General features: G+C 33.4%; 2 protein-coding genes across 3 annotated transcripts in view; one reads left to right on the forward strand and one right to left on the reverse strand.

Annotated features, from left to right (window-relative positions):
- LOC118202109 (uncharacterized) overlaps positions 1-6,594 on the forward strand; it is a 9,619-nt gene extending 3,025 nt beyond the window's left edge. Inside the window, exons 2-4 of the mRNA XM_035374263.2 lie at positions 2,171-2,945; positions 3,842-3,971; positions 5,405-6,594. Of these exons, the coding sequence (XP_035230154.1) occupies positions 2,199-2,945; positions 3,842-3,971; positions 5,405-5,589 (1,062 nt within the window). The 5' untranslated portion in view covers positions 2,171-2,198 and the 3' untranslated portion in view covers positions 5,590-6,594. The remainder of the gene's footprint in view (positions 1-2,170; positions 2,946-3,841; positions 3,972-5,404) is intronic.
- Positions 6,595-27,291: 20,697 nt separating this feature from the next.
- Positions 27,292-437,406, reverse strand: LOC118202108 (glutamate-gated chloride channel-like). Of its 2 annotated transcripts, XM_085827213.1 has the most exons (10): positions 437,302-437,406; positions 304,448-304,554; positions 120,913-120,980; positions 74,391-74,614; positions 68,407-68,489; positions 66,085-66,219; positions 58,345-58,574; positions 51,252-51,440; positions 46,731-46,817; positions 27,292-44,379 (listed from the first exon to the last, which is right to left on the reverse strand). In XM_085827213.1, exons 1-10 carry the CDS (start codon positions 437,373-437,375, stop codon positions 44,128-44,130), a joined length of 1,449 nt encoding a protein of 482 aa, XP_085683339.1. In that variant the 5' UTR covers positions 437,376-437,406; the 3' UTR covers positions 27,292-44,127. The 2 variants fall into 2 exon arrangements, with proteins under 2 accessions (XP_085683339.1, XP_085683338.1); XM_085827212.1 differs by lacking the exon at positions 46,731-46,817.
- Between the last annotated feature and the right edge of the window lie 139,310 nt (positions 437,407-576,716).

Here is a 576,716-nt window from a genome sequence, read left to right on the forward strand (position 1 = left end):
TTTATAGTTTTTCCATGTTTAACATTTCTCATGTTCCCCGTGATAAATGAACCTGTCGTCTCCAGAGGTTACCTTTAAACTATTTCTGCATCGTATATTATGGGGTATCATTGTGTTTTTAATTCATCTGAAGGTTTAATCCTAGTATCCGGTGCACACGGGATTTGGCTACTTTTGGCGACTATTGATGAGCAGTAAAAACGGGACATCTACGATGAGTAGTTAACGGGTCATTTAAAGAAAATATGTAGTTAAACTTAGTATATAGTATATATACTATGTGTATACACATTATGTATATGTATATACACACTAGTATATAGTATATATACTATGTGTGTATAGTATATATATAGACGTTCTTTGGATCATTTTTGGTGTTCACGATAATTTTTCAAAGTCGCGCCAAGGCTGCACCGTATACTAGGATTTTACCAACATGAAGTACCCTATGGTCATTGTAACAATTTGCTGTTGGTTATTCCTACTTGAAGGAATCATAAAGTCTCATGCTGACTCTTCTGTACTTACCTATTTTGGTACTGTTCTATTATCGGGTCCAGGTTCCAAAATTTATGTAGATTTACGTTATTTGATAACAATGATACATTAGAAGTTTGTGCTGAACATGCTGTGTAATAGAAGGTACAGATTGGCGGTGTAACGATATTGGCTTCAGTAACATCCATTTACAGGTATGTACATGATTGTGAAGTGGTTACGTGATTAAGACAGAATTAAGACAGAATACCTTTTAAACTACTACTACAGCTTTAAGGTTATTTTGTTAGCATTAGAATATTCGGTGCCTTCTAACTGTCTGCATCCATAGTCAATGATTGCCAGATTTTGTGAATTCGCAAAAAAAATTAATTATCTTTCTGGTTCTAGTATTCTTTGTCAATAAGTAAACAAGCTAAAAAAAATTGGTTGTCAAAATTTTTACTAATGATGGAATATTGTTCAATAGTGGTTAAATATAAACGTGGTAAATCCAAATGTATGTTATGCACATGTATGGCTTGGCTGTTGTGTGTTTCATTAATAATATGTCAAAAAACGGCAGTTCTGAGAATTATTAATTTGAGATGTGTAAAATCAAGTACTAAAAGTTAGTTTGTGTGTATTGAAGCCTTAATATTAGTATAGAAATTTTGTGATTTAGTCTGAAAAAGGTACTGGTTATTTTAGAAGGTAAGTGTTGATGTCTTTTCCTTATATTGATTTCTACTGTAAATGTTTTGGTTTACTTAAATTTTGAATGATATATAAATCTACAAAACTTGAATAGGGATATTTATAATTTTTTCATCATATTCCATAATTTTTCAATAACAAGTGTTTTTTTCTTTCTCAAGAAAAACACTTCTTTTCTTTGAATCCTCTGAGCTTTTTCCTCCTGTTCCTGCTTAGCTGTATTTATGGCCCGTCTTGATTAGTTTTATGTATAATTTTTTATTTTTGTGTAAGGTTTAGCTGATCTGGAAAGCATCTAGATATCCTGTAATTAAGATAACATTTCAGATAGGTATATATAAGATAAAAATACAAATCTAACATTTTAGATAAATGCATTTACAGATGAAGGTCATTAAAAAAGTAATTCAAAACCATCACTTAGTAATGCTGTAGTCTGTAGTTACTAAATTAGTTCCTCCTCAGTAGTTTTTTCGAAGTTCCTGTGCTTATAACACAAATTGGTCGTGTTATATTTATGCATTTACCAGAGAGAATGGCAAAAATTCTTAATTGCATTATGCTATTGCTTTTATTTCAACAACATAATAAGTTTTATTATTTGTAGTAATTACATTTTACTATTTTTTATACAACAAATATGTTTTATTTGGAATTTAAAGGTTTAAAGTAGGAACTGTTCTGTTATCAGGACTGGATTCGTAAGTGTATATATGCATGCATGTGTTTATGTATGCTTTTGTGTATGTAAACATGAATGTATGGGTGTATACAGAGACACAATGCATTTCTGAATCTGGTCCCGATAACAGAACATTACCTTAAAGTGTGGCATTTTAGCTAAACATGTAAATAATTTTAACTTCATAGAGAATTGTAATTTTTTTGAAAGCTTACTTAGTATTAGCATTGTGTCAGTCACTTTAAGGTGATTTTTCTTGTTAGCTTCCTGCTAATAATTTTTTATTTTTAGGTTTTCTAGTCTTACCTCATGTGCTACAATGTCACAGCAGTTCTGTCTAAAATGGAACAGTCATACCACAAACTTACTCTCAGTATTCAAGGGCTTCCAGTCATCCGAGACTTTGGTTGATGTTACATTGTCTTGTGAAGGCCGCAACATGAAGGCCCATAAACTTGTGCTGTCAGCATGCAGCCCATATTTTCAGAATTTATTTTCTGAAAATCCATGTAAACATCCAATTGTGATAATAAACGGTATGCGATTTACAGACATTAAAGCTATTCTCGATTTTATGTACAAAGGTGAAGTAAATGTTTCTCATGATGAACTATCAGCATTCTTAAAAGCAGCTGAAGCACTCAAAGTTAAAGGACTCACCGAAGTGTGTGGGGAAAATCAAGCATCAAAAGTGGCTCAGGTTGCTCCACAAGTAGCTGAAACAGTAGTGCCGCCACCTCCTCAAGCCCCTCCACGAGCGGACTCTCCGAACAAAAGGCGTAAAATACGCAAACGATCATTAAGTGACTCTAATAGAAGTGACGAAGGTGTGTCACGAAAAAGAGAACCATCTCCAGAAGTCCATGAACTTTCTGGTGATGGTTATACGGGTGATGCCAAACACGATGGACCAACAATAAACTCTTTACCCAGGGTGCCTCCAAATGCATTTTCTCGATCTCATCATTCATCTGCTGCTAGTATAGGGAGTGAGGCTGCCTCGGAAGATGATGACTATGAAATTGAGCCTTCCAAACTTTTAGAGCAAACTTTAACCACAGATAATGTAAGTAAATTTCTGTGATGAATACTTAGAATGGATAATTGTGAATTTTGTATGTTTTTTTGATTGGTACGACTTTCATAAAACTTGTTATTTGTGTGACAGATCTAGATAAAAAAAATTCAGAATTGTAGAAACTCAGGTGAATCATATTGCAAGTAGTTTTATGCAAAAATTAAAATATGCATTTATAGTTTTGTCTAATTTTTTATTGAAAATTAAAAAGTTTTAACTTTTAATTGAAAGCTGAAATAAGCGTTATTTGTATTTAAATAGATATATGTTCATTAACCAAATATTACATTGTGAATTTTTCGTTTTTAATTGATGAATATTTGAAGGAACATTGTGAACTTTTGAATATAATGGAAAATGGTATAATATTTTTGTCAATATTGAGCCCGATATTTGCTCCTTTGAATGCTCTGTTGTTTAAAGTTTTTAGTGCTTTGTTTCATATGCATTTAAAGAATGAAAAATTTACTGTCCACTTACCTGTATCTGCATTGCTAACTTAACATAGGATGAAGTTGATCACCTTGTTTTGTGTGTTCTTATATTTTTATGGCATTGTTTTTTGTTCTTATATTTTTTTATTGCATTTTGTGTATCATTTGTTTTAGAAACTTTTTGCAGCAGTATATTGATACCAGTATAAATCATGCATTATTTTTTATAGTCAAGATCTAAATCCTTAAGCTACAGTTGTTAACTGCTTGCTCTTGAGTAATTGTTAAAATGTAAAATTTATAGATTTCCTATTATGTGTATAAGAAGCTTATTTAGAGAATCCTTTTTTCTCTCAAATATTAAGGTAAAATTTTAGGAAAAGTATTCTTTTGCTGTGTTTTTAAAGTGAAATGTGAATTTAACTAAGCAATAAGACAACTTGCTTTCAGGTTCCTTCCAATAATCAATTAAGTAGTGCATTAGTTCCAGTTTCATCTGAAAGTGTTAGAGGTTTACAACAGAAAACAAGTACGCCTAATTTAGAGTCTTCTGATATGCAGGGACCTGATAGTCCGCCAGGTAAGAATTTTCAATGAAGCTAAATTAAAAATTTGATTCAAATTTTTTTTTAATTTGTAGGTTTTCTGCATTTTTATAATAAAAAAATATAATTTAACTTTAGAAAAATCAAATTAGTTATGTAATTTTCAATATTTTTTGAAGTTAATGTGTTTGCAAGCAGTAATGTCAGTTGCAGTTGAGTATATTTATTTTAAAGGTACTTATTCAGGAAAAATTTAATTAAATTGGCGAGGTGTGAGTGTTAATGCCAGTTTGTGTGTTTAAAATGCTTGTTACTTGGCTAATTTTTTTAATGTATTTTATCGTGAAATTAAGTTGGAGTAAATAGATTTCTTGAGCGAGTCAGAAAAAATATGGGAAAAGTAAAATACTGCCCCAACATTGCGTCTTTGATTATGAAAGTAATGCAAGATGAGCTCTTAAAAAGGGAATGTTTGCATTATCCAGTAGTGGTTAAAAAATGACGCTTGCAAAAGCATGCAGTTTTTAAAATATTTTTTAATGTTTTCAGGGAATTCTACAATAGAAAAAAAATCATTTAGTTACTACTACTTGTAATACATATAGCTACTACTACATAATTTTAAGTATATAACAGACATTCTTTTTGATGTTGAAACAGGCAGGCATCTGACTTCTTAAGACTGGCTTGGTGGATATAAAGTGGGAACAGTGAGATCATCTCACACACTTGAGTTATTTCAAGCTCTGACAGTTAAATATTTTCCTGCCTAACTAGTACATCATTTTCCTTCCTTTGTCTGAAAGAGTTCTTATATATTTTTGTTATGTCTAAATTTAGGAGTTAAACCTCTCAAATTCCTGTTGTTTTACTTATTATCTATAATTTTTCCTGCTGTTTAGGATCTTTTGTTGTGAGCATTTGTTTAGTTTTGATTGATTGGTGGACTACCTGTGAAACATAAGGGCTATTCCTGTTAGCTATGATGTCATTGGGTTCTAAATCTATTGGAAATGCTAAAAGAACCATTATTGATCTCTCATAATTGAATGTTTTCAAATTATAAGGTGTCATGTAGACAGAATCAAAATCAAGTGAATTTACCACAGATAAGAAATTGCATCATTGTTGAAAACCGTCATTTTTTAGTAGTCTAAAAAAAGAAGTCTTAAAAAATGCTAACCTTATAAATTATTTGAGTCATTTATTTAAGAGTAATTAGATTATTTAACCATCAGTTCTACCGATCTCCTGACATGCCTGAAAATGAATTCGTAACTGTCTGTGGGGCTTAGCTAGTGGTATATGCTATTTCCAGGAAATTCCTGAAGGAAAGAAAAAATAAGGTCTTTATTGTTACAAGACTAAAATATTATTAGAATTGTTACAGTAGTAAGGAGTGTCATATATTTAAAGGGTCATTCTTGAATAAATAAATATATAATATTAGCTTTATGCAATTTTTCAGACATAAAACCTATGATACAGTTTGACGACTCAGCATTATCATCTGGGGCAGGCCCTTCAGACGGAGCTTTGGTATATAGTGACCAATCACTTTCCCAGCCTGGACCAAGCAATTATCAGGATGGTGCATTAATGTTACATGATAACTCACAATCTCAGGGTATAATGTCTTTCCATTATATTTAGAAGTTCATTGTTTGTGAGTGAGTATGTGGCAAGTGATGAACTTTGAGAAGCAAATTTTATTAGTGAAATTTTTTATCTGTCGATATTTCTATTTAAAATTCCTGTGTGGTTTCTCAGAGTTCTGAAGCTTTGATTTGCAAAACTTCATGTAATGATTGAAGAAAAATTTCATGGAAGATATGTATCTGTGTTTAAAAATAATGTATTTACTGTTAAAATGCAGGCAGAAAGCAAGCTACCATTTTCTTTAAACTTTACAAGGAGTTTTGCTTGAATGTTTTACTTTATATGTAAGTTAAGTAGTAATTTAGGTTAAGTAGTTTTTAGATTTAATTAATAGTATCTTAGGTTTATTTAGCTGTAGGCTTAGGATAAGTTAGATTAATTATTTCCTAGTTTAATGTCTTATAAGTTAAAATTAGTATTAGGAGTTTGCATGACATGTTTTGTTTTGTTAATGTGCTAAAAATGTGTAAAATGAAACTTGAATGCAACCTGCTGGGAAGTTTTAACATCCATCACACCTGCTTCTGCAAGTTGCTGTGGAAGGAAGAATTGCTGATCCAGCTGGAGAGTGTGAGTCTTCTTTATGTGGTATTTCATCCTAAAAATTAGATTAATTATGGTAAGTATACTTTTATGTATATTACAGTGGATGTATCTGTGTTGTATATCTATATAAATAAGGTAGTATTCTGGTAAGCTTTTCATTAAGTTTTGTGGAAAAATGTGTGAAGTGTTCTTTTTCAGTTTGCAAGAAATATGTTCTTCAAGAAGATTCTATTTAGTAGAAGAGCCTGTCAGCAGAAAAAGGCGACTTGAAATGTTTTATCAGATTTTTTTTTTTCCAGGATCTGTAATGTAAACCATACGTTTGTATGGTAGGAGAAATGGATTGTAAAAATTTTTGTTAATGCAAAACTGTCAATTGTTAACCTGTTACTTGGAAGAAATAGATGTGAAAATATGTAAAGGAAATGTGATTAAAATTTTATCTGAAAGAAATTATTAACTATGTTTCTCTTTCAAAACTTTGTTCTTTTTTCATTCATTTACAATTCAATTTTTATTCATTACATTGAATCATTGAGATTTTGCTTTTGATAAAATATCATTTTCTGATAGTACAGAAGAGTTTAAAAAGATATTTAAATATTCTTGTGTAATTTGATAGCTTTCCATACGTCTAACCAGTTTACTGTGAAAGAACCTTAAGCTTCCCCATAATTATTTTTTTTTTTTTTTTTTTTTTTGGATAAGGCTGAGTGTAAGTGATGAAGATGACCATGAAAGATTATTTTACTTGGAATGTTAATGATACTAAAATTAAATTTTACTTTTTGCATGAAATTTGTCTTACCTTTTGCACTAATATGAATGAAGGGGACTTAATGAAGTATTAAAAAATGCCATCTTTTCCCAAAAATAAAAGCTTATTACATTATTTATATAAGTCATTTTTTAATGGATAGATAATATATGTATACAGTGTTACAATTAGTAATCGTAGTTGACCTGTAATAGGCACCAGGGTGTGGCTTCATCAATATTGCTCCTGTTCATAAATTTTTTAATCACGAAAGATTTAGTTTTTATAAGCAGCAACTTTCTATTCATTGGTAAAGAAAATAATGGCATGCTTGTATTTTTAGGGAAAATTTTATAGGATTGGTTACCATAAACCATCTGATTATGTAAGGTATATACAAGTTCTAATGATTTTTAATAGATACAACAAACTGCTCATGTAAAAAAAGGGTGTTTGAGAAAATCAAAAGTCTTTGAGAGGTATGTTTACGACATCAGTTTTAATAAGCTTCATTCAGATATATACTGATTTTTTTTATCCATTAGAAGTTTGTAGGTATTTCCGAGATTCGTTTGTAGGTAGGTATTTATTCCATGTGTATTTGGACATCGCTTGTGAATGTGCAGAAACTACTTGCCAAAGCCATGAGAAATATCTCAAGTGTAACCATACTAATTTTTAGATGCCATTGTTAGAAAAATAAACCATTGTCCTTAATATTATGCTTCAAAGGAATGAATGAAATAGTTTTTTTATGTGTGCATGAATTTAATTATTTTATTAGCTGATATTTGGTATTTAACACATTTACTGCCAAGCATATTGTAGACAAATTTATTCATGCTCCTATGGGATTCCAGGAAAAAAATTAATGTTAAAATATCCGGGCAAATGGGCTGGCTGCATGTGCATTTTTGTGGATTTTCCTATGTTAGCAATTCTCAGCTGGTGGTACGTACGAAAAAAATATGTGGTATGCAAAGAAAATATTTTTAATTATTAAATTCAAAAGTTAAGAACCCAACGTCCTATTAATTTTTTTCACCATCATTCTTAAATTTGAGTGATTTGAACTTTGTTCAAGGTCAATAGCTATTAATAGACTAAGCAAAATAATCGGTTTTTATTTTCACATATATAAGCGATATATGTAACAAAATTTATCATAAATGATGTTTTAAATAATTAAATATCATATTTTGTGAATGTCTTAACAGAACAACTGGAAATAAAATTTTCAAAGTAATTCACAATTTTATGTCTGAGAATGATTATCTTTGCAATAAATGCATTGTCATGCGGTGACTGGGTTCTGGTTTTAACCTGGAAACATTCTGGTGTTATTTTTCTCTAAAGTCTCGCCTTGAAACTACTGCTCCATTCATTTTGAAGCTTTTAGTAGTCAAAACAGTTCACAAAAATCTGAAAATTGTTTTGAATTAAGCTGTGAAAATTGAATTTATTAAAAGCTGAGCTTTAAATTGAAGACTACGTTTGATTTTATGCTAAGAAATGGGCAGTGAGCATGAAACACTTTTGTTTGTATTCTGAAGTAAAAATGTTTATCTAGAGGCAAAGTTTTAGTCTTTGAAGTTTGATCAGAAATTCAAATTTTGCTCTGTGAATCAAACTTTGAATTGCAAAAATGTTTATTTAATGAATTATAGTTGGCATATTTAGCTGATATTTTTGGAAAGTCGAATTAAATTTGGCATCACAAGGACATTAATTTGTTTACCATTGAATAATCAAAGAATTGTATTATATTTAAGCTTTTGCAACTTTAAGAAAGTTTTCTGACCAAAAATTATTTGAAAATCAAAGAACTAGCATCCAGCATTAAAAATCAAATGTTTTTAATTGATAAATAATTTCAACATCAATTTTCCGGAGGATTATGAAAAAGAAAATTGGATTAAAAGTCCATTTTGTTCAAATGTACTTGAAATTTATCTTGTGAAAAAAATTAACAGTTGATGAAAATTTCCTGTGAATGAACTCTAAATGAACTAAAGATTTCAAAAATAGCACGCTTGTTAACTTTTGGCTGACATCCCCCCCCCCAAAAAAAATCAAAGGCTTTGCCTTTTTGCACAACCTATCTGTGTGGAAAAGGTTCACACAAATATTAAATTTTCCATGGTATATTTGAAAAATAAATACAGAACAACATTAAAAGTGGATCTTAATTTACAGAACATTAAAAGTAGATCTTAATTTATGGTTAAAACAAATAAGACAAATTGGTCTCTTAAACAGACCCAAATTTCACACTAAAAAATGTAACTTAAATAATTAAATGCTAACCAATTTTCAACCCAATATTTTTTGTGTACAAATAGTCAGTAGGTTGCAAATGACAAAGTATATATATTTTTTAATATTTGTATTGGGAAACTAAAAACTTATTGAAAATGAAGTGATGGTACTGAAGATTTTCATTTTTGGATTAGGTGGTAGGTGTTGGTCAAAAGATTGAGAACTGCTGTTCTATGCTTGAAAGATGAGAACTGCTAACATCTATACAAGCTTGTCCTCAGAAAGCCCTCCACAAGGCATTTCTTTTCCTTAGGCAGATAGCCCTAATGTGCTTTTCACTAAACTAACTTATGTAGGGCAGCATGAAATGTTGCAAAGTTATGCAGATAATCTAATGTATGTTGGGTAAAAATTTGCATAACCAGACACAAAGTATATATTCTGTTGCTATATCAGTCTTGACTATTGCGTGCTATGCTTAAGCAGTCACTACTGTATATCATGTTTATATTCTGTTTACTGAACTTTTTACTTGGAGGTACTTAAGATAAGAGTCGAAAGTCTTGCAAATAGGTATGGAAACCCTTGGACTCATCTGGGATTTCTTCAGAATGGGAGAACTGAGCAAAGTTGAACTGTTACCTATAAGGGTGCCTGTGCCAATGGCAGCTCTGTACTACTTGAAAGGATAAAATTAATGGAGTGTTTTGATATAACTGTCATAGGAGATGTCATATCAAGTCTATCTGTAAATTACTATTAAAGTATTTGTTCAGTAAATGCAAGTATAGCAGTGCTAATGTAATTTATAATTAAGCTTTCATTTTAACTTATGTCGAGAACTGTAACAGATACTGATGGCTGACATGGTAGTGAATGTGTTAAAAACCATTAACTTAAGTTATTTTGCGAAGTTGTATGGCTGTACGAGTGTTTTTGAAATAAATATAAATTTCTTAATAGACCTATTTGAAACCAAGTTCAGAAAACAATGAATGGGTAGGTTTGATGTGGAAAGTTAGCTTTTCGTTTCCTGAATGAGAAGATGCTTTTAATCATTGAAATTCTTTTTTGTTCATATATCAGATCTTGTGACTTGGTTAATTTTTCATTTCAATTCTTTTCTTTTATCAGATCTTGTGACTTGGTTAATTTTTCTGAAATTACTTTTCATATAATTTGAAAGGGAACAAATATTAGTTTGCTTTTTCTTTATTGAACAGAGAAAGAAGATACTGTGATAGGAAGACGAATTGAATTAATGACATCAAGCAAAGGAAAGCCAATATCTCTCGTTGGTGGATATAAGTATCGAGTGCATCACTCTTTAACAAATGGAAGTATTCGTTGGGTTTGTCTAAGAGACAGGGTAAAATGCCCTGGTAGAATGCTGACCAAAGATAATATTGTGATAGCAGTTTCTAAACATGTATGTAAACGTAATGATGAGGCAGAAATAGAAATTTCCAGATGTATAGCCAATTTGAAAAAAAGAGCTGCAGAAGAAACAACCTCTATTTTCGCTATTTATAAACAAGAAATGCAGTCTCTTTTTGATAAAGGTTATGAGGTCCTAGCAGCAGTTCCATCATTTGCGAGTGTAAAATCAACTATGTACAGAATTAGAAAAAATAAAATTGGGAAGAAAGTAACAGATAGCGTAGGTGAATCTGTTACAGATGAATCTCCACTTGGCTTGCCAGGAAGAGTAATTGAAATAAAGACAGAATGAACTGAATCTTCCTGTGTCTTTTTAGAAAATCTTGTGAGGGAGGCACTAACATCAGAATCTTAATTTAATCACAACAGGGAAAAGTAATAAGATGCAACGAAAACACTTATTTGATGTAATAAATTATATTCAAAGACAGATTAGTGAAATCATTGTTTAACATGAGTGAAGAATTACATTAGTTACGGAATTTAATGAGTAGCTGACTTTAAACTGTTATTTTTGTACGTGTTAAAAGTTAAAGCATAATAAACATTTAAGAGCTGTGCCTTTGGATTTTTTTTTTTTTTTTTTTTTTTTTTTTTTTTGTATATTGAATAGATGAGTGAACTATTTTGTCAAAGTATTACCAGTGCCATAATATTTCTCAATATTAACATCTTAAGGGGACATGTTATGTATGTGTAGAAGAAATTATGCCCTCGGTGATGAATAGAATGAATACACTCGTAAAGGAAGGTGCTAAATGATGAATGCTTGGAAAAACTAGTTTGTTTTGGTGAAAATTTTAATTTCCTGAATGCACCTTTTGTGAATTTAAGATGAAGGTAGAGAAATGTAATGAAATTTTGACATGAAATGTATCATCCTGTAATCAAAATGAATACTTGCTGGAATGAATAATAAATGTATTTACTTTAGCCTGTATTTCTTGTTAATTATTAAAAATTGACATGACATTACTGCAGTGCAGTCTGAACTGCATTATGTATTAGCAAATGATTTCTTGCAACTGATCTCAGCAGATTTATCCAAGTAAATGCATCTAAAATTTTGATGTCATGAAGTCCTTTTCTAACACATTTAAACATTCTTATACGACTTAACATAATGTAGCAAATACTGAATCATAAATATACATTGCTTTATTATGAGAATTTTCATGGAAAATTATTTTGTTGCCTTTAAAATGTTTTTGTGGGAAGAGTATTTTGATGTTGCTTTTCAAAGAAAAAAATTTTACAATACAAGTTTCAAGTCAGTTTCCCAGATGGAATAAAATGTAAATGCTGGTGTCCTCAAATCATGTTTCTTAGAATTTTTTAACTCTCACTATGCATAAACATTGTAAATTTGCATTATTTGGAAGTATTGAGAAACTCGTTAGAAAACAAAATTCTTTTGGGTTAAGGGTACTGACTTTCAGGTGCATACAGTTTGATCTGCTAAGTGGAATTTGGATATAATTACATAAAGAGAATAATGAAGAAAAGTAATTTTTCTCAAGGAATTCAGTGTTTTGATTAAGAGAACCACAGCAAAGTTTGACTTTTAAGTTATTGAAAAAGTTTCTCTATCTGAAGTGGGAATACCATCAAGCCTGGTTGAAGTTTTCTCTCCTGCTGAGGGTTTTCAAAATATAAAAAGAAGCTTGGAAGTGTGGTTGCAGAGAATATTATGGAATTTGCAAGATTTTATAAAACCAAGATTTCTTTTTGGGTACTAGTGATTTAAAGAGTAAGAAGTAAAAAATGAAGGCAAAGCAGCAGGAATGTAAAATGTGTGGCTAAGCTTTAGAGTGAATTGGTCAAAAACAGAGTTTGAAATAGTATGTGGGATTTTTGGTTATCGAGGGTAATTTTTCAGTGTTGTGATTGTAAATATAATGCTTGTATACAGGTGTCTGAGACTGCATCAAAATAATAAATTTTGTGAAAGCCTTGAAATTTATATTTTCGTAAAAATTAAACTTTGTATGTAGTAAGTTGAACTTGCTCATGTAAGCCTTTTTGACAAACCTCAAGATGGAAGTATTCTACAGAGATCCCTTGAATATCAAATATGCAAATATTTTTAGAAGTTATCAAAAAAGTTGATGTATTTCAATACATCAACTTTTTTGAAATGCATCAACTTTTTTGATAATAAACTTCTTTTAATTGTTAAGAATGATATAAGCGATAAACTTTTTTAGTTTTTAAAGTTAGAGAATGTATTTTAATATCAAATCGCATGAAGTGAAATAGTTTCTTTATAGCTACAAGAAATTATGCCTGAGCTATTTACTTGAGCTTATAATCCTCTTTGTTGTGTGGAATTTTTAAGAAACTGAAAGTAAATTATATGCAAGCAAAGTTGAATTTTTTAGCAAAAAAAAATATTTTCTGAAAATCTATGCGTTTGATGCCTGTAGCACATTGGTACAGAAAAGCTTATAATTTAATGTCCCAATCCTTCAGAAATGTGAAAGCTTGAAAGATGATTTTTCACCATGTTTTATAAATGAAAAGTAGAAAATGTTGATAAATACCAAAATGAATAAAAGTACCTTTTTATGTTCATAAAAACTATACCATTTAGGCTGACCAATCTGGCTTTGCTTGAGAACCTGATAAATATTGTATGGCTCAGTAAAACATTAATGCATTTCTTATTCATTGCATATTCTTTCCTCATATTAAAAAAGATTGCCAAAGCAAAGGCTTTTATTGCTGTCTTTAATTTTTAGAAAATTGACTAAGTTTTTTTGTGCTGCGTAACTGCGGAAAATATTTCTAGCATAATGCACTGATGATTTATACTTCAGACTAGACACATTTTCTCGTAATACTGACAAAAAGAGGGCACGAATATTGAGATTTTTTTGGGGGGAAGGAATCACTTTAAACACGTCTGGGGGCCTTCCATGTGTGCAGATTCAAACCTGTCACATGTTTCGATTTTATTAAGTGACTAATATGATATTTATGCTTGTCTGTGTATGTGCTTGCCTTGACAGGTTGTACCCACATACCAATTAATAAGAAATACGATTCAGCCCTCTGAAGGGCACAGGTATATTAAATATACCATAAATCTGTCAATTTTTAATCCTCTAAAAATGCTGATTATATAGATATTTTTGGCATTTGCTGCTATTTATTTACGTATCTTGTACAAGATTTCAAGTTTTATAAATTATACATGTAAGGAGGCTAATTCTAAAACTGCAGTTATGATGTGCCCAGGCCAAACCTAATACATTTACTGCATTTTATTAGGATTAAGAGTAGATTTTAACATTTTTTGACTGGTGCTTATGGTACTAGTGGTGTGTGAGGCATGCCATTTTTGCTACCAAGCTTATCCTTCCTCTTCCACTCTGAGGTGAGACTATAACAGTTGTTTATGAAAGGACCCTGATAGTGGAGGTGTAAAAATTTATTCTTTCTGAACAAAATTGTTGAAACAGCCAGCAGATCTTCCAGAAAATTTATATATCTAGATAGTATATTTAGGTTTATCGTGGGAGTAGCAGCTTTTGCACTTCTTTCATCTAGTATCTTTTCACATTTTTCTTGTTGCGGGTTGAGCACATATTCTGAATCCCATAGATCAAATACAGGAGCACCAAGGTCATGTGACTGTTTAAATAATTATCACTGATGAATGAAAATCAGTGATATATTTTTATTATAACATTTCAGATAAAGTGGCATTTTGTCATTTATAAAATATGCACAAATATTTTGATAGGCCACCTTAAAGGTTTTCCTTTCACATGAATAACGGGCAAACATTTGATTTTGCTTAGTAATGGTTGCTAATATATTCTTTGTATTGAATTACAGGAAGTGGTTTTAATATCATTTACTTTTCTTTGTAGTTTATTCAATATCTTTTATGTTCATTAGAATGATCACTGATATCTCATTCACTTAAGCAATCATTACCTCATTAGCGTATCTTGTTGCCTTTGTCCTTGTTTTTTCCAACTTGTTTTGGAAATGTCACCTTGTTCTTTCTGATTGTTCCAATACAATGACTTATAAAATAGCTATTAATAGTTGTTCATAAATATGGTATGTCCATCAATTCGAAATATAATCAGCTTCGTTGGAAGGAAAGAATATTAAGTAATAGGTAAAATCACTTGGGTAATCATCCGATAGCTCAGCCAACAAATTTGCAATTTCATCAGTCGCTAGAGGCTCATTTGCTCGTTTCATCATGTCTACCTTGCAGAACTATTGTTTGTACAACTTCTTACGAGATTATTTGTTATTACTGCAACCACCTTGTTGCAAATAGGTGGTTTTTTGAAGAAAAAGAACATTAGAACATTGCAGAATTAAAACGGCAGCAGTAATAAATTCCATATTATCCACTCATACTACCAGTTAAGTGATGATCTTGCAGATACCTATTCTTTGGGTATTTCTTGTTAGTCCTAGCAATAAAAATATGGAAAAATGGTTTCACGAGTAGTGTTTTATACCTAAAATTGGCATGGTTATAAATAAAGCAAATTTGGTTCCCTTTGAGGTGAAATAGCCTCTATGCATTATTGCAGGGGTTCTCAACCGGTGGTACGCAAAGAAGCAAAGTATTTTTAACTATTAAATTCAAAAATTAAATCCCCAGCATCCTGACTGAGTTTTTTCCCTTAACATTCGTAAATTTATGCGATCTGAACTTTGTTCAAGAGTGGTGGTACTAAATGTTTTCAGTTTTTGTTTAGGTGGTACGCGTAAGTCAAAAGGTTGAGATTATTGGCTTATTATATTAATTGCATTATTGGCTTGGAATAAGGCAAAATAAGTAACTGCTCTGAATTGTGCTATGACGGGTTCCATCGGGTACACGAATAATATACTATAGTGTGGGCAATGCGTGAAACTGTTGTAAACTAATAACCAACAGTTGAGTATTTTTATTCTATACTTCGTAAATGCTGGAAAGATAGTTGACGTGAAAAGTGTTTAACCACTTGCGCTACAATATAACAAGCGGTAAAGTGTCATTTACACCGCTCCGCGTCAGCGAGTGTAATCAGGAGCTGTAACTCGAGAAATAAACAATCGTTAGGTGACGTATGCACCACGTTATTTTCATTTTTGCGATAAGTGCCTATCGACGTGGTGTTCACGTTGCTCGCGGTTTGAGACAAAAGCATCTCAACGTGCGTGGCACGTCTTTTTAGCGCAAGTGGTTAATCAAAATTATGCAATTAACAACAAAACTCTATGCACGGATACGGACTTATTTAATTCAATTGTAAATTCCGATAGTGGTGTATATAGACCCGTAGCTGGTCTGGTCCATGTTATCGAATACAAATTCAGGATGCATGAGATGTTAATAGGGACTCAGAAGACTGGATCTTATTTAAGCAGGTTATCAAAAAAATTTAGGGTAAAGTGCTTAACACAGATTTTACCTGCTTACTTGCATAAACAATGGGCGTGTAAACTAACTAATTATGCATTAAGTATATTACATAAACTTCACTAAGTAGTGGTCGCAATACTTCCAAAAACTGACATTTCATACCAGTAGCAGGCACTGGGCGCATACCGTTTGTGCTTTCACGGACTTGTTTAATTAATTATAAGTACTAGTGTCAGAGCCAACCACAGCATTCGTTTTCTGAAGTTTGAGAGGGGAAAAAGTAAAATATTTTCAGAATGTAAGTTGGTGATAAGTTACATAGAAGTTAAAATCGTTTTTCTTTGAACTTCAAGAAAAGTAGTTTTAATATAATATGTGAGATAAAATTTATCAGCGAATGGAAACGTAATTGGAGCAAATTGACAATAAGTTACTAATTTTTAATTAAAGTACAACTCCTTTAAAGTATCTGCGTTTTACTTGTAGTATCCGTATTTCTGTTAGCTTTTACCCAATCGCTATTTTAACCTTGCAAGTTCTTAAAAGAACCGCAACTAACTATGCGTCCTCAGTCGTCACTTCACCTTCTTGCTGGCAGCCTGTCGCTGAGCTTCTGCTAGCTATTCTATTTGAGATATAATTACATACGTAAAACTGTGTGTATGGGGGGCGTTTAGCACTCCTACTGTTCTATAAATTGGAAAGGTCATCGAAAAATAAATGATGATAACTACAAACCTGGTTGTACTTCCGAAATCCCATCAAGTTATGTGTAACGAACTACATTATCATCACACATACATATATTTTTGTGGTCCTATTGCGTTATAATATTAATAACCCCACATAATTCCTAAAATTTAAAGCGGGAACATTTAAAATTGACAAAAAAAAAGTAGTCCTACGAATGGCTTGAATTGTTGGAGAGAACAGAAATGCTTTTAATCACTGAAAGGAAAATTTCAGAAGACATCCACGAAGTGTATATTCGCTTCGATGCCAAAAAGAGACGATGAGGGTTGTCAAGAGTCTTACAGTATTTCAGTACTTGGAAAAATTAGAACACAGCTAATTTTGCCAGCCATTTTAAAGATTTTAAAAGCTGATCTGCGCATAGGACTTAAAGAATTACTTAGAGCAACAGTACAGTTCAATGATGCATTGAAATGTGTGAATGATGTTGAAGTTTTTCTGCAGACGACCCATTTCCGTACGATTGGACCATTCAGCTTTACCTGATTACAAATGAGAGGAATACGACCCGATCCACCTGGTCTAAAAATAGACCTTATGATCTTATTTGGGTGCCTCTAAGGGCTTTTACCTGGTAATGACGCACTGTTATTAGCTTATGTTCATTGTGTTGTGGAAAAAGAAATCCACGAAGAACAAACACTAGAGGCGAATCAATATTTAGTGTTTTACTATATTATTTCATGGAAATATCAAATATAATGCGAGCTGGAGTTGATGGAGTACTTGCCATATTTGAGCACTATTTAAAACCAAAATTAAGTACTGCGGTGTTTGCATATCACTGCACCATCCATTGTCAACATTTACTTGCTAAAAATCTTAAGTCGCAGATTGCTTCAATTTGTTCAGTTCGTCTTAAACGCTGTAAACAGAATTCATAGTGACGCGTTGAATTCTAGCTTATTTGCGAAGCTGTGTGAAGAAAAGACAGACAGACAAAGTAGACAGATGTCTTGTTTTGCACCCGCTAAGTCTTTCTGCACCGATGGGCGAAAAATCAAGCATAGGTGCGAAGGAAAGGTATATAGAAAGAGGGGCAATTTCGTATTTGAGGAGAGTAAAAAGGAACTTCGTACATCTTGTACGAGTTCAAAAGGCCAGGAAGAAAAGATGGGACAAAATAAAATTTAAAATAAATGGCCCAAAAATAATAGAGGAAAAAAAAAAAAAAAAAAAAAAAGGGCCTATAGAAAGAAAAGGAAAAGAAGTAGAAAATATCCTAAAATACGATTGTGTCCATGAGTGTAGTTAAAAGGAGAAGAAACTGTCTTCATTTACAATAAATAGTGTCTCACAGGTGTGTTTGTGTAGTGAGTGTGTTACTGGGGAAAAAACAAATATTGACGGTGTTAAAATGCTTCGTATCAAGGTATTTAGCATGGAATGTAAAGTAATATGTACGCTTGCATCCTGAGATATCAACAAAGGTCATCAAACAAAAGTATATATTAATTTAACCAAAGTAACTTATGCTACTTTCATTCTCAACATTTTCATACATTTTTCAAAAAGCAGCAGCAGACTAACAACATAGAACCATATACAATACAAGACCACAACCGCATACACCCAAAAAAATAAGAAAATAATATATATATATATATATATATATATATATATATATATATATATATATATATTTATGTGTGTAAATTACTGAGTATATGTATTAAAAACACAAATTAAACAGTATTTATTAATTTGACTATCATAATTTATTACAAGATTAATTATTTTACTATCATAATTTATTACTAGTTAAATAATGTTAATATAACACAATGAGGCACACTGTTATTTATATAAGCTCATGGTTCTAAAAATTCATTTAAGGCGGTGAAGAATAAACCATCCCTTACATATGGACATTTAACAGATAGCAAAGAACAGTATGAGAAAAAATCGGTGAGGTATAATATTATTTAAAGGCGAAACTATATTCAAGCGATCTAGAAAGAAAAGAGAATCCAGGAGATCCGAGAGGGAAATAGCGCGTTGCCCAAATTATCCCTCTCATCCCCAAATTTTCACTCTCTCGAGATTCCTTAAGGGCTTTGTAAGTGTTGACAGACGTGAACTGATAACGCTGGCGTCTGTTTCGAGTTGATACACAAAGGAAGCCACAAGCAATGGCAATTCAAGTATTTTTTAATGCTTTAAACTGATGAAAAATTAAGATTTATTGATTTAAAGGCACTTATTTAAAGAAATTTGATTTAGTTTAGATGAAAGAAAAGTACTTATCTTAAAATTCCAGGCTTTTGGAGTATATCCTTACATTGTCCGCTGTTTTATTCTCGTCAACATCGGAGCCCAAATTCATTGGAATGATATAGGTTTTGTAGGGGAAAAATAAACATTTTTCAAAGAAATTTAATTGATAAACACCAAGAGGGAAGGAAAAATTTTCACTTTTTTACGGAGCGCAGCGATCGTGCTGCCGCTTGCCTCCATTAAATAAGTTCCACCCGTGGTGAACGAAAAAACACATCGCGAGAAAAAGCACTTTTAAACTGTAAACAGTGAAAATCCTGTGTGAAGAGAATGACAAGAACTTAAGAAGGTTGTCTTGCAGTTATGAGTTGACAGTCCAAATGTAGTAACAACAGAATCCATCATTATAGCTTTTCTTCCTAGAATTAATCTAATGAAACAAAACTTTCGACAACGGGAATTCTCCCAATTTCCCGAATTAGTCATAAATAAATTGCCAAGATGATGCTGTTTCGACCTATACTCAACATTTAAGTGTTCTTTACGTAAAAACCAGGTTTAAGGATGCTTTGACATTGGAAATAGCTCAGTGGATTATCAATTCATATAGTGAAATTGAGAAGTCGGATTTCGTTTTAAAATAACCGATTGGGATAAGCACTGAAGAATAGTAGTAAGCTTAGACTATTAGCAACAATGTGGCCGAAATTCAGAACATGCTAACTCTTCTAGTAAAGTGAAGCTTAAATACTTGATTTTACCTCATTTACATAAAACGCAATCGTGAAAACTAAAGTCTTGTTCAAAAATAAAAATAACTATTAGAAAATTAAAATAAACCCCTACAAAACATTTTACAGATTTGAACAATAAAACATGTTTCACATCATTTTCAGCTACAGTTTGAAATTGCAAAATGGCATGTTCCTCAGTTGACTGATGCTGGCTTTAAAATGAAGTAAAGTTTGTTAGATTGTGACGACTGATCAGATGGTTCAGATGTCCCCAAAGCCAGCATGAATTGATGTCTGGCAATAGATTGTGACGACTGATCAGATGGTTCAGATGTCCCCAAAGCCAGCATGAATTGAGGTCTGGCGATCGAGGAGGCTCCACATTACGAAAATGCAAGCTGATGATACGTTCTTTTGTAAGATGATGTTTAAGAACATTCCTAACATGCAATGTGTGTAAGAACTCCATCTTGCATAAAAATTATGCATAAAAGGCAGTGACGTGTTTGCAGAGCTGAGACGATTTCATTCATAATATCTGTCCAGAGATGCATGTTACTGGACCAGATATCGGGCAGTTTTGAGTATTTAGTGCACCGGCCAAATGAAAATGCACTTAACCTGTCCAGAGGATATTCCAAGGCCATTCAGAATAGACCTCAAAGAGAGCAAGAAATTGAAGTGAGAACCGGTGTCGAGCCTCAGAGTCATGTGGAAACAAACCGCTGCACTAGTGTGATATACGCTGGACAGTGGTGCTTGCCTGAAAGCTTGCAGCTATGTACTCTACCACCTGAAACGCAACCTCCTATACTGCTTCTGCAGAATTGGGTATTTTTCCGTTTCGAGAGCAAACAAAAAAAAAAAAAAAAAAAAAATCCTATTTCTTCAAATTTCATTATCATTTTCGGAAGGCTTTTAACATTCAGTGAACGTCTTGGAATCCCCTCCAAAGTCCGAAATTTCCGTGGAGCAGCTATTGCGGAATTACTGTTTTGGTAAAACAATTCTACCAACAAAGCGCGATCTCGTGAATTTAATCGTCATTGTGAGTAGCAAGCTCATTGGAAACAAAAATATCCACGAATATTTCTAGGTTTTTAAAACTGCTGTTTCGTAATGACGACAAAGATCCTCACTACAGGTTTTCAAAGTAAAACTCCTCTTGTGACGCTTTTCGAAAATTTATTTCTTTCCTTAAAAGACATTCCTACTCCTTCAATAAGTCCGTCACAAAATTTAACTCTTTATTTCTGGATACCCTGTATTTTCAATATAAAAATAGTTTGTTCAAATAACCTTTTTGATTTCTTTTCCCAATGTTAACAAAACAGGTACAAATTTCTGCAGGCGCTTAGTTATATTTTATACAGGTGTCTGGAGAGTTGTATGACTGATGAGTACTTGTAAAATGTGAGAATTAAAGAAAATAATTAGTTATTTAACGTTCTATGTGTCTAATGGCATGTATGTAGAACTTCGATTGCTTCGATTATTGCTTGGCATGTATATAGAGCTTCGAAGTCGTTTCATACACATCAGCTGTTGCAATACCGAATTTCTGTGAAAAATAGTTTCATTTAACTCGTACTTCACTTCGGAGAATAGAACGTGGTCTGCTAGGTGCCCAGTGATACTTATTTTAAATAAGTTGGTTTGAAACATTTGCATTATAACTAGAAGAAACTGGCTTGCTTTTCTTTCTGTTCAGTTATTAAATCAGTAACGGCAGTTAGCCGCTACATAAAATCAAATAAATTATGCATTCTACTTTTTTTCCGTAAAAGGACGATATTTTAATGGAAGCAGGCTAAGATATGTTATCAGTTATTGCTTTGCGGTTTCACTGAAAGTTTGTCAAAACAATTCAGGCCTAAAATTTTTAGACACACTGTGCATTTTCAAACGGAGAGTTTGATAAATCTTCCATAAGGCCAGCGCCGCCAATACGTGCAAGGTTGTGTGGCGCACGACGGCGCCATGTGAAAAAGGCGCCGGGCAATCATTAAAACAAGCAGTTCGTCCGAACAGAAAAGTTGTTTTATTTGAACGCCTCTCCGGGGGTCGACTCAGGTAAAACCTGGGAAGCTACTGATTAGGATTTGCACCTAGGCAATCTCGGTCACGGGTGTTTAAAATCAGTCTCCACAGGACTTGAGTCATCGCTAGCGATAGCTGTTTCAGTCTCGGCAAGGATCATATGGCGTTCTCGTCCGTTCTGCTGTTTGTGGTTGAGCTATATAGTCAGATATTCATGGTTGTTCGGGGCGAACACCCCCGTCGGTGGAGTAGGCGAATTCAGCGAGCCTTTAAACTGCTTGAGGTTTCCATTGGGGATCTGGAGCCTCAAAACTGCATATTCATATCCTTCCTTAGTCTCGCCCTGGGGGCGTCTAAAGCCGACATCTGTATACCATCTCGTAGTGAAAGCAGTCCGGATTGGTGACCCAGTCTGTCTGTCAGTGTTTAAGTGACTTCGTTCTGCTGTCCGGGGTTGTGGCACCTGTTGATGGTAGATGTTTTTACCATCCCTTTAGAATAGGGACGTGAAATGTGAGTTGCTGAGTATTTCTGTCGACTCAGTCTTAGCTCGTCGGCTCGACCGATAGGTTAGCGGCTCCTTGGATCGCCTGTAGGGGTTGAAGCGTTTAACTCTGTTAAGGGCAGCCTCGAGATTGCTAGTTCTGTGTGCCATTTCCTGCTAGCACATTGTCTTATTTGACCGAAAGTTATAAACAGGGCAGGAGTTCATCTCTGGTGTTCTCATCTGTCTTATTTGAATGTGAAAATACGTGATGCCGATGCACATGTAAACGCATTCAACAAATTGGTTAATCCTTATTTTGTGTCTACTGTTGCAACAGTAATTTGTGCAACATTTATAATTTTTGTGATTGCTTGTTATTGTTTTTTACATAAAAAAAAAGAAAAAAAAGTAAGTGCCGTTACATATTATGTTAAACTTAAGTTAACTTTTTAATTCAGAAAAGCAACGATTTGAGCATAATTAGTCGAAAATTGTTTACCGCTCATGTTAGAACCATTGTCGTATTCGTGGCCGCCTAAATTACTAGTATCTAAACCATTTTCCTCTGAATTCTTTAATAAGATTGTTCATCCTTCATCGGCCGCATTGTTGTAACACCCAAAATACTAAAACCTTTCTTCAATACTCTTGTCTGTATTTTCTAAATTAAGATGCCTCATACAAATTGATATCTGCTCTTGATGGCTGGCATCAGGGGTACAATCAAGTAAAATAGAAAAATGTTTAACATTACTTAAAATAATTTGCTTTATATTATCCCCTAGTAAGCTAATTGTTTTATTCTGAATTTTTTATACAAGGTAATGAAGCAGATTTTTTTTAGTTTAAATTTTATTAATATTTAAAAACATGATAGGGTCAATATCGAATAATTTGTTACTGGAACTACGGGAAGGCTAAGTTTTGTTGGCTAAAGACTGAATGGCATAGATAATTCTTTCAATAACATCGAGCCAATGCTTAGTCTCTTTTTTCTTTTTTAATAAATTTTGAAATTCTGAATCAACAGGTTTATTCTTTCGTAATCGTTCTAAGAAATCGGACCAAAGATGTAGATTGCGGAAATGCATTTTATTTTTTCCATGAAGTTTTAAGTGGTTCCATTCATTCAATTCAGAACTACTCGGTTTTGCGTTGCTGAAACTGTTAAAAATTTTGCAACAAAAACAATAAACAGAATTTTTTCCAGCAGAATTTAGCAACTAATCCCTTTTAACTCTTTCGCTGTTTGGCAAGATTCAGCAAAAGTATAACTAAAAAAAATTACGTCCATTTTTGTCATTTGGGAAACCGAAACTCGAAACCAGGTGATGCAGGACCATTTTCTTACAAGGATTGGACTTGGGCATAATCCGGAATCATCAGGCACAGGAAAATGAGTATCTACTGCAGAAAGGGTAGATTTCGCTAGTATTTCTTCTGTTTTTTCAACCGGCTGCACTGAAGTTAAAGGTAATTCCCGGATGAAAGCACTTACTTTCTAACTCTTTCTGATTATTAGGTTCTTTTGGCAGCTGAGACGTAGATGGACAACTAGTGCTGGTAGCGTCAACGTGGGTACTCTTTGAGTTTTGGAAAAACTGAGTAATTTTAAAGTTCTGGTTTATTAAGTCTTCCTCTCACTTTCATTTTCTTCATTAAATTCTGATACCCAGACAGTTTTTTCTGTTTTTCTTCCGACATCTGCGGGAAAATGAAAACAAAAAAATTTGGAAGTAAAAATAAAAGTAAAAAATAATTATTATAAGAACTCTTGTGTAAAACACTCGGAAAGTCACTGTTTGAAATATTTTACCTTACTTCTGAAAAACTGAGTAGGTCTTAAGCCGTCGCTTGGAAAATATATGAATTATTAGATCAGTACCAAATAATTCAAGGAGGTGGTAGTAATCTTTTGTTTATTAAAGTAAATAAATCAAATTTAAAGCACGTATTTAAGAGATAATGAAATAACGAAACAGTTTCCTTCGGTTTTCCAGATAGCTAAAAATCGGAAAATGGCCGATTTTTGATTTCAGAATACCTTGTATATTTTTACTTTTTCAAATCTCAAATACGTATATTTCAAATGCAGTGGTACTACGTAAATATGTCAATTCTTTCTTCTCGAAGGATAATAATTTTTAGTTTAATAAACAAGTGGCTCATCGAAAGAAATGTTTTTGAATGTATGCTCAAATCGTCTCTTTTTCTGAATTAAAAAGCTAACCTAAGTTTAGCATAATATGTAACTGCATTTACTTTTTTTATGTAGAATAACAATAAGAGATCACCAAAAAAAAAAAAAAAAAAAAAAAAAAAAAAAAAAAAAAAAAAATGTTGCACAAATTACTACGAATGCAACAGTACACACAAAATAAAGACTAAGCAATTTGTGGATCGTGTCTACGGCTCCTGCGGTCTATCCTCACATACGCATCGGCATCGCGTATTTTCGTTCACATATATATTTACAAGATCGGCTCAACTTATGTCAAAAACTGCAAAAGGTATTAACTGATAAAAATCAGCGATATAAATAGTATAGATCTTACGCATGAACTGTAGTTTTTGCAAACTTTTGGAGGAAATGTAGCATCGCCGATTGAAACTCTAAGCTACGTCTTTGTCAACAACGTAGCGGTGTGCAAAAAAAGAATTTTGGATATATCCCTAGGTATCAGCAGCCCTAAGGCATTTTTTCTGCCGTGTTGTAATCACAGTTTGAACCTTGTCGTGAACGACGCTGCGAACGGCAGTTTATTCAGTGCAAACTTATCAGATATCTGGATTAATTTGTTTTAAATTTTAAGATAATAAATAGTATTCAGCAATATATTTGGTAATCCAATGCGTTTAGTATACTATTTCGCTTCGCTTGCAGTATTACGTTTTTATAACATGTTGTTGTTGACTAATGTTCACTTGTCTGATCTATAGTCAGCCCAAGCCGACAAAATTCCTCGTGGCAAGGAGCGCAAGGTACGGCTGTCGTTGGCAACAGCCTTTAGCACCTTACAGGTGACAGTGCAATTCAGCTCAGTTTCGCCAAAGAAAGTCTATGTAAAGAAGGAATGTCTCCGTAGACGTAATGTAAACCAGTTTGTCGTCTACGCCGCTAGAAAGAAGAGGGACAATTCGCCAAGGGATTTGGCGACGGAATCTGTTGGCGAGAATTTCCCCCTTTGTGATGTACCTGGCCGAGATTTACCACCTTCGCCGCGTGTACAGGAAATTGAGGAACACGGGTTAAGGTGAATCGTTCTTTGACTTTTCGCGATAATTTAAACTCGAATTTTCATGCTTTTTTGCTTTACTAGTTGAACTTGTATTATCCATATCGCAGTTTGATGTCTGATTTTATATCTGTCAATATGTAGGGAAAAAAAAATGGAGTCACACAGCTTTAAACTCTTGATAAACGGGACCGTCGAACCTGTTCGAACTTCGACATCAGCTTCGACCTTTGGCGCTTTTTGGCGACAGATATTTCACGCATGCGTAGTTGTGTCCCTTTTCGTTCGGAGGGAGCCACTCTTGCTGCTGCGAAGCTTTCCTTCTTAACAATACATATTCTTTGGTTTCGCCCCCAATTTCGAGCATCCTGGGGGGGGGAAGGGGTTTTAGCGTCTCCAACCCCTCTTCCCCTACCTTTCGAGAGGACTTTTGCCTCGCATATTTAGAGTGCCCCCATGCCGCACGGACACAATACTTTTACAACCATCTATGCCTTTTCCGAGATTCGAACCCGGGCTTTTCGCCACGGCAGTCAGCAACGCTAGCCACTATACTGGTTGGGCAGCATTTTATAACATAAATGTATGTATAACTCTTCAATAAATATGTTTGAGTGTGGGTCTTAACAAAGCACAAAATGTTTGCATATTTAGACAAATTAAAAGAAAAAATGTAATTTTTTGTTTTGGTTTTTCATATTATCCTAATAATTCTTCATTTTAAATGTTAACAATAAGCAATGTCCCTTTAATATCGCCACTGCATAAAGGTGCTCGCACGACGGCGTCGATTAAGCTTGGCGCGGGATGGAAGATCTTTGCTTTTATTATAATCGTTTTAAGAAAATTAATTTCTTTTTGTTAAACTGACTTAAAATTCAGTTAATGAACTGTAGTTGTATTGCTCATTATTAACCCAAAGGGGCGTTAGGCCGGAGGAAATATTAGTCTCGAAACTGTATTTTGCGTCGTTCACTAAATGTCCATTTCACTTTTAAAATTGTTGCCACCAAATCTTATCGTTCTGTGTTATATTTAAAGAAAGTAAATAACGAAGAATCTGCATAAGTGTATGTTTCTCGTACACTGAAAAATCAACGGTATCAAGAGCCATCAAATTATGAATAACGTAGTCCTCCACCCGATTATGGGCGTTTTTAAGCCCGACTTTGGAATTTGTTTTGTTGTCTATTTCATATTTTGTAAAACTTTAACGAATTCTTGTTAAAAAAAAAAAAAAACTCGACGATTTCAAAGCGAGCATTGACAACACTGTACGGAAAAAATAATTTTTATCTCTATCGCGCAAGACTGTCTCTCGGAAATTCTAAAGATATGCTCTTTTAAATATTTTTAGCCCAAAGAGACAGCCCAAATTCTATCGAAACGCGTATGTGCGTGCAAATGTAAAAAAACACCACCTGACTTCCTTGTACGCAATATTTAATTACATGCATTTTTGCTTGCATTTCATTTAAACTTGTTGGATTGAATTAAATCTACTTGTATTTGCTAAATTGACTAACAATGATACTAAAACTGATACGTTTTTTATCTGAATGATTCTTACCCACAAAGCCCGTAAAATATTTGTTAATAAACTGTTTGTATTATCAGTAAATGCTTCTGCAGAAGGTTAGTAGTTTGTGTTTCGAAAGTCAAATGTTGAAGTGGATACTGGACAACACAAGACGTTGGGGTACGTCATCGCCACATTGTTTAAAATTAATTGTATTTTCATTTAAAAAAAGTCGTTATCATACGTTGCAGTATGTTACCATTTAATTTCTGCGTACTATATTTCTACAATTCGTATTCTGTAAATGAGGAAGACAGACTCAGTATCTGCTATAATCACTTTATTTTTATATAAGTAACATTGGATTTTTTTTTTTTTTTCCCGTACAATTCTTCTTCCAGCCAGGCGTGCAGGAAGTAGTTACAGTACAGTAATACAGAAGCTATATTATTTCCTCATTTCTTGACGCATATCATACCGTTGTCAAACCTTCAATAAGTATTTCCATAACTGCATGCCTAGCACGAAAAAACAGAATAGTGTACAAAGTGATCAATAACTGATGAAAAACATATTTCTGTAAGGGCTATTACACAACTGCCATTAGACGGAATTCCTGTAAAAGATGAGTAGAATGAAATCATTTAAACCAGCTTTTAGAAAAATTATGTGTTAAAAAGTATTTGGGTAATATTTTAACGAAAACATTTTTTTAATCATTAAAGTGATAAAGTGACCATAAAGTGATTCTATGATCCAAAGCAAAAAGCAAAAATGTAAAATAAGAATCTATCGTGCCAAGGTATCATTAATATGTAACAAAACTATTTGCATGTAACAGAGCTATTTTATCGAACGCCATCTAGTGGCGACGAGTGCAACTTAAGCAGTTGACCTCCACCTGCGAAGAATATATGATCTCGAATGTATTGTTACCGTGACTCGAACGTTAATTGTAAACGTTAGGTGTTTCGTTTTGGTGTATGTTCTGTTTTTGTTAGTATTTTCTCTGTAACTGTTTCTGTGCTCTGTTAATAAATACTTCTAGAGCTTTATAGAATAACGGTTACAAATATGGAGGGAAACTGATAAATGCTTACTTCCCTCCAGAAAGCCAATAAGCATAGCAATAACAACAGTATCATCTGTAAAGAAATTACTGAAATGAAAAAGACCAAACACAAGATACCACAAGCTCTTTATAGCGATCTGATTAGAGAGGAGTGTAACAAAATTCATTCATGACTGGGACTGAGAAGGCGAGTTTCGTTAAAATTTCGTTAGCATGTATAAAAGTCTCATGTTTACATGCTGTTTAAATGTCAAAACATATGAAGGCCAATCTATCTGCCGAATTAAAAAAGAATATTAAGACGGTTCGCGAAGAAAGAAATAAAATGGTGTTCCGTTTATGAAAAGCAGAAAAATGGCTGAAAATTACACGAGGAGAAACCATCGAAAAACTGGTAAAGAAATTTGGTGATTCAAACATTAGTCGTTCATAAAATATAAGGGAAAATATTATGACAGTTTTAAAAATAGATGGGAAACATTTTTGGAGTCCTGTAAAGTTCTGTGGAGGAAGGTTATCGTAGATGAAGAAATTCGCAGCTTGAATAATTAAATAAATTTTGTGTTTTACGGAAATGGTGGATTTTACATTATAAATATCAACTCCTAAAACAGCGTGTATTTTAAATATTCATCAGGAAGAAATTTCTCCGTTAGGTTGTTGCTCTCAATACGAGATGGTTGAAGATATAATTTCTTAGTTTCCTTTCATAAAAGTGAAGAAAGAAACGGTGAATGCCAGTTTTTTCTCAGTGGATGTTCCCCAAGACTTTCGGCACATTTCGCCATAAAGAAGGTTCGCAGACGAAGAAAAATTATGAGTTACTTTTATGTTTTCCCCCACCAACAAAAGAAACGGCATTTTACATTAGAGATAACATTTCCAAAAAGTACTCATCGGGAAATCATGTTCTCCTATTGTTGTTGTTACTTGCAACATGAGATGGGCAAAGCCACCATTTTTCAACTTCGTTTCCTAAAAGTCAAGGAAGAAACAACGAGTTCCAACGTTTTTCTCGGTGAATGTTATCCAAGCCTATTGGCAAATTTCGCCAATTTGGGTAATTAAATGTGTGTGTGTGTGTGTGTGCGTGATAAGGGCAAAGCCTCGAGGGCTATCTGCCTAAGAGGAGGGATGCCTTCGGTAATTAAATAAATTTTATGTTTTCCACCATCAGTAATGGAAACAGAGGATTTTACATTAGAAATATGAACTGCAAAAAAATACTTTATCAGGAAGACCTGCTCTTCTATATGTTGTTGTTACTCGACAAATGAAATGGTCAAAGTTACCATTCCTCAGCTTCTCTTCTTGAAAGTCAAGGAAGAAACAATGAGTTCCAATCTTCTCGATGAATGTTGTCCAAAACTGTTGGAAAATTTGCCAGAAAAAGATTTTCGCAGAGATAGAAAATTACCTTTTCGAATCATTAAATAAACTTTAAGTTGATGGAAAATCAATAACAATAGAAATAATAGATTTTATTGTAGAGATATAAATTTCAAATACTGTTTATTTTAAACTCTCTTCAGACGGAGCGAATTGGATGGTCTAACCAGCGCGGGCATCTTGAGGACCTTTGCAGAACTGGCATCTTTTAAAGTCGCGCGTTTTCGCGAAGGCGCAAAGGTGCCAGCACCATTATGAAGTTCAGTATTATAAGGAAAGTAACTTTTGTCAAAGCTGCCCGGACGCCCACGTGAAAATCTTGGCGAACAATCGCCAACTTGCACGCAAATACTGGCATCTTTTTAAATTAACCATCGCTCGCCAAAACAGAAGTGCTTCCCGGCATAAAGGCGCAAGTGCGCCAGCAATATAAGGAAAGCAGTTCTCATCAAGGCTGCCGAACACCCATGTGAAGGTCTTAATCTCGGGGAACAAATGGCTGTTGCATAAAGTTGCCGTCATCTTTATAGTATTTTGTGAAATCGTCCGGGTAACGGGACGGACATGAAAATTCTTCTCTTCTTTGCAATGGAGTAAAGAATTAGAACTAACAGTTCCGAATTTTCGAGAAGTAACGACAACGAGGGTAGAATGTTAAGTTTAATACGGTTACCGTTAGTTATATTCAGGTATTTTTACACTGCTATTAAATATTTTTCTTCTTGTTAATTTGTCGTTTTTGATCGCATGAATTATAGATCTTTGATTATTGTTTCATTTTTTTTAAACAATCGATATCAGGTCACAAAGGAACGTAACAGGCACCAGTGCCTCGGGAAATTTCCCAAATTCTTGATAGCTCTATCGGTGGTTGATTGGTTGCTGAACACTATACTTCAGCCTGGTTTGAGTTCCATCCCAGCCGAACGAGCTGGCTACATGGTTGGTTTTCGTATTTTTCCCCCATAAGATGAGTACGAGCCAGTTTCCACCAGAAGATCCTCCACGATGGCATTCTCTCTCTTAGACAGGTAACCGCCATGGCTTTGCCGAATTCAAATAACCTAAGTCTTTAGGAATAAATTTCCTCTTTTTGTTATTGTTGTTATTCGAACACCATTGTGAAATATCCTAAGCTAGCATTTCTCAGTCTCTCATCATAAAAGTGAAGAAAAACAGTAAACTTAGTGTTATTGAAGAAGGCAATAATGACAATCAAGCCGTCTTTTGATTTGATCTGGATCCAAGTCCTTATGCAAGAAAAGGCGACAGATTGGTTGAAGAAGGATAAACATGACGTCGTTCGCTGAGCAGTAAAACCCATCAAATATTCGGGAGGAAACAACAACAACAAAACCGAGATACGAAAATAAAGAATTCCATCTCAAAATAATCAAGTTTCGAGTGGTAAAGGAAGTCACTTGTCATCGTTCAAACGATGATGCGATTATTTAAGGAAAAAAACAAGTAACAACAAATTTAGAATTGTGGATCCAGACATGAAATTTTGCTGTGTGCAAATAATGTTAAGAAGTGGAAATGATATGAACATGTAAAATGCGAATTGATTTCTGTGTGCATTTCTTAGTGAATGAAAATTATTTTGTGTTATTTGTTTCATTTCAGACATTAGTTTAACAAGAAAAAAAACTTAAGTTAGTAACAAGAATAGTAGTATTTATCAGTAAAAGTCTCTTCTCCTATTCCATGTACATGCTTTGAAAAATTTCGAAAGAAATAAGAGGGCTTATAAATTAACTACTCATCTTTTACAGGCATTTTACAGCTAATGTTTCATCTGAAGCTAAATGTCGTAGTGTCTGGTACAGCCTACAGTATAAAATACAAGCTCGGATGTAGGTTTGGTAGTGTTTATGTACATAAGCGAATTTTGTTCACTTTTATTATACGAAAAGCACTTTAACGCAACCACTTCTTCACACAGAAAAAAAGCTCCGGAATCATTACTTTGAGGCTTTGAATACCAGGGCGAAGGCTGCTCAAGACTGTAAATATGAAATTGAAGTAAATTTTTTATATAAAGCTTGATAATGAAAAAAAACGCCGAACAGTTTTTTCTTGCAGGTGCAAGAAAGAAAGGCTATACATTAAAAACGTAATGGCCAAATAAAATTACTACCTTCAGTACTAAATGCTCACGAGTGAAAAAAATTCTGACTTAAAATGCATTGGAAAATTAGGTAAATTAGTTTTAGGCTTAAAGTGCATAAGTAAATTAGGTTTAGGTTTATTGTAAACCTTGATAATGAAAAAGTACTCAGCGGTTATTTCTTGCAAGAATAAAAGGGTATACACTAAAAACACATAATAGTCAAATAAAATCGCTACTTTCTGTACTTAATGCTCAGAGAAAAAATTCTAATCTAAAGTGCATAGGTAAATTAGATTTAAGTTTAAAGTGCATAGGTAAATTAGGTTTAGGTTTATATAAAGTTAATAATGAAAAAAACACAGAGCAGTTTTTTTTCTTGCAAATGCCAGAAAGAAAGGATATACATTAAAAACACATAATAGCGAAATAAAATTGCTACTTTCAGTACTAAATGCTCATAAGGGAAAAAAAAATTCTGATTTAGAGTATATAGGTTAAAAAAAAAAAAAAAAAAAAAAAATTAAAATTCAACATAAAATTTATCTTTTCATCAAAAATGCAGAAACATATTTTCAGATTTAAAAGCTGAAAATATAACTAGTGGTTTTAGTTGTAGTTGCTCATAAAATATTTTGTGAAAAGCTCAAAAATTGATTAAGAATGCGTAGAAAAATAAATAAAAGTTTAGCCACTTCTATAGGCTGTACAGCTAGTTTTTATAGTTTAAAAAAATCAAGGTAATTAAATTTTCTTGTATATTTATCCTCTAAATGAGTTAATAAACGTATAAATGAGGCAATAATTCTTAAAGAGCTTGCTAACAAAGCCTCAGTATTTACTCCAGTACTACCGTCTGATATTTAATACTTTATTCTTCTTTCTGGAATGGCAAACGGAAGATATAGTAATAAAATAGAGTTTAGTTTTAAGAGCGATATGATATGAAAAACATTGTTGTCAAGCAGATGAACACCTAATGATGAAAAACACTGAGACTATGTTGTCTCTTCATCTGCAGATTGACGAAGATTTTGACAGAGGAATCGATTCAAATATGTGCACAAAGATTACGTCTAGTACACATTTTACCATACATTCATACACAATCCATTGACTAAGTTCTGCTTGATATAAACATCATTTCAGTTCTTGCTCATGATCTAAGACAATTAAAAACATTCAGTTTGACCAAAGAATGCTCATAAAGAGTTTCCCAAACAATATCAAGAAAGAAGTTTGTTTTTACTCATTTATCGTAAAATAAACTATTTTGTACTTGATAAGTAATACATCTTTTATTAATTAAAATAATAAGAGGCATTATTAATTGCGCCGTATTTTAGCATTTGTTTGAAAAATCTATGTTTTCCTGAATATGATAATTGCTATTTGAGCACTATCGAATATCTTTCTTAAAATTCTATATTATTTTCATTTCAAACTAAATTTGGTTAAAATGAAACGCTTTATGAGGCTCAAAATCGTGGTCAAATCTTTATCAAGCTTGAAAAAATGCATGCACATGACGCGTAACATTAGCGAAGGACATTTATATAAATACGGAACATATGCTTATACAAAAACCTCACTTCTCACAAGACAAATATATATATAAGTATATATATGTGTATGTATATATAAATATATCGTTATTTACAACAGCAACGGTCTGAAAAGTAATTCAATTGTCGTATTTCTTCCTTTAATCCATGGGCAAATTCGATTGTTTTCCAGTGGTTAATTCGCAACTACACAGTGCTGCCATCTGTTGAAATATTTTCAAAATACACGATAAAATGATGTCGGTATACAAGTCTCTCACTCTCCAGTCTTGACCGGGGACTTGATACTTGCATTTTTCTGCAATGACTATGATATCAGTTCTTGATGAATAAAAGAACGTAAGGAGATAAGGAAAGCTTGCTGTCTGTTCGTTTTTGTACAATGTAATTGGTATAATATCAACTAGACATTTCTCACTGTTTCTTTAATCATTATTAAAAAATAAGCCTGTAAGTGATGTGCAGAAAGTAATTTAGCGTATTATACGGATTCTTAGATTTTTCATAAATCTGAAACCTAAAATTATAATACTTGTATAGAAAAATGAAAAAATTTGCATAAAGTGAATATGGATTTAAATTTTCAGCTACTTTTAAATAAATAACTTTTGAAAGGTGTTTTTTTGTTGTTGTTTTAGTGAAGATTTAAGACTCTGTTTGTCAGTTTTACAACCTAAACATATAGCTTGGGTTAGCGTGCTTCTTTCTTCTCCTTTCGCAATACCACAGCAATACTTATCCGTATGTGACATTCTCTACAGTTTCAAATAAAACTTAGTAATTTTACTTAGTAATTTAGTTTGAGGAAGTTTTTCTTCACGAGGGAAAACAAATCTTGTAGAGTATCTAAAATGATATGATAATTCAGTATTATATTAGGTAAAAATTATTTAATAATTGACTGCATTCAATTTTATCTGGCGTTAAATTCAAATGACATTCAAATGACACTGAGTGCATTTTAAAAATCAAACGACACACATTGATTTATCGGACACTATTCTGCATAGCAAATACTTCATAGAGCTAAGAGACCACGATAATGGTATTTCGAAATGCTTGAGTCATTTCATTAGGACATAAATCAAAATAAAGGTAGGCAGTACTACGTATTGAAGTCTGTATGTAGATTCATCTAAATGCAGACCACTACATGAGCTTTATTTAAAAGTATGTGTACACGGTTTCATGTAAAAGTAAGTGTATTTTCTTTTGATGTATTTAACAACTAAAATGTTGATAATTATTTATATTCATTCTAGAAGTTCACTTTCAGTGTCTTTTTAAGTTTCTTGGAAAATAGTGCAGAGAAAAAAAATTTTCTCTTATAACAAAAAATCAGAATTTTGGATTCTTAAAATCTCTTGCTTGATTGATTGCTGTTTGTTTCTTGATTGATTGATTGAGTTTAGACAAAATAAAGCATTTCTTATTTTTGTATGTAAAGTCATACACATTGTAATAAGTTTGATAAATGGATTACAATTTCAGCTGCATACAACATAAAAAAGTCTGAAACAAGATATCCGATTGTGATGTTAGATCTAGATTGTTCATTACTGTTTAATGAATAGTTTAATTCAGAAATATTAATATGAAATTTAGGAGTAAGTGAATAAAATCAAAACGTTTCTCTACAACGTTTGGTAGTTATATACATTTAAATTATTTATTTTATATAGACGTTTTGATGTACTGCTTAGAGCAGTAACTAGCTAAACTAAGTCTGAGAACTATTTATCGACAATAATGAGAGCCTTAAAAGCTGAGTTTTTCTTTGTGTGGATTTTATTTTGCAATATAAATCCGCGATGGACATTCATATTTGTGTATTTTTTAAAAATTTCTACGTCACATTTATTTAATAAAAAAAAAAGTAACGTAAAAGCTGCTACTCTTCAAGATTAAGTGTGGAAAATGCACAAAATTAACTTTTTATCCGGTTTAAAACTGAAACTGAATTTTTTAAAAGGAGAACATCTAGTTAATCTTGCTTTACACCATTCTTTAGAGTTAATACCATAAATTTTTTCCATAAATTTTTAAAACTCAAAAGGCAAACATAGTAAACTTCTGTTAAAATAACCGGCTTAAGACAGATTGAAGCTTAATTTGCTTTCCAGATACAGAGAAGAATACTTTTAAAGCCTGTCTGAGTTTATGCAACCTCTGCCAATTATTATGGAATTCAGTGTTTTGTGGAATATTGAGCGATTAGAGTGGACAAGGGGGTGGGGAACCAACACATTTTCATCATACTGTAAGAAAGGGTTTTGACAGTAGAACTTGCATAAGATTTATTAAAGGAGGGAGCATTTAAAAATTATTTTTTTTACAAGCAATTAGGAAAGTAAAGTTTTTATATTGTTACGAATTTGGTATTTAAAAACCTAATGTTACTTCAATTATAAATTAAATGGTTTTATTTCTCGCGCAGTGCAGCGCGTGACGAATATTAAAAGAAAGCTAAGCCGGAAAATTGAAAATACAAGAGCGCGTGCATTAAATAAATAAATATCTCTTTTTGATTTCTAGAAAGTACTGGAAAATTCTAGCGCGTGATTTTAAAATCTTATAAAAGGAGGAAAACATCTCAGTTTGTAGTAGATGCTTAGTTTGTTGTTGTTTAGAAAACTGCTCTTGTTGATTGTAGCGAATTCGCGGATTAGCGTTCTTTAGCTGTTTTGAATTACGTTCTATTGGACATTTGAGTAGTTAAAAGATAACTACTGTGAGATATTGTAATACTGCATGATAATTTGAGAAAATTTAAGCATTTTTGTTGTGATAATAATAAATTTTTGTTCATTTTTCATCGGACTTGTGCATTCATTTCATAACGAACCCGTACGCACGCAACAATTTTTGGTGTCAGAAGTGGGATTTGAATGCCAATAACAAGAGCGATGGAAGAGCAATTAAGGCAGTTAATATCAGCCTTTGCCTCATTTAAAGAAGAAATGAAATTGGGCCAGGAATCCGTTAAGGACGAAATGAAAGCCGTTCAAGCTGGTCAAGAAAAGATTGAAGCATGTCAAGAAGAAATGAAAAGAGATATTACCTGCATAATAGAAAATAAATTTGAAGCTATGGAAGGCAGAATTGACACAGTTGAAAATAAAGTTGGACAAATTGAAGAAAAAGTTTCATTCGTAAAAGATCAAATTGAAGAAAGAGTTTCTTCGGTGAAAGAAGAAATAGAAAGAAAAGTTTCTTCTGTAAAAGAACATATAGAAGGGAGAGTTTCGGCTGTGAAGGAACGAATTGAAGGAAGAGTTTGTGCCGTCCAACACCAAATCGAACAACAAATTGATGAGAGAGTTTCTGCAGTTGCCAAAGAAATGGAAACTCTAAAGAAATTCGTAGCGACGGCAGGGAGCAAGAGTGATGATTTTAAATTCTTACCGATGCCTGCTCGTCCATTTCTGAAGCTATCCACATATGATGGGAAGACATCCTGGCAAGTGTACAAGACCCAGTTTTCTATCGTTGCGGATGCAAATGGATGGGATTCCCAAGCTAAAGCCTGTCATCTCGCCGCTTCTTTAAGAGCCGACGCAGCGGATATTCTTCAGACTCTTCCCGAAAACAAAAGGTTAGATTTCGAAGCTCTGTCCGGCGCCTTGGAGCTGCGCTTTGGCGAGAAATGTTTAAAAGACTACAGCAGGCTTCAATTAAAATCCCGTCAACAGAAGCCCACCGAATCACTTCAGGAGCTCGCCACGGATGTTGAAAGGCTGTCACATCACGCCTTTTCCGAGTGCCCGACAGAAACAAGGGAAATCCTGTCCCTGCAATATTTCATCGATGGGATCCGGGATCCCGAAATACAGAAGGCCCTACGAATGGCAGATGTAAAGGATGTAAAAAGCGCTCTGTTGTACGCCGTGAAATTGGAGGCAGCCCAGCAGGCAACTCTTAGAGATCGCTACCCAGTCAGAGCTGTGCGAGTCCACGACCCAGGGGACCAATTGATGGCTCGTTTAGATGATTTATCCAGACAAGTCGATGCTTTGATACGGAGTAGCAGTGAGAATAAAGTGGCTGTAAGATGTTGGAGATGTGGTTCTGAAGGTCACCTACGACGGCATTGCAGAACACCCTAGGGCACGGATAATAAAACGGATGAGTTGACAAGACCAGTGAATGCTTTAAGACGGAATAGTGGTGAAACGAAACCGACTCTAAAGTGCTGGAATTGCGGTGTTGAAGGCCACCTACGAAGGAACTGCAGAACTCCCCAGAGCACGGAAAATAAGGCATACGATTTAAGCAGACAATTAAATGCCACGGGAAGGAAAAGGACTGACAAGAAACCAAAGTGCTGGAACTGTGGAGCTGAAGGCCACGTACGAAAGAATTGCAGAACACCCCAGGGTACGAAAATTGAGACAATTTCTGGGCAACGACGCAGGAAACAAATTAATGACCATATCAAGGAACGGAGGTTGCCAGATAATGAAAAACCCTGTTTTAAAGCGCTTAAGATCTCTATAGTGAGTGGCAACAATAACGGACTGTCCATCAATGGGAATATCGATGGAGTTCCTTGCAATATGATCATTGACACAGGAGCTAATGTTACCATCATTAGGAAAGATTTAGCTGAGCATTTTAAAGATAAACTTATTTGGACGCCATCCTGTGTTACCCTTCAGACTGCGTCTGGTGACAAGATCGACATAACTGGGAAGTTAAACGTAAACATCACGTTTGGAAGTGTCGCCTACCATCACACGGCATATGTGGCGGATATTACAGATCCATGCATACTCGGATTGGACTTTTTAAGGAAATACAATTTTTCCTTAGATTTCCAAAACAATAAGCTGCTTTCAGCATCTGATGGCATGACTATCCATCCTCAAAAGGGATCCTCGCCTGGAAATGTCGACGCCTTGTCCGAAAGATCGAGCTCGGGAAGCTGCCGAAATCATACCAGGGTCGAAAAGAAACGCAAGACTACCAGCTATTCTCCATCTCAGAAGCTCTTCGGTCAAGATCTTCGTCTGCCTTGTGACCGCCTGTTTAGTCGCCCTGCGGATGCGCCTTCATCGCCTGAGGAACACATCCAAGATGCCCAGCCCCGGTTTGAGAGGATGCATCGTTCTGCACGAAAGCGAGTCAACTTGGCGACGGAGAAAATGAAGACCAGATGCGACACAAGAGCTACTAGACATAGATCCAACAAAGGAGACAAGGTGTGGTTGTGGAACCCGATTCAACGAAAAGGACTGAGTCCTAAATTACAGTCACCTTCGGATGGTCCATATACAGTGCTGAACACGAATGACGTCGTGGTTCGGATCCGTGAGTCTTCGAACTCTTACGACAGGTTAGCTTATTATTATAGCCATAGTACGTAATGTAAATAATTGTAAATAGTGTAAGACCATGGTCCTTTTTGCTTCTAAATGTGTATTTAGTAATTCATTTCTATTTTGCATTTGATTTGTATTTTGTATTTGATTTGTTTTATTTATTGCATTTATTCTTCATGTTGTTTATTATTGTAATGTAATGCTTATTATTGCATTCATGCTTTAGTTGTAAGTTTAGCTTCCTGTCCAGGGACTGTACTGCCCGGGACGTGCAGTCCTTGGGAAGGGGGCAGTGTTACGAATTTGGTATTTAAAAACCTAATGTTACTTCAATTATAAATTAAATGGTTTTATTTCTCGCGCAGTGCAGCGCGTGACGAATATTAAAAGAAAGCTAAGCCGGAAAATTGAAAATACAAGAGCGCGTTCATTAAATAAATAAATATCTCTTTTTGATTTCTAGAAAGTACTGGAAAATTCTAGCGCGTGATTTTAAAATCTTATAAAAGGAGGAAAACATCTCAGTTTGTAGTAGATGCTTAGTTTGTTGTTGTTTAGAAAACTGCTCTTGTTGATTGTAGCGAATTCGCGGATTAGCGTTCTTTAGCTGTTTTGAATTACGTTCTATTGGACATTTGAGTAGTTAAAAGATAACTACTGTGAGATATTGTAATACTGCATGATAATTTGAGAAAATTTAAGCATTTTTGTTGTGATAATAATAAATTTTTGTTCATTTTTCATCGGACTTGTGCATTCATTTCATAACGAACCCGCACGCACGCAACAATATAATAAATTATACACTGAAAAACATCTAAAACATCTATAACTATTTTTTAATTCAGTTTTTGGTTACGTAATTTATTTTGTAAAGGTTCATCAGTATTATTTAACAATCCACACACATGATCTGACAATTACGTAATGAGACTGTTTTTATTAAACAGCATAAGATTGGCATTGGTGAAACAATAAATTCTATCCAAATGATTGAAATTCTTCTATAATATGGCAACAACCCAATGTCATTTACTAAAGTATGATGAGAAATACAGAGTCATTTTAGTCGGAGAGAGAGATACAATATTGGTATTTTTCCAATAGGCGATATGCCTTGTTTAACTTTGTAGTTACTTTACGGATCGTTAGGTGGCGACACTAAAATTATTGTTTTTACAAATTTTTTATCTTCAGCCGTTTTATGCAAATTTGTATGATCAGATTTATTATTATTTAATATTAATAATTTTTTACCTTTTGCAAGCTATTTATTTCTTTTGCTGTGTTTTATGCTGCGTATAAGGAAACTTTCAGTGGGCGAATAAAAGGGTGAAGTATTCTTTTTAAAATTAGATTAGCTGGTTTAAATATTTCAATGAATTACTCGATGTTAAAGTGAAGCTAAAAACTAAAAGTGAACCCCTAAATGTTATGGATATAGATTATATCAAGAATGTCGTGCAAATAGTGAATGAAACAGATAAGAGGTAGTACATCCGATTTTGTACTGCTATATTTAGATGTTTCAAAACTTATTTACAAACGATTTGTTGTAAGCAGAGTATTCAAAAAAGAGAGAGAATGATTTTAAGGGAGATAAATTAAACACTGTTTCCGCATAACAGTTGTTTCATTTTCTTCTTATTTCAACTATTTGTAATGTAAACGTGAAATTTATTTGAGAGTAAATTGATAACAAAGATTCAAAGAAAGCATTTTAAAAACTCTTCGCAAATTCAACGGTAAAACTGCATGTGAAAGAAACGATAAGCAGAAACATTGCTTTTAGAAACGAAATAGTATGAAAAAGAGGTGGCTCCATCTATTATAAAGCTGATTAACTAACTAACGAAATTCGGTAGATCGCCAGTTGGGACAATACCACCAACACTGTCAAGTAAGTAGCATAGAATGAAGAATAACTAGTAAGTTTGACTTTAAAAAAAAATGCAGGTGAAACAGCTGAAAATCTGAAAAATGTACAGAGGAAATTGTTTTAACCAATGTACATACCTTCAGGTAGTATATCGACATGTAGTATATATATAGACGATTTCAAATTATTGTAAATATAATTTTAGATGATATTAGATCTGGACTTTCGAGTTTTAATTATAATGAAGAAATTATTATGAAAATCAGCGAATGGTTACAGTAAGATTCGTTGTTTGATGGCTAAAATCATGCCATATGGATTGGTTAATCGGAAGATAATTTGTCAGATTTTAGTGGAAAAATCGCTATGCAGTTCATGCTTTATGTGGTGATCAAAAATATGCTTGTATTCAGTATACAAAAAACATTCCTTCAGATTTGTGAGACAAATAAAAATTCCTTAAAATGGATTATTGCAGAGGACGAAAGATGGTATTTTAGCTATAATTCGAAAACTAATCGCCAAATTCTGACTTCAAGTCAAAATCATCATAAAAAAAGAGGAAAGACATATCTCTGCAGAAATGAAAATAATATTTAAGTGTTACTATAATATCGAGAATTATTTATCATGACTTTATCTCCCAGGGACAAATTGTCAATGTAGTCAATTTAAGCATTTTGGGACAATTTTGTAAGAGGATTCTCCAAGATCGACTCTGATATTCATCAGTAGGCAGCTTGTGTCTCTTTTACGGTGATGCATTGGTTCATTGAGCAATAATAGTTCAGAAGGTTTTTGCCAAAAACTAATGTGTATACTAAATAATCTTACCGACTCTCCAGATTTGTCTTTAGAAACTATGTTTTGTCCTTAAATTGAAATTACCATTTAAAGGATAATTTTGACTTCATGTGTATCTCACTAAAAGCTATAACATCGTGTCTGTATCACAAAAAGACTTGCACAGGCCGTTCAAGACTTTACAGGTTGTTGATATAGAAAAAGGATATATTTTAAGTAAAAGATAAATATTTTTTTTTCTATAAATGTAGTCTCATTATTTAATTGTAAAATTGTATGTATGTTTTAATTACTGTTTTCAATTATTAGATGAATTTAGTCTACTTTTATTGAGTTGTGGAAGCATTCTTCCGATGAAGGCTGGATTAATTTATTTCTTAAAAACTTTACCAAATGAGATACTGTATTGTCATTTGAATTAAACAATTAAAGGCGGACGTAAATGGAATAATAAATAAGGCATTAAATGAAGTAAACGACATCCGCGTTAAACTGTATTCGGGGTGGGGTGGGGGAGGAACGATAAGCCAATTTCGAAGACGTTACTAAGATTTTGTTTAATTATTTTATTTATACGAAGTTATGCAGAAGAAATTCTAATTGTTCAAATATCATTTCTCTTAATAACAAATAAAAGGATATATTATTTAATTAACAGTATTTTTTAACTTTTATTTTAACTTTTATTTAATAAACAGTTAAGTTATTAAAATAAACATTTAAGTTATAGTTTAAAATTTGTGTTTTGTTAGTTAAATTTGTTATTGTATTGTTTGTTATTGTTGTTAAGTTTGCTAAAGTTATTGCCTGCTTGTTATTTTTAAGTTTATTAAAGTTGTTGTTTTGTTTGTTATTGTTGTTAAATTTGTTATTGTTATTTGTGTTAAGTTTGTTAAAAGTTATTGTTTTGTGTGCATTAAAATAAACAGTTAAGTTATCGTTTTGTGCTTCTTGCCAGTGAAAAAAGTGACAATATAAAAATATAATTTTGGTCCATTAGCGGCCCAGCATTGCTGAGCACTGGTAGTTCAATCCAGGGTCTAATTTCCGATACATGATGTAGCTGCATGGCAGCTTTTACAGTTTTCCTCGTGATACCAGTTGGTGTTTCTTGAAAACCCACCACGATTGCATCCTTTCCCTTGGCCGATGCCAATGCGTGCGTTGCCATAATTCGAATAATAATAAAAAATTCAATTTTAAAGTGATTGACTAGATATAACATAGCTGCTATTATAAGTTTGTGTGCTAGAAAAATGCGATAAAATTTGAATTTCAGCTTCAAAAGTTTTGAATAACCTCAGCCGCTGTCTTTAATTTTAAACTGAAAAGGCTGAATGCATTTTTGAAAAACAAAGAGCGTTTTCACTTAAAACTTACTCCTCATAAATGGGGAATTTCGTCAGTTATTGATAAAATATTACTCTCATTTGTGATGATTATAACGGAAAAGAAGATCTTAGCATTGTAAAGAATCGTTAGTTTTAAACTAACCAGTTTTTGTCCAATTACTTATCTTTTCAGTCTTCCCTAATTTCCATTTCCTGCCAGATTGATATTTCCGTTTCGCGTATTATGGAAAGTAGTGCAGAAAGATATTACAAAGATCATGTCTGAGCTAGTTTACACAGAGCGTGTTCTGCCTTTCGGCCACGTTGTTTCGCTGATTTAAGCTTGCTGTTTTACGGCCGTGCCTATTAATTGCCGGTTTGCGTACGTCGGTGATAGGGCTAAGAGCCAACTCACATTATTTATCTCTGTGCAACTCCGGCTGATTATATAAATTAGTTTTAATTTTACATTTCTGTTTTGAGTTGCAGCCCAAAGTATTGTTAAGTTTGTAAGCAACAGAAGTGCCGTCTGTAAATTCCTTTTTGAGTTGAATAAAAGAGTCTTTTCACCTTTCTTACGTTTTGCCACTGGTACAGTTTGAACTTGGCGAATAATCGCTTTACGGTTCAAGTAAAGATCCGACAGCAAAGTAAAATTAATACCTAAACCTAAAAATCTAAAGTAAAGTTAATTTAGGTAGAACCTAAACCTAAAAACCTAATGTAAAGTTAATTTAGGTAGAACCTTAACCTAAAAACCTAAAGTAAAGTTAATTTAGGTAGAACATAAACCTAAAAACCTAATGTAAAGTTAATTTAGGTAGAACCTAAAAACCTAAAGTCAAGTTAATTTAGGTAGAACCTAAAAACCTAAAGTAAAGTTAATTTAGGTAGAACCTAAACCTAAAAACCTAAAGTAAAGTTAATTTAGGTAGAACCTAAACCTAAAGTAAAGTTAATTTAGGTTTTTAGAACACAACTGAAAATGGAAATGTAGATTGTATCAGTTTTTTTTAATGGTGTTATGTACTTCCTGTGTCACTGATAATAATTTTGCATTAATATTTGATAATATTTTTAATTCCTGCGGTGTCTCTTTTATTTAGTAATACCGTGTTAATTCAATAAATGCTGTAATCGTTCTTACTTATCAGGTTCTTAATTTTGCTTCGAAGAGAAGATTTAAGATATTTATAACTCAATAGCTTTTAATTTAAAATAGAATACTTAATAAAAAATGGGAATTTTTTTGATTAAAAAACTTGTTAATAAAAGTTTTATCTTCAGTTACATAACAAAAGAAGAATTTACTTAACTACTTTGGTTTATGTAAATTAAAAAAGGAGTACCCATAGCTACAATATCTTAACATCTCCCGTTAAGCTTGGAAAGATAAACTTTGCAAAAAGTTTAATGCCAGGTATTAAATATCTAATACTAATCTTTGTAAAATATTGCTTTTGATACCAACAGTAACGTCACTGCTGTTTTAGTTTCAGCAAATAATATTAAATTTTACCTCTCTTTTAGTGTACTTTTAATTTTTAAAATATCACGAACAGACACCCAAGCAGATTGTCAAAGTGAGGTACTGCAAAGGAGTTTTGAACTTTCCTTATAACCTTTTTTTTAAAGAAAAGTTTGTTTGGGCAAATGCTGTCGATGACACCAACTTGTTGATTGCGAACCTTTAGTATTCGTCTTTGTCCTCTCGGAGAAGGTAGGTGGTCCAGTACACGAGGTTAAAGAGGGCGAAGGCGAGTGGGAAGAATATTCTGGAAATGACGTCGATCCTCTTTGAACGAGTCGGGAATCTTTGGAACCACCAAGTACCACACAGGAAGAGACCATGTCGCTTGCCACCATTGTCTGGCATATGCACCTCACAATCACGGAATTTGGTTGTCATTGAGTTTAAGTCTCCTGGCTGCACCAATGGCTTCTGAAACAAAAGAGAATAAATCAAACTAAGGGAAAGTAATATGCATTTAGAACATTTTATCGATGGCTAATTGGAAGCTTTAATTACTGAAATTAATTAAGCAGTATAATGAGTGATCAAAATCTTTAAACTCCTGTAACACGGAAAGATAAAATTTGGGGCAACTATTACTTTGGTGCTCCCTTTTGTCGTATGGGGCGAACAATTAACCACTGCGGTTTACTGCAAGATTACCATATATAGGAAAACTAATTTTAAGTTATGCAGCGGTACCTTTGGCATCATTGTTAACACTGTTGGCATCATTTAATGTTAGTGGATGATCTGCATAAGAGTGCTTGCATCATTTATGCAGCGATTTAACGTTACTGGATGATCTATATAAGAGTACTGGCATCATTTATGCAGAGATTTAATGTTACTGGATGATCTGTATAAGACTGCTGGAGCATTTATGCAGATCAGCCAATGACATGGTAACAATAGAAACTGTTGATTATAAAAACCTATTTTTAATTTCTTAGTTAAGTTCTCATCTTATGTAATTTGGTGGAGGAATTATCTACTGGCATTTAGCGGATATATTTGGTATTAAATCATATTATTGATAATTCAATCACAATTTTTTTCTGTAAGTAACACATTTGCACGGATTCTATACACAGTTTATTTTGTTAAATTTAACAATTTATTTTTCTCCCTCTTGTATGTTTTATACTTTTGGGTTTAAAAGTATTATTACAAATACGAATTTATATCATATCTTTAAGATATAGTTTCTTACAGGTACAACAGATGTCTCGTGGATTCTGCATAAAAACCACAAACATTTGCTCGAAATAACAAATTGCTTATCGATATTAATCTAAGACTTCAATTTTCTTTTGCTTACGTTATTCGGAAAACATATTCAGTTGATGAAATGCACTGCTTTGAAGCATCCCTTCTGAAAAACCTACGTCTGTTCATGCCAAAGGAATTAAAAGCAATTAATCAGTCTTTAGAGCCCAGGTGATTGCTTATTTAAAATTTCAGAGTAGTAACTGGGATGCAAGTTCATATAATAAAAAAATTATTAAACCTAATACAGGAAAAATATAAACACAACATTAAACAGATAAAACGAATGAAAATTTCTTTTTAGTTTGCTTATATGGCAAAGAGTTGTGAACAAAGTGTAATGTAGTAGGGACAGCAAACGAAAGAGATTATGTTGTTTGGAAAACTATCTTTCGAGCTATCGTGCTTGACAGGATGGCAACTGTACCATATCCAATATAAATCTATTCTAGGCATATATTTGCACGACTTGTATGTAGCAATATTTGTATGTAAGCACATCTCACCGATTTTGACTGATATAAGCTTCCGTTTCGTCCCCAGAAGATAGCGGTACCTGTTCTTTCTTTTCTCCTCATTTTCTGTGAATTCGACATACAGTTTTCAGGATGTTAATTTTTTTTTCATGTTTGCTATTGCTGAATATAGAAGTGTTTTCAGTTATGTCAGGCATAATTTAACTTCCACGTTTTGTTGTTTCATCCACCACACTTTCCTATATTGTATCGGCTGTGTCCTTAAGATATTTTGACTTCTGCTTCAACCTAGGCTGACCTTTTATTCTTGTCACTTATAAAGAATTATTGCCATTTATAAGATTATTCTTGTCACTTATAAAGAATTTTGGTCATTTATAAAGAATAATTGTCAATTTAAAGTGTTTCTGTTGTGATAGCATTATTTCTTTGCATTTAAATCTGACGGTGCTTTGATAATCCTTTAGTTTCATAAGATTTTAAGCTAAGGAATGCGTTTTATATTTTAAATAATCTCGTCTGAATTCTGATTCTGTTCTTGAAAGGCAACGAAATTAGTTCCTATAATTAGCAAATGTTGTTCAATAGATACCGTAGAACATTTTTTACTTGCTCTTTTGGGGTATTTGTTGAGCACACTTGTTGAAGACTAAAATGCTCGACAAAATTCAGGTCTAATTTTCTGTGCAGTAGTTATGAGTGACTTCTCTCTGTGTTTTATATATGTTTAATATTTATTTACAAAAGCTATAAAAATTTAAAAATTACGCTGCAAACGAGGAAACCTTCCCTTAACTATATGATCCATTATAAAAGAAAAAATATAAGTTGTCATAAAGACTTCAGCAAAAGTAATTCTTTTGATATATCTGATGTCAATATGTATATATATGTATATATACCAAGACGGAAAATTTATTTAACTGTACTTGTATTTCTCGTTTACAACTGTTACAATGTGTTATATGTTGTGCACATAAAAATTGCAAACACTGTTTCAAAATGTGAATATTTGATATGTGGAAATATTTCTACCTCATTGTCCATGGACTGACGATTTGAACCTGCTCTGTACTGGTACTTGGTCTTGTATACAGCCTTCACTTGAGAAGAGCTTTGACCCTTGAGAGAATTATATCCGATATAATTAAAACTTTAACAGCTGAATTTTACTTTCATGCAGTAGAATATTTTAATTAATTGCTTTTCTCTAATAGTCTATAAGTCATATATTTCAATTTTTTTCCGTTAACGTTAATCAAAAAAACTTCTTTACTTTGTAAAACATATTGACTTGAAGCATTTCTTCTTCATTTTTCTATTATTTACAAGGATCACTTTTAAAATATGAGGTTAACAGGAGTGGCATCATTTTCAAAAATTGTATGAATTTATATAGATTGTGGACTCTTTTAAATCCGGTGCTTTATGGTCTGGCAGTTCCAATGTCTGTCACATTTCGAACCTGCCGGCGTTAATCTGTGGATGTATCGCCATAACATTGCTCTTAATAACACTCAAAATTTAAAAAAAAAAAAAAAAAAAAAAAAAAAAAAAAATGCTTGTACTGAAACCGATTGTCTTGGTTTTCTTTCTATTTATATTCATCTATATTATAACCAGGGGGTAGACTGGGGGCAAACCTTGGCATAGATAGACTGGGATGCTGGAGTAAATAGACTGTCTTCACAAGCCTAGAGCCGCTGTTAGTTTGTGGAGCTGCAACTAAAACACTGCTGTTAATAGCCCTCAAAATTTAAAAAAAAAAAAAAAATGGTTGTAAGTTGTCTTGAGGATTATAGTGCACTACAGACTCATACTCAGTCTTCACTACTACTGCCTTATTCCTGAGTGCCTCGTTGTATGGTAGTGCTCTTGCACGTGTGCTATTTAGTGTGTGTATGATGGAGCCACGTACAATGAACACTGTAAAGTAACTAACTTATCCAAAGATATTTTATATGTAAAATGCACCAGGGTAACTTATGTGTGTTTATTTATTTATGTATATATGTATGTATCATTGTAGAACTGGCCTGTAACCAAGAGTAAAATGTTTAATTATTAGTGTGGAATGTTTATGTACGTACAATAACGTACGCATGTGCAAAGCAAATATTATTGTAACAATTTATTCCTAGTGTTTAAACCTAGGTGCACATAAAATACACCACGTTAATGTTTAATTATTAATGTATAATATTTATGCAACAGCTGCAGTGTGTGCATCATTATACAATTATTGTAAAATGTTTAAAATGCCCAAAATTCAATATACAGCACCAACAAAAGTTCTTATTAAGCTCCTAACTCCGGGCTTCTGGGGCGCCAAAGAATTATCGCGTTATACAGTTGCGGATTCCAGACGATACCCGAATAGTCCTAGTAAGCCACCCGTGTGTCCGGATCCGCTGTCACCTGTCTTAAGGAACCTTGTCTTAACCGATTGTCTTAAGTTCCTTTTACTTTCTTATAATATTCATCTGTATTATTACTATTTCTTCTTGGGGTCGACTGGGGGCAATCCTCAACGTTCTGGCTAAGATCTGTATATAGACAGACTGGGCTCTGGGAGTAAATAGATCGTCTTCACAGGACTAGAGCCACCGACTGTTGGTTCACCGGTGGTCTGTTCAGGCTCGGATGGGGATGGTACGGGTGCTGGCAAGTTTGTACCGGGCTGCGTGATCGCTACATATTTCATATTCACGTGATCTTTGAGGGTTTTGCCCCATTCATTTAAATCGAACGGAACTGGCATCGCGGTCGATGACCTGTTGGCGTGCTAGACGTATAAATTTCAGGGTCGACTGCGGGGACGACGCCTGCATGGTTGCTTTAGGTTAAACGTTGAATTCACGTGAGAGCTCACTTATGGGTCATGGTGTTTCGTCTACATGTGTTCTGCATTATAATCCTTAAGTATGCCAAATGAAAGAAGGAAGAATAGCAATAGATGATATATTACTAAAATGACTCAATAATTAAATCATTAGTCTTGAGAAAGTAGATTTGCTGAAAAAAAGTTTGTAGAAACTGCTCGCGACCTTACACATGCAGTTTTTTTTCTATGGTGTTATGTTAAGTCGAATATTTATGAGGATAGTCCTCAAATAGTTCCCGAATTAAAGAGAAAAATTCAATAGGCCTTCGGTCAAATCAACAAAGACGTCTCTGAAAGAGTCGCTAGGAGCTTCGGCGACAGAATAGCTGTCTGAGGAAAACATGGAAGTGGCCATAGGCCAGATATCGTTGCTCAGTATAAAATTGTAGTGTATATAGAAAGGAATAAAAGAAATGTGTTTAATTTTTATGTAACTTACGTAAAACATTCTTAAATCCTGCGCAATTTATGAAATACTCTACCTGTATATAGATACAAGTATACCCTACCTCAGGGCTTAATTTCTAAAATTAGAAGTGCCGGAATTATTAAATTAGAGTCCTATGGAAGACCGTCAGGAAAGACGAACACGAGTAAATAAATAAATAAAATGACTATTAAATCATTAATAATTAAAAATTTAATAGTTAATGAATACCAAATTAATAATTAATTCATATTAATAATTATTTAATTTATAATTATTATTTCATTAATTCATAAATACTTATTGTTATTTATTGCAATAATTAATGATTAAAGTAATTAAATAATTGAAATTCAATAAATTGTAAAGAGATTTAAATTGAATAAAATTTAATAAGCGACTTTTTATATAATTTATTGGTAAAATAAAATTTTCTAGATCAAATTTCTGCTGAAATAATTGTTCCGTTACGTAAAAAAAGTGCTGGAGCCTTCTTATTTAGGGCTCCGGTGCGCTCCAGCTAGAACTAGAATATAAACCTAAGAAGTCTAAGAAGAAACCTAAGAAGTATCGGAGCCGGGCTCCTGTGGGCTCCGGCGCAATTTAAGCTCTGCCCTACCTGGATACAGATACAAGTACATATTGTGTTAATTTTTAAAGGTTATTTTTTAAGAGCTAAAGAAAATTAAACGTAGCATAAAATTTTAAAGATTAATATCAGTTTCATTATATAACCACAACTGTCTAAGACTGAGCACTAGGAGGTAAACTGATCCGTCAAAATTTAAAATCAATTTTGCTAAATTAGACTGCAGTTTTTGATAAGTTTTACTTGTAAACTGGAAAAAAAAAGGGGAGGGCAGTTCTATATCTCCCGTTCTACTGGGCCGATTGACAAAATTCAAATTGCTGTTTTCATGTCTCGAAAGCGCGACTAAGGATATATATTAGGATTATATATAGCATTGTTCTAACGTAGGTATTTTGACACGAAATCAGACTTTTTCTGAAATAACATGCCAATTTTTTTCCATATTTCGATTCTACGACTCAAATTATGCGTAGATATTAAATTTCGTAAAATTTGGTGCGAAATTTACGTAGAAATTCAAAAATTTTTCTTGGCGAAATTTTTTTAGTTTGGCCGAGAATCATTCACATGGCGAACTTCTTAATAATATATTGCAACCAATTTTTCTTTCCCTGCCATTATGCTGAAGCGGAAAAAAAGGCACATCGTTCTTACCTTTTTACATTGCGTATGAGCGGAAAAAAAATCTATCGTTTCTACTTCCAAATAATTTTAGCAAAGTGTGTAAACCACATATGATGTTTTATGGCTTTCAACAAATATGCCAAATTTCAAAACGTGCCAATATATAAATTCACGTATATCTTCGGAAATTTTGAATAAAAAATTGTAATTTTTTGCAGGTATGCTTAGAAATACGTCTACTTTAAGATGATGGTAAAAGGTTTATAGATTATAATCCAAAAGTTTTTTGAAAAATTTATAAAAATTATTTAAAAATACAAATTAAAAAAAATAAATCGTAAAAAAATGGGTGAATTTTATTTGGAATGATTCTGAATTTCGAAATGTGAAAGGAAGAATCAAGTAAGTTTAATTAAAAAAAGAGAGATTAATAAATATATACCAAACTCTATTAACATTGAGGAGCTAAAATTTTGAGAGCTATTTTTTTAAAAACTACTCGTACGATTTTTACAATACTTCGTAGTTTGTCGTAATTTGAGTCGTAGAATTGGTATGTTATTTCTGAAAAAGTTCAATTTTGTGTCAAAATACCTATGTTAGAACATTGCTATATATAAATCTAATACATATCCTAAGTCACGCTTTCGAGACAGGAAAAACGCAAGTTGAATTCGGTCAATCGGCCCAGTAGAATAGGAGATATTGAACTGCCCCCCTTTTTTTTTTGAACAGTGTTCAATTAAACTTAATAGAATTTGAACACTTTGAAATTAGCAAAGCTTCTTTTCCTAAAAATGCCCATAGATTAAGAAATATATTGTATAAAGAACCATGCTTTCATAGACCATTCATGAAAACGAAAATCCAGTTGACATCATGACATTTAATTATAATTATGGTGTTAAAACGATTTATCTTGGCTAACTTCCTTCATATTCTTTCGTAATTTAATGCAATTTTTTAAAAAAATTATTGCATTCAAGGAAAAGTTATGAGTGTGTGTGGTTTCAAATTCAGACTACTCACCATTCCGAAAGGTGTGGTACCGTCGTCCAATCGTTCCGCTTCTAACGCTGCTGCCCGTTCCAAGTCCCACTTGCGTTGTTTTGCTTGCTTTTTGTGATCTTCATTCCTGGACGCGTAGTTAACCAACGCAAACTCTAGTAACGCTCCGAAAACAAATGTGAGACAAACGCCGGTCCACACGTCGATAGCCTAGATTAAAAATAAAAAATCTGATGTGTACACCACATAACTTTCTTGTATGAAATATTAAATTATGCGCATTTTCTCTTGCATTTCATTTAAAGCTATTGGATTAAATTAAATCTATTTCGCCGACAGCGCATAAACCACAATAGAATAAATGCATTCTTTAAAATTCACTCTATTTGTTTACCACACAGACACTCTGGCGCTAGGTTCACTTAACAGTATTATATTTCATTCATAACTCAGAATGCACAATATTATTTAAAGAAATATCTAATCTTTGCCACATGTTCTATTCAAATACTATAATAAAGCTACAACGATGTATAAAAGAAATTAAGCAAACAAAACAAAAAAGAAACAATTTTCACAGACGATTGAGTATTTTTCATTCAATTAATTCAGTTCTCACTTCGCGACAAGGCAAAAATACATAAAAACTCAGAATATCCGTATTAAAAATTGCGAAGTAAATCTTAAAAACTTATTTCCTCGAAAAAATTCCAGAAAGGATTAAGCATGATTTAATTCGCAATAATAAATGAAGGCGTTATCTTTGTTGTTGCGAAGCTAAGTTTCTCTAGATTGGCAACGAATCCACTAGTCTGATGCTGTTTCAAATGTAAACAATCAATGGCCGCCATAAAAAAGAGGCTTAGCGGCACTTACACAACTTTATAATTGTTGATAATTCTAAAAATATTGCATAGAGATTTACATAAAACCTCAACCGCAAGGCATAAAAACCTCAACCGGAAGATAAGAACAACATAATTAAATCACTTTTAAAGCAAAAAAATGTACAATTTACAAACATATAAAAGTAAAGAAACTGAGATCACTGAGCCGAGTAACAGAGTGCGTATATATATAAATATATTTATATATGTTTGGTGCGGTCGATTGCAACCAAAACACGAGGTGCACATCTACATGTTATAGCAGTCCTATATACAAAATTTGAACGTTCTGAAGCTACTCGTTTTTGAGTTATGCGAGATACGTACATACGTTCGTACAGACGCCACGAAAAATTCTCTTCAGAATTAATTTTAAAGCAGTTTTATATTTTTTTTTAAGAAAAAGAGTCTTTTATTCTATCTTTACGTACAGATGTCACGCGAAAACATCGTTAAATTGCATTTGATAGCGGTCAAAATAGATATTTTCGTTGAAATATGCTGCCTGAATCTTTTCGCGATTACAATACTTCCTTTTTATTTCGTACAAGAAAGTTAAAAAAAAAAAAAAAAAAAAAAAAAAAAAAAAAAATTAACATTAAAATTGGGAAATATTCCAGACCCAAGTGTCTTGATTTAGCTCAAAGGGGCAATTTGCACAGAAGGGCTATTAATTTTGTTTTGCCATTTTACGTTGGTTCACTTTTCAAATTGTTGCCGCCAATTATTAGAGCCCTGCATTATATTTAAAGAAATTAAATAATGAAGTATCTGCACGAATATATGTATGTTCCTCGCATTGTGAAAAAACAACGGTAGCTAGAGAGATCAAATTTTGAATAACGTAGTCCTCCATTCGAATATGGCCATCTGGAAGCCCAAATTTGGAATTTGGAAATTTTTTTATTATCTATTTCGTATTTTGTCAAACATTAAAGAATTTTTGATTAACAAACTCAAATATTTCAAAGGGAGCAATGACAGTACTGTACCCTCGGGGGGGGGGAGGAATGCATTACACGAGACTGTGTATCGGAAATTCTAAAGATATGCTCTTTTTAAAAATTTTTTTGATATTGCTGTTGAATTGAATTTTATGCTTTAGGTGCGAATAACACGATATTTAATTATTACAAAACGTTAAAAAACCCTTAATATTGTTGCGTGCATACGGGTTCGTTTGGAATTGAATGCACAAGTCCGATGAAAAATGAATAAGATTTATTATTATCACAAATAAATGAAACACAATACTTCAATTTTTTCAGATATTCGTACAGTATTACAATATATCAGAGTAGTTATCTTTTAACTTCACAAACGTTCAACAGAACTTAATACAAAACAGCTATCGAAAGCTAATCCGCGAATTCGCTACAGTCAACAAGAGCAGTTTTCTAAACAAACTCTTAAAACAACAACAAACTAACTAAAAATAACAACTACTAGAATTGAGAGGTTTTCCTCCTTTTATAAGATTTTAAATCGCGCTCGAATTTTCTGGAACTTTCTCGAAATCAAAAAGAGATATTTATTTATTAAATGTTAAATGCACTTGCTCTTGCATTTTTAATTTTCCGGCTTAGCTTTCCTTTAATATTCATCGCTCGCTACACTGCACGGGAAATAAAACATTTTAATTTATGATTCAAATAACATTAGCTATTTAAATAACAAATCCGTAACAATATAAAATTTAAAATACATATCTGAAATTAATATATATCTGAAATCTTCCTTTAATATAAAATATGAAAGCTTTCAGATTTTTTTTTTAACATCTGGACTGATCTGTACATCATCGAGGATTTACTGGAATCATGTGCATCGAATGTGATTCACAGGTTTTGTGTTGTTTGAATCCGTTTCAGTCATCGGGGCTTCACAAAATGCACAGATTTTACACGATTAAAATTATTTCTATGGCCTCAGAAAGTTGTTTCGTATTTTTGGTGTCCGTTTTCTGGAAGCTTTATTCCATAAATTATTGCGCCCACCAGCGGCCGAGCGGTAAAGTCGCTGAACACTGGTAGTTCGGTCCGAGGTTCGAATCCCACGAGCGGGCTGGCTGCATGGGTGTTTTCGTGGTGTACCCCATGTGTAACGTGTATACGAGCCAGTTTCCCTTAGAAAGTCCTCCACGAAGGCATCCCTCCCCCCTTAGGCAGATAGCCCTAGTGTGCTTTGCCATAATTAAATACACCACACCACACCATAAATTATTATGTAATTTTAAAAAACATAAAACACATGACATAAATGCTGAAGATCATATGAATTATATGATGAATAATAATCGGAATCAATATGAAAGTGGAAACAAAATTAACGACTGTAGCAAGAGAAGAGGGAAAATAATTTAAGAATTAGTTCAGATATGACATAAACAAAAGCGCGACATATTGCCAGGGAATAATAGAAAATGATTTCACAAGAAGTTATGAGAGATTGTATAATTTTATGACTGAGTAATTAAACCGCAGTTACTACCTTCGGTTATAAAGACAACGCTTGGTACTCCCATAAAAGTTTTACGAACAAATTATAGGCTATGCGATAACATCCAAAATAGAAAAGTTCCAGTGTGCAGTGTAAATTTGAGTTTTCTACGGAATATGACGTATTATATGCGTATATGACGTTGTTTTCAATTGTAATTTTCTTTCATCTCGTTGCGCCTCGGCAAATGCTACACACAAGAGTTTAAAGTAATGCAAAAAATTTATTATAATGTTTCAAATTTAGCCAAAATTTTGCGACTGAGTAGATGTACGAGATGATGTTAATAATGTTCATCAGGACCTCATTTACTTTTGTGTTTCATTGAAAGTTTTGTTATTCCTTTTGATGCTTGGATTTAAGAAGAAATAACTGGAAGTATCTTTCAATCATATCATTCGTTGATACTTAAAACTGTTATTTTAACTTATAATTTTAAGAATCCAAACTTAATTTTTGGCAACAGTCTGAAATTGAAAAATAGATTATTACTAGCCCAGAAGAAGTATTTGTCTCGAAACGGCATTTTGCGTCGAATCACTATAAACATCGAATCACTTTTCAAATTGTTGCTACCAAATATTATCGTCCTATAGTTATAGAAATTAAATAATGGAGAATCTGTATGAATGTATGTTTCTCACACTGTGAAGAAACAATAATACCTAGAGCCATCAAATTTTGAATAACGTAGTTCTCCACCCGAATATGGACACCTGGAAGCTCGAATCTTGAATTTCGAATACACTTTATTATCTGTTTCATATTTTTTAAACTTTTACTAAACCTTTATTCAGAAACTCAACGATTTCAAAGCGAGTAGTGGTAATACACTGGAGGGAGTAAAATGTTTTTATTTCCAGGGCACGAGACTGCCTACCAGAAATTCTAAAGATATGCTTTTTTTAAATATTTTTAGCCCAAAGTGATCATAGCCCAAATGCTCTTGAAACGTGTATGCATGTGTAAATGGGGAGAAAAAAAAAAAAAAAAAAAAACCTTACCGCCCCCCTCGGAGTAATATAAAATCTGAAAGCTTTCAGATTTTTTGTTCTCTGTTTTAATATAAAAGCAACTCAAATGCGTAATACAACCTAAATTTTAATATTTAAATTTGTCAATTAATTTGATCAAATACTGCATAGATTAAGGCTGCATAAATTACTTAGCTAAAAATTAACAGGAGGTATTTTTCTGTCTACGAAAGAAAGAAAATCTAATAAAGTGATAGGACCAGAAATTGATGAATTTTTGCTAGCAGTGTTGTGTTTTCAACATATCTCTCAAAACTCCATAAATAAATTATTCATCAGTTTTTTTTATAATTGGAACGCAGGGAAGCTTCTTTATTTTTTACCCTTCAGTGGTGATAAAATATCAGACAAAACCTATAGCGTTCGAAAAACATTTTATTATTATTTGAAATATCGGTTATAAGTGTTACAGTTATTCTTCCAACATATTTGCATAGTGTGTGTTTGCGAAGGAAATGAAATCTTAACTGGTGATTTGGATGATAGCAATGTTGCTGTAAGTTAGCTAATGAGCGAGCGAAGCCTTCTTAGTCTTAAAATCAGAAAGAAATATTTATTCTTACTCTCTGCAAAGAATTTAGGGATTATTGATATTAATTTAATTTTAAAAGGATAATAAATAAACGAATAATAAATCTTGTAAACTTAACTGATTCCTTTTTAAAAAATTCTCCTGTATTAATCTAAAAAAATGTTTGCTCATATACATACTGAAGGATCATCGGTAGTAAGAGTTAGGCTGGAATAGTTTTATTCTTTTTGGACCAAAAATAATACATTGCAAAATTTTCAGTTAAAGCCATACGTGGAACTGAATTTTTAATATTTGGAATACCTAATAGAAATTTAAGAAATGTAATTAATTTTTATTGTAGATATTTCGTTGACTATTAAGCCAAGGTCAGTAGACAGACAAGGCTATGCTCTTCCCATTGACTGAGTTCGTTGACGTCACTTGACTTATAGAAGTGGAAGACCCGAAATGAGTAGAGAGTAGTATCTTTGGGGACAGACAATGATGTCACACGCTCAAAGATTTCTCGTTGGGAAGAGTAAACTGTCTAGTATAACAACTTTGCGTTTTAAGCTATAAGGAATGCTTCCCATGCGTGATGTCATGATGTAACAGAGAACTCGGCGTCGCATAACTGACTTTTTACGCCCCCTACTCCGAAAAACTAATAATTATATTTCTAGTTTGTATATTTTAAGAAAAAATAAATACAGTAAATTTCCCTTAAAATATTAAAATTTTGTTAAATGTAGAATTTTGCTACGAGTAAAAATGAGTAATTAAAAGAAAATCGTAATAAATTTTCCTTCACAAATTTATTTCCCCCCCCCCAAAAAAAACGATGAGAGGAAATGAAGTGGTTCCGAAATATTGTTCAAATCTTAAGGTACCATAGTCTTTTTTTTTTTTTTTAATTAAAGAAACACAATAAATTTCCCATATAGTACCACATAGTATCATCACATGGGGCTTACAGAAGTAAGTATGAAACACAATACAAAATAAACAGAAGAAAAAACTGAAATAAAATTAAGGATGATTACAAAGTTTCACAATAAATTGACAAAAAGTGTTAAAAGCACTTCTCTCGGAAATAAATTGGTAAAATTCTCCGGTTTCAAAACATTTCTTTCGTTCTTATATTTAGGACATTGAAGAAGCACATGTTCAACATTCTCCTCTCCACCGGGACTACAATCACAGACAGACTTGGAGCTCAACTTAAATCTATTCAAATAACTTTTGAAAATTAAGACATGCGACATGCGACGGGGGACGTGGGCACCACCCCTTTACCGTCGGTTAATTGGTGTAGCGCCACGTCCACCAATATCTAGAGTTGAACCTTGAGTCTTTCAAAAGAGCAATTACATGGCCATACAAGGGCTGTTAATATTTAGTATTACATTCTTGTTCGCTGGTTAACATATTCTATGGATAACGTGATTTACAGAGTTACATACTGACTTTGTCTCTCATTTCCGGTATACAATGCATATGCATTACCTGAATTACATTAATCTTACATTGCGTTGGATTACTTTTGTGTACAGTTACAGTTTTGAAAATTAAGACACAATAACACGCCGAATAAATACTAATTCAGAAGTCAAACAACAAAAATCAGCGTTATATTTACAAAAACTTTTGAAATTTCCATGGCCAGTAAGAAATTGGGTTAATTTATAGTCTGTGAAGGAGTGATGACATGACAATCTCATCTTGATAGAAGGGAAAAATCTCTTTGTTAAGCTCCCTTTATTTGAATTAATGAATTCGTGGTTCCACGACTCCACAATACTTTCATACATGACCTTCTTATAAAAGGAATTAGGGATATTGACAAAAGTGTCAATTTCCCGCTTAGTCGCAGCCTTAGCAAGGAAATCGGCTCGTTCGTTCCCAACAACACCTGTATGACCACGAACAAATGAAAATGCAACCGAAATATTTTTATCTTTTAGGTTTTTCAGTTCTTTCTGAATCTCGATAATGATATTATTAGAAGAAGAAATAGATTTTAAGATCTCCAAGGATGAAAGGGAATCAGTACAAATGAGATAGTCTGAAACAGCACTATTTTGTTCAGAGACCCATTTGATGGCGAAGTTTAAGCACAAAAGTTCAGCTATAAAAACGGTACAGTCTGAAACACAATTTTTATATCAAAAGAAACTTACTTTTGTGTACGATACTGGTGGTAAGGAAGCATTGATTCCAGATATTTGAGTTGCCATAGTGAGGAGGGTCGTGACTCCAAGGGAAACCCTGGCGGGAATTGCATTTGGGTCCAACCAGAAAGACACCCAGCTCACAATTACTAACATACAGCAGGGAATATAAATCTGGATCAGATAGTAGCTGAACTCACGCTTGAAAAGCAGATCGACCTTCAGGCAACTGTATTCACCTACAAAAAAAGAAAGAGAGATGAGCTACTGTTCACCTATAGAAGAACAGACTGAAAGAAGAAGATTTAGTATGAAGAGAAATAAAGATAAAAAGAAATAAAGGGAATAACAGTGGTTAGTTTTAAACAATAGAAGAAGCATGGTGGCCTATCCAGACTTTGTTTTATGTCATTTTAAAGGAAATGGTTTCACTTATTAATTGCAGAATTATTGAGATGTAATAAATGTGCATTCAGTTGATGCTCGTTATGTTCATTAGGAATTTTCATTTATCGCATATGAATCAGACATTTTTTTAGCATCCATAAATCAAATGGTGTTGCTTTCTTGTTAATAAGTTAGGTTTCGTGCATTATTTCTGTAAGCACCTTTTCGTAGTAACCAAAATTTACTTTCCAATTTTCAAAAAAAAAAAAAAAAAAAAAAAAAAAAAAAAAATCTTAAATTTAGTTTTCTGAATATTTTTAAATTAAAGGGCTAAAATAAAATTTTCAGAAAAAAAAAATTTCTATTTTAAACATGTTCGTACATTATATAGTTTTTATGTGTACTTTACTATATTATTAACGTCAAAACTAATTCGAAACATTTAGCCCTAAGTGGCATATTTCTTATAAATAAAAATTAAAAAAATATTTCTGAAATAAAAGTATTTTCTAAGCATTAAATTTAGGGGAAAATATTGTTGTAGCGACTTTTAAACAGCTTTAGATAAAAATAAACCGTGTAAAATGCGAATTGATTCCCCCCAAACCTATTCAATTAAAATCGTATTAAAATTACTTGCGAAAAAACAGAAATGGATGTATATAATTAAATTTATTTCACTTAACCCTTCACATAAGTAATTTCAGTGGATATTGTATCGTAATTAAAATTTATGCTATCACATAGTTTACGTAGTACACAGTACCTATGGACGCATCGGAATCTAGAATCTAGAAGATCCGAATCTAGAGATGTCGACATTTTCCGGTGAATGTCAACATTCACGTAGTTGTTTGGTGTTTGTCCGTATTATTTGCAAAATATCCTTATTTCTCACTTACACCTGCAAATGTCGACATTCACCATGTTCTGATGGTGAATGTTAAATTAAAACATTTTTGTTACACTTTTTAAATCATACTTTCTTCATGAAAATATATTATGATATATTTAATTGATGTTATACAATCTTATTTATTGCAACAACTTAAAATGTTATGACACTTTGAACTGCACAAAAGCTAAGAACACTTCTCAGTCTGTCTTCTCGACTTCTCATTTCTAACTCCACCAGAGCATACCTGTGCTTGTCGACATTCACCGGTGATAATCCAAATGTATAAGAATATAACCAAGTATTCGGTATTTTACGGATCTGTTTGGCATGTGTTTACATTCACCAGAGAATGCCGATTTTCTCTAATTTCGGTATTTCACAGTAACATATATATTATAAAAGTATAAATATTTTAGTTAATACTTCAAGCAATAATAATATTGATGATGTTATTATTGCTTATTTTCCCTGGTCTTCAGAAACTAAACCTGGTCCAAAAGTTCCCAAGAGTTCGAGCAATCAGTCACAAGTAAAGAGTCTCTGTAGAGGTGAAATCAGTTAAGGACCTGGTTAAGAAAAGATGATGAACCGAGGCTGGGCTGGTGGAACACATGCGGTAAACGGAACTTTTGCTGATCTGATCCTAATCTGATTCATCAACATTTTTGCGTCCATCAAGACATTTTGGCGACAAGACTGCAGCTATCAAACCAGAAACTGACAAGGAAGTTCCGCTTTACGCAGAAGTTGCAAAAAGGCTCCTCAAGACAACATTCCAAGAGACATGGTCATCACGATGGCAGGAAGAAGAGACAGGAAGATTTACTTACAACATCTTCCCAATACCTACTCTCAAGAGGCTCAAATGCAACTAACTCTTCCTCCAGGCCTGTACCAACCATGAGAAATTCCCAGCGATTCCCAAGACGGGACGTCAACTGTTCTTGTGGTTTTTGCGGGGAAGACGCGGACTCACTTCATTACCTGCGCTCCTGCCCTCTGACAAAGCACCTTCGACAGCAGTTCTTTCCTTCCGACTTTATCACATATCCTGTGAACAGACTGTTCACGGACTATTACTGCAACAAGGGCATCTTAGAGATAATGAAGCAAGTGAATGAAAATAATTATATCCAAGAAACTAAAGATTAATGTAAAATGTAGAAAGGCGGCCTAGCCGTAAGATTGCTAGCAATGACTAGGATGACCTGTAGTGCCATTAATTTAGTTTGGCGGAACAGGTTAAGTAAAGTGACTATATCACGACACCTTTGCGTCCATCAAAACATTCGATTATGTTGATGCTGTTAATGCTTCTCATATCCTTCGCATGAAATTTCAAAGTAGCTCCTCTTGGTATAAGACTTTAAACACACTAGAGGATATTTCATTGTAACTAAATTAAGTGATTTACATAGTTTGTCTATATAGTTTTAGGACTAAGTTCATACAAACTTGATGGTTGAAGGAGACAATGATCTTCTTTCCCTTTCATATACAATTTTTATAAATCAATACAACACTTGTTCACACAATAGTTTGATTGCTTTGTGGAACTCCTCTTTGAGAATACTGTTTCAGTGTCTGATTACGGTTTTTCTGAACTTTTCAGTGCTATTAAAATTCACCGTGAGGAGAGACTTAACTTTAGGGAGGAGAAAATAGTCTGAATGTGTCAAGAGTAGTGAATAAGGGGGTGATTGAGTATTGTGACACTTTTCTATACTAGAACTTGCTTGACGAGAATGGAATTGTGTGACGGCATATTGCTGCATAACAGAAACCAGTTATTCAGCTAAACATTTTCAGGCTTAACGCGCTGAATTGTCTAGAGAAATCTGCTGTTTACACCTATGATGGAGATCACCATCTTTACCTCAGAAACAAATTCCTTTTCCAATCAGAGAAAATCACCAACATGATCTGTAGTAGAGATTTCTGAAACTGAAATTCCTGTGGCCATGGTGAACCTTCTACAAACTTTAGCAGATAATTGCCATTTTGTCTGAAGAGCATACGCAAAGCACCAAATTTCATCTCTAGTCACAATTTGCTTCACAAAAGATCAGAACTAATGCTTATCATTTGGATCAAATTATGCCATGCAGAAGTTAGATCTTCTTTCTGCTCTACAGCTTATGCGTAAAGGACAGCATGAGAATGAAGTTCTTTTCTAGAGATCTTCCACGACAGTTTTGCAAGCATTGGCTTACTGATGTTGAGATCATCAGCTATCCTTCAGGGACACACATGATGATTTTTCAGCCAAAAGGTGTCAAGCTATCTCGATGTTGTCATCCTTCGACACTGCGAACGATAGCCATTTCTAAGTGAATCATCAACATCTTTGCGTCCATCAAAACATTCGATTGTGTTGAGGCTGCTAATGCTTAATTCTCGACTGCTTCCCATGATATTTCAAATGTCTCCATTCCTCTTTTTATTTTCTGCTTTATAGCAAAACTTTATTGCTGTTCTTTGCTCAGCTTTCAACTCTTACAGCAGGTGTTCTGCAGATCAGAGCCAATGCATAGAAAGTATAATTGCGGAGAGAATTTTTGTCTGTAATCAGATGAGATTTTAGGATAAGAAAGTTGAGATGCCAATGCTTTGTTTATCATTTGGCAGGTTTCAGGCATTTAATAAAAAGTAAAAGCAGATCTAGGACCTGAGTATTTGTTATTACTTTTTTTCTTTCATTTTATTCTGTTTTTCCATTTTTTTATAGATATTTTACTATATTTGTAGATATATTTTTATTTTGGGTTTCTAGCACCGAAGTTGTATGTCTGTTGAAAAAGAGTATTTATTATTTAGTAATGTTAAAATGTACTCTGATAATAATTTCTTAGTAATATTATTTTACTATTTTAAATAGTTGAACATAATATTCTTACAATATTCAAAATTTAATTTTACTTTATGTAATTATTTTTTAACTAGTAAGTAAAGAACTGAATAAATTGAGGACATGTTGACAGTTGTAATAAGAAACTTGCTAATTAATATAAACATCTTCATTTCTAGCCGTAATTAACTGAACGAGAAACAATTGGCAACTACTTAAGTTACGATGAAAATAATTAATGAGAAAGACAGCTAATTATTTAGTAAATTAATTAAAAAAATTAATGATTTAGAATGAAAACCACTAATTAAGGAAAGAAATTTTGTTTTCCTTTAAAGCTTTCTAAAAGTACAAACGCTGAGGGAAAGCGAATAGATTGAACGGGAAATAAATCTTTCTGTGTTTTATTGGACCTTATTAATGTAAGGACCGATTTCGCAATTTGTTTTTAGCAGTTAATTATATTTCTTATCTTTATTTTATATCCTTAAATGGATTTAAATTTGCGAAGAGAAAAACAATTTGCATTACTGAAAAATGACAGCCTATTTTTTTTTGTAAGAAATAAATAAAAACGAAATCCCTGCAACATAACATTTGATAAGGAATAATACATAAATAACATTTATTATTTTAAAGATTTTTAAAATAATATTGTTCATTTCTAATATGTTTTCGGTTTCTAAAATGCCACCTAGATAAATTTCAATACAAATGGTTTGTTAATCAAATTATCAGTAATAAATAATAAAAGATAATTAATAAATTATCGTTGATTATGAAAGATATATTTAACTGAAATTTATCGAAGTGTTGAAATTTATTCCACGAGGAGTGATATAACGAATTTAATTGAATCTTCTTACGTCACGGAGCTTTGATTATGGTGATTCTGAATTTAACTGAAACTTTTTGGGCTGAGGAGAAATGTAAAGTACAAACAGATGAGAGAATGAATAAAATAATAAAATAATCATACAAGAATGAATTATGAACATGAATAAAACAATAAAATAATTATACAAGAATGAATCCTGAACATGAACAACATAATAAAATAGTCATACAAGAATGAATCCTGAACATAAACAAAATAAAGCTTTTTGGGCTAAGGAGAAATGTAAAGTACAAACAGATGAGAGAATGAATAAAATAATAAAATAATCATACAAGAATGAATTATGAACATGAATAAAATAATAAAATAATTATACAAGAATGAATCTTGAACAACATAATAAAATAATAATACAAGAATGAATCCTGAACATGAATAAAATAATCACAAGAATGAATCTTGAAAAGGAATAAAATAGTAAAATAATCATACAAGAATGAATTATGAACATGAATGAAATAATAAAATAATCAAACAAGAATGAATTATGAACATGAATAAAATTATAAAATAATCAAACAAGAATGAATCCTGAACATGAATAAAATAATAAAATATCACAAGAATGAATCCTGAATATGAATAAAATAGTAAAATCCCAGAATCATGAATATGAATAAAACAATAAAATAATCATAGAAGGTAAACATGAATAAAATAGTTTTTACCCATTTTCAGAGAATTAGGGTTATATTTTATTCATTAAGAAGATTAAATTAATGAAAAAAGTTCTTTCTAAATTAAAAACATACTTAATTTCAGAATCATTGATTATTTCATAAGAAGATTTAGAAATGCAGAGGCAATTCGCACATTTTTAGACGATATTCATTGTATTTTTACAGAAATATTTTACCTAAAATGTTCGTGTTTTAAATGTTCAATTTGATAATCTTTTTTCTTCACTGTATTTCTACACCGCAATAGCCTTTTATAGTATGGGAAGAAGTAATTTATGCCATTCGTCTTGAACATCTTTCCAAAGTCAGATGAGAGTTGCAGGTCGACATTTGGACAATCCGCTTCTTTAATGTCCAAAAGCGCAAAAATCCACTAGGAGATATAGTAGGGATATGAATGAAGGGTATGGCTTCTATACCCGTTTCTTGTTCCATTCTTTTTTTCCTGGAAATTAACAGTGGAATTTGAGGTGTGGCTGCTTATTTTGCCTTGATTCAGTTGTACTAACTGATGGCACTGTTTGTAAAGAGAAGGTATCTCATATTTGATAACTGGTTATAAAATATATTCCCGATAATAGATGGAGTTGTTCTTAATATTTTTATCCACTCTCTTTATTTTTAATTTGCCGTTTTATGAAAAGCCAATAACAACCATAAATTCCTCTGAAAATCTTTCTTCAGATTCTTTGAACCATGTTTTAAGATTTTTATCTCCTCATTCATGATAATAAATGGATCTCTTTTTTTATTTCAGTCATTTAAATACATCGAAGTTTCATCTACTGTTAGCACATTTTTTTCCATTTTTGTCTGGATAAATGTTTCTCATAAAGAATTCTGCACAGCGTTCTGCGTTGCCCGATATGTCGTGGAGAAAGATGATGTACAATTTTTTCCGCCTTTTTAAGATTCTAATCAGCATTAATCACTTTCTTTGCAGTTGACACTGAGCATTTTAATGATTATGGCATCTGTCCTTTGAATTGGCGGATTTGCTTTTAACAAGGGGTATCAGATATCCCTATACTGACAAGGTTAAATTAACCACTTTTCATGTACCTTTTCTCAAAATCTGCTGTAGATACATGTTTGAAATTTTGTGTGTAATTAAAGTATACCTATCTGATTATACTGAAATGAGCTTTTGAAACATTTTGAATTTTAGAGTAATTTACAGAATATTTTGTAAGGCATAGTACAATTTAGCACTTTTCTCACACTTAAAAAAATTTGTTTTCTTTATTTATCACAAAAAGCTCATTTCAGTAAATATTAGGAAACCTAATAAATAAGCCATAAAAATTGTAGATACCTGTGAGCAGTAGTTCCTGAGAAAAGGAGTATAAAAAAAATCACGTTTGGAGAAAAACGCGTTTTTACGTAAAAATCCTCATTGATCAAAGCATTCGATGACAAATTAAAACTAGATTTTTTACAGTTCTAATTTTCATAGGGATTAAAGAATGGTATTTTTAGAAAGATAAAAGTGTAGAGAATTTCAAAATGCAAAAATCCGAAACCACCATTGTTTGAAGATTTTTGGGTTCCAATATCCCTTAAAGGGTACATTTTGCAACATTCGAAAGATTCCTTTTTTTTCCTTGGATGTGTATTTGGGTAATTTTTCCTTTTGAAGCTAAACTTTGACCTTTTTTACCCCCTTTATTGTTGTCAATATTATATATCGTAGCTTTAGATATTGAAAAAACCATGGCTTTCACAGCGTTTTTTAATAATTAGATATAAAATGTTTTTTTCGGAAAGACCGCAAACATAGCTTTTCATCTGTTGCTTCTTTAAAAGCGCCATTTTGTAAAACTGTCAAGTAGCAGACGATAATTTATATTTTCAAAAATATAGTTGTGGGTAAATAAATTTTACCAAGAAGAACGATTTTTTTTTAATAGCCGAGCAAAATCATTTAAAAATTTGGGAACAGCCTCTGTGTTTATAACAATCTTTATTAAATCTGAATATCTTTTTTCAACAGTTTTAATCAACTTCAATAATATTAGGAACAAAAGAGTAAAATTACCCGTGTTGGTCCGACTTGTGCAATAGTCTGTTAGAAAGGCTTCTAACGTGAATCTCGGTAAGTGCAAGGTTTTAACTAGCTGGACAGGCTCTTCTTTTTTCCAAAGGAAAACGAGATCTTCTGTCGTGTAACCATCTGAAATATTTTAATAAAGTTCAATATTTTTACATTTAAAAAGCTATAACATTTAATTCCAGCATTGCCATTCTAAAATTACTAAAATGTTTAAGACATACATACATAATGATCATACAAGAATGAATTATGAACATGAATAAAACAATAAAATAATTATGCAAGAATGAATCCTGAACATGAACAACATAATAAAATAGTCCTACAAGAATGAATCCTGAACATAAACAAAATAAAGCTTTTTGGGCTAAGGAGAAATGTAAAGTACATGATAACATGAATAAAATAATAAAATAATCATACAAGAATGAATTATGAACATGAATAAAATAAGAAAATAATTATACAAGAATGAATCTTGAACAACATAATAAAATAATAATACAAGAATGAATCCTGAACATGAATAAATAAATTCTTTGAGGATATTCACAACTAAACTTTGTTCGTAACTCGTATTACACTGCATTAAGAACAAACATAACTGAAGTGTAAGGAAAGCACAGGATTATGCATCCAAATATATTTTAGCAGAAATTTTCAGTACTTAGCATTAAATTCTTTAGTAAATCTTAAATTAATCATAAATTTTACATTTGCCTAATTTCAAAATAATTAGAAGTTGGGTTTTTAGTGCAGTTTGCCCTTTTAGAACAGTTTTAATCGGCCGATAACTGAATATGGTAACTGAATATGATAACATATTCAGATTATTATAAGATCTTATTATGAATGAAAAAACTTATTTTTAGGAACGTCCTTTCCGTAGGCATGTATGTAAGAAAATGTATTATATAGCTTTAAGATTCTGTATTGTAATACATTAGGCTTCCTCTTAACTGGCATGTGCCGAATAAGTGCCGAATTAAGAAGTAAGAAAATTAATTACCAAAAATTGAAAATTCTGTAATTATTCCGTTATAGGTCATTCAAATGTCTTAGTGAATAGCAAGATGTTGTTTCTGAAGACATGGAATGGTGGCTGACCGTTGACAAGAATTTTGAGGAAAAATCTTTATCAGATAATGACATCATCGGAGTTGTCGCTGATGTGGCTTACGATGACTCTGACATCATTGACAATGAGACCTTGTCAGATGACGACATCATCGAAGTTGTTGTCGATATGGTTTACGATGACTCTAACATCATTGATAATGCGACCTTGTAAGATGACGACATCATCGGTGTTGTCGCCGTCATGGTTTACGGTGACTCTGACATCATTGACAATGCAACCTTGTAAGATGACGACATCATCGGAGTTGTTGCCGATATGGTTTACGATGACTCTGACGTTATTGACAATGCGACTTTTGTCAGATGATAGCATCATCGCAGTTGTCGCCGATATGGTTTACGATGACTCTGACATCATTGACAATGCGACCTCCGTTATATCACATGCAGATGGAGCAAAAGCATTGGAAATGGCTTTACGCTGTGCGGAACAACATGCATCGATTTCTTCTACATGCTTTTAAAATATTCTAGATGCTTTTAAAAAAAAAATGGCGAAATTATGCAGCGAGTCACCGTATATAAAGGAGCCTTTAGCAGGGGAAAAATTGACGGATTCTTTTAGACATTCATACTAATGGTATGTATGTAATAAATTGACAGATTTAATAAATGCTTACTTGAATTATAAAAAACTGCATTTCCATCAATTAAATAATTTTTTTTTTCACTGTCCGCTTTAATCAGAATTTCGTTTAACCAGCTTAACCCCTGTCGCATCTAAGTCGGTTAGCTGTACCTATCTAAGGGAAGAGAAGGGCTTTTTAATAGAAACGTGCTTGTATTAATGTTACACACTAGAAAAACCACGAAAACAGTCACGCAGCCAGCCTGCTACTCAGGATTTGAACCCAAGGGGATCTAATAATGTAGCGAAGTCTTGTCCATTTGATAACTGGTGGATCAGATTAGGGTCGAAGTCTATAAACTAGACAGAGATGGTAGTTTTAACAACGTTACTTATGCATGAAGATTTTGCCATGTTCTGTATTTGCGAAGAATTATAGGAATGAATGCTTTTCAAATATCATTCAGTAGAAAACTGTTAATCAATAAATAAACTAGTACATATTAACTTACACTGAATCTAAGCCATACTTATGTCAATGAAAATCTCTTAAAACTCTTTGCAAGAATTTATATTGCAACATAAAAATGGAAACTTACAGCTAACCATGGTAATGGAACACGTTTGCTTATCCAAGGGATAATATTTCAGATCCATGGGGCAGGAAAGTACAAGAGATATCCTGAAAAACGAAAAACAGGAAATCACATTGAAACAATATTGTTATTTGTAAAATGGGCATTTTTCAAAGTGGAAGATAAACACACTAGTATAAAATTTTAAATTAGACCAAAAGGCAACCTTATCAAGGCGTAGATTAAAGTTATCAGTTTTGAGAGCAATCAGACGCAGATCCCTCTTCTTCAGGAGATAAACATGTTTTGCAAGAATGGGGGAACTTACAGCATGATGGTGCACATGGTGTTAAACAGAAACATTTTAACCCAGGTTTTGAAAATAGCTCTCTGAGGCAATGACGTTGAATATTACGGTTTATGCACGAAGTGCAGCACCTAATAATTTTGAAAAAAATCATAAGGCATGTGAAAATTTCAAATTGTGTTGTCGATGCCATTTGTGTAATTACTCCGTATCAGCATAACTCAAAATCAGTTCTGTAGGTCTGAAACATGCTGACAGGAGATTTTTTTTTGTTTCCTTGAAAAAGGAAGTGATGCCCTTTATAAAGGAGCAGGTGAAATGATTTTGCAGGCAATATTGTATTGGAGCATTTGTTGTGGATGTTTTTCTTCACAGTTTCCCTATAGACTCGGTAGATCTAGCGAAAAGGATTATGTCATTCTTACATTTGTCAATGTTGGCAAACTCTCCTCTATTGCAGAGTAGGTTTTCTTCTTCTGGGGCTCAGGAACTTGTGTCGCAATTTTAGGACAGCCCTCTGAGCTACAGACATGAGAGCCTTAACAGAATATGTATGTGGGTTTTTCCTCGTTTTTCAGTGGGCAGACTTCGATTCTGTGGTTTCCTGCATGTATGACTTACCTAGGTATCTTGAAACATAGATGCTTGGTATGGCCACATATTTGGAATTTAAAATACTTGCTTTGCTTTTTCCCCATATTGAACTCGTTTCTACGAGCATTCATATTCAGTATATTATTCGCATGATTTCTCTGCATCAAGTTTGTGAATGTCTTAGGAGGTACATATTCAAGAATGCAGGAGCAACAACCATTTATTATGAGAAGCAATGCGCAGAGCAAAGCCAAAATAAATGTAGCGCCCTCTGTGTAGGGAAATAATAATGAAACATGAAAACCTAATCTATTAGACTATGAAAGAATAAGGAAGAACTAGATATGATTTAATGTCATTAACTAAGGATAAATTTTAGCGAATATGAAAAATATTCAAATGGAATACAGTTTTTCAATTAAAGCTGTATGGATGATTTTCGCAGAACTAAAACCAGAATTGAGATTAAGTACCGAATTATGATAAGCTACAGCACAGCGGTTCTCAACCTTTTGACTAACGCGTACCATCTAAACAAAAATTGAAAAACCTTTAGGACCACCACTACAAAGTACTACTACCACCACCACCACTCGTGAACAAAGCTCATATCGCATAAATTTACGAGTGTTAGAGAAAAAATCAATCGGAATGTTGGGGTTTTAATTTTTGAATTTTAATAGTTAAAAATATTTTGATCCTTTGCGTACCACCTATTCTTCTTTTGCGTACCACAGGTTGAGAATACCTGCTATAGCAAATTCGTTTATTTCTCCTTTCCGAAGAGAAAATTCTTTTTCCTCGACGATAAAATTTAACGCTGTTTCAGTTTAGGTATCCGATATATATGAAAGTGCATTGAGCATCATTTGCTATGAATTCACGAAGAATTAAAATCGGAGGTGGTATTTTTAAGGAATTAACAATGAGTATCGTTGATAGGTAAGAAGTGTTGTTGAAACTACAAAGTTGAACGAAAATGAAAGTCGGAATAATTTTTTATCTGGTAGAAAGGAAAAAGGTTATATGAAAGAGTCTCAATTATTTGACCTCAGGAAGTCAATTATTTCACCACTTCATTAACAGAAGATTTCCTTCTAGGGCCGTTGATAAAGACTAAAAAAATTTTCTTTTGGCATAAAAAAAGACATTTAGCTATAAGAAGTAACTATTATAAATTATTATAAATTATCATCATATTATTTCATTCTTCTACCAATTACAAAATTGCTAGGATTCTCCAGTAGTTAACTTCATATACAAATCATACAGAAGTATAAATCATCAGTAGTCTGAAGTAGAACATTTCAAATAAAGCAACAAATGAATTATAAAGCAGTAATATTTCAAAAGGGATGTTTTTAAAATCGTTTATTTTATTGCTTATTTTCAGAGATAGATTTAATAATACTGACAATTATTTTAAGAAGATTTTTTTGGTCAAGATACAACCATTAGAATCGCTATTTTATTAGAACTGAAGCAAAAAAAAAAAAAAAAAAAAAAAAAAAAAAAAAGATTTTATTGTACTGGAATGGCTAAAGTAATTGTCAATTTAAATTGCTGCAGCTGACTTAAAATTATTGAAAATATTGCTTTCTCAAATTAAATACAAACTTTAAAAAATTTTTCTTATCATTGAAAAGAAAAATTTTGTATAAGGTCTGTCATTTCATATGATATTGCTTAATAAACAACGGAATAATGCTAATTTGTTTGCCAATATAAGAAAATCAAGAGTTTTTCTGTATTATTGAATCCGTCAGTAGAAATGAAAGGCCCAAATTAGGTATTATGTTCCTCGATAGATGGCGCCACAAGGCTTAGCAACTTTGAATTCGATCATGGGCTTGAAAACTGAGCACTGCGCTTTTTGTATTTACTTACAGATTTGTTAATTTTTCATTTTCGCATGCTGTACCTTAAACTCAAAGTAAGATGACTAAATAGCCGTTAAAACTTACACGTTAAAAATTGACATCAGACCTAAATTACGAATTCTGCAAAACTGCAGCTTCGAGAAAAATGTGTTTTTAAATTCTTCCCAAGCGATTCGTCCCAAGAAAAATTTGAGTTTTACTTCTGCTTGCGTATATAGTTCTTGTATATTTCTTTGAAGAGTTATATACTTTTGTTTTAACTAAAATCCTTCTGTTTTAAGTAAAGCAACAGTAAAAAAAAAAAAAAAAAAAAAAAAAAAAACTGAAATGTTTCAGATTTTAAATTACGTCCAAAGGGGCGTTTTTTTAACATTTTGTGTGTTACCTTCCTTTATTAAATATCATGTTCCTCGCACTTAAACCATAAGATCCAGTGCAACAGCAATATCGCAAAATAGTTTTAAAACGAGCATATCTTTAGAATTTCCGATACAGGTGTGGTGTGGTGTATTTAATTATGGCAAAGCACACTAGGGCTATCTGCCTAAGAGGAGGGATGCCTTTCGTGGAGGACTTTCTAAGGGAAACTGGCTCGTATACACGTTACACATGGGGAAAACCATGAAAACACCCATGCAGCCAGCCCGTTCGCGGGATTCGAACCTCGGACCGAACTACCATCCGATACAGAGACTCACGCGCTGGAGATAAAAATGTTTTTTCTGCACAACGTTGCCATTGCTCGCTTTGAAATCCTTGAGTTTGTTAATCAAAAATTCGTCAAAGTTTAAAAAAATAGGAAATCGATCATAAAACAAATTTCAAATTTCAAATTTGGTCTTCCACATGCTCATATTCGTTGGAGGATTACGTTATTCAAAATTCGATGACTCTATGTACCGTTATTTTATGACAATGTGAGAAATATACATACATTTACGCAGATTTTCATTATTTAATTTCTTCAAATATAATGCAGGACTCTAACATTTTATGGCAACAGTTTGAAAAGTGAACCGACATTTATCCGTCCGACGCAAAATGCCAAAACGAAACTAGTAGTCCTTCGGGATTCAAATCCCTTTGGACTAAAAATGCATTATATAACTGAAAACGGGGGGGGGGATGCAGATTTGCGTTTTTGGCTTGGTGTTCATGAAATTATATTCATGCAAAATAGTTCAAGCAGATATAATGTTTGAAGAATTTTTTGCGCAGTTTTACTTAATTTTAAAATTTCACGAAGTTTTACTGAGAAAATTGTTAAAATCCACTAAGAAAAAAATATTTTTTGAATGAATTTTTATATAAATTTTTTATACATCGTTGCTAAATATGTATTAAAAAAAATCTTTTTTGAGCGAGGGTTTTTTGCACCGATATATTAGATTTCGGCAATAGATGATAAATTGTAGAACATGAAGAATTTGAATTTATATTAAACTAGAACCGTAAAGATTTCGACTGATCCTTATCAGCTGTTTTCTAAGCAGAAGACCTGAATAATGTAGTGTATATGAAAACTTCAGTAAATTTTTATGCATATTTTTACTTAGAGGTATAATAAACTAAAATAAAAGTAACATTAAAAATTAATGTTACTTTTATTTTTCTCTAACAGAAAAGTAAAGCATTTTCTCATTATAAAGCTGCTCCATACATCTTTAAAGGGGATTACATGAAGTAATATGATCCTAACATAATCAATTTGGCACAGGGAAAAAATGTCAAATCATTGTCAAAATGTTTTTAAATGTAACTTAATTGAGCGGGACGTAAAATAAGAATTTTCCCCGATAAGCCCTTGGAAGAGATTGTGGATATTTTGAAACAATTGTTTGCTGAGAATGTGAATTCTATTAAAGCAATGCAACCAGTTATGATCAAATTTAAATTTTACAGAAAAATTTAATTACTAGATGACAGCCGAAAATTTAAGAAGTTTTTTTTTTAAAAAAAATTAAATAATTTAATAAAACGGGGGGGGGGAGAAAAGAAAAAAAAGCTGTAAGCCCAAAAGGGCATTTTTAAAACTTTTTATGTGTTACCTTTATTTATTAAATATCATGTTCTTCGCACTTAAACCGCATAAAATTCAATTCAACAGCAATATCGCAAATCATTTAAAAAACAGCAAAACAACATATCTTTAGAATTTCTGATACACAGTTTCCCGCGCTGGAGATAAATTTTTTTTGTTTTTTGTTTTCGTAAGTGCTGCCATTGCTCGCTTTCAAATTGTTGAGTTTGTTTATAAAATATTCGTTAAAGCTTTACGATATATGAAATAGATAATAAAACAGATTGGAAATTCAAAATTCGGTCTTCCAAGTGCCCCTGTTCGGTTGGAGGAATACGTTATTCAGAATTCGATGGCTCTAGGTACCGTTGTTTTTTCACAGTGAGAGGAACATTCATACATTCATGCAGATTCTTTATTGCTTAGTTTCTTTAAATATAATACATGGCTATAAAATTTGGTGGCAACAGTTTGAAAAGTTAATCACCACAGAAAGCGAAACGACGCAAAATGCCCTTTGGAGACAAATAGCCCTTTTAGGTCTAACACCCCTTTGGGCTAATTATATATATATATATATATATATATATATAATTAGCCCAAAGGGTAATCAAAGACTAAATCAAATTCGCATCATATATATATATATATATATATATATATATGATGCGAATTTGATTTAGTCCTCGTACATAAAACCTATTCGTTCGTATTTGCATTCTGAGTACGGTCTATTTTACTGTGTATATCTAACACATATAGAGAATTTTTTCATATAGGATATTTACACAGAGCAAATTAGCATAGTAACACAAGAACTGATTGCATACGAGAAATGCAAGAGTTGACACAATAACACCTCTTCACCATTTTTCAAATAATGGAAACCAAGTGAGAGACTATTTGTTTAAAACATTTGTTGAAACGTGATGAGCTACCGCACAGTGTGATGGCGCTATAGTCTGCTTTGTTAAAACGCCGTTATTATTCTTCCCTATTTGCGATCGTAAAGCTTACCGTGTTCACCTCGTGCACCTTGCATGAGACTATAGTTCAAATCAAACTTGATTCATGCGCTTTTCATGAAGCGAAGCACGTTGAAAGGAAATGGAATGGAGGAGGGAAGAAATTTTGAAAGGTTTCAGATTTTTAACGGTCGCCCAAAACGGTTTGTTAAGGTGTCTGTATAACATATATTATCACTTACCTTATGCTATACAGGACATCACCGTTCGGATAAATTCTAAGTAAGACGTTGGGCATGATGATGTTATGGAAATGACCTTCTTTTTCATTGGAGAAGAACAAGTCCGGCTTCCAAATCTTATCCGGATCGGTTAGGGTGAGATACCGAACCTGACCTCCAATGTCGTCGAATTGCATTCTTTCGTCTCTCCACTGTTCTCTCAAAGTCATTTGCACGCTGTATTCCTAAAAGAAAGAAGCAGGAATTTGATTAAACTTAATGATTTAAAAAATCTTATTTTTCCAACAATTCTTAGTTCAGTCTAAGGATAAAATATTCGTTAAATTACAGTAATAATTCATCATTCATCTGTAACGAAAAAGTAACAGGAATTTCCAGTGCGTAGTTTGCTACTGGCTGTCAGGATGGTAATTCTGGATCCTTCTAGGAAATGCATACATTTATTGCAAGTAGTATTACTGATTTCATTTACATTTAATGAATGATCGTCATTGAACTGGTTAGCCATTCTGTTCATCTCAATTTATTGAATGCCATTGCCCGTCTGTGATCTAGACATCATCACACTATAAGGTAGTTCTCCCGCCTTCGTGGTGCAGTGATCTGCACACTGGGCGCGTATTCCAGAGGTCCGTGGTTCGATTCCTGGCGAGGGCGTTGCTCATTTTTCATCTTGCCTGCTTCCAAAAAATCCTAATGTCTCTACAACACTTCTAATTAAAGTCTCGCCTTAAGAACTAGGGAATCAGTCTAAATTTTACTGCATTAGTAAACACGGATCCTTTGGGCTTTGTTCCTTTTTACCAGGGACACCAGTTTCTGAGCGGTAAAGTCGCTGAACGCTGGTAGTTCGGTACGAGGTTCGAATCCTCCCCCACGAACAGGCTGGCTGCACGAGCGTTTTCGTGATTTTCCCCATGTGCAACATGTATATTAGCCAGTTTCCTTAAAAAGGCCTCCTTCTTCTTAGGCAGATAGCCCTCGAGTGCTTTGCCATTATAAGGTGTGTTCTCCCTCCTTCCAGTATGCCTTCGTGGTGCAGTTGGAGGTCCAGTGTTAGAAACCCGTCGAGTGCACTGCACATTTTTCACGTTTCCTGCTTTAATCCTAATGGTTCTACAGTGGCGACCGAACTGAAAAGGTGGTATACAATATTTCGTCACCACCAGGATCTGGCGACTGGATCCCATAATCCCCAGTTGCCTTTTAAAAAGGGGCTGTATATAAGGTCTTTCTCACTTCTTCCAGCATGCCTTCGTGGCGTAACTATAGCACACTCAGCACTTATTCGAGAGGCTCAGGTTCGACCACAAAACCAAAGCAAACCTTCCCACTAGAAGAAATTTCCTCTTGGATTTTCTTATATTTGTGGTTAAGATAGGCTTGAAGTTCATGGCAAAATAGTAGAGGAATATGTATATTTACCCAATCCCTGCATGTTATCTTTGTGATGTAAAAACCATTTTTGTATTTACACTGCGATAAAATGGGAAGGAACGGAAATTTACAAAATGTGGAAAACAATTGGAACGTTCTGGCAACACGTCAACAATTCTGAAAATCTTTGTTAGTGTAGGAATGCTTTCTGGAGACTAAAGGGAGGGATGCTTTCTTGGACGACTTGGAGAAGGGAAAATGGCTAGTATTTACGTTACATATGGGACAAAACACGAAACCTTTCATGTAGCCAGCCCGTTCGGTCAGGATTTGCATTATGGTCGAACTATCAGCGTTTAGCGATATTACCACTCGGTCGCTGATGCGCATAAAGCACTTAAAGTTTTTAAGATGCTGCACTTTTCTGCATTTAAAGTTTTTAAGGGCAAACACGTAAAAACTTTAATTCTATGACATTATACCCCAGTTTTATTATTAGAAAGCGTCGTACACCACCGCTATGTCCACTTCTATTGACTCCTCACAGTGACAACCCAAAAGTATGGACAACATTTTCTCTGTATTATAATGTATTCCTTGCAATGATTTTCCATTATGGTACAGAGATCACAGACACATTGACTTATATCGAGTAAGTATAGGTGTTCCAGTTCCACTCATTATCAGTTGTGTATGTTATAGCATGATGTATTAACTAGATGTTATAGCAGTCTCATATATAAAATTTCAGCGTTCTATGGCTAATTGTTTTTCAGTTATAAGGTATTTCTCTCGCCTTGTTAGCGTGCCTTCACGGTGTGGTGGTCTGCACGCTCGGCGCGTATTCCAGAGGTCCATGATTTGACTCTCGGCGAAGGCTTTGCTCATTTTTCATCACTCCTACTTCCAAATATCCTAATGTCTCTACACAGTTATGCGTGATACATACACGCATACGTATTTGCGTACAAAAATCACGAAAAAAATCCGTTTTGAACCCACTTTAAATCCATTTCGGGAAAAAAAATATATATTTAAAAAAAAAAAAAAAAAAAAAAAAAAAAAAAAACAAAAAAAAAAAAAAAACAAAACAGTCCTTTATTCTGTCAGTACGTACAGACCTGAATGAAAGAAATCGTCCAAATGGATTCGGGAAGGGTCAAATTGGATATGTCTGTTGAAATATGGTGCCCGGAAATTTTCGCAATGTTTTCGTACGAGGAAGTAAAAATTACTGCGAAGGACCCATTACAACAGAACAAAAGAGGTTATCTTTTCCACATAGCACAAAAACGTCTTTGGAATATCATGAGGATGTTGCTCGTGGGATACATCCTCAGGACATCCCGGAATATCCCCCGAACCTCCTAAACATATCCTCCCGAGTGCTTTAATGTCACATCTTAGTATATTCTCGGGACATCCTAACTAAATCCCATGTTAGGATGTATGGGATGTTATTAGGATCTGAACTCCTACTTACCGCATCTTCGGGATATCCCACTGGCCTCCTAAACACATCCCATTATATCCTCAGAACATCCTATCTAAGTCCCATAGACAGCGTATGGGATGTATTAGGATTTAATTAGTTTAGGGTATCTGTGGGGCATCACAAGAAGTGGACACGCCTTCCCGTAATTTTACAGAATGTGGTAGATACGGCTGGAGACTGTAGTAATTAATGAATTGTAATGTTCGTATCTATGGTAATAAAATTTTTTCAGAACTATCGACTTGTTGTCATTACTTTTTACCGTACCCTTGCATCTTTGCTTTTGTGAATGATGCATTTCAGTGCGATGCGTAATACTGGACCAAATTTGAGGTGTAAAACATTTTCCGAGCCCTTGTTATACAGGGTTTGGACAAAAATATGGAAACACCTTTAAAAAAACATGTTTCTTTGCTTAATATGGTGTAGGAAACCCGTTGGCATCCAAAACAGCTTGCAGTCTTCTCGGAATGAATAAATACAGTTCCTGTATGTTTGCCAAGGGAATATTATACCATTCTTCCTGCAAAACGGTGGAAGTTCAGATAACGATGTTGGCGGTGGATAACGAGAACGCACTTTCCGTTCCAATGTAGACCACAAAGGTTCGATAATATTGAGGTCTGGTGACTGTGGTGGCCAGGGGAGATGGGACAACTCATCCTCGTGCTCAGAAAACCAGTCCTGGACAATGTGAGCTGTGTGTCCAGAAGTGGGAAACAATGTGAAAGAAGACTCGTCAGACCATATTACTCGCTTTCACTGCTCTATAGTCCAGGCTTTATGACTTAAACACCACCTTTTCCTGTTACGGGCATTAGCATCACTGATGAGTGGCTTCTCAATTGCAGCACGGCCAGCAATTCCCTGTTTATGAAGATCCTTCTAATTGTTTTGGTACTCACAGGGTTCGGTAACACAACATTCATTTCAGCAGTAACTTTTGCAGCTGTGGTCTTCTTATTTTTCGTCACAATTACCCTTAATGATCGTCTGTCACGATCACTCAGGACACACTTTCGTCCGCGCTGTGATTTAGCAGATGATGTTTTTCCGCTTTTCAAATATGCGGAATAAATCTTCGATGCAGTACCTCTTGAAACACTAAACACATCGGCTACCTTGCTTACGGAAGCACCTACCATACGTGCTCCAACAATTTACCCACGTTCGAAGTCTGTTAACTCTGACATAATGCAATGACAACCTCACATAACAGTACTCCGACAACAACTGAACTGTTTAGCACATTTACGAACTTGTATAGGTGGCGTCAGTAGTCAAAAACGCCAGCGCCACTTACATATTTTATTAAAATCAATCTTTCTTTTCAAACATGCATTTAACAAGGTGTTTCCATATTTTTGTCCATCCACTGTAGGTGTCGTTCGTTATGCGAAGCAATACATGTCCGTATGAATGACGTGATATCGGAATCACGCACCTCAACGGTACAGCAAATCAAATCATGTTATAAGGAAGGCTGATATTTGTTTTCTGAAAATATCAGAGAAACTATTTTTGGATTTTTGTGCTCGGAAGTAAATCGCGCTTTTCAGAATACTTGTCTTTCAAAGTCGTTTTCCACTCGAACAAACCAATTTTCTATACAATTATGCCATTTAGAACGAAACAAGAACATGTACAGCAGGAACATGTAATTTGAAAGCTTCAGCTGCTTCTTCTGAGCTTTTAAATCGGTGAAAACACGAAAGTTTTGTCTGATTGTTGGCAACAAGCAAAAATGTTTGCTTCTGAATTAGGCGAAAAAGAATAGTAACTTATTTTTTTTTCGGTAGTTTGAACTGAAGTGCGTGAGCTTATGTTATAATAATGTGACGTTTCTCCATGTATTTTCAGATCAAAAATAGCTTCTCGCTTACACACCAATCAGTATTAACTATTCTAAGAGCCTTCAAAGCAGCGGATTCAATACGGCAGGATTTAACACGACCATTATTCTTAGTTTTCTTGGCAGTAATTTGACTCTGTATATTTTTTTCTTTGGTATGTAATTTCAGAATCCCTTTCTTTTTTTTATACTACAGTGCATATTACGGCATATAATGCGCACTTTAATATAGAAAATACTTTTAATATAGAAAAAATCTGATGTGGACCTTCCTTGCATGGCTTATTAAATTATTCACATTTTTTCCTGCATTTCACTTACACTTATTTCTTCTAAATTCATTAGAGATACATTTCTCGTGGCCAATTGCAACCAAAAAGGGAGATGCACAACTACATGTTACAGCAGATTCGTACACAAAATTGTAACATTCTGAAGCTACTTGGTTTTGGGTTATGCGAGATACATACATGCATCACGAAATAACGTTATCGTTTTCTGAGGTTAATTCTTGATTGCTTATATTTTAAATATTTTGGTTTAGTTGAAAATCTCGTAAACATCAATGGACATCGTTTGTTAATTGTAAATTTTAGATGTAATAATATGCATAATTGCACTTTTAGGTAGTAGTAGTGATAATAGGCATTGAATTTTAGCGTTATATATTAGCATATATTTAATTAGTTTGTGACGGACATTTTTCACCTGAACTTGAAAAGCTTGGTTTGCGTTAAGAAAAAGGTATGTTAAAACTTTATGCAAAAAATAAATTAAAACGAATTTGATATAAATTTAAGCTATACCATCTGTTTCATTTTAAACTCGAATGCAATTTATTAACCATTTTAAACTTTACATGAGATAAAAAAATGTTTCCGAGAAATTTATGTTAAACATACAGCTAAGGGTCGAATAGGGTAAAATGCAATTTAAAATGTTCAGATTACACAGACGTGCACATTTTTGTTGAAAACCCGAAACATCCTTAAAATGGAGTGAAAATAAGCTTAGTAATATAAGAATTAATTTCCCTGAAATTAAAAATTATATCCCGTAAACTATATTTAAAATGAGTTCCTCAAAATGGCAAAACCAAGTAAATGTAATTACTATGGTGGTGTTTTATCGTAAATTGACGCAGCATGAAAACTTGTGCATTTATGTTCTTGCTTTCTACGGTTTCGTGGATTTGGAGTAATTGCTGATAACATTTGTTGAAGAATCAGAACACAATTTATCCGCCAGTATTACACAGCACAGTTCCTAAGACACGTTTGTATTCGTCGATAAACTACAAAAACACGCTGAAACAATCAACAACACAGACTTCAGGGTATAACGGTGAAGACACTAAACTCAAAGCCCTAAAGTACAGCTCCTGACTCGGTCGATCGCTCTCAAGCTAATCTTTGAAATCAAAACTCCACAACACTACACTAATCAATTCAAAATACTGCTACTCTCTACTCGTACAGGCAGCGTATGTATAGCTTCCTTCGAGAATATGCTCGGGAAAACAGCTAAAAATGCGTTCTCGCTCCGTCTACGGCATATCGCCAATTTTGTCGCCAAATGGGCGATTTCGTGCCAAATTTGGCAACCCTGCCACTTTCTGGTAACCCTATCCCCGCTTTGCGCGGAAGCTATCTTACCGCAGCTGGACATTTAACATATAATAAAGGAAAAACTTAATACTTAAACAACAGTATATATAATAAAGGAAAAACTAAGTTGATCTGCTTATTTCTCTGGATCGTTTGCGTACGAGATTTGTGAGAAATATTTCTCTTAGGCGGCAAATATTTCCATTTTGACACGGCATGAAATGTACTGAAATGTACGAAGTGTAAAGCAATTAACAGTTTCCTTCGAGGTATATAAAAAACTCATGTTTCTAATAAGGATTCCAATGTCCAAATGTTTCTGCGATCAACAAAAAATTAAAAAGCAGTGCTTTATTTTTGCACTATAGCTTTTTTGCAATTTTCGATTTATTTATGTATTTGAATATTTTTGAATATACATTCCTTATGCTTTCAGTATTTGCATTTTGGAGTTTTCAAGAGATATACTGTATCATAACATCCTCACTCTTCGTTCCAATTAAAACCCAAGGAAGAACGTATTTAGATTAAATTATTGTACAGGGAATAAAAAAATACTTAAGTACAGTAATATTTTGAATAAAGAGTAATTTAAAACTGTATTCCACCAAGATTCATTGACACCGTTAATTTAGTTAATTAATCATTACTATAAGAGAACTATTGATTAGAAATTAGCGTATTTAACATTAATATATTATTTAAGATATTACTAAATATAAAACAGTGGAAATATAATCAAAGAAATTCTACTTTATGACTTATTCAAAGGAAATCCATAACGGACGTTGATTGGCTTTCTAATAACAGCCTAAGGGAATTCAGATGACACATAATTAATTATTGATTAAAGCTAGTTGCAAGGAAATTTAGCTTAATTATGATTAATTAGCTTAATTAGCATAGCTTAATTAGCTTAATTAAATTAGCTTAATTAGCTTAGCAATGAAATATTGTGTCATTAAACATAATTTAATGACACAATATTTCATTGCTTTGGATGAATGTGTGTTCATGTTAACGTGAAGAAAGACTCTATGTACTGAACATCGTTCTTCGTCATTCATAACAGGTAATTTGAAATTTTAAATGTGTATTTTAATTTGTATAAATTTTCAGCTATTTTTCAGAGATTTATAAATATAGTTTTCCGAAATTTACTAAACAGATAATTGTCCTACACAAATGACATCATTATACCATCTTTTGATGAAACTAAAAATACCAAAAGACATATTAAATATATAGAACAAATTATCGAACCTGCAAATCATTATGGATTAAAAATTAGGTTTAACAAATTAAAGTATTGTTACGGATTTTGTATATATATAAATAACTTTAGCGAAATTGTATGTGAAATTGTAGTATTTTTTTGGATTGTGTGATTTTTTGAATTTTTGGGAAATCGTAGTATTTTTTTTAATTGTGCCGAAAAAATAATACAACGGGGACAAGACTATTTAATACTGAGTAAATGGCTCTAGCGCTCAGTTGGCGAGATATTGCCAAGCTAGCGATGGCTTTGGCAACAAATATGGCGAGAAATCACCAAAAGTCGCCAAACTTTGCGACCATTTGGCGACATTTTGGTCCGGTCCCTTTACACATTTTGGTCCTCCTTGACTATAACTGGTATTGTGATCGAATAAATATGCTTGATGCCTATAGGTAACTATAACCGTATCCTGCCCCCATATGCCTTCCAGAAATTTCGAAAAAGTACTAAAGACTTCTCGGCGGCTGGGAGAGAAATATGTAAGACCGGCAAGGGCATCATTTTCAGCGTGAGTTCGAAGTATTGAGATATCTCCGTGATGCTCTCTGCAGTGGGTTATGTCTAACGTTCTTAGTATTTTGAAGTGTAACTACTGCCTGTACTCTGTGATACTGAGAACAGCTGTACGAGTATTTTTGTGGAATGTTCCAGACATGTAAAATGTTCCTTTTTGAAAAATAAATTTTATCAAGCTACAATGTTTCTGTGTGCATTCAGTATACTACGAAACAGTATTTTAAGAAAAACAGGCTGGATTTTTATAATTGAAACTTTTGTGATTAAGAATGGTTATTTGTGATTTAAAAATTAAAATGGCTCTTAAATACCCTCAACCAATAGTCGTAAACCTTGCTCAGAATACTTTTTTTTGATAAATAATATATTTTATATATATACCGGGTGGTCATAATTAAACTGACAGTGCTCACAGTGTTCCGTAGCGCGATCTATTTGCGAGAATGACGCCACATTTTGTAGGAAGATTAAACAAGACGGGGGACGAAGGAATCAGCGAAAAAAACAAATTAGTTCCAAAAGTCACCGCTAGGGGAATATTTGACGCTGTGTTATAGAAAATAGAGTGTTAACAAATGCAAATAAATACGGAAATTACCTTTTATTTTGCATTCAAATGAGGTTCAATGTGGCTACCGTTGTTGTGGACCATATATTGCATTCTGTGCACAGTATGCACAACAGCAGAAAGTAACATGTCTGCAGGAATCTCCCGTACAGTCCGTGATATGTTATCCTTCAACGTAGCCAAGTCCTGGACCACTCCTTGATAGACCTTGGACTTAAGGTAACCCCATAGCCAGAAGTCGCATGGGGTAAGATCGGGCGATTGAGGTGGCCATGCAGTTGGAAAGTAGCGGCTAATGACTCTTTCTGTTGTGAATTTCTGTCGTAGCATCTGTTGCACCCGTACAGCAACGTGTGGAGGGGCTCCATCTTACATGAAAATGATTTCCCCCAGGCATTGTCTTTGCTGAAGTGCCGGAATGACAAAGCTGTTCAACATGTGGCGATATTTCTCTCCGGTAACAGAACAGGTTTCCGGTCCTGTCGGGGTAATGTTCTCATAGAAGAATGAACCTACGATAAATTCCGCTGTGAACCCACACCAAACAGTTACCTTTGGTGAATGTATGGGAATTGCTGTGACTGCATGTGGTGGTTTGTCATCCCAAATTTGGCAGTTCTGGGTATTCACAGTTCCATTCAGGTAAAAGTGGGCCTCGTCTCCCCATAAGATTTTCCACAGCCAATCATCATGCACCTCCATTCTGGCAAGAAAGGTGAGAGCAAAAGTCAATCACTTATCATGGTCGGGGTACAGTAACTCCTGTACACGGCTGATCTTGTACGGATAGAAGTTGATAATCTTTTGTAAGATTTTCCATACCGTACTGTAAGGCATCTCCATATTCCGAGCTACTCCACGAGCGCTAGAGGTGGCAACAATATTGTTTGGTCCTCTGTCGACAATCGCCGTGGCAACTGCTTCGATTGTATCCTGTGGTACAGGTTTTCGTCCTCTGCCTGACTGAACCTTCAGAGAACCTGTTTTCTCAAACGTCGCAACCATTGCTTTTAGCCCATTAACTGACACAAGACCGTTACCTTTACGCATTTTTTTGTGCGTTCTAAAAGCAAGAAGAGCGGTTGACGCGTTTCACTGGTTGAGGTAAAAGAATTTGACAAGTAACGCACGCTGGACTAAAGAAAGAGACATTGCACATAAACTTTCAATCCGATTGATTCGAAACGTAACACATTGCCTTTTAAAACCCAAGCAGCGGGCACTGTGCGAATGGATGTAACGTGAAATTTGAATAAAGAACTTCTTCTGCTCAGCGTACGTGATATTGCAGATCACGAGACTTTATTGGTGTTTATGTAGATTTTACGCTTTTTTAAAAGTGTTGCCATATTGCACTTGAACTAAATCAGAAAATGTGCATAATAAAAGGTAATTTTATTCCGTATTAATTTGCATTTGTTAACACTCTATTTCCTATTACACAGCGCCGAATATTCCCCTAGCGGTGACTTTTGGAACTAATTTGTTTTTTCGCGGAATCCTTCGTCCCCCGTCTTGTTTAATCTTCCTACAAAATGTGGCGTCATTCTCGCAAATAGATCGCGCTACAGAATGCTGTGAGCACTGTCAGTTTAATTATGACCACCCGGTGTATATATATATATATATATATATATATAAAGAATTCTTACCTAGAAATAAAATCACTGAATGCTTTTAGAAAGATAACGGCAAATAAAGATTTGATGAAGAAGACTCATGAGCTTTGAACAATCGCAAGGTGTATCGAAGAAATCTCTATTAATTTATGCTGTGGTAAATTTGCTTAAATATTTGTATTTATTTGATTGTATTTCGGTTTTTATGTATTTTTGTGCCGTTTGTATTTATTTGTTTGTATTAATTATTTGCTTGTATTTATTTATTTATTTGCGTATTTTATGTATATTCTTGCTTAATCGAATTGATAGTTGTTCATGGTTTTTATAAGGCATTGTATCGTTGCAGATCTTTTAAGTCTGAATAAATCGAGTTTCGAATCCTGAATATAGCTTGTAGAATCATTAGGAATTATGGACGCAGGCGTCGTGAAAAATGAGCAGTGCCTTCTCCGAGACCTTTCGACGCGCCGAGTGTGCTGGCCATTACACCACGTAGGCATGTCAAGAAGGCGGGAGAAATACCTTATATACTCCCCCTTTTAAAGGGCGACTGGGGATTACGGGACCCATTCTCCAAATCCTGGTGGTGAAGAATTATCATACACAGCCTTTTTTACTTCGGGCGCCACTGTAGAGTCATTAGGATATTTCGAAGGAGGAGTCGTGAAAAATGAGCGATGCCCTCGCCGGGACTCGAACCTAGGCTCTCTGTAATACGCGCCGAGTGTGCTGGCCGTTACACCACGAAAGCATGCTAAGAAGGCAGGAGAACTATAACTATCTTGTAAGCTTAATCAGAACCTGAGATACGAGCAGAAACTCTCCTGACGAGCAGCTATGAGCCGAAAGACTCCTGACGCTATAGCGATATTTGGCGATTTTTCACCAACTTTAGCGATATTTTGGAAGTTTTCGGTAATCGCATTTTCGGAGCTCCAGGAGCGATTTTCCCTGAAGTTTCTAGACGTGTTCGGCAACCCTATAAATACAATAGTCGTATGACTATTAGCTTCTGCTTATTAATACTAGTTGTTACGGTGTGTAATACAGAGTGTTTTATGAGTAAAAATTAAGAAACGAGAGGAAAAAAAGGAGTTCGCTGCGAGCATGCAGTTCTAGCAATTATTGAAGCATTAAATTTTTCGAATTTTTTAACTTGTTTTTCTTTCGAGCTCAAATTGGTGTAAACTACGCTGCATTTGAGGAAAAACTGAAAAGTGCGATAAGAATAGCTTATATTTTCAGACAGATTCTGCCGTTAGAAAAATTTGATTAAATCAACAAGCATAGTCCTGAACTCTAGTTACTGAAGTTGTTGTCTTAAATAGTTGCTGCGAATTAGAGCTACTTGTTTATAAATCGATAACATTTTGCAAACAGTTAATGCCGCAATGAATGAGGACAAAGAAATGCAAGCAATCAGAAGCGCTATAGAAAACAGGAATCGAATTCAGCTGCCGTAATTGCATGGAGCATGGTGCGCATTGTTACACAAATGCACAAATTTACTTACGATATGATACAGAAGTTCCAGTATCATTAGAATATATGCAATTAATTAGGAATTAGGATAATTAGGAATTTTCTTGATGTATGGAATATATAGGAGCTAAATGGAACGTTGAATGGTCTAGACATTATTCGCGTTCCTAAAATATCAGGTAGGGGGAGGCACTGAAATAAATATCGTGTATTGTGTGAATTCTATTTTGATAACCCACTGAAGAGAGGAATATGGAAGGTTTTTCATAGTCTTTACGCAAATAAGATCTACTATCCCGTATTTAATATATGGACCATGAGACTAATGACAAAATTATAAGAATAATGTGGTGATTATGTAGAAATTTATAACATTCTTTTGATTCTGCTCCAATAAAATCACAGGTACAATGGAATAATCGTTAAGCAAATAAAACTTTATATTTATTAACTCTTTTGAAATAAATTTCGAACCAAAGAACAACACTAATTGAGGAAGCAAGAGAATTCTCTATATAAATTTACTTTAAAAATATTGTTACAAAATGTACAGGAGCGGCAAGATGCCTTCTCCGCAAAGCAGGTTTAGGGTTGCCATAAATAGCAAGAAAGGCAAAGTTGCCACATTTGGCGAGAAATCGCCCATCTGGCGATATTTGGCGACAAAATTGGCAATATGCCATGGACGGATGGAGAACCTTCTGGAACGAATTCTTACCGGTTTAGAACCCAAAATGTTCTCGAACACAAGCCGAAAGCTATATAAACTCCTCTGGTCCGCAGTCAGTGAGTGTGCCTCGTCTAGACTGCGAGATAGTCAGGATCGAGTGTGTGTGCCTCAACTAGCGAGCTGATAAAGAGTGCCTCGTCGAGAGGGCGAGTGAGAGTGTGCCTCGTCGAGAGGGCGAGTGAGAGTGTGCCTCGTCGAGTGCGAGATAGTTAGTATCGTGTTGGTGTCTCGTCTAGCAAGTCAATCTCTGCGGAGTCGATCGAGTTAACAGCCGGGCATCGAGTGCCGAGTGGGTCGTCGAGTTCACCGAAGGAGTCTCTTAGTGTATCGCGGTTAGTGCATCGTCGAGAGAGCGTGTTGAGTTCCGGGAACGACTGAACCGAAGAGCTGTGCTCTATGTGTCGTCGAGTGCATCGCGAGTTGTAGCGTGGAGAGTCTCGAGAGTACGTGGAGTTCCGAGGGCGACCGAGAAGAGTCGGGAGCTGTACTCTGGTGCTTTGCAGTGAAGCTGTCTCCACCGTGATAGCTTGATAACCTGAAAGCTGTGTCGCTGATTGTGTCAGCATGTTTATAGTAGTTCTTCGACGACTGTAACGAGATTTTGGAGCTATCCTGAGAATATTGGTAAATAAAGTGTGTTTCAATGCAAGTTGTGTTGTCATTATTCACTCCAAATCCATACGAACCCCTTACGAACGTAACAATATATTTGGAGTTTTTAGACAATGCTTACAAAGATATGTCTATGTAAGTAACTGTCTGGGTATTTAGTTTGCACTGTGACGAAGAAGAATTCGCTGTATTTATGACAGACCTTGTCGTAAGGTTATTATTTAACCACTTATTATGATTTCGATCTTTACTATAACTTCTTCTTTCCGTATTCCTCAGCAGAAAGCAAATGATAGCCATTATTTAAATTGGGGTTTCTGGATTTTAAGACAAAGCGTGTTTCTGGCTTCAAGGACATTCTGAGTGTTAGTTTCTTGCCACCTCTGATAGTTGTAACTATTTCTCTCTGCAGTCTATCGCTGCCGACATTTTGATTTTGATGCTTCGCTAGAGTTACTTAACCAACTTCTACTAATACGTAGGAGAGTACAGTGATGAAAGTTAAATAAAAGTAAATAATGAAAATGAAAGTAAATATTTTTTATTACTTACATTTGAAAAGCACATTATTCAGCTATTTTCTACATAATCTCCATATAAATTAAGACACTTATCATAACGGTACATGAGCTTGTTAATTCCATCGTCACAGAATGTTGCCAGTAGAGAGTACAACCATGACGGACGTCTGCATGCATTTCCTAATCATTGTCGAAGCGTTGTGTTGCAAGACAGGTCTTCATGTGTGGGAACAAGTGGAAATCACTAGAAGCAAGGTTCTGACTGTGCGGTGGATGACCAAATAACTCTCATCCGAAACCATCTAAGAGTCGTCCAGTTTGAATGGCTGTGTGGTGGCGTGCGTTGTCATGAAAAAAAAAAAAAAAACAAAAAAAAAAAAACTTGGAACTCAACTTTCCTCGGCGCTTACTGTGTATCGCTTTTCTTTATTTCTTTAATATTTCACAATATTTCTCATTATTTATTGTTCACCACATTCGAGGTAATCCACCAGAAGCACACCTTCCCTGTTCCAGAAACAGTTGCAGTGATCTTTCTGATGAAGAATGTTTGCAAACATTTTCTTGGTTTTCTGGGAAAACTTGCGTGACCCTATTCCATAGACAATTGTTTTGTCTCAAAAGTCATGAAATTTGCCCAAGTCTCGTCTTCTGTTGCGACACGGTCGAGAAGTGATTCACCATGTATTCACCACCATTCATGTAATATTTCCCTAAATGCATGAGTGGCTTGTCGGGACAAGTATTGCAATAATATGTCGTTTGATGCCTTTTTCTGGATTCATTTCTCTGAGAACAGACTTTGTGATAGATAAGAAAAGATAAGATTTCAGATAAGAAAATCTTATGTTCATTTAAATGGATATCGTTTTACCCTTCATAAGATTATACAGAAGAGCGTATGAAGCCCCTTCGAAGACACTAAACGTAAACAGTTATTGCTCCGCATCGAGTTTCCGCATCAAACCAAGTGGTGAGCGAAAGTCGCCTCTCGAGTTTCCGCATCAAATCACGCGGTGAGTGAGAGTCACCTCTCGAGTTGCAGCATCAAATTACGCGGTGAGTGAAAAGTCATACCTCTCGAGTTGCGGTAGCAAATCACGCGTTGAGCGAGAGTCACCTCTCGAGTTGCGGCATCAAATCACACAGTGAGTGAGAGTCACGTCTCGAGTTGCGGCATCAAATCACGCGGTGAGTGAGAGTCACCTCTTGAGTTGCGGCATCAAATTACGCGGTGGGTGAGAGTCACCTCTGGAGTTGCGGCATCAAATCACATAGTGAGTGAGAGTCACCTCTCGAGTTGCGGCATCAAATCACATGGTGAGTGAGAGTCACCTCTCGAGTTGCGGCATCAAATCACATGGTGAGTGAGAGTCACCTCTCGAGTTGCGGCATCAAATCACGTGGTGAGTGACAGTCACATCTCGAGTACAAAGGGTTAAATTTATTTGTTCTGTTTAGTTGTCTTCCCACGAGCTGTGGCTGATATTGTAGCAGAAGAGAGTACGTGTTTATGTTCTAAATTTTATTTAAGTAAAAATGTTGTTTAAGCCTTTCTGACGACTTTTAGTTACTTCAGGCATTTTAGTTGCTTCAGACCTAGCGATAATCAGCATTACGTCTGTTCGGCTTTTTGGACTAGTTACCATTACCAGATCAACTACCACTGTACAATGTCATAAATGTAATGAATTCTTTATGTTCTATGATTATCTTTTATGGTTCAACTGCTATAAAATGATAAGCATAGACTATAACAATTAGGAAGCCTCACTGGATACACGTCCTGTATACAGAGATGACATTAGGGCAATTAATAATCAGTTCGCAGTAAAACACTGAAGATCTTTAGAAAGATAACAGGAAATAAAGATTTAATGAAGAACCCTCACGAGTTTTGAACGATCTTAAAGTGCATCGAAGAAATCTCTGTTATCATCTTTGTAGTAAAATTACAGAAATATTTGTATTTATTTGACTGTATTTCGTTTTAAAATATTTTCCTAGTGTTTTTTTATTGTTTTCATGTATTTATTTGTTCGTTCGTTCTTTCCTAAATCGTTCGATTATTTAATTAGATGTGATCTGGATCACGAAATAGTTAGCTTATTTAAACTCAATGCAAGCTACTTTGTGATACTATCATAGATTTTAATCTCTTTCGCTAAGATTCGCGGTACAGCGTAAATATAGCATGCCGCTGATACATTTTTCGGTTCCGCTTTCGCGATAGCAGGTACTTGTTCCATAAATGTGTCACGAAAGTTAAGGCACAAGTAGAACTGAATTAAAGATATAAGAAAGAGGCTATGTGTGTAAAGGGGCTATCGATGCTTGTGTGATATGCAAAGTCAATTTTACAGGGAAAAACAAAACAAAACAAAAAAACTATCCTCTTCCTCACAAGAATGTCAGGAGTCAACAGCAAAAAATTATGAGATCGATGTAACTAAAATCCACGTAATTCAGCATTTTTAAAACGTTTTCTGACATTCTTTTTTAAGAGGCTCGCCAGCGGCCGAGCGGTAACGTCACCGAACACTGGTAGTTCGGTCCGGGATTCGAATCCAAGCAAACGGGCTTGCCGCACGGACGTTTTCGTCGTTTTCTTCATGTGCAACGTATATACGAGCCGGCTTTCCTTAGAAAGTCCTCCACGAAAGTATCTCTCCTCTTAGGCGAGGTAGCCCTCGCATGCTTTGCCGTAATCAAATAAATCAAACCACTCTTTTGAGAAACAGGCTAAGTTTTTATTGCTTCTGAAAAATTTGACTTTTGTCACATAGGCCCTTCTTACAGCTTCGGATTCTATTATCTAGATATATTTTGTTTGCTTTTTACTGCGGTAACTGCCACACACCCCAGTCATGAAATCATTACACTATAAAATGTTTTATCTCCTCTTTCTTTATTTTTCGTGATGTAATTAGAAGCATAGTTGATGAATATTCGAAAAATCCAGGGTTCGAGTCCTAACGAGTGCACTGTTCTTTTTCCCTGTCTCCTGCTGAAAAATAACGTAATGACTCTACAATGGCGCCCGAACTAAAAAGGTGGCGGACGATACTCCGTCATTATCAGGATTTGGCGATTAGGTGCTCTCATCCCCAGTCGTCCTTTAAAAGGGGAAGAATATAAAACATTTTCTGCCTCCTTTTCGCATGCCTTCATAGTGTAACTGGGAGCACACTAGACGCGTATTCGGAGTGTCTGGTGTTCGAATCTCGGCAAGGGCACTGCACATTTTTCACGTCTCCAGTATGAAAAGCCCTAATGCCTCTATAATAGGCTTAATGTAGTTTGAAAAGTTAAAATTCTAATTATAATAACGTATAGCAAGGCAAAAATACCTGTTTTGAATTTGAATTGTGTTTTAAAAAGTAAAATATGCTTTAAGACAAAATAACACGCCGAGCAAATACTAATTCAGAAGTCAAACAACAAAAATCAGCGTTATATTTTCAAATTTTCACAGGACTAGTTTCGATGGCTTTACCGAACCACCATCCTCAGCTGCAAAAGAGCAAATGAACAAGATAGGATATAATGATTAGATAAGATAAGAAAGCCTGGACAGAAAATAAGCTAATGGCGCCATCTCTTGATGAAACCAGAACTAAAACATAATTTCTTTAAAGGCCGAAGGCGAAGATGGATTGGAATTAGGATCGTAAACTAGAACAGAAAGATTTTTTTGAACGTGAAATGCCTCTTTAAAATCCAGTTCTCCAATTTGGATTCAAATTATTCGAAAAACATCTTCTATTGGAGAACTGGATGGCGCCACTATCTTATTTTCTGTCCAGGCTTTCTTATCTTATCTAATCATTATATCCTATCTTGTTCATTTGCTCTTTTGCAGCTGAGGATGGTGGTTCGGTAAAACCATCGAAACTAGTCCTGTGAAAATTTGAAAATATAACGCTGATTTTTGTTGTTTGACTTTTGAATAAAATATGCTTTGTTACTATGTGAGCCGAGGTTTGGCTATGCTGTTTTGTACATTGAGGTATATGCTATTTCATACATTCAGGTAATCTGAAATTTCTTGAATGTATAAAACAGCATAGTAAGCAGCATAGGTTTGAAGGAAGTTATGCTACAACATAGCATCACTTCTTTCAAAAAGCAAACAACTGTATCCCATTTTCTCGAAATGTGTTAATAACATTTTTAGCTTATCCTTTTTAAAATACATAAGTGTCCCAAAGTTGAAAACATTTGAAAAATTATGACTTAAAAAAATTGGCATATCAGAGTGGTATTTATGGCTAAAAGCTTATGATAGCGACAGTTTTTTTTTACTCAAAAATAAATTTTGTTAATATCTCCATCGATCAATGATGCCATAGCTCCATATTATAAACAAAACGAATACATTTAAGTTTGTAAACAACTTATTTTTCTGCATCTGAGATCATATTAGAATAATGTTAATAATATGGTAATTCATCTTGAGCTTTCAGTTACTTAGCATCTTTTAAACGATTTTAATTTATAGATTTTTACCCAGAATCATACAGTGCCATCTATCGTTAAAAATTTAAGCTAAAATATATTTTCACCCCCCCCCCCAAACATCCTCTAAATCACATTCTAATAAGAATTTGTTGGCTTAATACGACTTAAAAACAGTTTATTGACTTAATATGTGTTATTTATTTATTTAATGATTTAACAATTTATTGATTTAATATTTACTATTTATTTATTGATTTAACAATTTATTAATTTAATGTTTATGCTTTATTTATTGATTAAATATTAATTATTTTTGTATTAATTTAATATTTATTCTTTATTTATTATTTAACAATTTATATTAACATTTAACATTTAATATGTTAATCACATTAACATATAATGTGATTTAAAAATGGGCCCAAATTTAAGGGGCACCCTGTATTAAGAGTTATTGATGTAATTAAAAAATAATTAGAAAAATAAAATTTATTAAATTATTTTTCAAATTAAATTAGTAATTTTGAATGCATTTGTCTCTTAAATTAAAATTTTTCATTGCGAAAAATAATTTAAATCTTTTGAGATGGCAACATTAAATTTGCATTATAGATTACCACAAATAAATTTTTTCTCTATTTTTATTAATAATCGAAGAACAAATGAAGAAATCATGAAATATTTTTATTATATTTTAATCACATTTTATTGTAAATCACGTAGGAATCACAAATCTGTAATATTAACTGCACTTATGGCTTGAGTTACTCATTTTAATGTAAGAAATAATAGAAAACCATTTGCTTCTTTCTAATACAAACTATTAAGACTCAAATATCCGTGCTGAAAATGATATTAATCTTTAAAGTATTCCGTCTGTAAGCGCAATATTCTGATCCTCATAATAGGAAAACATTAATTAAGGTTCTCCACTGAGTAAATTACAGTCAAAAGAGTCTCTTAAAAATAATAAATTCGGATAAAAGTTGCGGAAACGTTAATCACAAGCATCTATTCTATTACGTACATTAAATTGCAAAGTGCTATGTTATGACACTTGGATACACTTATCCATTGCATCCGCCATTTTTGATCACAGTGGAATTTAAAATGATTAATAAGCACTGTTAATTTATAAATATATTATAAATATATTAAAAGCTGGTAAGACGGAAAATATTTTAGATAAAGAATAAAAGTACTTATTTAAATTTATCATAGTTACTGTAATAATTGTGTCCTGGGAAAAGGCCCACTAGCGGCTGAGCGGTAAAGTCGCTGAATACTGGTAGTTCAGTCCGAGGTTCGAATCACGCACATGGGCTGGCTGCATGACGTGAATATGAGCCAGTTTCCCTTAAAAAGTTCTCCACGAAGGAATCTTTCCCCTCAGGCAGATAGCCTCGTGTGCTTTGTCATAATCAGATAAACCAAACCAAAACTAAGCTACCTGTCTAAGGGAAGGGATGCTTTCATGGATGACTTACTAAGAAAAACTGGTTACGTTACACGTTTAAAACCAAACGTGTCCTTCCGACCAACCCGTTCAGTGGGATTTGAAGCAGTTGAATTACAGGTGTTCACTTGTCTTATTCACTAGGTTATTGATAGTCATGCTTTTAAAAGATTCTGATGAGTGATATATAATTAATAAATGTTGTATTAGTTATTTCTTAAATTAGCATTTACCTACATTTAATATAAAAGAGTCTGTTTTGGGAGGCGTTATTTTAGTCCCTACAAGAGATCGAGATTTTCATGTAAATAGAAGACTTTTGTAATATCATGACACATGCGCATTTGTTTTGCTTTGATGCAATGCCAATTGCATTCAGCAGTTTTAAAATTTAAAATGGAGTTGTTCAGCATCGATATTTTTTTATAAATAATGACCTATTGACCGATCATTTGTAGTTGTTGTTACTAATCTCACTTCTCTTATATCAGAACAAGCGATTGCACCTGTCGTTGGCAAGAGTCTTAGGCACTGTAAAGGTAACAATATGACTTTGCATACCTTCGCCCCGACTTTTGAAGGAGAGCATCCCGAGAGAGGATCTCAGGCTCGCCGCATATTTTGAGTGCCCCCATGCCGCACAGACACTGTACATTTGCAAACATCCATACCTACTCTGGGATTGGAATCCGGGGCCTTCGGTACGACAGTTCAGAGTCACTGAACACTATTCCGGCTGGGCGGCAACGATGATTTAATGCACATTTCGGGAAAGAAAAGGGGGTGACAGCTCTATATATCTCCCGTTCCAATTGACGAAATTCAACTTGCGTGTTTCATGTCTCGAAAGCGCGACGTAGGATATATATAATATTTATATATAGTATTGTTCTAATACAGGTATTTTGACACAAAAGTAAGACATTTTCTGAAATGACATGCCAATTTTTTTCCATATTTCGATTCTACGACTCAAATTACGCCAAACTACCCAGTTTTGTTAAAATAGCACGAGCAGTTTTTAAAAAAATTAGCTGTCAAAGTTTTAGCTCCTGAATGTGAATTGAATTTGATGTGTTTACTAGTCGAAAGGGACTTTGTCCCTGAAGGACTATTGTTTTCGCTTTACGATTTTGCGTTGAATCACTATAAATGTCCGTTTCACTTTTCAAACTGATGCCACCCAATGTTAGAGTCCTGCATTATGTTTGAAGAAATTAAATAATGAAAAATCTGCATAAATTTATGTGTATATTTCTCGCATTGTGATAAAACAACGATACATAGAGCCATCCAATTTTGAATGACTTGTCAATTTATTTTTAGTCCAAAGGGGCTTTGTCCCTGAAGGACTATTGTTTTCGTTTTGCGATTTTGCGTCGGACTCATAAACGTCGGTTCACTTTTCAAACTGTTGCCACAAAATGTTAGAGTCCTGCATTACATTTGAAGAAATTAAATAATGAAAAATCTGCATAAATGATTGTCTATTTCTCGCATTGTGATAAAACAATGGTACATAGAGCCATCGAATTTTGAATGACGAAATCCTACTGCGAATATGGGCATCTGAAATCCCAAATTTGGAATTTGTTTTATTATAGATTTTATATTTTGTAAAACTTTAACGAATTTTTGATTTACAAACTCAATGCTTTAAAAGCGAGAAATGGCAACGTTATATAGAAAAAAAAATACTTTTATCTCCAGCTCGCGAGACTGTGTATATCGGAAATTCTAAAGATATGCTTAATTTAACATTATTTTGCGATATTGCTCTTGAACTGAATTTTATGGTTTAAGTGCAAAGAACATGATATTTAATAAATAAAGGTAACACTCAAAACGTTAAAAAAACGCCCCTTTGGACGTAATTTAAAATCTGAAACATTTCAGATTTTTTTTTTTTTTCTTAATTCATCATGAGTTCGAAGGGAAAAAAGTGCAAACACAATGATGACTATATTAGGTACGGTTTTGCTGTCATACAAAAAAATGATGTCGACCAACTACAATGTATTATCTTTATGAAGTACTGAGCAGTGATGTGAGGAGACCTCGTCTCGAGCGACTTTTTTTCATATTGTATATTACTGTAAATGCACTTCATTCTGTATTACGTATTATATTTATGTTTCTTCATTTCATATTCCCGCTTCCCGAAGTAGTTAGCAAGCTTCATACCCTTCCCCCACACATTGCCTGACTCGCCATTGATGTCACATTGCCAGCTCTTGGGCTTTCTAGACGTCTATGGTTTTCGCTCGAGAAGTAAAGGGCTTCATTTCTCTTTCCCTAAAATTTCTACCTCGAATGGAGAATATCTCTTTGCGTATTTTCATATTCCAGTGCCCGACCGAGATTCTCTGAGGAATTGGCAAGAGCATGATTTACCTAACCTGCTGAAGGGCAGTATTACAGACAAAATATCAAAGTATCGAAGGGCGTTAAAAGACGAGCTGAAGGTACTTTTTCTTGCTACAAAATATACAAGTTTGAAATAACCTGGAAGTGGATAATACTGAATTCTTTACTTAATCATCTGAAAAAGCGCTCGAAGCTACGTAAGAGTTGTCGCAATTCATCGTAAAGGTCAAGAAAAGTCATATTATTAAAGAAATACTGTCCAAAACCCCGTCTATTGCAGCTAGTATTGCTTTTGGAGTAAAATGTAAACAAAAACTTTCACAAAATACCACATTGTGACAGCACTGTGAAATGTCGTATTGTAGATATAGCCGAAGACATAAAAAATATCAGTTAATACAGGCCGCGAAAGAATCAAATGTTTTCGTAATATAGTTGGACGAGAGCATAGAGTTTGAAAAATATTGTCAATCGTTAGCTTTCGTTCGGTACATACAAAATGAAACAATTAAAAAAAGATGCTATTTTCTACAGGATTAAAGAATATTTCAAAACTATAATGACATAATATATAATACAGAATATATTATAATGACATATATAATGACAGAAATCTCTGAATTCTCTTGCAAAATATGAACTATCATGGCAAAACCTAACACAGACAAAGCTCCGTCAATGCGTGGATCTCGCTTAGTTCGTGACGTTGCTCCAGTAATTTCATACGTGTTGCTTTAGGAGCGTGAGGCCTTAGTCGTGGTTGAACACTATTCTTTTGCTATTTCTAGCCCTTTTTGTTTGACTGCTTCACTGAGTTTCATAATTGTTGGTAGTAAACATCTGAGTTGATCATTCGGTTGTTTGGAAGCACCTCAAAATGCACAAAAACCTTTGTAATCCCAAACCAAATTTATTGCGTGATCGTTTTCTGATGAAATTTAGGTTTCGGCATGATTTGTGCTGATTCATCATGCTTGGACCATCATCTTTTCGATTAATGTTATTGTAGGCGGTACTTTTTTCATAACCAGTGATCATACGCTAAAAAAAATGTCAATTACATTGCGTTTGAAATGCGTATAGCAAATATTGATTCGTGGCGCTAAGGGAATTACTTTAAGTTCATGCGAAAAACAAAGTACCAAGCATCTTAACGAGACGAAAACATCTTATGTGATATTCAATTACTGTATGTGATGCATTTAACCGTTTTGCCATCTCTAGCACAATTACAGAAGAATCGTTACAATTAGGGCTTTAATTTAGTCATTATCAACTTCAGAAGATCGGCTTGAACGTTGGTCATCTTCAAGTGAAAAATCTTCAGAACGAAATTTTTTAAAACAATTCTGACCTATGCGTTCTGTTTAGCAATCAACACCATAACTTCAGATATCTGTTTCTGAGCCACAAACACTTCTCTTTATGAAACTAAAAAAATAAAATATGTGGAAGATTTTTGTGAACTCCATGTTAAAACTGACCGTAAATTAAGAGTTGTAGACAAAAATACACGGAATTTGCTTCTATAGCAACCTAAAAGCATCAGCTACCAAATCTTAAATAAATAAATAAAAAAATGAAAGCTTTCAGATTTTATATTACGCCCAAAGGAGCATTTTTTAAAAACATTTTGTGTGTTACCTTTGTTTGTTAAATACCAGATTCTTCACACTTAAATCATAAAATTCAATTCAACAGCAATATCACAAAATATTTAAAAAGAGCATATCTTTAGAATTTCCGATACATAATCTCACGTGCTGGAGATAAAAATGTTTTTATTTTTCCCTACAGTGTTGCCATTGCTCTCTTTGAAATCGTTGAATTCGTTGACCAAAAGGTCGTTAAAGTTTTTTAAAATATGAAATAGATAATAAAACAAATTCCAAATTTGGGATTCTAGATGCCCATATTCGAGTGAATGACTACGTTATTCAAAATTTGATGCCTCTAGTACTGTTGTTTTTTCGCAAAGCGAGAAACATACGCACATTCATGAATATTTCTCATTATTTAATTTCTTTAAATATAATGCAGGAGCCCATCTGGGCAAATTTCCCCCTTGGGCTAATTATAAGATTGATAGAAGAATTAACAAAACGAACATAAATCTATATATTTGTGCAAACCGAAATTACTTTCTTGCCAACTCAGTAATAAGCAAAGCATGTAGCAAAAACATTTTGCTATCAGGTTTTGTAAATACACGTCAAATGTGGTTGTTGTAACCAGTTTCACTTACTGACAAATGTCAGCACAAGCCCATGACATTCATCGCGACAACTAGTGAAATGCGATTGTCGTTGGCAAGACCCTTGAGCACCCTTGAGTTGGCAAGACCCTTGAGGAATAGACGTGATATCCCGACTTAAGCTCAGTTCCATACCCCCCCCCCATTTGGAGAGAGAGCACCGCGGAGAGACGAGTTCGAGGGTCTCCCACCTCCTTTTCCCTACCACTAACCTCTCGAGAGGACATTCAGCTCGCCGCTCATTTAGAGTGCCACCATTCAAAACCCTTACATTTACAAATATCCCTGCCTTCTCCGAGATTCGAACCCGGGCCCTTCGATAAGGCGGTAGCCAATATCAGCAATCAATAAATGCCCTCGCCGGGAATCGAACCTGGATCTCTCGAATGCCTGCTGTGTGTGCTCCCTTTACACCACGAAGGCATACAGAAACGAGACAGAAAATACTTTATTTATTCCCTGTCTGGTCTCCAGGCCTTAAAAAATTACGAATGTAAAAACTCATTAATTGTTGATATTAAATGTCTCTATGAAGAAATCACTAAAATTCATGTTGTGAAATTTAAGTGGGTTGAGTCCCATGTTGGCATTTGGGGTAACGAAAGGGCCGATGTGTTGGCCAAGGAGGCAGTTTTGGGCGAATCCGGGAAGTGTTCCATTGTCCAACCATCCAGAAGAATTCTTGTAAATAAAATAAAACAATTTTATATTGATATGTGGAAAAAGGATTGTGCCGTCAAGGTCCATTAGGTTATATCCTAATGGTCGTATTTTATTATGTGGTTTTTAACTTGGCGCCCCCTGGAAAAGTCATAAAATCAAATTGATTAGGTGGATGGGGAGCAGCGTCTCTTTCTGTACCTTATTTATTCCCCCTTTTAAAAAGCGTCTGGAGATTAAGAAACCAAGTCGCCGAATCCTGGTGGTGAAGAATCATCATCCACCCTCTTTTTAGTTCGGGTGCCACTTTAAAGACTGATTTTTGAAGTAGAAAACACGAAAAATGAGCAATATTCTCGCCGAGACACGAACATGGACCTTTCGAGTATGCGCCGAGTGTTTTACCGTTACACCACGAAGGCACGCAAAAAGGAAATATAAAATACCTTATATATCATATGAAAACAACAGTCAAATCAGTTCCTTTCATTTGCTTACTTGAAAGACATATTTGCTTATTTGAATGTCATATCATTGTTTGAACTTCATCATGTAAAGGGGTGGCCTAAAATGGCTGATGTTGTCGCTCATGCTTTCGAATCACCGTATGCTACGGCAGTCTGGTACGTGCATTTGATTTTATTTGCAGGACTAAACTGACATTTCATTAAGTGGAATCTATCGCAAACCCCTTTCGTTCTTTTTCCACGGTCTTTTTCGTCGACAGCTATTTATTAATACTTCAACCGAGAGCAATGACGACGCAACAAAGAAAGGTAATTAATTACTTCGAAAAGCGCTGGGATTTTATTTTTAAAGCAGTGGATTAAAAAATTCTGGTTACTTGGGGTTGTGAAATTACTAAGCAGAATTTTATTAGACTGGCAGAAAAGTAATTTAGGTTTTTCGAATGACGAGAGAAGAATTTTTATTTTATTTTTAGGAGTTCTTTTTAAGTACTTGAGTATATAATCCTTATTTTTACTTTAAGGAATTATCCAATCTCTCTGTGTGTTTACTGGGGCCATACTTGTTAAAAGCGAGACGCCCGAGTTGTGAAATAGTAGCCATTGTAAGAACTTTCTAACAGTTTCGAATGATTTTGTTTTTGTAAATAGTTATAGCATAAAATGGAATTTCTGTGCAGGTGAGGAAGTATCTATCTCAGAGATGGGCAAACATTTTCGGTCGCGGGCCAAAAAGAGAAAAACAAAACTTTGGCGGGCCAAGGTAAATTTTCTAAAATTAAATATATATATATACAAGTATTACAATTTAAATATGTTAATGAGATGAATGAAATTGCGATTTCATTTTTGAAAATTCCTTATATTGAGGTTCGCAGTATGAGATATACTGATTCTAAAGAACGAGGCTAAATATCCATCTATCAGTCTACTGAAATAATTCTTTCTAAGGTTCATAGTTGAAAGCATATTTTCACATATATAAGATGAAGCAAACATAGCACTGATTATCTGTGCGTGAGATATTAAATTTGGTAAACTTACTTTCGATAATGATTCGTAAAACTCTAACTGTGGCATATTTAGAAACAACTGCTTGAGATGACTGTTAGATTGCAACTCAATTAACTCAAGCTGCAAATCTGACCTCACTGCTTCACAATTTACTTTGAAAGACATGGTAAAAAAGTATCCAATTCTGTTTGAATGGCACTGAAATCTTGAAATCTGCTTTCGAACTCAAAATTCAGTTTTTTCAAGTCATCTTCATAATTCTTAAGCTTCTCTTCATTTTTACTAAGGGTATTGAATTTAACTTAAGGAAATAAGACAAGTCATTCTTAGCTACCTTCCCAGCAAACGGGTTAAGTTTCAATTTAAAAGATTTGAGATGGGCCCAGTATCGTCGATAAGTTGATTTTTCCCTTGCATTTTGACATTCAAGTTGCTCACATGACAATGAAGATCTGTGAAAAATGCAAAATCTGAAAGCCATTCTGGGTTGATCTTTACAATATGGTAACTGGTAGTTTGGCGACATTTTGGAGGCGATAAAGGTTACTACCTGGGACTTTGGTAATAATGTGAGCAGTACTCAGTTCCGATTACGCATTATTTTGTGCGAGGGAAACGAGAGATCATGGGATATGTCATGTGATATTAATGGACGAATTACGGTTCTTTAATCGGAAAAGGGGGGAAATCGGGAAAAAATCTGGAAATTTTGTATTTGGCTTTATTCTGTGTTGTGTGAAACAGTGTTCGTGAATTTTTGGATCCCATGGCCGTAACTAAAGTGAATTCGAAATGGGTATTTAGTGGTATTGAAAAGGGTAGTAATAAATGTTTGTTTAAGGTTGTGCGAGATAGAAATAAAGATGTTTTATTAAGTTATTTATTTTACCTGGTACCTTGCTGTGAAATATAAGTATGATTTTAAAGATCCTGAAACAGAAAGAAGAAAAGTTTATCGGACACGTAATCAAGATTCTGAAGAAGATTAGGTAAGTTAGTATTTTTAATTATTTGAGGATATTATTTTTATGCATTGTTCTAAATGTAAGGTGGAAGTAAAGGAATTTGGTATTATTGGGAAAATTGTTATTAGCAATGATTTAGTTTAAAGTAATTAGGATTGTAAGGTAATTTTTATTAATTTAATGTATGTGCTCATTTATATTTTAAGTAGTGTTTTTGAATTTAATTATATTTTAATTAAATGATAGTTATTTTGTGAATTTTATGTTTGTAGGAATTTGGTATACCTTTTAGTTGAAGTAAACGTGCATGGAAATAATTTAAATATCTGACACTAAGTATTTGTAATGGTTGCGGTATGAATTCGTTGGTGACGTTTATAATATAATAGACGATTTAGACGTAAAAGGTTTTGGATATTTTGTTTATTTTATATGTGGAAATGTTCATATTTGGAAAGGGTAAATACTTTTTCGCGATCAGGTAATTTCATATATGTTCTTTTTACCGGGTTTAAAGATTGAGAAAATTGTCATGTATTTTCGTGAAATTTTTCTAATTTATGAGAAAAAAGCAGTGTACATGGATATAGTGAAGAGTGTGCGCAATGCCATTTTTGTGCAATTCTGGGATTTTTTTTTAAGAAAAATAAGTCGACGTGTACATGGTTTAGTGATATTTTAATTAAATGATAGTTATTTTGTGAATTTTATGTTTGTAGGAATTTGGTACACGTTTAAGTAGAAGTAAACGTGCATGGAAATAATTTAAATTTTTGATAGTAAGTATTTGTAATGCTTGCGGTATGAATTCGTTGGTGACGTGTATAATGTAATAGATGATTTAGAGGTAAAAGTTTTTGGATATTTTATTTATTTTATATGTGGAAATGTTCATATTTGGAAAGGGTAAATACTTTTTCGCGATCAGGTAATTTCATATATGTTCTTTTTACCGGGTTTAAAGATTGAGAAAATTGTCATGTATTTTCGTGAAATTTTTCTAATTTATGAGAAAAAAGCAGTGTACATGGATATAGTGAAGAGTGTGCGCAATGCCATTTTTGTGTAATTCTGGGATGTTTTTTTAAGTAAAAATAAGTCGACGTGTACATGGTTTATGTGTATGTGTTATTTTGAAAAACGCGTAAGGAGTATGGTATTGTGCACTTTTTCCCAATTTTGCAGTGAATATTTGTCATTATTAAGCAGTTTTGTTAGATAAAATTTCTAGCATAAGTGTAATTCGGCTAGTAGATTGTTGGAAGAAGTGTTCAGTAGATAAAAAGAAAAGAAACATGTCTTAATGGCGGCGGGGAAAAAAAAAATAGAGGGTTGCTCTAGGAGAGTTGGTCGCCAAATTTTCGCCAAAAAAACGCCAAGTTACCATAATGTAAAGATCAACCCCATTCTGTATCTTCAAACATTTCGCACTCCACAGAACACTTTCTCATGGAATAACGACACAATGTCGTCTTTCACCTGCTAAACTCGCTCGAAAATACATCCTGCACTGAGCCACCTTACTTTTGTGTTATACAGTACATCAGAGTATTCAGATTGCAGGGACTGAAGAAAATTTCTAAATTGCCTGTGAGTAAGTCCACGAGATTGAATAGTATTTACAAGCTTGACGACTGCATCAAGCACGGGTTTCATATTCATTTGCAGATTTACACACAGCATCTTGATTATAACACAATCTAGAAAAACAACATTGTTCCCAAGATAGTTTTGATTAAAGAGCCCAGGAAATCCAGATTTTTTTCCTGTCATATTTGGTGCTCCATCGGTCGCAATATTACATATATTTGTTATAGGCACTTTCAAAGTTAAAAGCCAGAGTTCAGAGTAAGCAAAAAGATCATTAGTCCTTTGTAAAAAAAAGGAAGAAAAAATAATATTTAAACAAAGTAGAAAAGGAGATGGATATATAATATATAAATATATATTTCTTTTAATTTGTTTCGGAACCAAATTAAAATTCTATCCGCGGGCCGGATAGAACGTACCGGCGGGCCGGATTTGGCCCGTGGGCCATAGTTTGCCTCTTAAACCATAAAATTCAGTTCAAGACCAATATCGCAAAAGAATTTTAAATTGACCATATATTTTGAATTTCCGATACACAATCTCACTCGTTGGAGATAAAAAAGTTTTTTCTGTGCAAAGCTGCCATTGGTCCCTTTGAAATCTTTGAGTTTTTAATCAAAAATTCGTTAAAGTGTTACAAAATATGAAATCGATAATAAAAGGAATCACAAATTTCAAATTTGGGCTTCCCCATGCCCATATTCGCGGTAGGATTGCGTCCTTTAAACATTGATGGCTCTAGGTACCGTTGTTTTATCACAATGCGAGAAACATACATACAGTTATGCAGATTCTTCATTATTTAATTTCTTCAAATATAATACAGGGTGATAATATTTGTTGGCAACAATCTGAAAAGTTAAACGACATTCAGAGTGATTCGACGTAAAACAAGAACAATAGTCCTTCAGGGACAAAGCCCCTTTGGACTAAAAATAAATAAATATTATATAAATATACAAATAAATAAACACATTTAAATGTATAAATTCCTTAACTTGTATTAAAATAAATATAATTTAGGAAGGAAAAAATAAATTAACTTTCTGGATTTTTCAAATATCCGTATGGGTTGTGGTTCTGGACAATCCATCTATTAGGAGTTGGTATAATTTTAAGCAGTTTTTGCTTCGTGAAGATATCGCGCATGAAAATATAAAGTAGTGGTTGACTGGAGCACTTAAAATTTTCTTGAGTAGTAATAGTTAATAAAAAACCCAGCTCCAAGTTATTCTGAAAAAACTTTAACTGAAAACTCAAATCTTAAAAATTAATTTTTTAGATTATTTGCTATTATTTAACACATAATATTATATCAATAAAACGAAATAAAAAACTCATGGAAGTAATTTAATATGAAATTTGTAAAGTAATATACAGTTCCCCTAAAGAAAGAAGAAGAGATTAGTATTAAAAGAGAGAGAAAAAGCATATTAAAAATAAAGGATTTTCCAGAACATCTTTCGTGTTTTTGTTGAATTTTTTATAAACTTTTACGCTAGTATGGAACTAATCTCACTATTTGACGCGGAAGATCCTTTAGATCCCAATCATTTTAAAATGCAGTGTAGTTCTTAAGCTGTATCAAAATAAGCGACAAATTTGAAAACTGAACAATTTTTTTTCAGAACTCACGGTTACAAGGATTTCTTGCGCTTAAAGAAATCGAAGCCAAATATTAGTATCAAAAGGCGAAGGTGGAAAGGTCAAGTGATGAAATGATAAAAAAATCCTCAGATTAAAATGACGCGAAAAGGCAGTACTTGAAGGAAAGCGAAAGCAACTACAAGTAAGAGGGAACTTCGTGAAAACCATACGTAAAGTAAAATGTTCAACATCTGAAAAACTTGAAAAACGAAATGGAAAATTGTTAAGCTTCACCGTTTTCATAAAAGTAAAGGCACAAGTAAATAAACTAAATCTATACATTTGAATATAACTGTTTGCAAACTTTGAATAGAGTAAATACAGAGAAACAGAAAATAAAAATGCCTTTAAACAAGGAGCTTAAATTGTCAAAAAAGAATTTTTCGGAGACATTGTCTAATGATTCTACTAAAAATCAATATACTGCCTGCATATTTCTGTTAATATATTTGAAATAGCCGTCGATCCTGGTTAGTGGTAAGCGACGCTAACTGCCGTACTAACTACTAACTGCCGTAACTACTAACTGCCGTACCACTAACTGCGCGCGTTGGAATCCCGGAGAAGGTATGGATATTTGTAAATGCATAATGTCTATGCGGCACGGGGGCTAGCCGAAAGTCCTCTCGAGAGGATGATGGTAAGGAAGAAGGAGTTGGGAGACCCTCGAACACACCCCCGGGAGTGCTTTCCATCGAAATTTGGGGCGGAACTGAGGAAAGTCGTATTGCCACCAGTATGGTGCTCAAGACTGTTGCCAACGACAGGCTCAATCTTACTCTTCTTGCCACCACGAATTTCGTGGAATTCTTCTGATGTTTCTGTCAGACAAGTAAGATAAGTCAAAACAACAACAACATGTATTTGAAATATGTTTTGTAGTAAAGATTGTTTGTAGTAAAGACCTATGTGATTTAATTATTTAATTATTTTGAATACGTATTGTAGTAAAGACCTATGTGATTTAATTATTTAATTATTTTGAATATGTTTTGTAGTAAAGACCTATGTGATTTAATTATTTAATTATTTTGAATACGTTTTGTAGTAAAGACCTATGTGATTTAATTATTTAATTATTTTGAATACGTTTTGTAGTAAAGACCTATGTGATTTAATTAGTTAATTATTTTGAATATGTTTTGTAGTAAAGACCTATGTGATTTAATTATTTAATTATTTTGAATACGTTTTGTAGTAAAGACCTATGTGATTTAATTATTTAATTATTTTGAATATGTTTTGTAGTAAAGACCTATGTGATTTAATTATTTAATTATTTTGAATACGTTTTGTAGTAAAGACCTATGTGATTTAATTATTTAATTATTTTGAATACGTTTTGTAGTAAAGACCTATGTGATTTAATTAGTTAATTATTTTGAATATGTTTTGTAGTAAAGACCTATGTGATTTAATTATTTAATTATTTTGAATACGTTTTGTAGTAAAGACCTATGTGATTTAATTATTTAATTAATTTTATTTAAGAAATGGAATGTTTTAATTAGAAATGAAGCTACTATTTTGAATATGTTTTGCAGTAAAGACCTATGTGATTTAATTATTTAATTATTTTGAATATGTTTTGTAATAAAGACCTATGTGATTTAATTATTTAATTATTTTGAATATGTTTTGCAGTAAAGACCTATGTGATTTAATTTTTTAATTATTTTGAATATGTTTTGTAGTAAAGACCTATGTGATATAATTATTTAATTATTTTGAATACGTTTTGTTGTAATGACCTATGTGATTTAATTATTTAATTAATTTTATTTAAGAAATGGAATGTTTTAAATAGAAATGAAGCTGCTGAATTTACGATTTATAGGTAAAGTACTGCTGTAGTAACAGTAGTACAGCAGTCAAAAATTCACCTATGCCATGTAGAGTAATTATTTATTTTTATTAACCAGATATTTTATGTTAATGATCTATACCGTGCTTCTTGCTTTCCGTTTTCCTGTCAGAATGTTAATTTCTAGTTCACGCACATTCGAATGAAAGAGAAAGATATAGTGTTTAAATAAAGGTTTGAGGTTATTAATTATATTATAAATAAAGGGTTTTTGAGTAAGAAACCCTACCTTTCGCCAGGATTTGAACTACGGATCAGTGAGTGCTAGCCGAACGTGCTGCTAGTTACATTGTAGAGACATTAGGTTTTTTTGGAAGCATGAAAAATGAGCAACGTTTTCTACGGGAATTGAATTATGTGCCTCAGGAATATGCGTCAAGCGTGCAGACCACCACACTACGAAGTCATGCTGAGAAGGCGGGAGAAATAGCTTATGTACTCCCCCCCTTTTAAAGGGCAACTGGGGTTTTTAGGGGACCCAGTCGCCAAATCCTGGGTGTGGAGTATCATCATCCACCATCCTTTTAGTTCGGGTGCCATTGTAGAGACATTAGTTTTTTTTTGGAAGAAGGAGACTTGAAAAATGAGCAGCGCCTTCGCTGGGAATCGAACCACGGACCTCTGGAATATGAGCCCAGCGTGCAGACTACCACACTTCGAAGACATGCTAAGAAGGCGGGAGAACTACCTTATAACATGAGGAAGATATGCAATGGACAAAGTCACGGATCTCTGGAATACGCGCCCAGCGTGCAGACCACCACACTTTGAAGACATGCTAAGAAGGCGGAAGAACTACCTTATACCACTAGGAAGATATGCAATAGGCAAAGTCACGGACCTCTGGAATACGCGCCCAGCGTGCAGACCACCACACTTCGAAGACATGCTAAGAAGGCGGAAGAACTACCTTATACCATTAGGAAGATATGCAATAAGTCACGGACCTCTAGAATACGCGCCCAGCGTGCAGACCACCACACTACGAAGGCATGCTAAGAAGGCGGGAGAACTACCTTATAACATTAGGAAGATATGCAATGGACAAAGCCAAAACTCCTAATGCAGCTAAGTTTATTTGTTACTTTTTAAAAAGAAACTTAACGTTTTTCTTCTTAAATTCAAAAAACATGCAGCATTTTTTATTAATTATTTCTGATCGGCATAATAGCACAGCTTAACATCTTTTGTAAAACAGTAACAAGTTTCCTGAAAAAGTGGTAAAAAAGGAATATACAATTAAAATGATTAAGCCGAACATTTGTTGAAATGAAATAGAAATTTTAATTGAAAACATCATCAAGGAATAATGCTTTTTTTAAAAATTTAGATTCAGCCGCATAATCTGAAATACACGAAAATAATTTTATAATAATTCCAAAGGGGAAAACTTTTGGATAACAATTAAATTTACAAAAATAGTGCTTCTTAATTAGAACGGATTTAAAGCAGACCCAAAAGAGATAATTTTCAAAAAGTAGCATTCTTATTCGAAACAATATATGGCTTTATCAAAAAACTATCATTAACACTGACTCAAAGGAATAACAGAAATAATTTTCAGCGTTTTCTAAAAGCAAAACAGTTAAAACCACTAAATGCTTTTTGTTCATGCAATTAACAAGCATCTAAATTCGACTTGAGAATTGAAATTATTGCGTTAATTAGTAAGAACGTTAACAAATAATCCGTCGTTAAAACCTCTCAACTTTCGCTGAATTATTTTCTCATTTCGTATTTCTCTTTTGTTACTCTCTAATTGCGCTTTTCCTTTTATTCATTCAGTGAATTGTGAACTGAAATTCATGCATTTTATGTCTTCTAGAACAAAAGTTACTACCATCATAACTTGTCTCATGTGTTAATAAAATACTTGAAACAAAATGTGATGATCTAGAACTTCAGCTTTGTAATTTAGTTTTATTTTTATGTTTTGGAAATTGAATTCTCCCAAGACATAAAACATTTTGATAAATGAATGTTGCCAAATATAATTATGAAATCTTTATACACGATACTTAGATTTCTGTAATTGGAGATTTAGTTAAAGAGAGTTATTTAAACGTTCAAGCATCGAATGATAGCATATTCTGACGAGATAACGTATATTCTGTTCTATTCAAAGGAATTAAGATCAAAGTAATTTTCGAATGCTTTTCCGCATTGTTTGTGCCAGTGTTTTTGCTTAGCTATAGATGTTAGTTTCATAATTTAGAAAGAATTTGATAATCTATATGTATAAAAAAGAATGTCTGTGTGTTTGTTATTGATTAACTTAGTCACTACTGTAGCTATCGTTACCAAACTTTCTACAACTCTCTTCTGGGTACAGGGAAAGGTCCACGTCCACTTTTTTGCAAAAAACAAAATAGCTAAAATCAAAGATATTAATTTAAATCTCTGAAAACGCTGATTTTCGCCTCATTTTTTCCGAATGGCAACAGTCTCGCACGCTGGAGATAAAAATATGCTTTATTTCGAGAAGTGTTGCCACTACTCGCCTTCAAATCGCAGAGTTTGCTAATAAAAAATTTCTGAGTTTTACAATGAAATAAAAATAGCATTGCCAAATATTAAATACATTATTCCCGATTCCAAAAATTCTTCGGAAGCCATTTCGACTGTTGCCATCTTCGTATGACTTAAATCAGCCGAGATATTAATTAAGAATTCTGAAAACACTAATTTTTCGCACTCATTCTTCCGAGTGGCAACAGTCTGGCGCGTTGGAGATAAAAATGCTTTATTTCGAAAACTGCTCACTTCCAATTCCTAGAGTATGCTAGTCAAAAATTTGTAATTTTGACAAAATCTCTCTCTATATATAATATACTAGAAAGCCTGGCGGTCATACGAATGACCACTGTTCTAGATATTATAAATTGCAATTAAAATGATTTGTGCAAAGATGATTAAAATGATTTGTGCAAAGGTGATTAAAATGATTTGTGCTTTCTGTCTCATAGGGGTCGGAATATGGAACGAGATAAAAGATTCTCAATACATTAATTAGCTTTCTACACTTACATTAGAAATCATTCAGGTATACAAAAACATTTCTAAATTTCAATTCTTATATAAAAATAATTATTATTTCTTATTATTTTCCCACTTTTCCGAGTTTAAAATCCTACTGCGGCTTGGATTCAAAATAATACAGTTGCTTCTTTTCTTTTTCTCTTTATTTTTATATGAAGAATTCTAGAGAACTTTTTCGAAAGTTCGAAAACTTTTTAGAATTCAAATTCCTGAGAATTTAGAATTCTTCCCAGCTTTAATTTAAATATATCTCAGTACACTATTATTTTTGTCTATGAAAAGTCTTGATGCTGCAACTGTTCAGTCCCAGGGCATGTGTACAACTTTAATATATAAATCAGGTTAACAGTAGTTTTCTTATTTACGGATTTTATAAATAGCATCTTGCTATTGCGGAATCAGACATATCTAGTACAGGTCAGACAATCCTAAGTAGAAGATAACTTTAGAGTAGACTTTTCTGAGAATAAACTTCTTGCCTTAGAAAACTATTCAAACTTCGAGCGAAACAAACACATGCTGCTTAAAATTTATCACAGAAGTTAAACTCTGTCTACTATGGGATTTAAGGACTCTGGAATAAATTACTATAAATGGAAGTTGTGCCCGGATAAGTAAATATTTCAGAATGAGTTTAGGAAGTTATTTATTTGTTTAGGCAGTTAGAGTTACGTATATTATTCACAATTTTATGGAATTTGTTAGTGCAAAGGGATTTGAGTCCCGAAGGATTGTTACTTTCGTTTTCGCATTTTGCGTTGGACTTTTATAAATGTCGGTTCACTTTTCAAACTGTTGCCACAAAATATTAGAGTCCTGCATTATATTTGAGGAAATTAAATAATGAAAAATATGCATAAATGTATGTATATTTCTCGCATTGTGATAAAACAACGGTAAATAGAGCCATCGAATTTTGAATGACGTAATCCTACTGCGAATATGGGCATCTGAAATCCCAAATTTGAAATTTGGAATTTGTTTTATTATCGATTTCATATTTTGTAAAACTTTAACGAATTTTTGATTAACAAACTCAAGGATTTCAAAGCGAGCCATGGCAACGTTGTGCAGAAAAACATTTTTATCTCCAGCGGCGTGAGTCTCTGTATCGGAAATCCTAAAGATATGCTTATTTTAAAACTATTTTGCGATATTGCTGTTGAACTGAATTTTATGGTTTAAGTGCGGAGAACGTGATATTTAATAAATAAATGTAACACACAAAATGTTAAAAAAACGCCGCTTTGGACGTAATTTAAAATCTGAAACATTTCAGATTTTCTTTTCTTTTTTTTTTAAATGGTATTTTGCTTCTTATTGCTTGAAGCTCTGTCTTTATTTTTGTTTAACAAATACTGCGTTATGCGTGCAAATAATGTGTTAAAAGTGGGTATTTAATTTCTTGTATAAAAATAGTTAGCCGATTGTAACTATCATCGTATCTATTATTTTTTACACCTATTTATTACATCATATGATATTATAATATTGGTTCGTTTTACGGGTTCGTGAATGTGGAGTGATTGATGACGACATTTGATGAATAAACAGAACTCGATTTATTAGCCAGTATTACTCAGGACAGTTTCAAAACACGTTTACAATCGTCAAAAGCTATGCCAAACACGCTGAAACCATCAGCAGCACAGCCTTCAGGCTTTCAGGGTATAACAGTGAAGAAAGCTTCATGCCAAAGCACTAAAGTACAGCTCCCGACTCGGTCGATCGCTCTCGGAGCTCGGCACACTCAAGATAAAACTCGACGATGGACTATGATATACTGCTACTCCGCGTACAGGCAGGGTTTATACAGCTTTTGTCCTGTCTTCGAGAACATTCTGATCCAAACCGGTAGGAATTCGTTTTAGAATGTTCTCCATCCATGTCTACGGCATGTCGCCAGTTTTTCGCCAAATGGACGATTTTGTGCCAATCTCCCAATCCTGCCTTTGCTATTTTCTAGTAACCCTTAACCCGCCTTTCGGGGAAGCTATCTTACCGTGACTGGGCATTTCGTAACAATATCATATATTATTACACATATTGCATCATATCTATTATTATTACTGTTTTTCTTCACTATATAGGCATCTAAACCTTCGGAAGATGGGTGTTTTCCATTACCGGGACCGGATTAGGAATGTATTATGTATGTATGTATTGTTGCGTACGTACGGGTTCGTTATGAAATGAATGCACAAGTCCAATGAAAAATGAACAAAAGTTTATTATTATCACAACAAAAATGCTTAAATTTTCTCAAATTATCATGCAGTATTAGAATACCTCACAGTAGTTATCTTTTAACTACTCAAATGTCCAATAGAACGTAATTCAAAACAGTTAAAGAACGCTAATCCGCGAATTCGCTACAATCAACAAGAGCAGTTTTCTAAACAACAACAAACTAAGCAACTACTTCAAACTGAGATGTTTTCCTCCTTTTATAAGATTTTAAAATCACGCGCTAGAATTTTCCAGTACTTTCTCGAAATCAAAAAGAGATATTTATTTATTTAATGCACGCGCTCTTGTATTTTCAATTTTCCGGCTTAGCTTTCTTTTAATATTCGTCACGCGCTGCACTGCGCGAGAAATAAAACCATTTAATTTATAATTGAACTAACATTAGCTTTTTAAATACCAAAATCGTAACACTATGTATCCATGTTTATATATATACATGCATTTTCTATTGTTATCGCTATCTGTATGTGTTTTGTTCTAATTATGTCTATGTGATTCTAGTATTTATTCAAAACTGGCACTTGCACCTTTGTAATCTTATGCTTTGTCAAAACTTCAAATGTACCCTTTATTTATCTATTTATTTTATTTTTTTAGCCCTTGTCTGGCCATGTATTTGTTGAACTTTGACTCAATAAATACTAGGCCCGGGCGGTTGGTGTGAACATGCTTCTGGGGGCTTCTTTGGTCTTTTGGACTGCCACCTGGATGGCCTGGTCGCTGGGTTTGTGTATGGTGCGAGGCGCCTGTGTGGCCCATCTGGCTCAAGATAGAGGTGGACGTGTTGCATATGCCAATTAACCATTACGGTAAAGAGATGGTGCACACGTCCCCCGTCAACTATCAACTATATACATGCATTTATGAATGTATGTATGCATGCATTTCTGATATCTGTCTGTAGGAATGCCTGTCGAATTGTCTGTACCAATGTATGTATGCATGTATGTCCATGTATACATTTGTGCATACATGCCTGATATACTGTTCTGTGCCTACGGGTTCGTAATTGATTAAATGCGGAGAGAACCGATGGCAGCTTAATAAAACTTAGTTTACCAAATGAAACACTTCACAGTGCTGGAACTTTTCACAAAAGAACTCGTACATCTCTGCGCAGTATCGCAGAATGCAATCGGTTGTTACACTTGAAACTACTCAGAACGTCAAACACAACGCTATGCAAAGCGCATCTAACGAGCGAAACTGACATGGAGATATCTCGGTGTTTCGAATTCACTCTGAACTAAACAACAACTGAGAAATTGATGTTCTGCCCTGTCTTACATAGTTTTCTCCCGGTTGCCGACAAATTTCTAGTACCTTCCACTTGTCAAAATTACTAGAAGGCGTATAAGGGCCGGATACAGTTACAGTTACATATAGGATCTTTTGCAATTATTCAGTTGCAATATCCATTACAAGGGATAGGACTAAAATATCACTAAATGGCCGCAGAGTTTGCGGACTTTTTGCGATTTCAAATTTGGCGACAAAAATTAGTCGCCAAACCCATAGCCAGTTTGGTGAAATCTCGCCAGTTTAGCGGGATTGCCATTTACTCAATGTTAAATAGAATTGCCCTCGTAATCTTATTCTTCCGGCAAAGCTTCGCGTCTTCAGATTTTCATGTTACACTAAACAAAAGATACTGCAATTTTACATATAATTTCAGTAAAATTATTTACCTATATACAAAATTCGCAACAATGCATTTCTCAATCCGGTTCCCGCAACAGAAAAGTACCGAAAATGGTAACATTAGAAAAGTAATTTTAGTGGTTACTGACTAAAATAAATAATTTTGCATGAAAACAATTTATCATTTAATATTTTACGTATTCAAAATAAAATAGCTTTTTTATATTTTATACATAACCCTCCTTATATTTTAGGATAAATCTGAGGAAATAAGAATGTAAGTGAATATATGATAAGGCCATGGCTCTGACTCGGATTCATTAGTTTCTGGTCAGAATGAAAGGTCAGTTACGCCTTTGAATACAGAGGATGTTATCGAATACAGAGGAATATTTAGAACTGCATTGGTGCCATTTAATCAACACTGAAAATGTAAATCAATATTCGCGTTTTTAATGTTCAATTTGACAGGCTAAAAAAAGTATTGTAATAGCGAAAAATTTCGTGTATCATATTTCAACGAAAACATCCATTTTGACCTCTCTCGAATTCATTCGACCGAAGTTTTTGAGTGACATCTGTAGGTACGGACAGAATGAAGGACTCTTTTTACTTCCTTGTACGAAGTAAAAAGGAAGTATTGTAATCGCGAAAAGTTTCAGGCAGCATATTTCAACGAAAATATCCATTTTCATCGCTATCTATGCAATTTAACGATGTTTTTGCGTGACATCTGTACGTAAGGACAGGATAAAGGACTCTTTTCTCTCCCAAAAATTGTAAAACTAATTTAAAATGAATTATGAAGAGAATTTTTCGTGGCGTCTGTGCATGCGTATATACACTGAAGTGACAAAAGTCATGGGATACTTCCTAATATTTTGTCGGTCCTCCTTTTGCCCGGCGAAGTGCAGCAACTCGAAGTGGCATGGACTCAACAAGTCGTTGGAAGTCCCCTGCAGGAATATTGAGCCATGCTGCCTCTATAGACGTCCATAATTGTGAAAGTGTTGACGGTGCAGGGTTTTGGGCACGAACTGACCTCTCGATGATGTCCCATAAATGTTCGATGGGATTCATGTCGGGCGATCTAGGTGGCCAGATCATTCGCTGGAATTGTCCAGAATGTTCTTTTAACCAATCGCGAAAATCGTGGCCCGGTGACATGGCGCATTGTCATCCATAAAAATCCCATCGTTGTTTGAGTACGTGAAGTCCATGAATGGCTGTAAGTGATCTCCAAGTAGCTGAAGGTATCCATTTCCAGTCAATGATCGGTTAAGTTGCACCAGAGGACCGAGTCCATGCCATGTAAAAACAGCTCAGACCATTTTGGAACCACTACCAGCTTGAACAGTGCCTTGTTGACAACTTGGGTCCATGGCTTCGTGGGGTCTGCGCCACACTCGAACCCTATCATCAGCTCTTACCAACTGAAATCGTGACTCATTTGACCAAGCCACGGTTTTCCATTCGTTTAGGGACCAACCGATATGCTCACGAACCCACGAGAGTCGCTGCAGGCGATGTCGTACTGTCAGTAAAGGCACTCGAGTCGGTCTTCTGCTGGCATAGCCCAAGAAAGACAAATTTCGCCGCACTGTCCTATCGGACACGTCCCTCATACCTTCCACATTGATTTCTGCGGTTATTTGACGCGGTGTTGCTTGTCTGTGAACCAATGACAACTATACGCAGACGTCGCTGGTCTCGGTCGTTAAGTGCAGGTGGTCTGTCCATGGTGGGATGTTATGCCTGAAATTAGATACTCTCGGCACACTCTTGACACTGTGGATCTCGGAATGTTGAATTCCCTAACGATATCCGAAATGGAATGACCCATGCGTCTAGCTCCAACTACCATTCCGCGTTCAAAGTCTGTTAATTCACGTCGTGCGGCCATAATCACGTCAAAACCTCTTCACATGAATAACTTGAACACAAATGAAAGCCCTGCCAAAGCACTTCGCATTTATACATTTTCTACGCGATACTACTGCCATCTGTATATTTGCATATGCTATCCCATGACTTTTGTCACTTCAGTGTATCTCGCATTATTTGAAAACGAGTAGCCTCAGAACGTTAAAATTTTGCATATAGGACTGCTATAACATGTAGATGTGAACCTCGTAGTTTGGTTGTAATCGGCCTCACCAAATATATATATATATATATATATATATATATATATATATATATATTTATATATATATATACACTCTGTTACTCGGCTCAGTGATCTCAGTTTCTTTATTCTTATATGTTTGCAAATTGTGCATTTTTTGCTTTAAAAATGATTGAATTCAGTTGTTCTTATCTCCTGGTTAAGGTTTTTATGCTTTTAATAAATCTGTATGAAAAAGGTTTAGAATTATCAACAATTTAAAAGTTGTTTAAGTGCCGCTAAGCCTAATAAATTTTTCCATGGCGTCCATTGCTTGTTTACATTTGAAACAGCAGACTAGTGGATTTGTTGCCGATCTAGAGAAAGTAAGGTTCGAAATAACAAAGAAAACGCCTTCTTTTATTATTGCGAATTAAATCATGCTTAATCCATTTTGGAATTTTTCGAGGAAATAAATGTTTAAGATTTACTTCATAATTTTCAATACAGACATCTTGAGTTTTAATGTATTTTTACTTTGTCGCGAAGTGAGAATGAAATAATTGAATGAGAAATACTTCAATCTTTTTTGTTTTGTTTGCTTAATTTCTTTTGTACATCGTTTTAGATTTATTATAGTATTTGAATAGAACATGTGACAACGATTAGATAATTCTTCAAATGATATGAATTTTGTGCATTCTGAGTTATAATATGGACGAAATATAACGCTGTTAAGTTAACCTAGCGCCAGAGTGTCGCTTTGGTAAACAAATATAGTAAATTTTAAAGAGTGCATTTATTCTATTGTGGTTTATACGCTATCGACGAAGTAGATTTAATCATATCCAATAAGTTTAAATGAAATGGAAGAAAAAATGAGTATAATTTAATACTCTGCACAAGGAAGTCATGTGGTGCACACATCAGATTTTTTCCAAAACGGATTGTAAAATGGATTTAAAATGGATTAAGAAGAGAATTTTTTTTGTGACATCTGAACGTACATACCTATGTATATATGTGGCATAAGTTAAAAACGAGTAGCTTTAATGCGTTGAAATTTGGTAATGCTATAATATGCAATTCTGCACATTCCTTTTTCGTTGCAATATATATCTGCTCGGTGAGCTCAGATTTTATTCTTATATGTTGGTAAATTGTGAATTTTTTGCTTTAAAAGTGATTGAATTATATTGTTCTTATCTTTCGGTTATGGGTTTTATGCCTTAGTTAATCTGCATGAAATAGTTGTAGAATTATCAACAGTTTAAAAGTTGAAGTGGTGCTAAGCCTAATGAGGCAGCTATTTCTTTACAGTTGAAATTCTTAGTAAAATAGTGAAATAAGTCAGTTGGCGCACCAAATGGGCTATAAATGTTTAAACACAGCATATCGTTATAATTTCCTTGCCTAATATATATACCTTGCGCGCTGGAGATAAAAATGTTTTTTCCGTACAGTGTTGCCATTGCTCGCTTTGAAATCGTAGAATTTGCTAATAAAAAATTCGTTAAAGTTGTATAGAATATGAAGCAGACAATAAAACAAATCCGAAATTCAAAATTCAGGCTTCCAGGTGCTTATATTCGTGTGGAGAAATACGTATTCAAAACTGGATGGCTCTAGGTAGCGCTCTTTTTTCACATTGCCAGAAACATACATTCATGTAGTTTCTTCATTATTTAATTTCTTTAAATATAATACAGGGCGATAATAGTATTTGGTGGCAACAATTTGAAAAGTGATACAACTCAAAATGCCATTTCGAGACTAATAGCTATTCTGAGCTAATGCTCTTTTGGGCTAAAAATCGACTTTGAATATATATATGTGATGTACCAGCTTTAGTCGTAGCTTAAATTATCAGACGATAAGTTTAAAAAAACAGGATCAATTTATTATTATTCAGGAGAAATAGCACTTACAAAATCAGATATCCTGAGTAAATAAAAAGAATTACTAATAACTTTCTGTATGAAGTTTACTGCATCGTGACATTTAAGAAAAAGCCCCGATATTCTTTTGCGAGTCCTTTTATAGCCTCTGGAAAGGCGGAGCTTCCAAGAATGACGTCAGCCTCGTCAGCTATTTCAGTTCGCTTTAAATATTTCCAGAAGATTCTATAACTGTACGTGTAGAAAAGGCGGGAAAAACAACTTGACTACGGGGCTGTGGATTTAATTCCACGTACTTTCAAATAAGAGAACGTCGCCATTAAAAATGAAAAGAACATACAGTTAGAATTTTTAGTGCTTTCTTGACTATGGAATTTTATTATTGCATATAAATTATAGTTTAAACTATAAACATTAATTCTTCCTCTCTATTCTAAAATCGTAATAACTTTTCTGCATTGCGTCATTTCTAGATCACACTATGGCCCGCGCAGCTCTGATGACGTAATAATTGGGAACTGAAACTGACTTTGTAAACCAAAACTTTTCTCTTCGCCATGCTTCCATCCTTGATAACTACGCACTTCAGCTTTTGCTCTCTACTGTGCTAAGATGTAATTTCGCTGGCTTGCTTTCTATCTCAACCATATCAAAAATGTAAATATTCTGTGGAAAGGCACGACTAGAGTGCCAAGTGATTGTGGCCACAAATATCAGTTGCAAATAAAAATGGAATTAAAACTGCCTCGACTGCCAAGTTCTTTAGATATTACCAAGTTATCATTACTAGCATACTACGCAATCAAAATCGTCTTCAATATGGATCTAATTACGCCTCGACAGTGTTCTGTCCTTTCCTTGTGCTTTTATTATGACATATATATATATATATATATATATATAAAGTGGTATATCTTAATTATATGATACCTATATTATTTTCAAGTTAATATATATTTTCTTCGGGCTGTGGAAAAACGGTGTTTTCTACTGAAAAACATTTTTTTATTACTGCAGCCGATAATTATCCTTCAATAGACAATTAATTATTTATGCTTTTGTTAATTTGGGTTGCGTGCTTTATCAAAATCATTTAAAAATTTGAGAACAATCTCAGTGATTGTAAATACCTCATTATACTGCTCATTAAATTTACATTATGAAGTATTATGTCTCTTGTTTCGCTAATTTTCAAAGATTATACTTGGAATGGGAGACTGCAAAATAACTTTCATAAATTGCAGTCTTTTTCAAGTTACAAAAATCTCCTCGTAATTGCGTAATTCCACCTTGATTCAGCTTCTTTCAATTTAGTGAACTATTATTATACTTTCCTTAGTAAAGGTTGAATGTGATCTCCCATTTTGGAATTTATTATTTATTCGAGGAATGAAATTTCCAAGGAAAAGTAATTGCTCATGAAAGAGCTCAGTTGATATCCATTAAAAAGATTGTTCATCGTCAAAAGAGATCAGGATATTTTTGAAACGTCCTAATAACAGTCTTACATTTGTAATTGATCATTACGCTTCCTTGTCCTCATTTCATGTTTAAATATAGTAATAAAAATCCTATAAAATATTTTTGATTAAGAATAGTATCTGAGATTCACTTCTTCAGAATGAATTCGGGAAGTTATACCCGATACAGTTGCTTTTATTACAAATATTCTTTTTCTTTTGTTTTTGGCAATAAAAGAAAGTACCTTTTCCCCCTACCCCGGAAAAAAAAGAAGCTTAGTTTCTTCAGGATTAATGACAGAAGTCGACTTATAGCTTTAAAGCGCTCATTACTGGCCAAATTCTGTGATCATGAATTTTCGAGCCTATCTGGAATTCTAACCTAGATAAATTAACATATCTTTTTTGTGTTACTGTACATTAGATATCTGCACATCAGCTCAACAGTTTCCATTTGATACTTTACGTAGATCAGAATTAAATATTGTTGCGTACGTACGGGTTCGTAATAATAGATTAAATGCCCACAGGTCTGATTAAAATGTCACAAAATGAAAATAAAATAAAATAAAATAAAATAAATAAATAATTTAATAAAATTTATTTTATCAAAAGATAATTATTTTTTATATAATTATTTTTTTTATCTTTTGATAAAAATAATTATCTTTTGATAACAAATAACAATAATTAGCTTTTGATAAGTATTGTTATGTGTAAAAGATAATTATTTGTAATCTTTTGATAACAAATAAAAATAATTATCTTTTGATAACAATAATTACCTTTTGATAACAAATAACAATAATTATCTTTTGTTAATAAATAATTATCTTTTGATAATCTTTTTAAATAATTATCTTTTATATTTTCTTTTTTATGTTTTAAAATAAAATAAATAATTTAATAAAATTTATCTTATCGAAAAAATCACTGAAATTTTCCACAGAAATACTCGTACAGGTGTTCACAGTATCACAGAGCACAATCAGTCGTTACGCTTCAAACTCAAAAGAACGTTAAACACAACTCAACGTAAAGTGTACTTAAAGGGAACGATAATCCGGAGATATCTCAGTTCACGCTAAACTAGCAACTTGCAACAACACTAATTTAACCTCAACTACTGAGAGCAGATGTTCTGTCTCCAGCCATTTATAGTTTTCACCCAGCCGCTGAGATATTTTTAGTACTTTCTGCTTCTCGAAATTACTGGAAGGCAAAATGAGCGTCGAATAACCATTGCATCTAATATACTGATCAGTTAGATCTGTTCAATTACAATTTTATATTGTGATACAGGAACCGAACCAAAATGGAGCCAATAGTCGCCAAGATTGGCGACGTTTGGAGATACTTCGCCAAATTATGGAAATACCCATTTACTCAATGTTAAATGGACTTGCGACCGTATTCTTAATTTTCCGGCACAGCTCGCTTCTCTGGATTTTTTATGTTACGTTACACAACAAAATACAGCAGTTTCGCAAACGATTGCAGTAAAATCATCTATCTATGTACGAAAATTGGTAACAATACATTTCATTTAATGTATTTCCCTCGAGCAGATTTATGAGCAAAAATATCTCACACTTAAAATTCTTGTATTAATATTTTTCTATGAACATTTTATGGTTTATTGATGTATTAATTAAATAGTGTTTACATACACTCATCTCACTTACATTAAAAAATTAAAATGGGATAAGGAGCGCACTAACCATTTTAACGTCATCGATTTTACTGATACTTCTGATGAACATATTGACTCGGACTACTGCTGGGCCATCTGCAAAAGAAAAAGATCAGTTTTAATAAATGATTATAGAAATTATCCAAGTTGATTTAAAGCAAAATTCGTTATGGCGATCCGATTGGTATTATATAGGTACATTCACTATTTGCGTTCTGGGATTGGAATAATTGCTAAAACTGATTATCTTGAATCTTAAACTTATCATTATATATATATATATAATGCAATTATAAATATACTCGTATATATATAAAATGAAATTATATATATACATGAATATGTATATTACGATTTATTAGTATACAATATGGTATTTATTTTATATAATATTTATTATATCGAATTATTAATATATAATCTACAAGATTAATGTACAATTGTACATATATATATATATGAATATGTATATGTTACGGTGAAACACCGAAATCTGGAGAATTACCGGCTTTCACCGACTTTCACCGGTGAATGTCAACATTCACATAGTCTCTTGGTGTATGTCCGAAATATTTTCCAAATACTCTTATTTCTGTCTTACACCGGTCAATGTCGACATTCACCATGTACTAATGGTGAACGTATAACAATATTATATTTTCTTCTCCGGAATTCAGTCGCGAATCAACGCACTTGAGACTTAAAATAAGAACATGAGAACCTAAAACACACAATACATTCAAAATGAGAAAGGAAAACAATAGAAGTTAAAAACTTAATTATATAGTACGTTCTAAATTAGAAAATAAAATAACTGTGATAAAAAACTTACTAAATTATGTGATTCAAATCTTATTTATTGCAACAACTTAAATTATTATGGCAATTTATAACCTCTCTTTTCGACTTTCACCAGAGCATATCTGTGATTCTCGACATACACCGGTGAGGGTCCGAATATACAAGAATGTAGTGAAATATTCGGTCTTTTACCGGCGTATTTGGTGAATGTTGATATTCTCCGGTGAAAGTCGACATTCTCCAATTTCGGTCTTTCACGGTGACATATATATAAATATATCAAATGTTGTATGATCTTAAATTCACTTAGTTCTTCCTACATATGGGTTCACTCTTTTTAGATACTTCTACCAAATTTATATCAGGAGATAATATAATTAATATTTCTTTAGTAAATTATATATAAATATATATGTATATATATGAGAATATGTATATATATATATATATGAATATGTATATATTTATATATATATATATGTAATTTTTGGCAGTCGGGCACATAAGTGACGAAGCTGGTCATCAGAATCAGGACATTGTTGTGGCCGAGTACAATCCAATAACGACACAGAAGAATTTAACTTTTTTGCTCCATATTTTTATTCATTGTAATCTTGACTGATCTATATGTAATCTTATTACATATCTTATTGAACGACAGAGCGTCAGCAAAAAGATGTTACTGCGGTAGGCGGAGAAAAGCAGTCTGACTTAAAATGGCGCGAACTCTTCATTTATAGCAGCGGTTACGTAACATGCCCGAATGTTCTCGAAAGTACTGGTCTAGGGGGAAGATCCTGAAATTGAGGAAAGTTAATTAGAGGTTCGCGTAGAGAAAAGCCATCGTATTTTGTATATTTTACACACATATATATACGAGTACTATATATACAAACATATATATATGAATATACATATGTATATAATGACATGAATATATATAGACAAAAAGCACGAAATTTAGAACCAAATCCACAAGATCCCCCCAAAAATGAAATTCAAGACGAGTAAAATTTCAAAATTCCTGAAAATATTAAAAAATCACTCAAAATTCAGAAGAATAAAAGAAATGTGAACCAAAAAAATGTATAAACATAGGAAGAGAAACGCAATACAATCTTATTGAACGTTTTCAAGAAGAGGTAGATCATATTCAACTGAATCCTCTTCCCAATGGAAAGCCACTGCGTTTCTATTCATCCAAAATTAGCTGATGAACTATTCTAAATTATTTAATTATAACACAGTTGAAAATTTGGAAATCCTCATCGATGCAGGGGCTGTCTATATAAGATTGCGATAATTTTGTTTTAAAATAAAAATTTGTTATACTGTAATACATATATGTTTATATACATGTATATTATGGTTTGTTATTTTAGAATCTGGGAAAGAAATTAAACTTTCGAAAATTAGTTCCTCTTTTTGTATATCGACATCAGTTACCTTAGAATTAGTCTGAACAATTTGTCTTAATTCTTCTGTAATGAAATTCAAAATTGTAAATCTCCCTTTTTTACTTCTTTGTACGAAGTAAAAAGGAAGTATTGTAATCGCGAAAAGTTTCAGCCAGCATATTTCAAAGAAAATATCCGTTTTGACCGCTATCGTATGCAATTTAACGATGTTTTTGCTTGATATCTGTACGTAAGAACAGAATAAAAGACTCTTTTCCTCCAAAAAATTTTAAAACTGCTTTAAAATGAATTCTGACGAGAATTTTTCGTGGCGTCTGTACGAACGTATGTACGTACGTATCTCGCATAACTCAAAAACGAGTAGCCTCAGAACGTTCAAATTTTGTATATAGGACTGCTATAACATGTAGATGTGCACCTCGTGTTTTGGTTGCAATCGGCCACATAAAACGTATATAAATATATTTATATATATATCCACTCTGATACCCGGTTCAGTGATTTCAGTTTCTTTACTCTTATATGTTTGGAAATTGTACATATTTTGCTTTAAAAATGATTATATTGCTCTTATCTTCCGGTTAAGGGTTTTATGCTTTTAGTAAATCTGTATGCAATATTTTTAGATTTATCAACAATTTTAAGGCTGTTTAAGTGCCGCTAAGCCTAATAACGTTTTTGATGGCTGCCATTGCTTGTTTACATTTGAAACACCAGAATAGTGCATTTGTTGGCAATCTAGAGAAACTTAGCTTCGCAACAACAAAGATAACGCTTGCGAATTAAATCATGCTTAATCCTTTCTGGAATTTTTTCGAGGAAATAAGTGTTTAAGATTTATTTTGTAATTTTTAATACAGATATTTGGAGTTTTTATGTATTTTTGCCTTATCAGGAAGTGAGAATTAAATTAATTGAATGAGAAATACCCAATCGTCTGTAAAAAACTGTTTCTTTTTTGTTTTGTTTGCTTAATTTCTTTTATACATCATTCTAGCTTTATTATAGTATTTGAATAGAACATGTGGAAACGATTAGATAATTCTTTAAATGATATAAATTTTGTGCATTCTGAGATATAATATGAACGAAATATAATAGTGTTAAGTGAACCTAGCGCCAGAGTGTCGCTATGGTAAAAAATCTGATGTGTACACCACATGACTTCCTTATATTGGAATATTAAATTATACGCATTTTTTCTTGCATTTCATTAAAACTTATTGGATTGAATTAAATCTACTTCGCCGACAGCGCATAAACCACAGTAGAATAAATGCATTCTTTAAAATTCAGCCTAGTAGTTGTTTACCATAGCGACACTCTGGTGCTAGATTCACTTAACAATATTAATAATTATATAACAGTTAACTTATATAATAATTATATAACGGAAACTAAGTTAACTGTTATATAATCCAATAATTATATAACAGTTAACTTATATATTTCTTTAATATTATAACTCATAATGCACAAAATGTATATCATTTAAAGAATAGAATTATCTATAGAATTGCCACATGTTCTATTCAAATACTATAATAAAGTTAGAATGATGTATAAACGAAATTAAGCAAAACAAAACAAAAAAGAAACAGTTTTTCACAGACGATTGAGTATTTCTCATTTAATCAATTCAGTTCTCACTTCGCGAGAAGGCAAAAATACATAAAAACTCAAAATATCTATATTAAAAATTACGAAGTAAATCTTGAACACTTATTTCCTAGAAAAAATTCTAGAAAGAATTAAGCATGATTTAATTGGCAATAATAAGTGAATGTGTTATCTTTGTTGTTGCGAAGCTAAGTTTGTCTAGATTGGAAACAAATCCAGTAGTCTCCTGTTTTAAATGTAAACATTAATGGCCGCCATTAAAAAAAGGCTTAGCGGCACTTACACAACTTTAAAATTCTTGATAATTCTAAAAATATTGCATACAGATTTACTGAAGGCATAAAAACCTTAACCAGAAGATAAAAACAACATAATACAATCATTTTTAAAGCAAAAAATGTACAATTTACAAACATATAAGTGTAAAGAACCTGAGATCACTGAGCCGGGTAACAGAGTGAATATATATATAGTAAATATATTTATATACGTTTGGTGCGGCCGATTGCAACCAAAATACGAGGTGCACATCTACATGTTATGCATCTACATGTTATCTACATGTTATATATATACAAAATTTCAACGTTCTGAGGCTACACGGTTTTGAGTTATGCCAGATATGTACGTACGTACGCTCGTACGTACATACGTTCGTACAGACGCCACGAAAAATTCTCTTCAGAATTAATTTTAAAGCAGTTTTATAACTTTTTTGAAGGAAAAGAGTATTTTATTCTGTCCTTACGTACAGATATTACGCAAAAACATCGTTAAAATGCGTTGGATAGCGGTCAAAATGGATATTTTCGTTGAAATATGCTGCCTGAATCTTTTCGCGATTACAATACTTCCTTTTTACTTCGTAGAAGGAAGTAAAAAAAGAGAGTGAATTTTAAAGAATGCAATTTTATTGTGGTTTATGCGCTGTCGGCGAAGTAGATTTAATTCAATCCAATAAGTTTAAATGAAATGCAAGAAAAAATGCGTATAATTTAATATTGCGTACAAAGAAGTCATGTGGTGTACACATCAGATTTTTATTCCTTGGATATTAAACATTATATTTAATTGTTTTACATAAATAATACAACAACTCAGAAAGAAAGTCATGTGTCTTGCGATATCTCTTTGCATTTTGGTGTGGACAGATGATTAAACTATGAGGCTTAATTGCTTAATTCGTTCAGCAATAATTGTAACTATTCCAGTTGTAATAATAAATGAAACTAGCTTTACAGGTGCGGCGAATGAAATGTAATTGCGATAGAAAAAATACTTGAACCATACATGTCGTTCAATGAAAGAATTTACTGTGCAAAATAGTAAAAGGCAAATTTTACGCGAAAGAAATGCTAACAATGTAGTATGATAATATAGTTTTGTTTAATTTCCCGATGCTATTCCAAAGGAATTTAGTGTTTTTAGATCTCCGCTACTCAGGGTCAGTTTGTGGATGGGTTTGGATTATGTGGGTTATGGCAAAGCATACGAGGATGTCTGATGAAGGAAAGGTTGCTTTCATGGCAAACGTTCGAAGGGGAACTTGCTCGTATCCAAGTTAAGGTAAAGCCGCAGTATCGCTATTATGTAATGTGTACTTGGCAGGATTTTTAGCCTTTTTGCTTTTTCTTATTTGTTATTTTTGTTCAAAATTTACACTCTCATTTAATCATCTAATTAACGCACTTTAGTATTTATAATTCTATTATTGAAATTTATTGCCTAATCGACGATCGGATACGGAAAACTTCAATTCAAAAAGACCCGTTGGAGATCATAAAGATATTCGTTATCTCCAATTCATTTAAAATACTTAAATTTTTTTGTAAAAACTCGAGAGGTTAATTGTATTTCTTAATTACTAACGAGGAAAATTTTACTGACTTATGCCTAAAAATAATAAAAAAAAAGAGTATTATTTTTTTCACTACATGATTTTTCCACCTTAAAAATAGAAAAATGATGTCTATGAAAAAGTTTTTTTTTCTGTGTGCCAAGCGAGCTAGTGAAAAGAAAAACGCACGATTATATCATGAATAATTTAAAAGAAATTGTTACAGTCTTTGAGCACAAACGATTCAGTAGAAAAATACATTAGCATAATTGAAAAAAACAAACAAAACATACAAAAAACAAACAAAAAAATATCTCTTGTCCTTCTTTCTAATGGAGTAATATCATAGAAAAGAATTTTTTCTATTAATTGGCTTAGCTGTTTTCAACAGTTCATTATAAATGTACCATTTTTATTTAGGATTTCTGGGAATTATAGTAGTTCATAAACTAATATGTCTATCACAACTATTTAGCTTAAGACTGCGTAAAGATTTGCTTGGTTTGATTGATTAAGACAAAGAACGAGAGGATTACCTGCCTACGGTAAAAAATGCCTTCGTGAAGGATTTTTTAAGGGAACTGGCTTGTATTTACATCATGCGTGGGAAAATTATGAAATCTCCAAAGCAGCCAACTCACCGCCAGGATTCGTATCCGAAATGAATTACCAGTGTTCAGCGAGTTTACCGCTCCATCGCTGGTGAGTATCAGAAATTCAGAGCACAAAAAACAGGGTGTAATACTACATTATTCATAAATGTTAACGCCAAACGCTTTATTAATGTACTAGGCTAAAAGCTTACATTCTAAAGGGTACCTGTGTGTGAGTCGGAGGAGGATAGCTTTGAATGATGAAATTTTTGGAAAATGATGAATGTTGAAATTTTTGGAAAATGATAAATGATGAAATTTTTGGAAAATGATGAATGATGAAATTTTTGGAAAATAATGAATGATGAAATTTTTGGAAAATGATGAATGATGAAATTTTTGGAAAATAATGAATGATGAAATTTTTGGAAAATAATGAATGATGAAATTTTTGGAAAATAATGAATGATGAAATTTTTGGAAAATGATGAATGATGAAATTTTTGGAAAATGATGAATGATGAAATTTTTGGAAACGGTCAGCACACTCGGCGCGTATCATGAGGTCCGTGGTTCGAGCCCTGGCTAGGGCAGTGCTCATTTTTTTACATCTCCAGCATCAAAATAATTTTTCTTTTAATTAGCTTGTCGTTACATAAATCGTTTAACTGGCTCATGTTTACTTGTACCGAAAAAAAAAAAAAAAAAAAAAAAAAACGGAAAAACATCCTGTCAGCAGTTGGCTAATCTTGTGAGCACAAGAAGTTCGTTTATGTTCTAAATTCTGTAAAATATAAAGGTTTGTTTTAAGCCTTTGCAAAACGTTTTAGCAGTTCAATTCAGACAGCGATAATTTTCTTAAAGTTTGTTTATGTTACCAAGGCAAGTCAAACAATATAGTCTAAAGTTAAGAATCATAATTTCTTCTTTAAAATGAATTGAGGAAATTTAATCTTAATTGCTTCCCTAAGTCGAATTTCTCATTTGCCTCATCCGTATTCCGGCTGTGAGACTAAGTTTCTAGACCTTTCTAGAAATACATTCTTGTTGCAAAATGTTGAACATAAAAAACAAATCGAAAGAAAATTTCAAGCTTATGATTTTCTACCAACGTTTTGGTAGAACCAGGATTTGGCGATTGGGCCCCCTAATGTTCAAAGCCTTCGGTCCAGAAACTTGGTGGCTACGAGTCCAAAAACAGATCAACCTCATTTCGGACGTCCTGTGCGGAGTGGAAGATAGCACCAGCAAGATGTAACTGCAAGTGTTAGAAAAGGTAGAAGCTGGAAGGAGCGATGTCGGGGCTATATGGTGGGTGTGGCAAAAGATCCCATTCGAGTCCGTACGGAGTCTAGCCGGTGAATGCAGATACATGTGGTCTTATATTATCTTGATGGAGTATTTACCTTTTTTGCGCCGAAACTCAATTCGACGTTTTTCTTTATAGCAGCGTCAACACGGACTAGCATCCCTCTGTACATCTTACTGTCGAGGGTTTTACTTTTTTCCACATACTCTGCGGGGATAACTAGTGTTTGGGACATTAACCGGCTCTGCCACATCAAGATAAGGCACTACTGGTCTTGAAATCATTCTGGTCGCTGCGTTAGTAATCTAGGCAGTTAGACCGCCTATTACTGCTATGTGTGGACTTGTCCTTTATTATAATTAACATTTACAACACAATACAATACACCTTACATACATCTAGATGAGTTAGTATTAAAACTTGTCAACTCTGTCCGTTGTTGACGAATTAGTTTACATTAATAGATTGAATATTTACATAAGCTTGAGTAGGTCATGTCCTACTGTTTGGCCTTGGCCAGGTTCATCGACCTGTTCCGTCATGCTTCGGCCATGACGTCTGTAATTGTATTGACATCGGTGATAATCCTGATGACTCCCTTAACCAGATAGAAGTCTGGTTCCATAGTCCATAGGTTCCATAGTCTGGTTCCATAGTGATAGAAGTCTGGATAAAGATCCAGTCAGATAGAAGTCTGCGGGGATAAGCCGGGAAGAGCACTATTAACTGCCGAGCAGAGCACTATTAACTGCCGAGCAGAGCTGGGCAGAGCACTATGCTTTTGAATGACATAGTTCTTCGTTTGGACCACGGCAGTCCCATCAGATACAAAGCATCATAATTTTGTTAGTCAAATTATGCTTTGCGAGGCTGCCGACGGGCTCACCGGGCACAGACCAACCCCCTTTTCGGCCTGTGTTATTGAAATAAATCCACTTTTCATCAGAAGTGAAAATCCGTTGCAGAATTTTGTTCTTCGTTTGATACTGGAGCAGATTAGTGCAGGCCCGAACACGTCTGCCTTTATCTGGTTGAGACAGCTCATGCGGGACCAGCGATTAAGCTTGTACATCAAGTTTATGCAATGCATAGCCCGACTAATGCACATGGTAATAGCGTGTAACTCTTTAGCAAGTTTCACACTGATCTTCTTCCACAAATTCTCATAGCGGGCCTCATCCACATCAGTAGACGGCCCAGACCGCTGTGCTTCTTGAATTTCATAGGTCTTGTTTTGGAACTTTAAATACCAAACCTTCACACTATCATAGGATACAGCATTAATACCTAAAGCTGTACACATGATTTAGTGACATTCTGTAGCTGACGTTTTGCAACAGAACTGGAAGTAAATGATGCTTCTGGTAGCGTGATAGTTCCATTTCAGACACCTTGTATTTAATGATAACGATATTTTTTATAAATTTCTTAGCATGCCTTCGTGGTATAAGGTATTTCGGTGAATATTCGGATTATGGTAACTTGGCGATTTTTTGGCGACCAACCCTGCTACAGCAACCTGCTAGTTTTTTTTGGAGGCCATTTTGCTTTCACGAAGTAAAGGCTTTTTTTTTTTTTTTACTCAACATTTTTTTCCAACAATCTGCTAGCCGAATTACGCTTATGTTAGAACTTTTATGGAACAAAAGCACTTAATCACGACGAAGATTAGGTGCGAAATTGGGAGAAAGTGTAGAATCGCCCACTGCTTGCCGCGTTTTTAAGAATTGCACATACACGGTATCCATGTACACGTCGACCTACTTTCACTTAAAAAAACATTCCAGAATTGCACAAAAATGGCATTGCGCACTTTCTTGACTTTATCCATGTACACATCGACCTATTTTCACTTAGAAAGTCAAAGAAAATTGACAAAAATCCAATTCTTCTTACTCTTGTAAAAAGCGCCAAAAAATAAGTGGGCGATTCTGCACTTTAGCAGCGAAATTGTTTATAAGTGCTTATTAGCTAAAATCCCGATTGGAATTTTCCGCAAAATGCACATGACATGTCTCACGATCTCTCATTTCTCTGAGACAAAATAATCTGTGATTCGAACTGTGTACTTCTCAGATTATTGCTAAAGTCCTAGCTAGTAACCTTTATCGCCTTACAAAAATGTCGCCAAACTACCTGTTACCATATTCCAAAGATTAGCCGGTATTTCTTCCGCCTTCTTAACATGCCTTCGTGGCGTAGCGGTCAGTACACTCGGCGCGTATCATGAGGTCCGTGGTTCGAGTCCTGGCGAGGGCAATGCTCATTTTTCACATATCCAGCATCAAAATAATTTAACGTCTCTACAAGTGGCGCCCGACTAAAAAAGGTGGTGGATGATGATTCTCCCCCTCTAGGATGTGGCGATTGGGCCCCCTAATTACCCATTCGCCCTTTAAAAGGGGGAGTATATAAGGTACTTCTTCCGCCTTCTTAGCATGCCTTCGTGGTGTAGTGGTCAGCACGCTCCACGCGTATTCGAGAGGTCCGTGGTTCGATTCTGTGTGAGGGCATTGCTCATTTTTCACATCTTTTGCTTCAAAAATTACCCAATGTCTGTACAAGTGTTCTAAAGAATGTCTCTTTCTTTCATGTGCCAAAAGCCGTTTCACAAAATATGACTAAACACGCGAACTGTTTGCGCAGACGATATCTTGATTAAAGAAACCTCTATATAAAATAAATTCTGTAAGTATAACTTATGATAACTTGGCATAATTGAAAGTTGTAGTTAAATAACTCAACAACTGTAAATACTGTTTCGAGTAAACATTTAGTGTTGTATGTATCTAATTTTTTACTTCTTTGTAAATAGTAAAAAGGAAGTATTGTAATCGCGAAAAGCTTCAGGCAACATATTTCAACGAAAATATCCATTTTGAGAGCTATTGAATGCAATTTAACGATGTTTTTGCGTGATATCTGTACGTTAGGACAGAATAAAAGAATCTTTTCCTCCAAAAAAATTATAAAACTGCTTTAAAATTAATTCTGAAGAGAATTTTTCGTGGCGTCTGTACGTACGTAACTCATAAACCAGTAGCCTCAGAACGTTGAAATTTTGTATATAGGACTGCTATAACATGTAGATGTGCACCTCGTATTTTAGTTGCAATCGGCCGCACCAAACGTATATAAATATACTTATATGTATATCCACTCTGTTACCCGGCTCAGTGATTTCAATTCCTTTACTCCTACATGTTTGTAAATTGTATATTTTTTGCTTTAAAAATGATTGAATTATATTGTTCTTATCTTCCGGTTAAGGTGCTTATGCCTTTAGTAAATCTGTATGCAATATTTTTAGAATTATCAACAATTTTAAAGTTGTTTAAGTGCCGCTAAGCCTAATAATTTTTTTGATGGCGGCCATTGCTTGTTTACATTTGAAACAGCAAAATAGTGGATTTGTTGCCAATCTAAAGAAACTTAGCTTCGCAACAACAAAGATAACGCCTTCATTTATTATTGCGAATTAAATCAGGCTTAATCCTTTCAGAAATTTTTTCGAGGAAATAAGTGTTTAAGATTTACTTCGTAATTTTTAATGCAGATATTTTGAGTTCATGTATTTTTGCCTTGTCGCGAAGTGAGAACTGAATTAATTGAATGAGAAATACTCAATCGTCTGTGAAAAACTGTTTCTTTTCTCTTTTGTTTGCTTAATTTCTTTCATACATCGTTTTAGCTTTATTATAGTATTTGAATAGAACATGTGACAACGATAATTCTTCAAATGATATAAATTTTGTGCATTCAGAGTGTCGTTATAGTAAACAAATATAGTGAATTTTAAAGAGTGCATTTATTCTATTGTGGTTTACGCGCTGTCGACGAAGTAGATTTAATTCAATCCAATCAATTTAAATGAAATTCAATAAAAAAATGCGTATAATTTAATATTCCGTATAAGGAAGTCATGTGGTGTACAGATCAGATTTTTTTCCTAGGTTAAGCTATTAACTCTAATATGAGGTATCAGTGTAATTTGCAGTCAACAGCTTTTGAATTTTAGAATACATTATAATTATCATCTCATTATCGGCTGGCTAGCTAATCAAATTATCAGGTATTTTTTCCCTCTTTACTGCATACCTTCGTACTGTAACGGTTAGCACACTCGGCGCGTATTCGAGAGGTCCAGGTTCGAATCTCGGCGAGTGCATTGCTCATTTTTCATGTCTCCTGCATTAAAAAAAATCGAATAGCTCTAAAGTGGCGCCCGAACTAAAAGGTGATGGATGACGATTCTTCACCATAAGGATTTTGCGACTGGATCCCTTAATCCTCAATCGCCCTTTAAAAGGATATAAGGTACAAATGAGAGGATATGACCAGATCCACCTGGTCTAAAAATATAGACCTTATGATCGTGGTTGGAGTCTATAAAGTATTTTCTCCCTCCTTTCTGCATGCCTTCGTGGTGTAATGGTTAGCACACTCGGTGCGTATTCGAGAGGTCCAGGTTCGAGTCCAGGCTCATTTTTCATGCATCCTGCTTCAAAAATACCTAATGTCTGTACAAAATATACGTTGTAAGACTGTATGGTCTTACAACGTATATTTTGTAAGACTGTATGGTCTTACAACGTATATTTCTGTCGACTGGGACATCCAGTTACTGACTACCAGCTCTATGTCTTCTGCAAAATCTTCTTTCTTAAAATATCGATCTTTTGCTTGAATTTAAGTTTCTGCAAAATCTTCTTTCTTAAAGTCTTCTGCAAAATCTTCTTTCTTAAAGTCTTCTGCAAAATCTTCTTTCTTAAAATATCGATCTTTTGCTTGAATTTAAGTTTCTGCAAAATCTTCTTTCTCAAAGTCTTCTGCAAAATCTTCATTCTTAAAGTCTTCTGCAAAATCTTCTTTCTTAAAGTCTTCTGCAAAATCTTCTTTCTTAAAATATCGATCTTTTGCTTGAATTTAAGTTTCTGCAAAATCTTCTTTCTCAAAGTCTTCTGCAAAATCTTCTTTCTTAAAGTCTTCTGCAAAATCTTCTTTCTTAAAATATCGATCTTTTGCTTGAATTTAAGTTTCTGCAAAATCTTCTTTCTTAAAGTCTTCTGCAAAATCTTCTTTCTTAAAATATCGATCTTTTGCTTGAATTTAAGTTTCTGCAAAATCTTCTTTCTTAAAGTCTTCTGCAAAATCTTCTTTCTTTAAATATCGATCTTTTGCTTGAATATAAGTTTGGTGAAGAATAAAGGCGGACGACGTTTCGAAATCGTACCGCAATTATTCGATGATTGTAAGACATCTGGAATTTGTAACACATTCATTGCTTTCAAAAGTGTCTATCCTTAAAGGCCATCTGTGGGCAAGTAAACGTTTGCCAACAAACACCGTTAGTTTGTCCCTGGCTTGGCTGCCAGTGAGAAGGATTTCTAAACATGGAGCTGTCTTATCTGTAACTAGCCAGGTTACATTAGAAATTCCTCCACGAAGACAATCAGTCTGATAAACATTGTTAGCCCTTGAATGCTTTATCGTATTGCAGTAATCCATTCATCTGAATCTTATTCAGTTTAATTTCAGAGTTCTGTACACAAGGTTATTGTTTCGTGTTTATGCTATTCAGTTTTATACATTATATGTCATTTCAGTGGTTCTGAAAAGACGGTATTGAACCATTTTGAGTTGGATACCCGTTTAAAATTTTCAACTGATAACAGCATATGCGAATGATATATCAAAGTATACAAAAAAAAAAAAAAAAAAATAAATAAATAAATAAATAAATAAATAAAAATATCTCTACTCCAAAAATTATGAATAAAAATCTTGGTAAGAAAATATTTTATCTAATTTTGGTTCTTTATTTTCGAAAAATTATTAAAAAAACTGTATAACACTTTTTACGACATTTTAAACAAAAATTTATATTTTTTATTTTATTTCATTATCAGATAATAAAAATTTCTATAAAGAATAATGTTAAAGCAATAATAAAAAAATATAAAAGGGTTCAGATTTTAACGATTCCCAGAAGGATTTGTTAAGGTTTATTATACTCTCCCTGAGCTCGTAGTGTACTAGTCTCCTGTTGCACCTACTTCTACTAGCTTTATTATTAAGCACCATTTTCTTTCCACATTTATATCAATGTTCAGTTTTCTATGTATGATGGCTTGCGAAACATTATTTTGTCTCTTTTTATTATTAATGTTTTGTGTATTAACATTATGTATTAGATATCCTGTTCTTCGCATTTACGTCACATAAGCTTCAATTCAGCAAAATTATAAATTATTTAAAAAGAGCATATCTTTAGAATTTCCGACAAACAGTCTCGCCTGCTGGAGATAAAAATATTTTAATCCGTATGCCGTTTCTTTCTTTCAAATCGTTGAGTTTGTTAATCAAAAACTCATTAAAGATTTACAAAATTCGAAATTAAAAATTCCGGCTTCCAGATGCCTGTGGCTGGATTGAGGACAACGCTATTCAAAATTTAATGTACCGTCTTTTTTTTTTTTTTTTTTTTTCCGAAGAACATACATACATCCATGCAGATTCTTGATTAATTTGGTGGTATTAATTTGAAACGTGATACGCCTTAAAAATGGCATATCTTTAGAATTTCCCATAGACAATTTCGCGTGATGCAGATAAATTATTTTTTTTTCCGTACAGTGTTGCCACTGCTGGCTTTGAAATCTTTGAGTTCGTTAACCGAAAATTCGTTGAAGTTTCACAAAATATGGTATAGATAATAAAACAAATTAGAAATTTAGAATTCGGGCTTCTAGGTGGGCATTTTCGGGTGGAGGACTACGCTGTTCAAAATTTGATGGCTCTAGGTACCGTTGTTCTTTTCGCAGAGCGAGAAAAGCGAATACATTCAGGCAGATTATTCATCATTTAATTTTTTTAAATAGAACACAGGACTATAATATGTGTTGGCAACACATTGAAAAGTGATACACCACTTATAGTCATTTTTAACACAAAATGACATTTCGAATGTAATATCCCATTGAGGATTAACATCCGCTTTGGGCTGAAAAATCATACTGTATTAGTAAATTATTATGCGAACCAAAAAATAAGTTAGCTCGTTTATTTGCTCTATGTCCTTTTCATTTGCAATCATCTATATTTACCTTAAGCATGTGCTCTTCTGAATTTTGCCTTAACTCTACCCAAACAGGCTTGAGTTCCGTATAAGTTGCTAATGAAGACGCTAGTAATAGATATTTCTATTACCTGAGTCTACTCTGCTACCGAAATAATCCTTTACGAAGTCTGAAAGCCATTTATCGCTAGAGTCCAGCTTAACTGACTAATGAATTTTATGCCTAACTCACTATCTAGCACTGCAAGTCTATTTGCAAGCACAGCCGAATTAGGTAGTGTCTGTTAGAATTTGAATTTGACTCACCTTATCTAATCTCTCCTTCTCTGGTAGAAAGCTACCTGGGATCCGCGATTGGGATCCAACTCGACATTTCGTCATGAATAGATACGGTAACAATTGTTGGGTAGAGATACAGTTGTACAATAGGAATACAATTATACTATGTAGTGTAATATATAGAGTGGAATTATTTCGTTTATAATAGATTATTATTACAATTATTAAGTGTGTAATAGTTAGTTGTATGACTGGAATATAATAACGCTGAAGAAATATTCTATAAAACATGAAGAGAAATGTAACATGGAAAAAGTTGGTGTGTGTGTATTTAATTATGGCAAAGCACACTAGGGCTATCTGCCTGAGGGAAGGGATGCCTTCGAGGGGCACTTTCTAAGGGAAACTGACTCGTATACACGTTACACATGGGGAAAACTACTAAAACACCCACGCAGCCAGCCCGTTCGCGGGATTCGAACCTCGGACCGAACTACCAGTGTTCAACGACTTTACCGATCGGCCGCTGGTGGGCCTCATGGAAAAAGAGATAAAAGCCCAAATATAAGCAACAAAATTATAAAAATATATTCATCGAGCCTATAAATCAAGATATAAAACATTATAAATACATTAAAAGTAAAGTACAATGTAAACGAAAATATACCTATAGTGATTGCACTAACAATAAAAAAGAATTTTAAGTCAGAAAACATAAATATAGAGTTATTTGTTAAAATAGTAAAAATCAAAAAAAGAAAAGCCATGAAGGACTCAGATATTAGACGGTCCCCCCAAAGGAGTTTGATAAGGGGTCATTCCTGCTAAACCATTTTTGTCTTTCTAGCTTTATTATTAATTACCATTTTCTTACACTTATACCATGTACAATTCAAGAGAAAATTACAAAAATTTAAAAAGCAGCATGTGTTTAAAATTCCTATGAAGAGCAAATCTTGACATACATTTTTCTATTTTTTCAGTCTTTTCTCAGTTTATCATATCAATGTACAGTTTTCGTAAGATGGCTTACGAAAAATTTTTTTTGTCTTTTTATTATTAAAATTTTTTGTGTTAAATTTATAAATTAAATATCATTTATTATAAAATTTATTACTTATTATCAAATTTATTAATTAAATATCATTTATTTATAATAAATGAATAATAAATTTAATAATAAGTAATAAATAATTTTATTACTTATTATTAAATTTATTAATTAAATAACATTTATTATAAAATTTATTACTTATTATTAAATTTATTAATTAAATATCATTTATTATAAAATTTATTACTTATTATTTAAATTATTAATTAAATATAATTTATTATAAAATTTATTACTTATTATTAAATTTATTAATGAAATATCATGTTCTTTGCACTTCTTCCGTATAAAATTCCATTCAAAGGCAAAATGACAAAATATTTAAAAAAGCATATTTTTAGAACTTCCGATAGATAGTCTCGCGCTTTGGAGATATCAATGTTTCAATCCGCACATTGTTGCCACTGCTAGCTTCAAAAACTTTTGCTTCGTTAAAAATGCATTAAAAGTTTACAGAATAGAAAATATAAAATTCGAAACTGGGGCTTCCAGGTGCATGTGTTTGTGTGGAAGACGATGCTATTCAAAATTTGATGTCCATAGGTACCATCGTTTCTTTACAGTGAGTGAAGCATGCATATATTCATGCATATTCTTCATTATTTAACCTCTTTAAAAGTAATATAGGGTAATAATATTTGGTAGCAACAATTTAAAAAACTGATTTCCACATTTAAAGTAAAACGCCGCCAAATTCCGTTTCGAGATTCGTTCCTCACATTAGGGTTAATGTGCTGTGAGCTAAATAGGTATTAAATTAATATATTATACAGTGGGATATGTAAACATGTTTATTGTATTATCTTTTTATACTATATTGCATAGTACTGTTCTTCTCTGTATTTTTTAGATATTTTTGAATATTATTATTTTTATATCTTACAACTGTTTCGTAAGTAATAACAATAATGAGCTGTTATTAAATTCTCCTCGCGTTCTACCAGTGGAGACTTTACGGCTGGTTCCATTTTCTTTGCTGTGGGTTTATGAAGAGAGTCAATTTCTTTTCGTAAATCCTCCACGAAAGCATGTCTTCAACTAGGCAGACGACTAGTGTACTTTACGATATAAAACAAGTAAAATAATCTAGGATAATTCAGTCAAACGAACATTCGGAGTATCTAAGTGTCTTGTTTAAAACTAAGCAAAAAGGATAAACTTAAGTTGTCATAGATATCAAATGTTTCTTGCAAAGATGGAACTAGAGACAACCCTATTTACATAGAAATTATGGACCGAACAATAGAAAAAGTATATTTCCCTGTAAATATGCTTATTATTCTTTCAACGTTTGCAGATATACGTTGCTGCTGAAGAAGAGAGACCCGTGTTGTATCACCCTCAACGTGTACACTAATCTGTGGTTGCTTTTAAAGTAGAATTACGTTTCTCCGTAATGGTCTGACGGGAAAAAAAGAATTAAGACGCCATTTGAGGTTTGCGCAAATGCTTATATCTCCGAAACTACAAATGTTATAATCAACCTAAATACATCATTAGATAGATGAGAAAACACATTAGCCCCTCCCCCAAATTTTGAAAATTAGAAAAAGGGTAATACCCATAGTAACGCGTTAAGAATAGCGCAATTTTGGTGAAGTTGTAGAGCCATCAGGTAAATTTTCGAAGCCAGAGAGATGAAAAATTAGCAACCGCCTTCGCCGGGAAACGAACCACGGACCTCTGGATACCGGGCCAGCGTGCAGAACCACTACACCACGAAGGACGCTAGGAAAGGGGGAGAAATACCTTATATACTCCCCCTTTTTTAAAGGGCGATTAGGGTTTTAGAGGATCTAGTCGCCAAATCCTGAGTGCGGAGAATCATCATCCACAATCCTTTTAGTCCGGGCGCCACATGTAGAGTCATTAGGTTAACTGGAAGCAGAAAAGATGAAAAATATGCAACCGCCTTCCCCGGGAATCGAACCACGGACCTCTGAAATACCGGCTAAGTGTGCAGAACCACTACGAAGGCACGCTAGGGACTTAGACTTAGACTCTATAATTGACCGAGCTATTTCGAAGAGCAATGTTGCCGGTTCCAGAATTAAAGCCCAAGGGCACTTGACATAAATAAATCCGGACGTGGAGAAAATCTCAGATGAGAAAACGGAGATAAGGGGAAGAAGAGAAGTACCAAAAGGAGCAAGACAATCCAATCCGACAAGTTCGCAAAATGTGACGAGCGATCATAGCTTTCAAAGAGGACCCAAGACAATGGAAATCAATGACAGCAATACGAGAAGATACACTACAGCAATAGTTCCAATGACAAATTCAAATACAATTAAACAACATCAATCAGTAGTGCTAAATACAACACAATACAAAACAACTATACAACACAATTTAAATACAATTATTCAACGAAGCTACAGAAGAACTTCAATCAAAATCAGATGCATACTTCCAATGCATCTGATTTTGATTGAAGGTTGATAGTTCCAATGACAAATTCAAATACAATTAAACAACATCAATCAGTAGTGCTAAATACAACACAATACAAAACAACTATACAACACAATTTAAATACAATTATTCAACGAAGCTACAGAAGAACTTCAATCAAAATCAGATGCATTGGAAGTATGCATCTGATTTTGATTGAAGTTGCATCTGATTTTGATTGAAGATTGATAGTTCCAATGACAAATTCAAATACAATTAAACAACATCAATCAGTAGTGCTAAATACAACACAATACAAAACAACTATACATCACAATTTAAATACAATTATTCAACGAAGCTACAGAAGAACTTCAAACAAAATCAGATGCATTGGAAGTATAAATAGCTAACAATTGAGGATCTAAGTGAAAAAGTTGTCGTCTCCTCCCATGAAGGTGTGAGCTGCAAGTGGTCTGACGCTTCTATCTTCGAAGATAATTTCATAATTAAAAACTTGAGAGTAATTAACAAAGTCGCATTGCACAGCTTTGTTGAAGAATTTTTCATTAGATCTTCTGATGTAATCTGGAATCGTCTCAAGTTTTAAGTCTTTGTGTAAAAGTTTATTGCGGATAAGATAGTGTGAATCAGTAATAATGCGCAGAAATTTGTTTTGCACTACTTGTAATTGACGCAGTTGAGTTTGAGTGACCGTGTTCCAAGCAGGAGCAGCATAACAAAGTATCGGTCGAATGCAAGTGGTATATATATGTTTTTTGGTACGCAAGCTAAGATTTGAATATTTTCCAATGACCGGGAGAAATCTGCATATTATGCCCATGGCTTTGCTCTTGATACTGTTAATGTGATTAGACCATGTGAGCCTTTGGTTCAAAATAATTCCTAACACGCTAGGGAAGTGGGAGAAATACCTTATATACTCCCCTTTTTAAAGGGCGACTAGGGTTTTAGGAGACCTAGTCGCCAAATCCTGGGTGCGAAGAATCATCATCCACAACCCATTTTTAGTTCGAGCGCCACTTGTAGAGTCATTAGGATTTTTTGGAAGCCAGAGAAGATGAAAAATAGCAAACGCCTTCGCCGAGAATCGAACCACGGACCTCTGGATACCGGGCCAGCGTGCAGAAAAACCACTACACCACGAAGGACGCTAGGAAAGTGCGAGAAATACCTTATAAAGTCAATTCTCCGTGCGCATGTGCGACCGCGTGCGAGTGGTAAGGTCGTTTGGTAGACAGTCAGTGTGTTCGGGTGGTGTTAGCTGTATTTTATTTCACGAAGCTTGTGGTGGTGTGATTTATATAAGTTTAACAAGTGCAGCATATTATGTATCAAGAGAATTTACTATTAAGCAGCGTAAGAGAATGCAGGATTTAGAAGCAAGCGATATTTATACGGTTGATGTAACTGTTTGATGGACAATCAAGATTTATTCTAACATCCGTATATATATATATCAAACTGTTAATTCAGGAGATTCGAAGATGTTCTTATTTAGTGCCTTCATGAAATATTTTGAGACTACTCTACTAATCGATACAGAGTTTACTGCAGATACAAATATTACAATTATTAAGATTGGAGATTTCAGTGCAAGCGTGAAACGAAATAAAAAGGCATTTGATTTTATGAAACATCATTTTAATCTCAATAGGGTTCCAAGTAACTATCCAAGTACGTACACTTGGCAATTCATTTATAGATTTAACATTTACTGTGAATATTAACTGCAGATATCTTAAATTATGTTATTTTATTTCTCATATCATTGACCAGTTTTATACAGAGTCATTTTGAATGAATAAATCTCTGCAGATAATAAAAGACAGAATTTGTATGTCTTTCGTTCGAGCTGCGCGTAAGCTAATGGACATAGAGCTACGAAATTTGGCATACAGGCGCATCTATACAAGAGCCAGTGCACCTCGAAGCGATTTTTTTCAAAATTCGAATCAGATTTTTATTTAAACTTTTGGATTTTATCGCATCATTTTAAGTAGTTTCATTCTTTTAGAAATGTGGTTTTGGCAACAGTGTTTCATTCAGTTGCATAGTGGACTACTGATTGTTGAAAATCGGCACTGTTGCCACTTGGAAAAATGAGGGCGATAATTCTGTGCAGTTTTTAAATTTAATGTTTCTCTTGAATATGGACGTTCGTTGAGAGAAGCCAACGGGAAGTTGGTTAATTAATTTATTAGAGTAATTAATATTTGTATTAAGGGATATTGCTTATTTTATTGTAATTTTCTTATATGTAATACTTTTTAAAATTTTTTTATTTTAATGTGTGGGTTTTTTTTAGTCCAAAGGGGCTTTGTCTCTGAAAGACTATTGTTTTCATTTTGCGATTTTGCGTCAAATAACTATAAACGGCATATGACTTTTCAAATTGTTGCCACCAAATGTTAGAGTCCTGTATTATATTTGAAAAAATTAAATAATGAAGAATCTGCATAAATGTATGCATTTTTCTCGCACTGTGATAAAACAACGGTACGTAGAGCCACCCAATTTTGAATGACGTAATCCTACTGCAAATATGGGCATCTGAAAGCCTAAATTTGAAATTTGGAATTTGTTTTAATATCAATCTCATATTTATAACGAATTTTTGATTAACAAACTCAACGATTTAAAAGCGAGCAATGGCAACGCTCTACGGGAAGAAAAACCTTTTTATCTCTCGCGCGCGGAACTTTATAATGAATATTCTAAAGATATGCTCATTTAAAAATTATTTTGCGATATTGCTGTTGAACTGAATTTTATGTTTTAAGTGCAAAAAACATGATATTTAATAAATAAAGGTAACACACAAAACGTTAAAAAACGCATCTTTGGACGTAATTTAAAACCTGAAAACTTTCAGTTTTTTTAGATGAAGTTGTTCTGCAGAGTTAAATTCTGTGCAGTTTTTAAATTTAACGTTTGGTGTTCCCTTCATTTTTTTCAGTTTATTTAAAAGTCAGACAAAGGCTGGCAGCTTAGCTGCTAGTATAATAAATTAAAAAAAATCTGAAAGCTTTTAGATTTTATATTACTTCCAAAGGGGCATTTTTTAAAACAGTTTGTGTGTTACATTTATTTATTAAATATCATATAGTTCGCATTTAAATCATAAAATTTAGTTCAACAGCAATATCAGAAAAAAAAAAAAAAAACTCGTGCATAAAATATCCGTGCTTGGGAAAGATGCATGCGATGTTAATGTTAATGGAACGCTTTGAAACCATCGAGTTCGTTAATAAGAAATTCGCTGAAGTTTTATAAAATATGAAATAGATAATAAAACAAATTCCAAATTACTGTCTTCAGCTGCCCATATTCTGGTGGAGGATTACGTTATTCAAAATTTGATGGCTCTAGGTGCCGCTGTTTCATTACAATGCGAGAAACATACATACATTCATGCAGATTCTACATAATTTAATTTCTTTTAATATACTGTAGAGCTCTAATATTTTGTGGCAACAGTTTGAAAAGTTCCGACTTTACAGTGAACCAACATAAAACACCAGAACTAAATTAATATCCTCTCTGACCTAATGCTCCTTTGGGGTAAAAATAAAATAAAATAATATATATATATACGTATATATATACATATGTGTGTAAAAACTTTTGTTTGTTTTATTTGTTCTATTATATCCTCACACTCCCGTTAGTAATTCTATCGAATAAACACCAGCTGCTATTTAAACTAAAAGAGAGAGCATACCGTAAATTGTTTACCCAATTTTAACTTTTACGTTGGCTTATTTTACTTTCCGGTACGTAGTATTATCCTGTGTTACATAATTGTCATAGTATTAAATATCATGTTAAAATATTGGAACTAAATTCTTCATTTAAGACAACTTACTTTCAGTCGACCAAAGCCACAGCATTTTCTGCTAAGAATTAAAATCTCGTTAAATTCTCAAAGTTTATGATATTACGTTTCATAATTATTTCAAAACTCCAATCAAAATATTCCATATTATCCTGAAGTGCAGCAAAAGTAATATCTGATCCCTGAAAACACGTAATTCCGTTAAAATACAAGAGAAGAGAAGTCCTTTGGGATTAATGAACTTCCTCCTATTCTCGAGAAAGGAAATAAAAATATGTGGGAATATTCTGCAACAAAAGGGGAATAGCATTTCGGACAGCTCACGTGATTAATTGCTGCGAATGGCGCATATGACTAAGAGTTGTCGTGTGAACTAAGCTTTGTTGCCAGATACGTTTTCTCACTAAACACGAAAGAGTTGAATTTGTATTTGTAATCACGTGGAAGCTTTTTCTGGCACATTGTAAAGAACTTTTTTTTCTTTTTCGAGGAGAAGATTTTTTACAGATATAAAATGTTAGTTTGTGTTAGTTAAGATATATTTAAAAAAGAACAGGTTAAGTATTATACATGTGATGCTCCTTTAAATAAAGGTTTAAAAGTTTGAGTTTCTAGTGAGGTCGACGATTAAAAATAAGACAGTCATTTAAAGAATAATAGTCTAAAAGTATGAGTTTGCAGTGTTAAAATTACTGTTTAATGCTAAATGAGATTAATCATCTCAAACATATATTTATATTTTTTAGCTGGCGAATTAAAATTTCGTTTAATTTATTCTGAAGTAAGATTTACAAGCGGTATTTTTACCCGAAAACGGACGTTAGTCTTAAATGGTCGAATTACCGCTTTAGCACAAACACAATAGTATATAACGTTTTTGCCTATGAAGCTATCGAAACAATTAACGCGTATATCATAGAGGGTTATCTAAACTGATTATCAACTAGAATACGGGTTAAGTCAAACAAATAATATAAGGAGTCTGCTCTACAACATAACCTTTCACATAATGTTCGTTGTTTTAGAACATAAGTACAACAGTGCATAATGTTTCTGGCTATGAAGCTTTTGAAATAATTAAGACATTAATTATAGATCATTATCTCAATTGATTATGAAAGGAATATGGGTACAGCAAACAAATAATGTAAGGAATCTGCTCTAGCGCTAACAAAAGAGTACATAATGTTTCTGGCGATGAAAGTTTTGTAATAGTTAAGATATTAACGATAGAACATTATATTAACTGATTATCAATAGAATATGGGTACAGTCGAACAAATAAAGCATTGACATTTTTAGTAGTTAAGATATTAATCACGGATCATTAGCTTAACTGATTATCAATAGGATATGGGTACAGTCAAACAAATAAAGTAGGGACATATATAATAGATCATTATCTAAACTGATCATCAAAAGAATATGGGTACAAACAAACAAAAACTATAAGGAATTTGCAGTAGAGCGAACACAACAGTGCATAACGTTTCTGGCTGTGAAGCTTTCATAATAGTTAATAATACATCTTAACTAATTATCAATAGAATATGTTCGCAGTTAAACAAATAAAGTAGACACATTTATCATAGATGATTATCTAAACTGACTATCAAAAGAATATGGGTGCAGTCTAATAAATAATGTAAGGAATCTGGTCTAGAACTAAAACAACAGTACATAACGTTTCTGGCTATGAAGCTTTTATAATTACATTATTCATCAATAGAATATTACATCTAATATTATTATCAATAATATAATTTATCAATAGAATATTACATGTAATTTTCAATAGAATAATGTTTACATTTAAACGAATAAAGCAGGCACATTTATCATAGATCTAAACTGAGTATCAAAAGAATATGCGTGCAGTCTAATAAATAATATAAGGAATCTGCTCTAGAATTTAAACAACAGTACATAACGTTTCTGGCTATGAAGCTTTTATAACTACATTATTTATCAATAGAATATTACATCTAATATTATTATCAATAATATAATTTATCAATAGAATTTTACATTTAATTTTCAATAGAATAATGTTTACAGTTAAACAAATAAAGTAGGCACATTTATGATAGATGATTATCTAAACTGACTGTCTAAAGAATATGGGCACAGGCAAACAAAAACTATAAGGAATTTGCAATAGAGCGAACAGAACAGTATATAACGTCTCTGGCTGTGAAGCTTTCATAATAGTTAATAATACATCTTAACTAATTATCAATAGAATATGTTCGCAGTTAAACAAATAAAGTATGCACAATTATCATAGATGATTATCTAAACTGACTATCAAAGAATATGGGTGCAGTCTAATAAATAATGTAAGGAATCTGCTCTAGAACTAAAACAACAGTACATAACGTTTCTGGATATGAAGCTTCTATAGCATTTTAATTAAAAAATTAATTATAGATGATTATCTGAACGGATTTTCAGTAGAATATGGGCACAGTCAAACAAAGAAAGTAAGCACATTTTTTATAGATAATTACCTAACCTGATTATCGAAAGAACATAGGTACAGTTATCAAATAATGTAAGGAACTCTGCTCTAGAGATACCCAACAGTACATAACGTTTATGGCTGTGAAGCTTTCATAATACTAAAGAAATTTATAATAGATGATTATGTAAAGTGATTATCATTAGAATATGAGTGCAGTTAAACAAGTAAAGTAAGGAGTCTGTTTTAGAGCTAACAAGTAGTGCACAGCGATAAAGCTATTGAAATAGTTAAGACATTTATCATAGATGATTAGCTCAACTGATAATTAGTAGAATATGAGTACAGTCGAATATATAATGTAGAGATTCTGCTCTAGAACTAACACGACAGTACATAACGTTTATGTGTATGAAGCTATTGGAAGTTGAGATATTTACCATAGAAAATTGTGAACTTAATAGTAAAAGTATCATTCTAGTTTCTTCTGCCAGAAACCTTAGATAAGAATTTGCAGATCGACTTTTTATTTTCAGGTGATTTTATTGCCATTTAATTAGCTATTTTAAACTCTCTTTCTTTTTACTTCCTTGTACGAAGTAAAAAAAAAGGAAGTATTGTAATCGCTAAAAGCTTCAGGCAGCGTATTTCAACGAAAATATCCACTTTGACCGCTTTCGAATGCAATTTAACGATGTTTTTGCGTGATATCTGTACGTAAGGACAGAATAAAAGACTCTTTTTCCTCCAAAAAACTAAAAAAACTGCTTTAAAATGAATTCTGAAGAGAATGTTTCGTGACGTCTATACGGACGTATGTACGTACGTGCGTACGTATCTCGCATAACTCAAAAACGAGTAACCTCAGAACGTTGAAATTTTGTATATAGGACTACCATAACATGTAGATGTGCACCTCGTATTTTGATTTCAATCGGCCGAGCCAAACGTATATAAATATATTTATAAATATATCCACTCTGTTACCCGGGTGAGTGATCTCAGTTTCTTTACTCTTATATGTTTGCAAATTGTACATTTTTTTTCTTTAAAAATGGTTCAATTATGTTGCTTTTATCTTCCGGTTCAGGGTTGTTTGCATTTGAAACAGCTGAGTAGTGAATTTGTTGCCAATCTAGAGAAACGTAGCTTCGCAACAACCAAGATAAGCGCGTTCATTTATTATTGCGATTTAAATCATGCTTAATCCTTTCTTAATTTTTTTCGAGGAAATAAGTGTTTAAGATTTACTTAATTTTTAATAACTTAATTTTTAATAATTAGTAATTTTTAGTAGAGATATTTTGAGTTTTTATGTATTTTTGCCTTGTCGCGAAGTGAGAACTGAATTAATTGAATGAGAAATACTCAATCGTCTGTGAAAAACTGTTTCTTTTTTGTTCTGTTTGCTTAATTTCTTTAATACATCATTCTAGCTTAATTATAGTATTTGAATAGAACATGTGGCAACGATTAGATAATTCTTTAAATGATACAAATTTTGTGCATTCTGAGTTATAATATGAACGAAATATAATACTGTTAAGTGAACGTAGCGCCAGAGTGTCGCTATGGTAAACAAATAGAGTGAAGTTTAAAGAATGCACTTATTCTACTGTGGTTTATGCGCTGTCGGCGAAGTAGATATTATTAAATCCAATAAGTTTAAACAAAATGCAAGAAAAATGCGTATAATTAAATATTCCGTACAAGGAAGTCATGTGGTGTACACATCAGATTTTTTATACAGACTTTATTCAGTAACTGCCAAATCTGGATTTCAGGCGGAAACTTCTTTTTATATTTACAGCTTTCTGTTACAGGCTTAAAATCACAATTTTTAACAAAGCGTGGAGGGTATTTTTTTTGCTACCAATTTCTCATTTAGGGAACATCCCGATCAGTTTCCAAAAGAAAAAAAAAATGAAGCACTTATAGAAGAGCCAGTCCCGTTTAAAGCTTCAGTTGAAATTCACCGAACGCTGAATTTGACAAACATTGCTCTTGCACTTCCTCATCCTGAATCGGTTACCATAGAAACCTAAGGACCTGTTGCTAAGCAACTAACTGTGGATCATGGGAAGAAACTTAAGGGCCAACTACTCCAGTTTTCCTGGCCGGGAGTGTAGGAGAAAGGGAAGGGCTAAGCACACAAAGCAGGAATGAGACAAATGATAATTAAGGGAAGCCTAAAGAATTAAGCACCCGCTGTGTCTGCCTTGTAATTACATTTGTTTGTTTTCACAAATCAGAGAATGTACGGAACAGAGTATTTCTCTGCTTTTTTGTTCCTGAAGTACTTGCCCTGTAGAGTACTTTTTCTATTAGGGTCAGTTCCTATTGAATCAGTTTTCATTAACCAAAGGTACAGAGTTGCTCGAATACAATGCGTTTATTATACTTGGTGTTCGATCTGAATGTGTGTTGTTGTTAAGAACAGTAAGTGTACATATTTATGAGATAAATTGTTCTTGTAGGATATGCTAGAAAATGAATTCCAATCAAATGCGTTTATTATACTTGGTGTTCGATCTGAATGTGTGTTGTTGTTAAGAACAGTAAGTGTACATATTTATGAGACAAATTGTTCTTGTAGGATATGCTAGAAAATGTATTCCAATCAAATACGTTTATATTATTTCACTATGCTTTGAGAAACATTATATTGGCTGTCTTGCTGTATACATATGATTTTGCTTTGCTATAAGAAAAATGGGCACCTGCTTTTGGAGATTTTAAATGTAGTTATAATTTTGAAAGTATAAATTATCGTCAGCTACTTGACAGTTTTGTTTTCATCCAAAATGTTGCTTTTAAAGAAGCAGCGGACGGAAGATTTATTAGGCATTTCTTCCGACTTCTTAGCATGCCTTCGTGGTGTAGTGACCAGCACACTCGGAGCATATTCGAGAGGTCCGTGGTTCGAGTCCCGGCGAGGACATAGCTCATTTTTCACGCCTTCCCGCTTCAAAAGAATCTAATGTCTCCACAGTGGCGGAAGAACTAAAAATGGTGGTGAACGATGATTCTTCCTCACCAGGATTTGGCGATTGAGTCCCTTAAATCCCAGTCGCCCTTTAAAAGGGGGAGTATATAAGATATTTCTCCCATCTTCTTAGCATGTCTTAGTGGTGTAATGGTCAGTAAATTCGGTGCGTATTCGAGAGCTCCGTGGTTCGAGCCCAGGCGAGGGCATTGCTCATTTTTCAGGACTTCTTCTTCCAAAATATCCTAATGTCTATATAGACTATGTTTGTGCTCTTTCTAACGCAAATTATTAGTATTTAATTATTAAAAAAGCACAATGAAAGCCGTGGTGTACTGATATCTAAAGCTATGATAGGTAATACTGTCAACACAAAAAAGGGAAATAAAAGTGAAAATTTGGTTTCAAGTGGAAAAATATTCCAAATATATTATAACCAAGAAAAAAAGGGAATGTTCCGAATGCTGCAAAGGATATTTAATGTTAAAAAAATCCGACAATTCAAAGGACGGTTGCAAAATTTATTAAAGTACTCAATGCCAATTCTAAACAAAGTAGTTAATGCTGATTTGAATCTTATAAAGGCGAAAAATCATAATGTGCGTCATCCTTCTGCACGACATATCACCGAATGCAGAACGCGCTGCAGAATTCTGTACGAGAAGCATTTATCTGGACAAAAATGGAAAAATGTTGTCACAATAGATATGTTATGAAGAAAAGTTTCGACACCAAGGTTAAATAGTTTTACTTCAAGGTACCATGTTAAATCTGAAATTCCTATATGTTAAATGTTAAATATGAAGCTACTTGCCGTGAAAAGGTTTCTACTTCCTCTTAGAAAGGAAAACTAAACTCTTAAGAATTTGCCAACTAACAAATTTTTGTGATCGTATAGTGAAACGTGTACAGCATTTTTGCGTTGTGAAAAAAAATGCATTCCGGGACCGCGCCGTGAGAGGATCGAAAACATAAAACATATACAAGATATAAAGGAAAAGTTCATATTAAATATATAAAGAAAAACATACTGTAAGAGGTTCCAGATTAAATATCAGTTTATTCAATTACAACACAATAAGAAAAATCTTAACCTCATCTGAGAGTCTGAGTCTGTTCATTTAAATTCATAAAAAAAAACTTAAGATTTGTCTGGTGATTTAAAAGAAAGGAAAGGGAAACAATTTAAGGCCTGAGAGTTAAATTTTAGATTCGGCGTTGTTTTTACTGCTAAGGACGTTTTTGGAAAAACTTGCCTAAAGTTCCAACACACCAAAAAAAATAATACTTATCTTGAGTGGACATCTTGAAGTGGAGGAGAGCTCATATCTTAGCTCTATCCTTACGTCACTTGGCAAATCCGCAAGACAGAGACTCGAACGGCACGACAATAAATTACATCAGCTATACCGTCAAATCTTACGCCTGCTACTGTTTTCCATAGAAGAAAATTATTCCCACTGGAAGCAAGAGAACAGCTTACACCGCACGGCTGTCTGCCCAGACTCTCAGCTCCACCAAGGAAAACGTAGACAATTAAGCTAGGCATTTTAGAGAACGGCTAACGCAGGCTTCCAGTTGACTAAGGTGACATAATTCCTTCTGTTTTCAAGTCGGAGTTCAGAGGACATCGTCCTGACTTTTGCCGATACAGATAGAGACCCAAGTCTCTGTTAATTTTTTTGTTATTCGCTCAACAGTTTTTTTTTTCTTCGCATTTTTGAGAAAACCCGCGGCCGGGGAGCATAATTGCCGCTCCCCGCCGGAAGCACAGCTCGATGCCGACTAAATCTTTTCCTTTCGCCTTCGCAACACCCACAAGTCTTTTCTCAGTCTCCGTCAACAAGTCCGTCAAGCCCGAAAGTCAGCGAATCCAAGCAGTGAGTGCCTAAGCGAGTCAAGAGTAAGTGTGTCTCGCCTCTTAACCAAACGCGGCCGGGGAGCATATTTGCCGCTCCCCGCCGGAAAACATCCCGTTTCGTAATTACATTTTGTCCAGCAAGCCCGAAAATCCGCGAGTCAGTCAGAGAGTCAGCCAAAAGTCAGTGTGTCCAACTCAAATTTCCTTCTTCTCCTTCACCAAACGGGCTCCCACTATGGCTTCACTTATCGCCCCCTTAATTATGGCAAAATCTTCGTTTTCAACTCCAGAATGCGGAAATAAGGGTGATCGCGCATGCGCGCCCTTCTTCACTTAGCCAACAACCGGACCCTCAATCGCCAAAAACCTGAATGACTTACATTGAAAGACAAGTAGCAACCTTTGACCTTTCCGTCACGTACTTTCCTCTCTTAAGGTCAACTAACAATGAAAATTCTTTCTCGAACATTCTAAAGCGCGCGAAATCATGACTTGGCGAAAATTGCCTCCCTTTCCCTGCTTCTTTCACAATGACTAAAAGTTTGTACAAGATTTACAAATAGAGGCAAATAAATAATACTCTTTGAACTAAATAATATTTCCAGAAGCATCTGTTTTCCCCCAAAATTAAAGCCTTAAATTAAATAATTCATAATCAAATAGAAATTAAGATTTCCATAAATCAGAAAATCATTCACATAATTTTTATAACGCTATCCGGTAATTTCTCTACATAACAGATACGAGTTGAGTGTATATAAATGACTGAAAAATAAAAGAGATCCATTTATTATCAACAAAAAGAAGAAAACAATTCTTTAAGCACGATTCAAAAGTTTTCTAAGGGGATTTATGGTTGTTGCTGGTTTTTCATGTACTGTCAAACTAAAACTAAAGAGAGTGGATAAAAATATGAAAACCAACTGCACATATTATCAGGAACATATTTAAAAACCAATTTCCAAATATGAAATTCTTCTCTTTACCCACAGTGTCGTCAATCAGTAGTCATCAGTAATAAACTCATCAAGACAAAAAAAGCAGCCACACGGCAAAATCCACTCTTAATTTCCTGGAAAAAAAATGGAATAGGAAATGGGTATCAAGGCCATACTCTTCAATCATATCCATACGAAACCTCTTGATATAACCATTCATGGATTTTTGCGCCTTTGAACTTTTAGAAAGCGAATTGTCCGAACGCCAAGTTATAATACTCCTTGGACTTTGGAAAGCTGTTTAAGAGGAATGGGATAAAAGACCTCTTCCGATACCACAAAAGTCTTTGTCTTGGAAAAAACGGTGTAGAAAGGTACTGAAGAATAAGGGTTATTAAATGAAACACATAAAACACAAATATTTTAAGTAAAATATGTCTGTAAATACAATGAAAATCGTCTAAGAAATGGGCGAAAAACGCCCTGTATTCTAAATGGCGATTTTGATGTTCACTTTCAACTCTCCCGAGTTATGTGTATAGATTAAGTATCCTCAGGGTAAGTACCGCATATTTCTGTGTATAAATCGACAAATTTTAACAAACCTTTTGCTACTGAAGATAGGAAAGGGTTGGTTTATGAGCAAGTTCAAAATAATTTACAAATAATTCGATCATGAAAAAGATATTATATGCTAAATAGCTGAAAAAATATTATATTTTATCTTGTCCAAATAAATGTTAGAGTTTTTAATATCTCTCATACGATACAGAATTTTCTAGCAGTTCCCGGGACAAGTGTGCTTGACAGATATTTTCCTTCAGTTCACAATTAACATTGTTGTCATCCGTTTCGTAGTTAACATCATCTTCAGAAGCATTCACAGCTCTGCTTATGTAACATGTTAAAGAATTGAGTTTCTAGCTTATTTTTGCTTCCTTGTAATAAGTGATAAGTGACGGAAGACGTGGGCACTGTCCCTTTACCTTAATGGTTAATCAGTACAGCACCACGTCCGCCATTATCCAGAGCCGCCAATGGGGTTCGCTGCCGTCCAACTGCCCGAGTCCCAGTGCTTCCTTGTAATGAAGTATTGCAATCGCAACAAATTACGGGTATCATATACTTCAACAAAAAACATTCATTTTGATCGCACTAGAATCCATCTAAACGGCGGTTTTACCTGACATCTGCGCGCATGGGCAGAACGAAGGCGCCTTTTGCCAAAACGGATTGTGAAATGGCATTTAAAATAGATTCAAAAGAGATTTTTTCAAGGCGTTTGTACGTACGTTCGTTTATATATATCTCGCATAAACGATAACAGTCTCTGAACGTTGAAATCTTGTATATGGAACTATTAGAACATGTAGTTGTGCGTTTCCCTTTTTGGTTGCACCAAAGATATATACACTCTTTTGCAAAAAAAACCCAAAGCACCATGAAGTAAGTGATGGTTTTTGATGAAATTGAATGTGTGTATAGCTAATACACAGATAATATAATGATTAAAAAATCAAGGTCATAGTACCTGTTCACGGTTCACAATCACCCATTGCGTGTTCAAATAAGTAGTTAGTGGAACCGCCCCTGGCGGCAATGCATGCTTGAATTCGTCGAGGCAAGGAGTGGTTAGAGGTTCCTAATGTCATCCTGCCACACATTCTGCCAAGCTTTCATAAATTATCGCTCCAGATCTGCGGTATTTTGTGGTGCCCGAATCTGACGGCCTACCATGCCCCAGCCATGCTCGATTGGTGAAAGCTCTGATGAGCTTGCTGGCCAAGGAAGAGTATCAACCGCACGGAAACAGTCCAGAGATATGCGAGCGGTATGTGGTCTGGCATTACCTTGTTGAAACATGGCTCCAGGATAACGTGCCATGAAGGGTAATGCAACCGGCCGCAGGATGGTATCAACATATCGTTGATCTGTTACAGATGTACGGAGGATGACTAAAGATGACCTGTTGTCATAAGAAATAGCGCCCCACGCCATCACACCAGGGGTTATGGCTGTATGCCTTTGTAAAACAAAGGCTGGCCCCGTCCTCTCCAGACACGAACACAGTGGTCATTGCTGAACACTATACGATGCCATTCAGCGCAACCCCGCCTCGGACAAGTGCCGTGAGATGGTGGACGGCACCGCGAAAGGTATAGACGTGGCTGTTGTGCGTTGAATAGTCGACAATGATACTGTTCGGGCGGACCTGCGAACAATCATCCTATCTTGCCTCGCATTTGTGCTCCTTGGCCTCCCAGAGCCTTCATTTCGTCGGCAATTTTCTTGTAGCAACCATTGCTGCCAACATCTTTGCACAGTTCATTGCTCGGCATTGCACATTGCTCGGCATGACAACCCAGCTCCACGCAACCCTACAATGCGACCACGTTCGAAGTCGTTTAGTTGTCTGTAAGGTCTTCGATATCGTCGTAATGGCATCTTTATTTGTTTCTTTAGAGAATTACAATGGCAGCAACCAAAAAAGGTAATTTTTCCGCCTATGTTACTGGTTTTATACTTTGCGAATTGCGCACTGGAAATGCGTGCTATGATCGCAATTCCTGTAGATTTGCCTTGAAACTTTGATCATTTGCATGTTCGATGAAGAGGTTTTTGCATACCAAATTTCGTCACGATCGTAAAAGTCCTTCTTGGTGCTTCGATTTTTTTTTTCACTTTCTTACCCGGCTCAATATGCTCATTTTTTTAAATTTTTGTACGTTAGTGCGTTCGTTTGCTTTAAAAGTGACTGAATTATGATATTATTATGCTCCGGTTGAGGGTTTTATGCCTTTAGTTAATCTGCATGCAATAGTTATAGAATTATCAACAATTTAAAAGCTTAAGTGCCGCTAAGACTAACGAGGCCACCATTTGTTAACATTTGAAACTGTTAGTAAAATAGTGAATTAAATGAGTTAGTACACCAACTTCTGTGTCATTTTGTCCAGCGTTACCGAAAGTCAACTCAAGAGGTTGGTGGTCTTCTGAAAAGTCGTCTGGAAAGGTTGATTTTAGGGAAGAGGGATGGGAAATTAATTAATGCCCTCGCCGGGACTCGAACCTGGACCTCTCGAACACGCGCCAAGTATACTAACTGTTACACCACAAAGGCATGCTAGAAGGAAAGAGAAAATACCTTATATGGGGATTAAGAGACCCACTTGCCAAATCCTGGGTGAAGAATCATCATCCACCGCCTTTTTAGATCGGGCTCCACTGTAAAGTCAATAGGTTATTTTGATGCCGGAGACGTGAAAAAGGAGGAATACCCTCACCGGGACACGAACCTGAACCTCTCGAATACGCGCCGAGTGTACTAACAGTTACACTGCGAAGGCATGCTGTAAGGAAAATGCTCTTATCCTGCAATTGTGCAATGCAGTTTCGCAGGACGTGTGAAGAAAATCTGTGAAAATATGCCCAAAGTTCGTTCGCAAGAGGTTGTGAAGCAAAATAGGGTCACAGTAAAGACATTTTAAACGATTTTTCCACACTGACAGTTCACTATACATTTAGTTTGTAATATTTCAAAGATAAACAAATGTTTAATAAATAAAACCAAGATTGCGATATTTCGTGCCACACTTTATGCACCATAATGATGTTGGATGCCTAGACAACATCTGTTTAAATATGTAAAGCATGATTTATATTACCTATTGATACTCATTGCTGGGAGACATTTTATTATAATACTTACTTTTGTATCGAAACATATGAATTATACAAATTCAATAAATGATGCAGTTTGTTTCCGTAAATATTATCCATATGCTGTACGGAGATCGTTATTCCAGACATTCAAATCCTATTTCATGAAAACTGTTTGAAGAAGAATTCTTAATACAAATCATGCTTTATAAATGGGGAATAGATTATGTTTAAGCCTGAATCCAAACAAATTGCTTTTGCTGAGCACGAGCGCTATCTGCTTCACAAATAATGATATCATTGTTTTTTGAAAAGGAGCAGAAATGTTTTCTAAACATACATATTTGCGTATATAATATTCAGTTTCAAGTTTATAGAGGCAGAAAGAACATCGTCTTATCTGCTCTAGAGGTATAACTGTTCTCCAAACTTTGCTGTATGTGGAATAAGTAATCTAATTCTTTTCGATTTATTTGGTCGTGAAGGAGATTGTTAAAAATCAAATAAGTGTAATACGATTTTAAATCAAATATGCGCCAAGAACATATATCAGACTCGAGGGTATAAGGATGAATTTGAAGATCTGTTGAGAAAGCTATTGTCTAATAAATCACTTAGTAATTAAGTAGTGTTTATAAGTTTCATACGTTTATACGTATTCATACGTTTTAAACAGAACGTATGAATACTGCAGTAATTAATGCAGTTTCATGTTGAAAAAGTCAGGTTTTCTGAAATAAGACACAAATTCTTTTTTTCTGCTTAAAGATTAAAATATAATGCTAAATAGTGAAGTTTTTTTTCTTTTTTAATTCCTTCTACGAAGTAAAAGGGAAATATTGTAACCGCGAAAAATTTCGGGTATTATATTTCAATGAAAATATCTATTTTCACGGCTATTCGAATGCAATTTAACGATGATTTTGCGTGACATCTGCACGTAAGAACAGAATAAAGGACTTGTTCCCCCCAAAAAACGTTATAAAACTGATTTAAAATGAATACTAAAAAGAATTTTTCGTCGCGTCTGTGCGTACGTACGTATGTATCTTCCATAACTTAAACACAAGTAGCCTCAGAACGTTGAAATGTTGTATGTAAGACTTCTATAATATGCAGATGAGCAACTGGTATTTAGGTTGCAACGGCCGCAGCAAATATATATATATATATATATATCCTCTCTGTTACTCGGCTCAGTGAGCTCAGTTTCTTTATTCTTATATGTTTGTAAATTGTGCATTTTTGGCTTTAAAAATGATTGAATTATATTGTTATGGTTAAGAATTTTATGCATTGAGTTAACCTGGATGCAATAATTCTGGAATTATCAACAATAGAAATGTTTTCAAGTGCGGCTAAGCCTAATGTTTGATTACCATGGCTGCCATGTTTGTTTACATTTGAAACTTAGCAGCATAGTGGATATTTTAGCCAATCTAGAGAACCTGAGCTTCGCAACGACAAAGGTAACGGTTTCATTTATTATTGCGAATTAAATCATGCTTAATCCATTCTCGAATTTACTCGAGGAAATAAGTGTTTAAGATTTACTTCGTAATTTTTAATATACATATTTTGAGCTTTTATGCATATTTGCCTTCTCGCAAAGTGACAACTGAATTAATTGAATGAGAAATGCTGAATCGTCTGGAAAAAAAACCTGTTTCTTTTTTTTCTTTTTCTTTTTTTTTTTTTTTGTTTGTTTAATTTCTTTTATACATCGTTTTATATTTATTATAGTATTTGAAGAAAATATGTGGCAACGATTAGATAATTCTTCAGGTGATATAAATTTTGTGCATTCTGAGTTATAATATGAACGAAATATAACGCTATTAAGTGAATCTAGCGCCAGAGTGTCGCTATGGTAAACAATGATAGTGAATTTTAAAGAGTGCATTTATTCTACTATTATGGTTTATGAGCTACCACGAAGTAGATTTAATTCAATCCAATAAGTTTAAATGAAATGCAAGAAAAAATGCTTATAATTTAATATTCCGTACAAGGAAGTCATGTGATGTACACATCATAGGGAGAACGCACAAGGTGTATGTGACTAAACGGGGGGATAGATTTGTGGAGAACGTTGTACGGAAAATTATTATTTATTTGCATTATTACACTTTGAGAAAGACATGAAACGCCAAGTAAGTAAATTGCTCAGATTTCTTTGCTTCTAATGAAGAGGAGTCTGTACCTTCCCCCCCCGGAATTTGATATTTTTGACTGAAGTTGCTCCAACATGAGCTTGTTGATTTGCTAATATTAAGTTTCACTTTATATAGTTACACTTTGCCGCCCACAAAATGGGCCACTCGGGGGCCACAGTAATTATTTAAAATAAATTTAAAGGAAGTTTTAAACAAATTTAAACGTTTCAATTAAAACACTTTTCCATCTATTTCACTTATTTAAAAAAAGGTATATTTAACGGAGAACTAAAGAATACATGCAAAGTTATACCTTATATTACCCTTGTAATCCTAACTAGCTTTATTTTACGGCTTGATTAAACACTAACATCCAGCATTTCAGTACCATTGATTATTATGTCCAAAAATGTCCCCAAACGATGGCTCTACATCTGAGTCAATTCGTAAGCAAGTTATTTATTAAAGCAGGAATAAGACAGCAAACCAAGAACTACAGTTTAGAAACCGTGTTAAGGGTAAGCAATTGATACCCGCTGTGCCGCAAGTTATTCACAGCCGAATGGCTGCATTTGTTAGTTTAATGCGTGTCTTGGTGAAAGTAAATGAAGTCATATATCTAGATCTTAAAGTATATCACAGCTGGCGAAATTAAAAGCTGAATTACAACAAAGAGATTCTTGTGATCTTTAATTATATAAGATGATGTAGAAGTTAGTTGTAATGCGCAAATTTCAACACTGTTTGAATTTTTTACATGAATTCCTCAACTTAGTACGCCTTATTTAAAATATTTGCAATCATTGCCATAGCAATCCGCACTTTTGAAATGTATAATTGCTATCATGAGCTGTTAGAAAGAATTGATCTATTATTTATTATTGCACATTTGTGAAGGATACATCGATCAAATTAACTAATCACAGATATCTCTTCTCTACATATAATAAAAGAAAGAGTCTGTCTCTGTTGTGTGTGCGTCTTTCGTTCGTGCTGCGCGTAAGCTAATAGACCCACGGCTACGAAATTTGGTACATAGGTGCATCTAGACAAGAGCCAGTGCACCTCGAAGCGATTTTTTTCGAAATTCGAATTTTTTTTTAAATTTTATGTTTTGTGACGAAATCGCGTCATTTTGAGACATAATGGGCTATAGGAAAGCGAGATTTAACTCTACACACTGCATTCTCACATCGTCATGAAATGTAGGTACTTAGCTATTTTACGAACTTAAAATAAATTTCGTGTTTGAATAAATCGATTAAATACGAATTTATTTAACAAAGGGAGCTTAACACCTTTTCAACTGGATTTCTTCTAAAAAAGTTTTTTTTGAAAACGTACAGTTTATTTTTCTTTAATTTTTTGACACGTTAAACTTTCATCCTAGCGACTGCTTTTACAAAAAGAATTTTGGAAAAATGATAATATTTTGTATTTAAAAAAAATTCAAATGAAGCTTCCGAATACACTTCTCACATCTTTAAAAATGTGATTTTGGCAACAATTTTCCTTTCTTATTGTTGTTAATAGATTTTTGATGAAATCGCATCATTTTGAATAGTTTCACTCTTTTAGAAATATGGGTTTGGCAACAATTTTTCATCGTATTTCTTATGTCACTGTGTTTAAGAGATTGGCATATTTCATTGTCGTTTATATATATATATATAATACATTTTTATTGATTTTTTTTTGATAAAGTTGTTCTGCAGAGTAAAATTCTGCGCGGAATTTTTATGTATTTTGAGTTGCTTTCATGTTATTTTTTGCTTATTTCGCTGTTTGTAAGATATTGTAAAGTTTTGCATGATTTTTTTTCTTCAACGGAAGGTTTGTTAATTTTTTATTACGATAATTAATATTTGTAGTAGGGGATATAGCTTATTTCATTGTAATTTTTTTCTCTTGAAAATATAAGATAATTATTTTCAAGAGATTTCAAGAGATTTCCAAGATGCGTCTATTGTGACAACATTTTTCCATTTTTGTCCGGGTAAATGTTTCATTAATTATACTTTGATTTTCAGAAATTTTTGATTTTTGTATTCTTTTATGCTATTTATTGCTCATTTCACTGTTTTTAAGATATTGAAAAGTTTCAAGTGATTTTTTTAGGAAAGAAAATTCTTAACCTCCTTTATACCTTTTGCGTTCTTAAGATTTTGCAAAGGGAAGTTGGTTAATTTATTTATTAGGATAATTAATATTTGTGTTAAGGGATACTGATTATTTCATTGTAATTTTGTTAAACGTAATAACTTTTTTTAATGAGGTTGTTCTGCGGAGTAAAATTCTACGCAGTTTTTAAATTTAAATTTTGATGTTCCCTTCAGCCATTTTTCCGGTACATTTTAAAGCCAGACGAAGGCTGGCAGCGAAGCTGCTAGTAAATAAGTATATATTGTATCTATACTAGCGGAAGTACCCGATGCCAGTTCAATTAGATTGATATAATGTATCTAACCACACAGAGAACGACACCTCGCATTCTCTAATAACGCTGCAAAAAATACGATTCATAGTCACATTCAGTTTTAGGCGATTAAATGTGTGCAAAAAATGGATGACTATAGCTATAGTAGTGACTGTGCTAATAGACAGACAAACACACAAACAGGCATTCATTTTTAAATATCTATAGATATTGTAATATTTTTAAAAGGGTTATGTCTATATGATTTAAATCTCACCTGCCACATGCTGTGAACTGGAAAACATTTTAGAGTTATCTTAACACTTTTCTTCACTCTCTCTTTTTTTTTTAAATTTTTCATTATATGAAAAACCAGCAAGAATCATAAATCCCTTAGAAAATTTTCTTTAGATTCCTTAAACCATGTTTTAAAACTTTTGCCCTTTTTGATGGTAATAAATGGGTGTCTTTTTATAATTGCATTCTTTTTGCATTCATTTAAGTACATCCAAGATGCGTCTATTGTGACAACATTTTTCCATTTTTGTCTGGGTAAATGTTTCTTGTAAAAAATTCTGCAGCGCCTTCTGCGTTCGGTGATATATCGTGGAGAAAGATGAGGCACATTACATTTTCCCCCCTTTTTAAGATTCGAATCAGCATTAATCATTTTGTTTGCAGTTGTCACTGAGGATATTTAATCATTTTGTAACTGTCCTTTGACTTGGTAGATTTTCGTTTTACATTAAAAATCTTACTTTTGCAACACTCCGTTTTTTCCTTGGATAAGTATTTGGAAGAATCTTTCCACTTGAAGGTAAATTTTGACGTTTTTTTTCCTTTGTTGTTGACAACATTACCTATCGTAGCTTTATATATCAAAAACCCATGGCTTTAACAAGTTTTTTTGGTACTTTTCCGTTTCGCCGGCGCAAATCTCGCCAAGCAGACTGTATTGGCGACAACATACAGTATACACATAAAAAATGTTAACAAATGTTAATTCTAAAAAATTTTATTTTGAAGGCATAAACATTTTAATATCGTTTACAATTTTGTATAAAGGCCAATAAATAAAGACAATAAATTTTAAAAAAGACATTAATTTAAGAATTTACTGTGCTTTCATGGTTCAGCATCCTGATTCGCCGGTTCATATCACGTGACCCCATGTGATCTCATTTCACGTAAACTATGTTGCAGAAATCTAATTCTCTCAGTAATTATATGCATTAATTTCAAGTTAAATCTCAATTTAGAATACAAGCTTAAATGCAAGAATTATTTCAATTCGTACGAATAGCTTACTCAGAAATCATGTAAAACCGCAGTGCTTTACTTTGCTAGTGTATTCTCATTAGAATGGATGAATTTAGCCCTTGACTTTGCCTTTTTTACATTTTCGCCTTCGAGTGAGCGGTGTAATTGCATCCTAATTGACTTAATTACCGCGAATGGCCTTAGGTCATAAAATTGAACTATCTGGTAAAAATTCTATGTAATTGCATGCTAGTATTGAAAGAAACAATCAATCTGATAAGAAATGGTTGCGACTTGTTTTGAAAATGAGGCGTAAAAGGTTACTAGCGATGATATTCTGTTTGGCATCAGTTGTACCATTACTGGCGACTTTATCGCCTGCGCCGGCAAAACGGAAAAGTACCGTTTTTTTAATAACTATACAGGAATAATTTTCTTCGGAAAAAACACAAACATAGCCCTCCGTCTACTGCTTCTTTAGAAGAGTCATTTTGCATGAAAACAAAACTGTCAAGTAGCAGAAGATAATTTATACTTTCAAAAATATAATAGCAGTTAAAAAAATTTTCAAGCAGACGACATTCACCATGTACTAATGGTGAATGTTGAACGTATAAGAATATTATATTTCCTTCTCCGTAATTCATTCGCGAAAAAACGAACTTGAGACTCAGAATAAGAACTTAAAAACATAAGAACTTAAAACACACAGTACATTCAAAATGAGAAAGGAAAATAATAGAAGTTATAAACTTACCAAATTATGTGATTCAAATCTTATTTATTGCAACAACTTAAACTATTATGACACTTTGAATTGCACAAGAGGCCTTTGCTTTTACAACTGCATTTATTTGTGGAACACTTCCTTTTGGAATGGCAGTGTGTACATAGACTCCTCTCTTTTCTACTTACACCAGAGCATATCTGTGATTGTCGGCATACACCGGTGAGGGTCCGAATGTACAAGAATGTAAAAAAATATTCGATCTTTCACCGACGTATTTGGTGAAAGTCGACATTCTCCAATTTCGGTCTTTCGTGGTAACATAAGCATGCCTAAGTATCCTCAAATAAAAATTAGTAAACAATCTTGAACAGAACGCTCACCACTGTCTAATGGCTTAAAATTAACGATCAGTAACAATTTGTTCTTTGTTAGGTTATAAAGCATTTTCTCTGTTCTTTCTGCATGCCTTCGTAATGTAATGGTAGCAAACTCGGCACGTATTAGAAAGGTTCAGATTCAATTTTCGGGGAAGGCAGGGTTCATTTTTCATGCCTCCTGCTTAAAATGACCTAATATCTTTACAGTGGCGTCCGAACTAAAAGGTGTAGAGGATGATTCTTCACGGGTCCCCTAATCCTCAATCGCATGTGTTCGAAATTATGGCCCCGAACCGTAATCCTCAGACCACACATCTCCGGCTTTTGGAAGATGCATGACGCAGGGTTCCTGTCTCACGGCCCGAGTCGTAATTTCGAACACATTCTTTTCATGAAGATCGTCTGTCTTTATTCTTATTGTTTCTGCTTCAATAAGCATAACAAACATTATTCTGACCCTGCCCGCACCCTTCTTTCTTGTGTTTTGTGTTGTCACTACTGCGCCAGGAAAGCGTTTCCAACCACGCATTGGTATGGGTTTTTCTATCGTCTAGTGGTCGCCAACCTTATGGAGCTTCTGAACTACCGTTTTTGAATCTTACTTTGAGCTACCCAAAGAACTACCAACATCGTTTTAAAAAAAATCTTACCATTTGTTTATTGCTTATAAACTTACATTTCTAGTAAGGTTGAAATCAATTTTAACTAAACTGTATATAACAAAAAGAAATTGAAATTGAATTGTAAATGAGAAAAAATAAAGCGCAGTTAGTAAATAAATAACAAATGTAATAAATAACAGACTTTTTTATCAGACTGATTAACATTAATGAAGAGGATGGAACTGCTTTCTGTCATCAACAATTTTTTTAATGTTGGGAGAGCAGTTAGTTGCTGCCACTTGAATACAGTTGTTCAAGTATTTATCATTAAGTCTGTTTCTGTACTTATTTTAATAAATTTCATACTGGAAAAAGAAATCTGACACACATATATATAGAGAGAGCTGAACATTGCCTTCACTTCTAGACAAACCTGAACCAGAATTAGGTACTTTTTCTTAAGCAACAAGAGGCCAAGTATTTTCAAAGCTTGAAAAATGTGATTTTACAGATACATCATTATCAGTTGCAACTCCACTGCAGCAGTATCTTCTTGTAACGACAGTTCAGTGGAGGAATCAAGGTTAGGCAACGGAAGATGTCCCCGAACCGGAGATGGTTATCGCAATCTACCTATGATGCCCTCGCGAGCTACTAATAGCTCGCGATCTACGGTTTGGCGATCACTAGTCTAGATGTACTCTGTTTTCCATGAAAGTTTGCAACCGATTTGCTGAAACACCTTGTATATATATGTGATAAAATCAAACTTAGAAGTATTGACTAGCAGAAACTTTGATGGTGTAGAAATGTTATCCATAATGAATAGGGAACTGGAGGCAAAGGAAGATTAAATCTTCATTTTTTATTTTCAGCAACATATTGTGGTAAATGTGCCTATCCCAGAAAGCTTACATTTTAGATAAATTTGCAGTAAGATAGAAGGAGCAGACATACAGTGGTACCTAAGCCAAAGCGTAGAAAGCAATTGCGTTGTGTTCAGAATTAAAATCTTAATTCAGACAGAGTTAGTTTCGGTTCTGAATGAATTTTAATTGGATAGTTAATATTGCTGTCAAATGACTATTGGCTGCCCGAGTTTTAGTTCCATTTACATCATAATAATTATGTTAAAGTCATATGACATGGATTAATCTAGAAATAACGTAATGCAGAGAGAGATTCTGTTTTTAGAATTGAGAAGGAAAATTTACCTTGCTAATTTTATCTTTTACATATTCTTTGTTTTTCTAACATATGTATATAATATATACATGAGATGCAAAGTAAAATAAAAAATACGTTTAAAACTCATCACATAATGAATTAGAAATAAATCCCATGGGGAGGGGGAAAAAAACAAAACAAAACAAAACAAAACAAAACAAAAAAACAAAAAAAAAAAAAAAAAAAAAAAAAAAAAAAAAAAAAACACCTGAAATGTTTCAGATTTTAAATTGCGTCCAAAGGGGCGTTTTTTTTAACGTTTTATGTGTTACCTTTATTTATTAAATATCATGTTATTTGCGCTTAAACCATGAATTTCAGTTCAATAGCAATGTCGCCAAATAATTTTAAAATGAGCCTATCGTTAGAATTTCCGATACACAGTTCCGCGCGCTGGAGATAAAAAGGTTTCCCCCCCCCCACACACAGATTGTTGCCATTGCTAGCTTTCAAATCGTTGAGTTTGTTACTCAAAAATTCGTTAAAGTTTTACAAAATATGTAATCGATCATAAAACAAATTCCAAATTTCAAATTTGGACTTCCACATGCCCATATTCGTAGGAGAATTATGTCATTAAAAATTCGATGGCTATATATAGCTATATATAGGATGGCTATATATAGAAAATATATAGCTATACACCGTTGTTTTATCACAATGCGAGAAATAGACATACATTTATGCATATTTTTCATTATTTAATTTATTCAAATATAATGCAAGTCTCTAACATTTGGTGGTAACAGTTTGAAAAGTGAAACGGACATTTGTAGTGATTCAACCCAAAATCGCAAAACGAATACAATAGTCCTTCAGAGACAAAGCCCTTTTGCACTAAAAACATAGAAGCGCAATGGGAAATTACAAGAAAAAAGGGGAAAAGATATCTTCAAAGGAGCTCTCCAGCGGCAGAGTGGTAAATGCAGCTGAACACTGGTAGTTTGGCTCGGGGTTCGAGTACCGGCGAAGGGGCTGGCTGTATGGGCGTTTTCGTGGTTTTTCCCATGTGTAATGTGGATACGAGCCAGTTTTTCCAAAAAGGCCTTCTCGGGGGATCACTTACTTTCCGTGTAGTGGCTAAGGGGGAAAATAAGTAAAAAAAAATCCGTGAACCAAAAAGGAAATAAGAAATATGAAATTTACATATTCATAACTGCATCATCATCGGGGTAGAGGATTAGGTTTTGAACTTCATTTTACTTTGAGGAGTTCGTCCCCATTTTGCCAAAACTTCATGAACATGATATGAATTTTATATAGTGGTTGAGCACTGCAACGTAATGTTTGTTATATGAGTAGACTTAAACTGTGGTTAACAACTGACGCTGTAACGTAATGTTTGTTATATGAGTAGACTTAAACTGTGGTTAACAACTGACGCTATAACATAATGTTTGTTATATGAGTAGACTTAAACTGTGGTTAAGAACTGACGCTTTAACGTAATGTTTGTTATATGATTAGACTTAAACTGTGGTTAACAACTGACGCTTTAACGTAATGTTTGTTATATGAGCAGACTTAAACTGTGGTTAACAACTGACGCTGTAACGTAATGTTTGTTATATGAGCAGACTTAAACTGTGGTTAACAACTGACGCTGTAACGTAATGTTTGTTATATGAGCAGACTTAAACTGTGGTTAACAACTGACGCTTTAACGTAATGTTTGTTATATGAGTAGACTTAAACTGTGGTTAAGAACTGACGCTGTAACGTAATGTTTGTTATATGAGTAGACTTAAACTGTGGTTAACAACTGACGCTGTAACGTAATGTTTGTTATATGGGCAGACTTAAACTGTGGTTAACAACTGACGCTGTAACGTAATGTTTGTTATATGAGCAGACTTAAACTGTGGTTAACAACTGACGCTGTAACGTAATGTTTGTTATATGAGCAGACTTAAACTGTGGTTAACAACTGACGCTTTAACGTAATGTTTGTTATATGAGTAGACTTAAACTGTGGTTAAGAACTGACGCTGTAACGTAATGTTTGTTATATGAGTAGACTTAAACTGTGGTTAACAACTGACGCTGTAACGTAATGTTTGTTATATGAGTAGACTTAAACTGTGGTTAACAACTGACGCTGTAACGTAATGTTTGTTATATGAGTAGACTTAAACTGTGGTTAAGAACTGACGCTGTAACGTAATGTTTGTTATATGAGTAGACTTAAACTGTGGTTAACAACTGACGCTGTAACGTAATGTTTGTTATATGAGCAGACTTAAACTGTGGTTAACAACTGACGCTTTAACGTAATGTTTGTTATATGAGTAGACTTAAACTGTGGTTAAGAACTGACGCTGTAACGTAATGTTTGTTATATGAGTAGACTTAAACTGTGGTTAACAACTGACGCTGTAACGTAATGTTTGTTATATGGGCAGACTTAAACTGTGGTTAACAACTGACGCTGTAACGTAATGTTTGTTATATGAGCAGACTTAAACTGTGGTTAACAACTGACGCTGTAACGTAATGTTTGTTATATGAGCAGACTTAAACTGTGGTTAACAACTGACGCTTTAACGTAATGTTTGTTATATGAGCAGACTTAAACTGTGGTTAAGAACTGACGCTGTAACGTAATGTTTGTTATATGAGTAGACTTAAACTGTGGTTAACAACTGACGCTGTAACGTAATGTTTGTTATATGAGTAGACTTAAACTGTGGTTAACAACTGACGCTGTAACGTAATGTTTGTTATATGAGTAGACTTAAACTGTGGTTAAGAACTGACGCTGTAACGTAATGTTTGTTATATGAGTAGACTTAAACTGTGGTTAACAACTGACGCTGTAACGTAATGTTTGTTATATGGGTAGACTTAAACTGTGGTTAACAACTGACGCTGTAACGTAATGTTTGTTATATGAGCAGACTTAAACTGTGGTTAACAACTGACGCTGTAACGTAATGTTTGTTATATGAGCAGACTTAAACTGTGGTTAACAACTGACGCTTTAACGTAATGTTTGTTATATGAGCAGACTTAAACTGTGGTTAAGAACTGACGCTGTAACGTAATGTTTGTTATATGAGTAGACTTAAACTGTGGTTAACAACTGACGCTGTAACGTAATGTTTGTTATATGAGTAGACTTAAACTGTGGTTAACAACTGACGCTGTAACGTAATGTTTGTTATATGAGTAGACTTAAACTGTGGTTAAGAACTGACGCTGTAACGTAATGTTTGTTATATGGGTAGACTTAAACTGTGGTTAACAACTGACGCTGTAACGTAATGTTTGTTATATGAGCAGACTTAAACTGTGGTTAACAACTGACGCTGTAACGTAATGTTTGTTATATGAGCAGACTTAAACTGTGGTTAACAACTGACGCTTTAACGTAATGTTTGTTATATGAGTAGACTTAAACTGTGGTTAAGAACTGACGCTGTAAAGTAATGTTTGTTATATGAGTAGACTTAAACTGTGGTTAACAACTGACGCTGTAAAGTAATGTTTGTTATATGAGCAGACTTAAACTGTGGTTAACAACTGACGCTGTAAAGTAATGTTTGTTATATGAGCAGACTTAAACTGTGGTTAACAACTGACGCTGTAACGTAATGTTTGTTATATGAGTAGACTTAAACTGTGGTTAAGAACTGACGCTGTAAAGTAATGTTTGTTATATGAGTAGACTTAAACTGTGGTTAAGAACTGACGCTGTAAAGTAATGTTTGTTATATGAGTAGACTTAAACTGTGGTTAACAACTGACGCTGTAAAGTAATGTTTGTTATATGAGTAGACTTAAACTGTGGTTAACAACTGACGCTGTAAAGTAATGTTTGTTATATGAGCAGACTTAAACTGTGGTTAACAACTGACGCTGTAACGTAATGTTTGTTATATGAGTAGACTTAAACTGTGGTTAACAACTGACGCTGTAAAGTAATGTTTGTTATATGAGTAGACTTAAACTGTGGTTAACAACTGACGCTGTAAAGTAATGTTTGTTATATGAGTAGATTTAAACTGTGGTTAACAACTGACGCTGTAACGTAATGTTTGTTATATGAGCAGACTTAAACTGTGGTTAACAACTGACGCTGTAACGTAATGTTTGTTATATGAGCAGACTTAAACTGTGGTTAACAACTGACGCTGTAACGTAATGTTTGTTATATGGGTAGACATAAACTGTGGTTAACAACTGACGCTGTAACGTAATGTTTGTTATATGAGCAGACTTAAACTGTGGTTAACAACTGACGCTGTAACGTAATGTTTGTTATATGAGCAGACTTAAACTGTGGTTAACAACTGACGCTTTAACGTAATGTTTGTTATATGAGCAGACTTAAACTGTGGTTAAGAACTGACGCTTTAACGTAATGTTTGTTATATGAGCAGACTTAAACTGTGGTTAACAACTGACGCTGTAACGTAATGTTTGTTATATGAGTAGACTTAAACTGTGGTTAACAACTGACGCTGTAACGTAATGTTTGTTATATGAGTAGACTTAAACTGTGGTTAACAACTGACGCTGTAACGTAATGTTTGTTATATGAGTAGACTTAAACTGTGGTTAACAACTGACGCTGTAACGTAATGTTTGTTATATGAGTAGACTTAAACTGTGGTTAACAACTGACGCTGTAACGTAATGTTTGTTATATGAGTTGACTTAAACTGTGGTTAACAACTGACGCTTTAACGTAATGTTTGTTATATGAGTAGACTTAAACTGTGGTTAACAACTGACGCTTTAACGTAATGTTTGTTATATGAGTAGACTTAAACTGTGGTTAACAACTGACGCTGTAACGTAATGTTTGTTATATGGGTAGACTTAAACTGTGGTTAAGAACTGACGCTGTAACGTAATGTTTGTTATATGAGTAGACTTAAACTGTGGTTAACAACTGACGCTGTAATGTAATGTTTGTTATATGGGTAGACTTAAACTGTGGTTAACAACTGACGCTGTAACGTAATGTTTGTTATATGAGTAGACTTAAACTGTGGTTAAGAACTGACGCTGTAAAGTAATGTTTGTTATATGAGTAGACTTAAACTGTGGTTAAGAACTGACGCTGTAACGTAATGTTTGTTATATGAGTAGACTTTAAACTGTGGTTAACAACTGAAGATCTGAAAAATAGGTTTCTCCACAACATAACAGTGCATGTTCTAAGACATTATCCTCAAATGCAGGGGTAAATAAACGCCTTCCACTTCGCCTTTATATTCATGATCTGGTCCATGCAATTATCATGTCTTCGGCGCTTTCAAAAAATCTCTGCTTTCTCGCAAATTCGCTTCTAATAATGAGATTAAGGATGTGATGCAGATGTACATTAGGGAGCAGCTATGCGCTTCTGTTCCCAAGAAATAAAAAAGTTGCTGGAATAATAAAAGAAGCGCATTGATTTGTGAAGGTATACGTGGAGCAGGTAAATAGCCTTTGAGTTCATTTATTCAGAGTTAAAGGTATTTAGGAATATGTTAAAATTGATTTTTCGATTCTCCCGGATGCACTGGCATAGAATAGTTTACTTAATATATTATAGTCTTATTAAAATATCGTTTTCGACAGTTTAATTGAAATTAAGAATAAAGCTGTATTAAAGACGTAAGAAATCATATCATCTTCAGGCCTGATTCGATGTCAGCTTATTAGGTATTTTCTCCCTCCTTTCTGCATGCCTTCGAGGTGTAACGGTAGCACACTCGGCGCGTATTCGAGAGGTCCAGGTTCGAGTCCCGGTGAGAGTATTGCTCATTTTTCGCTTCTCGAGCATAAAAAAAAAACCTACATCCATTTAGAGAACTCACTGGTAATGAAATCAGACTGAGTTAAAAACCATGGAACTCATTTGATTTGAAAGCAATGGAACGTTAACGCTGAATTTTATTCGATTTTGAAGTTAATCAGAAATTTCTGAAGTCAAGAAAATAACTCAAACTGTGAATGGTCTATTATTAGCCATTATTCATAACAGACTCTTTGTAATCTTTTACGAGCAATAAATAATACCTCAACTTTAATCTTATTGTGGGATTCCTGTGATAATGCATCTTATTAGCTTATTTCATTTCTATAAAGTAATACATTCTGTATTAAAATACCCATAATGATATCTCTACGCCTAAAAGAGCCTTGGGAATTAAATTGAAAACTGAATCAACGCTATGTAAATTTGCATATTTTTAAATTAATTAGAAATATCGCTACAAGTGTAGGAATTATTTCGAAGGCGATATCTTCTGCACTAATTAATTAAGGATTACGGAAGCATATTTCATTGCTAAAATACATAAAAATACACGGTATTATATCCTGAAATGACATTCTGTGTTATTAGCAGTAGCTGAAATTCAATTCCATTTAAATGTCAGCTTTATTAAAACAGTGCAATTTGTCATATTTGGAGAAACAGTTGCAAAAAGTAAATATTTGCGTTGCAGTCTATGTAGAAACTATCGCCGGAACTAAAATAAATACATTGTGCGTAGAAATGGCTGGACTTCTGTAGTTTGGCATTCTAACGTCATTATGTTATCTGATCGGTAATTGAAAACAATTACCAATTAATTGGTTATCAAGAAATGGTGTTAAAAGAGTGATTGTTATCGCATTATTTAGATCCCCAAATTACTTTTCAGCAGATATAACGGCACCGAAATTATTCTAATAAGATTTAGAGCTTGTGCAATTGCAAATAAATAATGATGAAATGATAATCAATTTTGCAGGAATAATATATTGAGTATAGAGAATGCATTAAAACAGCAACAGTGTTACATAATCCTATTAACAATTAATATTAAAGATGCATGAGGAACTGTCTCGTGTTTTTAGTTGCATACGTTACAGTGAAACACAGAAATCTGGAGAATGTCGACTTTCACCGGTGAATGTCAACATTCACATAGTCGCTTGGTCTATGTCCGAAATATTTTCCAAATACTCTTATTTCTGACTTACACCGGTGAATGTCGACATTCACCATGTACTAATGGTGAATGTTGAACATATAACAATATTATATTTCCTTCTCCGTAATTCATTCGCGAAAAAACGAACTTGAGACTCAGAATAAGAACTTAAAAACATAAGAACTTAAAACACACAGTACATTCAAAATGAGAAAGGAAAATAATAGAAGTTATAAACTTACCAAATTATGTGATTCAAATCTTATTTATTGCAACAACTTAAACTATTATGACACTTTGAATTGCACAAGAGGCCTTTGCTTTTACAACTGCATTTATTTGTGGAACACTTCCTTTTGGAATGGCAGCGTGTACATAGACTCCTCTCTTTTCGACCTACATCAGAGCATATCTGTGATTGTCGACATACACTGGTGAGGGTTCGAATGTACAAGAATATAAAGAAATATTCGATCTTTCACCGACGTATTTGGTGAATGTTGACATTCTCCGGTGAAGTCGACATTCTCCAATTTCGGTCTTTCACGGTAACATACTATATAAACACTACGTCTCACAATACTTATTTCAAAATTTCCAGTTTTAACATATTAAATTTTATGTTCATTGTATTTTGGGCTAGAAACCGGTTTTTACATTTTTTTTAACAAAAAGATTTATATTCAACATTAAACGAATATTTATATCAACGTTATTATTTTACAGTAATGGAGTACGTACGATAGGATAAACAAAAATAACCGGAATTAATTTTGAGCGTGCCGCGCAGACGATACAATTGATAGGGCAACTTACTGTGGTATACAAAAGGGACATAATTCGTATTCTGAAGAAGACATAGCATTAATTTTCGGTCCCTCATCTTCATGCTCATTTAACGGAGGCACATTTATTAGGTGTTTCCAAAGTGGCCTCCACTACCAAGCTCAGTATTGGCCAAGAAATAATGAGAATTTGCATTTAACATTATATTACACAATTTAGTTCCTTTAAAGGACTGTACTAACATTAATACACTTTCCTTGACGTTTTGCCAAGTACTGGAAATAGCCTGACAGTTCCGGGAGTATTAACTGGGAATATTCTTTGAGACAAGCAATGTATTTTCTTGCATATCTTCTACATCACTATAAAATTGTTCCAATATTAAATTTTAAAAAATAAAATAAAATCTGAAAGGTTTCAGATTTTATATTACGAATGTAATGAATTATTTTATTATTTTATTACTTCGTTTTGGGACTTGTTCATTATAAATGTCGGTTCACTTTCCAAATTGTTGCCACCGAATATTACCGTCCTGTGTTATATTTAAAGAAATTAAATAATGAAGAATTTGCATAAATGTATGTGTGTTTTTCGCATTGTAATAAAACAACGGTACCTAGAGCCATCCAATTTTGAATAACGAAATCTTCCACCGAATATGGGCATCTGGAAGCCCGTAATTTGGAATTTGGAATTTGTTTTATTATCAATTTCATATTTTGTTTTTGATTAACAAACTCAACGACTTCAAAGAAGCAAGCAATGGCAACACTACCGAGGGAAAAAACATTTTTATCTCCAGCGCGAAAGACTGTCAATCGGAAGTTCTAAAGATAGGCTCATTTTAAAATTATTTTGCGCCATTGCTCTTGAATTGAATTTTATGATTTAAGTGCAAAGAACATGATATTTAATAAATGAAGGTAACCCACAAAACGTTAAAAAATATACTTTTAAGCGTAATATAAAATCTGAAAACTTTCAAATTTTTTAGAATTTTTATTTTATTAGATTTTTTATTACGAATATTTTTATTATATTTACACTTCAAACTTTATATTGTATTTTTAACGTTTTGTGGGTTACCTTTATTTATTAAATATCATGTACTTCGCACTTAGACCATAAAACTCAGTTCAACAGTAATATCACACACACAATAAAATAAAAAATAAAAAAAAAAAAAAAAAAAAAAAAAAAAAAATCTGAAATGTTTCAGATTTTAAATTACGTCCAAAGGGGCGTTTTTTAACATTTTGTGTGTTACCTTTCTTTATTAAATATCATGTTCCTCGCACTTAAACCATAAGATCCAGTGCAACAGCAATATCGCAAAATAGTTTTAAAACGAGCATATCTTTAGAATTTCCGATACAGAGACTCACGCGCTGGAGATAAATATGTTTTTTCTGCACAACGTTGCCATTGCTCGCTTTGAAATCCTTGAGTTTGTTAATCAAAAATTCGTCAAAGTTTTAAAAAATAGGAAATCGATCATAAAACAAATTTCAAATTTCAAATTTGGTCTTCCACATGCTCATATTCGTTGGAGGATTACGTTATTCAAAATTCGATGACTCTATGTACCGTTGTTTTATCACAATACGAGAAATATACATACATTTATGCAGATTTTTCATTATTTAATATCTTCAAATATAATGCAGGACTCTAACATTTTGTGGCAACAGTTTGAAAAGTGAACCGACATTTATGAGTCCGACGCAAAATGCCAAAACGAAACTAATAGTCCTTCGGGATTCAAATCCCTTTGGACTAATAAGTAAAATAAAATAAAACCTCGCGCATAAAATATTCGTGCGCTCTCAGATGCAAGCATTGTTAATGTTAATGGAACGCTTTGAAATCGTTGAGTTTGTTAATGTAAAATTCGTTGACGTTTTACCAGATATGAAACAGATAATAAAACAAATTCAACATTCCAAATTAGGACTTCCAGATGCCCATATTCGGATGGAGGATTACGTTATTCAAAGTTGTATGGCTCTAGGTGTCGATGTTTCATCACAATGCGAGAAATATACATACATTCATGCAGATCCTTCATTATTTAATTTCTTTTAATATATTGCAGGGCTCTAATATTTGGTGGCAACAATTTGAAAAGTAATTCAGAATTTTACGATGAACCAACGCAAAATGCCAAAACGAAATTAGTAGCCCTTCTGGGCAAACGCTCCTTTGGGCTAAAAATGTGACGAACCGCTTTACTTTTACTGATACTATCTAGGAAAGAGTGGCATATGGATATCAGCACTGAGGACGAGCGGCTTTACTTTTACTGATACCATCTAGGAAAGAGTGGCATATGGATATCAGCACTGAGGACGAGCGGCTTTACTTTTACTGATACCATCTAGGAAAGATTGGTAAATTTTAAGGTAACAATACCATACACCACGACCCGTAATTTTGAAATACTTGCTTGCTGTATTATTATTGCGGTTGTTTCTGGGTACACAGACATGAATAAATATTATGTATGTTATTATATATGTATTATATATATATATGTTATTTTTTAATTTAACAAAAATTATTTTGTTATTGATTGCTATATATATATCTATACTATATAGCAATTAGTGTCAAAAGAAATTTTCTAAACAAATTTTTTAAAAGTTTATCCTATCTGAAAAAGTTGTGTAGAACAGTAAAATTGCCTGATGTTAACTGGAAGTAAGAACATTTAGACGGAGAAGGAAATTTGTTTTTAAATCACAAATAAAATTAGAAAAATGTATTAGGAGTAACAAGTAAAAAAAATCTGATGTGTACAACACATTTCCTTGCACGGAATATTAAATTATATGCATTTTTTCTTGCATTTCATTTAAACTTATTGGATTGAATTAAATCTACCTCGCCGACAGCGCATAAACCACAATAGAATAAACACATTCTTTAAAACTCACTCTATTTGTTTACCATAGCGACACTCTGGCGCTAGGTTCACTTAACAGTATTATATTTCGTTCATATTATAACTCAGAATGCACAAACATTATACCATTTAAAGATTCATCTAATCGTTGACACATGTTCTATTCAAATGCTAAAATAAAGCTAGACAATAAAGAAAAAGTATAAAAGAAATTAAGCAAACAAAATAAAAAAGAAACAGTTTTTCACAGACGATTGAGTATTTCTCATTCAATTAATTCAATTCTCACTGCGCGATAAGGCAAAAATACATAAAAACTCAAAATATCCGTATTAAAAATTACGAAGTAAATCTTAAACATTTATTTCCTCGAAAAAATTCCAGAAAGGATTAAGCATGATTTAATTCGCAATAATAAATGAAGGCGTTGTCTTTGTTGTTGCGAAGCTAAGTTTCTCTAGATTGGCAACAAATCCACTATCCTGCTGTTTCAAATGTAAACAAGAGCAATGGCCGCCATAAAAACATTATTAGGCTTAGCGGCACTGAAACAACTTTTAAATTGTTGATAATTCTAAAAATATTGCATACAGATTTACTAAAGGCATAAAAACCTTAACCGGAAGATAAAAACAAAATAATTCAATCATTTTTAAAGAAAAAATGTACAATTTCCAAACATATAAGAGTAAAGAAACTGAGATCACTCAGCCGGGTAACAGAGTGGATATATATATAAATATAATTATATACGTTTGGTCCGGCCGATGGCAACCAAAATACGAGGTGCACATCTGCATGTTATAGCAGTCCTATATACAAAATTTCAACGTTCTCAGGCTACTCGTTTTTGAGTTATGCAAGATACGTACGTACATACGTTCGTACAGACGCTACGAAAAATTCTTTTCAGAATTCAATTTAAAGCAGTTTTATAATTTTTTGGGAGGAAACGTGTCTTTTATTCTGTCCTTATGTACAGATATCACGCGAAGGCATCGTTAAATTGCATTCGATAGCGGTCAAAATGGATATTTTCGTTGAAATATGCTGGTGAAACTTTTCGCGATTACAATACTTCCTTTTTACTTCGTACAAGGAAGTAAAAAACATATTAATCATACATTAATCCCTGTGTTTAATACTTGAAACAAAACTTTAGGGTTAGTATTTAAAACATTAAACCTGAACAATTAATGGGTGCTGAACACACGTTTCTTTTTTCCTGCTGTTATGCGACTCAAACCGTTGTTAATTAATTGTTCTCAAATGCAAAATAATATTTCTAAGATTCTCATAATGCCAATAACTACACCGGCGTGCTGTTCGAGACATTACTAGTTATATGCTGTTAGTTTAATCCTCTGCAGCTTAAGCGGAGGAATTTTTCAATTAAATGTTTCTTATTTTCTTTTCTTACTATTTGTTTTTCAAGTATATATACATATTATTAACCAGTTTAAAATCCGTTTTTAATATATTTTTGTTGTTAATATACTTTTGTTATTAACAACGACATATGTTAGACTTAGCATTAATTCGACTACTGGAATACTAAAAGTATTAATTCGACTACTGGGTGTGTCGAATTAATACTTTTTCACTTCGGAACAACTATTGCTTTAATGTTGCAGATTAAGAATTAACTCTTCTTATCTTTTTATTTTTTATTTTATGTTTTTGGTATCAAATTTTCATTTTTTATTACTTTATTCGTTTGTTGGACAGCTTGTGTTTACATATTTTGTATTCTTGGACTCAGTCTGTTCAAAAAGAAAATAATTATTTTACTTTTGGGCTCTCTTAAGCTTCGTTGATCAAATTGATTATATAATTAGCTGAATGTACATCTTTATATCCTTAAATTCTTTCCATCTCTCAAACTGGTATCACATCTACTACCTACCCTCAAAAATGCGTCGAAAGAAACATTTCCGGGAATTTTCGATTTCGGTGATATCTGAATGCTTAACCTATTCGAAAACCAGTTCCTCGGATAAAACCTGCAGGGGGCAAAGTTTTAAGAGGAATATTTTCATCTTAATCGCAAAAATCAGCACATCTTAATCGCAATTAATTTTTAAAATTTTCCTGTTTATTCAAAGAGAGAAAACAACTGAGAACGTATGACAAATTTTCAGAAAATAGATAAAAACAACATGATACTTTTTCATATTCGATATTTGGCAAAATAACGTAAAAGAGAACAATAAATAAATAAAAGTAAAACTTAAACTCTAAATGTATTAACGAGTAAAAATACGTTATCAAGTAATCCGGCTCTATTTTCGATATCAAAGAAGCTTATATTTAAAAATATTTCGCCAGATTCTTCCTAATTAATATTAGCTTATGTGTAAGATTAATAAAAAAGGACAATATGCAAAATTCATTTTGAAAATTATAATTGAGCGAAGTTTTTTCTGATAATTCATTAAAAACACATACTGAAAGAGCTGGAAAAAAATTTTTGTTTTTCAGCCTTAATACTGTCATTTGTTTTGTTTTTTTATCACTGGATAAGTGAAGAAGTAATGCGCTATAATTAAGCATTTTAGATAATCAGGAAACAAACGGATTGAAATATGAATTTTTTTGGGTCTGGATGTTTTTTATTTTCCTTCAGTAAATGTTTTTCTAGACGTTTATTTACTTCAGGAACTTCAGACGTTTCACTCAGCTTGACTGAGTAATTATACTCATAAAAAGACTGATATTAGGATAATAATTATTTATGAATATTCTTATCTAATTAATGCATGAAAAACATTAATGACATGTTTTCCCAGAAGTAGAACAATTAAAACGTTATTTGGAGCATTATTTTTAGCAGAATAATATCTTGTTTATTTTTTCTCCCTTAGGTATCTTGCTTTATTTTAATTTTGAACTGACAAGCAGTTTGATATAATAATCTAAATTAATAGATCTTAAATGTAGAAAAAATATCCTTCTATTGACTAACTGCTTCATAAACCCTTATATTAAACAAATAAATAATATTATATATCATTAAATATTATGCTTTTAATAGGAGTCTTAGTTTCGGAAAGGAATTCTTAATTCCTTATACGAAGTCAAGGAAGTATTCTAATCACGAAAAATTTCAGGTATCATATTTAAAACGAAAATATTTATTTTGTCCGCTCTGGAATCCATTTGAACGACGTTTTTGCATGACATCTGTACGTACGGACAGAATAAAAGGCTTCTTTTTTCCGAAGCAGACTGTAAAATGGATTTAAAGCAGATTTAAATGGATTTAGAACGGATTTTTCGTGACGTCTGTACCTACGTACATACGTATGTATTTCGCATAACCGAAAAACGATTAGCCATAGAACGTTTATGCACCTCTGTTTTTCTTTGCGCATATATATATATATATATATATATATATATATATATATATATACATATATGTAATAATAAAATACGTATGTATTTCGCATAACCGAAAAACGATTAGCCATAGAACGTTTATGCACCTCTGTTTTTCTTTGCGCACATATATATATATATATATATATATATATACATATATGTAATAATAAAATTCCATAGTCAAGAATACAATTATAATGAAGAATACAATTATTTATTTAAATAAAAATGATTTAAATCAAGAGATGTCTAATTATGAATATTAAAAATTTTCATCAAATGACACTTGCTGCGGGTCTAGTTTTCAAAGAAATAATGCAGTAAATATATATATATATATATATGTAATAATAAAATTCCATAATCAAGAATACACTTAAAATTCTTACTGTATGTTCTTTTCATTTTTAATGGCGACGTTCTCTTATTTGAAAGTACGTGGAATTAAATCCACAGCCCCGTAGTCAAGTTGTTTTTCCCGCCTTTTCTACACGTACAGTTATAGAATGTTGTCGAGATATTTAAAGCGAACTGAATTGGCTGACGAGACTGACGTCTTTTCTTGGAAGCTCCGCCTTTCCAGAGGCTATAAAATGACTCGCAAAAGGAATATCGGGGCTTTTTCTTAAATGTCACGATGCAGTAAACTTCATACAAAATATTATTAGTAGTTCTTTTTTATTTACTCCGGAGTTCAGATTTTTGTAATTGCTATTTCCTCCTGAAATATAATAAATGGATCCTGTCTTTTAAAACTATCGTCTGATAATTTAAGCTACGACTACAATGATAATTCTTCAACAATCTATTTATTCCTGACAAAAGCTCGTACATCATATATATATATATATATCTCAGGAATAAATAGATTGTTGAAGAATTATCATATTATATATATATATATATATATATATATGATGTATCAGCTTTATATATTATATATATCCTTCCTTTATATATATTTCCTAAACAATATTGATTAATTGATTATATTATCTCCTAAGTTTAATTAAAGTAGAAATATTTTAAAAGAGTGAATCCATACTAGTAAGTAATATTTTGAAAGATGTTTTGAAGTAACTTGAAAGTAAAATGTTAAATCATCGTGAAGAACAAAATTTCAATTGTAACTTAGGAGATAATATAATCAATTAATTAATATTGTTTAGGAAATAAATTATTATTAACTTACTTTGCAGCAATTGTGCAAGTAGTAGTAACTTGTTTTCGCACTAAATGCATTTAAGATCATACCACATTTATATATATATATATATATATATATATATGTAAGATAAAATTATATGAATCATAATAACTAAAAACATTAATTCTTCCTCTTTATTCTAAAATCGTAATAACTTCTCTGCATTGCGTCATTTCTAGATCACTCTATGGCCCGCGCAACTCTGATGACGTAATAATTAAGAACTGAAACTGACCTTGTAAACCAAAACTTTTCTCTTCGCGTGCTTCCATCTTTCATAACTACGCACTTCAGCTTTTGCTCTCTACTGTGCTAAGATGTAATTTCGCTGGCTTGCTTGCTATCCCAACAATATCAAAAATGTCAATCTTCTGTGGAAAGGCACGACTAAAGTGCCAAGTGATTGTGGCCACAAATATCAATTGGAATTAAAATCGCTTCTACTGCCAAGTTTAATTTACGAAGTCAACACATTAGCTTACGACGCAATCAGATTACTTCCTCTTCAATATGGATCTAATCACGCATCGACACTGCTCCGTCCTTTTTCCTTTGCTCTTATTATGACATATATATACACACATACAGGGTATTTATAAAGTCCCGGACCCATTTTGATGTTTAATAACTCATAAAATAATAAAGATAGATTAAAATTAATAACATAAATGATTAGATAGACTCAAAAAGTTTCATGACCCTTGTCAATGAACTTCCACGTGTGCCCCCTTCGTCGCACGGAGAATATCAAGTCGATATTCAATTTCACGCCAGGTACCGGCAGGCATGCTGGCATCCACAGAGGCTATTGCGGTTGTAATTCTGGCTTTTAGGCCATCAATGTTCGACACTCTCCTCCTGTAAACGTTGTCCTTTACAAATCCCCAAAGAAACAAAATTCCATAACATTGCAATAGTTGCCAAAAACAAAAGAGAGAAAATGTAATTAATAAGCAGACGATATTTAGAAAAGTACAGATATTAATTTCAGATAAATGAAATTATCTGAAATTAACCACACGCGCAGACGATGTTTACCAATGTAAAGATATTCAAACTTGAAAAGGGAAATATATAAGTTATTCCATCAATAAATGCCATAAGTTTGTTTACATCTTCATTATTTTATGAGTTTATTAAACATCAAAACGGGTCCAGGACTTTACAAACACCCTGTGTATTCTGTCAAACGTACATAAAAATACGCATGTATGCTATATATTACCACTCTGTTACCCGGCGTGGTGAGCTATTGTGTATTTTTTTTTATATAAAAGTGATTGAAATATGTTGTTCCTATGTTCCGTTTAAGGGTCTTATGCCTTCAGTTAATCTGCATGCAATAGTTGTAGAATTACCAACAACTTAAGTATAAGTGGCGCTAAACCTAACGAGGATGCTGTTTGTTTACATTTGAATTTGTTAGAAAAATAGTGAATTAAGTCAGTTTGTGGATCAACTTCAGTGTCTTTTTGCGCAGTGTGACCAAAAGTTAACTTTTACCATTGAATCTGTGCTATTAAATGGTAAACATTTGCATTATTAATACCAGAACGAATTACTGTCACCATAACGCATACACTGATAGTTAACATTTGAAACTTTTTTTCCTCGTAGAACGGATGTTTAGTTAAAAAATGCCTCAAATTTAAAATATATTCACAAGCTAATATTAGACATCAGAATAACATAAAGGCAACTACTACACTGACAAGAGCGAATGAAAATCTGATGGCTCCAATCGTAACTGCATCCGGGGTTTTTAATACATACCCTTGAACATCCGAAGGCTAAAAAACGATTTTTCATTTTCCAAGTCATCATGGTTCGATGAATTTCTATCAAAAAGTGTAAATAAATTTCAAGATATACTTTTCTAGCTATCACTTATTGATTGATTAAATTGCAATTTGTATTTTGTTTGTTTTGATTTATTTAATTATGGCAAAAAACATTCGAGGGCTATCTACCGAAGGGGAGGGATGCCTTCATACAGAATTTTCTAAGGAAACTGGCTCGTATACACGTTAGATGTGGTGGAAACCTCGAGAAAGCCCATGCAGCCAGCTCGTTCGCGGGAATTCGAATATCAGACCGAACAACCAGCTTTCAGCGATTTTATCGCTCGCCCATTGTTAGTCTAAAATACAATTTGAGAAACATTGGTCTAGAGCATAAACGGAAACAGGAAATCGGCCAGTCTGTATCAAAAAAGGTAAATCTGTAAGGTATCATAGCCTATCGAAATTTAAAATTATGTGAATCCGGAATCAGAGAGTCTCCAAAGAGGAAAGAACTTCCTAAGTCTCTCGACTCATATTTGTATTTACTGTGCATAAAAATCTGTCAGTACGTTAAATTTATGGAGAGGTCTATGAAAATTATTTACGGTATTTTGAAAATAGGTAATTAGGTCTTCATTTATGATTATACTCATACTTAATGCGTTAAACCCAATCGTATTCTTTCTTGAAGTAAAGCTGTGATAAAATACGATGAAATATACATTATAAAGTTCAATCTTCTAGATAGCGGAATATTTTGGACACAATGAATACTAAGATTATGTCTAAATAGACACTACACTAAATAAATGCTAATAAATATAGTCAACACTAAATAAATACTAACTTTAAAAAGTATACTAATAAATACTAAACAGACACAACACTAAATAAAATCTAATATTGAGTTATGGCAAGGTACTCAATATGGAACGGGAGATCAAATGCAAATGACTGGAAGTTAAAGTGTAGATTTCAATGAATTCTCATATTACTTTGGAAGATTAATTTTAGTATAAATCCAGAAATAATTTAATTATGTAATTAGATTAATAATTAGTCTAAAGGGGCTTTGTCCCTGAAGGACTTTTGTTTTCGTTTTGCGATTTTGCATAAGAACCCTATAAATGGCGTATCACTTTTCAAATCGTTGCCACCGAATACTATCGTCCTGTATTATATTTGAGGAAATTAAATAATAAAGAATCTGCATAAAAGTATGTATATTGTTGTGATCAAACAACGGTACCTAGAGCCGTCCAATTTTGAATGACGTAATCCTACTGCAAATATGAACATTTGAAAGCTCAAATTTGAAAAATGGAATTTGTTTTATTATCGATTTCATATTTTGTAAAATTTTAACGAATTTTTGATTAACAAACTCAACGATTTCAAAGCGAGCAATGGCAACACTGTAAAGGGAAAAAAAAAACCTTTTTATCTCCAGCGCGCGGAACTGTATATCGGAAATTCTAAAGATAGGCTCATTTTAAAATTATTTTGCGACATTGCTGTTGAACTGAGTTTTATGGTTTAAGTGCAAAGAACATGATATTTAATAAATAAAGATAACACACAAAATGTTAGAAAATGCCCCTTTGGACGTAATTTAAAATCTGACCCTTTCAGATTATTTTATCTAATTATCTAATTAAATTATTTGGAAGAACAACCACTTATTGGTGATCGTGACCCATAATGGGGCATAATTAAATAACTCAAATAAAATTTCCCTTTTTAATTTATAATTATCGTTGGTGTCATATGCAAAGAAAAAGTAACATTATTCAGTCTTTCTTCACACAGCTTTCTGCAAACATTTGGAACAAATATTTTCATGGCCTGCATCAGGGACATTAAGTCATAATACACCGTGCAATCTAAATTAAAGATCCCAAATGCAGTGCTTGGCTATAAACTAACTTAGCGACCTTGACCATTCGTCGACGTTAACATTTAAAACAGCGGAGCGAATATTTCCTGGGGCGGTTAGAACGGGGCGCAGGCAGTGGGGCGTGATTAATTACATCTCTCGAGCCGTAACGATGTTCAATTACAGCCGTAGAAACGCCCCAGGTTTTGACTAGGGCGGCGACGGGAAAACCCATTAGACGGAAAGATGCTATGGAATTTTTTTAAATTTTGAAAACGATAAAAAGGATATAAGTTGTTCATTTTTTCCCTCATAAGATTTTGATCAGTTTATTATTTTTTGGTTTAATATTTATTTCGATTTTCGCGTTTAGATTCTCTGGTTTCATGAAATTTGCTAATTATTTCTTCGCGTCGGTAGGTTTAGGTGTAATTGGTTTGGCCGTTGCCTCCCGGCTGAGTCCGCTTACCAACTTGGCTGATGAATTTAATTTGAATTTCCGCTAAGTTCTCCGTCTGTTTCATGATGGTGATTTCTGTTACGCTAGCACTCCTTTATAATGATTTATGTCCAGACTTCCTCAGGCGTATTTGTCTATTTTAAGCAACATATAGAAACAATAATATTCGTCGCTTACTAACCAGAGTCGTAATCCCAGCCGCAGGTATTTGAAAATTCGTTTATAAATTTCCAAAAACTAATGTTTAAAAAAAATATTACCTTCTGAAAACAGACTTTATTGATTATCTTCTTATATGCTACATTTCAATCAGAAGCCTTTAGTTAATATAGGCAAAAAAAAATCAAGAAGAGATCAGATTTTAACGGCCGGCCAAAAAGGCTATTTCCGAGTTTAATATGTTTTACCATTATAGGTGGCCCAGGTAGAATAGCGAAACTAGATGAATATGTGTTCAGACAAACGTGGGAAATTTATGTATCTACCGTACATTTCAAATGGGTATTATTTATACATTTATAAGTGAAATATGTATAACCTAATTATACAAAAATATTTAATGTTTTAAATTAGATATATCGTGAATTAAATGCATTTTTACTTCCTTGTACGAAGTAAAAAGGAAGTATTGTAATCGCGAAAAGTTTCAGGCAGAATATTTCAACGAAAATATCCCATTTTGACCTCTTTCAAATGCAATTTAACGATGTATTTCCGTGCTATCTGTACGTAAGGACAGAATAAAACAGTCTTTTCCACCAACAAAAATTATAAAACTGCTTTAAAATGAATTCTGAAGAGAATTTTTCGTGGCGTCTGTACGAACGTATGTAAGTACGTGCGTACGTACGTATCTCGCATAACTCAAAAACGAGTAGCCTCAGAACGTTGAAATTTTCTATCTGCTATAACATGTAGATGTGCACCTCGTATTTTCGTTGCCATCGGCCGCACCAAACGTATATAATCATATGTATATATATATCCACTCTGTTACCCGGCTCAGTGATCTCAGTTTCTTTACTCTTATATGTTTGTAAATTGTATATTTTTTGCTTTAAAAATGATTGAATTATGTTGTTTTTATCTTCCTGTTAAGGGTTTTATGCCTTTAGTAAATCTGTGTGCAATATTTTTAGAATTATCAACAATTTAAAAGTTCTTTAAGTGCCGCTAAGCCTAATAATGTTTTTATGGCGGCCATTGCTCTTGTTTACATTTGAAACAGCAGGAAAGTGGATTTGTTGCCAATCTAGAGAAACTTAGCTTCGCAACAGCAAAGACAACGCCTTCATTTATTATTGCGAATTAAATAGTGCTTAATCCTTTCTGGAATTTTTTTCGAGGAAATAATTGTTTAAGATTAACTTCGTAAATTTTAATACAGATATTTTGAGTTTTTATGTATTTTTGCCTTCTCGCGAAGTGAAAACTGAATTAATTGAATGAGAAATACACAATCGTCTGTGGAAAACTGTTCCTTTTTTATTTTGTTTGCTTAATTTCTTTTATACTTTTTCTTTATTGTCTAGCTTTATTTTAGCATTTGAATAGAACATGTGTCAACGATTAGATGAATCTTTAAATGGTATAATGTTTGTGCATTCTGAGTTATAATATGAACGAAATATAATACTGTTAAGTGAACCTAGCGCCAGAGTGTCGCTATGGTAAACAAAGTGAATTTTAAAGAATGCATTTATTCTATTGTGGTTTATGCGCTATCGGCGAAGTAAGTTTAATTCAATCTAGAAAGTTTAAATGAAATGCAAGAATAAATGCGTATAATTTAATATTCCGTACAAGGAAGTCATGTGGTGTACACATCAGATTTTTATAAACTAAACAGATTAAAAAGAAAAGAAATCATATTCGTAACAATTGCATCTATTGGAGCTTAGTTTATTATAAATGACTAATTCATTTAAGAAGGTAACTATTTTATATTTTGCCGAATGGCAATAGGCTTAAAAGAAAAGTAAAACAGCATACACTTTGTTGCCAAAAATATATATATATATATCCAGAAAAAAACTGAGCCACAATTGGGAAACGTGTCATACAAATGTTTATGTAAATGATTAAATTTGCAGCACTAGTCAGCATTGGGGAACGATACAATGCGGGTGTGAACGGTGCAACAGGCATTTTAAGCTAGGTGCAATTACGTCCCAACTCGCTGACCAGTTGCTCCATTAGTGGCAAAATCAACAGCACAGGGACATTGGAAATTTCACAGATTCCATAGCCAACCGCGTATCAGCTTGTAGAGCTGCCACGCATAATACCACTTAAACAACTTTTGAATTATTCATAATTCTACAACTATTGCATGCAGATTAACTAAAGGTATAAAAACTTTAACCGGAACATAAGAGCAACATAATTCAATCAGTTTTAAAGCAAAAAATGCACAATTTACCAACATATAAGAATAAAAAATGAGATAACCGAGCCGGATAACAGAGTGAAAAAATCTGATGTGTACACCACATGACTTCCTTGTACGGTATATTAAATAATACGCATTTTTTCTTGAATTTCGTTTAAACTTATTGGATTGAATTAAATCTACTTCGCCGACAGCGCATAATATACAATAGAATAAATGCATTCTTTAAAAATTCTCTCTATTTGTTCACCATAGCGATACTCTGGTGCTAGGTTCACTTAACAGTATTATATTTCGTTCATATCATAACTCATAATGCACAAAATTTATATCATTTAAAGAATAGAATTATCTAATCATTGCCACATGTTCTATTCAAATACTATAATAAAGCTAGAATGATGTATAAAAGAAATTAAGCAAACAAAGCAAAAAAGAAACAGTTTTTCACAGACGATTGAGTGTTTCTCATTCAATTAATTCAGTTCTCACTTCGCGAGAAGGCAAAAAGACATAAAAACTGAAAGTATCTATATTAAAAATTACGAAATAAATCTCAAACATTTATTTCTTTAATTAAATCATGCTTAATCCTTTCTGGAAGAAATTCCAGAAAGGAGTAAGCATGATTTAATTGGCAATAAGAAATAAAGGCGTTATCTTTGTTGTTGCGAAGCTAATTTTTTCTAGATTGGCAACAAATCCTTTAGGCTGCTGTTTCAAATGTAAACAATCAATTAAAAAAAAAAAAAAAAAAAAAAAAAAGGGCTTAGCGGCACTTAAACAACTTTAAAATTGTTGATAATTCTAAAAATATTGCATATAGATATAGTACTAAAGGCATAAAAACCTTAACCGGAAGATAAAATCAACATAATTCAATCACTTTTAAAGCAAAAAATGTAAAATTTACAAACATATAAGAGTAAAGAAACTGAGATCACTGAGCCGGGTAACAGAGTGAATATATATATAATTATATTTATATACGTTTGCGCTGCCGATTGCAACCAAAATACTAGGTGCACATCTACATGTTATAGTAGTCCTATATACAAAATTTCAACGTTCTGAGGCAACTCGTTTTTGAGTTATGCGAGATACTTACGTAGGTACGTACGTACATACGTTCGTACAGACGCCACAAAAATTCTCTACAGAATTCATTTTAAAGCAATTTTACAATTTTTTTGGAGGAAAAGATTCTTTTATTCTGTTCTTATGTACATATATCACCCAAAAACATCGTTAAATTGCATTCGAAAGCTGTCGAAATAGATATTTTCGTTGAAATATGCTGCCTGAAATTTTCGCGATTACAATACTTCCTTTTTACTTCGTACAAGGAAGTAAAAAGGGAGGGGCGCAACTATATATTATGGCATTCCTCGGGTTTCAGTTATACGAGATACATATGTACACGTACGTACAGATGTCACGAAAAAAACCTCTTCTGAGTCCATTTTAAATCCTTTTTGCAACCCATTTAAAAAAAAAAGTGTCCTTGGTCAAAGAGAGTGGTAATCAGAAGTTAGGCTTAGCCGCACATAAAAAAAAACTTTTAAATTGTTGATAATTTCATAATTATTGCGTGCAGGTTAACTAAAGGCATAAAAATCTTAACCAGAACAATATAACTCAATGATTTTAAAACAAAAAAGGCACAATTTACAAACATAATAAGAATAAAGAAACCCGAGTAACAAAGTGGAAATATACACACACATATATTTATATACTTTTGGTGTGGCCGATTGCAACCAAAATACGAGTTGCACATCTACATGTTATAGTAGTCCTATATAGAAAATTTCAACGTTCTGAGGCTACTCGATTTTGAGTTATGCGAGATACGTACGTACGTACGTACGCACAGAAAAAGTCTCTTCAGAATTCATTTTAAATCAGTTTTATAATTTTTTTTGGGGGGAGGAGTCCTTTAATCTGCCCTTTCGTCCAGATGTCACGCAAAAACATCGTTAAATTGTATTCGATAGACGTCAAAATGGATATTTTTATTGAAATATGATACCGAAAATTTTTCAGGATTACAATACTTCTTTTACTTCGTAGAAGGAACTAAAAAAACTTAGCAATTATGCCCCCCTCCAGTGCGGACGTCAGTCAAAAAGATTTCTTTCCAAGTAAATGCAAAATGTCTCTGTTTTAATCGGCTTTGCAATTACCGATCGTAATAATATTCGTGTTTCAGCTGCATCAGCTGCTACGACGCTCTCTAAGGAATTTAAATGTTGTTTGGATGATGTTATCTGCTCCTTTAATGATGCTGTAAATGAGGGTTATGAGTTGAGCTTACGTATTCTCATGGTTTACTATATTTGTTAATATTCAGAAATTCTTGGAGAGCACTTATTGACTTCAAAGATTTGCGATTAACTTCACCGTCACGAGTTTCATACTAATTTGGTCCATTACGGAAGCGCGCATTGCTCTTAAAATCGTTGAGTACCTCATTAACTTCGACGAAACTTTGTTCATTATTGAGTTTTAAAAGCAATCAATAGATTCCCTAGGGCTTAGGGAATAGATCATATTCATTCAAACTTTCAGCATATTGTTATTTTGGTCTCATTTGTGTTGTCTCTGGATTGTCTAGATTCTAGATATACGAAACTTTGCATCTATCATATGAAGATCTTTAGCTCTGCTTCAATGCAGTAGTGTTTTGATTATACTTAATATTTGCAACATCCAGAGTGCTAGTAGAAGCTTTAAAACTTGCTCGACATTCCAATGGAAGCTGTTTAAAGTGTATGCTGATTTCATATACGTTTTCAGAGCGTTTGACAAATCTCTGTCTGTTACAATATGCAGCTTGTTGATAGCGACTGCTGATATTTATCAGATCGCTTAGGAATATATTATAAGCTATATTATCAGATCTCATAGGACTATATTATAAGCTTTATTATCAGATACCATAGGACTGTATTATAAGCTGATCGCAAAGGACTATATTATAAGCTATATTATCAGATCCCATAGGACTATATTATAAGCTGATCGCAAAGGACTATATTATAAGCTATATTATCAGATCCCATAGGACTATATTATAAGCTGATCGCAAAGGACTATATTATAAGCTATATTATCAGATACCATAGGACGGTATTATAAGCTATATTATCAGATCCCATAGGACTATATTATAAGCTATATTATCAGATCGCATAGAACTATATTATAAGCTATATTATCAGATCGCAAAGGACTATATTATAAGCTATATTATCAGATCTCATAGGACTATATTATAAGCTTTATTATCAGATACCATAGGACTGTATTATAAGCTGATCGCAAAGGACTATATTATAAGCTATATTATCAGATCCCATAGGACTATATTATAAGCTGATCGCAAAGGACTATATTATAAGCTATATTATCAGATACCATAGGACTGTATTATAAGCTATATTATCAGATCCCATAGGACTATATTATAAGCTATTTTATCAGATCGCATAGAACTATATTATAAGCTATATTATCAGATCGCATAGGACTATATTATAAGCTATATTACCAGATCGCATTGAACTATATTATAAGCTATATTATCAGATCCCATAGGACTACATTATAAGCTATATCATCAGATCGCATAGAACTATATATAAGCTATATTATCAGATCGCATAGGACTATATTATAAGCTGATCGCATAGGACTATATTATAAGCTGATCGCATAGGACTATATGATAAGCTGATTGCATAGGACTGTATGATAAGCTGATCGCATAGGAATATATTATAAGCTGATCGCATAGGACTATATTATAAGCTTATCCCATAAGGCTATATTATAAGTTATATTATCAGATGGCATAGGACTATATTATCGCCAATATGATAAGCGCGTATTATTTTGCTAATTATGAAAGGTATATCAATTTTCTTTCTTTTATAAAAGCTATGAAACTTATTCTAAAATATAAATTTTGATTCTAATGGTATTTATGTCACTTAGGGAATTAGGAAGATGAGTAAACTATTTTTGAGCGCTTCTGCGATTTTAAGAACTGTAGTTATTAATTAGTTATCTGGGATTTATTTTTAATATTTGTAGACAAGAAATAGTTCCTTAAATGTTAAGTAATTTTTCTGCGCGAATTTGAGCAAGTTCTTGTAATAAGAGAGACATTTTTAGAGTTGCAATGAAGACACTGATTTGTAGTCTTAGAAATCTGCTAAGTGTTAGTTAACAATGAATAAAGGACAATGTAAATACTCGAACTGTGAGAGTGCGCGTGCAGGAGAAATTATTTTCTTTAATACCTCAGCAATTATTTCTTCCCATAACAGTGAAAACTTCTGAAAATATTTGCATTTATTTGTTAATAATTTAATTATGTATTTTTGTACTACTGAATACTGTTTTTACGGTCTTATTTATTTTAAACTTGTTTCGTGCAATAATATTATGCTTATTTATTACGTATTCTTGTTTAGTCCAATTTTCGGCCACTTAATATATTTGCATGCTTTTGTTTTGGATACTGTTCGTAGATCTTTTACCTTTCAGTCGAATGAGGTTTCTATTCTAAGAACAGCTCAAGTAGAATCAGAAATACGAATAAAACCTTTGGTATTGAGCCTTATTTTCTTTGGAATTTCCAATAATTAAATTTTCGGCTACTGCATGCGTTTGGGATATTATTTTGTAGACCTCTTAATTTTCATTGAATGAAGTTTTAATTCTAAGAAGCAGAACTAGAAACACGAATAAAGCCCTTCCTATTGAGTCTTATTTTCTTCGGAATTTACAAAAACATTTTTATGAAGCCTAGGATAGATTAGTTTCTGAAAATTACTAGAAGTGCGCATCCTCTCTCTTGAGTAAGTAAGTGAGTTCTTGAGCCTCTTTAAATAAGTGCTTTGATATGCCTTCTGTCAGTTAGTTCGCAGACGTTCGACACTTCTGTCTGCTGAGTAATTACTACCGTAGACTTAGTCTGTAGACCTTAGACTTACTATTATAAACTATATTATCAGATCGCATAGAACTATATTATAAGCTATATTATCAGATCGCATAGGACTATACTATAAGCTATATTATCAGATCGCATTTAACTATATTATAAGCTATATTATCAGATCCCATAGGACTACTTTATAAGCTATATTATCAGATTGCATAGAACTATATTATAAGCTATGTTATCAGATCGCATAGGACTATATTATAAGCTATATTATCAGATCGCATAGAACTATATTATAAGCTATATTATCAGATCCCATAGGACTACATTATAAGCTATATCATGAGATCGCATAGAACTATATATAAGCTATATTATCAGATCGCATAGGACTATATTATAAGCTGATCGCATAGGACTATATAACCGGCCTATTGCGCAGCGCAACGATGCCGGTTCATGAAATCAAGTCGTAGGGCACATGATATATAGAACTCCGGACGTAGAGAAAATCTCGCCAGAGAAAACGGAGTGAAGTAAGAGGAGAGAGGAACCAAAGAGGAACAAGGCCAATATATCAAACAAGTTCTCATAACATGACAAGAGTGGAGAAAATTCCGTGAGGATCGCATAGAACTATATATAAGCTATATTATCAGATCGCATAGGACTATATTATAAGCTAATCGCATAGGACTATATTATAAGCTGATCGCATAGGACTATATAGACAATGCAGGTACAATGACAATTGCAAAACAAGATTCAACATACTATACAAACAGCAAAAATATCAATACTACAAAATTACAACAATATATCAATCAATACAACAGATATTACAACATGACTTCAATGAATACAACTTCACAAGAAATACGTTCAAACAGTTTAGAAAACAACATAGCAGAAATCATATGAAATGGAAGTATAGGCAGCCACCGACTGAGGAGCTTAAGTGATGAAATTGTGGTCTCCACCCATGATTGTGTGAGCTGCCAGAGGTCGTATCTCTAAAGAGAATTTCATAATTGACGACTTGGAAATAGTTCACTAAGTCGCACTGGGTGGCTTTTGAGAAGAACTTTTCATTTGATCTTTTAATATATTCGGCAATGGTATCAAGCTTTAAATCTCTGCGCAAAAGTTCATTTCGAATAAGATAGTCCGCATCTGTAATGATACGCAAAAGTTTATTCTGCACCACGTGTAGTTGGTGAAGTTGATTTGGAGTAGCAGTATTCCAGGCAGGAGCTGCATAACAGAGAATACGACGGATGCAGGTTGTGTAGATGTGTCTTTTGGTAAGCAAAGTTTAAATTTAGAGTATTTTTCCTATGACTGAGTTTAGAGTTTTCCTATGACTGGAAGAAATCTACACATAATGTCGATGGCTTTGCTTTTAACACTTTTAATATAGTTAGACCAAATGAGTCGTTGATTTAAAATAATACCTAAGTATTTTTTTTTTTTTCGTTTGTGACAAGTGGAATGGGTTTTTGAAAAAAGAAAAGTTCTTTGAAAATAGTGTGCTTTTTGGTTTTACTTAGGATTAAAAGGTGAGATTTACTAGCATTAATTTTTACTCTCCAGTTGGTGCACCAGTCTTCAACTGAATAAAGATACTTTTGCATTTTATTGATTGCTTGATTTGCTTCGATAGACTTGATGGCTATCGCCGTATCATCGGCGTAGCATGCAAGTAGAGAGTAGTTGTCTAATCCAGGATGAGGAAAGTCCGAGATGTAAAATAGATAAAGGTCAGATCCTAAGATACTGCCTTGTGGGACACTAGGTCTGCTGGCTAATTACTGCTGAAGATCTGTAGACTTTGTAATTCCTGCTGTAAACTTTGACTTATTCTGTAGACTTTGATTGGTGGGTAATTACTGCTGGTAAAAATATGGAGAATAGAATTCAAGAGAAATAGAATTCAAGCTAACTGAATTAGTTGAATCTAAGACCCCTTTTGTGCCACCCTACCAGCCACCGTCAAACTTTGCAAGCATTTTGTTGATATTTATGGGCTGGTTATATATTTTTGTTTGGTTTTTATTATCTTACTTTTATCTGCTGAGTAATTACTGTCGTAGACTTAGTCTGTAGACTTTGATTGCTGAGTATTTACTGCTGTAGAACCCGGAGAAAGCACGGGCACCCGGGACTTTGACTCCTTGGGTAACTGCTGCTGTAAACTTTGACTTGTTCTGTAGACTTTGATTAACGAGTAATTACTGCTGGTAAAGATATGGAGAATTCTATTCAGTCAGCTCATTCCAATGGAAATCGAATTCAAACTAACTGAATTAGTTGAATCTAAAACCCATTTTTGTGCCGCCCTACCAGCCACTGTCAAGCCTTGCAACCATTTTGTTGATACTTATGGGTTGCGTATATATTTTTGTTTGATTTTTATTATCTCTTATTAACCTTTCTAGTTACTTAGGCTCAGGATCTGGTTTCTCGGGGGTGATGAGAAAATTTTCGATTCGGAATTATTTGAAATGTTGGGATTTGAATTGATGGATCAGTTCTTCGGAACATGTCCGAATCCCTGGATGGGCACGTTTATGGTTGGTGTTGGGCGTAGCCCTTATTTGTCATGGGAGGAGCTCTGTTTGTTAGGTGGAATGGACTGCGCTCTGATTTAACCTTTTTTTATAATATCATGTAATAAGATGGTGTAACAAAAAATAACGCAATAAGCCAGAAATACTTGATAAACGTGCAAGATGAAATGTGTGATCCGAAAGAAATATAAAATTAAAGTAACTTACCCCCAAAGGATGACAATTGAAATAATACAAATCAATTAATACTTATTATATCTTGACATCATTAAATTTGAATCAGTACTAGCATAAATTAAGTAAATATCGCCAGGTATAAGAATAATAGTCCTGCCATTTTGAATGCTAACCTCTCGTGCGTAATATTCCAATCAAAGTAGATCTCATTCCATCAACGTAAAACAAAGTTTTGTAACAAAAAAATCCAATTTTTTCCAAAAAAACCTCTCGTGCGTAATATTCCAATCAAAGTAGATCTCATTCCATCAACGTAAAACAAAGTTTTCTAACAAAAAAATCCAATTTTTTCCAAAAAAAATCCAATTCAAATAATACAAATCAATTAATATTTATTATATCTTGACACCATTAAATTTGAATCAGTGCTAGCATAAATTAAGTAAATATCGCCAGACAGAAGAGTAATAGTCTTGCCATTTTGAATGCTAACGTCTCGTGCGTAATATTCCAATCAAAGTAGATCTCATTCCATCAACGTAAAACAAAGTTTTGTAACAAAAAAATCCAATTTTTTCCAAAAAAACCTCTCGTGCGTAATATTCCAATCAAAGTAGATCTCATTCCATCAACGTAAAACAAAGTTTTGTAACAAAAAAATCCAATTTTTCCAAAAAAAATCCAATTCAAATAATACAAATCAATTAATATTTATTATATCTTGACATCATTAAATTTGAATCAGTGCTAGCATAAATTAAGTAAATATCGCCAGACAGAAGAGTAATAGTCCTGCCATTTTGAATGCTAACCTCTCGTGCGTAATATTCCAATCAAAGTAGATATCATTCCATCAACGTAAAACAAAGTTTTGTAACAAAAAAATCCAATTTTTTCCAAAAAAACCTCTCGTGCGTAATATTCCAATCAAAGTAGATCTCATTCCATCAACGTAAAACAAAGTTTTGTAACAAAAAAATCCAATTTTTTCCAAAAAATCCAATTCAAATAATACAAATCAATTAATATTTATTATATCTTGACATCATTAAATTTGAATCAGTACTAGCATAAATTAAGTAAATATCGCCAGACAGAAGAATAATAGTCCTGCCATTTTGAATGCTAACCTCTCGTGCGTAATATTCCAATCAAAGTAGATCTCATTCCATCAACGTAAAACAAAGTTTTGTAACAAAAAAATCCAATTTTTTTAACGGCGGAAATTCAGTTAGCTGGTTATTCGAATATATTTTTGAAGAAGCACAAGGCGAAGTTTTAAATCATTCGGAAAGAGGAGCACCTGCACATGAAGTCTTTTCGAAGATTTTTAGATTGTCGAACATTATCAATTATCAGCAGTTTTTAGGTATATAGATCTTTTTAGTTATAACTTCAGTTCCAATTTCTTTACTAGAAGGAATACTATGACTCTACACCCAGCAACGGAAATGGCAAACAAAAAAAGAAACGAAAAAGAACAAAAATGGCGCACAGTCAGCCGGGGTGAGGACAGCCAGAAGGCCGTCCTACACCTTCGGAGCCCAACAGCGGATGAAAGAGAAACCGGTTGTAGCCGCCAATTTCGCCTTGTCATTCAGCGGTCGCAGTGACACACTTGACGTTGAATAAATGTGGAGGCTTGCCTGCACAAAGGGGACTATGTAAATAAGTAATATTTTAAGTACAATTAAAGGTAAATATTTCCTCATCAAGTTACTTAGCACAATTTTTATTGTCGTGGTTTCGAATAATCTGGCTTGTCTGACATGAGAACAAGTCCACGAAATTCATCGCGGCAAAGAGCCATTACGTCTGTAGTTGGTAAGAGCCTTGGGCGCAAATAGGTGACAGAACTATTTTGCTCAGTTCAGCCTCAGTTTTGAGGAAGATACCCGGAATGGGTGGATCTAAAGCCTTCTATCCCTAAGTGGGTCTAAAGTCTTATCTATAAAAACAGTTTTGGGATATAGATATTTATTTAACATTAGGAGTCCTTAGTTCTAAAGCTAATAACTAGATAGTGACATATCTAGATAGTAACTTACAACTGCTTAAAGGAAATTCAGTATAAAGTCTTATCTAGAGAGAGAAAAAAAAAACATTTTTGGGATATAGATGTTTATTTAACATTAGGAGTCCTTAGTTCTAAAGCTAATAACTACATAGTGACATATCTAGATAGTGACTTACTTACAATTGCTAAAAGGAAATTGAGTTTAAAGTCTTATCTAGAAAAAACCTTTTTGGGATATAGATGTTTAGTCAACATTAGGAGCCAATAGTTGTAATGCTAATATTGGTAATTTTGCGTTTCGCCGCCGCAAATCTCGCCATGCAGACTTTATAGGTGACAACATACAGTATGCACATTAAATATTAACAAATGTTTGTTCTATGAATTTTTTATTTTGAAGGCATGAACATTTTAATATCGTTTCAAATTTTGTAAGAAGCCAATACATAAAAACAATAAATTTGTAAAAAGACAATAATTTAAGAATTTACTATGCTTTCATGGTTCAACACCCTGATTCGCCAGTTAGTATCACGTGACCCCAAGTGATCTCATCTCACGTAAACTACGCTACAAAAATCTAATTCTCTCAGTAATTATCTAGATTAATTTCAATTTAAATTTTAGTTTGAAATACAATTTTAAATGCAAAAATTGTTTCAATTCGTACGAATAGCTTAATCAGAAATTATGTAAAACCGCAGTGCTTTACTTCTCTGGTGCATTCCATTAGAATTGATGAATTTAACCCTTGACTTTGCCTTTACTATGTTTTCGTCTTCGGGTGAGCGGTGTGATTGCTTCCTAATTGACTTAATTACCGCAAATAGGCTTAGGGTATAAAATTGAACTATCTGGTAAAAATTCTATGTAATTTTATGCCATTATTGGAAAAAAAAATCAATCTGCTAAGAAATGGCTGCGACGTGTTTTGAAAATGAGGCGTGAAAGGTTACCAGCGCGGATATTCCGCTTGGCATCAGTTGCACCCTTATTGGCGACTTTATCGCCTGCTCCAGCAAAACAGAAAAGTACCCTAATATCTAGATACACTGGTGTGCAAAAATTAAGGACGAAGTCGAAAAATTAGCATATCAGCTGAACGAAGAGGCAGAGCGGACAGAAAGACCAATCAGGAGATTAAGTAAGGTGATGTACGGTAGCACATGCGCAGATATGCAGGTAGACGTAATGGGGGAGTGTCTGAGTAGTATAAAGCATGTTGTCGGTGTAAGATCAGTATTTCTGGCAAAGAGATTGCACGCCGTATAGCAGTTAAAATCACACCGAGTTGCTGCCTCAGCGAGAAATGGCGAATAATCAATCTGTTAGACGACATCTGGATGCTTTTACCCGAGGTCGAAACATTGGGAAGTTGGAGGAAGACCGCAGTGTGACAAGTGTGGCTGCAGAGTTCGGAATTGCTCACAGCATCGTTTCACGACTTTGGAGACAATTTCAAACTACAGGAGCAGCTATCCGGGGGTTTAGTAGTGGTCGTCCATGAGGAACCACACCCGCAGATGACCGGTATATTGCCTTACAGGCCAGAAGAAACAGGCGGCAGACAGCGGAAGAAATCGCTAGACACACGACACAGGCGACTGGACGACCGATATCGCGTTTTACCGTGGCCAGAAGACTGCACGGTGGTGGTCTGTTTGCACGACGCCCTGTACGGTGTGTACCTCTAACGCCTGCCCATCGGAGAAAGCGTTCTCTGTGCTGCCGAGAACACCGGAATTGGAGAGACAATGAATGGGGACAAGTACTCTTTACAGATGAGAGCAGATTCAGTCTGAGTAGCGATTCTCATCGCATACTCATCTGGAGAGAGCGGGGAAGCCGCAATCATCCCTCGAACATCATTGAAAAAGACAGGTATGGAGGTGGCGGTGTTCTCGTTTGGGGAGGCATCATGCTTGGTAGTCGTAAAGACCTTCACATCTTCGACGCAGGTTCAGTCAACGGGACCCGTTATTGTAACGAGATTCTTCTTCCATATGTGCGTCTTTTTAGAGGCGCTATGGGTCCGCAGTTCCTTTTCATGGACGACAATGCACCATGTCATCGCACAGTAGCTGCCGAACAGCTCTTAGAGAGTGAGGATATTGAACGTATGGATTGGCCGGCACGATATCCGGATCTCAATCCCATCGAGCATGTATGGGATTTTCTAGGCAGACGCTTGGCATCTCGTACCTTACCACCAGTAACGATTCCGGAGCTTCGATTGGCGCTGCAAGACGAATGGGCAGCAATGCCTCAACAACTCATTGACACCCTCATTCTCAGCATGGGCAGACGCTGTGAAACCTGCCTAGCAATCAGGGGAGATCATATCCCCTATTAAAGATCGGATGTTTCTTGCTGGACACCCATCACAGGGATGTTTCGGCCTTCAGTTGCATTGCGCCCCATGATACGTTTTCAATAAAGCTTCTTTTTATCCCTCTGATTTCTCTTTTAGTAAGTGTTGCTTAGATTACTCATGCCTTTACATATTGGGGATCTTACGGTATTAAATGTGTTGATTTGGAAAGCTTTTGTACAAAGTTATATTGAAAAGAAAACCGTCTCGTCCTTAATTTTTGCACACCAGTGTAGTGTCTTAATAACAATTGCTTAAAGGAAATTGCTTGCGATAGAAGATATCCTAATGTAAGCTAGCTTATATATTTTTTGCATTTAAGTAAAAATATGGACCACCAATCCACAAGAGAATACTTTCGGCTTGATGTATATTTAGAGTGCGTCCATGCCTCAAACACACTATACATTTACAAACATCCGTGCCTTCTCAGGGATTCGAACCGGTCCCTTCGGTACGGTAGAGTTACTAACAACTATCCCATTTGGACAGCACGACTTTTTTTTTTACTTTCCTTATCTAGTTAATTGTTTATAGCTTGCACAAATCAAGTAAACGACATTAAGGAAAAACATCGGCCATATATTCATTATATTAAACAATTCTGAAAATTTAAGGTATACCAGTCTAAACATTTGAGCTTATTTTCTTTTAATTAAGAAAACTCTAGTAATATATTAAATAAGCATGACTACATTTAATTTTCTTCATATGAGGTGCCGGAAGATCGTTAAGATACTGCATTCCCCCGAGCAGTTTGTATATGCCGAAGGGCAATCGTTAGATATCAAAGATTAGTTTGGTGCACTATCTCGAGTTGCAATAATAGCTGTCAAAAAATAACTACAGATGCAGCATTAGCTGGAGAATATTTTTCATCCCAGTCTGAACCGCTATCTTTCGCATACTAATTCACTGGAGACTCCCATCTCGCAATACAAAATCTTCAGGAATAAACCAAAGTATTTTCTAATTAAATAATAAACAAAAGCAGCCGGAAGTGACATGAAGCGCGTAGACTGACTGAGACAATAAATATATCCTCTTATAACGAGCTCCGTCGAGAATCCTTCCTTCGAATAAAATTATGAGTTCTTTCCCCGGGCCCAGACAAAACATCAAAGATTCGAGCAAAAGGAACGGATAGGTCAAGAGGTAGTGAGGCAGATAATTCCGCACAGACGGTGGATCAGGACGCGGCGCAAGGCATTATGGGAATGATAGCAGGTGGGGATACAATGGGAGCAAATGCCTCATTGAATTCTATTACGGAACCTTTTCCCAGCGTCGATGCCTATGACAAGATGGGAGGGGGGGGAGGAAATCTTTTTCGAGAACTTTTCGAAGGGCTTATCATGTAGCGCTGGAGTTTTCACCCCGAGTTATTTCCGAGTCGCAAACTAGGCGACACTTCTTTCGGTGAATGCTTTCTCGCACGCGAAAAGTTTGTTTTACGAAGTTGCACGCAATGGGCTTTGCTGGTCGTTTATTCTGTGACATCAGGGAATTGTGGGACATCTATTGAATCTTGGTTATCGAGAGAAAGGTGCACATTGTGCGCATCTAAAGAATATGAGGTCTCCCGAGATTGTAAAGTAAATGATATTAAACAATGAAATTGATAAACATTAAGTATATTTAATTAAGATAAGTTTGCATTGAATTGAATAATGGAGTAATCAGAAATTTATCTTAATTATGTTTATCTTAGTGATTTTATTTGCATTTAGTGATTTTATTACTGAAATGCCCGAAGTTGATTCCTATAAAAAAGAAATCGCATTTGCTAGTCATGACGGTAAATTTATGTATTGTCTATTGAACAAGGATTCACCAAAGACTAAAACACTATACTTGATTCTACACTAAAAGATTAAGATAATTCAAATCCATCCTTTTATTTGAACTTCATGGTATATCTGAGCTTATTAGGAGATGATATAACTGATATAATTGATATAAGTTCATAATAAACCCAAGCTTATTATCCCTTTGTTGCATACAAATAATCTAGAGAAGTTAAACGAAAATGTTTGTATTTTTTCTACTTAAAATAACCTTAGTAATAAAAAAAATAATTTTTTCAAATTTCGTTTTAAATAATTGTTATAGTTTGTTCTGTACGGTGGACAGCATGCATATACGTACATGCATACAAATTTCTTCCCATTCATTTACGGTCATTGCATTTGAAATTATTTCCTGCCTTGCTTACAGTGATCATTACCATCTTCTAAACGGTAAATCTACAGCTGACATGTACATACAGATCTCCCAAAATACCTTCATTTCGTTGATTGTGTTTGAACTCATTTTGCTACGATTTTGTAACCTGTACCTATTGGATTGAAATGTCAAATGTTCTAGAAATTCCTTGCCAAACATAAACATTTCCAGTGGTGTTTTGGCTTGATAGGTTTTTGGGTTTCAATTCACTCTTTTCGGTAGATCTTTATCTACCCACTCCACAATTTTCTCAAACTGACATTTAAAATAAAATGTCTAAAATTACTAATTATGAATAAAAAATGGCAGTATAAGAAAATGTAAGCAATATTGTATAATGTTTACTATGAGAAATTGTACTAACTTGGAAGCAGAAGTAGCAGCCATTTTCCAAATAACAATGCTTTTCTTAGTAATGCCATACAGCCATCTATGATCGACAGTTGAAAGTTCTAATAATATAGAATGAATAAACACAGGAATGGAATCTGTTAAGGCATTTACAGAAGAATAAATAAATTTAAACTTTTGTCTACTAGAGTGGACATGATGCAACAAAGGGTTAACAGAACCTGTTAGGAAGAAAAACTGCTCTTATTTTAAAGATTCAAATACAAATAAATTACTTTTATTGATTGATTTATCAACATACATTTTGAGAAGCGGCGCAAGGACATATTCATAGCATCAGAGGTTTTCGGATTAGGAGTACGAATATTTAAATTATGGCAAAAAAATAAAGAATATTTGTTAAGAGAAAGTCTATTTGGCTTCACGCAGGACTTTTTAAAAGAAACTAGCCTCATATTCTCATCACACAGAAAACTACGAAACTTCTCACGTAAACAATTCTTTCGAGATGTGATTTCGACATCTGGGCGAAAGATTTCAGGGAAGCTAGTTAACAAACCGCTGAATCTACTAGTGTTCAGCGGTTCTTGAAATAGCTCACCTGATGGCCTGACCTTTAGAAATGCCGAAAGAAAATTTACGAGTACCGATTGAAATATATTTTAGGTTTTATATGACTATTATGATTCCATATGTGACAAAAATTGTTATATAACAAAAATAAAACCTTAGAAAAAGTAGATCTAGGAATTTCGAATGTTATTAGTTCTGCAAAATCCATTTTAAAAGTTCGGCACTCATTTTTGTTAAAATCGATTAGTATGAGAAATCGATTATGAAAAGAATATCAATGTTTGTTAATATGTATAAGTTCCTGCACGTATATTATATATATATATATATATATATAATAGCACGGAAAAGACGGAGCACCGTTGAGCATACGTAGATCCATATTGGATATATATATATATATGATGTACCAGCTTTTGTCTGGAATAAATTAGATTGGTGAAGAATCATAGATGTAGTCGTAGCTTAAATTATCAGACTTCAATAAGTTTAAAAAACAGGATCTATTTATTATTGGTCAGGAGAAATAGCAGTTACAAAATTCATATCTCCGGAGTAAATAAAAAAGAACTAATGAAGTTTACTGCATCGTTACATTAAAGGAAAGGCCTCCGATATTCCTTTCCGAGTCCTTTTAAAGCATCTGGAAAGGCGGAGCTTCCAAGAAATGACGTCAGCCTCGCCCGCCATTCCAGTTCGCTTTAAATATCTTCAGAATATTCTGTAACTGTACGTGTAGAAAAAGCGGGGAAAAAAACTTGACTACGGGGCAGTGGATTTAATTCCACGTACTTTCAAATAAGAGACCGTCGCCATTAAAAAAATGAAAAGAACATACAGTTAGAATTTTAAGTGTATTTTTGACTATGGAATTTTATTATTACATATGTATATATATATGTAATATATTCAGGAGCAGGAATTTGGATGGCGTAAAAGTGCTAATCCATAATGACTAGGAAATTGGAGGCGAATGCAGATTAAATCTTCAGTTTTATTTTGAGCAACATGTTGCGACTACACACAAGTGGGCACATTAAATGTGCCTGTTCCAAAAGGCTTACATTTTTGATAACTTTGTAGCAAGAAATCAGCAGCAGACAGACAGCAGTATAGCTAGGCCAAAGTGTGGAAAGCAAGTATGTAATGTTCAGGAGGAAATCTTAAGTCAGACTGAGTTAGTTTTGGTTCTCAAAGCATTTTGATTGGATAGTTAATATTGCTGTAAAATCATTATTGGCTGCTTGAGTTTTAGTTCAATTTACATCATAGTAAGAAATGATGCATATATGTAAGAAAGATGCATATATGTAAGAGATAGTTAATATTACATACATATATGTAAGAAAAATAAAGAATATGTAAAAGATTAACTTAGCTGCGTAAATTAATTTCCCTTCTATATTCTAAAAATAGCAACATCTATTTGCACTGCGTCATTTCGAGAAAAATCTATGTCATATGACTCTTACGTAATTCTGGTGATGTAAATTGAACTAAAACTCAAACAGCCAATAATAATTTTGCAGCACTATTAACTATCCAATCAAAATGCTTTGAGAACCAAAACTAACTCAGTCTGACTTAAGATTTCATCCTAAACATTACGCACTTGCTTTCTACGCTTTGGCGTAGCTAGACTGCTCTCTGTCTGCTGCTGTTTTCTTGCTACAAAGTTATCAAAAATGTAAGCCTTTTGGAACAGGCAGATGCCGACTTGTGTGTAGCCGTAACGTGTTGCTGAAAATAAAACTGAAGATTTAATCTGCATTTGCCTCCAGTTTGCTGGTCATTGTTTGTGATTTTGAATATATTACATGTAATATATCTGTAATTAATTAAAAATTTACGAAAGACGATGACTGGGCATGATTATGTTTGACAAATAAAAAAATAAAAAATCTGAAAGAGTACAGATTTTAGCGATCGTCCCAAGGGATTTGTTAAGGTTTTTATGCTTTCTCAGTGCTCGTAGTCTACCAATCTTCTGTTACACTTACTCCTGCTAGCTTTATTATTAAGCCATATTGTTTTCGCAGTTACGTCATAAACAATACAACAACAAAATTACAAAAATTTTAAAAGCTTGATATGTTTAGAATTCCCGATGCCGTGTTAAGTGGTAGCATACTTCCCCCCGCCTCAGTTTATCATATCAGTGTTCAGTTTTCATAGTAAGATGGCCTGCAAAACAATTTTTTTGTCTTTTTATTATTAACGTTTTATGTGTAAATTTTATTTATTAAATATCCCGTTCTTCGCATTTACGCCACATAAAATTCAGTAGCAAAATTCCAAAATATTTAAAAACAGCATACCTTTAGAATTTTCGACCCACAGTTTCGCGCGCTGGAGAAAAGATATTTTATTCTGTACAGTGTTCCCATTGCTCGCTTTCAAATCGTTGGACTCGTTACTCAGAAATTCATTAAAGTTTTAAAAAATATGAAATTCGGATTGGGCTTTCCAGGCAGTGGCTTAGCAAGGGGAGGGCAAGGGAGTGTATGATGCCCCAGGCGCCGCTCGCAGAGGGGCGCCAAATGGTCTCCAAACAAGATTTTCATCATATCACTGTGTTTTTCCCGGGGGAGGCGCCAAAAAGATATTTTGCCCCGGGCGCCAGTTATGCTCGCTAGTGCATTGCTTCCAAGTGCTCATGTTCTGGTGGAGGATAACGTTTCTCAAAATTTAATGGTTATAGGTACTGTCGGTTTTTCACTAAGCGAGGATCGCAGACACATACACGAGATCATTCATTATTTAATTTTTTTAAAAATAATATAAGGCAACAGCATTTGGTGGTAATAATGTGAAAAGTGATTTGCCGTTTATAATGGACTACGCAAAATGCGATTCGGACAACACCCCTTTTGAGATAATAATCTAAGAAAGTAAAATACTTGTATGATCCTTTTCATCATTCATATTAATCGTAAAGTTTTACAGTAATTTTTCTTATCATCTTATATATTAAAATTTTTATGAAAGAAAATTATTTTTTTCTAATAATTTATTTAGTTGCTGTATGTTAAGCTTTCCGATAAAAATGCGCTATTACTAGTGTTTTGAATAACTGTGAAACATTCGTGGTTTTCTTACAAAAAATTCAGTTTTCTAATTATCGGATATTATTTTGTACATTTAATACACATCACTTTAATTTCCATTCCTATGTATTAAATAAATAGCGCACACTTATTTTTCTCTTGAATGATAGTCGTGAAATAAAATTAAAAAGTAAAAAACTATACCTTTAATAAACTCTGTAATAAAATTATGCACTTAAATTTTCATTCTGTTTCAAAATTTCAATGATTTGCTATTTTCCCCTTTATCCCTTTGCGGCACAGTGTGTCCTGTCTGGACGCACTTAAAAATTTCCTTCTGTACGCACAGAAATATTGAATGAAAAAGAATTTACAGTTTACTATAGGTTACTCTGAACCTTCTTTATTTATAGTAAATGCCAGCTCAACATAAGCCATGTTTAGTTTTCTAAGACCCTCATATTTCAAAGAAATCTTCCAGATTTTTTCAGGGTATAAAAGGAATTGTTTGAAAAGAAATTTCTATGTTATTTTTTGGATGTATGCTAATCTCCTTATTCTATATTAGTTTTAAATTTTTACCTTGAAATCTTGCCTAAAATCAGACGGCGAACCCTAGGTGTGCCCAGACCGGGATCGCCGATAATCTAGGACAACTGAGAGTCTGTATTCTGTGTTTCTCCGCATCTCATCGGTCAGTTCATTGACAACAATGCTCGTTTCGGCACACTTTTCGAAGCTCTATTCAATCAGTGGGCTACTTTGGGCACACCCTTAGAATTAAAACGATAAGTGCTATCTTTACAAAATTTTACTTGTGTACTCCTCTAGGCCTAATTAGACTGCCTACCTTTTTTGTTTATCAAAACTCCACTTTAAAAGGTAGCGTGCCGGAAAGGGTTAAATGTCTGCGAATATGGTGATAGTTCACCTTTTAGTCGATAGATGGCGCTAAGCAACTACACTTTTATTTTAATAAGCAGCGCTCGTCTGTTATACCAGAAGCGTAGGAAATCAAACAATTGGCAAAACTCAGCCTTTGTTTAACTTTACTTCAAATCAAAAGGCTGAATTCATTTCAAGGGACAAGCGATACGGTTTACAGCGGGACAATGAATCTTTTCATCTAAAGGTAAATGAGTAAAACAGAGGCAGACTTTGCCAGCTCAAAAGCGTATATTCGCTTACAGAAATTCTGCCTGCGGCTAACTAATGCCAAACATGGGAAACAAACTGGAAACTAAAATTATAGCAATAAAATAATATTTTTTTAAATATTTTCACTGATAAAACTGTTATTTGTTAATTAGTACTATTTTAACTTACTCAATTAATTTTCGATACATTTCAAATTTATTACGGAATAATTTATATTGAGTGAGAGTCATTCATTACTTTAGTGAGTTTTTAAAATTTTTATGCTTTTCTATTATTAGTTTAAATTAATTATTTCCTAATACGTGCAACAGAGGAAACGCAACCTAAGGCAGGAAAGGCGTTAGTCCAGAAGAGCTGTTAATTTCGTTTTGGCATTTTGCGTTGGTTCACTATAAATGTCGGTTCACTTTTCAAACTGTTACCAACAAATATTATTGCCCTGTGTTATATTTAAAGACGCATTGTGATAAAACAACGGTACATAGAACCATCAAATTTTGAATGACGTAATCTTTCACCGAATGTGGGCATCTGGAAGCCCTATTTTGAAGTTTGTTTTCTTATCGATTTCATATTTTGTAATATTTTAACGAATTTTTGATTAACAAACTCAACGATTTCAAAGCGAGCAATGGCAGCACTGTACGAGAAAAAAACATTTTTATCTCTAGCACGCGGAACTGCGTATTGGAAATTCTAAAGTTATGCTCATTTTAAAATTATTTTGCGATATTGCAGTTAATTAAATTTTATGGTTCAAGAGCAAAGAACATGATATTTAATAAATAAAGGTAGCACACAAAACGTTAAAAAAAGGTCCCTTTAGGCCTAATATAAAATCTGAAGAACTTTCAGGTTTTTTTCTTTTAGTTTTTCTTTCTTTATTTTCGATTTATTGCATACGTTTAGTAAAAGAAGTGCGAGATCTCGAAATTTTGAATAAAGCCTGACGATTGTGATTTTAACATTAAAACAAAATCACAGAGGAATTTCAAGTGAACTTAATACTCTCAGAATTTCCGAACGTGAATTCATAATTCTTCATTTAGTTGCATATACTGGAGGCCAAGTTGTAGGCTGTGGTCTCTTTAGGTATGAGGACCCACCAGCAGCCGAGCGGTAAAGTCGCTGAAAACTGGTAGTTCGGTCCGAGGTTCGAATCCCGCGAACGGGCTGGCTGCATGGGTGTTTTCGTGGTTTTCCCCATGTGTAACGTGTTTACGAGCCAGTTTCCCTAAGAAAGTCCTCCACGAAGCATCCCTTCCCTTAGGCAGATAACCCTCGAGGCTTTGCCGTATTTAAATAACCTAACCTAACCTACAAGCTGTCGCTAATCGACGATGAATAAGATTTGTCCCACCAGCGGCCGAGCAATAACATCACTGAACACTGGCAGTTCGGTTCGAGGTTCGAATCCCGCGGACGGGCTGGCTGCATGGGTGTTTTCGTGGTTTTCCCCATGTGTAACGTGTATACGAGCCAGCTTCCCTTGAAAAGTCCTCCACGAAGGCATTCCTCCCTTAAGGCAGATAGCCCTCGACTGCTTTGCCGTAATCTAATAAACCAAATCAAACTTTAGGTATGAAAAGCTTTATTACTCCAGCTAATTAAATTAACTTTAGGTACAGGAATATCTGGTTTTGACTGCATAGTTGTTGAGTACAAACATGGAAAGTGGTTTTAGTGTTACTTAAATAAGCAGCTTTGGCTTTTCACTTTACAAAATTAGACAATTTTAGCTAATTTTTAGCGGCAGATTGAAAACTTTTGAGACTACATCTATTTCTTTTTCCCGGTTTTACAAATGATAATACCCTATACAGGATTTTGTAAGAGTTATGTTTAAGCAGTGTTATGTTTTTGAAAGCCTGTAGTCGGGCACCATGGCCTTCAATATTTGATCACACGGAATGGAGGTCCCTAGCAGGTTTTATGATTGTGGTGGAGGAGGAAGACATCTTTATGACTGTATGAACAGATATCATTGGATTTTGTGTAAGCCTGAGAATAATTAAGCCGTAAAAGAATATTTATAGTTTAAATATGAGGTAGAACACCTAGCTATGCTTCGGTCTTTTAATGCCAGAGATATTTCATAGCTGTAAGCCGGCAGTGATTGATAAATTGACAACATTTGGCTCGAATGTATTTTGAGTACTTACATGGCGCACGGGGTCTGTATATTTATTATATAGTGCCCGTATACGTTACCTTCAGTTAGATTCATTGGTTTTACATTAATTTAGGTAAAACCAGAAGGTTGTCTTTCATATATAAATGGTTCCAGCCGCACAAATCTTCTAAAATTTATAATAATTTTCTAGTACTATTGGAAATAAAAAGAAGAATTACGTTAAGTTATTAATAAATATTAGACGTGACTAGCGCTTTATTTTAATTTGTAAAATGTACCCATCGCAAAATATAACTACTTCTTGAAAAATTCAAATTGTTCGGAATCTTTTTATTTGAGATTAATAGCATCTAACAACTGAATTTTACCATCTGAATGCAAGTTGGTATTCCTGTTTTGCATTTTTGGTTTTATCACGTGCTCCGCCGGGATTTCTCATGGAGGACTTTCTAATGGAAACTGGCTCGTGCCCATGTGTAACATGGAGAAGAGCACGAAAACGCTCATGCAGCCACACCATTCGCCGCGATTCGAACCCCAGAAATTAGAAATTTTAATGCAACACCTCCGTTTGAGAAACACAGGTTATTATATTGCGTTGAACTCGCCGATACCGCAGCAAAATCTGCTGATATTACCTCTGAACATGATGTCCCTTTTACAGACATACGGAATTACATCAGAACAAAGATCTTGTCCAGGTGGGAAGAACTCTGGGAATGCCAAATTCTGAACAAATTAAGGCAGGTAAAACACAATTTGGAGCATTGGGAGTTGAGAGGGAATCGAAAGGAGGATGTACTGCTGACTCGGCCTACGGATTGGTAACTTCAGATTGACACATCAGTATCTCTTGAAAGGAGATAATGAGCCTATTTGTGGCACTTGCAACGCTTCCATTTCAGTCAATCACATTTTAACCTGCTGTCCTGCTTTTAGTCAGAAACGTGAACATCATTTCAACTCTACGAATGTTAGCTTAACAGATCTCATTGGAAGAAACCTCACATCAACCTCATAAGTTTTTTTAAAAGACACATCTTTTTACCATATGATTTAAAGTTTTTTTCCTTCTATCCTGTTCTACCTGTTGCTAGAGCATTTCTTAAAGACATTTCTCCATGCCTTCTTCAGCATTTCAAGTTCATTTCATTAATTCATTTGACACAGTGTATTTGTGCATCTTGAATTTTATCCACCATTTGTCTGGCGCATAATAACCCTCGAGGTTTTGTGCCGTTAAAAACATCAAATAACCAACCGACCGAACCCCAGACTGCATGTATGTAAATTTTACACTGCTAGAACAATACCTCGAGATGAGCCAATGAGAGTTTCAAAATAAGTGTATATTGTAACCCTGTCTACCATGATGATGTCACGTGTTTGGAAGCGAGGCCTACGTAAAGTATGTTTCGCATTCAAAATTAAACGTATCTTTAATGAAAAACCGTACCGTATATGGATTCGTTTTATAAATAACCCCTATTGTTATAGCACTATTTGAGTAACAATTCAGATATTAGCAGAATGCAAACAAACTTCAAAACATCTTCATTGTAGGCAGAATTTACGGGAATGTTTTTTTTTTTTTCATTATCGTTGGTTAATTGAGTGTGGTTGTTTTAGCAGTGTACAGTTTGCTTATATGTATACTCCTGGTCCGAACTACCAGTGTTCAGATCACCTAAAGTTTGATTTGTTTTGGCCGCTGATGGTCTATATGTTTTACATTTATGAATTTATTATTTCAACAAAGGGGTGTTTTAAAATTTAATTTGAAAAGATAAACTATATTAATTTAATAGATAAGAATATCTTCAGATGAATAAATACACACTTTGCTAAACTGAAGTAGAACCAGCTAGAGATATAGCTATAATTTACAAAAAATAATTTGTTTTCAGTATGGTTATGTTAATTCATAAAAAATAAAATAACTGTTATTTTTTTAAACTTCTGTTTATGTTCAATGAGGCAAATTTGTCTATGTCATCGCAGCCTTCAAATTATAATTTATAATTTCTGAAATTATGCATGTATTTTAATATAAAAGAAAAAAAGTACTTTGAAATTAACAATTTAGTACTTTGAAATTAAATTTCTTTTCCTTTAGAAACATTGTTGTGAAATGTAATTTAGCAACACTTTTTATTTAATTTGAAATATTGTTAGAACTAAACTGCTTTGAGAAAGTATTTATATTACGTATGCTTACTTTACTAACAAAATATTACACATGCTTGCAAGCTGATTGCACATGCATTCCTCAGCTAAACAACTCGAGTTTATTTTTAAAATGAGCTTCGTAAGCGCTTGAAACAAAATAACTTTTTTTAACCTTAGGCATTCAGACAATTATAATGCGGATAAGTATATTTTGAGATCTATTATTATTGAGGCAGATACAGAAACAGGCTTCTACACACACTCAAGCAAAAAAAAGTCACTTCCGACATGAACTGGAGTATCTGCTGTGCATATGTTTTCACATTTAATATTTCGAAATCAAATGTTTTCATCATTATTAATAGCGAAAGCTTCCTTAGTAACTTCATTTCTTCCAAGCGGTCTTTCGAAACAAGCTCTTCTGTAAAAGGTAAGATTTTTTTATTTCGGTATCTTACATTTATTTCTTCGAAACAATGTAGCAGTAGACTTGTTAAAAATAATAATGAGAAGTAATCCAACTAAAAAGAATGGAAACAATATTTCGAATGTTCACAAACAAAAGCCTGGAGGACATAGTTTGACAAAATACAATGTTTATTTCCCAAGAAATAAAAATATATCTATTCTGTTATTTTCAGCTGATGTATTTCAGTAATATTTTTTATCTTATCGTTTTCAAGTAATATATTTGAACAACAGGCGTTTTGTTACGTTCTTAGCTTTCCTAACGATGTAGTGTAATATCTTGTTATTTAATAAATTTATTTATTATTTAATTAATTTATTGTTGAAGTGGCAACGCCATATTTGTATTATGTAACCGTTGCTCAGTAACATAAGAAATTGTTTTAAAATTAGATTCTGAAGTTTTTACGAGCTAGTAGTAGTATGAAAGTTTTGCCACTAAAGAATTTCTTCAAATTATCTATCTCCGTGAACTAGAAATAAAATTTATGTACTAATAAGAAGATTGCCTGTTTTGTCAATTACTGCAAAATACATTACAGTAGCCAGAATGCATTAGGTAATTATTACTAATTCTTGAGTTTGATAAATTAAAAATTTGAGGTGGGCATTACATGACTTCCATGTACGGCCTATTAAATTACACACGTTTTGGCTGCGCTTGATTTAAACATGTTTCCTGAAATTTCATAAGAGACATACATATTTCTCTTTCAATTAATTTAGTAAACAGATAAAAAATACAATTTTTATAATTAAAATTGAAGTTTCTATGCAAAAACAAGCAATTCGACCAGCGGGCACGAAGACAGATCTTTCGGTGAACAAAATGAAAGCTTACTTTTTGTCCCACTTGGCAAAAAAGACACCAAAGATTGTGCAAAAACTGATTTAATTCACTGGTCTGCTAAGAGGTTCAAATATAAACTTTTGAATTGCTGATAATTCTGAAACTATTGCATGAAGATTAACTTTATTATTTACTTTATTATTAGACTGAATTATGTTTTTCTTATGTTCCGGTTAAGCATAAAAAACTTAACCCGAACATAAGAAAAACATAATTCAATCTCTTTTAAAGCAAACAATAGGCAGATTACCAATACATAAGAATAAAACTACTGAGTTCACCGAACCGGGTAACAGGGTAATGTAATATACGAGTATGTTTCAACCCTCCTGCCGGATCATAATTGGCCTCATGGTTAACACAGCACACCCAACACAGATTAAAACAAAAATGCAGTTAAAAACATCACACCAAAATTCTCAGTATTGTTCAGTTGCCATTTATAATAATTGTCCTTTGCAATCCATCAAATCCTTTGCAAATCTAAACTCTTTCCTGCGACCCTGGAATTCTTTTATGTTACCATGTTTTTCCCTAACATGTCACAATAATATGCAGTCTTCGACGAAAACTCGTGCATTGTCTTCAGCACTACAGAAAATACAACAGAGTATATATATATCTATATATCTATATATACATATTTTACCACCCTGTACACAGATAATATATATATATATTACCACCCTGTACACACATAATATATATATATTTTGCCACCCTGTACACACATAATATATATATATATATATTATTAGCACATATATATATGTGCTAATTCTGGATTCAGAAAAGCTAGGAATTTAGTAGAAGAGAGATTTCAGTTGATTTCAATGTTCCTTTTCCCTGATGAAGTAGCACTGAAGTTGATTGAATTACTCTTCTATTATGTTCTTTTTTTACTTCCTTGTACGAAGTAAAAAGGAAGTATTGTAATCGCGAAAAGTTGCAGGCAGCATATTTCAACGAAAATATCCAATTTGACCGCTATCGAATGCAATTTAACGATGTTTTTGCGTGATATCTGTATATAAGGACAGAATAAAAGACTCGTTTCCTTCAAAAAATTTATAAAAACTGCTTTAAAATGAATTCTGAAGAGAATTTTTCGTGGCATCTGTACGAACGTACCTACGTACGTATCTCGCATAACTCAAAAACGAGTTGTCTCAGAACGTTGAAATTTTGTATAGGACTGCTGTAACATGTAGATGTGCACCTCGTATTTTGGTTGCAATCGGCCGCACCAAATGTATATAAATATATTTATATATATATCCCCTCTGTTACCCGGCTCAGTGATCTCCGTTTCTTTACTCGTATATGTTTGTAAATTGTGCATTGTTTGCTTTAAAACTGATTATGTTGTTTTTATGTTCCGGTTAAACTTTTTATGCCTTTAGTAAATCTGTATGCAATATTTTTAGAATTATCAACAATTTTAAAGTTGTTTAAGTATCGCTAAGCATAATAATGTTTTTGATGGCGGCAATTGCTTGTTTACATTTGAAACAGAAGAATAGTGGATTTGTTGCCAATCTAGAGAAACTGAGCTTCACAACAACAAAGATAACGCCTTCATTTATTATTGCGAATTAAATCATGCTTAATCCTTTCCGGAATTTTTTCGAGAAAATAAGTGTTTAAGATTTACTTCTTAATTTTTATTACAAATATTTTGAGTTTTTATGTATTTTTGCCTTTTCGTGAAGTGAGAACTGAATTAATTGAAGGAGAAGTACTCAATCGTCTGTGAAAACTGTTTCTTTTTTGTTTTGTTTGCTTAATTTCTTTTATACATCATTCTAGCTTTATTATAGTATTTGAATAGAACATGTGGCAACGATTATATAATTCTATTCTTTAAATGATATAAATTTTGTGCATTATGAGTTATAATATGAACGAAATATAATACTGTTAATTGAATCTAACGCCAGAGTGTCGCTATGGTAAACAAATACTAGAGTGTATTTTAAAGAATGCATTTATTCTATTGCGGTTTATGCGCTGTCGACGAAGTAGATTTAATTCAATCCAATGAGTTTAAATGAAATGCAAGAAAAAGTGCGTATAATTTAATATTCTGTGCAAGGAAGTTATGTGGTGTACACATGAGATTTTTTTAAATTTCTTTAAGAAATTTTTTTGGATTGGGGTATTGATTGTTTAAAAGTTTTGGTTTTTACATTTTTAAAATTCTTTGTTCCAGTTATTAAATTATTTGAAATTTATTAATTTCAAAATTTTCGTCTTTTTGAAAAATTAGTTCTAAATTTCTTACTTTATATATATATACATATATTTGGTGCGGCCGATTTCAAGGAAAAAGGGAACAGCACAGCTAAATGTTATAGCAGACCCATACAAAATTTCAACTTTCTAAGGCTACACGTTTTTGAGTTATGTGAGATGCATACATACGTACAGATGTCACGAACAAAATTTGTTCTGCGACCAACGCGGTATTATTTAACAGCAAAATTTATTTTTTAACTCTTTTTAACAATATTTCTTGTTTTAGGTTCATCTTTATTTTATAACTAAGATGTTTAGAGTTGTTAGTTATTCTTGCCTTGCCGCGAAATGAGAACTGAATTAATTGAATGAGAAACATATCGCTAATTAAATTCGAGAAAATAAGTTTAAATGAAGTGCGGCAAAACATATATATAATTTTACAGTTTGTACAAGGAAGTCATATGCTGCCTACATCATATTTTTATTTTACATTTAAAGACATAGGATTATTGGATTTCGACTTTTCGTACTTGGCATTGACACATTTTTAGTGGCGTATTTAATCTGTAACCATGTAGAGATATTAGGTTAGTTCGAAGGAGAAGAGATAAAAATGAGCAATGCCCTCACCGGGACTCGAACCACGGAGCTCTCGAATTCGCGTCGAGAGTGCTGAACACTACACCACGTTGGTATGCTAAGAAGGTGGGAGTAGTACCTTATAAACGTAAACCTTGTAACGGGATAAAATACTGTGACACGTTAGTAATTTAGGATAATATTACATAATAAGGTGATAAGTAATATACAGCATAAGACATAGTCTGTATCATTAAAACTCCCCCCCCCCAAAAAAAAACAGTCTATTTGTTCCTAGCTCTGACATGAGCTATTAGCGCATAAGCAGGCTTTAAGTTTAAAGTTAAGTAGAAAAAACGTTTTGTAGAAAATTAGTAATAAGGAAAACGTTAAGTAAAGTTTAAGCAAATCTCAGCGAATATATACGAGTAGTATCAGATTTTTCCAAAACACATTACACTGAATAAGAAAGAGGGAACTAAATCTGAGTTTTTGCAATTTTTCGGAGCTAAAAGCTTTAGGCATTTGAAATCTAAAATTTAAATCTGGACGAATAATGACATCTGTCTAAGATGTGAAATCGAGCTAAGGCTGATTATTCGATTTTAAGTACGAGTTTTGGTTTTTAAGTCCAGCGCTGTAAAAAATGCAAGCTGTAAATATGATGTAAAAATCTGATGTGTACACCAAATGACTTCCTTGTATGGGATATTAAATTATACACATTTTTTCTTGCATTTCATTTAAACTCATTGGATTGAATTAAATCTACCTCGTCGACAGCGCATAAACCACAATAGAATAAATGCATTCTTTAAAATTCACTCTATTTGTTTTCCATAGTGACACTCTGACGCTAGGTTCACTTAACAGTATTATATTTCGTTCATATTATAACTCAGAATGCACAACATTTATGTCATTTGAAGAATTATCTAATCGTTGCCACATGTTCTATTCCAATACTATAATAAAGCTAGAACAATGTATAAAAGAAATTAAACAAACAAAACAAAAAAGAAAGTTTTTCACAGAACGATTGAGTATTTCTCATTCAATTAATTCAGTTCTCACTTCGCGACAAAGCAAAATTACATAAAAACTCAAAATATGTGTATTAAAGATTACGAAGTAAATCTTAAACACTTATTTCCTCGGAAAAATTCCAGAAAGGATTAAGCATGATTTAATTTGTAATAATAAATGAAGGCTTTACCTTTGTTGCTGCGAAGCTAAGTTTCTCTAGCTTGGCAACAAATCCGCTATCCTGCTGTTTCAAATGTAAACAAGAGCAATGGCCGCCATCAAAAACATTATTAGGCTTAGCGGCACTTAAACAACTTTAAAATTGTTGATAATTCTAAAAATATTGTATACAGATTTACTAAAGGTATAAAAACCTTAACCGGAAGATAAGATTAACATAATTCAATCACTTTTAAAGCAAAAAATGTAAAATTTACAAACATATAAGAGTAAAGAAACTGAGATCACTGAGCCGGGTAACAGATTGGATATATATATAAATATATTTATATGCGTTTCGCGGGGCCGATTGCAAGCGAAATACGAGGTGCACATGTACATGTTATAGTAGTCCTATATACAAAATTTCAACGTTCTGAGGCTAATCGTTTTTGAGTTATGCGAGATATGTACGTACATACGTTCGTACAGACGCCACGAAAAATTCTTTTCAGAATTCATTTTAAAGCATTTTTATAATTTTTTTGGAGGAAAAGAGTCTTTTATTCTGTCTTTACGTATATATATCACGCAAAAACATCTTTAAATTGCATTCGATAGCGGTCAAAATGGATATTTTCTTAGAAATATGCTGCCGGAAACTTTTCGCGATTAGAATACTTCCTTTGTACTTCGTAGAAGGAAGTAAAAATGCTTGTTAAACTTAAATATTGTTAAGAAAACTGAAAAGCAAACAAATATATTGCACTTTTAATAGCTGAAGCCCAAGACATATAAGATAAATAATACTTTCAAATATTTTACGCACTTACAAAATTCAGTTTTAAAATAGAATTGACATTTTATCTCTCAAATTTTTGTTCACGACTAACTTTTACACTTATAAGCTGCATTTTTGTACATACAATAAAAATTTAATAGAAGAAATACGAGTTAAATTTCAGTTATTACGTTCAAATGCAAAGTTATTGAACAATTCTTATTTTCGAAAAGCACCTAGCTTTATATCCCACTAAGATTATAACTTCTTAGATAGAGATGTTTACTGCTGTCATTTTGAATTCATGCTCAAACCTTTTTTTTTTTTTTTTCTGAATTTAATACTTTTTAACTGTGTTTCAGCTCAATATTGTTAAACTAAGTGCAGATACTTTGAAGAAATAACTCATTTTATATTTACATCGAAAGCTTTAACATTCGCAAAATGATATTTGAAATGGTACACGAAAATTTGAAAAAGAGACAAGACACAATATAAATGTTTTCGAGACAGAAATCAGAATACGAAATGAATTTTATATTCTTCGCTTTCAGTTCTAAACAAAAGTATAGTTTATCCCTAAGAAACTATATTTACTACTTGGAAACGTCAGATATTATGTAAGTTCCTTTACAAATGTATTTAAATATTAAATGATATACAAAAATAAAAGCCGAAGAAAGTAGTAAATCTAGCTTTAATAGCAAATGTCACTTTTTACTGTCTTGTACGAAGTAAAGGAAGAATTGTAATTGCGAAAAATTTCCGATATCATATTTCAACGAAAATATCCATTTCTACCGCTCCTCTCAAAACAATTTGAACGATGTTCTTGCATGACGTCTGTGTGTACGGACGAATAAATGAGTGCTTTTGCCAAAAAGGATTGTAAAATGGATTTAAAATGGGTTCAGAAGATATTTTTTCTTGACATACTTATGTACGTATCTTGCGTAAGTCAAGAACGAGTAGCCGTAGAACGTTGAAATTTTGTATATGGAAATGCTATAAAATGTACTTATGCATCTTCCGTTTTCGTTGCAATTGGTTGGACCAAACGTATATAAATATATATATATATTACACCTTAATGTGTCAATATAAGCGTACGCGTCGGGAATTTGGAACAGAGAACTGAGACTAAAGTTTTTTGGCATAGTTTATTTAATTCATTAAAAATTTGTCGCGCAAAGCTTCAATTGTCTGTTTCGGCGAAACGCGTAATGGAGTTAGCTTGGTTCGAAATTCATATAAAAAAATTTCCCTTGACAAGCCAAAATGAACTTCGAATTGGGCTAAATTAACCATTTACCGCGTCTTAATTTTAATATTTTTGATATTTTACCTTGATCAATTGATTAGTATTTTACTGTGTTTTATAATCTACTTTTTTCGTTTAGCATATAGGCTACTATCTTTATTTTACTTCGTTCTACTGATTTGTTTTTTTACTGTGTTAAAATTTACCTAATTTTGTTTAGCATATAGCTTTTTTTATTAATTTAACTTGTAAATATTCAAATAATTTTCTCCTCTGTCACATTTTTTATAGTAACTAAATATGCTTATGTTGGAGTTTTCTCGGAGCCACAGTTTTTGGTAACTTTTTGACGCGCTTACCAAAATTTATTTTCTAACTTCCTTAATTTTGCAGCTCAATGCGCAAAATTTTGACCTAAATTGGTCTTTTTTCGTTTGTTCTTACAACCTTACTTATAATATATATATATATAATAGGTAGAAAGATTGCAGCGAGCTTGCTAAAAAGTTACCAGGAGCTGTAGCTCCACGAAGTAGTTCAACGCAGTATTACTAAAATATTAACATAGAAGAAATTAAAAAAAAATTATTAACATGGAAAAAAGAAAAAACTGCTTACACGCGAAATAAAACTGTTTAAAATCAATGTTGGAAAACATGTGAATGCACGAAAAAACTAATCTGACCGTTGTGATATGTGAAAAGTTAATACCCATAAAAATATATCAACGGAACAAGTTAAAACAAAATAAAATTAAAAAATAATTAAAACATAAATTGCAAAAATTATAATGAAAACATAAATGCAAAATTACAAAGAATACAATAATTACAAAGCGGAAAATGGTAAATTAACCCAATCGAACCCTCAACCAGGCTTTTCAAGGGAAAAATGATTGAGTGTCGAACTAGGTCAAATACCATTACGCGTTTCGCCGAAACAGACCATTGAAGCTCTTGTCTGATGAGAAAATTTTTTTAAAAAAAACATGAATTGTCCCGAAAAAATCTTTTTGAAGCTTCAATTCTCTGTTCCTTTTTCCCGACGCGTCGGCAGAAAAACACATTAAGGTGTGAAAAAGGTAAATGCAACTCCGAGCAATGTAAAATTAAAATCAAAATAAAATAAATAGCGGTCTGCTATTAGTCAAAATTACAATAACGTACGGGCTGGTCCTGCTAGCTTAAAGAAGAAAAAAACTTGTATATATATTCCACTGTCCTATATGCCATACGAAATAGAGGAAAACTAAACGTGTTTACGAGTTGCCTGATTGGTTAGTTATTCTATCATTATGAGATCACTTTTTTAGATCAAAAACTGATTTGAGATATTCAGGTAGATTAATTTCAGACTTATTTAAGATGGGCTAGACTTATTTAAGATGTCATTAATTAGTGCTATAGATGGCATCAGATTCGTGATGACTCTGTGCTACAGAGGAAAGACACCTCTTCACTTCTTTTCACAGTCAAGACCTCCTACGAAGGATACATTTCATACAGCATTCATTCTAAGGCTCGCTAAGGAACTCTGTAATTGCTCTAGGAAGTATTGCTTAGACAATAGAGCCTCAGAATAATACTGCAGTATCATTAATTACAGGTAATAGATCATAAATATTGCAACGCGAGCTTGATTATTTTGTGAAATATGTTCCCTCCACTGAAATTCCTATGATTTTGTCCAGCATTTAGCAAAAAACAATAATGCTAAAAGACTCTATTTCAAATCACAGGAAATATTTGGTTTCAAACTTATTCTCGATTTCAAGTACCGTCTGAGTTTATTGATTCAGAAGAGTCAATGAAGCCTCTATTGCAATGACAGTTAAAATGCCACACTATGAAAGGATGGTCAGAAAGAGACCATGTTCTGTATACAAATATATACCCAAGCACCAAATAAAAAATTTCATTTTCAAATATGTATGCCGGCGATAACTTACAATGTATACTTAGGTACACAGCCCACCGGTAAGATGTTGAGCATTTTGAGCAATACATTTTTGAACACCTTGTAGAGTATTTTTTGGAAGCAGGAAAGATGAAAAATTAACAAAGCCTTCGCCGAAAATCGAACCGTGCACCTCTGGAATATCGGCCCAGTGTGCAGACCACCACACCACGAGGGCACACCAAGAAAGTGGGAGTAATACCTTCTAATCTTATTGTATTGAACCAGTCAGTACATGAATCATGTCCTGTGGTATCGTGCACTGCGCTTTCACATAATTTGTGAAAAAGAGGGAGTATTTAACATGTTTCGTAAATGTTCAACTGACGAGTGATCAGGGCATAAGCTGGTCAAAAGAGCATATGAACAATCTACAGTTCAGAGTGTTCCAGTAACTTCCGGCCGGGAATGACCTTGTTGGAAAATGGCTTTCAGTATGCTCGAAAGATACGGAAGGAAAGCGAATTACATCATTTTACAATTTAGCGCTTCCATTAATGTGCTTGTAGTGCACACTTGATATGAATGCTTGTTAGAAACAATGGTTCTGTTGATGAGCTTTCTGTCGCTCTGCAATGGTAGAGTCATTATATAGATGGCCACGTCGTGTCCACACGCCATTTGTGAGACAGAATCGGGATTTGTCACTGAAAATTATACAGTCACATTCAGCATTATACCAGAACTGCTGCAGTACCATTGCAAAACATCATAATTATGGCTTACTCTTATTAGACGCTTTAGCCCAGGATAGAAACCAAACCTTCATCAGCAATCATCGCAAAACTGTCCGCGTTGATATTGGAGAGACGTACATTTCTGTTTTCAGAGGCTGTTCACACATTTTTTAGACGATGTATATTGTATTCACAAAACTAAATTACATAAAATTATTGCGTTTTAAATGTTCTATTTGACAGCCCTTATTCGGAACTATCTTTCGACACCGCAATTTCCAGGATAATAATGCCTTTTGAACTGGCAGAAGAGGTATTCTATCCCATCCCTCCCGAACAGCTTTCCAGAGTCCTGTTAGGGTTTTGGGACAGCGTTTGGATAATGCAGTTTTTAAAAGTCCGAAAGCACAAAAATCCATAAATGACACATCGGGAGATTTAGTAGGGATATCAGTGAAGGGTATGGCCTTGATACCAGTTTTTTGTTCCATTTCTTTTAGGAAATTTACAGTGGAATTTGATGTGTGACTGCTAGCTTCGTCCTGATGGAGTCTCACAGATTGATGGCACTGTGGGTAAAACGATGGTATTTCATTCAGAAAAATTGGCGATAAAATATATTCCTGATAATATTTGGAGTTAATCTTGACATTTTATTGCACTCTCTTTATTTTTAACTTGTCATTGTAAGAAAAACCATCAACAATCATGAATCCCTTAGAAAACCTTTCTTTCGATTCTTTGAACCATGTACTTAAATTTTTTTTTCTCCCCTTTCGTGATAATAAATGGCTCTTTTTTTTGTTACAGTCATTTAAATACACCCATGCTTCATCTATTGTGACAATTGTTTTCCATTTTACTTTGGATAAGTGTTTTTCATATAGAATTCTGCAGCGTGTCCTGCGTATGCTTTGGAAGAAGACGATGCATATTGCGTTTTTTCGCTTTCTTAAGATTTAAATCAACGTTTATCATTTTGTTTACAGTGGAAACCGAACATTTTAATGATTTTGCAACTGTCCTTTGACTAGGGGGATTTTCTTTTAACATTAAACAACGTACCTTTGCAACAGTGGAAGATGTCTGTTTTTTCCTTGGATACTTGTTTGGAATTTTTGTCCCACTTGAGGCTCCAATTTGACGTTTTTTTCCTTTCTTGTTGATGATATTACCTATCGACGCTTTAGATATCACAAAACCATGACTCTCACATCGTTTTTGGATAACGGAGTATGCATATTTCTCTTCGGAAAGAGCGTAAATGTAGCCTTCGAAACACTGCTTTGTTAAATTCGCCATTTTGAATAAAAACAAAACTTTGCACCCACAGACGATAATTTTGACTTTTGAAAACATAGTACAATTGCAATTAGGTATTTTGCAGCAAACGATTTTTTATTACCGCTTACCAAAATAGTCTAAAAAATGTGCGAACATCCTCTGTATTTCACAGAATGTCTTCAAGTTTTTACCATGGATCAGATATTGTGTGACATCGTTTGTGACTGTTAGTGCGCTTTGTAGTCCATCCCTTTACTCTAGTTCTTTAAAGACACTACATACTTCCTTTATGAGTCCATTGCTATGAAGTTCTACCAACAATTGGGTATCAACTTGCATTTCCTTCATATGGCGCAAGGATCCACCAGGGATGTGGAAATGAGGTTCACAGTGAAAGTTTTCATTTACTGACTCGTAACACAATGAAAGTTTTTAAAGACTTTGCATTATCTCCTTCATTTACCAGACTCGGAACTACCAGAAAAATCTTGCTATAACTGAGATCCCGCCGAAACTTATAGCTTCGTGCGTTTTTTGGATGTCTATGCTCCGTGTATTAATTATCTACTTGGCTTGCAAATGCAATCATTTTCGGAACTTATATAACTGTACTCCTACAAAACATTTGCATAGCAATACGTTTGCTCCTTACTTTCTCTGTCAGATAATGAATAGGAAACATTTTATGCGTTTGTAAAAGCTAATTTTCGTATTATGGTTGAAAATAATATCTACTTTTAATTGAAATGTAATTATCATAACTGAATAGTATATCTTCCAATCAGGTACGGTTGAAAGACGCATTGGCATTTCTATGATAATCAGTTAAAGAAAAGATTCTAGATTTTGCACATGGGAATAAAACACCAATTTACGCAGACGTACATAGAAAAAGAGCATAAACCGTGTAAATATTTAAAGAACATAATGAAGAATTTTTAAAATGTGAGATAGGAAAAGCTATCATTTTCTATTATTATAAAAGCAAATTTGTAACCTGAAAGAAAATTGTAAATATATGAAAGTAACGTGTTTCAAAAACTAGAATAATTTGTACCTATCACAATTTAAATATAGCAATGAGAATAATCAAATTAGACTCACTCTGAGAAAGAGTTTTTGATGTTTCACATAGCGTCCCATTTCGTATATGCAACAAAGATGAAAAGATGAATTTCTACGAAACTGATCATCTTTTTTTGAAATACGTTTCAACTATTTCAAATTTTATACTGCTTATGCAGTTTGTTATAATGCTTTCTCAAAAAGGTTTAGCTAATTAAATTTGAAAATATATTTATTCCAAGACAGAATATCTGCAGTTTTATAATTCATTATTAGCAGTAGCAAAGGTAGAAAAACCAAACGCAGCACTAGCTTGTTTCTGTCTGAATAGATAGGCTTCTATCTCGTTTGTCTTTTGGTACTAGTAAATCTAGTTACTGATGCCCTATGAATCCTCGTAATGGTATTATGACAGTCTACACAGCTATTCTCAAACAAGTTCTAAAAAAATTTGGGGATATGTTTAGGGGAATATCTCTTTAATATCCTCAACTGGAAAAAAAAAACAAAAAAAAAAAAAAAAAAAAAAAAAACACGCATTACTGTGTTAATCTTCATGATGCTAATATAATAATGCAAATAGAATTATAGTTTCAAGCAATTGTTATAAAAATGGATTACGAAAGATATTCTGTTTAGTATTTATAACTAAAACAAAGTGAAGAAAAAATACATTACGTTTAAATCTTCTTGATGCTGTGATAAGACCGTAGAATTTTGAGTAGTAAATAAGTAAATAAAAATAATTAAATAATAAATTAAGTAGATAATCAAGCATATGTTGTAAGGACTTATTAAGAAAAATACTTTTTCTACAGTGCTTAGTTAAAATGAAATCGAGAAACCATTGAATCTTCTTGATGTTATGGTGAGAATCCAGTCAAAATTACCGGTGTCTTAAGAGTTTCTGTAAGCGCTTATTAAAGAGAATACTCTATCTAGTATTCTTAAAAGCAAAGCAAGAAATGGCTTACGCCTGAATTTCTTTTGGGGATAAACAGGCGAAACTACTGCTCTCAAATAAATGATACAAGGATTTATTAACGAGAATATTTTGTTGTACTTAGTTAAAGATATAGTATTAATATATCGTATATTGTCCTTAGATATAATATTATATTGTTATCGATAGTATATCGTAAGTTGTCCTTAGATGTAGTATTAATATATCGAATGAACCTTTTATGTAACGTATGTGTTAATGTAGTGTATTTATGCATGTACTATTAATGCATAATGTATATAGTTATAAGCAGCATAATGTGCACTGGTACTGTTCTGCAATATGTCTGTAGAGTTTATCAAATTTTATTATTGTATGTATTAATAGTATTTATTAACGAGGATATTTTGTCGCACTTAGTTAAAGATATAGTATTAATATATCGTATATTGTCCTTAGATATAGTATTATATTGTTATCGATAGTATATCCTAAGTTGTTCTTAGATGTAGTATTAATATATCGAATGCACCTTTTATGTGTAACGTATGTGTTAATGTATTGTATTTATGCATGTACTATTAATGCATAATGTATATAGTTATAAGCAGCATAATGTGCACTGGTACTGTTCTGCAATATGTCTGTAGAGTTTATCAAATTTTATTATTGTATGTATTAATAGTATTTATTAACGAGGATATTTTGTCGCACGTAGTTAAAGATATAGTATTAATATATCGTATATTGTCCTTAGATATAGTATTATATTGTTATCGATAGTATATCCTAAGTTGTTCTTAGATGTAGTATTAATATATCGAATGCACCTTTTATGTGTAACGTATGTGTTAATGTAGTGTATTTATGCATGTACTATTAATGCATAATGTATATAGTTATAAGCAGCATAATGTGCACTGGTACTGTTCTGCAATATGTCTGTAGAGTTTATCAAATTTTATTATTGTGTGTATTAATATTGTTGCGTGCGTACGGGTTCGTTTGAAGTGAATGCACAAGTCCGATGAAAAATGAACAAAATTTATTATTATGACAACAAATAAAACAAAATGTTTCAATTTCCTGAGATATTTGTACAGTATTACAATATCTCACAGTAGTTATCTTTTAACTACTCAAACGTTCAACAGAACTTAATTCAAAACATCTAGAGAAAGCTAATTCGCGAATTCGCTACAGTCAACAAGAGCAGTTTTCTAAACAAACTCTTAAAACAACAACTAACTAAATAACGAATTGAGATGTATGTCTTATGTCTTAACTTCGAGTAAGAGACAATCGGCCTATTGCGGCCTTTACCAATATACTATTCTTGACTTATTACAGAACACCCCTATCCCTAATCAAGGGAGTTAAATCCACTAGAATGGAAAGTACTTGTACACATACTGTGCTAGAACTCAGATATTTTTAACGGAGGCTAACGAATTGAGAGGTTTTCATGCCGCTTATATAAGCTTTTTAAATGCGCGAAAATTTTCTGTTATTTTCTCGAAATCACTACGAGATATTTATTATGCACGCGCTCTTGTATTTTTAATTATCCGGCTTAGCTTTCTTTTAATATTTGTCACGCGCTGCACTGCACGTGGAATAAAACAATTTTATTTATAATTCTATTAACATTAAGTAATTAAATACTAAATACGTAACAATATATCGAGTGCACTAATAATGTATAATGTATTGATATATCGAATGCACCTTTATGTTACGTAGGTATCAATGTAATGGACTTATGTTATGCATGTATTAATGCAATGGACGTATGCATGTGTTATTAATGTATAATGTATATAAGTTGCATAATGTGCACTCGTTTTGCTCTCCAATATGTCTGTAGAATTTAGGTACTTTTATTATTGCATGTTTAATATATATCGACTGCACTATTAATGGATATGTATTAATATATCGAATGCACCTTTTATGTTATGTTTGTATTAATGTAATGGATGTATGCATGTAATATTAATGTATAATATATATAGTTATAGGTTATACAATGCGCATTGATACCACTTTGCAATGTCTGTAGAGTTCAGGAAATATTATTATTGTATATATTAATTTGTCGTCCGTGCGTCGACTATTATAATAGTGCACTATTAATGTATTTGTATAATGTAAAACGATGCATTACTACTGTGGTAATTCAAAATAGTAACAGCATTTTTTGATGTAAGTATGTTTATATTGTATAATAAGCATTGGTATCGTAGGAATCCGGCAATACACCTGCCTTCCATCATTTGTCCCTGTTTGGAATATTCTTTTTTTGGACAGTTGCGGAATTCGGACGATACCCGAATAGTCGGTGAAAGCCACTCAGGTGTCCGGATCCTGCTGTCACCTGTCCTTAGTTAAAATAAAATAGAGGAAAACAAGCTACACGAGTTTTCTTGATGCTATAGTAAACAAACCAAGCAGAACTTCTACTCTCAAATAAATGATGCATGTATTTATGAAGGAAGTTACTTTCTCTATTGTCCTTAGTTAAAACAAAATGAAGAAAATCAAAAAAGCAATGAATCATCTTGATGCTATGGTAAGAAACCAGGCAGAACTACTACTCTCTAATAAATGATGCAAGGATTTATTAAAGAGAATACTTTCACTATTGTCCTTAGTTAAATCAAAATCAAGGAAATCAAGGAAGCAATGAATCTTCTTGATGCTATGGTAAGAAACCTGGTTTCTTACCATAGCATCAAGAAGATTCATTGCTTTATTAGAGAATAGCAGTTCTCTAATAAATGATGCAAGGATTTATTAAGGAGAATACTTTCACTATTATCAAAATCAAGGAAATCAAGGAAGCAATGAATCTTCTTGATGCTATGGTAAGAAACCAGGTTTCTTACCATAGCATCAAGAAGATTCATTGCTTTATTAGAGAAAAGCAGTTCTATAATAAATGATGCAAGGATTTATTAAGGAGAATACTTTCACTATTGTCCTTAGTTAAATCAAAATCAAGGAAATCAAGCAAGCAATGAATCTTCTTGATGCTATGGTAAGAAACTAGGCAGAACTACTATTCTCTAATAAATGACGCAAGGATTTTTTAAGGAGAATACTTTCACTATTGTCCTTAGTTAAATCAAAATCAAGGAAATCAAAAAAAGCAATGAATCTTCTTGATGCTATGGTAAGAAACCAGGCAGAACTACTACTCTCTAATAAATGATGCAAGGATTTATTAAGGAGAATACTTTCACTATTGTCCTTAGTTAAATCAAAATCAAGGAAATCAAGGAAGCAATGAATCTTCTTGATGCTATGGTAAGAAACCAGGCAGAACTACTATTCTCTAATAAATGATGCAAGGATTTTTTAAGGAGAATACTTTCACTATTGTCCTTAGTTAAATCAAAATCAAGGAAATCAAAAAAAGCAATGAATCTTCTTGATGCTATGTTAAGAAACCAGGCAGAACTACTACTCTCTAATAAATGATGCAAGGATTTATTAAGGAGAATACTTTCACTATTGTCCTTAGTTAAATCAAAATCAAGGAAATCAAGGAAACAATGAATCTTCTTGATGCTATGGTAAGAAACCAGGCAGAACTACTATTTTCAGATAAATGATGCAAGGATATATTAAGAAGAGAGGTTTCTTTAGTGTCTTTAGTTAAAACAAAATCAAGGAAAACATTGCACCGGAATCTTCTTGAAGCTATGGTGAGAAACCAGACAAAACTGTTGCTTTAAGCAGATGCTGCTGCAAAGGCTTATTAATGGGGATACCCATTAATTTAGAAAATCTTTTTTAAATAAAGTAAAGATAGAGTGATCCCTAATTAAAACGAAATAAAAAAGTACAATGCGTCTGAATCTTCTTGAAACCATCCATTCAAATCCATGCTGCAAAATTACAAATCTCAAATAAATGCTGTAAGAACTTTGAATACCTTCGGAAACGATAGGAAAAAACTTAACACCCGACAAAAGTTATTTTCCGTACGCCATTCATTTACGTTGGTGTAATGATATTCAGTTAGATCAGGCAGTTTAAATCTGAAAGCAGGAAGTATAAAGAATGTAATAAAATTTATTTGATATTTCTTCTAATGACTATTCCTTGTACTTTAACGACTATTCTTTGGCTTTGAATCAAAATTTTAATATGATAACCGTGGTTAGAAGCTTTTAGAAGAAAGTAGCTTTATGCTTCAAAATCTTAATGGTGGCACGTGGGTTTAGAAAAATAATGTGTGCTTGAATTCAAGATCTAAGACAGCCAAGATCTTTATAATCACATTTCAAAAACAGGTCTTCCAGTAAAAACAAAGAAAGAAGAAAGATATTAATTTGATTGGGAAAGAATGCTTCAAATTTATTCGTTAAGTAGTTAAATGCAGGTTATTTATCTTACATCTAATGCTAGATAATGAAATTTGCTCGCTTGCCTTGAGCGCTTTAAGTACAAACCCAGTCTATAAATTTTTTGCAACTGAATAAGCAACGAAGTCCCTGAAGATCGTGATGAATTGATAGTAACGTCAATACAGTATTACAGAACTCACATTGATTGCTTGTGTTGCGGAAACACCCCCAGGCGACTCTACGTCTTAGAAGGCGTTTCTGCATCCTCCACCCCCTATCTTCCACGGTTTCAGTGAAGAAAATAAACGCTTGAATTATTTCCAACCCTTCATTTCTTTTTTCGTTTCCGTGGAAGATTTTTCTTATCCTTCGAGAAGCTGCTTTGAAAAGCTCTCAGTTTCTGTTGTTATTACAGAACACTCCTATTGCGAATGTAAAGCATTTATGTTTAAACAAAAGGCTTGTTTCTCAGCTATGGAGTGAAACTTTTGTTTTGAAACTCCTTTTTTATACCTTCCTCTGTATTTCAGGAGCAAATTTGTGTAATGGAATTTAATGAATAGAATTTGCAGAGGGAATTTACAAACTGTGAAATGGAATAGAAGAAAATATGTTATCTGAGCGTTTCGAAGCATGAAAAGTAAAGATAGAGTGATTTTTTTTAAATCTAAACTTAAAATGAAAATAATTTGCGAAGAAAGAACGACAAGTGAGAGAAAACAATGCGATAAAATTAGCGGTCATAAACATTAAAAACTCTCTCTCAGTGTTTTCTAAGTGAAAATTCACGGGAGAAATTTAAAAAAAAAAATTAACGCTATTAATAGAAACTTTTCCAGCAATTAATTTTTTAACTTAAAATTTTAAATCTGAAAAGATTGCTTGTAGGAAAGTACTAAATAACGTCTGGAAGCATTTAACTGAACTTTAGTGTCGAATTATGCAAACTAAGTTCGAATTTTGATTAATTCTCTAATCTGAAGTTAACTATTTTGATAAATATAACATAATAAATGTAAACAAAAGGAACATAAAGCAAACAAAAGGAACATCATATTGGAAATAATAAGAAAGAATAGGCAGGAATAGTTAAGAATTGGCTTAGAATATATTGTAAATTAATCCAATTATTACCACGTAATCTCTTTATATATAAGCGTCTAAAGTGTTTGTCGCCAATAGTTTATTGGTTGCTTCCGTAACTGTAAATTGTTTAATTCCCGTGCAGTACAGCGCGTGACGAATATTATGAGAAAGCTAAGCCGGAAAAATTAAAAATACAAGAGCACGTGCATTTAACATTTAATAAATAAATTTAACATCTATATATAATAGAATTCGGAAATATGCAACCGGCAAAAACCGGCAAGGATGTGAAAACAAATAAAGTTAAATAAATGAATATCTTTATTATATGTTTGCTGCATTATTTTGTTGCATATTAAGTGTCTGTTTGTCGCCTATAGTTTATTGGTTGCTTGCGTAACTGTACTAGCCAATGGGGTGAAGTTGCCATGGCACAGGGTTACCGTTTCAATTTAGAAGTAGACAATTTCCTGTAAAACTTGCCTCTGCAAGAACATTATAATTCAATAAGTCTCAGGGCCAAACGCTTAAGCGTGTTGGCCTTTTTTACCCGAGCCTGCATTTGGACACGGTCAACTTTATGTTGCCTGTTCAAGAGTTCGTGAAAGAACTCACGTAAAATTAAAAATAATGGACGGTCCTCTGCAAGGCGAGCTTTAAAATGATGGAAAGATCTACACAAGGAATGTTGTATACAAAGAGATTATTGACATGTGAATTAACATGTTATATTATTTAAATCACCTTTATTGATTGAGCTAGCGGTGGCTTTTAAGAAATGTACCGCCAGTGGTTTCCTTCATTGCCCTCTACTTTAAGCAATTAAGCAAGTAGAAGGGGGAAACCCCGCAGGGCAGTAAGCAAAAGGGCGTCGTCGCCGTCTGCCCCGGGTAGTTCAGTTTGAATTAGCAGAGACCTTTGCACAAATCATTTAAATTACAATTTATAATATCTAGAACAACGGTCATTTCGTATAACCGCCGGGCTTTCTAGTTAAATTATAACCAACGTAAAGTAATTTTACCAAAACTAATTAATTAATCCAACTATTATAAATCAGTTAAGCTGTTGTTAACGAGTAAAAAGCAAAGCAAATAAAAAAGCATTTTAGAAAAACTAATTAATTAATTAAATCATAATCAGTCAATTAAATTCTAACCAAAGAATAATAATCTTAACAAATACAATTTCTTAGTAAACTAAACTGCCCTACTTAAGAATTTGATCCTGTTATTTTAAATTAATAATTCTCCTAGGTACTAAAAATAGTTGAATGTTTAATGGTATTAATGTCTTATACATGAAGTGGCAGGGCATCTAATCTCGAACATTTGGGACTCTCACCTTAAGATACAAGTCGTATTTACATTTTTCTTTGCAATCGAAAAAGGATGCGGGAGCTGCTTGTGATTGCAATTTGCATAACTCATAAATTCGCTTCTGAACGGCATAACGAAGTCAAGATAAATACGAAATCCCAGATCCCCTGTCTCCAAAATGTGCAAACGGGTGTCTCCAAATTTCAGTTAATATCGTCGATTGGGAGCTCTTATAAAAAATCTCTATTTGTATAACTGTATGCTAAGCCAACAGAGCGAGCAGTCTGGTGTTTGAGATAGATAAATGTGAAATATGTCATTAGCATGAAATATAATGCAAGTTGTACTAGTTACTGCTATTTCAGCGGCTGGTATTGAAGCTGAACCACACGTATTTGGAAGTGTAATACTTCATTAATACAAGTTTAGCCTTCTTTGAAGGCCAAATCTTCTGCGATTCTACTTGCACCAAAAAGGGATAAAAGCTCCTGTTCAGTCATTAAACACATTTGTAGCATTCATCTAGCTTAACAGTGGCTGTGTCACCTCATAATGGTGGAAGAAAAAAAATATTATCAAGCTTTGTCCTCCATCATTCCCCCGGTAGGCGTAGTGATGTTCCGATCAGAGAATCGTGCAGGAAGTAGAAGATATTCAAATGTATTTTCATGCTCTCCAAATTACATTGTGACCATTGTGGGAGTGCGAACTAGTGCGTTGTCATCCTGACACGAGGCATGCCTTTCCGAATTCGAAGTTTGAAAAATGGAAGGACTTGGTGCATTGATAGTTGTGCGCAAGACAATGATATGTCTTGCGCGAAAATGAGCTTAAATTAGCCTCCGTGAAGGCATCCATACCCTCAGGCAGAAAGCTTTCGAATGCTTTGCTAATCCAAAACTTTAAGTCCCAACTAATCAAATCCAAAAACAAAAAACAATGTCCCTGTACTGCTACAACACCACGACGCAAACTATCACTGAGCCACCTCCATGACTTAATATGGGAACGAAACAGTCCAGATCATAAGCCTCTAAAAGAGCGATTTACATTTAACTTTTTAATGGTCATGGATGTGCTGACTTTGCTAATCCAGAAAATTAAGTCCGAACTCAGCAAATCCAAAATAAAAGTCAAATGTCCCTGTACTGCTATAAAACTGCTGCGCAAACTATCACTGAGCTATCTCATTGCTTTACTATCGTCACGAGACAGACCGAATCACAATCCTCTAAACGAGCGATGCACATTTAACTTTCTAATGGTCATGCATGAGCTCAATTTACTAATCCAGAAAATTAAGTCCGAACTAATCAAATCCAAATAAAAAAACAAATGTCCCTGTATTGCTACGCAAATCGTCATTGAGCCATCTCAACGCTATGTCACGAGACAGACCGGATTATAATCCTCTAAACGAGCGATTCACATTTAACGTTTTAATGGTTATGGATAAGCTCACTTTGCTAATCCATAAAATAAAGTCCGAACCAATCAAATCCAAAAAAACATAAATGTCCTTATACTGTTATAACACCGCTGAGTAAATTGTCACTGGGCCATTTCAACGCTTTACTATGTCACGAGACAGACCGGATCATAATCCTCTAAACGAGCGATTCACATTTAACGTTTTAATGGTCATGGATAAGCTCACTTTCCTAATCCATAAAATTAAGTCCGAACCAATTAAATCCAGAAAACCAAATGTCCTTGTACTGCTGTACCACCGCTGAGCAAATTGTCACTGAGCCATCTCAACGCTATGTCACGAGACAGATCGGATTATAATCCTCTAAACGAGCGATTCACATTTAACGTTTTAATGATCATGGATAAGCTCACTTTGCTAATCCATAAAATTAAGTCCGAACCAATCAAATCCAAAACAACAAATGTCCTTGTACTGCTGTAACACCGCTGAGCAAATTGTCACTGAGCCATCTCAATACTTTACTATGGCCACGAGACAGACCGGATCACAATCCTTTAAACGAGCGATTCACATTTAACTTTTTAATGGCTATGGATGAGTTCAGCTCGCATTCGAGTTAGCCACTGCATAGGGCGCAGGTAAATCAGCTTGCATTGCAAATTTACGACTGACAGATATTGCGCGTATTCGGGAATAAAGTATCACTTAATCTCGCAACCACCAAATGGTTAAAATTTCGAAGAAGATTGTAAAAGAGATTTCATTGCTGAGCAATACACATTTTTCAGGGCGTACTGTATAATGGTTTCGCATCTGACATCAATAAAGCTTGCTTTCTGAATTAGTGCTTATTAATAATAGCTTTATTATAGCACCCCATTTGAATGTTAAACATGTGAAAACATTTAATTCAATGTTTGTAGAAAGAAGTGAGTTTAAAAAAATGTTAAACTCTTCCCTAATTTTAGTTTTCATTGTTTTTATGGTTTTGTTTATTAAATACATTTAAATCCTCTAGCATCTTTTCACGTAGTTTTTTTCTTACCGCAGTAGTTACGTTAATTGGAAGAAATTCTTATTTTTCTAGAATAAATATCTATCTAGAATGGAAATCTTTTCTAGAATTCTTATTTTCCTGGACATGACCCCGAACATTGTATCATCAAGAAGACCTGTTGTTTTCCAACCAGCATATCCAATATTAACTTGTTTTCAAATGGTTTGACATCTGCGTCCTAAAATTATCAATTTTTGAAGTCTGGTTCAATCGATACCTGTAACCTCACAATTTAATGTTTTTGATAAAATCCAAAACCATATAGGACTCTATATGCATCGGAAGTGCAAAACACTGACTTGAAGTTCGGTGTGCTGTATTTGTCATATTTTTCTCTTTGACTCTTCAAATATTTATCTGTACCAGACTCTTCAAATATTTATCTGTACCTTCAAATCTTTAAAGTAATAATAAAAAAATCTTAAAGCTTTCAGATTTTATATTACGCCCAAAGGGGTGTTTTTAAACGTTTTGTCTCTCACCTTTATTTATTAAATATCATGTTCTTCGAACGTAAACCATAAAATTCAATTCAGTATCAGAAAATAATTTTAAAAGAGCATATCTTTAGAATTTCCGATACAAAGTCTCGCGTGCTGGAGATAAAAATGTTTCCTTTTTACTTCCTTGTACGAAGTAAGAAAGGAAGTGTTGCAATCTCGAAAAGTTTTAGGCAGCATATTTCAACGAAAATATCCATTTTGACCGCTATCGAATGCAGTTTAACGATGTTTTTGCGTGATATCTGTACGTAAGGACAGAATAAAAGACTCTTTTCCTTCAAAAAAATTATAAAACTGCTTTAAAATTAATTCTGAAGAGAATTTTTCGTGGCGTCTGTACGAACGTATGTACGTACGTGCGTACGTACGTATCTCGCATAACTCAAAAACGAGTAGCCTCAGAACGTTGAAATTTTGTATATAGGACTGCTATAACATGTAGATGTGCACCTCGTATTTTGGTTGCAATCGGCCGCACCAAACGTATATAAATATATTTATATATATATCTACTCTATTACCCGGCTCAGTGATCTCAGTTTCTTTACTCTTATATATTTGTAAATTGTACATGTTTTGCTTTAAAAATGATTGAATTATGTTGTTTTTATCTTCCGGTTAAGGATTTTATGCCTTTAGTAAATCTGTGTGCAATATGTTTAGAATTATCAGCAATTTTAAAGTTGTTTAATTGCCGCTAAGCCTGTTTTTAATGGCGGCCATTGATGTTTACATTTGAAACAGGAGACTAGTGGATTTGTTGCCAATCTAGAGAAACTTAGCTTCGCAACAACAAAGATAACGCATTCATTTATTATTGCCAATTAAATCATGCTTAATTCTTTCTGGAATTTTTTTGAGGAAATAAGCGTTTGAGATTTACTTCGTAATTTTTAATATAGATATTTTGAGTAATAATCGCAATAATCGTAATAATTTCTAACTTAGTATAAAACAACTGAAAATATTAGAGCAAATTCATTTATGATTTATTAGCAAAAATATAATCACATAATAAAAATAAACACACCTTCAAGTCGAATAGTAGTAAACCTTCAAATTAAATTTATTTCTCAGAAGAAAGTTAGAAATATTACACATACATCAGAATTCAATGGCTCTTATAGAAATGAAAATTAATATTCTACTTTCGGTAGAGTTTTACATTTAAAAACAATTTTTAACTACGCGGTGACCGACAGTTTTAAGATTTAAAAGGTGTATTATTTCTCAAAAGCAGTTATATCAAAATAATTATATCTTTTAAATGCTAAGAAACGTGTAGTAGGTATGCTGGAAATTAAAAATGTGCATTGCTCTCACCGGGATGTGAACGTCGGATCACTCGAATACGCGTCGAGTGTGCTTCCAATTACACCATAAAGTTATGCGGAAAATAGGTAGAAAATTTATATATTTCTCCTTTTAAAAGGCGACTGGAGATGAGGAGATCAATCACCAAATCCTGGTGGTGGCGAATTATCGTCCGCCATTTTTTTTAGTTCGGTCGCCACTGTAGAGTCATTTGCTTCTTTGAAGCAGGGAACGTGAGAAATATGCAGTACCCTCCTTGGGACTCGAACCTTGTACCTTTCGAATACGCGTCGAGTATGCTTCTCCTTACAACAGAAAGGCATGCGGAAAGGAGGGAAAAAATACCTTATAAACCGTTTAGTGTTTCGTAACATTTAAACATATGTTATGTAATACATACTACGCATGCTATGTACGCATATGTAGCTATTCCAATATAACATTGGAATAGCTACATATATGCTTAACTACATATGCATACATAACCTTAATATATACTGTATGTTATGCAGGAAAGGAGCACTTTAAATTAAAATTCATATTAAGGCGAAATTCATCTTTGAATTGATGTTGGTTTAAAACACAAACTCTGAATTTTGAGAGAAAGAAAGTTTTAAAGGGTTTTTGTTCTCCAAGGAGCAAAAAATTCTGCTTTACTTATCTATAAGAGCATTTTAATAGGAAATCAGATTTTAGCTGCGAATGAGAAAGGATTTTATACTTGGCTCTCGTAAAAGGCATAGAATTTTTTTTTTTAATTCAACATCTGTTCATGGGAGAAGGTTTGTCTTAATTTAAATATTCTGAAGTTTAGATTTCCGTATTTGCTTCTATTACTAAACTAGAAATATTCACGTTATAATTGATCTCATGAAAGATCGTGTATGCTATTTCTTTATCGATTCGTATCGTTCGTGTATTCGATTGCTTTATCGATTCGTATCATTCGTGTATTCGATTGCTTTATCGATTCGTGTATTCGACTGCTTTATCGATTCGTATCGTTAGTGTATTCGAATCCTTTATCGATTCGCATCATTGGTTTATTCGATTGCTTTATCGATTCTTATCGTTCGTGTATTTGATTCCTTTATCGATTCTTATCATTCGTGTTTTCGATTGCTTTATCGATTCGTATCGTTCGTGTATTCGATTGCTTTATTGATTCGTACCACTCGTGTATTCGATTCCTCTATCGATTCGTGTATTTGATCATATGTATGATCGATCTATCAAATTAAAACTGCAGCCGACTAGAGGCGAAATTAAAAAGTTGTGATAACAGTTTTTACTATTATGATATTTTCATTTTTTGCAACAACATTTTTTGTGAAATAAAGAAAATCACGCAGTGGTAGCAACCTTTGAAACCCAATTGTCCTGGTAGCTCAGCACAGGACTGTGGCTACTAGCGTACCAGCGGATGTCCATTCTTTTCGCTCCAGGCTGAGTTATATTTATTATTCATATCTTTAACATGTTATCATCAAAACTTATTTTCTATCGCCACAGTGTTAATACTTAAATAATTTCTATAGCTTCAGCAGTTTTTAGTAACAGATTTTCATAGCTCAAACAATCTTTGAGAAGATTTTGTACAAAACTTTTTTATATTGTAATGTCTTGAAGACATCTTTAATCTTTTTAGCCCAAAAAGGGCGTTAGCCTCGAAATGGGCACCAGTCTCGAAACGGGATTTGGCGGCGTATTACTTTATTATATTCGATTCCTTTATCATTTTCCTTTATTATTCCTTTATTATTTCGATTCCTTTATTAAAGATTTTCATAGCTCAAACAATCTTTGAGAAGATTTTGTACAAAACTTTTTATATTGTAATGTCTTGAAGACATCTTTAGTCTTTTTAGCCCAAAAAGGGCGTTAGTCCGAATGGGTTAAAAAGGCGTTAGCCTCGAAATGGGCACCAGTCTCGAAACGGGATTTGGCGGCGTATTACTTTATTGTATTCGATTCCTTTATTATTTTCCTTTATTATTCCTTTATTATTTCGATTCCTTTATTAAAGATTTTCATAGCTCAAACAATTTTTGAGAAGATTTTGTACAAAACTTTTTTATATTGTAATGTCTTGAAGACATCTTTAGTCTTTTTAGCCCAAAAAGGGCTTTAGTCCGAATGGGCTAAAATGGCGTTAGCCTCGAAATGGGCGCCAGTCTCGAAACGCGATTTGGCGGCCTATTACTTTAAATGTTTGAATTACTTTTTCAGATTGTTGCCACCAAATATTATCTCTCTGTATTACTTTTAAAGAAATTAAATAATAAAAAATCTGCATGAATGTATGCATGTTTCTCGCACTGTGAAAAAAGAATGGTATCTAGGGCCATCAAATTTTGAATAACTTAGACCTCCACCAAAACATATGCACCTAGAAGCCCGAAATTTGAATTTAGAATTTTACATTTCATATTTTGTAAAGATTTAATGAATTTTTAACAAACTCAACAATTTGAAAACCAGCAATTGCAACACTGTAGGACTAATACATTGTTGCCCATGGCTCGCGAAACCATACATCGGAATTTCTAATGAAAAACTGTTTTTAAATATTTGTGATTTTGTTTTTCAGCTGAATTTTATGTGATATACGCGCGAAGAACATGATACTTAATTCACAAATTTAACACACAGGTCTTTCATAAATAAATAATAAAATAAAAAGAAATAAATAATAAAAATAATAATAAAGATAAAAAAGATAAAAATCATAATAAAAAGATAAAAAAAAGGTGTTTGTAATCTGAGAAAACTGTACTTACTGAGAAAACTGTACATTGATAAATTAAGAAAAGACTGAAGGAAACATAAAAGTGTTATGCCAACACTTAGCACTTTAACGGAAATTCTAAATACATGCTGCTTTTAAAATTTTTGCAATTTTACTGTCGAGTTCTATATGGCGTAACAGAGAAGAAAATGATGCTTAATACTAAAGCTGAAAAGACAAAAAAAGTTGGCGAGTTAGCAGGAGTGAGTACTACAGTACATTATATAGTCTGCGAACTCAACGAGAGCATATGAAAAACCTTAACAGACACTTTTGGGTGGCCGTTAAAATTTGAGCTCCGTTAGATTTTGCTTTTCTTTTTTTTCTTTCTTTATTCATTTGAACGTGCAGAAATTTTTCCCAGTTTATATTCAATGAAGATAAACTAACTGTAGCATGTTTATAGAAAAGAAAACCTTCGTATTAATGTCTTGAAACTTTATGAAAGGAAGCTTCTATCCCAGTAATGAATGTGCTTAGAAAAATCAATTTCGAGATAATTCAGGATCATTATATTTGTGTTAAAATGATTGTGATTAAAGAACGAATTAAAAAAGAATTATTCCTTTTATCGAAAGCTCTTTAGAATTAAAAGAAAGAAAATTATTTAAGCTGCAAACTAATTTGTATATTTTTTTTTACTTTAGGCACTACTACTTCAACTTACTTTCAAATAAAATTAATCTTTGCATTTTATAAGGAATAAAACGATCATGTTTCTTTAAGTATTATTAAAATCCCCTATAAATGTTAACGTGAAGAAAATTGGATTTTATTTTGTTTACTCCTAAATGATATTCTTAAATAAGTTTGAAATACGTATTTCAGATAAATGATAAATGGTATGCTCATTTTTCATTTGCTACATCCGTTAAAAGTAAAATGCAAATAGAGTTTTTAAATTAATTCTAGGCATTTTATGTATCTGAGTTAAGATGCTTTTAAAGATTCATTAGATACGCTTTTAAAAAACGGGCGTTAAAATTAATAATCTGATGTTTCATTTAATTGTCATCAACATTTAAAACATATAAGCATACTTTCTCAAAGAATTATTTATTTTACAGACATAAATGTACAAGGATCGTCAATTTAACCCAGTGGCACGGGTTGAAAAAAATGCCGTAAATACACGGGTTGAGTCTGTGAGACCCGCTATACTATATCGTACTTAATTTTTAAATTAAAACAATTTTATCTTCTTTTAGTTAAACATGACACTAAAATCCTAAAATATTAGATCAACAAAATAAATTTTTTAATTCTTCTGAACATGTTTTTACAACAAAAGTATCATTTTTATTAGTAAGTAGTTCATAAAGGTGGTGTGGTGGTGTGGTGTATTTAATTATGGCAAAGCACACTAGAGCTATATACTATTTTCATTTGGTACTTGAGGTAGGTCCGCCTTTGCACGCTGAATTAAAGGAATCAGCCTGCGGAAACAGATATATCACTTAGTCAGCAGAGCCTACAAGACTGTGCCGATATGTACAGTACTGAATGTTGCAGATCTCAGACTGCTATACCTGATTGCACAAAAACGTAGCATAGCCTCAAATTTCTAAGGTTAAGAACATTAGGTGACCGTAATACGATGATACTTATCTGGGCAAAGAGCACAGTTCCATCGGCAAAACTAATCCTGCAATGTGTAACTACGAGACCTTTATCAATGAGATAGCAGAAGGGACAGCAGAACTTGAAATAGTACATACCGATGGCTCAAAGACTGAGAACGCTGCAGTGGACGATGATGGAGAATAACTATATTTTTCAATGGTCAGCCAGGCTGAGAAATCTTAATTCTGTCTTTCAGGCAGGAATATTTGCAGTTCTCAAACCAGTAAACTGGGCTCTCGATAAAAACTTAGAACAATTATACGCACAGACAGCATGTCTAGTATTGAAGCTATTAGTGCCTATTGAAGGAAATGGTATATCCTGTCAGGAACCTCTCCTCAGCAGCGATGGTCTCATAAATCTGCAATGGATCAAAACCCTCGTAGGGTTCGAGGAATATAAAAGGGTGAGCATGTTGGCAGAGAAATCAGATTCTCGATTATTGGGTATATTCCCAATTCGCTCTCAACATTGAAAAAGAATCTCAAAATAAAGACGAATAACAGCTGTAAGAGGTTATGTGGCAAACAGACAATGGCGCTCATCACCCATTGACTATTTCCCACTAATCGCGTCAGTCCTAAAATCATAAAGCCCCATGCTGACTCAGCTGTACACTGCCCTAGACCAGCTTATGTACATACGTTCGACGTTAGTAATCCAGATTGGTTCATTTCATGTTTGCATATTTGAAATATTAACCCAGAACTACCTCTCTAAGTCATTACTTGCATCGGGAACAAAGGTCTAAAAGCCTCTTCCATCTATATTTTGGAGCATTCACCTTATCGAACTTCAAGGTCATGGCATTTTATGAAATTCGTTATTGAGCCGAGTGACTGCCCAATAAGCCCATTTGCTTGAAACACTGTAATATATCTGTATTTGTTCATAGACCAGTGATTCTGTCTAAAATAGGTAATTTAAGGATTACTTACATGAATGCACCCTAACATACGATATGCATCTCTCAAAACGCTGTGAAAGTAATCGTCAGACCTAAGAGAGCTGGTCTAACGGAAAACAAAAAATCTGATGTGTACGCCACATGACTTCCTTGTACGGAATATTAAATTATACGCTTTTTTTCTTGCATTTCATTTAAACTTATTAGATTGAATTAAACCTACTTCGCTGACAGCGCATAAACCACAACAGAATAAATGCATTCTTTAAAATTCACTTTGTTTACCATAGCGACAATCTGGCGCTAGATTCACTTAACAGTATTATATTTCGTTCATATTAAGACTCAGAATGCACAAAATTTATATCATTTAAAGAATTATCTAATCGTTGCCACATGTTCTATTCAAATACTATAACAAAGCTAGAACGATGTATAAAAGAAATTAATCAAACAAAACAAAAAATAAACAGTTTTTCACAGACGATTGAGTATTTCTCGTTCAATTAATTTAGCTTTCACTTCGTGACAAAGCAAAAATACATAAAAACTCAATATCTTTATTAAAAATTACGAAGTAAATCTTAAACGCTTATTTCCTCGAAAAAATTCCAGAAAGGATTAAGCATGATTTAAGTAATAAATGAAGGCGTTATCTTTGTTGTTGCTAAGCTAAGTTTCTCTAGATTGGCAACAAATCCGGTACTCAGATGTTTCAGATGTAAACAAGAGCAATGGCCGCCATCAAAAACATTATTAGGCTTAGCGGCACTTAAACAATTTTCAAATTGTTGATAATTCTAAAAATATTGCATACAGATTTATTAAGGCATAAAAACCTTAGCCGGAAGATAAAAAGAACATAATTCAATCATTTTTAAAGCAAAAAATGTACAATTTACAAACATATAAGAGTAAAGAAACTGAGATCACTGAGCCGGGTAACAGAGTGGATATATATATAAATATATTTATATACGTTTGGTGCGGCCGATTGCAACCAAAATACGAGGTGCACATCTACATGTTATAGCAGTCCTATATACAAAATTTCAACGTTCTGATGCTACTCGTTTTTGAGTTATGCGAGATAGGTACGTAAGCACGTACGTACATACGTTCGTATAAAAACCTTAGCCGGAAGATAAGAACAACATAATTCAATCATTTTTAAAGCAAAAAATGTACAATTTACAAACATATAAGAGTAAAGAAACTGAGATCACTGAGCCGGGTAACAGAGTGGATATATATATAAATATATTTATATACGTTTGGTGCGGCCGATTGCAACGAAAATACGAGGTGCACATCTACATGTTATAGCAGTCCTATATAGAAAATTTCAACGTTCTGATGCTACTCGTTTTTGAGTTATGCGAGATAGGTACGTAAGCACGTACGTACATACGTTCGTACAGACGCCACGAAAAATTCTCTTCAGAATTCATTTTAAAGCAGTTTTATAATTTTTTTCGAGGAAAAGAGTGTTTTATTCTGTTCTTACATACAGATATCACGGAAATACATCGTTAAATTGCATTTGAAAGAGGTCAAAATGGAATATTTTCGTTGAAATATGCTGCCTGAAATTTTTCGCGATTTCAATACTTCCTTTTTACTTCTTAGAAGGAAGTAAAAAGGGTCTACTGAAAAGCTCTGAAGGTAATTTCGTATGTCAATTTAAAATATGAAGTACCGCTAATACTGATAACATTTAGGGCCTTCGCATAGCACATTACTATTAATTTGGAGCTGTCTATTGCGAAGTACTTTGCTCATATTTAAATAACATGTAATATTTATCGTATTTCGTATTTATCCATAATTTTAAATCATTAGTATAATCATCTCTACTTTATAAATCACTATATGCGCTATAAAAACGCACATACCTTGTTTAAAACGTAATCTTGTAAATAATATGTTGTATAGACATTAGGATTTTTTTGGAAGCAGGAAAGATGAAAAATGCGCAACGTCTTCGCCGGGAATTGAACCGCGGACCTCTGGAATAGCGCCCAGCGTGCAGACCACCACACCACGAAGGCATGCCAAGAAGGCGAGAGAAATACCTTATAATGTAAGTATTTCTGTGAATTATTATTTTGATACTCGCATAGATAATGCTTGGTACAGTATGTGTACTTATGAAATTGATGTAAATAATCATGTAGTTTATGCAGTACAGCTTTTAAGCTTATAATATACTGTTCACTTATAGCAGCATAGGATTTAACTGCGTTTCTTTAAAGCACCTAGTATGTCTATATAGCTCAACAATATTCGCTTAAGTCATGTCGCCTGTCTACCCGAATCTTACGGAAAAGAATGCAAAATATATTTATCTGTTTGTTTTTGTCTTTTTTAAAACCGATTAAGACAACAATTTAGATTTAGTCCAATTAAGAGAATAATAATTTAAGAAAACAATTAGGATTCAACCTACAATTTAGATCCCTCCAGATGTTTTCTTATGGTATTACGAACAACAGCTGAAAATTCTGGGCACTGGCAAAACAAAATCAGATGTAATGTGAAATTAGAAAACATTGACGAATATGAAAGTAAGGTACGAATTAAAATCCATCGAAACTTATTTGAAAGAAAATGTTTAAACTTCTAACAAGTATTTCACCTTATACCGTATGCCTAGCCTTCCACTATTTATGTTTTGTCTGCACTTAATGAAATGTAACTCTAAAAACAAAGTTTCATTTCATTCATAAATTCATTTTATTCATAAACACCAGTTGTGCAAAACAAAGTTTATTTTGCACAACTGGTGTTTATTTTCTGTAACGAAACTAAAGAGTGTTTAGCTTAATATGCATAATGTTTAGCTTCATATGCATAATGAAATGCTTATTTCTTTGCGGACAATATTTTTTTATGATTTTAATTGATACTTCGTCCTGCTAATTATTTTTCTCTGTTTCCTAGGATCAGATTCGCATGATAGCTAGAAGCGGGTGAATCAGAGATGTATTTTTTTGTCATAATTGCAAGGAATTAGAACGTAAATTATAATTAGAAAGAAAATACGTATTAATTATCATTATTAATTGCTCGATTTAAATCATTCACGCATTAACACTGTGTGGGTTGAAGACATTGAATACTGCTTTGAAAATAAGGGAAGACTTGTGAGAAACACTGCTGTAAAGTTTTGATGAGATCAATTTCTAATTACCAGCTCATAAAATGCAGAAAGTATTCTCCATCCATTGAATTTCCCCTTTTCTTTTGAAAACATAATTATTTTCAGTTACTAATTATAGTTTAAATTATTTTTCCTTACGGCATTTAGGGATTAATTTCATTGATTTTTATTTCACTTCAAATGAAAGAGGCAATGATTAAGTAAATTTACTTTCTTAACTTTCTAATTTTCTATTCCTAGTAGTTAATAAGAAAAAAACTAAACATTTTTTAAATATCATTAATTTGAAAGAGTAAAATTCTAAAAATTAAAGAAATAATGGATAATAACAAATTGAAGAGTGATATCATCCTTGGTAGGCGCCTTCGTGCGCAATTAATTAAAAGCATTCCTTGAAGAAAATTACCTGGCAAGTATGTTAGAACGGAAATGTCTGTTTAATGTATTTCTTCTTTTCAAAATCGAAACAAGACTAATTATCGTCCTTCTGAACGTAAATCCATTCGGATTCTAAATGATCTCAGACTGAAGCTTTTGAAAATATTTTTTTTCTTGCATCGATTAAGTAATTATTACACACATGCAACTTTCATATTTCATTGAAAATTTTGATGAATGAAAAATGGGATGTAGACACCAAACGACTTCCTTGTATGGCCTGTTAAATTATACACGTTTTTTGCTTTTAAGATTTCATTAACATTTAAATGTTTATTTAAATTCATTTACATTGAACATTTAATTTTCATCTTCATTTCATTTACATTTTAAATTTCATTACACTTAAATTTTTGAACATTTCGTTTAAACGTATTTCCTCGAATTTCATTTCAGATATATTTTTCATTCAATTAGTTCAGTTCTCATTTTGCGGCTAGACAAAAATACATAAAACCTCAATATATCTTTATTTAAAATTGAAAAATATAAAAAAAACATGAGACATCAAATACAGTTAAAACAGTTAAAAAATATTTTTTACAATTAAAATTAGAGTTTCTACGCAAAAATGAGCAATTCGCCCAACAGGCAAAAAGGCAGATTTTTCGGTGCACAAAACTGAAATTTTACTTTTGGTCCCAATCGGCAAAAAGAAATTGAAGGTGTGGAAAGAGATTTCATTCACTACTCTACTGAGTTTCAAATGTAAACAAATGGCAGTTCATTAGGCTTAACTCGCCACTAAAAATTTTAAATCGTTGATAATTCTACAATTATTGCATGCAGATTAACTAAAGGCATAAAAACCTTAGAACAGAAGAACCACATAATTCAATCACTTGTAAAGCAAAAAGTGATAAGTTTACCAACATATAAAAATAAAAAAATCGAAGCTCAACCTAGCCAGTTAACAAATTGGGAATATATATGTATATTTATCTACGATTTGTGCAGTCGATTGCAACGAAACAGGGAGGTGTACAGCTACATGCTATAGCAATCCCATAAACAGAATTTCAACATTCTACAGCTACTCTAGTAAATTCTTTTTCCCGAAATTATTGGATGACATAGGAGGAACAGATACGGTTGCAGTTACATGGGGATAAATATATATATATATATATATATATATATATGTGTGTGTGTGTAATGATATGTTTAAATCAATTGATTAAATTAAATTCTAATCATGTTCCTTAATAATGTGTTGGCGATTCTCTACATATGTTGCATCTCTGTTCCTAAATTTTGGCGAAATCCTTTCTTTATTATAAACTATATTAACCTGTTGGCGCCCGCCAAATCGCCAAACTCATTAACCTGTCATATTACATAAAGCATGGCCGACTCTATCATGGCCTTGAAGCGAAATCAGTTTCGGAAGGTCACGTGATCAAAATAGTCGATCTTTTTCTCTTCACTATAATCGCGAAGTCTATCTTGCCAAAAATAATAGTTTTCTCTTAAAATAAATATAGGTAAAATTAATAAACGTGAGTAGGTAGCATGACTTGCATCAAATTTTTCATAGTATAATATTTTCAAAGGCGGTAAACTGCATAGCTTCAATAATTTTTAAAACAACTGTACTTTGTTTATGTAACTAAAAATATCATTGAGAATCACCACATACAAACTTTATTTCTGCAATTTTAATAAAAATGGAATCCATTTATGGAATCTAAATCAAATTTGTTCCCAAAATAATATAAAATCCACAAAAGCAGAAAAATTCAATTTATGGATGTAATTTCAAGATTTATGGATGTAAAATTTATTTAGATTTTCTTAATACTAAAATAAATATTAAGAGCAGAATATTTTGTAAAACTCCATGCCGCTACCATCGTATCAGCTATATAAATTTTTAGAAGACAAATATCCATAGTCATCTCTCATCACTTCATTCACTAATAAAAACTTGGATATCACAATTTTGTCAAAACAGGGAAATGAATTAAAAATTCCTTAAATGCTAGAAAATGTGTGTATGATTTATGTAGAGAAAAAGATCGACTATTATTTACCATTACATAAAACTGACATAAATAAATCTTTCAAGAAAATTTCGAAAAATTAAATGCTAATTACATTCATAAAAGGACAGCCTTCTATTTGTGCCAGCTCCAATTTTATGTTGTATCACTTTTTCCAAACCACCTAAGAGGTAAGTGATTAGGCTCTTTTTTTTTAAAGTGGTATTCCCAAATTACAGGCCTATTCCGCTATCAAAAATAGATTCATAAAACTTGAAGCTGTATCATATACACGCATCCTACATATTATACATAATTTATGCAGAAGCATACATAAAAATAAACAGTTGTGGCTTATTAACTGAAATTAATTGGTAATTTTTTTTTACTTTTTTATATGAACATTTTACATTAATTTTGTCATTTTTATATTTTGTATAACTATTTAACAAGTTTTTACAAGTTATCAAACAGATATTTTCTAACCGGGTTTGCAAAGTCATTCCACAAGTGCAAGAATCTTTTATGTTAAAGTTAATTTGACCTAACTGTATGCAAAATAACTTATATAAAATACCCAATTGCTTTCCTGATATGAGAAATGTATCTTCCATCTTTTTAAGAATTTCACCAAATAAGAAATGCGCAATTGAAGATGTCAGTAAAGCAACTTCAGATTGTAAAGTTAATTTCCCCCTATTTAATTCTTTAAGAAAACCAAAAATATCATCTGCTATATCTACCGAATGAACACTTTGCAACCAGTCCTGGCAAATACTGCATTTTACCACCTTTAATTCTTTCATGGAAACATAACCTGAAACATAAACTAGCACTGGTGAAATATCAGAAGGAACATTTTCTTTAGAAAAATCATTAATTAGTAAATTTGAATAATCATCAATATTCACAAAGGTAAAGCTAGAATCCTTATCATAATCTGGTAAAAGAGACATTGATATTTGATGATGAAATTATAATAGTGTTTTTAAAACGAGGCTTGCACTTTCTAATAATTATCTGAGATTCATCAAAATGTTTTATACAAATTACGGGGTTTTTTCAATTTACTTAAATCTCGCGGAATTATCCTTAACCATCCAGCTCTTCTTTTGGGTGATTTAGGTAAAGAGTAAGTAGTGACATTCTCGTTTTTGTCGTAATTGGATTTTCAACCAAATACATTGAAGTGTTGAGGCATTCTTTATTCAAATATGTTACTAGAAAGACGTAATCAAAATAAAGAATTCCTAAAGTAGTATACCAAACAATGCTACTCAAAATGTTCAAATTAGAGTAAATGTATTCGTTGCTAAAACGAAACACTTGGATAGGCATGAGAACAGCTACAAATTTTCCCAAACAAATGTAAAAATTAAAAAGATATAAACCGAAATATAGATAAAACTATTATTTACCATTACATAAAGTTATTTAAAATCACTTAGAATAGCAAAAAAATCCACTTACGTAACACTATTAGCATAATATATATCCAAAAAATTCACGACCACGGGTTCGCAATCACACACTACTACAAAAACACATCAACCATCTGGATCACGTGATTTTTGCGCTTCAAGGTCATTATAGAGTTGGCTGTGACATAAAGTCTTAAGAACACTCCTGATGAGAAAATAGCGTCACCTCGTGATTTCAAATAATATCGCTGATTGGATGAGCAGCATGACGCACACATATCTATAAATAGGGCTTCTCCTCGAGGTACAGAAGTTCCTTCTTGCTTGTGAGAAGGATGCTAAAATAAACGTATCACTTTATATTCCAAAATTTGTCTCTTTCCTGTTTCCCCGGCTGCACAACACAAATAATGTATGAGATTCTACATTTCATATATATAAGAACCGAAACAAAATGTCGCAAAGTTTGGCGACTTTTGGCAATTTCTCGCCAAGTTTGGTGACAGAAATTAGTCGCAAAAACCATAACCTAAGCTGGATAGATAGCAATTTACTAAATGTTAAATAGACTTGCCTTTATGTTCTTGCTTTTCCTGGAAAGTTTTCTTTAGATTTTTATGTTACATTGCACACACACACACACACAAATAAATAAATAAAAATAAAAATACAGTTTCACATATAATTTCACCCAAAAAAATTTACATATGCACAAAACTCGTCAGAATAGCATAGACATTCTTATATATAAATTTTTATTAACAAAAATTCTTGGAAAAGTCATCATTTGGGATGAAGGCCGGTTTACTGCAAGTTTGAAAATGTTATTTCACTCGCTACTAGGAAGCCAAACGAGACGAGCCGCTTGTGTCTCAAGCTGTCCATTCATATGTCTATTTCACAATGCACTGTAAACATACTGAGAGAAAGACATGTGTATTGTGAAATGTTTTATATCAGGGATTGAATCCAAAGCAGCAGAAAGACTTTCACTGGGAATATTCTCAGGGCATTCTTGACAGAATCAATAGAAGCAGCACCACAAAGCTGAAAAATTTATCTCACAGAGATCGGAGAAGAGAGGGCTCTTGAATTGATAAACGACATCCTTCACATACTGAAAACCTATCCCGAAAACAATGCGTTTCCGCAGATTGCATAAGGAATATTCGAGACGTTGGGACGAAGAACTGATCGATCACCATGGAATCATCGATCTTTGGATCATCGGAGCCTCTCAGTGCATCTCAACAGTTCCATTAAAGAACCATATTTCAACGTCGCTTGTCTACGCAACTCCCCATGGTGTCGACTCGCTTCAGAAACACGGATATGCAGTCTTCCGTGAAAAATGGTCGATCGTTTATGTGGCAGGAAACTGTTGAATGGGGAAATGGTGGGGAAAAATTTCGTTGTCGTGTTCTATCTGTTTCCGATGATAATTACTCTTTTTTTTTTTTTCAGGCCATTAAATATTCGGTTTCATAAATTTTCGATTTTAATTTAAATGATATTGTTAATTATTTTCAGCTGTGATGAATTAATGATTATGTAGTTTCTTCGAATAGTATGTGCTTAAATTTATTATTTGCTTTCTGAACGTGAAAAATGAATAATGACTAAGTTCTTTGAATTCTTACAGTCTTGTTGTTCACAAACAAGAACAAGACTGTGAGACAAGTCACAAACAAGTCTTGTATTGTCACAGTTCTTTGTATTCTTGTTGATTTGTTGTTTCACAAATCATTAAATATTCTGTGCATTTGTTTTTGATTTTTAAATTGTTGATTCTAATAATTGTTTTCCGTTAAAGTGAAGCAATGATTGTGTAATTTTTTAAAACTCTGTAATCTTAATATTTGTATCATGATATAAATAACTAAAAAAATTTCCAATGATCACCACTTTTTTCTGAAAGCATTTAAAATGCAATTTAAATTATTTTGATCACCTTCCGAGAAACCAAAGCTTTTGTGTTGCGGGGGGAAGTATGGTTGCAAAGCTGAAACATACTCGTAAATGTTCGAAGAAGTTATTAATTGTATAATACCTTAAAACGCTATTTATTAGCCCAATGAAGGGCGTCAGTACAAATGGACTATTAGTCCCGTCACGGGACATTGTGTCTTCGCCTACAGATGGCAAATCGCTTTTTAAATTGTTGCCACCACAACTGTCACCCTGTTTTATCATTAAAGAAATTAAATAATGAAGAATCTGTGTGTTCCTTGCATTATGTGAAAACGAGGGTACCCAGATCCATTAAATTTTGAATAACGTTGTCCTCCACCCGAACGTATGCATTCAAAAAGTTATGAAAATATTTAATAATACAAATATACATATATATAAACATAATAATAATAATAATAATACTTAATAATAATAAAAAAAATTCCTATACCTTTTATCGGTTATTTACTGTTATTGTTCGACAAGGTAATTAATGTTCTACACGGGGTAAGGCTTATAGCCTAGGTACCAAGATGCCCAGAAGCACCGTCCCACTGGAGGCCGAACATATGCAGCTTGAATCTTGAATTTTGAATTTTATACTTCATATTTTATTACAATTTAATGAGTTCTTAATTAACAAACTCAAAGATAAGAAAGCGAGAAGTGGCTACACTACACGGAATAAAATATTTTTTATCTCCAGCGAGAGGATATTTATCGGAAATGCTAAAGATATGCTTTTTTTTAAATATTTTGGGATTTTTCTGCTGAATTGAATTTTATGTCACGTTAGTGAGAAGACTGTGGTATCTAATAAATAAAGTTAACCAGCAAAACATTCATAATAAGAAGGCAGAAAAAATTTGGAAAAAATTTGCATATGCTGTAAGGTTTTGAAAGTAATATATTAATTTATTATTAATTCTTAAAACTGCACCATTCATTTATAAACACCATGCATATATAAATTTTTTCTGCAATTGTAAGCATTTTTATGTGACAATTATATTTTATAATATAATTGAGATATGAACCCTAAAATTTGATTGCTGCATTACGTTGTGGATAACATTAGCCAAATTTCTAGAGTTTTGAAGATTTCAAACCACATTTTGGCATAAAATGTATAATCAAAATGAGCTTCATTGACATAATTACTACTTTAAGGGCACTCGTACACCTTAAAACCCATAAGATCATCGAATTTTTGCGACTTTTGCAAGAATTGAGATAACTTATTTATTTTAACAGTTACTTCCAACTTTTTACAGCTGACTACATAATGTAGCTGCTTTCTGAAATAGTAATCAGAAAGTTTGTGTTGAGACAAACATTTTGATAATTTAATCCGCTTTGTGACAAAATCTTTTCCACCTTGCGCGCACAGTTTAAAATGTTCTGTTGCATAAGTTAATTCCATATTTAATATATAGCTTTTATAACATTTGGAAACTACTGTGAACCTAAAATTCTAAGAATTTTATGTTAAATTTTTATTTTATTTGGAGTTGAGTTTATAAAATATATTTTATTAAAAAAATCTGTAATGTTTTCGTCCATAAAATTTTTAATAGTAAAATATTCATCAGATTTTTGGTTCAGTTAGAAAATAGTGCCCGTATAAAGAATTCCATCCAATTTCATGTATGTATCATTAGCCATTTTTAAAATATCATACGCGCAAGGTGGAAACATGGCGAAATATTTTGTCACAAAGAGGATTAAATTACAAAAATATTTGGGGCAACACAAACTTTCTGGTTACTAGTTTCCAAAGCAGCTATATTATGTAGTCAGCTCTAAAAGGTTGGAACTAATTGCTTTTAAAATAAATAAAATATCCCAATTCTTGCAACAGTCACATATTCCAAGATCATGAGGGGTTTAAGGTGTATGAGCCCCCTTAAGCAGTTGGTTGAATCATTTAAGAGTCTCACAAAACCAGTTTTCGAAGTAGTGCTGATTGTCAAATGTAATTAAGGAACAAAATTCATTTTCTTGCTTAAGTACATTTGACAATTGGTACATTTGGGAGAAAGAGGCTTTAACAATCAAAAAAATCATATGACTCGCCTAATCCTTACAAGAATGCTGTTGACAAGAAGCTTTATTGATAACATGAACAGACAGAATTTTGTAGGATGAAGAAATTTGCTCCAACCGTTGATTTAGATTGGTTAGTTTGAGAGAAAAACTCCGATAGAAGAAGTTTCGCAAACTAATAATCAAGCCATTGCTTTAAAAATAATTCTAAAGAAGACGTATGTCAAGAATTCTTTTACTGAGATAACAACGGCTTTACTGGCGTAGACATTTTCGATTTGAACAAAATAACTAACGTTCACAGTATAGATTAATAAATGCCATTTCTAATGATTATAATGTACCCGTTGGCAAAAACGTTGTTAATGAGATATTTAGTCTCCTTATACAAAAGCATATCTTTTCTTTCTGGCAAATGAAAAACATTATTCTAGTGAATACATATTTTACAATGAGCACGTGTTTCGAAAGCTGTCAAGTTTTCATGTTCTTGAACGCATAATATTAGCTTTACAAACATAATTAATATATATATGTTACGGTGAAACACCGAAATCTGGAGAATGTCGACTTTCACCGGTGAATGTCAACATTCACATAGTCTCTTGGTGTATGTCCGAAATATTTTCCAAATACTCTTATTTCTGACTTACAACGGGCAATGTCGACATTCACCATGTACTAATGGTGAATGGTGAACATATAACAATATTATATTTTCTTCTCCGTAATTCAGTCGCGAATAAACGCACTTGAGACTTGAAATAAGAACTTAAGAACATGAGAACCTAAAACACACAATACATTCAAAATGAGAAAGGAAAATAATAGAAGTTAAAAACTTACTTAATTATACAGGATGTTCTAAAAGAGAAAATAAAATAACAGTCATAAAAAACTTATGTGATTTAAATCTTATTTATTGCAACAACTTAATGTATTATGGCCCTTTATGACCTCTCTTTTCGACTTTCACCAGAGCATATCTGTGATTGTCCACATACACCGGTGAAAGTCCGAATATACAAGAATGTAGTGAAATATTCGGTCTTTCACCCACGTATTTGGTGAATGTTGATATTCTCCAGTGAAAGTCGACATTCTCCAATTTCGGTCTTTCACGGTAACATATATATATGTAAGATATAAAAAATACCATGGCTTTGCTGTTTGCGAACCAGCAACCTTTAATTAATTTTCTGCAATTCAGGATCTTCCCTAAACCAGTACCTTCTAGAACATTCGCACCTATTACATAACCCCCTCATATAAATGCTGCGTCATAAGTTTTTCTACATTTTTCTAGAAGCTACTCTGTTACATAACCATTCATATAAATGCTGCGTCATAAGTTCTCCTACACAGATGCCTTCTCGCCTTCGTCCTCCTAATGCTTCCGCTATGCTAATACGTTATGACGTATTAAAGTTTTCAGTCAGTCGTATCTAATAGTTCAATTACTGAATAAATTATTTGATTAACTGCATCTGGAAAAAGTCATCTGCTTTAAATTAAAATAAAGATATGCTTGCGGTTAAAAGTGAAAAGTCCTCAGTCGTCATTTTTCTCCGTCCTTCAATCATCCCAGCTTCGTCAACCATCTGCCAGAACTTGTAATGGAATAGCCTCACCATTCGCCCACGATGTGTTGGAATAACTGAAAACATTACATATATATATATATATGTAAACTATAAAAAATGCAATGGGTTTGCTCTGCGCGAATAAGCAAACTATAATTAATTTTCCGCTATTTTAGGATCTTCTCCTAGATCAGTACTTTCGAGAATATTCTGGCATGTTATATAACAGCTGGTATAAATACACAGTTCGCGCCATTTTTCGTCACATGGTTTCTTCTATCGCTGCTACCAGACGTTTGCTGCTGCTCTACCATCTGTCTTCCTTTGTTAGAATGGTTATTACGTAGAAAGTATAATTTTAATCTTATTTAATTTAAATCATTAATGATTATGTAATTTGGAGAATTTCATCAGAGGAAATAGGATCTGCGGCAAGAACTGAGTAAAGATGTGGAATCTAAAAAGCTAGAAGCCTTCTTTGTCGTCATTTTTAAGCCTTCTTCTCAGCCACAATAACGCTCGAACTCTGATGTAGTTATTATCGTGAAGCTCTGTTATTCCTGTGCCTGCCTACCAAAATATTACATATATATATATGTGACGTACCAGCTTTAGTCGTAGCTTAAATTATCAGATGATAAGTTTAAAAAAAAACAGGATCCATTTATTATTATTCAGGAGAAATAGCAGTTACAAAATCAGATATCCTGAGTAAATAAAAAGAATTACTAATAACTTTTTGTATGAAGTTTACTGCATCGTGACATTTAAGAAAAAGCCCCCGATATTCTTTTGCGAGTCCTTTTATAGCCTCTGGAAAGGCGGAGCTTCCAAGAAATGACGTCAGCCTCGTCAGCCAATCCAGTTCGCTTTAAATATTTCCAGAACATTCTATAACTGTACGTGTAGAAAATGCGGGAAAAACAACTTGACTCTGTGAAATTAATTCCACGTACTTTCAAATAGGAGAACATCGCCATTAAAAATGAAAAGAACATACAGTTAGAATTTTAAGTGTATTCTTGATTATGGAATTTTATTATTACATATATATATATATGTAAAATATAAAAAATAGGATGGCTTTGCTCTTTGCGAACCAGCAACCCTTAATTAACTTTCTGCAGTTTAGGATTATTTAATTCCTGAGTAGGAAAATGGAAATCGTGCTGTAGCAAGGATGTTTAACATTGGGAGAAGATCTAACGGGTAGTGATTATTTATTTATGGATCAGAATAACAGTGATGGTGAAGATGAAATAGAATTCGATGATATGCCTGAAGATATAACGGAAGACAGCAAACTTTTCAAGTTATCCGATAATGAAAATTTTTAAGGTATTTCTCCTATTTCTTAACAGGCTTTCGCGGTGTAGTGGTCAGCACGCTCGGCCCGTATTCAAGAGGTTCGTGGTTCGAGTTCCGCACAGGGCATTGGCCATTTTTCATCTCTCATACTTTCAAAAAATCCCTAATGTCTCTACAGTGGCATCTGAACTAAAAAAGGTGGTGGATGAGGATTCTTCACCTCTAGGATTTGGCCACTGGTTTCCCTAATCCTCAGTCGACATTTAAAAGGGGGAGTATACAAGATATTTCTCCGCCTTCTTAACATGCGTTCGTGGTGTAGTGGTCAGCACGCTCGGCCCGTATTCACGCTCGGTCCGTGGTTCGTGTCTGGGAGAGGGCACTGCTTATTTTTTATCTCTCTTACTTTAAAAAATTCCTAATGTCTCTACAAAGTTCATAAGGTATGACATTTCTTTTAAATAAACAATATTTAAGTACAAATAGAAATCTAATTCTTTTTTATGCTCATTCCTTATTTTTAAATCTATCATTTTTACTTCCGGTTTATAACGCAAATCCGTAAATTTCGAACATATTTTTCATATCAAAAGTGCGCGTTATATACGGTATTGAGTATAAAATAATTTATTTTTATATTTTAAATATGAGAAATGACAAAAGGAATGATTTTTTGTAAAACAGAATTTTCACAAATGCTGCAAAACCATTCCATCAAGAAGCTATGCAATTTGAGGGGAAAACTTTTGATTCACAAATTTACTTACTGTTGACACGAAGCAGCTGAAGTTTTAGACCCCGCTTAACGCTGTTTCGTTTAGCGCTGTTTCGGTTTAGCGCTCTTTTATTTCAACTCGGGGATTCTCCGAAATTATGCGCAGCGCTAGGTTTCCAAATAACATATCCGAAACAGTGTAGTTGTGTTTCTTGCTTTTTATCATTTGAAACATTTGTTGACATTATTGTAAGTTTAAATTTGTATAATACTATAACGATTAATACAGTGACAAATATTATGATCTTTAGTTTTTATCATGGGTGATAATAAAAAACAAGAAAAGAAAGCAACCAGAAAAAGCATTTCACTGGAAACTCAAATGCAAGTGATTAGAAGATTAGATTCTGGTGAACGTCAATCTCAAATTAGCGCTGCATTGATTTTGGCAACTTCAACAATAAGGACACTTCTTAAGAATAAAGAAAAAATACTGTCATCGGCAACTGTAACTACGTCAAGCTCTGCAACTACAATTACCCGTTCTAGAAATAACATTATAGAGGAAATGGAAAAACGACTGTCCATATGGATTGACGACGAAATTGAACGCAATATGCCATTAAGCTAATCTACATTATTTACATGTAGCCCCATTATTTACCCCTAACCCCATTATTTACATGTTAAGATAACCTCGCTTAGCGCTGTTTCGCATTACGCTCTACTTCGATGGAACCTATCCCCCGCGTTAAGCGGGGTCTTACTGTATCACATTAACTTCGAATTATTTCTATTGTAACATATGTTGGTAATTATATTAAAAGTTTATTTACAAGTGCATGCATTTGTCTTATTTTGTTACCCTTCCTTATCTTTTGTCTTCATGGTGTAGTTAAAAGCATGTCCGGCTAGTAATCGGAAAGTATGGATTTTGAATCCTGACTACAGTATGGTTAATTTTCGTGTGACCTTCTTCGAAGAAGCCTAATAAATTCTAAATACTCGCAAAAAGTAAACCATAATAACTTCTATGTTAAGTTAAGTTTAACACATTTTCTTTTAAGTTGAAACAAATTTAGCTGGTGAAGTTTGTCTTTGGCAAGATCCTTGAGCACCATATGCGTGACCGTACGACTTTGCTGAGTTGCCCCCCCCCCGTTTTGAAGGAGAGTACCCTGAGAGTCTCCCACCCCTCTTTCTCTACCTTCAACCTCTCGAGAGGACGTTCGGCTCGCTGCATATTTAGAGTGCCCCATGGCGCACAGACACTATTCGCTTATAAACATACATGCCTTCTCTGGGATTCGAACCAGAACCCTGTCCCTTCCGTATACCTCTCAGCGACGCTGTTCTGGTTAGGAGGGATTTTTTAAAATGCAAAAATCACAAAATTAAAAATAACTTCAATCTGATCTTCCTATGTGGATTCCAATTAAATACCTAAACCAATTTCAAACTAAGTAGCTGCGATTAGTCTACTGGATCCCTCATGAATTAATCCATTAATCCCTCATGAATTCCATTAATCTCTCATGAATTCAAAAAAAAAAAAAAAAAAAAAAAAAAAAAAACATGTATCTAAAATGACTTGGCCCACCAGCGGCTGAGCGGTAAAGTCGCTGAACACTGGTAGTTCGGTCCGAGGTTCGAATCCCGTGAACGGGCTGGCTGCATGGGCGTTTTCGTGGTTTTTCCCATCTGTAACGTGTATGTATACGAGCCAATGTCCCTTAGAAAGTCCTCCACGAAGGCATCCCTGCCCTTAGGCAGATAGCCCTCGAGGCTTTGCTGTAATCACACACACCTAAAATGACCTGTTAAATATTTCAATACCAAACAGCAGGAAGAAAATTTTCTACCATGTTACTTTATTGTAAATTTTTACCATTTGCAAACTGATGTATTTATTACGTTAAAAAAGACTCAATTATACATTATAAAACTGTACATGTGTATCACTTGGATCAATCACAGAAATCACACATTTGATATCATTTGGTATCAGTCACAGAAAGAGGATTGGAAAAATGTTTTATTTAGGTGTTAACACAATTGTTTTAACAGAACATGAAACTGTCTTATTGGAAACCATAAACGCTTTTGCGACGTGCTTAAGAAAAGCGATTTCTACGTAGAAACGAGAGGAAGAAAATATAGCTATCATATTGCCTAATACGATTCATCTCCATGTAATGTTGTTTTTTTCACATATTTCATGTTGCTGCGAAAAAATCCATTTCACAGTAGAAAAGAGATGCAAGGAAGCTAAAATATTAATCTCTTATGTTTTATTCCTCTACATTATGTCCTAACATCTGAATTATGAAGCAAAGCTTTTTAGGTTGTTTTTGTATCCAAAGTTTGATTTCCCTGAGGTTAGAATTTTTTTAAATCGAATTGCACATGAAGTTACCAAACTATTTATGAAATGTCCATAGTTGTGGCGCCTATAAGTATATTTACTGATAAAAATTATAATAAATTAAACTTCCTGAGGAAATAACAATTTCAAAATTTATTTGCTAAAATGTGGTCATTGTTGCTAATTTATGTAAATTTATTGATTTCATCTATTGTTTTATTTACAGAAGCTGTTCACACATTTTTTAGACGATGTATATTGTATTCAAAAAACTAAATTACATAAACTTCTTGTGTTTTAAATGTTCTATTTGACATCCCTTATTCTGAACTATCTTTCGACACCGCAATTTCCAGGACAATAATGCCTTTTGAAGTGGCAGAAGAGATATTCTATCCCATTCCTCCCGAACAGCTTTCAGAGTCCTGTTAGGGTTTTGGGACAACGTTTGGATAATGCAGTTTTTAAAAGTCCGAAAGCACAAAAATCCATAGGTGACACATCGGGAGATTTAGTAGGGATATCAGTGAAGGGTAATGGCCTAGATACCAGTTTTTTGTTCCATTTCTTTTAGGAAATTTACATTGGATTTTGATGTGTGACTGCTAGCTTTGTCCTGATGGAGTCTCACAGATTGATGACACTGTAGGTAAAGCGATGGTATTTCATTCAGATAAATTGGCGATAAAATATTATCCTGACAGTATTTGGAGTTAATCTTGACATTTTTTGCACTCTCTTTATTTTTAACTTGCCATTATAAGAAAAACCAGCAACAATCATGAATCCCTTAGAAAACCTTTCTTTCGATTCTTTGAACCATGTACTTAAATGTTTTCTCCACTTATATGATAATAAATGGCTCTTTTTTGTTACAATCATTTAAATACATCCATGCTTCAGCAGCGTGTCCTGCGTCGAGCGATATGCTTTGGAAGAAGACGATGCACATTGCGTTTTTTCGCTTTCTTAAGATTTAAATCAACGTTTATCATTTTGTTTACAGTGCATTTTAATGATTTTGAAACTGTCCTTTGACTAGGGGGGATTTTCTTTTAACATTAAACAACGTACCTTTGCAATAGTCGAAGATGTCCGTTTTTTCCTTGGATACTTGTTTGGAATTTTTGTCCTACTTGAGGCTCCCATTGGACGTTTTTTTCCTTTCTTGTTGATGATATTACCTATCCATGCTTTAGATATCACAAAACCATGACTTTCACATCGTTTTTGGATAACGAAGTATGCACATTTCTCTTCCGAAAGAGCGTAAATGTAGCCTTCGAACCACTGCTTTGTTAAATTCGCCATTTTGAAGAAAAACAAAACTTTCAAGCCACAGACGATAATTTTGACTTTTAAAAACATAGTACAATTGCAATTACTTCTTTTGCAGCAAACGATTTTTCTTTTACCGCTTACCAAAATCGTCTGAAAAATGTGCGAACAGCCTTTGTAGATATTTGTTTATCTGTTGATTTTAGGATAATAATTTCGGGGTTTATTTTATTTGTAATTGAATTCGTGACCACATGCTTCGTAAACAAGTGATATTTCTCATATAGAATTAGAATATTTCTTATATTAAATTGTTGTGGTTATTACCAGTCTTACTTGTCTGACAAAGGTGAGCACAAGACCATGAAATTCATTGAAATAAGCAGACAAAAGTGCCTGCGTTTGGAATGAGCCTTAAGCATCATACACGTGACAGCCCAACGTTAACATCCCTAAACCTTATGAAAGGTCTTTCAGCTTGCCGCATATTTAGAATGCCCTCATGCCGCACAGACACTATACATTTAGACACCACCATGCCTTCTCCGGGATTCGAACCTGGGCTTTTGTAACGGTGGTTAGACTCACTATCCCGGTTGGGCGGTTTATACAGAATTCATTCTTATATAAATATTTAAATTTCGAGTCAACAATATTTTACAATTTAAATGTTGCTGGTCTCGCAGTTTAAGATACAGAAGTAACTCAACGCAAACTAGTATGACCAAATACGCTCGTGGCAGGCCTTGGCGACAATTATTCCGCCAAGATGGATCTTGATATTTTCCGCGAGTTTGGCGACATTCTGGGAGATCTGAGCAAATTTATTGTTGAAATCCTACGAACGATTTCTTACGAAGTTTATTAACACTTCAGCAAGTAGAGTGCTATTCAGATAGTTTTAAATGTACTGAATTTGTAATAGCGTGACACTCTTTTGTAACATATAATAGAGTGTATATGCGTATTTAGACAGATAATGCTTAGCATACCTATTGTAATGTATGAATATGTTTTAATAATAGAAAGTATCAGATGCATAATGGTAACAGTAAAGTAGAATTTATAGTATGGAATGTTTAGAACTTAATGTTTAATATTAAATATGTTTTCAACGTAGAATGTATAGCATATATAATGTAACGGAAAATGGTATAAAATAGGAGTATCAATGGTAAAACAAACAGAAAGTATAGCACATCTATTTATCTCACGAATGAGTAACTAGTATAATATTCACAGCACACTCATAATCAAGTAAAGCGTATTTAAATCATGTATATTATACCTAATGTAAAAGTTCATGTTCTGTCTGTATCTGGATTTAATAATAATGTATATCGCTATAGTATATCTAAAGTATTATAATATATTTAATACAATGTCAAGCTCACTGTATAAGTAGATTCTGTGAATTTAGCTCACTGTATTAATAAGCAAGTGTGTACGTTGTAGCAAGTAGTTCAAATAAGTTAGTGTTACGTGAATTATGTACAGAGTAACTGTAATCGCAAGTGATGTATATTTAATGCAAAGTAATGTATATATAGCTATGGTGCCTAAGTGAAGAGTATACTGTAATCGCAAGTGTTCCTTATCTAACACAATGTACAGTATTTATGTAACACAGTATTTATGCATTTTTATTTTTTGTATATACTTATATTACAGAGTTATTAATTTAGTATTATTTGAATGTATTGGATGTAAAATTAGCATGTCACAAACAGCCCTATATGACCATGTTCTTATGTTTCTCTTTCATTTCAATAATTACTGTGGCCCGGGCAGTTGGATGGCACCGAAATATATCGGATTCTCTGGATAATGGTGGACGTGGTGCTGTACTGATTAACCACTATGGTAAAGGAACAGTGCCCACGTCCTCCGTCACTCACTCACTCACTCACTCTTCCGAAGTTTCCGGAAGTCGCTGCTTTACTATAACATGCATTATATCAGTACGGTTACGTCAGCTAGGACGAGTTAATAGTTAATCAACTGTGAGGATAGCAGTTCGAAGAGAGTTAGCCAAATTCGTTTTAAAGTTTACTAAGTTAATGATTTTGGAAAATTACAATATTTTTTATGCGCTGAGAAGGAACTGCTTAACATCCTCGTTCTTCTCAGTTATTTACAGCTTTTTATTATGTTGTATGACATCGTTATTCATAATAAATTATCAGTTTCTTCGTCCGGAGTAATAGCAAAACTTTTTCAAATCGTATTTAAAAAAATAAAATTTAAAAAAAAATGAAAAATAAAATAAAATATTAACGCTTTCGGATTTTATACTACGCCCAAATTTTCTTTACAGACGAACACACGTTTCGAGAGCATTTGGACTTATGCCACATTGTGCTAAAAATATTTTTAAAAGCATATTTTTAGAATTTACGATAGACAGTCTAGCGTGCTAAAGATAAATAAAAGTGTTTATTCGCTACAGTGTTGCCACTTCTGTCTTTGAAACTATTGAGATTTTTAATCAAATTTCCTTAAAGTTGTACAAAATACGAAATAGACAATAAAACAAATTCAAAATTTGGGCTTTCGGGTGTCCATGTTTGGGTGGAATTATTCAAAACCGTTGTTTTAGTTGCTTAATTACAGTGAGAGAAACATACAAAAATTCATGTAGATTCTTCATTATATACTCGTAGTTTCTTTAAATATATTACGGGGTGATGATATTTGGTGGCAACAATTTAAAAAGTGATTCGATGCAAAATGCCGTTTTGAGACTAATAACCCTTCCGGGCTAATTCTCATTTAGGCTAAAAAAAGAGAATTAATTAAAAGTGTTCACGCAATTTAATTACATAAACGCATTTGTATTACACGTGTTTCATTTTAAGTAATGCTATATTTTTATACTTTTAGATAGTATATAAGGTATCTCTCCCGCCTTCTTAGCATGCCTTCGTAGTGTAGTGGTCAGCACGCTCGGCGCGTATTCAGGAGGTCGGTGGTCCGATTCCCTGTGATAGTGTTGTTCACTTTTAACCTCTCCTGCTTACCCCCTCCCCCCAAAAAATACTTCTCGAAACTGCGACTTAGGATATATATTAGATTTATATATAGCACTATTCTAACATAGGTATTTTGACACAAAATCGATTTTTTCTGAAATAACATACCAATGTTTTTATATATTTCGATTCTACGACTCAAATTCTGACCAAATATGAAATTTTGTAAAATTTGGTGCGAAATTTATGGAGAAATTCAAAAATTTATGTTGACACTTTTATTCAGTTTGAGCCAAGAAGTGAACTTCTTAACATATGGCAACCCGAACTAAAGAACTTCTTAATATATTACTACTTAATATATTAAGAACTTCTTAATATAACTTCTTAATATTATTCTTAACTTCTTAATATATCTCGCCCGAACTAAAGAAGGTGATGAATGAGTATTCTTCACCTCCAGTCTTCCCTAATCCCCAGTCGCGCTTTAAAAGAGAGAGTATATAAGGTATTTCTCCCGCTTTCTTTGCATGCCTTCGTGGTGTAGTGGTCAGCACACTCGGCGCAAATTCCAGAGGTCCGTGGTTCGATTCCCGGTGAGGGTGCTGTTCCTTGTTCCCCTCTCCTGCTTCCAAAAATATACCTAATGTCTCTACAACTATACAATAAAAATCAGCATAAACAAAAAACTTCAGAAAGTTTTTTCATCTATTATAATCTTTACATTCGGCCAATGCAACACGTTTAAAGACATAATTATACATGTTCCTAGCAGCTCATTTAAAATCATCAGTAACACATGTACATTTTTTTTTCATTCTTATAACTTAGATAACTGCATTTTTAGGAATCGGGTGGGGAAAAGAGCTTGTTCTGTTATGATATTTATAATGCATAAAAGTGTCACCATCGAAAAAAGCGTAAAATGCTTCGTAAAAGAGCATTTTGCAAGTCCGTATCTTGTCTTTCACAGCATATCTTTTTAAACATTCATACTTTCAAATGATCTCCTTGCAAAATTTGGATTCCATATTTATGAAGCTATTTTTCAAAAAGTGTTGTCAAGCTTTGAGTTTTGAAACATTTCAAATATTTACATTTAAGAACAGATTTGCACCAGTCGCTTGAGGATCACAGTATACGATAAGCATTATTATAGCTAAATTTTCTATCAATGTTGACAACTTAAATTTTTACTTTCTAAAATATAGTTAGCTATGTATATATCAACAATTCCCAAGTATGTATGATATTCCATTTACTAACATTTACCTTATTATACTACATGTCATAAAATATTGTAGTAGTTATTATTAAAGTTTTGCATGTATCAAATGTTCATAAATGTACATGTATTTTATTATGGAATTTAAATTATGGCAGAGATAAAACTATTCTGTAATTATACGCTTTTTATTAGATTAGACAAGCAAATGCTATTTTTTAAAATCCTAATTTTCAGAATGTGTTAATGTACATGAATATATCATAACGGATTCTGTTTCGGAACAGCAAATATGCCGATATATATAATAATGTATATGATTAAAAGTATATTTTTTAAATATATAATCTAGGAAATTAGCTGATCAAAATTCTAACGATAAATTAAAAGTATTATTCAGATTATTTTAATATTTTCAAATAATTTCAACACCAACTGTGTTTCTAAAAGTGTATTTCAACAAGAAGCTATTGTATTTAATTATGAAGTGAGCTGATAAGGAAGAGTAGTTCTGTTGTTATCAAGGCATGTTTTGCAGATAAAATCTGGATATCTCCATGATAATTTAGAACCTTTGGTAATTTGCAGAGAAATGTATTTAGCATCTTATTAATGCCAATTTGATATGTAATATTTTTTAATTCACCTTTTATAAATGTAAGTATATTATCTTTGCATTTATACAGTGGCTGCATATTAGTATATATATTTGTAGTCATACAATAGCTTGCTAAAAAGGCTGTTTGTTCATTTTTTAGACGATTTTAATTGTATATGCAAAAGTATTTTATTTAAAATTTTTTAGCTTTAAATGTTCTATTTGATAACTCTTATTATTCAAATTTTCCCTTTTTAAAATCCAAAGAAGGCTGTAGGTCGACTTTTGGACAATCCGCTTTCCAAAATCCAAAGAAGGCTGTAGGTCGACTTTTGGACAATCCGCTTTCTAAAATCCAAAGGCGCAAAAATTCGCGGATGATACATCAGGAAATTTCGTACGGATATGCGTCAAGGGTGTCTTGATATCCGTTTCTTGTTCCAGTTTTTCCAGGAAATTAACAGGGGATTTTGATGTGTGGCTGCTTTGTCGTGATGTAGTTTCTTTTCATTGATGGTACAGTGCGAAAAAAAAAAAAAAAAAAAGAGAGAGAGAGAGGGGGGGACAGTTCTATATCTCTCGTTCTACTAGAACGATTGACGAAATTCAAATTGCGTTCTTCATGTCTCGAAAGCGCGACTTAGGATATATATTAGATTTATATAAAGCACTATTTTAACATAGGCATTTTGACAAAAAATTGGACTTTTTCTCAAATAACATACCAATTTCATATACTTCGATTTTTATATATTTCGATTCTACGACTCAAATTATGCCCAAATATGAAATTTTGTAAAATTTGGTGCGAAATTTATGGAGAAATTCACAAATTTATGTGGTACTTTTTTTAAGTTTGCGCCAAGAAGTGAACTTCATAATATATGGCAGCCTACTTTCCTTTTCAGTGAGAGGAAAAAAAATCACAACGTTCCTTCTTTCAAATAATGTTCTTTATATTATATTTTTATATTATATTTTTATGTTATTATTTTAAATATTTTTTTCCTTTTTCGTATTTAATTTTAATTCTTTAAGTTGCATGGTTACTTTCGAATAACTGTTTTAAAAATTTCTATTTACCCATTCGAACCGCGTAGTTTAAATATAAGGTGCAACGTTTATTTTATTTTTTTTTTCAAATAATTCACCGTTTTAAGCCTAATAATGTCTATATTAAAGGACATTTTTTTATATAATCTACAACAGGAGATAAAATTACTACTTAAAACATTCTTTAAGAGGATTTATGTAAAAATTTATATTTATATATATATTTTTAAAGCTGGGACATGACCCAAACTTTCAACTTACTGTTTGCTTAAAATCATTGTGAAAATAAATATCAAACGAACTTTCTCAGTTTTAGACAATTCAATTTAAATGCAAAGTAGCAGACGATACACGGCGAAGGTAAAAATTTACTCTTACAAATATTTAAAAAAATCTGATGTGTACACCACATGACTTCCTTGTACGGAATATTAAATTATATGCATTTTTTCTTGCATTTTATTTAAACTTATCAGGTTGAATTTAACCTATTTCGCCGACAGCGCATAAACCACAATAAAATAAATGCATTCTTTAAAATCCACTTTGTTTACCATAACGACACTCTGGCACTAGGTTTAATTAACAGTATTATATTTCGTTCATATTATAACTCAGAATGCACAAAATTTATATCATTTAAAGAATTATCTAATCGTTGCCACATGTTCTATTCAAATACTATAATAAATCTAGAACAATGTATAAAAGAAATTAAGAAAACAAAACAAAAAAGGAACAGTTTTCCACAGACGATTGAGAATTTCTCATTCAATTAATTCAGTTTTCACTTCGCGAGAAGGCAAAAATACATAAAAACTCAAAATATCTATATTAAAAATTACGAAGTCAATCTTAAACGCTTATTTCCTCGAAAAAATTTCAGAAAGGATTAAGCATGATTTAAATAATAAATGAAGGCTTTATCTTTGCTGTTGCGAAGCTAAGTTTCTCTAGATTGGCAACAAATCCGCTACTCAGATCTTTCAAATGTAAACAAGATCAATGGCCGCCATAAAATTAGGCTTAGAGGCATTTAAACAATTTTAAAATTGTTGATAATTCTAAAAATATTGCACACAGATTTCCTAAAGGCATAAAACTCTTAACCGGAAGATAAAAACAACATAATTCAATCATTTTTAAAGCAAAAAATTTACAATTTACAAACATATAAGAGTAAAGAAACTGAGATCACTCAGCCGGGTAACAGAGCGGATATATTTATAAATAAATTTATATACGTTTGGCGCGGCCAAATGAAACCAAAATACGAGGTGCACATCTGCATGTTATAGCAGTCCTATATACGAAATTTCAACGTTCTGATGCTACTCGTTTTTGAGTTATACGAGATAGGTACGTAAGCACGTACGTACATACGTTCGTACAGACGCCACGAAAAATTCTCTTCAGAATTCATTTTAAAGCAGTTTTATAATTTTTTTCGAGGAAAAGAGTGTTTTATTCTGTTCTTACATACAGATATCACGGAAATACATCGTTAAATTGCATTTGAAAGAGGTCAAAATGGAATATTTTCGTTGAAGTATGCTGCCTGAAATTTTTCGCGATTTCAATACTTCCTTTTTACTTCTTAGAAGGAAGTAAAAAGGGTCTACTGAAAAGCTCTGAAGGTAATTTCGTATGTCAATTTAAAATATGAAGTACCGCTAATACTGATAACATTTAGGGCTTTCGCATAGCACATTACTATTAATTTGGAGCTGTCTATTGCGAAGTACTTTGCTCATATTTAAATAACATGTAATATTTATCGTATTTCGTATTTATCCATAATTTTAAATCATTAGTATAATCATCTCTACTTTATAAATCACTATATGCGCTATAAAAACGCACATACCTTGTTTAAAACGTAATCTTGTAAATAATATGTTGTATAGACATTAGGATTTTTTTGGAAGCAGGAAAGATGAAAAATGCGCAACGTCTTCGCCGGGAATTGAACCGCGGACCTCTGGAATAGCGCCCAGCGTGCAGACCACCACACCACGAAGGCATGCCAAGAAGGCGAGAGAAATACCTTATAATGTAAGTATTTCTGTGAATTATTATTTTGATACTCGCATAGATAATGCTTGGTACAGTATGTGTACTTATGAAATTGATGTAAATAATCATGTAGTTTATGCAGTACAGCTTTTAAGCTTATAATATACTGTTCACTTATAGCAGCATAGGATTTCACTGCGTTTCTTTTAAGCACCTAGTATGTCTATATAGCTCAACAATATTCGCTTAAGTCATGTCGCCTGTCTACCCGAATCTTACGGAAAAGAATGCAAAATATATTTATCTGTTTGTTTTTGTCTTTTTTAAAACCGATTAAGACAACAATTTAGTATAAAATAGGAGTATCAATGGTAAAACAAACAGAAGGTATAGCACATCTATTTATCTCACGAATGAGTAACTAGTATAATATGCACAGCACACTCATAATCAAGTAAAGCGTATTTAAATCATGTATATTATACCTAATGTAAAAGTTCATGTTCTGTCTGTATCTGGATTTAATAATAACGTATATCGCTATAGTATATCTAAAGTATTATAATATATTTAATACAATGTCAAGCTCACTGTATAAGTAGATTCTGTGAATTTAGCTCACTGTATTAATAAGCAAGTGTGTACGTTGTAGCAAGTAGTTCAAATAAGTTAGTGTTACGTGAATTATGTACAGAGTAACTGTAATCGCAAGTGATGTATATTTAATGCAAAGTAATGTATATATAGCTATGGTGCCTAAGTGAAGAGTATACTGTAATCGCAAGTGTTCCTTATCTAACACAATGTACAGTATTTATGTAACACAGTATTTATGCATTTTTATTTTTTGTATATACTTATATTACAGAGTTATTAATTTAGTATTATTTGAATGTATTGGATGTAAAATTAGCATGTCACAAACGGCCCTATATGACCATGTTCTTATGTTTCTCTTTCATTTCAATAATTACTGTGGCCCGGGCAGTTGGATGGCACCGAAATATATCGGATTCTCTGGATAATGGTGGACGTGGTGCTGTACTGATTAACCACTATGGTAAAGGAACAGTGCCCACGTCCTCCGTCACTCACTCACTCACTCACTCTTCCGAAGTTTCCGGAAGTCGCTGCTTTACTATAACATGCATTATATCAGTACGGTTACGTCAGCTAGGACGAGTTAATAGTTAATCAACTGTGAGGATAGCAGTTCGAAGAGAGTTAGCCAAATTCGTTTTAAAGTTTACTAAGTTAATGATTTTGGAAAATTACAATATTTTTTATGCGCTGAGAAGGAACTGCTTAACATCCTCGTTCTTCTCAGTTATTTACAGCTTTTTATTATGTTGTATGACATCGTTATTCATAATAAATTATCAGTTTCTTCGTCCGGAGTAATAGCAAAACTTTTTCAAATCGTATTTAAAAAAATAAAATTTTAAAAAAAATGAAAAATAAAATAAAATATTAACGCTTTCGGATTTTATACTACGCCCAAATTTTCTTTACAGACGAACACACGTTTCGAGAGCATTTGGACTTATGCCACATTGTGCTAAAAATATTTTTAAAAGCATATTTTTAGAATTTACGATAGACAGTCTAGCGTGCTAAAGATAAATAAAAGTGTTTATTCGCTACAGTGTTGCCACTTCTGTCTTTGAAACTATTGAGATTTTTAATCAAATTTCCTTAAAGTTGTACAAAATACGAAATAGACAATAAAACAAATTCAAAATTTGGGCTTTCGGGTGTCCATGTTTGGGTGGAATTATTCAAAACCGTTGTTTTAGTTGCTTAATTACAGTGAGAGAAACATACAAAAATTCATGTAGATTCTTCATTATATACTCGTAGTTTCTTTAAATATATTACGGGGTGATGATATTTGGTGGCAACAATTTGAAAAGTGATTCGATGCAAAATGCCGTTTTGAGACTAATAACCCTTCCGGGCTAATTCTCATTTAGGCTAAAAAAAGAGAATTAATTAAAAGTGTTAACGCAATTTAATTACATAAACGCATTTGTATTACACGTGTTTCATTTTAAGTAATGCTATATTTTTATACTTTTAGATAGTATATAAGGTATCTCTCCCGCCTTCTTAGCATGCCTTCGTAGTGTAGTGGTCAGCACGCTCGGCGCGTATTCAGGAGGTCGGTGGTCCGATTCCCTGTGATAGTGTTGTTCACTTTTAACCTCTCCTGCTTACCCCTCCCCCCAAAAAATACTTCTCGAAACTGCGACTTAGGATATATATTAGATTTATATATAGCACTATTCTAACATAGGTATTTTGACACAAAATCGATTTTTTCTGAAATAACATACCAATGTTTTTATATATTTCGATTCTACGACTCAAATTCTGACCAAATATGAAATTTTGTAAAATTTGGTGCGAAATTTATGGAGAAATTCAAAAATTTATGTTGACACTTTTATTCAGTTTGAGCCAAGAAGTGAACTTCTTAACATATGGCAACCCGAACTAAAGAACTTCTTAATATATTACTACTTAATATATTAAGAACTTCTTAATATAACTTCTTAATATTATTCTTAACTTCTTAATATATCTCGCCCGAACTAAAGAAGGTGATGAATGAGTATTCTTCACCTCCAGTCTTCCCTAATCCCCAGTCGCCCTTTAAAAGAGAGAGTATATAAGGTATTTCTCCCGCTTTCTTTGCATGCCTTCGTGGTGTAGTGGTCAGCACACTCGGCGCAAATTCCAGAGGTCCGTGGTTCGATTCCCGGTGAGGGTGCTGTTCCTTGTTCCCCTCTCCTGCTTCCAAAAATATACCTAATGTCTCTACAACTATACAATAAAAATCAGCATAAACAAAAAACTTCAGAAAGTTTTTTCATCTATTATAATCTTTACATTCGGCCAATGCAACACGTTTAAAGACATAATTATACATGTTCCTAGCAGCTCATTTAAAATCATCAGTAACACATGTACATTTTTTTTTCATTCTTATAACTTAGATAACTGCATTTTTAGGAATCGGGTGGGGAAAAGAGCTTGTTCTGTTATGATATTTATAATGCATAAAAGTGTCACCATCGAAAAAAGCGTAAAATACTTCGTAAAAGAGCATTTTGCAAGTCCGTATCTTGTCTTTCACAGCATATCTTTTTAAACATTCATACTTTCAAATGATCTCCTTGCAAAATTTGGATTCCATATTTATGAAGCTATTTTTCAAAAAGTGTTGTCAAACTTTGAGTTTTGAAACATTTCAAATATTTACATTTAAGAACAGATTTGCACCAGTCGCTTGAGGATCACAGTATACGATAAGCATTATTATAGCTAAATTTTCTATCAATGTTGACAACTTAAATTTTTACTTTCTAAAATATAGTTAGCTATGTATATATCAACAATTCCCAAGTATGTATGATATTCCATTTACTAACATTTACCTTATTATACTACATGTCATAAAATATTGTAGTAGTTATTATTAAAGTTTTGCATGTATCAAATGTTCATAAATGTACATGTATTTTATTATGGAATTTAAATTATGGCAGAGATAAAACTATTCTGTAATTATACGCTTTTTATTAGATTAGACAAGCAAATGCTATTTTTTAAAATCCTAATTTTCAGAATGTGTTAATGTACATGAATATATCATAACGGATTCTGTTTCGGAACAGCAAATATGCCGATATATATAATAATGTATATGATTAAAAGTATATTTTTTAAATATATAATCTAGGAAATTAGCTGATCAAAATTCTAACGATAAATTAAAAGTATTATTCAGATTATTTTAATATTTTCAAATAATTTCAACACCAACTGTGTTTCTAAAAGTGTATTTCAACAAGAAGCTATTGTATTTAATTATGAAGTGAGCTGATAAGGAAGAGTAGTTCTGTTGTTATCAAGGCATGTTTTGCAGATAAAATCTGGATATCTCCATGATAATTTAGAACCTTTGGTAATTTGCAGAGAAATGTATTTAGCATCTTATTAATGCCAATTTGATATGTAATATTTTTTAATTCACCTTTTATAAATGTAAGTATATTATCTTTGCATTTATACAGTGGCTGCATATTAGTATATATATTTGTAGTCATACAATAACTTGCTAAAAAGGCTGTTTGTTCATTTTTTAGACGATTTTAGTTGTATATGCAAAAGTATTTTATTTAAAATTTTTTAGCTTTAAATGTTCTATTTGATAACTCTTATTATTCAAATTTTCCCTTTTTAAAATCCAAAGAAGGCTGTAGGTCGACTTTTGGACAATCCGCTTTCCAAAATCCAAAGAAGGCTGTAGGTCGACTTTTGGACAATCCGCTTTCTAAAATCCAAAGGCGCAAAAATTCGCGGATGATACATCAGGAAATTTCGTACGGATATGCGTCAAGGGTGTCTTGATATCAGTTTCTTGTTCCAGTTTTTCCAGGAAATTAACCTACCAGGAACGTACCTACGCACATACGTTCGTACAGACGCCACGAAAAATTCTCTTCAGAATTCATTTTAAAGCAGTTTTTTAGTTTTTTTGGAGGAAAAGAGTCTTTTATTCAGTCCTTACGTACAGATATCACGCAAAAACATCATTAAATTGCATTCGAAAAGGTCAAAGTAGGTATTTTCGTTGAAATACAGTGTCTCAAAAAAGTGATGGGACACTTGTGCTTTACAAAAGGAAACTGTAGTAAAATAAATTTACAAAACAGTAAAAATGTTTTGTGGGTGTGTTTATACTTAAATTTAGTAACAATTATTACATAACATACATTTTCTCAAAATATTAAAATATTAATTTAATAAAATTGCAATTCTTTAGAACGGAGCAAAAAATGGGACACTTACTTTTCCATCAAATATTTATCCAAAAATTTTACTTTTTAAAAGGTTTTAATATTTTGTTGGATTTCCTTTTCCTTTCAAAACATGATTTAATCTTCTTCGGATGGATTCCACTAATTTGTTGGTGATTTCTGGAGTGATTTTACCCCATTCTTCTTGAAGCACCGATTTTAATTGTTGTTTTGAAGAAATGGTGTGTTTGCGAATTCTTGATTCCAATTCTTGCCAAATATTCTCTATGGGATTTAAGTCTGTAGATTGTAGTGGTGTTTTTATTATTTCAGGACAGTTATACAGCAGCCAGAGTCTAACGTTCAAAGCAGTGTGCTTGGGGTCATTGTCCTGGTAGAATTTAAAATTGTTATGAAGGTTCAATTTTCGTGCTGAAGATTTCAAATTTTGATTTAAAATGTCAATATACTTGTACTGATCCATTATACTGTCAATAAAAACAAGATTACCAATTCCAGCGGACGACATACACTCCCATACCATAACTCCTCCTCCACCATGTTTTACTGTTGGCACCAAGTTCTGTTTGCGAAATTCTTCCCTGGGTTTTCTCCACACCAAGATTCTACCGTCAGAACCAAATATATTAAATTTACTCTCATCAGCAAATATAACTTCATTCCAGTAATCAGAATTCTTATTTATGTTGGATTTTGCGAAAGCCAGTCTGAGTTTTCTATTCTTTTCACTTACTAAGAATTTTTTCCTGACTGCTCTACCGTGATATCCAGCAGATCGAATTACTTTTCTAATAGTCTCAGGATTAACAATTACTCCATATAATGCTTGTAAATCAGCAGCAATTTTAGGAGCACTCATTCTTGGACTTTTTTTAATATTTCGAACGATAATTCGCTTTATTCCATTGGATAGTTTTGATGGTCGGCCAGGTCTTCTTTTATCCTGGATCATATGATTCTTTTTATATCGTTTAATGATATTGAAAACTGTTGAAGGACTCAAGTTAACTGTTTCAGCTGTTTCTCTAATAGATTTTCCACGTTCAGTATGCAAATTAATAACTAATTTTCAAATTTCAGGCAAAGTTTCTTTTCGTTTAGCATTCATGGCTGCACAGAGCTAAAAAACACAACACTTCCAAAACAAACTGGAGAGAAATACTGCAGACGATTTTATAAATCATTGCCAATTGCTTTTGAGTAAAAATAAATATCCCAAAAGATATTTTTATTGCTTACTTCAGACGATTTTTGTTGCATAGTACGTAGTGTGCCATCACTTATGTGAGCCATTTTTTGCTCCGTTCTAAACAATTGTATTTTTATTAAATTAATATTTTAATATTTTGAAAAAAATTTATGTTATGTAATAATTGTTACTAAATTTAAGTATGAAACACACCCACAAAATTTTTTACATGTTTTTTTAATTTATTTTATTACAGTTTCTTTTTGTAAAGCACAAGTGTCCCATCACTTTTTCGAGACACTGTATGCTGCGTGAAGCTTTTCGCGATTACAATACTTCCTTTTTACTTCGCACAAGGAAGTAAAAAAGGAAGGGAGAAAGAAATTTAAAAAAAGTTAAAAATTTGAATAATATCATCTATAATTTTAAAAAATAGTTTTTCTTATAGTATTAATAAATATTTTATTACGTATCTTTGAGGGAAGAAATGTCCTATAATTAATTCTCCTTAAAAATTTATTTGAAATTTAAGGTTAAAAATAGCTGTAGCAATTCACTGTAACAAAAATCCGTAAACTAAATTTGGCGTTATTAACGTTAAATTTAACGTTGTATTACCTTTATTTATTAAATATCATGTTAATTGCACTTAAACCATAAAATTCAGTTCAACAGCGATATGGCAAAATTATTTTAAAAGCGCATATCCTTAGAATTTCCGATACAGAGTATCACGCGCTGAAGATAAAAAGGATTTTTTTCCATATAGTTTTCCCATTTCATGTTTTGAAATATTTCAGTTTCTTAATCAAAAACTCACAATTGCTTTGTAAAATATGATATAGATAATAAAATAAATTCCAAATTCCGGCTTCCATATGCCTATATTCGGGTGGAGACGTACATTATTCAAAATTTGATGGGTCTAGCTACCGTTGTGTTATCACAATGCGAGAAGCATTCATACATTTATGCAGATTCTTCACTATCTAATTTCTTTAAATATAACACAGGGCGATAATATTTGGTGGCAACAATTTGAAAAGTGAAACGGATATTTAAGGGTTTCAACGCAAAATGCCAAAACGGAATTAATAGCCCTTCTGGGCTAACGCCCTTTGAGATGAAAATTAATCTCATTCTTCATGACCAGACAGGCGCCTAGGATTAGTGTTTAGTGTCTAGGAAATATAATTTTTACTGATTAAAGTAAAGAAATTATTAAGATGCAAATAATGATTTATAAACGTAAAGTAGTTTCACTGTGTATTATTTAGGAAATTAAGTTAATAAAATTTAAATTTACTGCACTCGAAATTAGCTAGCAAAATGTAATGCTAATAATCAGATGTCCATTCAGGATACTAGTATTTCACCATTAAAAAGCAAATTTGCTGTGAGAGATTCATTTCCTAGGTAATCCTAGTCATTTATTACATCTGATGCTTTTAAGTCAGACTTATTAAACGTTGAGCGAATTATAAAAGCATACAGAGTTCCTAGTCAAATTATAAACCATTTCCTTTCGCAAAACGTTAATACTAAATTTCAGCTGTTCTCGCTAATATTTACTTTCCACGCTCTTCATAACCAGTTGCTTTTCTGGAGATCAGAACAATTGGGTCCGAGCGAATCAGCAACAAAACGCTTTTAGATTTTCAAATAAACATTTGGCGAGGAATCATTCACTCACCAGAAATGAAAGCATTTACGTGGCCGCCAGCAGCCACCAAAACTTCTCGGGCGATAATATTGATCCAGTTCATTGTCCCAGCTGTACTGAATAGAATAGGAATTAGTTAATATTTATCTAAATTTCCATTGCTCTAGAAATGCATAACACGGCACGTGGAAGGGTATAGGATTTCATGATCATTAGAGACTGAGCCGCCGAAAGATCCGAGTGGAATCTCAATTATTTATTTGGAAACTCATCCATACATGGATCTGCGAATCGAGCAGCCAGACATTCAAACAACCACTTACGACAAGTACGGTAAATTGTTGGAAGAGAGGAGGAAGATTCAAACAGAACTCTGAATCCACTTTTGTAAATCACCTCTTCAAATTAATTGAAGCAAAAGGTAGAGTTCAAATACTCCATCCAGGTCTTTGGTGGCACACCATCCATGAATTTCAAGTTCAAATGAAGGAAGCCGCAGTGACATAGAATAGAATGTGCTGACAGTGCATGCTTATAACCATGCCTGCGTTTATATATGAATGCTATGCAAATGGTTTTCAGTAAGGAAATGGTCAGAATGAGTTTGTATATGCATTTTGTGTACGAAACTTGGTAAAAGCATTATTGCTTCTTTGTTAGTTGACACTGTGTAACTGTGGCAAACTACACAGCTGTAAACATATTTTGTGTCATTGATGGTGTTTACTCTTTAAAGTACCTTTCTCTTTTTCTCTTTACATTAGGGACACTATAGAGTACATTTTTCTCCGTCTCTTTATATTACACTTTTAAGTTCATTTTTCTCTTTACATTAGGGACGATTTCAAGTACCTTTTTCTCTTTACATTAGGGACACTTTCAGGTACATTCTCTTTCTCTTTACATTACAGACAGTTTCAAATACCTTTTTCTCTTTACATTAGGAACACTTTCAAGTACATTTTTCTCCTTCTCTTTATATTAGGGACACTTCCAAGTTCAATTTTCTCTTTACACAAGGGACAATTTCAAGTACCTTTACCTCTTTACATTAGGGACACTTTCAAGTACATTTTCTCTTTCTCTTTACATTAGGGGCAGTTTCAAGTACAATTTTCTCTTTACATTAGGGACACTTTCAAGTACATTTTTCTTCTTCTCTTTACATTAGGGACACTTTCAAGTATATTTTCTCTTTACATTAGGGACACTTTCAGGTACCTTTTTGTCTTTCTCTTAACATTAGGGACACTTGCAAGTACCTTTTTCTGTTAATCTTTACATTGACACTTTCAAGTACCTTTTTCTCTTTCTCTTTGCATTAGGGACATTTGCAAGTACCTTTTTCTCTTTAGGGACTTGTTCGGGTAATTTTATGTGTGCAAGTGCCGTTAGATAAATTTTATGACAACAACATTTTATGTTATTTTAAACTGCATTAATTAATTCCGTATTTAAAAATCCAGATTAATCATCAGAGCTATTTAGGGGAAGAGGTTTCATGGACCTGTTCATGTTCTTCAGTTACAAGCCTATACGAGGGCAATCCCAAAAAAAAAAAGGTCTCCTACATTTTTAGATATACAAAGAACCGTTTATTTTCTATAATTGCTACATCACTTTAAAGATTGATGAATGCTTTATTTTTCAACATAATCGCCATTTCGGTCGATGTATTTTTGTAGACGCTGTGGCAGTTTTACAATGCCCATGTCATACCAGCTTGCCGCCATGCCCTTCAGGAAGCGTTGAACCTCCTCTTTCATCTCATCATTGGAGCAGAACCGTCGTCCAGACAAATGTCAACCCGTTGCCGTTTGTGGTCTTCTGTCAGCATGTGCGGCACCCATCTTGCACACGCCTTCCGATATTGCAACTTTTCCGTTAAAATCCTGTGGATGGTGCTTCTGGAAAGCTCAGGAACCAAAATGCAGAGAGCATCCAGAGTGATCCTCCGATCTTTACGCATGAGTTCCTCAACTTTCGTGATTGTCTCGTCGGCAATTGACGGCCTCCCGCTCCTTTCTTCGTCATGAATTTGAGTATGACCGCCTGTAAACTCTCTACCCACTTGCGAATGTTTTTGACATCCATGCACGACTTCGCACTTGGCGGTAACGTTTATCGGGAGCTCCATTTCGAATGGCTGCCAAGCCAAAACTGAGCATCCTAGCGAAGCGCCTGCGTGCTGATGTGGTAGCGGAGAAGGCACCACTCACAACAGTGTTGCCAACAACCGTATTAAAACTTTCTCTATGTCCCCAAAGAATAGGAGACCTTTTTTTGGGGGGATTGCCCTCGTACTTTATGCATAATCTACAAACTTCAACGATGGTTTCACCCTACCCAAATAGACTCAAATTCAAGTCTAAAGGCTTAATTACAAATTTCACACTTAACGTATAGCTTAGAATTGTAATGTTAATTGACTAATAGTGCAACTTCTATGTCGAGGGTTTTGGTTAGAGCTCAACTTGACGTACAAGCTATACATTTTAATGCACATTTTTAATATATTAAAAATTTTAACCAAGACCAAGTTCATTCTCAGACTGAAGTTTAATTGTTGGAAATCATTGTACATTTCCTGAAAGAAGGACATGATAACTTAGTCTTCAAGAGGTATAAGTATTTTTTTTAAATCTTACAGACACACAAAGGTCGAATAATTATTAAATACATTTAAGTGTCTTTACTTTGATATATCATTATTCGTATCAGCAGGCAAATCCTTAATATTTAATTCTACTGACACTTTTAATATTTTGTTTCATGGCTGTTTGCAAGTTCAGAATTTCGATTTAAATTGTGCTTTGTAATTTCATTTAGATTTACATTAAATCAAATTTTCTAGACCTCTTTTCAGGTCCCCTTTAACGGAGAGTTTTGATTAGTCCAAAGGGACAACTTACCCAGAAGTACTATTAATTTCGTTTTGGCATTTTGCGTCGATTCACGATAAGCGTTGTTTCACTTTTCAAATTGTTGCCACCCAATATTATCGCCCTGTATTATATTTAAAGAACTTAAGTAATGAAGAATCTGCATGAATGTATGTATGTTTCTCTCATTGTGATAAAAAACAATACCTATAGTCAACAAAATTTGAATAACATGATAGAATACGTCCATGTGGAAGCCCTAATTGGAATTTGAAATTTGTTTTATTATCGATTTCATATTTTGCAACACTTCAACGAATTTTTTATTAACAAATTAAATGATTTCAAAGTAAGCAATGGCAACACTGTACGGGAAAAAAAAACATTTTTATTACTAGCGTGCGCGTTTGTGCATTGTAAATTCTACATGAGACAGATATGCTCATTTTAAAATTATTTTGCGATATTGCTGTTGAACTGAATTTTATGGTTTGAGTACATAGAACATGATATCTAATAAATAAAGGTAACACACGAAACGTTAAAAAACGCACCTTTGGACGTAATTTAAAGGTCTGAAATCTTTCAGGTTTTTTTTCCTCCCATTATTTATTATTTTGGATTGTTGTGTAGTACTTTGCTGTCATTGGCTCTTTTTGATCGTTTGCATTTTTAAGAATTGAATTTCTTTTACGTAAAAACACTTTTAGTTAAATTTTTTAATTGCTTTTTATTGCTTTCTCTTTAATTTTTCGTATTTTTATCTGTTTTGTCTATGATGTTATCAGAAGCCAAATATTTTCATGAGTTACTTAAATATTTTAATATTTGTATCTATCTCCAACTCTATACCAGCTTCTTGAAAGAAGATATATGCAGAATATATCTTGTGGAGTATATTTGCTTCTTGAAAGGCAGGCAGGAACGTGTGCTTAATCTTCGTTAGATGAAACCGTGACGCTGAAAGCTGTGGTGGCACTTCCCATCTATTGGTGTAATTGTAAAGTCTATTTACTGACTTGAATATTAACTTTTTTTGTCTGAAAATTAAGTAAAAATTGGGAAACGGCCCTAACGACAAGCATGATTATATTCGATACTATACCTAAGCTCAAGTCCTAAATTTACTCACTAATAGATTAATCGGGTTTAAACTGAGTTCTTCAGTGCGTACTTCCTTCTCATACACTGAACATTTGCTATAAATAATAGATGATTTTTATTTTGCACAATAATTATTTCATTAAAATAATTGTAATCTTTATCTTTCACGTCACCAATATACTCAAATCAAAGTGTGATTAATTAGTTAACAATTAAGTTATAATGAACAGTTAGTTAACAACAAACACGAGTAAATAAATTTCACGTACACCAGAGCAGTAGATGAAGAAAATCCTTTTTCATTTACCGTGAATTTCATTATTAATATATAAAAAAATTTAAAAATAGGAACATACTTAAATTTAATGATAAAAATTTTAAATTAAAAAAAATACATAAATTTACATTATATATAGACATGTAAGAAAAATAAAGAATATGTAAAAGATTAAATTAAAGCGTAAATTAATTTTAATTCTGTATTCTAAAAATAGTAACCTCTACGTGCACTGTGTCATTTCGAGAATAATCCATGTCATATGACTCTTCATAATTCTGATGATGTAAATGGAACTAAAACTCAATAGCCAATAGTAATTTTATAGCAAAATTAACTAACTATCCTATCAAAATGCATTGAGAACCAAAACTAAGCCAGTTTGAATTAAGATTTCACCTGAACACAATGCACTTATTTCCTACGCTTTCGCCTAGCTGGATTGTAGTCTGCCTACTCCTTCTTTTTTACTGCAAATTTATCTAAAATGCATATTTTTTGAAATAGGCACAAAATGTGTCAACTTATATGTGGCCATAGTATGATTACTGAAATAAAGTTGAATTAAATATACCTTGATTACCAAATCTCTTATTCATTGTGGATAGGCGTTTCACCATTCTAGCATGTTATGGAAAATTCTTATGTATTTTTTTTTTGTTGTATATAATTAGTTCGTATTATTTTACTGTGAATTTGTATTATCCTTATTTTTAAATTAATGTATAATATTTAATATTGTTAAACTTTACGGCAAAGCTCCTTTAAGTTTGGCAGAATTGTGTTACAGTTAAAAGGGCGCGGGTGTATTTCCGTTTCTCACGATTCGGCTTCCTTGGAGGTTAGAGGTCACTGTCCAGCTGCATTTTCCCCCTTTTTTCGCGGGGGTTGAAAACACGTGTTTTTCTCGTTCAGAGGCGAATTGTTCTAAGGGGCAGCGATTTTTGACAGAGTTATAGGTTGGAAACATTCTTCTGTTGCGTGGAAAAGAAAGGGTCTGTCTTCTTGTAGAAAGTTCTGAATTTCTGAGAATTTCAGTGGCGATTTATGACCTTTCTTCTAGTTGGCGAAAGGGATTCTAAGTTTCCTTAAGATTGGCTAAATTTTTAATTTTAGTTTTGTTTGAACCAATAGTAATTTTGAGGCGTTTCTTAGGGTGTGTAAACCGAGGTTTCTTAAGCCGTTGCACGGAAGGCAGGGGGGATTTTTTGGACTTGAAAAAAAAAAAAGCGATTTTTAGAGAAGACTTTTAAGAGGTTTTTGGAGCCTTAGGGGTTTGCTACCTGAACGGCGGCCCCTACGGGGCCGGCCGCGGTCAGGAGGTGCTGAGATGGTGCGGAGGAAAAACGCGGCGGTTCTTCGGTGGTCGACCGCGGTTATACAGTTAAGTTTTATCTCCGAGATTTCTGGCTACGGAGGGTCCGAGACAGTGTGGGTGCTCGACATGTTTGACGGCGGCGATTCTTGCGGCCTATTATTTTCAATTACGTCGCTGAGATTTCTTTTCCCATTTGTGGAACAGTCTGAACTGCTCGTTCGTGCTGGAGTATCTATTTTGCTTTCGAAAAGATGGAAATATGGAAAGTCGTCATCGCCTGAGGTCTGCTTTGGCCTTTTGTCTCCAGTTTCGACCGCCTTCTCTTATCTTCAGTGGAACTTCGAAAACGGGAAGTTGATTGAGTTAATGTGCTGCTTAACGGAGGAATTTGAAAACTATGAACTATGAAAAGGCTCCGGTTCCGGAAAACAACGATGAAGATTTAGTAGTTATTGTTTCGGTGATTTGAAATTGGATCAATGGATTTGGGCAGCTCCCTGAGTTTCTCAAAGGTGGTACGCCGATTTCGTGAGTGACTTTTTATTTTGATACATAATCTTTTTAAATTTGGAAATGTTTAATACTAAGGCAAGAGTTGACATGTTAAGTAGATAAAAATTGAATATTTTTACCAAATTTCCAGCTGAGATAGTAATTTTTTATTTAATGTTTAATAGTCAGAAGTCAATTGAACTAATTGGAGGAAGTGAATCTTTATTTTAATGTTTAAGTGCTATGTTCAATATGTTTTATTCTAAATTAGTTTTTTTTAAATGAGTTTAATATTCTTGAGTTCCTGCTTAAAATGATTAAGAACTGTGAAGTGTTTCACGATGATTTTTGTATTAATGGATTAATGTTAAATATGAGATTGATATGGAAAAAAATCTATGAGTAACTTTAAAAGATTTTGTAGGGGTAGTCTGGCCAGCTATCTTAAGTTATAATGTGTGGGAATTTTCAATAAATGTGTTTATTATCTTTAATATTGTATGTTTTTTTTTTGTGTGTATTAATTGTGGTCTACTGTAGGTCACCCATGTGATCCTTACGGAAACATGGTTTTTCAACCGAACCTGGGTAATTATATTGCAGGAGTAGAAAAAAAAATTAATTTTAGTGTTGGTGACTATACGATCGGTTTGCTGAATTTATTTTGATTTGAAGAGTAGACTTCTTAATTGTGTGTTTGTATCTTTCCCCGGTGTTTGAAGAGATCTGTGTGGTATTTGAAATGTTAAAGGTTTAAGGCTATCTCTAGATTTTGTACTGAAATTTATGTGTTTTCAGGTTGGAGATATAAATTAGTTTTAATTTAGTGAGAGATAGCCTGTAAAAGATTTTGTTGTGAATGTGCATAATTAATCGTGATTCTACCAAAACACCAGGGAGGATATCTATCTTTGATGTCTTTTTTAGATTTTAAAGGTTTTGATTATGTATGTACAAAGTTTAGTAGTTTAGAGTAGTTTTTTTTTTTTTTTTTTTTTTTTTTTTTTTTTTTTTTTTTTTTTTTGTCGCGGCACCAAGCAGTCAGTTTTAAAGAGATGAGTTTATTTTAAAGTTAAATTTATTTTTTTCCTACATAACAGCACATCAAAATTCTATCTGTTGATTACGGATTCAACCGCCTGCATCCTACTACAGAATCTATTGCATACATATCTATGAATGCATAAATTATGCGCGGTTTAGATTTGAAAGAAGAATAAAAATAATAAAGCTGCAATTTGCAATCGGTAAAATAAAAATTATTAATGCTGTTTAAAAATTTAAATTTGAGATTATTTCAAATAAAAAACCTATATCCATTAAAACGTTTGCATAGCGGCTGATTTTTTAACATTTCTGAAAATGCATTTCGTATGTTTCTCCAAAATGAATAAGTTTTTTTGTAGATAACTTATTCATTTTATAGAAATTTATAAAATTCATATTAAAGTTAAGCACTTTTATATTCATATCACATATAAAAGTTTAAAATATGTACACACTGAAGCTCGCTACGAACTGATCAAAATTACTGTTCTTTTATCGATACAAAGTGTATCAATACATTTTATCGATCAAACAAATCCATGATCAAACAAATAGATCCATGATCAAACAAAGACTTGCCATCAGTTCATTAAATTTGTTACACATGTTGATTCATCCAACAACCAATTATGTCGGACTTTTCTTAGTATGAGTGAATGTTTACTTAGTACATTTATTTCATTCTAAGTTTATATTCGCACTTCAGGTCGTCTATGCAGTTACATAAATTGCGCTGACCAAGATACTAACCAAACCGAGATTCTAAACAATAAAATTTATTAATTAATATTGTTACGAAATGTACAGGCGCGGTAAGATAGCTTCCCCGCAAAGCAGTTTTAGGGTTGCCATAAAATAACAAGTAAAGGCAAAGTTGCCACTTTTGGCGAGAAATCGCCCATTTTGCGATATTTGGCGACAAAATTGGCGATATTTCATGGACGGATGGAGAATTTTCTGGAAAGAATTTTTAATGGTTTATCTCAGAATGTTCTCGAACACAAGCCGAAAGCTATATAAACCCTGCTGGTCCGCAGTCAGTTTGTGCCTCGTCTAGCGAGCTGATAGTCAGTCATTGAGCAAATGTCTCGAAGTCTAGCGCCGAGTTCGTCGTCGAGTGCATCGAGAGAGTCTTTTAGTGTATCGCGAATTAGTGCATCGTCGAGTTTCGTCTTAGACTGTACTTAGACTGAGTCGAGAGCTATACTCTTGTGCATCGCGAGTTGTAGCGTGGAGAGTCTCGAGAGTACGTGGAGATCCGAGAACGACGGAGCAGAGTCGGAAGCTGTACTCTGGTGCTTAGCAGTGAAGCTTTCTCCACCGTTATTGCCTGACAGTGTGAAAGCTGTGTCGCTGATAGTTCCAGCGTGTTTATAGTAGATCTTCGCCGACTGTAAAAGTTTTTCGGATCTGTCCTGATTTATATTGACAAATAAAGTGTGTTTCGATACTTCATCAAATGTCGGCGTTATTCACTCCAAATCTACAAACCCCGTACAAACGTGAGGGAAGAAAATAACGCAACAACTGGTGTCAGAAGAGAAAACCGTAACAATATTATTTTATATTCTCTTCTTTTGTAACTATTCAAGTTTGAATAGACACTTTCTGTGCCTCTGAATGGCAACGCGGAAATCGGTAGAAATGCATTGATTTAGAGAACCCTAAGTGGCAACAATGTGAACTTTGGAATTTGCTTTCGTTTCGTTTGATGCCGCTTGAATGTTCGGAATGATATGTTAAACAGATACTTAATTATATTAATTTCTTTTGATATTATAAGAAATTACCTTTTAAGTTAGATTGAATGTTCATTTAGATAGAACTACCGCTGAACCACACATGTAGAAATTTATATGTATATATTAGATTTATCGTCGAACATTGTTAGCTGTTTGTTGTCGCACCAATCTTATTTACTATCTGTTGAAAAGTAATCATATCTTCCTGAACATGTTTTCCGAAAAAAAAAAAAAAACTTTCTTTTACTTGAAACCAAAAAGAGAAATTTTCTAACACAATTGCTTTGTTGTGTCATCTTTAAGAACTGTTAAAAATAAACTGTTACATCCTACACTGTTCTAACACAATTATATTGTTATCAATTTTCTACTTAGGTAGCAGAAATATTAGTAAGAGTGTTGCATTTCTTTTGTAACATGAAAAATCTAGAGAGAAGCTATGCCGAAAAATACAGTAGAAGAACACAGTGGCAAGTGCATTTAACATTGAGTAAATAAGTATCTCGTTAATTTGGCGAGCTGCCAAGCTAAGAACGCTTTTGGTTACTTTTTTGTCACCAAATGTGGCGATAAATCGCAAAAAGTCGCCAAATTTGGCGAGCGTTTCGCGAAATTTGTGGCCGGTCCCTGTATTACCGTAATAGGTATTGAAATTGAATAAATGTAATCGACCACTACGTTAGCTGTAACCGTAATTCCACCCTCGTATTGCTTTTCAGTAATTTCGAGAAGCAGAAAGTACTAGAAATATGTCGGCGGCCAGTTGAAAACTATTTAAGGCCGAAGAGAAAGCATCTGCTCTCAGTTGCTTCGTTATTGTTGTTGCGAGTTGTTAGTTCTGCGCGAACTGCGATATCCGAGTTAGCTTTCTCTTTAAATGCGCTTTGTATTGCATTATGTGTGACGTTGTTAGTAGTTTCATGCGTTGCACTCTGTAATACTGCGTAGGAGTATTTCTGCGGAAAATTCCAGACCTTTGAGGTGTTTATTTTGATAAAATAAATTTTTATTAACCAATCATCGGACCTTTGAGCATTCAATCTGTTACGAACCCATAACAGATTGCGCGAAACAATATTTTCTATTCGATTCACAATAATGAGGAAGCATTAATAACGTAGCAAACTGTCAAAATGAACAATGAACAGGAACTTAACACGACGCAGTTAACTGCGAAAATGACAAAGGTGGACCGAAAGAATGACTGATCCCGTAATCTTTACATCATCATGACCTTCTCCTTGCGATGGTTATGGCATATATCAATCGCGGTCGAAAAGCGTATATATTTTCTATAAATATCTATGTCGCTCAAAGCTTGAATTTTGTGTAATTTCGAATTTCAAATTGCTGTGTGTCTTTTTCTATATATCAAACCGCATTTTTTAAAATTTTTATTTTCTTAAGCAAGTTTTATCGCACGGCTCTTCTTTAATCGATAATAAAATATACAAGAGTTTTTCATGTTTAAACTAAAAATGATTACTTAACTAATCTTGCTTCGAGGAGAAAAGTAATTAAGGTTATCTTACCTTTCTTGCAATAAATCCCTAGCTTGGTTTTTTGCAAATTTCAAAAATCTACATGGCAAATCTAATATTTCTTCGTGAACCCACTTAAGTTAAAGCAGAGTACATTATTTTAGAAGCAAGCTTAGCAGAATTAGCATTTTCTTAGTTATTTTACTAACGAAGAAACTAATTCGTGAGTAAAATCTGAGAGTCTTGTGGAAGCGCAGTAGGGGACAGCTTAATTTTTTTCTCTAGCATGTATTTCCTTAATGCACGGGGAATTAAAGGAAAGTAAATTAATGTTTGAATTAACTAAAAAACCAAAACGTTTGATAAACATTTAGCAGAAACAAAATAAGTAGAACTTCAGCTTTGAGCTTTTAAGTAAGCGAACCATTTAAAAGCATGTAAATAAAGCTTAATTTTACTCGGAATGTATAGAAGAGCACGCGATTGGAAAACTGAAGGTCCTGATATATGGCGTTCTACTGTCAGCGATAAGGTATAAACACTTACACATGTTATCAGAAAGTGATGTAAATGAACTGCGCAAAACCTGGTATAACTAACGCTTCAATAAATTTAAGAGGTTTGTAAAAAAAAGAGTGGTGGATATCAAATTTAAACTCAACTCAAGATAATAAAATGCAAATAATAGCATACACAGAATTTAAAGATAACAGTTAGACTAAGAATATGAATGAAAGGTTTAAAAAATGGTTTATTAGATAATGAATTATTTTTTCTATATATTATTTTTAATATTATAAACATGTTTTTAGGAACAAAATCATAGATTCTAATGGCACGAAAGTTTAAGTTTAATTATATTGTTCTGTTTTTTTTTTTTTTTTTTTTTTTTTTTTTATTTAGTTTGCTATTTTAGTAGAATTTTAATTAAATTGTTTCATTTGCCCGTGCAATGCTGCACGCGACGAGTTTCAAGAGAAAGCTACGCCGAAAAAGTAAAAATATAGGAGCACGCGCATTTAACATTTTAATAAATAGATATCTTGTAATTGTACTATTTTGCTACCCGGAGAAATAGAGAAAATAGATAATACCAGAATGTTCTCGTGCATGATTAAAAAAGCTTATAAAAGCCGGATCAAAACATCTCAATTCAGTTATTTACTTAGTTCTTGTTGTTGACTGTAGCGAATTCGTTGCGAGATCAGATTAGCTTTCGTTGTTTTGAATTGAGTTCTATTTAACTCAATTCAACATTCTAGTTTCTAATTGAGTTCTATTTAACAGTCAATTTATTTATTTTGAATTGAGTTCTATTTTATTCTTTAGTAGTTTAAAATATAACTACTGTGAGATATTGCGATATTGTACGAATACCTCTGAGGAAATTTCAGCATTTGTTTTTTGCTGCTGTTGTTTGTATAATAATAAATTTTATTAACTTCTTATTGATTTGTGCATTCAATCCATTACGAACCCATACGTACGCAACAATATAGATTAATTGCAGATAAGTTAAGACTTGGATTTCAGTCAGCCATGATGATAATCAACTTTGCTGAGGCAAAATAGTTCAGTTCCAGTAACCAACACAAGACGGCGAGAGGCTAGACCCACAGCTAACCCTAAATCTCAATTTCAAGATCAGTTCTTGAGACCAGCAGCAAATGACACCACGTTCAACCCCCAGCTAACCCTAAATCTCGACTGAGTTTACTTTCCACGGCTGACGAAAGATGGCGCCAGCCAAGCGATTTCAGTTTCTACAGGCACTTTCGAAAAGCTTGCTCATCTTTTCCACTGCTTATCTTCACTAACACCGCCATCAGAGGGCGACCAGCTCAACTTTTTTCTTCTCTTTTCTTTTTTAGCTTCCTCCTGACGACCTCCTGCTACATGATCCACTTGAGTCCTCCACAAAGCCAGGTCCTGCGGGAGTTCTTTCAAGCTACTGAGAAGTACTACCACAGTATAGTAGAAACCTAGTATCTAACATCTTAGTATCTTAGTTTCTCAGTTGGGTTAGTTCAGAGCTGACTTCGGAGTATTGAGATATCCGTAAGAGCTTCGCATTTTAGATGCGCTTTTGCATAGCGTTGCTTTTAAAGTTCTGAGTCGTTTGAAGTGTAACTGCAACTTTAGAGGTCTAGAACTTTTGTAAAAAGCTCCAGACCTGTAAAGTTTTGTTGTTGTTGTTGTTGTTGTTTTTGTTAAAAATAAATTTTACGAAGCTTTCATCGGTTTTCTTAGACAGTTCTATATTACCGAGCTATTGCAGGCGCAATGTTGCTTGTTCCTTAAACTAAGCCCAAGTGCACATGACATAATGAATTCTGGAAATGGAAAACATCTCGGATGAGAAAACGGAGAAAGGAAAAGTGAGAGGGGTGCCAAAAGGAAAAAGGCCAAAGACAGGTGAACGGAACTTGACAAGATGAAGAAGATCCAAACGGATTCTTGACAATTAAAAAAAAACGACAGCTGCAAAACATGGTTCAAAATACTATACAACAAAAACAAAAGTTCAATACTACTACAAAACTACACAAATTCAACCCATACAACAGAAAATCAACACACAACGGTAATTACAACATCACACTAGCAAATCCAAACAACTTAGAGTACAGCACTGTCAGATAAAATGAAAGAAATTGCAGCCACCAATTGAGGAGCAAGAGAAGAAGCCAGAGGCCTCATCCCATGAAGGTGTGTGCTGCATGTGGTCTTATGTTGCGGTCTTCATTGAGTATTTCGTAGTTGAAGACTTGGGAATAGTTCACATAGTCGCATTGGACAGCTTTTAGAGAAAAATTTCTTCTTTTAATAAATTCTGTGATGGTTTCAAGCTTAAGATCTCTATGAAAAAGGATTAAAAGTTGAGACTTACTGGCGTTAATTTTAACTCTCCAATTGGTGCGCCAGTCCTCTACAGTATAAAGAAAATCTTGCATTTTATCAGTTGCATGATTAGCTTCGATAAACTTGATGGCTATCGGCGTAGCATGCAAGAAGAGAGTAATTGTCAAGTCCAGGATGAGGAAAGTCCGAGATATAAAACAGGTATAGAACCGGTCCGAGGATGCTTCCCTGTGGGACACTAGATCTTATAGGCCTCAGAGTAGAGGTTTCATTGCCTAGTGAGACGAAGAACGTGCGATGTGGCGAAAAGGAATAACTCAGGAGAATCAATTCTCTAAGCAATCAAAGGTTGATGAACTTGAAAACAAGCCCCTCATGCTAGACGAGGTCAAAGGCTTTTGCCACGTCCAGCATAAGAAGCGCTACACTTTGCTTGTTATGAAAAGCAGAACAGATGAATTCCACAATCCTGACCAGTTGACGAGTGCTGCTGAGATTTTTACGAAAAATTTTTCTGTGTCATATTTCAAAGAAAATATCCGTTTCGACCTCTCTGGAAACCATTTAAACGATGTTTTTGCCTGACATCTGTAAGTTCGGACAGAATAAAGACTAATTTTTCTAAAACGGATTGTAAAATAGATTTAAAAGGGATTCAGAAAAGATATTTTTTCCTTGACGCCATACGTATATATGTATCTCGCAAAACTCAAGAAAGAGTACTCGTAGAACGTTGAAATTTTCTATATGGGACTGCCACAACATGTAGTTCTACACCCCGTTTTTTCGTTGCAATCGGCTGGACCAATAGTGTGCATATATTCTTAGCCTTTTACCCTGCTGGGTGAGCTTAGTTTTTTTAAATTCTTACATGTTAGTAAATTGTGCAATTCTTGCTTTAAAAGTTATTGAATTGAATAGCTTTTAATCATTCGGTTAGGGGTTTTATGCGTTTAGTTAATCTAGATGCATAGTCGTAGAGATATCAAAAATTTAAAAGTTTAAGCTGCAAGTTAAGCCTAATAAACCGCTATTTGTTTACAATTGAGGCTCATTAGAATACTGTATTTAGTCTGTTTCTTCAACTTCAATGTCTTTTGCCGAGTGGCACCAAAAGTAAACTTTCGCTTTTGTGCACCGAAAAATCTGCCTACTCGCTCCCTGGCGAATTTGCTTGTTTTTACGCAGAAACTCTAATTTTAATTGCAAAAATTGTATTTTTAACTGCATTTGATGTTTTATATTTTTCCGTATTTTACAATTTTTAATGTTTTGAGATTTTATGCTTTTTTTGCTTTGGCGCGAAGTGAGAAATGAATTGAATGAGAAATCTATCTCTAATGAATTTCGAGGAAATAAGTTTAAAGGAAATTCAGCAAAAAATGTGTATAATTTAATAGGCCGTACAAGGAAGTCATGTGCTCACATCAGATTTTTAATTCCTTGTACGAAGTAAAAGGGAAGTATTGTAATCGCGAGAAGTTTCAGGCAGCATATTTCAACGAAAACATCCATTTTGACCTCTTTCGAATGCAATTTAACGATGTTTTCGAGTGATATCTGTACGTAAGGACAGAATAAAAGACTCTTTTCCTCCAAAAAAATTATAAAAATGCTTTAAAATGAATTCTGAAAAGAATTTTTCGTGGCGTCTGTACGAACGTATGTACGTACATATCTCGCATAACTCAAAAACGATTAGCCTCAGAACGTTGAAATTTTGTATATAGGACTACTATAACATGTACATGTGCACCTCGTATTTCGCTTGCAATCGGCCCCGCGAAACGCATATAAATATATTTATATATATATCCAATCTGTTACCCGGCTCAGTGATCTCAGTTTCTTTACTCTTATATGTTTGTAAATTGTACATTTTTTGCTTTCAAAATAATTGTATTATGTTGTTTTTATCTTCCGGTTAAGGTTTTAATGCCTTTAGTAAATCTGCATAATTTTTAGAATTATCAACAATTTTAAAGTTGTTTAAATGCCGCTGAGCCTAATAATTTTTTTGATGGCGGCCATTGCTTGTTTACATTTGAAACAGGAGACTAGTGGATTTGTTGCCAATTTAGAGAAACTTAGCTTCGCAACAACAAAGATAACGCCTTCATTTAGTACTGCCAATTAAATCATGCTAAATCCTTTCTGGAATTTTTTCGAGGAAATAAGCGTTTAAGATTTACTTCATAATTTTTGATACAGATATGTTGGGTTTTTATGTATTTTTGCCTTGTCGCGAAGTGAGAACTGAATTACATGAATGAGAAATACTAAATCGTCTGTGAAAAACATTTTGTTTTGTTTTGTTTGCTTAATTTCTTTTATACATCGTTCTAGCTTTATTACAGTATTTGAATAGAACATGTGGCAACGATTAGATAATTCTTTAAATGATATAAATTTTGTGCATTCTGAGTTATAATATGAACGAAACATAGTACTGTTAAGTGTACCTAGCGCCTGAGTGTCGCTATGGTAAACAAATACAGTGAATTTTAAAGAATGCATTTATTCTATTGTCGTTTATGCGCTGTCGGCGAAGTAGATTTCATTCAGTCCAATAAGTTTAAACGAAATGCAAGAAAAAATGCGTATAATTTAGTATTCCGTACAAGGAAGTCATGTGGTGTACACATCAGATTTTTTATTATGGTGAACAAAAAACTGCTTGGCGGTATGAATATCATTTATGAAACTTACATAAGAAATTTTCCCTTCCCGTATGTGCTTTTATCTTGTAATTGGTAGCACGCCCAGCTATCAGTCGGAAAGTATGTGGTTTAAGTCCCTACAAGGGCATAGTTGATGGTTGGAAGTTTTCCCTTCAAAACCTAATAAATGACCTCCTTCCTTACTACATGATACTTGTGGATAGTACATCGTATTTCGTCATCGTTTGTGAAAAGTAGGTTAAAAGAATTAGAATATGTACATCCAATAGGTCAATGAAATTTAAAAGAAGCGGTTAACTATGATCGAGGACTTGATTGCAGATCAACTGCCGTCGATGCAATGGCAATTGATTGGCATGATTAAATTCCCATTAGTTGCAAATAAGTTATAAAATTCATTAATAAAACTGATAATTGATTCTATAGTCACGGAGTTCTTATCCAGGTTAGGATTCCCCCTAAAAAGAAATTTCATAGTGTCTGGGGGCAATGCGGTTAGCATTTTATTAAATATTCAGTTTTAGTTTAGGAATATAAAAAGCTACTTTCCTTCAAATTTTAGCATTAATTCGCATTTTATACACTTTCTCTCGTTTAATTTATAAAATACATTAAAAATAATTTAAATTTAAATAAATGTTTACGTATTTTTCGAGTTTTGGAATAGTCGTCTAGCCATTGTGAAAACAGTGCATGGAGCAAAAAAGGTTGAGAAACCGTGGTTTAGTGATAAAGCTGTATCATATAATCAGGTAGAAGGTCATATAAAATAAAATAAGAAATAAAATATTTAATATATTTTGAGAATCAATAATATTAAAAAATATATATACATTTTTTATGCATTAAGAGAGTAAACTCTAAGGCAATAAAACAGTTTGAAAAATTCAAAACTTCAATGGAAAACAAGAAACAATTAGAATATTCTTAAATAAAGAGATTTAAAAATTAAATTATGCTTTTAATTTACACATTAATTATATTACACATTTTAAAAATTAAATTACAGTTTTATGCCAAATACTTGAAAAAATGGTCTCCATACGTCAAACGCATTAATTAAATTGCATATTAGATAAAAATTGAAGTTTTGGGTAATTAGAATCTGTGATTTTGTTCCTAAAAATCCTGTTTATATTTGTAAAATTAAAAATAATAGAAATAAAAAAAGTAACCAAACTATTAAAAATATTTAATTGTGGAATAAACTTTTTTCGAAACTTTTATTCATGTTCTTAAGCTAATAATTATCTTAATTGCGTATTTGTATTACGATAATGTTGCATAAAGTATTTTATAGAGGAAATAGAGAAGAGATTTGATAAAGAAAACCATTCCTTTTAAAGGCGTCGATGAAGGAAATATGTTCGGAATCCCTGATTTAAAAAGTCTCTGAAAGCAATGGATCGTAAGATTTTCTTGCTGAAAACCTGATTCAATTCCTTTGATTTAGCAACAATTAATATATATGTTTTTATTGTTGATTACGTAAATATATTAAACTTTAAAATCAAATGTTTATTAGCAAAATGTTTGAAAACTACTACGACCTCAAATGTACTTCATACAATTACTAAAAATGCACAATCTAATCACAATAAACTGAGAATTTAATTTATTACTATTAAATTACAATTGCTGCATTTTAGAAATAATTCTGAAACTTTTCCTACTGAGATAAATACTGAAAATTCTTTGAGTGTCATTGGATTCCTTCTAAGAGCAGCATATTAAGCCTAATTTTAGAAGACATAGAAAATGCATTTAAAACTTATATGCGAATTCGGTATCACCATTCTTCGGATATTTGGCCTTTTATTAGAAGGAAACATATAGGACACTTTCCTACCTTATGAGGATTACCTTTTTCACGAATGCAATTTTCGGCATATTATTAAATGCATTTTCCTCGTCTTTGGAAACTGGACCTATTTTACTCTTTAGAGAGAAACCGTTGATACAGATTTGGCTCAGTAGCCTACTAAGCCTCCCAGTGATAGGAATTCCGCTGATACAATTTTACTTTACGTCTGAACATTAACTGAGGATTCCTATGATATAATCTTATTTTATGTGTGAACATTAATTGCATTTTCAGCATTTTCTGAACCTGAACATAATATACTGTTCTTCATATTTATGTTACCGGCACTATTCTGGTCTAAAAGCCCTGGTGATAAGAATTCGTTGGTATTATAATTATCTTTGTTTGAAATACAGATTATAGCTGCGTCCATTGTTTACTCTCAAAACCATGTCTTTCGAGATGCCATTCAGGAACAGCTTAATTCTTTAGATAATTTATATTGCTGGAAATGTACAAAACATCACCTATCGCATCTGTAAGAATTGTTGAGGGCTAAGGATTTCCTTCTTTTATTATTTAAATCATTCTTTTGATAAAGAATTGCGCGCCATTTGTCTTAGAAGCGACACTGTTATTGTTGATTTTCAAATGAAAACTGGTTTTTATTCAAATGGTCAGGAATAAAACCATGGGAACATGCAAAATTATCCCATTCAACTTCCATAAAGCCAACCCGGGATGAATTACAGGTTCTACTTGTTTAGCTGGTATTGTGATTGACTCGTATGTGTTCAATCACCAAGAATCTCAGAATTTCGAGCGATATCTATTTTTCATTTCTTATATAAGGGGTCCGGAAGAATGTAAAGATATAATGTATTTCTCCCGCCTTCTTAGCATGCCTTCGTGGTGTAGTGGTGAGCACGCTGGGTGCGTATTCCAGAGGTCTGTGGTTCGATTCCCGGCGAAGGCTTTATGCTCATTTTTCACATCTCCAGCTTCAGAAAAACCTAATAAATCTACAGTAGCGCCCGAACTAACAGGGTGGTGGATGATGATTCTCCACACACAGGATTCGGCGAATGGATCCCCTAAACCCAAACGCTCTTTAAAAGGGGGAGTATGTAACGTGTTTCTCCCGCCTTCTTAGCATGTCTTCGTGGTGTAGTGATCAGCACGCTGGGCGCGTATTCCAGAGGTCCGTGGTTCGATTACCGGTGAAGGCGTTGCTCATTTTCACTTCTTCCTGTTTCAAAAATAACCGAGATTCTCATATCAGCATTACGGCGGATAAAAACATCCGCACAGTTTTGAAAGCTTACATCTTCTTTAGAGAAAGAAAAACAGTACGTGGCTAGCAGAAGCAAGTTGAATAAGGAAAGTAAGGGAAAGATGCTGCGCAATTAACTGCTGTGTTATTTATAGCAAAAACTTTCTTTAATCTGATTGACCGAGATTCCATTGCATTGCAGGCACAATTGCATACACGGATTAATTTTGAAAGACGTACTTTAGAAAGTTATTACTATTTTTAGAGTACAATAGGAAAATACCAACATTTAAAAGTAATATTAAGCTATTACTAATTTAAAATATCATTTGTAGTTACATATTATTTATCCTACATATATATTTAGAAATTAAACTGATAATTCTTTTATGAAAAACGTCTCGAAAAACTATGCAGAATTTTAAATCTATTCCCACCTATTTACTGTAGCAAATAAAATTAGGAGTAGCATAAAAGAATTGAAAAAGTAATAGAAATAATCGAAGAACTCGCCTCAGGCACTACACAAATCATAAATTAGCATAGCATAGCAACTATTCAAAGGGAATATGAATTATTCATCTCGAGAGGATCTAATTAATTTTTAAAACACGACTGAAGAACTTTGAAAAGAAAGGTAATTATTAGAAATAAGTAGGTGTTTTCAAACAAATATATATGAAAGAAAACTTTCATTCATAATTCTAATTAGTATGCTTAGAAATGTGGTATTGGTATTTTTTGGATGGCGAATTTTATATACATGATCTTAAAATACATATATATTTTATGCTTTTTAGCATGAAAATCAAATCTAATCCATTATTCATCTGGGAATAGAAATATGTAAAATAGAATAATGAACAACAAGATAGGCTTTCATGTTCAAACGAAAGGGAAATTAGGAATTCATTTTTCAGATTTTTCAAAATTTTCAGCACCGCAGTCTGTATGTAACGTTTTGTCTGCCTAGCTATCACGTGTAAAATTTTAAAAAGGATGATGAGGTAAAGATATGCATATTAAATCAAATAAAGTGGTGAATTAGTGATTCACATTCGTAAGGAATAAGTATAATGATTTTGTTCAATTTGTTATTAGACTACCAAATAAGCAAAAGGCAAAAATTTCAGAGTTAAATTACATGAACTTTTCAAATTTAATTTTAATGGATCTTCCTTGGTGACTTTTAAAAGATTACACATCTTCTCTACATATAATAAAAGAAAGAGTCTCCGTGTGTGTCTTTCGTTCGCGCTGCGCGTAAGCTAATAGACCCACGGCTACGAAATTTGGTACATAGGTGCATCTAGACAAGAGCCAATGCACCTCGAAGCGATTTTTTTCGAAATTCGAATTCGAATATTTTTTATTTTGTTTTGTGACGAAATTGCGTCATTTTGAGACATAATGGGCTACAGGGCGAGATTTTACTCTACACACTCCATTTTCACATCATCAATGAAACGTAGGCACTTAGCTATTTTACGAACTTAAAATAAATTTCGTGTTTCAATAAATCGATTAAATACGAATTTATTTAACAAAGGGAGCTTAACACCTTTTCAACGGGATTTTTTCTAAAAAAGTTTATTTTTAAAAATGTACAGCTTATTTTTCTTTGATTTTTGGACACGTTAAACTTTCATCCTTGCGACTGCTTTTACAAAAAGAATTTTGGAAGAATGAAAATATTTTGTATTTTTAAAAAAAATTTTAAATGAAGCTTCCGAATACACTTCTCCCATCTCACATCTTTAAAATGTGATTTTGGCAACAATTTTCCTGTCTTACTGTTGTTGATAGATTTTTGATGAAATCGCATCATTTTGAATAGTTTCATTCCTTTAGAAATATGGGTTTGGCAACAATTTTTCATCGCATTTCTTATGTCACTATTTTTAAGAGATTGGCATATTTCATTGTCATTTTTATATATATATATAATACATTTTTATTTTTTTTTTTTTTTTTTTTTTTTTTTTTTTTGATAAAGTAGTTCTGCAGAGTAAAATTCTGCGCGGAATTTTATGTTTTTTTTAGTTGCTTTCATGTTATTTTTTGCTTATTTCACTGTTTGTAAGATATCGAAAAGTTTTGCATGATTTTTTTCTTCAACGGAAAGTTGGTTAATTTTTTATTAGGATAATTAATATTTATATTAAGGGATATAGCTTATTTCATTGTAATTTTTTTCTATTGAAAATATAAGATAAAATATCATTAATTACACTTTGCTTTTCAGAATGTTTTGTTTTTTGTATTCTTTTATGTTATTTATTGCTCATTTCACTGTTTTAAAATATTGAAAAGTTTTGAGTGACTTTTTAGGAAACAAAGTTCTTAACCACTTTTATACCATTTGAGTTCTTAAGATTTTGAGTTTGCCGCAGTTTAATTGAGTTTGTATCTCTATATTACGTGCTTTGTATGTTTGTGTGATGTTATGTATGTACTTACATTATTGTACTTTATACATAACTATACAAAAAACAATTTAAAATACATTTTGATTTCCTGAGTCCAGGAAAGTCAAATTTCGTTTCAAACATTGATAGGTGATTCACTTAATTACGGCGAGGTTGATATACTACAAATTAGAGATAGTCAACCTGGTCCTTATCGCCTCCAAGAAGCGATTTAAACTTTAATTGTGGGTGGTAACGCTTTCGTCCATCCGATGATGAATGTTCGTTCTCCTGAATGCAGCTCTCTCTCCGTCCGGTTCCCATATACTGAGGCTGTTCGCCCATTTTTTAGACGATTTTAGTAAGCGGTAATAAAAAATCGTTTACTGCTAAAGAAGTAATTGCAATTGTACTATGTTTTTAAATTATCGCCTGTGGCTTGAAAGTTTTGTTTTTATTCAAAATGGCGAATTTAACAAAGCAGTGGTTCGAAGGCTACATTTACGCTCCTTCCGAAGAGAAATATGCATACTCCGTTATCCAAAAACGATGTGAGAGTCATGGTTTTGTGATATCTAAAGCGTCGATAGGTAATATCATCAACAAGAAAGGAAAAAATCGTCAAATTGGAACCTCAAGTGGGACAAAAATTCCAAACAAGTATCCAAGGAAAAAACGGACATCTTCGGCTATTGCAAAGGTACGTTGTTTAATGTTAAATGAAAATCCCCCTAGTCAAAGGAAAGTTTCAAAATCATTAAAATGCACTGTAAACAAAATGATAAACGTTGATTTAAATCTTAAGAAAGCGAAAAAACGCAATGTGCATCGTCTTCTTCCAAAGCATATCGCTCAACGCAGGACACGCTGCAGAATTCTATATGAGAAACACTTATCCAAAGAAAAATGGAAAACAGCTGTCCCAATAGAATGAAACATGGGTGTATTTAAATTATTGTAACAAAAAAGAGCCATTTATTATCATAAAAGCGGAGAAAAAAATTTAAGTACATGGTTCAAAGAATCGAAAGAAAGTTTTTCTAAGGAATTCATGATTGTTGCTGGTTTTTCTTATAATGGCAAGTTAAAAATAAAGAGAGTGCAAAAAAATGTCAATATTAACTCCAAATACTATCAGGAACATATTTTATCGCCAATTTTTCTGAATGAAATACCATCGCTTTACCCACAGTGCCATCCATCTGTGAGACTCCATCAGGACAAAGCTAGCAGTCACACATCAAAATCCACTGTAAATGTCCTAAAAGAAATGGAACAAAAAACTGGTATCAAGGGGCGATACCCTTCACTGATATCCCTACCAAATCTCCCGATGTGTCACCTATGGATTTTTGTGCTTTCGGATTTTTAAAAACTGCTTTATCCAAACGTTGTCCCAAAACCTTAACAGGACTCTGGAAAGCTGTTCGGGAGGAATGGGATAGAATACCTCTTCTGCCACTTCAAAAGGCATTATTATCCTGGAAATTGCGGTGTCGAAAGATAGTTCAGAATAAGGTATGTCAAATAGAACATTTAAAACACAAGAATTTTATGTAATTTAGTTTTGTGAATACAATATACATCGTCTATAAAATGTGCGAACAGTCTCTGTATTTATAAAACTTTGCTGATTCTTTTAATGGTTGTTCTGTAACTGTAACCCGATAACGGGATTATCAAGCTTTACGAAAGCGTGGAGCTAGAAGTAATTTCTCATTTTTCTACCACTGAAGGACTCCTAGCCAAAACAGTTTCCTTGGGACAGATGTCCTGCGAGCTACGCGGGAAATAAATTTTCTGTCTCTTACAAATATAAGCAAAATATAAATAAATGATTAAATGTAATTATAAATATCTTTACTAAGTCTCCACTTAAAAAAATTACTTTGCATTTAAGGTAAATTAAGTTACTGCGAAAACGGGGGTTGTAGGTATAAAAAGGTTGACTAGCCCTGCAATAGATGCATGACTGTTAAAATTATTTATGCCATAATTAATGTTCTATCTCTTAATTTGTTTTTAGAAAATTTCCTTTAATCTCATAAAAAGTTTTCAATTTAAATTAAATTACCTTTAATGTGTCATCATATGTTTAAACTCCGTTTACATTAGGAGCTATATCTCCGAACAAGAATCTTGGTACGTGTTTGCTGCACTTGCACTGGATTGGTGATCATTGAGTATGACGGGATACATTGTCGCCGAAGACATATTTGACATCAGCCAATGAAACTGTGTATGGAATCTTCATGTCCGTAAAGCAATGGCGGCTTCTGAAACAATGCTAAATTTACTGAAAAACATATGGCCCGAGCTGTATCGAGTTTTGTCATTATTTTACGAAGCTTAATTTATGATGAGATATTTATTTTGAATCATAGTTTAAGATTGTTTTTGATTTTAGCAAATGAAATATTTTTCACCTCGATACAAGTGTTTTGCTATTGAGTAAGTTGAGACATATATTCCTTTTACCTCAATTATTAGCATTTATTAACTCTGATAGAATATTTTCTCTGTTTCAGGTGGATTACTACATTCTTACGTTTTGAGAATTCTGACAAACAGAAAGAGCTTAATTTATCGTTTGTTTCTATTTGACTCTATTTATGATTTTTTGTTGTTAAAGATTTTTTAACGTTTGAACAATGTCTAACTAGCTCGATCGTATGACGCATTTCACGAAGTGTTTAAATTTTCTGTGAGCCAGATGATTGCGAGCTCGAATACAGCTGAACTATTTATTTTCTGTAAATGTTTTACTGTTTCTGCAATTAACAGAGTTCTGTCAATGTAAAAATCACTAAAATGTTTACATATAACATGTAATTATTATATGCGAAATGTTATTCTTTGCGTTATTTTGTTATTATACGTAAGATTTTGTGTCTGTGGTTCGAATCCCGCGAACGGGATGGCTGCATCCCGTTTTCGTGGTTTTCCTCGTGTATAATACGTATACGAGCCAGCCTCTCCTAGAAAGCCTTCTACGAAAACATCCCTCTCCTTAGACCAGAAATGAACAAACAACGGCCCACCGGAAGATTCTATCCGGCTCGCGGATACAATTTTAATTTGCCGGCCCGAGGCAAATTAAAAGATGCATATATTTATATGTTATATAGCCATCTCCTTTTCAAATTTGTTTAAATATTTTTTCCTTCCTTTTTACTTCCTTGTACTAACTGAAAAGGAAGTATTGTAATCGCGAAAAGTTTCACGCAGCATATTTCAAAGAAAATATCCATTTTGACCGCTATTAAATGCAATTTAACAACGTTTTTGCGTGATATCTGTACGTAAGGACAGAATAAAGGACTCTTTTCCTTCAAAAAAATTATAAAACTGCTTTAAAATAAATTCTGAAGAGAATTTTTCGTGGCATCTGTACGAATGTATGTACGTACGTATCTTACATAACTCAAAAACGAGTAACCTCAGAACGTTGAAATTTTGTATATAGGACTACTATAACATGTACATGTGCACCTCGCATTTTGGCTGCTATCGGCCACACCAAATGTATATAAATATATATATATATATATATATATCCACTCTGTTACCCGGCTCAGCGATCTCAGTTTCTTTACTCTTATATGTTTGTAAATTGTACATTTTTTGCTTTACAAATGATTGAATTATGTTGTTTTTATCTTCCGGTTAAGGTTTTCATGCCTTTAGTAAATCTGTATGCAATAGTTTTAGAATTATGAACAATTTTAAAGTTGTTTAAGTGCCGCTAAGCCTAATAATGTTTTTGATGGCGGCCATTGCTTGTTTACATTTAAACAGCAGAGTAGTGGATTTGGTGCCAATCTAGAGAAACGTAGCTTCGCAATAACAAAGATAACGCCTTCATTTATTATTGCGAATTAAATCATGCTTAATCCGTTCTGGAATTTTTTCGGGGAAATAAGTGTTAAAGATTTACTTAAATTTAATAGTTTAGTTTTTAATAATTAGTAATTTAATTTTTAATAGTTAGTAATTTTTAATACAGATATTTTGAGTTTTTATGTATTTTTGCCTTGTCGCGAAGTGAGAACTGAATTAATCGAATGAGAAATACTCAATCGTCTGTGAAAAACTGTTGCCTTTTTGTTTTGTTTGCTTAATTTCTTTTATACATCGTTTTAGCTTTATTATAGTATTTGAATAGAACATGTGGCAACGAATTAATTAATAATTGTGTTAATTCTTTAAATGATATAAATTTTGTGCATTCTGAGTTATGAACGAAATATAATACTGTTAAGTGAATCTAGCACCAGAGTGTCGCTATGGTTAACAAATAGAGTGAATTTTAAAGAATGCATTTATTCTATTGTGGTTTATGCGTTGTCGGCGAAGTATATTTAATTCAATCCAATAAGTTTAAATGAAATGCAAGAAAAAATGCGTATGATTTAATATTCCGTACAAGGAAGTCATGTAGTGTACACATCAGATTTTTTTGAAAGGACTGATGACAGTTTTACTTTCTCTATTTTTATTCTACAAAACATAAATCGACAGAAATTGCAAGCACAGACAGTTTTCAATATGGAAATACAATATAGGTGAATTAGACTTCTTAGAAAAAAACTTAAACTGAATTCGATTATCTTAACTTAAAAAGTTAATGAAACTTAATCTGTTTGCTGGGCATCTAGCTAAGAACGACTTGTCTCATTTCCCGAGGTTTAATTCAATACCCTCAGTAAATGAAGAGAAGCTTGGGAATTATGAAGATGGCTTGAAAAAAACTACATTTTGAGTTCGAACGCAGATTTCAGTGCCATTCAAACAGAACTGGATATTTTCCCCATGGCTTTCAAACATAAATTTTGAAGCATTGAGGTCATATTTGCAGCTTGAAGTAATTGATTTGCAAGCTAACAATCATCTCAAGCAGTTGTTTCTAAATATGCCAAAGTTTGAGTTTTACAAATCATTATCGAAAGTAAGTTTCCCAAATATATATCTCACGCCCAGAATTTCAGTGCTGTGTTTGCTTCATCTTATATATGTGAATAAGTATTTTCAACTATAAACCTTAGAAAGAATTATTTCAGACTGACAAATGAGCATTTAGCCTCCTTCCTTAGAATCAGTACATCTGACTTCGAACCTCAATATAAGGAACTTTTAAAAATGAAATCGCAATTTCATTCATCTCATTAACATATTTAGCTTGTAATACTTGTATATTGTTTTTGAAATTTTAGAAAAACTTATCTTGGCCCGTCAAACTTTTTTCTTTCGATTTTTCGCCCGCGACCGAAAACGTTTGCCTATCCCTGCTTTAGACAGAGAGCGCTCGAGTGCTTTGCCATAATGAAATAAACCAAATCACACCAATTTTACATTAATTACATAAATGTAATTATTAGACTATTATGTTATTTATAATGTGATAAAATCTGTTTTTCTTATGTTACTTATTTAAAAAGGTGCTTTATTATGAATCTGGTTTTCAGCAATGTGTGTTATATTTTATGCTATTGATTTATTTTCTTTTATGTATATGTACATTATATTTCATAAATAATTGTTTTTCTTTCCGGCTTCATTATACTTATTTTTTGTTTTTTTAATTTAGAATTAATATTTGTTTTTCATAATTTTCATTATTTGCATTTTTATTGATAATTTTAATCACTATTACTTTCTGTCTCTACCATTAAACCATCTGTTTATTATTATTATTATTATTATTATTATTATTATTAGTATTGTTGTTGTTGTTATTATTGTTGTTGTTGTTATTATTGTTATTGTTGTTATTATTATTATTATTACTATTACTATTATTATTATTATTACTATTTCTATTACTATTACTATTATTATTACTATTACTATTATTATTATTATTATTATTATTATTATTATTATTATTATTATTATTACTATTATTATTACTATTATTATTACTATTACTATTATTATTATTATTATTATTATTATTATTATTATTATTATTATTATTATTATTATTACTATTATTATTACTATTATTACTATTATTACTATTATTATTATTATTATTATTATTATTATTATTATTATTATTATTATTACTATTATTATTACTATTATTACTATTACTATTATTATTATTATTATTATTATTATTATTATTATTATTATTATTATTATTATTATTATTATTACTATTACTATTATTATTATTATTATTATTATTATTATTATTATTATTACTATTACTATTACTATTATTATTACTATTATTATTATTATAATTATTATTATTATTATTATTATTATTATTATTATTATTACTATTATTATTATTATTATTATTATTATTATTATTATTATTATTATTATTATTATTATTATTATTATTATTATTATTATTATTATTACTATTACTATTACTATTATTATTACTATTATTATTACTATTATTATTATTATTATTATTATTATTATTATTATTATTATTATTATTATTATTATTATTATTATTATTATTATTATTAATTTTTAAACTTCTTTAAAAAATAAACCACTGAGAAATAAAGGCATTGAAAACTTTTGAAGTTATTATGTTCGTTGAGAGATCGTGGGAGGTCTCCTATTGGAGACAAATCATGTCATCTGCTTTGATTGCTCCGATTGGCTTAGTAGCTCAGAAGAACTTACGTACAAAATCTTTTTGTGTAGACGAAACGTTAGGCGATATTTCTGCGAAGGAGACTTCTTCGGAGATATGTCTTCTCATCTAGACGTCTTTAACGGGTCTTTAAGAGGATAAAATAAGCGTATTCTTGTTTTTAACTTTATTGAGATCTAATTTAAAGCTTAAACTTGTAGAGTGATTAGGCTATTTAGAAGAAGGAGACAGGAGACCATCAACAGAGCCAACTGCACCATCATTACGACTTTCAGCTTTTGTGCTCTTTCGATGGAAACTATCTACCATCCGCTATCAGCGGCATTTATTTGAAATAAAATTTTAAAAAGTTTCAATGGTTGTGCAAATATACATATGACATACAGAGACAGATTTTTCAGGTCTTGTGTTTACGTAGATGGCAATTATTACAATAAAGCCCATAACATAAATATTTAGAGAATTGTTACTTCAGTTTAAAATTTATGTTTACAGAGTTTTATATATTAATTTTGAAGAATAACCAAATTATATAATATAATATGTCATTATACATTTTAAACAATTTAGACAAATATTATTTAGAAATAATTAAGCCAAATTAAAAAAGAATGAGAAAAACACTAAATATAGAATAAACATTAAATAAATTTAGAAAAATGTAAAGACTAGCTATGAATATTAAAGATATACTAAAATTAAATGATAAAAATTTTAACAATCTTATGTTTAATAATCTTCTAACTAATAATCTTATAGTTAAGGAATAATCTTATAGTTATGAGAAAAGAAGTATTATGATTAATAATAAGAAAAGGAGTATTATAAATTTATTCAAGAAAAGATATTTAAGGTAAGTGCTAAGAGAAGAAGGTGAATAGATAGTTAATTGAAAAGTGAAAAGATTTGGGAAAGATGATTACTATTGAACTACTGTTATAAATGTTGAAATATTACAGCTATAAATCTTTATAAACGAAGTACAGAGTTAACTACTACACTAATACTCATAATGCAAAATTATAATAAGAATAATTAAATGTAAATGATATAATGATTAATAGAATTGTTATTATCAATATATGAAATATTAAATATAATAGTAATAAAAATTTCAACAATAATATTACTAGTATTAAATAGGAGTAAAACTACTATTTGATAGTAAGGTTAGTGAAACTGCAATCCGTTAAAAAATCGTATACTGCAGAAGAATTTAACAGTATGATGATAAGCACAAAATAATATAATTAAAAATGAAGTAGATTAATAGCATTAAAGATTATTAGTGTTATAGATGTAAGGGATTAAAGAGATGAAGAGTTGAAAAGTAAATATTAAGAAAATATGGGATTAGTGTTAATATCTTATGTATTGCTAGTTATTAAGGAAGTCTGACAGTTATGATCATAATGTGTTATAATCAAAATAATAAATGGATAAATGATATATGTATTAGTTAATAACTACTAAAGAATGATAAAATCCGAGATACGTAAGCATCTAAGGAACAATAATAAAATAAAATAAGATAATAGAATAGAAACATAAATGAGATAATAATATACTATTAATGTATAATAATATTATGATAGAAAACATATAATGAACGATAATAATGTAAAATAGAGCACTGAAATAGTTACATAAATAAGTTGATAAGATGTATTAGAAGCAGGAGACAGGAAAAATGAGCAATGTCCTCGTCGGGACTCGAACTTGCACCTCTCGAATACGCACCGAGTGTGCTAACCATTGCACCACGAAGGCATGCAGAAAGAAGGGAGAGAATATCCCCCCTTTTAAAGGGCGACTGGGGATTGAGGAACCTAATCACTAATTCCTGATGGTGAAGAATCATCATCCACCACCGTTTCTAGTTCTTGCGCCACCGTAGAGTCATTAGGTTATTTAGTAGCAGGAGACATTATAAATACGCAATGCCCTCGTCGGGACCCGAATCTAAACCTCTGGAATACGCGCCGAGTGTGTTAACCGTTACACCATAAAGGCATGTAGAAAGGAGGGAAAAGTAAAAAGAAAGTCTTTAATTCTCCCAGTTTATTAAATTTCGGCACATGGATGAGATTTAAAAATATAGTTGTAATTAATTCTAAGAAATTTAACATTTATTAACTATTCCTTTTAATTTTATTTGGATCTTTCCTCCCCTTAATGCTAAAATTAGAGAACTCTTCTCTTTAACAATCTTTTGTCAATATATTTTAACATTGTAAAATTACAATTTAAATTGAAGTAAAACTATTCTTATGAAAGGTTTCATCACATAGTTATATTAACAGGATGACAGATGTAAAATTACGAAATTGCAAAAAACCTTTTATCGCAAGAGATGATTAAATTCAGTTTTTCTCCCAAATCTCTGAATTATACGAGTAAAAACACATACCCAGTGGTGAAAAAGCGGCTTTGTGGACCCTTCTGTAAGAGTCGTACCTTGAAAGAACCTTTGACTAAAAAATTCTTTATATTATTTTCCCTTTCAATTTACGTAAATTGAAAGTAAAAAAGAAATGCTTAAAGGGAACTAGCTGGACTCTTACAAAAATTTCTTCTACTATATTCATTATGTTTAGTTCATCAAGTCTATTCTCTATAATAGTGGTAGTCATAACACGGCTCTTGCCGGCGTGTAGTGCGTGCAAATGTGTTAAATATGGTAAACTATAACTAACCAATGTCCATCATATCAAATGTATGTCATATCTAAAATAACTTAATTATAATTAGGAAGACCTGAAGAAAAGAATTAAGTTGATATGTACTCATTAAAAACTGCTCTATACCTCTCTTAAAAATCAAATTTAAATAGAATGAAATTTGAATTAAATGTTCTTGTATTTCAAATTTTTATTTCATGCAATTTTCAAGCTTCCATTTCCCTTGCTCGATGTAATAAAAAATGTCGGTGGTATTATAACAATTACGTGCAGAAATAACATATGCATTGAGTTCATGAATAATTTTAAATAAAAAGTTCGTTAAATTCGCATGAACAATCTATAAAATAAGTAAAAATAAATTTGAAATTCAAAATCAAATATTCGAGGTGCAAGCGTTCGTCTGCAGAACTACATATATTCAAAATTCGGTAGCCGGGATGCTGACGTATTTTCTACAATGCTTTCTTAATGACAGAATTAAATTCATTTGCATAAAACCTGTGATCGAAATTTAAAAGAAATAAAGAATTAATTGTAAATTTGTACACAATATTGGAATGGAAACTTTAGTTGTTTTAATGAGTTGTTGAATATGAAAGTTTATGTTGAAGGTCATATAACCCTCAAGAGGAAATACTGTAATCAATGCTTTTGTTAATCAACAAATACTTTATTATTCAATTTAATTAACAGATTTTAAGAATTAAATATTTTAATGTCTTTGTTATACGTAATTATTAAATATTTTTAATTTGGCAATCCATTATACATTAGCTGTCATTACAGGCAACAAAATGATTATAAATCGACGATAATGCAACTATTTATTTACCTAAATTTCCCCCCAGCAAAATTTAAAACAAACTATGGAAGTTTAAGTAATGCTTAAAAATATAGCGGCATTGTTTGTTTTGCACATTAATTATACTAAAACATGTAGCTATAATCAATAATACATTGGTGGGCACTTACTTGTTGCATTGTTCATGCCTAGGGGCCTGATTCTGCTGTCATAACGGCCTGGTCCTATAATGCTATCCAAAATTCTCTTTTCTAGAGCACGGAAATTCGGCTTTTCCCTAAGAGTAAAAGGGTAAAATTAATTACACGTACAATAAATAATAGTTTTTAAAAACTATAGAGAGGAGTAGAAAACAAGATTACTTTAAAAGTTTCTTCAGCACAACATTAAAATTGTTATGAAAACAATATAAAGAATAAACGTAGCATTTCGAGAGAGAGACTAGTAAAGCTTTCCAGTTGTTGTTTTATATTTGTTGAGTTATCTGTTTGTTCCAGTTGTTTTATATCTGTTAAGTTATCTGTTTGTTCCAGTTGTTGTTTTATATCTGTTAAGTTATCTGTTTGTTCCAGTTGTTGTTTTATATCTGTTAAGTTATCTGTTTGTTCCAGTTATTGTTTTATATCCGTTAAGTTATCTGGTTGTTCCATTTGTTGTTTTATATCTGTTAAGTTATCTGTTTGTTCCAGTTGTTGTTTTATACCTGTTAAGTTATCTGTTTGTTCCAGTTGTTGTTTTATATCTGTTATCTGTTTGTTCCAGTTGTTGTTTTATATCTGTTTGTTCCAGTTGTTGTTTTATATCTGTTGTTATCTAACTAATTCAATGAAAGAGCTTGATTGTTGAATTGTGCTTTAAAGTTGAGAAGTGTAAAACTGCCATTTCACATTCTTTGAAAGAGTATCGCAATAAGATAGGATCAGGAAGTTGAAAAAAAATTATAAATTTCAATACGTTATAGTTATTTTATAATAAGTATTACGGAAGATGAACGCAACTAAACTGCATTTAGAAAAAGGATAATCTTTAATTCATTAAAAAAAATAAATCAAAAATCTGAAAGGTTTCAGATTTTAAAATACGTCTAAACGGGCGTTTTTTTAACATTTTGTTTGTTACCTTTATTTATTAAAAATCACGTTCTTCGCACTTAAACTATAAACCGCAATAGCGCAAAATAGTTTTAAATTGAACATATCCTTAAAATTGCCGATGCAGAGTCTCGCGCGCTGGAGATAAAAATGTTTTTTCTGTACAACGTTGCCATTGCTCGCTTTGAAATCCTTGAGTTTGTTAATGAAAATTCGTTAGAGTTTTATAAAATATGAAATCGATAATAAAAGAAATCCCAAATTTCAAATTCCACAATGCCCATATTCGCAGTAGGATTACGTCATTCAAAATTCGATGACTCTGTGTACCGTTGTTATCACAATGCTAGAATTAGAAAGTCCTCCACGAAGGCATTCCTCCCCTTAGGCAGATAGCTCTAGTGTGCTTTGCCGTAATTAAATACATCAACACAATGCTAGAAATGTAAACACATGTATGCATATTTTTCATTATTTAAGTTCTTGAAATATAATGCAGGACTCTAACATTTGGTGGCAACAGTTTGAAAAGTGAAACGGACATTTATAGTGAACCAACGCAAAATCACAAAACGGAAACAATAGTCCTTCAGGAACAAAGCCCCTTTGGACTAAAAACGTTATTACTTATGATGATTATTACTTATGATATATTATAATGACCTTACAAATTCTTTTCAACACTCTGAATTTCACGTTATTTTTTAAAGTAAAACATTATAAAAGTCTGAAAGCTTTCAGATTCTACCTTACTCCTAAAGGGGCGTTTTTAACGTTTTCTGTGTTACCTTTATTTATAAAATATCCCGATTTTCGCACTTCAATCATAAAATTCAGTTCAACAGCAATATCGCAAAAGAATTTTAAAATGAGCATATCTTTCTAATTTCCGATACACAGTCTCGCGCGCTGGGGATGAAAATGTTTTTCCCCCGTACAGTGTTGCCATTGCTCGCTTTGAACTCGTTGAGTTTGTTAATGAAAAATTCATTAATGTTTGACAAAATATGAAATCTATATATATAAAACGAAGATTCGGTCTGCCTGTGTCTTTCGTTCGAGCAAAGGGGCGTTTTTTAACGTTTTGTCTGTCAACCTCATTTATCAGATATCACGTTCTTCGCACTTACGTAACATAAACTTAAATTCAATAGCAAAATTACAATATATTTAAAAATAGCATTGTTTTAGAATGTCTCACAGATAATCCCACGCGCTAGAGATAATTTTTTTTTCTGTACAGTGTTGCCGTTTCTCGCTTTTAAATTGTTAAATTTGTTAATCACAAAATCGTTAAAGTTTTACGAAATATGAAATAGATAATAAAACAAATTCCGAATTTGGGCTTCCAGATGCCCAATATTCGAAGGAAAATTACATTATTCAAAATTCGATGGCTCTACGTATCATCGTTTTATCACAATGCGAGAAACATATATACTTTTATGCAGATTCTTCATTACTTAATTTCTTTAACAAACTCAAAACTCAACAATTTAAAAGCGAGAGAAATGGCAACACTGTACAGAAAAAAAAGTTATTATACGTTTATGCAGATTCTTCATAATTTAATTTCTTTAACAAACTCAAAACTCAACAATTTAAAAGCTAGAAATGGCAACACTGTACAGACAAAAAAAGTTATTATACGTTTATGCAGATTCTTCATAATTTAATTTCTTTAACAAACTCAAAACTCAACAATTTAAAAGTGAGAAATGGCAACACTGTACAGAAAAAAAAGTTATTATACGTTAATGCAGATTCTTCATTACTTAATTTCTTTAACAAACTCAAAACTCAACAATTTATAAGCGAGAGAAATGGCAACACTGTACAGAAAAAAAAGTTATTATACGTTTATGCAGATTCTTCCTTATTTAATTTCTTTAACAAACTCAAAACTCAACCATTTAAAAGCGAGAAATGGCAACACTGTACAGAAAAAAAAAGTTATCTCCAGCGCGTGCGACTGTCTGTAAGACATTCTGAAACAATGGTGTTTTTAAATATTTGGTGGCAACAGTTTGAAAAAAGAATCAGCGCAGAAAGTGAATCGACGCAAAATGCCAAAACGAAATTAATAACCCTTCTAAGCTAACTCTCCATTGGATTAATAAAATTTAAAAGCTTTCGGATTTTGTATTACGCCGGAACGGGTGTTTTGTTCACTTCCAGACCATAGTTTTAGTATCCTTAAAGGACAGGAACATCATTAAACATCAGCCTGAAACTTAGCATTCGTCAAGCATTTTGTGTCGAACTCAATTTTTAGTTGTTTCCTCAGAATGGTTTATTCTTGACTCCGAGTGTCTCATTTACAACATGAATTTAATTCCTTTACTCTTTGATTCTTTGCGTTTTCAATTTCAATCAGTCTCCGTGAGTATATGGAAACTACAGATTACCCTTAATTATCTAGGAATTCAATTAGTAAATCAGAATCATATGCTATCATCTAAACGTAGATTAATATTCTTAGCCCTTCATGAATATCCTATATGTTGTCATGATTGACGGTATCTGACACTAAAACTTTCCAAATACACACCAAATGGATAAATAAAATCAACTTCCTTGCAAACTTCATCGAAACAGTTGTGACTAATATCCCAATAGACAATCAAACTTGTTAAACTGAATTTCGCTCACGCAATTACAGGTAACAAACTCGTATTCTCCACTCTCGCTAACTGCAACTGCAACTCCAGAATAGAGGGTTTCAGCTCATCTATTATGGAAGCTAATAGTGACCAGACGTGCCGTAACGACAGGTGACCATCAAAAGGTGCTTTCCTCAGTTAGAACTTGCGCCTCTGACCGAGTCGTGTCCAAAATGGCAAATGAGTGGTGGTCATTATAAATGTCCACTTGTCAAAGGCGGGAAGTATCGAATGTCTGGAATCTGTGGAGTAATGAGGAAATGAATGATTGTATCACAGACAGGGGAAATCTCCAACTGAGGTATTCAAGAGGGTTTGGACATACTAAGAGGTTTAAATTGAATCATATGGAAGGCAGAAAGTCAATTATAATATGTGGCAGTATCTTATTGGCATTTTAAAGAGATTTTGCTGGCAGAAAGCATTGAGATGCACAGCAGAAGAAAATGAGTTATTCTCTTGAAAAACTTGCTACTCTAAGTGCATAGGAGAAGCCTTTCTGAAAAGATGCAGCAGGAAAAAAGATTGACATAAAAAAATTCTGAGAGGTTTCAGATTTTAAATTACGTCCAAAGGGGCGTTTTTTTGAACGTTTCGTTTGTTACCTTTATTTATTAAATATCATGTTCTTCTCACTTAAACCATAAAATTCACTTCAATAGCAATGTCGCAAAATAATTTTAAATTCGGCATATCTTTAGAATTTCCGATACACAGTTCCGCGCGCTGGAAATAAAAAGGTTTTTTTTCCCGTAGATTGTTGCCATTGCTCGCTTTCAAATCGTTGAGCTTGTTACTCAAAAATTCGTTAAAGTTTTACAAAATATGAAATCGATCATAAAACAAATTCCAAATTTCAAATTTGGTCTTCCACATGCCCATATTCGTAGGAGGATTACATCATTCAAAATTCGATGGCTCTATGTACCGCTGTTTTATCACAATGCGAGAAATAGACATACATTTATGTAGATTGTTCATGATTTAATTTATTCAAATATAATGCAGGACTCTAACATTTGGTGGCAACAGTTTGAAAGCGATGATTCGCCGTTTCTAGCGATTCCACGCAAAATCACGAAACGAAAACAATAGTCCTTCAGCGACAAAGCTCCTTGAGTAATAAGATGTAATTTCACATATTAGCTTAACACATTTAAAACGTTATTCAAAGAAAAATGCTAAATAATTTAAACACTGTAACAATAATTAAAAATAATAAATGTGTCCTCTTTTAAAGTAAAATGTAAGGTATAATGATAAATTATCTTAATAAGTAAAAACGTATATATACGAGCATCTTAAAATATATTCAAGAAATTAAAGTAGTGCTATATTAAAAGTACATAAATCCAAGTATAGAGTAGTAGGACCATTTTGATATTAAAATTAAGGAAATACAGTAGAACTCCAATTATCTGAATCAAATTGTATCCGGACATAATCCCGACAGCCGAAATCCCGACAAGCCAGAATCCCGACAGACGGAATCCCGACAAGCCAAAATCCCGACAGGGTCGAAATCCCGACAAACCAAAATCCCGACAGGGTCGAAATCCCGACAAGCCAAAATCCCGATAGGGTCGAAATTCCGATTGTCCAATATCCCGACAGGGTCAAAATACCGACACGGGCGAAATCCCAATAAGGTCTAATGACCCCTTAACATACTTCCACAGCTGCAACTAGTATATGATTTGATGACTAGCAAATCTGAAGAAAATTACAAAAGATTATTCCAAGATTTAATTGATTTCGCTGAAGAAAATAATATTGAACTGAGGCCATCTAGAATCATTAGTGATCTAGAAAAGGCAGCTATAAATGCTCCCCGCACTCAAAATACTGTCGAGGATTGGCACAGAAGATGAGAGACTTTAATTGGACGGGCCATGTTGGCGTTTATAACATCATAGAAGGATTTCAAAAGGAACAGGAGCATGTGGAATACCAAGTTGAATGCATCCTTCGCGGAGAACAACAACCAAAACGTAGGAAGGTAGACTGTGACAGAGAAAGGAGAATTATGACTGTTGCGGACGATCGTGATAATCGACCTCTGATGGAATATCTTCGTGCTGTCGCTCACAATGTGTCACTGTAAATATGTCGTTTGCATGTCTAAGTGATGTTTTCTTTTTCTTAATAAAAAGAATTTTATAAATCTTCATTTCAAATTTTAACGGTCATTTCAATTTGTTAAAAATTATTTAAGTAATGACATAATTTTTATGATTTTTTGATTTAAACTTTTAATTAGTAATATTTAATAGTTAGTTAAAAATTGTATTTTATAAAGCTAAATTGAGTGTTTGTATTTAGATATTAACTTGTCGGGATTTTGGACAGTCGGGATTTCGACCCTGTCGGGATTCTGGACACTCGGGATTCTGACGCTGTCGGGATTCTGGCTTGTCGGGATTTTGACACTGTCGGGGTTTTGACCGTGTCGGGACTTTGGGTTGTCGGGATTTCGGCCCTGTCGGGGTTTTGGACAGTCGGGATTCTGGCTTGTCGGGATTTCGGCTGTCGGGATTATGACCCAGACCCGAATCAAATGAGACAGGATCCTATTCAGATAATCAAAAATTCGGAAAATTGGATTTTTTTCTGAAGAAAGTGTCTACGTGCAATTTAATTAATTACTGCATGTACTGCATGTTGAAAATGGGAGAAAAAAACAGTTTTTAAAGGGAAAAAAGTTTTAATTAAATAAAATGAAAAGGCGTACTGTACAGTACTTACAAGTGCTGAAAGTCATTGCTTGCTGAACATCTCGGTCAAAGTAAACTGTCTGACGAACACCGTACCTGTACTTAAAATTTCTCAGCCAGCCGTTACTTGCTTAAAAGGCTGAACAATCAAGCTTCTGAGTTTTTCACAAAGAATCGGACCCGAAATTGAGTTTCCCATAGAATGTTGCCGCAAAAACCATTTGAAAACGACATCTTCTAAAATTTTGTTTGTTGCTGCATTGATTTTCTTGAATAACTTCCATCTTCGTTTTCAACCACTAACACTGTAGAGACATTAGGATTTTTTGGAAGCAAGAGAGATTGAAAAATTAGCAACGCCTTCGCCGGGAATCGAACCACGGACCTCTGAAATACGCGCCCAGCGTACAGACCACGAAAGCACGCTGGCGGGAGCAATGCCTTATTAACACGAAGTTTAAAAGTGTAGGTTTGCTCCTTTAAATGTCTGAAATCGTTGATTGTTCAACACTACGTTTCTGTCTTAATTTTTTTTCTTAAATTCTGAAAGCGATTCGGATAATCAGCGATTCGGATAGTCGAAGTTCGGATAATTGAAGTTGTAGTGTAATTCTATAACACGAAGTTTAAAAGTGTAGGTTTGCTCCTTTAAATGTTTGAAATCGTTGATAGTTCAACACTACATTTCTGTCTTAATTTTTTTTCTTAAATTCTGAAAGCGATTCGGATAGTCGGAGTTCGGATAATTGAAGTTGTACTGTAATTCTATAACACGAAGTTTAAAAGTGTAGGTTTGCTCCTTTAAATGTCTGAAATCGTTGATAGTTCAACACTACGTTTCTGTCTTAATTTGTTTTCTTAAATTCTGAAAGCGATTCGGATAGTCGGAGTTCGGATAATTGAAGTTGTACTGTAATTCTATAACACGAAGTTTAAAAGTGTAGGTTTGCTCCTTTAAATGACTGAAATCGTTCATTGTTCAACACTATGTTTCTGTCTTAATTTTTTGTTTAATTCTGAAAGTGATTCGGATAATCAGCGATTCGGATAGTCGGAGTTCGAATAATTGAAGTTGTACTGTAATTCTATAACACGAAGTTTAAAAGTGTAGGTTTGCTCCTTTAAATGTCTGAAATCATTGATTGTTCAACACTACGTTTCTGTCTTAATTTTTTTTCTTAAATTCTGAAAGCGATTCGGATAGTCGGAGTTCGGATAATTGAAGTTGTACTATAATTCTATAACACGAAGTTTAAAAGTGTAGGTTTGCTCCTTTAAATGTCTGAAATCGTTCATTGTTCAACACTACGTTTCTGTCTTAATTTTTTGTTTAATTCTGAAAGTGATTCGGATAATCAGCGATTCGGATAGTCGGAGTTCGAATAATTGAAGTTGTACTGTAATTCTATAACACGAAGTTTAAAAGTTATGTTTGCTCCTTTAAATGTCTGAAATCATTGATTGTTCAACACTACGTTTCTGTCTTAATTTTTTTTCTTAAATTCTGAAAGCAATTCGGATAATCAGCGATTTGGATAGTCAGATTTCGGATAATTGGAGTTGTACTGTAACTCTTTCCCATGGTAGTTTTGGGAAATTCATGCTTTCTTAGTGAAAATCTAAGACGGTCAGAGAAAGCGAACTTTAAGAATGGAGAGACTGACCACAAAAATGTTTCGTCACAGAATGCATGTTTGACCATTAAGTTGTCACGCACTGAAGGATGTTTTTTACTCTTTCATATATGCCATATTTCGCAGATCAAAGTCAGATGATGACTTCCGCTTTGACCTTATTCGTATACCGATAACATTCTAAGTCACTATTGACAGTTATGAACCATGGATTTGTCGATTTAGTCGCGAATATCACCCACAGGGTGACGTTTCCACCTCCAGTTCGCGAACAAAGTTCATGGTTGTGGGCATCTGGGTAAGACTCTCTCTCAGTGTAGCAAATAGAGTATGTTTCGAACATTGAAGAGCATAACGTATATTTTAAAATAGCAATTAATTTTGGCATATCTATGCCAATAGTCCTGTAGATGTTTAAGAAGACTTCGTAAATTGAGCAATTATTTGAAGTTGAAGCGGAGTTTTGCATACTTTCAGCAGTTACTAGCACAGAGACTTGCAAGCATCAGTAACGGAATTCAGTGGCTGAATGAAGTCAGGAGGCAGAAGTATGGTAGTAGAGTCGTCAAAGTTTGCTAAGGAGAGAAGCTGATTGGGCGATGTGCGAATTTGTGTGCTACCGAAAAAACGTGATTGATAATATATGACGTAATTAAGTCTGGAGTTGACGATCTTTCTGAGATGATGCCGGAGGAATGGGGATAAATAAGTGAGACCACAATCTTTAGAAAAATATTACTTGGATGTCTTGAGAAAACGTTAGATCCATAGTGAACCAAAAATGCCAAATATAAAAGTTATCTGAGAAACAAAACTATGCCATAAGCTAATAACATTCCATCTCAATTCAAATACGCTCAGTGAAGGCACATGACCGAAATCAAGCCTGGACTTGAGGATTCTTCTGAAGGAATGATGGAGGAGGGGAATAAGAGATTACAAGCTTGAATAGCTTATAAAACTCAGCCAGTGTGAATTTAAAAAAGTATAATTTATATATATATATTTTTATTCCAATGGGGAACATTTGCCATTTCAGCACTGGTCATTCCTAGGGCCAGAAGGAATCCAGGTGGCCATTTTAATGTGGAAGCACCTAATAGGTGCGAATAGGGAATACCTATAAACAGATGGACAGTTACAGCCAAGCCTTCTCCGGGATTCGAATCCGGGTCCTTCGGTGCCGCACTATGCTCCCTTATAACCACTGGCTTGAGAGAGAATGGTAACTGTGAATGTGGGGAGGAGGGTCATCCAGATCATTTTGTGTTCTCCTGACCACACACAGCACTTAACAGCCTCAAGCAACCAGGAGCCAGATTCTGGCCAAATTGGTTCCAGAATCTACAAAGTAACAGAGTTGCCCAGCGGAAACTGAAAAAATTAATTGATTACTGTATTGCAATTACTCTTCTGACATTGGAAGAGAGTAGTCATAAAAGTCTATATAAGCTAGGTAAATGTGTCAGCAACAGTGTATATGATATGTATGTTCATTATGTAATTTTGTATTTATGCTGTGCCAGGTTCTCATACATAAAGTTCGTACTGTATATGAATGCTGTAATGTATCTGTACATGTTTATATCTTTTATTTATGGTACCTAATTTATACTAAGGACCACGCGTACCTCAATGGTATGCTTATTGTAAGCTTTAAGTATCATGATAACGTATATGTATGGGTGTATATATCAATATGAGTGAGAGTATGTATACTTTTATTTGTTTCGGAATATCTATGTATGTAAGTGTGTACTATATATCTGTAGATGAGTTTGTATTTATATGTATATACATATATTTTGATAGTACTCTTCTTCAAGTGCCTTGTACGCACATGTATATATTTCTTTGTACATTGTTGTACTCTTCTTCAAGTGCCTTGTATGCATATGTATATCGCTTTTTTGCATTTTATAAATGTCGTCTGCTCAGCCGGGGCTGCCCAGGGCTGCGGCCTGGTAGCTAGTGGTTGACTCCCGCCGAGTTGGTAACCAATTTTGCATGGATATATCTATACCTGGGTCGGAAGCCAACTCAGCGGTTTACCTCCCTTAACCACTATACCGTCTGGATACAGTATAAAATGTCTAATATAAAGTGATTAAGTGAGAAGAAAGGTATGCCATTAGCGCATATTATCAAAATAAATTAAAAAAAGGAACTATTAATATTAATAGTCTTTATTATATTTTTAGGAATTTTTGTATACTTGTATTAAACATGTAGAACAGCAGCCTGTTTTTATCAAAAAAAAAAAAAAAAAAGACCCAGATTCAAAATCGCCTTATTGGTTTTAAAAGTTACATTTTTACAATAAATTCCCAATAAACAACAAGATTAGGCTTTAGTTAGACCCAACAACAAGGTTTCCTTTGAAAGCGATTCGAAAAGTATACCGTCAGACTCACAATTTTAAGCCAAATTTTTAAATTAAAATCTTTACTTTAACTAACAACTACCAAACGTATTTGATATGATGCTAGGAAAAAACGTTATAACATTTTACTTGTCTTCTGTAAAATTATTATAGCATTGAGATAAAAATCTTTCCAAATATAAGTTGCCAAAAATAATTCAGTGTGAAACGGTTATAGAATACTGCGTGTAATTTTCTTTAAATATGTGAAAAAGCCGGAGGAACTCAAAAAGCGTGATGTACTATTCCCCGATTTAATAAAAAACTGAAAAAAAAAAATACTCAGCGATCTAGAAGTTGCGAATCAGAGCGTGTTTCTGAGAGGTACTTTTGAAGTAAAGAAAAAAGTGCATATTAAAAGACATTTTAACTCTCTGTATATTAAAGGGTATATTTTAAATCGCCTTAGAAAGGAAGGAAAATACCACACGAGAATATCACAAACGCTTGGCTTTACGCAACAAAATTTATAGAGATCTATTAAGAAACAGCAAAATAAAATAATATACTTTTTCGGAAAGAAAAAAGCGTAGAAATAAAGATGTTGAGAAAGAAATCTCATTTAGATTGGAATATTTGTCAGAAAGAAAATACTTTTTAATGACACTTGAAAGTAATGGAATGGAAAAACTTAACGTGCGTTATTTAGAATATTATTTTAATAAACCTATTTTTTGTTAGTTTAAATATATTAAAAACTTTTTAAAACGTGTGATTTCAGTTAAATGCGTTATAAAATAAAATAATCTCTTTACATATGATAATGATAATACCAAAAAGAAATATTTTTTAATAATAGTAATAATGCTAATAGTGGTGAGGTTTCGATCACAATTTTCAAAGAGAAAGCGTAAGTGTGTAAGGCATTTTCTCTATTCTTACCGCTCTCTTTCGTCGTGCAGAATTCAGGCGAAGGCATTGTACACTTTTTACGTCGTCTGTTCTTAAATAAAAATGCTTAATGTTCCTCTACATATGAACCAAATGTAATTATTCTTAAATATGCAACTTCTTTATTAACTATTACATTTATTGCCAGCCCACCAGCGGCCGAGCGGCAAAGATGCTGAACACTGATAGTTCAGTCCGAGGTTCGAATCCCGCGAACGAAACCAGCCTGTTCGCGGTTTCCTGTTTTCCCTAAATCAGGAAAATGCATTGGCATTGTCCTGGTTTTCCCCATGCGTAACATGTATACAAGCTAGTTTCTCTTAGGTAGTCCTCCTTGACGGTATCTCTTCCCTTAGGCAGATAGCTCTTGAGGCTTTGCCATAATCATATAAACCATTGACCGCCATTTGAAATTCTATTAATGTTCTACTACAGTTCGCATATAAGCGCCCCATAATTTTGTTTACACATTATAATTAGCATTCATTAAATTATATATTACTCTTTAGTGTATTTCATTAAAAGGTGTAATTTTCTAAAAAGAACTCTTTTTCAAAGAAATCATATCAAGTTGTCACTTCGAAAATTATTTATCGGTCAATCCAAGTGATGTTGTAGGGACATTAGAATATTTCTGGAAAGGAGTAGAGACGAAAAAAGAACAGTGCCCTCGCCGGAACTCGAACCACGGACCTCTCGAATACGTGTCGAGTGTTCTGACCACTACACCACGAAGGCATTCTAATAGGGCGGGAGATATACCTTATATGCTTCCCCTTTTAAAGGGTGTCTGGAGATTAGGTGTTCCAATCGCCAAAACCTGGTAGTGGAGAATCATCATCCACCACCTTTTAGTTCAGACGCCACTGTAGAGATATGAGGATATTTCTCGAAGGCAGGAGAGATGAAAAATGAGCAGTTCTCTCACCGGGCCTCGAACCAACGACCTCTCGAATACGCGCCGAGTGTACTGACCATTACACCACGAAGGTATGCTAATGAGGAGGGAGAAATACCTTATAGCGTAAAATTGAAATTCTACGAGGATTATTTCGATTATTAAACAGGGATATCTAAGAAAAGTTTAAATATTAAGTAAAAGAAAATCTTCATTAAATCATGACGAAAGTTTTTGAATATTTTATAATCATCATATATACACATGGGAAAAACATTAAAAGAAAAAGAAATGCTATAGTGGTAGTCTTCTCAAAGAAGAAAAGGTTGACTTTCTGTAGAAGGGGGTTCAAAATTTCATTTCAGCATTTGATCTAAGCAAACAGACAGACGCAAAAACAAAGTTGAAGAAAAACTTGAAATGAAAAGAAAGGTAGAGAAGGTTTTATTTTTTATTTATTTTTGAAAATGAACTTTTTTATTTTCCATGCTGTTTCTGAAGAAATCTTTTGTACTGGTTCCGTTTTTACACATCACAGTAATCAGTTTAAAAAGGCTCATGCTATAAATCAAATCTGACAGGAATTAGAAATATCTTTCCTTCGACATAAAGTACTGTTACTCGTAACAGAAATTTATAAATAATTCTCCCATCCTAAAATTTGTTTAAGCAAACCTAATTAATTTACAACGAAATCAGGAACACGACTTTATCAAATTAAATATGTGGATTGCTAATCTTTCTACTGATACTCTCGTTACCACAATTTTAAAGCAGAACCCACATGTTTGCCAAGGGATCAATTGTTTAAATACGCATGTTGAAATGTTATTATTAATTTGCTTAAGACAGAATTAATGTAGTCTTTCGTATAAATATTGATGATGGCATGCATTAGGAATGAACTGGAAGCTAAAAATAGTTCAGAGTAATGAGTAAATAGGTGAAATACTTCTATTCTTACTTTACTAAGTTAAATATAAGACTCAATAATACTTCTCTCTTAAGTTAAGAACGAATAAGACTGAGAAAAAAATGATTGATTTAGAAATCATTCAATATTCGAGGAATTCCGTTAGGTATTTTGTGCAAAAGTTAAATGCGAGATCTTGAAGAGGGTATGTCTTATTCTACCCAAGAGATAAACAGGACCCAGTTTTATCTTGCTTTAAATGAATTCTGATTCTCTACATAATATGTTATTATTCTGCTTGTGAATAAAAGCTTTACAAAAGGATTACTTTTACAATTAAGAAACCACACGATCACTGCATAAGGGTGCTCCATTGTAAAAGAGACACCACCCAATGGGAAAATCTTGTAAAGATTGGATTACAAAATCTTGTAAAATCTTGTAAAGATTGGATTACAAAATCTTGTAAAATCTTGTAAAGATTTTCCCATTGGGCACTATCTTGTAGAAGATCTTGTAAAGATTTTCCCATTGGGCACTATCTTGTAGAAGATATTGTAAAGATTTTCCCATTGTGCACTATCTTGTAGAAGATCTTGTAAAGATTGGATTGGAATGGAGAAAACTTCCCAATCAAAAAGCATACATTGGGTGTTGTTTGATAAGATAGAAACCTTTATAAGGCTCCCCTAGCATAAATGTGTTCGTTGTTTCATAAAAAAAATTCTAAGTGGAAAATGTAATAGTTATAAAGGTGCTATCTAAATGCAGGGGCAACGTTTTCAGTAAGACGGAATCCTTCACATGGTTTCCGTCGTATAAAGGTGCTAGCATCCTTATGTGAAAATAAGTTTCTAAACTTAAAAATATTATAAAGATGCTGGTAACTTTACAAAACTCGGTCACTATTGAATAAGACAGTGATCTTCAGTAAATTTCTCTGGCATTAAGGTGCATGCATCCTTAAAAGAAGTATTAATCTCTAATGGAGCGACGTCTACATGGATGCTGGCATATTTATGCAACTAGACTCCAATTCAATAAGGCATAAATCTTCTCAAAGTCGTCTTAGCATAAAAGTACCCAAGTTCTTATCGGAAAATCTTTTAAGTTAAGAATGTAATCTTCATAAGGGTAACGGTATTTTTATACTGGAGCACAGCTATGTAAGTAAGTTTGTTTGCATTGCTAAAATTAAAAACATGAAAGTATACCTATAAAGGTGTTATAGCATAAAAATACCGGCACCTTTATGGAGAACCCTTACATTAAGTTAAAACCGATCTTTTTATAAGAGTATAGAGACATTAATGTCACTGCTGCGTTTCGAAAATTTCAGTTTAGGCGAAAATGGTTTACTGGCGTAACGCTTCCAACACTTTTATGAAGAAGTACTTAAATGAAGGCTTACCGAAATCACAGTGTTCCTTCTACATCAAAACTACATATTATATAATCAACTGTATTTCTTCTATTAATTTTAATGGCAAAGATGCACTTGCCAGCCTCATTTATTCTCTATTACCATATTTACTGGTGTATTTTTTCTTTCAGCATCTCTCTATTTCATGTTACATATAGCTACTAATTGACTCATTGGAGTAAATCTCGTATCTGCTTGTTATAAAAACCTTTAACACCCGCTCAGACTTGCATCTACTTGGGAGATGGAATCGAAGAGTAAAATGCTGTGGCAGCCAAAGTAATTTGCCCTGGAGTTTAACATTTTCGCCAATTATGGCGGCGTTTTGTTCTTATGTACACATAAAGCCAACGGCCTAGACCTTTCCTAATTCAGGTAAAAATCATTTGGCCCGTTTCAAAGCCACGGTCAACTGTCATGAAGTTGCTTATGTGCCCCCAGGAGGGGCTATAACAAGCTAGATGAGAAAATTAAACCTATGAGGATAATTGCAAGCGAGCATGTCAAACTCCAAGAACGCTGAAAGAAGTGGAGGATGATTGTCTCCTGTACTACATGTACGCCAATCAGATGGAAAGCCAATCAGACAAAAATCACGCTGCGCAAGAAAACAATTAAACGTCGGCAGTTAAAGCTAGGTTAAGAAGTTGGGTTTCTAAGCATGCGAGTAGCAAATGGCCTGATCAAATTATCCTTTGAAATGATTTGGTCACTTCTGAAAAATTTGCAGCATGACTGCCGAGTCCATTTTTGAAGAAATGTTTATTTCGTAAATGTGGTCCACTATACGGTCTCGATTTTCAAGTCGTTATGGATCAGTTTATTTCTGATCGGGTAATACCGTAATTTCCGGAAGAAAGGCCGCATCAGCGTAAACGCCGCACTCGAGAAAAATGGCGGGAAAAAATTTAAAATTACACAGAAATGCCGCATCAGCGTAAACGCCACAATAGATTAAATTGCGCGTGACATCGTCGTGGGCCGTATAGATGCAAAAACTCAACCTAAGTCCTGATATATGACATACCAGTTAAGAAAAATGCATGAAATAAAACCATAACTCAAAAATAAATTAAAGGTAAGAAATGTATAGCTTCTGTGCCGTTTAGAGACATTTTCTAAAATTTTCCGCTCCCTAATTAAAAACTATCCAACAAGTACTTGTACCCAGACTGATGGGATCTGTATTTGGCAGAATGCCAAGAAAAATCCATTCATGCTGAAGGAGAAATACGTCAGAGTTCGTTATTGCGAGGCAGGTGGAGTCGTGTCCGCCTTTGAAAAAAATTGCAGAAAAGGCAGGGTGGTGAGAGGATGGGTCCTGGAAGATTCATGGAATGGCAGAGGAGAGAGACTATTCAAACTGATGAGAATTTTGATTTGAATGGGGGAAGAATGTTATTGTTCTGAGATCTCGTTTAGGGTGAATAAGGCATGTAGGTCCGTTCAAGGGAAAGAATGTAAACAAAATAAGTTCGCAAAAAGCAACTGAGTGGTCTTTTGTGTGGGAACAGCACCAGTCTATGCACAATGACAAGGCCATCCAAACAATGTACAATGACCATCATAGGAAATATTTTATTTTTAGTGCACCTAAACGCCGCATGGGTAGAAACGCCGCACCCGCTGAAAATTTAAGTTTTAAACACGTAAACGCCGCGGCGTTTCTTCCGGAAATTACGGTAAACATTTACAGTACTTCTCAGAATCTTATTCTGTACTACCAGAACTTTGGAAATCTGCCTTTGAGACTGATGACCAGGCTTCAGATGCATAGCATGGTACTGAACTTATAAGTATATCCTTCTCTTTTTGATGACAGACGGACCAGAGTAATTTCCTAAGAGTACAGAAAGTCGGCTGGTACAGAGCTTTTTAAATAAGTACACAGATTTTTGCTAGTTACAGGCAGTAAGGAAATAACTAATGTGAAATATTTATAATCACGACCATTTGACATGTGAAATATTTATAATGAATGTGAATGAATGTGAATATAATGAATGTGAAATATTTATAATTGACAAAATAAGCAAATGGTAACTGTCAAATTAGGGAGGATATTTGGAGTAAAAATATGCAAGTAGGTACAGTATATTGAAAGAAAAGAAGTGCCGGTAACAAATGGTCGTTAGAGATGCTGACTGCTGTAACAAAGGTCCGGGCTCCAATCCCAGAGAAGGCAGGGTTGTTTGTAAATGTATAAAGTCTCTGCGGGATGGAGGTGCTCTGAATATGCTAAGAGCCGAATGTCCTCTCGAGAGGTTGGTGGTAGTTTAGTTTAGTTTAGTGACGGAGGACGTGGGCACCACCCCTTTACCATTAGAGGTTGGTGGTAGGGGAAGACAAGTATGAGACCCTCGGACCCCCACGACATCAAAATTGGGGGTGGAAGTGAGCAAAGTCGTGCAGTTACCTGTACGGTGCTGCCAAAAAACAGGCGCAATTTTGCACTCCTTGCCACGACGAATTTCGCGAGCTTGTTCTGATGTTAATGTCAGACAAGTGAGACACGTAAAATCAAAATCAACAAGGAAAAAAAGTCAGGTCTGGTGGGGTATTTTGTAATTCCAACTGACATAATCGCTTTTCGCTTTGGAGCTTTGAAAATCTCAGAGTTTTTGGAGGATTTTCTTATGTGATAGCCGGAATAAGATGCACATCAAGTTAGACAGTCAGATATTTACATATTTACAGCACACACAAAACTATAAAAACATAATAAAGTATGACATTGAAATAAGCAGGTGTTGAAAATGTTTATAAAATGGATTCATTTTACATTAGTGCGTGCATTTACAAAGTGAATGAACAGAATTTTATCCAAATAAAAATGAAAACTTTGAGACAAATAATATGAAAACTGATTAAAAGTAAGAAGATTACGAAACAGAAAAGTTTTTTGTTGAATATTAGTTTTTTCCTCTACGTTTTCACTGAAACATATCTAGAGAAGAAGAAAAATACATTGTGAATTGCAGGCAGGTGAGAAAAGCAGAAGCCTATTTCGGCATAAAAGTATCTTACATTCTCTAAAAGTATCTTACATTGTGAATTGCAGGCAGGTGAGAAAAGCAGAAGCCTATTTCGGCATAAAAGTATCTTACATTCTCTAAAAGTATCTTACATTGTGAATTGCAGGCAGGTGAGAAAAGCAGAAGCCTATTTCGGCATAACAGTATCTTACATTCTCTAAAAGTATCTTACATTGTGAATTGCAGGCAGGTGAGAAAAGCAGAAGCCTATTTCGGCATAAAAGTATCTTACATTCTCTAAAAGTATCTTACATTGTGAATTGCAGGCAGGTGAGAAAAGCAGAAGCCTATTTCGGCATAAAAGTATCTTACATTCTCTAAAAGTATCTTACATTGTGAATTGCAGGCAGGTGAGAAAAGCAGAAGCCTATTTCGGCATAAAAGTATCTTACATTCTCTAAAAGTATCTTACATTGTGAATTGCAGGCAGGTGAGAAAAGCAGAAGCCTATTTCGGCATAAAAGTATCTTACATTCTCTAAAAGTATCTTACATTGTGAATTGCAGGCAGGTGAGAAAAGCAGAAGCCTATTTCGGCATAAAAGTATCTTACATTCTCTAAAAGTATCTTACATTGTGAATTGCAGGCAGGTGAGAAAAGCAGAAGCCTATTTCGGCATAAAAGTATCTTACATTCTCTAAAAGTATCTTACATTGTGAATTGCAGGCAGGTGAGAAAAGCAGAAGCCTATTTCGGCATAAAAGTATCTTACATTCTTTAAAAGTATCTTACATTGTGAATTGCAGGCAGGTGAGAAAAGCAGAAGCCTATTTCGGCATAAAAGTATCTTACATTCTCTAAAAGTATCTTACATTGTGAATTGCAGGCAGGTGAGAAAAGCAGAAGCCTATTTCGGCATAAAAGTATCTTACATTCTCTAAAAGTATCTTACATTGTGAATTGCAGGCAGGTGAGAAAAGCAGAAGCCTATTTCGGCATAAAAGTATCTTACATTTTCTAAAAGTATCTTACATTGTGAATTGCAGGCAGGTGAGAAAAGCAGAAGCCTATTTCGGCATAAAAGTATCTTACATTCTCTAAAAGTATCTTACATTGTGAATTGCAGGCAGGTGAGAAAAGCAGAAGCCTATTTCGGCATAAAAGTATCTTACATTCTCTAAAAGTATCTTACATTGTGAATTGCAGGCAGGTGAGAAAAGCAGAAGCCTATTTCGGCATAAAAGTATCTTACATTCTCTAAAAGTATCTTACATTGTGAATTGCAGGCAGGTGAGAAAAGCAGAAGCCTATTTCGGCATAAAAGTATCTTACATTCTCTAAAAGTATCTTACATTGTGAATTGCAGGCAGGTGAGAAAAGCAGAAGCCTATTTCGGCATAAAAGTATCTTACATTCTCTAAAAGTATCTTACATTGTGAATTGCAGGCAGGTGAGAAAAGCAGAAGCCTATTTCGGCATAACAGTATCTTACATTCTCTGCCCATTTAATTTCCAGGATAGTAGCCTACATGCAAGCTTTCGCTACAGTAATACTGATCGGCCACTAATTCGATCTAAATAATCGATCTAATAATGCTCGACTAATTAATACTGCTCAAAATAATTAAGCGCACATTTAAAATTATATACATAAATTTACAATTCTTATATTTATTTTTATAACTTAGTTTATAAGTTGCAAAAAATATGTGCAAAATTAAATCTGATATGCGTATTATGTCATTCATAAAATACAGTTTATATTCATTTACAAATAAAAGGAAAAAAATTCGTTTTCTTCTACCGCAAGCAAGATTTTCTGAAAAATATTAAAACATAAATTTCTCCCTCGGTCTTACTTTCTTTAAATGTAAAAAAAAAAAGAAATGAAATAAGAGGAAAAAAAAGAAAAGCGAATGTAAAATTAAAAAAAAAAAATGAAATCTTTCAGATTTTACATTACGCATAAAAGAGCGTTTTTTAAATGATTTTTGTGCTGCCTTTATTTATTAAATATCATGTCGTTCGCACTTAAAACATAAAATCCAATTCAATAGCAATATCGCAAAATAATTTTAAAATTAGCATATTTTTAGAATTTCCGATACACAGTCTGGCGCGCTGGAGATAAAAATGCGTTTTTTCCCCTACAGTGTTGCCATTGCTCGCTTTGAAATTGTTTATTTTGTTATTGTTGCTGGAAATAATTTTTTTTTCATACAGTGTTGCTATTGCTCGCTTTGTAATTGCTGAGTTTCCTAATCAAAAACTCATAAATGCTTCACAAATTATGAAAAGTTTAAATAATAAAATAAATTCCGAATTCAAAATTTGGGCTTCCAGATACCCATATTCGGGTGGAGACGTACGTAATTCAAAATTTGATTGTTCTATTTACCGTGGTTTTATCACAATGCGAGAAACATACATACATTTATGCAGCTTCTTCATTATTTAATTTCTTTAAATATAATACAGGGCGATAATATTTGGTGGCAACAATTTAAAAAGTGATTCGCCGTTTAAAGTGAATTAACGCAACATGCCAAAACAAAATTAATATTCCTTCTGAGAAAATTGCTCTTTTGGACTAATGATATGCTATCGTGAGTGAGAGGAAGCATAATGAAGCAATAAAAGTATCGAGAACCACTGCTTTAAAAGGTTCAAGCAAACTACTGAATTGATAATCTGTTTAGATGATAATTTTACGGAAATTTGGATTATTTGAATTAGTGATACCTCAGATCACTGGGAAATAGAACAAGAATACATTTTCGCCGGATTACAGAACGAGAAGTCAGTTGCAGATAGTTGAAATCTATGTCACTATGTAGCGAAAGGTTACGGTAACGTCTGATTAGAACGCACGCGTTTGCAAACTCACTGTTAGCTTCCCCAGCTGACATCACAAACGTAATTAATTCTTATCTGACAGATAGAAAGTTTGCTTTCACGCCAGACGCGCTTACTGAAGCCATAGAGCTATTTCAGGTCGTGGCGTGTAGGTTTTATCATTTGGTTTCTAGGTTGTTCAATATTTACATGAAGGACCCCTCGCAACTGTAACACTTCATGGCAGGGAGACAATATTGCAATGCATTTAACTCCCTCTAGTTATCAGTACTGTCTAAGACTACGTTTTTCTGTTGGGGACAGATCTTGTTTCTACGAAATTAAAAATAAATGTAAATAATTTTTCATTTGGGTTATTCACATGACTACATTGCAGAAAACATTTCCAAATATGCTGAAATGCAACGATACAACAGAATAAAATAAACAAAAATATACCCTGAACTGAGAACATACACTGAACAACAAAACAAAAATACACTGACTACCAATAAGTATTTGGACACCTATGCAAATGACGATATCTGCGCTCCTAAGGTACGTCACGGACTCCGCTGGTATATATTGTGTAGGAAACAGCATCGGCTTTAGTCGCATGCAAGATGCCTCGCAGTTCGGAGCTCTCTGCTTTCGAGAAAGGTAGAATTATCGGGTATCACAAATGTGGCCGATCCTTAAGGGACATATCTAGCGATCTGAAGTAACCAAAATCGACAGTGGCCTTTGTGATTAAGAAGTGGAAGGTGAGCGGTAATTGTCGGAATGTGCCCCGAGTCGGCAGACCAACGAAACTGGGAGATAGAGACCGACGAGTGCTGTCCAGAGAAATTCGGAAGAACCGCCCCCAACCGATGGCCCTCATCCGCGAGGAGTTTCAACAGGCATCCGGGAGTATTGTTTCAATGAATACCATCCGTAAGGAAGCACATCTGCTTGGTTTTCATGGTCGTGCTGCTGCCCATAAGCCTTTGATCACAAAGTCCAACCGCGCTGCTCGGTTAATGTGGTGCAAAGCACATCGAAATTGAACCGTATATCAGTGGAAACGGGTTCTTTGGAGTGACGAATCAAGATTCACCTTTACCGTTCGGATGACAGGGTCTGGGTCTGGCTTCTACCTGGAGAACGTCTCCTGCCAGAATGCACTGTGCCAACAGTCAAGTTCGGCGGAGGTGGAATTATGGTCTGGGGGTGTTTCTCCTGTATGGGCTGGGACTCTTGGTCTCCATTCATGGTAAGCTCAACTCCGATGCCTACTGCACTATTTTGGATGACAATGTGCCTCCTACGTTGTGGCAGTTTTACGGTTTGGACTCCTGTTACTTTCAGGACGACAATGCCAGTTGTCATGTTTCGACGTTAACCAAGGCTTGGTATGGTGCCAATGGAGTTCATCGAATGGACTAGTCTGTCCAGAGTCCAGACCTGAACCCTATCGAGAACCTCTGAGACGAGTTGCATCGCCGAATTCAGGGGTGCACTACCCGTGTAAATCGGTGAAGGAACTTCTATGTCTTCTCCAAGCCGAGTGGAAGAAATTACCACGAGCTGTCATACAGAGACTTGTGGAAAGTATGCCCCGAAGGGTCCACGCTGTAACTACCTCTCGTGGAGGCTCTACCAACTATTGATTTTGAATAAAGTTAGTTTTTCTTTTCTATCACAGGTGTCCAAATACTTATTGGTAGTCAGTGTATATCCTAAACTGAGAACATACTCTGAAAAAGAAAACAAAAATATATCCTAAACTGAGAACATAATCTGAACAACAAAACAAAAATATATCCTGAACTGAGAACATACTCTGATCAACAAAACAAAAATATACCCTGAACTGAGAACATACTCTGAACAACAGAACAAAAATATATCCTGAACTGAGAACATACTCTGAACAACAAAACAAAAATATATCCTGAACTGAGAACATACTCTGAACAACCAAACAAAAATATATCCTGAACTGAAAATTGTTACTGTTAAGAGTATCGTTATAGGCCTGGTTCATGTTTTGAGTAAAAAACATTACTTTCTAAAAACTTTAAGTTGCTGAAAAAAAAATTAATATGCGTTTCGCAGTGTCTTTGACTTCCAGGATCAAAATCTTTACTTTGACTTTAAACTTTGAAAAAACTTTGACTTTAGGATCAAAATCAGAACTCAAAAAAATGTTTAAATACCATGTGTAATAGAAACCTAATTCTCCAAAATTATATATTAAATGGTATTTTTGACATCTGTTGATATTTCTGCGTAATAAATATGTAATATAAATACATGTCTAGGCCCGATGGCGCAGTGGCTAGCGCATCGCGCAGCAGCACCACAGGTCCGAGGTTCGATTCCCGGGTTGGGCAAGGTCGACTCAGCCTTTCATTTCTTGATTTCTATCACTTGAGCCGATAAAATGTGAGTACAGTAAGACCCCGCTTAACGCTATTTCGTTTAGCGCTGTTTCGGGTTAGCGCTCTTTTATTTCAACCCAGGGATTCTTCGAAATTATGCGCAGCGCTAGGTTTCCAAATAACATATCCGAAACAGTGTAGTTGTGTTTCTTGCTTTTTATCATTTGAAACAACATTTGTTGACATTATTGTAAATTTGATATATAATACTATAACGATTAATAATACAGTGACAAATATTATGATCTTTAGTTTTTATCATGGGTGATAATACGAGTAAAACACAAGAAAAGAAAGCAACCAGAAAAAGCATTTCACTGGAAACTCAAATGCAAGTGATTAGAAGATTAGATTCTGGTGAACGTCAATCTCAAATTAGCGCTGCATTGATTTTGGCAACTCCAACAATAAGGACAATTCTTAAGAATAAAGAAAAAATACTGTCATCGGCAACTGCAACTACGTCAAGCTCTGCAACTAGAATTACCCGTTCTAGAAATAACATTATAGAGGAAATGGAAAAACGACTGTCCATATGGATTGACGACGAAATTGAACGCAATATGCCATTAAGCCAATCTATCATAATGCCTTCTTGACAAAAAGGCAGAAAATTGGAAACCCAGAATAGACTGAATGATCTGACTGAGAATTTTATTTGTTTTTAAAAGTATATGCGTTTATATTGTTTTTATTTTTGTAAGAAATAAATGTTTGATTTTATTTTTATTAAAAAAACATTATTAAATTTAATGCCTAACCATTTTTTATCTGTCTTCCCCTAACCCCATTATTTACATGTTAAGATAGCCTCGCTTAGCGCTGTTTCGCATTACGCTCTACTTCGATGGAACGTATCCCCCGCGTTAAGCGGGGTCTTACTGTACCAAGTTCGCTTGGCGACTATACATTGGGGGTCCTGCGACAAGCGAACCGCTTGTTCAGGGCATATGCTTACGCACCCCAGGGCTCACGGTCAAGAAAGCAGATTTTGGGACACTGCAGAGGCTGACCCATTAGGGCGTGTTACGCCACTGAGTTTAGTTTAGTCATGTCTAAATAATATGATAAAATGCAAATAATATGTGTCTGTTTATGTGATTTATCTCTTTTTCTGACAGTAACATCACAACAAATCCACGAAATTTATCGTGGCAAAGATGCAAGATTGCACCTGTCGTTGGCAATAGCCTTGCATACAGATGACTGAACAACTTTGCTCAGATCTGCACTCAATTTTGATGAAGAGCCACCGGGGAGGATGGGGCATGAAGGTCTCATTTCTTTCATCCCCTACCATCAACCTGTCGAGAGGACTTCCAGCCTCCGCATATTTAGAGTATCCCCATGCCGCACAGACACTATACATATATAAATATCCATGCCTTCTTCCGGAATTTGAACCCGGGCCTTTCGGAGTAGTCAATATCGCTAACCACTCTCCCGGTTGGGAGACGAATACAATAATATAATAATATGAAGCATGTATATGTTTTTAAATAATATGAAGTATAAATGTATCTGTGATATGATAATGTGAAGTATAGATATATCTCCAAAATAATAGGAGGTAGCTGTAATTTGTTTCCGAGTAAAATAATAATGATTTTTTTTTTTTTCTTTTTCTTTTTTTTTTTTTTTTCATTTTCTATATCAATGGAAAGGGTAAACACGGGAAGCATTGTTATTTCTCCTTATATTGGTGGCTGAATGACCTACTTGTAAGAAAGCTGCCTTGATTCTACTCCTTTTTAACGTAAGTGTGGGTTCACATTCATTTAGAAAAATCCTCCACGAAGGCATCTCCTGATAAGCAGAAAATTGTAATATGCTTTCTCGCAATCAAACAACCAGGTTTATTTCTGCAAATGGCATATCAGGTTCAGTGTTTCTCCTTACTTGCTTGGGGAACATTCCAGAACCTGACTCGGAACAGGGAGCTTACTAAAGCTATGTTCAATAAATGTGGGAAGTAGACAAGATACACAGGAAGGGTATACGAAACCCTTTATTTTTCACTCTTTACAATAATTTCCATACTTCGGAATACAGAGACCAACTACTTGTGGTCTGAACGTAAGAATATAAAAATATTAACTAAACTCTAACTTAACTTTGGAATAATAAAGAAGGGCCTACATGGAAGATTGGCCCTATATTAACAGGAAGCCGTATGTAGTACAGAGAACTGTTAACACTACAATACGTTTAAAATTATCAAGAGGATTAAACCTCTGGCCTGGAAGGCAACCAGCAACCGAGTAAAACTGCTAAGGCAAGCGGCCTGCTTCGACTAACTCCTTCCTCTCTCTCGCTTGGCAAAAAGCCACAACTTAAGTACTTGGCGTTCGCCAGACAAATTTGCATAAATAAGTTAAAGCTTTTAATTCTGGCCGGAAGTAGAAAATAAGAAGTGATAGTAAAGATTTAAAATAAAATAAACGTTAGTAAAACTTAAGATCCTTACAGGCAGAAAACACTGAAGATATTACACATTGAATTTGGGAAAAATTTACCAAACTTGTCGGAAGCCTCTTTAAGTACAATTTGAGATAATTCGGGTATACTCTAGATTTAAATAACTAAAATCTGCTATTATTCAAATTTTATACGATTTAAGGGGTATCGGCAACCCCTATACCGACAATGTTAAATTGGCCATTTTCGATGTAGCTTTTCTCAAAATCTGCTGTAGATACAAGCTTGAAATTTTTTGTGTAGTTAAAGTATACCTATTTGATTGCACTGAAATGAGCTTTTGAAGCAATTTGAATTTTAGAGTAATTTACAGAATATTTTGTTAGTCATAGTAAAATTTAGCACTTTTCTAACACAAAACTTTTTTATAATTTTTTCCCTTAGTTTATCAAAAAGCTCATTTAATTAAATATTAGGAAACCTAATAAATAAGCCATAAAAATTTTAGATACCTGTGAGCAGTAGTTCCTGAGAAAAGGAGTATAAAATGATCACGTTTGGAGAAAAACGCGTTTTTATGTAAAAATCCTCATTTATCAAAGCATTCGATGACAAATTAAAAGTAGATTTTTTACAGTTCTTATTTTCATAAAAATTAAAGAAGGGTATTTTTAAAAAGATAAAAGTATAGAGAATTTGAAAATACAAAAATCCGAAATCAGCAGTTTTTTGTTTTTTTTTTTAATTTTTGGATTCCAACACCCCTTAATCAACATTTTCTAAAATGAATTTCCTTTATAAATATTGCAATGCGAGCTTGACGCTCGCAGTAACCATTATCTTACAATCTACTGTAATCTTTATATACATAGCTTTACAGTTTTAATTCACATATTATATTTTATGTAAAACAGCTTTAACGAATTCGTTTAGCTTTGGAATGGGAAGGAATGAAAGGAGAACTTAAAGCATTAACCATTCAAACATTTTAACTGCGAACCGCTAAATGTTATCGCAAATTGGCCTTATTATGTAAGCACTATTTGTGCATTCAGAGAGATAAGAGGTAAATGAACCTTTGTGGTAGATCGGATGTGGTATTTCTGAATCCCTTTCAGGTCTCTCAACACGACTGTAAGGGCCATTGTTTAGTTAGACTAATGGCAGATTTGAGCCATTTGGTCAAACTTAGTTAAATATAGCATGATGAATGCGACCATAGAAAACATAGACTATTGCACAGCGCATTGAGTTGAAAGATAGATATACATTTAACGAATTGCACTGTTGTCTGTTTTTTTTTTTTTTTTTTTTTTTTTTTTGTTTTTTTTTTTTTGTTTGTTTGTTTGTTTGTGGCATTATGGCCTCCAAAACGGCGTGGAATTGAATTTCGAGAGAGGTACTTCCGGATTCCAAAAATTCGTGGGAAGCCATTTCAACCATTCTTATCTTCGTGCGACTATAATTAGCGGAGATATTAATTAAAAACTCTGAAAACGCTAATTTACGCTCTTATTTTTCCTAGTGGCAACAATCTCGCACGCTGGAGATAAAAATTTTCTTTATTTCGAGAAGTGTTGCCACTGCTCACTTTCAAATCCTAGAGTTTGTTAATAAAAATGTTTTAGGTTTTAAAAAATATGAAATAAAAACAGCATTGCCAAAGATTAAGTGTATTATTCCCGATTACAAAATTCGTAGGAAGCCATTTGGACTGTTCCAATCTTCGTATTATTTCATAATCAACCACATATTAATTAAAAAATCTGAAAAGGCTAATTTTTTACGTTCATTTTTCTGAGTGGCAACAGCCTCCCACGCTGGAGATAAAATTATGTTTTGTTTCCAAGAGTGTTGCCACTGCTCGGTCTAAAATCGTAGAGCTTGTTAATAAAAAATTACAGTTTTACAAAATAGGAAATAAAAATAGCAAACCAAACATTAAGTATATTATTCCCGAATACCAAAATTCGTGGCAAGCCATTTCGACCGTTCAAAATCTTCGCGCGACCTTAATCAACCGAGATATTAATCAAAAACTCTAAAAACACTAATTTTCGCACTCATTTTTCCGAGTGGCAACAGTCTCACCCGTTGGAGATAGAAATGCTTTGTTTCGAAAAGTGTTGCCACTGCTTGCTTTCAGATCGCAGAGTTTGTTAATCAAAATTGTTTTTAAGTTTTACAAAAACATGGAACAAAACTATAATTGGCAAACACTAAACATATTATTATTACATAAGGTCATATTCTGATGTTGAAGAAAGGACGTGATTGCACGTGACGTCACTGTATGTCGAAAATTGTTCGTTAATGTCAAGAAAATTGATGATTTTAAAGAAATTGTCGCTGTTGGCAACTTTTTGCCAACAGCAGCAATGTTGATGAGACAATGTTGTTGAGCAGCAATGTTGTTGATGAGAATGATTTGATGAATGATTGCATGTGACTTCACTGTATGTCGAAAATTGTTCGTTAATGTCAAGAAAATTGATGATTTTCAAGAAATTGCTCCTGTTGGCAATTTCAACTTTGTTTTAACTTATGCCTTTTTTGACTTTTTTATCTCTGCCTTCTCTTAACTTATGCCTTTTTTAACTCCTGCTTTTTTAACTTATACTTTTTTTTTACTTTTTCATTTCTGCCTTATTTTAACTTATGCTTTTTTTTTACTTCTACGTTTTTTAGTTTGCTTATTTGTCATAAACACTACATCTTAAAAATTGATATTTATGTTTATGTAAAACATATTTGTTTTATAGTTAAAATTATATTTATTTCTGAGTTGTAATAATTTCTTATTTTTCACCTTTTTGTATCCCATTAAAAGAGGGTAAAAATTACCGTCCATTTTTATTACACTGTTTTAAATAGAAACCGTACTATATTGCCACATCTACTTTTTTAACTACAAAAAGTAAAATATACCAGAAAGCTTCAGCCAAAGCAAAATTTTTAAGTTCTATGTATCTATAAAAAGCAAATGAAATTGTCGCTGTTGGCAACTTTTTGCCAACAGCAGCAATGTTGATGAGACAATGTTGTTGATGAGAATGATTTGATGAATGATTGCATGTGACTTCACTGTATGTCGAAAATTGTTCGTTAATGTCAAGAAAATTGATGATTTTCAAGAAATTGCTCCTGTTGGCAACTTTTTTGCCAACAGCAGCAATGTTGATGAGACAATGTTGTTGATGAGAATGTTTTTCAAGAAATTGCTGCTATTGGCAACTTTTTTGTTTCAGGTTAGTATAACTGGCAGGATATATTATTGCCACGTTAATTCTTTTATTAATATTGAGAAAATACTGTTATATCACATTAAACTTAAATCATGACGTCATATGTATTAACATAAAGTGTCAAAAGTTTTTGTTTCCTGGTTCGGCAATAAAAAATTATTTACGAATTGGTTGCTGCTTGGAAAGAATAAACTTATTTCTTTCATACTGGAATATTTTCATACATTTGCTTTTTATAGATACATAGAACTTAAAAATTTTGCTTTGGCTGAAGCTTTCTGGTATATTTTACTTTTTGTAGTTAAAAAAGTAGGTGTGGCAATATAGTACGGTTTCTATTTAAAACAGTGTAATAAAAATGGACGGTAATTTTTACCCTCTTTTAATGGGATACAAAAAGGTGAAAAATAAGAAATTATTACAACTCAGAAATAAATATAATTTTAACTATAAAACAAATATGTTTTACATAAACATAAATATCAATTTTTAAGATGTAGTGTTTATGACAAATAAGCAAACTAAAAAACGTAGAAGTAAAAAAAAAGCATAAGTTAAAATAAGGCAGAAATGAAAAAGTAAAAAAAAAGTATAAGTTAAAAAAGCAGGAGTTAAAAAAGGCATAAGTTAAGAGAAGGCAGAGATAAAAAAGTCAAAAAAGGCATAAGTTAAAGCAAAGTTGAAATTTGTGGTAAACTGTAACCATAAATTCAATTTATTTAATCTCTTGGATTCTACACAACTATATAAAATTACTGTTGTCAGAGTTTTTTTTATTTTTTCTGTACTAGAAGTCTGCTAATAAACTTTAGCAAGGCTTGGTAAATAGCATACTAGGACGATCCGCTTTATACATTTTGGCCATAGCTAAAAGTGAATTTCCAAACTTTAATAAACTCAGTTTCGTTTTTCAAAGATTTCCGGATTTCTATGGGGTTCGGATTTGTAAATGCTCAATAATTTTATTTATAGCTTAAAAAAAAAAATAAGAAGAAGAAATAAAAAATATTACATACAAATTATATTACGCCTAAACTGGCGTTTTGTTTTCATTTACAGACACACGTTTATAGAGCACTTGGGTTAACGCCACTTTAAGCTAAAAATATTTAAAAACAGCATATCTTTGGAATTTTCGATGCACAATCCGGCGAGCTGGAGATAAAAATGTTTTACTCCGCACAGTGTTGCCACTGCACGCTTTTAAGTTGTTAAGTTTTTTAATGAAAAATTTCATTGAAGTTTTACAAAATATGAAATAGACAATAAAACAAATTCCAAATTCCATATTCGGGCTTCCCAGGTGCCCATGTTCGAGTTCAAAATTTGATGACTCTAGGCACCGTTGTTTTTACACAATGCGAGAAACATACATACATTCATGAAAATGCTTCATTATTTAGTTTTTTTTTTATATTTTTGGGTGGCAACAATTTTTGGTGGCAACAATTAATTTTTTGGTGGCAACAATCTGAAAAGTGATCCATCGCATTTAAGTGATTCGACGAAAAATGGCGTTTCGAGACTAACAGTCTTTCTGGGTTAACTTCCCTTTTGGTTAAAAAAAAATAACGTTCATTAAAGAGGATTAATTACATTTTAAGTAAAACTGATTCCTGGCTCTCTTACAAACATGCAAATGATCATTATCTGTTACAAAACAAATCTTTATTACAGATACAAACTTACTGTTACAAACTACTTTATTACAACTTTAGATGTAAAATAGCAAACCTCTGGAAGAAGAGATACTTCCTGAAAAAACGCATGAGAGCTCTGAAGATCAAAAGATTTATTTCATATTGGAAAACACATTTTTAATTTTAGAAGAAAGCTAACATGCGTCTGGGACCTCAGCAATATGTTGAATGATGAGCATTTTTCTCAGCCTTCATGCCATCAAACTTCTCACTAAACCGCGTGTGACTGGATATTTCAAGTGACAAAATAATTGCATTTAATTTAAGAAAAAGAAATATGCTACTGTAGACTTTAAAATGAGGCAAAAAAGGAACTTTAAACTGGACTAATTTTGAATAAAAATCTATCCATTTGTAGACTGTTCAAACATAGGTCCGTCTTTTTTAGAAGCAAATAAATTTTGCAAAGTTGAGAGGGGCTACAATAATAGTTATAGGGAAATAAATCAACGAAGCGAAAACGAATGAGCCATTATCTATCGAGGAAAACGTACCGAACGGAGAATAACTTAGATCTTAGAACTTTGGAGATACTAGGAAGGTTTGGATTGGAATTAAAGAAGATAAAGTAATATTATAATTTAAAAGGTAAAATTTCGCGAAAGTCTTCGAAGAAATACAATTTATCAGTGAAGAAATTTAATAATGAATTAAAGAAGATAAAGTAATATTAAAATTTAAAAGGTAAAATTTCGCGAAAGTCTTCGAAGAAATACAATTTATCAGTGAAGAAATTTAATAATGAATTAAAGAAGATAAAGTAATATTATAATTTAAAAGGTAAAATTTCGCGAAAGTCTTCGAAGAAATACAAATTATCAATGAAGAAACTTAATAAAGAATTAAACTTAAAAATGAATTAAAGAAGATAAAGTAATATTATAATTTAAAAGGTAAAATTTCGCGAAAGTCTTTGAAGAAATACAATTTATCAGTGAAGAAACTTAATAAAGAATTAAACTTAAAAATGAATTAAAGAAGATAAAGTAATAGTATAATTTAGAAGGTAAAATTTCGCGAAAGTCTTCGAATAAATACAATTTATCATGGAAGAACCTATATGGGTAATTTTGGCCAGAAACAAATTCCACATATATATGTCAAACTAAAAGCGCGCTTAAATTTCCCCAAAAAGAATACGAATCTTATTTTCAAAAAGAAAAAAAATAGTAAATCTGAGATAGCCAGTCACAGATAAAAAAATTAAACTTAATTTTGACTTTTATTCTACAAGAACAATAAGTATGGATTTTTGACTTAGTAAATTGGATTTCCTTGAAGTCTTTAACATTCACAACAATTTGCTTTCTTTAGTTACTTACATTGATTCCTATGCGCTTCTTCCCAAAGTTTTCACAATTTTAAAGATGCCCAACAGCGGCTGAGCGGCAAAGTCGCTGAACACTGGTAGTTCGATTCGGGTTTCTAATCCCGGAGAATGGGCTAGCTAAATAGGCGTTTGGTTTTCCCATGTGTAACATGTATACGAGCTTAGCATGGCTTCGTGGTGTAGTGGTCAGCACGCTCGGCGCGTATTCGAGAGGTCCGTGGTTCGAGTCCCGGGGAGGGCATTGCTCATTTTTCACATCTTCTGCTTTCAAAAAAATCCTAATGACTATACAGGTTGTTTACGTGATTGCGCAAAACCTCGAGAACTATCTGCCTAAGGAGGGGATGCCTTTGCGGAGGACTTTCTAAGGCAACTGGCTTGTATACACGTTACAGAGGGGGAAAACCGCGAAACGCCCATGCAGACAGCCCATAGCCCGGAATTCAAGCCAGGACCGAAGTACCCCCCCCCCTCCTGCTAAGTAGAATGTTACACTGTTCAGCAACTTTACCGTTCGGCTTCTGGTGGTACTTATAACAATCAATAAAGTAAAGTATGGGTCTTTAGAATGATGATGCCTATCCAACAAAGGTGAAAAGACTGCAAGAAATGAAAAAAAAGTAATGAATGCCGTTTTCTTCAGAAGTACAGTGTTAGTCGAAGTTATCAAGTTAACAGGACGTGAGGTAGTTTCATCTTGCTGGTACACTGCTCAGTGTCTTCCAGAAACTCATCAGTAGGTGAATATTGGGGGGTTCATGCTTCATTATAATGCATCTCTTTATTCAGCATGATTTATATTGCTATCATTTCCATTCCGAAGATGAGATGATGAAACTAGAGAAGCATATTTTTCATTTATTCTAAGAATTGGGTTGTCTGAAACATTTAATCTTTGGCGAATTAGCTTACAAAAGTGCATTGATGTCGAAAGAATTTTGAATGTATCTACGATTTGGTAACTTGCACCATTCAGATTTACCTGAAAACATTCAGAGTATCTTTTATAATAATGTGGGCAAGTGGTATCCATGGTTTAATAAATTAAAATGTTACTTAAATCAGAATTATAACACTCTTCAAACACATGATATTCAAAGATTGAAAGAAAAAAGCAGAAAATTTAGATTTATGTGAAGACAATTTAGTGTGTAAGGAATAAGAATGCATTATATATGAACTCGCAAAGTTTTCGCTTAAATACTGTTTGTAGCAAATGTGATATTTAGGATAGATGGAAGAAGGCCTGGAGACCAGATTATTTGTAATTTTAAAAATACTTAATCATAAACTTATGTTGCTAATAAGAATGTCGAGTGTTTACAAGTTATTTAGAAAATAGTAAAATAGCGCTACATCAAAGTTGTTGATTTTAATTCTAATGCTTACACGGTTTTCGAGCTTCAATAAAATGTTTTAATGTATAATTTTGTTACATATTTTTCTTACATTTGGTCAAGCTAATCATTGCAGTAATTTGATTTTTACTCCGTGGGTAACTGGCGGCAGGTAGCGCTTCTAACTCCGTACATTTGTGAGGTTGCGTATACTTATTACAATTTTTGAATTCAAGACATTTTTATTACAATTAGGAGAAGCTCTCTCTATATATAATTCATGGATAGCATAGAACAATTGTAGTTTTGAAGTATAGTCCTCATGACGTAAGGTCCCAATCACATAATGTTTCGGCTACGCGCGACTTGACATCGAAAGGGACAATTCTCAGAACCCGCACAATTCCAGTAAGCACACGTAGCTATATTACCATTTCTCACTTACTACGAAGACTTGAACGCCAAACAATAATCGATTATCGCTCAAATCGGGATCACGTGATCCTTCAGAAGCAGAACTTTCGTCTGATTGGTTGTCTCTACCTGGGACCCGAGACATTTTCGGTGAGGTTTGAAAAAATCCCATGTAGCCGCAACATTGCCTCAGGCGGGACTTCGCTTCAGGCGGGGCTCTGTTTTCTAGGAATCCTCCCGTTTAAACCAGTGCTACCAGAATCTCGTTTCTCAGAAAAGTCCCGTCTAGCAGGGACTGTAGCCATGTGTGATAAACTCTTAAGGAACTTGCTAACGAAGGTCTCTCTAGTCGAGAGTTCAAGAGCATTCTAGCGTGTTGTCCAGTTGGAAAAGTCTACAGGCTGAATTAGCCCCGCCTGCTTAATTTTTCAGTAGTGTTTTGCATCCTCTGATTCGTTATATCTGGAACGATATCAGAGGAAAAACAAGATCATTGGTTCATCAGCCCTCCTGAAAACTAGAGGCTTTGATGACAGATACAGTGCAGAGTGATAAAATCCCTTGACGCAGGTCGTCAAGTTATGTCTCTTATACTGTCAACTGGAACGCATTATTGCATCTGCGATGGCAACACAACTTCTCACAACTTCTTACTCTTGCACATTTTTACTTAGCTGGCTGATAACGGTATTGGATATTTAAATCAATGGATTTAATCCTTTATTGCTCCATTACTTTGATTTATTTTACTCAAACTGAGGGAGGTCTTCGTCGAGAAATTTTAAACTTTTTTTGTATCGATAGAAACCAAATTCTGTGCCCATCAAACATCTGAAATGCCCGTATGTGCGAATTCTGTCGGGATGGATTTTCTTCCCCCCTGCTAAGTAGACTGTTACAGCTTACTTTAGTGAAGTGATTACTTCTCTCTAAGAGATCTTTGTGCGGTTTCACTGACTGTGTGCATTTTCCTCTTAGGACTCCACTGCAAATGAGATTATGATTGGCTAAGCTTTGACGCTAAACAAAGGAAAGTAAAGGTGCATTCCAATAACAGAGTTTCTTTATTAGCTTCAAATGAAAGATCGACATGTTATTTAACAATTACCGTAACCAATGAAATGTACCGTGATGGAGAGAAGCGCCAGGTAGAAAATGGAGCAGGTTTCGGGCATCATGCCAGTGTCTGAATGCACCGGCGATACGGGAGACTTCACCATGAAAGGATTAAAAGAAATTGTCTCATATACATGTTATACATGGAGAAAACCATTAAAACGGCCATGCATCTAGCTTGTTCTTCGAAATTCGAACCCCAGACCGAACTACCAGTGTTCAACGGCCTTAGCACTCGGCTGCTCCAGCCCGTGATTTTACACTCGTGTTCATAAATTAAGGATAATTCGGGTCACGCGCAAATCGAACTGTAAAATAAATATATCACCTGTAAAATCACTACACACATCTTCAAGAATCATATGCAAATTTCAGGAAGTAACCAGATGACACCGATGGTACGTCACGATGACGAGAGTGTAAGAGAGTGATATATAAGGAATACAGCCAAAGAAGTAAAATTGTTCGCTGGCGCTTTATAAGCATTTCTGTGCAATAACCGAATAGTTATGACACAAAGGACGCATTTGGATGATTTTTTACGTGGTAGAATTATCAGCCGTCTGGAATGTGGGCGTACCCAACTGGAAGTATCAGACCGACTTGGAATTTCCCAGAGTGTCATCTCCAGGCTATCATAATCTTGGCAACGATTCCAAGATTATGGTAATGTGAGTAGACGTTACAGCACAGGTCGCCCCAGAGTTACAACGCCGAATGAGGACCGGTATTTGGCAGTTACTGCCAAAGAAACAGGCGGAGAACAGCCTCAGACCTGTCTCGTCAGCTCTCTTCAGCCACTGGTACGACAATTTCAAGGCAGACCGTGTACAGACGCTTAGGGCAGATTGCTCTATATGCTCGTAGACCTGTCAGATGCGTTCCACTAACTGCAACTCACTGTCGCCTGCGGTTAGCCTGGAGTAGAGAGCATGCATTGTGGACACCGCAACAGTGTGCTTGTGTGATGTTTTCCGACGAGTCTAGGTTTAGCTTGCAGTCTGATTCTCGCCGGACTTTCATATGGAGAGCTCCAGGTACCCGTTACCACCAAGAAAACATCATTGAACGACACCGTTACGGTGGTGCAGGAGTGCTCGTTTGGTGTGGAATTATTCTGGGTTCCAGCACTGACCTGCATGTTCAAATTGGAACCATGACAAGCCAAATCTATCGGGACGTCGTTCTGGAACAATATGTACGTTTGTTTCGGGGCGCCATGGGCGCACAATTTGTGTTTATGGATGACAACGCCCGTCCTCACCGTGCAAACATCGTAAGCGAATGCCTTCAATCGGAGGATATCACCCGTATGGACTGGCCAGCATTCTCACCGGACTTGAATCCAGTAGAGCACGTGTGGGACATGCCTGGCCGATGAGTTGCAGTCCATCAACCTCCTCCTATATGTCTACCGAAACTTCGGAGAGCATAGCCTTTTGAGTGGTGTAATATTCCCCAAGATCAGGTCGATAATTTGATACTCAGCATGCCTAGGCGTTGTACGGAGTGTATTGCATCGTCTGGGAGACATACAATGTATTAACAATCATACCAACCATGTAATATTAGTTTTTTGTAAATAGGTTTTTTTTTTTTTTTTTTTTTTTTTTTTTTTTTTTTTTTTTTGTAATTTGCTCCAGGGAGAAAAAATCGCTATTTTTTTTAATAATATCGAACATATAGCATCTTTTTTTGCTCTTTACCTTTTGTTTAATAAATAAACTTTACAAATAAGTCAAATTTATTTTATTTCTAACTCTTCCTTTGCCTGATTTTGCATTATCCTTAATTTATGGACATGAGTGTAAATGATGATGAGGATTTTATAACTCAAACAGAAATTTAATTGGATTAAATGTAAATTTATGCTCTCGGATAAATCGGAAGGGCTATGAGGTGGGATGAAATTGTGCATAGTTCTATGCTAAGTTGATAAGAAAGAATAATTCTTCTAAGTTTAGAAACAGTAATATGTTTTCTTTATTTCTTTTCCACATTCCGTAAACCAAAATATATAAAATAAAATAAATAAAAATATTTTAAGTTTGCATAGTTTTAGTTAATTGCCTTAAAAGATTAAAAGAATTATTTTTAGCTACTATAACTAACTCGTTTATATGAGACTAGAAACCAAACCAGGATGTGTATGGATAATTTTAGGATATTATCAGAATTCCAGAAAGCAACAGTTACTTAACATATGTAAGAACTATTGCATTCAATTCATATAAATTTCTTCTTGACAACTTGGATTTAAAACCGTTATTAAGCAGCCACAGAATAATGTTTCTTTTTAAACCCTTGTGACCAAGAATATTGTGATACTTAAAAATTAGCTTTTCTCTTTTTAATGTAGTTATCTAAAACCGTGTTACTAAAACAGTTTTTTAGATATTCTGTTACAATCTAGAAAGTCAATGTTAAAGTTACAATAATTGTAGTTCTTTGTTAGAATAAATTAATCATAATATTAATGCCATAACTGTATTGGCAAATAAGTTTTAAAAAAATGAGGGTTTGAAAAATGTTTCGTGAAATAAGTTATTTATTTAATTTTATTTATTTCGTTTCACTGCGATGAAAAAAGTTACAGATTGGAGTGAATAATTAATTTCCATAGGGATGGAACTAATTTGATGATTCTGTTCTCGATGCAGTTTTTCACATATTCCAATTGTGAAAGAAACGTGCTTAAATCAAGAAAGAATACACAGTTCTTTAAATAATAACATAAAGTTAAAAAATATCGTTAATTTAATTTTTCCGAAGTTGAATATTTTTACAAAAATTGGTCATTCTTTCATTGTTCCGATTTTTTCCGACATATAAAAAAATTGCTTTAGTTTAACTCCCTTTCGGCATTATGAATTTTAATGCAGCTAATGTAATGAAGTTTTATTTTTAGGTGAAAAATTTATGTAAGTATATCATACTGAACAAAATATTATGAAAATTTCGACGAGCGAAATACGACAGAAAGGTTATAAGGTATTTCTGCCGCCTTCTTAGCATGCCTTCGTGGTGTAATGGTCAGCACACTGGGCGCGTATTCGAGAAGTTCGAGGTTCGAGTCCCGGCAAAGCCATTGCTTATTTTTCATGACTCCTACTTCGAAATAACCTAATGCCTCTACAGGTGATAAAAATACTTTTATGCAAGAAAATTTGTTTTGTTTTAAAAACCATTCCGTAATCCTACTGCTATTTGCTGGTTTTAACAGTACATAAACAACACGCAACGGATAATTACTAAACACGCAAAAGAATAAAGGAAAGAATAAAAATCTAAGATGGTCAGATTATTTGTTCATTATTAGTTATTGTCATCCTTGTAGTTCATTCCATTCGAATATAGTGCTGCGAATGCGCTTATTTTTAGATTTTGAATAAAATGTCATGAGTGAGTGTGTGAGAGTTTATTGGCGCAAAACCAAAGATGATTAAAATGCGCCAAACACTGGATGGGATGATAACAAGTGATGAAATTCAAATACAATAAATAAAAACAAGTGGACAAATGTACCAAATCCAGAGGATGAAGTCATATAAAAACAAGGTAAACGCACACATTAAAATCCAACACACAATCTTCAAAACAAATTACATAAGGTAGTAAAAGCCAGTCTCTTTTAAATAATAAAATTAATTACAATTAGCCTCTTTTCCGATTAAACGGTCGAGAGGTAAGTCACAGCTATTAAAATATTTCTGACGAAGACTATTAAAACATGGACACTCAATTAAAATATGACGAACAGATAAACAAACATTACAATTTGAGCAAACAGGCTCATTCTCAGCTTTCAAAAGGTAGTTATGTGTCACTCTAGTATGACCAATTCTGAGGCGAGTCAAAAGAACTTCCTCCTTACGATTTCCAGCAAAATCCCAATGCTCGATTCTAGGCTTTACATTTCTCAACTTGTTGTTAAGCTGAACGTCTCAAATTTGCTGCCATTTTTTCCGGATCTTCCCCTTGATGATACAGCAGATGTCTCTAAAAGGGATAAGGCAACTGGACAGTTCAACAGCAGATTTTGCCGCGATGTCTGCAAGCTCGTTTCCCTTTATTCCCGTATGCCCGGGAACCCAGCAGTACAGGATTGCATATCTTCGAAGCTTTAAGATCATATGAATTTCGAGAACATCCACTATCTCAGGATTCTGAGTGTTGGGAAAAGCTTCCAAAGATTTAAGGGCACTATACGAGTCTGTATAAACTATGAACTTTTTGTGGCAGAGCTTTGAGATGTACAAAAGACCATAATATATTGCAGTTAGTTCAGATATTAGGACTGAGAAAGCATGGTGCAGGCATCTACCCTCTTTGTAATCTTGAAATACAAGTGCCATCCCAACATGATCAAAAATATGTCATGATTTTGAGGGTTATCAAGCACATATTCCTCTTCTTCAGAAACAAAAGCATTTTGAAGGAGGAGAAAACTAGTTACCTTTTATCGAGAAAACGAAGCATGTGTCAAAGGTTTCATCTGTTGTGAGTTAAGACAGACTCAACCATTCAGTTCACTTTTGAAACTGGATCGGGTAACTGACTTCCTTTGTTTGATATTTTAATCAACCACAATGAATTTTATTTCAATGCTACGTTTATAATAAGCATGTTTCGGCTTGCTTGCCTTCTTATACGAAATCATGTCCTTTTGCTACACAATAATTTTTGTGTGTGTGTGCTTATGTATATGTTACGGTGAAACACCGAAATCTGGAGAATGTCGACTTTCACCGGTGAATGTCAACATTCACATAATCTCTTGGTGTATGTCTGAAATATTTTACAAATACTCTTATTGCTGACTTACACCGGTCAATGCCGACACTTCCACTACAATTCACCATTTACTAATGGTGAATGTTGAACATATAACAATATTATATTTCCTTCTCCGTAATTCAGTCGCGAATAAACGCACTTGAGACTTGAAATAAGGACTTAAGAACATGAGAACCTAAAACACACAATACATTCAAAATGAGAAAGGAAAATAATAGCAGTTAAAAACTTACTTAATTATACAGTACGTTCTAAATGAGAAAATAAAATAACAGTAATAAAAAACTTACTAAATTATGTGATTCAAATCTTATTTATTGCAACAACTTAAACTATTATGGCACTTTATGACCTCTCTTTTCGACTTTCACCAGAGCATATCTGTGATTGTCGGCATACACCGGTGAGGGTCCGAATATACAAGAATGTAGTGAAATATTCGGTCTTTCACCGACGTATTTGGTGAATGTTGATATTCTCCGGTGAAAGTCGACATTCTCCAATTTCGGTCTTTCACGGTAACATATACATTGCTTTCAAGCTTTGTTCTTAAGAATCTCTTCTAAGGAATTTGATTATTTAAAATTAGTTGCCAATGACAAACCGCTATCAGGAAGTAATCACAAACACCTTATAGTCACCTCGACTGACTAGTCAAAAAATTATTCGATTTCGAAGTTCAACGTTTTGTTCATTTTCTCAGCTATCACTAAAATTCTTCGTTTAATTCTTAAATATCCCATCTCGGATTCTTGAGAAAATTATAACATTCATGTTAGCGTAATTTTAAATATATAAAAGAAATTAAAAATTACGATCGATTTTATTTTTCTTTCAAAGACTTTCAGATTTTATATTGCGATAAAAGGGGCGTTTCTTCAATTACACATTCCGAGAGCATTTTACGCTAATGTTCCTTTGGTTAAAAATATTTTAAAGCAGCATATCTTTAGCCATTCCTATAGGAAGTCTGTAGCGCTGGAGATAAAAATGTTTACTTTTCATAGAGTGTCTTCATTGAAATCGTTTTGTTCATTAATAATTCGATAAAGGTTTACAAATTATGAAATAAACACTAAAACAAATTCGAGATTCCAGATTCTGGAGCTCATGTGCTCATATTCGGGTGGAGGACTACGTTATTCAAAATTTGATGCTTCTAGGTGACATCGCTTTTTCACAGTGCGAGAAATATGCATACATTCATGCAAATTCTTTATTATTTAATTTCTTTAAATATAATACATGGTAATAATGTTTGGTGGCAACAATTTGAAAAGTGATTCAGACTTTTATAGTGATTCAACGCAAGATGCCCTTTTAAGACTAATAGCTCTTTAAGTCTAACGCCCATTTGAGTTAACCATGCAGCATTATAATTTCTCATTTTGTAGTCAACATATCGAGAACACTTTAATTCATTCATCTTCTCCTTGAAGCATTCTTATGAGCATTTACCGTTCTTACGCATAAGAAAGTTAGAAGAGTTAAGCAGGAAATTAAATTCTAAAGTGCTTTAAAACGCACTATTTTGGCCACTTCGTTGCTAAATAAGTAAGAAATATGCATGCAAAATTCAATTACCTCAGTGGCTTCTATTATACAAAATATAACATAAAAGGATATAGCGATATCTAGGTAAAAAAAAGTAATGGAAATTTTTGTTAAAATAGAAATTAATAACTCGAAACCGGAAATTAGGTGCTTGTAAAAATCGTCAGAACTGTATTTAATTTCAATAAGAAAGAAATTGATGGAGAATTTCTGTCTTTAAATGGAACACATATTTAACTTTAAAATTGAAACTTTCTGTAACTAAATTACAAGGAGGAATATTTCGAGCAGTACTTAATTACAAAAAGAGTAACATTTATTTAAAACGAAAGCCAAATGTTTATTAAATTAGATTCTTCAAATTACATCTATTAATTGAGATAAGGCAATAAATAATGATATCTCCTTTTCTGTTAATGAACTAATCATTTTAATATGTATACCATTCTATTACTATCAAAAGCGTTTTCATTTCAAACAGTAATTTTATACTATCTTTCTATTTATTTCATTAATGCTGTCTTTCTCGTATAGACAAAAAAGCCAATGATATCGAAGTTTAATGACAATGATTTTTACTATCTCCACGTAAAGACAGAATAAAGAACTCTTTTCCCCCAAATGGATTATAAAATGGATTTAAAATGGATTCAGAAAAGATTTTTTTTCGTGACGTCTGTACGTACGTATGTATGTATGTATGTGTCGCGTATAACAAGTAACTCAACAACGAGTAGTCTCAGAACGTTTAATTTTTGCATATAGGACTGCTATAACATATAGCTAGGGCACCTCCTTTTTTTGTTCAAATCGGCGGCACGCACCATTCTATATACTATATACTTATATATATATATACTTTTATATATATATAATTTATTTCCTAAACAATATTGATTAATTGATTATATTATCTCCTAAGTCTAATTAAAGTAGAAATATTTTAAAGCCAGAAATTAATTAATTTCCATTCACTAGTATTTTCATAAAAATCTTAACAGACAGTTTCACTCAAATAAGAACTCCACATAATACATCCCTCAAGAATTCCGAGTCCCACCCACTACCATAAATTACTTCACCCAAGTCTTACCGACTGATATTATTCAAAGCCCCCGCTGCCGCTAAGGCGAACGGGCTAGCTGCATGGGTGTTTTCGTGGTTTTCCCCATGTGTAACGTGTATACGAGCCAGTTTCCCTTAGAAAGTCCTCCACGAAGGCATCCCTCCCCTTAGGCCGATAGCCCTAGTGTGCTTTGCCATAATTAAATACACCACCACCTGCCGCTAAGAATTTTTCGGACACCCTACACTTCTCTGAGTCAGACGCGAAGAGAACACTTTGCCGACTCCCCACTAGAAAGAATGTAAGTTACTTAATACTTTTTCTGGCCTTTATATCTTCATGTACATTCACTGTTCTTATTATATTTTTTATTTTTATATTATTTTTGATTTATTTTTACAAAGTTTGCATTATTTATCTTATTTTGTAATCTTCTATGTTTATTTCAACTTTATACTCTGAATTCTATTTCATAATGACAATTTCCAATGTTTAATTTTTACAAATAATATAGAACTCAAATGCATAAACACGGGGGTTTCGGGGGATGGTTACTCGAGTTTTTTCGGAATTCCCTACAGAAATTACTTTTCACTCAAAATTGAATTGGCTAAAATGCTTCATAGGAATAAGTTCTTTGAGTATCAGCATTGGTTCATAATCCCTTCTATTAGCGGAAATATTTGGCCTGACTAGAATTGCTGATTTGGCTTGACCTTATTACTCGAGTAAAGACAAAACACCTTCGTATTTACGTATTTATTTTTTAATTATTGTTCATTGAACGGGAGTTGGTTTGTTCCCCTTGAAAAGTCAACTAATTTCCGACCAATGACAATGATCACATGCATTTAATTTAATTTTTCCTTTTTAATTAATTTTTCCTTTTACAATTGAAATTTTGTTCTTTATGATGATTTAACATTTTACTTTCAAGTTACTTCAAAACATCTTTCAAAATATAACTTAATAGTATGGATTCACTCTTTTAAAATATTTCTACTTTAATTAAATTTAGGAGATAATATAATCAATTAATCAATATTGTTTAGGAAATAAATTATTATTAACTTACTTTGCAGCAATTGCGCAAGTAGTAGTAACTTGTTTTTCGCCCTAAATCATGAAAAACTCAAATTATTAAACTCAAATTATATATATATATATATAAAGTAAGCTTACCATATATATATATATATATATATATAAATTCACGAAAAACTTAAATTAAATTTTGTCAATCGGTCCAGTAGAACGGAAGATATAAAAGTGTCCGATTTTTTTCTGCTGAGTGTATATATAAACATAAAATCACTATCATCTGGAAGTGTAGTTAAATCCGTTTTAGGCTGATGTATTGATGAGTTATTTTTACTCATCTGCGTATAATGAGATCATCCAACTGTTTATCAATCAGTTCGTTATTCGTCTTGTATAAAGGTACATTTAAAAGCTAAATCACTGTTGCCCTTGGGATATTTTTAGGACGTTTTTCTTCATCTGTGAAATATGGTATCATATCAAGCTGATATATAGTGTCAAATTTCTCTCTTCATCCATCTGTTTGATGCTGCATTCACAGCACGTAAGAATATGTGTATTGTATCTGATAAAAAAACATTTGCGGATTCTCTATTGTATCATAAATTTGTATAGCATTATGTAAGAGTTACGTTTACGAAAGAAGTAGGTGACAACGAATATTTGTTAAGAAGATCTATGTGTTACGCAAGATTGAAAAATTATATTAAAGCCTCAAGCAATATTCGACTAACTTCACTTTTATATGAAGTAACTTTAAAGAAATAGTTTCCATTTCTTGACATGAAAAATGCAAGATAACTCAAATAAAGACGTCATGCATTTGTTCATTTCCCTAAGGTTATGCGCTCCGCTGGCCAAAATGGATAAAGCAGGACCGGAATTTGTAACCCTGTGTGAGGTTATAAAACGCTGCCAATAGCCAGAAATGTCAAACCGGTGTAGAAAGCCATTTCAGACCACGTAATAAATATACGTACTTAGACCACTCTTTCCCTTATAGCAAAAAAATTGTTTTTCAAATTGGATTCTATTTACGTATCAAATATTTATTCATTTATCATATCTAGTATAAAAACTTAAACGACGTCTTCCTATTTATGCGTTTACGAAGGTTTATAAATCTTTAAAAAAAGAATTATTTGACGCTCAAAGGCAACGTCGAACAGAAACTGTACAAAAAAGTGTTCACATGGAATATGAAATTATTACAGATGAATAACAAAATAAATAAAATTCAAAAAAGTGTTTTTTCATTTGTTCATATAAAAATAATCCATTTTAAAAATGAAAATTAAAAAAAAACGTTTATAATATGTGTAACCCTATGTAACATTTATTTATTTCCCGTAACTTAGGAATAAAAGAATTCGAAGCTTGGAAAATTAAATTATAGTATTTGATCTTCACTTTAAAATAATACCTTTCAGTTATTTAAGCTGCTTATGTGGACTGCAGTCATTTTTTTTTTTTTTTTTTTTTTTTTTTTTTTTTGTGAAATAATTGTATCTGTGCCTATTTTCTTTTAAGTTTATTACACTTTTATTATTGTTTTAAGCGTTTTTGTGGTTTATATGTTTACATATAAAAAGATGTATTTATAATGTTTTCCTTGGAGGTAAAATGAGTTTGAGCTTTGAGTCCAACGTAATTTTTTACTAACTATAATACGTTAGAACTAAAATTTCTTTAGTCTGTATTCACTCGTGAAATGGTTCTGAGTTAAAGGTGCCTTTGAACCAAATGAGAAAGGCTTCAAACATATTGTTTCCCTTTTTTTTTCTGCTTTGATGTTATAATAGACACAATAAGTCTAATTTTAACATTTGAGTTTATATTTATTTTCTATTTGTTTTTCTTTCCGCGTTGAAGTTTATCACTTAGAAACGAAAATATTTCGACTCTTTTCATTTTCTCAGCTTGTACGCTTATTCTGTGCAATTTCCTGTTGCACATAAAATCGATTATCTGAAACTCTCCTTTGCTGCTTTTGTTATTCATAAATACTCTAAAAATAACTATTCTTACCGTTATAAGGAATATCTATGTATATAAAGAAGAACGTTTGTGTGTTTGTTTGACACTAACTCAGTCACTACTGTAGCTATCGTCACCAAATATTCTATAACTCTTTTTTGAATTCTGGAAAAGGTCAAGGTCCAGTTTTTTCTACAAAAAATGGCTAAAATCAAAGATATCAATTAAAAACTTGTAGAGACATTTGGAGCAAGAAAGATGTAAAATGAGCAATGCCTTCACCGAGAATCGAACCGCGAACCTCTGAAATACGCGCCCAGCGTGCAGACCACTACACTACGAGGGCACTGGCGACTGGGGTTTTTTAGGGAACACAATCGCCAAATTCCGGGTGTGAAGAATCATCATCCACCACCCTTTTAGTTCGGGCGCCACTGTAGAAACATTCTGTTTTTTTTTTTTTTTTTTTTTTTTTTTTTTGGAAGCGAGAAAAGGGAAAAATCGCCGGGAATCGAGCCACGGAGCTCTAGAATACGCGTCCAGCGTGCTGACCACTACACTACGAAGGCATGCTAAGAAGGTGGAAGAAATACCTTATAAACTCTTAAAACGCTAATTTTCGCCTTCATTTTTCGGAGTGGCAACAGTGCTGATATCAGCAATAAGAGGAACAGTGATATATCCGCAACAATGGCTGCGTGCCATTGTTGCTGATATAATTAGTTTATGTGTCTATATGTATGTGTTTATGTGTCTATATGCATGTGTCTATATATAATTTACGTGTGATATAATTAGTTTATATGTCTATTAGTTTATGTGTCTTAGTTATGTGTCTATATAATTAGTTTATGTGTGTATATGTATGTGTTTATGTGTCTATATGCATGTGTCTATATATAGTTTATGTGTGATATAATTAGTATATATGTCTATTAGTTTATGTGTCTTAGTTATGTGTCTATATAATTAGTTTATGTGTCTATATGTATGTGTTTATGTGTCTATATGCATGTGTCTATATATAGTTTATGTGTGATATAATTAGTTTATATGTCTATTAGTTTATGTGTCTTAGTTATGTGTCTATATAATTAGTTTATGTGTCTGATATATTAGTTTATGTGTTTTTATGTGGGTTCCATATTGCTCAAAACATTTCATTTTTCTCAAAATAATGATGTATTTTTTTGTTTTTACTGACCCGAATGGGGCAATTCCATATGTCATATGGGTATATATAACATGTGATTTTATGATTACGTAATCAATTGTGGTACATGTATTGAATATTACTTTGGTTCTTTGGCATTTTTTAAGCATTACAATGATGCGTCATAATCCTTATAACGTAATATGCTATTATAAGAATTTTCAAATGACGTCATGAGTAAAATAATGCATTACTCTCAATCTAACATAACTGCAATAATCCGCTAGTTATTTCATAAAATTATTACAATAATCTCACGACTAACTTATTTTTCTATTCTTCCCATTAATTAAAACATAATCTTTCAAATGCTTTTCTGTTTTCATCAAAAATATCCTGCTCAGTCTATCAACATCCTGTTTAAAACAGAGTTTTTACGAAATTTATCACGCTTTTTTTTCAGTGCTGATTAACATTCATTCCTCAATTCTTATTGGTCCTTTAAACGTTTTTTAAAAAAATAAAAGACTTTCCTCGAAAGAAGATATAAAAAACACTTCTAATAATGTTATCTGTATTAAAATTTTCCCAAATTGGTGGATTAAATTTCTTTGAAATATTCTGTATATCTCAATATAAATTAGTTTCATTTGAGAATATTAAGTTCATATTTTAGTCTCCAAAGTGTTTAAAATCTTAATCTCGCAATCCAATCATTTCTATTTTTTTTTTAGTCCAAACGGGCTTTGTTCCTGAGGGACTATTATTTTCGCTTTGCGATTTTGCTTCGAATCACTCTGAATGTTCGTTTCACTTTTCAAACTGTTGCCACCAAATAATATCGCCCTGTATTATATTTGAAGATATTAAGTAATGAAGAGTCCGCATATTTCTGTATGTATGTTTCTCGCATTGTGATAAAACAACGGTACCTAGAGCTATCCAGTTTTGAATGACGTAATCCTACTGCGATTATGCATCTGGAAGCCCAAGTAACGAATTTTCGATTAACAAACTCAAGGATTTCAAAGCGAGCAATGGCAACGTTGTGCAGAAAAAAACATTTTTATCTCCAGAGCGTGAGACTGAGTACCGGAAATTCTAAAGAATTAAAAATTTAAAATTATTTTGCCATATTACTGTTGAACTGAATTTTATGGTTTAAGTGCGAAGAACATGATATTTAATAAATAAAGGTAACACACAAAATGTTAAAAAAACGCCCCTTTTGACATAATTTAAAATCTGAACCCTTTCAGATTTTCTTTTCTTTTCTTTTTTTTTTTTTTTTTAGTCCAAAGGGATTTGAATCCCGAAGGACTATTAGTTTCGTTTTGGCATTTTGCGTCATACTCATAAATGTCGGTTCACTTTTCAAACTGTTGCCACAAAATGTTAGAGTCTTGCATTATATTTGAAGAAATTAAATAATGAAAAATCTGCATAAATGTATGTATATTTCTCGTATTGTGATAAAACAACGGTACATAGAGTCATCGAATTTTGAATAACGTAATCCTCCAACGAATATGAGCATATGGAAGACCAAATTTGAAATTTGAAATTTGTTTTATGATCGATTTCCTATTTTTTAAAACTTTGACGAATTTTTGATTAACAAACTCAAGGATTTCAAAGCGAGCAATGCCAACGTTGTGCAGAAAAAACATTTTTATCTCCAGCGCGTGAGTCTCTGTATCGGAAATTCTAAAGATATGCTCGTTTTAAAACTATTTTGCGATATTGCTGTTGCACTGGATCTTATGGTTTAAGTGCGAGGAACGTGATTATTTAATAAAGAAAGGTAACACACAAAATGTTAAAAAACGCCCCTTTGGACGTAATTTAAAATCTGAAACATTTCAGATTTTTTTTTTTTTTTTAATATATGATTGTTGCATAAATGTAGGCAGAAAAACAATCTTGCGTCAGATTTTGTACAAGGCTCTATCGATTTTGAGGACTAAGAAAGTACAGATCTCTCTTCACCAGAAGCAACGAAATCTGCCACGAACGAAGGATCTGCAAAATCTTTCTTTGGCGTATTCGCTTCAGCCTTGATGGCTATTAAAGTAATATTTTTCATTATTTATACATTTATCATTTCATCTATTTATGTAAAGAATTTTCAGAAAAATAGCGTGTCATGTTTTTAATCTTTGGAAAACAATACTTTGTGTTAGCTTTCATAGAAATATGCAGAAATTTTCCACCACCTTCAACAAAGCGGTGTATTTTACCTAATTTTAAAGAAATCTCGCAAGTATATATTGTTGAACTAGTCGAAGGATTGCTCGTTAAGATTTCCTTATCTCTAATAACGATTCGTCTCCTCCTGCCTTTCTTAGGCCCACCAGCGGCCGAGCGGTAAAGTCGCTGAACACTGGTAGTTCGGTCCGAGGTTCGAATCCCACTAACGGGCTGGCTGCATGGGTGTTTTCATGGTTTTCCCCATGTGTAACGTGTATACAAGCCAGTTTCCCTTAGAATGTCCTCCACGAAGGCATTCCTCCCCTTAGGCAGATAGCCCTCGAGGCTTTGCCGTAATTGAATAAGATAACCTAACCTCCTGCCTTTCTTTGAGTTCATTGTGGAGTACGCATTCGGGATGTAAATTTTACGGAGCTATTCAATATACTGTAGATTCTTATGCATTCAAAAGTTTCAAGGATGCAACATGAAGACACCTTTATTGATATACATATAGTATACAGGGTGACGACCCAAAGTTAGTTAACAATTGAAGATTCAATAATTCACAGAATAATGTAGGTAGAGTGGTAAAAAATGACACACATGTTTGAAATGACATGGGGTTTTACGAAAAGCACAAAACAAATGCAAGACAAATGCAAAAAGAGGCCAGCATATGGCCTTGGGCAGCAAACTGTCAGTGACGCCGCATGAGAATTGTGTACGACATGAGCTGTAGCGAGAAAGGGAATCAGGTCAGTTTACTATCCTTGCCTTCGGGTGTTGGTCACGGTGTGACGTGGATTTATTTATTTATCAGTCATCGCACCATTTTTCTTCGAAGAAATGCTATTCAAAGTGTCAGTCTAACGTGTAAGAGGTACGCTGATATATTACAGAATCGCATCATCCCTAGTCTGGCTGATAAACATCTATTGGAAGGTATGACTTTTATGCAAAATGGAGCTCCACCCCATGTTGCTAGACGTGTGAAAGATCTCTTGCACACGTCGTTTGGTGAGGACCGCGTGCTGAGCCATCTCTTCCGTCACGCTTGGCCTCTGAGGTCCCCCGATCTTAGTTCGTGTGATTACCTGAAATCGCAAGTCTCCCGCGATCGTCTGACCTCACTCCCGAGGCAGCCTGATGAGGCTCCAGGGAGTTGTTGCGACTAGATAGTGGAGGACGCGGGCATATGCCTGTTTACCTATGTTAAACATCAGGCGCCCTCGTCCTCCGTCACCTGTCACCTGACCTCATTACAGATGCGAATACATAACAGCCGATGGAAATTTCTCACCATATCTACAGATATGCTGTACGGTGCTGGTTATAACATTGTCCCTCGACTACAGGTCTTATTGCTGAATGACGATCAATATGTTGAAACATTGTTGTAAAGAACATAGTATTTGCTAAAAATCCGTTGTTATCATATGAATCGCCATCTGTTGACCGTTTTAAGCACTTTTTTGTTTCAATAAAACCACATGATATTTCTAGCATGTGTGTTAGTTTTTACCCCTGTACCTGCATTATTCAGTGAATTGCTGAATTTTCATATGTTCGCGAACTTTTGGATAGCCCTGTACAAAAGCTTATTTGCAATTATTCTTATTGTTTCATAAAAATATATCAAATGAGAACAGATGTTATATGAACTGCAGTTATATGAATTCTCGTTTCAAATGATAACCTAAATGCGATTAAAATCCATTTATTGTGACTTGGAAATTTCTCAGTTTATTATTAAATTTAATATTTGCGCATTTTTAAATAACTTCTGCAAAAATTTCATGAAACAGCACTCAATATCTTGTTGAGAAGGAGTCGATTCAAAAGAGTAAGGCTATGTCTTTTTTATTCTGAGTACGAAATAAAGTTTTTTTTTTTTTTTTTCGTTTATTCTTCAGTCGTTGTGACACACGATCATAATTACGCTGTGTATTATTAAGAGCAGATTAATAATTTTATCAAATGAATCATTTCTTAGAGCCGCCCGGGCGAATTAATTGTTATCGACGCCGACTACCGTGCCGCAGGATTCAGGTTCGAATCCCGAAGAAGACAGGAATATTTGTGAATGTCTAATGCTTGTGAGGCACCGGGGCACTCTAAATATGCGGCGAGCCGAAAATCCTTTCTAGAGGTTGGTGGTAGGGTAACAGGGGTCGGACCGTCGGATATGTCTCCCCAGGATGCTCTTCAACAAAATTGGGTGGGGGGAGAACTTAGCAAAGTCGTACTGTCATCTGTATGATGCTCAAGACTCTTGCCAACGACAGAGGCAATTTTGCACTGCTTGCCACCATGAATTTCTGGGACTTGCGGTGAGGTTATTGTCAAACAAGTGCGCTAAGTCACAACAACATCATTGCTTAGAAGCAATTGGCGATTTAAAATTATGTTTTCGGGTTTAGATAGTGTTATTTTAATTACGGAAATCTGATAGTGTTATTTTAATTCGGGTTAGATAGTGTTATTTTAATTACGGAAGATATTTTTGGAAGGACATTTTAAGAGTATTCATATTACATTATATTAAGGGTATTGGTTCATATTCACACTATATTGTGCAAGCAAGCCTCCACATTTATTCAACATCAAGTCTGTTCACTGCGACCGCTCAATGACAGAGCGAAATGCACGGCTCAACCGGTTTCTCCTTCTGCTGCTGCTGGGCTCCGAAGGTGTAGGACTTTCTTCTGGCCGTCCTCACTCCGGATGACGCTTGTATGCCATTTTGTTCTCTTTCGTTCCTTTCTGACGGCCATCTCCATATAGTTTGAAAAGAATGCATTTCGCCTAGAAAATAGAAATTGGTACTGAAGATTCAACTAAATTTATCTAGATGCTGACTTCTGCAGTAAATTAATGATGTTCTACGACTTGAAATATCCTGGAAAGGACTCCATGTGCACGTGTTACACCTTCCTGATGGTACGAAAATTCGCCTTGGGTTTCTTCAAAAATATATTGGAATAACCAGTCAACTCCTCCGTTATAAAATTTGATTTTTGTTATCATGAAACTTTGCTTAACGAAGATGAACTGAGATTTACTTTGATTGGAATATTACGCCTTTCTTGTACGAAAGGTTAAGATACAAAATGGTAGTACTGACACTTACTGCAGCTGTATGATCACGGTCTATTATCTTCTGTCTGGCGATGTTTTCTTGATTTATGCTGGTATTAATTTAAAATTTCACGATGTCAAGATATAATAAATTTCTCTTAATTCACATTTTTGAAGTGTCATCTTTGGGGGTAAGTTACTTAAATTTTATATTCCTTTAAGATCACACACCTCATTTTTATTACATTTGGCACGGCATTTTTTATTGCACATATATGAAGAAAATCCCGAAAATTTCTATCCAGCCCATTCTTCAGAAAATGAACAACTGGCAAGCCTTATGGTTTTCAGAAAAAGGAGTACATGTCTTTCTTGCATCATTTAGTGCTACTTCTGTTACTGAATCTTATTAAATTTCTGCGAATTTTTCAAATTTTTTTTTCTCTTTCTCTTTCTCTCTTTTTTTTTTTTTTTTTTTTTTTTCACGTTCTTTCTTCTTTCAAGTTCCTAACACATAGATGTTATGTTGAAATAGGAAACGACGAAATTTATCTTTCACAGAATATTTTTGCAATGTTAGAATATATTTTGTTAGAATACTAAACACAAAACATATTTTGCAATGCTAGAACTAACTTTCCGAAATCACACAAAATCTGCATTCAGATTTTTATATTCCAGAAACATTTCATGTACTTCGAGAGAAACTGGAATAAGTCATTTTTCATCATCGACCAAAGTTACGTAGTTTTAAATTAAATTGACTATTTTTCCTTCATCTATTAGGGTTGTGCTATTGCTGCAATAATAATAATTGGTTTTCTGTACTTGAAGATCATTTATCCTAATAATTTAAATATTATTTAGGCCTTAAAACATACTGCAGGAAGGACGGTACATCAGTTTATAAAAACCAAAATATTATAAAATTACGAGTCAATTGCAGACTTAAAAAAAAAATTAAAAATTAAAAACAAAATGAGAGGGATTTATTTTACACCTACCTTTTAAAAAAATATTATACGTTTTATGAATAGCATTTAAAATATAGGAAATAGCATGTAGAGTTAAAACACAAAAGGCATACGTTATACATTTGTACTGTTCGATGTGTTTAGTGGTACCGACTGTATATAGGTACGTTTCTGTTAACCAGGCAGTAATTACCGGCAAACGAGAGTTAGCATTAGCTGTAGCAAAAGCATCATTACAAAATCTAATTAGATAACAGGTGTCCAAATTATACATAAATCTTCATAAAGAGAATGATTATGTAATTAAATATAGAATAAATACAAAGGAACTACTCTGATATGCGCCCTCACGTCGCCAAATATTTTTGGCGAGAAACTTCACGCTGCCATACAACTATCTAAATTTTTTGTCTATATTTCGAACTTTAAGCCTAAAATGTCTCCAAAAAACGCGGTTTTCGCACATGCAAAAACTACGTTTTGAACACACGATTTAAGCTAAAAATCCGAAACAAAAACAAAAAATTTAGATAGCAAAAACGTAAAGTTTCTAACCAAAAATATTTGACAAGAATCAATGTACACAGCGACATGTTTTAACTTAAAAAAAATCTACGAATTGCACAATTTAGGCAACGAACAAATCTACGAACTACGCACACCTCTCTTTAATAAATTAACATAACAACAATAAATTTCAAAAAAATACCATGTACACAGCATCTTGTTTAAACTTAAAAAAACATCTACGAATTGCACAATTTAGGCAAGGAACGAATCTACGAACTACGCACACCTCGCTTTAATAAAATAACATAATAACATTAAATTTCAAATAATACCATGTACATAGCGTTCTGTTTCAAAAACAACAATAACGACAGAAATTCATACTAAATAACCAATGAACATAACATTCTACAAAATAAGAACAAGAATAAAATAAAATGCACTTACCATGAATTAATGATTTTTCGAGCAGCAGAAATACCAATTTCATACCGCCTTTAACATGCCGACACGTAATCACTATCGTATTTACATGACAGCCAGACACACTCCAGAAAATTCATACTATAGTTCACAAATAATAATCCCTACTTCTATCATGCACAGCCATTAAAATTAATCTCCCAGACCCTCTTTCCACACCTCCAAATACCCACTACCCCTCAACAGGATGGCCACAATGATATTTCCTTTTGATAAACTTCAATTCAACAACCTCTACCATTTTATCTTTCCCTCCCATCTTCTCAGACACAGACGCGAATCAACGAGTAATCAAGATTGTTCAGCATCAACAGGGTTGCCATAGAACACGCAATCGCGCCAAAAACCAGCGCAGAACACATATCGCCACATTTGGTGAAATTAGGGCGTATATCAGAGTTGTACCAATACAAAAAATAAAGAAAAATACAGCGATGTAAGATAGGGTTTATCAGATTAATTTCAGTTTAAATTACACCTACCTTTTAAAAAAATATTATGCGCAAAATTAGGCGTAAAATGCGTAAAAAATATTATGCGTAAAATTCATTAAATTATTTTTAAAAGTAATTTAATGAAATCAGCACAAAGCTGCTGATTTCATTAAATTATTGACGAAAATTTTCAATAGGGCTATTTTCGGTGGTTTTACCGAATCATCACCCTCAGCTGCCAAAGTGCAATTGAACGAGATAAGATATCGTGACAACACAAAATAAGATAAGAATGGCTAGATGGGAGTTAAGCTACCGCCGCCATCTATTGAATCATACTTTAGGAATATATGTCTATAATAATCATACGTCTACAACTTCATATGTTACGAAAAACGAAACGCAGAATTCCTCTGTTGTTCAGCATTGTTGGTCCGAAAATCACACTTTCCTTTTCCTGCAGCAAAATTTATCCAAAAAATATCTTCCATCGGTGAACTGGATTCCTTAGAGGCGTTTCACACTCAAAAAATCTTTCTGTTCTCGTTAACGACCCTAATTTCGCTCCATCTTTACCTTCAACCTTTAAAGAAACTATGTTTTAGGTTTTTTGTTTCATCAATAGATGGCGCCAGTAGCTTAACTCCTAATCTTATCTTATCTTACCTCGCCTATCGCTCAGTTTCTTTTGCAGTTGAAATCCTTATTGTTCGATAATTTCATAAAGGAAAACAACATGATTCCCAGGATGTAGTCTAAGATATAGGGAATACAATAACCGTTAACGTTACAGTTTTATTGGTACTTTTACGCTTTGCCGGCGCAAACGACAAAGTCGCCAATAATGGCACTACTGATGCCAAACGGAATATCTTAGCTGGTAACCTTTTACGCTTCATTTTCAAAACAAGTCGCAGTCATTTCTTACGAGATTGATTGTTTCTTTCAATACTGGCATAATTACATAGAATTTTTACAAGATAGTTAAATTTTATGCCCTAAGACCATCCGCGGTAATTAAGTCAATTGGGATGCAATCACACCGCTCACCAGAAGGCGAAAATATAGAAAGACAAAATCAAGGGTTAAATTCATCAATTCTAATGAGAATGCACTAGCGAAATAAAGCACTGCGGTTTTACATAATTTCCGAGTAAGCTATTCGTACGAATTGAAATAATTCTTGCATTTAAACTATTATTCCAAATTAAAATTTAACTTGAAATTAATGTAGATAATTACTGAGAGAATTAGATGAGAGAATCAGGATGTTGAGCCATGAAAGCATAGTAAATTCTTAAATTAATATTGTCTTTTTACAAATTTATTGTCTTTATTTATTGGCTTTTTACAAAATTTTAAACCATATTAAAAACAAACCATATCAAAATAAAAAATTCTTAGAACTAACGTTTGTTAACATTTTTTATGTGTACACTGTACACTGTCGCCAACAAAGTCTGCTTGGCGAGATTTGCGCCGGCGAAACGCAAAAGTATAGCTTTATTTTATCACTATCTGGTCTAATTGAAATAGAAAATATGCCTGGCTTGGATACGGGATCATAGATTCCTACAGACGATTAAACATGTCGAATTAACGTAAGCCTACCCTAAGATCCTGACTTTTTACATGTGAGTTGGTTCCTCTGAGTGCAATACCGGAAGAATGAGAGCACGGGTCTCTTTTTCCGTCAAGACTTTTTTCCGTCAAGTAGAAGTGAAACATGTATTAAAGGTTGCTTAAAATACGTGTAATTGTTTTCAAATAAGGTATATGAAGAAGTTACGCATAATTAGTTAGAAAATTATGTCAGTATAAATTGATCACATATCATAATTTTGGGCTAAGCCTCTGATATGATAGAAGTTGTATTATCGTTTCTAAAAGTAAAATCGTTTCTAAATATATGCAGACACAAAAATATTTACAAGACTCGTTAGTATTTCTTGAAGTCTTAATCACACGTCTCCAAATAAACTCTATACGTGGAAAAAATCATTACTTATAAGTAATATTTTAATAATTCTTGAAGATATGTTTAATTGCAAGAGCTTTTTGCTTCCTTGGACGAAGTAAAGAAAGTATCGTAATCACGAAAATCTCCGGGTACCATATTTCAACGAAAATATCCATTTTGACCGCTATCAAATTATTTCAACGATGTTTTTGCGTGACATCTGTACGTAATGACAGAATAAAGGGCCCTCTTTCCCAAAAAGAATTATAAAACTGACTTCAATTCGATTCAGAAGCGATTTTTTCGTGGCGTCTGTACGTGCGTACGTATGTATATATGTAGCTCTTATAATTCAAAAACGAGTAGCCTTAGAACGTTGAAATTTTGTACATATGAGTGCTATAGCATGTAGTTGTGCACCTCCTCACCAAAAGTAGATATATATATACAATACATATATATATATACCCTTTCTGCTCCGTCAACTCAGATTTTATTCTTTCATGTTGATAAATTGCGCATTTCTTTGCTTTAAAAAAAAATGATTGAATTATGTTGTTCTTATCTTCTGGTTAAGGTTTATATACCTTTAGTTAACCAGAATGCAACGGTTGTACAATTATCAACAATTTAAAAGTTGTTTAATTTCCACTAAACCTAAAAACGCCGTCATTTGTTGACATTTGAAGCTATCGATGATTCTTAATTTCGCCTTTCCGGACTTAAGATTCATGTTGCTGATGAAGAGTGACCTGCACCTGGTTGCTTTCGAAAGCGATTGAGTTATTGATTAGGTCTACGACAAATGTAAGGTTATCGCTTTGCTAATTTTATGCTTCACTGTAACTTGCTTCTTTTCTGTTTTGACTCTTTGGTTTGTTTAGAATTTTAATTTCATACGGAAAATAGACATTTTTGTGTTCACCTTAATCTATATTTGAAGGTCTCGATTTCATACGGAAAATAGACATTTTTGTGTTCACCTTGATCTATATTTGAAGGTCTCGATTCAGCTGGAAGAGTACCATTACCAATATCAGTGTTTACGTATGCTCTTAGTGGGTTGGGTATTCTAAGAAATGGTCGACTAGCAAAGAGTTCACCATATTTGAATTAGAAGCAAATAAAAGGACATAATTATAATGAGTATTTGCAATCTTTCCTAAATGATTTTATTTGTAAATCAAAAAGCCTGAGGTTTCTTTATTACACAGAAAGCTATTTTGTTTTACCCTCATAAGCCTTTGAGCCTTAACATTTGAAAGCCGTGATAAAAGGTATTTTCTGTTTAGAAGGGATTTATCAATTATTCAAACACATTTGACAAATCTGTTGATAAAAATCAATGTTGTGTTGATTTAGCCACAAAATAGGCATCAAAAGGAATTCATTTGGGACAGATTTCAACTAATAAATGAGAAACAAACTAAGTTCGAATTGATAAAAACTACGATTATGCAAAAACATTTCGTGTAATTCTGCTTAGCCGTGTAAATATCCTGAGGGTTATTTTTTATTCGTTCTCAGTTTGAAGTTATTTATTTCGATTGAGGAATGAAAGTGAAACTTAAATATTGATTAAGAAGGCTGCAAATGCAGAAATGGAGCTGTAAAAAATTTTGGTCGAAATTTCTAAAATTGCCTGAGGTGTTTTAATTACTGTAGTGATTTTTGGTAGAAAAAATACCCAATCTGTTTACATTTTAATTAAAATCCAGGTTAGAGAATAATTCATTGCATGAAAAGTTAAAATTCAGTTTTATGCTAAAATGCCATTCTTGTATACATTGTATTGTATACATGGCTATTTGATCAGCGGTTTTAACCTTTTGACTAGCACGAACCATCTAAACAAAAATTGAAAAACTAGTACCACCACTACATTTTGCAATGATTATTTTTCAATTTCTGAAGAGAAATATTAAAATAATATATTTTGCAATTAGTACAACCTCTCGGCCATTTGTTCCAAATATACACACATAAAAAATATTAAATTAAAAATTGATTACCATTTTAATTATGAAAATTTAAGTTATAATATTTAATTCTAAAATTTATTAGGAAATTTGGGAAATTTGGTACCTGTTTAAGAGAGATCAATATCTTTATGTCGGGTTTTAATTTCACTTAGCTTTAACCGTAAATTCTTTATGTCTGGTCTTAATTTCACTTTGCTTTAACTTAAATTAAACCGTAAATTCTTTATGTCTGGTCTTAATTTCACTTAGCTTTAACCGTAAATTAAACCGTAAATTCTTTATGTCTGGTCTTAATTTCACTTTGCTTTAACCGTAAATTAAACCTTAAATTCTTTATGTCAGGTCTCAATTTCACTTTAACCGTAAATTAAAGCGTAAATTCCTTATGTATGGTCTTAATTAAACTTTGCTTTAACCGTAAATTATTTATGCCTGGTCTTAATTTCACTTACCTTTAACCGTAAATTAGGATGCACTTTCAATTTTAATCTGTATTTTATTTTTTTCAAATATAACACGGAAGAAATTCCTCGTTCTCCCAAATAGGTTGTGCAAAAAAGGGGAATAAAAATTTAATGGATTTATTTGAAATGCCTTAAAATTCTTTTTTTCGGTTCAGCCAAAAGTTAACAAGTGTATTTATTACTTTTGAAATCTTCAGTAAGAATCTAATCACAGATTTCTATCAATTGTTCTTTTTCTTCAAGAGCTGTTTGAATTTAATTGTTAAAAATACTTTTTACTTGTTTTGTTTCTTTGCGTACTTTCTATTTTCTCCTTGCGTACCACCAGCTTTAGATCACTAAGAATTAAATTTTTAGCTAAAATATACTAAGTAACTTCTTTCATGTAAGTAACCATGAAGTATCTTTTAAAGTTTAATTTTTGAACAAATCTCCTTTGTAAACTGATATTTTTAGCGCTACTGTCGAAAAATGACTTTAATGTATATTTAGACTAAGGTAAAGCTTACTGCTTACTAAATCTACTGCCTAATAGCAGAATTATGTTCGTGCAATACGTGTAATGAAAACTGCTGATATTTATATTACGCATTAGGATGACGACAAAAACTCTTATGCAGCCAACCGGTTCTCCAGGACTTTAATCCTATTTGAACTAACAGTGCATAGCTGTCTTAGCTCTCTGCTAAGACAGCTATGTAGTGTTTCAAAATGTGTAGTGTCAATTGCAACAGAAACTCGCTAACATAAAATAAATAAATAAAAAAACTGCATGTAATTTATGAGCGTAAATGTTATAAGGTATTTCTCCCACTTCCCTAGCGTGACTTTGTGGTGTAACGGTAGCACGTTACCGTTACACCACGAAGGCACGCTGGGCCGTATTCCAGAGGTCCGTGGTTCGATTCCCGGCAAAGGCAGTTGCTAATTTTTCATCTCTCTGGCTTCGAAAATTTACCTGATGTCTCTACAATGTCATTTATCTCTTGAGTAAATAGAATAAAGGATTAATTTTCATTTTAAGGAAACGTAGAATCGTTAGAGTATGAAATATACTTGCTGTTTGTCTTTTTATTGTTTTGTCCGTTATAGCAAAGCACGTGCAGACTATCTGCCTACGTAAGAAGAGGAGTGCGTTCGTGAAATATTTTTTAAGCAAAGAAGGCAATCCTATTCACGTTACACATGGCAAAAAACATGAAATCGCCCGTGGAGCCAGCTGTTCTTGATGATGAACACCAGTCTTCAATTTAGTCAGTTACGACAAAGCACACTAGGACTTTCTGCCTAAAGGATGGGAGCCCTTTGTGGAGGATGGTCTAAGGGAAACTGGCTGGCATCCAAGTTACACATGGGGAGGATCACAAAAAAGCCCAACCAGTCAGTCTGTTCTGTTAGAATCAAGCCCATATCAAAATATCAGTGTTCAGCGATCGGTCATTGGTGGGTAGAAGAAAAGGGAATATGTGATATAGAACAATTGTAGGAGATGCTCAACTTAATTAGACACGCATAAAATTGCAAAGCTTTCTACATAATAAAGCATGCCCAATACCGTAGTTATTGTCATTATTAACCTTTTAGTAGTCGATCTTGTTGTTCTCTCAGAAAAAGCATTTGGCCAGGCTGATACACATGCAGTTTAGGACAAAAAAAATGCACGTGCTTATTACGGTTAAGTTATTAAAGATATTCTTTCTATAAGGTGAGTCTCTGGAAGAATATCCACTTTACCTTTCAAATTATTACTAGTTGCATATCCGATCCGGGCAAGGTAAGAATACTATGTTCCTATTAATTATACTTTTATAATTTTCAATGTTAAGAAACTCTTTTCATTTTACTTTTCTCTTATACAGGGCACCAATTATATTAACCGCTTATAGAGCTAAAAATCTGGAGTCGGATGGGACTTGACGTAAAAAATAGGAAACCTAAACTAAAATAAGAGATAAATATGCAAGTAGAATACAAAATATATTTCTATCATTACAAATTTAAAAAGTAAGTTTTACAAAGATTCTGCACTGCAAAACAGGTAAAGAATGTAAATGCAAAACAAATAACCTAAAGTACCCTGACACCGGAATCCTAAGGTCTAATTCAGCCACTAACTGCTACAAAATTGTTCTTGAGGATCGACAGATTTTATGTACCCCTATTCCTTTAAAACACGATCTGTAATTAAGACACAATAACACGCCGAATAAATACTAATTCAGAAGTCAAACAACAAGTCACCAATGTCTCAATTCACCAATGTCTCAGTGGAGGGTGCATTAAGATGTCTAGAAACCAGACTTCGCGAATTTCATTTCTCTTGCATCGAAATTGATGAGCTAATTTCTCTCACTCAACTCTGTTTGAAACAAACACATTTTGTTTTCCAAAATAAATATTACAAGCAAACTGAGGGATTAGCCATGGGAAGCCCCCTCAGTCCCATCCTGGCTGATATCTACATGCATTATTATGAATCAAAATTGTTTGAAACTTTAAACTTCCCGGCATGGTTCCGCTATGTAGACGATACTTTTACCCTGTTTGAAGGTAATAAAGATGATTTAAATAGAGTTCTTTCAACAATGAATTCTATTGATCCTGCTATTCAGTTCACTTTTGAACTTGAGACTTGCAATTCTCTTCCGTTTCTCGACATTCTGGTCACACGTAACACATCCAACTTCAGTACTACAGTTTACCGTAAACCTTCATCGGTTTGCCTTCCACCACACTTTAAATCATGTCATCCGACTAAACAAAAGTTAGCTTCATTTTATTCCTATGTTTTCCGTGCTCTTCAAGTTTGCTCTTCCAAACTAGCCCTTGATGAAGAACTAAATTATTTAAAAGCAATAGCTATTGACAGGGGCTTTTCACCCAACATTATTAATCAAGCAGTTAAAAAATTCTCATCTCAACACACTAAAAGCCACACTCTTATTTTAGGAGATTATAAAAATTCTGTTGTCATTCCCTTCTTTCCATCAATTAGCTATAAAGTTGCACATATTTTGCAGAAATTTAACTTTCGGGTTGTTTACTCTCCCATCAATAAAATTCCAACTTCTATACTCAAGGACCCCATTCCGGATATGAATTTCTGGGGTATTTATAGGATTCCTTGCCAGTGCGCTTTAATTTACATTGGCCAAACTAAGAGAGCCTTAAAATTTCGCGTCAAAGAACATGAGGCATATGTTAGAAAAAAGGAAACACAGAAGTCTTCTGTTGCTCAACATTGTTGGTCCGAAAATCACACTTTCAATTTTTCTGCTGCCAAAATTATTCAAAAAACATCTTCCATTGGAGAACTGGATTTTCTAGAGGCATTTCACATTCATAAAAATCTTTCTGTTCTAGTTAACGATCGTAATTCCAATCCAAATTTGCCTTCGGCTTTTAGGGAAATTATGTTTTAGTTCTGGTTTCGCCAACAGATGGCGCCACTTGCTTATTCTTGTCCAGGCTTTCTTATCTTATCTAAACATTATTTCCTATCTTGTTCATTTGCAGTTTTGCAGCTGAAGATGATGGTTCGGTAAAACCATCGAAACTAGTCCTGTGAAAATTTTGTAAATTGACGCTGATTTTTGTTGTTTGACTTCTGAACACGATCTGTAGTTTGATGTTCGACAAACATCTGTAGTTTATCCTAGATTAGAACGAAGCCGATCAAAGCGCAGTCTGCTTTTTCGTACAACCACCCTGAATACGGGAACAATTTTGTCATGAACTATCTACATGACGTCTTGTACTGACATACATTATACGTTAACTATTAACTATATGACAGGACTATCGTAATGACAGACTGATCACTTACCGAACACTCAGCATTGTTAATAACTGAACAATTTGCAATTGGGTTTCAGTTGGAATAATATCGTTACGGATTTTGTATATATTTAAATAACTTAAGTGAAATCATATGAGAAATTGTAGCATTTCCTGTGTAACGTAACCTGAAATGCTTGAAAGAGATAAAGCTCTGTTGGAAAATTAAGGTTACAGGAGCAAGTCTTTTCAACATTGAGTAAATGGCTATATCTTTAAATTGGCGAGGTATTACCAAGTTGCAGACGATTATGCGAAAGAATTATTATTACCACATTAGCTTCAAGCTTGGCGACCATTTTACAATATTATGGTCCGATCCCTGTAAAATGCAATTGGTATAGTGACTGAAAAAATGCAATTCATCACTATATGTAATTGTAACTGTATCCGGCCCTTATTATAGCTTCCAGTAATTTTGAGAAGTGGAAGGCAGTAGTGATTTCTCGGTCACCGTGCGAAAACTAGACAAGGCCGGAAAGAGTATTAGTTTTTCATTAGTTGTTTAGTCTAGTGTGAGTTCGGAGTCCGGAGAGATCTCCATAGGATCTTCGCCTTTTAAGATGCGCTGTGCAATGCGTTGTGTTTAACATTTTTAGTGTTTTGAAATGTAACTACTGATTGTGCTCTTTGGTTCTTAGGTAGTTTCTTAGGTTCTTATGTAGTTAATTGAAAAGCGCTGTTTTTCGATTTTAGTAAGTAAACAAGCAATAATCTTAATCTTATTCGAGTATTCTCTCTTAAATGTTTCAAATCCAAACCTTAACGTTGTGGATGCCTAACAAAAATTGCGCAATTGGATTTGTATTAAATAATATGCTACGTGTCCACGTTTCCAGGTTTTAGAAATGAACGAAAATAAAGTAAGTTTTCCGGCTATATCAATTGTATTCACGAAATACCTTTCAGCAAACATATGTGAAATTTAGATTTTCCTGAGAGATATTTAATCAGAAATCTGTAATTTATTATCCTTGTTCCACCAAAGTTCTTTAAGGAAAAATGACAACTTGTCTAGTAATCCAAGTGCGAAACCGTATGATTTAATAGATTTCTTTTACAACAAGTAAAAGGTTCTGAAAGCTAATAGCCTCACTTGCAACTTAAATTTCAAATAATATATTTTAATTAAAACAGTATAGACTAGTGTTTCTCAACCACCGTTCCACAAACACTATTCGCCGGTCATTCCAACTGTTAAAGTTTCACAATTTTGTACATGTAAAGATTATGCCAATAGTCCAAATGACTCACCTTACCGGTTCGCAATAAACCACTGAAGTATTTTACCGGTCCTACGAGTAAATCTGTTTGAAAAACACTAGTACAGATTCATCATCCATTGAAGTAATTTGCCATTAATATAAATTATGTAATTTTCACGCCCAACATCGATCGAGCGGTAAAGTCGCTGAACACTGGTAGTTAGGTTTGAGGTTCGAATCCTCGAACGGTATGTCTGCATGTGCGTTTTTGTGGTTTTCCCCATGTGTAACGTACATACGAGCCAGTTTGCCTTAGAAAGTCCTCCACGAATGCGTCCTTTCCCTTAGGTAGATAGCCCTCGAGGCTTAGCTCTGAGGGGAAGGATGCCTAGAGATCCTTCGAGGGACAAATAAACCAAAACTAGTTCCGTCACCAAAATGTCTGGGATTCAATGATCTCTAACAGAAAATCTAGTGTTACTAAATCTTAATGACGTCACCGCGGTAGTATAGCGCGTCGCTACAGTGTATTAAAAAGTATTAAATCATGCACGGTTAAACTGTCTGGAATTTGTATCAAGCGACAGAAATTTATTAAAATTACAGGCAATCTGCAGGAGAAAAGAAAACCTGTAAAAACTTTCTCTCAATTAGAAATCAGAAATGCTTCACATTTTACAGCGAAGAAAAATGCAGTTATAATAGCATCGCTCCTTTTAATAATCTTCCGTCTCATACAAATGCATCTTTATACAAAGATTTAAGCAATAAATCAATTTATTCTAAAGAAATTTCGCAAACAGTTATGTGCTGTAACTGCACACAATTTTTTCGTGTTTTCTATAGACGCTTTGAAAAATGACTGCATTCTAAATCGCTTGTAGTCTGAGCTCCAGGTTATAGAACAAAGGAAAATAAATGTTCATAGTGTAGGTTAAAAGAAAACATAATTTCTTGTTATTGTGTAAAATAAAATACGGGGGAATTTTATTTTCTTCAGTCTACCCTGAGGAGTAAATGGAGATCACAGAAAGAAAATAGGATTTAAGTTAGGATTTGAAACCTAGACGCTGTAATAATACATTATTTGGTCTGGAAACACTATTTTGTGAAAAATATAAACCAGCCGTTTTGAATTAATCTGGAACTCGCACATAAATTTTCGAAGAAGAGTACTTTATTAGTTTGAGAGAAATCGTCATGAGTTTTCGTGATGTTAATATGCTGCTCAACAGCAACCAACATCACTCTCAGCAAATTTGCATAATATTTTTTTATGCCCAATGACATGAACCCTTTCACTACGATTCGTTAATCTAATAACTTGTTTCAAACTGTGTCACGAAAACTTTTTTTATCCCAGAATTGCAATTTGCCTAGAAGGGCTATTAGTTTCGTTTTGGCATTTGCGTTGGTTCACTACAAAAGTCTGAATCTTTTTTCAAATTGTTGCCACCAAATATTAGAGCCCTGCATTAGACTTGCATAAATTAAATAATGAAGAATCTGCACGAATGTGACTGTGAAAGTCGCACTGTGAAAAAAACAACAGTACCTACAGACATCGAATTTTGAATAACGTAGTCCTCCACTCGAATATATGGGCATCTGGAAACCCAAATTTGAAGTTCGGAATTTGTTTTATAATCTGTTTCATACTTTGCAAAGCTTTAAGGAATTCTTGATTAACAAACTCAACGATTTCAAAGCGAGCAATGGCAAAACCGTACCAAAACAAATTTTTATCTCCAACGCGCGAGACTGTGTATCAGAAATTCTAAAGATATGCTCTTTTTAAATATTTTGTGATACTGTTCTTGAACTGCACTTTATGGTTTCAGTGCGAAGAACATGATATTTAATAAATAAAATTAACGCATAAGACGTTAAAAATGCTCTTTTGGGTGTAATATAAAATCTAAAAGCTTTCAGATATTTTTTTACTGCGGGCAGTTGCCTTTATAGCATTGACTACTCCTAAGGACGAAAGGCGTGGCCATTTTTGTATGTAAATTAGAATAAGTGTAGTAAAGGCTAGACTAATTCGAGAGTTAACGTAGATTGACATTGAACATGGAAATTTAAATTCTCATCAGGAAAATAAGAGTGTGTTATATAAACGTCTCCGTGGGCGTAATATAAAATTTAAAGGTTTTCAGTTTTTTTTTTTTTTTTTTTTTTTCAGAATGTAATAAAATGTAGCAATACTTTTATGATTGAAAATACATTATTTTTGGTTCAAAATGTAAAACGTTTATTTTTATTTGATTTAAAAAATATATGTTATAATGCTTCGTCCAAAATATATTAAATATTTGTTTCGTTAAAACTAATTTTTGGTTCAAAATATTTTGAACCAAAAATAATGTATTTTCAAGGTTCAAAATATATTTTGAACCAAAAATTAGTTTTAACTAAACAAATATTTAATATATTTTGGACGAAGCATTATAATATATATATTTGGTTCAAAATATATTTTGGTTCAAAATGTATCTCATGCTGAGTAAGACTCCTGAACATGGGTATTTAAATCTCGGTTCAAATCTCCCTTAAAAGGCTGGCTACACAGACGTTTCTTGAGTTCCTCGTATCTAGCTTTAATACAAGCCAATTTACCTTTGAAAGTTCTCCACAAAGGAATCATTTCCTTTACACAGATGATTTTGGACTCCTCAAATAAATAACAGTATATTATTGGCTTAAATATCAGACGATCTCAATAAGACGACTCTGAATTTATAGTGTTTTTTAAAAAGAAGAAAAAACATATATATATAAGATGATCTCACATACATAGCCATGATATGGCGAAGATATTCTAGAAGAAATTTACTTGAATGATCTACATATAATAAGATGAGTTTGTTTTACAGCCCGTTTATAAGTGTATTATAGCACAATATTTATCACTGGTCTATTTATTTATGTTTGTAAATTCATTTCCGTTTCCTATATCCTGCGTTACGTTCTTTACTATAATACTTTATATATAAATTTTGGCAACCTAAATTTTTTGAATTATAATTTCTACCAAATATTTTAAAAGGTACTAATTAAAGGTAATTGCTTCAACAAAGTCACTCGATTCCTCAATTTAGTTTCTTGCACCTATAAGGTTTTGCACTTTTTTTCTGCACCTATAAGGCTCTAGCCGAAATTCAGTGCGCGATGTTCAGGGCTTCGATATACGGTATATTTCTATAGATATTTGAGTGCGCATTAAAGTTGACAATACCTGCTAATCTTCGGTAAATTTCGGATGTTTTCGGTTTCCTTAATATTATGCATCTCTCATCTTAACTGTTTGTGTGCTTTTTCTGTAGCGAAGTAGTATAAGAGGATTACGTTTGTTCAATCACTGATGAGGAACTGACGCCTTTTACATTTATGAAATTTTATTTCTGAATCTGATTACATTTAACGTAAAGATAAAGGGAATAAATAAGTGGAAAATTATCATACCAGGTGGTCCCATGAAAACGTTACCCACCACCAATACTGGTACGATGTTCGATGGAGGAGGTCTTGTTCCCTGTCTGCTATATGTTTTTATGGCGACAGCAAGGGCAGACGATTCAGTCTAAACAAATAATGTTATAACTTTCCTTTGTATGCCTCTTCATCACTCTTTCTATTATTCATTGAGTCAGAAAAGTGGTGACTATCTTGTAATAAGATCGCTAGCGGCAAATACTTTTCTTACCTGAGCCATTATGTACTTTTTAAATGAGAGATTAAGTACATAAAAAAGGTGCATTTTAAGGGAGCATACACACTTTAAAACCCTTAAGATCTTCGAATCTGTGACTGTTGCAAAAATTGGGATATTTTATTTATTTTAAAAGCAATTACTTCCAACTTTTTACAGCTGACTACATAATATAGCTGCGTTATATACTTGTAACCAGAAAGTTTGTGTTGCCACAAATATTTTTGTAATTTAATCTGCTTTGTGACAAAATTTTTTGTGCGTTCACGTCATGTTTCCACCTTGCGTGCACAGTTTAAAACAATGTGTTGCATAATTTAATTCCATATTTAATATATAGCTTTTATAACATTTGGAAACTACCGTAAACCAAAAATCCTAAGAATTTCATGTCAAATTTTTATTTTATTTGGAGTTCAGTTTATAAAATGTATTTTATTAGTCCAAAGAGCTTTGCCCCTGAAAGACTATTTTCGCTTTCCGATTTTGCGTTGGTTTACTATAAATGTACGTTTCACTTTTTTAAATATTGCCACCAAATGTTAGAGTACTGCATTATATTTGAGGAAATTAAATAATGAAAAATCAGCATAAAAGTATGTATATTTCTCGCATTGAGATAAAACTACGGTATATAGAGCCATCGAATTTCGAATGACGTAATGCTACGGCGAATATGGGCATCTGGAAGCCCAAGTTTGAAATTTGGGATTTGTTTTATTATCGGTTTCATATTTTGTAACACTTTCACGAATTTTTGATTAACAAACTCAAGGATTTCAAAACGAGCCATGGCAACGTTGCACAGAAAAATTATTTTTATCTCCGACGCGCGTTGCTTTGTATCGGAAATTCTAAAGACATGCTCGTTTTAAAACTATTTTGCGATATTGCTCTTGAACTGAATTTTATGGTTTAAGTGCGAAGAATGTGATATTGAATAAATAAAGATAACAGACAAAATGTTAAAAAAATGCCCGTTTAGAAGTAATTTAAAATCTGAAACCTTTCAAATTTTTATCTTTTTTAATTTTATTTATTTATTTGGATTTATTATTTAAATTCCTTGCTTACAATATGAAAGGCTGGCTAGAATATTTTCAGGTTTAACCAAAAGACATTTTAAAATATTGTTGCGTGCGTACGGGTTCGTTATGAAATGAATGCACAAGTCCGATGAAAAATGAACAAAAATTTATTATTATCACAACAAAAATGCTTAAATTTTCTCAAATTATCATGCAGTATTACAATATCTCACAGTAGTTATCTTTTAACTACTCAAATGTCCAATAGAACGTAATTTCAAAACAGCTAAAGAACGCTAATCCGCGAATTCGCTACAATCAACAAGAGCAGTTTTCTAAACAACAACAAACTAAGCAACTACTACAAACTGAGATGTTTTCCTCCTTTTATAAGCTTTTAAAATCACGCGCTAGAATTTTCCAGTACTTTCTCGAAATCAAAAAAGAGATATTTATTTATTTAATGCACGCGCTCTTGTATTTTCAATTTTCCTGCTTAGCTTTCTTTTAATATTCGTCACGCGCTGCACTGCGCGAGAAATAAAACCATTTAATTTATAATTGAACTAACATTAGCTTTTTAAATACCAAATTCGTAACACTGCCCCCTTCCTAAGGACTGCACGTCCCGGGCAGTACAATCCCTGGACAGGAAGCTAAACTTACAACTGTGGCATAAATGCATTAATAAGCATTTCATTACAATAATAAACAACATGAACAATAAATGCAATACAAAAATCAAATCAAATGCTATCAAATACAAATCAAATACACATTTAAAAACAAAATGGACCATGGTCTTATACTATTTACAATTATTTAAATTATGTACTATGGCCATAGTAATGAGCTAACCTGTCGTAATGAACGACTTTAGGTTTAGAGTTCGAAGACTTACGAATCCGAACCACGACGTCATTCAGCCTGTTTAGGACTGTGTACGGCCCATCCCAAGGTGACTGTAATTTCGGACAAAGTCCTTTCCGTCGAGTCGGATTCCACAACCACACCTTGTCTCCTTCGTGGAATTGATGTTCAGTAGCTCTTGTGTCGTATCGGGTCTTCATCTTCTCCGTCGCCAAGTTGACTCGCTCTCGTGCAAAATTGTGCATCACTTCAAACCGGGCCTGGAGATCTTGAATATATTCCTCAAACGATGAAGGAGCATCCGGAGGGCGGCCAAACAATAGATCACAAGGCAGACGAAGGTCACGACCGAAGAGCATCTGTGATGGAGAATAGCCGGTAGTCTCGTGGACAGCACTGCGGTAAGCCAGTAAAAAGAGTGGTAATTTCTTGTCCCAGTCCTGTTGGTTTCTGGAAACCACTAATGAGAGGTTATTAAGGATGGTTCGATTGAACCTCTCTACCATGCCGTCCGACTGGGGATGCAATGGCGGCGTTTGAGTTTTGTCAATGCCAAGTAGTTTGCATAGTTCTTTGATTATTGCCGAGGCAAAATTCCTTCCCTGATCGGAATGTAACTGAAGAGGCACTCCGAACCTGGAAATCCAGTGCTGTATCATTACCTCAGCTACTGTGACTGCCTCTTGATCAGGAATAGGATAAGCTTCAGGCCACTTGGTGAAGTAATCAATGACAACGAGTATGTATTTGTTGCCATCAGCAGTTCGTGGCAGAGGTCCCAGGATGTCAAAGGCGATACGTTCAAAAGGCGCACCTACGTTGTAACGTTGAAGTCTGCCTCGGCTGCGTTTCCTCGGTCCTTTCCGACCTGCACAGGCATTGCAAGATCTGCACCACTTTTGCACGTCATTCTTTGCATTATTCCAGTAAAAGCGCTCACGAACTCTCTGTAAGGTCTTCATAATTCCAAAGTGACCTCCTGTAGGGCTGTTATGCAGTTCTTTGAGGACATCAGGAATCCGGGATCTTGGAAGTATCAGTTGCCATCGGAACGTCTTCCCATCATCCGACTCGAATTTCCGGTATAAGACGCCGTTTCGAATGTGAAGTGAATCCCAGAGTGCCCAGTATTGTTTTGTTGTAGGACTACAGATAGAAATGTCCTGCCATGTAGGTTTTCTGTTTGATGACTCTATTAAATCAAGTATGGGTTTAATGTCGCGGTCTTCCAGCTGGTCTTTCCTGACTTCATCATCAGTCCACGGGTCTCGATCAGCCGATGTTGATGTTGTAATTTGTCTTGCGACCGGAGTCAGCAGCTCGTATTTCGCTTCCACCCTGGAACAATATCGGCAGCTTTCTTGGCAAGGTCTTCTAGACAGGGCGTCGGCGTTTCCGTGTGATGATCCCTTACGATGACGGATAGTGATGTCATATTCTTGGAGTCTCTGTATCCACCTGGCTATTTGACCCTCAGGATTTTTGAAATTTAAAAGCCAGGCCAATGAGGCATGGTCCGTGCGGAGGAGGAATTTTCTCCCGTATAGATAATGATGGAAATGTTCTACAGCTTTGACTATGGCGAGCAACTCTTTCCTTGTGACACAGTAATTCCTCTCCGGTTTAGACAGGCACTTGCTCCAGTAAGCTACTACACGTTCTTGGCCGTCTATTTCTTGGTACAAAACAGCACCGACACTTTTATTCCTCGCGTCGGTGTCGAGAATAAATGGTCTGTCGAGCTGAGGATACGTCAGGATTGGAGCAGATGTTAAAGCTTCCTTTAAGTTGTTAAATGCATCCTCGCATTCTTTGTCCACAAAAATCTTTGCTTGCTCTCTGTCAGCTTGTGAAGTGGTCTTGCGATGGAAGAAAAGTTCTTCACGAATCTCCTATAGTAGGTGCAAAGCCCTAGGAAGCTTCTCAGCTGATGGAAATTTTCGGGACGCGTCCAGGATTTAACCGCTGATACCTTTTCAGGATCCGTGCGCACACCTTCTGCAGAGATGACATGTCCCAGGTAAGTCACTTCCTTTCGAAACAATTTGGATTTAGCGGGAGTCAGCTTCAGATTGGCCTCTTTCAGTTTCTGAAGCACCTTTCTAAGATTTTCTAGATGCTCTTCAAAACTCTTTCCGACGATGATGATATCGTCCAGGTATATCAGACAGGCTTCGTAGGAAAGGCCTTTCAAAACAGTCTCCATAAGACGTTCGAATGTTGCCGGCGCATTACACAGTCCAAACGGCATCACTTTGAACTGCCAAAGTCCTTGTCCCGTAGTAAATGCCGTCTTTTCTCGGTCATCAGGATGGATTTCTACCTGCCAATACCCACTCTTTAAATCAAGTATTGAGAACCACTTGCTTCCAGAAAGAGTGTCTAGAATGTCATCAGTTCTAGGAAGAGGGTAACTGTCTTTCTTCGTAACCTCATTCAACCGGCGATAGTCAAAGCAAAATCTTGTTGAGCCGTCTTTCTTTCTGACGAGAACGATGGGAGATGCCCATGGACTCGCTGAAGGCTCGATGACATCGCCTTCTTCCATATCTTTTAACAGTGTTCGCACCTCTTCCTGTTTAGCAAACGGTAGACGTCTTGGATGTTGCTTGATCGGGGGATGATCGCCAGTATCTATTCTATGTTGTGTCAAACTAGTTCGACCCACGTCAGAAGACGAGCGGGAGAAAACAGCTTGAAGATCTTTAATGACGCGATCGGCAGCATTTTTCTCCTTATCGTTTAATTGTGCATTCTGCAATAACTCCGATGTAATGCTCTCTGAGGACACGGATTCTGGGATATTACTCTTTCTTTCAACGCTGGTTACTGGAGTACATGTTGCAACCACTTCACCTTTCTTAATAACTCTCGACTTTTCAGTTACATTGGCGACTCTCACCGGGATAACCGTTCTGGATAGGTCGACGAGTGTTGAGGCTACTAATACTCCTTTTGAGATATTACAGTTATTGGGATATTCTATGATGCCGTAGCGGAAATTTCTATTTTCGGCTATGGATCCAGGAAGTAAAATTTCTGTTCTTGCCGGTATTGTAATATAGTCTTGTGCTATGATTTTATGGACAGATTTAACTTCTTCATCATTAACGAGAAATAACGCTATGTCCTCAGATGTAGAATGCAATTCGTTATTTTTAAAATCCAAGGAAAAATTGTATTTCCTTAGAAAGTCCAATCCGAGTATGCAAGAATCAGTGATCTCTGCTACATATGCCGTGTGATGGTAAGCGGCACTTCCAAACGTGATGTTAACATTTACTTTTCCGTCGATGTCGATCTTCTCACCGGACACAGTCTGGAGGGTAACGCAGGGCGGCGTCCAGATAAGTTTGTTTCCTAGTTGTTGAGTCAAATCTTTTCGGATGATGGTGACGTTGGCTCCTGTATCTATAGTCATATTGCACGGAACTCCATTAATATGTCCTATTATGAAAAGTCCATTACTGCCGCCTCTCACTGCAGAAATCTGAAGCGCTTTAAACGGGGGCTTTTCATTATCTGGCAACCTCCGCCCCGCGAGATGGCCACTAATTAGTTTCCCTGCTGCTTGTTAGAAGCGGTCTTAACATCAGTACCCTGGGGTGTTTTGCAGTTTCGTCGTATGTGTCCTTCAGCACCGCAGTTCCAGCACTTAACGGTCGGTTTCTTCTCACCAATATTCCGTCTCAAGGCGTTCAGTTGTCTAGTTAAATCGTCAAGTCGAGCGGTGACTTGATCCCCTGGCTCCTGGACTTGAGCAGCTCTGACTGGGTGGCGGTCTCGACGAGTGGCTTGCTGGGCTGCCTCAAATTTCATGGCTTACACTAGAGCACTTTTTAAATCTTTTACATCCGCCATTCGTAGAGCTTTCTGTAGTTCAGTATCTCGGATGCCGTCGATAAAGTATTGCAAGGACAGGATTTGCCTTGTTTCTGTCGGGCATTCCGAAAAGGCGAGATGGGACAGTCTTTCAACATCCGCGGCGAGCTCCTGAAGTGTTTCGGTAGGCTTCTGTTGACGCGATTTTAATTGGAGCCTGCTGTAGTCTTTTAAACACTTCTCCCCAAAGCGCAACTCCAAGGCGCCGGACAGAGTTTCGAAATCTAACCTTTTGTTTTCGGGAAGCGTCTGCAGGATATCCGCTGCGTCTGCTCTCAGAGAAGCGGCGAGATGACAGGCCTTAGCTTGGGAATCCCATCCATTCGCATCCGCCACGATAGAAAACTGGGTCTTATACACTTGCCAGGATGTCTTCCCATCATATGTGGATAGCTTCAGAGATGGACGAGCAGGCATCGGTAAGAATTTAAAATCATCACTCTTACTCCCAGCCGTCGCTACGAATTTCTTTAAAGTTTCCAGTTCTTTGGCAACCGCAGAAACCCGGTCATCAATTTGTTGTTCGATTTGTTTCTGAACGGAACAAACTTTTTCTTCTATTTCTTCTTTAACAGAAGAAACATTTTCCTCAATTTGTCCCACTTTATTCTCAACCACATCTATTCTGCCTTCCATAGCATCGAATTTGGTTTCTATTATGCAGGCAATTTCTCTTTTCATTTCGCATTGACTTTCTTCAATCTTGACTTGAACAGCTTTTATTTCTTCTTTAACAGATTCCTTAACAACTTTTATTTCGTCTTTAAAAGTTAATTGACCAGTTTGAATGGCCTTCATTTCTTCCTTAACGGATTCTTGGCTCAATTTCGTTTGTTCCTGTGCCGTTTTCATTTCTTCCTTAAGGGATTCCTGGCCCAATTTCATTTCTTCCTGTCCCGCTTCAATCTTTTCCTGTACGGATTTTTGACCAGCATCCATTTTCTCCTTAATTTCTTCTTTAAAAGATGATTGGCCAGCTTCCATCTTTTCTTGGAATGCAGCAAAAGCAGTAATGAGCTGTCTCAATTGTTCTTCCATCCCTCTTGTTATTGGCATTCAAATCCCACTTCTGAAACCAAAAATTGTTGCGTGCGTACGGGTTCGTTATGAAATGAATGCACAAGTCCGATGAAAAATGAACAAAAATTTATTATTATCACAACAAAAATTCTTAAATTTTCTCAAATTATCATGCAGTATTACAATATCTCACAGTAGTTATCTTTTAACTACTCAAATGGCCAATAGAACGTAATTCAAAACAGCTAAAGAACGCTAATCCGCGAATTCGCTACAATCAACAAGAGCAGTTTTCTAAACAACAACAAACTAAGCAACTCCTACAAACTGAGATGTTTTCCTCCTTTTATAAGATTTTAAAATCACGCGCTAGAATTTTCCAGTACTTTCTCGAAATCAAAAAGAGATATTTATTTATTTAATGCACGCGCTCTTGTATTTTCAATTTTCCGGCTTAGCTTTCTTTTAATATTCATCACGCGCTGCACTGCGCGAGAAATGAAACCATTTAATTTATAATTGAACTAACATTAGCTTTTTAAATACCAAATTCGTAACAATATCCACAGACCTAATCTACAATTATGTTGCTTTCTATCTTTGCTGTATTTCAGACGGTCACCTAAAATGTAACCATCGTTCACGATAGGATTTCATTTAAAGCGCCAAGTGCTTTTTCCTTTATTTTACGAAAGTATGATAGTCACTCGACTCTTAGAAAAAGTGGTTGCTAAGATAGAATACTTGTTTTCTGTCCTATTCTTGCAGTATTTTTATATTTCAATTACTCTAGTGTATCACTGGTTAACAGATTAAAAGCGTCGTGTATAATGAATGTAAGGATAAGAGCTTTTGAGGATGAGTGATAACTACCAAGAGGAGCGATAAGAGGAGTGATATCTGTGTGGAAGCTTTACCAAAAGAAACTATTTAATGGTACACAAGTAGGAAACCACGAAGATACCATATAGCCAGCCTTTCCTCTGAATTTCACCTTCGTAGCGCAATGGTGACTGGTGAGCCTGCCAACAGTGTTTAGTTTTATATATAGTGATCATCGGAGGGGTATGAAATACTCGTTCCAGAATATTATATAGAATTTTCTACAAGGTATCTGCCATCTAAAGTATCTCAATTCATGTTTGTAATAACTCGTCCACTGCTTTCATTGATAATTTACTTTTAAGTTATACATATTAGGTAGCGTAAACCTTAAAACTTCAGAGTTCTGAATTAGAATAAAAACGATAAAAATTACACAGCACAAACCGTAAGAAATCCTTATTAGCTGGAAGCGCTTCTTTGCATAAAAGGGTTTGAGGTAAGCTTTCACGATAATAAAAAAAAAAAAAAAACATTTTGTACTTGAATATTTTTTCTTGTTTAATTAAAAAAATTATGAATTTCTCAATAATTCTTAAAATACTGGTATTAGAGTACCACTCCAATTATCCGAACTTCGAGTATCCAAATCCCTGATTATCCGAATCGCTTTCAGAGTTTCACAATTTTTCATAATCAAAAAATAAGAGAAGGAAAAGAAGAAAAAAGAAAACAAAGCGCAAGGAAAAGGGAAGAGACAGGAGAAGATGAGGATGACGTGTCACTTGAATTAAGAAACATTCCTTTGTTTGTTTTCGTTTTGCGATTTTGTGTTGGTTCACTATAAATGTCCGTTTCACTTTTTAAATTTTTGCCACCAAATGTTAGAGTCCTGCATTAAATTTGAAGAAATTAAATAATGAAAAATCTGCATACTTACTGAGCATAGCCTGATTAGCTCCTCTATTTTAGTTTTCGTCTGCTTGTTGTCGCAGGTATTCTCCGCCCACTGCGGCCAGTATTCACTGCTTGGAATTTTTAAATGCAGCTTATCGGTTTGTGGGCAGTTGAAGAGGAAGTGATCTGCATCATCTACCGCACCACATTCACATAATTCTGATGCTCGTTTGACGAATCTCTTAAGATAATGTGGGAAGAGACCATGGCCAGTGTAGAATTGAATTTGTGCTCCGCTGTATGTGTTAATTGAGCATGTAAGTTTCGAAAAGAACTTGTAGGTTCTCCTCTCTGTGCTTTTCGTGAAATAATACTAGCACAGAAGAATGTTGAAAATAACCCTTTATTATTCTCAAATAAGAACAGAAGGGCATGTACTTCGTGCTTTACAATAACATCGATAACTTCCGTTGGAAACTAAGAACTTGTAACACAATAAATCCAAATCTAAAAAGAGTAGTGCTGGTCTAGCACTTTATATTATTGCTAATCTAGGTTGACTTGACAAACCTAACAGACGTGATAATTACTCATAATGACCAAGAGAAGTATCAGCGTAACAGCAAGATCAGCGTGCGCTGGCTAGCGAAAACATGCTCTGAATAAAATTCAAGATTCACCCGTTTAAATACTCACTTTCCTTAGTTTTAAATTTACATCCTGGTGAGGAAATGCGAGGGGAAGTGGAGAGGTTCAGGAAATATAACAAACATTTGAATAATAGGTTAAGTGAACTAAGAAACCCTGCAACTTGAATATGAACCAGTTTCCCTAAGAAAGTAGTCTACGAAGGCATTACATCCTTTGGACAACAGTTCTAATGTGATTTGCAACAATCCAACAATCTAATAATTTTTAAGCGAAATAAACCAGGCTGTAGTATTCGATGTCGCATTTGAGTTTGCAATTAAATAAATAGAAAAAAGAAGCAATTTAAAATTATATAGTAATATCGTTTAAGTTATCGTATTATTAAGAGATGTACAAGTGTCTTTATATCACTACAATTTTCACATAACAGGCTTTCTCTAAAAGTAGCTTCTTGCTCATCTTTTACTAGTATTTTAAACTTAAAATAACGTGGTTAAAAATGGCCGAATGAATAATTTGACTTTGCTGTGGATATTAGTCCACCCTATATTGTTATTCCACCCAGCAAAGCAAATGTCCATTAGCTTTTGGATATTTCCCAGTAAAAATTGCCAATGGGGAACTGTTTGCTAAGTCGACATATGACTCTCTGATTTCGTGAAACAGTTATCGATCGAGAGATATTGTGTTTTATTTACTTTAATTGAGTCTGTAAATTCCAGACCTCGAGGAAGTACTTCCCAGTCGCAAGTTTAATACCAAAGGAATGCTTAAATTCCATATTAGAAACCTGAACGGGAATTCTTAAAATTTTCCTGCTTAGTAAATCGCTCCTAATTGAGTTATCGTTAAAAGCATTTCATATGCATGGAAGTGTTTAATTTTGCCACTTCCAGAAATAAGCGTCGTAATTTGTTTAATTAAATTTGTTTTAATTCGGAAAATGTAATTGAATTTGAAGTGGTTGAATTCATATCTATTTTTAAATGAAAGCAGCTAAGTTCAGTTTGAAGTTAACATGAGTGAGAAATTAACGCACACATGTTTCGAAGTTCCTTTGATGATCTGCGGAGTTATTCCTACGTTCAAATGAAAAAGCTGACAGCTCAATATTTTCTAAGATACGGAGGGAGTTCACACAATTTTTAGACGATTTTGCTTTGCTATTAAAACAAAAAATCTGATGTGTGCACCACATGACTTAATTGTACGGAATATTAAATTACACGCATTTTTCCTTGCATTTCGCTTAAACTCATTGGATTGAATTGAATCTACTTTGCCGACAGTGCATAAATGACAATAGAATAAATGCATTCTTTAAATTTCACTCTATTTGCTTACCATAGCGACACACTGACGCTAGGTTCACTTAACAGTATTATATTTCGTTCATATTATAACTCAGAATGCACAAAATTCATATCATTTAAAGAATTATCTAATCGTTGCCACATGTTATATTCAAATACTTTAATAAAGCTAGAACGATGTATAAAAGAAATTAAGCAAACAAAACAAAAATGAAACAGTTTTTTACAGACGATTGGGTATTTCTCAGTCAATTAATTTAGTTCTCGCTTCGGGACAAGGCAAAAATACATAAAAACTCAAAATATCTGTATTAAAAATTACGAAATAAATCTTAAACGCTTATTTCCCCGAAAAAATTCCAGAAAGAATTAAGCATGATTTAATTGGCAATAATAAATGAATGCGTTATCTTTGTTGTTGCGAAGCTAAATTTCTCTAGATTGGCAACAAATCCACTAGTCTCCTTTTTCAAATGTAAACACCAATGGCCGCCATCAAAAATATTTTTAGGCGTCACTTAAACAACTTTGAAACTGTTGATAATTCTAAACATATTGCATACAGATTTACTAAAAGCATAAAAATCTTAACCGGAAGATAAGAACAACATAATTCAATCATTTTTAAAGCAATAAATGTACAAGAAACTGAGATCACTGAGCCGGGTAACAGAGGGGATCTACATGTTATTGTAGTCCTATATACAAAATTTCAACGTTCTGAGGCTACACGTTTTTGAGTTATGCGAGATACGTTCGTACAGACGCCACGAAAATTTTTCTTCAGAATTCATTTTAAAGCAGTTTTACAATTTTTTGAAGGAAATGAGTCTTTTATTCTGTCCTTACGTACAGATATCACGCAAAAACATCGTTAAATTGCATTCGAAAGCGGTCAAAATGGATATTTTCGTTGAAATATGCTGCCTGCAACTTTTCGCGATTACAATACTTCCTTTTTACTTCGCAGAAGGAAGTAAAAATCGTGCGCTTGAAATTTATTTACAGCTGCAGCTATAATTTTGAAAATTTCTAACTTATCGTTTGCTACTTAACAGTTTTATTTTCATTCGAAATGGCGTTTTTAAAGAAGTAACGGATGGAAGATTATGTTTGTGCTCTCTTCGAAGAAAATTATTCATATCTAGTTATCAAAAAATGCTAAGCCGTGGTGTTTCGATATCTAAAGCTACGATAGATGATGCTGTCAACAAGAAAGGTAAAAGAACTTCAGAGTTTACTTCAAGTGCAAATATTCTATCAAATACATTATCAAGACTTGTGTTTCTTTTGACTTGCTTTGGAAACATGAATGGTCATGAATAGGAACAGGGAGCTTACTCAAGCTATGTTCAAGAATGCGTAAAGTAGACAATACAAGCAGGAAGGGTATACGAAACTCTTTATTTTCTATACTTTACAGGAATTTCCGAAACTTCGGAATACAGAGTCCAACCACTTTTGGTCTGAACGTAAGAATATAAAAACTACTAACTAAAACTAACTTTGAATTAGTATACAAGTGCCTAGCACTAAGATTGGCCTTTATTTAAAGAAAGGTACGTGTGTAGTACGCCGAGCTGCTAAAATTACGATACGTCTGCAATTATCAAGAGGGCTAAACCTTTGGCCTTGAAGGCAACCAGCAACGGAGTGAAAACTCGTAAAACTACAGTGGCAAGCGGCTTGCTTCCAATAACTCCTTCCTCTCTCTTGCTTGGCAAAAAGCCTCAACTTAAGTACTTGGCGTTAGCAAGACAATTTGCATAAATAAGTTAAAGCGTTTAATTCTGGCCGGAAGTAGAAAATAAGAAGTGATAGTACAGTTTTAAAATAAAATAAACGTTAGTAAAACTTAGAATTCTTACAACATATCCAAGGAAAAAATGGTATGTTACGAAAGTTGCAAAGGTAAGGCCTTTAAAGTTAAAAGAAAAATCCGGCATGTCAAAAGACAGTTGCAAAATCATTAAAGCGATCAGTGTCAATTGTAAACAAATTCATTAATGCTGATTTGAATCTGAAAAAGGCGAAGAAACATGATGTGCATTGTCATTATGCATGACATATCATCGAAAGCAGAACGCGCCGTATAATCCTCTATGAGAAACAATTATCTGGAGAAAAAATGGAAAACTTTTGTCACAATAGATGAATCTTTGGTATATCTAAATCATCGCAATTAAACGAGATCCATTTATTATCAACACAGAGAAGAAAGGAATCTTAAACCTGGTTTGAAGAATCTAAAGTTATCAAAGGGATTTATGCTAGTTGCTGGTTTTTCATATAACTGCTAAATAAAAAAAGAGAAAGTGGAGAAACATGTTAAGATCAATTTCACAAATTATCAGAACATATTTTATATCCAGTTTTCAAAGATGAAATATCTTCTCTCTACCCACAATATCATCAACCAATAGAACTGCATAAAGACAAATCAAGCAGACACATGTCCAAATCCACTACTTATTTCCTGAATAAAATGGAACAAGATACGGGTATCAAAGCCATACTCTTCACACATATCCCTATTAAATCTCCTATTAAATCCCATGTAGTTTCGCGCTTTTGAAATTTTAAAGAGCGGATGGTCCAAACGCCGACCTACAGCTTTCCTTGGACTTTGGAAAGCTGTTCAAGAGAAATTGCAAAACCTCTTCTGATACTACAAAAAGCTTTATTGTATTGCAAACTGTGGTGTAGATGATAGTGAAGAATAAAGGCTACCAAACACAGCATTTAAAACACGAAAATTGTAAGTAAAATATCTTTGTAAATGCAATTAAAGTCGTCTAAAAATGTGCCTAACAGCCTTTTTAAGAAGTCTTAATATGCTTCTGTTGACACAGAGTTATTTTAAAAATGTAAATCTTTGCTACGCATTTAGAAGTTTTCAAAATAATGGGCGTAAAAGACAAAAAGTCTCTTGTCATTTTGAAATGGATGACTGACACTTTGATTTTTGCTTTTTTGAAATAGGTAATTTTGTTTGTGATGCAGGCTGAAAAGGGCTTAGGCAGACTTTCAAAGACTGAAAACAACTGAGATGATTCTCGCTAATGGATGCTACATTTATTCTCTAAGGTCTGAATTAACGAATTGTCTTTCATTTCGAGTGCCATTTTCAAAACTTTCTCACCAAGGACTGAGTCCAAGCCAGGCCTTATAATTACATTACTTCCACTATTTGTTTCTCGATGCCAATTCGTGCATTTTCAAACACTGCAATAACATCTTATCCAAGACTGCTGAAAGGTAATTCAAACATGGCGTTTTTTCCTTGTTCGTGTTTTCAAGTTTCTTACATGGAAGAATAGTTGCCAGAACCTACTCCAATGAGAGGATGGACTTTTATTTTTCACCCCAATTTTGAGGGAGAGCACACCGCCGGAGGGGGCGAATTCAGGGTCTCCCATTTCTCTCCTGTTTCACCTTTCCACAGGGGAGGACTTTCGGCTCGCCGCATATTTAGAGTGCCCCCATGCGGCATAGACACTATACATTTACAAACAACCATATCTTCTCCGGGATTCAAACTCGGGCACTTTGGCACTTCAGCAGTTTCCCCGTTCTACTATACCATTTGAGAGACATAGCAGTTTATTGCTGGGCACGTACGAATCTGATGAAAAGATGGATGTAGAGAACAGTATTCCACTTGTCCAACGTTTGAAGAAAACATCCAACTGTGGAAATATTTTAAGAATGGATGATAACTCTTAGCAGCTATCTTGCTGCATCTACTTCATAGAAAGCAACAGTTTTTGAAATGCACATTTAGCATTTTATTGGCCCTGCGTAATCCATTAGATTTGTACGAGACGTTCACTTAAACCATAAGTCACTGAATGACTTTAAATTGTTTAAACGCAAGTTGTTTGTGCGTAATGTCAGCTGAAACCATATTCTCTTGGATTATTCCAGTGAAAAGAAATAGTTTTGTGATCAAATAACCGTTAGACATATTAGCATTGTAAGCAATCTGCCTAAATGCCATTTTAAAGTGCAATATGAAAAATAATAAGTAAGGGGGAAAAGGCATATCTAGTTCCATCGAGATTTTTATTTCAGAGCACAAAAAAGGTGAAAATCTATATTTTGCCCTGCTTATAAGAATCCTTTTTTTTTTTTAAGAAAAAAAAATACAATACAGAAATTTCTTTTTTATTAAATGCATGGAATGGAACGATGCGAAATAGCGACATACATTTTTTTCTTTCAAATTTAATTCTTAGTATAGCATGAATTTAAAATCCCTGGAGAAGAAAGGCAATCTTTCAAATGCGTTTGATGCCGTTCAAAGCATTTTACATTTGCAATTTAATACTAATGATTTCTGGAAAAATAAAAATGCTAAATGGGATGAAATATTTTAGTATTTTTCGCAGATTAAAAGAGAAGCATCAGAAATTGAGCTTTAAAGTTTCTAGTTTCAAGAATGAGTGATCTTTATTTAGATAAAGAGTCAGCTTTAATTAAATGAATTATTTCAGGGCTCCTTCGATGCCACGAATCAAAATTTCAAATGCAATTTTATTTAAGTTTCTTGTACAGTAATTTTCTGCTTTCTGAATGTAAACACTCTTTCTTTCCAAATACTTCAGTTAAGTGACTTGAACTCATATAGATGAATTGATAGCATTTTGTTTTTATTTGAAAAATAAAATTCAGTTAAAAGTAACACCAAAAGACAACTTCTATGAATGAGACAGCCTTTACCTTTTTTACTAAAAAAAGTAATGAAATATTTTCAATAAAGGTTTACAAAAAATCGGTATAAAGTATAAGAGTAATTTAATTCCTTCACATAGCAAAATTTCAATTATCCAGATAGTTTCTTTTTTCTATGCCATGAAAGTTAAGTGTGCTTGTAACTCCTGTATCTGTAATTAATTTTCTCCTGATTAAAATAACGTAAAGAGGTAACAAAGTATATGTACTATTTTAAGAAGCTAATGAATTCATTTATATGAATGTGTACAAGACATACATTCGGCTAAGGTTATTGGTTTCAAACGTTTTCTAGAGAAACTTGCAGTTTCAATTAACTCCTCCACGGTTTCTCCAAGTCAAAATCAATGTCGAGAAGAAGTTTTTTTAATATTACGTGGACCGTATAATTAGGTATTTAAAAAAAATCATTAAATTTTCCAGTTCTCTTGTTATTGCTTCTTAAAATAACACTAAATTGATTTATTTTTATGAGTAAATTTCGAAATAAAATAATGGTTTGCGTTTCGTTTTACAAATAAACTGCACAGAATACCTATAGATATTTTCAATGCTTTTATTAAATATTTCCTTTTCTGAAAATAACAACGTTTTAACGGGAAAGAGAGAATTATACGAGGACTTTATGTCAGCTAACGAATATTTCATCAAATTTTCCACGCAAAATGTGAAACATCTTGTTTTCAAAATATTAATGTGCAGAGAATATTTCATTCGTTAGAAGTTTTGCTCTATAAAGACATAAGGTATTTCTCTCACATTCTTGGCGTGCCTTCGTGGTGTGGTAGTCTGCACACTGGGCCGGTATCCCAGAGGTCAGTGGTTCGATTCCAGGAGAATATTCAAAGAAATGACATACATTACGCTTTTTAAAATTAGTGTTTGATTAGAACAGTAACAAGATAAAAATCTATCTCTCTCTCTCTCTGTATATATATAATATATATATATATACATATATAACCATACATATACATACATATACAGATATACATATATAATTTTATAATTATATATTTTTTCGGGACAATTCACGTTTTTTATAAAAATTTTCTCATCAAACAAGAGCTTCAATGGTCTGTTTCGGCGAAACGCGTAATGGTATTTGGCCTAGTTCGACACTCAATAATTTTTCCCTTGAAAAGCCTGGTTCAGGGTTCAAGTGGGTTAATTTACCATTTTCCGCTTTGTAATTATTGTATTTTTGTAATTTTGCAATTTATGTTTTAATTATAATTTTTGCATTTTATGTTTTAATTATTTTTTAATTTTTATTTTGTTTTAACTTGTTCCGTCGATCTATTTTTATGTGTATTAACTTTTCACATATCACAACGGTCAGATTAGTTTTTTCGTACATTCACATGTCTTCCAACATTTTCTTTTTGGACATTCTTCACTTTTTACTTTTGTTTTTGACTTTTACCCTTGCATGAATGACGAAACACGAATTGAATGATTGGAGAGTTAGGTTTGGAGGCAACTTTCCCTTGATAAGTCTGTCTCCTGCCTGCTCAACAGTCATTCACTTATGCATTTTTAAAAAAATTGTTTGGATTAATTTTAATTTGCTAAATTAGTGAATTTATTTTCATGGATTGGTTTTGCACTTGATTTGCTTATGCTTCTGAATTTAAATGATATTGTAGATTAGTTCGAGAATTAAACCTTTATATGTTTGCACTTTTTTGAAATTTTTTTTAAAATTATTTTGGCTTTAAGTTTGCCTTTTTTTTTTAAATTTTGGCTTTAAATTTGCTTTTTTACTTTTATACGTGTTTGTTAAAATTTAAATTTAAATTTGTTTAAATTTAAAATTTCATTCCTTGCAGCAATGGCGCAAAAAATTTTTTTATTGAATTTTTTTAATTTAATGTTTTTAATTTTATTTTATTTAATTAATTTTTTTAATTTAATTTAATTTAATTAATTTTTTTAATTTAATTTAATTTAATTTAATTTAATTTTTATTAAATTTGTATTTAAATTAAATTTATTTAATTAAATTCAATTTATTCTTATGAAGCTATTTAGTATATTGTATACGTTTTATATTTTCATTGTATACTATTAACCAAAAGCGCGTATTGAACGTACATTGCAACGGTACGTGCATATATAGTATATAGTTAGGTATATCGTAGCCTGTCGAAGAGTATTGTATATTGTATTGTTACGAATTTTGTATTTAGATAGCTAATTTTATTAGAATTATAATTAAAATTGTTGTATTTCCCTAGAGCAATGCAGCGCGAGACAAATTTTAAGAGAAAACTATGCCGGTAAAATAAGAATACGAAGACACGTGCATGTAACGTTGAGTAAATGGATGGATATACTGGTAATTTGCATTGAAATTGAATAAATGTAGTTGACCACTACGTTAGCTGTAATCGTAATCTTGTTCTCTTAATGCTTTCCAGAAATCTCGAGAAGCAGGTATGATATATACTAGAAATATCTCGCGGCCGGTTAAAAGCTATAAAAGCCGGAGAGAGAGCATCTGAGTTCAGTTACTTAATGTTGTTGCGAGTTATTATTACCGCGTAAATTTAGGAATCCGAGTTAGCTTTCTCTTTAGGTACGCTTTCATTGCGTTTTATTAAACTTTTCTAGTTTGAAGTATAAGTACTGAGTATATTGCGGGATATTGTGAACGCTTGTATTCTGTGAGGAAAATTACAGATTTCTGATATATTTCTTTTAATAAGAATACATTTCATTTTAGCTACTGTCGGACTTGTGCATTCAGTGTGTTACGCACCCGTACACATGCAACTCTTTTTTTCTGGTCCACAAATGTGGGCGTGGTTTGCAGTCCCACTTCTGACACCAATCAACTGAGAGCAGATGCTCTCTCTTCGCCTTAAATAGTTTTCAACCGGGCGCGCGAGATATTTCTAGCAATTTCTGCTTGTCGAAATTACTCGAAAGCAATATGAAAATGGAATTACGATTACAGTTAACATAGTGGTCAATTACATTTAATCAATGTCAACACAAATTACCGAGATATCCATTTACTCAATGTTAAACGCACGTGCCCTTCTTACTTTTCCGGCTTAGCTTTCTCTTAAAATTTGTCTCGCGCTGTATTGCTCGGGGAAATACAATAATTTTAATTATAATTCTACTAAAATTAGCTATCTAATTACAAAATGCGTAACACTGTGCATGTCGTTGTAAACAGCGAACAACATAGCGTTTATGAGTCAAAATTCTCTATTCGTACCGTCAGAGTTATAAATGCTCCATGTGATGTATGAACCTATATGTAAAATTCTCTAAAACGTAATATTTTTCAGTATAGTATTCTTAATAAATTTTAATTTTAGCACTGTCTAAGCTCTTGGAATTCCCTTCTCTTTTCATGCAGTTTTGATAAATATACTCTTCTTGAAATACCAGGGCGAAATTCTAGTCATTCTAGCGGAACATATTAATAACTACTCGAAAAAAAATATTTTTCCGAAAATCTTGTAGCGCTTAAAAAAATAATTAATTGGAAAATAAGTAGTTTATGAAGCATCACGCTTAATGAAGCACATAATTTTTTTAGATCGTTCTTTATCGAATTAGAGCTATCAACAATTGAAAAAGAAGAAGGGAAAACTTCCCCTGGGATGATGCATCGTAGAAAACATATAAAATAACATTCCCTTCAAATAATAAAGATAAGTAACGTAATAAAAAAGACGAAGCACGAACTTTTTATACGGTTCAGAACTGGAGAAATAAAAAAAAAAAAGTTTCTCACTTTATTTTTATAGCAGCTGTTGGATAAGAAAATCAGTTCTCAAAATAACCTTATCCAATTGCTATAATTTTTCTTCTCTCCTGGAATTTGTCTGTTCGTTAAGAAGAACATTTTGTTTTAAGCTACACACAATTGTCCTCTGTAATAACCGTACAGAATATTCTTCAGTTTGTAGAATTAATTGCATAACTTTTATGTTAGTTACAAATATGTAAGTAAGTCTTGCCTTCGTAAAACGTCTTTCTTAACAAAATAGTTAAGATAACAAGCCTCTATAGGCCTGTATAGATGCTGGAGTGCCTCTATGGTCTGTATAGATGTTGGAGTACCTCTATAGGCCTGTATAGATATTGGAGTACCTATATAAGCCTGTATAGATGTTGGAGTACCTCTATAGGCCTGTATAGATGTTGGAGGACCTCTATAGTGCCTCTATAGGCCTATATAGATGCTGGAGTGCCTCTATAGGCATGTATAGATGTTGGAGTACCTCTATAGGCTTATATAAATGTTGGAGTGCCTCTATAAGCCTGTACAGATGTTGGAGTACCTCTATAGGTCTATAAGCCTGTATAGATGTTGGAGTGCCTCTATAGGCCTGTATAGAAGTTAGAATGCCTGTATAGGCCCGTATAGATTTTGGAGTGCCTCTATAGAAGTTAGAGCAAACAGAAAGCCCCTATAGACGTTGACGTTGGAGTAAACAACCCTCTATAGATGCTGGAAGCCACTATGAATGGCTTGAATTTCAAGACATAAATTCCATAAAAAACTTGAAATTTATTGAAAATAAATGAATGATGAAAAAATCAATAAATATTACATTGTTGGTTCTTAATCATTAGATAGGTTTACGAATTTTTTAAAGGGTGGTTATAATTAAAAGTGACCCTATTCAAGACCCCTGTAGAATCCGTTCTGCCTATCGGATTTTGATGAAACTTGGTACATACGTTATACGGACTATGGGGAAAAGATATCTGCAATAAAAAATAGTTCACATTTTGACCACCATATCCCAATTTTCAAAAATTCCTTATGCAAATTACTTATGCAAAAAAATTGCAGTCAGAGCCACAAAATCATTCTGCATCCCTTATTATTATTATTATTATGTATCCCCTATATATATCATATTATTATACAAAATCATTCTGCATCGTTAATCATGCCCTTACGCCAGAAAGATCGAGTTTTACTGGTGAAACTGTTTTATCAAAATGTCAGCAATAGTTTAGCTGCATTGCGTGAATATAGTAGTTTAAAGCCACAATTGCCACAATTCCCCCTGGTCATCAAAATTTGAACTATTTGTTTATTACAGAAATCGCTTCCCCCATGGTCCCTACCAAATACCAAATTTCATCAAAATTCAATAAGTAGAACAGGTTCTAGAGCGGCCTGAATAGGTTCACTTTAATTATAACCACTCTGTACATAGACAGATAATTTTAGTGAAACTATATGTGAAATCGTTAATTTGCCAAGATATCACCAATATGGCAACGGTATTGGCGACTAATTTTTGTCATTAAATTTGACAAAAAATCTCCAAAAGTCGCCAAACTTGGCGATGATTTGGCTACGTTTTGGTTCGGTCCCTGTATCACCGTATTGTAATTGAACAATTGTAATTGCATTTATATGAAACAGTAACCGCCTCCGGCCCTCATACTCCTTCTAGTAATTTCAGAAGCAGAAAGTACTAGAAGTCTCTCGGTGAAAACTATATAAAGCCGGCGACAGCATCAATTCCTGACTTGTTGTTAGCTGCTTAGGTCAGTGCAAGTTCAGAGTATTGAGATATCTCTATGTGCGCTTTTTTCTTTGCAGTTTCAATTGAATTGTGTTTCTCGTTCTTAGTAGTTTGAAGTGTAACTACTGATTGCACTCTGTGATACTGTAAAGAGTTATTTCTGTGGAGAGTTTCAGAACTCACATATATTTCATTTCATAAAATAAATTTTATGAACCTATCAATGAACCTGTGTGCATTCAATCCATTTCGAACCCGTATGCACTCAAAAATACTTTTAAATACTTATTTTACATTCTATTGTTTAGTTTAATAAGTGTTGTTGCAATGAATATTAATTGCTAAATATTTACAAGCAGCAATTCGCAATTAAATGTTTGCCCCCCCCCAGCCGCCGTGCAGTAAAGTCGCTCAACACTGGTAGTTCGGTCTGGGGTTTGCATCTTGGCAAACGGACTGGCTGCATGGGCGTTTTCGTGATTTTCCCTATGAGTAAAGTGTATACGAGCCAATTTCTCTTAGAAAGTTCTCCACGAAAGCATCCCTCCCCATAACGAGATAGCTCTCGAGTGCTTTGCTCTAATCAAATAAACCAAACCAATATAATTTTTACTTTATGAATTAAGAAACAATATGTGTCTAATAAAATGTAAATTGTAAACAAGTCTCAGATAAGTAGCATACTAATTAAGAATATAATTAATACTTTTAAATAAAGTGTTAAAAAAAGAGTGAAATTTAATGCAAATTTATACGATGCAGTATGCAGTAACAAAGTTAAAATATATTTTGTAAAATTCATCTAAAAAATACGAGAAGATAATTTTACAGAAATGCATCAGTTTAACATGTAAGTAGTTTAACAGTGATAATGTTTGAATTACAGCTATTAATTTAATTAGTTATTCAGATTCTAAGATTAATTCTAAATGATTATTAATACTTACGTGTTTTTAGGGAATTATATTTCCTTCATTTCTTGGGTATTATATTTATAACATTCTTTGGCTTTATATCATACATTCTTTGATATTTCTTCGATATATTTTGGTTTGGTACTTTATTTTTTTTTAATTTTTTAGGAGAATTATATTTTCTTACATTTCTTTTCAGCTTACCTTCATTTCTTTCAAATAATTATACTTAAATAGAATTTCTTATTTGACTATTATATGTAAAGATTGTGCTCAAGATTATTATAGTAGATTTACAATACATACATTTAATTTAAATGGAATTTGAATAGAAGTAATAAATTATAAGTTAAATTCAAGTAAAGAGTGTTTTAATGCTTTACAAAATCACAATACACTTTAGTTGATATAAAAATATCCTTCCTTTAAAAAATTATTATCTCATAAAAGTTATTTTCATGAACTAAATGATATTTTTAAATTGATTTAAGTAAGGAAAGGTTAATTCTGCTTTAAAATTACAGTTTATTTATTATTTTATTTATTTATTTATTTATTTATTATTTTCCCTCCAGTATTACAAATTTTCATTACATATACTTTCGAATAAATTTTAATGCATATAAAGAACAATGTTTTAAAAGATACATGTAATTTCTAAGGGTATTTCATATAAAAAAATTAGCATTTTTTTAAGCTATCCCTTTCTGAATTATAATAAATATTTAATGCTATATGTAGAAAACATGAGTGAATTACGTATTATTATTTTAATAATAATGTTCATATACTTGCTGAAAGATAACAAGGGATATCTTATAAATAATTAATTTATATACGAACAGCGGTAATATGTAAAACTGATTAAAATTACAGCAACTTATCTTTGAAATAAGGAAAGCAAATAAACCAATGAAAGGAAAAATAATTTCAATCAAAGATACTGCCTTATTCTCAAAGACTTGAAATGAAATGAAAAATATGTAATATTAAAATTAATAAACAAATAGGCCCGTTTCGGAGAAAAATTCACTAAAATAATTGGAAGAAGGAATACTAACAGATAAAAAGGGATTGAAAGGAAATCGCTTGGCAACGCTTTATCCAGGAATATAAAAGCAACTTATTTTAGTATAAAAAAAGCTAACGTGTGCACCGCAAGACTTCCTAATACGGAATAATAAATTATACACATTTTCTCTCATATTTCATTTAAACTTGTTTCCTCGAATTTCGTTAGAGATATATTTATCATTTCGTTAATTCAGTTCTCACTTCGCAACAAGGCAAAGATACGTAAAAGCTCAAAATATCTTAATTAAAAATTGTAAGTTATAGAAAAATATAAAACACCGAATACAGTTAAAACAATTTTAAAACTTTTTACAATTAAAATTAGGGTTTCTACGCAAAAATAAGTAATTCGGCCAGCAGGCAAGGTCCTTTATTCTGTCCTTACGTACAGATATCACGGACAAACATCGTTAAATTGCATTTGAGATTGGTCAAAATGGATAATTTCGTTGAAATATGGTACCTGGTATTTTTCGTGATTACAGAGCTTTCTTTACTTCGTTCAACGAAGTAAAATTAAACGAATACGGAATTTATTTCTGTTTTTTCCTTCCTCCAATCCTAGTCTGTGCAACGGGTTACGACTTACGGTAATGGTTACGACTGTATGTTATGTTATTTTTGTTACGTACCGAGTTACGGGTTACGAAAACTTGCACTGTATTCTCTAAGATTTGTTAAAATGTAACAAATAAGTAAAATAAAGTAAAAAAACTTGCAAACCGATTCTTCAGGTTTCAAACTAGTGCCTGAAAATAAATTTCACTTAGTTCCTACTTTACAAAACTACGGCAGCTCCAAGTAGATTAAAAATGATGCAGTTTCTATAAATTTAAATTAAATATAAAAATTCGTCAGTGTTGGAGAATTTTACTTTAAAATTTGCCCTTTCTGCAAGAAAATAAAGCCGATTTCGAAAAAATTTATATACATAAATGGCAACATTTATTGACCATTATCAGTCACTGCACAAATTATGCCTAAATATAGAAATACAAAATTTTAAACAAATTGAAATTTTCAGATTTTATATTATGCCCAAAGAGACTTTTTTTCCTTACGCACACACACATTTCGAGAGCATTTGCGCTAATGTCCCTTTGGGTTAAAAGTAATTAAAAACAGCATATCTTTAGAATTTCCGATAGACAATCTCGCGTGCTGGAGATAAAAGTGTTTTCTACCGTATAATGTTGCCATTGCTCGCATTGAAATCGTTCAGTTTGTTAATTAAAAATATCAACGTTTTACAGAATGTGAAATAGAGAATAAAACAAATTCCAAATTCGGGCTTCCGGGTTAACATTTTGTGATGGAGGGTTACATTATTCAAAATTTGATGGCTCTATGTACCGTTGTTTTTTCAAAATGCGAGAAACATACATACATTCATGCATAACCTACATCATTTAAGTCCTTTAAAAAATAATACAGGGCGATAATATTTGTTAACAACAATTTGAAAAATGATTCGTTGTTTATAGCGAACGACGCAATAAATAAAGTTAATTACTGATGATTTCTAAGAAAATAGCTGACTTTTCAAGCGGAATTAATTTTGTTTCATTAGTCGTTTTGTCGAATTTTTGTTGATCGACTTTACAAATTTAAACTGGTCAATTGCATGTTTAACAAAACAAGCAAATCGACAACCTTGTATTCGGCACACATTTTATAAATTGGCCCACCAGCGGCCGAGCGGTAAAGTCGCTGAACACTGATAGTTCGGTCTGAGGTTCGAATCCCGCGAACGGGCTGGCTGCATGGGTGTTTTCGTGGTTTTCCCCATGTGTAACGTGTATACGAGCCAGTTTCCCTTAGAAAGTTCTCCACGAAGGCATCCCTCCCCATAGGCAGATAGCCCTAGAGTGCTTTGCCGTAATTAAATACACCACCATTTTATAAATTACCAATCGACTTGAAGGCAAAAGCAAAATGGGTCCCGCTTCATCAGGAGCAACAATCTGCAAAAAGCAGAATTTTTTTTGCAGAAATATTTGCTCATGAATATTGGGATTTTACAAAATCTCCGAATACAAGGTTGTCGATTTGCCTGTTTTATTTTCCACGTTGGCGTGTTTCTCTTGCGTCTTGCAATGTTGAATGTTTTACACATATCTTCTTCAGTATTAACTGTAAATTTAAATAATTTAAATTACGATATTTTTACTCTTTCTTTCCTGGCTGATAATCATAAATAACAAATTATTAATTTAATTTAAATTTATAGCCTTAGCAGCGACAACGCTAGATTGTATCCTTTGAAGTCCATTTATCCTTTTTACTTACACATACATATTGATGTGTGTGTAAAAAGCGGTAGTGGAAATATGCAACTACCGTTTGTTTTGCACCATTTATTGCATTTTGTAATTTTTTCAAACCTTTTAAGCATTTACTACATGGTTGATCTCAGTTCCGGACTTAAATGTTTATTCATAGTCGTTTATTGCTTAAGCAAACAGTTATGTTTCGTGTTAGCATGCGTCTTTTGGATATTTATCGGATACGAAAGTTTTTTGCATTTTAAAAGTTCAATCAGTTATTGAAATGTACAGCATACAACTGGATACTGATTTTAGAACTACATGTTTTGTATCGTATTTTTATTCAGCATATATACATACGTACACATACATATATATATATATATATACACTCCAGGGCAAAATTAAGTGAACTTGGACATTATGGCGAATTTCTAAAAAACTAATGGACTGATTTTAATGAAATTGTATATGAATATACATTTAAAAGGAAGAGATATATCATTTAAAATTAATTTTATGTGAGCATGATTATCAGTAAAACGTAGAGTGCACAGATATCCGCTTCGATAGTGAACTAAACATGAGTGTAATGTGGCATGATCACCTCTCGCAGCCAAACAAGTCACGCAGCGTTGACAGCATGTTGGACAGGAGACAGTTGAGGAGTCCTTCTGCAGCAAGGCAGTTTTTAATTACGGGATGATTTTAGAAGAGGGATAGAAGAGATGGAATAGCCCTCTCAAGAGCATGCAAGACATGTTCTATATTTAGAAGATCTGGCTGGCCAATCCAGGAGACGAATATCCTCACTTTCCAGGTAATCCTCGACCAGCTGAGCCCTATATGGATGAACGTTTCCATCCTTTAACAGGAACTAGAGCCAGCTGCGCACTGAAAACTCAAATATAGGGCTCTCCTAATATCGTTTGTATACATCGTAGCAGTCAAGGAGCCTTTACCAAACACATGCAGGAGTGTGTGGCCGTTCGAACACAATGCTTGCCCAAGCCATTAAATCTACACTACGGCAATTATCCTTTTTCCTGGTGAGGTTCGAATCCCGCGAACGGGCTGGCTGCATGGGCGTTTTCGTGGTTTTCCCCATGTGTAACGTGTATACGAGCCAGTTTCCCTTAGAAAGTCCTCCACGAAAGGCATCCCTGCCCTTAGGCAGATAGCCCTAGTGTGCTTTGCCATAATTAAATACACCAACACACCACCACCTTTTTCCTGGTGAAGGAGGAATGGTATCGTGCTCCAAGCTCTTTCCAGATACAGGTATGTTGAGACACATTGTGCAGGTTGAATTTCAATTCATTTGTAAAACGACGATGCTCCAACTAGGTCTGGTACAAGGTTCATATTATATGCACCATGCAAAACTCGTTCTTTTGTGTGCTGCGTGAGCGAGACTCAAACAACGAGTCTTCTGTCCTACAACCAACCCTATCTCATGAAGCCTTCGCACATCTGCAGATGGTGAAACTCGGGTTCCAGGATCAGTAATGTTCCACGTGAGAATTGTGAAGCTGTGGACCCCTGTGTCGCTGTGCTGAAAGCACCAAATAACAATCCTCTTTCGTCTTTATGGATATTGGTCGACCTTATCCAAATCGTTGATGAGCATCGACGTAACCTGAAAGTGTTTCCGCAAGCTGAAGACGATACATGGCGTTACAATTAGTTCTGTAGCCACCTGCGATTGTGACTGGCCTGCCTCCGATCTGCCGACAATTTCTGGATGTAATTCCGTCATCCATACATTCATGGCTACTCATTTTACTCGACATCTTAAAAAAATGTAGTCGGTCCACGACATCTTAAAAAAATGCAAGAAACATGTCCACGGTCGTGAAAGTGTAGGAGCACAGGAATAGCAGAAATCCCCTCTTGCGCTTATATCCGCTCCACAGCCACAGTTCTACAGACATGCACGTGTGCGCATGAGTATTCGACTTTGAATATTTGCATTATTCCTCGGCGGCAAAATTAGTAAGTTTGATTACATGCGTACCTTAAAAATAGACATAATTTACATATATATAAATATATGTGTATGTAAGATAAAAAATATGAAAGCAAACTTCTAAATTTAATTCACTATAACTTCTTTTATTTTTTATTTCATTTGTGAACTTCATCTACATTTCCTAAAAATAGCGCTGTATGTCTAAACTGCGTCATTCAAATTAATCCTTCGATCTTACGTAACTCTTAATGCAGATGCGTCTTGACCAATCACCAAATTGTAAACCAAAACTAAAAACTGAAACTTTTGACTCCTTCCCTCCTTTCTATAAACTGATGCGTCACTTTTGCTTCTGCTTTCCTCTTGGCCAGACGCAATCATGTGTGCGCTGCTATATTCGCTTCTATGGCAATAATATCAAAACCGTAAATGTTCTTTAATAGACACGAGTAGAGTGCCAAGTGAATTCTGGCCACAAAATGGGAATTTAAGTAAATAAAAGAAATTTAATAATGGTCGACTGCTTCTTCTTCTTGAAAATGGATGGACGCTCTATGCATCAAGTATCTACGACATCAGCATTTCTCTTTTCTACGCATCTACATCTTCTGCGTCGTAGTGTTCTTACATCCAGAGCTTCTCTGAAATTGTTCGTTCATTACATTCTTCGGCCAGTTCTAATTATGAAACATTCTACACGAGTTTAAGCCAGGTTCACAGTGAATCATGGGAAAAGTTCTGTTTCATCTGAAATTTTAATGCAAGTTTGTGCCGCATTATCAATCAAATCATTCATGTTGTGTCATCGAACTTTAGGTGAGTAATTAGAGAGATAGATGTAAAAACCACGAATTTTCAGACGTGGCCTTTTCAAAACGCAACTTTATTCAATGATAATTCGCCTCATATCACTTTTCAGTAAACAAGGCATCTATCCAAGCATAGTTCAATACAATAAACTTTACATACACTGGTTTTTAAGGATATGAGATAGGTATCTTAAATAGCAAAGAATAGCAGCGCAGAGTTGTCAGCATGCGGGAAGCTAGGAAAAGGAATGACGTAGTTGTTTCGCCAAGCGTATGTATACTACGTATGATGCATAAGTACAGCTAGTCTGTGATTGGTTAGTTTCAGGTTGTTAATATAATATGGAAAGATCTCGAATTTGGGAGAACGGATGAATTTCGGGAATTATAAAATCTACAATAGTTAATTTTGAAATTTCGTTTCTTAGAGAGTCATCGTATTTTATTATATATATATATACTCTATTTTCTTCAACATTTGCATATCTTCCATTCTCTTGTCATTTATTTGAATTCTTCATTTATATTAATTTCTATTGTCTTGTCTACACAACATTACCGCTGTTATTACTATTTTTCAAGTTTTTTTCTAGCACAATATGATCATTACTGCTATTATTACTATTTTTGCATGCTTTTTCCTATCTCTATATGATCATTACTGCTATTATTACTATTTTTGCATGTTTTTTTCTAGCTCTTTATGATCATTACTCCTATTATTACTATTATTGCAGGTTTTTTCCTATCTCTAAATGATCATTACTGCTATTATTGCTATTTTTGCATGTTTTTTTTCTAGCTCATTATGATCATTACTCCTATTATTACTATTTTTGCATGTTTTTTCCTATTTCTATATGATCATTACTGCTATTGTTACTATTTTTGCATGTTTTTTTTTCTATCTCTTTATGATCATTACTCCTATTACTATTTTTGCATGCTTTTTCCTATCTCTAAATCATCATTGGTTACAGCCGAAAACATCGCGGACGAAAACGTTGCGGAGAAAACACCGCAAGGCGAAAACGTCGTGCTACAAAACATCGTGGGAGAAAACATCGCAAAGAGAAAACATCGCAGTTCTAAAACATCGTGGCACAAAACATCGTCGTCAAAAATAAAGCGGCTGAAAAACTTCGCAGTTTAAAAACATCGTCGTCGAAAATATCGTGGTAAAAAATAAAGTATCTACAAATCATCGCATGACGATAACATCGCAGACATGATTTTTTCAGGGTTTAATAACTATAAATGCATATTCCCGTAATGATTTGTGAGCGCAAGATGGAAAGAAGGATAATTTTTACTTTCATATTTTTTATTAATCAATAAATTTTTGCTGAGAAAATATAAAGGAAACTTAAGCATAGAAAATTAATGCAACTTTTGTTTTATTCTTTTACACTCAATTTTATGGCGGGTACTTTTATAATTCTTTAAGTTTTACAATCCAAATAAATCCAGATCAGTGTTTTTTAGTCCAAAGGGGCTTTGTCCCTGAAGGACTATTGTTTTCGTTTTGCGATTTTGCGTCGGACTCCTATAAACGTCGGTTCACTTTTCAAACTGTTGCCACAAAATGTTAGAGTCCTGCATTATATTTGAAGAAATTAAATAATGAAAAATCTGCATAAATGATTGTCTATTTCTCGCATTGTGATAAAACAATGGTACATAGAGCCATCGAATTTTGAATGACGAAATCCTACTGCGAATATGGGCATCTGAAATCCCAAATTTGGAATTTGTTTTATTATAGATTTTATATTTTGTAAAACTTTAACGAATTTTTGATTTACAAACTCAATGCTTTAAAAGCGAGAAATGGCAACGTTATATAGAAAAAAAATACTTTTATCTCCAGCTCGCGAGACTGTGTATATCGGAAATTCTAAAGATATGCTTAATTTAACATTATTTTGCGATATTGCTCTTGAACTGAATTTTATGGTTTAAGTGCAAAGAACATGATATTTAATAAATAAAGGTAACACTCAAAACGTTAAAAAAAACGCCCCTTTGGACGTAATTTAAAATCTGAAAAATTTCAGTTTTTTTTTTCTTTTTTTTTTTTTTTTTTTTTTCTTTTATATTATTCATTTTGCTGCATTCATATGTAATACTATAATGGAGGTTTTAAATAGTTATTTTCAATAAATTCATGTTTTAAATTCGTAGTATAAATACGTTCATTACACAGCGCATTTTAGGCTTAACTACTGAACAGGGCGAATAATTTGTTTCAGTTCTAAACTTTTGTTGTGTTAATGTTACAGCTATTAAAAACTAACTCCCCTTTTTAATTTTAGTCCAAAGGGGCTTTGTCCCTGATGGACTATTGTTTTCGTTTTGCGATTTTGCATTGAATCACTATAAATGGAGTATCACTTTTCAAATTGTTGCCACTAAATGTTAGAGTTCTGCATTATATTTGAAGAAATTAAATAAAGAAGAATCTGCATAAATGTATGTATGTTTCTGGCATTGTGATAAAACAACGGTACCTAGAGTCATCCAATTTTGAATAAGGTGATCCTCCTGCGAATATGGGTATCTGGAGTCCCAAATTTGAAATTTGGAATTTGTTTTATTATCTATTTCATATTTTGTAAATCTTTAACGAATTTTTGATTAACAAACTCAAGGATTTCTAAGACATCAGTGGCAGCGTTGTACAGAGAAAACATTTTTATCTCCTACGCACGAGACTGTGTATCGGAAAACCTAAAGGGGGGGATGCTCATTTTTAAATTATTTTGCGATATTACTCTTGAACTGAGTTTTATGGTTTAAGGGCGAAAAACATGATATTTAACAAATAAAGGTAACACACAAAATGTTAAATAAACGCCCCTTTGGACGTAATTTAAAAATCTGAAACCTTTCAGAATTTTTTATTTAGTTTTTCATTTATGGTTTTTGTCTGTTTTATCTGCATTTCTAATGAAATTTTGTTTTTACATATGTTTATTCCGAATTGAATATGAGATGAATTTTTTCCATTATTAACACCATTTGTGACTGCTTTCAGCATGCAGTTCGGTAATGTTTTGAACTTCTTTTTACTTTGTATCATATATATACATAATAAAAATACGATATATATATAGCGAGAGAGACATCTTGCATATACAAGGAATAAATTCCCCAACTGGTGAAAATCCATCAAAGCCAGACGTGACTTTATCACACTCAAAATATTAGATAGAAATTCAGTATCAAAAACGCCGCTGCCAAATATTCTGAGTTACCACAAAAGCGAGTATTAACAACTAGAAAAATCTCGAAACGGCTTATTCACAATACACAATACCGCCTTTTGGTAGAAGATACACTTCCATAACATGAATTCAAGTATGTAACAAAAACAGTCATGTGATGTTTTTTCCTATTTCCGGGAAAAAGCATTTCTGGGAGTCTTTCTGTAGTAAGAAACAAAATACCCACGCAATGTAAATAGCACAGGTTTTGCTTTTCCTTCTGCGTTTTGTATGCATTAATCTCTGCATACGTTTTTGGTTATGATCGAGTTTCGTTGAGCTACTACTGCTCTTATAGTTGTTGATGATAAACTGCAGCGCGAGTTCTCATATAATAAGTCATATAAGAATAATTGAAATTCACAGAAAGTTTCGAAAAGTAAGCTTTTTATGAAAAATTAAGTTAATGTCTTAATACATAAGAACAACCCGCACGAACGTTATAATTCGTCTAACTACAGCTGTGGTTAAATGATAGGTCTTGAAGGATTTTCATTTAGACGTACTGGCTATAGTATCTATATGTGTTGTTATACGTATCTCTGCGATTATTTTTGTGCAGTGATGTATTTAAGTGCTGATGATTTAGTAAATTCTGGTGACTGTAGTGATGTCATTTACATTTATTTGAAAGGTGCTTATTTTCATTTTTAAGATATACTTTAGTTATTTGTTTCAGGTTTAACTGCATAAATAACATTAAGCTGTATATCGTTACTGGGTTTTGTTCACAGCAGTCTTAAATTTATCATTAATTCCTATAGTAAACTTTTTTCATGTTTCAATAAATCCCTTAAAGTATACTGAATACAAATTATTCTGTAGATTTTGAAAAATCGCACTTGCACTCAAATGGAAGCTGAACCAAATACAATGTGAGGGAGTCTAAAACCTGCTTATAAGAGGAGTTCTTAGTTCCACTTATATGCCTCGAGTAACATGTGTTCGCATGTTTTGTTCGGGCTGTCATGATTGAGTCGCCATAGGCGCTGCAGGTGAAATGGATACGATATGAATGAAATGAATACTGTAACCCGAAGGACAACTTTGGAGATGGAGAAAAGGGTATAATAAGAGGTATTGAATGAGAAATTTATGACTAATGAAATTCGAGAAAATAAATTAAAAAATTTAAATAAATTGTAGCAAAATGTGTGTATTGATAAGCCATATAAGGAAATGATGTGGGGTCCATATGAGATTCTTTAAATTAATTATTAGTTGCATACTTTTAATGCAACCAGCACCTTGTACACATCGTTAAGCTTTCAGAAGGCGGAAATATGAAAACTAATATGTGTCCCCATCAGGGTTTCAAATCACGGATTTTCTATCTGTTAGTTTAATGTCCCAATCATTTCATCAGATAAGCACGTGCCAAAATTAAACTATCGATATTTACAAATTTTTTACGTATTATCTTTAACCTGGAAAGCTTACTTTAAAATATCTGATGTGTACACCACATGACTTCCTTGTACGGAATATTAAATTATACGCAATTTTTCTTGCATTTCGTTTAAACTTATTGGATTCAATTAAATCTACTTCGCCGACAGCGCATAAACCACAATAGAATAAATGCATTCTTTAAAATTCACTCTATTTGTTTACCATAGCGACACTCTGGCGCTAGGTTCACTTAACAGTATTATATTTCGTTCATGTTATAACTCAGAATGCACAAAATTTATATCATTTAAAGAATTATCTAATCGTTGCCACATGTTCTATTCAAATACTATAATAAAGCTAAAACGATTTATAAAAGAAATTAAGCAAACAAAACAAAAAAGAAACAGTTTTTCACAGACGATTGAGTATTTCTCATTCGATTAATTCAGTTCTCACTTCGCGACAACGCAAAAATACATAAAAACTCAAAATATCTGTATTAAAAATAACTAACTATTAAAAATTAAATTACTAATTATTAAAAACTAAACTATTAAAATTAAGTAAATCTTTAACACTTATTTCCCCGAAAAAATTCCAGAAAGGATTAAGCATGATTTAATTCGCAATAATAAATGAAGGCGTTATCTTTGTTATTGCGAAGCTACGTTTCTCTAGATTTGCAACAAATCCACTACTCTGCTGTTTAAAATGTAAACAAGCAATGGCCGCCATCAAAAAAAAAATATTAGGCTTAGCGCCACTTAAACAACTTTTAAATTCTTGATAATTCTAAAAATATTGCATACAGATTTACTAAAGGCATAAAAACCTTAACCGGAAGATAAGAACAACATAATTCAATCATTTTAAAGCAAAAAATGTACAATTTACAAACATATAAGAGTAGAGAAACTGAGATCGCTGAGCCGGGTAACAGAGTGGATATATATATAAATATATTTATATACGTTTGGTGCGGCCGATTGCAACCAAAATACGAGGTGCACATCTACATGTTATAGCAGTCCTATATACAAAATTTCAACTTTCTGAGGCTACTCATTTTTGAGTTATGCGAGATACGTACGTACATATGTGCGTACAGACGCCACGAAAAATTCTCTTCAGAATTCATTTTAAAGCAGTTTTGTAATTTTTTTGGAGGAAAAGTGTCTTTTATTCTGTCCTTACGTACAGATATCACGCAAAAACATCGTTAAATTGCATTCGAAAGCGGTCAAAATGGATATTATCGTTGAAATATGCTGCGTGAAACTTTTCGCGATTACAATACTTCCTTTTTACCTCGTACAAGGAAGTAATAAAATCATTCAAAATTTCTCTACCTAATTTTCAAAACTTTCTTAATTATGAAACAACTGTATTTTGGATTTAACTTCCAGACTAGTGTATGACAAAGTAATTGGATTTTGTCTTTCGACATCTCATTTAAACTCGGGAAAAGGGAAGGCGCATTGAAGATTCCAAATTCAAATTTTGAACTCTAACGGCTATAAACAACTTGAACATATTGCTCAAAGCGGAAAAGCTGTAATTCGAACAACGACCGTACCACCATAATTACCAGCAATGCTCTTGCATTTCCTTGTCTGGAAGGCTTTATCTAAATACCCATGTAAACACAAAGCCGGAATTAATAAGCATATCAGTGCAAATGAGATGCCGAATGGATTTCAGTGCTTAATTTGCATTAATGCCGGTATGCTTAAATTGAGCACTCTTAGCTAAGCTTTATCTGATTTCCGCCAAAAACGTTTTGGTTCAGACTTATAGATTAAGCATAACTAACTAATCACTATGAGTTATGACACTGGACATTTCGCACTTTTATTCTGAAATAAATGTTGTGAAACTTGGGATTTAGAGACTTTATGTCTACTGATAATTTATGTCTCGAATTTTCGTTGTCTCATTAATCATCTGAGACTGTGTTAATTCAAAGAAACGTATAAATTTAAAGCACATTTTTACAAAGCTCCGATTACCTAAAATGATTTACTGAGTATTATCCCGAAGTAGAAACAGATTGTTGTATGAATACTGGCACGTAATGGGCATAGTCAAACACAAGTTGTGCTTGAATCCTGTTTGATGCATTTAATGTAAATTAATTACTAGGTAGTGATAATGTTTCAGTAAAAAATAATCGAAAAATCTATCTTCTGATGAGGCTTAGAAATGTATTTAAAAAAATCTAATGTAGACACCGCATTGTCTTCCTTGTACAAAATTATATACATTTCTTAAAGCATTTCATTTAAACTTATTTCCTCGAATTTCATTACAGATGTATTTCTCATTCAATTAATTCAGTTCCCAAATCGCGAGAAAGCAAAAATACATAAATATTCAAAATATCTTCATTAAAAATTGTAAAATACAGTTAAAACAGTTAAAAGAACAGTTTTTACAATCAAAATTACAGTTTTACGCGAAAAAAAGCAATTCGGTCAACGGGCAAGAAGGCTGATTTTAGACGCACAAAACTGAAAGCTTACTTTTGATCCCACCCGGCAAAAAGACATTGAAGGTGCAGAAACTGACTTAATTCCCTGTTCTACGGAGTTTCAAATATAAGCAAATTGCGGTTTGTTAGGCCTAACTCGCCACTTAAACTTTTAAATTGTTCATAATTCTACAACTATTTCATGCAGATTAACTAAAGACATAAAAATCTTAAATGCAATATAAAATCACATAATTCAGTTACTTTTAAAGCAAGAAATGACAGTTTGTGCAAATATAACATTAAAAAACTAAGCTCACCGAGTCAAGTAGTGGACTGGGAATATACGCCTACATATATATATATATATGTATATGTATATTTATATATGACTGGTGCAGCCGATTGCAACGAAACAGGAAGGTTCACAACTACACGTTATAGCAGTCCCATATATAAAATTTCAACGTTTTAGGGGTACTGGTTCTTGAGTTATGCGAAATACGCACATACGTAGGTACGAACGTGCAGATGTCAACGAGATACCTGTTCTGAAACCATCTTAAATCCAATTTGCAATCCTTTTTGGCAAAAACAGCCCTTTATTCTGTCCGTACGTACAGATGCCACGCAAAATCATCCTTCACATGGTTTCGAGATAGGTTGAAATATGATGGCTAAGATCAAAGTGTAGTGTAGTACCAGAAAATTTTTGCGATTTCAATACTTCCTTTACTTCGTATAAGGAAATAAAAATACAACAATGTTGATTTCGCGTCTCACAGATGATTTTAGGGTTAAAAGCGGGATTATTTGGTCAAATTGTTAGCTGCAATAATTTTCAGTGAAACTGTTAGGGTAAATTATAGGGCTATAAAACGTTTCGTGAAATTCTGCTTTATATTTTTCGACATCAGCTCCACTAAATCTGTAAATATTTTTCGATAGATTTACTGTCTTAATTAAACAAACGCCCTGATTGGTACATATATTAGCGAACTGGTTGCTGTATCTTTAGGCTCAGGCTCGAAAACTGGAGGAAGGCATGAATGATTGTAAGTGTATAGTATCTATGCAGCATAGTGACACTTAAAATGGTAGTGAGCTAAAAGTCCTCTCGAGTCATTTGGTGGTAGGAATGAGGAATGGGAGACCCTCCGATCTATCCTCCTGTGCACTCTCCATTAAAATTGGGGAAGAACTACACATGTGATGTAGTGGGACTGCGTGATATATGGTGAAATTCTGGTGCTCCACTTCTACCAGTGCCTGTCATAATTAAATTACATAATACAAGGTGACACAGGGAAACGGGTAATTTTTAACTTTACAGTTGGCAGCACTGTAGAGCCGTCAGTTGTTCGAAACTTTGAACAATTGTTGTGAGCGCCATTTAGTAATCATGGATATCATTGGACTGGTGTGGAACGTGCAGTATCTGTGAGAGCGTTTTATAAAAATGGTGATAGTGCGACTGCCGCACAGAGAATATTTCGACAGCATTACCAGCTTGGACGCCATAGACGTGTCCCATTTGCGCATGCGATTACAACGTGGGTGCGTAATTTTAAAGAAACAGGATCTTCCTTGAAAACGAAACCTCCAGGTGGCATTCCAAGTGTATGTACCCCAGAGAATAACAGCTTCAATCGAGAGAAGTCCTCGCCACTCCGTTCGATGGCATGCATCTTCGCTAGGGATTAAGCAACAAAGGCCTACAAAGAATACTGCACGAATTAGACTTCCATCTCTATAAGTTGCAGATTGTGCAACAATTACATGAACGAGACCCAACGTCAGGTATGGAGTTTAGTAGCCAGATATTGCCTAAAATCAATGAGGACGCGAATTTCCTTGGTAACATATGGATATCAGACGAAGCCCATTTCAACCTCAACGGATTCGTGAACAAACAAAATTTTCGTTATTGGGACCAGGACAATCCTTGTGAGTTTCACCAGCGACCACTGCATAGCGCCAGAGAATATGGTGTGCTGTGTCATGTCATGGTGTTATCGGCCCTCATTGTTTTGCACGTGTGGATGGTAGTGCAGTGATAGTAACATCCGCTCGATATGTTGAAATGCTTCAAAATTTCTTTACCGAGGCTGTACGAGCTTAATCTTAACATCGAAAACATGTGGTTTCAGCAGGACGGAGCCACGACGTCACAAACTGCTCGACAATCGATGGCAGCAGTTCGTCAATTGTTTGGAAGACGCATTATTTCACGTAACGGTGACATTGAATGGCCTGCGAGATCCCCTGATCTTAGTGTGTGCGACTTCTTCCTGTGGGGATATCTTAAACAAAGAATATGTATTGTTAAGAAGGAAAGCTTCGCAGCAGCAGGAGTGGCTCCCTCCGAACGAAAAGGGACACAACTGCGCATGCGTGAAATATCTGTCGCCAAAAAGCGCCAAAGCTCGAAGCTGATGTCGAAGTTCGAACAGGTTCGACGGTCACCTTCATCAAGCGTTTAAAGCTTTTTTTCCTACATATTGACAGATATAAAATCAGACATCAAACTGCGATATTGACAATACAAGTTCAACTAGTTAAGCAAAGGCACGAAAATTAGAGTTTAAATTATCGTGAAAAGTAAAAGAACGATTCATCTTAACCCGTGTTCCTCAATTTTCTGTGCACATGGCGGAGACGGAAAATCTCGGCCAGGTACATCACAAAGAGGGAAATTCTCGCCAACAGGTTCCGTCGCCAAATCTCTTGGCGAATAGTCCCTCTTCTTTCTAGTGGCGTAGAAGACAAACTGCTTTACATTACGTCCATGGAGCCTTTCCTTCTTTACATAGACTTTCTTTGTCTTAAAGGCAAGGTGTACCGCACACATTCTGCAACAATCCATGAACTGAAGGAGAACATTTAAAAAGAAATCACTGCCATTCCCCAAGATTTGCTACACCGCGCATTCCGGAGTTTTCATAACAGGCTGTTAGAATGTGAACGCCGAATGGGAGCACATCTTTCCGATGTCATCTTTAAAATGTAAAGACACACTTTTGGACATTTTGATTGTAAAAACATAAATAGCATGCTGAATACATGCACTTTCGTTAATAATTTATTAGTTTTAGGAATTTATTTGTTAGGAATGAAGTTATTTCAAAATTTCCCGTTTCCCTGCGCCTCCCTGTATAACTCCAAAAATTATCAAAATACTAAATTCCACGTACGCTTCTTGCTGAAAATTATACACCATCGTAAAGTCAGAATGCCATAATTCGAGCTGTTGTACGTTGAACACAATTCCTAACTGATAATGGTTATGTTTTCCTTTTTCGAAGGAAGTAGTAAATCTTTCTTCAGTTTTGAAAATTTCAAAGAATATTAACAATAGTCATTTACATTTGCGAAATGTATTTTCGGTTAGAATGTTTTAAATATGTAGGTGCATGCTTTGAATATGCATCTCTAGTTAGATGAAACAGTAGTTAGAAAATGTAAACGCGTGTATTAATTTAAAGAAAATGTATTTTTTGAAAAGCTTTTACGTAGCTTCAGGTTTAAGTGGAATGTTTCAATATTTTTATTTATTACCCAAAAAGGCAATTTACCCAGAAAGGCTGTAAATTTCATTTTGGTATTTTGATTGGCTCACTGTAAACGGCGTTTCACTTTTCAAATTGTTGCCACCAAATGTTAGAGTCCTGCATTATATTTAAAGAAATTAAATAATGAAAAATCTGCATGAATGTATGTATGTTTCTCGCACTGTGAAAAACCAAGGGTACCTAGACACATCAAATTTGGAATAATGTGGTCCTCCACTCGAATACTGGTATCTGAAAGCCCAAATTTAAAATCTGGAATTTGTTTTATTATCTGCGTCATATTTTGTAAAACTTTAATGAATCTGTAATTATCTAAACGATTTCAAAGCGAGCAATGGCAACACTGTAAGATAAAAAAACATTTTTATCTCAAGCGCTCGATACTGTGTATCAAAAATTCTAAAGATATGCTTCTTTTAAATTGTTTTGTGATATTGCTGTTGAATTGAATTTTATGTTTTAAGTGCGAAGAAGATAATATTTAATAAGTAAAGGTAGCACACAAAAAGGTAAAAAAACGCCCCTTTGGGCGTAACATAAAACCTGAAAGCTTTCAGACTTTTTTCTATTTATTTATTTATTTTATTTATTTATTTATTTTTGATAGATAAGTATACATTATTGTTTTTCGTGACGATTGTGCAAGAAATATTTTTGAGTTTCTTTTGTATAGAGTGTTCGAGAGTAAAAAGTATTAAAATTAAGAATATGTTGTTATTATGAAAAATTATGTATCGTCAGTTAACTGCATGAAAGAAATAAACAATAAATATTTACCTTTTATACTTCTTGAAACTCTCAAAGAAAATATATTTATTTCATTTCCTGATACACTTTTTAATTAAGGTTTCTTTATATCATCTATCTTTTCTATCTTTCCTTTATGTACACTTGGTGGATATCTTTATAATATTATGAAATAGCGATATAAATAACTTAAAAGAAAAATAAAATTAAGAAAATTTAACGATAATTCATTTAGAAAACTTATCTAATTTAAACTTCAATAACAGGCCTGTTTAATTTGATATCTTTATCAGTTCCTTTTTTAATGAAGACCCAGAGGATAAAAGAGCCATTTCTTAATGAATCTGAACATTAACCTTCTAATTACTTCTCAGAACGTGGCAACAAAAATATCGCTTACAAGCAAAATGATTCCTTCTATTCTTGCGTGGTATTTCTATGAAATCCTTCCTTCCTTCTTCGACCCCCATCGACACGAGGCGGCATCTGAAAGGCCTCCAGGAGAAAAGAAGTAAAAAAGATGATGATGAGGAAATTTCTTCTTTCGGATATCGAGCAACATGTCTGGTTTCGCTCTAGAGTTATCAATGGCGTGAAGCTTCTATTGAAAGAAGCTCGTTGCTTCCCGATGCTGGCTTTGATCTGCGACTTTATGGAGCTGCATTTGTTGCATGTCGTTAAGAGTGGGCTGTTCACAAAGTGAGGACTGCAGTGCAGAAAGGGAAACACTATTTTCTGCTATCTGCCAAAGAAATTGCTCAACTAGGCTCAAGAAATTTTATTGATAAGAGGCAAAGACTGATTTATTAAAGTTGAAACATGTGACGTGTGTACTTGGAAAGCAGAACTTATGTATATTATAAGGTATTTTCTCCCTATTTTCTGCATGCATTTGTGGTGTAACGGTAACACTATTTTCTGCTATCTGCCAAAGAAATTGCTCAACTAGGCTCAAGAAATTTTATTGATAAGAGGCAAAGACTGATTTATTAAAGTTGAAACATGTGACGTATGTACTCGGAAAGCAGAGCTTATATATATTATAAGGTATTTTCTCCCTATTTTCTGCATGCATTTGTGGTGTAACGGTAACACGCTCGGCGCGTGTTCGAGAGCTCCAGGTTCGAGTCCTGAAGAGGGCATTGCACATATTTCACATCTCCTGCTTCAAAATAACCTAATGACTCTACAGTGACGCCTGAACTAAAAAGGTGGTGGATGATGATTCTTCACCACACAGGATTTGGCGACTGGGTCAAAAAGGTGGTGGATGATGACGACTAAAAAGGTGGTGGATGATGATTCACACCTTCACAGGATTTGGTGACTGGGTCCCATGATCCCCAATCGCCCTGTAAGTAGGTATTTTCTCCCTCCTTCCGGTATGCTTTCGTGGTGAAACGGTTAGCATACTCGGCGCGTATTTGAAAGGCCCAGGTTCGAGTCTCTGCGAGGGTATTGCTCATTACTCATGTATTATGCCTCTAAATAGCTTCATGACTCTACAATATGTTTGTGCAAGATGGGTCGAATCATAAATTTCCTCCAATTCAAATTCTAAAATGCTATTGAATCATTCGAATCTCACAACCGGGATATGAGAACAATAATAAAGCGATAATAATAATAAAACAATAAATAATAATAATGCTGATTGTTTCAGCGTGCTTATCGTAGTTTTCCGACAACTGTAAACGTGTAGTTGTAATACTGGCGAATAAATCATGTTCTGACTCTTCACTAAGCGTTGTCATCACCAATCACTCCAAATCCACGAAACCGTAACAGAACATTATTATTATTATTACTACGGAGAACTTAGTATCTTACCTTGATATTTGATAGCACACTTCATAAAATGGCTGAAGAATTTGTAAACTAGTCCAACTGTTTGACATTTTAATTTGAACATTTAGTGGTGACTATCAGAGATTGTTACGTATTAAGCAAATGGATAATCGGAGAATGAATATTTACAAGAAAACTATCACAGTACAGAAATATAAAAAAAGCTCTTTGATACTTATAACATATGTTGTTTATAACATATCTTTTATCCTCTTACCCATCTCTTTTCATCGCGGTCTCGCCTGCATTTCTTTTCATAAAAGCGGTTCTGTCAGACAGCGTGCAGCGCCATCTGTTGGTCGTGAAAGATGACAACCAACATTATTATTATTATTATTAGCTTTAAGAAAATTCTAGAAATACGTAATTATAAAGATCCTTGTGTAACTCCTGAATTCTGCAGACAAACAACTATTTAGATTACAATCCCTCAGAACTGAGAACCCATTGACGCGTAAAGATAGCAATGAAATGTATATCCAAATTATTGCGATGTTTTTAATTATAATCAAGGAGGTTAGAACTCATGGAGATATGTGAAGCCAAAAAAGGGGGAAAGCATGCCCTTAGTAGTCGTGGCTTAGAAAGATTGACGTGCTCTAACCACACCCAATTTCGTTCCCGGTGACCACGAAACAGTAACTATGTACTCACACTATAATTTGATTATACTTTACGTATTCTAAGTATATATAATTCTCAAATTTGTCATGTTGTAAATATTACTTATGTTTCGAAAAATCTTAATTTGAATAAGCAATGATAGAAATATGTAAATTTTACGTTGTTATTTTAAAACTCACACAACAAATGTGACTGAAAATCAAATCCAGTTATTATATATTTACTTGAGCACAAAATAAAATGTAGTTAAACACATAAAAGGTAAGACCTGTAATGTAATTATGATCAGACATTAATGTAAACTGTTTTCTTTTCTATGGTGAGCTAGCCACTCCCCCTCACCTTGTTTACTTATCGTTTTGCCATCACATATAAGTTAATTACAAATATCACTTTTTTTTATTATTATGAAAAGATAAATCTGAGAATTATATATGTTTCTTCGTGTACTTTACGCAAAGAAAATACTCAAGCTCTTTCTTGAAGGCCATTGAAACACAGGTTTCGATTATTCTATTTGTATATGCACGTTCTAAAACATTCTTTTACATGGACATGAAGTCGGAAATGTAGACATTATTTCGCTGTAACAATTCAGTGCCTTTTAGGCATTTCAGATCTACGCATACAAAATCAGAAAACACACTAAGAACTTGAAACCAGCTGGAGTCTTACCTCACTTCGCTTAGCAAGGTAATCATTTCCTTGCCCTCACGTGGCGTGGCTTATTTCCTTCCCCTGGCTTCACTTTCTTCGTACTGCAATAGCAGAGACGCCATCTCCATGTATTCTAACCTCGTTGATTATAATGCAATGGAAAATTATTGTCTATGCGATAATGGATTTCCAGAACACAGCGCTTTCATTACAACACGGAATTCAGTTTGATTGCAGAAAACTACACTTACTTCATCTAAGAGTAAGTATATTATTTCCTTTTAAAGTAAATTAAAGTAAGTACTCCCCTGTTCTCTGTTGTTAACTTTAACGAGCAGAACACAACATTATTAGTCTTTTATTTTACTTCTATAACAGTCAACTTTAGAGAAATAAAGTTCTGCATTATCAGTTAATTTATTTTCACAGTTTTTGTTTGGTACTCCACTTAATAAAAGTGAAAAAAAGTAAAGAACTATAGTTTCGATTCTTTTGTTTTTATTTCAATGTATCCTTTTGGCAAGAAAAAATGTCTCCACCAGTCACGTTCTTCTGTTAGAATGTGAGTTAAAGGCGGAGTAACGGCATGGGCTGTGTTTATTCGAAATTTCTTGTCACCATAGGTACGCCACGTGTGAGACTTAAACAACAGGCAAGATACGCGGAGTTCGAAGTGGCATTTTCGATTCATTTTAAGTTTCTTATGTTCTATTTCTGAGACATGCGGAGATGCCACAAAGAGATAAAAACGATGGCATGAATTTCAAATGTCACATTCCAGCACAGCACGCTCGAAATGCCATTATTTTAAAGAGGCTGTTTAACATTTTTTTAGACAGTCGTTGGCAACTCTCTTTATACATCTTTCCATGAAACAAATATGCCAATAGAATATATAAAGGATTTTTTTAATCATACGGGTTTGCTTAAATGTACTAAAAATTAAGAATTCTTTTCTATTAGACCAAAACGACAATTTTCGCAAAAGGGCTATTAATTTCCTTTTTGGCATTTTACGTTGGTTCACTGCAAACGGAGTTTAACATTAAAATTGTTGCCACCAAATACTAGAGCCCTGAATTCTATTTAAAGAAATTAAAAATGAAGAATCCGCATAATTTTATGTATTTTTCTTGTATTGTGAAAAAACACCGGTACCTAGAGTCATCAATACGTTTTCTACGTTCCAATAACGTAGCCCTTCTCTCGAATATGGACATCTAGAAGCCCAAAACAAATTCAACGACTTAAAAGCTAGCAACTACAAGACTCTTTATCGGAAAAATCTAAAGATATGCTCTTTTTAAATTATTTCCTGATACTGCTATTTAATTGAATTTTATGAACATGATAAAAGGCATGATATTTCATAAATAAAGGTAACACACAAAACATTAAAAAAAACGACCCTTTGGGCGTAATATAAAATCTAAAAGCTTTCAGATTTTTAGCCCAAACAGCGTTAGCCCAGAAGAGCTATTAATTTCGTTTTGGCATTTTGCCTCGAATCATTATAAACAGCGCATCACTTTTCCAATTGTTGCCACCAAATGTTAGAGCCCTACATTAAGGAAGAATCTGCATCAATGTATGTCTGTTTCTCGCATTGTGATAAAACAACGGTAACTAGAGCCGTCAAATTTTGCATATCGTAATCCTCTACTCGAATATGGACATCTGCAAGCCCTAATTTGGAATTTGTTTTATTATGTATTCCATATGTTCTAAAACGTTGACGAATTTTCGTTTATTAAACTCAAAGATTTCAAAGCGAGCTATGGCATCACTGTACGGGGGGGGAGGATTTATTTCCAGCGCGCGAGACTGTGTATTGAAATTCTAAAGATATGCCGGTTTAAATATTTTGTGATATTGCTATTGAACTGAATTTTATGGTTTAAGTTCGAAGAAAATGATATTTAATAAATAAAGGTTAAAAAACAAGTCCCTTTGGGCGTAATATAAAAACTTTTTTGAAATGCTGCCGGTCATATCAGAGCAGAAAGAGATATGTGGTGTTGCTAACGCTGTAAGCTTTTGAATTAAAATTATCAGAAATAATACTAGCGAAATGAATACAATCAGTCTTTTGTATGTCAAGCCCACCAGCGGCCGAGCGATAAAATCGCTGAACACTGGTAGTTCGATCCGAGGTTCGAATCCCGCGAACGGGCTGGCTGCATGGGCGTTTTCGTGGTTTTTCCCATGTGTAACGTGTATACGAGCCAGTTTCCCTTAGAAAGTCCTCCACGAAGGCATCCCTCCTCTTAGGCAGATAGTCCTCGAGGCTTTGCCATAATCACACACATACTTTTGTATGTCATTTCTGTGTAATTATTTGTATACTTCTTTGAAATTACGCTAATGATTTAATGCAGTTCGTAGACTCAAAATTTTACTTTTAGTTACATATGGTCAAAAATACTGTATTTGTAGCATAGCTGTAAAAGGCTCAATCTCTTTTCAGATTGTTGCCACCAAATATTATATGCCTGTATTATTTTTAAAGAATTAAGTAAAGAAGAATGTAGGCGTATTTCTAGCATTGTTTTGAAAAAACGACGGTACCTAGAACCATCAGACTTTGAATAACGTAATCCTTGCCCGAAATTCGAATTTCGTTTATTATCTCTTTCACTTTAACGAATTTTTTTATCGCAATTCAACGATTTCAAGAGAGTAAAGGTAAAACTGCACGGAAAAAAATTATCTCTAGCGTGTGAGACTGTCTATCAGAAAATCTAAAGATATTTTGTTTCCCAATATTTTGTTATATTGTTGTTGAAATGAGTTTTATGTGGTTTAAGTGCGAAGAATATGATATTTAATAAATAAATTTAACGTGCAAAAGGTTAGAAAAATGCCCCTTTGGGCGTTTATTAATACTACAATTTGCTATCATTTCTAACTTGTTCCATTTAATGTTTAATATAATGTTTAATCTTAATTAAAAATTGTAAGTTAGAGAAAAATATAAAACACCGAATACAGTTAAAAGAATTTAAAACTTTTTTACAATTAAAATTAGGTTTCTACGCAAAAATAAGTAATTCGGCCAGCAGGCAAGGTCCTTTATTCTGTCCTTACGTACAGATATCACGGACAAACATCGTTAAATTGCATTTGAGAGTGGTCAAAATGGATAATTTCGTTGAAATATGATACCTGGTATTTTTCGTGATTACAGAGCTTTCTTTACTTCGTTCAACGAAGTAAAATTAAACGAATACGGAATTTATTTCTGTTTTTTCCTTCCTCCAATCCTAGTCTGTGCAACGGGTTACGACTTACGGTAATGGTTACGACTGTATGTTATGTTATTTTTGTTACGTACCGAGTTACGGGTTACGAAAACTTGCGCTGTATTCTCTAAGATTTGTTAAAATGTAACAAATAAGTAAAATAAAGTAAAAAAAACTTGCAAACCGATTCTTCAGGTTTCAAACTAATGCCTGAAAATAAATTTCACTTAGTTCCTACTTTACAAAACTACGGCAGCTCCAAGTAGATTAAAAATGATGCAGTTTCTTTAAATTTAAATTAAATATAAAAATTCGTCAGTGCTGGAGAATTTTACTTTAAAATTTGCCCTTTCTGCAAGAAAATAAAGCCGATTTCGAAAAAATTTATATACATAAATGGCAACATTTATTGACCATTATCAGTCACTGCACAAATTATGCCTAAATATAGAAATACAAAATTTTAAACAAATTGAAATTTTCAGATTTTATATTATGCCCAAAGGGACTTTTTTTCCTTACGCATACACACGCACATTTCGAGAGCATTTGCGCTAATGTCCCTTTGGGTTAAAAATAATTAAAAACAGCATATCTTTAGAATTTCCGATAGACAATCTCGCGTGCTGGAGATAAAAGTGTTTTCTACCGTATAATGTTGCCATTGCTCGCATTGAAATCGTTCAGTATAACAAAATTTGACACTAATTTCTATATCCTTATCTATATCATCATCGTTAAGTTTTTAAAATATCACTTAATTTTCACGGCAATACAAAAATTTAATGACCTCAACCTTCCGCTGACCAAATTCCTGGATATCACTGGTAACCTACATATTTCAATTAAATATAGAAATATCAGGAAATTCTGAAAACTATAAGCGAATAGAGCCTCACGTTCAATCTCAAAGCAATCTAATAAGCTCAGAGTTCAGTATCTATTAGCATTCATTTCTGAAAGCCTGTTTCTTATCTAAATTCTGAAAACTATAAGCGAATAGAGCCTCACGTTCAATCTCAAAGCAATCTAATAAGCTCAGAGTTCAGTATCTATTAGCATTCATTTCTGAAAGCCTGTTTCTTATCTAAATTCTGAAAACTATAAGCGAATAGAGCCTCACGTTCAATCTCAAAGCAATCTAATAAGCTCAGAGTTCAGTATCTATTAGCATTCATTTCTGAAAGCCTGTTTCTTATCTAAATTCTGAAAACTATAAGCGAATAGAGCCTCACGTTCAATCTCAAAGCAATCTAATAAGCTCAGAGTTCAGTATCTATTAGCATTCATTTCTGAAAGCCTGTTTCTTATCTAAATTCTGAAAACTATAAGCGAATAGAGCCTCACGTTCAATCTCAAAGCAATCTAATAAGCTCAGAGTTCAGTATCTATTAGCATTCATTTCTGAAAGCCTGTTTCTTATCTAAATTCTGAAAACTATAAGCGAATAGAGCCTCACGTTCAATCTCAAAGCAATCTAATAAGCTCAGAGTTCAGTATCTATTAGCATTCATTTCTGAAAGCCTGTTTCTTATCTAAAAAAATTTTTTAAAAAATATGACAAAGGTTTTGTAAAAGCAATATTTGTTAAAATAATTTAGTGTACTTCTAAAAGCAAGGAGAAAAAATAAATGCTTAGATTATACGAAACCCAGACTCCGTAAATAAAAGCTTCAAAGCGAACCACAGGGACTGTTCAAGATGATACCACATAATTGAATAATTCTTTTAAGCCAATTGGCTTGCTCTTCAAAACCAATTTTATTTTCCAGCGCTTAAGGGACCATTGTTCTCATGTCGGAATCCCTGACGCTTCTTTCCACAACCGCTGCCACGGAAATTTCATTTTTTCAGTAATGAAAACCATTTCCGCAGAACTACGTGAGCAGAGTTATTAGAAGTAAACTGAATGTCTTGAGAATAAGAGAATAAATTTCCAGCTACACATTTTCAGGGGAAAAATTGCAACGTTTTGTTATTTACGCCAATAATTTTAAACTTCGGTTGTTTCCTACTTTCAAAATGAATCTTTGATAGAAAGAAATGGAAATTACCCCCCCCTCTCCCAAAGCCAGTAATGTAAATGATTATTTAGCATGAGCTTGTTGTTAACGCCGGGAATCGAAGCCCTAACAGAACGACTTATATATGCAAATTAAGCCCTCAACCGTTTACAGAAAATAATATATGGAGCATTAATATAATCAGTATTTATATATTTAAAAGCCAGCCAATACGGCACTTGCAATCAAAATAATTTTTTCTAACTGTTTTTATAATAAAAAGTAAGTTGCAATTTTAGAATTGCTACAAAGAATAGTTGGTTAGTTTTTATACGGTTTCAGAGAGATTTATTCGTTTGGATGAAATCATAAAATTAGATCTTGATCTCTTGCACAAAGCTAACATTCTTGTAATTATTCATACAAATATAGTTGCAACAAAATACAATATTCCATATAAATTCGTTTTTAAATTAGATACATTTAGAATTGAATTTTTCTCAGGTAGCCTTGGTTAGTTGTCTAACTATTCCTCGTGGAAGTTCGATACTTACATCGATATATCGGAAAATAATCTTCTAATTGCAGATTTTTCAGAAATTCTAAGTACATTGCTCAATTTTTGTATTGCGTTTTCTAACATCTTTACAAATTGCTATGGCAGATTTTAAGGGGACTTGTACACCTTAAAGCCCACAAGATCTTCGATAAGTGATTCTTGGAAGAATTGGGATAACTTACTTATTTTAAAAGCAAATACTTCCAACTTTTTACAGCTGGCTACATAATATAGCTGCTTTCTGAAATAGTAATCAGAAAGTTTGTGTTGCCACAAATATTTTTATAATTTAATCCGCTTTGTGACAAAAGTTTTCGTCATGTTTATACCTTGCGCGCACAGTTTAAAACATACCATTGCATAATTTAATCCCATATTTAATTAAGACACAATAACACGCCGAATAAATACTAATTCAGAAGTCAAACAACACAAAAATCAGCGTTAATGTACAAAATTTTCACAGGACTAGTTTCGATGGTTTTACCGAACCATCATCTTCAGCTGCAAAACCGCAAATGAACAAGATAGGAAATAATGTTTAGATAAGATAAGAAAGCCTGAACAAGAATAAGCAAGTGGCGCCATCTGTTGGCGAAACCAGAACTAAAACATAATTTCTCTAAAAGCCGAAGGAAAATTTGGATTGGAATTACGATCGTTAACTAGAACAGAAAGATTTTTATGAATGTGAAATGCCTCTAGAAAATCCAGTTCTCCAATGGAAGATGTTTTTTGAATAATTTTGGCAGCAGAAAAATTGAAAGTGTGATTTTCGGACCAACAATGTTGAGCAACAGAAGACTTCTGTGTTTCCTTTTTTCTAACATATGCCTCATGTTCTTTGACGCGAAATTTTAAGGCTCTCTTAGTTTGGCCAATGTAAATTAAAGCGCACTGGCAAGGAATCCTATAAATACCCCAGGAATTCATATCCGGAATGGGGCCCTTGAGTATAGAAGTTGGAATTTTATTGATGGGAGAGTAAACAACCCGAAAGTTAAATTTCTGCAAAATATGTGCAACTTTATAGCTAATTGATGGAAAGAAGGGAATGACAACAGAATTTTTATAATCTCCTAAAATAAGAGTGTGGCTTTTAGTGTGTTGAGATGAGAATTTTTTAACTGCTTGATTAATAATGTTGGGTGAAAAGCCCCTGTCAATAGCTATTGCTTTTAAATAATTTAGTTCTTCATCAAGGGCTAGTTTGGAGGAGCAAACTTGAAGAGCACGGAAAACATAGGAATAAAATGAAGCTAACTTTTGTTTAGTCGGATGACATGATTTAAAGTGTGGTGGAAGGCAAACCGATGAAGGTTTACGGTAAACTGTAGTACTGAAGTTGGATGTGTTACGTGTGACCAGAATGTCGAGAAACGGAATAGAATTGCAAGTCTCAAGTTCAAAAGTGAACTGAATAGCAGAATCAATAGAATTCATTGTTCAAAGAACTCTATTTAAATCATCTTTATTACCTTCAAACACATAATTAATCAAGATTACACATTATTTTCACCCAACATTATTAATCAAGCAGTTAAAAAATTCTCATCTCAACACACTAAAAGCCACACTCTTATTTTAGGAGATTATAAAAATTCTGTTGTCATTCCCTTCTTTCCATCAATTAGCTATAAAGTTGCACATATTTTGCAGAAATTTAACTTTCGGGTTGTTTACTCTCCCATCAATAAAATTCCAACTTCTATACTCAAGGACCCCATTCCGGATATGAATTCCTGGGGTATTTATAGGATTCCTTGCCAGTGCGGTTTAATTTACATTGGCCAAACTAAGAGAGCCTTAAAATTTCGCGTCAAAGAACATGAGGCATATGTTAGAAAAAAGGAAACACAGAAGTCTTCTGTTGCTCAACATTGTTGGTCCGAAAATCACACTTTCAATTTTTCTGCTGCCAAAATTATTCAAAAAACATCTTCCATTGGAGAACTGGATTTTCTAGAGGCATTTCACATTCATAAAAATCTTTCTGTTCTAGTTAACGATCCTAATTCCAATCCAAATTTGCCTTCGGCTTTTAGAGAAATTATGTTTTAGTTCTGGTTTCGCCAACAGATGGCGCCACTTGCTTATTCTTGTCCAGGCTTTCTTATCTTATCTAAACATTATTTCCTATCTTGTTCATTTGCGGTTTTGCAGCTGAAGATGATGGTTCGGTAAAACCATCGAAACTAGTCCTGTGAAAATTTTGTAGATTAACGCTGATTTTTGTGTTGTTTGACTTCTGAATTAGTATTTATTCAGCGTGTTATTGTGTCTTAATTATAGAAGCCCCAAACAGGCTTACATTTTGCTTTCTTTTTTGCACGTGGTGTGGCCGCCATTTTGTGATTGTAGGAGTTTCGGTGAGTACATTTTTGCAATTTTCAAGTTATGTTTATGTTTTGTACATTTGGATTTTGTGCTTTGCTTGTCTGATTTCATGCATTTTGCTTACAAACATTTTGTTTTCTATTCATTTCAGTGAGGGATTTTTCTGCTATTTTGTGTGTACTTTATTATTGCTCAGTTAATTTAGTTTGATTTTCTGCATTGTTTATCATGCCTTCATCCGTTAATCGTTTCACTAAATTACGCCTGAAACGGCAAAAATTCCTGAATCATCTTGACTTTTTACTTAAATGTAAATGTAAAAAATTGATCCCCAATTTTATTCAAATCAAATCTAATCAAAAACCTTCGAGTCGCGTTTCAAGAATTCTGTTAAATTGCAAACTTGCCTTACTTCGGTCCGTGATAAGGGATACACGTCAACAATTGTCCAAAATTGAACATGAACTCTATAAGCTTCATCTGGAACTCGCTAAAACATATCCAAAATTCACTGCCCTTGAACAAAAGTCTTGGTCTAGAACGGAGAATGCAGTTAACCGTCATAAAAACACCCTTGCAGTTAAATTCGAAAAACTTCTTTTACAGTCTTCCAGTTCAAGTAGTTCAAAAAATCTTCCCATTGTAAACATCAAGCCAATAGTTAATATTTCTAATGTTAGTCTTTCAGAAGAACAAGAGAGAATTCTAAAATATAATTTTAACTTCTCACAAACCTGTAAACCCTCGATTCCAAAGATTTTGGCTCCTATCGAAAAAGCTTTCAAGTTCAGTAAAGTTTCAGATTCACAGAAAGAAATGATTAGGCATCTTATCGCTCATAATGTGAAATTCAATAATAAACCTTTGAAACCAAATCTAACTGCGAGAGAAAGAGCTACAATGCGCGAGATTCATTCTAACCCGGATATTGTCATTTCAAAGGCCGACAAAGGTGGCCAGATAGTCGTCATGGATAAGAACACTTACATCGATGGTGTCACTAAACTCTTAAACGAAGGACCATATAATCCGATCCCTAAAGATCCTTCACCTTCGGACTTATCCAAAATAAAAACTGCGATCAAATCTTCGCAAATCATTTCAAGCAACTTAAAACATTCGCTTATCCCATCTGTTGCGAATTGTGCCAGATTATATGCTCTTCCCAAAATTCATAAAAGTGGTATTCCTTTCCGCCCTATTGTATCAAATTTAGGTACTGCCTCGTATCCATTAGCTAAATATTTAGTTTCTAGATTTTCCACTCTATTAGACAATAACATTTACACCATAAAAAATTCAATAGAGTTTGTAAAAAAGGTTAAAAACATTTCTCCTCGTAATTTACTCATGGTTTCTTTTGATGTAAAATCATTATTCACCAATGTCCCAGTGGAGAGTGCATTAAGATGTCTAGAAACCAGACTTCGCGAATTTCATTTCTCTTGCATCGAAATTGATGAGCTAATTTCTCTCACTCAACTCTGTTTGAAACAAACACATTTTGTTTTCCAAAATAAATATTACTAGCAAACTGAGGGATTAGCCATGGGAAGCCCCCTCAGTCCCATCCTGGCTGATATCTACATGCATTATTATGAATCAAAATTGTTTGAAACTTTAAACTTCCCGGCATGGTTCCGCTACTTAGACGATACTTTTACCCTGTTTGAAGGTAATAAAGATAATTTAAATAGAGTTCTTTCAACAATGAATTCTATTGATCCTGCTATTCAGTTCACTTTTGAACTTGAGACTTGCAATTCTCTTACGTTTCTCGACATTCTGGTCACACGTAACACATCCAACTTCAGTACTACAGTTTACCGTAAACCTTCATCGGTTTGCCTTCCACCACACTTTAAATCATGTCATCCGACTAAACAAAAGTTAGCTTCATTTTATTCCTATGTTTTCCGTGCTCTTCAAGTTTGCTCCTCCAAACTAGCCCTTGATGAAGAACTAAATTATTTAAAAGCAATAGCTATTGACAGGGGCTTTTCACCCAACATTATTAATCAAGCAGTTAAAAAATTCTCATCTCAACACACTAAAAGCCACACTCTTATTTTAGGAGATTATAAAAATTCTGTTGTCATTCCCTTCTTTCCATCAATTAGCTATAAAGTTGCACATATTTTGCAGAAATTTAACTTTCGGGTTGTTTACTCTCCCATCAATAAAATTCCAACTTCTATACTCAAGGACCCCATTCCGGATATGAATTCCTGGGGTATTTATAGGATTCCTTGCCAGTGCGGTTTAATTTACATTGGCCAAACTAAGAGAGCCTTAAAATTTCGCGTCAAAGAACATGAGGCATATGTTAGAAAAAAGGAAACACAGAAGTCTTCTGTTGCTCAACATTGTTGGTCCGAAAATCACACTTTCAATTTTTCTGCTGCCAAAATTATTCAAAAAACATCTTCCATTGGAGAACTGGATTTTCTAGAGGCATTTCACATTCATAAAAATCTTTCTGTTCTAGTTAACGATCGTAATTCCAATCCAAATTTGCCTTCGGCTTTTAGAGAAATTATGTTTTAGTTCTGGTTTCGCCAACAGATGGCGCCACTTGCTTATTCTTGTCCAGGCTTTCTTATCTTATCTAAACATTATTTCCTATCTTGTTCATTTGCGGTTTTGCAGCTGAAGATGATGGTTCGGTTAAACCATCGAAAGTAGTCCTGTGAAAATTTTGTAGATTAACGCTGATTTTTGTGTTGTTTGACTTCTGAACCATATTTAATATATAGCTTTTGTAATATATAGCTTTTGAATTTCATGTTAGATTTTTATTTTATTTGGAGTTGAGTTTATAAAATGTATTTTATTAAAAAAATATGTAATGTTTTCGTAAATAAAATTTTTTAATATTAAAATATTCATCGGAAGAATGTGCCATTAGCCATTTTTAAAATATCATGTGCGTAAGGTAGAAACATGACGAAAACTTTTGTCACAAAGTGGATTAAATTACAAAAATATTTGTGGCAACACAGACTTTCTGGTTCCTAGTTACCAAAGCAGCTATGTTATGAAGTCAGCTGTAAAATATTGGAAAAAATGGCTTTTAAAATAAATAAAATATCCGAATTCTTGCAACAGTCACATATTCGAAGATCATAAGGGGTTTAAGGTGTATGAGACCCCTTAATATAAAACGATTTAACCCTTCAACAGCAGTAGCTCCTGATTTTAACTGATGATGATATCGGATTTTTGAATCAAACAGAAATGAAAATATACTGAAAGGAAGATTAAACCAGCAAATAAATCAGAAGATCTTGAAAATATGACGATATCACACATTGCTGCGCTAATTAGTTAATTAGAAAGAATGATTTTCCTACATTCAGATGCGGTGATATTTTTTGTGATAGTTCTCAACATTCTGTAAAACAAAGAATGTAAAATAAGATATAAAGCTTTTAAAAGTATAGAGTTTTGTTGCTGTTGTCTTATTCCACATGATAAAATCGCAGGCTAGATCAAGTCCACTAGCCCAAGAACCTTCAAAACAATCATAAACAAAGATATACTCAGCTAAGATCTCCTGGTCCTTCTAAGGATCGAAGAGCTAAGATCTCATATTCCTCTGCTGCTAAGATCCTCTCTCTATTCGATTATACTCAGCTAAGATCTCTAAAGCCAATTCATCCTTGTCAATTCATCGTTGATCTAGAGAAGCTGTTTCACATTTGCTTTTACCTTGAGCTTTTAATATACAGTTGTAATCCTATGTACTCGAAAAGGAAAACGTTATAATATATTCTCCGTTATATGTGATTAAATCTTAAAAAATTGGAATACCATACATGAAATGGCCACCCAAACGGAATAGTGGTTGGTGATTCTGACTACCGTAACGAAAGGCCCGTGTTAGAATCTCGGAGAAGACACTGATGTTTGTAAATGTCTAGTGTCTTTGGGGTATGGGGCACTGTAAATATGTAGCTAGCTGAGCGTCCTTTCGTGTGGTTTGGTGGTAAAGGAGTGGGAGTCCCTCAGACCCCACCGAGGCGATCTCTTTCAAAGCTGAACTGGGCTAACTCGTATGGTCACCTATATAGTGGACAAGTCTCTTGTCAACGACAGGAGAAATCTTGTATTGTTTGCCGCAATGAATTTCGTGGACTCCTTCTGATGTAACACAAAAAAGGTTAGGCACAACAGCAGCACCATAGGGTATTATAGCGTTACAGAATTTCAAGTGAAAATAGAAGTGATAAAATAAAAAATGACGTATATAAACCTGATTGAAATCACTTTGCTTAAATTTCCATTACTTAGTTTTCATTTAAAATCTGTCATTATTAGCAATTAACGATTTAAATTTTAGTTGCCTATCTTACAAAATTTCGGGATGCTAATTTGTTTTTCATTTTTTAGTGCACTGCATTGAAACCGGGTACAGTAATCGCCGAAAGACGTAAAGCGTTCCGTAAACTCGTAAACTTTTACTTAGTTTGAACTTTACGTAAGTCGAATTTGTAAATTGTTTTAGCATAACTTCGAGAGGAACTGTAATAGGTGTTATTATTATCTGTATTTACATTATTTCTACAGTATTTTATCAATAAAATCAAAAGGTAGTAGCCTCCTTAGACATATAGCCTCCACATAGTTTTATCAGATCTAAATAATCCTAATCTATTGTAAAGAAACATCATGCAGCGGTATTTAGTCTCTCATGAACTCATGGTATTAGTCATTTAAGAACTACCTAAAGGTAACTTGTATAGTTTTGTAATAGGAAAAAAGAAGCTATAGTTAGATGAGGGTAAATACAAATGTCGTTGTCTGGCAACTTCCTGCTCCTTTCGATGTTAAAAGCTGAGGGTAATCAGAGCTGTTTGAATTATCTTCTTGATATTATTGTGTGCGGCATTTTACATAAATATCTAGAACAGTGTTTGATAAACTTTTCTCAATGCAGAACACTTTTTAAGTTTTAAAATTTTTAAGAGCTCTAAAAAATTGAATATTTAGTTTTAATGAATAATAACACAGATATATTATTGAAGATGTCAAATAACAAGAATCAACGTAATATTTGTAAATTTTGCACGACTAGTTTCGGTGGTTTAATTACAGAGCCATCCTCCTCAGGTGTCTAAGTGCAAACGAACGAGATAAGATATGGTGATAAGAGCGCAATGGCTGGAGAGAAGTTGGGACACTGGTGCCATCTATTGATGAAACAAAAAAACTAAAACATAAATTCCTTAAAGTCTGAAAATAAAGGTAAAGATGTATTGGATTTCATGTTGTTTGTCTTCTCCAATAATTATTCGGCATGTTACTTTGTCCCAAATTACACGTATATTAGATTTAAAAAATAAGCATTTATTCCAGTTTTTCAGTTATTGCTAAAAAAGAAACATTTCTCAGTTTTTAATGTTCCAAAAAATGGCAAATAAAAACTGATTTAAATAATGTAAAAAATGTATTAAACTTTTAGTTTTCAATGATTTAAATGTGCTTGGGTCTTCCAATTACAAAAAGCTTCATTAATACTTTGGGTACACATCTTTGTCTACTTTACCTTAAAGAATATTATGCTCAACTGATTTTCTGTTAGAATTACCAGTATGCAAAAATATGACTAATTACTCAGAAAGTGGCAAGTTTCTCAGAAAAGTAATCGTAATAATAATAAAGAAAGCTTCTCAGTGAAAAGCAACCATTTATTATCTCCTTCTGTGAAACAAATAAGAGTTCATTGTTCTCTCGAAAAAGACAGTTATTTAAATTGAAATTTAAGTTAATTTATTTGTAGATAATGTTTTAATGATAACTGATGGCTAAATTAACAATATGATGATTGGTAATTAAGTTTAATCCTAGATAACAAAAAAGAGAGCCAGATTTCCTGTAAGTCTGAGAAACCTTTCACAGGTAGAAATAACAAACAAATTTAATTTTTCTGGTATGTCTCCAAGTACATTATTCATTTCTTAAAATTATAAAGTATTTTCTCCCTCCTTTCCCTTTATACCCGAATCATACTCGAGACGTCCGGGTTCCGAGTCCTGGTGAGGGAACTATACATTTTCAAGTTTCCATTTTTTTAGACTTAGACTATATTATCGAGCTATTGCAGGTGCAACGTTGCCGGTTCCTTAAATTAAGCCCAAAGACACATGACATAATGAATTCAGGAAATGGAAAACATCTCGGATGAGAAAACGGAGAAAGGAAAAGTGAGACGGGTACCAAAAGGAAGAAGGCTAAAGGCATCTAGCAGGTGAACGGAACTTGACAAGATGAAGAAAATCCGAACGGATCCTTCACAATTCAGAGAAACGACAAATGCAAAACATGGTTCAAAATGCTATACAACAACAAAAGTTCAATACTACTATAAAACTACACAAATTCAACCCATACAGCAGAAAATCAATACACAACGACTGCTACAACATCACGCTAGCAATCCAAACAACTTAGAGTACAGCACTCTCTTATCAGATAAAACCTTTTTTTTTTTTTTTTTTTTTTTTTTTTTTATGATAATCTTATCCCGGGCTGTCGCTGTAAAGCACGCGACGTTGCCGGCTCTATGATTATGTATCCCAATAGGGCACAAGACGTTGAACAGTGTGGACGGGCTGTGAGAAAGCGTCGGAAATAAGAAAAGGGCAGTGACCAGCGTCACAAGAAAAAAAGAAAACCAAGAAAGCCGCGCGTATGGACAGGCTAAAGACGAGTGAGTGTCTGGTAGTGTTGTATCATGATAAGTGGGTGGTTAAGACATGAGAAAACGTCTGAGAAAAGTTTTATTATCTAAATCAAATATCAAACCATTTTTTTCATACGTTGATACAGAGGTATTTATTCAGGAGTTCTACTGCATTCGCAGTACTTCCGTGTAAACCTGAAGGAAATCCTCAATGGGCATGGTGTTGAAAGGTTCCTGGATGAATCCCATGGAGGGAGCAGGCAGAGGGAGGAAAAAGAAGAAAAATATCTCAAGTCCCTTGAAAACTGGCGAGGGAGTACAAAGTAAAGTCCAGTAGCCGGCCAAACCAGTTTTTTAAATGTTAATGACTCTAAAGGTTAGCTCCTGAACTAAAAAAGTGGTGGACAATAATTTTTTATGAGCAAAATTTGGCGATTGGATCCCCCTACTAAACAGTTTCTCTTTAAAAGGCCAGTATATTTTTATATCGTATTTATATATTCATCTTGCCACAATAGCCAGTTTTATATATCATGTATATATTTCATTTTTATTTAATTTTCGAGGTTACGGCCCTCTTTACCGTCCCCTTTGTTTAGCATTCATTGTCTTTCAATATACTTTCGCCATCCTTTACGCATTCCTTCGTGGTGTAACTAGAAGGGCACTAATTTGTGTTCGAAGATCGAGGGTTCGAACCCCGACGAGGGGACTGTAAATTTTTCACGATTCCTGCTTCATAATAACCTAATGACTCTACAAATAATTTTACATTTAATGATAAAAAGTATAACCTTATTAACAAAAAAATTGTGCATTTATTTACCAGTTTAAAAAATAAGATAAAATTTGTTAAAACTTTAAAAACAAAAGCTGAAAGCTGATTTATACTACACCCAAAAGAGTATTTTAATTTACATGTTTTTCATTTTTTTTTCATTTACAGGTTTCGAGAGCATTTGGACTAACGCCGCTTTGGGCTAAAATTATTTAAAAACAGCATATCTTTAGAATTCCCGATAGACAATCTCGTGCACTAGAGATAAAAATATTTTATTCCGCCCAGTGTGTTACCATTGCTTACTTTGAAATCTTTGAGTTTCTTAGTAAAAAATTCTTTAATACTTAAAAAATAGGAAATGGATAACAGAAAAATTCGAAATTCAAGATTTGGGCTTCCAGGTGCTCATGTTCGGGTGGAGGACTACGTTATTCGAAATTTGATGGCTCTAGGTATCGTTGTATTTTACGATGCGAGAAACATGCATATATTTATGCAGATTATTCCTTATTTAATATCTTTAACCCTTTGTTGCATCATGTCCACTCTAGTAGACAAAAGTTTAAATTTTTTTATTCTTCTGTAAATGCCTTAACAAATTCCATTCCTGTGTTTATTCATTCTATATTATTAGAACTTTCAACTTTCGATCATAGATGGCAGTATAGCATGACTAAGTAAAGCATTGCTATTTGGAAAATGGCTGCTACTTCTGTTTCCAAGTCAGTACAATTTCTCATAGTAAACAACATATAATATTGCTTGCATTTGCTTATACTGCCATTTTTGATTCATAATTAGTAATTTTAGATATTTTATTTTAAATGTTAGTTTTAGAAAATTGTGGAGTGGGTAGATAAAGACTTACCGAAAAGAGTGAATTGAAACCCAAATGTACTGCTTATCAAGCCAAAACACCACTGGAAATGTTTATGTTTGGCAAGGAATTTCTAGAACATTTGACATTTGAATCCAATAGGTACAGGTTACAAAATCGTAGCAAAATCAATTCAATGACAATCGACGAAATGAAGGTATTTTGGGGAATCTGTACGTACATGTCAGTTGTAGATTTACCATTTAGAAGATGGTAATGATCACTGCAAACAAGGCAGGAAATGATTTCAAATGCAATGACCGTAAATCGTTGGGAAGAGATTTGTATGCATGTACGTATATGCATGCTGTCCACTGTAATGAACAAACTGTAGCAATTATTTAAAACGAAATTTGAATAAAATTAATTTTTTTTATTATTACTAAGGTTATTTTAAGTAGACGAAACACAAACATTTTCGTTTAACTTCTCTAGATTATTTGTATGTAACAAAGGGTTAAATATAAAACAGAGCGATAATATTTGCTAGCAACAATTTGAAAAGAGATACAGACGTTTGTATCGATTCAACGCAAAATCCCATTTGGAGACTAATAGCCCTTCCGGGCTAACGTTGTTTAAAAATAAAAAAGCTAATACTTTCAAAATATTAAAGTAACGCAGAAACACTTTACTTTTGAGCTGAAAAGAAAGTACATTCGTCATATGTTTCGTTGCCAAAGTAAGACATCTGAATTGAATTAGCGGTAAATTAAGATGAAGTCGAGTGTTCGGCCTAACGGCCTTTACTCCAAAGTTATTAATTACCCCTGCTGGGTAGTCTTAATGAGAAATGTTAGAAGCCACAGAAGTGGTGCATTATCATTTCTTGACCTTAGTGAATTGAAGACCTATGATCCGGCATAAGTACCGCCATCTATTGGCGGTGATTCACATGCAATCTTCAACCTAGCAGACAACAAGCTAATAAACATTATAAACCACCGCTTTGCCTCAAAGCGGCAGCGCAGCTTTGTTTACAAAATACTTGTCTCAAAGCGGTAGCGCAGTTTTGTTTGCAAAATACGTGTCTCAAAGCGGTAGCGCAGTTTTGTTTACAAAATACGTGTCGAAGGAGCTTGCCAAACAAGTCATGTACTACTGCAGCGCATTGTTAAATTTATTATTCGCGAAATTTAACCGGTTGTTAATTTTGTTTTATATCTTTTCTTTAAAGTCTTGTTTTAAATTGTGTTTAAAGTATAAAATCATACAATGAATCATTGTTTTATAACCTCAGTTCCATAATTTTTTGAGAAAGACTTCATTAACAGTTTACGCAACTCAGTTTGAGACGCACCGGTCTACAGCATCTGTGGGCGTACGTTTTTGTCATCACAAATTGCCTTTTAGCTAGTCATATCGTACTAGATATAGCTGCTAAGATATAGCTATTCTTATTTAGCCAGTATCATGTATGTCAGATTAGAAACATCGATTAATAGTTTTATTTCAAATTTCTTAGCGTCTGAAACTGGTAGGTATACCGGCATAATATTTTTATTATTTAAAACAAAACAAACAACGACCACTAACAGAATAAATAGTACCTAGAAAACAGCGTGAATATTAAGACACAATAACACGCCGAATAAATACTAATTCAGAAGTCAAACAACAAAAATCAGCGTTATATTTACATTGGCCAAACTAAGAGAGCCTTGAAATTTCGCGTCAAAGAACATGAGGCATATGTTAGAAAAATGGAAACACAGAAGTCTTCTGTTGCTCAACATTGTTGGTCCGAAAATCACACTTTCAATTTTTCTGCTGCCAAAATTATTCAAAAAGCATCTTCCATTGGAGAACTGGATTTTCTAGAGGCATTTCACATTCATAAAAATCTTTCTGTTCTAGTTAACGATCCTAATTCCAATCCAAATTTGCCTTCGGCTTTTAGAGAAATTATGTTTTAGTTCTGGTTTCGCCAACAGATGGCGCCACTTGCTTATTCTTGTCCAGGCTTTCTTATCTTATCTAATCATTATTTCCTATCTTGTTCATTGGCGGTTTTGCAGCTGAAGATGATGGTTCGGTAAAACCATCGAAACTAGTCCTGTGAAAATTTTGTAAATATAACGCTGATTTTTGTTGTTTGACTTCTGAATTAGCGTGAATGTTGTTTGAATGTAAAAAGTACAGGTCAGAGAATGGAGGGATTATTTACTGTGTTCTTATTTCTAGTTAGTAAGTTTCAGTTTGAATGTTGCGGCTTTTATACACCTATATAAGTGCGTATTTACGTAAATTGAAGATTATAACAGTTAAATATTGTTGCCTTCTACGGGTTCGGGGATTTGAAGTGACTGATGACAACACTTGATGAAGAATAAAAATACAGTTTATTCGCCAGTATTACATAGGAGAGGTCCAAAAACACGTTTACAGTTGTCGGAAAACTACGATAAACAAGGTGAAACAATCAGAAATACATTCTTCAGGCTAGAACGGGCAAGACAGCTTCACAGCAAAGCACTAAAGTACAGCTCCCGACTCGGTTCGGTCACTTTGAAGCTAATCTCTGAACAACTCGAAATACTGCTACTGAACTCAACGTACTCTAGATACTCTCACGATACACTTCTACACCGGCAGGGTATTTGTAGCTTTTGACCTACCTGCCTTTGAGAACATTCTCGGGAAAACCGGTAAGAATTCTTTCTAGAATATTCTCTCTCCGTCTATGGAATATTGCCGATTTTGTCGCCAAATGGGCGATTTCGCGCTAAATCTTGTGACCCTTCCACTTTCTGGCAACCCTAACTACGAAGATATCCTACCGCAGCTGGCCATTTCGTAGCAATATGTATTTTATTTTTATTAGTTTACATATGCTACATCTGCAGTTTTCTTACTGTTTTAAAGAGCACTTTTTTATCAAATAAGCCTGGGTATTAAAATGCAAACTCACGCAAAATAATTATTCTTTGCTTAATTATGCACAGCAAAAATCAAAAGGGAAAAAAAATAGGAAATGAAGAATCCTTTTTTTTTTTTTTTTCTTACTAAAAATTATATTAATTTAAATCTTATTTAAAATTTATCTTGCCAGCAAATGAAAGGGAAAAAATTCCGAAAACCCAGTTTCTTCTTTTTCATTCATTTTATTGGATTTGTTGCAGTTTTTGTATCAAATATTTCTTGAAAAAAAACTGTTTTGTTTTTAATTATGATTACCGTAGGACTCCCTCCACAGTTCTAATGCTTTTAGTTTTTGCAGGCAATAAATTCTTTTGTAGGAGACTTTGCATATATTATATTTGCTTAAAAGAATGTAAGCCATGTTATTTCTGCAAAAAAAAAAAAAGAAAAAAGAAAAAAAAAAAAAGAAAAAAAGAAAAAAAAAGAAAGAAAAAGAAAAGAAAAGAATTTATTTAACAATTTGTACGCTTGAATATTTCATTAAAAAGACGCTTAAAGATTATTAAGAGGATTTTTATTGCATATTATAAATTTGTTAATAAAATATGGAACTTATAAAATGTAACTAAATATGGATTAACATTATTTTACCTAACGCATTAATATGCTTATCAACATTCTTAAATGAACCTTCCCTACGATAATGTCATGAAAAGGAAACAATTTCTTCAAAAATATATTTCTTACGTACTTTTTATCAATTGATCGCACTTACAGGAACTCCCTTGGCGAAGATAACTATATCGCACATGATGCCATTTCTACCTTTAAAATTTATAGCTTAATTTTCGGACTGCTTAAACTTCTAACAGGAAAAAGAAATAAAGCAGTTATTGAGTGTAGTTACGACACGGGTGCCCACAAAAGTCTTTATCCAACCCCTTAGTTTCGTAACCATTGGTCACAGATACACACTTGCACTTCAAAAAATATTTTAAATGCCGCAACTATTCTTGTTTTGCCTTTTTAAAACGTACAATAAGCAATGTCATAAAAATTACGAGATCTAATTTTTTATACCATACATTTAGGAAACTTTGTTTCTGTTATGAAAGATAAAACACTAAACCTTTCACTTTAGTATCACAGAAATTGACCGAGATATTTGTTATTGAATTTTGAGATTTAATTTAAAAACCGTACATAAAGGAACAGCGAAATGTTTGCATTTGTGCGCAACTAGAAAACAAAATGCCAGTTTAGGAAAAGGTTTCTGATGTTAAGAGATAAGGTGCTGACCATTTGTACGCAGATTATTATCAAAAATATTGATCGTTATGGTATTTTTCAAAATGAAGATCCTATTGATAGAATCTTAGAGTATTCGTGTTTCAGAAAACACTGATAGCTTTCACCGTAGCCAACTCATAAACCTTTTCAAGTCTCTCTAGTTAATTTCAGGCACAGGAATAAACCACTCTACGTCTGTAAGAAGCGTACAAAGTTAAACATTGCACATTGGTTCGCCACTGATACCTGCAACGGCATAAATGAGATACTATGCAATAAATCCTACCAATGTAAGGAAGATATTGTTTTTTGTTTCAGGAAAATTCGTTAACTTTTTGAAAAGTAATAAACAACTTTCAGCAGGGAGTTTATTCTCGCCCACCTTGTATACTTCTTGCCTTCAGAATCTCTGCTTCTCTTCCAAAGTGCAGGTTTCTCGCAATGTCCGGTAAGTTAGCCTGAAGTTTCTAGTAAATTTCTGTTGCTACGGCACTGCTCGCGGAAATGAGCAATACCTGAACGCAAGAAGTCGTTATTAGACCAACTGGCAAAACTTTGTCCTCTCTCTAAAATAATTTAATGAACATAAACATCGGTGCTGAACTCAGCGAAAAGCTTAAAAACGTAGTACCAAACAATGCCACATAAATCTAGGGAATGATGTATGTGCATCATACCCCATTTGATCAACGACTATTACTGTTTGGCAAAACATCTGCCCAAAGGCAGAAGCTTTCTCATGCATCCAGTGTTATCTTAGTATAGATTAGATCCCCTGTTTTGGTCTAGAGAAGTTATTTAGTGGTTGATCACTTATTCATCTACATTTCTACAAAAGCGAGGAATAATATGGGTGCATTATCTTAGCCTATGCAATCCACCAATTAATGATACCCTGGCAATAATGTATATCAAGTTTATCATAGATGTTTCTGATGGGAATATATATCTTATAATTATTTTTATACAAATAATTTAACCAACTGTCACACAATGTAAGGTTATTTTTCTGCTTTTTTTCGGGGGGGCGGGGGGTAAACGATAAACAAAAAAAAAATTAACATTACCCGAGGTGCTACAGAATATCTTTTATATGATATTTTAGTAAAATAATAATTATTGCAGATATTAGTAACACGGGATAATTATGAGAGTAATACATTATTTTATTTATTTATTTATTGTTTAGTTGCACACAGGATAAAATTGGATTTTTCTTTATAAGAACGGATTTATAAGGAGCCGTTTAAAATTTAATAGATTAAGAATTTTTTATTATCAATTAATTATGTTTAATAATAATTAGTGGAAACTAGAATAAATTTATATCTATAAAACAAAATAATAAACAGACAAAAAGTTAACATAATCCTTTCTAATAACATATTTCTTGTCATCATTTCTAACAAAGCTTCGTGAAAAAGAAAGGAAAATGTATGGCGATATAGATTTACCTTACTGTTCATCTTTTCAAGACCAAATAAACTAGATATTAATTCAATTAAATGGGAACAAAAGACTTACAACTATGCATAAGCAAAAGCGAACTGGAAAAGTAATGTTTTTATGTTGTTGACATAATATTGCTTTACAAATATGTCCTACGGAACTATTCTTCAATATTACTATAACACATTTAAAAGCACTTATATTATATTTTTAAAAACGTTTAGTGTATTAACTTGATTGCTTCATGACAAAGACTAGAGAAATATTGACTTTTCTGTTATTTCATTGTCTTGCACTAATTTACTACTGTTTGAGGATTGATTTAGAATTTAATATTTAGCATTGGTTTTTGATTTCTGCTTTGTTTTTTCTTAGTTAGCATACTACTTTTAGTCAATTTGTATTATATTGTATTACTTCGTATATTATTCACATTCATTTTACTACATTAAATAATTTTCTCCACTGTTTCATTGATCGTTCATTCATTTAATTTTTCAATGAATGATCTTTCTCTCTGACTCTGTAATATATTTCTACATCTAATAAAAGAAAGAGTCTATCTGTGCGTGTGGTGTGTCTTTCGTTCGCGCTGCGCGTAAGCTAATAGACCCACGGCTACGAAATTTGGTCCGTAGGTGCATCTAGACAACAGCCAGTGCACCTTGAAGCGATTTTTTCGAAATTCTAGTTTAATTTTATGTTTTGTGACGAAATTGCGTCATTTTCAGACATAATGGGCTATAGGAAAGCGAGATTTTACTCTACACACTCCATTTTCACATCGTCATGAAACGTAGGCACTTAGCTATTTTACGAACTTAAAATAAATGTCGTGTTTCAATAAATCGATTTCTATAAACACACTGACACGATCAGCGACACAGCCTTCAGGTTATCAGACTATCACGGTGGAGACAGTTTCCTACAAAGCTACCGACTCTACTTTCTGGAGTACAGCTCCCGACTCTGCTTGGTCGTTCTCAGAACTCCACGTACTCTCGAGACTCTCCACGCGGCGCCCTCGACGACACACAGAGCACAGCTCCTGGCTCTCGGTTCAGTCGTTTCCGGAGCTCAACACGCTCTCTCGACGATGCACTAACCGCGATACTCTACGAGACTCTTTCGGTGCACTCGACAACCCACTCGGGACTCGCTGGCCGGCTGTCAACGCGATCGCCTCCGCAGGGATTGACTCGCTAGACAAGACACACTCACTCGATGAGAGACGCACACTAACTGACTGCGGACCAGCAGGGTTTGTATAGCTTTCGGCTTGTGTTCGAGTACATTCTGGGCTAAACCGGTAAGAAATTGTTCCAGAAGGTTCTCCATTCGTTCATGGTACGTCGCCAAATGTCGCTAACTGGGCGATTTCTCGCCAAATGTGGCAACCCTGCTTTTCCTTGCCATTTTATGGCAACCCTAAAACTGCTTTGCGGTGAAGCTATCTTACCGAGCCTGTACATTTCCTAACAGTAGCTTAATTGTTTAAATATTTCTGAAAACTTCTCTAAGGGCTCTTCTGAAATGCTTGACTGTGTTTACATTTATGTAAAAACATAATCATTAATAATTTCGGTAATGTCTCTACATTAATAATTAATAATTGTAACCAAGTAACCGAAATATCAAGCATATTTAATACTCTCAACAGGCGAATCTTTACTTACACCCAAAGCATGAAAGATATTGGTGTATCAAAGAATGCTTATGATATACTTACCCAGTTCGCTGTGCCCCATGGACTGAAATCACGCATACCAGAATGAACAGCCTGACTATCAATCGTCGATTCATGACTTATGCTTTCGGTGAGCATTCAAATCCTAGAAAAGAAAAGAAGAGATTCATGAATTGTAAGAAAAAAATGAAAAAGTACATTCATTATTAAAATAAAATATTTGATGCTCACACCATATGATTTCACTTTACGGTCTTCATTGTACACATTTTTTGCTGCATTTCATTTAAACGTATTACCTTGAGTTTCATTAGAGATATATTTCTCATTCAATTAACTAAGTTTTATTACAGATATAATCTCATTGCACTAACTTCGCGGCATTTCATTAGAGATATAATCTCATTCAACTAACTTCACTGCAAAGCAAAAGTACATAAAAACTCGAAGCATCTTTATTAAAAAATGTAAATTACAGAGAAACGTAACACACCAAGTACAGTTAAAAACAATTAAAAAGCAAATGTTAAAATTAGAGGTTCTATGCAAAACACAAGCAGTTTGCCAAGCGGGCAGGAAGACAGATTTTTCGGTGAACAAAACTGAAAGTTAACTTTCGGTCCTGCTGTGCAAGCTGACACAGAAGCTGGTGCATCAACTGACTTAGTTCACTATTTTGCTAAGAGTTTCAAACGCAAACAAAAGGTGGTCTCATTAAGCTTTGCGCCACTTTTAAATGATTTGATAATTCTACAACTATTGCATGCACATTAAGTAAAGGAACCAGAACGTTAACCGGAGCATAAGGACAATATAATTCAATCCCTTTCAACAAAAAAGAAAAAAAGTGCATAATTTACTAACATATAAGTATAAAAAAAGCTGAGCTCACCGAGCCGCCGACCAGAGTCGGTATATATGTACGTTTGGTACGGCCGATTGTAACGAAAACGAGAATTGCACAATTACATTTTGTAGCAGTCCCATACACAAAATTTCAACGTTCTACGGCTATTCGTTTTTGAATTATGCGAGATATGTACGTACAGAATCACGAAAAAGTGTCTTCTGAATACAGTACAGATGTTAGGAAAAAATTGCAGAAACGCTTATGCGAGTATTAGTAAGCCTTGCTTATTGACTGGTGGAATAACTTTAGACTACACTTCCTGATGATTCAATCTAAACTTCTCAAATTAGCAACACCATTACTGTTTATTTAACGTTTATTTTCATGTGATGCCCTATAACGTTTATCTTAGAGTATATTAATTTCAGCCATTAGCTTTGGGAGGTAGACTTCTTTTTCCTCACAATGCTTTTACATTTCTAAAAACAATTTTCGCCGTGGATGTTTTAAAATAGTAGTTTAATTTATCCAACATTGGATAAATATGCTTATTTTTTTATTGAGTAAATAATTGTGATGAAATCATATATCATCTGTTATCAGAAAGAAATTTTTAAGCAATATCTGATCTTATATGTGCTTATTACTTAGGATCTTCAGCCAATTACCAGGTATAAATCCACTCAACAACCCAACGTTGCCTGTCATTATTCGACAAGCTCCAATTTTTTATTGACCTTTATGATCTTGAGACTCCTTTTCGACCAGTCCAACCATCTGATGAATGGTTTATGTCTCTTCCTTATTCAGGTTAATTATTGAAGAATGTTAATACCTGGTTGGATCACTTATCAAATGGGAAAATATACTCCGTTCATTGAACTGTAGTTCATATTTGTTCATATGCATTGTAAGGATCTTAAGTTTTACTAACGTTTATTTTATTTTAAATCTTTACTATCACTTCTTATTTTCTACTTCCGGCCAGAATTAAAAGCTTTAACTTATTTATGCAAATTTGTCTTGCGAACGCCAAGTACTTAAGTTGTGGCTTTTTGCCAAGCAAGAGAGAGAGGAAGGAGTTAGTAGAAGCAGGCCGCTTGCCTTAGCAGTTTTACTCGGTTGCTGGTTGCCTTCAAGGCCAGAGGGTTCATCCTCTTGATAATTTTAAACGTATCGTAGTGTTAACAGTTCTCTGTACTACATACGGCCTTTCTGTTAATTTACGGCCAATCTTCAAGTAGCCACTTGTTTATTAATCCAAAGTTAGTTTAGTTAGAATTTAGTTAATATTTTTATATTCTTACGTTCAGACCACAAGTGGTTGGTCTCTGTATTCCGAAGTCCGGAAATCATTGTAAAGAGAGAAAAATAAAGGGTTTCGTATACCCTTCCTGTGTATCTTGTCTACTTCCCACATTTATTGAACATACTTTAGTAAGCTCCCTGTTCCGAGTCAGGTCATTTCATGTTCCCCAAGCAAGTAAGGAGGAATACTGAACCTGATAGCATCACTGGAAGTCTTATGCAGAATTTTCTGTTAAAACATTTAGGAAACTGAATTAAGGGTATAATTTATTATAGTATGAAGCTCAAATTTAAAACAAAAATGGAGAAGTTAATATCCAAAGCTGAGTATAAGTTAATCTTATAAGAAACCTTTTCAAATGGGGAAATATATTCCATTCATTGAACTGTTGTTCACATTTTATGACTTATACGTTACTGGAAATCTTTTGCAGAACTTTTTGTTAAAACATTTAAAAAATAAGAGTTAAGGGTACAATTTATTAAGCTTATGTTTAAAACATAAATGGAGAAGGTATTATCCAAAGTTGAGATTACGTTAATCTTATAAGAAACCTTTTATAAGATTCTTAGAAAATAATATATCATATTTCCTGACACATTTCCAGGCCCTTGGTCTTTAGCGTCAGATTCTGAAAATTTTAAAATATTTCGCGTCAGTTTAATATTCCTTAATGAGTTCCGCCCACATAATGATAGTTTCTATCTTACTAACAAAAACGAAACATCGTAAACTAACTGCGAAGTTTACACCAAACCTTTCCCTTCTATTTGCTGAGCTTTCTGCCAGACTAATACCAGAACCAACCCATTACGACAAAGCAAAGACGGACTGATATCCAGTCTACGATTTCAGCGAGTGGGTTTTGCAGTCACTTTCTCAGATTTAGGCCTAATTTTTAGGCCTAAGGAGTAGCAGACACAACAGTAAGAACAGGGGAGATTGCAGCTACAGGGAGCAGAAATGAAGACAGCTTGTTAGATACTGTAATGTTAATATTACTATGTATTCTTGCTCACCAGCGGCCGAGCGGTAAAGCCGTTGAACACTGGTAGTTCGGTCCGAGGTTCGAATCCCGCGAACGGGCTGGCTGCATGGGTGTTTTCGTGGTTTTCCCCATGTGTAACGTGTATACGAGCCAGTTTCCCTTAGAAAGTCCTCCATGAAGGCATTCCTCCCCTTATTCAGATAGCCCTAGTGTGCTTTTCCATAATTAAATACACCAACACCAACTATGTATTCTTATGTGAAAGCAGTTTGTTTTATAAATAGTATTATGATAGTTATTTTTTGATTATAAAATTAATAAAAAAAAGAGGCGAAATATGCGAGAAAATACGGTATGTGTGTTGTTGTCACATATCTCACATGTCGGAAAGTAACATCAGATCAAGTTCACAAATTTGACATGAGTCAAGAATTGACTTATTACTGGCCTAGCGCCATAGACACGTTATACATGACAGATGAATATTCCCAGTTCTATCCCACCTTTGAAGAAGAAGAATCGTGGAGACTACTCCAGTGACCTTACCTACTCTTCCCCTTCCATCGAAATCTCGAAAGGTCTTTCAGCTATGTAGTATTTTAAATGCCCCTCATACTGCAAAGACACTATACACAGTGACTATACCAAACATCCATACCTGCTTCGCGATTCGAACCTAATACCTATGCTGTGGCAACCCGTTTATCTACTTACTTGTGAACAGGGCGGCCTATATAAAACACCATGTTGAAAGTGTTTTTTCTTCATATTTCCATTCTGTGACTCACATTATGCCTAAATATGAAATTTTGTAAAATTTGATGAGAAATAAAAAAAATTTATCTTCGCGGACGTTTTTCAGGTTGCGCCAAGAATAATTCTCTTGGCAAAATTCCTAATTTATGGTAACCTATTTTCCTTTCCTTTTCATTGTGCACGAACGGAAAAAAAGGCACTTTGTTCATTCTTTCAAATAATTTCAACAAAGTTCGTAAACCAAATTTGGCGTTATTATCGCTTATAACAAATATGCGAAATTTCAAAACGAGCCAATGTATAAATAGATATGTATCTTGGGAAATTTTGAATAAAAAACACTAATTTTTTTCAGGTATGCCTAAAAGGTGATGGTGATGGCAAAAACGTTGTTGTTTATAATTCAAAAACTTTCGCGAAAAATATAAAAATTATAAATTTTAAATATAAATCAGAAAATATATGAGAATTTTATTTAGATTAAACCTAAGTTTCAAATTATGAAAGAAGGAATCAATTCAGTGTCATTAAATGAATTGTTTACTGGTCTAAAACTATATCATATATTAACGATCTAATCATATAAAATAAGTAGAAGTCAGAGGGAAAAAAAAAAACCTTTTAAAGAGTTCATATTTTAGCGATCGCCCAAAAAAGGCTTTTGAAATTTAATATGGTCTATCAGTAGATACCATCAATAGACACGACCTAGTAGAGTAAGGAGACATTTTATAGGATGCTAAACCAATATGCATTTAGGCTATCATAGGAACTTTATATATTTTCTATACATTTCAAATATCAAAGAATATGTAATGTGAATCTGTAAAAATACTTAATATTTTTAATTAGACATATAAAGTTTTTCTCCCGCCTTCGTAGTATAATTTTTCTGCACGCTGGGCCGATATTCCAGAGGTCCGTGGTTCGATTCTCGGCGAAGGCGTTTGCTTATTTTTCATCTTCCCTGCTTCCAAAAATATCCTAATGGCTCTACAGTGACGCCCGAACTAAAAGGGTGTTGGTTGATGATTCTCCTCACCCAGGATTTGGCGACTGGGTCCCCTAAAAATCCCAGTCGCCATTTAAAAGGGGGTGTATATAAGGTATTTCTCCCGCCTTCCTAGCGTGCCTTCGTGGTGTAGTGGTTCTGCACGCTGGGCCGATATTCCAGAGGTCCTTGGTTCGATTCCCGGGGAAGGCGTTTGCTCATTTTTCATCTTGCCTGCATATTATGATGCAAAAAGAGTTGATTGCATTGAAGGAGGATTTTCAAGCACAAGCCTCGTTCAGAATGCATGGATACGCTCAGTTTGGGAATTTAAAATTCATCCGAGACAAATATCTCCAAATAAAAGTTGTTACCGAGCAACATTATTGAGTTTTCCGAATCTTAGTTGAAGGAAGATTTAGTCAAGTGAATAACTTATTACAGAAGACAAGAAACGGCTTGAATATTTTTTAAAGAGGTGATTTAAGAACTGAGAAGAATTGTATCAATTGAAAAAAAATTGTGTTAGTAATTAGTAGCAATTAGTACGTCATCATGTTAATTAAACCACATTAATCGAACGTTTGCGCAATTAGAAACTGTACTTGTTTTTCTAAAAATTTTCTTAATATTTATAAAATTAAATATAATAAAACGAAAATCTAATAGATTTTCAACCCTTTTGCTCATATTCAGAGTCTAATTGTTATTTGTAAGTAATTTATGATCAGTTATTTGCATTATGATTCAGTTGCAAAAAATTTATGCGTAGTTATTTGCATTATGATTAAGTTGTAAGTAATTTATGCGCGGTTATTTGTATTTTGAATAAGTTATATGTAATTTATGCGCAGTTATTTGTATTAAGTTGTAGGTAATTTATGCGCAGTTACTTGTATTATGCTTAAGTTGTAAGTAGTTTATGCGCAGTTATTTGTATTAAGTTGTAGGTAATTTATGCGCAGTTACTTGTATTATGCTTAAGTTGTAAGTAGTTTATGCGCAGTTATTTGTATTATGATTAAGTTGTAAGTAATTTATGCGCAGTTATTTTTATTTTGAATAAGTTTTATGTAATTTATGCGCAGTTATTTGTGTTATGAATAAGTTGTAAGTAATTTATGCATAGTTATTTGTATTATGATTCAGTTGTGAGTTATTTATGCGCAGTTACTTGTATTATGATTAAGTTGTAGGTAATTTATGAGCAGTTACTTGTATTATGTTTAAGTTGTAAGTAATTTATGCGCAGTTATTTGTATTATGATTATGGTGTAACGTTGTGGTACATACATTATAGAGAAAAATGTAAGCGTATAGACAAAGAAAACCTTAAAAGGGGTCAATAAAACAAAATGTTTGGGAATCCCTGTTGTACGTAAAAAAAGGTGGAGGTATTTTTCAAAGAAATGTGTTTTATGACTTTCTTTATCGCTGTAAACCGAGCAGGAAGAAATCATTGAACTGGAATACCATCGAAATGCTGTCATAAGTCACTTATTGTCTAGAGTCGTAACTTACCATAGTGTGTTTCTTCGAATTCAGGTTGAATTCCGTATTAGATGCTTCATCTTTAATCTCTTTGAAGAGCGTAAAAGAAAAGAAGTGGAAAAAGTGTCAACAATCTACTGAAAAAAAAAAGGGGTGGAAAAAATATCAACAATCTACTGCAAGAAAAGAGGTGGAAAAAGTATTAATAATCTACTGCAACTGATGGAGATGTAAGAATATGGGCAAATCCTTTCTAGCTATGGAATCTTAAGATAGCCTGAAAACGTGTAGATATATAGTGTTGAATTTTTTTTTCTATTCGAACAATAAATTTTCCCTGAAGAAATAGAATAGCTGCTTGTTCATCTCTTTCCAAATTCCAAATAGTGAAATCCGGTCGAATAATGATGAAAAATGATTAGTTGAAAAACATATTTGCTGGAGCTATGGCTATAAGGAAATTTATAGTCAGGAAAGAAACTGGATAAAACTGGAATTTGCCTAGAACTGAAGAAATACATTAAAACGAAAAAATAAAGAGAAAGAACGATAATTTGTGTGACTTTTAACATAGAAGTGCTAAAGATCATATTCAAGTAACCGCCTCCTGAAATTAAAATATGACTCGAAACCGAAATGGCTACTCAGCTTTCATTTATATCAAAAGAAACCTCTGTCCGAAGACAAATGCAGTTTGCTGGACCTCATATTACTTTCTTTAGCGCCGTGTGTTTCATTTATTTAGGATGTCAAGAGTTAACGTTAACTGAGTTTTTCAAACTGCAGCTTCAGATTCTTCACAACCCGATAACTCATTGATACAATTACATACGATAGACATCTTACAATTCCTTATTACCTCATCTTAACAATCAAATCTGTGGACGCAACAAAAAAGTGCAAACTGACGAAAGCTTATTTATGAAAAGGAAAAATGACATAGGTAATATTCTACTCTCACAAGGAGTTTTTGAGGGATCGTGTCGTTTTTATTGTTGTTGTTCTTGATCGCTCCATTCGAATGGTAATGGCACACAATAAACGAGAACATCGCGTACGGAACTATTATATTTTCTGACTGTTGGATTGGGTATAGAGCTTTCTATCTGTGAGATTTAGGGTACTAGCATTTCACATTAAATCTGGAAGTAATAGAAATTTAGGAAAACTAGGCAAAACTTGAAAATGTAAAGTAAAAACGTTTTCTAGAAGAGAGAATTTAGCATCAACTTAAAATCATGAAGAAAGAAATAAACCCAAATGCACCATCATGGTGTCGAAAAGATTAAACGAGAAAGTACATATGATAGTAATCACTTTGCAAAACGATATTATCAGCAAGCATTCTGTATTAATAGCCAAAATGGTGTTAACAGATTCTACTCATTATACTATCACTTTATGAGGTGCTTAGATTGCCATAATTGCGATGGTCCAAAAGGCAAGGTAATCTGATGCGCATGTAATAGTACTCTCAAAACTGCTGTTATGAAGAATCATTCAAATCCTATGACTTTTAATAGCCATATCAACTTTTATAATTAGTATTCCATACACTTGGATTTATTTCCACTCACAGTTGAGAGTCAACTCTTTTATGGCGACTGCATAAAAGCCTTCCAAACACTCTGCCTTGTTTCGTCCTTATAGGCCGAAGTATATAAATATTTGTGTTTCTTTTGAAATATAGAAGCACTTTGTACACTTTTTAGACGATTTTGTTTTGATGTAAAAAAAGAAAAAGAAAAATCTTTTGCTTGGAATTTGTTTTACTGCAATTATATTTTTGAAAGCATAAATTATCGTCTGCTACTTAACAGTTCGCTTTTAAAGAAGCAATGGATAAAAGGCTATGTCTGTGTTCTTTCCGAAGAAAATTATTCGTACGTTAACTATTCGTACCATTAAAAAACGTTATGAACGGCCATGAATTTTCTTTATTTAAAGCTACGATAGGTAATGCTGTGAACAACAAAGCAGAAAAACGTCAACATTTAGCTACAAGGGGGAAATATATTTCAAATAGGTATCTAAGGAAAAAACGGAATGTTTCGAATATTGCAAAAGTAAGATCTTTAATTTTAAACGAAAATCCGCCAAATCAGAGGACAAGTAGCAAAATCATTAAAATGCTCTACGTCAACTGTAAATAGAGGGATTAATGCTGATTTGAATCTTAAAATGGCGGAAAATATAATGTGCATCTCCAAATGCAGAACGCGCCATTCAATAATTCTTTATGAGAAACATTTATCTGGACAAAAATGGGAAAATGTGATCACAATAGACGAATCTTGGGTGTTCCTCAATCACTGCAATAAAAAACGATCCATTTATTATTATCAAAGAAAGATCTCAGAAAGTGGCTCAAAGAATCTAAAGAACGTTTTTCAAAGGGATTTATGGTTGTTTTTGGTTTTTGATATAAAGACAAAAAAATTAAAAAGACTGCAGAAAATTGTTAAGGTCAACTCCATATATTATCAGGAACATATTTTATACCATATTTTTAAATATGAAATAGCTTCTGTTTATACACCGTATTGATCAATCAGTTGGCTGCATCAAGACAAAGCAAACAGCGACAAGTCCAAATGTACTGTTAATTTCCTGTAAAAAATGGATCAAGAAATGGGTATTCCTTTGCTCATGTCCCTACGAAATCTTGCGATCTATCACCAATGTATTTTGCGCTTTTGGATTTTTAAAAAGCAAGTTGTCCAAACGTCGACCTGCAACCTCATTAGACTTTGGAATGCTGTTCGACAGCAACGGGGAAAAGTAGTTCTTTGAATACTGCAAAAGGCTTTATTGTCTTGGAAATTATGGTGTATAAAGATAATAAAGAATACGGGCTATCTAATAGAGCATTTAAGCCATAAAAGTTTTGGATAAAATATTTCTGCATTTACAATAAAAATCGTCTAAAACGTGAGCGAACAGCCTTTGTATATTGCCTTGATATTTATTTCCAAAGTGTAATTAAGTTTATTAAATGCCAATTTTAAACAAAAGGAACAGGAAATCGTGAGTCGATCTCAAGTTTTCTGTAGCCCAGAAATGCTAGCAAATACCATTTTGAAATTTAATATTTATCTCGGAGGTTGGTTGTTGTAAAAGAGCTCACGACTGGATGAAATTCTGCCAGAATTAAACGCAACAAATAAAATAACATGGCCGGCATGGGATATTTACACTCTATTAAAAATAAAATTTGCATATAAGTTTACGAAAGAGTTAAGATATCACATCCATCTTCTTTTTAGAAGTCGATACTCGTATCTGAGTCAACGCTTTCCGATTTGACAAAAACAATTTTATTTTTTTCGCGTAATATACAAGACATCACCAAGTTAGAAGGTGTTAAGAACAAGATCACGTTAATAGCGGAGCCAGCGGCTAAACTGCAACCGTAACCCGGAACGCAATAAAAACACCGCCAACACCAATAAAAGCCACGATCAACTGAGAACAAGAAGGAATTTCCGACTTTGATCGTTTTTATTATTCATTCATGAACAAGAACAGCTGCCGTAAAAGCATTCGATAGACATCGTAAAGGAAAAGGAAAGATACGAAAAAAACCTTAGAAGAGATTTTGGCCTCAGTCAATTGCTTTGTGGAAGTAAAAAACGATTGGTTCCGCCTTTTTTTATCTTTCTGGTTATTCTGGGTATCTTTTTTTATGTCCGCGGTATTCTTTTTCATTGTTCGAACAATATGCTTACGACAACGCAATCCTTAAAATTTTGTATAAGGAATTTTTTCAAGGACGAAAACTCTGATGTCGTAAGTTGTTCTCTTATTTGTTTAAGGCATTTCGGTTTTTTGACAATACTTGCCCAATAAGTAGCTTGCATATCTACTGATAGTCACGAACCTTCAAAGAAGCACATTTAATAACCTGTCAGCTACATAGCTCTTTTTTGAAATGCGGAACAAATTTAGATTGCATAATTTGTATGGAAATTACAGCATAGTTTAGGATATTGCACACGTATTTTGTCAGTTTACTGAAATATTTCAGTCAGCCATTAAAAGCCATGTAGGCTTTGACCCTTTAAAACCCATGTTGGCTTCTGTTTTGAATGAATATTCTACATATTTCTTGAAACTGTGTAACGGGAATCTGATATTTTCAAAGAACTCTATTCTCTCAAATGTTTTCATATTATGCTTTCCTTGAAGAAAACATATCCACTTCAAACAGATATTTCAAAAACGCAGGAAGCATTAAATTCAAATTAAACTAATCTAATTCTAGTGATTCAAAATTTAGACTGCTTCATTTATACCTGCTTCATTCAAAATTGCCTTCTTTTTCTTTATGTAAAAAATTCTTTATTTGAATTATTAACATCAAAAGCTGTACATCTTTTAAATGAACTAGGAACTTAAATTATTTGCTAATAAATATCAGTGTTAATAGAGAGTTTAGTAAAAATTAGTTAACCATCCCAGTTAATTAGTTTTGCTGTTGATTTCAATAAATACTGAAGTAAGTACTTGTCTATAATTCTCAATACAATTTAAGCTCTTTTTTAAAAGTTTGTTTTAACTAACATGTTACTTTTATATTAATTGTTCCCCGTACTTTCTACTCATTACGTTTGCTGCAAATCGTCCGTAATCTCGTTTTGTCCCGAATTAGCTCAGCTTAGCGAATGATTTTTATGATTCTTCGCCCAAAAAATTTCGAAGTCGAGCTGGAGGGAAGATGGTTAAGCATTTGGAAGTTGTTTTTTATGTTGTACATATTTAAGTACAGTCGAACTCGCTTATAACAAGCACAAAGGACCGCAATATTTCCTCGGTTCGTAACCAATCGCGACGGTTCCTTGGCTCGCGATATTAGTTCGTGAAAAAGTCATTAAAAATTCATTCATACTTACCATATTATAAATACTTTACTTATTTTTTGGTCAAAAGAAATTGGTTAATTTGCTTTGAACTGACTTATTGTCTCATTTTTGTATTATTGTTCTCATGGTTATTTGCAAAACTCATGGAGAAAACTCATGGACATTTGCATCCTTAGCTTCGAAAATGTTTGAAGTTTTTCTGCCTACTCATTAAGCATGCTGGGCTCGGTTACACTTAAGAGTCTTCATATTCTTCATTATCATCGCCACTTTCATTATTTTTTCATCTGTTTTACTTTGAATTTCAGCTACAATATCCCCAGGAGTATATATATCGTAAGTGATAACATTAGCTTCGACAGCTACGTCATTTCAAATTTTTCTCTACTCGTTTACAAAATCTCCAAGACGTCTACTTCTTCCTCAGCCGCCCACCAGCGGCCGAGCGGTAAAGTCGCTGAACACTGGTAGTTCGGTCCGAGGTTCGAATCCCGCGAACGGGCTGGCTGCATGGGCGTTTTCGTGGTTTTCCCCACGTGTAACGTGTATACGAGCCAGTTTCCCTTAGAAAGTCCTCCACGAAGGCATCCCTCCCCTTAGGCAGATAGCCCTCGAGGCTTTGCCGTAATCACACACACACACACACACACTCTTCCTCAGCCATTTGGCCCTTCTTGAGAAAGATCCAATCCAGCATTACGGAAGCAATTGGTGATTGCATGTTAATTTAACGTTTTCTCTTGCTTCGTTCATGAAATGTATCGCTTAGAGTACGTTTACGTAAGCATTTGAGGTTGTTCCTATTTTTTCATTTCTATCGAGAAGTATCAAAATCATCAAGTGCTTACGAAAGCTTAAAAATTCTGATGATCTCTTGGTCCATAGGCTGTATTGCACTTGTAGATTTCGATGGTAAAACTTCAATCCTGATCACTTCCCAAGATCAAAAATGGCCTTCATCATATATGCACAAGATTTATGACTCATCACTAACTTTCGGTTGACTTTGAAATGTTAAAGAACGGGTTAGTTAAGCTGGAGAGGTGGAAGTCAATAGAGATTTTATTAATCATAAAACTATTGTTTGCTATAACCGGGTTGGTGGTTAAAAGCGAGTTATCTTCCCATAGATTTAACATTGTGCCAACCGAGTACTTTCGATTTGCTCATTAAATCCAAGTTCTCGTTAAATCAGAGCTCGTTATAAACGAGTTATACTGTATTTAAATTTCTAAGACAGCTGTGGCTGGCGATTTGTTAAAGTTTAGCTGCGTCAAAACACGTAGCTTTCGATAAATCTTTTAGATAAGTAATATCTTCATTCTATGTCCTTAGAGTATAGACTTTCACGTAAGTTCTAAGACCAGAGTTGGCCTGAAGAATGTGCAGTTTAAACATATGTTGTTTAATAAACTAATTAGATTTAACGTTGAGCTTTAAATGTTGAAACATTTGAAAGTAAAGCATAAATTAAATCCAGATTAAATGAAAAATCTTGTTCTTTCTAAAATAGACCTAAATCAATAAATACTATGACTTGAATAATTAGCAGTTGCAATTTTTCTAGAGTAAAGAACATTAACTGTTCTGAAATATCTCCAAGGAGACAATCTATTGGAAAGGATACTGTATTTTTTTACTGTTAAGTTAGGCTAATTTTAACATGGAAAAGTACAGTAGAGCTATCTGCCTAAGGGGAGGGATGTCTTTGTGGAGGACATTCCAAAGCAAACTGTCTCATCTTCACTTTAAACGCGTAGAAAACTGAGAAATCGAAGCATGCAGTCCAACAGTGTGCTGTCAAACAGTGTTCAGAGCAAGGTCGAATAATCAGTATAGAAAAGTATATTTTCTTTTCGGTAGAGCCAGGAGTATAGCCTTTTCGGGTGAGGTGTAACGGGATTTACTTATCGGGCCTTTTGTGAATCAGGAAGTAAGTTCTGTTAACACTTCTTGAAAATATTCCATCTGAAAATTTAAATAAGGTTGAAGGTCCTCTAGATTGAAGATGAGCATTTTCTAGGTTTTTGTTAAGTGGTAATCGATTTAATTTTCATTTTATCTAGCATTTTGAAACTGTGTAATTTGCTTTAAAAAGCTATCTAAGAAAGCTTTTACATGATACGTTCTCAAATGTATACGTACTTAACATGAATTATTTATACATTTCATCTGTATAACTAAAATACGAAGCGAAGTATATGGAAATTTCTAATTTTCTGTCTTTCTGAGAACTTAAATTTAACCTTCTCAAAAATTAGAAAGAATTATATGAATGGAAAATGAAAGACTACAAAACCTAATTTAAATTTCATTTTCATGCGCAATGCTTTAACAGAATTTAAAATAGGCTTTAGAATGGTAAATATACCTTAGTTTCTTAAAGATATTTCTAAACTCCCAAAAAAAATGCAAAATACACAATTTATTTTAATTTAAAACACAATCCTGTGTTTTTAAAAATTCAAATTATCTCTCTCATGTTATGCAGAGTACGTATGCTTCTGTGTATTTGTAAATTACATGCAGAACAAGCTCTAAAAGAATGATAAAATTTCGTAAAGAATAAAATATTTTACACATAAAATATTCGTCATTATTAAACTTCCGAAAAATTCATCATGTGAATTTTATGTATCAATGAAATCAAATATACTTCCATTAAAATCTCGTGCATAAAGCTCCGACAAAAATTAAGTAAAAACACTGGAGTTCCGAAGTTAAAACAATGGCTGACTCGGGGAAAGAATTATTGAAAAAGTCCCTAGAATCTCATTTTTCCTTTCCCCATAATATGAATTATTCATAAGATTTTGCCTTAAAAAGAATGGAGAAAATTTTATTTATATCGAAAAGCATATGGCACTTCTTCACTGCTTTTGTTTTGTGTTTCTTTCAGAATCTGAGACAGTATGTAAAAACCTGACGCTCTTATGCGAATTTATGAGTGCGTAAAATAATTTTTTGTTGTTGTTGTTTAAAGTTTTTCTGCGAAAATAGTTCATTAACAGTCACCTATTAATATGTATTTTGACAAAGTTTGTTACATTGCAAAAAAGAATGTTCTAAGGTTTCATCCCCATGTTATGCTTATTCTGAATATTTTAAAGCATTAATTGTAGCGTGTGAATAAATACTGCTCGATACGGGATCGCAATAGATTGAATGCACAGGTCCGATGTTAGGATAATAAAATGTATTTTTATCAAAAGAAATATTTCAGAACTCTGGGATTTTCCTCAGAAATATTCGTACAAGTGTTCACTGTATCACTGAGTACAATCAGTAGTTTTACTTCAAACTACCGAGAACGTTAAACACAACGCAATACAAAGCGAATCTAAAGAGAAATCTAACTCGGATATATCTCAGGTCACGCGGAACTAACAACTCGCACCGGCAATAACTAAGCAATTGAGAGAAGAAGCTCTTTCTTCGGCTTTAAATAGTTTTCAATCAACCGCGGAGATATTTCTAGTACTTTCTGTTTCTCAAAATTACTGGAAAGCAATATGAGGGTAGAATTACCGTTACAACTAATATAGTGGTCAATTACATTTATTCAATTTCAATACATATTAAGGTGATGCAAGGACCAGACCCAAATGTCGCCAAATTTGGCGATTTTTGCTAATTTCTTGTCAAATTTGGCGACATAATAAATCGCCAAAACCTTTTTCCGCTTGGCGATATATCGCCAAACTACCGAGATATCCATTAATTCAATATAAATGCACTTGCCCCTGTATTCTTACTTTTCCAGCAGAGCTTTCTCTTAAAATATGTTTCACGTTACATTACACAGAAAAATACAATTTCACATATTAAGTGTACTAAAATCACCTATCTATGTATAAAATTTGTAACAATACTGAAAATATTGTAAACAAAATAGAAATCCTCTAGACTTTTGATTTTGATTTTGATTTTTTTCCTCCATTTTTCGGCATATAGACGAATATCCATATGTCCATTTCAGTTTTCGAGAAACTTGAAGGATATGAAACTCCCCGACAAAATTTTTAACCATTTTTATGATTTGGCTTCTTATTTTTCGGAACACTTTTCAGATGTGTGATTGGTATAAATTTGTCTACTCTCTTCGTATTACTTTGAATCTTGATATACTATTCTTTTGATGCTTGATGATTTTTATAATATTTAAACGCAAAAATAGAGCTTCTTTTGACCTATTACATTTAAAAGCGAGCTATTTTAGGAGCTTTCGATCAATAAGGTGCCAGTTCATAAATTCTTCGAGAATTTTATTAAAATTGTCATAGTTAAAACATAGTTAAAGCAAACGAATGCTGTGATTGTGGATTAAAAAACTTTCGTGTTTATCTTTATTAGCTCAAACTAAATCAACGTAGTTATTTCATTCTCATCCGGAACTCTCTGTAAATACATTACTGCCTGTTCTGAATACCTAGTTTGATTTTCGGTTTATTCTAAGTAATTAATAAATAAACGCGCGAAGAAAGCTTGCGGATAAAATAGGAAATATCATTTTTTTAATAAGAAAGCATATGAAACAAATAAAGAATTAAGAAGAAATATATAAATCGGCAATTTTAATAATTTTTCAAATCTCCTTTTATTTACAGGTTCAAGCATTCAAACTGGAGATTAAAATTTGTGAGCTGCCGTCCAGATGGGAAAGGCGTTTGTGAATCTGACTGCCGTGCCGCAGGGTCCCGGTGCGAATCCCGTGGAAGGCATGGATGCAAATTCTCTATCCCTTCATAGGAGGTAGCAGTGGCCGCCTATCAACTGCCTCCATAATAAATAGCCACCACTTCTGGCCTTAGTAATGGCGAAAGCCTAAAATGGCTAGTGCCCGCTGTTAAAAAGTCGCGCACATTTAAGATGGCTTGCCTTACTTCAAGTTATGAGACTAAAAATGTCTACTTTGTTTCTAAACTGAACCAAATGTGAACAGGTACATGACTGAATGCAAACGCCTGATTGGACGTACTAATTGTGGAAGTAACTAGGCATTTCATAGGTGTCTTTACATTTTCTCATTTACCCATTTTCGCATATATTTTAAATTGGGTGTGCGGAAAAAATGTCACCCGGAAAAAAGGGAAACTAAAAGAATGTCCCTGGAAAATAAGGAACGGAAAAAATGTCACTCGGAAAATAAGGAACGGAAAAAAAGGAGCTCTGAAATCTCGCCAAATAATGTCGCCGATCGGAGATGGGGAAACCTGCCAAACGGGCAGGGTTATAGCGGGCTCTCTTGAGGGAGGTTTTAAGGGTAAGACGTTGAGCTGGCTGCAGCTGAGCAAGGTCATTTCGATAGCAGGTTTTTCCAACTTGCCTGCGGGAAAATCGTATGTTCTCCCCCGTGGTTTTCTTCACCCGTTTCCTTAAAGAAACCGACCCACCTCACCCGGAAGGAAAGAATTCACGGGGAGCAAATGTTTCTCCTCTGTTAAATAATGATTGCCGGTCTTTAAACTAAATTTCATCCATCCCTAACTGGAAGCTAACAGCTTGTTCACATTAAAGTGTTGATAAATGACGAATTGTCAGTAAAGACGGCACACGAAAGCTGCTAAACAGAACTATTGGTTTGTTATTTTTGATTACGGTTTAACGAATCTAGCAATAATATTATATTATGCATTCCGTTATTATTTAATCTATCCGTAATATGAAATATAATTTTCTAAACACTAACGGTTTATCATCAGTTAATTTATAAAACGACAGATATTTTATAGTGTCATTTTTTTCCCCCACTTTAACATTAGGTGTAAGAGACTTTGATCCTGGAGGACCATTCTTTTCGTTTTGCGATTTTGCTTTGAATCACTATAAACGGCGAATCACTTTTCAAACTGTTGGCACCAAATGTTAGAGTCCTGCATTATATTCGAAGAAATTAAATAATGAAAAATGTGCATAAATATATGCATATTTCTCGCATTGTGATAAAACAACGGTACATAGAGCGATCGAATTTTGAATGACGTAATTCTCCTGCGAATATGGGCATCTGGAAGCCCAAATTTGAAATTTGTTTTATTATCTATTTCATATTTTGTAAAACTTTAACGAATTTTTGATTAACAAACTCAACGATTTAAAAGCGAGGAATGGCAAAACTATACGAAAAAAAAAAAATTATCTCCAGCGCGCGGAACTGTGTATCGGAAATTCTTCTAAAGATATGCTTTTTTAAAATTCTTTTGCGACATTGCTATTTAAATGAATTTTATGGTTTAAGTGCAAAGAATATGATATTTAATAAATAAAGGTAGCACACAAAACGTTAAAAAAAACGCCCTCTTTGGACGTAGTTTAAAACCTGAAACCTTTGAGATTTTTGTTTGTTATTAAGTTTTTTTTTTTTTTTTTTTAATATGAATGATGGTCCCTCAGCCGACTTCGACTTGACCAGAAGCAGTTGTCACTTTATTATGCAGTCACCTAATAGGTGGGCCACCTTTGCCTCCTATGAAGGGACGGACTATTAGAACTATGCATTCCCCTGGTTTCGAACCCAAGCCGTTAGGTATCGAAGTTGGCTCCCCTAACCACTACACCGTCTGCGCGGCATTTATCATTGGTTAGTTTATAGAATATCTTATTCTATACTAATTAATATAGTTATTTTAAAATAATTAGCTAAACCGGCTTGGCTAGTTTCCCCCCCCCCCGCCAAATACTTACTTATTCGAGGAAATAACTTAATTATACGCTTTAACGGTAACATATATTTTACACTATATTTATTTTATATTAAAATTTTTCCTATATATAAATGGATACGGCCATACACGCAATCGAATCGGCTTAATGTACTTTCATTTATAGAATAATGCACTTCCGAATGTGAACAGTGAACTTTCTTCTGGTGATTATCTTCCTATGATGATCAGTATTTCTGAGAACTTGGACATCGGTGCTGAGAGCTATTTCTCTAATTCGCAAAAGCCCAAAATCTTATGAACCTATGGTCATCTTAGAAAGGGTTTACTGTACTTTCTGTCCCTAACTCTGGCAATTTATTGGTATGAAAAAATTTCTTGTAGTAGAATATAATCTATTCATGCAAGCCCTGTTATAAGAATAATTTAATAAAGAAGCAAAATTATCATTTTATTCAAAATTGCATTTTTCGAGCGAGGTAGTAAAGAGTTCTGACTTTCTTATCGGTTAAATGTTTCTATTTTTGACTTTTAACTTGCTAATTTAACATTTATATATATATATATATATATATATATATTTTTTTTTTTTTTTTTTTTTTGCCCAAAGGGCGTTAGACCCAGAGGGCTATTAGTCTCAAAACGACATTTTGCGTGGTTTCACTTTCTGCGTTAATTCACTTTTCAAACTGTTGCTTCAAAATATTATTGCCATGCATTATATTTAAAGAAACTAAATAATGAAGATTCTGCATGAATGCATGAATGTTTCTCGCATTTTCAAAAAACAACAGTACCTAGAGCCATCCAATTTTGAATAACGCAGTACTCCAACCAAACATGAGCACTTGAAATTCCGAATTTGGAATTTGTTTTATTAGCTATTCCCAATTTTGCAACACATTAACGAATTTTTTAATTAACAAACTCATCGATTTAAAAGCGTGCAACGGGAACACTGTACGAAAAAAGAAATGTATCTCCAGCGCCCGAAACTGTGTACTGGAAATTCTTAAATTTTGCGCTTTTTAAATATTTTGTGATATTGCTGTGGAATTGAATTTTATGGTAAAGTGCGAAGAACATTATATTTAATAAATAAAGGTACCACACAAAACGTTAAAAAAAATCCTTTTGGGCGCAATATGAAATATGAAAGCTTTCAGATTTTCCTTTAAATAATGAAAAATCTGTATAAATGTATGTATATTTCTCGCATTGTGATAAAACAACGGTACATAGAGCCATCGAATTTTGAATGACGTAATCCTCCTACGAATATGGGCATGTGGAAGACCAAATTTGAAATTTGGAATTTGATTTATTATCGATTTTATATTTTGCAAAACTTTAACGAATTTTTGAGTAACAAACTCAGCGATTTAAAAGGGAGCAATGGCAACACTCTACGGCAGGGAAAAACCTTTTTGTCTCCAGCGCGCGGAAGTGTGTATGGGAAATTCTAAAGATATGCTGCGGCATTGCTATTGAATTGAATTTTATGCTTTAAGTGCAAAGAACATGATATTTAATAAATAAAGGTAACACACAAAATGTTAAAAAAACGCCCTTTGGACGTAATTGAAAATCTGAAAACTCAGATATTTTTTTTTTCCCCAGTGGCGTGGTAAAATGAAACATTAAAAACGAAGCTGAGCTTCTTAATTACATTTTGCAGCTTTAGAATGATACCGCTAATTTGATTATCCAGAACTCGAAATATTGAATAAATTAGAGTTAAATAAAATTCAAAATTAATGCGAAAGAATTTGTTTTAGCAAATTTCGTGAGATAGAAGATTATGTTCTGCTGTTCTGTAATTTTTAATTAGGACCGTAAAAGAAATGCATCTTGACGAAGAGGTGAAAACTGTTGAAAACAGTCAATTTCCTATTTATGAGAAAACTTTATTATAATAAGTATTATCTGAATTATCGTTTCCTAGTCATTCCTAGTATCATCAGGGCCTGTGCCAGAGCATATGCAATCGGTGCGGCCGCACCGGGCGGCAGAATTGAGAGAACGCAAAATTTTTAGAACTTTGGAAAGAGCTGGGCGGCAGAATTTTGAAGTTGTAAAGCAAGCACCGTGCGGCAAAACGTCTAGCGCCGGTCTTGAGCATCATTCCAAGTCTTAGTAAATCAGCTTAGAATAATTAGAACTGATTTATAGGAATTTAGCAAAACTGCGCTACAGTAACATATCATTGATAAAAGTATATCCCAGGAGAAAATATTCTTATTATTATACTATAATGTTCCCTTAAAAAGAATGTAATATTTAGCAATCATACTTAGTATTGCCGATTTTTCAAGAAAAACAAAATTCACAAGGTTTTGCAAGCGAGTACACCATTCAATACTTTACAAATGAGTCGCACTTGATCAAACAAACCATAGGTTTATACACAACCGTCCAGAAGTAATTTAGTCAGGTATTTTTAAAATGTTAATATGCAAAATATAGAATTAATACTAAATATACATAAATTTTAGACTTGAGCCTTCTTGACGTGCTTTCGTGGTGTAGTGGTCTGCACGCTGGGCGCGTATTCCAGAGATCCGCAGTTCGATTCCCGGAGAGGGGGTTGCTCATTTTTCAAGTCTCCTGCTTCCATAAAATATCGAATGTCTCTGCAATTTAAGTGAAGAAATATTCGACATAACAGACATTTAACTTTTTCTTATAATATAAATTTTGCGTGGGAACAGTTTTACATTGAGCTGAAAATAAGTTTATGTATTCTGCAGTAAAAATTTACATTCATTCAATTAATTATTTATATGTACTGAAATTTTTTTTTTTCATTTTATGTAAAATTTATCTGGCGAAATTGAATTTAGAAATTTTCTGCATTGGCTATAATTTTCTTCCTTCTGCAAAGAATATATACGTATATATATATATACGTAAACGAGACATATTTTGTCGAATGCCGTAACAGCATTGCCGTATCCTTTTGTGTTAATATATTCAAAAATTTTAAATGCTATTACGTAAACTACAGCATTATATGTTACATGAAGGGGATTAAATTGAATCCAAATTCAAAATATTTGCATGTCTTTTCACTCATATTTCTAACAATTTTATTTTAATAGGGAAAGTTACCAAATACTGATGATATAATAAAATTGACAGTAATTTGTGTTCTATATTCTTAAGCAGAATACACAATGCAGCTCATCAGCGCTCCAGCGGTCGCCAGGGCCGTAGCTAGAAGGGGGCAAAGGGGTCATCTGTCCCCGGGCGCAGAATCCAAGGGGCGCCAAACTTATATTACGACATTGTAGAATTAATCTTCAGTTGTCCCTGCGCGCTGAAAACCCTAGCTACGACTCTGGCGGTCGCTTAACACTGACAGGCTCAAATCCCAGCAAACAAGCTGGTTGCAAGATAATTTAGTTATTTCTTCCTGTGTAAGGTAAATACAATTAAGTTTCCCATTCTCATACTTCGTTAAGTCCTCCACGAAGGCATCCCTTCTCTTAGACAGACAGTTCCCGTGCTTTGCCATTATTCAAATAACCACCAAAGAAGAAATGAGGAGAAAATGCAGTAGATACTAGGTATTCAAGGGATAGAACAATTATTAATAGATGTAGAAGAGCATTTTTGAAATCATTTCTTGAGTACCAATTCCGGGGAGTTCTAAATCACCGAGAGTTCTTAAATGTTAAATAACTTCAGTGCCTTTAATTGAGTCTGAAAAATGGATTGATGGAGTTTAATTTTTTTGAATTTTAAAATTTGCAATTTGCTAGAAAAGACGAATTTTCTGCTCAAGTGCTTGCAACAATATTGAAAATTCAAAATTTGCGAATCTATGGACGACGTACGTCATTAATTACATCAAATGTTTCTAATAATTCTTCTAACTATTTTAGAGTTTAACATAAAAACTCTAAAATTGCAGGGACTGTAAATAATCTAAAGATATTTAGAAATACAACAAAATTTGACAGTTGAGGAAAATTGAAAAATACACTAGTTATCATAAAAGATGAACTGAAAATAATTATAATGTAAGAAAGAAAAATTTTCTCCTTCCTTTTTGTTTATTTTCACAATTTAAAAAAAAAATTATATAAATCTAAAATTTGGTTACTTAGGGAAATTGCTATAAATTAAGCATAAAACAAATCAGTGCGAGAATGGTTTTGCATACGAACTGCGACTGCAACACATTTCAACCAGTTTTAACCAGCTTCAGATGTTAAAAAGTTCCAGAATTAAGACCTTCTTATTGTAAATGCACAAAGTTTAAATCTTGGCATAAAATTAAATAACTTGGGCATTTAAAGCCCGAATATTGGAAAATATCATAATTAAGAATTTTTAAATTTTTGCAATAGCATACGTACAAAATAATGATCAACAATTGATTCAAGGCTTTCATACGAATACAATAATCCGAATGGAATGCAAAAGATTGTGAAATTATTAAATGCCACAAAAATACAAATATAATGAGACTTTTCTAATGCGATCACTAACGGCGGCTTCAAGCGATTTTTAGGCCACTTATATAGATGGTTGCATTAGAGAGGCAAATGTATAAAAGCCTGTTTATTTATGTTGTAGGAAACACTTTTAGAGTTCGCAGTCATGAGATTCTCTGTACTTATATGTAAAACAGTTACAAATAATACGTCTTACTAAAACGATCTGACATATTTAGGCTTCTAAAATGATGTGAAAAATTTCAAAAAGGAAATCTAACAGAAAAAAATCCTGATTTGGTTAATTTAAAGCAGTTAACACAGTTTATGATAAATAAAACATTAATTAAAGCATCACAGGATTCAGTATGAGAAAAAATTAGCATAATCATCAAATCAGATTATTTAGGTTATGACAAAGTACCATAAGATTATCTGCCGAAGTGAATTTGGATGCCTTCATGGAGGACTGTTTATAGCGAGTAGTTGACAAAAATTATTTCATACGTCTGATAGAAACTGACTCGTATTTATGTTACACATGGAGAAGAACACGAAAATTTCCTGGTAAGAAGCACATCCGCCATGGTTTGAACGCCATGGCGGATGTGCTGCTTACCAAGAAATTTTCGTGGCGTGCCAGTCGAACTACCAATATTCAACTATTTTTACCTCTCGGCTGCTAGTGGTCAAAGGTCATTTAAGTTATTCTCTGAATTTCAAAGTTATCTGTCTATGCTTTATTACACATTTATTCATGCTCAGATTTTTGGAAACAAGAGATAAATTAAAAACTGGAATTCTAGATAACCAAGTTAAATAATTAAATTTATTTAATTTCCCCATTTTGATACGTTTTACGTTATGAATACGAAAAGCTCCCACGTATGACTTATTTGGAGCTCAATTTGGAGAGTAGAATAAATAAGCTTCTTTAATTTGGTTTGGTTTACTTGACTATAACAAAGCGCACGAAAGGTATATGCCTAAGAGAATGGTTGCCTTCGTGGAGGGCTTCCTAAGGAAAACTAGCTCGTAACCACGTTATATAAGGGAAAAACCACGAAAAGCTGCTTTGCTAGGAATCGTACCCAGATATAACAACCAGGGTATTCAGCAACTTAACCGCTCGGCCGCTTTTAAGTTTCCATAAGCTCTACACGTAATTGTAATTAATATAACTACTATAAGTAAAAATCCTTTCTAAAATATCCATCAGCCATCCATCAGATTTCAGCCTATCAGCGGCCGAGCGGTAAAGACGCTGAACACTGGTAGTTCGGTCCGAGATTCCAATCCCGCGAACGGGCTGGCTGCATGGGCACTTTCGTGGTTTTCCCCATGTGTAATATGTATACGAGCCAGTTTTCCTTAGAAAGTTCTCCACGAAGGCATCCCTCCCCATTAGGTTGGAAAAAGAGTCGCCCTAAACAAGTTTCTCCGTACCCTGCTCTGAAGCACCGGCGATCCCTACGTGGTGACCAAAACATTGGGTCATTTACCATTGAGTTCTATGGGATTTGACGCGTTCGGGTGTAAATATTTTGTAATTACGTCGCAAATATACATATAAATGTATATATTTTCTTTTTCTACAACACTTCAGAGTCCTAAGTATGTGAAAAATACATATTTTTAAACAACATTTCATTCTGAACGGAATTAAATGCTATACTTTTCACAGGACAGTTTTCTCAGAATGGTTTAATTTGAATGAAATATTTTCACAAGTTTTCGTTAATTACATTAGAAGAAAAAATTAAGGTAATTCGATTTTATTCGGTTAAGGTACAAAAATTAAGATCAAAGTTTATTGTATTATTAATATTAAAATTATGCATTATTTCTTTTCTATTTATAGAGCTTCTTCCTAAAATACTTTCTTAAATATGACATAATTTTTTGGCTTCTTTTAAATCGAAAAATGTAAGTCAATTTATAATTAATGCTCTATTCGGTTCATTTTAAATTAGAGAATTATTAGGAATTAGCGAAATACTTTAAATAAGTATTTCGCTAATTCCTAATAATTAAATAGGTATTAAATAGTATTTGACTTTCTCTGAACATTTCTGAAAGGGAATAAAATAAGTTTTTTTTTTTTTTTTTTTAAGTATTATTTAAAACTTGTAACTGAGTTATTATAAAATGTAAAGGGGAATAATTCTTTTAATTATACTTATCAGATTTTTTTTTTTTACCCTTCATTTCAACAATACATATTCCAAAACTCTTTATTACGTTCTTAAGTGCGCATCTCATAGCATTTGCTTTACAATACCTTTTAACAGGTTGCTTTCCAATACGAACAATTCTTGCTTAAATAGTTTTATAACGTATTTGTCAACAGGATTTCAATTTATGTTTACAATTCAATATTAAGGTTATTATATATTTAGATAACATTTATAATCATTATAAATTAGATACATTTAATCATTAGATTTCTTCACAGTACTTTCACAGTTGTTTGTAAGTGAATAAATTCTTCATTTCAAATACATTTATAAATAATTTAATGAATATTTAAGTATTTTGTCAAAGGCAGATACATGCCTTTTGCAAGCACATGCATAAATACCCACACATATTTCCTACTTATCATTTCCGGCATGTGCAAATCTTTAATTTCTGTGCATTCACTATATTTTTCGTGTAAAGTAATTTACACTAATTTAGCATACACCCGAAAATTTTACATAAAAAATATATATGAATATAATTTGAATGAAAATTATAAGTATTATTTTTAATACCCACTCAAAGGTCAGTTTTTCTTCAAAATTCCTCCACGATGGCATCTCTCTCTTTAGGCAGATAGCCCTTGCATGCGTTACTCTATTTAATAAAAACTTAATCTGACCTATGTGCCTAATTACAAATATTTTAACATACATAATTTTATATTTACATTTAGCCATCAAGTTTCAAACTTTTCAAATCTTCTAGAAAATAAATTTTGACAGATCTCTTTTAGCAATTTTCTTAAAATCTATATTTTTGTAGTGCAACAGCTTAGAATTTTATAAAACAAATTCATAATTAAAATCGCTGTTGTTAGTTATCGAAAAATAACCAAGATGTGATTTTTGCGTAAATGTCAGTAAACTATACAAATTGCTATTATCCATTACACTATGAATGTTTCTTTCATTCGAGAGTGTCCCTTTTTCGATTTCTATGGAACTGTCGTGTGTCGAAATACTATCAGAATCTTGTCAAGCGAGCTTCTGAATGTAAACAAAGAACACCCCGTCTGGTGACCCAAGCTTCAAAGCAGCAAAGAATCTCTAAAGCGAATTGGGGCGAATTATAGAAATCCTGTCCAATTTTTACTTCAATTTAAACAGCGAGCCGTACGAAGACAAAATTTAAATGAAATAAATTTCTTAATTCTTTTCTTCTGTAAACTTAAAAAGGGGGGAAAACACATGCCATACAAAACGTAATAAATTTTTATGGATCCATAGTTAAAATTTTACAGTGAAATTTTAAAAGCAAAATTTGCAATAACTAACTGAAACAGAAAAAAATATTTAAAGACAATTAAAGGCACCCCTAAATAAATTGAAAACACTGAAATACATTATAATTATCCGACAACAACTTTAAAAACAAATTACCATGAAAACGTTTAGACAATTATTTGGAATGACCATTGTGAAAACCAAGAGCAAAGTTTTCACCCAATAGCCAAAACCATTTCACTTACAGCATTACATTTAAAAAGTCTTTAAAAGAATTTCACATAGCTAAAACCAAGTACCTCTGACTACAACAACAAAGAACGTTTTCGAACAACGTGGTAAAAGATTGCTAACATGGCCGACGGCATGCTGCATTCTTTGATGCTGCTTTGTTGCCTCCTGATGTTATTTCGCACATGCGCAGTGAGGTATGGAGGGTGAATAGCTTTGCCCCTTTAAAGTAAGCTTCAGGGATATACATAATGTGTCTCTTCGGTCTGACGGAGCCACATTTGCCCCGGGGAACCTTTACTTCTTCTCCTTAGAGATTCTTTGAAAGCAGTGCTTCACTTCTAGCGCGGAATGGCCCCTCCTCCCTTTCCTACCTCCATGGTCCCTCCCTTTAGGTAGATAGCCCTCGTGCGCTTTGCCATAATTGAATAATCCTAATCCATCCATGTTTCTAGTTGATTTTTGATATCTGTGAAGATCACCACCCTAGAAAGATGATATTCAGTGCAAGTGTTTGTTTATACCTATAGAAATGCCGGTCACTTTTGGAAGTGATCGTCTTAAGGAGATGGTCGCCAATCGCTTATGGGCTACTAGATGGTCCGGCTCTGAGTAGGTTACGCATTGGTGCATTGTAAAATGCTTTAAATCCTCTCTAATACGATCATCCACGTTTCTAATTATTTTGGTCTTTGGTGGAAGTGGTCATCTTAAAGAGATAATGCTAGGTACAAGTGTTAATTTCTACTCTGAGAAATTATTTTGGAAGAGGTCGCCATAAGAGGGTTCATTGCATATTAAATGTTTAAATCCAGATCGCGTGGTTATGAGATCCATTTTAATTAGATTTTAAAATTTTAGTAAAATAAAAAATCTGAAAGGTTTCAGATTTTAAATTACGTCCAAAGGTTTTTTTTTTTTTTTTTTTTTTTTTTTTTTTTTTTTTTTTAATAACATTTTGTGTGTTACCTTTATTTATTAAATATCATATTCTTCGCACTTAAACCATAAAATTCAGTTCAAGAGCAGTATCGCAAAATAATTTTAAATTGAGCCCATTTTTAGAATTTCCGATTCACAGTCTCACGCGCTGGAGATAAAAATGTTTTTTCTGTACAACATTGCCATGGCTCGCTTTGAAATTCTTGAGTTTGTTAATCAAAAATTCGTTACAAAATATAAAATCGATAATAAAACGAATTCCAAATTTCAAATTTGGGCTTCCAGTTGCCCATATTCGCAGTAGGATTACGTCATTCGAAACTCGATGGCTGTAGGTACCGTTGTTTTATCACAATATTTGGTGGCAACAGTTTGAAAAGTGAAACGGACATTCAGAGTGATTCGCAAAATGAAAACATTAGTCCCTCAGAGACTAATAATTTTGGACTAATAATTTTGAAATAAACCTCTTAATTTTAATAACTGTGGTATTCTTGTTTTCAAACTTAAGTGCAAATTTAAACAAATGTTTCCTGTGAAGATGCGTTACTTTTAATTAAAATCAAATGAGAAAAAAAATGCGAAAATTAATTAGGTAAAAAATTTAGTCCTATTCTTATCGCAAACCGTAACTTGAAATTGCATCTACAACTGTTTCTTATACCAAAGCTCAGGATGAATTAGTTTTCTGTTGTGCGTCAATAAATGTTTCACTAAACCGCAGCTTAAGGCTATAACTACATGCAGTGCGAGGAGAGTAATCACTAAAGACCTGACAATCAAGGTTCTTTAATATACTAAGGTTAGGCCAGGAACGGAAAAAGCGTGCCATTGGTTGCTGGTAGTGACGTCACCCGGGAGACAAGACGCATCGGCCGACGCGTCTGCTACATGATTTTGGTAATGGAAAAAATGCAAACTAAAGCAAAATGATCATTTTATATGTGGTAGATACACCGGAAATACCGGGTATATACTTTCCGATTAAGTATTTTGTTAAAGAAAATGTTTATTTTATGCACAGAATTCGTACGAATGCTGAAAATAATTGTAAACATTAAATTCTTTTCGTAAAGGAAAGCATTAGAAAATGAAAAACGTTATTTAAGTTAATTAAGGGAAATAAATATTGTAAAACAAGGTATTTTTCAATATATTTTCGTAGTATTGTTTGCACTAAATAAATCTTGTTGAACAGAACGCATGATGGCATAACTGCTAAGACCATGGCAAAAACATAATCAAAAAGTATTATTCTATTTATTTTCATTGCTCATGCACTTTTTTTAATACAAATGAACTTTGACATTCCATGAGAAATATATGATCGTGATTTTCAGTTTAAATTACTAATCTCAAGCAAAAATATATATAAAGAGATTTGACTTAACAAATTCATATTTAAATACCATAAAATTCTACAAATGTCTTAATATCCGTCATTATACTTTTAAATAGTATACTTATCACATTCTTTTTAAAGTGAAAATGCACTTCATACTGATTCACTTCAGATTTTAGCAGAAGTGCGTATATTTTCAGTATAATCTAAAAGTACTCTTATAATCCCTTCACTCCCAAGATTTCTATATAACATTTATCCTGACGTGATTATTTGCTACAGTAAATAATCTTCGATATTGGCATCCTGTTCTTCCTTCCATACATTAAAAATGGAACAATTAAAATACATTTTCTTACACATATACGCACAATAATAATAATAATAATAAACTTGCCCTACATCTTAGTTTCGGCCCACCAGCGGCCAAGCGGTAAAGTCGCTGAACACTGGTAGTTCGGTTCGAATCCCGCGAACGGGCTGGCTGCATGGGTGTTTTCGTGGTTTTCCTCATGTGTAACGTGTATACGAGCCAGTTTCCCTGAGAAAGTCCTCCACGAAGGCATCACAACGCAGATAGCCCTAGTGTGCTTTGCCATAATTAAATACACCACCACATCTTAATTTCAATTCAGCCTGTACATAAATTAAATATTTTTAATTACTAATGTATTTTTATCAGGTTGTTTCTTAAAATACTTTTGTTATACTCGAAATATGCGTTCAATATTGAAGTATTTTTCTTTCTCTTATAATTAAAAACAAGTTATATGGAATCAAAATTAAAACATATGCAGCAGTTAAATAACACTGAACAGAATATCTTATTTACTCTTTCGCTATTTGTATTGTAGCATTATACACAGATTTCTTTTCCTTCAGGTTCAAGCATGTGTAAGTTATATCAATTAAATTACATCACACATACCTGTATGCATCAGTTAAACAACACTGAAGGAAATATGTCACTCACTCATTCGATGTTTGCATCATAGTGTGGTCGAGAAATTGTTCTTTCCTCACGGTGAGGCATGTATCAGTTTACTTAGTTCGCAAAGCTTAACCCAGACGCTGCTTCAATACATAGAATTACGTTTGGGATGTAAAGAAAGTAACCAAAACATGTGAATGAAGTTGGATACGCGAATTTATTAACTAATCATTCAGGTACTCAGTATTGGTAAACATGACACTGAGTTTAAATATCTCACTACGATGTAAGTCTCATACACAAAATGAAGATTATGATAAAAAATGATTTAAAATGAGAAATTTTTCAATTTAAATGTAAAATAGGAGTAAAATGAAAAATAAATGTAAAATTACATCACAGTTATGTATGAAAACTACATAACTTCATTAAAAAAATAGTTATTTTATCTGGTTGTAAAGAGTGTTTTCCGCTAAAAAACGTATTAACGTGTATAATTCTGACACAACGCTATAGCACAATTTGCCACTTCCGCCTAGGTATAATAGCAAATTAACAACACAAATCAAATCAAACTGTTAATGCAACGAAAGTAAACAAACACCAAGAACTAACGCTGTCACCCACATGACGTCATGCGTATGTGGCTTAACTTTCTCCCTGCACTGCGCATCGCTCTTGGGCCCCCCCTGCCTGACAATGACCGACGCTGGTCAACCCGCCTTTCCCCCCTGGCGTCCATCGCGAAAGCTTCCCTCTCTAAACAACCCTCTATTTTTAACCTTAGCGAAGAAACTATGGAGGTAGGCTCCATGGAAGAAACAAGCAGCCAACACATCTTCTTGCTTCTACTCGCAGATGTTTCCGGTCATCCGAAGTTACGGTTGTTGAGATTAAACTTTTATCACCCAGATTGGCGATCTTTCTAAACATGCCTTATATTTCCCATTGCAAACGAAGGGTGACATTTTTCCGTTCCTTATTTTCCGGGGATATTCTTTCCATTTCCCTTTTTTCCGGGTGACATTTTTTCCTACAACCTTTAAATTGTTATACTAAAAATTCTGCATTTTATGCTTTAGTTTGATACGCCACAATGGACATATCCTGTAGTAGGCACAAGTTCTTGTATATTTTGACTAATAGCATATTGCTATTTATTTTTTCTGTACATCGGAATTGCCTTTCCATTTTTTACACCTTAATGTGTCAATATATGCGGACGCGTCGGGAAATTGGAACAGAGAATTGAGACTAAGTTTTTTGACATAGTTTATTTAATTTACTAAAATATTTGTCGCTCAAAGTTTCAATTGTCTGTCTCGGAGAAACGCGTAATGGAGTTAGCTTGGTTCAAAATTCATTTTAAAAATTTCCCTTGACAAGCCAAAATGAACTTCGAATTGGGCTAATTACTATTTACCGCTTCTTAATTTTAATATATTTTTATGTTTTACCTTGATCAATTGATTAGTATTTTACTGTGTTTTAAAATCTACTTTATTCGTTTAGCATATAGCTTACTATTTTTATTTTACCTCGTTCAATTGATTTGTTTTTTTACTGTGTTAAAAATTACTTAATTCGTTTAGCATATAGCTTACTTTTTATTAATTCTACTAGTAAATATTCAAATATTGTATTTTTCTCCTCTTTCACTGAAGTTCTCACGGAGCCACAGTTTTTGGTAACCTTTTGGCGTGCGTACTAAGATTTATCTTCTAATTTCCTTAATTTTGCAGCACAATGCGCAAAATTTGATCAAAATTGGTCTTTTTTTCGTTTGTTCTTACAACTTAACTTTAAATTATATATATGCTACATATCATATGCGTTTAGGAAGAGTCACATGAATACTTACAAAGTCAGATTTCAGCAGAAAAATCACCTGCTGAAATCTGACTTTGTAAGTATTCATGTGACTCTTCCTAAACGCATATAATTGGATCCCACTTTTCAAGTCATTCGCCAGTGAAAATACAAAGTGTCTCGATTTCCTTTTCTCCGCAAACTCTCATTCCCATGGATAATTCAGTTCAAATAATTTTTAAGCGTGGGGCCTTGTATTGGACACCATATAGAACTGGTAAGAGCAGGATAATTTACCGTTATATACACCAGTTTACCTTACAAAGAAATTAAAGCCATGAAAAGAAATTCGAGCAAAGACACTTTTAGGGAGATTCAAGTTTTCAAAATATAAAATGTCTTAAAAATTAAGCATTAAAAATGCCTGTATAAATTTAAAAAAAGAGGACGAAGGAATTTTTTGACGACTTTCAGTATTTAAAAGAAAACAGTGAATAAAAATCAAATTAAGAATTGATGCGGAGAAATTCTGTATAAAAAAAAACATTAATTCTCGAGCGAGGGCAGTAATTGTACAATTAAACACCCCATAACTGTTGAACGTTGTCGTGTTTTTAATGTAATTCATTGTATTGTTAGAACAGAACAAATGAATTTGTTCATTGGCTGAAATAACACTTTGTGACAGCAAGAAGACAGGACGCGAATTTTCAAAGTGCACATTGATATCGCAACTGTGAGAGTTTCTTCTAAAATAGACCAATGAGCTTCAACTGCAAAATTCGATTGCATGATGTTTATGAAATGGAGAAACAGAAATTAATTCTCTAAAGTTCTGTGGGTATCCAATACACATTCATATTCTTTCTAAATTCAGTTAATCAAATATTGAAATCTTCCTGTACACCAGTAGAATTTTAAGTATTTTGGAAATCGGTCAAAAAATATTAAAATTTTCTCGTCGATTAAAAATCCACGGCAAAATTATCATGACATAGCAGAATTTGACAATTGACTCTCAAAGACTGTTATTGCAAACATATAGTTCCAATGTAAGAAGTTCTTCCAACAGTTGCGATTAGAGTGGGCAATTGGGAACTTTTCGTACGGGGAGCTGTGGATTAAGTTTTGAATGATGATGTCATCGCCAGTGACTTATGACAGCCTCAAGCTAACAAGACATTTCTTAAACTGCTGTCACATCTTACAAGCTACCCTCAAGAGCGCGTTGAAACAAATATTTCCCGGAATTCTGTTTTTCGGGATACCTGATTAGCTACCTTTCAAAAAGTTCAGCTTTGCTAGAAGGGACACAGCTTAAAACGATAAATGTTTCGGCTAGGAATCCTCCAAAGTTGGACTATGGAGATGATGATTTCTCGGAAACATTTCTTTTAGCCTCTTGCATCGTTGTATGTGAAAAATCCCATTATGGAGTACCTCCAAGGAAATGCTTAGGGCGGAAATTATTAACTCCGCGTGCTGTTAACACATCCTGTATGAAGGCATCCCTCTCCTTAGACAGATAGCCATCCTGAATTTTGCCGCATTCCAAATAACTCTAACTCTGTTTATCATTTTACTTAATGCTGACACATTTTGTCTCTAGAAATATGTAACTCCAAGTGTTGCTGTTAAAAAGCGTCAAAACCAAATATTTTTGCCAAATTTAATAGTACCTAAGATATAACATCTAGAAGCAGAAAAAAATGAATAAACTTTTTTCCAAAAATTGTTAACAATTATTTATTGTTAAGTGGAATTTTTTTTTTTCAGAAAATAATTCAAAAGCTGTTAACGAGATAAATCTCATTGTACTTTTTTCTCCTTTTATTACTGAAAAATAATTTGTGCAGGATTATACAATGCAGGAAAATTTTGTTAATCCCTAAGATAAACCTTAAGCCTGTATTTTGTATTCAGCTAGCTGATTCTCCCAGACAGGCATGTTTCTTAACCTCGTAAAAAATTGTTTAACATTTTTATGTGAATTTAAATAATCCTATTTAAACTTATTTTCTATTCTCTTCTATTGTATAGCTACGCAATTCTTTTTTAAAATGCGGATGAGCATATTTTATTTAATCGAAAATGTCCATTACTAAAATTAAACGTTATTCTACTTCTTAAGTAATTTCCACATCTGGAAATTATGAATTTCTCTGCAGATAGAATGAGATTTCGTTCTGCACGTAAAAGATACATTCTCTGTAAAGAGAACTTTTGATAAAATAAGTCACTATTAAATTTAAAATTCTTCCTTTCAGAATGTATCATTATTTGTTGCAATAAAATTTCTCTAAAAGAAAATATTATTTATAGAAGAAAATTTTATTTTAAAGTCACTCATTCTTTCTGTAAAACCTTTAATGCAAAATAAGATTATTTTCTGAAATGGAAATGTCTAGAGTCATTAAACTCAGAATAACCGTGAAAAACGTGAATATTTGCATATTTTCTGTATAATAAACTCTATATCCTAGAATAACCACTGAGGTAGCACTTTGGGCTTTGATTCAAGAAAATGGTATATTCAGATAAAAATGGCTGCATTACTATGACATATTATTTGTAAATTTCATATTTTTGGTAGATTTCTTATTAAGTTTGTAAATAATCGTGAAAATGTGAATATTTGCAAATTATTCCTTATAATAAATTTTGTCTCTTGGCGTTACCACTGAGGTAACACTCGGATCGCTTGGTTTTAATTCAATAAAAAGTATATTCGTTGAAAATAGAAGATTGAATCAAAGAATGAAGATGAGTTTTTATAATTCTTGTGAAAATTAAAAGGTTTTTTTTTTCTTTTCGAAGCATTATTATATTATACTATCATATGAAACATTATTATATTATCCTATCAACATACATGTTTGATCCTATCAAATTAAAACGACATTAAATCCTATCAAACATACATGTTTGATAGGATTTAATGTAGGCGAATGAGTTTCAAACCCTCTGGGCGGCCAGTGTTTCTGCTAAGAAAGCACAAATTCCCCAAAACAATTTTTGTGAACAATTTTTTTTTTATTTTAATGTAAGAACAAATTATTTTTTTGATTTTAATGTAAAAACTGTCCTGGAATTTCATACCTAGATTTGTTTTCTTTTGATATAGTACCGTAATTTCTTTGACATACTTTAATATGCACGTATATATACGTTCTTACAGATATCACAATAAATATTCTAGGCCGTATATATACGGCCTTGCCGCTTAGAGGGTTAATATCAGAATAAATTTGTAATAACACAAGCAAACATTTAGAACTGCATATTTAGTATCCGTATCCTAATAGAATTCGAATGCAGTTTGCATTTTAAGTTTTACAGCATATGCTTTTAGATTTTATTTAAAAATACTGATACATTTATGCTTATCTATATTATTTTCCATAGACACTAAATTTACCATCCTAAAAACATCCCCAAACCATTTTGCCTCAATAGATTTTTCAGGCTCAGTTCTCCATTCGCCTTTTGCCATACGATAATTCATCCATCGAACCCAAAAATATTAAATTTTGACCTTTTTACAAATATAGCATTCTTCTAATATGACAACTCTTTTCTTAGGATGGATTTTTGCGATTTTTTTAATATAAAGAATTTGCTTCTTGCCGAATGCCCATAGTATATGCCCTAATGACACTTCTATAGCCATAGTGCAATACAGCGCACTATATTCCTTTAGCGTGCAATATAGCGTGTCTTAGTGCTGTATTCCACCAAGGCCTTCGATAGCTTTGGCCTTAGTGCAATATAGCGTAATCATGATAATTCCAATGAACGGGGAACTGCGAACTTGTATTTATATTCTTCTAAGCTCCCAGAAGTTGCTACCAAGTAAGTAACCCTGCAGAGTTGTTGCTTCTAGCCAGAGAAGAACGTGTTTTGCAGGCTCCTTTCAAACAATGGTATAAATATTATAACTGGCTTAAACCAACTGGTAAAATAGAATAGGAAAGCTGTAGTCACAATCGGGGAGGACTCATGCGCACATTTAGCTTCTATAATTCAGTACGGCTTAGACACTGTCTCGCAGGCGCTAAACGGAACTCCCGTATTTTATGCCTTATGACTATGCCTCTATGACATTTATACCATCATCTAAACGGAGCCCAGGTGTTCCCCCCTCCATAACCTGACACCTGTCTAAAGCCTTAGGCTTAATTTTCTAGCTAACCATTCTTCTAATCGCGCTGAATATTTTATAGTACGAATTTTAGGCTCTTGTTTGATTTTCCGTAGAATAAATCTCGGATTCCTTGGTGTAAGCTTGAAATATAGTCCAGGCTTCTGTACATTTCTAACAATTCCACGCAGTGTTCATTGTTATGTAACATCAGAGTAACTGAACTTTACATCAATGATGATTTGGATATTTCGAATACTTTTGCTGTCTTTAAAAAGATGAATTATTAAACTTCTAACGGAATTTGTTGTTAATTTGTAGCATTTGCTATGTCCACTTCAGATGTGGAACTGTTGATATATTTCGATAGCATGTAATAACTTGTAAATGCGAATACTTTCATTCCGAATAAAAATTTATGACAAGAAACATCAACTAGCCAAAAGACCTCAACAAAAATTTGGAGTGTCTGTCTGATTATATCAATTACTGATGGATACGTTTTGAAGAAAAAAATATTTTATTACGAGGAATATATTGACGATATTTATCTTGCAAGAAGGAAAGCTTAGAAGAGAGAAAGTAATGTTTCAAAAAAGGATTTGAATTCTATGTTTCAAAATTTTGTACATGACCTATGCAAACATAATTCAAAATCATAATTGTCTTAAAAATAATGTGAGCCATCAAAAGTGCGATAAGTAAAATATTCGCATACTTTAATTAGCGGAGACAAAAATTTTCATATTTTTTGTAAGCAAAACCTTCAGAATGTTCCAAAACAAATTTCCTGAGCTTCAGTCTTATTAGTTTTCATGCTTTCTAGCCAGTTCTCAAACACTGGTGTTCTAAGCCAAACATTTTGAAAGATAGTGTTGAATTTTTTCCACGCCACTCATGATTCACACTTTAGTTGATACAGCAGCTACAATTAGACATAAATGTTGGCAATAACTCAAACACATGAAAATATCAGCAACTAGTACTGAAAACTGTTTGCAACTCTCTATACGCCAACTTCTATTTACGAAACTGTTTTTAATTAACTTTAATAGATATATTATTTTAACATATGAGGGTTTTGCGATATATTAAATAATACGCTTTAAAGTCGCAAAACGTAGCACGAGAAAATCATAGAGTAGCAAAAATTTCGCAAGGTAGCAAGTAAATTTGGCCCACCAGCAGCCGAGCGGTAAAGTCGCTGAACACTGGTAGTTCGGTCCGAGGTTCGAATCCCGCGAACGGGCTGGCTGCATGGGCGTTTTCGTGGTTTTCCCCATGTGTAACGTGTATACGAGCCAGTTTCCCTTAGAAAGTCCTCCACGAAGGCATCCCTCCTCTTAGGCAAATATCCCTCGAGGCTTTGCCATAATCACACACACACACACAGCAAGTAAATTTGTGAAACATTCGCAAGATAGCAGGTAAATTTGCAAGATTTGGCAATACTTATTAAAGGCTTTATTATAAAGTAAAATACTATAGTTTCATATCCTATGGTTTTTAGACTATTTAGTTGTATGTCTTTTGTGGAATACATTCAACCTATTAAACTTAGTTTAACATTTAACTGTAGTTTCAGCTGTAGAAATCTTTGAAGACATCCAGAGCATATACATGTGGTTTTCTTATCTTATAAGCCAACTCCTTTCTTGCAAAACGTCTTTCAAAACCTCAGAGTCATTTTGTGTATAAAGCATTTTACATTGGACTTAGTAGGACAGTAGAATTATCACGGAAAGAAATTATTACGGCCATGTAATTATTATTACGGCAATGAAATTATTCCTTTTAAAAATGGAATTTATTAATTTTTAAAGGGAATAATTTGCAGTGGGATTAAAATTTTTACGGCAATAAAATTTTTCATTTCAAAACGTGAAATCTGTTAATCTTCGCATCGGCAATAAAATTTTTATTACGTCAATAAAATTATTTCCTTTCAAAAAATGAAATCTGTTACTCTTTCCATGCACTGCAAAGCACTTTTTGTATCTTGCAACGTTGTACTTCTTTAATTATATATTTTTCAAAACACGTGATTTATTATTCTAAATTTAATTAAGGTTTACTCCAGTTTTAGGTTGCCACAAATGAAGAAATTTATTTTCCTTGTAGAGACATTAGGTAAATTTTTGAAAGCAGAAGAGATGAAAACTGTGCAATGCCCAAAATGTGCAGTGCGCGATGTCCTACAAATGTGCAATGTCCTAAATGTTGATAAGAATTTGTAGAGTAATTAATTTTTTAAAGCAGGAGACATGAAAAATATCCAATGCTCTCGCCGGGACTCGAACCTCGGACCTCTCGAATACGCGCCGAGCGTGCTGACCATTACACCACGAAGGCTTGCTAAGAAAGCGGGAGAAATACTTTATGCCCTAAATGAAGTTTTTAACTTCTTTTCTTAAAACATTCATACTCAAATAATAACTTATAAAAAGCAATCAAAAAATTGTAATTAATGAACATGACAGAGAAGCGTGTGATAAAACAAAGGATAGATAAGTACTTTCATATTGGCAGTTTGGGAAAACGCTTTTACTGAGTTTGAAACTCTACAAACTTTAACTGCCGTTGCTTATTATTCTTCACTTTGACATTTTATAAAAGACTTTTACAAAATTCAAAATTGGATTAATATTCGTTTATATAATAACAATCTTTAGTAATCCATTTCTAGGAAATCAAACAAATATCTCTCTTGTTTTGCTTCTTGAAGAAGAGTAAGAAGTCATAACAGTCCCTGCGTAATTCATATATCTTTTACGTGAGGACAACTTCAATCAAAACCTGAAATGTGCGAAATTTTAAAATTCAAATTAGTACGTAATTTTTCAATATAATAAAAGTTCAAAATCAGAAATCATGAAATCTTACAATAACATCAATTTTACAAAATTGTCATTTGCATTTTGAAGGAATTTGGGACCGAATTTCATCTTTTAGTATTCCTTTAAAGAGTGTTTATGTAAATATCGTAATGTGGATCATGTGATCATGAATAGCGAAAAATATAATACTTGTAATTTTAATTTTCTTGCGCAGATATATAATACTCAAAGTCTCAAACAAGAAAGTTCAGTTAAATATGTTGTTAAATTAACTGCAAAAATTATATTAGCTAAAATAGCACGTCATGAATATAGATATATTATATCATCAAAAATACATTCTTCAGTAACTATATGTTTTCTAAAGCTTACATGGATTCTTATAAACACGTAGCTTTCAAAAATAAAAATACTGAAAATAATGGCATAGATGAATACAAAAAATGGGAAGGAAAAAAATTTTTTATATACATTACAACATCGTGCTCTGCATATTATATGTTTTTACCCTTCCAAAGGATTGCGCTTAGAATTTAAATTTATTCCCCACAGTTATTTGAAAGCATAAAGTCTATTAGATAGGATGATATCAATTGAAAGCTTATTTATTAAAAAGTGAAATAAGTCTATTTTTAGAAACTATTGTCGGGCATAAAGTTATTCCATTTCTGGATTTTAATCATTTCAGGAATATCAGATGCAAAAATAATTGAAATACGAGAATGTAAAATATATTTGTTCTATGTTATAGAAATTTTATGTTGTTTAGTTAGCTAGAAGTGTTTAAATGCAGAATCATTATCCAAACGTGGAGGTAAAGTAGAAATGTTTGAAGCGGTGGAAATTATTTTAGAAAATTATCTGATTGTAACGAAAGATTTCCGCCAAAAAAAACTTTCTTAGTTACTAGGAAAAACAAAAACTTTCTAGTTAGTTTACTAGTAATGTTAGGGAAAAAACATGAAAGCAGCACCTTTACTGCGGATAGTAATCACCACCCAAATTTATGATTTTCTGCCAGTGTTTTGGTAGTTTTTCAAAGTCTTTGGCCCAGAACCTTAGTGGCTGCCAGTCCAAAAACAGGTAAACGTCATATCGGACGTCCTGTGCAGAATGGAAGTTAACACAATCAAAATGTAGCTGCAGGTGTGAAAAATGTAGAAGTTCGTAGAAGCGATATCAGGGCTGTGTAGTGGGTGATTCGATTCGAGGAGATCCATTGCAGTCTGCACAGAATCCAGCTGGTGAATGCAGACACATGTGGTGTTGCATTATCTTGATGGACACCTTACTATCGAGCGTTTTACCTTTTCCCAGATATTCTTCGTGCATAATACCACCGTAGTGTCACGAGATACAAAACATGATCCTTTTGTTAGTCAAATTGAGCTTTGCAACTCTGTTGGCGAGCGCAGACCAACACTTTTTTCTGCCTTTGTTGTTGAAAGAAATCCCCTTTTCATCACAAGTGACGATCAGGTCCAGAATTTTGCCCTTGCGTTGATTTTCGTGCAGATTAATGCAGGCCCGAACTCGTCTGTCCTTATCTGCTTGAGTCAACTCACGCGGCACCCAGCGATTGAACTTATAAGTCAAGTTTGTGCGATGCATAGCGCGACTAATGGTCATGGCCCTAATGTCTAACTCCATAGCAAGCTCTCGAGCGGTTGCGTACTGATCTTCTTCCACAAGTGCTGGCAAACGGGCCTCATCCGCATCAGTAGGCGGGCTAGAGCTTCCTGAAGGTCATAGTCCTTGTTTTCGAACTTCCGGTACCAAATGTTGACAGTGTCATATGATACAACATTAATACCTAAAGCTGTACTCATGATTTGGTGACATTCTGTAGCTGACCTTTTGCTGCAGAAGTGGAACTAAATGATTTTTCTAATCTGAGAGCGTGACAGTACCATATCAGACACCTTGCACTTAATGATAACATTTTTCTTTTTAAATCTTACAACGCAATGTTCTAAAGCAAATCTCTTTCTTTCAAATGCCGAAAATCTTTTGACAAAATATGATTAAACATACCAGCATGAACTGTTTGAGCAGACAATATTTGCGATGGCGGGAAAATTTCGTTAAACCCGATATATACAAACTAATCTGTTAAATTTTTTTCATACCATATTAAAAGAATAGCTCAAGTGAGACGTATTTTGCAATTTAATAATAAGCATAAATAAAATATAATTAAAAATATTTCTGGAAATATTCTGGATTATAAATATTCTGGAAAGATAAAAATTATTCAAAGATTCACGGAAGAAAGATGAAATTTCATCAAATGAAAAGGTAGGAAATTAGAAAGTGATAAATACAGCAGCATAACATCGTTTCAATAAAATAATAAAATGATTTAAATCGGTAAAAGTCAGATTCCATATTAAGTGCTCAAATCGTTTTGTTCTATGTCCACAGTGTAATTCATTTTAATTTTCTTATTAGCCCAGAAGGAGTAAGTTTTGAAATGGCATTTTGCGTCAAATCACTATTAACGGCTGTACAACTTTTCAAACTGTTGCCAGCAAATATTATCGCCCTGCATTATATTTAAAGAAATGAAATGATGAAGAATCTGCATGAACGCATGTATGTATGTTTATCTCATTGTGAAAAACAACGATACCTAGAGCCATCAAATTTTGAATAAAGTAGTTCTTCACCCGAATATGAGTACCTGAAAGCAGAATCTCCAATTTCAAATATTATCTATTCATATTTTTTAAACTTTAACGAATTTTTGATTAAGAAACTCAACGATATCAAAGCGAGCAGCGGCAACACACTGTGTGAAATAAGATATTTTTTCCTCCAGCGCGCGAGACTGTCAATTGGAAATTCTCAAGATACACTATTTTTTAATATTTTTAGCCCAAAGGATCGTTAATCCAAATGCTCTTGAAAAGTGTAAATTAAAAAGCGTAAATCCGAATGCTTTCAGATTTTTTATTTTATTTTTATTTTTTTTTTTTTAGCCCGAAGGATCGGTAGTCCAAATGCTCTTGAAATGTGTAAATTAAAAAGCGTAAATCCAAATGCTTTCAGATTTTTTTATTTTTATTTTTTTTTTTTTAGCCCAAAGGATCGTTAGTCCAAATGCTCTTGAAACGTGAAAATTAAAAAGCGTAAATCCGAATGCTTTCAGATTTTTTATTTTATTTTTATTTTTTTAGCCCAAAGGGGCAATTTGCCCATAAGGGCAATTATTCTCCTTTCGTGTCGTCCACTATAAAACGGCATTTTACTTTTCACATTGTTGCTACCAAATATTAGAGCCTTGCATTATATTGAAACACATTAAGTAATCAAGAATTTGCACAAATGTACGTATGTTTCTGGCATCGTGAATAAACGAAAGTGCCTAGAGACATCAAATTTTGAATAGCGTAGTCCTCCACTGGAATATGGGCATCTGAAAGCCCAAATTTGGAATTTATTTCATTATCTATTTCATATTTTGTCAGACATTAAAGAATTTTTGATTAACTAACTGAATGATTTCTAAACGAGCAGTGGCAACGCTGTATGGAAAATAACATTTTTATCTCCAGCACGTGAGACTGCCTAGCGGAAATTTTTAATATTCTCTTTTTAAATATTTTGTGATATTGTTGTTGAATTGAATTTTGTGTGGTTTAAGTGCGAAGAATAAAGGTAACACAGAAATTATTTTATTATTTATTTAACACACAGATTACTTTATATAATAAATAAAGGTAACACACAGAAGTTTAAAAAATTTTTGTATTGGCGTAATGTAAAATCTGAAAGCTTTCAGATTTCACCTTTTTCTAATGTTTATTTTATTTTTTTTTTTAAATTTATTTTTCATCGATTTCGCTTTTGCTCATTTCTGCGCTATGTATCTTTCATCAATTTGGGTTCTGAAAGACGCTCAGCATAAAAAGCGTTACTTGCTGCCATATCCATATTCGTTCTTTCCAGTATCGTTTTCAGGGCTTAATTTCTAAAATTAGTAGTGCCGGAGCTCGTCAGTAAAGAGGAGCAAGAATAAATAAATAAATAAAATGACTAATAATCTCATTAATAATTTTAAAATTAAATGGTTAATTAATATCAAATTGATCAATAGCTATTTAATTAATGTTTTATTAATATTTAATTAATTTAATTATTAATATTTAATTAATTTAATTATTGTTAATATTTATAAATTGTTATTTAATCTATAATTATTATATAATTAATTAATTATAATTTAATTGATAATTAATTATTAGATAATTAATTATTATCTATTGAAATAATTCGATAATTAAAGTAATTAAGTAATTAAAATGAAATTAAATGTAAAGAGATAAATTAAATTTAATAAGCGTTTTTTAATATAATTTTATTGCTAAAAATAAAATTTTCGAGATAAAATTTCTACTGAAATCGTTATTCAGTTACGTAAGAGAAGTGCATTTAGGCATTTAGGAAGTGCTTCTTATTTAGGGCTCCGGCTAGAATTATGATTTCTTACAAAAACTAAGATGCACCGGAGCCGGTCCAATTTTAGCTCTGATCGTAGCGGGAAAAAGTTCTTTTATGATCACAAAAATTAAATATACTTAAAGTATAGCCGATGAAAATTAAGATAATGCTAAAAACAGAGCGAAACAGAATGAGGGCGTAAGAGTATGAGTGGGTGGAAACATATAATGAGGGAATCTTGGTGAAAGAGAGCGTTCTGTTTGACCGCGGCTCTCTGCTGATACAATTATAGCCATCAAGCAGATGTATGTCAGGGGTAAAATGAGTCCTGAATCTGACTCCTAAGGATGAATGTGAAGTTGCTGGTGACACTTTTCACCCCCCCCGTATTTGGTTACATTAGTGGATACTGTGGGAAGACGATGTATAGGACGTGCTTGAGCAGTTTATCTCAGTACTTAACGCCACATTTAAGAACACAACTTTTCTTTGCTGTTTAGATAACTAACTGTAAGCATCGATAACAATACACTAGATGCAATGGCATGGCAAAAAATTTAGGCGTTTCTAAAACAAACTCCCTCAAATTTATTGCCTTTCTTAAAGGGAAAGTTTTCCGCATGCGAGTGAGGGGACTTTACTTGAACGTCTCATGTTCTCATGAGTTCGCATTTCTAGGCAAATAGAGTATTGCAAGGTCTGCTTGTTGTTAAAATAAAACGTTAGGTATTCTAATTGGTTTTTTCTTGAAATTGCGGCTCAGTTTTATAAAAAGAAGTACCGGAGCTCATCTTATTTAGGGCTCCAGTGCATTCCGGGTAGAACTGTAATTTATCTTAAAAATTGAGAAGTATCGGAGCCGGTACTTCAGGAGTAAGTTATAGAGAAAGAAGATAGCAAACTTCACCGAGACTTACAAAGTTTTTAAATAAAGCTTTTCCTGCAAGCAAATTGGCAACAACGCGGGACGTGAAAGGACCTTTTAATCTTCCATAAAGTGCATTTATAATTGAAACAAAATTTAGAAGTAAAGGACAATGTATGATTTCAAGCAGAAGGCAACTTTTATATAGAGAGTATACACGCTGAGAGCAATAAATATTTATTTACAATACGTTTCTCTTTTGCACTGTCTAATATTGTCTGGTTATAACAGTTTCCCCCATTTCTCGCATTTTCGTTCATTCTTTAGGAAAATGACAGATCGACATCATGTTATTCTGTAACTGTACTTTCAATTCAACTATATTTTGAATATTTTTTAATTGTTCCAAATTTTCTCATTATAGATGAAAGAGAAGTGGGCGAAATTAAATTTTAAAACGTTTAATGCCATTTTAAACGTTTAATTAATTAAATTTTAAAACGTTATTAGCCCGAAGGAGCGTTATCTCAGAAGAATTATTAATTTAGTTTTCGCATCTTGCGTTGGTTCACTATAAAAGTTTGAATCACTTTTCAAATTTTTGCAAACAAATATTAGAGCCCAGTATTATATTTAAAGAAATAAAATAATGAAGAATCTGCATGTATGCATGCATGTTTCTCTCACTGCGAAAAATTACCTAGAGACATAAAATTCTGAATAACGTAGACTTCCATTCGAATATGGGCATCTGGAAGCCCTAATTTGGAATCTGTTTTATTATCGATTTTATATTTTATAAAACTTTAATGAATTTTTGATTAACAAACTCAGCGATTTCAAAACGAGCTATGGCAACACTGCATAGGAAAAAAAAATATCTCCAGCGCGCGTATTCCGAAGTTCTAAAGATATGTTAATTTTAAAATTATTTTGCGATATCGCTGTTGAATTGATGTTTATGGTTTAAGTGTGAAGAGAATGATGTTTAATAAATAAAGATAGCACACAAAACGTTTAAAAAAAAAACCCTTTGGGTGTAATATAAAATCCGAAAACTTTCAGATTTTTTTCGTATGTCTTTTCTCAGTCCATCATATCAATGTTGACTTTTCTCAGTAAGACGAGTTATGTAGCGTTTTTTTATATTTAACTTATTAATAAACATCTACTAGTTAGGAGATTAAAATTGGTATAATCTTTGCATTATTAGATTGATATTTTAAACTGCAACAATGATTACGAGACTACATATTCAATATCTATTAAACTGCGCAATATTTTTAAATAGCACTGTCTGACGCTGTTAATAGAATTGAGACTGATTGATGATTTAAAAGTACACATGTATACGTGAAAGTTATCTCTTTACTTTCCTACGTAAACAGTTGCATTAAATAATTTCATAAATTTAGTGTCTCTTAATATGACAGAAATATTAATGATTTGTTTCCCGAAACGTTTGCTAATCTCTTCTTCAAAAATTCCTCTCGCATTTGTTCTCGCATTCTACAATCGTGAAGGGGAAGAATTTGTTTCATGTTTGCTTACAATATTTCTTCATTATTTTTTGTTCATCTTAAGCTTTCTCAGTCCTTGAAACGTTTTCCGGTAATTTTCCTTATCTCTTGAGGCCCTAATGTTCTCTTTTGTCTGTTTATTACATTGAAATGCTCTTAAGTTACTTGTCGCACATTTCGAAATAATTAACTATCTCTTCCGTGCTTTCGGTTTAACTTAATTTGTTTTTTGATCTGGAAACGTCTATAAGAATAGATACATTTTTGAAGAAATTTACACTTATAATACATTGTGCATTTCTTTCTAAAACAATATTCTTAACTTTCGATTTGGACATAAGTGATGTTGTATATTTTGTGACTATGCATGTCTTGTCTTCAGGTAGTCCGTTGTGAAGAATGCACAATGGACTATCACATGCACAATGACATATTATCTTAGGCTTCAAACAGTCTCTCGTGTTGATCATGTTCAGAAACAATTATATCTTTTCAATTTTGTTAATTTCACATACATTTTTCAAGTAATGCATGTGAAATGTTTTGAGTTGTTGTTACGCTCGACTTCGGAGTTAAAGTATTTTGAAACAATTAAACGTAGAAAACATATTTAAACAAACTGTTCTGTTGCTGTTCGAATTAAACTTTATTCTTGAATTATATTAATTACTGTTTATTATTAATTATTAGTCCAAAGGGACAATTTGCACTGAAGGACTATTAATTTCGTTTTGACATTTTGCGTTGAAAACTATAAACGACGTATCACTTTTCAAACTGTTGCCACCAAATATTATCGCCCTATATACTTCAATAAATTAAATAATGAAGAATCTGCATGAATGTATGTATGTTTCTCGCATTGTGATAAAACAATGGTATCTAGAGCCCTCAAAGTTTGAATAACGTAATCTTCCATAGAATATGGGCATGTGGAAGCCCTAATTTGGATTTGAAATTTGTTTCATTATCCTTCAACCATTCTGTAACCCTTCAACGAATTTTTTATTGAAAAACTAAACGATTTCAAAGCAAGCAATGGCAATACTGTACAGAAATAAAAACTTTTTTATGTCCAGCGCGCGAGACTCATCTGTATCGGAAATTCTAAAGATATGCTCATTTTAAAATTATTTTGCGATATTGCTGTTGAACTGAATTTTGTGGTTTGAGTACGGAGAACATGATATTTAATAAACAAAGGTAACATACAAAACGTTAATAAAGCACCCCTTTGGACGTAATTTAAAATTTGAAGCCTTTCAGATTTTTTTGTAATATATTAATTAGTGTTTATTATTAATTCTTAGTTTAGTTTCGGATATAATCTTTGTATAAGAATACTAACCATTCTTACGCACTAAACCGAAAATTCACATTAGCCTTTTCAAGTTGACTGCAGAGACTAATTTGTTATGTATTGAAAATATTTAGTCATTTATTCAATCAGCAAGAATAGAAAAAGAAATCTACAGAGACTACCAATTTTTTCTTTGAATCAACTAGCAAATTATAAATTTCTATAGTTAATTAAAGTTCTTTTAGCCTTATTTAATATAGTGAAGGCTTGGGATATATATGTACCAGCTCCCCCAGTAAAAGATTAAAAGTTATAAAGGAGGATATGGCTAACTGCCTACGCTACCTAAAAGAACACGAGGCAAATTCCTCCTGTTATGAGCTCTGTCCGAAGGTGACAGCTTTAGCAAAAACTAATAACTCCCCCAGAAAGAAAAACTTGAGGAAGCCTACACAAGATGCATAACCTAAACCCAGAATGCAGGAAGAACCTTCAGAACTCCATGTTCAACAAGGATGAACCTATGCTGACTGGTTGTTGGTGAATTGTCTAGGCTTGAACCTTCGGCAAGAACTTTCAGAACTCCATCTCTAGCAAGGATGAACTTATGCTGACTGGTTGCAAGGCCTGTACTTGAGACAGTCTCGTAGCAAAATTGCTTCTTCAACCAACACTGAGAATCTGCCAGCCCATTTACAGACGGAGTTAACAGAACTTAAGTGAAACTGCCTTTAAAGTAAAAAATCATTGAAGTATGTATCCTCGAATTTTACAAATGTTATCCAGCATGGCTTCGAGAATTCAGTAAATTTTACATCTTACGTAATTTCCATATTCAATCAGCTTCAACAGCTTTACTCAGCTATTAGAAGGACATTGTCCCCAGCGATAACCATGTTTCACAAACATTCATCTGGCCTGTTCTCAAATCTGCTAATACGAGCAGTAAATATTTCTCCAAATAAACAAAAGCGGGAAGTTGGAAAAAAGTACCACGTCTCGAAAAAGACACGATAGGTGTCCATCTACTATATGGAACTCCTTATGCTTTTTCCCATTGGAACCACAGTATTAGGTAACATTTTAAATATGTAGTCACTGTTACACTCACTAAATCATTAAATGCGAAAATATCTTTTGGTTTTCCCTTCGCGTACTACTGTACACTAATGACGTTTTGGTCCGCTTAAGATACCGAGTTTTATAGGCCTGTCTTAACCGCTTGAAGGCTAAAACGCCCGAGATGGCCTTTCATTCAAACGACCACAGCCGCCCGAAACGGACGAGATTGTGATGTTGTTTTCTTCCTTTTTCTTAAGCTATGCAGTGGCAGTGGCAGTCTCTCCAAATCAGTTTACATCAGTTTATTTCAGGTCTTAAATGGCCAATAGAAGCTACTTTGTTTGGAAGCAGAAAGGATATCGTCTGAAATATTCACACTTCTTTGCGCATTAATAGACGGAAGGGAAAGAAACTGCCGGGACAGGTAATGGCCGGGGATGGGCGTTTGATTATTTTAAGCATACAGGCTAGGAAAGGTTTCGGTTTTCTAAGGGTTAAACCAGCAATACAGAAAAAATGCTTATTAATATTCATTTCCCTTCAGTTACAATCAAAGCAGCAGATACTCGAGAATACTTATACCACGGATGTTTCCGAATTTAAGTGAATGATCTGTTCATTTTAAAAAATACTGTCAAACTATATTACATTCGTGCCTAGGACTACTACGCACATGTGGCAATCATCACAAAGGTAGATCGTAAGATGATGGGCAGGTGAATTAAGCAAGAAGGAGTGAACATTAATGAAAAATTGTTATTTCTTAAATTAAAGAAGAAGTACCATAGTTAACTACTCAAAATATTTAAAAACCAAATATTAATGTTATAACAATATTAAGGTACCATATATAAATATTAAGGTTTCAGATTTTATGTTACGCCCAAAGGGGCGTATTTTAGATTAAGATACATGCTTCGACAGCATTTGAGCTAACGTCCCTTTGGGCTACAAATATTTAAAAACAACACGTCTTTACAATTTCCGATAGACAGTCTCGTGCGCTGAAGATGAAAATATTTTATTCCGCACAGTTGCTGTAACTGCTAGCTTTGAAATCGTTGAGTTTCTTAATCAAAAATTCGTTAAAGTTTAAAAAATATGAAATAGATAATAAAACAAATTCGAAATTCAAGCTTCGGGCTTCTAGGTGCCCATATTCGGGTGGAGGACTACGTTATTGAGAATTTCATGGATCTCGGTATCGTTGTTTTTCAGCAGTGCGGGAAACATGCATACATTCATGCAAATTCTTCATTATTTTATTTCCTTAAATATAATACATAGCAATAGTATTTAGTTGCAAAAATTTGAAAAGTGATACTGCCATCTCTAATGATTTGACGTAAAATGCCATTTCGAGACATAGTCCTTCTTGGCTAGCGCCCCTTTGGGCTAATAATTCTTCCTAAGGACAAATTCCCATTTTGTCCTTAGGAAGTTTAAGAAGACTAAATAAATAATAATGAATTTCTGCTGGAAATATGTAAACTATTTCACCAAACCGTTAAAATTCAAAAATATTTGCATAGATAGATAGCCACTTAGATATAGAATGAAAATTATCATCATATGCCTTCAAGAAAAATTCTAGCGAAAAAGGTTAGTCAACAGTAATAACATCTTTTCGTAATTAAGACACAATAACACGCCGAATAAATACTAATTCAGAAGTCAAACAACAGTTTTGTTGATTGACTTCTGAATTAGTATCCTTTCGCAAGTCAACAAATAGGCAAGGCTGTAGAGTCATTGTGGTTGTTGATGCAAGAGGTGGGAAAAATGAGTAGTGCCCTCGCTAGGATTCGAACTATGCTTCTAGTTGGGTCCGTGACACTTAGCCGACAACCACTTAGCCCACGGGACACTTAACCGACACCAGTTAGCCGGCAGGACATTTAGCCGACACGGACACTTAACCGACACGGACATTTAGCCGACACGGACATTAACCCTAACGGTTTGTGTCGGTTAAATGTCCTGTCGGCTAAGTGTCCTTGTCGGCTGAATGCCCTGTCGGCTGAGTGTCCTTGTCGGCTAAGTGGTGGTCAGCTAAGTGTCCGCGACCGCTTCTAGTTACACCCTGAAGGAATGCCGAAAGTAGGGAGAAAATACGTTACATATTCCCCTTTTTAAAAAGAGGCAGGGACTAAAGGAACCCAACCCCCAAATTCTAGTTGTGACGAATTATTGTCCACCGCCGTCTTAGTTCGAGCCTCACGCGTGCGTACAAAAGCCAAAAATTATTATTTATGTTAAAGCTAATGAATTAAAGAAAACTAACAGAAGTAAGTTAGCCACAGGTAGAGTAACGCGCAAGTCAGCTCTGACCTAAGAGCGGTATAACAAACCTAATGGCGAGAATAACGTTATCCACTCTGTTACTTGGCTCAGTGAGCTCAGTTTCTTTATTCTTATATATTTGTAAATTGTGCATTTTTTGCTTTAAAAAATGATTGAATTATACTGTTCTTATCTTCCGGTGAAGGTTTTTATGCCTTTAGTAAATCTGCAACTAAGCCTAATGAATTTTGCGATGGCGGACATGTTTGTTTACATTTTAAACTTGGCAAAATAGCGGATTTGTTGCCAGTCTAGAGAAACTAAGCTTCGCAACAACAAAGATAACGCTTTCATTTATTATTGCGAATTAAATCATGCTTAACCCTTTCTGGAATTTTTTCCAGGAAATAAGTGTTTAAGATTTACTTCGTAATTTTTTATATAGATATTTTCAGTGTTTATGTATTTTTGCCTTGTCGCGAAGTGAGAAATAAATTAATTGATTGAAAAATACTGAATCGTCTGTGAAAAACTATTTCTCTTTTGTTTTGTTTGCTTAATTTCTTTTATACATCGTTTTAGATTTATTACAATATTTGAATAGAACATGTGGCAACGATTAGATAATTTTTCAAATGATATAGATTTTGTGCATTCTGAGTTATAATATGACCGAATTATAACGCTGTTAAGCGAGCCTAGTGCCAGAGTGTCGCTATGGTAAACAAAAAGAGTGAATTTTAAAGACTACATTTATTCTATTGTGCTTTATGCGCTATGGACGAAGTAGATTTAATTCAGTCCAAATAAGTTTAAATGAAATACAAGAAAAAATGCGTATAATTTAATATTCCGTACAAGGAAGTCATGTGTTGTACACATTATATTTTTATAATATAGCTGGAGCTAGAAATTTGCATTCTAGACGGAAAATGGAAACGAGGAAGACAGAAAAGTTCATTATGATAAAATAACTGATTAAACATTAAACAAGACCTTACAAGGCTAACTCACGTGTAGCTAGAAAATTAAGAAAAACCTACTTGAAATTATCACTTAAACACAGTGGAATGCAAGATTTTAGGCATATTAATCCTGAAGCTGACTGCAGATGAGAACTCACAATTAAATCTTGCAAAAAAAATTCTGAAAAGTTTCAGATTTTAAATTACGTCCAAAGGGGCGTTTTCTTAACATTTTGTCTGTTACCTTTATTTATTAAATATCACCTTCTTTGCACTTAAACCATAAAATTAAGATCAAGAGCAATATCGCAAAATAGTTTTAAATTGAGCATATCTTTAGAATTGCAATTTGAATGGTTTTTTTTTTTTTTTTTTTTTTTTTTCCCTGTACATCGTTGCCATTGCTCGCTTTGAAATCCTTAAGTTTGTTAATGAAAATTCGTTAAAGATTTACAAAATAGGAAATCGATTATAAAACAAATTCCAAATTTCAAATTTGGGCTTCCACATGCCCATATTCGCAGTAGGATTTCGTCATTCAAAATTCGATGGCTCTATGTACCGTTTTTTAATCACAATGCGAGAAATATGCATAGATTTATGCAGATTCTTCATTATTTAATTTCTTCAAATATAATGCAGGACTCTTACATTTGGTGGCAACAGTTTGAATAGTGAAACGGACATTTAAAGTGAACCAACACAAAATTCATAACTTAATTAGTGAATTAAAAGCATGAGATTATTGTATACTTTAATGGGAGCAAAAGATTTAAAAATTTCTTTTACAAAATTCATCTACAATTTTATGTCGCGAATAATAAAATCGTAAGGCGCTCTGGATAAATGTGTAAGGATAATAATGGCGTATAAGTCTGATAATTAAAAAAGGCAATTATTAACCAAAAAGGGACGTTAGTTCCAAATGGAATATTAGGTATTTTACGTCAAAACATTTAAATGCGTGATATTACTTTTGAAAGTGTTGCCACTAAATATTATCGCCCTGTATTATATTCAAAGAAATTAAATAATAAAGAATCTGCGTGAATGCGTGTATATTTCTCGCATTATGAAAAAACAACGGAATCTAGAGCCATCAAATTTTGAATAGCGTAGTCCTTCTCCCAAACATAGGCACTTGGAAACCCGATTTTTGAATTTCTATTTTTACATTATGTTTAGTAAAACTTAAACGAATTTTTGATTGACAAGATCAATGATTTCAAAGTGAGCAGTGTTATAACTCTACGGAATAAAACGCATTTATCTCCTACCTGCCAGACTCTCTATCGGAAATTCTAAATATACGCTGTTTTTAAGTATTTTGTGATTTTGCTGTTGAATCTAATTATAGGTCGCACAAGCGCCAAAGAACGGGATATTAAATAGATAAAGAAAACACACAAAACGTTGATAATAAAAAGAGAAAAAAAGACTGTAAAGTCATCTTAGAAAGGAAACGGAACATTGATATGATAAACTGTGAAATGACTGAAAAAGAAACCCAAAAATGTATGGCAACTCTTAACGCTGATCGGGAATTCTAAACGTGCTTAATAATAAAGCTAAAAAAAAAAAAAAAAAAAAAAATCTGAAATGTTTCAGATTTTAAATAACGTCCAAAGGGGCGTTTTTTAACATTTTGTGTGTTACCTTTCTTTATTAAATATCATGTTCCTCGCACTTAAACCATAAGATCCAGTGCAACAGCAATATCGCAAAATAGTTTTAAAACGAGCATATCTTTAGAATTTCCGATACAGAGACTCACGCGCTGGAGATAAAAATGTTTTTTCTGCACAACGTTGCCATTGCTCGCTTTGAAATCCTTGAGTTTGTTAATCAAAAATTCGTCAAAGTTTTAAAAAATAGGAAATCGATCATAAAACAAATTTCAAATTTCAAATTTGGTCTTCCACATGCTCATATTCGTTGGAGGATTACGTTATTCAAAATTCGATGACTCTATGTACCGTTGTTTTATCACAATACGAGAAATATACATACATTTATGCAGATTTTTCATTATTTAATTTCTTCAAATATAATGCAGGACTCTAACATTTTGTGGCAACAGTTTGAAAAGTGAACCGACATTTATGAATCCGACGCAAAATGCCAAAACGAAACTAATAGTCCTTCGGGATTCAAATCCCTTTGGACTAAAAAGGGGGGGGTCAGCAGACCTTAGTGCAACAGCAAACCGGTAGACAGAGAGCTCAGCGAGAGCGTAAAAAACCTTAACAAAACATTTTTGGCGACTGTTAAAATCTGAAATCTTTCAGAATTTCTTTAATATTATATTATAGTTTTGAGTACAGACATAATAAACTAATTTAGTAAGCACAGCAGCAGGACCTCTGCGTGTTTTCAATAAGTCATTTTTTGAAAAAATTTCTTTCTGTAGATTTAAAGTATTTACTTTCGCTTTCAATATGTATTAATTAATTGTACCCAAATCAATAATATCTGTTGCAAACATTTCTTTTTGATATTCCACCGGAGATATCTCGAAGCACCTATACTTCAAACACAATCTAGCCAAGTGAAATAAGAATAGTAATCTTGCTGATTTCATCAGTCTTTATATACACATGAACAAGATAATAAGATATTCTACGAGATCCGAAACAGGATACGAAATACATAAATTAAATGTAAAGTTGATAATTTTAACTCATAAGACAAATTATTCTTAAACAAGAGAAAAATGTTTCTTTTATAGCTTATAAGTCTGTTCAAAGACAGAACTTACTAAAATATTACTCATATTTAAAATGTTTTTTTACGGAAGTAGAGGCTACACTTATAAGGTATTTCTTACCATGCCTTCGTATTGCAGTGGTCAGCACGCTCGGCGTGTATTCGAGAGGCTCGTGCTTCGAGTGGAACTGAACAATGAAAAATGAACAATGCCTTCCCTTTTTCCTGCTTTTATAAATACCTACCTTTTAAAAATACCTAATGTCTCCACACATTATCAAATCTATCATATTTAATAGCATTACTGGATAGAAATGTTATGTTTTCCACGATATGGGACTTAAATTCCAACCATATATTTTAGAAATTCTTTCGGAAATGATGTCAATCTAAGAAAATGGAAAGCTTTACTTTATATATATATATATATATAATTATCTACCCATGAATATACTTAGCCAAACAAAAATTGCAAAACCCTTCGATAAATTTTTTTACTCGAGAAAGAAGAAATTGTACATTAAATTGAAGGGTTGCCACATTTAGAAAGTCTGACGAGGCAGGTTATATCTTCTGCCCGAAAAAATCGGACTCATAAACAATTTCTAAAAATAGATTGGACCCCGCCGGACATTCAAGACAGACCTATGCACGCCAGACCCAATAAATCAGATTTCTGAAGATTACGCTTGAGCGCATCATGTAATGGAAACCTGAGAATAGAAAATACAACCCCAAAAAGTATCCAATTTCGCCAGAAAGTTTCATTTCGGAGTACGCAGCGTGGGAAGAATTCATTCACAATTTTCCTCCGGCTATGTCTGAATTAATTTTCCTATCCTTGATGAAACTAACTGAATGTATCACGGTGACCGTGCCTGGTTCTTACTGTTCACTACCTTGGGTATTTAAAAAGGCTTCAGAAATGAAGACTGAGATTTATACGAAGTTATAATAGAGTTGCAAATTGAAAATGCTAATGAAGAATGGAAAAGCTTAATTTAACGTACATTCACATTCATTGGTTCGTAATGAAGATATTTGTTAATTAATTTGGTTTATGTATTTCAAGCAGTGATTTTTACTTCCTTGTACGAAGTAAAAAGGAAGTATTGTAATCGCGAAAAGTTTCACGCAGCATATTTCAACAAAAATATCCATTTTGGCCGCTATCGAACGCAATTTAACGATGTTCTTGCATGATATCTGTATGTAAGAACAGAATAAAAAACTCTTTTCCTCCAAAAAATATTATAAAACGCTTTAAAATGAATTTTGAAGAGAATTTTTCGTGGCGTCTGTACGAACGTACGTACGTATCTCGCATAACTCAAAAACGAATAGCCTCAGAACGTTGAAATTTTGTATGTAGGACTGCTATAACATGTAGATGTGCACATCTTATTTTGGTTGCAATCGGCCTCACCAAACGTATATAAATATATTTATATAAACAGAGGCTGTTCGCACATTTTTTAGACGATTTTGGTAAGCGGTAATAAAAAATCGTTTGCTGCAAAAGAAGTAATTGCAATTTTACTACGTTTATAAAAATCAAAATTATCGTCTGTGGCTTGAAAGTTTTGTTTTTATTCAAAATGGCGAATTTAACAAAGCAGTGGTTCGAAGGCTACATTTACGCTCTTTCCGAAAAGAAATATGCATACTTCGTTATCCAAAAACGATGTGAGAGTCATGGTTTTGTGATATCTAAACCGTCTTTAGGTAATATCATCAACAAGAAAGGAAAAAATCGTCAAATTGGAGCCTCAAGTGGGACAAAAATTCCAAACAAGTATCCAAGGGAAAAAATGACATCTTCGACTATTGCAAAGGTACGTTGTTTAATTTAAAAGAAAATTTCCCTAGTCAAAGGACAGTTGCAAAATCATTAAAATGCTCGGTGTCCACTGTAAACAAAATGATAAACGTTGATTTAAATCTTAAGAAAGCGATAAAACGCAATGTGCATCGTCTTTTTCCAAAGCATATCGCTCAACACGCGGCAGAATTCTATATGAGAAACTCTCCAAAGAAAAATGGAAAGCAATTGTCACAATAGATGAAGCATGAGTGTATTTAAATGATTGTAACAAAAAAACAGCCATTTATTATCATATAAGGGGAGAAAAAATTCAAGTACATGGTTCAAAGAATCGAAAGAAATTTTTTCTAAGGAATTCATGATTGTTGCTAATTTTTCTTATAATGGCAAGTTAAAAATAAAGAAAGTGCAAAAAAATGTCAAGATTAACTCCAAATACTATCAGGAACTTATTTTATCGCCAATTTTTCTGAATGAAATGCATCGCTTTACCCACAGTGCCATCCATCTGTGAGACTCCATCAGGACAAAGCTAGCAGTCACACATCAAAATCCACTGTAAATATCCCAAAAGAAATGGAACAAAAAAACTGGTATCAAGGACATACCGTTCACTGATATCCCTACTAAATCTCCCGATGTATCACCTATGGATTTTTGTGCTTTCGCACTTTTAAAAACTGCATCATCCAAACGTTGTCCCAAAACCCTAACTGGAAAGCTGTTCGGGAGGAATGGGATAGAATACCTCTTCTGCCACTTCAAAAGGCATTATTATCCTGGAAATTGCGGTGTCGAAAGATAGTTCAGAATAAGGGATGTCAAATAGAACATTTAAAACACAAGAATTTTATGTAATTTAGTTTTGTGAACACAATATACATCGTCTAAAAAATGTGTGAACAGCCTCTGTATATATCCATTCTGTTACCCGGCTCAGTGATCTGTTTCGTTACTCTTATATGTTTGTAAATCGTACATTTTTTGCTTTAAAAATGAGTGAATTATGTTGTTCCTATCTTCCGGTTAAGGTTTTTATGCCTTTAGTAAATCTGTATGCAATATTTTTAGAATTATTAACAATATAATATAGCTAATATGGAATTATTCTGTCAGCAGAAGAAATCCCAAAAGGTAAAAATATGTACAGCACACTCTTCTCAAAACTTTCTCTAAGTTCAGTAATTAATTATCGAGAAATTACCTGTTCGGCATATGCTCTTGAAAAAACTTTCTTTCAAATTTTCTGTATGGAAAGAAGCATTTTAGTTATTATGTGGTTTGATCTACCAGTAGTGTGTATTTTTAGTTTTTATGTGTATGAACTGTATTTTTGGTTTTCTGAATTGCATGCAATAATATACCATTCTGTAAGGCGCACAGAAAACAGCCATGTTGTAATAAAATAACGTTTTTGTTATTAAAAAAAAAAAAAAACATAGCACGAGTGTATTAGCCAAAGTATAGAAGATCTTGAGCGCCATCTAGCGACGAATTTCGTGAAACCCACACAGAAAACTGGACACCGGACATTCTGCCAAGTCTTGAATATCGTTGGGCGTGTCATACCACTAGATCTACCTTTTCCAGGCGCATGGCTCCGCCTTTATAGCACTTGATACCTTATCTAACACACAGAAGGTCTGTCTTCTGAAATGATTTATGATTTAAATTTGCCTGTCATCTTCTAAGTGCTCCATCTCAAACGAATGCTAAACTCATCGAAGTTATAGAGTTTCGAATCTTTCTGCGAGTTGTACACAGCATAGGCGTAACCCAGGAGCTTAAAAACGAAACTTTGTGACCTGAACTCGGACTGTGGAGCACAGCACTATCTTGAAGAAAATCAAAATTTTATTATCAAAAACAGCGGCGATAATTCCCAGGAATTAGAAGAGAAGGGCTAGCTCATAGAGCTTTTCCCCCTGAAGCAGAAAGTGAGAAGTGATGACGTAGCCATGATGACACTGAGCGCGCCAATATAATTCACAGCTTGAAAATTAGCGTTTTTGAACCAGCGTTTAAAATGAGCTGTGTGTGTGAAAGATAGCTGTAATTTGGAAGAGGCAATGTTACTGCTTTATGCATTTTAGACTGAACCATTAAAAAATTTAATAATGCTTACTCAATTTTAAAATAATTGATAAAATGTGCTACTCTTTTAACATAAAGTTCCGAGGATTTTTTAAATTTTTATTTGCAGGTTTTTTTAATTTAATGCACGTTTATTTCTAATCATTTCTTTATTTGCATGCTAACTGAGAGAATTTTTATACTGCTTCTAAGATAACTATAATAGCAGCTATTTAAATTTACTCAAAAAACAACTTTACATTGACTTAGGTTTAAACATACATGACATATATGGCAACATTTCTGCTAACCTACGTTTGATTTTTTGCCTAATTGTAAATTTTACATTGTTATAATTCTCTTCCGATTCAATATATTAGATATTTTTTTAATAATTTTGTAATTTATACTTATATCTATATTACAATTAAATAAATGTATATAAGATTGTTACCTTAATTTTGACAAAATAGCTTTATTCAGAGTACCTAAAACAGTTATTTAATTTTTCAAAAGTGTGAGTAAAGGAAGCAGGTCTTTTTATGCCAATTACTTTTATACTGTTATATTTTATCTAGAATGATTAGATGTTTTATACTATTATATTTTATCTAGAATGCTAATCTAGCACAAAATCTAATCAATAATTAGTTACAAAGGATACAATAAGAATAACAAGTACTTAACAAAATTAGTTTGTTAAATACTTGTTATTCTTATTGGTACTATTTTGGTACTATTCATAAAATCGAAGATATTATCGATTAACTCATAGAAGTCAGATGCTTTCTGATTTCCTGTGGGGTAGAGTATACATTTTGCGGTACTTGTAAATAATGTTTTCTCTGGAGCGACTTTTTGTCTCTCGTTTCCCTTGACCATTAAATAATTTGGTTTTAGTTTGTGACACAATTTGATTTCTTCTCAATCTCTGTTTAAAAACCTCTTTAATAATATCAAAATTTAAAACAGTTACATCTTCTAAAACAAATGCTCTATCTAAAACGCGGTTTCTCAGTAATTTGAGGCAGAGCGCGAAATGAGACCTCTGATTAAAACAAACTGCACATTTTGAAAAGAACCAACTTAGTCCAGTTTAGAGTCATAGCAGAGTTTTCAATCTATATGCATTTCGTTGAAACTAACAACGTATATTTTTTCTACAGAATACAAATATTCGCCTCTTTCCTTCTTTAGAGTAAGAACATTACTTTGAATTCTTGGATTACACTAAAATTTAGAAAACACTAAAAAATAAAATAAACACCATTTCTTTAATTTGATAATACTAGGTAAAGATATTCCAATTTTTTTCTTAATTTTTTTTCTTTCCTAAAATCATAGCTTTAAGATGACAGAGCTCTTATGACGATGCAGCGTGAAATATTTTCACTAGTCCACCTGATTTTTTTCTTCTTTCTCAGTAATGCATTAAACTGCGTCTTTATAAAAATAGGCTTTAGACATTTTTCCAAATTCACCGATTTGTGCTCCCCCCCCCCCCAAATTTCGCTATTTGAGATACCAATTTCTGTCTAGATGTCGTCCACCTTCTTTGTCGCTGAACAAACATTCTAAAATTTTTCTTTTCTCTATTTTTCAATACTTTAATACAATTTTCTAAGGATATTATTTTGTTCTTCAAATTATCAATGCATTCCTGTTTATCCTTAAACATTCAGGATAATCTACATTTTCATTTGTGAGTTTTATTTCAAAAACATTAAAATTTGATTTATTATTGTCATATTCAATTTCGATTTATTATTGTCATCATAATTTACTTTCGGCACAGCATTCCATTTCAACAGTTTCTTTTTGTGGCTATCCAAACAAGCGATTTTTCATATCATCTTCATAAACACTGCATAGAAAATGTTCGCTGCAGATTTTTCCGCTCTTCACATTAATAGAATCTTCTCTCTTTGACATTTGTGTATCCATTCTTTCGTCAAAAGCAAACTCTCATTTGGATCCTTTGGTCCCATGAAATAAAATATCTCATCCTTTCATACTTCTGTAAGTGCTACGGCACGTTACTGCAGCGCAAAAAGCCATATTACGTAAACGATACTTTACAATATAGAATTTAAAATAAAAACTGACTAAAATTACATATATATAAATTATTTTAAATATATACATTATTAGAAAACAAATATATATATTATTAAAATTAATTTGGGATATGTAACCTCTAGAAAATCGTCTCGCAGCTCAATGAAACTACTGTTTTAAACGCGGGAAAGCAGGACAGGTGGCATCACAGTGACGTCAGATTATTATCTGTTACGTTCCCCCATTAGGCTCGCGTCGGCGAGGAGTCGAACAAATAAATGAGCTACCCCTTCTATTTATCCCTGAATAATTCCACTATATTGTGAAATGATCACCACTTTTATCATAAGCAGGAATGTTACTTGAAATAAATATATAAGTTCCAAAATGTATACTTGTCGTTTGTTGAAAAGTACCAACAATTCTAGAATAGCTGATGCTCTAAATGAGAACATGCTGCTGTAATTATAAAAGAGAAGTGTTTGCGCATATGTTATCCCATTCACAACTACCAGACTATCTCCTCCTCCCTTCACTTCCTAAATTCGAAAAGTATGTATATCATTAGTCTGAATTTAGATTATTTAACGAATTAAGCAAGAAAATGTTGATAAATCCCAAAATTGGAACAAAGCAGTTTTTCAAACAAAAGACTGATCTCAATCCTTCCCCCGGCAAAAGCTATGAAATTCTACCCTGATTGAGAACCCTTATACTTGAAGACTGCAAAAATATCAGTGCAGTACATTTTTTGCTTTAAAATGAGTGAATTATGTTGTTCCTATCTTCCAGTTAAGGTTTTTATGCCTTTAGTAAATCTGTATGCAATATTTTTAGAATTATTAACAATATAATATGGAATTATTCTGTCAGCAGAAGAAATCCCAAAAGGTAAAAATATGTACAGCACACTCTTCTCAAAACTTTCTCTAAGTTCAGTAATTAATTATCGAGAAATTACCTGTTCGGCATATGCTCTTGAAAAAACTTTCTTTCAAATTTTCTGTATGGAAAGAAGCATTTTAGTTATTATGTGTTTTGATCTACCAGTAGTGTGTATTTTTAGTTTTTATGTGTATGAACTGTATTTTTGGTTTTCTGAATTGCATGCAATAATATACCATTCTGTAAGGCGCACAGAAAACAGCCATGTTGTAATAAAATAACGTTTTTGTTATTAAAAAAAAAAAACATAACACGTGTGTATTTTCCAAAGTATAGGAGATCTTGAGCGCGATCTAGCGACAAATTTCGTGAAACCCACACAGAAAACTGGACACCGGACATTCTGCCAAGTCTTGAATATCGTTGGGCGTGTCATACCACTGGATCTACCTTTTCCAGGAGCATGGCTCCGTCTCTATAGCACTTGATACCTTATCTAAACAGAAGGTCTGTCTTCTGAAATGATTTATGATTTAAATTTGCCTGTCATCTTCTAAGTGTTCCATCTCAAAAGAATGCTAAGCTCATCGAAGTTATAGAGTTTCGAATCTTTCTCCGAGTTGTACACAGGATATGCGTAACCCAGGAGCTTGAAAACGAAACTTTGTGACCTGAACTCGGACTGTGGAGCACAGCACTATCTTGAGGAAAATCAAAATTTTATTACCAGACACAGCAGCGATAATTCCACTATATCGTGAAATGATCACTACTTTTATCATAAGCAAAATGTTACTTGAAATAAATATATAACTTATATCCTTGTCGTTTTGTTGATAAGGACCGGAAAATCTATAATAGCTGATTCTCTAAATGAGAACATGTTGCTGTAATTGTAAAAGAGAAGTTATTGCGTATTAGTTATGCCTTTCACAACTACCAGACCATTTCCTCCTCCCTTCATTTCCAAAATTCGAAAGGTATGCATGTCATTAGTCTAAATTTAGATTATTTAACGGTATGTTTTAACGACTTAAGCAAGAAAATGTTGATAAATCCCAAAATTGGAAAAAAGCAGTTTTTCAAACAAAAGACTGATCTCAATCCTTCCCCCGGCAAAAGCTATGAAATTCTACCCTGATAGAGAACCCTTATACTTGAGACTGCAAAAATATCAGTTTTTGGTAATCGAATTCTGAGGTACCGGTAGATAGCGCTGTGACCGCATGTTCCTTCAAAATACGAGATTTTTACTGCATTTTCAGTTCTTCTTCCTTTTGAAGAGATATATTTATTTAATTTTATAGCTCCCTTAAGTGATCTAGAGAAGAAAAGAATTTCTTTTATTTGCTTATAAATGTTATTGAAATTCGAAAATTTTTAATGCTCCTTCTGTTTAATGTTAACATACTAATTTAAGATTTTGGATAACGTTATTTTTTATTTCTTCTAGGTTTGTCAAATCAAATTTCTAGTGATATTTATAAATTGTCAAAAAATAGATATAGAAGAAGTTAGATTATTAGAGTTCTTTGTGGTATTTTTAAGTTTATCAGTTTTTAATTTGGATACTGAATATTCTTAGTCTAAAACTTGAATTTTGGCTTTAGCAAATTTATCGGTAGTTAGTTCAGTTCAGTTATCTGATTTAGACAGCATTTAGCAGCCCACTGCTTTAACTGCCTGTCATGGTATTGCCCTAAGGCTTGGAAAATTGAGAATAAGGCGGTAACCGCCGCGCCTCTATAGGCGGAGCTAGAATAGTACATGCGTACACAATGAAATTTAGAATTTGAAAGTGCATCAGAGAAAACTGTTAGAGCTGGCAATAAAATATGAAAATATATTAAGTTATGTAGTGAACTAGTGATGAACAATCATAATTAAATCACTAATACTTTGAATTTCATGATTTAGATCAAATGGCGGCCAATGCTTCTTGAAAGTTCACACACCGGTGGAAAAAGAAACAGTACTTGCAGGTAAGCACAGTCAAATAATAAAGTGAAAATGAAGAAATCACACTTGAAAACACACAATACTTGTAAAGCATTGTAAATTAAATGTATACACAATGAAACAGCAATAGAACACTTGATGAACCAACAATACAGTGGTTTTAGTCTAGTACTCTGTAGCTGTTATTCTCAAAACGTGAAGTGGTGAATTCCTCTATATACACAATATGTACACAAAAGCAGATACCTATGAGCTAAGCCATTACCCATTTGGGTGTCGCAAAGTCAATCATAAATAGTAGAAAACAAATTGAACATAAAAAATATAAAAAGCTACCCAAGAGCAATGCCATTATCCATTAGGATGTCCCAATCTCCATCTGAGGTAGTTGAAAATACGAAGAATAAGTGAGCTTTAATTCAAAGTTCGATGATATGGGATGTTATACAGTCTCATATAATAAAATTTTTATATACACTATTTACAATTCACTACTTCACATTATGGAAGATGCTTCTGGGCCTTTTTGCAGCACATTCCAGGGTAGAATCATAATTAATTAGCTCCCTTATATGGTCATATCTTGAGTTAGCTATTTTTTGAAAGAAATTGTGGCTTGTAGTGAGTATCTCATCAGGAATGGGCCGGATCTTCAATTCTTTATGAATCTGTAAGTTTCTGACAAACCACGGCGCATTGATGATATCGCGTAGAATTTTATTTTGAAAAATTTGTAGTCTTCATCTGTAGGTTTTATAAACGGTGGCCCAAACAGGCATAGCGTACAGAAGTATCGGACGAATAAGTATAATATATATTTTCTTTTTAGTTCTCACATTTAACTTGGATTTTCTGCCAATCAAGGGTTGAAGAGCAATTTTTGCGACAGTCGCTTTTCTGAGTGCATATTCGGAATGTTCTTTAAAGAGCAATTGTGAATCAAAATAGATACCTCAATATTTAGTGCTGTTAACCACAGGAACTTCTTGATTATTAATTTTAATGTTCACTTCAACTGGGGTGAATTTTCGATGTCGGCGAAAAAGTAGAATGTTGCTTTTAGAGGGATTAATGCTGAGTCTCCATGATTTAAGGTAATGCACAATGTGATTCACTGCAATTTCAAGCTTATCAACAGCAAGTTGTGGTTTCATTGATCTGGTCACTATCGCTGAGTTATCAGCAAACTTAACTATTTTTGAATTAAGTCGGACAGGCATGTCATTTGTATAAATGCAAAAAAGAGTGGGTCCAAGAACACTTCCTTGTGGAATTTTGCTTTTGATATATTTCTTTGTAGAATAAGTGTTGTTAATTTTTACTTGAAAGGTACGGTTTCTCAGATAACTTTTCAGAAGTTTAATGAAGTTAATTGGAGATGAGCAAGGTGTAGCTTGTAAATTAAACCATCATGCCACATTTTGTCAAATGCTTTTTCTAAATCCAAAAAAAAACTTGCAATTGTATTCTTTTTAACAAATAAATCAGCGGTATACTCTGTTACATTAAGCAGTTGATGAACAGTACTGTGTCCAGTTCTGAAGTCGAATTGTTCACTATTTATGGTATTTTTATCTTCAGGGTTCTTTGTAAGTCTTCTTTGTATGACCCTTTCGAAAACTTTGCCACTTCCTGGGCTGGATTATTGGAAATGAAGCTCTTGTGGATTTTTCCCTGGTTTAAGGAAAGTAACCATATTTGCATGTTTCCACTGCTGTGGAAAATAGTTTAACCTGAGACACGCATTTATGATATTAGTAGTTGGGACAATGTAGCTTTTAGGCAGAATTTTTAGAATTTTATTCGAAATCCCGCCGAAACCCGGGGCTTTTCTGATATTTAGATTTTTGATGATGTCATAAATTTCATTAGGTGAGGTGGGATTAATATGCTCATTACCAATGCGGTCCGGGAGGTGAATATTAAAATTATAAAATACATGCTCTTCTATTTCCTCATTGTGTATACGAGCCAGTTTCTCTCAGAAAGTCCTCCACGAAGGCTCCCTCCCCTTAGGCAGATAGCCCTTAAGGCTTTGCCATAATCAGACACACACTATTTCCTCATTTTAATAACTGTTGTTAGTAAAAGTATTTTCCAGATGTGCAGCAAGAGCTTCTGCAATATCTTTTTCAGAGTAGGCGATGCCATTATTAGTGTTAATAAGACCAATATTATAGTCTTGATTTTTACGGAGTGTTTCTGTAATTTTTCAGACAGTTCTTGGGTTAAAGTCCATGGAATCAAGGAGATCATCCCAAGAATTTGACCTATATTCAGAAATAGCTTCTTGAATTTTAGGGATTTTTCTATTTAATTGGTTTTTAATAGTAGGATCAGCTGTCCTTCTCCATTGCTTGGCAGTCCTATTTTTGTCTTTAATTTTAAGTTGTATCTATATTAAAAATTTTATAAATATATTTGAAGTAATGAACATTGAAATTTCTTCCCTTAAGCATTATCTGATTATTAAATTCTTCATAAAATTTTAGAAGTTTATTTTAATGTATTGTTTCTGATGTTCTCACTATATAAATTTTAATTCATTCCCTAACATTTGTTATTTATTCGGAAATTCGGTTATTTATTCTCTCTGCTATACAGAAATATCCACAAATGCTGAATGTCAGATAAATAAATACTGCAGATATCTGAGTTTATAAAAATTGCAACAAAGGAAAAGAAACAAGAGAAAAAACTTCTAGTTTATGACTGTAAAAAGCCACCATCTTATCTGCTATCAGCTTCATCATCAACACCTAATCTAAAGTCTAAGATTTATAACATACCATATATATAGAAGACCATAAATAGGAACCCTTGTTTAATCTCCATGTACGATAACAAGCTGAACAGTTTTACCACATATTCAAAAATTTTTTAATTAATTTTACGCGGGTTTTACATAAACTTCCTGCATTTATATTCTTTGCTTTTATATCAAACCTTTTATAGTAACCTGCATTTTACAATAGCGCTCCCCAACCGGTGGTCCGCGGACCACTGGTAGTCTGTGAAAACTTTTTGATGGTCCGCAGAAAAGTTGGGACATTATTTATAATTTTATAAAGATTCAGTTTAAAAAATGACAAGTAACAAAACCTATTACAGAATATGGATTATACTTTTTTTTAATTTTAGCTACTACTTTTAGTGAAATTCATTTTGAATTTGAGCAACTTTTCAGATACTTCTGCAGGTGTATCTAGCAACATTTGAAACTGAGAGGTGATCCCTGAAGTTCTAAGGGTTGACGACTGCTGTTTTATAATATAATAAAAAAGGAAATTTGGCATTATTTAAAATCTTTAAAATTAATACAGGGCGATAATATATGCTGGCAACAATTTGAAGCGTGATACGCCTTTTAAAGTGAACCAACGAAAAATCACATTTCCAATAGCCCCTTTTGCATTAAAAATAAATTTTTAAAATACCAAGTACTGTGTATACTGCCGTTTAATTTTTTATTTCGTTAAACACACATAATTCGAATTGATAATTCAAGATCTTGAATGAGCAGAATGGTGACCCTCTGGAAAAGAAATTTTTAAGAGTGTTCTGATCATCTTAATTTAATGGTCTAAATAAAATGGCTCCTCTGAAAGTTTTCTAATGTCAAAAATAGAATTAACAAAAGAATTTAATTAAAACTATTTGTAATATCCGGTAAATGATTATAAATTTACTGTTTTACAAATCCTCGTGCTTACTATTATCGACATCAATGATATTCATCTCAGGAATGTTCCCATAGAACGGCAAATTTGTACTTGAGGTGTATTGAAACATGTTTTACATAATTTAAAAATCTTTAGAATTTTTGGCAAGTTCATGATTTTTATGGAAATCCAAATTTAATTTCATGTAATACAGTAATGAGCGCAAATAATTGTATTTAAACGGCTAGGTGAACGAAATCTTCCTAGATTTCGCTTCATATTTTATGGTGGCTGTGATATCTCTATGTATTCTAATCATTTTGGTTTTGGCAAAGCCAAAGTTGTTCTCTCTACTTAAATGACTTTTAAGTGCTCTCAATCCTAGAACGCTACTTTTGATTACAAACTCATAATTCAATTGACTGAATACGACCATTATTGATATAGTTTGATAATAATTTATTGAATGCAACTTCTGCTTCCCACGACCAGGATAGCCAGACTCAGGTTCTGAAAGTTTCTATGCCTCCGAGTGACAGATGTACCTAAAGTAGATCTTCTATTATTTTACTACAGTGATTGGCCTCTGGCAACTTTGAACTTTTGGTAATAACTCTTATGTAGTTGAAGTTATGTAGTACGAGAAAAAACAATGAGCAAGGCCAAATATATACATATGCAATTATTCTGGCTGCAAATGTCGTCACAGAATGTAAAAATAGGTAAAGCACACCTTTCTCAACAATTTTCTAATTTCAATAATTAATAACTGAATAGCGCTAAATTACCTGTTTGACAAATGCAATGAAAAATCTTTCTTTAGCATTTTCTGCACAGGAAAACGCTTTTTTAGTGATTATGTGTTTTGAAATATAGTAGTATATATTTTTAGTTTATATATGAAGAGTATTTTTAGTTTTTATGTGTTTTGAACTATACGCAATAATACGCCATCCTGTAATGCCATAGAAAACTGTGTCGTTTTTTAATTGAATAACTTTTCTTTTTTTTTTTAAAGAAAACCAAGTTCCACTTTAAGCCGCGATTAGCATGCTGTGTTCCAGCTGTCATGAGGTGGGTACTGCTAAGAACGCTGAAGGTATAGAAATGCTTGAGCTGAGCCAAGGCCAACTTATACTCGAGGCCTGCCAGACTGAACGAAATTCCGGTTTCCAGTTTTCAATGGCTTTCGCGAAATTCATCACTAGGTGGCGCTCGCATTCTGCTACACTTTTGCTATACGTTCTCTATTTGTAATGTGGTTCGTTATTGACAAAAAGTGTATTTTATTAAAACATGCCGCTATAACTGATAGTAACATAGAACAGTATATTGTTACGTGCTATACGGAAAAGTTTTCTTCCTTTTAAAAAAATTTTACGATTGTATTTAAATAATTATTCGCAACATATAACTGTTGGACGGATAGCATTTCCATCTGTTTCATGAAGTACAGATTTAATACAAAATTTCTTAAACAAAAGCAATCATCGCGTAAAATTTTAAAGCTTTAAAATTCTTTTGATATGTTTCTTTCGCTCAGCTTTTGTAAGCGTCTTAATATGTGTGTGTACGTGTGTTCAGCTTCAGGTTATGTTTTCGTGTTCCTGAAATAAAAATATCATAATTTTTTTTATCATTCTGGAGATAATCTCTGTTTTCTGCATAAATGATATTTTAACCTTTTATATATATATATATATTAATTTAATGCAATTAATATTTAAGAATGCATCCACGAATATATTTTATAAGAAATGCTAATTACGTTAGCTTTTTTACGAAATTTATTACTTTTTAGCTTCCATATTTGTTATCTTTGATCCAGAAACATTTGAATGCTGTCTGTACCAGCTTCAAAATTTTAAAACGCATCTCTCATTTCAATTAGTGTGATGCTGTGCATGAATTTCTGTCTACCTGGTTGAGTATTTTGTGGTTGCACTTGAAGTAATAGAGATTCATGTCGAATCCATAAATATGTGTAATTAATAGAGGTAATAACTTTTGTTTTAGAGAATATGGTTTTATTTTTTAAATTATGCTGTCAATGATATTGAAATTAGCAGTCTCAAAATTGTTTTCTCCCTTCGTCCCAAACTAATTGCTACACTTCGGTCGAAAGTTTTGTCTAAAATTAGGTGCTACATTTCAAGTAGGTGGAGTCATAAATAACTTTCGATTCTGTTTAGTACATGGACATCAGTAAAATTATAAGGTGTACTACAAGGAATGTAACGCTTGCATACTAGGTTTTCATTCTCAGTTTTTACTTTACACAAATGTAGCACTTATTTTGGGACAATTTTATGCACGCAAATTTAGAGGGTTCTCACGCACTTAAGCCACGCCCCATTTTGTAAGGATTATACGTCCCGTATTTCAGAGAGATCGTGTTTATGTGATTAAGCCGCGATGTTATATCGTGTTTATGTGATAAGCCGCGATGCGTTTATGTGATTAAGGCAAAGCCTCGAGGGCTGTCTGCCTAAGGTGAGGGATGACATCGTGGAAGAAATTCTATGACAAACTGGCTTGTATGGACAAGACAGATAACTGAATTTACATTTAATTAGCCTGAAGGTTTTAAGCGATTACCGATTTGGATGGAAGAATTTTCACACTGGTACTTAAAAAATGGGGCGTGGCTTAAGGGTGTGTCAAAGTTGGATTATTGAAACTAATTTGGTACTGATTTAAGGAGGGAATGCTTGGTAAGTAAAGTTGTTGTAGATTGATAACGTAGCACCCTGAAATTTCTGGAAAATGTGCAAACAAAATCATAAAATCTTCAGTATCAATAATCAGTACTCAAATGTAACAATTAATTTGGGATAGAGGGAGTATATGATTCATTGTGATTAATGTCATACATGTTATTATTATATGCTATAGGTGATATTGAAATACTTGGTATTCATCACCAACAGGCTTAAAACTTTATATAAGATTCATTGTGATTAATGTCATGTATGTCATTATTATATATTGTCGGTGATATTGAAATGCTTGGTATTATTTCGAATATCTGTAGTGTTGCATTTACTCTTCAGAGCTCTAAATCTGCATTATTTCAAATTTTATTTCTTAATATTTCCTAAAAAAGTATTTTATATTAATTAAAAAAGAAAAAAATTTTTCAGTACCTAAAACCAAATTTCTTTTAGAAATACTTTTTCTCTTATGTATTAACAAATTTACTTTCCTCATTTCTTAATTACATATTTAATAGTGGTTCCAAATTATTTTGTTGCACAGCACAACTGATATTAATACGATGAAAAAGTTGCGCTGAAATAATTTATGTTTTGAAGTTGCCTGCTAACTTCATACTCTATAAATAATTTTAAAGTAAAACGAGTGCTCTAAATTACCCTTAAATTAGAATATGTAACTCAATAAGTACAATTAAAAATAACGTATATCTAGATGCAAACAGGAATTAGAATCAGAATCAAATAGCTGACGGTTATATATGAAAAAAGAAAAATGGGATAACTTGAAATTTCATGTTTTCTTTCTAAATAAAAATATTTTTAATAAAAAGAAATGTATAATTTCTGACTACTACAGATTAATCATATTTAAATTTTGCATATAACAAGACAATTATTTGTCTCGGGTACCATTCTGCTCATTGGTAAAGTCGCAAATAGTAGCGCCATCTTGCGGTCAGTAGAAATTTCAGGGAGGCCACCGAAAACACAAAAGAATATTTTCACAGTGGAAAGCCTTGAGTATAAGTTGGCTTTGGCTGAGCGGTGCAGGAAACTGAAATGGAGAAAGGGGGTGTGACCGTAGTCACGTGAGCACTGATTATAAAAAAAAGTAATATAACCATGCAGGTAAAAGCATAGAATAGGCTGCATCAACAAAGTTCAGTAGGAGGAGCTGCATGACGTCATTAAATGGGTGGGACTAAGCTTATGACGTCACAATGTAGTCTCGCATTTACACTATGTGTACTCTCTATTTTCTCTTAAAAATAACAATAATAAATTGTTTATTATTGTAAATTAATATCAAATTCTTTACTTTTAATTTACATTTATAACATTTAAGCTTAGGCGTTACTGATAATAAGTATAATAAATTGTTTATATTTAAAATTATCATGATACAGTGAGCGAATTCTACCAATTATTAAAACGATAAACAACGTCGCAGTCTCTAATAGTTGTACAGCTTCAATATTTTCAAAGATTTTTATTAAATTATTATTATTTTTTTATTAATTTTTTTATTTATACAGATAATTTTTTTTTTTAAATTTAAATTCATATTGTGGAACATTTCAATTTTATCATTTTTACAAATTACCTTCTTGCTACGTAACGACATAATTCCTTACATACCAATAATCAGACAATTTTCATTATTTTTAAAAATTTTAAACTTTACATTAATAAAGAAAAGAAGAATATTTTTTATTGCATATGAACATCATTACACAGCTTTTATATCAGTTTCTAAAATTCCTAAATCACGCCATATTCTGTGTAGGCATGCTAGAATATTCTACGCATTAATAAATAAAAAACTCTAATTTCTCAGAATGAAAGAAAATAATATAATAAAATAAATACTACAAACTTGGAACACTAAGCAATGCTTCACATGCGCACACACACACATATTATCAATGAACTCATATTATCAAGTGCAATTACGATACCAAACACTACGTATTAAAATATGAGGTAAACGTTACTTCAAGGGTTAAAGTTTACAATTTTGCTACTGTTGAGTCGATCGTCGGACTATCCATATATATCGTAAGTCGGAAAGCGTTATAAACATATCAAAAAATTAAAAATACAATTTAAATGAAAAATTATGTCTTAAATATAATTCACAATTAAAACAACAATACAAATTTAAAATACACAAACGATATGTTAAACATTGCACATAAATAAAGTTAGATTACTCCTCGACATCACGCTCAACCTTGTTTTTCCTTTTACACAACGATCAGTATTCGCTCGAAAAACATCCAAGAATTTCACAAACTCGGTGTCCATGTGCTCATTTATCTACTTTCACTTAAAGAAAAATCAGAGAATTGCTCAAACTCGGCATTACGCACCACATTGGCTTTGCCCATGTGCACATCGATCTATTTCACTTAAAAAAACATCCCAGAATTGCACAAACTCGGCATTTTGCCCATATGCACATCAATCTATTTTCACTTAAAAAAACATCCCAGAATTGCACAAACTTGGCATCGCGCACAAACTCGGCATTGCGCACCACATTGGCTTTGCCCATGTGCACATCGACCTATTTTCACTTAAAAAAACATCCCAGAATTGCACAAACTCGGCATTGCGCACCACATTGGCTTTGCCCATGTGCACATCGATCTATTTTTCACTTAAAAAAACATCCCAGAATTGCACAAACTCGGCATTGCGCACCACATTGGCTTTGCCCATGTGCACATCGACCTATTTTCACTTAAAAAAAATATCTCAGAATTGCACAAACTCGGCATTACGCACTACATTGGCTTTGCCCATGTGCACATCGATCTATTTTCACTTAAAAAATCATCCCAGAATTGCACAAACTCGGCATTGCGCACCACATTGGCTTTGCCCATGTGAACATCGATCTATTTTACTTAAAAAAAAAATCAGACATTAAATAAATTCTCCATTGCTCATATACTCAGAAATTTGCTTTCACTTAAAGAAATCAGAGAATTGCAGAAACTCGCGTGGAACCAACTCCATTGATTCGAGTTGCAAAAAATGTGTCCAGGAAAATGATACACAACAAAAATAAAGCTTCCAGAATAAAGCAACTACCAAACATCCAAACTGCCATATTAAGAAAAGCACCCACTATTTTACTTAATTCAATAATAATAAATCAAACTTACCTTCAGTCTTCTCCTTTTGCAGAATATGTGGCTGTGATCTCACTGAGATATTTACGCATCAGTCGGATTTCTTGTGTTTCCTTCTCAAAATATATTCCGGAAGATAGGAATCAAACTGTCCTTTTGCCTTACTAGAGCCACGAAAACTTCTTTTCATTGCCGCCCAAGTTCCTTCAATACTGGTGGTATGCGCACCTGTTTCTGGATCTTTAAAACTCAAGCTATGATTGACTTTCAAGTGCGCATACCATTCGAACTCGAGACAGTCGTACGCTTTCCAACAATCGGATATAATAATCGATCCTGGTAGAACATTCTCTTTAATGATTTCTAGCAATGTTTCGGCACCTCTGTTTTCAGCAACTCTCAAGACGCATTTATCTGTTCCTCTCTCAAGCAAAATAAAAACCCATTTTCCTTCGACTCTTTTCCCTCTATAACTTTTGCTTGCCAAACTTGCTTTCGTCGATTTCGACAATGACACCTTCCCCACCCAACTTAACATTCTCCTTCAAACATAACTCCATGCATACTTCTCTACAAAAACTTTTCCAATTTGTCACCGTATTTTTAGCAATGGAGTTCTTTCCAACTGACCTTGAAATTCGATGCCTACATTCGCCTCCAGTAACTCTGCACATCCACTCAAAACCGTCTGTACAGTTTTTTCGCTCTACTAGTTTCATATTTGTTCCACAAATCGGGCACTTATACGATATTGCAATCAAACCTTTCTCCATACACCAGTGCTCCGCAACCTTTTATCACCTACGACGCACAAAAAATCTTTCTGGAATTTCGTGGCACACCCAAAGCTAATGTATATATGTATTGATTTATACACAAAATTTACAATAAATTTTTGTTTTTAATTTGAAAAATATACAATTATAAAACCATAACATATTTATTTACATGCAATCATAATAATTATCAATGTGATACCTGCGCTTAAAAAAAGTTATATATTTTTGAGTTTCAAGTTATCAAGGAAGTGACGAAAAAATTCAAATGCTGACACACTTACAATAACACACACAACAGTGAAATATATAAAAACATTTAAAATAGACATTATTAAGGAAAAAAATTATCATTGTGTATTTGCGAAGCACTGCCATACACCACTCAAAAACGCATTTTTTATCTCTTCACTCCAACTGATAAAAGAAATCCAGATTCAGATACTCATCCATTCTGCAGTAAGCACCGAATTAGACACACTCATGAATAATCAAAACATTCTTTAAGCAAAAGAATTCTTTTCTGTATTTTCAGAAGTTACGGTTATAATTTTTAATTCATGCATTCAATATTTTCAATCGTTTGCTAATGATCGTTTTCAATCGTTTGGTATCTTAATAATACATTTGTGAGAGATAATTCGTTGCGTTAAATGCTAACAATACCACACAACACACAAAAGTAAATTTATAATTTAAAAAATCTCGCACAGAACATTATAAACCTACCATTTCAACTCAGTTAAAATATAATTTAAGTTTTCTTTAAATACGAAGCTATAGCATACTTATAACTTGTTTTGAAGAAGTGGCGTAACCAATATTACGTCATAAAAAGGCGTGTCCAAGCATAAGAGAAGTAAACACAGCATCGACTGATGCAGCCTATTCTGCGATTTAACCTAACAATGTTTTATCATAGCCAAAGTAAAGCCAAGGAGGTTAGAATACATTGGAGATGGCGTCTCTGCTATTGCAGTACGAAGAAAGTGAAGCCAGGGGAAGGAAATAAGCCACGCCACGTGAGGGCCACGCCACGTGAGGTACAGAAAGAGGCGCAGCCCCCCATCCACCTAATCGATTTGATTTTATGACTTTTCCAAGGGGGGCGCCAAGTTAAAAAGGAAAGTGAGAAGAAATAATAACAATTAAAATAAATAGAATCAATGGTTAGTAACTAACTAAACAAAAGGACGAAACACAAGACACAGACCACGCTCTATCATAAAAACACTAAATACATGTTAAATCAAAATTCCGACAGTAACATGATTATTATTAATAAAATTAATTAATTCCCTAGCAAATTCAAATTCAGTGTTTTTCCCAGTAAATGTATTAATATGTCCAAACTTTTTTCTTATGCCATAAGTTAAATCACATTCATTTACAAAATATTTAACTGAACCCATAACTCCACAATTATAACATAACTCATTTTCTTGTAGACCGAATCTTTTTAGGTACTCCGGGAAGCGTCCATGTCCTGTGATAATTTGATTAAGATCCAGGCAGCATGAAATACATTTATTATATGTAGGGATCAAATTTTAACTGTAATCCTTTTTTCTATCAGACTCATTCCAATCCTTTTTCCACATATCAATATAAAATTGTTTTATTTTATTTACAAGAATTCTTCTGGATGGTTGGACAATGGAACACTCCCTGGATTCGCCCAAAACTACCTCCTTGGCCAACACATCGGCCCTTTCGTTACCCAAAATCCCAACATGGGACTTAACCCATTTAAATTTCACAACATGAATTTTGGTGATTTCTTCATAGAGACATTTAATATCAAAAATTAATGAGTTTTTCCATTCGCAATTTTTTAAGGCCTGGAGACCAGACAGACAATCACTATAAATTGATATTTTATAATGTATAAATAAGTATCCTTTATCCATCTCAAAGCATAAAAAATAGCTGTCAATTCTGCCTGGAACACTGAATTAAAATTTTCCAATTTAGTTTTATCATTGTAAATTTCAGTGCCATAGTAATATACAACACAAGAAAAACCTATCTTACCATCGATTCCAGAACCATCTGTAAAAATGTCAATTTCACCAAATTCAACAAAATGAAATTCATAATCAATAATAACTCTTTTAGCAGGGTGTATACAATAAGGATCCAAGTTATAAAAAGCAGTACAACAAGCAAAAAATTCCTCATAATGAATAAAATCAATCTTATTAGTAGATAATAAAAATTTATCGTAATAATACCTTCGTAAAACATAGATATCGTAAAATATAGATAGAGGCAGTGTGCCGGCCAAGATGCAGATAATTTCGGATAGAGTAGTTTTGAAACACCTAGTCAGTGACAGAAGCGAGGGCCGCTGAATTATTAATAACTTATTTCTTATTCTTTGGAGTTCCGCCGCCCTAGAGCCCCAACTACCTATTCCATACATTATTATAGGTATGATAACAGCATTATAAATCATTCTGAGTATATTTCATTTAGTAATCAATATTTGTTTTTGAAAATTTCTTTTATAAAATAATAAAATTGCATCAGATTTCTTCTGAATTTCTTTAAAATGAAGTTTGAAATTCAATTTATCATCTATAATTACACCTAAATATTTCACGTGATCTATTCTTTTCAACAGGGTACCATAAAATCTTAGTCTGGGTGGTCTAGAATTTTTCCCGGCCTTAGGGAAAAACATATATGAAGTCTTTCGCAAATTAAAAATCAACTTCTCATCCTCGGCCCAGTTCTTTAGAATATCACTCACCAGTTGAAAACGCTGTTCTAATTTTTCTAAAGATACATCATATATTACATATAAAATATCGTCTGCATAGCAGATCACATTTCCGCATTCAAGAAGAGAAACATTTAATAACTTAAAAATAACGGCGCTCCAGAGCAGCCGAGCACTAGGCGATCCCTGAGGGCATCCTTTATACACATTTTTAAAAATTTTTAAATCAGCATCATAAGAAAATACAACCTTTCTGTTATTAAAATAATTACACAAAATTGCAAAAATATTTTTAGGTATTTTAAAGTCCTCAAGGGTGGAGAGCAATGAATTCCATATAACAGAATCAAAAGCCTTTGAAACGACGTGAGGGCAAGGAAACGATTACCTTATTAAGCGAAGTGAGGTAAAACGTCAGCTGGTTTCAAGCTAGGACCTTAGAAGAAATAGACTAACAAAGTGGGCGGGGCTCGCGTCACCGACATGTCTCTAAGAAAGAGTAGGGACGATCTCATTTAGTTTAACGTTGAAACCTATGGCGTTTGTATCACACAACAGATTTTAATTATTAAATGTGACACGTTGTATAATGATGAGAGTATGAAAGTGACAGTTTTTTTTTTCAAATAGAATTGAATATATCTCATTAAAGCAGTTTTTACTGCATTTCGCACACTTTTTTTCACCAGTAATTCTTGTACAAACATCTTTACGTTGGTAAATTGGTAAAAACTCTAAATGCAAAATTTATGAACTTAACTTTGCGTAAAAATAAAGTAAAATTAAATAAGATTGATAGTACGTGATGCTTTGAAATAAATAAGGTAAAATTAAACAAGATATGATAATTTTTTTTTAAAAATTTAATGAACATTTTTAGGCAGTGATTTTCCAAACTATAAAAACATTACAAAACGATCATATTTATTTGATTATATGATCATTAAATTATCAACATTAAAGTGGATTAGTTATTTTAATAATTCATAAAATTCGGAGCATAAAATTTTCTGAGCGTAATGAGGGGGGGGGGGGAAAGATAAAATAAAATCTAGAAGCACTCTTTTTTTTTTAAAGTTTTGTGTGTTACCTATATTTATTGAATATCATGTTCTTCGGCCGTAAACCACATACATTTGAAAACAGCATATATTTAGAATTTCCGCACTGGAGGTAAAACTGTTATTTTCCGTACAGTGCTCGCTCTGAACTCGTTGAGTTTGTTAATCAGAAATTCATTAAAGTTTTACAAAATATGAAATAGATCAAAACAAATTCGAAATTTGGCCGTCCAGATGCCTATGTTCGGGTGGAGGATTATATTATTCAAAATTTGATGGCTCTAGATATTGTCGTTTTTGTTACAGTGCGAGAGACATACATGTATTCATGCAGATTCTTGATTATTTAATTTTTTTTTACATATAATACAGGGCGATAATATTTGGTAACAACAATTAAGGAGACACGGACATTTGTAGTAAAGCAGCGCAAAATGCTGCTTCGAAACTAACAGTCTTTCTAGGTTACCGCCCCTTTTGGGCTAATAAATTAAATTAACAGTAAGTAAAATAAATTTTATGCATAACTAAAATAAATTTTAAAAAATAATCATTATAAAATACAAGCAAAATTAATTATTACGGTTAAATACAATTTTAATATTAGAATTAAATTTACAAAATTTTTTAAAAAATCAAAAGTGTTTATCACTATGATGTATTATGAAATATAATTGAAATACAATTCCTTTATAGAAATTGTGCTATACTACTCATCTCTAATTTTAAAAAAGCAGCACAATTTAGAATTTTAAACAAAACTTTCAAAAATTCGTTTTTAAATATTTTAGTATTTTTTTACTTATTTACACCAATGAAACGCATAAAAATTGCAAGAGAAAATTGCTTGTTTGAAATTTTCTATTAGTTCAGATTAAAAATATTATTTTCTAAAAGAAGTAGTTACAAATTTCCTTACAGCATAAGAAAAGCTAAAAAAATATCCAGTTCTGAAAGCATGCAATAGCTTTATAATTATTTGAAACATTAATTATTGCTTGATAAATATGCTAAATTTTAAAAAATCAATCTCAATTTCAAAAATAAAAATATATGTAGAAATTCTAATTCGGGAAATGAGGCGCTACAACCAGCTTTTTCTTGACAATTATACACGCTGCATTAGGCAACCAATGTCAAATTTCTGCAAGTCGTCCATACTCCTCCGGATGTGATCAAGGTGATAGCCGCCAACGCCTCAGACGAGGGAGAAAACCTGTTTGGGTTAGTCTATTTCTTATAAGGTCCATTTTTTCAAGTTCTCAGTGTGTTTTCTGATTTTGTATGCATAAGCCTAAAAGGCACTGAATTGTTACAGCGAAATAATATCTACATTTCCGACTTCATGTCCATGTAAAAGAATGTTTTAGGGTGAAAATGCAGAATCGCCCAGTGCTCGGCGCGTTTTTAAGAATCGTACATACGTTCATACACATCGCCCTATTTTCTTTTAAAATGTCAAAGAAAATTGACAAAAATCCAATTCTCCTTACTCTTGTAAAAAGCGCCAAACAAATAAGTGGGCGGTTCTGCACTTTAGCCTGTTTTAGAACGTGCATAAAAAAGTAGAATAACCGAAATGTGTGTTTGAATGGCCTTCAAGAAAAAGTTTGAGTATTTTCTTTGTGTAACGTACACGAAGAAATATATATAGTTCTCAGATTTACCTTTTCTTAATAATAATAAAAGTGATATTTGTAATTAACTTACATGTGATGGCAAAACGATAAGTAAACAAGGGGAGGGGGAGTGGCTAGCTCTCCATGGAAAAGAAAACAATTTACTTTAATGTCTGATCATAATTATATTACAGGTCTTACCTTTTATGTGTTTAACTACATTTTATTTTGTGCTCAAGTAATTATATAATAATTGGATTTGATTTTTAGTCACATTTCTTGTGAGTGTTTTAAAATAACAACGTAAAATTTACATATTTCTATCATTGTTTATTCAAGTTAAGTTTTTTCGAAACATTAGTAATATTTATAACATGAAAAATTTGAGAATTATATATACTTAGAATAAGTAAAGTATAATCACATTATAGTTTGAGTACATAATTACTGTTTTGTGTTCACAATACTTTTAATGCTAGTATTCATTAATTACAGGATGCAATTACATAATGTAGAAATAAAATGACATGGCGAGAAAAGTAAAGGAAAGAGGACGTGAAGAATCTGTGATCCTTTACGACTACCAGGAACAAAATTGGGTGTGGTTAGAGCATGTCAATCTTTCTAAGCCACGACTACTAAGAGCACGCATTCCCCTCTTTTTTGGCTTTACTTGAGTATGAGTTCTAACCTCCTTGAGGTCAGGTCAGGTCGTAGCATTAGACTATGAGTATCGTACTAATTAAAGTACATGCCTCATCAATGAATACTCCAATTAAGGCTTTATGAATGATAGAATTTTTTCTTCAGGTTAATTATGAAGGATTTTATTAAGTCAAATATCAATTATATAATAAAGTCAAATATCGAATATAATATTTGATATTATATCAAATTCTTGAGATGTAAATTGAGAGACTGGTCACGTGTTTCCGATCCAGAATGGTGATTGGCGAGAGCGAGAAAAGCTTGAATTTTCATATTTTGTAGTATTTTCAACTATATTTACAAAATTTTAAAATAATAGATGCATGACAATAAAAACTAACATATTTGTTAGTGTATATAATTACATAAATGATGATGTTGATGAATATGAAGTAAAAGAGAACTTGGGTAAATAGGTGTGCTTGAGTTAGCCAATAAGAAACAATAATCTTGTTATGAAAACACTTGCTTCAGTAATGTACAAAGAACAGTAGTGGAGAAAATCTTGATTAAATAGTAATTCATGTGATAATGATGATGATAATTTACAGATGATTATAGCAAAATTCACCACAGAACATTATGATGAATTGTTCGAGGTCTTTTGTACTTTTGTTCAATTATATAGTCATAGTTGCCAATATTTTGAATAATAGTGGAGGGATGTTGTTGCATTTTATTGTAAAATTTATAGACTGTTTTGAGAATTTCTTCATCAATTGTGTTAATCTTTAGATCCCTATGTAATACTTCATTTCTTATGAACCAAGGGGCACCCAGCATGGTTCTAATAATTTTATTTTGAATAACTTGAAGTTGATTTCTGTTTGTTTTTGCTGCTGCAGCCCAGACAGGTGATCCATACAGCATGGTAGGTCTTATAAGTTGTAAATAGATGATTCTTTTCGTATTAATGCTGAGTTTTGAATGGCTATTAATAATAGAGTATACACTCATGAAGGCCTGCATTGTTTTAGTTCTGGTAGCATGAAGATGTTCTTTAAAGTTGAGTTTGTAGTCAAGATGGATGCCAAGATATTTAACTGTGTTTTCTCTATTTACTGGTTGATTATTTATATATAGCTGTTCACAAACCGGTCTTCTGGTTGTTCTTTTGAAAATTATGTTATTACTTTTATGGGGATTAATTTTAATTTTCCATTTAGTTAGCCAATCTTGGATATTGTCAACTGCTTGTTGTAATTTATATTGCGCATGAGAAGGGTTGATTGAAATAGAAAAAATTGCAGTGTCATCTGCATATTGGGCTATTTCAGTACCTGAATAGATAGGTATAGATGATATATAAATTGGTATAGATTGGTATAGATGATATATAAATACGGAGCCAAATTTCCTCCTTGAGGGACACCAGCATTTATTCTTCTTTTTGTAGAATAACTATTGTTGATGCGGACTTGAAAAAATCTATTTTGCAAGTAGTTGTGAATAATTTGAATTAATGCAGCAGGAAAGTTATATTTAATTAATTTGTATATGAGACCAGTATGCCACACTTTGTCGAACGCTTTCTCCACATCGAGGAAAAGAGCGGCGACAGTTTCCTTTTTATTAAAAGCTTCACCGATCTTCTCTACGATGCGGGAAACTTGATGAATAGTGGAGTAATTTTTTCTAAATCCAAATTGAAAGGGAGAGATGATATTATTGTCTTGCGCATATTGCTGTAGTCGTTTTTGAATAATTTTTTCAAAAATTTTTGATATAGCTGGTAGTAAAGAGATTGGTCTGTAGCTTGCTGTCAATTTTTTATCTTTTCTAGGTTTTTTAATAATAATTATAGTGGCATGTTTCCAGGCAGTAGGGATATAATTTTTTCTGAGACAGGCATTGAACAGATTGACTAAATAAATAACAGCTTTTTTAGGAAAATTCTGAATTGCTGTGTTGGATATTTTATCATATCCACTTGCTTTTTTGGGATTTAGCTGTTTAATGATATGAATAACTTCTGTAGGTGTAATAGGATAATTTGCTGTACTCCTATTGGAGTTAAGAAAATTTTGCACAGATTCTTTTATACTATTGTCTTCTTGGTGATTCATGTTATTGATGTTGAATTGTTCTTCGTATACATTAGCAAATTCAACCTCCTTGAGTAAAGCATGGACCTTATAAGGTCCATGGAGTAAAGCAGATCTTGAGCGCCATCTAGCGACAAATTTCGTTAAACCCACAGACAACTGGACACAGAAAATTCATACAGTCTGACAGTCCTTGAATATCGTTGGCCTTGTCTTACCAGTGGCTGCACTTGTTCCAGACGCATGGTTCTGCCTCCATAGCCCTTGCTTCATTGCCCAAAGCATGGAATGTCTGTTTTCTAAAACGATTTAGGATTTAAGTTTGCCTGTCAACTGCTATGTGCTCCATTTAAAAAGAATTAGACTTTTGAATCTTTCTACGAGTTGTACACAAGATACACAGTAGCCCAGGAGCTTGAAAATATATGTTCACAACCTGAACTCGGACTGCGGTACACAGAACTATCTATCGGAAAGTCAAAATTTCAATAGAAAAAACAGCGGCGATAATTCCACTGTATCTTCCGGAACACAATAATATGACCTCGGCCTAGATTGGGAGTAATGAAACCCCTCTCTAAAGGCAAAGAATCTCTAAGGAATCTCTTAGAAATTCTTTGCTAAAGGCTAGCAATACTTTACATAATACAAATGAAAATCCTCCCTTTAATTTCTTATCACCACTTTTATGATAAAGAAAATTCTAATTGAAAACATGCATACTTAACCGTATTCATAATTTCCTTTGCTATTATCTTGAAAAGCTGTGGCTGTGATTGACCGTAAACGTCAGGCATGCTGTAGCTGTACGTTTGAAAGATGAAATCCTTTTTACAGTAAAACTTATTATACTTGAAGGCGCAATCGTCGGTTTGTTAGCATAGCGAATTGCGAAAGGCAACAACTGACTCTTATTATTTCAAAATGAAGCACTAATTTTCCCATTCGAAAGTTTCTGCTTGCTTTTTAAAAAAAGAGGAAAAAGGAAACGTTATTTATATTTATTTTAAGTAAGTTAATTTTTAAAACTCCAAGATAAATTTTCGGTACTGTCGCTGCGGTTGTAATTTTATTCATGTAGTTAGTTCTTCTACATTATTATGTTTCACTTTTGTTGAATTTTGCATAAGATAAGCAAGTAAAAAAACACGCAAATTAAGGTGTTTTGTTTTTATTTCCGTTTGAAATATAAGTAAACAAAAAACAGTTCCTAAGTTATGAAATGCGTTTGCTTAATTATGATGACGAATTAAAATAAATGAGTTACTTTCAAGGAGATTTAAAAATTACATTTTTAACTGATTCTCATTGATTGATCTCTCTTCTACTCTATAGAAGTTGCATAAAAGCACTAGTGTGGAATTCAGCAAAGAGTTCCTTTGAAATTTCAGATGTTTTTTCGACACCAGCATTATACATTCTCCAAAGTAGCAAAGGATAAGATTGTCACTTGATTCTCTCTGTGATACAAGAATCTCTTTTTAATTTCAATTGAAACTATCTTTTTGTTCTAGAGAAACGAGCTATCTTTAATTGAAAATTCATCAAGTTAAATAAGATAAAAATCATTGAACTTATAAATGCTAATATACTGCCGAAAATTAATTCTATTTTTAGTAAAGTATAATGGCAATTTAACATATTTATTTACCACAGCTTCATATATTTTATGTAATATAATGGAAATTTACAGAGCTGTAGTTAATTATGCAGAAGAATTCAGTTTTTTTTCCTCATATATAATAGTTATAATGCAATTAATATGGTCGTGTTTTCTATTGATAATGAAATTTTGAGCAGTTTACTTACTTTCGCATTTGCTGAATCTGAAACATTTGCTCATAATTCTGATTATAATATCTTCTAATAGATTCTAAAATGAAAGGTTCTTCACACCGGGGTGCTTCATTTACAAGTGCCCATCAGTATCGCCACTAAGATAGAGTTTCAGAAATGGAGCAATGAGTTTATATTACTCTTGTGACGCTAAATCTTTAAAATTGTGCATATCAGCGCATGTTGTTGTTTACGTTTTACTTTTCATTTCTTTCGCAATTATAAATGTATGGCGTACAAATGCTGCTATTATTTTAGTAGAAAATTTCGTAGTAGTATCATTTTATAAGTTTATTTAATCACAAACATTTCACTTTCGCAAAATGTATCAAGGACTTATATTCGGATTAATGTTCGTGGCATATTATCTCTCTTTATTGAGAAAGTGATTCATGCTGCAATTAGTTTCGAATATTATGCATTTACTGACACCTGCGGATTGAGTGAATTCATGTGTATAATTTTCTTTTTGAGCTGAGAATAACTGGAAATGTTATGATGAATCTAGTATTTTCTTAGCTCAATTGTTGCGAAGTTGAAATCTAGGGGTTTAAACATTTTAACCTTTTAACTTTAAACTCCTTAAGTTTAACTACTTAAGGTGGTGCCGGACAAACACTGCACAAAATAAAGAATAATAAAAATCTATAGCTGAACTGAAAACTTTATCATAAGCTGTGTAAGTGGAGGAGGAACTGTTTGATTAAGCTAACTCAAATACATGTAATCATACATTTCTTAAAATCAATTAACTTAAGCAATGCAAATTCTCACAGTAAATTAAACTTAACCTGAAAAAAATCAACAGGGAAGAAGGAATCAGTCTTCCCTGTTGCTCCGGTAAAAACATAATATTATCTTTCAAACACAAAAATCTCTTAAATTCACTTAGACTACATTTCAATAATTAATTCGAGAGCAACAAGTTCATTTTCATAAAATCGAAACCTCACAAACACCAGAGAAGAAATATTCATAAACACCAAACAGTCACAATAAAGAAAAATCAATCATCGGTTTAATTACAATCCTGGTTACAGCACCATTTTTTGTTCAATATAAATATATAAGCATGCAATCCCATAGTTAATTATAAAGCATAAATAATAAATAATAAATATTCTGAAGTTACATGACAAATCATAAGGTGTCAGATTCAAGGTGTAAACAATTCATGAACATATGCTATTGTGTAACATGAGAGATCAAATATGGATTGATGAAGGTGTGCACAAATGTAAAGTAATACAATTATAAATTTTCGTTTCTTCAGTTAATGTTGTGACCAGTCACCACCTATTTACCTAAATTGTAACTTTTAATCTCAAACATGTCTCTAACAATAAACTTTAGATGTTATTCCGTTATATACTGTTTGTTTTAATTTTAAATTACTTTTAAGACACTGGACCATCTTGCAAATTTACTGGGTTTAGTTTGTTAATCATAACGCAATGATTTTTTTTGTTGTTGTTGTTGTTCTGGTATAAAAAATTACTTTATATTTGTACACACCTTAATCAATGCGTATTTGATCTCTCCTGTTAGACCAATAGCCAATGTTCATGAACTGCTTACATCTTTTGACACCTTACAATTTCTCATGTAACTCCAGAATGCTTATTGTTTATGTTTTATAAATAACTATGGGATTGACTGCTTATACATTTATATTGAACACGCTTGCTGTCCTTTGATTTTGAAAGTGTAAGGTTCAAAATATATACTGGGAATGATCTGATTATACCTATTGGTGCGTACTCAGCATAGTTTCGCGCGGCGGGTACACTGAAATTAACAGATGAGGAACGGAATGCCTATTCTTCACTTTTATTTAATTAGACTATATCAAATAATACGAAAATTACAACAACATAGCGAACCATTCCACACGCCTCTCACAAAGACGAAGTTCTATTGACCACTAGTCCTGCGCCACATGCATATTCACATATGGAGACATTTACTGACTGTATGCTTCGACATTTTCTAGGTTTTTTGCCCCCGGGTGGTGGACATGTAATGCATGTCCCTTAAATTTTCGCTACCGTGATCTGCCGTTCTCGATACACCAAATTTGAAAGAACAGGTAAAAACTCTATTTAGTTGTACACCTGATGTGAAAGGGATGTAAAGCCAAAACCCATAAAACGGTAAATTATCTTAAGGTACACACCTTTATGATGGACTAATTTGACGAGCCCTTATGTGTGAGGCCCCTCGTGGGATTCTGGTAAGAGCGGAATTAAATCCCACTGTAAACCAGAATATGCAACCAAAGCATCAAAACGATAAATCATAGGTTAAAATCATAGGCATTTCCGGTGTAAGTGTAATCATAGGCACTTCCGATATAGGATAAATCATAGGCACTTCCGGTGTAAGTTGATTGACAATTCTGCCATAAAAAAAAAAAGCAAAAGTGGTCTTGTTTTTATAAGCTGCTTGCAATACACTCATGAACATCATTGGTTAAGAATAAAAGTTATATATAAAAAATTAAATATATTCTCTGTAAATAAGATAAATTCATTCTGTTTGAAGAATATTTTTTGTGCAGGCGATACATTTAAACGTCAATTGCTATTAATGTGAAATTTAACACAGGAAAACTAATTCGGAAAGTTCACTATGAATAAAACTGTGCATTGATTATTATTATAGAACATCTTTTTCATATACACTGCAATAAAAATTGCTAAGACTTCTACTATTTACATATTATTATGCTTATCTGTGATCTGACTTCGCACTGAAAATTTTCATAAAAAATCCATGATGCTTATTTTGTACAAGAAACTGCCTGGCGAAACATTTCCTACCATCTTGCTTAAAAAGCGGCAAAAGTCAAGTGAAATGGCAGGACCCAGAACTATATTTGATAAAGTTTAGTTCTTGTATATATTTTATTAATTTCAACTATTTAATCTAGATTTTGTTTCATCTTTATCATCATTTGCATCTTATTATGGAACTTTGCCCGGTACCAAGGCTGCTGACTTTATCATCATTAAATTCGTATATCACATGACAGTCTACTTCCCTATGAGCATTAAAATATAGGTACTTTCGCCTCAGACGAAAGCATAAAAAATTTCTGGAAAATGTATATATTATTTTCTATTTTTTACTGTACAATGCTGTATCAAATCTACGATAATATGTAAAAGATATGACAAAGTTATGTCTGAGGATATCTAATTGCTATTATTGCTTATCCAACGAAGACTTCATCCGTGGCCAATAGATGGCGCCACACCTGATCAACTTCTTTATTACTGAAGACTGCACTTTTATTATAATTGCAAAGGATTTTTAATTTTTTATGGAATTTAACGAACTTTTACAGGTTCTTAGGAGAATGATAAACATGTAGTGGTAAAGGCCTTCGGGTAGAACACCACTTAACGAATGATGGTCTCCAATCTCCGATGGAAGCCCCATTAGTCTATCCTAGAAACAAGGAGGTTAGAATACATGGAGATGGCGTCCCTGCTATTGGAGTACAAAGAAAGTGAAGCAGGGGGAAGGAAATAAGCCACGCCACGTGAGGGCAAGAAAACGATTATCTCATTAAAGGAAGTGAGGTAAAACGCCAGCTGGTTTCAAGTTCTCAGTGTGTTTTCTGATTTTGTATGCGTACATGTGAAAGGCCTAAAAGGCACAGAATTGTTGCAGCGAAATAATGTCTACATTTCTGACTTCATGTCCATGTAAAAGAATGTTTTAAAACGTGCATAAACAAGTAGAATAATCGAAATGTGTGTTTCAATGGCCTTCAAGAAAGAGTTTGAGTATTTTCTTTGTGTAAAGTACACGAAGAAACATATATAGTTCTCATATTTACCTTTTCATAGTAATAATAAAACTGATATTCGTAATTAACTTATATGAGATGGCAAAACGATAAGTAAACAAGTGGAGGGGGCGTGGCTAGCTCTCCATGGAAAAGAAAACAGTTTACTTTAATGTCTGATCATAATTAGATTACAGGTTGTACCTTTTATGTGTTTAACTACATTTTAATTTGTGCTCAAGTAAATATATAATAACCGGATGTGATTTTTAGTCAAATTTGTTGTGTGAATTTTAAAATAACAACGTAAAATTTACATATTTCTATCATTGTTTATTCAAATTAAGTTTTTTCGAAACATAAGTAATATTTATAACATGAAAAATTTGAGAATTATATATACTTAGAAAAAGTAAATTATAATCAAGTACATAGTTAGTACATAGTTGAGTACATAGTTACTGTTTTGTGTTCACAATACTTTTAATGCTAGCATTCATTAATTACAGCATGCAATTACATAATGTAGAAATTATTGCGATTACATAAATTAGAAATTATATTAATTACATAATGTAGAAATAAAATGAAATGGCGAGAAAGGTAAAGGAAAGAGGACCTGAAGAATGTGCGATCCTTTACGACTACCAGAAACAAAATTGGGTGTGGTTAGAGCACGTCAATCTTTCTAAGCCACGACTACTAGGGGCATGCTTTCCCCCTTTTTTGGCTTCACTTGGACTGCGTGGAGGGCATCTCCATGTATTCTAACCTCCTTGCCTAGAAACCACTATCTTGCTGCCGATACCAATGTGCACTAACGAAATATGTCTCCTGTAGACTTGAAATCTTGCCTGTGCTAGCAATTTAATGGTCCTTTACTCAAATGCTGGCAAAGGTATAGTTGATTTTTCATGTTGCCTGCTCCGAAAAAAAAAAAAAAAAAAAAAAAAGAAAAGAAAGAAAGAAAAAGAGCCCTAATATCTCTACAGCCTACAGCATAACTAATCTGGTCAATAAGGAAGCATTAGTATAGTGCATACACATTAACTCTAAACGATAATTAATTCGATAGAAGAGTAGGGTTAATGTTCTTATGAGTAGATAAATTCTTCAAAATTGAAATAGCAAACGAACTAGTAATGAAATAATGTCTATATGTATGACAGATGTCAATAAGGAAACATTAGTATAGTGCATACACTTTCACAGCCTAAACGATAATTAATTCGATAGAAGACAATAGTCAGTAGGATTAATGATCTTCTGAGTAGATAAATTCTTCAAAATTGAAATAGCAAACGAGCTAATAATGAAATAAAGTCTATATGTATGACATATGTGAAATTGAATAGGTATAGTTCGAGGTGTCCGGCGATAACATCGCGGACGAAAACGTCGCGGAGAAAACAACGCAAGGCGAAAACGTCGTGCTACAAAACATCGTAGGAGAAAACATCGCAGTTCTAAAACATCGCGGTACAAAATATCGTCGTCGAAAATAAAGCGGTTCAAAAACTTTGCAGTTTAAAAACATCGTCGTCGAAAATATCGTGATAAAAAATAAAGTATCTACAATTCATCGCATGACGTTAACATCACAGACATGCTTTTTTCAGGTTTTAATAACTGTAAATGGATATTGCCATAATAATTTGTGAGCGCAAGATGTAAAGAAGGATAATTTTTACTTTCACATTTTTTTATTAACTAATAAATGTTTTGCTGAAAACGTAAGAAGGAAACTTAAGCATAGAAAATTAAATGCAACTTATAGATTATACCTTTCATGAAAATTACCAGTAAAACCTGTATAAAAAATGGGCCTTTGTTAGTTAACTATGTCGGTTTAAAATTCTATAAAGTGCTATAAGTTGCATTAATTTTCTATGCTTAAGTTTCCTTTTTGTTTTCTCAGCAAAAATTTATTGATTAACAAAAAATATGAAAGTAAAAATTATCCTTCTTTCCATCTTGCGCTCACAAATCATTACGGGAATATCCATTTATAGTTATTAAAGCTGAAAAAAAAAAAGCATGTGTGCGATGTTATCGTCATGGGATGATTTGTAGATACTTTATTTTTTACCGCGATATTTTCGACGACGATGTTTTTAAACTGCGAAGTTTTTGAACCGCTTTATTTTTGACGACGATATTTTGTACCGCGATGTTTTAGAACTGCGATGTTTTCTCTTTGCGATGTTTTCTCTTCTTATGTTTTGTAGCACGACGTTTTCGTCTTGCGTTGTTTTCTCCGCGACGTTTTCGTCTGCGATGTTTTTGCCGCGATGTTTTCGGCTGTAACCATAGTTCGACCGTCTGAAGCGCAACCCTGGTTGACATTCTGCCAAAACACATAGACTCGTCCAAATAGCACGGTATTACTTGCTGCGACGTGAAAGGTCTTCTCTTCTCTGGAAAGAGCAATGCTAGAGGGAAAGAAAGTCTCCATCCTTCCACCCTATTTTGAGAATAATTCGGTCCGAATGGCGCATGCGTGTTTGCGCTCATGGTCGCGTATTAGGCGGTCGAACTATAACAGTTGGAAGAACAGAGGAATAATGTTCAGAGGTTCCCTGAGGTCACTATTTATAGTTAAATTAAGAACAATGTATAAGAATTAGCATTAATTTTATACCACAAATTTCTCATAAAACAATTTATAATCGCTTTCTTGCTGAAATGCGGTGCCGTTCTTTATAATTATTTAATCTGCATTAAAGCCGCGTCAATTTCAAATAAAGCACAGTTAGTCTTGGTCAAAAACAAAAAAAGGAAAACAATACATATATATCCACATTTTCAAGCATGGAAATTTTCCCTCATACAATAAACTATGTACACCAATTTCTATTTTAAAAACAAAACTGAGAAAAAATTTTTTAACCAAATTCGTTAAAATGTCAAAAGAAAAGTTAAATGCTGCTTAAAATACCGAAACACCCATCCCCGTTCATTATCCGTCCAGTCCGTTAGCTCCCCTCCCTATCTATTAACGCAGAAAGCGGTGTGAATATTTCAAGTGACATTCTTTTTACTTCCTAATAAAGAATCTTTCCTTAGCGTTTTAAGACAAACTTCCTGGAATAAAGTGATACAATGCAGTTTGGGAAACTGCACCTGCTGCTGCATACTTTATGGGGAGGGAAGAAAACAACTTCGCAATGGCATTTTGACATTCAAATGGTTAATAAGCGAATTTTATAAAAATGCTGAAAATTTTTACATCTGTCATGATATAAAGAAGAAAAACATATTCTTAAGGACAATGCGTATTCCTTTTTAATCGCTTTCTTTGTTATTCAGTAACATTGCAGATTAAATTTAAAGGTATCTTTGGCTTTACTGAATGGCAGTACGCTCGCACGTGGAAGATAAATGTTCCGGATTACAAAGCTTTGTTTTCGCGTATAAATAAAGCGCTAGCGTAGCATTTATCGAGGCATTTATAACGGTAACTCGCAATTATTGATTGTATTTTCCAATGATAACTGTATAGCTAGGTCTGGCTACTTTCTAAGTTAAGAATAAATTTCCCTATCTTTTTCGCTTCATATTTATCGCGGTGAGAACATCTCAGCGTATTCAAACCGTCTTGGTTTTAGCAAGGCCAAATATATGGTTAGAGTAGAGAGAAGGCTACTCCTTGTATTATCGCGAAGTTGTTTCATTTATCGCCAAGTGGTGATTTATTTATGGTAGCCCGAGTAGTTGAATGTTATACCCTATTATGACGTAATCGGTTGCACGATAGCGGCAAATCTGTTAGGGCTTGTCGTGTGTGTTGGTTAGGAAGTACATTGCTTGTTTTCTGGTTTAGACGGTAAACTGGCTGAATGTGGTAAGATTAATTTGAAGTTTCTGTACAATTTGGAAAGAAAGGAGAAAAGAGCATTACTTGACTGGTGTATAAATGAAGGTTTACTTAGTGGCCATTATTAAGTGTCCTGTAGGAAGCAAATGCGTATGGTCCAACGATAGGCACTACAGACGATACTTTTGACTCTTATTTTGGGAATTTATGTGGTGACGTCAGTATACAGATTCTAAATCAGATAATTTTAGGAAATTTTTAGATGCTGTTAAGGAATTTTGTTTGACTAAAGACGTGTTAATTCGTAAATAAGATGATAAGGGGATGTTTCCTTCGTGTAATGCAAAGATGAGGTTCCTTTTTTATGTTATTTCATTGTTTGATTTAAAATGTAGTTTATTGAGATTATATATTTTTTTGTTAGTTGCTGCTTTGACGTTTTAAGTGAATATAGTTCAATGTGTACATGGACAGAGTCAGGAGAATATAGTTCAATGTGTACATGGACAATGCCCAGTTTGTGCAATTCTCTGATTTATTTAGTACAAATAAGTCGATGTGTACAGGGATAAAGTCAGGAGGGTGGGCAATGCCACGACTGTGCAATTCTGGGATTTTGTTCAAGTGAAAATAGGTCGATGTGTAAATGGAAACCGTGTTTGTGCAATTCTTTGTCTTGTTATTTTGGCTTTGTGTAGCGGCGATTTTGTTGCACCCAAAATCGCTGCTACACAAGCCAAAATATCAAAATTTGCACATACTTGGTATCCATGTACCGACAAAATCGCCAATTTTCGCCAAGGGTTAGCCGTAAATGTACTTTTAACAAATACATAAATATGTAATCATTCTGCCGGCAAGAGAAATCACAAAAGGTGTAAATGGGTAAAGCACGCTCTTCTCAGAACTTCGTCTAAAGAACTCAACAGTGCCTAATTACCTGTTCGACATGTGCTCTTGAAAAATCTTTCTTTCGAACTCTCTGCGTGGAAAGACGCATTTTTTGGTTTTATGTGTTTTGAATTGTATGCAATAATACACTAAACAGTGACATATTTTAATAAAATAGCTTTTTTGTTATAAAACTGCAAGGTAACAAAGTGTATTTATAGCCAAAGCATAGCAGATCTTGAGCGCCATGTGACGACAAATTTCGTGAAATTGCGCACAGGAAATTTCCTATACAGTCTGATCTGGAATATCGTTGGCCTTGCAATACCAGCGGCCTCACTTTCTCCAGACGCATACCCCCGCCTCCATAGCACTTGGTTCCTTGCCCGAGGCATGGAAGATGTGTCTTCTGAAATTATTTTGGATTTAGATTTTCCTGTCATCTTCTACGTGCTCCTCCATCTCGAAACAACGCTAAGCTTATCGAAGTTATAAGACTTTTGAATCTTTTTATCCAAGTTGTACACAGGCCTGGAGCTTGAGATGCGAACATCGCGACCTGAACTCGGACTATAGGCACAGAACTATTTATCAGAAAATCAAAATTTCACTAGGAGAAACAACTGCGATAATTCTACTGTATGTTAGAAAACACTGTATGATCTTTTGCCGAGATTGGGAGATACGAAACGTTCTTACGAAAAGACAAGGAGCACTATTGCATAAGATATCACTTTTTTAATTCTTCCTTCAATCTTTATTCACCGCTTTTATCACAGGGAAAAGTGTTAATGAAAATTGTACATTCTACCGAAGTGTCTTTTTTATTTAAAGTTGGCATACGTATCTGGGAAAGCTATATGAAAATAGCTGTATGTCTAACAGTAAAACGCGCACGAATGTCAATTTAAGCATTTCTGAAGCTGTTGAAAACGTACTTCTTACATTTATAAGGAACCGCAGTACTAGAACAGGAGTTTTAAACCTGCATCCTTTTCAAAGACAATCTTTTCCATGTTTGCTGTTTTGAGCTCACAGGTGATTTTATGATGTTTCCTCATCGTATTGGATTTACGCGTATGTGGATTACTTCTAAATTGTGTGCAGTGAATAGTGATATTTCGCCAAGGATTAGTGACCGCTTGCTATGGTGGGAAACGAACTCCCTACGGCTAAAATGTATACATCTGTGGTTAGGAATTACGTGTTAGATTTAACGAATGAAATGCATCGTTTCGGAGATAAATATATAGGAGATATTGGTGTGTGTTAATAAATGTGGAAACTGTAATATTAGAAGACTACTTGTGTGTGTTACAGAACATTGAAAAGTTAAAAAATAGGATTACGTTGATCAATATGGACTTGGAAACAATGAGCAACTCTGAAGTGCTGAACAACATATTCAGTTTCTTCGGAACTTGTAATACCAGGGAACACGGACTCGCCGAAAGATAAGGATATATAATCGTAAGTGAGTTTTTTGGTGCATATAATCCTGACTGTCTTAATTTATATATTACTGATATTATTCAAAACGTTATGGCTGGTAAAATTAAAAATGTTAAATCTAATGCTTTTAAGAATGTTGATGTTAATGTAGAAAATTGCTCTGATGTAAATGTTAACAATTCTGAATCTAATGTTAATGATAATGTGGATATTATTAATGCTAAGCCCAAGCGGCCATCTAAAAAGAATAAGAGGTCAGCTACTGAAATTACTGATGCTGGTGGCTTTGTTTTGCCGAAAAATCCGGAAAAGGCCAGCTAAATTTATTAAATGTAATGTGGAAATACCAGTTAGCAATAAATTCAGTGGCTTGAATGCAAATGATAATAGTAATGACAATATGGATCAGGATGAGCCTGAGATTACTGAAATTGAGTCCCCAAAAGTTAAACCTATTATGGTAAAACCGGCAGAAAAATTTTCTGATTTTGTTAAGAAATTAAAAACCGCCCTAAAACTAGAAATTGCGGCCAAAATAAATGGCGAATTCTTGAAATTTCCGAAAACTGAAAGGATCATAGGGTAATTACAAGGTACCTGAAAGATAAACAAATTGATCACTATTTGATAATCAGTAAAGTGGATAAACCCATTAAAGTTGTTTTCAGATGCCTTCCCCTAGATTGTCCCAGGGACGAAATACATGAAAATCTAGTTGCTCTTGGTTATAAGATATGCAAAGTTTCGTAAATGCATAGCTTAAAAACAAAGGCTCCGATGCCGCTGTTTCAAGTACAGTTGGAGAACCAGCAGGGGTGGAGGAAATTCATAATTTAACTTATTTCGTGTGTTTTTATGTTTCTGTTACCCTTTATAATTCGGTCGGAAGTGTTGCGCAGTGTCATAACTGCTAACACTTCCAACATTCATCAGATAATTGTGAATTAAAGCGGGGCCGCACACAACTGAGAATTGTAAAGCCAAACGTATAGGTAATGTCATGTGCTGTAACTATAAACAACCAGGGCACACGGCCAGTTACCGTGGTTGTCCAAAGTTTCCCACTGCTAAGAACGTTAAAATAGCGTAGAACGTCAAAAAGTAATGAAAGAAGCATGTAATACCAGGCGTTAGCTATGCTAGTGTAATTAATGAGGAGTCTGCTACTATAAACAATACATTGTCGGATTATAGTGTTAAAAATGCAACTGTTAGTTGTAGCAGTAGTGGGAGGGAAAACTCTATTGAGGTGGGTCAGAAGGTTTTTACTGATATGCTTAAATTTATTAAGTAACTTGTGAACATTTTTAAAGGTGTTTTTCATTTGTCAATATTATTAGATAATTACAAATAACAATTACAGATAAGATGCCTGAGCTTCAAGCTGCAGAGCACACTATTGTACACTATTATTAAAATTAATAATTTAAAAAAAAAGAGGAAATAAGAAACTTTATTTATATTGGTTAAGTAAATTTATTTTAAAAAACTCAAAAATTAATTTTCGGGATTGTCGCAGCTACGGTTGTTATTTTCATCAAGTAATTCTTCTACATTATTATATTTCAGTTTAGTTGAATTTTACATAAGTAAGTAAAATAAACATATTGGGAGTATCTCTACGTATTGTAACCGCCTTGGTTTTTTAGAAAAACCAAATGGGTTTTCATCCGCAGAGAACCCGTTGGCGCCGTTGCATTCTTACTTGCCAAGCTCGCCGTTCATCGACGATCGGGCGAGACGTAAACGTGATATTTTGTAAACGTGATTTTTAGTGCATGTAAATTCAAATTAGCAGACAAAACGATATATTAAGAATATGGTAGTAAAAATTCACAGATGATAAGCATGTAGATGTAAAACTAACCGGTTAAACGTGATATACGAAAATAAATTTGTATTAAATTCAAGTTAGCACAGAAAAGAATATATTAAGCATAAGACAATATATAAGGATTTATAACGGAAATAAAAGTTCATTTAAAAATATAAATTAGTATTAACATACTGAAATTAACCGGTTAAGCGTGATATACGAAAAAAAAATTGTCTTAAATTCCAGTTAACACAGAAAACAATATATTCCTTACACCAGCAGTGGTTTGCTAATTTTGATGACCATGTGCATCGAACTATTCTGTCATCTTAGATAATCAATATTTTTATTTCAATTTAATCATCTATTTATGTCACACTTGCCATCCTCTGAAAGGTTATTGTTAGAAAAGCATTAACAATATATTATCTTGTTCAAATTTTACGCCAGAAAAATTGATTTATTCACATAATTTTAGATGACAATAACCAATAATAAAAATAAAAGCATTTCCTAATTATTTAAAATGCACATTTTTGCGGCCTACGAAAACAAATTTTAGCGGTTGGAAACCTCATGGTTCTTAGAGCTGTTAATAATTAAGGAACACAACGTGAACAGCCGTGTTACAAATTAGCATTCACTCCTCCCGCCGTATTTTCTTCCTTTCATCACGAACCGAGAACTGGCATATATCTACGAAAATATTTCTATCTATTCGTTGTTAAAAAATTCAGAAAAAATAATAATAAATAAAAGAAGAATATAAATCTGCAAATGCGAACAACGACAGTAATAATTCAACAAAATGAACGCATGAGGAATGGTTTCAAACTTCGAACAAGAGAATAGGATAATCCGATGGGTTACCAGGTTTGAACTATTATCGCCAAAGTTGGCGATGTTTACATTTACCGGGTTCTCTGAGGAAGTGCTTCCAAACCAAATATATAAATATGCAATTATTCTGTCGGGAAAAAAAATTACAAAAGGTAAAAATAGGTAAAGTATACTCTTCTCAAAACTTTGTCTAATTTCAATAAGTAAGAACTTAACAGCGCCAAATTAACTGTTCGAGATATGCTCTTAAAAATTCTTTCTTTCGAATTTTCTGCATGGAAAGACGCATTTTTTGTTTTTATGTGTTTTGAACTGCACGTAACAATACTTGTAATGCCGCAGGAAACAGTGACATGTTTTAATAAAATAACTTTTTTGTTATAAAACTGCAAAGTAACAAAGTGTATTTATAGCCAAAGCATAGCAGATCTTGAGCGCCATCTAACGACAAATTTCGTGAAATTGGACACAGGAAATTCCCCATACAGTCTGACAGGCCTGGAATATCGTTGGCCTTGCCATACCAGCGGCCTCACTTCCTCCAGATGCATAGCACCGCCTCTATGGAGTTCTTGCCACTTGGTTCCTTGCCCGAAGCACGGAAGGTTTGTCTTATGCAATTATTTTGGATTTAAATTGGTCTGTCATCTTCTACGTGCTCCTGCATCTCGAAACAATGCTAAGCATCGAAGTTACTGGACTTTTGAATCTTTTTTGTACGAGTTGTACACAGGCCTGGAGCTTGAAACGCGAACATCGCGACCTGAACTCGGACTGTGGGGCCCAAAACTATGTATCAAAAAGTCAAAATTTTGTTAGCAAAAAAAAAGCGGCGACATTTCCACAGTATGTTCCAAAACACAGTAATATGATCTCTGCCGAGATTGGGAGTAATGAAACCTTCCTCTAAAATCCAGCAACATTTTACATAAGACTTCAATTTATCACCCCCTCCTATAATTTCGAGCGACGCAAAGTGTTTACAGGGACTTGAAAGTCTCATGAAATTCATTCTAGAAAATGAAGAGCAAAGTATTGTGTATATCCAATAATAGTATGTAGCAAATCTTCTTTTCATCTGTAAACCTATAGAATGTATAACTGAATAATTGTAAATGGCTTCTTTTCATCTGTTTTGGCTTTACTTAACCTTGTATATATTTGTATTTATTGTACATATTTTTCCTGTTTTTGCACATATGCTCGTACTCAATAAAGGACCAGACGGTCCCTCACGATGTTGACGAGGTCTACAAATCTTCCAGTGAGAGAGTTCTATGTCCGTCATGCCGTTGGCCTTAGTGGGCTGCGTGGTACTAGCGTACGACTGGTAGCTTATTTCGGCTCTTAGGCATGGTTTCAAAATTCCAAACCCCCGCAGTGTTCTTATTTGAACGGGGCGGTTAACAAAATTTAGTTAGTTAGTTATCACCACTTTAGATCCCCCCGCTGGGAGTCGACGCAGAGAATTTTGCGAGGCTACTGGCTAGTATTTGTACCTAGGCAGTCTCGGCCACGGGGGTATAAAATTCACGAACTGGTGGTACTGAAGGCCACTTATTGGCCGGCCTCGGGGTCTGGCATGCCCTGAGCGGTTGAATCCGTAGCCGGGGGGTTATCCTCCGGTTTGCTGGGTAACGGCCCTCTGCAACGCTCTCTGCTCCCGTGGAAGGGTTTTAACCTCCACGAAGTGCCGAAAGGGGGAGTAGACCCGTAATGTGATTTCGTTCACGGGGCGGGGAAGCCATGATTATTTTATCACCACTTTTATTATAAGGGAAATTGCTATTGAAAATTATACATACTAAGCTAGTGCCTGCGTCCTGGACTTTGTTCCTGCCAAAAGCAGGTAGACGTTGTTGTAAATAGTTTTTACGCGTTTGAAACATTTGTATGTACAGAAAATTGTGTTTTTCATCATTTCACTTTCCAATTATTGCTTATCAGAAGAATAATTTTTATGAAATAATACATCCTTAAATTCCTTACAATACATCTTGCAAGAGATGCCTCAGCCAGAGCTCCAGTCAACTAAAATGCTTTTCATCCCTAGTAATAGATGGCGCCACACGACGCCACATTTGTTCAAACTTTACTTATTCTACGGACGGCGGCGCAGGAGCCTCCGTCGCTAATAATCTCCGAGTTCTACCACGATTATATAATGATAATTTTTGGTTCTCAGAGGATTGCCAAATCAAATTTCTGAATAGTGATATTTATAAATTGTCAAAAAATATCAATAGAAGAAATTAGATCATTAGCGTTCTTTATGGCATTTATAAGTTTGTTACTTTCTAATTTTGATACTGAATATCCGTAATCTGAAACTTGAATTTCGCCTTAAGCAAATTTACAATCGTAGAAAGGGTGTGCCTATATTAAAAATTTCATAAATACATATCAAACATTTTTAAACTGATAGCATCGAAATTTCTTCCATTAAGCATTATTTGTCACTAAATACTCATTGAATTCAAGAAGTTTATTTTAACATATTTTTTCCTGACGCTTTTACTAGACAACACTTTACTCATTCTTTAACATTTTCATTTTACAGTAAAAGCTCGATGCTCCGAAATGCCGAATGTGTCGGATAAGTGAAAATTGCGGATAACTGAATTGATAAAAATTAAAGCAAAGCAAGAGAAATAAGAGAACAAAAATTCTGATTTATGGGATTTTAAAAAGCCATCATTTTATCTGCAATCAGCTTGAATGTCAATCTAAAATCTAAAATTTATAACATACCACATACATAATATACTGCAAATAGGACCTCGTTGTGCAATCACAGTGTACAACGGGACGTTCAACAGTTTTATCACATTTTCAACAATTTTAAATTAATGCTATGGAATTTTGCGTAAACATTCTGCATTTACTTTCCCTTTTACACAAGCCTTTTACAGTAAACTACATTCGATAATATAACAAAAGTGTGAATTCTTCCTTATTTAATTTCCTTAAATAGGCCTTTTACAGTAAACCAACAGAAAAGCTCTTTTCGAATAGCCACTTTTGGATTAAAATTAAATTTTTAAAATATCAAAAATGCGTATACTGCCTTTCAACTTTCTATTTCGTTAAACTCTCATAATATTAATTGAAAATTAAACATCTTAAGTCATTCGAATTGTAATACTCTGAAAAACAATTTTTCAGACTGTTTTCAGGAGCCTGATTTTCATTCAATGGCAACACTTTTCAGTCAGACTATATGTATAACATATGCGTAGTAATATGACGCAACTTAATGGTCTAAATATAATTATTTTTTTTGAAATCTTTCTAATGACAGAAATAGAATTGATAAACTCATTCAATTAAAAAATATTTATAATGTCCGGTAAATGATTATAAATTTATAGTTTTAGAAATCCTCCTGTTGACTATTATCGTCATCTATGATATTCATCTCAGGAACACAGCACAGCGGCAAAATTGTACTTGGGCTGTATCGAAACATGTTTAACATAGTTGAAATCTTTGGAATTTTGGCAGGTTCATGTCTTTTATTAAAATCCAAAGCAATTTAATTGCACATAATGCAGTAATGAACACAAATAATTGTTTTTAAACCGCTAAGAGGAAGATTTCGTACGTTTCTGATTTTGTATCCATACATTAATAATGGAATCATAATAATTGCTTTTATACATTCTAAACTGACTCTTTTTATTTCAAAATGAAATACTAATTTTATCGCTACGGTTTTAATTTTCTTCATTTGTTTTAGTTTAGTTGAATTTTACATAAGGTAAGCATGTAAAATAAACATGCACATTAAGTTGTTTTTGTATTAATATTATTTGTTTGTTCATAAAATGTAAGTAAGCAAAAAACAGTTTTTAAGTTATGAAATGCATTTGTTTAATTAAAATGGCGAATTAATATTAATGATATCATTTCAAGAAAATTAAATATAAAAATCCATAACTGATTCTCATTTATTGACCTTGCTTCTATTCTACACAATTTGCATAAAAGCACTGCACTGGAATTCAGCTGATTGGTAAAGAAAGCGTTCCTTTGACTTTCAACCGTTATTTGGATATTTTGCATTTTTCAAAGTAGCGAAGAGTAAGAACTTAACTTGATTCTCTCGGTGATACAAGAATCGTTTTTCTAATTTTCACTGAAATTATGTATTTATATAAAGAAACGATTTATTTTTAATTGAAAAATAATAAAGTTAAATAAGATAAAAGATCATTCAACTCGAAAATGCTAATATACTGCCGAAAATTAGTTATATTTTTAATTAAGTATAAAGGCAATTTAATACATTTATCTACCACAGCGGCATACTGTTTATGTAATACAATGGAAATTTAGGGAGCTATAGGTAATTATGCAGAAGAATGAGTAGAAAACTCAAAAATGAATTAAAAAATGAGTAGCCACAGAACGTTGAAATTTTGTATGTAGGATTGCTATAACATGTATATGTGCACCTCGTATTTTGGCTGCACCAAAAGTATATCAATATATATGTATATATATATATATATATATCCACTCTGTTACTGTGCTCAGTGAGCTCAGTTTCTTCATTCTTATATATTTGTAAATTATGCATTTTTTGCTTTAAAAATGATTGAATTATTTTGTTCTTATCTTCTGGTTAAGGTTTTTTATGCCTTTAGTAAATCTGCAGCTAAGCCTAATGAATTTTGCGATAGCGGACATGTTTGTTTACATTTTTAAATTGGCAGAATAGCGGATTTGTTGCCAATCTAGAGAAATTAAACTTCGCAACATCAAAGATAACGCCTTCTTTTATTATTGCGAATTAAATCATGCTTAATCTATTCTGGTATTCATTCGAGGAAATAAGTGTTTCAAATTTACTTCGTAATTTTTAATATAGATATTTTGAGTTTTTATGTATTTTTGCCTTGTCGAGAAGTGAGAACAAAATTAATTGTATGAGAAATATTGAATCGTCTGTGAAAAACTGTTTCTTTTTTGTTTTGTTTTCTTAATTTCGTTTATACATCGTTTCAGATTTATTATAGTATTTGAATAGAACATGTGGCAACGATTAGATAATTCTTCAAATGAAATAAATTTATACGCATTCTGAGAGTTATAATATGGACGAAATGTAACGCTGTTAAGTGAACCTAGCGCCAGAGTGTCGCTATGGTAAACAAATAGAGTGAATTTTAAAAAGTGCATTTTTTTTCTGTTGTAGTTTATGCCGCTATTGACGATGTAGATTTCATTCAATCCAATAAGTTTAAATGAAATGCAAGGAAAAGTGCTATAACTTAATATTCTGTGCAAGGAAGTCATGTGGTGCACACATCAGATTTTTTTAATAGTAGAAACATGCATTAAAATTAAATTCTAACTTCTGAATGCAAGCCTGTTTTTCCCTTGCATTCCATCCTTCCACAGAGGTTGAGGCTTTTAAGGAAAGAAAAGTCTTCCAATCATATGTCAAAGGCTTGTTCTCGCAGAATATGTAATAAATTTATGAGAATGGGTAAATTTTATATTTCTTCAACGAACTAAAATAATACCCTGCTCGTGGATGTTTCACGCTAATTCCTTACTGCAGAGCTCCTATAGACTTTCTGAATGATGTAACCAAATAGGAGGACCACTGGTGTCACTTGTACAGAGAAGTCTTATGTCTATTCTCACGCTGCATTCAGGAAAATTTATTCAGGGAAAATTTCTGCTTGACGGCTAGAATTATATCTGCGGGGCAATCTTGAACTCTTTTCAAAGCTAAACTTTTCCGTTAAGTTTCTTTCCATACCATTTCTGAAACTCTCACTATCCTCCTTAGTGGACCTTCAATAGTTTTATTTATTTTACTTGGTGTGCTGCAAGAAAAGAGTGGTATCTATTATCCCTTGAAATAGTATATTATGCGTATAATCAGGGCTTAAACTCAGACGGCGATCGACTGAGCTGCTTCTTAGCCTCTAAGTGGATGTAATTCCAGACGATGCTCCAAATAAGACAAATCCGACACTTTTTTTCCTATTAACTATTTAAAATTAATTTAGTAATTTATTATAGTTCTCTTTATCTCTTTAGATATTCCTAAATTTAATTAATTAAATTTATTATTTAATTATTTAATTTTTTGCTATTTTATTTATTTAATTTTCTTTCCTTCCTCACAATCTTCCATACGGTTCCGGCACTTCTAATTTTAAGCTTTAAGCCCTGCACACATATAATAGTTATAATTAAATTAAAATTGTCACGTTTACTAATGATAATGAAATTTTCAGCAGTTAACTTATTTCACATTTGCTAAAACTCAAACATTGGTTAATCATTCTGCTAATAATGTCTCTTAATACGTTCCAGAAATGAAAGGATTTTCACACCGGGATGCATTATTCAGAAGTGCCTATGAGTATCGCCACTAAGGGAGGAGTGTCAAAAATGAACCAATGAGCTTCTGTTACTCTTGTGATGCTAAATCTTTGAAACTGTGCATATGAGCGCGTGTTGTTGTTTACGGTTTATTTTGGCATTTCTTTGGAAATTATAAATAGATGGAGTGTAAACATTATCATTTTTGTAGAAAATTCCGTAGTGCTTTTATTTTATAAGTTTATTTACTCGTCAAAATTTCGCGTTCGACAAACTTATCACGCCCTCCTCTTCGGATTATTGTTCATTGCATATTATCGCTCTTAAATTCGGGAAAATGACTCAAGCTACAATTAACCTAGAGTATTTTGTATTTACAAACACCTGTCGATTGAGTGAATTCAGGTGTATAATTTTTTTATTGAGCTGGGAAAAACTATAAGTTTTACAATCTAGTATGTCCTTCTTTCAATGCTTATATTCCTTTGATTTTGAAAGTGAAAGATTCAAAATATATATTGTGAATAATCTGATAATGTCTACGGTTAACATTAAAAGTTATATGAAAAAATGACATCTATTCACCATAAATAAGTTAATTCATTCGGTTTGAAGAGTATTTCTTGTCTGGCTAATACATTTAAGACTGAACAGTTACTAATATGAAATTTCACACACTAAAAGAGTAGTAATGGGAATTAGGTAATTTAACCTTGAATAAAACTGTGCATTGGATATTATTATAGAACATCTCCTTCATATACACTACATTAAAAAATGTTAAGGCTTCTACCACGTAAACAACAACATACGCTCATATGCACAGTTTGAAAGATTCAGCGTCACAAGAACAACAGTGGCCCATTGGTCCATTTGAGAAACCCCTCCCTCAGTGGCGACACTGATGTGCACTTGTGAATTAGGCCTTCCACAGAGGTGAATCTTTCCTACGCTAGCGGTTTGATGATCCTTTACTCAAGTGCTGGGAAAGGTATTGTTGATTTTTCATGTTTCCTTCTCTGAAAAAACTCAAGCTACAGCATAACTAACTTCTTCAATATCTCTACAGCATAACTAACCACTTCAAAGGCAATATTAGTTAAATGCATACACAATGACAGTCTAGGCGACAATTAATTCGATAGAAGACAGTAGTCAATTGAATTAATGAACTTACGTGTACATAAATTCTTAAAAATTGAAATAGCAAATGAGCTTGTAATGAAATGAAGATATATAAATGAAAAATGTGTAACTGAAATTAATGATAGTTGAAAGAACAAAGGAATAATATTCAGAGGATCACTAAAGTTACTATTTACAGTTAAATTAACAGCATTATATAAGAATTAGCATTACGTTTGTGGCCAAAAATTTCTCATAAAACAAATTATAAGCGTATTTTTGCTGGAAGTGGGGTATCGTTCTTTATAATTATTGAATTCGCATTAAAACTGCATCAAATTCAAATACAGCACTCTTAGTCAAAAAAAAAAAATTCTGAAAGGTTTCAGATTTTAAATTACGTTCGAAGGGTCTTTTTAAACATTTTCTCTGTTACCTTTATTTATTAAATATCACGTTCTTCGCACTTAAACCCTAAAATTCAGTTCAACAGCAATATCGTAAAATAGTTTTAAATTGAGCATATCTTTGGAATTTCCGATTAGAGTGTCGGGCGCTAAAAGTAAAAATACTTTTTCTGTACAACGGTGCCATTGCTGGCTTTGAAATCCTTGAGTTTGTTAATTAAAAATTCGTTAAAGTTTTACAAAATATGGAATCTATAATAAAACAAATTTCAAATTTCAAATTTGGGCTTCCCATATTCGTTGTAGGATTTCGTCATTCAAAATTCGATTGCTCTATGTACCGTTGTTTTACCGCAACTCGAGAAATATGCATACATTTATGCAGATTTTTTATTATTTAATTTCTTCAAATACAATGCAGGACTCTAACATTGGGTGGCAACAGTTTGAAAAGTGAAACGGACACTTATAATGAACCAACACTAAGTTGCAAAACGAAAACAATAACCCTTCAACCCTTTGGACTAAAAAAAAATATCAAACTCTGAAGAAATGGAAATTTTTTCCCATCAAATAAACAATCTAAAAGTCAATTTTCGTTTTAGAAATAAAACTGAAAATTTACTTTTAACCAAATTCGTTAAAAATAAAGGCGGACTGATAAAGAAGGTTAAAAAAATTAGCCCGAATGACATTTTTGCAGGTGCCCATAGGGACTCCTTTATTGCCTTTTTCTGGGTCGTTAATTGGTTTAGCGCGAAATCCTCTCGACCAATAAAATCACTGGACCGCTTTCTTCTTCTTTTCCCGAGTTCCTAAAGCGACTAATAAAGTGGGAAGAAAGAAAAAGAGAAGTACGGTAATCATTTTCTCTCTCGAAAACGACGTAACTGCAGGGACCGAAATATATCATTAAGGTCTTTTAAACAGTCCCGCTTGTCTGATGTCCATCTAAACCGTGTCTCGGTGGTGTTGTAACGTAATTAATGGACATAGCACAAAAGCCCAAATAGCTTTAATTGACTTGAAGGGCAGCGGGAGATTTTGTTGTCGTCTTGAGGTTTTAAAAATTCAGGCTGTGTTGTTAAATAATTGAAATAGAAAAGAAAAAATAGGAAACTTCCTGTAATATGAAGTGAAATTGCTCTACGAAATGTTTCTCAAGAGGAAGCCAGGAGTATAGATAGCCAGGAAATAAGTCAAGAACATTATTTCGGTTTTTATTTTTAGTTGTGTTTAGTCTTATTTTTCTACTTAATTTGGAAGATTTTATAGGTCTTGCAGCTAGAAATGCTGTCTTCTACTACCATATTTAAATCTCGTGCAAGTAGTACTAAAAGAAATTTATATTTTATATAATTAGACAAATAGTAATGGACACTAGTTCACTTTAATTGTGAATTAATAAAGATGCTGCAATAGTTCAGGGGGAACTAATACACATTTTCAGCTTTAAAATATTATATACAGACTCAATAAGATGTTATATATTGGTTATGAGACTAACGTGTTTAACATTTTCAGCTTTAAAATATTATATACAGACTCAATAAGGTATTATATATTGGTTATGAGACTAACGTGTTGCCTACTGCGCTACCGACGCTTCATGGTATATATAGATAAATAACTATGTGGTTACTCTGTTATTAATTTTTTTAATTTTAAGATCTATTGCAATGGGGTTCGCTGTGCTCAAAATGAGTGGATGAGTGTCTACTCTGATGGTTCTACGTTAGAGGGAGCGTGCAGTGCTTGAGCAGATCTGTGGAATTATGGGAAACGAAAAACCTGATACGTTGGTTAAGAAAGGAACTTTGATGTCTAAAGTGTTTGTTAGCCCGACTCTTTAAGAAAATTCTTAAACAAGATACGCTTCAACGTGCTATAGATGATTCTGGGGGAAGGCAGAACAATTTCCAATTTTCCAAGAAAGACAGCGGTGGCTCTCTTTAGACGTCTTACTGAACATGACTGTTTGAGCATCCACCTTTACAGAACTTCAGGGGCGGATTCTCAAGCTCGTGTTTCGTATGACTCCAAGCAAGGTAGGATTTTTGAACATTTAAATAATAAGTATAATAATAGTATTTCACTTTCTCGGTATGAAAAATGAAACATGAGTCTCGGTATGAGGTTGTTGTTAAAAAGTACTGTAGAGCCCGTCAACTAATGACATTTGTAAAACAAATAAATAAAAAAAAATAATTAATTAATTAATTTTTGATTTATAAACTTATGTATAAATTGGGCACTCGTGATAATGCTGTTTCTCCTCTGTTAAGAGATTTGAAGATATGATCTATTATCCAGAGAAAAACCCTTTTATTTTAACAAAATTTTTTCATAATATTGTAGATTTGATAATTTTGTTAAGTTATCGAGTCGAAGGAAAACAATTCCGCACCAAACCTGATGGCACGTCTAAAGCATCAAGCTTCACAATTAAAACTTCATAAAAAAAATCAACATCTATATTCTAGAAGCATTTCGGACGCCTATGATCAAAACTGATCAGATCTTAAATACAAGTATTCAGCTTCGGAAGTGAAAAAAAAAAAAAAAAAAAAAAAAAAAGACAAATTCTTAGTACTCTACATTTTAACAACTTACGACACTGCTATCACTGAATCTTTTTTTTTTCCTCCTCAAGCAATTTATGTTTCCCTCCTCAACTTTGTCCTGATATCTAGTGAGAGATATATTCTTTAAATAGGAAGTTCTTTCATAACGGTGTTCCGTGACAAAGAGGGCTGCATCTTTAAACAAATCGGCCGCTATTCGTAACACGGAAACCTTCGCGAGGGTGCCACGACATAAAAGTACCCTAAAGTGTATGAGGATCAGTTTTTATCTTAAGTAAAGCAGCCTGTATATAAGGTAGAGTTTATATGTGATCGCACGATTTATTAACACTTCATGACTCCTCTAAGGGATTTAATGAGCTCCAGTAATAAGCTCTCCACACCCCAAAAGAATCACGTATAATTTGAACCCCCCCCCTAGTGGCAAAGTGGTTTACAACGAATACTGGTAAAGGCGAACAGGCTTGTTGCATGGTGAATTTTCAGTCTTTCGCATGTGTAATCTGTCACATCAGTCTCCTGAATGTTTCAAATGTGGAAGACAATGGCTCCCGCATAGCACGGACATTAATGCGTGTGATTTCTTTTTATGAAATTTTCTTAAAGATAAGGTATTCGCAAGGAAGCCTGTCATTATAGCATAACTCAAGCCTCTTATCGTGTACTTCTGCCGGGCAATTTCGGATGATAAGTGCTGGAATGTTATGACAAATGCAAAAGTTTGCCTGTAAAAATTTGGAAGAAAATGATGGACACAGCAAGCACATTCTTCCCTAAACTCACTTTCTATTCCCAGGCAATTACCCATTCACTGATTTTGTATATTTAATTATAAATCAATGTATAATGAACAAAATATGTAGTATGACATTTCGTTCACCACCCTTTACATATATTTTCTTCCGCACGTAAGAAAAATTACCAGCAACTAAACCATAACCACAATGAACGCTGAAATTTCAACATGGTCTCAACGATATGCAGAATACTTGATCAATCTCAACGATATGCAGAATACAGAATACTTGATCTACCGCTTGTAATCAGTTGGCGTTTATTATTGCGAACTACAGAAGCGAATAAGAGAAATGTTGTAATGAATAGTGGCAACAATGAGAATAACTTTATTACACTTATTATATGAAGATTTTCTGAACCTGCCGCTGCAATGAATTACATTAGATTATTTTAATTACTGTAAAGCATTCGAGGGTTATCTGCCTAAGAGAGGAGTGGCTTCGTTAAGCAACTTTTGAGGAAAACTTACTCGTTCTCAGTTACAGAAAAAGAATGGTTTGGTTTTAGTTTTGTATGATTACGCCAAAGCTTCAAAGGCTATCTGCCTAAGGGAAGGCATATCTTCGTGGAGGGTTTTCAAAGAGAAACTTGCTCGTATACATGTGCCGCTCAGACGGTATAGTGGTCAGGGAAGCTGGCTGCGATACCGAAGGTCCCGGGTTTGAATCCCGGAGAAGGCATGTATGTAATTGCCTATACCTTCATAGGAGGCAACGGTGGCCCACCTATTACGTGCCTCCATAATAAAGAGACCACCACATTTGGCTTTAGGAGTGGCCGATGCCGGCATAGGCAGGTGCCCGGCATTGAAAAAAAAAAGGCTTGTATACACGTTAAACATGGGGCCACGAAAACGCTCATATAGTCAGCCCGGTCGCGGGATTCGAACCTCGGACCGAACTTCCAATGTTCAGCGACTTTACCGACTTTATCGTTGGTGGGTCACAGAAAACTCCCACTTTACTAGCCCGTTCGACGGAATTCAGCTCGAATTCAACAGTGTTCCTATTTAGGCTGACCACCAAATAATTGTAGTATTTACTTTAGGACCCTGTGTTCCGAAGAGCTTTATCTATTTCTTAATAGCGTCTCTTCTACCAGTGTTTCTACCAGTGTTCAGCAATTTTACCATTCGACCGTCAATGTGCCGTTGATGTAATGGAATGGGTGCTATAATAAATTTTATTTACAGTTAACGCCGATTGAAATTAAGAACTGTATTTACTGAGATCTGTAAACTGTAAAAGAAATCCAAATTAAGGTACTATCTGAAATCTAATGATTTTCACATTTCCATGGAAATAATAATTTAGATCATAATGGTAGTGTGATCATTACCTGATTACTTTAATTATAAATTCTTGTTTTTGTATGCCTATTACTTGTGTTTAAAGAACTTGCACAAGAAATAAAATTATTTAAGAATAATGAAAAGAAAGATACTCATAAAAACGAGATTAACTCTTTGTTAATTTTTAATTCTTTTCTGCTATTGACTTTTATCAGAATTAATACCTATTTGTGACAATGTTGCAACATTTTTGTTCGTGAGAGAATTAAGTATAAGATAAAACCAACGAAAATTGTTTAATTAATATGGAACAAGGAAGTAAAGAGTCATTGGAAGATCATTAATTTAATTAGATGTACAGCAACTGCTATAAGATTACCTTTATGTTTATTTACTTTTTCTTTAAAACCTAAAATACAAAGCCAAATAGGCGATAATCAAGCCATAATGGCAGCTGTAAATTTCACAGGTTTGTTTTGCTAATTAGCTGAGAAGTACGATAAGAACTCCGATAATAGCACGTTAAGCTTTTTTTATTTACTTTTTGTTATTATTTTTGATATTTGTCTTAATTTAAGCAGTCGTGTTCAAACTGGCGTGAAAATAATTAGGATTTTCGGGAAGTATTTTAATAATGTAGAGATTACTAAGAATTCGTGAAAGATGTAGTGTTATGCTTGCAATTATTTTTTTCTTCCATTATTATCTCTTCTTTTTCTTTTACACTTTTATTTCAACACCTAGTGTCTGCAGAGCGCCATATGATTCAGGATGTTATCTGAAACCATTTTAAGAACTTCAAATGAGTAAAAATTGCACTGAGCATTAGTAAACAAATATCTTCTTTTTCTTATCGTCCATCTTACAATGAATATTTTCCTAGTTAAAGATGTCTGGAGTTTTTCTTTACAATTTAAAAGCAGTACTATTTTTCTGAGACGTGAATGTTTACGTTCAAATTCTATAAAAATTATGGAAAATTAAGATAAAGATATGAGGAATTGGTATATCTATATACTTTATACTGAAAATTTGGAAAAGAAACGGCATAAAGCTTTTTCAAACAATTTTTTAAGTACAATATTAGTATTTATTAAAATATTTAAATTAAGAAAAAATTGGAAATCATTTTTGAAAATTGTTAAAATTCACAAAATTTGTATATTTTCTGTTGTAAGACATATTGTCTCTAACAGAAGCTCAGTGGTTAAGACAACATATTGTCCCTAACAGAAGCTGAGTTCAATCTGGGTTTTGATTCCAGGTAAGCTGGCTGGCTGTATGGTTGTTTTCGTAGTGTTCCCCATATATAACGTGAATAAAGTATTTCTGGTACCAGAATCTCATAGGCCAAGATGTCAGTGAAGTTTGCGAGGTTTTCTCTTACAGATCTGTTGAAGAAATTTCCATTATCCTTGTGATGAATTCTTTAATGGATTCCATCTTCAGATATAAATGCCTGCTTCTATTTGGAATGAAATAGGAAGCGTTTGTGATGATCGTTAGACCCTTGTTTTGGGGAACCTGAAAGTTTTTAATGTGTTTTTTTGCTGGCGTTAGCCCATGCGAAAGAAACATGCGCAACAATAGGTCTTATGATTGAGAGATACTCTTCTTCAGATTTAATGTGCGCTATTTTATATTAGCAGCGGGCAAAGCCTGATCATCCTGCTGTAAGCTCTTCCATACATGTTAATCATGTGGTTGAACCAGGTTAAGTTCATATTTAAGCTGACTCCCAAATAAATGTAGTATTTACTTTCGGAACCTGTGTTCCGAAGAGATTTATCTATTTCTTAATTACGTCTCTTTTGTGGAATTTTTTGATTAGAAGAATTTTTGACCTTTGAAGTTTCCGCTTCCTGCACCAGGGCGCGATGTTAGGGATTTTTCCCCTGGGTTTTGACCAGTGAATGATTTGATTCCTGCACTCAGAAATCATCGCGGTATCATCAGCCTAGTAGTTCATTAGGGAGTTGATCATTAAAATCAAAGACATCATTCACATAGAGGATATAAAATATTTGTACCAATTTGACCCTTGCGAGATTCCTGCTAGGATATTTTTCACTCTGGAAAGTGATTTCCCATGTCTAGCCGTAAAGGTACAGTTGTCCAAAAAAGATTTGATCATCAGGTATCAAATGTCTAAGTAAGTTCAGTTTGAAAAGTTAGTAGACAAGGCTTGGATTACAGACGCGTTCAAACTTATCCTACCTTTCACCAACTCAAATTTTCTACCAACATGTGACCTGCTAGAGCCAACCACTCAACTTCTCTAGCAAAGACCAACTATCGGTTCTTTAAGTCACATGACTCTCTTGGATTATCCAAGGATCAGCAAGCAAACAACTGCCTAGATTTTTCCGTTCAATTTCCCTATTGGAGATTCAGTCTCATGTGATCAAGAAAGAACTTCACCATGAACTAGGAATTCACATTTCCTTTCAAATGCGGTAGCAGTTCTATAGATGTTGGATGGTAACAAACGGTTACCACCTTCTCTTTCTTCTCAGCTCTTCCGTTCTCGCGAACTGCATCGAAGCGCCATTTGGGCTCTATTTCACTGCGCTAATAACGTCGCGCGATAAATTAGCCGTACTTCACTACTGATATTATTTATCATAGCAATAAATAATCTTTAATCTGCTTTAGCCTTTCTGTCAGTAGTTTACAAATAATTGATGAGTTTTATTTAATACTAGCGGAAATACCCGACGCCAATTCAGTTAGATTGAGGGTAATGCATCTAAAAACAAACAGAACGATACCGCTGTAATCCTTCTCTAATGACGATGCAAAAACTACGATTCATAGTCATACATCATTCATATAAGGTATTTCTCCCGCCTTCTTTGCGTGCCTTCGTGATGTGGTGGTCTGCACGCTCAGAGCGTAATAGAGAATTCCGTGGTTCGATTCCCGGCGAAGGCGTTGCATATTTTTCATCTTACCTGCTCCCCAAAAAAAAACCTAATGTCTCTACAAGTGGCGCCCGAACTAAAAGGGTGGTGGATAACGATTCTCCCCACCCAGGATTTGGCGACTGGGACCCCTAAAAACCCCAGTCCCCTTTAAAAGGGGGAGTACATAAGGTATTTCTCACGCTCTTTTTGGCGTGCCTTCGTGGTGTGGTGGTCTGCACTCTCAGCGCGTAGTTGAGAGGCCCGTAGTTAGATTCCCGGCGAAAGCATTGCATATTTTTCATCTTGCCTGCTTTTAAACAATCCTAATGTCTGATGCGGTATAGAAACCACATAAAAAATTTCGATAGAAAATAAGCTAATTCTCTCTTATTACATCAGCAATAATGGCACGCAGTTTTTAATGATTTTCGTCTTTCTAATCAAATGGTCGTAAAAGCTCACGTTCTATCCAATATTTCACCTATATTCAATTTTAGTCGATTAAATGTGGCAAAAAATTTATCATAATTAACTAAACGTGAACAAACAAACACACACACAAACAGACATTCTTCTTTATATATATATAAATTTTATTAAAGTTACAAATTTTTTATTAACAAACTACGATTTTAAAGCAAGCAGTAGCAACGCTTTTCGAATTAAAGCATTTTTATCTCCGACGGAAGAGACTGTTACCACTTCGAAAAATGAGTGCGAAAATTAGAGCCTTCAGAGTTTTTAATTAATATTTCGGCTGATTAAAGTCGTACGAAGATGGGAATAGTCGAAATGGCTTCCCACGAATTTTTAGAATCGGGAATAATGTATGACAATGCTATTTTTATTTCGTCGTAAAATTTCGAAAATTTTGATTAACAAATTCTAGGATCTAAAAGCGAGCAATGGCAACAACTTTCAAAATAAAGCAGATTCTCATCTCCAGCTTGCGAGACTGTTGCCACTCGGAAAAATGAGGGCAAAAACTATCGTTTTCCCGAGTTTTTAATTAATATCTCTGATTTTAGCTATTTGTTTCTTGGAAAAAAGTGGACGTCGCCTTTTTCCAGGACCCAGAAAAGAATCGTATAAAGTTTGGCGACGATAGCTATAGTAATGACTGAGTTATTAGAGAACAAACAAACAGACTTTCTTCTTTTGTATATGTATATAGATTTCTTGGATTAATGAAGGCATTTTAATGGAATGTATCTCTAAAATGGTTTTTGATAAATTTTCATTGTCCATCCTATTACTTGAATCTACACAGAATTATGTACCTGAAGTTTTAGTTCTGAGGTAAAGAACTAAAAATGATTTATGTCACAGATGTGTCTTCTTTTTGCATTCAGTAATTAATTTGCTCTTTTTATTTAATCCATTTTTATCTTATTAACTCGTACTGATAGCAGAAATATATTTCGCCTTAGTAAACAAACTCTTCTTAAAAGACCGCAAATCTAGGTGAATTATTTGGTGTGGATTTTAATCTTTCTTATTTATTTTATTTCAGTGCGTCGCCAAGAAAACTGCCGTGCCGTTCTTAACTGAATTGATCCAAATTAATTACTCTGCTTACATTTCGCTCTTTCTGGATGTCGCACTGCTTTATCACAGAGTGAAACTTCTGTGCAGTTAATCCTGTCTCAGTATCGGTGAAATTTACTTCGACTACTTATTCCCTTTTCGACAAAATAGTGGTGCATCAACGTTAGGCTTTCTGTGAAGAATTTAGAAATGTTTTGGCTGATCTCATTAATTGATTATAAACCGGAGCAACAGGTATATTCTACTTTCCATCAAATTGTACATCCAGCACATGACTCTTTAATTAGATTTTATAAATTACCAGTTAATTTTTATTTGATGTAAACAAACATTCATTTGTTTATTGATTGCTGATGAATTGCTTAGATTTGTGTTTATAGTGTTACGAGTTTTGTACATATGTAAATAATTTTAGTGAAATTATAGTATCTTTTGTATAATACAGCAGGAAATGTCTTAAGAGGGCGAAGTTTGCAGAAAAAATAAGGTTACAGGGGCAAGTCTATTTAACATTGAGGTAAATGGCTATCTTGTTAAATTGGAGAGATATCGCCAAGGTGTCGATGGGTTTGACGATTTATTGCCAAGTTTGGCGACAAATCGCTAATAGTTTCCAAAATTAGAGACATTTGGGTTAGGTCCCTGTATAACTGTAGCTGGTACTGTAATCAATCCTTTTATGTAACTGCAACCGTTACATAAAAGGATTGATTCGATGTAACTTTAACTTTACTTCGATGTAACTTTAACCGTATATACCTTCCATTTATTTCGAGAAATGGCAAGTACTAGAGATATCACGGCAGCTGGAGAAAACTGTATAAGTTCGGAGTGGATTATTTCTCAGTTGTTGTCTCAGTAGTCCAGCTTTGAGTTTGGCTTTTGGTTTGAGTTTGATCGAAAGATCTTCGTGTGAGATTTGTCTTTTAGATATGCTTTGCATTGCGTCGTTCAAAATTGGTCCTCTGAAAATCAGTCTGACTTCCAACACCTTTCTCGACCACAGCATACCCCGGATCTTAACCCCATAGGAAATGTGTGGGATAGATGGTGGAAAGATGATTCTCTTCCATATAATTTACAAGATCTAAAAAGTTGCATACCTAATTCTCTGGACGTAAATTCACTCCAGAAGCATGTAGATTCGATGCTCAAACGAATCAGAGCGGTTATCCATACAAAAGGTGGCCCAATATAAAATATTGATCTTGGGCTCCTAATTTATTGGATAGTATGTATAAGATAAAATGATAAAACTAAATTATAAATAAACATTATTAGGTTTCAGTGCAATAAAGTTAGCTAGAAAATAAAATGATAAAACTGAACAATAAAAAACCTTATTTAGTACCTTTCCAATAATGCAAATTATAAGATAAAATTATAAAACTAAATAATAAAGAAAGCATTATTTAGTACTCGCAAAATAAAATTAACTGTAAGATAAAATGATAAAACTAAATTAAATATTATCTTAAATCACGATCCTTTATTAAATTCTTGTTTGTATTTTATGTATTTAGCGCTAAGACAGTGCTAGGTATTACATTTTACTGCTATCATATCTTATAAATAGGTTTCGTTTGCTTGAAGAAAAGTCATTAACAAATTCTTAAGAAAGATATTTCTTAAATGGTTGCTTTCTTAAACAATCATTTAAGATAGACTATTATTAACTATTTTAACTATTCAAGCGTTTATAAATTCTTAAGATATTAACATTCAGTCTCTCGGTATTTTAAAAATTTAAAGACTTTACCTTAATCAAAATATAAAACAAACGTAAAATCATAGCTACAAGAATTTTTATAGACTTCCGTGAGATTTGTTTGTTTATTTGGAGGTTTTATGAATCATTTGCACCTATTAGACCGTCATCTATTGTTTCTTCTTACAAACGATAAAAATGGACAAAATATTTCAAAAGTGTATAAAGATTCATTAATAAAATCCTAAGAAAAATATACCTTTAGAACTAGAAACACATGTTTAGTTTCAGTATGGAGAAATAATATTTGTATATGTCTTTTTCGCATGCTCAGTATATTTAAAAATTAGATACGTTACAGGAAAAAGGAAAGCAAACTAATATAGTGCTTTCAGTTTTACTGCTAAAATAAATTAATTTAACAAAATTACGCAATATTCAATGAGGAAATATATTCAATAAAGAAAGACGTTATCTAAAATTTTATCTTTTGCAACTTGGAAATAGTTTTTTACTATATCTCCTCCTAAGCTTGACAATATTTCAAAGCAGACTTTTATTCCATTGCTCAAATTAATAACGCATATCTTTCTGTTTATAATAAACTTTGAATTTACTGAGAGACAAGGAAAGAAATTTTGTCGTTGTTGTTGTAACTTATCTCACTTGCCTACTAGTAACATCAGAGCAAGCCCACGAAATACGTTGTGTAAATGAGAGTGAGATTGCACTTGTCGTTGGCAAGAACCTTGAGCACTATGTTGGCGACAGTACCTCTCTGCGCCTCCAATTCTGATGGAGAGAACACTAGGGGGATGGGCATAAGGGTCTCCCATCCCTTTCCCCTACACCAACCTCTAGAGAGGATTTCGGCTGGCAGCATATTTAGAGTGTCCCCATGCCGCACAGACACTATACATTATCCATGCCTTCTCCGGGATTCGAATTCGGGATCTTCGGTACGATAGTCAGAGTCGCTATCCACTATCCCGGTTGGGCTGCGGAAATTTTGTAAGCACTATTAATGCACAGAAATGAATATTTCAAATGTAAGTGTCATTATTGCTTCATTAGATGTCTCATATTCTTCCAAAACTTGAAAATAAAAATTTGCCACTCATTTGGAAACGAAATAAATTGAAAAAGAAATACTGTCAAATATTGACTAGAGATTTATATTTTAATGAACCAGAAAGCATTATGAATGATTTCACATAGAAATCATATGGGAGCTATGTTCTTACGTTAAAAGTTTGTTCATTTAAATGATGAATATTTTCCCAATAGTAAAGATATGAAAAGTGGTGAGTACCGGAAAAGTGAGCGAGGCGCTTTATTTGTGGTTCAGGCAGAAAAGGGAACGCCCATTTTAGGACCAATTTTACAAGCGAAAGCCCTAAAATTTTATGAATTTCAAGAAGGAGAGCCTGGATTTACTGCTAGAGCTGGCTGGCTCGACAGATGGAAAAAGCAGTACCACCACACACAGAACAAAAAGAACAGATTTTTTTTTTAAATTCATATATTATTGCCGTCTATTATATTTGATTATATTTGATTTATAGAGTTTTTTGATTAAAACATTATAAAAATAAAATCACGTGCATCAAAGGGTTAAATATTAAGAGTTTTGAAAAACGCACCCTTTTATTCCGTAAAACTGGACTTTTCGGAAATTCGACAGTCTCTCACTCGACATTATGTCGAGTTTTCTGAACTCTGCTGTAATATATAAAACTTAAGAAATTGAATATACGAGTAAATAAATAAATTGCTATAAGATGTTGAAATTATTTAAATAAACAAAAAGTAGAAATGTAATATAGAACTTGGAATAAAGCTGATCATAAAGAAATGTCTAAGCTTAGAAATCGCCATGTTTTAGAAAACTTCGGAATTCTACGATCAAAATAAATCCAGACTTGGACGAACACAATATTGTAAGTTAAAGTTTGTTCTTGCAAAATAAAATATATAGCTAATAAATACTTATGTAGTGGGCTAACTATACAATAAAATCAAACAAAACTACTGACCGAAAACGCAGACGGTAAAATATGCTTTTGTTTTGCTTTTAAAGTAATAGGAAACTAAGAATGCCTCTAAAAGTTGGAAAACAAAATTACGCGTGTAATAGAATTTCTTAAGAAAATTAGTTTCCTGTTCGATTTAATTTGCATAAATAGAAGAATAAATTTATACAGAATAATTTCTAAACAGAACAGTCAGGAGTTAATTATATTATTCAAGTTTTTAAGAAAATTAAATTACTGTATATTTTGCTTAAATTTCCTACTCAGCTCTATTCTTATGAGTGTTAGAGAAATTGGGAAAGTTAAATATTAACTTTAATAATATGTTTTAGTAAATTCCTACTGCATGAGGCATGAAGTGTAATTCTGAAGTCTTTGCTAAATGTTTTGTGTTTTGGTAATATTGAAATATGAATAAGCAAACATATAAAGCTTCAAAATACATAATTGAATATACGCGGCGAATTTTTATTTTTATTAATTTCTTTAACCATTTTCTTTATTTTCTGCAAAGTTGGAATTATTTTATACACTATTTATTTTGTTGAAGTTGTTCAATAATATTTAATTATTATTACTATTATTATTTATGCACTATTAATCTGATTATTGTTATGATAGTTCTTTCTTCTTCATATCATTCCCCTCACCAATATGCATATTAATCATTGTTTACTTAAGCTTTCAAATGCCATAACAAATATTACTATTTATAAAACTGATTTATATTGTTTATTTTAGAAATTTTATTTCATAGCATTTTTACTTTATTACGAAAAGAAAATTAGTTTTAAAGCAATTTGTTTCAGCAAATGTAAGTTTGTTATAAACGAACTTTTCCCTGCAGTTCAAAGGAAAATAGTAAAATATTATTTACATGATGTTTAATGTAAAAGGAAAATAATAAAAAAAAAAAAAATGAAAGATTTCAGAAAGAATCTGAAAGATTTCAGTTTTTACATTACACCCAAAGGGGCTTTCATTTCATTTACCCATACATACACATTTCGAGAACATTTGAGTTAATTCACCTTTGTGCTAAAAATATTTAAAAACACCAGATCATTACAATTTCTGATGGACAGTCTCGTGTGCTGTAGGTAAAAATCTTTTATTCCCTACAATGTTGCCACTGCTCGCTTTGAAATTATTGACTACCTTGGTCAAAAATTCATTAAAACTTTAAAAAATATAAAATACATATTATAACAAATTCGAAATTCATGATTCGGGATTCCAGGTGCCCATATTCGGGTAGAGGACTACGTTAAGCAAACTTTAATGGTTCTGTGTATCGTCGTTTTTTTCACAAAGCGAGAAACATACATTCATGCATATTCTTCATTATTTAGTTTCTTTAAATATAATACAGAGCGATAATATTTGGTAGCAACAATAAAAGTGATACATTCCGGTGAAAATGATCCAGCCCTTTGAAAAGTGATTCGAAAAGTGCCTTTTATAGTGATTCGACGCAAAATGTCGTTTCGAGTCTATGAGTTCTTTTGAGCTATCTGCACTTTGAGCTAATAAGAGTAATAATAATAAATAAATTCATTAATTGACTAGTAAGTATGCATTAGCATGGCCGTTTCCAAAAAAACAACAAATTAACAAATTAATATGTCAAAAAATATAAATACCAACCTATTTTAATCTGTGTGAAATTGGTAACGAATAACCAGTTACGTGTATTGAAGGGTACATAGTTAAAATAAATAAGAATTCAAACAAATTCAGAAACATTACCATGAAAGAGACTGCAAAATTACAAAGTGCTATACAAATGCACGAAAAAGTTAAATCTTTTAAAAGTACAATGGAAATAAACTTAATATGACCTTGAACTATAAATAATAAGTCAATATTTTCCAACATTTCAGTTACAAAAATGCAAAAGTTTGATTGTGAACTATTTATAATATATTTGACTCTTTAATAGCAAACCTCCAATAACAAGTAATGAAACCACATGTTGCGTCTGAGTAACTGGTGTCAAATAAGGGGTTAATGCAAAAGATCATTGCTTGCGAAATATACAATGATCTACTAAATTTTCACACTTCAGTTGTGCAGTTTTATGCTAATTAAAAAGATGCTTCTATTTGAACATTTACTTCAACTTCTTCTTTCCGTAATCCTCTGCAGAATCTAAGTTAGTCGTGAATTAATTTTAGGAGCTTAAATGAGTTTTCGTAGGAGCTGAAATATATTTATTAATTATAAATATGAACACAACAAAAAAAGACATTTCATACAAATAATCACATTTACTGAGAAAGTCTTGAAAGCAATGAAGAATGTGAAAAACACTGCATTTTGTTGACTGTAGAAATTTCGGCAAACTTTCTTGTATATTTTCTAAAGCCTGTTCTGGAGCCACATAAGCAATTTCATAATCAGCATCTGTGTCAGTATTGCTTATTGATAGCCAAGAACATAAATCGCTGAACACTTAAAGTTCAACTTGGTTTCAAAATCCTACGAATTTGACCTGCCAGTTGGGAGTTTCCTTCATTTTCCCATGTGTACCAAGTAAACGAGCGTGAAACCTTAATTTTCCGTGTTAACAGTGAATACGAGAATAAAATCCTGCACGAAGGAGTTTCGTCCCTTAGGCAGGTAGCTCTTAAGTACTTCATCATAATTTAAGTACTGTTTATACTCTCGCAAATCACTAACAGAATAAGCGATAAGAATTATTCAATCGATTCATTATTTCAATCTTTATTTAATTTTTAGTCCAAAAAGGCTTTGTCCTTGAAGGACTATCGTTTTCGTTTCGTGATTTTGCGTCGGAACTCTATAAATGGCGTATCACGTTTCAAATCGTTGCCACCAAATACCATTGCCCTGTCTTATATTTAAAGAAATTAAATAATGAAGAATCTGCTTAAATGTATGTATGTTTCTCGCATTGTGATAAAACAGCGGTACATAGAGCCATTGAATTTTGAATGACGTAATCCTACTGCGAATATGGGCATGTGGAAGCCTAAATTTGAAATTTGGAATTTGTTTTATTATAGATTTCATATTTTGTAAAACTTTAACGAATTTTCGATTAACAAACCCAACGATTTCAAAGCGAGCAATGGCAACACTCTACCGGGGGGGGGGACTTTTTATCTCTAGCGGGCGGAACCGCGTATCGGAAATTCTAAAGTTATGCTCGTTTTAAAATTATTTTGTGACATTGCTGTTGAACTGAATTTTATGGTTTAAGTACAAAGAACATGATATTTAACAAATAAAATAAAGGTAACACACAAAACGTTAAAAAAACGCCCCTATGGACGTAATTTAAAATCTGGAACCTTTCAGATTTTTTTTAGTCCAAAGATCTCTGTCCCAAGGTCTATTGTTTTTTTTATGGACGATGTGTTTTTATGGACTGAAGGACTAGGTTTTGTTAAGGCTTCTGTAAATTTATGAAGTAGGTTTCTAAACGGTGGTACATATGTATCACAAGAGATAATCCATCATTTACTAATGCATTTTGTTGATCCTCGTGTACTTTAAAACTTAATATAAGCTAAACGAAATTAAGTTGAATATTAATTTTATTTTTAGACATATTAATTATTAGCCCAAAAGGGCTATTAATTTCGTTTTTTCATTTTGCTTTGAATCACGATAAACGGTGTATCATTTTTCAAATTGTTTCCACAAAGTATTATCGCCCTGTGTTATATTAAAAAAATTAAATAATGAAGAATCCGCATAAATATGTATATGTTTTTCGCATTGTAATAAAACAACGGTACCTATAGTATATGTTTTTCGCATTGTGATAAAACAATATATGTTTATGTTTTTCGCATTGTGATATATGTTTATGTATATGTTTTTATGTATATGGTTTTCGCATTGTGATAAAACAACGGTATCTATAGTCTTCAAATTTTTAATAACGTAATCTTGCACCGAATATGGGCAATCTGGAAGCCGTAATTTGGAATTTGTTTTATTACAGACTTCATATTTGTAACACTTTAACTAATTTTTGATTAACAAACTCAACGATTTCAAAGCGAGAAATGGCAACACTGTACAAAAAAAAAAAAAAAAAAAAAAAAAATTATCTCCAGCGAGCGAGATTGTATATCGGAAATTCTAACGATATGGTCATTTTAAAATTGTTTTGCCATATTGCTAATGAATTGAGTTTTATGGTTTAAGTGCAAAGAACATGAAATTTAATAAATAAGGATAACACACAAAATGTTAAAAGAAGTCCCTTTAGGCGTAATGTAAAATGTAAAATGTTCACAAATAAATTTCACATGTAAAATGGGAAAGCTTTCAGATTCTTTTTTAACTAAGTACAAATGTTAACTAAAATTCAGAGAATAAAATCGAATTATTGCATTTGATATTTATTCGATATTAAAACAAAGAAATAATTACATTCGATTTATTCATGGTAAAATTTGTTTATTTCCCATTAATAACATATTCAAAGAATTATAAGAAACTTCGGCACAGGATAAAAGGCGGGAGAGGAAAATTGCGTGCAAGTCATGTTTTCTTTTAGCAAAATTACAAATGAATATTTCAAACTTTTAAGGCTGATGTTGCACTTTTCAGGACAAGCTATTTTCTGCTGAGTTAAAAAATCCCCTACTCAAGCAGAATTTCCCATTTGTTCTCTGTTTTCCCTTTTTTTCCACTTTTGAGCCTTTTCATTTCATTTTACGGCCATATTCCAGCACGTAAACAGGAAAAGAACAAATTTATTGCCATAAATTGTTAGATATTTCATGAAATGTCCAATGGAGGAAGAATTTCGCATGACAGGAATGGCAACAAGTAGTCGTTTGTAGTTGATTGGTGGGCCATCTGGCTGTAGAGTTGCTGTATTATTTGTGAAAGCAAAATCCATTTTTATTTATCTTCCATTTTCAAGACATTTACAGTTGCTTATTTTTTAAAATAGATTTCCTGAATGGATATCAATACACATCTTTTATTTAACCATAAATTTAAGAAAAATTCTTAAAGCATTTTTAATGTTTCAGTATCAGTTTCTTAAATATGGGACATTTTTATGACAATTTATTTGAGGTAAGACTTGACTTCGTAGAAACACTGCTCTAGTCAGGAGGTAAAGGCTAGGTTTTGTATTTTGGGTTGTTATATTACGTTCAGCTAAGTTATCACAGCATCAATCACTAAATCTATTGCTCTCAGAATTGGCAAAGATACCCCGTGGCTGGTGTTTTGCAAATTCTGAGCATACGATATTTAGTTTTATTTCTGAATTTATATATATACAATTTATATATATACGCATGTATATATGTGTATATATATGAATTTATATTTATATATATTAAATTTTAATTCGAATTTATATTTATATATATTAAATTTTAATTCGAATTTATATTTATATATATTAAATTTTAATTCGAAGTTATATTTATATATATTAAATTTTAATTGCGTTATTTAAAAACAATTCATGTACTTAATAATTTGTAATTCTGTTTGGTTTTTTAATAAGTACATTTACATACTATAACACATAATACAATTAATCAGTTATTTTATAAATCTTTTATCATTATTACAATTGCTAAACAATAGAACATATAGTTATTTCCTTCCTCCTTCCAGCGGTGCCTTCGTGGTGTCAAGGATCAAAGATAAAGGAAGTTAAATTTACGTAGTGCTTAGGCTAGGCCTTTGCCGCCACATCATCAAAAGGTAAGCATAATTTACATAAAAAGAAAGGTTCATCTAATAGGGTAAACATTTTGAAACCCAAAATAAAAATAAAAGCTTAAAGAATAAAGCCTTCCGCAGGAGAGTGGTGTAACGATAGCACACATAGCACACTCGACGCGTATTCAAAAGGTCCAGGTTCGAGTCCCAGCAGGGGCATTGCACATTGTTGACGTCTCCAGGTTAAAAAAACTTAATTTCTCTACAATGGGGCCCGAACTAAAAGGTGGTGGACAATAATTCGTCACCACCAGGATTTGGTGAGTGGGTCCTCTACTCCCCATTTGCCCTTTAAAAAGGGCAGTATATAAGGTATTTTCTTTCTTCTTCCAGCATGCCTTCGTGGTGTCAAGGAGTTAAATTTATGGAGTACTTAGGCTACACCTTTACCGCCACATTACCAAAAGATAAAAATAATTTACATAAAAAGAAGGGTTCGTCTAAAACGGTAAAAATTTTGAAAGCCAAAGTAAAAGCTTAAAGAAAATCCGGAATATGCAATCTCATGCGGAAGCTTAAAGCCTTCCGCATGAGATTGATGTAACGGTAGCACACTTCGAAAGGTCCAGATTGGAGTCCCAGCAAAGGCATTGTACATTTTTTATGTCTCCTGCTTCCAAAAAAACTTAATGTCTCTACAGTGCCGCACGAACTAACAGGTGGTGGACAATAAGGATTTGGTGAGTGAGTACCCTAATCCCCATTCGCCCGTTAAAAGGGGGAGTATATAAGGTATTTTCTCCCTCCTTCGCGCATGCCTTCGTGGTGTAACGGTAACGTATTCGAGAGATCCAGGTTCGAGTCCCGGCGAAGGCATTCCTCATTTTTCATGTACGCCTGCTTCAAAAAAAATCTAATGACTATGCAAATGTTTTAAATCATGGGCCTAAGCAAAAGTCGTGGGCAAGTGTATCATTTTACTGTGCAATTTTTTCTATGGCTTTTGTGAAAGACTGTGAAATTTTTATAAGTACTCTGAAAAGGGCTATGTTGGTAAGATACTTTTCTCTGTAGAGTCTCAGTCATTTAGAAGAATGCACTTAGTCGAGACTCTTGAAGAGCTACTCTAATTACCGCTGTGTCTTATTAATCAAACAGAAACGTAAGAAGGGTGTAAAGGAGCCTTTTATTAAGGACTCAGATAATTGAACAGAAGATACTTCTTGTGTTTACAAAACCAGCTAGCAGTTATAGAGCAACACAAAAGTAAGAAAATTCAAACTAAAACTAAGTTAAATCTCAAGTTAGCTCAAAGGTTACACAGAAATGATTAACGCGCAAGATATCTATATATGATAATCTATATATGACAAGTAGTATTTGCAAGCTATGACAAGCAGTACAATAATAAAGCAACGCCGAAGACCGACTGCTACCGTAGATTTTCAACTAGCAAGGTGGCCTTCAGCAGGGGAAACACGCTCTGTTTAAGCGATCTAAAATCATTTCTCTTTCTAGCTCAATACGCGATAAATAAAATTCGCATTCTGACAGGAAAATGGAAAGAGAGAATAACAGTAAGGATGCTTAACCTATATAATGGGATAGATAAAATAAACAAATACTTTAATCTCTAGTAATATAACGCTTTCATTGGTTTAAAATATAACGCATTTCAGTTTTACTTTTCTTTGCATAAATGAAGCTTTTGTGTTTGTTATCAGAATGCATCATAAATAAGGAAATTAAGATAAATGTGTATGTTACCGTGAAAGTCTGGAGAATGTCGACATTCTCCGGTGAATTAAACATTTATGCAGTCACTCGTTTTATGACCGAAATATTTGCTAAATATCCTTATTTCTAATTTACACCGGCAAATGTCGACATACACCATGCATCGATGATAAATGTTGAACTGAAGTATTTTAATACATTTTTAAATCATACTTTATTATATCAAAATAGGAGAAATCTTAAGTAACAGCTCATGTAAATAAACTGGCTAATCTTTGGAATATGGTAACAGGTAGTTTGGCGACATTTTGGTAAGGCGATAAAGGTTAGGATAGCTAGGACTTTAGCAGTGTACATGAATAAAGTCAAGAGTGTGCGCAATGCCATTTTTGTGCAATTCTGGGATGTTTTTTTAAGTGAAAATAGGTCGACGTGTACATGGATGATACCGTGTATGTGCAGTTCTTAAAAACGCGGCAAGCAGTGGGCGATTCTGTACTTTGTCCCAATTTCGCACCTAATCTTCGTCATGATTAAGCACTTTTGTTCCATAAAAGTTCTAGCATTCAGCTAGCAGATTGTGGGAAAAAAATGTTGATAAAAAAAAAAAAAAAAAAAAAAAAAAAAAAAAAAAAAAAAAAGAAGCCTTTTTTTCGTGAAAACAAAATGGCGTCCAAAAGCAAACTAGCAAGTTGCTGTAGCAGGATTGGCAGCCAAATTTTCACAAAAAATTGCCAAGTTACAATAATCCAAAGATTAACCAATAAACTATTGAACTTAAAACGAAAAGTACATTGCAAACGAGACTGACATTATACAAGCTTATTTGTTGCAGTATTTTAAACTGTTACGATACTTTAAATTGCACAATCTCTTGCTTTTACAACACCTCTCTGTCTGTCTTCTCGTTTGTCATTTCCACCTCCACCACAGCATATATGTACTTCTCGACACTCACCGGTGATGGTTCGAATATAACCAAATATTTGGTCTTTCACCGATATATTTGGTATGTGTTGACATTCACCGGAGATTGTCCACATTCTCAAAACCTCAAACGGGTTTCCCGAGGTTAGCGCGATGCCGAATCTCTGCAATGCTCTTGTGTTTTTTAAGCGAAAACAGATCGTTTTGTACTTGGAAAAAAGAATAGGGCAAAAAACCATATAAAGATTTGAAAATTAATGTGTTTTTTAATATATCACGGAATCCTTATTTAATAATTAAAATTTGTATAAAATACGAATTTTACATTGCTAAAGTATGTCTTCACATATTGTTAATGTTTCCCGATATACTGATAATGTTACGATAAATATCAATAGTTCAATATTTATCGTAACATTATAATTTGCAATCTTTCACCTCTTCATCTGCAGAATACCTTGGTAGATATTGTGTTTATTTTTAAAAGTTTTACTGTTTAATAATTGCAGGAGGTTAAGCTGTTGTTGTTGGGAGAATGTTGGATTTCAGATAACATGTAGTTTATAATTTATTAACGTTTTTATTTAATTTCATTTAATTAATGTTTTTCGGGTCAGTTAATTATTATTTTTTTTAGATTTGTTTCTTGCATGTGGTAACTGAGAGATGTAGAATGTTTAAAGTGTTCAGTGTTTGATTACTAAGTCCATAGTAACTTGTATATTTTAGTGAGTTTATGATGCATCCATTGTTAGTGAATTTTAATAGATTCTTATCTTGGTCGGCAAGTTTTTGATGCGAGTGAAGAAACATTTGGTATGTATTATTTTTTTTAATGTTGTAGCAATTTATTTTTGTAATTTTTAGTTTCATATTTGTAACAGGAATTTTTTTAAAGTTTATTTTAAATTTATGGGTAAAAGTATATTTTAGGGTACCTCTTGGCGAAAGTTGGCGATTTTGGGCGGTGCATGGATACCGAGTTTGTGTAAATTTTTGACTTGTCATTTTGGCTTGCGTAGCGGCGACACAAAGCCAAAATAACAAGACAAAGAATTGCACAAACTCGGTATCCATGTACACATGGACCTATTTTCACTGAAAAAAATCACAGAATTGCACAAAAATGACATTGCACACTCCCTTGACTTTATCCAAGTATACACATTGACCTATTTTCACTTAAAAAACATCAGAGAATTCCACAAACTATGCATTACGCACTCCCTGAGTTTATCCATGTACACATCGATATATTTTCACTTAAAACGTCAAAGAAGCACCCAATTCTACAGTAGAGGCAAACAAAAAATGCATAATCTCAATAAACTACATTTTAAACTAAACCATAAAATAACATAAAAAATCTGATGTGTACACCACATGACTTCCTTGTACGAAATATTAAATTATACGCAATTTTTCTTGCATTTCATTTAACTTATTAGATTGAATTAAACCTACTTCGCCGACAGCGCATAAACCACAATAGAATAAATGCATTCTTTAAATTTCCTCTATTTGTTTACCATAACACACTCTGGCGCTAGGTTCACTTAACAGTATTATATTTCGTTCATATTATAACTCAGAATGCACAAAATTTATATCATTTAAAGAATTATCTAATCTTTGCCACATGTTCTATTCAAATACTATAACAAAGCTAGAACGATGTATAAAAGAAATTAAGCAAACAAAACGAAAAAGAAACAGTTTTTCACAGACGATTGAGTATTTCTCATTCAATTAATTCAGTTTTCACTTCGCGACAAGGCAAAAATACATAAAAACTCCAAATATCTGTATTAAAAATTACGAAGTAAATCTTAAATACTTATTTCCTCGAAAAAATTCCAGAAAGGATTAAGTATGATTTAATTCGCAATAATAAATGAAGGCGTTATTTTTGTGTTGCGAAGAGTCTCTCTAGATTGGCAACAAATCTACAATTCTGCTGTTTCAAATGTAAACAAATATGTCCGCCATGTTATTTAAAACTTAACCGCTCTTAAACAGCTTTTAAATTGTTGATAATTGTACAAATATTGCTTCCGGAATTACGAAAGGCATAAAAACTTTAACCAGAATATTAAAAACAACATAATTCAATCATTTTTAGAGCAAAAAATGTACAATTTGCAAACATATAAGAGTAAAGAAACTGAGATCACTGAGCCGGGTAACAGAGTGGATATATTTATAAATATATTTATATACGTTTGGCGCGGCCGATTGAAACCAAAATACGAGGTGCACATCTACATGTTATAGTAGTCTTATATACAAAATTTCAACGTTCTAAGGCTACTCGTTTTTGAGTTATGCAAGTTACGCACGTACGTACATACGTTCGTACAGACGCCACGAAAAATTCTCTTCAGAATTCAATTTGAAGCAGTTTTTTAGTTTTTTTGGAGGAAACGAGTCTTTAACTCTGTCCTTATGTATAGATATCACGCAAAAACATCGTTAAATTGCATTCGAAAGCGATCAAAGTGGATATTTTCGTTGAAATATGCTGCCCGAAGCTTTTCGCGATTACAATACTTCTTTTTTACTTCGTACAAGGAAGTAAAAAGGAAAAACCTGTTATGCATTTAAGCACCACACAAAGCAAATATTCACTTACCGTATTTAGAAATTCGTTCGTCTTCAGTCTGTGGCACACAAAATTCCATAACAGCATCCAAGAACTTTATTCAAATTATCTTTTCTCAAATTATCTGAACTAGAATCCGTATATCGGCGTCGCCACATAAATTCACAAAATAAGAGTTAAAAATGTAATGCGTAGTTCCGGACTGTCCGGAAAATGGCTATAAGTAAACCTTCATTTACCACACCAGTCAATTAATGCACTTTACCCCTTTCGTTCCAAATCGTACAGAAACTTTGAATTAACCTTACTACATTCAGCCATTGTACCGTCTAAACAATGAAACAAGTAGTGCACTTCCTAAGCAGCCCAACACCACAACAGCCCTTTGAAAATATCCCATGATTCAAAATTCCTGGAATAATGGAAAAGCTATACGTACTGAGCAGAGCTATACGAGTATTTTTGTAGAAAGTTCGAAAATTGTGTTTCTTTTTTAAAAAAAAAATTTCTCAAGCTATCATCACGTCTGAGTTCATTCAATCCATTACCGACCCCTACGCTTGCAACAATATGTAAATGCTTGTACCAGATTAATTTAATTTATTTGTTGACTCTAATTTTGAATATATTTGCATTAATTTAGTGACTTTTAATAAACTGTTGTAGTCGACTGTATATTTAATTTTTGCATCCACTTCTTCCTTAGAGTAAGTTCTGAAATTGGAAACGTAAAAAAGACAAATAAATAAATAAAAAATACTTCTTCATTTACCATCATAACCAGTGTGATATAAATGGAAACTTTCAACATAATGCACAGTTTCTGGCTGCTTTCTGATATCAAGTGATTATGGAAGCAGTATATGTGTTTAAGGTAATTGCTTTTAGGACAGCTTGTTAAGTGATGAACTGGCGTCACATGAAAATGTTTCAACACTTTAATATTATTCAACAAATAACATATTAATGTTAATATTCATAATGTTATTCAACAAATAAGCAAATGATACGATCCTAATTACGTACTTAATTGAGTAACTGAATGTTTTGAGCCCCAGGCTCTAAGCTTTGTCTGCTTGAAACTGTTGTAAATATTTATCCGCCTTCAACTGCCTCTATAAACCAAGATACTCGTGCATTTAAGCGGGATAAGATGCCGCCGGCGACAGTTGCTGGTTCTAAGCAGTTGCCGGTTGTTTGCAGAAGATAATAAAATTCTTTGAAAATTGTAATTTTACGAACGAAACCGAAGGAAAGGTAAATATTTGTTTTAATTTATTTACATTTAAATTTTGCTTTAAGTATTTTCTTTGTATCAGATAATAGTTTTTACTTTTAATATATTCCATCTAAGAATTTTGCTATGTATGTATATTTTTAATCGAATTTGTGGGAAATTTAAACACACATTTCCTATTTACTGTATCAGTGTGGATTGCTTATAGATTTATGCTGTGCTTTTTGCGTTGCCAAGTAATAATACCTCAAAAAGATTTACGGCAATAAGGTAACCCATGGATTGAGTTCGATCAAGGTCAACTATATGTGTCGACTAAGACGTATGGTTGGTCTTGGTTCCAAACAGGTCATACTGCTGTTTGATGTTAAACACATCAGTGAATCAGTGTGAGAGTAGCAATGTCTGAGTCAGATAAAGATGTTACCAATAGTTCAACACATCTGGTCATAAATACAGCAGTAAACTTAGGATTTCGAAAACATCATGGTTATATGAGTTTAGTTCGCGTATTAAACCTTTCTGAGGTGTCTTCTCGATAAGATGGATCACACTCACCCAGTTTTGTGACCTTCCTGAAAATTCTTGAACGCATATTTTCGCTGATTTAAGGGTTATTCTATTCTTTAAGGCAAGATGCGAAAGTACTAAAAGATGAACATTCTTGGAGCAAACTACTATTTATAGTTGAGATTTAATTTTCATTCAAAGAAATGTTTTTACAGATTCAAAAATAAATAAAATAACTGAACATACACATGAAGAGAATCATACATATAATACATATACACTGCGGAAAAAAATGGGACAGTTCTATATCTCCCGTTCTACTGGGCCAAAATTGCATTTTTCATGTCTCGAAAGAGCGACTTAGGATATATATTAGATTTATATATAGCATCGTTCTAACATAGGTATTTGGGCACAGGATATATATTAGATTTATATATAGCATTGTTCTAGCATAGGTATTTGGGCACAAAATCGGACTTTTACTGAAATAACATACCACTTTTTTTCTACATCTTGTCAAGTTTCGTTCATCTGCTAGATGCCTTTTGCCCTTTTCCTTTTGGCCCACCAGCGGCCGAGCGGTAAAGTCGCTGAACACTGGTAGTTCGGTCCGAGGTTCGAATCCTGCGAACGGACTGGCTGCATCAGTGTTCTGGTTTTCCTCATGTGTAACGTGTATACGAGCCAGTTTCCCTTAGAAAGTCCTCTACGAAGGCATCCCTCGTCTTAGGCAGATAGCCCTCGAGGCTTTGCCGTAATTAAATAACCTAACCTTTTTCCTTTTGGTACCCCTCTCAATTTCCCTTTCTCCGTTTTCTTATCCGAGATGTTTTCCATTTCCTGAATCCATTATTATGTGATGTGCCCTTGGGCTTAATTTAAGGAACCGTCAATGTTGCACCTGCAATAGCTCGGTAATATAGAACTGTTTCAGTCTTTTTAAATTTTGTAAAATTTGGTGCGAAATTTACAGAGAAATTCAAAAATTTATCTTGGCGCAATTTTTTCATGCTTGGCGAACTTTTTAATATATGGCAGCCTATTTTCCTTTCCTTTCCGGATGGGCAAAAATGCCACCTTGTTCCTACCTTTTTACCTTGTGCATGAGAGGAAAAAAGTCACATCGTTCGTACTTTCAAATAATTTTAACAAAGTGTCTAAACCACATTTAATATTTTATCGCTTTCAACAAGTATGCCAAATTTCAAAACGCACCAATGTACTATAAATTCACGTATATCTTCGGAAAATTTGAATAAAAAACTGTAATTTTTTGCAGATATACTTAGATCTACTTTACGTCGATGGTAAAACTTTTATAGATAATAATTCAAAACGTTTTTTGAAAAATTTATAAAAATTATATAAGAATACAAAATTTAAAAATAAGTCATAAAAAATGGGTGAATTGTATTAGGAATGAACCTAAATTTCGAAACGTGAAAGGAAGAACCTAATAAGTTTAATAAAAAAAAGAGAGATTAATAAATATATACCAAACTCAATTAACATTGAGGAGCTAAAATTTTTAAAAACTACTTTTAAAAACTGCGATTTTCACAAAACTTGATAGTTTGGAGTAATTTGAGTCGTTGAATCGAAATATGAAAAAAAATGGGTATGTTATTTCAGAAAAAGTCCGATTTTGTGTGAAAATATCTATATTTGAACAATGCTATATATAAATCTAATACCGCGCTTTCGAGTCTCGCTTTTAAGCGCTTTTAAGTCGCGCTTTCGAGCCATCAAAAACGTAAGTTGAATTTCGTCAATCGGCCCAGTAGAACGAGAGATACAGAACTGTCCCCCCTTTTTTTTTCGCAGTGTACATGCAGATTCTTCACTGTTTAATGAGCCCACCAGCGGCCGAGCGGTTAAAGTCGCTGAACACTGGTAGTTCGGTCCGAGGTTCGTCTACCGCGAACAGACTGGCTGCATGGGTGTTTTCGTGATTTTTTCCATGTGTAACGTGTATACGAGCCAGTTTCCCTTAAAAAGTCCTCCACGAAGACATCCCTCCCCTTTAGGCAGATAGCCCTCGAGGCTTTGCCGTAATTAAATAACCTAACCTAACCTTCACTGTTTAATATCCTTAAAAATTACACGAGGCGATAATATTTGGTGGGTGCAATCTGAGAAGTGATTCGGAGTTTATAGTGAACCAATGCAAAATGCCGTTTCTAGACTAGCCTTCTAATCTTTAGGGGAGAGGGGGAAAAAGGAAGCTCATTTTACAGATGAGAAAGAAATAAAATGGCATTAAAAACAAATCTGAAAATTTTCAGATTTTTAAGGATCACCCAAAAGGTTTTGATGATGTTTTTGTACTCTTCCGCTAAGCTCCTTGTCTATAGTCTGCACTCAGACCTTCAGGTTGTTCTCTTCTCACTTACGTCATATATAAGTGTACAGCAAGAAATCACAAAATTACTAAAAGCAGCATAGCGTCATATTTTTTGGAACTCCCGATGCAATGTTAAATGTTGGCATATTATTTTTCTACTTTTGTTCAGGCTTTTCAGAGTTTATCATATCAATGTTCAGTTTTATTAGTAATATGGGATGCAAAACTCTTCTTTTAGTCCTTTTATTATTAACTTTTTATGTGTTAATTTATTAAATATCATGTTCATCGCAATTACGCCAGATAAAATTTAATTCAACAGCAAAATCATAAAGTATTTAAAACCGGCATATTTTTAGAATTCTCGACACAGTTTTTGAGTTGTCTCACATATTTTTATATTTGCTATAATATTTCTTAAACTATTCTAAAATATTTATCAAAAATGAAAAGGTATAAGGATTTCAATGAGTCCAATGAGACTTCCTTCTCTACTTGCCCACCAGCGACCGAGCGGTAAAGTCGCTGAACACTGGTAGTTGAGTCCGAGGTTCGAATCCCGCGAACGGGCAGGTTGCATGGGCGTTTTCGTGGTTTTCCCCATGTGCAACGTGTATACAAGTCAGTTTCCCTTAGAAAGTCCTCCACGAAGGCATCCCTCCCCTTAGGCAGATAGCACTAGTGTGCTTTGCCATAATTAAATACACCAAATCCATCTACTGACTATATTTTCATGGAATATACAATGTCAAGCGCCGAAAAGCCCATCTTCATCTAAGTTGATATAATTGCGGTTCACCCAATACATCAACAGTAATATGCTATACTTCGAATTCGTATTTCAAGAATATCGTAGAGGTAATGTTTCTGGCCCAATCAGATAACGCCGTTTAGGCCCTTCACGTTGTCTTTAGTGGTTCCAGCTGAGATTGGAATTTTGGGGCTATACTGGTTTTCATCAGGCGATGTATTGGGCTGCTGTTGCCAGTTCCTTGATGTAATTGTAATCTAAGTTTGACATAATGGTTGTGAATCCGGAGGGTTATTTCTTCCATGGGTTAGGTTATGTTACTCATTTACGGCAAAGCCTTGAGGGCTATCAGCCTAAGGGAAGGAATGTCTTGGTGGAGGACTTTCTATGGGAAACTGGCTCGTATACACGTAACACATGGGGAAAAACGAAACGCCCATGTAGCCAGCCCGTTAGCGGGATTCGAACCTTGGACCGAACTACCAGTGTTCAGCGACTTTACCGCTTGGCCGCTGAATTTCTTCCATAGAGGTACATCTGGAAGGGGAAAGAAAGTGGAACACTTTGCTTCGGTATGTTAGCTGCTAGGTTGGTGTATTCAAAGAGGATGGTACTCCTGATTGGTCTGTGATCCTATTTTAGGAAATGGGTGGAAAATGGGCGGTATCTCTTATCTTCTGCTGGGATCCAGTATGCTAGGATTGTCTGCAAAATTGGCAGGATTATTCCAGATAGATTTATTGACGAAATTTTCGGTCATTCTGGAAATGAAATCCGGGACGGTTTCCATATTGAAGTCAGAGTGGAAAAGCTTATTCCATCTGAAGCTGCCTTAATGTAGTTGTAAAATAAAATCATTTCTGAATCAATTACTGGTAACTATCAAATTAAGGGAAGGAATTTTAAAGGAAACGAGAGTACGTTTTCTCCCTTTAAATAAGCACGTTTATTATAGTTATTATTGTTAAATCCATCTCTACTGTAGCGTAGAATTGGCGGCTGTAGCGTAGAATTGGGTACCCGTCAATTAGCGACCAGTTTTGTTCAGTTTTGGCGACAAAACCCCATTATTTCTGGTTACCACGATAGTTTTAACTTTGTTTTAGCTTCCCGATTTTTTAAGTGAAAATAGATCGATATGTACATGGACAAAATAAGGGCAGCGCGCAATGCCTAGTTTGTGCAATTCTCTGATGTTTTTCAAGTGAAAATTGATTGATGTGTACATGCACACCACGTTTGTGCAGTTCTTTGACCTCTTATTTTGGTTTTGTGTAGCGAAATTGTGCCTTCCTGTTGCCGATCTTGCCGTCAGAAAAGAATGGCCATAAAAACAAGGGGCACTCAATAGTAAACTTTTACCAATCTGTCAAGCAGTTTTCTTTGTAATTTTAGAGAACATTTTATTATAAAATGTATATATGATATTACGTTACATTCTACCAAACAGCTGCGAGCTTAACTGCATAAAAAAATGAGATAAACTGAGCTTTGGCAGATAACGTAAAATATAAAAAGCTTAGTAATGTTACCTAACATAATTTGTGGTAACTTTAAGTCGTTAGCAAGTTATGAAAATTTATCTCCCAACAATTTGGTATAGATTTCTGTCAAAATTGGCAAAGTTTGTTTCTACCTTTGCTTACATGTAGTCACGAATTGCCTGCCAAAATTGTGTGTAATGGGAAGTTTTTCGTACACATGCTCTTTATGTCTAAATCCTCATGAATTTTTCATGAAAGGAATGCCAAAGGAAGAAATGTCCACCAGTCGACATGTAAAGTAATTTATATAAGCTATTGAACATCAGATGACTGTTGTCCACCCACACACCTATCACAGCAAGTTCTAGAATATCTCAAAGCAAATTTTGCGGCGAGCTTATGTTAAAAGTAGTATAACCTCGCGTAGACCTATACCAAAACGGCAGCTTATGAGAGAGGCGATTCTATTAATTCATCGGCGAGTAGGGAAGTTAGAATGGAACTCCAACGGCAGTGCACGATGTTTGCTTACATTAGGAAGTCCAGAAAATCGCAAAGGTGGATTGCTTTAGTTTCTGCGGTTACTTTCAGGGAAATATTAGGCAGTTTTTTTGGTTTTCTGATAGAGGGCAAATAGATAATTCACCTTTATAAATCCGCGTTTATCTATTTAAACTTCAGAAGATTTGAGATGAAGAGAATATATTTAACACAACAGAACGCAAGCTTAAGACTTGTAAATCTTTTAAAAAACAATACATCGATAGTTCATTATTAAAAACGTTTTATAAATGCATAGTTATCATACAATTAACAGTTCATTCATGCATTACCTCATTATTTATTATAATTAGAAGAGAAGATATTTTTTACAGTAATGTTTAAAAATTTGCTGTTGTCTTTTAAAAGATTTACAAGTCTTAAGATTGTGTTCCATTGTGTTAAATATATTCGCTTCATCTTAAATCTTCTGAAGTTTAAATAGATAAACGCGGATTATAAAGGTAAATTGTCTATTTGCCCGCAAACCGAAAAAGCTGCCTAATATTTCCCTGTAAGTAACCGTAGAAACTAAGGCAATCCACCTTAACAATTTTTTGAACGTCCAAATGTAAGCAAACATATAGTCCACTGCCGTTGCATTCCTCAGAAAACCATTCTAACTCCCCTACTCCTCGATGGAAATAATAGAATCGCCTCTCTCACAGGCTGCCGTTTTGGGATGTAGACGCTAGTCCTGTTTATTAGGTTGCTTCCTTTCGGACTTTTGCTGAAGATATCTGCATGGCAACTGTGGGAGGATGTGGCATTGTTGTCCACAGGAATAACAATTTCGCTGGTGTACAGGCATGTAAAGTCTTAAATGCAGACATTATCCGTTTCAAAAGATAATTTTTTATTCATATGTCATTCACTTTCGCAAATGTAACATTATTTTGGGACAATTTTTTTCGAAGCAAATTTACAGGGTTAGCAAGGACTTAAGCCCCGCCCCATTTTGTAATAACTCTACCGCCATGGACCTTATAAGAGATAGACTAACCCAGTGGGCGGGGGGCGCGTCACCGACATGTCGGCAAGAAAGAGTAGGGACGATCTGGTTTACTTTAACACTGAAACCTATGGCGTTTGTATCACATAACTCTTTTTAATTATTAAAACTGATACGTTGTATAGTGATGAGATTATGAAAGCCAGAGTTTTTTCCAAATAGGATTTAATATATCTCATTAAAGCACTTTTTACTGCATTTCGCGCATTTTTTTCATGCGTAATTCTTGTTCAAACATCTTTACTTTGGTAAAACGAAAAAAACTCTAAGCACAAAATTTATGAACTTAATTTTGCGTAAAAATAAAGTAAAATTAAATAAGATTGATAGTACGCGATGCTTTGAAATAAATAAGGTAAAATTAAACAAGATCTTTTAATTTAATGCACATTTTCAGGCAGTGATTTTCAAACTCTAATAACATTACAAAACGATCATATTTATTCGATTATATGATCATTAAATTATTAACATTAAAGTGGATTAGTTATTTTAATAATTCATAAAATTCGGAGCATAAAATTTTCTGAGCGTAATGAAGGGGAAAAAAAAAATAAAATAAAATCTAGAAGCACTCTTTTTTTTAAAGTTTGCGTGTTACCTACATTTATTGAATATCATGTTCTTTCCGTAAACCACATACATTTGAAAACAGCATATCTTTGGAATTTCCACACTGGAGATAAAACTGTTATTTTCTGTACAGTGCTCGCTCTGAACTCGTTGAGTTTGTAAATCAAAAATTCGTTAAAGTTTTACAAAATATGAAATAGATTAAAACAAATTCGAAATTCGGCCGTACAGATGCTCATGTTCGGGTGGAGGATTACATTATTCAAAATTTGATGGCTGAAAACAGGATATCATTAGAATTTCCGCACTGGAGATAAAACTGTTATTTTCCGTACAGTGCTCGCTCTGACCTCGTTGAGTTTGTTAATCAAAAATTCCTTAAAGTTTTACTAAATATGAAATAGATTAAAACAAATTCGAAATTCGGCCGTACAGATGCCCATGTTCGGGTGGAGGATTACATTATTCAAAATTTGATGGCTCTAGATACTGCCGTTTTTGTCACAGTGCGAGAAACATTCATGTATTCATGTAGTGGTGTGGTGGTGTATTTAATTATGGCAAAGCACACTAGGGCTATCTGCCTAAGGGGAGGGATGCCTTTCGTGGAGGACTTTCTAAGGGAAACTGGCTCGTATACACGTTACGCATGGGGAAAACCACGAAAACGCCCATGCAGCCAGCCCGTTCGCGGGATTCGAACCTCGGACCGAACTACCAGTGTTCAGCGTCTTTACCGCTCGGCCGCTGGTGGGCCCTGTATTCATGTAGATTCTTCATTATTTAATTTCTTAAAATATAATACAGGGCGATAGTATTTGGTAACAACAATTTTCAAGGTGACATAGATATTTATAGTAAAACAACGCAAAATGCCGCTTCGAAACTAACAGCCTTTCTAGGCTACCGCCCCTTTGGGCTAATAAATTAAATTAACAGTAAATAAAAAAAAATCTTATGCAGAACTAAAAATAAATTAAAAAGAATAATCACTATAAAATACAAGCAAAATTAATTACTACGGTTAAATACAATTTTAATATTAGAATTAAATGTATAAAAACTTTTAAGGAGTCAAACGTGTTATCACTATGATTTATTATGAAATAAAATTCCTTTATAGAAATCGTGCTATAATACTCATCTATAATTTTAAAAAAGCTGCACAATTTAGAATTTTAAACAAAACTTTCAAAATTTCGTTTTGAAATATTTTAGTTCTTTTTACTTATTTACACCAATAAAAAGCATAAAAATTGCAAGAGAAAACTGCTTGTTTGAAATTTTCTATTAGTTCAGATTTAAAATATTATTTTCTAAAAGAAGTAGTTACAAATTTCCTTGTAGAATAGGGAAAGCTAAAAAAATACCCAGCCCTGAAAGCATGCAATAGCTGTATATTATTTGAAACGTTAACTATGCTTGATAAATGTGCTAAATTTTTAAAAATCAATCTCAATTTCAAAAATAAAAATATGTAGAAATTTTTTTTTGTGAAATGAGGCGCTACAACCAGCTTTTCCTTGACAATTATACACGCTGCAATAGGCAACCACTGTTAAATTTCTGGAAGTGGTCCTCCGGGTGTGATCAAGGTGACAGCCAGGAACGCCTCAGACGAGGGAAAAAACCCATTTGTGTTAGTCTGTTTCTTATAAGGTCCATGTATTTACACCGATACGATTAGTGAAGCAAAGAAAGTTTTACTTGATCTTGCTGAACTTGTGACGGTTATAAAAAGCGCTGGCTTTCTCCAGCTCACTCAACATGTTAAAGACCTAAACAAAAGTAATCAAGAAAAGAACAACACTAGTAATGATAATGGGTCCAAATAGCATCATTCGGGCGCCAAATTTGATTATGACGTGGAATGCACGCGGAGTGCTAAATAAACTTCAAGAATTAAAAAACTTCTTAATTAATTACGATATTGACATCGCACCCATAACCGAAACGTTTGCGAGTCCATGTATTAAGATTAAAATTACGAACTATAACTGTTTCAGAGGTGATCGCATGAGTCAAAGAGGTGAGGGTGTTGCCGTCTATGTGAAGAACAACCTGCGATCCTGCCTTATTAATACAGAATCAATTAACTGACATGAGTGTATTACTGTCTCTGTGAAACTACCACTCTATGACATTGTTTATGTTGTAGCTCTTTACAAACCTCCACAAAATATTTTGGACAAGCAATTTTTCAAAAAACTTCTTTCCGAGGACAAGAAAGTTATCCTAGCAGAAGATTTAAATTCAAAAAATGTCGAATGGGGCTGTCTTAAGTCCAATAAGAACGGAGAAAAACTTTATGACTTCATTACTAATAATCCCGTCTATTTCTACGCACCCACCTCCTATACATATCTTCCAAGCAACCCACGCAGAGGAGACATAATTGACATTTTTCTGACCACGACCTCCATTCCTATGTATCTAGAGGCTAAAATGGACTTAACTTCAGATCATATTCCTGTAATCGCCACCTTAGGCACTAACAAGTGTAGTGATAAGAAAACTAAGAAAAGTACGAACTGGACTATGTGTTCAAAGAAATCATTACTAAAGATCCCCGTAATATCACTTGCCTGAAAACGGAGAACGACATTCATAATGCAATTGACAATTTTACTGAATGCATCCAACAGACCTTTAACAGCGCCACTAAAAATATCCCTTGGGATTACGACTCAGAGAAACTCCCCAAGTGTATTCGGGACAAAATTAAAAAGCAAAATAACTTACGTAAGAGATTTAATGTTTCATGGGATCCAAGAATTAAAAATAAACTAAACAGACTTAATAAAGAAATTAAAAATGACATTATAGGACGGAAAGATGGAATGAAAAGATCAGCAGTTTCAACGAACCCAATCGAGATTTTTGGAATTTTGCTAAAAATCTTAAGAGACATTGTAACAATTCTCTCATAGGCAACGACCAAATTGCTCTCACAAATAAAGACAAAGCAGATATTATGGTATTACATCTTGAACAGCAATTTACGCCTAATTTAGATCCTTGTGATCATAACTTTGTCACTGAAACCAACAATTTTGTTTATGAATGGTTTAATAGCATAAATATTAAAAATATTACCGATTACACCTCTCCTAAAGAAATTTCTGAAATTATTAGAAGACTAAAAAATAGGAAAGCACCTGGCTTTGATCAGATTACCAATATTGCAATCAAAAACCTTCCATCGAATGCCATCGCAAAACTCACTAGTATTCTTAATGCCTGCCTTGCCAATAATTATTTTCCTAGAGAATGGAAGACTGCCAAAATTATCTTGCTGCCCAAACCGGGCAAGGATATTACTGAACCGAACGGGTATAGATAGACCCATTAGCTTACTCCTTGGCTTCAGCAAAATTTTTGAGAGGGTTATTTTAAAGAGAATTGAACTACCATCAAGCAGCTTGTTAGATTAGCCGAATTTGTCGGTGCCGCTTTACACAACAATCAGACGGTTGCCTTACTCATGCTAGACGTGGCGAAAGCTTTCGACCGCGTCTGGCATGAGAGGCTTATCCAAAAGCTCATCACTCTGAATTTTAGTCGTGACATCATTCTCCTCTTCAACTCTTTTATTACAAATAGAAGATTCTTTGTTAACATCCATGATGATAATTCTGACTGCAAGACGCTCAAAGCCGGAGTGGCTCAAGGCTCTGTACTTGGACCTATTTTGTATATTTTTTACGTCTCAGACTTCCCTAAGATAAATTATGATGTTAATTCCTTCCTCGGATGCTACGCCGATGATACGGCCGTTGCCGTTAAGTCTTTTAACGCCGATACTGCTATTAAAAATATGCAAAGATTTGTCTCTGATATTGAACACTGGTGCAAGTAATGGCGCATCTCCATCAAAGCTCAAAAATCACAACTTCTATTAATTAACAAAAAATGCACAATGTTCTAGAAGAAAACTTAAAATTTTCAATGTTACTGTGAAGTTAAAAAAGCTACTTACCTCGGTGTAGTCCTGAATAAGCAATTCAAACGAAAAGACCATATTATTAAAGTCAGAAGCAAAGCTCACACAGTAATGAACAATCTTGCACCCCTACTGGCTACAGTTACTACTAAAGACCTTTATAAACTGCAAGTTTTACAAAAGAAGTTTATGAGACTTATTACAAATGCACATTTTTATGTGTCAACGACACTCTTCACAGAGATCTTAAACTGGATACTGTTGAAAAATACCTCCATAAAATGAACAAGAACTTTTTCGACAAAGCCATACAAAGCGAATTTTTACGTCATTTCACAGTTTTTGATTATCTTCCACTGAGAGAGGACAGTTGCATCAGACCTTACGCGGCTCACCTCACCCGTGACCATAATTTCACTACATAGTTCGCTTTCACGGATTTTCCTGTATATAGTGTGTATATGTTATTTTATCATTTGCAT

Source organism: Stegodyphus dumicola, chromosome 11, assembly GCF_044657685.1.
Source record: "Stegodyphus dumicola isolate Sdum_Otavi_A_Nest chromosome 11, ASM4465768v1".
NCBI lineage: Eukaryota > Metazoa > Arthropoda > Arachnida > Araneae > Eresidae > Stegodyphus > Stegodyphus dumicola.

Coding starts and splice junctions, on each gene's coding strand:
- LOC118202108 (XM_085827213.1), bottom strand. CDS start 437,375: ATGAATCGACGATTGATAGTCAGGCTGTTCATTCTGGTATGCGTGATT. Junction 120,981..304,447: donor AGGCATGAACAATGCAACAA/GTAAGTGCCCAC, acceptor TTTCTTTTGCAG/ATGGCCCAGCAGTAGTCCGA. Junction 51,441..58,344: donor CACCAGTATCGTACACAAAA/GTAAGTTTCTTT, acceptor TTTTTAATCTAG/GCTATCGACGTGTGGACCGG.